The 537,302-nt window shown below is 45.1% G+C and overlaps 11 protein-coding genes, 1 non-coding gene and 1 pseudogene across 16 annotated transcripts; 7 read left to right on the top strand and 6 right to left on the bottom strand.

Annotated features, from left to right (window-relative positions):
• The first annotated feature begins 5,708 nt into the window (after positions 1–5,708).
• LOC145349321 (neuronal acetylcholine receptor subunit alpha-10-like) lies at positions 5,709–26,567 on the top strand. The gene is made up of 6 exons (XM_080197820.1): positions 5,709–5,861; positions 6,734–6,771; positions 16,657–16,843; positions 20,463–20,617; positions 21,627–22,159; positions 26,011–26,567. The coding sequence occupies exons 1-6, from the start codon at positions 5,709–5,711 to the stop codon at positions 26,565–26,567; spliced, it is 1,623 nt and encodes a 540-aa protein (XP_080053946.1).
• Positions 26,568–52,802: 26,235 nt separating this feature from the next.
• On the bottom strand, positions 52,803–55,371 carry LOC145349257 (rho-related GTP-binding protein RhoG-like; annotated as a pseudogene).
• Positions 55,372–86,888: 31,517 nt separating this feature from the next.
• Positions 86,889–86,960, bottom strand: trnaq-cug (transfer RNA glutamine (anticodon CUG)). The gene has a single exon. It is a non-coding gene; the product is annotated as a tRNA-Gln (tRNA).
• Positions 86,961–87,590: 630 nt separating this feature from the next.
• wdr73 (WD repeat domain 73) lies at positions 87,591–109,587 on the top strand. The gene is made up of 8 exons (XM_080197743.1): positions 87,591–87,686; positions 89,488–89,555; positions 90,510–90,598; positions 92,088–92,176; positions 92,900–92,967; positions 98,638–98,799; positions 105,426–105,782; positions 107,778–109,587. The coding sequence occupies exons 1-8, from the start codon at positions 87,634–87,636 to the stop codon at positions 108,002–108,004; spliced, it is 1,113 nt and encodes a 370-aa protein (XP_080053869.1). The 5' UTR covers positions 87,591–87,633; the 3' UTR covers positions 108,005–109,587.
• Positions 109,588–128,203: 18,616 nt separating this feature from the next.
• Positions 128,204–144,002, bottom strand: LOC145349252 (sialidase-3-like). The gene is made up of 3 exons (XM_080197742.1): positions 143,922–144,002; positions 139,415–139,626; positions 128,204–130,371 (listed from the first exon to the last, which is right to left on the bottom strand). Exons 2-3 carry the CDS (start codon positions 139,613–139,615, stop codon positions 129,331–129,333), a joined length of 1,242 nt encoding a protein of 413 aa, XP_080053868.1. The 5' UTR covers positions 139,616–139,626; positions 143,922–144,002; the 3' UTR covers positions 128,204–129,330.
• Positions 144,003–156,951: 12,949 nt separating this feature from the next.
• Positions 156,952–288,382, bottom strand: pgm2l1 (phosphoglucomutase 2-like 1). Its single transcript, XM_080197739.1, has 14 exons — positions 288,128–288,382; positions 277,738–277,905; positions 254,525–254,631; positions 249,375–249,459; positions 247,286–247,369; positions 244,679–244,872; positions 220,228–220,417; positions 202,475–202,572; positions 184,067–184,247; positions 178,474–178,567; positions 171,613–171,742; positions 168,952–169,141; positions 162,058–162,191; positions 156,952–158,125 (listed from the first exon to the last, which is right to left on the bottom strand). The coding sequence occupies exons 1-14, from the start codon at positions 288,236–288,238 to the stop codon at positions 158,026–158,028; spliced, it is 1,866 nt and encodes a 621-aa protein (XP_080053865.1). The 5' UTR covers positions 288,239–288,382; the 3' UTR covers positions 156,952–158,025.
• A 10,492-nt stretch (positions 288,383–298,874) lies between these two features.
• On the bottom strand, positions 298,875–312,465 carry lipt2 (lipoyl(octanoyl) transferase 2). Of its 2 annotated transcripts, XM_080197749.1 has the most exons (4): positions 312,343–312,465; positions 304,614–304,932; positions 303,299–303,777; positions 298,875–300,575 (listed from the first exon to the last, which is right to left on the bottom strand). In XM_080197749.1, the coding sequence occupies exons 2-4, from the start codon at positions 304,664–304,666 to the stop codon at positions 300,361–300,363; spliced, it is 747 nt and encodes a 248-aa protein (XP_080053875.1). In that variant the 5' UTR covers positions 304,667–304,932; positions 312,343–312,465; the 3' UTR covers positions 298,875–300,360. The 2 variants fall into 2 exon arrangements, with proteins under 2 accessions (XP_080053875.1, XP_080053876.1); XM_080197750.1 differs by lacking the exon at positions 304,614–304,932 and having other exon boundaries at positions 312,343–312,456.
• A 189-nt stretch (positions 312,466–312,654) lies between these two features.
• Positions 312,655–334,709, top strand: pold3 (polymerase (DNA-directed), delta 3, accessory subunit). Its single transcript, XM_080197741.1, has 12 exons — positions 312,655–312,743; positions 313,990–314,045; positions 316,387–316,489; positions 317,515–317,554; positions 319,915–320,047; positions 321,850–322,120; positions 323,298–323,367; positions 324,207–324,465; positions 326,183–326,292; positions 327,969–328,114; positions 332,145–332,223; positions 332,807–334,709. Exons 1-12 carry the CDS (start codon positions 312,681–312,683, stop codon positions 333,025–333,027), a joined length of 1,551 nt encoding a protein of 516 aa, XP_080053867.1. The 5' UTR covers positions 312,655–312,680; the 3' UTR covers positions 333,028–334,709.
• Positions 334,710–340,578: 5,869 nt separating this feature from the next.
• rnf169 (ring finger protein 169) lies at positions 340,579–366,452 on the top strand. The gene is made up of 6 exons (XM_080197740.1): positions 340,579–340,906; positions 348,928–349,004; positions 358,342–358,515; positions 359,764–359,882; positions 361,230–361,329; positions 362,196–366,452. The coding sequence occupies exons 1-6, from the start codon at positions 340,600–340,602 to the stop codon at positions 363,240–363,242; spliced, it is 1,824 nt and encodes a 607-aa protein (XP_080053866.1). The 5' UTR covers positions 340,579–340,599; the 3' UTR covers positions 363,243–366,452.
• An 11,209-nt stretch (positions 366,453–377,661) lies between these two features.
• xrra1 (X-ray radiation resistance associated 1) lies at positions 377,662–437,150 on the bottom strand. 4 transcript variants are annotated; one of them, XM_080197734.1, is made up of 18 exons: positions 436,980–437,150; positions 426,300–426,395; positions 423,861–424,036; positions 422,306–422,377; positions 421,020–421,092; positions 416,172–416,269; positions 413,223–413,368; positions 412,971–413,075; positions 409,965–410,446; positions 408,225–408,289; positions 404,834–404,959; positions 404,225–404,315; positions 397,138–397,256; positions 391,311–391,583; positions 389,141–389,294; positions 386,881–386,996; positions 384,796–384,901; positions 377,662–378,205 (listed from the first exon to the last, which is right to left on the bottom strand). In XM_080197734.1, exons 2-18 carry the CDS (start codon positions 426,391–426,393, stop codon positions 377,994–377,996), a joined length of 2,508 nt encoding a protein of 835 aa, XP_080053860.1. In that variant the 5' UTR covers positions 426,394–426,395; positions 436,980–437,150; the 3' UTR covers positions 377,662–377,993. The 4 variants fall into 4 exon arrangements, with proteins under 4 accessions (XP_080053860.1, XP_080053862.1, XP_080053864.1 ...); XM_080197736.1 differs by lacking the exon at positions 422,306–422,377; XM_080197737.1 differs by lacking the exon at positions 384,796–384,901 and having other exon boundaries at positions 378,033–378,205.
• A 257-nt stretch (positions 437,151–437,407) lies between these two features.
• Positions 437,408–447,701, top strand: spcs2 (signal peptidase complex subunit 2). Its single transcript, XM_080197753.1, has 5 exons — positions 437,408–437,513; positions 444,921–445,004; positions 445,615–445,775; positions 446,497–446,631; positions 447,441–447,701. Exons 1-5 carry the CDS (start codon positions 437,475–437,477, stop codon positions 447,625–447,627), a joined length of 606 nt encoding a protein of 201 aa, XP_080053879.1. The 5' UTR covers positions 437,408–437,474; the 3' UTR covers positions 447,628–447,701.
• Positions 447,702–460,036: 12,335 nt separating this feature from the next.
• On the top strand, positions 460,037–507,961 carry LOC145349254 (E3 ubiquitin ligase RNF121). The gene is made up of 9 exons (XM_080197745.1): positions 460,037–460,153; positions 471,183–471,220; positions 476,621–476,762; positions 480,493–480,647; positions 482,430–482,537; positions 487,715–487,835; positions 490,230–490,363; positions 493,871–493,972; positions 507,815–507,961. Exons 1-9 carry the CDS (start codon positions 460,079–460,081, stop codon positions 507,933–507,935), a joined length of 996 nt encoding a protein of 331 aa, XP_080053871.1. The 5' UTR covers positions 460,037–460,078; the 3' UTR covers positions 507,936–507,961.
• Positions 507,962–523,396: 15,435 nt separating this feature from the next.
• On the top strand, positions 523,397–532,998 carry LOC145349258 (interleukin-1 receptor type 2-like). The gene is made up of 6 exons (XM_080197752.1): positions 523,397–523,786; positions 525,921–526,016; positions 528,238–528,303; positions 528,745–528,880; positions 531,828–531,964; positions 532,683–532,998. Exons 1-6 carry the CDS (start codon positions 523,753–523,755, stop codon positions 532,721–532,723), a joined length of 510 nt encoding a protein of 169 aa, XP_080053878.1. The 5' UTR covers positions 523,397–523,752; the 3' UTR covers positions 532,724–532,998.
• Positions 532,999–537,302: the final 4,304 nt, after the last annotated feature.

The raw sequence follows: 537,302 nt of genomic DNA, 5'->3' as shown, positions 1-537,302 counted from the left end.
TCTTGCAGGTAGTGGTATTCCCATGTGTCTCCTGTCCCTTGTCCTTCTAGTTGGTGATTGTGGGTTTGGAAGGTGCTGTCTAAGGAAACATGGTTAGTAGCTACAGTGCGTCTTGTAGATGGCACACACAGCTGGCACCAAGTGTCAGTGGTGGAGAGATTAGTTGTTGAAAATGGGGAATTAGGTGCCAGTCAAGTGGGCTGCTTTGTCCTAGATAGTGTTGAACTTCTTGTGTTGGAACTGCTTCCCTACATGAGCACAAGTCTTCAGTAATATTGCTGGAATACTGTCAGGCCCCATTGCTTTTTGCAGTATCCAGTGCTTTCATCCATTTCTTAATATCAAGTGGAGCGAATCAAATCGGTTGAAAGCTAGTCTCTGTGATACTGGAGTCCTCAGGAGAAGGCTGAGATGTTGGAGCTCATTGTACTCATCCAGCCGAGTGAACAGCATTCCATCACACTTTGTAAATGATGAATGGGCTTTAGGGAATGAAGGGATGAGTTTTTTACCCCAGAATTCCTAGCATCTGACCTTTTGCAGCCACAGTATTTATATGGCTTGTCTGGTTCAGTGTCTGGTTGATGGTAACCCTGATATGGAGATGCTGACATTGGACGGGGGTAAACAGTTAAGAAGTCTCACAACACCAGGTTAAAGTCCAACAGGTTTATTTGGTAGTAAACGCCACTAGCTTTCAGAACGCTGTTCCTTCATCAGGTGAGTGGGCAGTTCTGATCACAAACAGGGCATATAAAGGCACTCACCTGACGAAGGAACAGTGTTCCGAAAGCTATTGGCGTTTACTACCAAATAAACCTGTTGGACTTTAACCTGGTGCTGAGAGACTTCTTACGATGGTTAAACCCTCCCACCCCAGCCACCCTCCAGGATGTTGACCAGGAATTGAACTGGACTTTTTATATAAAAGTTGTAGCTACAAGAGTAGGTCAGAGTTAGAAATCCTGTGACTCTCAGCCTGACCCCCAAAGCTTGTCCATAAGTCAGGAGTATGAGGGAATACTCTCTACTTGTCTGGATGAGGGCAATCCCAACAATAGTTGAAGTTTGACACCACCCAGAACAAAAAAAGCCTACTTGATTGGCACCCCTTCCACAAACATTCACTCCCTCCACCACAGATGCACAGCGGCAGCCGTGGGCACCATCTACAAGATGCATTGTAGGAAATCTCCAAGACTCCTTCAGCACCTTACAAACCCCACAACTGCTACCACATAGAAGAACAAGGGCAGCAGATATATGTGACCACCACCAACTGGAGGTTACCCCAAACTCACCCAACATCCTGACTTGAAACTGTTTCTTCACTGTCACTGGGTCAAAATCCTGAAACGCTGTCCATGTAGAGTGATGTCCACAGTGTGGGTTCAGTCTCTGTACTGATGGAGGTTATTCATGTAGGCCCCCACCTTCTCAAGCTTATCCCTTAGGTTACATCAGTCAGTTCTCTCTAAGGGGAGAGCAACCTAATGGTCCTCTGGGACTGTGGCAAAGCAAGAGTGGGTGTACCTACACCCTACACCTCAGGCACTGCAGAGCTTCAAGAAGGCAGCTCATGCTACCTGGAGGGCAATGAGAACATAAGAAATAGGAGCAGGAGTAGGCCATCTAGCCCTTCGAGCCTGCCCCGCCATTCAATAAGATCATGGCTGATCTGTCGTGGCTCAGTTCCACTTTCCCGCCCTCTCCCCATAACCCTTAATCCCCTCTCTTATCAAAAACCCATCAACCCGCATCTTAAAAATATTTAGCGAGGCAGCCTCCACCACTTCAACAGGCAGAGAATTCCAGAGATTCACCACCCTTTGAGTGAAGAAGTTCCTCCTCAACTCCGTTCTAAACCGCCCCCCCCTTTATCTTGAGGCTGTGCCCCCTAGTCCTACTGTCTTTTTTGAGCGGGAAGAGTCTCTCCACCTCTATCCTATCCATCCCATTCATCATCTTATACGTCTCAATGAGATCCCCCCTCATTCTTCTAAACTCTAACGAGTACAAGCCTAGTTTATTCAGCCTCTCCTCATAGCTCAACCCCCTGAACTCCGGTATCAGCCTAGTAAACCTCCTCTGCACTCCCTCCAAGGCCAAAATATCTTTGCGCAGGTGCGGCGCCCAAAACTACACACAGTACTCCAGCTGCGGCCTCACCAATGCCCTATACAGCTGCAGCAAGACCTCCCTACTTTTATATTCAATCCCCCTCGCTATGAAGGCCAGCATCCCATTCGCCTTCCTGACCACCTGCTGCAGCTGCAAGCTGGGTTTTTGCGACTCATGCACAAGGACCCCGAGGTCCCTCTGCACCGTCGCCTGCTGCAGTTTTTCGCCCCATAAGTAATAGTTCTTCCTACCAAAGTGGACCACCTCACACTTGCCAACATTAAATTCCATTTGCCATTTCCTGGCCCATTCGCCCAGCCTATCTAGGACAATAAATGCTGACCTCGTCAGCAATGTCACATCTGGCAAGATGGGTTTTTTGTGTATCCTTCAAGAACACTATTTAATGATCCAGTCGACACTGGGCAAGTTGGATCCCAGAAAGAATTTGGCTTGATAGATCCCAACATTTTATTGTTCTTTAGAAACCATGGCGGGCAGTTAGTGAATTCATTTACAGGAATCTGCAAGTGTACTTTTAACATTAACAGTTTATTACACAAGAAACAGGAACTAGATTAATCTAGATGAAAAGATTAAGATTTCAACGCAAACACTCATAAATGAGCCAAATCACACTATTCCTTTACCCCAACTATTACATGTGTGGTTACAGATTGCTTTAAGATCTCACAATTTGATGGTGATGTCATTAGAGTGTTGTACAGGCTGCTGTTTTATGCTCCGTACAGGCCAGTATGCTTGGAATAAAACATGTATGCTATTTTGAATGTGTGCAAACCACATCTTGTTAAAACCCACATGCTAACACACTGAGGACATTACACCAACTATTCCATTACAAATGTATACAATTCATAAAGATACAAAATTTAGTGTTTATCTTGTACTCTAATATTCAGGGTAAGTATATGGCACACATGAGCTAATAGAAGAACTGATCAGACACTGTGCAACCTAAAATACGTGACCGAGTCCACCAATGTAAATCCTATGGATTTCTCAATAACACACATTAATTTCCACTCAAAACCCACCCTGAAACATTGCTTCCTCTTGGCTCGCTTCAACCAGGCTACACCTCGTAAGTTTCAGTCTCTCCTTCTGACATTCCTTTTTCCTGGATCTCTGCGTACATTCAAGATTAAGCTTCCAAGCACGCTGCCAGATACTCAGCTGTGTCCAGCAGAATACCACTGCTCCGTAGTAAGCAGTCACCAATCTTCAGTTACTTCCTTCGATCACACTTCGCTCAGGCCTCCTTTGCTCCAAGTCTGTTCCCTTTGCTTTTCTCTCTCTAATTCTGAGTTCTTGTCTCTGCTCTTTTTTAACTTGGTAAACTCAAGCTTTCAAGGTTTCCCTCTACGTCAGGTGAAACCTGTTGTTGTGAGACTTCTTACTGTGTTTACCCCAGTCCAACGCCGGCATCTCCACATCATGACTTTTTTTAACTTAACAGGACTTGTTCAGATTCACATCCTTGTCCCTTGTCCCTTTTCTCAGGTGGTTGCAGCTGTTACTAGTTGGCATAACTATAAGGTTCATGGTGGGGAGGGATGTCCGAGGTAGATTCTTCACTGAGTGGTTGGGGTGTGGAATGCACTGCCTGCTGTGATAGTGGAGTCAGACGCTTTAGAACTTTCAAGCGGTTATTGGATATGCACATGGAGCGCACCAGAATGATAGGGAGTGGGATAGCTTGATCTTGGGTTCAGACATAGCTCGGCACAACACTGAAGGCCGAAGGGTCTGTACTGTGCTGTACTGTAAATATGTTCTGGAGTTTAACCCTGATAAGTGCGAGGTGATTCACTTTGGTAGGACAAACTTGAATGTGGATTACAGGGTCAACAGCAGGGTTCTGAGGAATCTGGAGGAACAGAGATCTTGGGGTTCATATCCACAGATCTGTGAAGGTTGCCATTCATGTGGATAGAATCAGGAAGAAGGCTTATAATGGTTAGCGTTTATTAACAAGGGGTTTGAGTTTTAAGAGTTGTAGGGTTGTGCTGCAACTATACCAGACCTTGGTGAGACCACATTTTAAATATTGTGTGCAGTTCTGGTCACTTCACTATAAGGAGGATGTGGAAGCATTGGAGAGAGTGCAGAGGAGATTTACCAGGATGCTGCCTGGTTTGGCAGGTAGATCTTATGAGGAAAGGTTGAGGGAGCTGGGGCTTTTCTCTTTAGAGATTTATAAGATGAGGAGGGGGATAGATAGAGTGGACGTTCAGAGACTATTTCTTTGGGTGGATGTAGCTGTCGCTAGGGGGCATAACTTTAAGGTTCATAGTGGGAGATATAGGATGGATGTCTGAGGTAGGTTCTTTACTCAGTGGTTGGGGTGTGGAATGCACCGCTTGCTGTGATAGTAGAGTCGGACACTTCAGGAACTTTCAAGCAGTTATTGGATAGGCATGTGGAGCACACCAGAATGATAGGGAGTGGGATAGCTTGATCTTGGGTTCAGACATAGCTTAGCACAACATTGAGGGCCTAAGGGCCTGTACTGTTCTATGTTTAACTTGAGCTATCTACTCGGGGCTGTTTCTATACCATTCTCAAGATTGGGACTATTGATGTTACGTGGAACATTTCACTGTTCCCCCTCCTGTGTCCTGCCCCTTGGGACACCATCTATTTAATGCACTTCTCTTTTGCACTGTTTTTTGTCCTTTTCCTTCTGCACAGGCAGTCAAGCCATTTCCTGCCTGAAGATGTGAAAATCAATAGCCTGCAAGTGTGACCATTCTCTGACTGGCATGTGTGCATAAACTGAGCCCCCCCACCCCTGGGGACTGGGGTTTTCAGCCCCAAAACCAATTGAAGGGCAGATTCCAGAATTGAAAGTTTGCCTCTGTATTGGTGACCGTGAAACTATCTCTCTTATAGAAACCCATCTGGAATTCTGGAAAATTTCAGCTGGTCTGACAGCTTCTGTGGAGAGAGAATAGAGCCAACGTTTTTAGTCAGGATTAGCTCTGTTCTCTCTCCGCAGGTGCTATCAGACCTGCTGAGATGTTCTAGCAATTTCTGTTTGTTTGAAAATGGTGGTGGAATTACATTACTGGTTAATGAGGAAATAAATAGAATGAAGAAGGCACGGTAGCCTGGGACCCAGGTTCAGCTCCTGGCCTCGGGTCACTATCTGTGTGGAGTTTGTACGTTTTCCCTGCGTCTGCATGGGTTTCCTCTGGGTACTCTGATTTTTTCCACAGCCCAAAGATGTGCAGGTTAGGTTGATAGGTCATGCTAAATTGTCCTGCAGTGTCATGGGGACTAATAGGGTAAAGAGTTGCAGGGATAGGACCTAGGTGAGATTGTGGCTGATGCAGACTTGGCGGGCTGAATGGCCTCCTGCACTTTAGGGATTCTATGGAATTATGGGTGAGTTTAATTGCATACAGACTGGGGCAGATCAAGTTAGTAACAGAGGAGGAATTCCTGGAATGAGTATGGGATAGTTTTCTGGACCAATACATTAAGGAACCAACTGGCCATCCTAGACATTACGTAATGAGAAAGGAATAATTGTCCATCTAGCTGTGTGAGACCCCTTGGGGATGAATGACCATAATATTGAATTCTTCATCAAGATGGAGAGTAACGTGGTTGATTCTGAGTCGTGGGTCCTGAATGTAAATACACGAAACTACAATGGTGAGAGGCACGAGTTGGCTTTGATGGATTGGGGAATATTCATTAAAGAGATGGTGGTAGATAGACAATGTTCAAGGAGCACATGGGTGAAGTGCAACAAATGATATAGATAAAGCTCTTGGGACAAAGGAGATCGGAGGTTGAGGGGGGTGGAGAAAGGTGGGAACAGGTTATTGAATTGGATGATCCGCCATGATCACGATGAATGGCAGAGCAGGCTCAAAGGGCCAAATAGCCTCCTTATGCTGCTCCTTTTATTTTTCTGGCACCCACATTAGAAAGGATCTAATGTTATTTGACTGGAAGCCAGTGAGTCAGCGGACATGCAGGTCGGGGGGAAATTATTCATCATTGCTGAAGTGACTAGAACATAGCAGCTCTTATACGCACACAGAGATCACACAAACAGCAATAAGATAAATGACCAGGTAATTTGCTTTGAAGAGTTGTTTAAGTGATAAATATTGGCCTGGGCATGGAGAGAATTTAGTTCCTCGTACAAATGCTGTCAAAGGATCTATACCACCAGACAGACTCTGCATTACTTCAACAGCCAAAGGATCATTCAGCCCCTTGAGCCTGTTCTGATATTGGGGTACTCATTTACCCACTTCTCGTTCTTGTCCGTTACCCAACAATCTATCAATCTCAGTCTTCAAAGCTCCAATTGTCTCCCCAACAGTGTGAAGTTTCCAAATTCTCACTCGCTTTTGTGTGAGGAAATACTTCCTGACGTCACCTCCACATTCCTACTCCCCCCCACCCCCAAACAGGCCTGGCTCCAATTTTGACATTCCCCCTTGTTCTGGACTCCCCCCAACAAGAGGAAATAGTATGTCTCTGTTGACCCTATTGAATCCTTTAATCCTGTCAAATATTTCACTTTGATTATCTCCTCAAATTGTAATCCTTTCCGCCCCTATGCCAGTTAGGAAAAGCAATCTCGGATTTCCAGTTTGATTTGTGGTAGGTTCTGATGTAATCCAGTGTCTGTAATGAAAGCTCATTGATCTGAAATGCTGACCCTGTTTCTCTATCTGAGAACACTGCAGGACCTGTTGAATATTTCCAGCATTTTCTAGTTTTATTTCCAATTTTTAACATGTATTTTGTTTTTTGCACTGTTAGAGTCACAAGAGTAATACAGCACAACCAAGCCCAGCTGATCCATGCCGACCATGGTGGCTTCTCAGCTAGTCCCAATTGCTTACCTTTGGCCCATATCCTTTCCCACCCATGTACTTATCCAAATGCTTTTTAAATGTTGCTATTGAACCTGCCTCAACTACTTTCTCTGGTAGCTCATTCCACATACACACCATTCTCTGCGTGAAGAAGTTGCCTCTCAGGTCCCTTTTCAATATTTCCCCTCTCACCTTAAACCTACGCCCTCTAATTTCCAATTCCCCTTCATTGAGATAAAGACGATGTGTGTTCATCCTATTGATGTCCTTCATGATTCTTTGCACCTCAATAAGATCACCCCTCATTCTCCTACCTTCCACGGAATAAAGCCTTAACCGGGCCAACCACTCCCTCTAACTCAGGCCCCACTCTCTCCAGTTTATCAATGCCTTTCCTATAACAGGTTGACCAAAACTGCACACAATAATCCCAAGTGCAGCCTCACCAATGACTTGTCCAACTGTAACACAATGTCCCAACTCCTATACTCATTGCCCTAACTGTTGAAGGCCAGTGTGCTAAACGCCTTCTCCACCACCCTGCCTACCTGTGACAGATTGCACAGAGTCATTGAGCCATATAGTGCAAGAGATGATTATCATGTGTGTAGAAACACACACGTTCTCTTACACACTGATGTGATTTCTCATGCTTGTGCGTACACATGCACACACTCACACACTTGCAGAGATACTTTCCCAAGCTTCTCCATTGCAGTATTAGTTTACTGGGTCACTAGCTATAAATCCAAGTGTCAGTGCTGAAGGAGTGCTGCACTGTTAGGGGTGCAGTCTTTAGAATGATAGATTAAACCAAGGTCCTATCTGCCCCTAAGCTGGATGAGGAAGTTCAGGGGGATCTGTCTGATGTCCTAGCCAATATTCGTTCCTCAGCCAGTAGCTTGGAAACACGTTCTCAGAGTACTGTTTGTGGGATCTTGCTGTGTGTGAGTCCATTGCTCTGTTTTGATCGGCTGTAGAGCGTTTAGGAACTTGAGGCTGTGATGGTGTTTTATATATAACTCTGAGATCTGATAAAGACATGAAAACACTGTACACACAAACATGCAGACACACCTTGATACTGCGTCAATATGGAGCTGCTTCACATTACCACTGAAGTCATGGGAATGTTTTTATTATTTACGGAACACAGGATTGCTCAGGTTATGTTTATTAAGGATGGAACTGGCCACATTCTCAACCGCTGACTTGTCCATTTAGTCAATTTAGTTCCCCAGTGTGTTCTTACAGAATAGAGGCTGCAGGCGTGATTCCAAATCAATTGGTGAATTGTTTGGAATGAGGTGCAGAGCAGCTTCAGAATTGGAGAGTTTGGAGAGGGTGAGATTGGGCAGGGGGGGGCGGGGGTGGTTGAGGAAGGCTGGAGTGGGGGGCGGGGGTGGTTGGAGTGGGGGTGTGTTGATCTCTGAGATTGGATGGGTTTGGGGAGAGTTGCCAGCTTTGATTAAGTGCATTCCTGGGGGTTTATCACATGACTCGTTCCCTCACTCCAGCCATTCCTTGGCAACACACCCATCCTTGTGACACATTGCTTTCCTGCACCAATCGGAAAGCACAAAGACTCATTAGCCAATTGGATATATTGACTGGGCCTCACTTAATGCTAGGGGTGTGAATGGGGCGGAGTTTGTAAGGAACATCCAGGAGGGCTTCTTGAAACAGTATGTAAATAGTCCAACTAGGGAAGGGGCCATACTGGACCTGGTACTGGGGAATGAGCCCAGCCAGGTGGTCGGTGTTTCAGGAGGGGAGCAGTTTGGGAACAGTGACCACAATTCAGTAAGCTTTAAGGTACTGATGGATAAAGATAAGTACAGTCCTCAAGTTAAGGTGTTAAACTGGGGGAAGGGTAATTATAGCAATATTAGGCAGGAACTGAAGAATGTAGATTGAGGGCAGATGTTTGAGGGCAAATCAACATCTGGCATGTGGGAGGTTTTCGAGTACAAGTTGATACGAATTCAGAACTGGCACATTCCTATAAGGATGAAGGATAAGTATGGCAAGTTTTGGATAATAGGAGATATTGTGAGCCTAGTCAAAGAGAAGAAAGAAATATTTGTCAAAGCTAGGAGGCTGGGAATACACAAAGCAAGTGTGGAATACAAGGAAAATAGAAAGAAATTTAAACAGGGAGTAAGGAGGGCTAAAAGGGGTCATGAAAAGTTAATGGCCAGCAGACTTTTTATAGATATATAAAGAGCAAGAGGATAGCCTGGGAGAGGGTTGGCCCACTCAAGGATAGGGGAAGGAATCTATGTGTGCAGCCAGAGGAAATGAGTGAGTTAGTAAATGAGTACCTTATATCAGTATTCATCAAAGAGAAGGATTTGATGGGTGATGAGTCTGAGAAAAGGTGTGCAAATAGTTTGACTCATGTTGAGATTAAAAAGGAGTATTGGGGTTCTTGAGAAACACTAAGGTAGACAAGTCCCCAGGGCCTGATGGGATATACCCCAAAACACTGAAAGAGGCAAGGGAGGAAATTGCTGGGACCTTGAGAGAAATGTTTGTATCCTCACTGGCTCCAGTGGAGGGCCCCGAGGATTGGAGAATAGTCATTATTATTCCTTTGTTTAAGAAGGGTAGCAAGAATAATCCAGGTAATTACAGGCCAGTGAGCCCTACGTCAGTGGTACGTTACTGGAAAGAATTCTTTGAGACAAGGTTTACTCCCACTTGGAAATAAGTGGACGTATTAGTGAGAGGCAACATGGTTTTGTGAAGGGGAGGTCGAGTCTCACTAACTCGATTGAGTTTTATGAGGAAATTACAAGATGATTGATGAGGGCAGGGCAGTGGATGTTGTCTACACGGACTTCAGTAAAGCCTTTGACAAAAGTAAAGCAAAAAGTAAAGTTTATTTATTCGCTACAAGTAAGGCTTACATTAACACTGCAAAGAAGTTACTGTTTAATTCCCCTAGTCACCACAGTCCGGCACCTGTTTGAGTGAGTGCAGCTAACCAGCATATGGGAGGAAACCGGAGCACCCAGAGGAAACCCATGTAGACACAGGGAGAATGTGCAAATTCCATACAGACAGTGACCTGAGCCAGGAGTCAAACCCAGGTCACCGGTGCTGTGAAGTACCAATGCTAACCACTGTTCCACCTTCGAGGTCCCTCATGGCAGACTGGTACAGAAGGGATCAGAGGTGAACTGGCAAGATGGATACAGAACTGGCTCGGTTATAGAAGACAGAGGGTAGCAGTTTCTGAATTGAGAGCTGTGACTAGTGGTGTTCCTAAGACATGATGTGGATATGCCGGCATTGGACTGGGGTAAACACAGTAAAAAGTCTGACAACAAAAGTCTGCTCAGCGACTCTGCGCTGTCATGTGTCCAAGGCCGCCTTGGAGAATGCTTACCCAAAGGTCAGAGGCTGAATGCCCGTGAAGTGTTCGCCAACAGGAAGCGAACAGTCTTGCCTGGTAATTGTCGAGCTAGCGCTTAATATAAAAAAGGATAGCAAGAGTTTTTATAAATATATAAAAAGGAAGAGGCTGGCTAGGGTGAACGTTGGTCCTTTAGAGGATGAGAAGGGGGACTTAGTGGTAGGGGATGGGGATATGGCTAAGGTATTGAATAACTTTTTTGTTTCTGTCTTCACGGAGGAGGACGTGAATAATTTGCCGGGTGTTAGTGATGGAAAGGTGGTAGGACTGGAGGGTCTTAATGACATTACTGTTACTAGAGAGGCGGTGCTCGACAGGCTGGAGGGGCTGATTGTGGACAAGTCCCCAGGACCGGATGGAATGCATCCGAGGGTTCTGAAAGAAATGGCGGAGGTTATAGTGGATGCCTTGGTGGTTATTTTCCAGACGTCGCTGGATTCCGGGGAAGTGCCGAAAGATTGGAAAACGGCTAATGTTACGCCATTGTTTAAGAAGGGTGCCAGGCAAAAGGCGGGGAATTATAGGCCGGTTAGTTTAACGTCTGTGGTAGGTAAAATGTAAGAGTCCGTCATTAAGGAGGAAATTGCGAGGCATCTTGAAGGGAATTGCTTGATAGAGCAGACGCAGCACGGTTTCATTAAAGGGAAGTCGTGTCTGACAAATTTACTGGAGTTCTATGAGGATGTGTCTAGGGCGGTGGATAGAGGAGAGCCGGTGGATGTGGTCTTTCTAGATTTTCAGAAGGCGTTTGACAAAGTACCTCATAAGAGGTTATTGCAGAAGGTCGGGGGACATGGAGTTGGGGGTAGGGTGTTAGCGTGGATAGAGGATTGGTTGTCAAATAGGAGGCAGAGAGTGGGGGTCAACGGGTGCTATTCGGATTGGCGGATGGTGACTAGTGGAGTCCCCCAGGGGTCGGTGCTGGAGCCTCAGCTTTTTACCATTTATATAGATGATCTGGAGGAGGGAACCGAGTGTAGGGTGTCGAAATTTGCTGATGACACCAAGATTGGGGGAACGGCAAATTGTGCGGAGGGTGTGGAGAGTCTGCAGAAGGATCTAGATAGGCTGGGCGAATGGGCCAGGAAATGGCAAATGGAATTTAATGTTGGCAAGTGTGAGGTGGTCCACTTTGGTAGGAAGAATGGTAGGAAGGACTATTACTTACGTGGCGAAAAACTGCAGCAGGCGACGGTGCAGAGGGACCTCGGGGTCCTTGTGCATGAGTCGCAAAAACCCAGCTTGCAGGTGCAGCAGGTGGTCAGGAAGGCGAATGGGATGCTGGCCTTCATAGCGAGGGGGGATTGAATATAAAAGTAGGGAGGTCTTGCTGCAGCTGTATAGGGCATTGGTGAGGCCGCAGCTGGAGTACTGTGTGCAGTTTTGGGCGCCGCACCTGCGCAAAGATATTTTGGCCTTGGAGGGAGTGCAGAGGAGGTTTACTAGGCTGATACCGGAGTTGAGGGGGTTGAGCTATGAGGAGAGGCTGAATAAACTAGGCTTGTACTCGTTAGAGTTTAGAAGAATGAGGGGGGATCTCATTGAGACGTATAAGATGATGAATGGGATGGATAGGATAGAGGTGGAGAGACTCTTCCCGCTCAAAAAAGACAGTAGGACTAGGGGGCACAGCCTCAAGATAAAGGGGGGGCGGTTTAGAACGGAGTTGAGGAGGAACTTCTTCACTCAAAGGGTGGTGAATCTCTGGAATTCTCTGCCCGTTGAAGTGGTGGAGGCTGCCTCGCTAAATATTTTTAAGACGCGGGTTGATGGGTTTTTGATAAGAGAGGGGATTAAGGGTTATGGGGAGAGGGCGGGAAAGTGGAACTGAGCCACGACAGATCAGCCATGATCTTACTGAATGGCGGGGCAGGCTCGAAGGGCTAGATGGCCTACTCCTGCTCCTGTTTCTTATGTTCATCCATTGTCGTAGCGTCTGCATGGTCTCCCCAATGAATTTACTATCAAATAAATTGGACTTAAACCTGGTGTTGTCAGACTTTTTACTGTGTTCCTAAGACAATCATAGAACCCTGCAGAAAGAGGCCCTTTGGCTCATCAAGTCTGCACTGACCACAATCCCACCCAGGCCCTACCCCTATATCCCTACATATTTAACCCATTAATCCCTCTAACCTATGCATCTCAAGACACTAAGGGGCAATTTTTTTGGCATAGCCAATCAACCTAACCCACACATCTTTGGACTGTGGGAGGAAACCGGAGAACCCGGAGTAAACCCACGCAGAGGGGAATGTGCAAACTCCACACAGACAGTGACCCGAGTCGGGAATCAAACCCAGGTCCCTCGAGCTGTAAAGCAGCAGTGCTGACCACTGTGCGACTGTGCCGCCTCCCAGGGATTGGTGCTGGGACCTTTGCTGTTTGTAATATATGTAAATGATTTGGAGGAAAATATAACTGGATTGATAAGTAAGTTTGCGAACAACACAAAGGTTGGTGGATTTGCAGATAGCGATGAGGGCTATCAGAGGATACAGCAGGATATAGATCAGTTGGAGACTTGAGCGGAGAGATGGCAGATGGAGTTTAATCCGGACAAATGTGAGGTAATGCATTTTGGAAGGTCTAATACAGATAGGAAATATACAGTAAATGGCAGAACCCTTAAGAGTATTGATAGGCAAAGGGATCTGGGTGTACAGGTACACAGGTCACTGAAAGTGGCAACGCAGGTGGAGAAGGTAGTCAAGAAGGCATACAGCATGCTTGCCTTCATCAGCTGGAGCACTGAGTTTAAAATTGGCAAGTCATGTTGCAGCTTTATAGAACCTTAGTTAGGCTGCACTTGGAGTGTAGTGTTCAATTCTGGTCGCCACACTACCAGAAGGATGTGGAGGCTTCAGAGAGGGTACAGAAAAGATTTACCAGGATGTTGCCTGGTATGGAGGGCATTAGCTATGAGGAGAGGTTGGAGAAACTTCCAACAATGGCAGTTGAAGGGTGACCTGATAGAAGTCTACGAGATGATGAGGGGCATGGACAGAGTGGATAGTCAGAAGCTTTTTCCCAGGGTGGAAGAGTCAATTACTAAGGGGCACAGGTTTAAGGTGCGAGAGGCAAAGTTTAAAGGAGATGTACAAGGTAAGTTTTTTACACAGAGGGTGATGGGTCCCTGGAATTCACTGTTGGGGGAAATAGTAGAAGCAGATACGCTAGTGGGTTTTAAGGGGCATCTGGACAAAAACCTGAATAGGATGGGAATAGAGGGATATGGTCCCCGGAAGGGTAGGGAGGTTTAGTTCAGTCGGGCAGCATGGTCGGTGTAGGCTTGGAGGGCCGAAGGGCATGTTCCTGTGCTGTAATTTTCTTTGTTCTTTGGGAGACAGTCAAGCATCAACCAATCAGCCAAATTATCCAGTAACAAGAAACATTCAAACAAAATGACAAAAACACCAATTTTTTTAATCTTTTATCCAGTCAGACACAGCCTCTCCCCAAGGTTAATCTTCAATTCCAGGAGACTTTGGAGAGTTGGTAATATCAGGAAAGAGGGTTTCTGGCAGTGAGGGGGTTTGGGAGGGTTCTCAGGCATCGGGGGGGTGGGGGTGCCCAGACAGATTCTCTCTCCTTCAGTCACTGGCTCAGCGACCACCCCCCCCCCCCAAAACACATAAACACCAAAGTCTATTACGGAGCGAGTTGTAATCTGGGACTGGGTGGGAGCCGGGGGGCGGGGGTGGGTGTGATTCTTCTAACTCTCTCTGTTTCTCTCACTCTCTCTCTCCATCTGTCTGTCTCTCTGTCTCTACCTCTCTGTGTCTATCTCTCTGTGTAGCTCTCTGTCTCCCTGTCTCTTTCTCAGTCTCTGTCTCTCTCTCTCTTTCTCAGTCTCTGTGTCTCTCTGTCTCTCTCTCTGTCTCTCTCTCTGAGTCTCTCTGTATTACTCTCCCTGATTCTTTCTTTGTCTCTGTCGCTTTCTCTCACACTCTATCTCTCTCTTTCTCTGTCTGTCTGTCTCTCTCTCTCTCTCCCTCTATATCTCAGTCCCCCTCTCTCAGTCTCTTAGTCTCTGTATATATCTCTCCCTCCACTCCTCTCTTTCTCAGTCTCTCTGCGCTAGCTGCGATGGAACTTCTGCTCCCTCTGCTCTGCCTCTCTCTTTGTACAGGTATTTACACATTCTCTACTTTCCCTGAACTTGAAGCAGGTTTGTACGTTGGTGATGGTTTTAAATAGAGGTTGGCTCTGTTACAGATTTGCATTTTGCTGCATTTTAAACTTTCCCGAGGGATCGCAGTGAATGGGAATCTCCCGGACTCTCTCTGGAGTTCAGGCTGATTCGCAGTCGGAGCAGAATCTTTGCTCAGTTTCCCCCATCCCTGGGGTCGTTGAAACAAGAACCCAGCCCAGCCTCAGTCTCTGCTCCCCAGGGACCAGAATCAACAGGAGAAAGGGTTTTATTCAGAACTGCACCTGTTCCATCTCCCTGTCCCCACCTTCCTCTCTGTCTCTCCCTCTCTCTCTGTGTCTTTGTCTCTGTCTTTGTGTCTGTATCTTTCTCTCTCTGTCTCTGTGACTCTCTCTGTGTCTCTCTGTTCCTTTGTCTCTCTCTCTCTGCCTCTCTCTCTGTCTGTCTCTCTCCCTCTCTGTCCCTGTCTCTTCCTATCTGTCTTCCTCTCGGTGTCTCCCTCCCTGCGTCTCTGTCTCCCCATCTCTCCATTTCCCCCCCTCCGTCTTTCCCCCTCTCTGTCTCCCCCCCTCTCCAACCCCCTCTCCATCTCCGCCCCCCTCCGTCTCCCCCCCTCTGTCTTCCCACTCGGTCTCCCCTCAGTCCGTCTCCCCCCTCTCCGTTTCCCCTCCTCCCCCCATCTCTGTTTCCCCCTCCCCCTCCGACTAGCCCCCCCCCGTCTCCCCCCCTCTCCGTCTCCCCCTCTCTCTGTCCCCCCCCTCTCCGTCCCCCCCCCGTCCCCCCCCTCTCTCCGTCTCCCCCCCCTTCCGTCCCCCCCCCCCGTCCCCCCCCTCTCTCTGTCTCCCCTCGTCTCTGTCTGCCCCTTCTCCATCTACCCCCGCGCCCCCATCTCCCCCCAACTCTGTCCCTGTCTCTTCCTATCTTCTCTTTGTCTCATTTCTGTTCCGTCCTCTTTATTCTCTCTCCGTCTGTTCTTCTCTCTCTGTGCCCCCACCCCTCTCTCCCCGCCACCACCCCCACTGATATAATTCTGCACTCAGGCCCTGAAACTCTCTATTTTAATTTTCTCTTTCCACTTGAAGTTTTTAGACTTTGTTTATTCGTGTCACAAGTAGACTTACATTAACACTGCAATGAAGTTAGTGAAAATCCCCTAGTTGCCACATTCCAGCACCTGTTCAGGTACACTGAGGGAGAATTTAGCACGGCCAATGCGCCCTAACCAGCATGTCTTTCGGACTGTGGTGGAAACCAGAGCACCCGGAGGAAACTCTTGCGGACACGGGGAGAACATGCAAACTCCACACAGACAGTGACCCAAACCGGGAATCGAACCTGGGCTTCTTTCCACTATCTCTGAATATCTACCTCCTCTTTCCTCTCGGTCTGTTCTCTGTACTTACTCCTCAGTTCTCTCCTGGTGTCTCTCCCTGTCAATCTCTGCTTTTATCACATCTCCAGTATCTGTTTATTCCCTCTCCCCCACCCCCAACCCGTCAATGGTTTGTTTAAAATTGTTCTTTTAAGAAAAGATTAATCATGTTCTGAGATGAACAGATAATCTTTGTGCCAGAATTTGGCCGATGATCACTGCACTGACTGGCCCCCCCATGCTCCCCCCCAGCTGAAAAGCAAATGTGGTTTTGTGAATGATGAGAAATTAATTAGATGAAATTTGTAATTATTTAGTGTGACCACTCATAGAATCATAGATTCCCTACAGTGCAGAAGGAGGCCATTTGGCCCATCGAATCTGTACTGACCGCAATCCCACCCAGACTCTTTCCCATAACTCTACACATTTAACCTGACGCTAGGGTCAATTTAGCAATCAACCTAATTCTCATATCTTTGGGCTGTGGGAGGAAACCCACGCAGACATGGGGAGAATGTGCCAGCTCCACACAGACAGTTACCCAAGGCTGGGATTGAACCTGGAACCCTGGCGCTATGAGACAGCAGTGCTAACCACTATGCCACCACGCTGCCCCACTCTCTTCTATGTGATGATAAAGGTTTCAGCAAGGTTGTTTACTCCACATTTCTGTTCCAGGACCTCAGTGTGAAGAGGGTTAATCCTTTAAACTTTACAGGCGGGACTCACTTGTCGCACTCTGCTTCCAATCAATACCAGGTACGCTCTGTGCCAAGGGGAAACTTGCCAACCAGCTTCTCCGTGATTTATTTATGAATGATTCTCGCAATTTAAGACCAGTGCTGAACACAGACCAAACGCTCAACGTAACTCTGCAAATCACACTCTTCCAGATTATAGACATGGTAAGCAACCCTCAGCGTCCCCTCTCTGCTCCCCAGTCTGCCCCTCCCCACCCCCTATCATTCCCCCGGTCTTGTTATATGTTTAAGTGGTTGCATGATTGCTTTAAGAGGTGATCACATGATTTAATGTTGACATCGTTAGGGTGTTTCACTGGCTGCTGTTTAGTTTCAGTTTCTCTCCGTACCGGCTTCAGCTCCTCAATAAACCTTACTGTTGCTTTTTTAAATTTACGTGTGTAAATCGCGTCTTTTTTCTTTTTGTGTAAAATCCACAGCCCCTAACATAGTTAGGACATTACAGAAAGAAAATTGATGCTGAGTCAGGATTTTGTTTTGTCGAGGAAAATTGAGAAAAGATCCTAAGTTAAAAAAGAATTGTGGGCCCTTTCACTTCAAATATTAGAAAACTGAGAAGCAAGAACAGGATTAAAGATTCATGTCAGTGCAGGAAGGCAAGTAAGAAAAAAAGTTTTCTGTGTGGTTTTAAAAGAAGGGGATTTTCCACTCAGCAAAGGGTGCGATTCCAGGCAGAATCTGGTGTATTTGGAAAGGATTGCCTTGCTGTGCAGCTGGGGCCATTTGAAAAAGAAGTACAGAAAGTCTCCAGGGGTAAAAGGGGAAAACTGGGAAGACAAAATATACTGAGCAGTCTCGATTTGCTGGACCCTGCGAGGGAAATGAGGAGTCAATTAAGATCCTTGGGCTCTCTCAATGAAGAAAATGAATCATGGAGTTCCTACCCTTATAGAACCTTAATTAGGCCACACTTTGAATATAGTTTTCAGTTCTGGTCGCCACACTACCAGAAGGATGTGGAGGCTTTGGAGAGGTTACAGAAAATATTTACCAGGATGTTGCCTGGTATGGAGAGCATTAGCAATGAGGAGAGGTTGGAGAAACTTGTTTTGTTCTCAGTGGAATGGCAGATGTTGAGGGGTGACCTGATAGAAGTCTACAAGATTATGAGAGGCATGGACAGAGTGGATAGTCAGAAGCTTTTTCCCAGGGTAGAAGAGTCAATTACTAGGGGGCACAGGTTTAAGGTGCAAGGGGCAAGGTTTAAAGGAGATGTATGAGGCAGATGTTTTACACAGACAGTAGTGAGTGCCTGGAATTCGCTGCCAGGGGAGGTAGTGGAAGCTGATACAGTGGTGACTTTTAAGGGGCATCTTGACAAATACATGAATAGGATGAGAATAGACAGATTTGGTCCCCGGAAGGGTAGGGGGTTTTAGTTCAGTCAGGTAGCATGGTCGGTGCAGGCTTGGAGGGCTGAAGGGCCTGTTCCTGTGCTGTAATTTTCCTTGTTCTTTCTTCTATGCCAAGCAGTTTCAGCATTTTGTACAAGTGAATAAAATTGTAAATGAGTTGCTTGTACCAGCTTTTCGCAGTACAATAAATAGGAAGTAAAATATTCAATTTGCTCCAGAACTTGGTTCATCCAGAAAAGCCAGGAGGTAAAACTTACAATGACTTGACAAAATCCTTGAGGAGAATTACTGTCTCACAGTCATTGATCATTGTGGAATGGTTCAGATTCCAGCGAAGGAATTAAGTGGAAGGTGAAAGTATTGCTCCATTTGCGACAACCTCAATAGGCTGGCATAGCATTGTGAGTTTGAGTCGTTAGAAGATACTCTTCGAGGTCGTTTAGTTTGTGGTCTCCAAAATGAGGCTATCCAAAGAAGATTGCTTACTGAACATGTTTTGACTTTAAAGACAGCAGCAGCAGTCGCAGTGTCAATGGAACTGGCTGCAGCTAAAGAGAGTTCTGTGGGAAGACCCGCAAATTGGGAATTGTCCATAAGTCAAAACAACAGCAAACATGTCCCAGGTGTACCAAAATGGGTCATTCAGTGAGTGAATGCTGGAGCAAGGATGGTCAATGGAAGGATTGTGGCGAAATGGGTGACATTGCTGGGCAAGACCAGCTTCCCCTGAGAGGAATATTTAGAGAAGAATCTGGATATCTTCAAGAAGAAGAACAAGTTGCATTCAACAAGGAATTTACAACATGGAAGAAAAGAATTACGACTGTGAAGAAGAAAATGTCCAGAAAATGAAGAGCTCCAACTTATCAATACAGAGTGAATCAGATAGATTCTGGGTGATTCTGAAGTTAAGTGGACAGTCTGTTAGGATGAAGATTAATGCTGGTGCTGCTGTAGCTTAAATTCCTGAAACTACACACCAACAAAAGCTGAAGCATCTCCCTTCAAAACCAGATGATGGGATTTTAAGGACATGGAAGAGATTGTGTTGTTAAAAGGTGACATCACGGTCAATGTAGAGTTGAGAGGACAGAACAGCAGAGTTGCCTCTCTGTCTGGTCCATGATAATTTTCCAGCTCTATTTGGGAGATGGTGATTGGAGAAGATACAGCTTAACTGGAGTGCTGTCCACAGACTGGTTGATTCTAAAACAGACCTACAGCACCTTCTGGATAATTAGGAGTTTATTCAAAGAAACACTGGGCTCAATGAAGGGAGTGAAAGCCTCATAATCAACCAAAAAGTTTTGAAGCAGGAGCGGTGCCATATACAATTTGCCCTAGGATTGAAGAAGAGTTGATCTTTCAGGTTGATAGGGTTGTTAAGAAGGCAAACGGTGTGTTAGCTTTTATTGGTAGAGGGATTGAATTTCGGAGCCGTGAGGTCACGTTGCAGCTGTACAAAACTCTGGTGCGGCCGCACTTGGAGTATTGCATCGCCGCATTATAGGAAAGATGTGGAAGCATTGGAAAGGGTGCAGAGATTTACCAGGATGTTGCCTGGTATGGTGGGAAGGTCTCATGAGGAAAGGCTGAGGGACTTGAGGCTGTTTTCGTTAGAGAGAAGAAGGTTAAGAGGTGACAATAGAGGCATACAAGATGATCAGACGATTATATGGGGTGGACAGTGAAAGCCATTTTCCTCGGATGGTGATGGCTAACACGAGGGGACATAGCTTTAAGTTAAGGGGTGGTAATTATAGGACAGATATCAGAGGTAGGTTCTTTACTCAGAGGGTAGTAAGGACATGGAATGCCCTGCCTGCAACAGTAGTGGACTCACCAACATTGAGGGCATTTAAATGGTCAGTGGATAAGCATATGGATGATATTGGAATAGTATAGATTAGATGTCCTTTAGATTGGATTCACAGGTCGGCGCAACATCGGGGACCAAAAGGCCTGTACTGCACTGTAATGTTCTAGGTTCTATATTCTCTACACTCTAGCTATGACTGTAACACTATATTCTGCACTCTCTCATTTCCATCTTCCCTATGTACTTTATGAACGGTATGTTTTGTCTATATAGCATGCAAGAAACAATACTTTTCACTGTATCTGTATCTTTGCAATTTCCTCCAAAACCCACAATTCTCCCTATCTCTGTAACCTCTACTGGCTCCATTAGGCTCTCCATCTCTATCTCATTATCCTCCTCTAAGACATTCTGAAATGTACCTCATCAACTGGGCTAGCATTCATCCGAGCTAATCCCATTGGGCAGTGTCACATTCTGTTTGATAATTGCTCCAAGAAGCAACTCTGGTAGTTAAAGGCACTACGTAAATGCAAGTTGTTGTTGTATTTGTGCCATTCTGTTCACTAAGAGGCGTGATGTGTTACAGGATGAAAGGAATCAGATATTGACAACATACCTGTGGATCAGACAAATCTGGAATGATGCATTTCGACACTGGGATAAAGATGAATACGGAGGCATTGATGTTCTTCACATACCCAGTAGTTACCTGTGGAAACCGGATGTGATGCTCTATAACAAGTAGGTCAGCCCAGTATTAAACTCAATCTGATCCAAGACTGAGTTCAGTCAGCCCTAAGCAGGACAGAGGGCAAACAGCAACGAGATAAATGATGTGATATTTGCTGAATGTTGATCTAGTTTCTAGAACAATCTTTTTTTTAATTCAGTCATGGGACATGGGCATTGCTGACTGGCCAGCATTCATTGCCCATCCCTAGTTGCCCTTGAGAAGGTAGGGGTGAGCTGCCTTCTTGAACCACCAGCAGTCCATGTGCTGTGTGTTAGGGGGGGAATTCCAGGATTTTGGCCCTGCAACTGCGAAGGAATAGCGACGTATTTCCAGGTCAGGACGGTGAGTAGCTTGGATGGGAACCTCCAGGTGGTGGTGTTCCCATTTATCTGGTGGAAGTGGTTGTGGTGTTGTCTAAGGATCTTTGGTGAATTGCTGCAGTGCATCTTGTAGCGTGTACACACTGAGCGTCGGTGGTGGAAGAAGGGAATGTTTGTAGATGTGATGCCAATCAAGCGGGGCTGCTTTGTCCTGGATGGTGTTGAGCTTCTTGAGTGTTCTTGAGCACCCATCCAGGCAAGTGGGCAGTATTCCATCACACTCCTGACTTATGCCTTGTAGATGATGGACAGGCTTTGGGGAGTCAGGATTCAATTCAATCCTATTTCTCAGATAAATTTGATAGAGCTCAAGTTGATGGAATTTAATTACATTCTTTTCTTTGTTTCTCCTCCCAAACCCCCGTCACTCTCCCCCTCTCCTTCATTCCCCTCATCAATTTCTCTCCCCTCCCTTCCTCCTGCTTCCTTCTCTCCCCCACCTACCCTCACCCCCTCTCCTCTCTACCCTCTTTCCCCCTCTCCTCCTGTCCCTCCCCCTCTCCCCTCTTCCCTACCCGCCTTCTCCTCCCTTCGCCCTTTCCCTCTCCCTTGGTCTCCCTCCCTCTCCCCCACACCCTCTTCCTTTCCCCTTCACCCTCCTCCTCCTCCCTCTCCTCTCCCCTCCTTCCCCCTCCAGTGCTGAGGATCACTTTGCCAGCTCCACGGAAACGAACGTTGTTGTCAGGCACGACGGTCAGGTGACCTGGGACTCCCCTGTGATTGCTCGGACCTCCTGCAAGCTCGACATCTCCGCCTTCCCGTTTGATGGCCAGCAGTGCCGTTTGACCTTTGGCTCCTGGTCCTACAGTGGAAGTGACATTGACCTGGTCCACGGATTAGAGAGGGTGGGACTCAGCGACTTTAAGGAGAATATGGAATGGGAGGTTCTGGGCATGCTGACGGAGAGGAATGTTGTTCTGTACGGATGCTGCTCGGAGCCCTACCCCGACATCACCATCACCCTTACCCTGCGGAGGCGGCCATCTTTCTACATCTACAACCTGCTCCTTCCCTGCGTTATGATCTCCTCCCTGGTTCCTCTCAGCTTCTACCTGCCAGCTGATTCGGATGAGAAGGTTTCGCTTGGCATCACTCTCCTTTTAGCCTTCACTGTCTTCCAGCAGATGGTGGCAGAGATTGTGCCCCCAGCGGAGACCTTGCCCCTCATTGGTGAGTCACTGTATTGCTGCTGTTTATCTCGGTCTGCTGTCTCTGCCCTGGGGTGGGGGTGGGGGGGGTAAACACTGTAAACAGAAACCCTCCACTGCCCCTAACCTCAGGGTGAGTGTACCCAAAGTGGTTTACAGTGAGTACTCACTGCTGTAATGTGGCAAACACACATTTCTGCTCAGCGAGATCCCACAGATGGTAATGTGGTCATGAGGGTCTGTCGTGTGATATTGGAAGGGGGATTTCAGACTGAACTCCCTGTTCTTTTATATCCTTCCAGGGATTGGGTTCAACATTTTGTGAAAGACGACACCTCCTGCAGTGCTGGGCTCCCTCAGTACATCCTGTGTGAGAGTGACAGAGAGAAACTTTTCCTTCTCATCCTACTTCAGCTGACCCGGTGACCCCCCCATCCTCCTTTGTCTCGGTGACCCCCCCCCCCCATCCTCCTCTGACCCGGTGACCGCCCCCCCATCCTCCTCTGACGTGGTGACCACCCCCCCATCCTCCTCTGACCCGGTGACCGCCCCCCCATCCTCCTCTGACGTGGTGACCACCCCCCCATCCTCCTCTGACCCGGTGACCCCCCCCCATCCTCCTCTGACCCGGTGACCCCCCCCCCCAATCCTCCTCTGACGTGGTGACCCCCCCCAATCCTCCTCTGATGTGGTGACCCCCCCCATCCACCTCTGACGTGGTGAACCCCCCCATCCTCCTCTGACCCGGTGACCCCACCATCCTCCTCTGACCCGGTGACCCCACCGTTCTCCTCTGACCCGGTGACCCCCCCATCCTCCTTTGACCCGGTGACTCCCCCATCCTCCTTTGATCACCCCACCCAGAGCCGCCACACCCCTCCCCTCCCCTCTCGCCCCCCAGCTGGGTGGCTCTGCCCTCCCCCGCTTCCATTCTTGTCTATCCAATCAGAGACAGACAATCACCACCAATGACTTCTGTTCCTGACCCCATCCCGTTCCCTGTGGTGACCACCCCCCAACCCCCAACAAGGATCCATCCTTGGACCCTCCCATTCCTCACCCACTCACTGCCTCCTCAATGACAACACCCGGAAGCAGAGTGTTAGTTTTCACCCGGACGCTAAAGACCACCCCCCCCAGCTCCACCCCCCAGCTGCACCGCACCCCCCCCCCCCCGCCCAATCTCTCCACCGCAGCTCAATGATCCGACTGTTTATCCCACATCCAGCGCTGGATGGACTGAAATTTCTTTGCCTCAGTATTCACGGTGGAAGCTGATCTGGGAGATTTTGCTACGGATTTGCAGCAGATGGAAAAGATTGAGTTTGTGGATATTAAGATGGAGGATGTGTTAGAACTTTTGAATTCTATCAAGATAGATAAGTCGCCGGGACCAGATGGGATGTACCCCAGGATACTGTGGGAGGCGAGGGAAGTGATTGCAGAGCCCCTGGCGATGATCTTTGCGTCGTCAATGGAGACGGGAGAGGTTCCGGAAGATTGGAGGATTGCGGCTGTAGTCCCTATTTTCAAGAAAGGGAACAGAGATAGCCCGGGAAATTACCGACCGGTGAGTCTGACCTCAGTGGTTGGTAAGCTGATGGAGAGGCTTCTGAGGGACAAGATTTACGAGCATTTGGAGAGGTTTGACATGATCAGGAATAGTCAGCATGGATTTGTCAAGGGCAGGTCGTGCCTTACAAGCCTAGTTGAGTTCTTCGATAATGTGACTGAACACATTGACGAAGGAAGTGCCGTGGACGTGGTGTACATGGACTTCAGCAAGGCGTTTGATAAGGTCCCCCATGCAAGACTTCTTGAGAAGGTGAGAGGGCATGGGATCCAAGGGCCTTTGGCCTTGTGGATCCAGAACTGGCTTGCCTGCAGAAGGCAGAAAGTGGTTGTGGATGGGTCTTTTTCTGAATGGAGGTCAGTCACCAGTGGAGTGCCCCAGGGATCTGTTCTAGGACCCTTGCTGTTTGTCATTTTCATAAATGACCTGGATGAGGAAGTGGAGGGATGGGTAAGTAAGTTCGCTGATGACACTAAGGTCGGTGGTGTTGTGGATGGTCTGGAAGGATGTGAAAAGTTGCAGCAGGACATAAATAGGATGCAGGACTGGGCGGAGAAGTGGCAGATGGACTTCAACACGGATAAATGCGTAATCGTCCATTTTGGCAGAACCAACGGGATGAACGAGTACACTATCAAGGGCAGGAGTCTTAGTAGTGTTGAAGAGCAGAAGGATCTTGGGGTCCGGGTCCACAGGACTCTTAAATCGGCCTCGCAGGTGGAAGAGGTGGTCAAGAAGGCGTATGGTGTACTGGCCTTCATTAATCGAGGGATTGAGTTTAGGAGTTGGGAGGTAATGCTGCAACTTTATAAGACCCTTGTCAGGCCTCATTTGGAGTACTGTGCGCAGTTCTGGTCGCCTCACTATAGGAAGACGTAGAAGCTATTGAAAGGGTACAGAGGAGATTTACAAGGATGTTGCCTGGACTGGGAGGCATGCCTTATGAAGTTAGGGTGAGGGAGCTGGGTCTCTTTTCCCTGGAGAGACGAAGGTTGAGAGGCGACCTGATAGAAGTTTATAAAATGTTGAGAGGAATAGATAGGGTGGATTCTCAGAGGCTATTTCCCCAGGTTGAAACGGTCGCTACGAGAGGACACGGGTTTAAGGTGCAGGGAAGCAAGTACAGAGGTGATGTTAGGGGTAAGTTTTTCACTCAGAGGGTGGTGAGTGAGTGGAATTGGCTGCCGTCAGTGGTGGTGGAGGCGAACTCGCTGGGGTCTTTTAAAAGACTTCTGGATGAGTATATGGGGTTTTATGGGATTGGGGGTTATAGATAGGTGTTGATGTGATCGGCGCAACTCGTGGGCCGAAGGGCCTGTTTGTGCTGTAGTGTTCTATGTTCCACCAGTTCAATATTGGGAAGATCAAAGCCATTGCTTTCAGTCCCTGCTCCATACTCTGTTCCCTAGCAACCCACCCCATCCGTCTCCCTGGTAACAGTCTGATGCAGAACCAAATTGTTCATAAACTTCGTGTCACATTTGACCCTGAGATTATTTCCTGACAAAAACTCGCTCCCTCAGTAAGATCCCTAATTCCACCTCAGTAACAGCCCTCGACCTCTCCCCCTCCCCCCCGACCCTGCTCAAGTGCTGCTGAAACACTCCCCCTTCACCACCGCCAGACTCGACTATCCCCCCCCACTCCCTGTGCTCACTGACCCACACTGCCCCCCCTGCTCCCCCCCACCCCCTGTGCTCACTGACCCACACTGCCCCCCTGTCCCCCCCCGTGCTCACTGACCCACACTGCCCCCCTGTCCCCCCACCGTGCTCACTGACCCACACTGCACCCCCCCGTTCCACCCCCCCCGTGCTCACTGACCCACAGTGCCCCCCTGTGGCCCCCCCCCCCCCCCACCCCGTGCTCACTGACCCACAGTGCCCCCCTGTCCCCCCGCTGTGCTCACTGACCCACACTGCCTCCTGGTCAGGCAACATTTTGAATTTCAAATTCCCACGCTTCCTATCTTTGTCCCTCACTATCTCTGGAACCTCCTCCAGTCACACAACCCTCCGAGATTGCTGCATTCTCTAATTCTGGCCTCTGATTCCTGATCTGATTCACTCCACCATTGGTGGCCGGGACCCCGAGCTCTGGAATTCCCAAACACCTCAGTGGCTTCTACCTGTTTCCTCTTTGATAACACCAACATCTTCCACTACCTTTAGACCATCTGACCTCATATCTCCACATCTGGCCCCAGGTCATACAGTGAATAATAACACTCTCATGAAGCACCTCGGTTTTTTTTTGATTGTGTTAAGGGTGCTATATAAATGCAGTTGTTGTTGTTATAGGCAAATACTACATTGCTACAATGCTGATGATGACAGCCTCCACAGCCATCAGTATGCTGATCTTAAACATCCATCACTGTGGTTCTGAGGTCAGGCCTGTTCCCCATTGGGCCAAGGTGATCTTCCTGCAACACATGGCCAGTATCCTCCTGGCCAACGAGGCGGACAGGAAGGGTGCGGGCGGCACAGAGGCAGCAGACGAGGTCCCCAAACCAACCAATGGGCATGGACTGAGGGAGGCGGAGATCGAGGAGGAAGAACTGGAGCAATTCCTCAGCAACACATCCAGCAACTGCTCCAATGTCTGGAAGGAGTTCCGGCTGCCTCTCAGGGTGGCCAAGGTCAATCGGGGTCAGTGGAACTGCAGCCTTCGTCACTGGGAGAGGCTGGTCAGAAACCTCGAGTTCATCAGTGACTTCTTGAGTCACAAGAGAGAGACTCGGAGACGGGTTTCAGAGTGGCAGAGAGTGGCCAGAGTGATTGACCGTCTCTACATGTGCCTCTACATCTTAATGGTCTGCAGCATGAGTATTTTCATCATGGTCAAAGCACTGTGAAGCCGGTCTGTATAATCGGACTGCGCAATTTCACCATCTCCATTTGAAAACAGATCAATCATCCACTTGACTTACTTGTTAATAATAACCTGCTCCACTAACCAGGGAATAATCTAGAAATTACGGAATTCTCACTGTGCGGAGAAGCTACAGAGCAGCCATCGTGTCAGCACCAACTGTCCAAATGAGCAACTCCTGTAGTGTCTTTCTCTCACCTTCTCCCCATAACCCTGCTTGTTCTTCCTTTACAGGTAACAGTCCAATTCCCCTTCGATTGAACGTGCTGCCACCACACTCAGGCAGTGCAGTCCACACTCCAACCACTCTCTGCACCAAAAAGTGTTTCTTCACATCAGCTTTGCTTCTTTTACTTTGAATCTGTGCCCTCTCATTCTTGATCCTTTTATGAGCGGGAACAGTTTCTCCCTCACTACCCTGTCCAGCCCCCTCATGATCTTGAACATCTCTATCAGATCTCCTCTTAGGCTCGCGCCCATAGAGAGTGGGAAGAATGTGGGACTTGTTCCCACGGGGAGTGGGGAGAATGTGGGACTTGTTCCCACAGGGAGTGGGGAGAATGTGGGACTCGCTCCCACGGGGAGTGGGTTGAATGTGGGACTCGTTCCCACAGGGAGTGGGGAGAATGTGGGACTCGCTCCCATGGGGAGTGGGGAGAATGTGGGACTCGCTCCCATGGGGAGTGGGGAGAATGTGGGACTCGCTCCCATGGGGAGTGGGGAGAATGTGGGACTCGCTCCCACAGGGTGTGGAAAATGTGGGACTTGCGCCCACAGGGAGTGGGGAGAATGTGGGACTCGCTCCCACGGGGAGTGGGGAGAATGTGGGACTCGCTCCCACGGGGAGTGGGGAGAATGTGGGACTCGCTCCCACGGGGAGTGGGGAGAATGTGGGATTCGCTCCCACAAGGAGTGGGGAGAATGTGGGATTCACTCCCACAAGGAGTGGGGAGAATGTGGGACTCACTTCCCTCTTTAAAACTGATCTCCATGACCCAGACTTTGACCATCTGACTTCATATGTCCCTCTGTGTCACAGCGTTTCATTACAAAACCGTCAACTCTTTATAAAATTATGTTGCTGTGATTTCTTACTTACTCCCTCCCTCGGTCTCTGCCTTTCTGCTTCTCCCTCTTCGTATCCCAACAAGTATCTTAAAATAAGCCAGACAAAACAGGCGGCACGGTGGTTAGTACTGCTGCCTCACAGCGCCAGAGACCCAGGGTCAATTCCAGCCTTGTGTGGAGTTAGCACATTCTCCCCATGTCTGCATGGGTTTCCACCAGCTGCTCTGGGTTCCTCCCACAGTCCAAAGATTAGGTGTATTGGCCATGCTAAGTTGCCCCTAGTGTAAGGGGGATTAGCAGAATAAATGTCTGGGGTTACGGGAATAGAGCTGGGTGCGATATGGTCGGTGCAGACCCAATGGACCAAATGATCTCCTTCTGCACTGTAGGGATTCTATGATTTTATGAAAGCCTTAAATAAAATCAAAATACTGCTGATGCTGGAAGTCTGAAATAAAAATAGAAAATGCTGGAAAATCTCAGCAAGCCTGGTAACTTGGTGAAACTATAACGCAGGGTTATTGTATTCGAGATAGCGTAAACAGCAACTGATAGAGCTAAGCGATCCCATAACCAACATATCAGATCCAAACTCTGCAGTCCTTCCACATCCTGTTGTGAATGGTGGTGGACAATTAAACATCTCACTGGAGGAGGCTCCACAAATATCCCCATCCTCAATGATGGAGGAGCCCAGCACATCAGTGTGAAAGATAAAGCTGAATATTCGCAGCAATCTTCAGCCAGAAGTGCCGAGCGAATGATCCATCTCGGCCGCCTCCAGTGGTCCCCAGCATCTCAGACTCCCGTCTCCAGCCAATTCAATCCACTCCTCGTGATATCAAGAAACAGTTGGAGGCACTGGATACTGCAAAGGCAATGGGGCCTGATAACATTCCAGCAATAGTGCTGAAGACTTGTGCTCCAGAACTTACCACTCCCCTGGCCAAGCTCTTCCAGAACAGTTACCAGGCTGGAATCCAACCAACATTGTGAAAAATTGTCCAGATACATCCTGTACACAAAAAACAGGACAAATCCAACCCGGCCAATTACTGCCCAATCATTCTACTCTCAATCATCAGTAAAGTGATGGAAGGGGTCATTGACAGTGCTATCAAGCAGCACCTGCTCAGCTCAGCAATAACCTGCTCAGTGACGCCCAGTTTGGGTTTCACCAGAGTCACTCAGCTCCTGACCTCATTACAGTTTAAACATGGACAAAAGAGCTGAATTTCAAAGGTGAGGTGAGACTGACAGCCCTTCACATCAAGGCCCCATTCAACCAAGTGTGGCATCAAGGAGCTCGATCAAAACTGGAATCAATAGGTATCTGGGACAAACTCTCCACTGGTTATACCTGGTACATAGGAAGATGGTTGTGGTTGTGAAGGGTCAGGCTCTCAGCTCCAGGACATCTCTGCAGGAGTCCCTCAGGATAGTGTCCTGGGCCCAACAATCTTCAGCTGCTTCATCAATAACCTTCCCTCCGTCATAAGGAAGTGGGGATGTTTGCTGATGATTGCACAATGTTCAGCACCATTTGCAATTCTTCAGATACTGAAGCAGTCCATGTTCAAATGCAGCAAGACCTGGACAATATCCAGGCTTGGGCTGACAAGTGGCAAACACATTCGCACCACACAAGTGCCAGGCAATGACCATCACCAATAAGAGGGAATCTAACCATTGCCTCTTGATATTCAAAGGCATTACCATCACTGAATCCCCACTATTAACTTCCTCAGGGGGTCACCACTGACCAGAAACTGAACTGGACTCACTACATAAGCACAGTGGCTACAATAGCATTTCAGAGGGTGGAATCCTGCGATGAATAACTCACCTCCTACCTCCACCTTCTACAAAGGGAGAGTCAAGAATGTAATGGAATACTCTCCACTTGCCTGGATGGTACAGCTCCAACAACACTCATAAAAACATAAGAAATAGGAGCAGGAGTAGGCCATCTAGCCCTTCGAGCCTGCCCTGCCATTCAATAAGATCATGGCTGATCTGAAGTGGATCAGTTCCACTTTCCCGCTTTCTCCCCATAACCCTTAATTCCCCTGTCTATCAGAAACCTATCTACCCGTGACTTAAATATATTCAGCGAGGTAGCCTCCACCACTTCAATGGGTAGAGAATTCCAGAGATTCACCACCTTTTGAGTGAAGAAGTTCCTCCTCAACTCCATTCTAAATTGCCCCCCCCTTATTTTGAGGCTGTGCCCTCTAGTTCTATTTTCCTTTCTAAGCGGGAAAAATCTCTCTACCTCTACCCTATCTAGCCCCTTCATTATCTTACAAGTCTCTATATGATCCCCCCTCAGCCTTCTAAACTCTAACGAGTACAGGCCCAGTCTACTTAATCTCTCCTCATAAGCTAACCCTCTAATCTCCAGTATCAGCCTGGTGAACCTTCTCTGTACTCCCTCCAAGGCCAATATATCCTTTCGCAAATAAGGGGACCAAAACTGCACACAGTACTCCAGCTGCGACCTCACCAGTGCCCTGTACAGTTGCAGCAAGACCTCCCTACTTTTATATTCTATCCCCCTCGCTATAAAGGCCAGCATACCATTCGCCTTCTTGATCACCTGCTGCACCTGCAGACTGGGTTTTTGCGACTCGTGCACACGGACCCCCAGGTCCCTCTGCACCGTAGCATGCTGCAGCTTTTCATCCTTTAAATAATAATCCCTCCTACTATTATTTCTACCAAAGTGAATAACCTCACACCTCACTCAAGAAGCTTGACACCATCCAGGACAAAGCTGCCCTGCTTGATAGGCACCGCATCTACAAACATTCAATTCCTCCAATACAGACACTCAGTAGCAGCAGTGTGTACTATCTACAAGATGCATTGCAGCAATTCACCAAGGTTCTCGTTATTGAGGGAATCCAGCGAAGGTTCACCAGACTGATTCTTGGAATGGCAGGTCTGACATATGAGGAGAGACTGGATTGACCGGGCTTGTATTCACTGGAATTTAGAAGAATGAGAGGGAAGTCATAGAAACACATAAAATCCTGATGGGACTGGGCAGGCTGGATGTGGGAAGAATGTTCCCGATGTTGGGGAAGTCCAGAACTAGAAGGCACAGTCTCAGAATAAGGGGTAAGCCATTCAGGACTGAGATGAGGAAGATCTTCTTCACTCAGAGGATTGTGAACCTGTGGAATTCTGTACCACAGAAAGCTGTTGGGGCCAGTTTGTTAGATATGTCCCAGAGGGAGCCGATGTGGGCCTTGTGGCTAAAGGGGTTTGGAGAGAAAGTGGGAGTGGGATACTGAAAGTTCACACTCAGCTATGATTATATTGAATGTTGGTGCAGGCTCAAAGGGCCGAATGGCCTACTCCTGCACCTGTTTTCTATGTTCCTTCAGCTGCACCTTCCAAACCCATGACCTCTAACATCTAGAGGGACAAGAGCAGCAAATACATGGGGATGCCACCACCTGGAGGTTCCCCTCCAAATCACTCACCATCCTGACTTGGAAATATATCGCCATTCCTTCACTGTCCCTGGGTCAAAATCCTGGAACTCCCTCCCTCAGTGCAGTGTGGGTATAGCTACACTACAAGAAGGCACTTCATCACCACCTTCTCTGGGGCAATTGGGGATGGGCAATAAATTTGGTCTAGCCAGTGACACCCACCTCCCATGAATGAATTTTGAAAAGAGAGAAACGGCGTTAATATTTTGTCCAAAATATTAGTTGTTTAAACAGAGCCTTAACAGCAACAGCACCCTTCACTTTAAGATGCTGTCTATGATTTACAATTCCCCCTCCTCCCCAATCTAATGTACAGGAATGAATGATTTAGTGTTTAACTGACATCACACAATGCAGATTAATTTCACCAATTTCCTAATTGGGAGAATCACAAGTTAAAGAGTGAATTAATTAACTCTTTGTCGTCACATCATCAATGAAATCAGATTAATCTCGGCAAGCAGTTGTTACAAAGCCAACGTCATCATCACCTTAATTTAAACATCGAGTTGTCAGACAGTTAACAGATTGGGACTAAAACGTTGGCCATGCTCGGCTGGTCAGACTGTGTTGGCAAAGAGAGGGAAACGGAGTTACAGATTTGCGGCTTTTTGTCAGAACTGAGATGTGATGATCACAAGATGAGGGCGGAAATTAGAAAACTAAAAAAGATGATGAGTTAAAGTAACAAATCCCCGTGGAGCGAGGAGCAGACCTGCTTCCAGATAGCAATTCTGGAAGAGAGATAGATACTTGTAGTTGGGATTAACCATCAACTGATTGACAAATTATTAATGGGCAGAGTTACTGAATAGCAGGTAAACAAAGATCACTGTGTCTCTAATTTGCAATTAACGGGATTGCTGATCACCTAACTATTGTCTGAGATTACAGTATTGGTGAGACTGATTTCAGAATATCATTGACAAGTTAACACCACTGGACAACCCATCGACTGAGCAGATTAATAAATCATACAGGATCCTGGGCTTTGTGAAGAATGGCCTTCATAACATATCATTTCAGCCTCAGATTTAGATAAATGCGAGGTGATACATTTTGGTAGATTGAACCAGGGCAGGACTTAAGAACATAAGAACATAAGAAATAGGAGCAGGAGTAGGCCATCTAGCCCTTCGAGCCTGCCCCGCCATTCAATAAGATCATGGCTGATCTGAAGTGGCTCAGTTCCACTTTCCCGCTTTCTCCCCATAACCCTTAATTCCCTTGTCTGTCAAAAACCTATCTACCCGTGACTTAAATATATTTAGCGAGGTAGCCTCAATTCAATTCAAATGTTATTGTTCATTCAGTAATTCACTGTGGACAAGTCTTGCTTGTTCATTAACAATCACAGCAATCAAAAAAATAAAAAATACATCACAATAAATGATTAACAATAAATGTTAAAAATTATTTCAATAAAACCACAAAAATCACATTATTTAAATCAACGTTCCCTGAAATGTATGAAGTTCCTTTGAATTGAAACTTGTTAGAAACTGATTTACCTTTCTCTGGATGTGCCGGTATTCCAGGTGGAGGCCATATACCACAATCTGCAGCACGCCTTGAGTTTCGGCCCTTGTGCCAGGTGTGGCTGTGTGTCTGTGTGGCTGCAATAATCTGTTCCAGTTTCTGCCCTCGTGGTTTGGCCATCCCGACAGCAGTGTGACTGTATGGGATAAAAAAAGCCAGGATGAAACTGTTCCAGTGCAGACTTGGGTATCCAGGGGAATGTAGTTTCAGGAGAAGAGATTGAACAATCTGGAAGTGAGCAGTTGTAGATGCAGCCTGTGTCCAAGCAACATTTGGAGGGAATTCAGAGGTTAGATCTTCAAAGGTGAAGACTGAAAGCCCCTCATGAGGGAGGCAGGGTTTTAACAAGATTGTGCAACTAAAATGTTTGGGTGGGTTGCTGAGAAACTCGTGGGATCTATCTTGGTCACATCTGCTATTATTATGCAGTGTAATGTTTTATATCAATGTTTGTCTGTTAATTCCCCTTCAGCTCAGATTTTAATTCTGAATGTTGGAGTGTACGATAGATGTTGTAAATTGTTTTACTTTTCTGACTCTATACAGTAAAGTTTATTTCAGTTTGTTTAAAAACTGTGGAATCTTTATTATTTTTGCGAATACCTGGAAACTCAAACTTTGTCTACTCTAAACAAGATGCTATTGGCCTCCAAACATGATTGTGCCAAAATCTGGGGTCTGGCCCCTGATCATAACAAGCCCTTTCCATAAACCATTACATCACTCACCTCAACTCCCTCACCAGAATACATAAAGAACATCATTTCAAAGAAAAACAATGAACTTGTTCCATAAGAATATCTGCCATGGGAGAAACAGAAAGAGACGGATAGAAAAGTTTGCACGTTCTCTCCTTGACTGTGTAGGTTTCCTCCAGATGCTCCGGTTTCCTCCCACAGTCCAAAATTGGGTGGGTTAGGTGGATTGGCCATGCTAAATTGCCCTTTATTGTCAGGGACTAGCAGGGTAATTATGAAGAGTTGAGGGAATAGGGCTTGGGTGGGATAGTGATCGGCGTAGACTCATTGGGCTGAATGGCTTCCTTCTGTATTGTCTGGATTCTATGAAAGGAAGATCAGTGCATGAGGCTGACATTTTTCCAATAGTGCGTCCTCATATCATCCTACATAATCTGTGTTTAGCAATCTTGTTCTTCCATGGAAGGATTCCTCGTTAAACTATTGAAACTATTTTGGCATCAGTCACTTCTAACAGTAACTTAAACATTCTGGAAAATTTCAGAGTTAGACATAAATATTTGACTGGAGCAGAGCTGGATCTGATTGGTTCAGGGCTGCAGGATGTGAAAGAGGTTAATCACCCTCCTGTCTTACACTAACTTCTTGTCTACTCTTTGCATTGACACCAATCCAATCCCAGCTGACCTACATCACAACTGCATTTACCTTCTGTTCCACATCTTAACCCCCTCATAGAGTCATAGAGATTTACAACATGGAAACAGGCCCTTTGGCCCAACTTGTCCATGCAGCCCTTTTTTTTTAACCATTAAGCTACTTCCAGTTGCCCGTGTCCATATCCCTCGATACCCACCTTACCCATGTAACTGTCTAAATCTTTTCTGCGTTCTTTCTAGTTTAATATCACTTCTGTAATAGGGTAATCAGAACTGTACTTACTCAACAAATATCTCTAAATCTCAGCCTTATACTCCATTTGATTGCTTAGCTTCCCTGGGGTTTTGGGAGGGAGAGGGTCCAGATTCCCAATCCCCTCTGTGTGAGGAATTGCTCCCTGACTTTCCCCCTCAACAGCCTGGCTCCAATTTGAAGTTTCTGCCCCTTGTTCTGGACTCCCCTCCCCCCCACCAGAGGAATTACATTCTGTCTATCGACCCTATTGAAACCTTTTATCATCTTGTTTGGATCATTTAATCTTCTAAACTCAAGGGAATACAAAATCCCCATCCTCATTATTTAAACTTTTTAGCCCAAGGATCGTCCAGGTGAATCTGAATTGCTAATTTGTCTTTATTCTTATGTCTTTTTAAAAAATATATATTTATTAGTCAAAAGCTGGCTTACATTCACACTGCAATGAAGTTACTGTGAAAATCCCCTAGCCGCCACACTACGACGCCTGTTTGGGTACACTGAGGGAGAATTTATCATGACCAATTCACCTAGCCCACACATCTTTGGACTGTGGGGGGAAAACCTGAGCACCTGGAGGAAACCCATGCAGACACTTTATAGTTTTAGTTTAAACAATTGCAAGGTAATGCATTTTGGTTGACTGAACCAGGGCAGGACTTACTCTGTTAATGGTAGGGCATTGGGAAGAGTTTAGAACAAAGAGATCTAGGGGTACACATTCGCAGCTCCTTGAAAGTGGAGTCACAGGTAGACAGAGTGGGGAAGAAGACATTCGGCATGCTTGGTTTCATCGGTCAGAACATTGAATACAGGACATCTTGTTAAAGTTGTACAAGACATTGGTAAGGCCACACTTGGAATACTGTGTACAGTTCTGGTCACCCTATTATAGAAAGGATATTATTAATTAGAAAGAGTGCAGAAAAGATTTACTAGGATGCTACTGGGACTTGATGGATTAAGTTATAAGAAGAGGCTGGATAGACTGGGACTTTTTTCTGTGGAGCACAGGAGGATGAGGGGTGATCTTATAGAGGTCTATAAAATAATGAGGGGCACAGATCAGCTAGATAGTCAATATCTTTTCCCAAAGGTAGGGGAGTCTAAAACTAGAGGGCATAAGTTTAAGGTGAGAGGGGACAAATACAAAAATGTTCAGAAAGGCAATTTTTTTCACACAGAGGGTGGTGAGTGTCTGGAACAAGCTGCCTGGGGTAGTGGTAGAGGCAGGTATAATTTTATCTTTTAGAAAGTATTTAGATAGTTACATGGCTATGATGGGTATAGAGGGATATGGGTCAAATGCGGGCAATTGGGATTAGTTTAGGGGTGGACAAGTTGGGCTAAAGGGCCTATTTCCATGCTGTAAAGCTCTATGACTTTACACAGGGAGAATGTGCAAACTCTACACAGACAGTGATCCAAGCGAGGAATCGAACCTGGGTCCCTGGTGCAGTGAGGCAGCAGCGCTAACTGCTGTGCCACCATGCCACCCAACATTTCATTCGGAACAGGGGTGTTGCTGGCTGGGCTTGCTTGCATTTGTTGCCCATCCCTAATTAACCTTGAACTGAGAGGCTCTCTCAGCCATTCCAGAGGCAGTTAAGAGTCATTGCTGTGGGTCTGGAGTCAAATGCAGGCCAGACCAGGGAGGAATGGCAGATTTCCTTCTGTAAGGGAGTTTTTATGACAACTGTTGCAAGTTTCATGATCATCATTACTGAGATTAGTTTTTATTTCCACATTTATTCGTTGAGTTTAAATTCCACCAGTTGCCATGATGGGATTTGAACTCGTGTCCATTAGGCTGGGATTCTGGATTGCTAACCCAGTGACCACTGCACCACTGACCCCCCCCAGTGGTCAGGAAGGTACCACGTTCCACTGCCAGACAAGGTTAAATCATAGAGTCATAGAGGTTTACAACATGGAAATAAACCCCCTAGCCCAATTTGTCAATGCCGCCTTTTTTTTAACCATTAAGCTAGTCCCAATTGCCTGCATTTGGCCCATATCCCTCTATACTCATCTTACCCATGCAACTATCTAAATGCTTTATAAAAGACAAAATTATATCCGCCTCTACTACTACCTCTGGCAGCTTGCTCCAGACACTCACCACCCTCTGTGTGAAAACATTGCCCCTCTGGACCCTTTCAAATCTCTCCCCTCTCACCTTAAACCTATACCCTCTAGTTTTAGACTCCCCTACCTTTGGTAAAAGATATTGACTATCTAACTGATCTGTGCCCCTCATTATTTTAAGGACCTCTATAAGGTCACCCGTCAGTCTTCTATGTTCCAGAGAAAAGAGTCCCAGGCTATCCAGCCTCTCTTATAACACAAACCACCACATCCCGGTAGCATCCTAGTAAATCTTTTCTGCACTCTTTCTGGTTTAATAATATCAAAGAACAAATCACAATACAGCATAGGAACAGGCCCTTTGGCCCTCCAAGCCTGCACTGATCATGTGTTCTGAACTAGACCATCCATTTGTATCCCTCTATTCCCAGTCTGTTCATGTGGCTACCTAGATAAGTCTTAAATGATCCTACTGTTTCTGTCTCAACCATTTGCTTGGCAGTGCATTCCAGGGCCCCACTACCCTTTGTGTAAAATACACCCCCGCATGTCTGTATTGAAGCTTGCCCCCCTTATCTTGAACTTGTGACTCCTTGTGTTTGTCATTTCTGACCTGGGAAAAAGCTTCCAACTGTTCAGTGGGAAGTGTAGACAGAGTCAATGGATGGGAGGCTGGTTTGTGTGATGGATTGGGCTACATTCACAACCCTTTGTAGTTCCTTGAGGTCTTGGGCAGAGCCGGAGCCCATACCAAGCTGTGATATAACCAGAAAGTGCTTTCTATGGTGCATCTGTAAAAGTTAGTGACAGTCATAGCTGACATGCCATCAGCACAGAGATACACTTACAAAAACACTCATGAAGTTCAAAACAACCACACACCATAGAACCATCAAAAGGTTACAGTGCAGGAAGTGGCCATTCAGCCCATCCTGTCTGACCTGGTCAAATAAAAACAAATAAACATAAGAACATAAGAACATAAGAAATAGGAGCAGGAGTAGGCCATCTAGCCCTTCGAGCCTGCCCCGCCATTCAATAAGATCGTGGCTGATCTGTCGTGGCTCAGTTCCACATTCCCGCCCTCTCCCCATTACCCTTAATCCCCTCTCTTATCAAAAACCCATCAACCCGCGTCTTAAAAATATTTAGCGAGGCAGCCTCCACCACTTCAACGGGCAGAGAATTCCAGAGATTCACCACCCTTTGAGTGAAGAAGTTCCTCCTCAAAGACCCTATCCGCTCATTTTAATTCCATTTTCCAGTATCTGGTCTGTAGCATTGCCTGTTACAACACTTCAGATGCTGATCCAGGTACCTTCTAAATGAGTTTCAGCCTCAATTACCAACTTAGACAGTGAATTCCAGACACCCACCACCCTCTGAGTGAAAAAGATTTTTCTCATGTCCCCTGTAATCCTTCTACCAATCAACTTCAATCTCTGGCCCTAGTAATTGGTCCACAGCTCGGGGAAACTAATCCTCCCTGTCCCAGCCCCTCATCACTCTGCACACCTTGATTACATCACCCCCTTAACCTCCTCTGTTCTCAGGAAAACAACCCCAGCCTATCCAATCCCTCCTCATTGCTGCAATTTTCAAACCCTGGCAACATTTTCGTAAATCTCACCTTCACAGGGAACAGGGAGTTGGGATAAATGGATCATTACAAGTTGGCAAATCATGGAGTACTGTGATGACCAGTGCTGGACTTGACTAGTTATGAACTATATTAGTCACTGCCATCTGAAAGGAGAAAACCACTCAGTTCTGCGGCAATTAGGGATGGTAACAAATACTAGCCCAGTCAGCGACACCCACATCCCAGCTCTTGGGGCTAAAGGGATCAAGGGATATGGTGGGGGGAAGGGGGAAATCAGAATATTAAATTTGATGATCAGCCATGATCAAAATGAATGGCAGAGCAGGTTCAGAGGGCTGAATGGCCTCCTCCTGCTTCTAGTTTCTATGAAAGAATAAAATGATTGTGGCTCAGAAGCAGATTAAGGAAATATAGCAACAGAGGAAAAACAATGTTATCTGCCTTTTAATCGTGAGGATTCTGCCTTTAATTAATGATTTGAAGAGTGATTGACAACCTGCCACCCTGACTCTCCATAATTAACAAGGTGAGTGTATCTTACTCACAGCAAACACACAGTAATGTTAATCAAGAGCAGCTTCTGTAAGATGCTTTAAAACATTAATGGCTCAAAAGGATTCACCTCACAACTACATAATTAAAGTCCAAATATCTCTTTTCAAACTGTGTCCTGTGTCCCCACCCTACACTGCTCCCAGGAGCAAATAATACCCCGAACCAATATATCAGGGAGACCAGCCAATCCCTCAGCATTGATTCAGGGAGCCAGGAACATGACAGAGAGATGGAGAGGGGAGGAGAGAGAGAGGGAGAGTGGAGGAGAGAGAAAGAGAGAGAGAGTGGAAGAAGTGAGAGTGAGGGAGAGGAGACAAAGAGTGAAGACTAATAGTGTGGTGGAGCAAGAGAGGAAATGGAAGAGAGAGAGATGAGAGAGAATAAGTAAGGAGGGAGAGAGTTGGGGAAAGAGGTGGGGGAAGAGTCATGCTTACTGTTCTATCGCTTGCCCACACTTTGGCAAATCAGACCACAAGGCTGTGCTCCTACTCCCAGCTTATAAGCAAAAACTGAAGCGGGAGAATCCTTCAAAGAGAGTTGTGCAATGTTGGTCTGAGGAATTGGATGATCTCCTACGGGGCTTGGAGTCAGTGGACTGGTCAGTATTTAAAAACTCTGCAACCAGCCTGAACGAGTACACCACTACAGTAACTGACTTCATTAGTAAGTGTGTAGAAGACTGTGTGCCAAAGAAGCAAATCTGTGTGTTCCCCAGCCGGAAACCATGGATGAACCGGGAGACATATCCACTACTTTCTGAAGTCTAGGTCTGAGGCGTTCAAGTCAGGCAACCTACTCAAGAAACGATTTGGAAATGCCGGCGTTGGACTGGGGTAAACACAGTAAGAAGTCTCATAACACCAGGTTAAAGTCCATCAGGTTTGTTTGGCAGCACAACCACTAGCTTTCGGAGCACTGCTCCATCATCAGATGAGTTGGAGCTGTGTTCACAAACAGGGCATATAAAGACACAAACTCAACTTACAAAATAATGGTTGGAATGCAAGTCTTTACAGGATGGCTGGAGACAATACACATCTCTTTAATCTGTGCTTAACCCTTTCTCAACTCACATTGTCTGTACCTTTAAGGATTACCTTTAAAGACTTGCATTCCAACCATTATTTTGTAAATTGAGTTTGTGTCTTCATATGCCCTGTTTGTGAACAGAACTCCCACTCACCTGATGAAGGAGCAGCGCTCCAAAAGCTTGTGGCTTGTGATACCAAATAAAACCTGTTGTACTTTGACCTGGTGTTGTGAGACTTCATACTCTGCCTACTCAAGAAAGCCAGATACATTCTAAGGAGATCCATCAAAGATGCCAAAAGACAGTACTGGACCAAGCTAGAGTCTCAGGGTAGCCACACAGACTCCCACCGACTATGGTAAGGTTTGCAAGATATAAAAGGCTACAAGATGAAGACATGTAAAATCGCCGTCTCCAATACACCTTTCCCTGATGAGCTCAATGCATTCTATGCCCATTTTGAGCAAAAGGTCAGCAAGAGCCTGCCCTCCATTCTGGATGAACCTGTATCTGGGTTCACCACTGCAGATGTCAAAGCAGCTTTCTCGAAAGTCAACCCATGGAAAGCAACTGGCCCCGATGGGGTACCCAGACGTGCATTCAGATCCTGCGCGTATCAGCTGACAGGGGTATTCACAGACATCTTCAACCTCACTTTACACCAATCTGAGGTCCCTATCTGCTTCAAGAAGATGACCAACATCCCGGTACCTAAGAAAAACCAAGCAGCGTGCCTTCATGACTATCGTCCAGTGGCTCTGACAAGCATCATTATGAAGTGCTTCGAAAGGCTAGTCATGGCATGAATCAATTCCAGCCTCCCGGACTACCTGGATCCACTACAGTTTGCCTATCAATGCAACAGGTCCACAGCAGACACCATCTCCCTGGCTCTGCACTCAACACTGGAACAAATAACATGGACACCTATGTCAGATTATTATTTATTGACTACAGCTCAGCCTTTAACACTTATTCCCACGAAACGCATCTCCAAACTCCAAGTTCTGGGTCTCGGCTATTCCCTCTGTGACTGGATCTTGAACTTCCTCACCCATAGAGCACAATCAGTATGTATAGGCAACAACACCGCCTTCACGATCATTCTCAACACCGGTGCCTCACAAGGCTGTGTTCTCAGCCCCTTATTACTCTTCTTATACACCCATGACCGTGTGGTCTATTTCCCCTCCAACTCAATTTTTAAGTTTGCTGACGACACCAATGTAGTGGGTCGGATCTCAAACAATGATGAGACATAGTTTAGGGATGAGATAGAGAATTGGTGAACTGGTGTGGCAACAATCGTCTTTTCCTCAATGTCAACGAAACAAAGAAGATTGTCATTAACTTCAGGAAATGTAGTGGAGAACATGCCCCTGTTCACATCAATGGGGACGAAGTAGAAAGGGTCGAGAGCTTCAAGTTTTAGGTGTCCAAATCACCAATAACCTGTTCTGTCCCCCCATGCCAACACTATAGTTAAGAAAGCCCATCAATGCCTATACTTTCTCAGAAGACGAAGGGAATTTGGCATGTCAGCTAAGGCTCTCACCAACTTTTATAGATGCACCATAGAAAGCATTCTTTCTGGTTGTATCACAGCTTGGTATGGGCTCCTGCTCTGCCCAAGACCACAAGGAACTACAAAATGTTGTGAATGTAACCCAATCCATCACGCAAACCAGCCTCCCATCCATTGACACTGTCTACACTTCCCGCTGCCTTGGCAAAATAGCCAGCATAATTAAGACCCCACACACCTTGGACATTCTCTCTTCCACCTTATTCCATCAGGAAAAAGATACAAAAGTCTGAGGTCACATACCAACTGACTCAAGAACAGCTTCTTCCCTGCTGCTATCAGACTTTTGAATGGATCTATCTTGCATTTTGATCTTTTTCTACACCCCAGCTATAACTGTAACACCATTTTCTGCACTCTCCATTTCCTTCTCCATGAATGGTACGCTTTGTCTGTATAGCGTGCAAGAAACAATACTTTTCACTGTATGCTAATACATGTAACAATAATTCATCAAATCATCAAATCAAATCAAAAGAAAGGGACAGAGAGGGAGAGACAAAGGATGAGAGGTGGTGGGGAGTTGGGGGGGGGGAGGTGGTGCAAAAAGAAGCAATCAAGGGAACAGTCCTGAGGGAAGGGGAAGAGGGATCAGAAGATGATATTTGATGCAGGAAACTGTTTGCAGGAGGTTGGAAGATTGACCACAGAATGTCTGTGTTGAAGAAAGTGACATTGTGAGAATGATCCAGGAACTCAACTAATGCTCTGGGGAGCTGCGTTCAAATCTACACAAGTCAGGAGTGTGATGGAATACTCCCCACTTGCCTGGGTGGGTGCAGCTCCAACAACACTCAAGAAGCTTGACACCATCTAGGACAAAGCAGGCCACTTGATTGGAACCACATCCACAAACCTCCATTCCCTCAACCACCGACGCGCAGTGGCAGCCTTGTGTACCATTTATAAGGCGCATTGTGGGAATTTGCAAGGTTCCTTAGACAGTACTTTCCAAACCCACAACTCTACCATCTAGAAAGAGAAGAGCAGCAGATACCTGGGAACACTATCACCTGGAGGTTCCCCACCAAGCTACTCACCATCCTGATTTGAAACTAGAACATCATTCCTGGGTCAAAGTCAGTGACCAGTCCTCCCTAACAGCACTGTGGATGTACCTACACCTCAGGGATTGTAGCAGATTCAAGAAGGTAGCCCACCACCACCTTCTCAAGGGCAACTTGGTATGGAAAATAAATGCTGGTCGAGCAGCGATGCTTACATCCCACAAATTAGAGAATCATAGAATCCCGACAGTGCAGAAGGAGGCCATTGAGCCCGTTGAGCCTGCCCTGACAACAATCCCACCTAGTGCGGCGCTCCCTCAGTTTAAATGGTGCCAGCTATGACTCTGCGAGTAACATTCCTCTCTCTGAGTCAAAAAACGGGTTTCAGACCCTCACTCTAGAAACTTAAACCTCATATTTGTGATGGTGCTTCAATGCTGATCTGAGGGAATGCCGCACTGTCAGAGGGTCAGTACTGAGGGAGTGCCGCACTGTCAGAGGGTCAGTGCCGAGGGAGCGCCGCACTGTCAGAGAATCAGTATTGAGGGAGTGCCGCACTGTCAGAGGGTCAGTACTGAGCGAGTGCCGCACTGTCAGAGGGTCAGTGCCGAGGGAGCGCCGCACTGTCAGAGAATCAGTATTGAGGGAGTGCTGCACTGTCAGAGGGTCAGTACTGAGGGAGTGCCGCACTGTCAGAGGGTCAGTACTGAGCGAGTGCCGCACTGTCAGAGGGTCAGTGCTGAGGGAGTGCCGCACTGTCAGAGGGTCAGTGCTGAGGGAGCGCCGCACTGTCAGAGGGTCAGTACTGAGGGAGTGCCGCACTGTCAGAGGGTCAGTACTGAGGGAGTGCCGCACTGTCAGAGGGTCAGTGCTGAGGGAGTGCCGCACTGTCAGAGGGTCAGTACTGAGCGAGTGCCGCACTGTCAGAAGGTCAGTGCTGAGGGAGTGCCGCACTGTCAGAGGGTCAGTGCTGAGGGAGTGCCGCACTGTCAGAAGGTCAGTGCTGAGGGAGTGCCGTACTGTCAGAGGGTCAGTACTGAGGGAGTGCTGCACTGACAGATATTTTGCTTGGTATTTTGTTCCCTCACAGATGCCGTTACACGTTGCTGAGATGAGCAGATACATTCTGAGTGGTTTGATAGTGTTTAGAAGGTGTTGATGTGAGAGACAGGAACACAGACACTAAACTGGAGCAGATCACACTTGGAGAAGTGGAAAAGCATTTCACCCTTGTTGCGATTTCACACGCTGAGGATTCCTCTGTACAAACAGTGAGTGTTGCTAATACGCATTGACAAGAACAGTCCTTAATATCAGACATTTATTATTAAACCTGGTGAAACAGGCACGTGGGAGCTAAATACAAAATGTCTCAGAAAGCAATGCAGAAATCACTTGCATCAGAGTACGTCTCCTGGCAACCAGCCCATAATTACTGTGGCCATAAATGTGAATCCATAGAGATGATCAGTCCATCAGTCTCCAGTAACCCCAAGTTCACACACACGGGCATCTCATCCCCATATTAAAGTATCAGGAATCCAATATAGAACCTCCACTCAAATCAAAGCTACCCTTCCTCAGGGTATGGGGGGGGTGTGTGGGAGGGGTGTGTCGGGGGGTTGGTGCTGCGGAGAATGGACATATGGGCGATGCTCTTTTAAAGTGTAGCAGAGTTCTCCCTAGTGTCATGGAGCCAATATCACAAGAACTTCAGTGGTCACTATCTCACTGCTGTTTGTGGGTTCTTACTATGCACAAATTGCCACATTCCTACATGGCAACAGTGATCGTATTTCAAAAGTACTTCATAGAAACATAGAAAATAGAAACAGGAGGAGGCCGCTTGCCCCTTCAATCCTGCTCTGTCATTCATCATGATCATGGCTGAGCGACCAACTCAATAGCCTGATCCCACTTCCCCCCTATCCTTTGATCCCCTTCACCTACCGCCCCCCAGGTACAAAATTGGCTTCTTGACAAAAGCCAGAGAGTGGTTGTAGAGAGTTGTTTTCAAATTGGAGGCCTGTAACCAGCGGTGTGCCTCAGGGATCAGTGCAGGGCCCGCTGTTACTTGTCATTTATATTAATGATTTGGATGAGAATATAGGGGGCATGGTTAGTAAGTTTGCAGATGACACCAAGATTGGTGGCATAGTGGACAGTGAAGAAAGTTATCTCCAATTGCAGCGGGATCTTGATCAATATTTATAAGACCCTGGTCAGACCCCACTTGGAGTACTGTGTTTAGTTCTGGTCGCATCATTACAGGAGGGATGTGGAAGCTATTGAAAGGGTGCAGAGGAGATTTACAAGGATGTTGCCTGGGTTGGGTGGCATGCCTTACGAGGATAGGTTGAGGGAGCTCCGTCTTTTCTCCTTGGAGAGACGAAGGATGAGAGTTATAGATTGGGTGGACTCTCAGAGGCTATTTCCCAGGGTTGAAATGGTCGCTACGAGAGGACACAGGTTTAAGGTACAAAAGAGATGTCAGGGGTAAGTTTTTCACATAGAGGGTGGTGGGTGAGTGGAATCAGCTGCCGTCAATGGTGGTGGAGGCAAATTCGATACGGTCTTTTAAGAGACTTCTGGATGAGTACATGGGTTTTAATGGGATTGAGGGTTATAGGTAAGCCTAGTAGATAGGGATATGATCAGCACAATTTGTGGGCCGAAGGGCCTGTTTGTGCTGTAGTTGTTCTATGTTCTATATATCTAACTGCTTCTTGAAAACATGTCTGGCGAGTCATTATTTGCCATTTTGGCCGTGCTCCCTTGCAGCGAAGTTGGAGAATTTGGCAGCCAGCCAAATCTCTGCTCACTGCAGTGGGATGGGAAAATCCTGCCGGCATGAACAGTGATAAGATTCTGGCCTTCATGTTTTGGGCTCCATTACTTTCTGTGGTAGTGAATTTCACAGGCTCACCATTCTCTGGGTGAAGAGATTTCTCCTTATCCCAGTCCCAAATGGTCTACCTTGTACCCTCAGACTGTGACCACTGGTTTTGGACTCCCCCACCATCAAGAACATCTTTCCTGCATCCATCCTGTCTAGTCCTCTTGGAATTTGATAGGTTTCTATGAGAACCCCCTCATTCTTTTGAACTCCAGCAAATATAATTCTAACAGACACAATCTTTCCTCAAATGTCAGTGTCATCCCCATCCCAGGGATCAGTCTGGCAAACATTCGCTGAACTCCCTCTATAGCAAGGGCATCCTTCCTCCAAGAAGGAGACCAAAACTGCACACAATACACTGGGTGCAGCCTCACCAAGGCCCTGTACAATTGCAGCAACACATCCTTGCTTCTGTACTCGAATCCTCTTGCTATGAAGGCTGACATGCCAATTGCCTTCTTTACCGTCTCCTGCACCTGCATGCTTACCTTCAGTGACTGGTGCACAAAGGCACCCAGGCCCCACTGCACACTCCCCTCTCAATCTATGGCCATTCAGATAATAATCTGTTTTCTTGTTTTTACATGTGGATAACCTCACATTTATCCATATTATACTGCATCTACCATGTGTTTTCCCACACACTCAGCCTGTCCAAATCACACTGAAGCATCTCTGCATCCTCCTCACAGCTCACCCTCCCACCCAACTTTGAGTCATCTGCAAATTCGGAGATTTCCCTCATCTAAATCATTAATACACATTGTGAATAGCTGGGGCCTAGCAATGATCTCTGTGGTATTCCACTAATCACTGCCTGCCACTTCAAAAAAGGCCCATTAATTCCTACTTTTTGTTTCCTATCTGCCAACCAGTTTTCTATGCATTTCAATACACTCCCTGGAGGAACAGAGAGATCTTGGGGTTCATATCCACAGATTTCTGAAGGTTGCCACTCACGTGGATAGAGCCGTGAAGAAGGGTAATAGTGTGTTAGCGTTTATTAACAGGGGGTTTGAGTTTAAGAGCCGTGGGGTTATGCTACAAATATACAGGGCCTTGGTGAGACCACATTTGGAATATTGTGTGCAGTTCTGGTCACCTCACTATAAGAAGGATGCGGAAGCACTGGAGAGAGTGCAGAGATTTACTGGGATGCTGCCTGGTTTGGAGGGTAGGTCTTATGAGGAAAGGTTGAGGGAGCTGGGCTTTTCTCTTTAGAGCGGAGGAGGATGACAGGCGACCTAATAGAGGTTTATAAAATGATGAGGGGTATAGATAGAGTGGACATTCAGAGACTATTCCTTGGGTGAATGTAGCCGTTAACTTTAAGGTTCATGGTGGGAGATATAGGAGGGATGTCTGAGGTAGATCCTTTACTCAGAGAGTGGTTGGGGTGTGGAATGCACTGCCTGCTGTGATAGAGGAATAGGACACTTTAGGGACTTTCAAGCGGTTATTGGATAGGCACATGAAACACACCAGGATGAGAGGGAGTGGGATAGTTTGATCTTGGGTTTCGGCGTAGCTCGGCACAACATCAAAGGCCGAAGGGTCTGTACTGTGCTGTACTGTTCTACGTTATGTTCAACCACCACAACCATCTTCCTATGTGCCAGGTATGACTCCAACCAGCAGAGAGTTTGTCCCCTGATACCCACTGATTCCAGTTTTGCTAGGGCTCCTTGATGCTACACTTGGTCAAATGTGGCCTTGATGTCAAGGGCTGTCACTCTCACCTCACCTCTGAAATTCTCAGTGCTTTTGTCCATGTTTGAACCAACGCTGTAATGAGGTCAGGAGCTGAGTGACCCTGGCATAATCCAAACTTAGCATCCGTGAACAGGTTATTGCTGGATAAGTGCCACTTAATAGCCCTGTCGATGACCCCTTCCATCACTTTACTGATGATCGAGAGTAGACTGATGGGGCAGTAATTGGCCGGGTTGGATTTATCCTATTTCTTGTAGACAGGACATACCTGGGTAATTTTCCACATTGTCAGGTAGATGCTGGTTAGGTCTGTGAACATAATTTAAAATTGGTGCGAGGGATAGGTCAGAAAATTACAGGACAGGCAGTTTGACTTTGGTGGTGGGCAAATTATTGGAAACAGTTCTGAGAGCCAGGATAAACTGTCACTTAGCACAGGTTGATCAGGGATAGTCAGCATGGTTTTGTTAGGGGAAGGTCGCGTCTTACTAACTTAATAGATTTTTTTGAGTAAGGAACAAGGATGATTGATGCGGGTTGTGCAGTGGATGCTGTCTACATGGATTTCAATAAGGTATTTGACAAGGTCCCACATGGCAGACTGGTCAGAAAAGTGAGATCTTATAGAATACAGGGAAAAGTGGACAGGTTAGATCCAAAATTGGCTCAGAAATAGGAAACAAAGGGTAATGATCAATGGATGTTCTTGTGAATGGAAAGCGGTTTCCAGTGGTGTTCACTGGACTCAGTGTTGGGGCCCTTGCTGTTTGATGGATTTATTAATGATTTAGATTCAAATGTGGGGGACATGAAGGGGAAATTTGCAGATGACACAGAAATTGTCCGTTAGTTGACAGTGAAGAGGATAGCTGTGAACTCCGGAATTATATCAATGGTTTGGGTGAGTGGGCGGAGAAGTGGCAAATAGAACATAGAACATAGAACATTACAGCGCAGAACAGGCCCTTCGGCCCACGATGTTGCGCTGACCAGTTAAAAAAACAATGACCCTCTAACCTAAACCAAACCTTTCCATCCATAAACTATCCACGGATCTCTCAATGGAATTCAATCTGGAAAATTGTGAGGAAATGCATTTGTGGAGGGCAAACAAAGCGAGGGAAATACTGAATAAACAGGAAAATATTGAGAGGGATCGAGGTAGTGCGAGAGCTTTGAGTGAATGTCCACAGGTCCCTGAAGGTGGCAGGACAGGTGGGTAAGATGTTAAAGAGAGCACATGGAATGTTTTCCTTTAGTGAGCAAGGCATTGAATATAAAAGCAGAGATGGAATGACTTGATAGTGATGTCATTAGTGTGTTGCAGAGGCTAGCTGCTTAATTTTAGTTTGTAATCTGCAGGTAAAAACCTATTGCCTGTTACTTTGAATGAACATGTGCAAACCACATCTTTCTTCTTTTTATTTAAAATCTACTGCCCCCTAACATAGTAAGACATTACACTGTGGTTCTTTGCCATTCTTGTAACTGTACTGGAACAATTTTGTTAGAGGAGTGGTAAGTTCTGGAACACAAGTCTTCAGTATTATTGTTGGAATATTATCAGGGCCTTTGCCATTTCTTGAGCCTCCAGGGGCATAGATTTAAGGTACGAGGGGCAAGTTTTAAAAGAGATATACAAGGCAGATTTTTTACACAGAGAGTGGTGGGTGCCTGGAACTCGTTGCCAGGGGAGGTAGTGGAAGCAGATACGGTAGTGAATTTTAAGGGACGTCTTGGCAAGTACATGAATAGAATGGGAATAGAGGGATATGGTCCCCGGAAGCATAGGGGTTTTAGTTCAGTCGGGCAGCCTGGTCGGTGCAGGCTTGGAGGGCCGAAGGGCCTGTTCCTTTGCTGTAATTTTCTTTGTTCTTTGTTTGTTCTTTGAATTGTTTAATTGTCCATCACCACTCACTTCTGGATGTTGCAGGATTGCAGACCATTGGTTGCAAACTAAAATTTAACAGCAGCCTGTGCAACACCCAAATGACATCACCATCAAATCATTACATCCTGGTGCAGCACTTTTCAAACTCATGACCTCTACCATCTAGAAGGACAACAGCAGGAGATACTTGGGAAGACCACCACCTGGATGTTTCCCTCCAAGTCACTCACCATCCTGACTTGGAAATATATCGCCATTCCTTCACTGTTGCTGGGTCAAAATCCTGGAGCTCCCTCCCTAACAACACTGTGGATGTAACAACACTGTGGATGTACCTACACCACACAGACTGCAGCAGATAAGAAGGCAGCTCAGCACCACCTTCAAAAAGGGCAATAAACAATGGCCAGCCAATGACACCCACATCCCAAGAATAAATGAATGGGTGCCACGGTAGCACAGTGGGTTAGCACTGCTGCTTCACAGCTCCAGGGTCCTGGGTTTGTCTCCTGGCTCGGGTCACTGTCTAGTGTGGAGTTTACACGTTCTCCTCATGTCTGCATGGGTTTCCTCCGGGTACTCCAGTTTCCTCCCACAGTCCAAAGATGTGCGGTTAGGTTGATTGGCCGTGCTAAGAAATTGCCCTTAGTGTCTAGGGATGCATAGGTTAGAGGGATTAGTGGGTATAATATGTAGGGATATGGGGGTAGGGCCTGGGTGGGATTGTGTTCGGTGCAGACTCGATGGGCCAAAGGGCCTCTTTCTGCACTGTAGGGCTCCATGATTCTATAAATATCTTTTAAAAATTTGAGACTTAAAAATCCCTATTAATTCTCCCACTTAGCCTTCTCTGCTCTAAGGAGAACAATCTCAACTTTTCTATCTTAGGATTCCTTCTCCCGTCCTCTGTAAACCTGGCTTATCCAAAACTGTCGTAATGTGTCTTAACCACGTCCTAACTCACATCCAGCCCCATTCTTCTATCACGCCCTGTGCTCAATAATCCACATGATCTCCCGTTTCTCCCCTGCACTCACTGACCCACACTGACTCCTGTTTCCCCCCCATCCCCGCTGCCCATGCCACCCGCTGTGCTCACTGACCCACACTGGCTCCTGTTCCCCGCACCCCCGCCCCCCCACCCCCCTCCACTCCCCGCCATCTGCTGTGCTCACTGACCCACACTGGTTCCTGTTCCAGGAGGGCCTTTAAAGTTCTCCTTCTTGTTGTTTTCGAACTCTTTCATAGCTTCAATCTCCCAATCTCTGTGATCTCCTCCAGCCCCTCCCAGATCTCTGCACTCCTTCCACGTCCTTGAGCAACCTCGATTTCAATCTCTCCACCATTGGTGGCCGTGCCTCCAGCTGCCTGGACCCCGAGCTCTGGAATTCCCTCCGTAAACCTACCCCGGTCTACCTAAATTGATCTCTTTGACCGAGCTTTTGGTCACCGGTTCCTGAGGACTTTCATGGGATTTGGTGACAATGCCTTCAGGTGTTTTATTTCAGGTAAGGTGATTATCATGAGACTATTAATCTAGAAACTCGGCTCAGCTCATGTTCTGGGGACCTGGGTTCGAATCCCGCCATGGCAGATGGCAGAATTTGAATTTGAAAAGAGAGAAAATAAAGAAAATTGAGTGATGACCATGAAACCATTGTCAATTGTTGGAAAAACCCATCTGGTTCATGGGTGTCCTTTAAGGAAGGAAATCTGCCATCCTTACCTGGTTTGGCCTACATGTCCCACAGTCCAAAAATGTGGGTTAAGTGCTACTGAATAAACCTGTTGGACTTTAACCTGGTGTTGTGAAATTTCTTACTGTGCTTAAGTGGATTGGCCAGGCTAAATTACCCCTTAGTGTTAGGGGGACTAACTCAGGTAAATGTATAGAGTTGTGGGGATTGTTGTTGGTGCAGACTCGATGGGCTGAATGGCCTCCTTCTGCACGGTAGGATTCTATGTGACTCCAGAGCCACAGCAATGTGGTTGACTCTCAACTGCCCTCCAAGGGCAACTAGGAATGGGCAATAAATACTGGCCAACCAGTGATGCCCATGTCTTACAAATGAATAAAGATTATGTGAAAGGTGCTAGATAAATGAAATATCACTATCCAGTGTAAACAGTAATCTCTCACCCCCAGAAACATTCTGCTCAGTAATCCTGTCATAGCTGTTCCTTTCCTTTCTCAGGGGAATTCTGGTTTGAACAGCTTTTGCTCCATTTGGTTCTTCCTCAGCAGCAGACTGAACAAAACCTCCCAGAGTAACCCTGTGCAAGTGAAGAGGCCACTCATTGTGGTGCAGGTACAAATCATCTTTAATACAAAGAAAAATCATTCTTTCATAAGCTTGTTTGAATTTCCTTTGTTACTGTGTTAAAGGCATTTTATTTGGTTTTTAAATGGCTATATAAATATCAGTTGTTGTTGTAGCAGTGACAGATGCTGTTTTCCGCCCCCCCCGGGGGGCAGGAATGGTTTCTCCCGGGTCGGATTCTGGAAAGTTCTTGGGTCCAGCCAATCAACACTCGCCATTGTCTGGGCACCGTGATTATAGTCAGCCAATCATAACGTTTCATTGCCTGTTGCCGGCAGGTTATGGTGGGGAATTCTGTGATTGGTCAATCACTGTGTGTGTGTTCGGGGCGGAGGAGGCGAGGGCTGCGGGAAGGAGAGGGGGCGGGGCTGGAGTAGGGAGGGCGGTTTGCTGGGGTGGGGGAACGAGGGTTGTTTGGGGAGCGGGGGGAGGGAGAGGTGGGGGTTTGCTGGGGGAGGGGGGGTTTGCTGGGGGAGGGGGAGGGGGAGGGGGGGTTTGCTGGGGGAGGGGGGAGGGGGGTTTGCTGGGGGAGGGGGAGGGGGGTTTGCTGGGGGAGGGGGGTTTGCTGGGGGAGGGGAGGGGGGGTTTGCTGGGGGAGGGGAGGGGAGGGGGGGTTTGCTGGGGGAGGGGAGGGGAGGGGGGTTTGCTGGGGAGGGGAGGGGGGGTTTGCTGGGGGAGGGGAGGGGGGGTTTGCTGGGGGAGGGGAGGGGGGGTTTGCTGGGGGAGGGGAGGGGGGGGTTTGCTGGGGGAGGGGAGGGTTTGCTGGGGGAGGGGAGGGGGGGTTTGCTGGGGGAGGGGAGGGGAGGGGGGTTTGCTGGGGGAGGGGAGGGGAGGGGGGGTTTGCTGGGGGAGGGGAGGGGAGGGGGGTTTGCTGGGGGAGGGGGAGGGGGGGTTTGCTGGGGGTGGGGGAGGGGGGTTTGCTGGGGAGGGGGAGGGGGAGGGGGGGGTTTGCTGGGGGAGGGGGAGGGGGGGGTTTGCTGGGGGAGGGGGGAGGGGGGGGGTTTGCTGGGGGAGGGGGAGGGGGAGGGGGGGTTTGCTGGGGGAGGGGGAGGGGGGGGGTTTGCTGGGGGAGGGGGAGGGGGGGTTTGCTGGGGGAGGGGGAGGGGGGGTTTGCTGGGGAGGGGGAGGGGGGGGTTTGCTGGGGGAGGGGGAGGGGGGGGTTTGGCTGGGGGAGGGGGGGGGGGTTGCTGGGGGAGGGGGGGGGTTTGCTGGGGGAGGGGGGGGTTTGCTGGGGGAGGGGGGGTTTGCTGGGGGAGGGGGGGGTTTGCTGGGGGAGGGGGGGGTTTGCTGGGGGAGGGGGGGGTTTGCTGGGGGAGGGGGGGTTTGCTGGGGAGGGGGGGGGTTTTGCTGGGGGAGGGGGGGTTTTGCTGGGGGAGGGGGGTTTGCAGGGGGAGGGGGGGTTTGCTGGGGGAGGGGGAGGGGGGGTTTGCTGGGGGAGGGGGAGGGGGGTTTGCTGGGGGAGGGGGAGGGGGGGGTTTGCTGGGGGAGGGGGAGGGGGGGGTTTGCTGGGGGAGGGGGGGTTTGCAGGGGGAGGGGGGGTTTTTGGCTGGGAGAGGGGGAGGGGGGGGTTTTGCTTGGGGGAGGGGGGGTTTTGCTGGGGGAGGAGGGTTTGGCTGGGGGAGGGAGGGTTTGGCTGGGGGGAGGGGGGGTTTGCTGGGGGAGGGAGGGTTTGCTGGGGTGCGGGTGGGGGAGGGGCGGGTTTGCAAAAGGAAGATTGGAGGGGGGGGGGGTTGTTTGCAGTGTTAGGGAGGGAGAGTTCTGGACAATCCCCCAACGTGACTGACTGCCGACCATTGTTTTAACTCTAATATTTCTTCGACAGTGTAAACTGGTGCCTGCAGTGTTAGAGTTCCTCTCCAAATAGACATCCAGCAGGTGCCAGTTCCCCAAAGGATGTCCAGGAATCCCACAAATTGAAGATTAAACTCCTGACATAGCAGTGGGGAGACTATTCAACCCATCGTGTCTGGATACTGTTCTGAACAACAAAGGAGAAACATCACAGGGGGTGTGGGTTCATTCAAAATAATTTTTAGCTTCATTCAACAATTCAATTAATTGGTTCATCAAATTGCTGTAGAATCCCTACAGTGCAGAAGGCACTGACAACAATCTCAGGCTCTATCTCCGTAAACCGTATGTATTTCCCGTGCTGATCAGTTTAGCTTATTATTAGTCACAAGTAGGCTTATATTAACACTGTAATGAAGTTACTGTGAAAATCCCCTAGTCACCACACTCTGGCACTGTTTGGGTACACTGAGGGAGAATTTAGCAAGGCCGATACCCTTTCTAGCATGTCTTTGGATTGTCAGAGGAAACCCACAAGTGTTTTCCATTTGGCTGGGAAGGCAAGGCACCATGATCATGGGCTTAGCAAATGACCAATGAGGGGAGTGTGGGAGCAAGAGGCAATGGACCAATGGGAACAGAGCTGGGAGTGGGAGTAATGGGACAGTTATTCCAAAGGGCCGGAAAGGGCATGATGGGCCGATTGGCCTCCTTCTGTAAGCAAACCCACAGTCAACAGAAAACTACTTGTTGGGGTGAAGATGTTGTCTTGCATGGAGAGAAGGAGTAGTTTGGACTTAGAGTTTAGTAGAACAAGAGATGGTCTTGTTGAAACTTAGAATATTCTGAGGGGGTTTGACAGGCAGACACTGAGAAATTGCTTCAGCTGGGTGGGGAATCTAAAACATGAAGCGCAGTCTCAGGATGAGGGGCCAATCATTTAGGACCAAGATGAGGAGAAATTTCTTCACTCAGAGGATGGGAATCTTTAGAATTCTGTCCTTCAGATGTTGTGGGTGTTAATTCACTGACTATGTTCAAGACAGAGACTGATAGATTCTTGGGCACTCAGGAAATTAGGTGATGTGCAGGGAGGTGGGATGAGGTAGAAGGTCAACCAAGGTCTTATTGAATAATGGGGCAGGCTTGATGGGCTGAATGGTTATCTCCTGCTCCTATTCATGTGTTTTCAATGTTAAAACAAACAGAATCTCATCAGTCGCTTAGCTAATTCTTGACTTCCCAGCCACATTCATGTCCAATATTTTTATAATAAACATATTTTTAATATCTGAATTAATTTTCTCCCTTGTTCTGTCTCTCAGCAGTTTCCTGAAGATTAATTAGTTCTTTAATTTTGGGATCTCCAGGGTAATTTTAGAAGGTTTGTAATCCCCGATATCTTGGGCTTCATGTCCCTCATTGCTGAGAACTCAGTGACTCCTTGTATCCTTTGACCGATGGCCAGTTCCATTAGCTGGGCAGCGTCAAAGACTGGAGCTGTCCATTTTCAATTGGAAAACTGGTTGAATCAAATTGGCAATAGGCTGGAACTGGTATCAAACATTACTGCAGTGTCACTGGCCTGCTCAGGTAATGGTCAATGGCAGGAAATGTTCTGCTGGTCAAGGGTCTTCCTGTTGGAGTTTGGTGGTTCCTGTTGGAGTTTGGGGTTCCTGTTGGACTTCAATGGTTCCTGTTGGTGTTTGATGTTTCCTGCTGGAGTTTGGTGGTTCCTGCTGGAGATTGGTGGGGTGCCACACCAGCAGACAAATGACAGATATTTCTGCTTTGGGAAATTTCAGTCTGGAACTCAGATGAAGCATGGGTGTCCACAGTTTAGAAGATTCCAGATCATTGTCAAAGTCTTCTCTAAGGTTTTGCTGTCTGTTAAGGAGTTAGTGCAATGAAATGAAGAAGGCATTGGGTCTGTGGCACGCTGGGTGGTGCTGTTATGTCAGCACGCAGCTCCTGGTGCGCTTTCTGTGGTTTTTATGCAGGACGGCGCGAATCGCCTCCTCAAACACCTCAACCACGCCCTCACAAAGCAGCGCTGAGCATTCCACGTACTTCACCGCCTTGATCTTCCTGGCGAGACTGGCACCCTGCTGGAAACTGACCGGTGCCAGCTCCCGCTTGAGCAGGCTCAGGACAGTGGCTGGGTCGTGTCGGAGGTCCTTCTTTGTGCCGACCAGTAACACTGGCACGTTGGGGACGATGGCGCTTCACCTCAGGATACCAGTCATCCAGACATTGTCGAAGGACCTGGGGTCACAGATGGAGAAGCAGATAATGAGATGTCCGTCTGGGGGGTAGTAGAATTGACGGATGGAGAGTCGGTGTTCCTCCTGCGGCGCTGTGTCCCACAGTTCAGGATGACCATCCGATCCTCCACCGTTATCTGGGTACTGACTGTATCGAAGACGGTTGGCACGCTGTCCCTGGGGAAGGTTCCGGTGGTTAAGCAGACAATCAGCGAAGTCTTTCCCACCAGTTCATTGCCCAGTAACATCACCTTGATGGTCACCATCCTTCGGACAGCTCCCTCCAATCTCCTGCAATCAATTCAAGCAGAAATTAACACCCAAATGTACATTTCACAACTTCAGCACATGTTAAAGTGCTTCACAGCCAGTGAATACATTCGGAAATATAATCACTGTTACAATACAGGGAATGTTACAGTCAGACTGTGCACAGCAAGATCCCTCATACAACGCAAGGAGAATAACCTGATCACCTGATACTAATTGACAGATACAAATGAAACCAGGACACCAAGGAGAATTCTTCTCGTAACTGGTGGTTTTGGGATATTTTATGAACACATGCCATTTAACATCACATCTGAAAGATAGTGACAGTGCGGCACTCCCTCAGCACTGACCCCCTGACAGTGCGGCACTCCCTCAGCACTGACCCCCTGACAGTGCGGCACTCCCTCAGCACCGACCCTCTGACAGTGCGGCACTCCCTCAGCACTGACCCTCTGACAGTGCGGCACTCCCTCAGCACTGACCCTCTGACAGTGCGGCACTCCCTCAGCACTGACCCTCTGACAGTGCAGCACTCCCTCAGCACTGACCCTTTGACAGTGCGGCACTCCCTCAGCACTGACCCTCTGACAGTGCGGCACTCCCTCAGCACCGACCCTCTGACGGTGCGGCACTCCCTCAGTACTGACCCTCTGACAGTGCGGCACTCCCTTAGTACTGACCCTCTGACGGTGCGGCACTCCCTCAGTACTGACCCTCTGACAGTGCGGCACTCCCTCAGCACTGACCCTCTGACAGTGTGGCACTCCCTCAGCACTGACCCTCTGACAGTGCGGCACTCCCTCAGCACTGACCCTCTGACAGTGCGGCACTCCCTCAGTACTGACCCTCTGACAGTGCGGCACTCCCTCAGCACTGACCCTCTGACAGTGCGGCACTCCCTCAGCACTGACCCTCTGACAGTGCGGCACTCCCTTAGTACTGACCCCTTGACAGTGCGGCGCTCCCTCAGCACTGACCCTCTGACAGTGCGGGACTCCCTCAGCACTGATCCTCTGACAGTGTGGCGCTCCCTCAGCACTGACCCTCTGACAGTGCGGCACTCCCTCAGTACTGACCCTCTGACAGTGCGGCACTCCCTCAGCACTGACCCTCTGACAGTGCGGCACTCCCTCAGCACTGACCCTCTGACAGTGCGGCACTCCCTCAGCACTGACCCTCTAACAGTGCGGCACTCCCTTAGTACTGACCCCCTGACAGTGCGGCGCTCCCTCAGCACTGACCCTCTGACAGTGCGGGACTCCCTCAGCACTGATCCTCTGACAGTGTGGCGCTCCCTCAGCACTGACCCTCTGACAGTGCGGCGCTCCCTCAGCACCGACCCTTTGTCAGTGCGGCACTCCCTCAGCACCGACCCTCTGACAGTGCGGCACTCCCTCAGTATTGTTTAGAGCCCAGCTGGAAAATGATGTCCAATCCCAGGCCCCAGACTGCGAGAAGGATGTCAGATTTATGGTGAGGGTGCGAGGGGACTTACTGCATTGGGAGCAGGAATGAGAGATTCCAGTTAATGCAGAGCCTGGAGAAGCTGGAATCCTTCTCCTTACAGCAGAAAAGGTTCAGGGGAGATTTAATCGAGGGGTTCAAAATGATGAGGAGTAAATGAGGAGAAAGTGTTTCCAGTGGCAGGAGGGTGGGTAACTAGAGGGACACAGATTGGAGAGAATCAGGAAAAGAACCAGAGGGGGAAATGAGGAGAATGTTTTTTTACACAGTGAGCTGCCTGATAGGGCGGTGGAAGCAGATTCAATAATAACTTTCCAAAGGCCATTGGAGGAATAATTGAAAAGAACAAAAACCAAAATTACAGCACAGGAACAGGCCCTTCGGCCCTCCAAACCTGCACCAACCATGCTGCCTGACTTAACTAAAACCCTCTACCCTTCTGGGGATCGTATCCCTCTATTCCCATCCTATTCATATATTTGTCAAGACACCCCTTAAAAGTCAGTATCATGTCTGCTTCCACTACCAGCAACGAGTTCCAAGCACCCACCACTCTCTGTGTAAAAGACTTGCCTCATACATCTCCTTTAAAAGGATCAGAGGGCATAGTCTTTGAATAAACAGGGGCCAATATAGACTGAGATAAGGAGAGATTTCTTCTCTCAGAGGGTTGTGATTCTTTGGAACTGCTTGACACAGAGAGCTGTGGGCAGCTCTGAAGATGAGAGGAGATTTTGATCAGTAAGAGACTCAGGATTACAGGAAAAGGGCAGGAAAGCGGATGTGAGAAATATCAGATGAGCAAGAATCCTATTGACTGATAGAGCAGGCTCGAGGGGCCTGATGCTATTCTTATAGGTTTTGGTCTCTGAAGTCGGCTCCCTCTAATTTCTGGAATGTCCATGAATAAATAAGGAATTGAAATCCAGGGATCTACATCATGCTGTTCCTGTCCTCTCCAGAGAGGGCAGCCAATTGTTTCAACAATAAAAACAACTTGCATTTAGATAGCACCTTTGGTGTCATGAAACATCCCAAGGTGCTTCACATAAACAATTATCAAACAGCATTTAAGCCTGAGCCTCATAAGAAGATATTCAGACAGGTGGCCAACAGATTTGTCAGAAACACGGAGTTAAGGAGCATCTTAAAGCAGAAGAGAGATAGAGAGAGGGATAGAGTTATGAAGACAGGGAGACAGAGAGTGGGAGAGGCCACAAGAGAGGGAGGGAGAGGGACAGAGATATAGAACATAGAACACTACAGCACAAACAGGCCCTTCGGCCCACTAGTTGCACCGATCACTTCTATACCTACTAAGCCATAGACCTATCTATAACCCCCAATCCCATTAGATCCCATATACTCATCCAGAAGTCTTTTAAAAGACCCCAGCAAGTTCGCCTCCACCACCACTGACGGCAGCCGATTCCACTCACCCACCACCCTCTGAGTGAAAAACTTACCCCTAACATCTCCTCTGCACTTGCTTCCCTGCACCTTAAATCTGTGTCCTCTCGTAGCGACCATTTCAGCCCTGGGAAATAGCCTCTGAGAATCCACCTTACCTATTCCTCTCAACATCTTATAAACCTCTATCAGGTTGCCTTTCAACCTTCGTCTCCCCAGGGAGAAGAGTCCCAGCTCCTTCAACCTATCTTCATAAGGCATGCCTCCCAATCCAGGCTCCAGGCAACATCCTTGTAAATCTCCTCCGCACCTTTTCAATAGCTTCCACATCCTTCCTATAGTGAGGTGACCAGAACTGCGCAGAGTACTCCAAGTGGGGTCTGACAAGGGTCTTATAAAGTTGCAGCATTACCTCCCGACTCCTAAACTCAATTCCTCGATTAATGAAGGCCAGTACACCATACGCCTTCTTGACCACATCCTCCACCTGCGAGGCCGATTTAAGAGTCCTATGGACCCGGACCCCAAGATCCCTCTGCTCTTCAACACAGCTAAGACTCTTACCCTTGATATTGTATTCCTTCATCCCATTGGTCCTGCCAAAATGGACCACTACACATTTATCTGCATTGAAGTCCATCTGCCACTTCTCCGCCCAGTCTTGCATCCTATCTATGTCTCGCTGCAACTTCTGACATCCCTCCAGACCATCCACAACACCACCAACCTTCGTATCGTCTGCGAACTTACTAACCCATCCCTCCACTTCCTCATCCAGGTCATTTATGAAAATGACAAACAGCAAGGATCCTAGAACAGATCCCTGGGGCACTCCACTGGTGACCGACCTCCATGCAGAAAAAGACCCATCCACAACCACTTTCTGCCTTCTGCAGGCAAGCCAGTTCTGGATCCACAAGGCCAAAGCCCCCTGGATCCCATGCCCTCTCACCTTCTCAAGAAGTCTTGCATGGGGGACCTTATCAAACGCCCTGCTGAAGTCCATGTAAACCACATCCACTGCTCTTCCTTCGTCAATGTGTTCAGTCACATTCTCAAAGAACTCAACTAGGCTCATAAGGCACGACCTGCCCTTGACAAAACCGTGTTGACTATTTCTGATCATTCTAAACTTCTCCAAATGCTCGTAAATCTTGTCCCTCAGAAGCCTCTCCATCAACTTACCAACCACTGAGGTCAGACTCACCGGTCGGTAATTTCCCGGGCTATCCCTGTTCCCTTTCTTGAAAATAGGAACCACATCTGCAATCCTCCAATCCTCCAATGTAGAGAGGTAGGAGAGACGGGGATAGAGGTGGGGAGACAGAGGTAGAGAAGGAGATAAAGTAAAGTATATTTATTAGTCGCAAGTAGGCTTACATTCACACTGCGATGAAGGTACTGTGAAAATCCCCTAGTCGACACACTCCAGTGCCTGTTCATGTACAATGAGGGAGAATTTAGCACAGCCAATTCACCTAACCCGCACATCTTTGGACTGCGGGAGGAAACCGGAGCACCAGAGGAAACCCAGGCAGACACGGGAGAACATGCAAACTCCACACAGACAGTGACCCAAACCAGATAACAAACCTGGGTCCCTGGTGCTGTGAGGCAGCAGTACTAACCATTGTGTCACTGTGCCGCCCCAATAGAGAGAGGTTGAGAGAGTCAGAGGGAGAAGTGGAGAGAGGGAGAGATAGGTGCAGATGGAAAGAGGTGGAGAGAGAGAGGTAGATAGTGAGAAAGAGGGAGGGAGAGAGAGCACAAAAAGGAGAGAGGGATGGAGAGAAGTGCAGAGGAAAAGAGGTGGCGAGAGGTAGGGAGAGGGAGAAAGAGATGGGAACAAAGTAGGGACAGGTAGAAAGAGGTGGAGAATTTTAGGAAGGGAATTCCAGAACTTGGTGTCTGGGCAGCTGAAGGTTCGGCCACTAATGGTGGAGTGATGGGATGCTCAGGAACCCAGACAGGGGTAGCAGTGATCTCAGAGGGATGTTTTGCTGCAGTTATACAGGGTGTTGGTGAGGCCACATCTGGAGTATTGTGTGCAATTTTACATCCTTATCTGAGAAACGATGTTCTTGCTATAGAAGGTGTACATCGAAGGTTTACCAGGCTGATTCCTGGGATGGCAGGTCTATCATTTAAGGAGAGAATAAGTGGGTTAGGATTATATTCAATGGAGTTTAGAAGAGTGAGAGGGGATCTCATAGAAACTTATAAAATTCAAACAGGGTTAGACAGGGTAGATTCAGAAAGAATGTTCCTGACAGTGGGAGAGTCTAGAACAAGGGGTCATAGTGAGAGGATAAGGGGTAAACCTTTTAGAACTGAGGTGAGGAGAAATGTCATCACCCAGAGGGTGGTGAATGTGTGGAATTCACTCCCACAGAAAGTAGCTGAGGCCAAAACATTGTCTAATTTCAAGAAGAAATTAGATATAGCTCTTGGGGCTAAAGGGATCAAGGGATATGGGAGGGATGGGGTGAGGGGCAGAGGGGGTGTCAGGATATCGATTTGATGATCAGCCATGATCAAAATGAATTGAAGGGCCAAATAGCCTATTCCTGCTTCTAGTTTCTATGTTTTGCTGGGGCCGTTTACAGATACACACTGTGAGATCTGTCTCTGGGAGATTACTGATAAAGACTCTGGGATGATTCCTCTCCCTGCCCTGGCATGAGCAGAATCATTGAGTGGCACAGATCACCAGCTTGCAGCCATGTGAGCGAGTGAAGAAACCAGCCAGGGAACTCAGAAAAAGCTGGATAAACTCAACAAGTCTGGCAGTATCTGTGGAGAGAAACAGTTAATGTTTTGGATCTAAATGATCCTTTAACGACTTGAAGTAGCAAGAAGCACCTCTGTCAGTTTCACTGCTACCAATGATGTCTTCTCTATGTTGGGGAGACTAAAAGCAGATTGGGTGACCGCTTTAAGAACATAAGAACATAAGAAATAGGAGCAGGAGTAGGCCATCTAGCCCTTCGAGCCTGCCCCGCCATTCAATAAGATCATGGCTGATCTGAAGTGGATCAGTTCCACTTTCCCACTTTCTCCCCATAACCCTTAATTCCCCTGTCTGTCAAAAACCTATCAACCCGCGTCTTAAATATATTTAGCGAGGTAGCCTCAACCACTTCAACAGGCAGAGAATTCCAGAGATTCACCACCCTTTGAGTGAAGAAGTTCCTCCTCAACTCTGTCCTAAACTGCCCCCCCTCCTTATCTTGAGGCTGTGCCCTCTAGTCCTGCTGTCCTTTCTGAGCGGGAAGAACCTCTCCACCTCTACCCTATCCATCCCTTTCATCATCTTGTACATCTCAATGAGATCTCCCCTCATCTTTCTAAACTCTAATGAGTACAAGCCCAATCTATTCAGCCTCTCCTCATAGCTCAACCCCCTCAATTCCGGTATCAGCCTAGTGAACCTCCTCTGCACTCCCTCCAAGGCCAAAATATCCTTGCGTAAGTGCGGCAACCAAAACTGCACACAGTACTCCAGCTGCGGCCTCACCAGTGCCCTGTACAGTTGCAGCAAGACCTCCCTGCTTTTATATTCAATCCCCCTCGCTATGAAGGCCAGCATCCCATTCGCCTTCCTGACCACCTGCTGCAGCTGCAGACTGGGTTTTTGCAACTCATGCACAAGGACCCCCAGGTCCTGAACAAATGTGGAACACATTTGTTCATTCCACTAGCGTGGCACCAACCTTCCTGTTGTGTGCTATTTTAACATGGCATCTTGCTCTCATGTTCACATATCCGTGACCGCTGTAGTGATCTCCAACAGGAAGAGAACACTCTTGCCTGGTGATTGTCGAGCAGAGTTCACCTCTGATCTTTGGGTAAGTGTTCTCCAAGGCGGCCTTCACCACACACGACAACGCAGAGTTGCTGAGCAGAAACTGATTGCCAAGTTCCACACACACGGGGACGGTGATCTTGGGTTCATGTCACATGGTCTGTAACCCCCATGACTTGCCTGGGCTTGCAAAATCTCACTAACTGTCCTGTCTGGAGACCATACACACCTCTTTAACTTGTTCTTAACCCTCTCTCCACTCACATTGTCTGTACCTTTAAGACTTGATTACCTGTAAAGACTCGCATTCCAACCATTATTTTGTAAATTGAGTTTGTGTCTTTATATACCATGATTGTGAACTGAAATCCCACTCACCTGATGAAGGAGCAGCGAGCGCTCCGAAAGCTAGTGGCTTTTGCTACCAAATAAACCTGTTGGACTTTAACCTGGCCCATCTCAGAGACTTTTGTTTTAATTGTTAAAATGTAAAAGAATGCCCATTTCCCTGCATCATTACAACCTCAGATTGGCCTTTACGATCAGCAGAGTAACTTTACAGCGTACGGATATCGGAAACACTGCAGCCAGTTTATGCACAGCAAGATCCCACATGTAGCAATGTCATAATCCCAGAAAACCGGTTTCAGTGATCTTGGTCGAGGAATACCTGGATAGCAGGGAGGGAGGACGTCACTACTTTACTTTGAAAGATTGGTTGGGTGATTAATAGTGAAGAAGAAGGTTGTAGATTACAGACGATATGGATTGGTTGGTCAGATGGACAGAGCAGTGGCAGGTGGCATTTAATCTTGATAAAAGTGAGGGGGTGCATTTTGGACAAAGTAACAAGACAAGGGAGTATTTATTGGATGGCAGGACACTGGGAAGCTCAGAGGAATGGGTGGATTTTGGGGTAATTATTCACAGATCCCGGAAAGTGACAGAGCAGGTGAATAGGGTAGTTCCGAGGCATATAGAATCACAGAATCCACAGTGTGGACACAGACCCTTTGGCCCAAACTGGTCCATGCTGACCAAAATATCCATCTAAACACCCATTTGCCTGTATTTGGCCCATATCCCTCTAAACCTTTCCTAACCATATAGCTGTCCAAATGCCTTTTGAACATTGTCAATGGCCCTGTTTCAGCCACTTCCTCCGGCAGCTCATTCCATATTTCCCCCCACCTCTGTGTAAAGGTGTTCCTCAGGTTCCCATTAATTCATGGGACACTTCCCTCAATCTTCCCCCAATAGGCGTAGACAAAGGTCACAGGTAGAGGAGGGCACTCACAATGTTATAACAGCAGCATGGGCTCGTTGGGCTGAAGGGCCTGTTTCCCGTGCTGTGTTGTTCTTTGTATTTCCTTTTACCAGTTGAGGCACATTGAATAAGATTAAGGAGGTAATGTTGTTTAGGCTACAGCTGGAGTGCACGGTACAGGTCACCTCACTATAGGAAGGATGTGATGGCACTCGAGGGGGCACAGCAGAGATTCACCAGGATGTTGCCTCGGATGGAGCGTTTGAGCTACAAGGAGAGACTGGATAGGCTGGGGTTTTATCTTCAGAGCAGAGAGGGCTGAGGGGGGAACATGATTGAGGTGTATAAGATCGTGAGGGGCACGGACAGGGTGAATAGGGAGCAGCAGTTCGCCTTGGTTGAGGGGTCAGTCAGAGGGGGCAGAGTTTTGGCTAAGGGGTAGGAGATTCAGAGGGGATTTGAAGAACTTTTTTTTCACTCAGAGGGTGGAATGCACTGCCTGGGAAGGTAGGAGAGGCCGGAAACCTGATAACCTTCAAAAATATTTGAAAGAATACTTGGAAATCGTAATGTTCAGGAATATGGGACGTGCTGGAAAATGGGATTAGTGCGACTTTAGTGGTACTTATTAATGGTGGGGACTCGATGGGCCGAGTATCTCGCTACACTGTACAATTCCATGAACTCTGTGACTTAGTAGAGAGCCAATAACCAGTGAGCGTAGATTTAATGTAAGAAGCAGGAGATTGAGCAAGGATTGACACCCTGATGTATCAAAGAGTATAAAAAGGGGAGATAGAGCATTCACTCCCTCAGCACTGACCCTCTGACAGTGCAGCACTCCCTCAGTACTGACCCTCTGACAGTGCGGCACTCCCTCAGCACTGACCCTCTGACAGTGCGGCACTCCCTCAGCACTGACCCTCTGACAGTGCGGCACTCCCTCAGCACTGACCCTCTGACAGTGCGGCACTCCCTCAGCACTGACCCTCTGACAGTGCGGCACTCCCTCAGCACTGACCCTCTGACAGTGCGGCACTCCCTCAGCACTGACCCTCTGACAGTGCGGCGCTCCCTCAGCACTGACCCTCTGACAGTGCGGCGCTCCCTCAGCACTGACCCTCTGACAGTGCGGCGCTCCCTCAGCACTGACCCTCTGACAGTGCGGCGCTCCCTCAGCACTGACCCTCTGACAGTGCGGCGCTCCCTCAGCACTGACCCTCTGACAGTGCGGCGCTCCCTCAGCACTGACCCTCTGACAGTGCGGCGCTCCCTCAGCACTGACCCTCTGACAGTGCGGCGCTCCCTCAGCACTGACCCTCTGACAGTGCGGCGCTCCCTCAGCACTGACCCTCTGACAGTGCGGCGCTCCCTCAGCACTGACCCTCTGACAGTGCGGCACTCCCTCAGCACTGACGCTCTGACAGTGCGGCACTCCCTCAGTACTGACCCTCTGACAGTGCGGCACTCCCTCAGCACTGACCCTCTGACAGTGCGGCACTCCCTCAGCACTGACCCTCTGACAGTGCGGCACTCCCTCAGCACTGACCCTCTGACAGTGCGGCACTCCCTCAGCACTGACCCTCTGACAGTGCGGCACTCCCTCAGCACTGACCCTCTGACAGTGCGGCACTCCCTCAGCACTGACCCTCTGACAGTGCGGCACTCCCTCAGCGCTGACCCTCTGACAGTGCGGCGCTCCCTCAGCGCTGACCCTCTGACAGTGCGGCACTCCCTCAGTACTGACCCTCTGACAGTGCGGCACTCCCTCAGTACTGAATCAGTTTGGAGCAGCGTTGGAAAAGATGAGGTCGTCTGACAAACATTAAAAGGTCCCGGTGACAGATTGACATCCAAAAATAGGTGAGAAATCCTGCGGGAACCCAACCAGGATTGTAGAGTTGCTGTCAATTTAAACTCCTGTCTCTCAGGGGGCCGAGTCAGAGAGAGAGGGACTCAGGATTCATCACACTGACAGTGACTGCTCGTTACAGCCAGCACGCAGCAAACTGGGAGGAAGCACTGTCAGCTTGCAGGGATTACAATCCAGCTCTCAAACTCACTGGAATGAAGAAATGCGAGTTTGATCGGGGAAATCTGATACTGGGAACAGTTTCTGCTGAAACTCTGTCATTTTGAGACTCTTACACTAATCCATACTCAGAACCCTGATGAATGAAGAGCTCAGTGCAGGAATGACATTCTGAGAATTCGCCTCCCAATCCTCTCCCTCTGACTATTTTTAAACAGTTTCATTATTAGTATCAGGTGTAATGCAGATTTCGTCACATGTCTCATTGGAGAGCTCAAATAACCCAGCATCTAAAAATGGAGAGTAATTAAGGAGCACTTCACTGTCAGAGGGTCAGTGCTGAGGGAGTGCCGCACTGTCAGAGGGTCAGTGCTGAGGGAGTGCCGCACTGTCAGAGGGTCAGTGCTGAGGGAGTGCCGCGCTGTCAGAGGGTCAGTGCTGAGGGAGTGCCGCGCTGTCAGAGGGTCAGTGCTGAGGGAGTGCCGCGCTGTCAGAGGGTCAGTGCTGAGGGAGTTCCGCACTGTCAGAGGGTCAGTGCTGAGGGAGTGCCGCACTGTCAGAGGGTCAGTGCTGAGGGAGTGCCGCGCTGTCAGAGGGTCAGTGCTGAGGGAGTGCCGCGCTGTCAGAGGGTCAGTGCTGAGGGAGCGCCGCACTGTCAGAGGGTCAGTGCTGAGGGAGTGCCGCACTGTCAGAGGGTCAGTGCTGAGGGAGTGCCGCACTGTCAGAGGGTCAGTACTGAGGGAGTGCCGCACTGTCAGAGGGTCAGTGCTGAGGGAGTGCCGCACTGTCAGAGGGTCTGTGCTGAGGGAGTGCCGCACTGTCAGAGGGTCAGTGCCGAGGGAGTGCTGCACTGTCAGAGGGTCAGTGCTGAGGGAGTGCCGCACTGTCAGAGGGTCAGTGCTGAGGGAGTGCCGCACTGTCAGAGGGTCAGTGCTGAGGGAGTGCCACGCTGTCAGAGGGTCAGTGCTGAGGGAGCGCCGCACTGTCAGAGGGTCAGTGCTGAGGGAGCGCTGCAGTGTTGAAGATTCCACATAAACGTGTGACATTCAGCTGAGAATCCGTTTTTCTTCTCAGGTGGAATTTTGAGATCCCATTGTCACTTTTGGAAGATGAACTGGAGGTCTGCTCTTCTCAGTGTCCTAAGGTCAACAGTTAATCCTAAACCAGCATCCCAGAAAATGATTATCTGGCTGTTATTACTTTGCTGTTTGTGGGATCTTGCTTTGTCAAATTTCCTACATTAGAACACTGACTACACTCCAAGAGTGCTTGTATTGGCTCCAAAACAATTACTATTGTCTTCAGGTCAATAAGATGCTGTAGAAATGCACTCTTTCTTTACAGACTACACAGTGCAGACACAGGCCATTAAGCCCATCATATTGATGTTCCAATCCACACAATCTAATTCCCTCCCTCTCTATTACATTCCATCATTCTTTCCTTCTATTCCTTTCTCCCCCATTATTATCCAGCTTCCCCCCCACCCCTTAAATACATCCCAACCACTTCTTGCGGGAGCGTGTCCCGCATTCTCCACCCCACCGTTCCCCGTGGGAGCGAGTCCCACATTCTCCCCACTCCCCGTGGGAGCGAGTCCCACATTCTCCCCACTCCCCGTGGGAGCGAGTCCCGCATTCTCCCCACTCCCCGTGGGAGCGAGTCCCGCATTCTCCCCACTCCCCGTGGGAGCGAGTCCCACATTCTCCCCACTCCCCGTGGGAGCGAGTCCCACACTCTCCCCACTCCCCGTGAGACTGAGTCCCACACTCTCCCCACTCCCCGTGAGACTGAGTCCCACACTCTCCCCACTCCCCGTGAGACTGAGTCCCACACTCTCCCCACTCCCCGTGAGACTGAGTCCCACACTGTCCCCTCTCCCTGGGTAAAGATGTTTCTCCTTAATTCCCCACTGGGTTGATTAGCGACTGTCTCATATCGATGGCTCCTAGATTCTGATTCCTCGCATTCGAGTGGAAGTAGTGCTCTGCCTCTATTCTGTAAAGTATTGGCTGGTATCTCAGGCAGCAAAGGGTTAATTTCAATCTCACCCAGAGGTGTAGGATCCTTTTCCCGAGGCTCGGAGCTTGTCACAGGAGATCTTGATCCAGCTCGGGAAGATCACCAGCAGCTGTGTGGGGTCTCAGCTTGTAGCTTGAACCTTCCTGACATCCTGAGACAGAGACTGAGTGAAGCCCGTGGAACACATCACTCCAACACTCACAGACACCAACTGGGTGCTGTTTGCATAATGAGAGGATATTATAGACGGATGGGAGGGAGTTATGAAAATAAGCAGCTCTCCCCTCCCCCAGCCTCCCTCACTCTCTCCTGAATCTAGCACCTTTTCCTCACTTTAAATACTTTTTCGCAACAAGTAACACCAAATCAGAGTGTCTGGACAGGAACATACTGATTTTATCTGGCTGTGTGTATGATTTTTTAATGTATATTTTTGGCACCTTCTCAAATTGTTTGATAGAATCTTACAGCAGGCCACTCACTCCATCCTGTCTATTGCGGCTCTTTGAAGATCATAGAATCCCCACCTTGCAGAAGGAAGCCATTCGGCCCATCGAGCCCACACCTACCACAATCCCACCCAGACCCCAGAGCCACAGCCCCACCCATTTACCCTGCCAGTCCCCTGACACTAAGGGGCAATTTAGCATGGCCAATCAACTTAACCCGCACATCTTTGGACTGTGGGAGGAAACCGGAGCACCCACAGGAAACCCACGCAGACACGGGGAGAGTGTGCAAACTCCATACAGACAGTGACCCGAGGCTGGAATTGAACTCAGGTCCCTGGCGCGGTGAGGCAGCAGCGCTAACCACTGTGCCACCGTGCGATCAACAAAATTAGTCCCAGCCCCCTCTGCTCCTCCCCCACATAATTGTCCATTTTATTTTCAAATATTTACCCAATTACCTTTGGAAAGTTATCATTGAATCTGCTTCCACCGCCTCTCAGGCAGCACCTTCCAGATCACAACAACTCACGGTGTAAAAAAAACACTTTTCATCATTCCCCCCTCTGGTTCCTTTCTAAACTCTCTTCAATCCATTCCCCACCTCCCCCGCTTCCCCCACTGCCTCTGGGTACTCGCTCTCCCTGCCTTTTGAAACTGATTGCTGGGGGAAAGGGGGGTGGTATTATGAGGAATGGTTGAGCAGGTTGGGCCTGGACCCACTGGAGTTTAGAAAAACGAGGGGATCTTATAGAACATTGCCTTATGAAGTTAGGTTGAGGGAGCTGGGACTCTTTTCCCTGGAGAGACGAAGGTTGAGAGGCGACCTGATAGAAGTTTACAAAACGTTGAGAGGAATAGATAGTGTGGACTCTCAGAGGCTATTTCCCCGGGTTGAAATGGTCGCTACGAGAGGACACAGATTGAAGGTGCAGGGAGGGAAGTTCAGAAGTGATGTTAGGGGTAAGTTTTTCACTCAGAGGGTGGTGAGTGAATGGAATCGGCTGCCGTCAGTGGTGGTGGAGGCGAACTCGCTGGGGTCTTTTAAAAGACTTCTGGATGAGTATATGGGGTTTAATGAGATTGAGGGTTATAGATAGGTCTGTAGGTTGGTAGGTGTTGATGTGATCGGCGCAACTCGTGGGCCGAAGGGCCTGTTTGTGCTGTAGTGTTCTATGTTCTATGTTCTGTGTTAACATAGAACAGTCCAGCACAGTACAGGCCCTTCAGCCCTCGATGTTGTGCCGAGCTATGTCCGAACCCAACATCAAGCTATCCCACTCCCTATCATTCTGGTGTGCTCCATGTGTCTATCCCATTAACCGCTTGAAAGTTCCTAAAGTGTCCGACTCCACTATCACAGCAGGCAGTGCATACCACACCCCAACCACTCTCTGAGTAAAGAATCCACCTCGGACATCCCTCCTATATCTCCCACCATGAACCTTATAGTTATGCCCCCTAGTAACAGCTGCATCCACCTGAGGAAATAGTCTCTGCACATCCACTCTATCCCCCTCATCATCTTATAAACCTCTATTAAGTCGCCTCTCATCCTCCTCCGCTCTAAAGAGAAAAGCCCCAGCTCCCTCAACCTTTCCTCATAAGACCTACCCTCCAAACCAGGCAGCATCCTGGTAAATCCCCTCTGCACTCTCTCCAATGCTTCCACATCCTTCTTATAGTGAGGTGACCAGAACTGAACACAATATTCCAAATGTGGTCTCACCAAGGTCCTGTATAGTTGCAGCATAACCCCACGGCTCTTAAACTCAAACCCCCTGTTAATAAACGCTAACACACTATAAGCCTTCTTCACGGCTCTATCCACTTGAGTGGCAACCTTCAGAGATCTGTGGATATGAATCCCAAGATTTCTCTGTTCTTCCAGATTCCTCAGAACCCTGCCATTGACCCTGTAATCGGCATTCAAGTTTGTCCTACCAAAATGAATCACCTCACACTTATTGAAACATTAGATTCTGAAGGGGTTTCACAGGGTGGATACTGAGAGGGGGAACCTAGAACTAAGGGCACAGTTTCAAAATAAAGGTTTGATTTGATTTGATTTATTATTGTCACGTGTATTAGAATACAATGAAAAGTATTGTTTCTGTACACTATACGGACAAACCATACCGTTCATAGAGAAGGAAAGGAGAGGGTGCAGAATGTAGTGTTACAATCATAGCTAGTGTGTAGAGAAAGATCAACTTAATTCAAGGTAGGTCCATTCAAAAGTCTGACAGCAGCAGGGAAGAAGTTGATTGGTACGTGACCTTTGATTTTTGAATCTTATCGAGGGTGGGCTGAGTGCAGAATTGGGCACAAACAGATCAGACATAATCATACTGAATGGTGGAGCAGGCCAGAGGGTCCCAGTCCCTACTCCTGCTCCTAATTCCAAGAATCTCAAACCCAAACCCTACCTCCCTCAAGAACCTGCTCTGCAGAAGAGTCATACGGACCCAAAACATTAACCCTATTTCTCTCTCCGTAGATGTGCCAGCCCTGCTGGGTTTATCCAGAAGTTTCTATTTTTATTTCAATGCTGGATTTAACAGAAGTGGGAATCCGAGATGTGTCCCAATCCCAGCCGGTGATTTAATCCCAGCTGATGTTGCTACTGGATAAGGTGTGAAGGTACCGGCGTTGGACTGGGGTAAACACAGCAAGAAGTCTCACAACACCAGGTTAAAGTCCAACAGGTTTATTTGGTAGCAAACGCCACGAGCTTTCGGGGCTTTGCACCTCCATCAGGTGAGTCACCTGGCGAAGTGGCAGCGCTCCCAAAGTTAGTGGTGTTTGCTACCAAATAAACCTGTTGGACTTTACCCTGTCGTTGTGAGACTTCTTGCTACTGGAGAAGTCGGACCCCACGGTGGAACCTGGTTTGATAGATCCTCACTTTTATTTTTTGTTTGAAAATGTAGAGAGAGAAGCTACAGAGCAGAGTCACAGGACCCAGCAGCTGGACTTTCAACAAAGAAAAGATGAACTATATTACACGACCCCTTTATCCTAATTATATCTTTACAGATTTTTTTCATTCGTTCCTGGGACATGGACGTCGCTGGCTGGTCAGCATTTATTACCCATCCCTAGTTGCCCTCGAGAAGATGGTAGTGAACTGCTTTCTTGATTCGCTGCAGTCCATGTGCTGTGGGTTGACCCACAGTGCCAAGACTTTGTAGTGATTGATACAACTGAACGCTTGATTGCACTCTGACAGTGCGGCACTCCCTCAGCACTGACCCTCTGACAGTGCGGCTCTCCCTCAGCACTGACCCTCTGACAGTGCGGCACTCCCTCAGTACTGACCCTCTGACAGTGCGGCACTCCCTCAGCCCTGACCCTCTGACAGTGCGGCACTCCCTCAGCACTGACCCTCTGACAGTGCGGCACTCCCTCAGCACTGACCCTCTGACAGTGCGTCACTCCCTCAGCACTGACCCTCTGACAGTGCGGCACTCCCTCAGCACTGACCCTCTGACAGTGCGGCACTCCCTCAGTACTGACCCTCTGACAGTGCGTCACTCCCTCAGCACTGACCCTCTGACAGTGCGGCGCTCCCTCAGCACTGATCCTCTGACAGTGCGGCACTCCCTCAGCACTGACCCTCTGACAGTGCGGCACTCCCTCAGCACTGACCCTCTGACAGTGCGGCACTCCCTCAGCACTGACCCTCTGACAGTGCGGCACTCCCTCAGCACTGACCCTCTGACAGTGCGGCACTCCCTCAGCACTGACCCTCTGACAGTGCGGCACTCCCTCAGCACTGACCCTCTGACAGTGCGGCACTCCCTCAGCACTGACCCTCTGACAGTGCGGCACTCCCTCAGCACTGACCCTCTGACAGTGCGGCACTCCCTCAGCGCTGACCCTCTGACAGTGCGGCACTCCCTCAGCACTGACCCTCTGACAGTGCGGCACTCCCTCAGTGAGTTGGTCTTTTTAGTAAATTGGAACCTGCAAAGATGTGGAAGTTGTAAGACAGGTTCTGAATTGTCACTGCCTCGGGAGATTGCAGCTGATGTGGAACAGAGAAACCTTTGTCTCGCTCTGAGGCTGTTTAGCTCCACTCTACCTGTGACCGACAGGCTCACACAGGGTGAGGAACAGTCACTGCCCGGCTTTCTGGCTCAAAGCTGGTGCATGATTTGTGGAGATGGACAAGGTGAGGTGGTTGGGGGCCAATGGGATGTAGGACAGCTGACGGAGGTGGTGAAGGTTTGGGTGGTCTGGTGGACAATGTTAGGGGTTTATTGTGGGGGAAACAACAGGACTGAGACACCAGGCCACAACACAAGCAGAATGAAGCCATTTGAGGCATCAAGTCTGCTCCACTGTTCGAAGTGTGTGACTGGAAGATGTGGTTCGGGGTTTGTGTGCGGGGAGTGGAGGATGGGAGAGTGTGAGGGTGGATCTTCCATCCATTCCCTGTCCTCAGTGAAGGACTTTGTTCGGGACAATGTTCAGACTGACCATTCACTCACGGTGATGGTATTTCTGAAGAAAAAAGCAAATTACTGCGGGCGCTGGAATCTGAAACCAAGAGGGAAAATGCTGGAAAATCTCAGCGGGTCTGGCAGCATCTGTAAGGAGAGAAAAGAGCTGATGTTTCGAGTCCACACAACCCTTTGTCAAAGCTAAAGGAAGTATTTATATTGTTGGGTGAGGGAATGAAAGATGAGTCATCGCCCTTCCTTCCCCCGATTTTATCCTTCCTTTCCTTTTCTCCCATTTTGCCCCTTTTTCTCAATTATATCTCTGTCCCCCCCACAACCGCTCCCCCTCCCTCCCTCCCTCCCTCCCCCCAGTTTACCCTCTGATTTTAGCTTCTCTGCCGTTTGGCCATTCACATCCTTTACTCTCTCTACGGACAGCCATTAGCAGCCGTTCCCCTGGTTTCTGTGGCTATGACTCATCTTTCATTTCTCACAATGCCTACGCTCTAAAGTTTATTTATGTATTAGTCACAAGTAAGGCTTACATTAATACTGCAACGAAGTTACTGTGAAATTCCTGGAGTTGCCACACTCTCTAACCAGTACGTCTTTCACCCACGAGGAAACCCACGCAGACACGGGGAGAATGTGCAGCCTCCACGCAGACAGTGACCCGAGCTGGGAATTGAACCCGGATCCCTGACGCTAAGGGGCAGCAGTGCTAACCCACTGTGCCATCGTGGGTTTTGAAGGATTCGGGTGATTATAGAGTTGTGTCTTTGGGGAAACGTGATAACCGCACCTGCTTGGCTGATGATGGTATTCACTATCTGTAGGCGCAGCCGAGGAGAGTTACATTGCCCCACACGTCTTCATCAGGGCTGCCACTGAGCAGACAACAGGCCTCCTAAGGATGAGGCTCCGATGCTCGGACCGCTTCGGTCGGCCTCTCCGTTACTCAGCACAGAAAGTGCCTGGATCATCATTATAAGAACATAAGAAATAGGAGCAGGAGTAAGCCATCCAGCCCTTCGAGCCTGCCCCGCCATTCAATAAGATCCCCTGAGCACCCTCACACTGTAACGAGGGGATGTGTTGACTCAGAGGGACACGGAGGACAAGGGTGTTTCCTGTGATGATGAGGACAGTGAGGAGAGCTGGGATGTCACTGAGCCACATGCAGAGGCCATTGCGAGGGTACCATGCAGCAGACAGGCCCGTGACAATCTGATAACCAACAGAGGGCGGGTGCCTGGAACTCGCTGCCGGAGCAAGTAGTGGAAGTGGATACAATAGTGAGTTTTAAGGGGCATCTTGACAAGTACATGAATAGGATGGGAATAGAGGGATAGGTCCCTGGAAGGGTAGGGGAGGGCGTTTAGTTCAGTCGGGTAGCACGGTTGGTGCAGGCTTGGAGGGCCAAAGGGCCTGTTCCTGTGCTGGAATTCTCTTTGTTCTTTGTTCTAGAATCCCAGCTACTGGGACCCTCCTTCACTCCCTGAATTTCTATTTGCTGGCTGGAAGGTCCCGGTCCATTGCGATTTTAGATGTTGTACCCGTCTCCAATGTACCTGCATTTATGTTAGCTGGATTTAAATTTCACAGCTTAACATCTGCCCTGCTGCTGGTTTGTTCCTGTGCAGGCGTTAAACTGCACCGTTATACAGAACCCTGGCATTAAATGCGTAGATCTGAATCTGCGCACCTCTCCATCCATCCGTGACCTCGGGCACTCTGTCTACACTTCCCGCTGCCTCGGCAAAGCAGCCAGCATAATCAAAGACCCTACACACCCCGGACATTCTCTCTTCCACCTTCTTCCATCGGGAAAAAGGTACAAAAGTCTGAGGTCCCGTACCGACCGACTCAAGAACAGCTTCTTCCCTGCTGCTGTCAGACTTTTGAATGGACCTACCTCACATTAAGTTGATCTTTCTCTACACCCTCGCTGTGACTGTAACACTACATTCTGCACTTGGTGAGCAAACTGCACACGGTACAGTGATGCAGCAGGACATAGGCAAAGAGAAGGGGAAAAGGAACGTAGTAGTGATTGGGGATAGTGGGGTGAAGGGTATTGACACTGTCCTTTGTCACAATGACAAAGTGCACAGAAGGGTGTGTTGTCTGCCTGGTGCTCGGGTACAGGATGTTGCAGCTGGGCTGCAGAGGAATCTGGAGTGGGAGGGTGAGAACCCGGTTGTGGTGGTACATGTGGGTGCCGGCGACGTAGGCAAAGTGCGGACTGAGGATCTGGGGAGGGAGTATGAGAAGCTGGGAATGGAATTAAAAAGTAGAACCGACAAGGTGGTCATCTCTGGGCTACTGCCTGAACCAAGTGCAGACGGGCGTAGGGTTGACAGGATTAAGGAAGTGAATGGGTGGCTCAGGGATTGGTGTGGGAGGAATGGGATCGAATTTATGGGGCATTGGCACCAGTATTGGGGTAGGTGGGACTTGTTCGGGCGGGATGGGGTTGGTCTGAATCGTGCTGGGACCAGAGTGCTGGCGAATCGAGTAAAGAGGACTGTAGACAGGGCTTTAAACTAATTAGGGGGGGGAGGGTGCGAGGGTAGGTGATGTTAGGAGGTCTACAGTTAAGGATAGGGTACAGGTAAGGGAAGAGGCTGAGGATGTCCCAAGTGGTGGCGTTACGGCAAATAGGGTCCAGAAGAAGGCTGGGATGAAAGCGCTTTATCTGAATGCACGAAGCATTCGGAATAAAGTGGATGAGCTGGTGGCGCAGATCGACACAAATGGATACGATCTGGTGGCCATTACAGAGACGTGGCTGCAAGGTGACAGGGACTGGGAGATGAATGTACAGGGCTATCAAGTGTTTAGGAAGGATAGGCAGGAGGAAAGAGGGGGTGGCGTAGCTCTGCTGATTAAGGACAGCATCAAAGTGGTAGCAAGGGATGATATCGGAGCCAAAGAGCAGAAAGTGGAATCGTTGTGGGTGGAGATTAGGAACAGCAAAGGGAGGAAGACGCTGGTGGGTGTCGTCTATAGGCCCCCGAATAATGATCTGGAGGTGGGGCGGGCTGTTAACGCGCAAATAAGTGCGGCGTGCAGGAATGGGACGGCAGTAGTTATGGGGGATTTCAATCTGCATATTGATTGGTCGACCCATGTTGGACGAGGTGGGCTCGAGGAGGAGTTCTTGGAATGCTGCCGGGATAGTTTCCTGGAACAGTGTGTGTTGGAGCCGACGAGGGAGCGAGCTATCTTGGATCTGGTGCTATGTAATGAGGCGGGTAGAATTAGGGACCTTGCGGTGAAGGATCCTCTTGGAGAGAGTGATCATTGTATGGTGGAGTTTCTGTTGCAGATGGAGGAGGAGAAAGTGGGTTCCCGGACACGCGTCCTTTGTTTGAATAGAGGGGAGTACGGTAGGATGAGAGAAGAATTGGCGAATGTGGACTGGGGGAGCGCGTTGGAAGGTAGGTCTGCTGAGGAGCAGTGGAGGATCTTTAAGGAGATCTTTCTTGGTGCTCAGCAGAAATTTATTCCGATGGTTAAAAAGGACAGTAGGAAGAGAGGTAATAAGCCGTGGATAACGAAGGAGGTGAAGGAAAGTGTTAAATTAAAAGCGGAGGAATTTAGAGTAGCTAAGAGCAGTGGGCGAGAAGAGGATTGGGAAAGGTTTAAATGTCAACAAAGATTGACAAAAAAGTTGATAAAGGAGGGTAGAAGAAGCTATGAAGCTGGGCTAGCGCTTAATATAAAAAAGGATAGCAAGAGTTTTTATAAATATATAAAAAGGAAGAGGCTGGCTAGGGTGAACGTTGGTCCCTTAGAGGATGAGAAAGGGGACCTAGTGGTAGGGGATGGGGATATGGCTAAGGTCTTGAATAACTTTTTTGTTTCTGTCTTCACGGAGGAGGACGTGAATAATTTGCCGGGTGTTAGCGATGGAAAGGTGGTAGGACTGGAGGGTCTTAATGACATTACTGTTACTAGAGAGGTGGTGCGCGACAGACTGGAGGGGCTGATTGTGGACAAGTCCCCAGGACCGGATGGAATGCATCCGAGGGTTCTGAAAGAAATGGCGGAGGTTATAGTGGATGCCTTGGTGGTTATTTTCCAGACGTCGCTGGATTCCGGGGAAGTGCCGGAAGATTGGAAAACGGCTAATGTTACGCCGTTGTTTAAGAAGGGTGCCAGGCAAAAGGCGGGGAATTATAGGCCGGTTAGTTTAACGTCTGTGGTAGGTAAAATGTTAGAATCCGTCATTAAGGAGGAAATTGCGAGGCATCTTGAAGGGAATTGCTTGATAGAGCAGACGCAGCACGGTTTCATTAAAGGGAAGTCGTGTCTGACAAATTTACTGGAGTTCTATGAGGATGTGTCTAGGGCGGTGGATAGAGGAGAGCCGGTGGATGTGGTCTTTCTGGATTTTCAGAAGGCGTTTGATAAGGTACCTCACAAGAGGTTACTGCAGAAGGTCAGAGGACATGGAGTTGGGGGTAGGGTGTTAGCGTGGATAGAGGATTGGTTGTCAAATAGGAGGCAGAGAGTGGGGGTCAATGGGTGCTATTCGGATTGGCGGTTGGTGACTAGTGGGGTGCCCCAGGGGTCGGTGCTGGGGCCTCAGCTATTTACCATTTATATAGATGATCTGGAGGAGGGAACCGAGTGTAGGGTGTCGAAATTTGCTGATGACACCAAGATTGGGGGAAAGGCAAATTGTGCGGAGGGTGTGGAGAGTCTGCAGAAGGATCTAGATAGGCTGGGCGAATGGGCCAGGAAATGGCAAATGGAATTTAATGTTGGCAAGTGTGAGGTGGTCCACTTTGGTAGGAAGAATGGTAGGAAGGACTATTACTTACGTGGCGAAAAACTGCAGCAGGCGACGGTGCAGAGGGACCTCGGGGTCCTTGTGCATGAGTCGCAAAAACCCAGCCTGCAGGTGCAGCAGGTGGTCAGGAAGGCGAATGGGATGCTGGCCTTCATAGCGAGGGGGATTGAATATAAAAGTAGGGAGGTCTTGCTGCAGCTGTATAGGGCATTGGTGAGGCCGCAGCTGGAGTACTGTGTGCAGTTTTGGGCGCCGCACCTGCGCAAGGATATTTTGGCCTTGGAGGGAGTGCAGAGGAGGTTTACTAGGCTGATACCGGAGTTGAGGGGGTTGAGCTATGAGGAGAGGCTGAATAAACTAGGCTTGTACTCGTTAGAGTTTAGAAGAATGAGGGGAGATCTCATTGAGACGTATAAGATGATGAATGGGATGGATAGGATAGAGGTGGAGAGACTCTTCCCGCTCAAAAAAGACAGTAGGACTAGGGGGCACAGCCTCAAGATAAAGGGGGGGCGGTTTAGAACGGAGTTGAGGAGGAACTTCTTCACTCAAAGGGTGGTGAATCTCTGGAATTCTCTGCCTGTTGAAGTGGTGGAGGCTGCCTCGCTAAATATTTTTAAGAAGCGGGTTGATGGGTTTTTGATAAGAGAGGGGATTAAGGGTTATGGGGAGAGGGCGGGAATGTGGAACTGAGCCACGACAGATCAGCCATGATCTTATTGAATGGCGGGGCAGGCTCGAGGGGCCAGATGGCCTACTCCTGCTCCTATTTCTTATGTTCTTATGTTCTTATGTTCTCCTTTCCTTCTCTATGAACGGTCTGCTTTGTCTGTATAGCGTGCAGGAAACAATACTTTTCATTGTCTGCTAATACATGTGACAACAATAAATCAAATCAAATCAAAATCATGTGTCTATCTCAATAATTGAATCCACAGTGTGTCTACACAACCCCTGATGAGTGATTGATGCCTTTATATCATTACAATGTTGTTCAGCGGTGTCAAACAGCCTGACAGTATGGTTATGTACAGCTGTGATTTGGTGGACAGATCGTGCTAATTGAATGGGACAATCCTTACTGTTTTTGTCAGACCACAGTGAGTTTGCAGCATTGGGGAATGTTGAAATTGGAGTAGGAAACCTTTGAAGACACATAGTCGAGATAAAGATGGTCAGCAGACTGCTCAGTAGCAGCAGTGTGTACCATCTACAAGACCGACTGTCAAAAACTCACCAAAGATCCTTAGGCAGCATCTTCAAAACCCACAGACGCTTCCATCTAGAAGGACAAAGGGGCAGCAGATACATGCGAACACCACCAGCTGAAAGTTCCCCTCCAACCCACTCACCGCTCTGACTTGGAAATATATTCTTTCACAGCCACTGGATCAAAATCCTGGAATCCCTAACGGCATTGTGAGTGAACCCACAGAACATGAACTGCAATGATTCAAGAAGGCAGCTCACCACCACCTTCTCAAGGGCAACTAGGGATGGGCAATAAATGTTGGCCCAGCCAGTGACGCCCATGTCCCATGAACGAATAAAAAAAGGCAGATCTCTAGTGGTGCGTGAGATAGTGCGTTATGAGAACCAAAACCAGATCAGTTCTTGTTGGGTAAGGTAAGTGACCAGGATGTGAGAAAGTGAGGGAGCCAAGTACAAAACATCATCGATTCCAAATGAAATTCCGAGCTATTCTTGGTCCATAGTCACATCTGACCCCCTTCATATTCAGGACACTGACTTCACCACCATTATCATTGTCTTTAACAAGCACACCCTTATTTGCTCTTTGTACAATACATCAAGCACAATCAGGCACACTCTAAGTTCTATTCATGTTTATTTTCTGTGCCTAGAGAGATCATTACAGATAATGGTCTGCAATTTATGTTGCTGCGTGAGATGTGGAACATTAATCACACTACTTCTTCTCCTCGTTACCCTGGATCTAATGGCCTTGCTGAATGAATGACTCATTCACGTAATGAAATCCCCAATTCGAAATGTAGACAGACCAAGCAAGATCCACTCATTGCATTGTTACACCTGAGACTGACACCTTCAGGTCCAACTATGTCATCACAGGCACATCTCGTGTTTAGCAGGCCAGGGTGCACCAACTTACCATCTCAGAAATTAGAAAGCAATTTTAAAATCTGCAAAATTGCTAATGTGCATACTAAAAATGCAGGTTTAGAAGTGCCAAGTTTACAGTTGGGACAACAAGTTCACATCCAGGATTCTCCAGAAGATACATGGCAACCTGTCAATGTGATGGGGATTTGTTCAGAACCAAGATCCGATGAAGTCATGACATACAAAGGCACAATGGAGAGACGTAATCGAGGACAAATCAAATCCATTCCAGCTCCTCAGTTACAGTGAAATCCGACTGGATCAAGGACTAGATCACAAATGGAACCTGGAACAACATCCAAGAATGACAAGCCGATAGATCACTGAGTCATTAAAGAAACCTCCTGATAGGGTTCCCGTTATAAGTCTGGGTGCACCAGCAGATTATCTCAGTGTTTTAGAGACTCAGAGATTCGTCAGTTCTATACATTTATGTAATGGCAACTAAACGTGAGTACAGAGGGTAGAATCTTACCAGAAATGACAAATTGTCCTGATCTGGTTGAAAACCAGTGTGTTCCTCTGCAGAGACACGGACTGGTTTTCTCACCAGATCTTAAGACACTTTATCAAAACGAACAGGAAGGTGTATTTCAGGCTGCCATGTTGAGGGGCGGGGGCCTAAACACACCAGCAAAGCCCGGCTGTGCTGAGATCGGGAAACATCTTGAGCCCCTTTGCTGTTCCCACAGAAGGAGGAGAGGGGGGGGAGGTTCAGGATCAATCCCATGGTGTAAATAGTTATATTTATTTGGAAGCAAAGAGCTGAATTTCAGAGGTGAGGTGAGAGTGACAGCCCTTGGCAGTGTGTCGTCAAGGAGCCCGAGCAAAACTGGAATCAATGAGTATCAGGGGGCAAACACTCCACTGGTTGGAGTCATACCTGCTACATAAGGTCAGAAGTGGGGATGTTCGCTGATGATTGCACAATGTTCAGCACCATTCGCAACTCCTCAGATACTGAAGCAGTCCATGTTCAAATGCAGCAAGACCTGGACAATATCCAGGCTTGGGCTGACAAGTGGCAAACACATTCACGCCACACAAGTGCCAGGCAATGACCATCACCAATCAGAGAGAAGATAACCATCTCCCCTTGACATTCAATGGCATTAGCATCACTGCATCCCCCACTGTCAACATCCTGATGGTTCGAGTCCTGGGCCCACACCCCAAGGTATATTGTGAAGCCGGACTAAACCCCAACAATTTTTCTATTTTGGAACAGAGATGAAGAAAGGATGCTTTGCCTCAGGAGTGATTCCACTGACAAATTAGGAATCTTCTATCAAAACAAACTTTATTCATAACACAGTTTAAATAGACCTCTAACAAATGAAGCAGCTTAACCATTAACAGTTAAACAACATTTTAAAAGTGAAAGGAAACATTTGTCACTGTTTCAGATCACAGTAACTTCATTGCAGTGTTAATATAAGCCTACTTGTGACACTAATAAATAAACTTTAAAAAGCAACATTGTCTTATAGGTTTAAAATTCCACTTTAAATACAGTCAGCAACCATAAATACATTTGCTTTAAGGAGTGCATTCATTCTTGAAGCTTCTAGAGAGATTTTATGGAGAGAGCAGCTTGTAGACCTCTGTCTGTTAACCCCAGCCAGAACTGAAAACTGTTTCTCGCTGTATATACCTAGCTCCTCCCATTAACCCACATTACCACATGACTCTGTTAATCAAACATCATCAAAAGCCCCAGGGGAAATTTCCATCTATAAACAAAAGTCCATTAGCTCTCTGCTAAGTAAACACTACACTAATGAATAATTATCCTGCTATTCCCAGCATCTAGGCTGTATTCCCTCCATACACACCGACTGCCTGTAGAAAAAAACTGAACTGTAAAACATTCCCATTAAACATAAAATATATCAATAGCATACTGTCATCACACCAATGACCAGAAACTGAGTTGGGCTAGCCATGTAAATACAATGGCTACAAGAGCAGGTCAGAGTGTAGGAATCCTGTGGTGAGTAACTCACCTCCTGACTCCCCAAAGCCTATTCATCATCTACAAGGCACAAGTCTGGAGTGTGATGGAATACTCGCCTGGATGGGTGCAGCTCCAACAACACTCAAGAAGCCCGACACCACCCAGGACAAAACAGCCCAGTCAATTGACACCAGATCCACAAACATCTACTCCCTCCACCATCGATGCACAGTGGCAGCCATGTCTACTGTAGTTATTATGGGGTCAGCAGAAGATGGTCACCTAGCTTAAAGGACCAATGGGAACTGAGAGTGAGTGATGACTCCAGAGGGTGGAGTCCTCTCTTGGGCAGCTATGCAGTAAGTTTGTATGGGCTGGAGCAGCCTGAGGGGTTACTGCAGGACATTCTGGGGCTGCAAACTCCTGGACGTAGTTTCTCTTTATCAATAACTGCCTTTTGATCCCAATTAAGCCTGGAGTGCCACGCTATTACCATACCAGGAGCTGTACCAAGCTGTGATCCAACCAGAAAGAATGCTTTCTATGATGTACCTGTAAACGTTGGTGAGAGTTGTAGCGGACATGCCAAATTTCTGTAGTCTTCTGAAAAAGTAGAGGCATTGGCAGGTTTTCTCAACTATAATGGGCGACACAGTAGCACAGTGGTTAACACTGCTGCTTCACAGCTCCAGTTCGATTCTTGGCTCGGGTCACTGTTTGTGTGGAGTTTGCACATTCTCCTCGTATCTGCATGGGTTTCCTCCGGGTACTCCAGTTTCCTCCCACAGTCCAAAGATGTGCAGGTTAGGTTGATTGGCCATGCTAAGAAATTGCCCCTTAGTGTCCAGGGATGCGTAGGTTAGAGGGAATAGTGGGTATAATGTGGAGGTAGGGCCTGGGTGGGATTGTGTTCGGTGCAGACTTGATGGGCCGAAGGGCCTCTTTCTGCATTGTAGGGTTCTATGATTCTATAATGTTGGCATGGGGGTCCACTGGAATTCGTGGCAGAGCCCAGGATGATGGGAGTTAGCTGGTGGGATGGGTGAGCACATCTTGGCGTAAGGTGAGAATCTACACAATCCAGTTCAAATCTTCATCATCCAAGTGAGCATGTGACCAGGAGCCAGCTGGTCAACAACAACAATAACTTCTATTTATATAGCACCTTTGAGATAATGAAACAACGTGAGGGGTTTCACAAGAACATCAGAAAACAAAGTACAACACCGAGCCACATAAGGAGAAATGAGGTCAGGTTATCTTGGGTCACACAGTGGTTAGCATTGTCGCTTCACAGTGCCAGAGACGCAGGTTCGATTCCCGGCTTGGGTCACTGTCTGCACAGAGTTTGCACATTCTCCCCATGTCTGCTTGGGTTTCTTCCGGGTGCTCCGGTTTCCTCCCACATTATGAAAGACGTGCTGGTTAGGTGCATTGGCCGTGCTAAATTCTCCCTCAGTGTACCTGAACAGGCGCCAGAGTGTGGCAACTGGGGGATTTTCACAGTGGTTTAACGTAAGGCTACTTACATGAATTATGTACATGGATTAATAAATAAATAAATCTTAAAGTAGGAAAGAGAGATAGAGAGATGTAGAGAATTAGGGAAGAGATTCCAGATCTCATAACCCAGGCAACTGAAGGCATGGCCACCAATGGTGGACCAATCAAAATCAGGGATGATCAAGAGGCTGGAATTAGAGGAATCCGAGATCTGGGAGGGTTGTGGGATTGGAGGGGATTACACAGATAGGGAGGGAGCGAGGCCATGGGTGGATTTGAGAATAAGGATGAGAATTTTAACATCACAGTGTCACTTCACCAGCAGCCAGTAAACAGGGGAACAGTGTAAGTTGGGACAGAGTTTTAGATGAACTCACGTTTACAGAGGGTAGGATGTCAGACCAGCCAGGAATGCACTGGAACAGTCATGTTCAGAGGGGATGGTGGCCTGGATGAGGGCTTCAGCAGCAGATCAACTGATTCGGGGTGAAGTTGGGAGATGAATGGAGGTGAAAATAGGTGATGGCAGAGAAATGAGGTCAGATAAACTGATTGTGGGATGTCTGGGTTGGTCCCTGCCACTGTTCACTCACCATATATAGATTCAAATGCCTGTGCATCACACCTCATTGCTAAAAATCAGTTGCTATTGAGTGGAGGGCAGTGCCAGCTGTGGTCAGTCCATGTGATATTCTTCAGCCATCGGGTGGTCCACATGCCCTGACTTCCTTTCTCATTAACTAACTGTATGAATATGTCCATTACAGGCGACATGTCCTCCCTAACAGCACAGTGGACGTACCTACAAAACACAAACTGCACCGGTGCAAGCAAACAGCTCACCACCACCTTTACAATGGCAACTGGGGATGGGCAATAAATGCTGGCCAGCCAGCGACGTCCAAGTCAATGAAAGAATCTCTAAAAAAAGGAAGTTACCTGAGAAGCCAAGAACCAGGGAGAATAAGAGAATGTGGAGGATTAGAGAGGAGTTGAGGAGCATTTCATTTCCCCTGGGAGTGGTGGGAGTTGAAACGGGACTAGCTTAGGGGTTTAAAAAAAAGGGGCGGCATGGACAAGTTGGGCCGAAGGGCCTGTTTCCATGCTGTAAACCTCTATGACTCTATGAGTCTATGACTGAAAGAGTGATGGAGATTGTGTGAAGAGCTGCAGCTTCCCAGCCACAGACAGGGTCTCCAGCTCTACCTGAACACACTCCAGGAGACATTCGCAGGAGTAATATCACAGAAAGCCAGCAGTGTGTTCTTGACATTTCTGCAGGAGAAACTGTTTAATGGTAAATTTAAAATCTAATAGAAACAATGATTTCCTTCTTTAGGGGGAGACAGTGGCAATGTTACTGGAGCAGGCACAGGGGACACAGGTTCAAATCCTACCACAGCAATCAGTGGAGCTTAAATTCAGTTAATTAATCTGGAACATGAAGCTAGTCAGAGAATATCAGAGCAGGAGTAGGCCATTCGGCCCCTTGTACCTGCTGTTACATGATTGTGGTTGATCTTCTATGTCAACACCATATCTCCCACAGTCTCCCCGTTCCACTCGGCACTTTTAGAGTCTAGAAATCTATTTCCTTCTTAAGTATATTCAGTCACTTCCCTCCACGGCTTTCTATAGTAGAGAATTCCATGGGTTCACCACCCTCTGAGTGAAGACATTTCTCCTCACCACAATCCGAAATGGCTCGCTCTGTATCCTGAGACTGTGACCCCTTGTCCTAGTCCCACCTCCCCCCCAGCCAGAGGAAACAATATCCCAGCATTCAATCTGCCTAGCCCTGTCATAGTTTTATAGTTTCAATCTCTCATTATTCTAAATTTCAGTGAATAGAGGCCCAGTTAACCCAATCTCTCCTCATCTGACAATCCTATCATCCCAGGAATAAGTCTGGTGACCCTTCCCTGCACTCCCTCTATGGCAAGTATACCCTTCCTTAGATAAGGAGACCAAAACTGCACCCAAGTCCAGCTGTGGTCTCACCAAGGCCCTGTACAGCTGCAGTAAGACATCCTTGTTCCTGTACTCAAATCTTCTTGCAATGAAGACCAACATACCATTTGCTTTCTAAGAAAATGGGTGGCATGGTAGCACAGTCATTAGCACTGCTGCTTCACAGCTCCAGGATCCTGGGTTTGATTCCCGGCTCAGGTCACTGTCTGTGTGGAGTCTGCACATTCTCCTCATGTCTGTGTGGGTTTCCTCCCACAATCCAAAGATGTGCGGGTTAGGCTAATTGGCCGTGCCAAAATTGCCCCTTAGTGTCCTGAGATACTTAGGTTGGAGGGATTAGTGGGTAAATATGTAGGGATATGGGAGTAGGGCCTGGGTGGGATTGCGGTTGGTGCAGGCCCAATGGGCTGAAGGGCCTCTTTCTGCACTGTTCTATGGTACTGTTATTTGTCATTTATATTAATGATTTGGATGAGAATATAGGAGGCATGGTTAGTAAGCTTGCAGATCACACCAAGATTGGTGGCATAGTGGACAGTGAAGAAAGTTATCTCGGATTGCAACGGGATCTTGATCAATTGGGTCAGTGGGCTGACGAATGGCAGATGGAGTTTAATTTAGATAAATGCAAGGTGATATATTTTGATAGGCTGAACCAGGTCAGGACTTACTCAGTAGGGTGTTGGGGAGAGTTATAGAACAAAGAGATCTAGAGGTACATGTTCATAGCTCCTTGAAACTGGAGTCACAGGTGGACAGAGTGTTGAAGAAGGCATTCAGCATGCTTGGTTTCATCAGTCAGAACATTGAATACAGGAATTGGGACGTCCCAACTCTCAGGTTGTATCACAAGTTGGTATGGCTCCTGCTCTACCCAAGACAGCAAGGTCGTGAATGTAGCCCAATCCATTACACTAACCAGCCTCCCACCCGTTGACACTGTCCACACTTTCAGCTGCCTTGGGAAAGCAGCCAGCATAATTAAGGACCGCATGCACTCCGCACATTCATGCTTCCACCTTCTTCCATTGGGAAAAAGATACAAAAGTCTGAGGTCACGTACCAACCGACTCAAGAACAGCTTCTTCCCTGCTGCTGTCAGAGTTTTGTATGGACTTACCTTGCATTAAGTTGATCTTTGTCTACACCCTAGCTGTGACTGTAACACTACATTCTGCACTCTCTCCTTTCCTTCTCTATGAACGGTATGTTTTTTCTGTATAGCACACAAGAAACAATACTTTTCACTGTATGTTAATACATGTGACAAAAAAAACAAATCAACTCAAAATCAAAGCAAATCAGTTGGGACTAGCTTAGGGGTTTAAAAAAGGGATGGTATGGACAAGTTGGGCCAACGGACCTGTTTCAATGCTCTAAACCTCTATGACTGATAGAAGTTTACAAAATGTTGAGAGGAATAGATAGGGTGGACTCTCAGAGGCTATTTCCCCGGTTTGAAATGGTCGCTACGAGAGGACACAGATTTAAGGTGCGGGGAGGGAGGTTCAGAAGTGATGTTAGGGGTAAGTTTTTCACTCAGAGGGTGGTGAGTGAATGGAATCGGCTGCCGTCAGTGGTGGTGGAGGCGAACTCGCTGGGGTCTTTTAAAAGACTTCTGGATGAGTATATGGGGTTTAATGAGATTGAGGGTTATAGATAGGTCTGTAGGTTGGTAGGTGATGATGTGATCGGCGCAACTTGTGGGCCGAAGGGCCTGTTTGTGCTGTAGTGTTCTATGTTCTATGACTCTATGATTGTAACATTACATTTTGCACTCCTTTCCTTCTCTATGAATAGTATGTTTTGTCTGTGTAGCGCGCAAGAAACAATACTTTCCACTGTATGTTAATACATGTGACAACAATGAATCAAATCAAATCAATAAAACATTGAAAATATTTTGCTGTGTATTTCCAGCATTTTTTTAATTTTATATTTAGTTTTAAAAATACAGGTGCTATCTTTAAATCTGATAACCTTTCGTTTAGCAAAGGTATGAAGGTATATGGGCCAAAAGAAAGTAAATGGAATAAGGCCACAAATCAGCCATGATCTCATTAAACAGCAGAACAGACTCAATGGGCTGAATGGCCAACTCCTGCTCCTACACATCTCTTTCAGCTGAATGGCCACCTTTTGCACCGCAAAAAAGGAAGCACATTTAACTGCAAAGTTGTTTTAAATTCATCCTGAGGTGGTGTCAGGTGCCACATCAATGCATGTCTGTCTATTCTAGACAAGGTGAGACACATCCACTGCACTTGGAGAGCAATTCAAAAAGAGCAGGTTCCGCCGAGATTTGAACTCGGATCGCTGGATTCAGAGTCCAGAGTGCTAACCATTACACCACGGAACCCAGGCTGCTCAGCCAGCCGCTGGGAGGCGTATTTCAGGGAGGAGACCCGCCTCCATCGCCGTTCCCCACCTCCCTCCAACAACAGCAACGCTATTGGGCAGAGCATCACCACGTGAGCCGCAGATAGGCGGATAATACTTTAAAATATAAACCCCTGGAAGCGATCCGTTTCTGTTCGATTCCAAATTAATCTCAGGCTGGGAGTAAATAAAAATATTGTAGTTAAATGGAAAATAGCCTAACAGTACAGCTTCAGCAAGTGACGTAGCCGCAGAGGGTGAACTTTGACCTTACCGTGGAGTTTAATTTTTACTCGAATGTGAGGGTGATTTTTCTTCGCTTTCGGACACGGGCTGAAGGGGGAAAATTATTTTTCTTAAAATTATTTTTAAAAAGCTGACATTTCTGCAGCCTCTGTGACATCACAACACTTTTGGTGACGTCGCAAAAGATCCCTCACAATAAATAATAATCGATTGAATTACTGTTTATTCTGCTCCTTATTATTAAATATCACGAACGGTCGCGTGTTTCTGTTGGAAACAAAATTTATTTTTAAAAATTTTAAAAAGGCAGTTGCTTAAACGCTGTTTTGTCGCCAGGCGCGAAGCGGAAGTGACGGCAGAAGGGGCACCGGAAGTTGAGGCGCCGCTGTTGTTGTGGAGACGCCAAGATGGCGGAGGAAGAGAGCGAGTGGGACATGTGGATGCTGGAGTCTTTGAAGCTGTAGGGTCCAGTGTGCCTGAGGCATGGGGGCGGGGATGCTGGAGTTTCAGAGCTCCAGGGCCTATTGTGTCCGAGGCGCGGGGTGAGGGGGTCTCTCCCTGGTAGGGAGAGGCGGTTCCCAACTGTGATGGGGCAGATTCCGGGAGGAGTCATCCCTTTCCTCCAATTCTGTCTTAAGTTGTTGAGATAAATTATTTTTAAAAATCTCCAATTTAATATCCCACGTCATTATTTTACATCCCTCAATTCTTGGAGTTTTAGTAACCATAAAATCATAGCAACAAAAACAGAAAATGCTGAAAAATCTCAGCAGGTCTGACAGCATCTTTAGAGAGGGAGTAGAACCAATGTTTTGAGTTTGAATGACCCTTTGTAAGAGCTCAGAATTATGGAATCTCTATGCTCCATAGCAGCAGTGCACACTATCCACAAGATGCATTGCAGCATCCTTACACACTGCAAGATCCTTAGACAGCACCTTCCAAATCCATGATCACTTCTATCTAGAAGGACAAGGGCAGCAGATACAAAGGAGCACTGCCAATTGCCCTCCAAGCTGATCACCATCCTGACATGAAAATATATTGCCGTTCCTTCAACATCCTGGAATTCCCTCCCTACTGTTATTGTGGGTCAACCCACAGCATGTGGACTGCAGTGATTCAAGAAGGCAGCTCATCACCATCTTATCAAGGCAACTAGGGATGAGCAATAACTTCTGGCCAGCCAGTGATGCCAATGTCCCATGAATGAATTTTTAAAAAATGTAGAAGGAGGGCATTAAGTCCTTTGTGCCTACACCAGTAACAGTCCCACCCAGGTCCTGTCCCTGTAACCCCACGTATTTACCCTGCTAATCCCCCTGACGCTAAGGGGCATTTTAGAATGGCAGTCATCTAACCTGCACATCTTTAGTGTGTGGGAAGAAACCAGAGCACCCAGAAGAAACCTGTGCAGACTCCACACAGACAGTTACCCAAGGCCAGAATTGAACCTCAGTCCCTGGTGCTGTGAAGCAGCAATGCTAACCACTATGCTTCCCATGGAAAGGGTGAGTGGGATGAATGATCCAGAAAGAAAGGCATGGAACGTGTAGTGGATGGAGGGAAGGAAGGTTGCAGAAATAGGAGTGTTGACTCCCTCTCTGATACCTGACAGTGATGAAGGAGCACTGAACTCACCTGGTATCTCATACTGCTTCTTAATGTGTGATTCTTATTGAGGCTCAGCGTGAGGGTGGCAGATTACACAGATGATTTATCCCTGAGGCATTGCCTCATTTTAAACTAGGGTGGCGGCACAGTGGTTAGCACTATTCCTCAGTGCTAGGGAGCTGGGTTCGAATCCCAGTTTGGGTCACAGTGCGGAGCCTGCACATTCTCCCCCTGTCTGCATGGGATTCCTCTGGGTGCTCCGGTTTTCCCTCTCAGTCCAAATGAAGTGCAGGTTGTGTGTATTGGCCGTTCAAAATTCTCTCTGTGTGCCCGAACAGGCACTGGAGTGTAGTAACTGGGGCATTTCCACAGTAACTTCATTGCAGTGTTAATGTGAGTTGACTTGTGACAGTAATAAATCTAATTAGATTTGTGATGAGATTGTGAACACGCTGAAGAAATGATTCTTTAAGATTCCCTGTGTCTTTGACCAAGCTTTTGGTCACCTGTCCTTCTGCAGCTTGGTGTTAAATTTTAAGTTTACAATGTTTTACTTTCATTTGTTGAATGTAAATTGTGGCTGAGGTGGATCTTTGGGGTGTTCTTGTATGATGGCTGTAGATCACTATTCTGCATGTCTGTTTCAGCTACAAAGACCTTCATGTGTTCGAGCTTCAGGAATCAACACGTGTTATAGAATGGATTCAGGACAGAAGTACGTCTCAGTCCCTTTTCCAAAATATGTGATCATTGGAGGGGGGAAGAGTGCCAATTCAGCAGAATGATACCAGAGATACAGGGTTAAATTGAAGACAGTTTGTACAGATTAGACTTGTATTCCCTTGAGTTCAGACAGTTTGGGGATGATCTAATTAAGATGATTGAAAGGAGAAACTGTTTCCTCTGCTGGGTGGAGTACAGAACAAGAGAACATTAAAACTTAGCTGTTCTGAATGTTAACAGACACACACGCACAAAAAGTGTTGTAGATGCTGAGGGTCAGTTGAAACTTCCAATTGAGATTGATTGAATTTTTGTTGGGATATTAAGTGTTATAGAATCAGAATGGTGCTCAAGTAAACATATCTATTCATAGTGGCACAGTGGTTAGCACTGCTACCTCACAGGCCCAGGGACCTGGGTTCAATCTGGTCCTCGGGTCACTCTGTGCAGAGTTTGCACATTCTCCCTGTGTCTGCATGGGCTTCTTCTGGATGCTCCGGTTTCCTCCCACACGCCAAATATGTGTGCGTTAGGCAGACTGGGCATGCTAAATTGCCCTTTAGTATCCAAGAATGTGCAGGCTGGGGGATTAGCAGGGTAAATATGTGGGGTTACAAGAATAGGGCTTGGATGGGATGCTGTTTCAGAGAATCAGTACAGACTTGATGGGCTGAATGGCCTCCTCCTTTGCACTGTAGGAGTTCTATGATTCTATTTAACTACAGGGACAGGCTCATAGAGCTGAATGGCCTTGTGTCCCTTTGTTTTATGACCCAACTGTTTGGTCACCATCCAGATCACTGTCCGGTTCAGTGTTCACGTACTCCCAGTCTGGTTAATTAGTGAGGGGCTCTGAGATGTTAATATTCCTGTGTAAGTATGCACATCCTGGCTGGCTGGCATAATGCTGTTCTATATCCTGACTCTACCCTTCCCTGTCTGGTAGGTATCTGTGTCGCTGGTTGCAGCATGGGGAAGAAGAATGAAATTCTAGAGCTCTCCCTCCCTCAGAAACTCTGTGCTAAAGGAAACCAGGTGAGAGTCTGACAGTCAATCCTCATTCATCCACCTGAAGAGATCTGACGCCTCCACTCTCAGGTTATGACCGTCTGAATTGGGAGTAGAAGTAAGCCATTTGGCCCCTCAAGCCTGCTCTATCATTTAATAAGATGCCAGTTTTTCAAATTCCACATTCCCATTCATAAGAACATAAGAACATAAGAAATAGGAGCAGGAGTAGGCCATCTAGCCCTTCGAGCCTGCCCCGCCATTCAGTAAGATCATGGCTGATCTGTTGTGGCTCAGTTCCACTTTCCCGCCCTCTCCCCATAACCCTTAATCCCCTCTCTTATCAAGAACCCATCAACCCGCTTCTTAAAAATATTTAGCGAGGCAGCCTCCACCACTTCAACGGGCAGAGAATTCCAGAGATTCACCACCCTTTGAGTGAAGAAGTTCCTCCTCAACTCCGTTCTAAACCGCCTCCCCTTTATCTTGAGGCTGTGCCCCCTAGTCCTACTGTCTTTTTTGAGCGGGAAGAGTCTCTCCACCTCTATCCTATCCATCCCATTCATCATCTTATACGTCTCAATGAGATCTCCCCTCATTCTTCTAAACTCTAACGAGTACAAGCCCAGTTTATTCAGCCTCTCCTCATAGCTCAATCCCCTCAACTCCGGTATCAGCCTAGTAAACCTCCTCTGCACTCCCTCCAGGGCCAAAATATCCTTGCGCAGGTGCGGCGCCCAAAACTGCACACAGTACTCCAGCTGCGGCCTCACCAATGTCCTATACAGCTGCAGCAAGACCTCCCTACTTTTATCCATTCATACATTCATCCATGATAACCTTTGATTCACTTGCTTAACAAGAATTTACTGATATTAAAGACCAAATACTGTGGATGCAGGAATCTGAAACACAAATGCTGCAAAATCTCAGCAGGCCTGACAGCATCTGTGGAGGGAAAATAGAGCCAATGTTTTGAGTCTGGATGACCCTTCATCAGAATCTATCTATCTCCGGCTTATAAATATTCAATGATCTCACAGAATCCGTACGCTGCTGAAGAAGGCCATTCAGCTTATCGAATCTGCGCAGATTCTCAGATGGAGCTTCTTATCCAGGCCCAACCCTCCACCCCATCCCTGTAACCCTGTGCATTTATCATGACTAATCCACCTTGTCTACATATCTTTGGAGTGTGGGAGGAAACCAGACCGCCCAGAAGAAACTCCACAGACACAGGGAGAACATGCAGACCCTGCACAGTCAGTCAACCAAGGCTGGAATTGAACCCGGGTCCCTGGCACTGTGAGACGGTAGTGCTAATCACTGTGTCCCCTAACCTGAAGCAGAATTCCAAAATCGCACAGACCTCAGAGAGGAAACAGTGATCCTCATTGCTGTCCAAAAAGGGCAAATCCTAACTTTAAACCAGTGCCTCTGTTCCATCTGGGGTGAAATATCAGGAATGAGGGGCAGGATTTCCAAACATCTTTAATCTCTATATTTTCTCCTGCAGGGACTTTGCCCTGAGAGGGATTTCACAGTGAAACATGGCAGCTTCTCAGAGAGGCCCATTTATGAATTGAAACACGTCGCTGGAACCAGGTAGAGTACAAGCCTGTGTGCTGGGTACGTTGTCTGTGGGGACCTGTTAGTCATCTTGTGTCACAATGAGAAAGATGGAGGCTAAGGGGATACCTGATGGAGGTCTACATAATTATGAGAAGCATGGACATTCAGAAGCTTTTTCCAGGGTAGAAGAGTCTGGAGGCCAGGTCATTGAGTGTCTTTAAGACAGAGATAGATAGATTCTTGATTAATAAGGCAATCAGGGGTTATGTGAAAAAGGCAGAAAAACGGGGATGAGAAAAGAATCAGCCATGACTGAATGGTGAAGCAGATCTGATGGGCCGAGTGGCCTAATTCTGCTCCTATGTCTTATCGCCTTAGAAGGCTGAGGTGTGAACTGATAGAGGTCTTTAAAATTAATGGGGTAGATGAATTGAGCAGAATCCACTTATGGGGCAGATCAGAACTAGGGACCGCAAATATAAAAGTCACTGAGAAATCCACCAGACAATTCAGGAGAATCTTCTTTACCCAGAGTGTGGAGAACATGCTCCTATAGGGAGTGATTGTGGTGAATAGTGTAGATACATTTAAGGGAGAAGCTGGATGCACGCATGAGATTTGAGTAGAAGGGAACAGTGATAGGCTGAGGTGGGGCTGGAGGCTCACAAGGAACAGAAACACTAGCTGGGCTGAGTGTCCTGTTTCTGTGCTGGAATTCTGATGTTATGTTCATTAACTCTGGTTCTTTCTCTACAGCCTATTAGTGAGTAGTGGACCCCCAGATACTTCGCTACAAGTCTGGCGTTTGGAAGCAGATGAGAGCGGTAAGTGAATTCATTGCATTGTAACCTTGGTCCAATGATAAACAGAGAGGCAATCAGGAATGGGGAGCTGTCACTGGCAGGAGTTGAGCACAACTTGGAGCCCTTTCCTCCAGCACTGCACCAGCAGGAAGAGAATTCAGATCTCAGCATTGAACCCTTAGCCGGTCAGTGACAGACTGTTCAGAGCCTTGAGTCTGTTCAACTAAATCCCTTCTGGCTTGTATCTAAACTCCATTTACTCACCTCAGATCCCCACCCTGATATTTTTACCCAAATAACATCTATTGAACTCTGTCTTAAATTGTTCACAGGATGTGGGTGTTGCTGGCTAGGCCAGCATTTATTGCCCATCCCTAATTGCCCTTAAGGTCGTGGTGAGCTGCTTTCTTGAACTGCTACAGTCCAAAAATAGGTGGGATAGTAAGTTGCAATGAGGAAATAAGAACCTTACAAATGAATATAAATAGGTTAGGAGAGTGAGCCAACATGTGGCAGATGAAGCTTGAGGTTATCCATTTTGGCCGGAAAAATGGGAAAGTGACTTATTATTTAAATGGGAAGAGACTTCGGGGTGCTCCGGTGCAAAGGGATCTGGGTGTCCTCATTCATGAGTCACAGAAAACTAGCATGCAGATACAGCAGATAATAAAGAAAGCAAATGGAATGTTGGCATTTATAGCTAAAGGAATAGAATATAAAGGGAAGGAAGTGTTGTTGCATCTATACAATATAGGGGAATTTCACAGTAACTTCATTGCAGTGCAGATGTAAGCCTTACTTGTGACTAATAAATAAAGTTTATAACTATAAAGAAGGCATTGGTGAGGCCGCACCTGGAGTATTGTGCATGGTTTTGATCCCCTTATTGGCATTGGAGGCAGTTCAGAGGAGGTTCACTGGACTGATTCCAGGGATCAGGGGTTTATTGTATGAAGAGAGATTGAACAGTTTAGGCCGATACTCTCTGGAATTTAGAAGAATGAAGGGAGATCAAATTGAGGTGTACAAAATGATAAAAAGTATGGATAAAGTAGATGTGGAGAGAATGCTTTCTCTTATGGGGCATTCTAGGATGAAAGGCCGTAGTCTTAAGATAAGGGGTGGCAAATTTAAAACAGAGTTGAGGAGAAACTACTTTTCCCAAAGGGTTGTGAATCTGTGGAATTTGCTACCCAAAGTGCAGTGGATCCTGGGACAGTGAGTAAATTTAAGGAGGGGTTAGACAGATTTTTAATTGGTTGAAGGATTATGGGGTGAAGGGAGAAAAATGGGGATGAGGAACATATCAGCATGATCGAATGGTGGAGTGGACTCGATGGGTTGAATGGCCGAATTCTGCTTCTGTATGTTATGAGCTTATGTGGTATAGGTACACACACAGTGCTGTTAGTAAGGGAGTTACAGAATTTTGACCCAGCGACAGTGAGGGAATGGCGATATATTTCCAAGTCAGAATGGTGACTTTGAGGAGAATCTCCAATGGAGGTGTTCCCAGATATCTGTTGCCCTCGTTCTTTGAAATGGGAATGGTTGTGTGTTTGGAAGGTGCTGTTTAAAATGCTGCTGAGAGAGATTGGAGAGTGGGGATCAGCTCACCCACTCAGATGTTAAACCCAATACCTGGTCTGAACTTGGTTCAGAAAAATCATAGAATGTTGCAGTACAGAAGAGGCCATTCAGCCCATCATGCCTATGCTAGTTTTTTGAACATGTTGTCGAATTAGTCCTGTTCTATCCCTGTTACTATTTTTCTTTAACAAATGTTTACACAATTTCATTTTGAAAGCTACTATTGAACCTCCTTCCACTGCCCAAGTGAACAGATTTTTGAAACATGTCTTTTCCCATGTCTAGTTTGTTGCTCTGTGGGACATAGTGGTGGAGCCTATTATAAAGTCTCGAGTGCAGAAGAAGGCCATTTGACCCATCGAGCCTGCAACGATGACAAGTCCCCCATGTATTTGCCCCACTAATCCCCCAAACCTATACATCCTGGGACACTAAGGGACAATTTAGCACGGCCAATCCACCTAACCTGCACTGTGGGAGGAAACTGGAGCACCCAGAGGAAACTTATGCAGACATGGGAGAATGTGCAATCTCCACACAGTTACCCTGAATTACACTGAGTTGGATAACCTGCTGTTAATTCTGTCACCGTAAGAAGTCTCAACACCAGGTTAAAGTCCAACAAGTTTATTTGGTAGCAAAAGCCACTAGCTTTCGGGAGCACTGCTCCTTCATCAGGTGAGTGGGCGCTCTGTTCACAAACAGGACATATAAAGACACAAACTCAATTTACAAAATAATGTTTGGAATGCGAGTCTTTACAGGTAGTCAAGTCTTAAAGATACAGACAATGTGAGTGGAGAGAGCATTAAGCACAGGTTAAAGAGATGCGTATTCTCTCCAGACAGGACAATTAGTGAGATTTTGCAAGCCCAGGCAAGTCATGGGGGTTACAGACAGTGTGACATGATCCCAAGATCCTGGTTGAGGCGGTCCTCCTGTGTGCAGAACTTGGCTATCAGCCTCTAATCAGCGATTCTGCGTTGTTGTGTGTCACGGAGGCCGCCTTGGAGAATGCTTACCCAAAGATCAGAGGCCGAATGCCCGTGACCGCTGAAGTGTTCCCCAACAGGAAGAGAACAGTCTTGCCTGGTGATTGTCGAGCATTGTTCATTCATCCTTTGTCGTAGTGTTTGCATTGTCTTCCCAATGTGCCATGCCTCAGGACATCCTTTCCTGCAGCGTATCAAGTAGATAATATTGGCCAAGCTGCAAGAGTATGTACCACGTACCTGGTGGATGATGTTCTCATGTGAGATGATGGCATCTGTGTCGATGATCTGCCATGTCTTGCAGAGGTTGCCATGGCAGGGTTGTGTGGCATTGTGGTCACTGTTCTCCTGAAGGCTGGGTAGTTTGCTGCAGACAATTGTCTGTTTGAGGTTGTGAGGTTGTGCGGTTGTTTGAAGACAAGATGTGAGGTTGGCTTTGGTAAGATGTTTATCTTCGTCAATGACATGTTGAACGCTCTGGAGAAAATGTCGTACCTTCTACGCTCGGGGGAGTACTCAACGACGAAGGGTACTCTGTCCACCGCATCCTGTGTTTGTCTTCTGAGGAGGTCGGTGCGGTTTATCGCTGTGGCGTGTCGGAACTGTTGATCGATGAGTTGAGCGCCATATCCTGTTCTTATGAGGGCATCTTTCAGCATCTGGAGGTGTCTGTCACGATCCTGTTCATCTGAGCAGATCCTGTGTGTATGGAGGGCTTGTCCGAAGGGGATGGCTTCTTTAACGTGTTTGGGGTGGAAGCTGGAGAAGTGGAGCATCGTGAGGTTGTCGGTGGGCTTGCGGTACAGTGAGCTGTTGAGGTGACCGTCCTTGATGGAGATGCGGCTGTCCAAGAAAGCAACCGATTTCGGAGAGTAGTCCGTGGTAAGTCTGATGGTGGAATGGAACTTGTTGATGTCATCATATAGTTGTTTCAGTGATTGTTCACCATGAGTCCAAAGGAAGAAAATGTCATCGACGTATCTAACGTATAGCATTGGTTGAATGTCCTGTGCAGTGAAGAGATCTTGTTCAAACCTGTGCATGAAGATGTTGGCATATTGAGGTGCGAATTTGGTCCCCATGGCTGTTCCGTGTGTCTGGATGAAGAACTGGTTGTTGAAGTTGAAGACGTTGTGCTCCAGGATGAAGCGCATGAGTTGTAAAATTGCATCTGGAGACTGACAGTTGTCAGCATTGAGTACTGAGGCAGTTGCAGCAATGCCATCATCATGGGGAATGCTGATGTAGAGTGCAGAGACATCCATTGTGACGAGGAGTGCTCCTGGTTCACTTGCTCCATGTGTGCAGAGTTTCTGTAGGAAGTCCGTAGTGTCACGATAAAGGCTGGGGGTTCTTTCTACAATGGGTTTCAGGATGCCCTCGACATAATCGGAGAGGTTCTCGCACAGGGTCCCATTGCCCACTACGATGGAACAGTTGGGTGTGTTTGCCTCGTGTATCTTCAGGAGACGGTAGAGATCTCCAATGCGGGAGGAGTATGTGGGATGAGGGCATGGAGGGTGCTCTGAAAGTCTGGATCAAAGGTCTTGATCAGCCTGTTGAGTTGACAGGTGCGTTCTTTGTTCGGATCTGTGGGTAACTATCTGTGGTGTTCCTCATTGTTCAGTTGTCGGTACACTTCTTTGCAGTAATCTGTTCTGTTCAGTATGACAATGGCCCCTCCTTTGTCTGCTGGTTTGATGACAATGTTGCGGTTGGTCTTGCGAGCGTGTATGGCGTTGTGTTGTGCTTGGGTGATGTTAAGGGCTGTCTTGTGACTGTGGCTGATGAATTCTGTCACCACCAGAGGGAGTCTGTGTCTGAGGATATGTTGCCAGTGAAATTTTCTAAAATACTGCACAGAAAGAGGCCATTCAGTCATCATGCCTATGTAAGCTCTTTGAAAGATCTATCCAATTTCTCTCAATGCCCTGCTCATTTCCTATAGTCATGATGTGGAGATGCCAGCGTTGGACTGGGGTAAACACAGTAAGAAGTCTCACATCACCAAGTTGGACTTTAACCTGGTGTTGTGAGACTTCTTACTGCATTTCCTATAGCCCGTAATGTTTTACATTAGACCTGATTACCCCATTCCCTTTTGAAGCTTGTTCTTGAATCTGCCTCCACTGCCCTTCAGATAGTGAATAGTGATCACAACTTGCTGGACCAGAGGAAGGATGAGAATTTTTTTTACGCAATCACTATAAAATCAGATTTTCTTTGGTTACCAGTTACAATTTCTCCTTATTTATTCGATCAAGACCTGTCATGATTTTGAACCCCTCGATTAAATCTCCCTGAACCTTCTCTGCTGTTAGAAAGATCCCAGCTTCTCCAGTCTCTCTGCATTAACTGGAGTCTCTCATTCCTGCTCCCAATGCAGTAAATCCCCTCACACCCTCACCAAGACCCTGACAGCCTTCCCAGAATGTGGGGACTGGGATTTGACACCATTCTCCAGGTGGGCACTAATCGGTGATTTATAAAGGATTAACAAACTTTCTATTGTATTCTTTCTTTCCGTTTATAAAGTCAAGAATTCCATATGCCTTCTTTACTTGTCCTGCCACCCTCAAAAATGTGTATGTACTGCCACAAGTCTCTCTGTTCCTGCCCCCCTTTTAAAATTGTTCCCCTTAGTTGACATCATCTCTTCGCTCTTCTATATAAAATGTACCTCTTTGCAGTTCTGTGTTTAATTCTGCCTTCTAACCTGTTCAGGTCTGAGTATTCACTCGTTGGTTTATTTAATCTTAATTAAATTGCGTTGGTTGGGTTTGATTTCTAGACTGATTTGATCTGAGTAATTATCCCAGCTGGAATAATGAGTAATCCTGTAGAGGGATTTGAGTTACATGGAGAGACTGGGAAAAGCTGGGATTGTTCTCCCTCCAATTACCAAAAGGATTGAAGAGGATGTGAGAAGAGGTTTATTTTTAATGGTGCCTGAAACATCAGTGAAAGCAGGATTGCTCTTTCAAAGGGGAATTGGATCAATGCTCAGTGAGGAAAAAGTTGCAGAGATATTGGATGCTGCAGGTGCAATTGAAGCAGTGACCTGGATAATGGTGATTTCATTCTGAATTCTCTCTGCTTCCTGTGACAGATGCTATCACTTTGATAAACACGATTCAGCATCACACTGCTGATGGCCGGTGGTCAAAAATCTCCGTCAACTGCTCTACGACCCCTCGGGTGCTTCACGGTTCAAAGATCAGAGACCTCACAATCCAGGAAATTGCGTCGCAGAAAGTGCTATTCACCACAGGTAGGTTTCTCCCACATGCTCACATTCCAAAGAACATCTGATGAAGGGTCACACCTGGAGCACAACTCCTTGATGGGAGATGTATGGAACTCCCTGACATCCGGGGTTATGAGTGGGATCACCTCCTCGCCCCAGGGAGAACTGTTGGGCCTCCACTCGAGCTGAATGAGGTTGGAGCAGTGATGATGCCTCAGGATCTCTAATCCTGGGGTCCCTATTTGTGGAACCTGGTTTAGGATTTGGATTAAATACTGGGGGAAGCTCTCTCCCACATGCCCTCAGACTCAGTGGCACTGAATATAGGAGATGTTCTGGAAAGGCAAAACAGGACTGAGTATTGTTGGGTTTAAAAAGTAGTTTGCTGACAAATGAATGAGAATGTGTGTTTGGGATATTGGGAATCTATACTGTGGAAATAAATAGCAAAGGTGTTTTAGTCCATTGGGGATTGTGTACAATGGGAATGAGTGGAATGGGTTAGGGAGATAGTGGCATGATGGTGTTTTCACTGAACTAGCAAACCAGAGACCAGGGTAATCTTCTAGAGGTCTGGTTTTGAATCCCACCACTGTCCTTGCCACCCTCAGTGATGTTCAGCATGGAGGAGTACTGATTCATCAGCTGAGGAGGTGCAGTACATGGTAATCGGTAGGAGGTTTCCTTGTCTGTGTTTGACTTGGTGCCATTAGACTTCATGGAGTCTGGAGTCAATGTTGAGGATTCCCAGGGCAACTGAGAATTTAAAATCTCAATAAAACATCTGGAATCAGAAGTCGAATGGTGATCACGAAACCATTGTCGATTATCATAAAAAATGCATCTGGTTCATTAATGTTCTTTAGAGACAGAATTACCTGGTCAGGCTTACATGTGGCTCCAGACCCACAGCAATATGGATCACTTTTAAATGCCCTCAAAAATGGACAAACGAGACAGCTGGCTGTATTCAACCACTACAGAGAAAACAAAAAGGACTGGAAACAGGATGGACCACTTGGCATTGACCTAGGCACCAGAAACGACAACACCATATCAGCCTTGTCAGCCCTGTCAACCCTGCTTAGTAAGGAGGAGTCCTTGTACCAAAACTGGGAGAACTGTCTCACAGCTAGTCAAACAACAGCCTGACATAGTTATTCGGAATCATACCTTGCAGATAATGTCCCAGACACGACCATCACTATTATTGAGTACGTCCTGTTTCACTGGCAGGATAGACCCAGCAGAGGCGGCGGCACAGTGGTATACTCTTGAGAGGAAGTTGGTCTGAGAGTCCTCAACATCAACTCCAGATTCCATTAAGTCTCATGATGTGGAGATGCTGGTGTTGATTGGGCTGGGCACAGTATTGTGAGCATCAGGTCAAATTTGGGCAAGGAAACTTCCTGTTGATTACCATGTAATGTCCCCTGAGCTGATGCATCAGTTCTCCTCCATGTTGAACACATGAGGGCAGTAAGGCTGCAGAATACACTCTGGGTGGAGGGATCCAATATCTATCACCAAGAATGGCTCAGTAACAGCACCGCAGACTGAGCTGGCCGGATTCTAAAGGAATCAGCTAGATAGGGACTGTGATAGGTGGCGAGGAAACCAAAAAGAGGGCAAATGTACTTGACTTGGTCCTCAACAACACATGCACCTGTCCATGACAGTATTTGTAAGAATGATCACTGCACAGTACTTGTGAAGACAAAGCCTCGTTTTCACATTGAGGATACTTTCCAATGTGTTGCGTGGCACCATCACTGTGTTAAATGGGATAGACTTCTAACAGATCTAGTAGTTCAAATCTGAGCATCAATGAGGCTCTGTGGGCCATCAGCAGCAGCAGAATTGTACTTCATCACATTCTGTAACCTCATGGCGAAGCATATCCCCCATTCTATCATTACCATCAAGCCAGGGGATTAACCCTGTGGAGATGCTGGCGTTGATTGGGCTGGGCACAGTATTGTGAGACTTCATTAAGTCACATGGCATCAGGTCAAATTTGGGCAAGGAAACTTCCTGTTGATTACCATGTAATGTCCCCTGAGCCGATGCATCAGTTCTCCTCCATGTTGAACACATGAGGGCAGTAAGGCTGCAGAATATACTCTGGGTGGAAGGCATGCCAGGAGCAGCACCAGGCATATCTAAAAATGAGGTATTAACCTGGTGAAGCTATAACACACGACTACTTGCATGCTAAACAGTGGAAGCATTTTGTAATAGAGCAAAGCAATTCCACCACCAACAGATCAGATCTAAGCTCTGCAGTCCTGCCACATCCAGCCGTGAATGGTGATGGACAGTTAAACAACTAAAGAGAGGAGGAGGCTCCACAAATATCCCCATCCTCAGTGATGGAGGAGCCCAGCACATCAGTGCAAAAGATGAGGCTGAGGCTGAAGCATTCGCAGCAATCTTCAATCAGAAGTTAGTTTGTTTTTATTTGTTCATGGAGTGTGGGTATTGCTGGCTGGGCCAGCATTTATTGCCCATCCCTGAGGGCATTTGAGAGTCAACCACATTGCTGTGGGACTGGAGTCACATGTAGGACAGCAGATTTCCTTCCCTAAAGGACCAGTAGGGTTGAACCAGATGGGGTTTTACAGCAACAACAATGGTTTCATGAAAGATGATCCATCTCGACCTCCGGATGTCCCCAGTATCACAAATGTCTGTCTTCAACCAATTCAGTCCATATGATATCAAGAAATAGCTGAATCCACTGGATATTGCAAAGGCTACAGGCCCTGAAAATATTCCAGCAATAGCACTGAAGATTTGTCCCTAGCCAAGCCTTTCTCATACAGCTACAACCTGGCATCCACCAACAATGTGAAAAATTGCCCGGATATGTTCTGTATGTATAAAGCAGAACAAATCCAATCTGTCCTGTTATTGCTCCATCAGTCATCTCTCAATCATCAGTAAAGTGATGGAAGGGGTCATCGACAGCACTATCAAGCAGCACCTGCTCAGTGATGCCCAGTTTGGGTTTCACCAGGGTCAGTCAGCTCCTGACCTCATTACAGCCTTGGATCAAACATGGACAAAAGAGAGAACTTCAGAAGTGAGAGTAACCGCACTTGGCAGCATTTGAATGTGGCATCAAGGGGCCTAGTAAAACTGGAATCAATGGGATTCGGGGAAAACTCTCTACTGGTTGGAGTCATACCTGGCACAAAGGAAGACAGTTCTGGGGCTTGGAGGTCAATCATTTTAGCTCCAGGACATCTTTGCAAGAGTCTCTCAGGGTAGTGTCCTAGGCCCAACCATCTTCAGCTGCTTCATCAATAACCTTCCCTCCATCATAAAGTCAGAAATGGGGATGCTTATAGAACATAGAACACTACAGCACAAACAGGCCCTTAGGCCCACAAAGGGCCGATCACATCTATACTTACCAAGCCATAGAACTATCTGTAACTCCCAATGCCATTAGATCCCATATACTCATCCAGAAGTCTTTTAAAAGACCTCAGCGAGTTTGCCTCTACCACCACCGACGGCAGCCGATCCCACTCACTCACCACCCTCTGAGTGAAAAACTTACCCCTAACATTTCCTCTGTACCTGCTTCCCAGCACCTTAAACCTGTGTCCTCTCATAGCGACCATTTCAGCCCTGGGAAATAAGCTCCGAGAATCCACCCTATCTAGAGACCTAGCTCCCTCAACCTATCTTCATAAGGCATGCCTCCCAATCCAGGCAACATCCTTGTAAATCTCCTCTGCACCCTCTCAATAGCTTCCACATCCTTCCTGTAGCGAGGCGACCAGAACTGTGCACAGTACTCCAAGTGGGGTCTGACAAGGGTCCTATAAAGTTGCAGCATTACCTCCCGACTCCTAAACTCAGTCCCTCGATTAATGAAGGCCAGTACACCATACGCCTTCTTGACCACATCCTCCACCTGAGAGGCCGATTTAAGAGTCCTATGGACCTGGACCCCAAGTTCCTTCCGCTCTTCAACCCAGCTAAGGCTCCTACCCTTGATATTGTACTCCTGCATCCCGTTAATCCTGCCAAAATGGACCACTACATATTTATCCGCATTGAAGTCCATCTGTCACTTCTCCACCCAGTCTTGCATCCTATCTATGTCACGCTGCGACTTCTGACATCCCTCCAGACTATCCACAACACCACCAACCTTCGTATCGTCAGCAAACTTACTAACCCATCCCTCTACTTCCTCATCCAGGTCATTTATGAAAATGACAAACAGCAAGGGTCCTAGAACAGATCCCTGGGGCACTCCACTGGTGACTGACCTCCATGCAGAAAAAGACCCATCCACAACCACTCTCTGCCTTCTGCAGGCAAGCCAGTTCTGGATCCACAAGGCCAAAGCCCCTTGGATCCCATGCCCTCTCACCTTCTCAAGAAGTCTTGCATGGGGGACCTTATCAAACACCTTGCTGAAGTCCGTGTAAACCACGTCCACTGCTCTTCCTTCATCAATGTGTTCAGTCACGTTTTCAAAGAACTCAACTAGGCTTGTAAGGCACAACCTGCCCTTGACAAAGCCGTGCTGACTATTCCTGATCATTCTAAACTTTTCTAAATGCTCATAAATCTTGTCCCTCAGAATCCTTTCCATCAACTTACCAACCACTGAGGTCAGACTCACCAGCTGGTAATTTCCTGGGCTATCCCTGTTCCCTTTCTTGAAAATAGGGACCACATCCGCAATCCTCCAATCCTCCGGAACCTCTCCTGTCTCCATCAACGATGCAAAGATCATCGCCAGGGGCACTGCAATCACTTCCCTCACCTCCCACAGTAACCTGGGGTACATCCCATGCGGTCCTGGTGACTTAATCTATCTTGATAGAATTTAAAAGTTCCAACACATCTTCTTTCTTAATATCCACATACTCAACCTTTTCAGTCTGCCGCAAACCTGTAGTACAACCTCCCAGATCACTTTCCACCGTGAATACCGAGGCAAAGTACTCATTAAGCGTGGTTCCACACAGACTTTTTCCCCTTCACCTTTTATAGGTCCTATCCCTTCTTTTCTCATCCTTTTACTCTTCACATATTTGTAGAACGTCTTGGGATTCTCCTTAATTTTACCCGCCAAGGCCTTCTCATGTCCCCTTCTGGCTCTCCTAATTTCCTTTTTAAGCTCCTTTCTACAAGCCTTATACTCCTCTAGATCCTTAACATTTCTTAGCTCTCTGAACCTTTTGTACACCTTTCTTTTCTTCCTGACCAGGTTCACCACAACCTTTGTGCACCACGGCTCCCGCGACCTACCAAAACCTCCTTGTCTCATCGGAACGTTGTCGTGCAGAGCTCCAGTCAAACATTCCTTGAAAATCCTCCACCTTCCTTTGCCGATGATTGGACAATGTTTAGTATCATTCACGACTCCTCAGATACTGAAGCAGTTCATGTCCAAATGCAGCAAGACCTGAACAATATCCAGACTTGTGGCAATTAACATTTGTGCCAGTAAGTGCCAGACAATGACCATTTCCAGCAAGAGAGAATCTAATCACCCCCTTCTCCCGCAATGACATTTAATGGCATTATCACCACTGAATGCCCTACCACCAACATCCTGGGGATTAATGATGTCTGGGGATGACCAGACATTGAACTGGACCAGCCATATAAATACTATGTCTACCAGAGCAGGTCACAGGCAAAGAATCGTGTGGTGAGCAACTCACCTACTGACTCCCCAAAGCCTATCCACCATATAGAAAGCACACGTCAGAAATTAATGGAATACTCTCTACTTGCCTGGATGGGTGCAGCTCCAACAACACACAAGAAACTCAACATCATCCAACACAGAACAGCCCTTTCTATGCTACCAGTTTCATAAACATTCAATGCCTCCACTGACTCACAGTGGCAGCTGTGTGTACTATCTACAAGATGCAATGCAGAAATCCACCAAAAGGCTCCTTAGACAGCATCTTCCAAACCCACAGCCAGTACCATCTAGAAGAACAAGAGCAGCAGATACCTGGGAACACCTGGAAGTCCCTCTCCAAACCACTCACCATTCTGACTTGGAAATATATTGCTGTTCCTTCACTGTTGCTGGGTCAAAATCCTGAAACTCCCTTCCTAATACTACTACGGAGATTGCAGCAGACCAAGAAGACAGCTCACCTCCACCTTCTCAAAGGGCAACTAGAGTTGGGCAATAAATGCTGGGCTAGTCAGTGATGCTCACCTCCTGCAAAACAATTTTAAAAAATGAGATCCATTGGGATTGTATACAATAGGAGCAAATGAGAAGGGGTTTGGGTCCATTGGGATTTTGTACAGTGGCAGTGAATGGGAAGGGGTTTGATCCATTGAGACTGTGTACAATGGGAGTGAATGAGAAGAGATTTGGGTCCATTGAGATTGTATACAATGAGAATGAATGGAAAGGGGTTTGGGTCCATTGGAATTGTGTACAGTGGCAGTGAATGGGAAGGGGTTTAATCTGTTGGAATTGTGTACAGGTGGCAGTGAATGGGAAGGGGTTTGGATCCATGGGGAAGCTGTACAGTGGGCATGAGGAAGTTGAAGAGTGCCATACTGCTTGTTGGTTAGATTAGTTCTGAATGAATATTAATATTGGATCCCAGCTAACAGAGGGGTTGTGGTAATTGTCTCCTCAGGGGCAGATGACTGTGAACCAATCAGTGAGCTGGAGTTTCTTGATCATTCAACCATTTCAGTCTGCTCTCTGAAAGGCCACCTGTGGTTGGCTGATACCCGGCAGCACCCAAGCCTGATTGGATGTTCTGATGTGCCCGTGAGCAGGGGTGGAGTCTGCCATTGGACAATGGGGTGGGCCCCTGGGCACTCGAAGGTGGCCAGGCTGTGCACAGATGGGCGAGTGTTGCTGAGTGATTATCGAGACCTGAGCAAGACCCTGAGCATGGCAGAGCTTCTCATTCCCATTGCCATATCAAACAGTGAATATCTGAGCCTGAGCTGGGCACCATGTCTACAGGATCACCTCGCAGTGTCAGGTACGTTGGTTCTGGATGTTGGGAGGATAAATGTTCTGAATGTCCCCCACCAGAGGAAATAGTTTCTCTCAATCGACCCTAACGAATCCTTTAATCATCCTAAACACCTTGATTAGATCATCCCTTAAAAATATTGAGAGCAATCCGGGTAGGCTTTCCCCACCCATTCATATAATTTCATACCTTTAGCTTCTGTATCATTCTGGTGAATCTGCTTTGCACCCCCTCACTAGAACACAAGCAGTTGGAGCAAGAGTAAACCACTCGGCCCATCGAATCTGCTCTGCCATTCAATATGATCATGGCAGATCAATGCTTAACTCCGTTTTCTTGCCTGCGCCCAGTACCCCATAATTCCTTGACAGCCTGTCCCATACATTGAGCAATGGAGCATCCATCGCTGTTGGGGGGGGAGAGAATTCCAAAGATTCACAATCATGTGAGTGAAGAAATTTCTCCTCTTAGTCCAAAATGTTCAGCTCCTTATTCCGAGATACTGTTTTAGATTCCCCAACTAAAGAAACCATCTCAGCATCCACCCTATCAAACCCCCTCAGAACCCTGTATGTTTCAGCGTGATCACCTCTCATTCTTTCAAACTCCAGAGAATATAATCCCAATTTACTCAGACTCTCATCATTGGACAACCCCCTCATAAGAACATAAGAACATAAGAAATAGGAGCAGGAGTAGGCCATCTAGCCCTTCGAGCCTGCCCCGCCATTCAATAAGATCATGGCTGATCTGTTGTGGCTCAGTTCCACTTTCCCGCCCTCTCCCCATAACCCTTAATCCCCTCTCTTATCAAGAACCCATCAACCCGCTTCTTAAAAATATTTAGCGAGGCAGCCTCCACCACTTCAACGGGCAGAGAATTCCAGAGATTCACCACCCTTTGAGTGAAGAAGTTCCTCCTCAACTCCGTTCTAAACCGCCTCCCCTTTATCTTGAGGCTGTGCCCCCTAGTCCTACTGTCTTTTTTGAGTGGGAAGAGTCTCTCCACCTCTATCCTATCCATCCCATTCATCATCTTATACGTCTCAATGAGATCTCCCCTCATTCTTCTAAACTCTAACGAGTACAAGCCTAGTTTATTCAGCCTCTCCTCATAGCTCAATCCCCTCAACTCCGGTATCAGCCTAGTAAACCTCCTCTGCACTCCCTCCAGGGCCAAAATATCCTTGCGCAGGTGCGGCGCCCAAAACTGCACACAGTACTCCAGCTGCGGCCTCACCAATGCCCTATACAGCTGCAGCAAGACCTCCCTACTTTTATCCCAGGGACCAATCCAGTGAATCTTCACTGTGCCACCTCCAATGCGAGTCTCTTCTTAAATGTGGAGACTGAAACAGCACACAGGATTCCAGATGTGGTCTCACCGAAACCCCGAACAATTCTGGCAGAACTTAAGTATTCTTGTGCTCCAGTCCCCTTGCAATAACGGCCAATATGCCATTTGTCTTCCAAATTGCTTGCTGTACCTGCATGCTAACTGTTCTCTGTTCCTTGTACAAGTACACTCAAATCTCTCTGAACACGAAAATTTAAAAATTTCTCACCTTTCAAAAAAAAATTCAGCTTCTCTATTCTGTGACCAAAGTGAAGAAATTTACACTTTATCTAATGCTCCACATTCCTAACGAAAACCTGAGGATCACCACACCTCAGGTGAGGGGCTAAGTTGAGATTGCACTCTGTGCAATCAGCCAGGGCCTTCATGGATAACCTTAGACAGTATGGGAATTGAACCCATACTGTTGGCATTGCTCTGCATCACTAACAAGCTATTCAGCCAACTGAGCTAAACTAACCACTCCCCACCAACTGCACAATCCATCTGTGAAGATTGATGACTGTCTATCCCATTGGATGGTTAGCAGTGGGGGATTTGCACCCTAATAAAGCCAGGCGGGGGTGTGGTTGGAGATTCCTTCAATAACAGGAGCGTTTGATGTCTCTGGCAGCCATTGTGATTGTTGTTTTTCTGCGTTGAAGGTTATAACGGGACAGTTCATGTTTACAACACCAGCTCGTGGGTGGCAGGACCCAGCAGGGTGGAGCCAACCTTTGTCCATCGAGGTCACAGTGTGACCACCCCTGAGCGAGCGATCCCATTGGTCACCAGGCACGCATGGCATCCTTGGAAACAGCGAACCCTGCTCTCGTCCGCAGACGACTGCTCCCTCCACGTCTGGGACTGGTCAGATCATAACACCACCTGATAATCATGCTACAGCTTCCAGCTTCAGTTCGCCATTGGTCTCATCATGATGTGGCTCCCCTCAACTGTGAGACTCTGCTACTGGTGTACAATCAGCCAGGGCCTACTCTGATAACCAGGCAAGGTTTCTGTGTGTTCCTTCCCCTCACAACACATCTCAACATGAATGAAGCCTTGTCACTGACTGACCCCTCGATAGTGCAGCCCTGTCACTGACTGACTGATCCCTTGTTAGTGTGGCCCTGAAGACTCGTACCAACCGACTCAAGAACAGTTTCTTCCCTGCTGCTGTCAGATTTTTGAATGGGCTTACCTCGCGCTAAGTTGATTTTTCTCTACACCCTAGCTATGACTGTAACACTATATGCTTTCTTGTTTCCTTCTCTATGAACGGTAGCGCACAAGAAACAATACTTTTCACTGTATGTTAATACATGTGACAATAATAAATCAAATCAAAATCAAGGTAATGAAAAAATGTTGCAGAGAAACTAGAATTATCTGTTCTGAATTTCTAACATTGTTTCATTCTCCAGGAGATTGTATAAAGGGAGCTCAGAGCGAACAAATTTTATTCAAAGTACCCACTGTGTGTAGCACTTACTCCAGGCTGACTATTGAGAGATAGTCTCATGCTGTTTACAGATGAAACATTGAACTCAGGATTTATACGCCCCTAGGATGGATATAAAATTGGAACTATTCAAATAATGTTCACCACTGTTTTGGCTCATGTTTAAATGCCAGAAGAACACTTTTAGAAAAACCTTTTTATATTGTTATTTGTGGGAGATTGCTATGTGCAAATTACCTGCTGTATTTCCTACAATATTACAGTGAATGTACACTAAAGATATTTGAACTATAAAGTACTTTGGGTGTCCTGAGGTAATGAAAGGTCTGCCATGCAATGGACTTATTAAGTATGTGACAATACTGTGCCTTTAAGAAATGTATATATAAAAAGAACTGTCATGTTCCTCGGCCTTTTTGGCTAAGATCAAGCGTAGTGTTGACATGCTGTGCTTAGTTGAAGTCATTAGGTTACATTTTAGCTTAATTTGAAGCAATTTTTAAAAGTGGCATCTCGGCCTTTTGGCTAAGATGCAAATGAGATCAAGCTTTGAAGGAGGAGCTATGCCTACTCCAATCAGCTGGGATCATGTAGATCAAGCCCAAGATAGGAGGTGAGAGCCCCATCTTGTCAGCTTGGATTGGGAATGTCTCAACTTGTTGAGTCTCTGAATTGGTCTTGATTTGTTAGAATTGAATTTTAGAAAAAGTGTTATGTTTCTTGAGCAGGATTCTTTTCTCGGAATCAGTTCTATGTATTGGTGCCGCTTTGTCTATAACCAGCAGCCTACATGTTGATGCTGCAGAAGCATAATTGATCCTAATTGATGGAATGTTTATTTTAATCAGGGCTCATGCAGTGTTGTTATTTTTGTGTTTTCCCCTGGGGTTTTTCAGAGTGGAGCATGTTTGATTACAGAAAAAGTCATGTGACTGGGCAGGACTAGGCTTACAAAGAGAAACCAGGACAGATGCTGCCAGGAATTATTAGACAGAAGTAACTCTGTGTCTCTTTAGATTTGACTACTGGGATCTGCCAGAAAATAAGCCACTTTCCCTTAAGTTCTGCTGTTTGAAGATAGATTTTTGAGATCAAGTCTGGATGACTGTTACATAAGAACATAAGAACATAAGAAATAGGAGCAGGAGTAGGCCATCTAGCCCTTCGAGCCTGCCCCGCCATTCAATAAGATCATGGCTGATCTGTCGTGGCTCAGTTCCACTTTCCCGCCCTCTCCCCATAACCCTTAATCCCTTCTCTTATCAAAAACCCATCAACCCGCTTCTTAAAAATATTTAGCGAGGCAGCCTCCACCACTTCAACGGGCAGAGAATTCCAGAGATTCACCACCCTTTGAGTGAAGAAGTTCCTCCTCAACTCCGTTCTAAACCGCCTCCCCTTTATCTTGAGGCTGTGCCCCCTAGTCCTACTGTCTTTTTTGAGCGGGAAGAGTCTCTCCACCTCTATCCTATCCATCCCATTCATCATCTTATACGTCTCAATGAGATCTCCCCTCATTCTTCTAAACTCTAACGAGTACAAGCCTAGTTTATTCAGCCTCTCCTCATAGCTCAATCCCCTCAACTCCGGTATCAGCCTAGTAAACCTCCTCTGCACTCCCTCCAGGGCCAAAATATCCTTGCGCAGGTGCGGCGCCCAAAACTGCACACAGTACTCCAGCTGCGGCCTCACCAATGCCCTATACAGCTGCAGCAAGACCTCCCTACTTTTATATTCAATCCCCCTCACTATGAAGGCCAGCATCCCATTCGCCTTCCTGACCACCTGCTGCACCTGCAAGCTGGGTTTTTGCGATTCATGCACAAGGACCCCGAGGTCCCTCTGCACCGTCGCCTGCTGCAGTTTTTCGCCACGTAAGTAATAGTCCTTCCTACCATTCTTCCTACCAAAGTGGACCACCTCACACTTGCCAACATTAAATTCCATTTGCCATTTCCTGGCCCATTCGTCCAGCCTATCTAGATCCTTCTGCAGACTCTCCACACCCTCCGCACAATTTGCCGTTCCCCCAATCTTGGTGTCATCAGCAAATTTCGACACCCTGCACTCGGTTCCCTCCTCCAGATCATCTATATAAATGGTAAATAGCTGAGGCCCCAGCACCGACCCCTGGGGCACCCCACTAGTCACCATCCGCCAATCCGAATAGCACCCATTGACCCCCACTCTCTGCCTCCTATTTGACAACCAATCCTCTATCCACGCTAACACCCTACCCCCAACTCCATGTCCCCTGACCTTCTGCAATAACCTCTTGTGAGGTACCTTGTCAAACGCCTTCTGAAAATCCAGAAAGACCACATCCACCGGCTCTCCTCTATCCACTGCCCTAGACACATCCTCATAGAACTCCAGTAAATTTGTCAGACACGACTTCCCTTTAATGAAACCGTGTTGCGTCCGCCCTATCAAGCAATTCCCTTCAAGATGCCTCGCAATTTCCTGCTTAATGATGGATTCTAACATTTTACCTACCACAGACGTTAAACTAACCGGCCTATAATTCCCCGCCTTTTGCCTGGCACCCTTCTTAAACAACGGCGTAACATTAGCCGTTTTCCAATCTTCCGGCACTTCCCCGGAATCCAGCGACGTCTGGAAAATAACCACCAAGGCATCCACTATCACCTCCGCCATTTCTTTCAGAACCCTCGGATGCATTCCATCCGGTCCTGGGGACTTGTCCACAATCAGCCCCTCCAGTCTGTCGAGCACCACCTCTCTAGTAACAGTAATGTTATTAAGACCCTCCATTCCTACCACCTTTCCATCGCTAACACCCGGCAAATTATTCACGTCCTCCTCCGTGAAGACAGAAACAAAAAAGTTATTCAAGACCTTCGCCATATCCCCATCCCCTACCACTAGCTCCCCTTTCTCATCCTCTAAAGGACCAACGTTCACCCTAGCCAGCCTCTTCCTTTTTATATATTTATAAAAACTCTTGCTATCCTTTTTTATATTAAGTGCTAGCCCAGCCTCATAGCTTCTCCTACCCTCCTTTATCAACTTCTTTGTCAATCTTTGTTGACATTTAAACCTTTCCCAATCCTCTTCTCGCCCACTGCTCTTAGCTACTCTAAATTCCTCCGCTTTTAATTTAACACTTTCCTTCACCTCCTTTGTTATCCACGGCTTATTACCTCTCTTCCTACTGTCCTTTTTAACCATCGGAATAAATTTCTGCTGAGCACCAAGAAAGATCTCCTTAAAGATCCTCCACTGCTCCTCAGCAGACCTACCTTCCAACACATTCCCCCAGTCCACATTCGCCAATTCTTCTCTCATCCTACCATACTCCCCTCTATTCAAACAAAGGACGCGTGTCCGGGAACCCACTTTCTCCTCCTCCATCTGCACCAGAAACTCCACCATACAATGATCACTCTCTCCAAGAGGATCCTTCACCGCAAGGTCCCTAATTCTACCCGCCTCATTACATAGCACCAGATCCAAGATAGCTCGCTCCCTCGTCGGCTCCAACACACACTGTTCAAGGAAATTATCCCGGCAGCATTCCAAGAACTCCTCCTCGAGCCCACCTCGTCCAACATGGGTCGACCAATCAATATGCAGATTGAAATCTCCCATAACTACTGCCATCCCATTCCTGCACGCCGCACTTATTTGCGTGTTAACAGCCCGCCCCACCTCCAGATCATTATTCGGGGGCCTATAGACGACACCCACCAGCGTCTTCCTCCCTTTGCTGTTCCTAATCTCCACCCACAACGATTCCACGTTCTGCTCTTTGGCTCCGATATCATCCCTTGCTACCACCTTGACACTATCCTTAATCAGCAGAGCTACGCCACCCCCTCTTTCCTCCTGCCTATCCTTCCTAAACACTTGATAGCCCTGTACATTCATCTCCCAGTCCCTGTCACCTTGCAGCCACGTCTCTGTAATGGCCACCAGATCGTATCCATTTGTGTCGATCTGCGCCACCAGCTCATCCACTTTATTCCGAATGCTTCGTGCATTCAGATAAAGCGCTTTCATCCCAGCCTTCACCTGGACCCTATTTGCCGTAACGCCACCAATTGGGACATCCTCGGCCTCTTCCCTTACCTGTACCCTATCCTTAACTTTAGACCTCGTAGCGTCACCTACCCTCGCACCCTCCCCCCCCCTAATTAGTTTAAAGCCCTGTCTACAGTCCTCTTTACTCGATTCGCCAACACTCTGGTCCCAGCACGATTCAGACCAACCCCATCCCGCCCGAACAAGTCCCACCTACCCCAATACTGGTGCCAATGCCCCATAAATTCGAACCCATTCCTCCCACACCAATCCCTGAGCCACCCATTCACTTCCTTTATCCTGTCAACCCTACGCCCGTCTGCACTCAGTTCAGGCAGTAGCCCAGAGACGACCACCTTGTCGGTTCTACTTTTTAATTCCATTCCCAGCTTCTCATACTCCCTCCGCAGATCCTCAGTCCGCACTTTGCCTACGTCGCCGGCACCCACATGTACTACAACGACCGGGTTCTCACCCTCCCACTCCAGGTTCCTCTGCAGCCCAGCTGTGACATCCTGTACCCGAGCACCAGGCAGACAACACACCCTTCTGTCACTTTGTCATTGTGACAAAGGACAGTGTCAATACTCTTCACCCCACTATCTCCAATCACTACTACGTTCCTTTTCCCCTTCTCTTTGCCTATGTCCTGCTGCATCACTGTACCGTGTGCAGTTTGCTCACCAACCTCACCTGCCTCGTCCTCTTCCAGACTGGAAGCAAGAACCTCAAACCTGTTATGCAGATTAAGAGGCTGAGGCCTCCGCTCCTCACCCCCCTTCCTCCTCCTCCCAGCAGCCCCCTTTTGTCCCTGACCCTTAGATTTAGCCAGTCTAGGGGCACCCTCTCTCCCCCTGATGAGCCTCAGTGTCTGTAGCTCAGAGGCCAGCTCATCCACCTTGAGCTGGAGCTCCTCCAGCAACCTGCACTTACTGCAGACATGGTCACTGGGAAGGACCCTGGGGTCTGCCAGTTCCCACATCATACACAAACCACACATCACATGCCCCTCCATTATTCACTGTAATTTTTTATGGGAAAAAATTTTTTTTCCTTGTTTCTTGCTGTAGTAGTTTTGAAAAAATTTTTTTTTTCCTTGTTTTTTTTTCAAACAAACTCACCTGGCCTTTTTTCCCTCCAGCCCTTTTTGATATTAAGCCCTATTAACTCACTCTGCTTCCCCCTCACTCCGCTGCCCGCTCAGACGCTGCCCGCTGTCTACACCAGGCCTCCTTTTAAACCTGGCGCTGATTTAAAGCAGGCTGGTCCACAAATGCCTTTTCACCACACCCTCAGAATTCTTAAAGCAGTAAATACAATAAATAAATGCTTTAAACAGTTCTACAAAGAGTAAAGTGCTTTAAACTTATTTTAAACAGGTTTTTAACAGGTAAAATCTTAGCTCTGTCTCTCTCTCTCTCAGTTCCAGCAAACAATGGAAGGCTTCACCGTGTGGCCCCTTGATAATTAAGCAGGCTGGTCCACAAATGCCTTTTCACCACACCCTCAGAATTCTTAAAGCAGTAAATACAATAAATAAATGCTTTAAACAGTTCTACAAAGAGTAAAGTGCTTTAAACTTATTTTAAACAGGTTTTTAACAGGTAAAATCTTAGCTCTGTCTCTCTCTCTCTCAGTTCCAGCAAACAATGGAAGGCTTCACCGTGTGGCCCCTTGATAATTAAGCAGGCTGGTCCACAAATGCCTTTTCACCACACCCTCAGAATTCTTAAAGCAGTAAATACAATAAATAAATGCTTTAAACAGTTCTACAAAGAGTAAAGTGCTTTAAACTTATTTTAAACAGGTTTTTAACAGCATCAGAACATTTCTGACAAAACGTCATCCAAACTCTCAACATTAGCTCCATTTCTCTCTCCACGTATGTTGTCAGACGTGCTGAGATTTTCTAGCATTTTCTGTTTTTGTTTCAGATTCCAGCAGTATTTTGCCTTTGGATTTCTGTATCTTTGTCCAGAGGGATAAATGGCTGGAAACACACAGCACCCCGCTGAGCCTCTTTTTTTTTAAACTGATTTTGAAGAGGGATTTATGTCTGTGGAGATATTGCTTAAATTGGAACCATAGAAATAGGTAGCTGTTAAGAATTACATCATGTTTAAGTATTTCAATTGGTTAAAAATTATGTTAATTCTTTTTGTTATATTTTAACTGTTGTTAAATAAAGTTTGTTTTAATAAAAGCTTCCTAGTGGGTTAATAGAATCTGAAGCAAAAATCCTTCTGTTCGCCCTAACACCAAAATAAAGTTGGGGTCTAGGCTAACTTCATAATATACCTTGGAGTTTCTGATCTAATCCCTAACTAGTATAAATCTGAAATTATCACTTTAAAACAGAATGGACTGGTAGCAGAACAGTGGGACATAATCAAGAAGGAGATAGGGAGAATACAACAAATGCAGTGAACCCTGGACATCGAGTGATATACAGCATTGGATAAGGAGAAAAATGGAGGCTTATGGCAGATATCGTGGGCTGAAAACAGCAGAAACTCTAGAAGATTATACAATGTGCAAGAGGGAACTTAAAAAGGAAATTAGGAGAGCAAAAAGGGGATGTGAAAGGACACTGGCATACAAGGTGCTGGAAAATGGGATTAGGATAGTTACGTGGTTTGTCTTTGATCAGTGCAAACATATGGGTTGAAGAGCCTCTTCCTGTGCTGTTTATCTCGATGACCTTTTCTTTCTTGCTTACACACATGGTGCTGCATGACCCTGAACTAATCTTCATGTCTGGACATATCTTAAAGTGATTTACATGGACTTTTGAAGGTATTTGATGCAGTGCCACACAACAGACTTCAGGGAAACAAGTTATAGCTTATGGAATAAGGAGAATTTCAGAGTAACTTCATTGCAGTGTTAACGTAAGCTTTACTTGTGACTAATAAATGAATTTTAGTAGCAACATGGATGCAAAATTGGCTGAAAAATAGGAAGCAGAGAGTAATAGTCAATGGAGATCTTTCGGGTTGGCAGGTTGTTTGTCGTGGTGTTCCCAGGGATTGATATTGGGATCGTTGCTTTTCCTAATGCATATTAATCATCTAGATCTTGGTGTGCAGGGGACAATTTCAAAGTTTGTGGATGACACAAAACTTGGAAGCATTGTAAACTGTGACGAGGACAGTATAGAACTTTAAAAGGGCGTAGACAAGTTGGTGGAGTGGGCAGATAGGCAGATGAAGTTCAATTTGGAGAAGTCGGAGGTGATGCACTTTGGTAGGGAGAACATAGAAGATACAAAATAAGGGGTAATGTTCTTAAAAGGGTGCAGGAGCAGAGGGTTCTGGGTATATATGCACAGAGATCACTGAAGTTGCCAGGTTAGGTGGACACAGCAATTAAAAAGCACAGTGAGGCAGTACAGTGGTACAGCAGTTAGCACTGCTGCCTCACAGCGCCAGAGACTAGGGTTTGATTCCTGACTTGGGTCACTGTCTGTGTGGAGTTTGCATGTTCTCCCCATGTCTGCATGGGTTTACTCAGGGTGCACTGGTTATCTTCCACAGTTTAAAAGACATACTGGTTGGGTGCATTGATCCAAACAGGTGCCGGAATGTGGTGACGAGGGGAATTTCACAGTAACTTCATTGTAGTGTTAATGTAAGCCTTACTTGTGACTAATAAATAAACTTTTTACTTTTAGTATTCTGCACTGCTGTGTTTATTGATGTCTTTTTTTTACATCCACAGGTGAATCGGTCAGCCTTGTTGGCCAACAAGGGGCATACACGCGGTGGGTCGTGCGAGGGCTGCTCTTGGATGTTGCTTCGAGAGTTGCCTAGTGCTTCACGTCGTTAGTGTACGCTTAAACTGGACCAACTGACGGGCAACATGACAGCTTAGTGACTGTCACTACTGTGCAGATACATGGACTTGGGTCGGTGTCTGTGGGAGTTTGCACATTCTCCCCGTGCTTGCGTGGGTTTTCTCTGGGTGCTCCAGTTTCCTCCCACAGCCTAAAAGCAAACGTGCTTTTAGGCTGATTGGTGTTAACAAATTGTCCCTAAATTAGACCTCCCTCAATCTGGCACACACAAAATTCTCTAAATTTGCACCCCTTTATTGTGGAGTCCAAGAAGTGTAGGCAAAAGTCATAGGTAGAAGAAGGATGGGAATGAGGCGCTCACTGAATGTTAAAATGGCGGCGTGGGCTTATTGGGCCGAAGGGCCTGTTTCCGTGCTGTGTTGTTCTTTGTTCTTTGTTGTTCTATATTAGGAGCATAGAGTATCAGAGCAAGGAGGTTATGCTGAACTGTTTCAAGACATTAGTTGCACCTCAGCTGTAATACTGTTTACAGTTTGGGTGCCACACTATAGGGAGGATGTGAATGCATTGGAGAGAGCGCAGAAGAGATTTACAAGAATGGTTCCAGGAGTGAAAACCTTCAATTATGAGGATAGATTGGAACTATTCTTCTTGGACAGAAGGCAAAGAGGAGATTTGATTGAGATGTTCAAAATGAAGAGGGGGCTGGACAGAGCAGATACGGAGACATTGTTCTCGCTTGCAATCGGATCAAGAATGAGATGGCACAGAATAAAATGATGTGAGAAAAAATCTTTTCAGACCATGAGTGATTCAGGTCTGGAATGCACCGCTTGGAATTGCAGTGAAGGCAGGTTCAATCAAGACGCTCAAGGGAGCATTAGATGATTACCTGAATAGAAACAATGTGCAAGGGTAATGGGCGGACAGCACATGTTCATTTGGAGAGCCGATGCAGACTCAAGGGGCCAAATGGCCTCTTTCAGCACCAGAACAATTCCAGGTCATGTCTGAATCTGTGATCTTTGGGGCTCCATTGTTTGACAATGGCCTGGCCATCAGAAGGACAATAAGATGATGCTCTGGTCTCATGAAAGAAACTAGGTGATTAGACTTAACAGGGAACATTTTTGAAGCAGAGACAAAAACACAGACCAATGAAGGATCCCAAAAATCAGCAGTAAGAGGTCCAGGCTGGCTTTGACCTCAGACCAGGTTTTTGATTTTGGACTTTGCTGTCACACCCAGAGTGGAACAAGAGAAATGTGCCCCTGAAAAGTAAACAAAGTAAATCCAACTTCCTAAAACTTCCAACTTCCTTCTGCAGTGGATCAAAAAAGGATTGCTGACCTGTGTAGTTTAGATTGGAAATACTGGGGTGGGGGAGGAGTTGCTGGCAGGGGGTGTTACTGTGACAAAGAACTAACTGCATGCTCCCTCTTGTCTTGGGAGAAAGCTTCCAATTGTTCATCTATGCCCCCTTACAATTTTATAAACTTCTTTTAGGTCGCCCCCTCAGCCTCCATTTTTCCAGGGAGAACAATCCCAGTTTATTCATTCTCTAATGCCCTCATACCAGGCAACACCCTGGTAAACATTTTCTGTACTCTCTCCAAAGCCTCCACATCCTTCTGGTAGCATGCTGACCAGAATTGGACACAGTATTCCAAATGTGGCCTAACCAACATTTTATATAACTAACATAATTTGCCAACTTAAGTTTATTTATTAGTGTCACAAGTAGGCTTACATTAACATTGCAGTGAAGTTACTGTTGTTGCCTCTTACCTGCCGCACAGTGTTTTAACCCTTATACAATGGACAAAGAACTGCGAGTAGACGTCTTGTTTGTATAATCAATATTTATTAAAACCCACACAAACAATAATCACCCATCCAACCAACGGTAAGTTATCTTACAGAAAAATACTGAAGTTCAAGTCCAATATGAGACCTTGAATTAACTTTGCGTAACTGGCAAATACCCAAGCTAGATTTTGGCCTTTACCTGTGTGCTGGTCTTGATGGTTCTCTGCTTAGTCCTTTATTCTGGTCTGACAGTCTGGCTCTGGTCTTCCTTCGTGCCTTCTCAGGTGTGGTGGCTCTCGTTGTGCTGGTTGTTGCTGGTGGTGTTCACTGTTGTTGTAGCTTGTTCATGGGGTCAGAGAGAGATGGAGATTCTTGGTTGCGTAGCACCCTTTATACCCCGTTGGATTTCATGCCCCTTTTGGCCATTGCCAATCAATCGATCAGGGCTTGATCACCCTGATGATAAAATGTCCAATCAGGTGCTGCCACACCGATCTCTGGGTGTGTATCCAATGGCCATGCCTGTAGGTGTTGGAAGGATATAGAGTTCACACCTTCCTCCCAAACAGGGGTCACGGTGCCCTTATGTTTGTGAAACAACCCAGTATGACCAGAAAGTCTCTTTGATCCTGGAGATGACCCATTCATATGTCCGGTTGCAGCCTGTTTGTCTGTCTTTAAAGTGCAGTCTGTTTTAGTTCTTGTCCAATTGTCCCAGAGAGCTTTACAAATCACTATTTTAGATGGCCTGTTTGGCCACACTGTGAAAACCCCCTTTTATAAAACTTTTATCCTCGATGCCCCATTCGATGAAGGCAAACATGCCATACGCTTTCTTCACCACCTTTTCCACGTGTGCTGCCACTTTTAAGGATCTGTGGACCTGGACTCCCAGATCTCTCTGCCTATGCTCTGGATTGTTCTGCCATTTATTTTATAGTTCCACCTGAATTGGATCTACCAGAATGCATCACCTTGCATTTGTCCAGATTAAATTCCATCTGCTATTTCTCCGCCCAATTTCCCACCTATCTGTATCCTGCTGTTTTCTCTAATCTATATGTCTTCATCACTATCCACAACTCCAGCAATCTTAATATCATCCGCAAACTTGCTAATCAGACCAGCTACGTTTTTTTTCCCAAGTCATCTATATGTATGACAAAGAGCAGAGGTCCCAACACTGATCCCTCTGGAACACCACTAGTTATAAACCTCCATTCAGAAAAACACTCTTCCACCACTACCCCATCTTCTATACTACTGCTATTACTTCTAATTACAGTATCATTCTGTGATTCGTATTGCAGAGAAGGGTCCTAGTTGATATTTGATATTAAAAGGATTAATTTAAAGGGGTAGGACATGGCAAGAGTGTTTCTGCTCTTCTTGCTCCATGTGGGAGACTACAAATGTTTCCAGTTCCCAGGATCAGCTTGTGTGCAATAAGTGTCTCCAGCTGCAGCTCCTGGGAGCCTGAAGCTTCTATTTTCTATATGCATTTCTATGTAATGGAATAAAGAAACAGTGGAAATTAGGGTGAGTGATAGGAAACACTAGTGGTGGACCAGTATTTGTCAGACTGGAAGAAATATGTAGTGGAGTTTCCCAGATGAGGTATCAGGACCACTGCTTTTCTTGATCTAGATTAATAACCTAGACTTGAGTGTACTGGCACAATTTCAAAATGTGCAGGTGACAAAACTTGTTAACTTTGTGGAGGGTAGTGGTAGATTCCAAGAGGACTTAGGTTGGTGTAATGGGTGGACACGTGGTGGATGCAAGTTAGTAAGAAGCCTCATAACACCAGGTTTAAATTCAACCAATTTATTTGGTAGTAATCCCACAAGCTTTCGGAAACAATGTTCCTTCGTCAGGTGTGTGGAAGGTTCTGATCAATGAAGGGCGTATAAAGTCACATACAGTTTACAGAATACTGATTAGAATGCAAGTCTTTACAGCTAACCTGCTATTCAAGTCTTAAAGGTGCAAACAATGTGAGTGGAGATAGCATTAGCATAGATTAAAGAGATGTGTATTGTCTCCAGACAGGACAGTGAGATTTTACAAGCCCAGGCAAGTCATGGGGGTTACAGTGCGACATGAACCCCAGATCCTGATTGAGGCCGTCCTCATGTGCGCAGAACTTGGCTATCAGTCTCTGCTCAGCGACTCTGCTGTCGTGTGTCGTGAAGGCCGCCTTGGAGAACGCTTACCTGAAGATCAGAGACCGAATGTCCGTGACCACTGAAGTGTTCGCCAACAAGAAGGGAACAGTCTTGCCTGGTGATTGTCAAGCGATGTTCATTCATCCGTTGTCATAGCGTCTGCATGGTCTCCCCAATGTACCATGCTTTGGGACATCCTTTCCTGCAGTGTATCAGGTAGACAACGTTGCCCAAGCTGCAAAAGTATGTACTGTGTACCTGGTGGATGGTGTTCTCAGGTGAGATGATGGCATCCATGTTGATGATCCGGCATGTCTTGCAGAGGTTGCTGTGGCAGGATTGTGTGGCGTTGTGGTCACTGTTCTCCTGAAGGCTGGGTAGTTTGCTGTGAACAGTGGTCTGTTTGAGGTTGTGTGGTTGTTTGAAGGCAAGAAGTGGGGGCGTGGGGATGGCCCTGGCAAGATGTTCATCTTCATAAATGATGCGTTGAAGACTCTGGAGAAGATGTCGTAGCTTCTCCACTCCAGGGAAGTACTGGATGACGAAGGGTACTCTGTCCACCATGTCCTGTGTTTGTCTTCTGAGGAGGTCAGTGCGGTGTTTCGCTGTGGCGCGTTGGAACTGTTGATCGATGAGTCGAGCGCCATATCCTGTTCTTATGAGAGCATCTTTCAGCGTCTGGAGGTGTCGACAACGATCCTTCTCATCTGAGCAAATCCTGTGTATTTGGAGGGCTTGTCCGTAGGGGATGGCTTCTTTAACTTGTTTAGGGTGGAAGCTGGAGAAGTGGAGCATGGTGAGGTTATCTGTGGGCTTGCAATACAGTGAGGTGCTGAGGTGACTGTCCTTGATGGAGGTGTGTGTGTCCAAGAATGCCACCGATTCAGGAGAATAGTCCATGGTGAGTCTGATCATGGGATGGAACTTGTTGATGTCAACATATAGTTGTTTCAGTGATTGTTCACCATGAGTCCAAAGGAAGAAAACGTCATTGATGTGTCTAGTGTATAGCATCGGTTGAAGGTCCTGTGGGGTGAAGAAATCTTGTTCGAGCCTGTGCATGAAGATGTTGGCATATTGAGGTGTGAATTTGGTCCCCATGGCTGTTCCATGTGTCTGGATGAAAAACTGGTTGTTGAAGGTGAAGACATTGTGGTCCAGGATAAAGCGGATGAGTTGTAAAATTGCATCTGGAAACTGGCAGTTGTCGGCATTGAGTACTGAGGCAGTTGCAGCAATGCCATCGTCATGGGGGATGTTTGTGTAGAGTGCCGAGATATCCATTGTGACGAGGAGTGTTTCTGGTTCAACTGCTCCATGTGTGCTGAGTTTCTGGAGGAAATCCGTAGTGTCGTGACAAAAGCTGTGGGTTCTTTGTACAATGGGTTTCAGGATGTTCTCGACGTAGCCGGAGAGGTTCTTGCACAGGGTCCCATTGCCCAATACGATGGGACAGCCGGGTATGTTTGCCTTGTGTATCTTTGGGAGGCAGTAGAGATCTCCAATGCGGGGAGTGCATGGGATGAGAACATGGAGTGTGCCCTCAAGGTCCGGATCAAAGGTCTTGATCAGAATGTTGAGTTGACGGGTGTGTTCTTTGGTCGGATCTTTGGGTAACTGTCTGTAGTGTTCCTCATTGTTAAGTTGTCGGTACACTTCTTTGCAGTAATCTGTTTTGTTCAGGATGACGATGGCCCCTCCTTTATCTGCTGGTTTGATGACAATGTTACGGTTGGTCTTGACAGTGTGGATGGCATTGCGTTGTGCTTGGGTGATGTTGGGGGCTGTCTTGTGAGTGTGGTTGATGAATCTGGTGTTGACGCACCTCCTGATGGCTTGGGCATACGTCGAGTCAAGGGCAGCGGTCTTCCGGAGGAGTCTAACTGGACTCTTTCCTTTTCGGTTGTTGCACTGCGGATCTTTCTGTCGGCTGTTCCAGTTCATTGGCTGTCTCACTGTATTCGCTGTTGGCCTCTTGGGGTTTGTGGAAGAACTCCCGCAGCCTCATTTGCCTGATGAATTCCTCTGTGTCCATTGCGAGACTGCTGGGGTCCATTTTGGTGGTAGGGCAGAAATTGAGCCCTCAGCTGAGAACTTCGTTATCATCTGGTTTAAGTATGTAGTCCGACAAGTTGATAATAGACTTCCCTGTGGTGGTATTGTTTCCTACTGTGGTGCTGGGGGAGGCTTGGTTGTTGCTGGTGGTCACGCCGAGTTTCTCAAGTTTCCTGTATGTAGTGTAGTTTCTTTGTCTCATCTGCTTGGCAGACTTTCGCAGCTGGCCTGCATCCTGAGCGCAAGTTGAGAATATGTATTCTGTCTTGGTTTCCAGGATGCGGCGTTTGCTGTAGAGCTGGTGTATGAGGTGGTTGAGGAATGTGAGAGAGGTGCATGGCAAAGTCTTTCAGCGTAGTTGTGTTATAGGTTGACCTGAGTGAGTTCGTGATCTGTAGTTCTTCTCAGTATCTTGTCTGCTTTCTTGCATCTTTGTAAAAACTTGATGCCTACAACACGGATGAAAGTTAATGCAGAGAAGTGCAATGTGATACATTTTGTTGAAAGAATGGGAAGAAGCAATATACGGGGTACAATTGTAAAGAGGGTGCAGGGATAGAGGGACTTAGGTTCATGTATGAACAAATCAGAGAAGGTGGCAGGTCAGGTTGAGAAAGCGGTTGAAATACAAAGGGAATCTGGGCTTTTTCAATAGGGAGAGTACAAAAGCAAGGGTATTATGATATACTTCTTGTATAAAGCACTGGTTTGGCCTCAGCTGAAGTATTGTGTTCAAATCTGGGCATCAATCTTTAGGAAGGTCATGAAGGCATTAGAGAAGGTGCGGAATAGATTTATAAGAATGGTCCAAGAGATGAGAAACTTCAATGATGTCGATAGATTGGAGAAGCTGGGATATTTCTTCCCTGAGAAGGCGAGATTTGATAGTATTCCAAATCAGGATCGGTCTAGGAAGAGTTTTTAAAAGCAATATGATAGAATGGAACTGATGCTGGCTAAGCGAGCATCTGTTGCCTGTCCCTAATTGCCTTTGAGAAGGTGGTGCTGAGCTGCCATTTTGAGCCTCTACAGTCCATGTGGTATAGAGACACTCACAGTGCTGTTAGGGATGTTGACCCATCGACTACGAAGGAACAGTGATATATTTCCAAGTCAGGATGTTGAGTGGTTTGGAAGGGAACCTCCAGATGATGGTGGCATTCCACGTGTCTGCTGCCTTTGCCCTTCTAGATGGAGGTGGTCATGGATTTGGAAGGTTCCATCAAAGGAGCGTTGGTGAGTAATATATATGGAGAAATGGTTGAGAAACAGACAACACTGATATTAGGTGAGTGGCTCCGTTGGAGCAGAGTTGAGAGGCAGCGATTTTTGCGAGTAAGGAGGCAGTAAAAAGGTGCGTTTTTTTTTCTGTTTATTTTGCTTAACTGTTTAATTCTAGTTTCAGTTGCGAGTTTTTTCGGCGGTTTTTTTTAAAATTAGTTAGAAACCGGAAGTCGTCACTAGGGCGTCGACCGGTAGTTGTAGTTTTTTCGGGTTTAAAAGCACTCACCACTGCGAATCGGCCTCATTGTTCCGTTGGAGCAGAGTCGAGAGGCAGCGATTTTTGCGAGTAAGGAGGCAGTAAAAAGGTGCGTTTTTTTTTCTGTTTATTTTGCTTAACTGTTTAATTGTAGTTTCAGTTGCGAGTTTTTTCGGCGGTTTTTTTTAAAATTAGTTAGAAACCGGAAGTCGTCACTAGGGCGTCGACCGGTAGTTGTAGTTTTTTTTCAGGCCTCTAACCCTATAAATTAGTCCAGAGAGGATACCTGATTCTCTACACTAGTAGAGAATCCCACCCTCCCACCTCCTCTAACCTAATTATAAGTGTGGGGAAGTTTTTTTTTTATATTTTTTACTTTTTTTTTGCTGTTACCTGTTTCAGGGATGGCAGTTCGGGCAGTGTGCTGCATCTCCTGTGGGATGTATGTGGTGAGGGACTCCAGTAGTGTTTCAGGGGATTTTACTTGTAGGAAGTGTCTTAGATTGAAGCTTCTGGAGGAGCGTGTTAAGGAGCTGGAGGTGGTATTAGATGAGCTCCGCATAATTCGTGAGGCAGAGAGAGACATTGATAGGAGTTTTAAGGAAATAGTCACTCCTAGTAATCAGTCTTGGGTCAATGTCAAGAGGAGGGGAAAGAAGCATGTGGGAGGAGAATCCCCTGGGGCTGTTCCCCTCCAAAATAGGTTTTCGGTCCTGGAGGCTACAGTTGAGGAAGCATCAACTGGGGATAGCCAAAGGGAGCAGGACTCTGGGGGTGAGCCTATTGTAAAAGCTCAGGTGTCTAGGGGATGCAAGAGATTGGGCCTCGTGATTGGGGACTCTACAGTTAAAGGGACGGATAGGAGAGTTGGTAGTAAGGGTAGGGATTCAGGGCTGGTGTGTTGCCTACCAGGGGCTGGGGTCCGGGATGTGTCAGGGAGGATATTCAAGACTCTTAGGGGAGAGGGTGATCAACCCCAAGTTATAATTCATGTGGGGACACATGACATAGGGAGGCTAAGGGAAGGGGATATTGAGCAGAGTTTCATGGAGTTGGGATGGAAACTTAAGGCCAAGTCAAACAGAGTGGTTATCTCTGGACTCTTGCCTGTGCCACGGGATAGTTTAGAGAGGAATAGGGAGAGGGAAAGTTTGAACTTGTGGCTGAGGGGATGGTGCAGGAGGGAGGGGTTTAATTACTTGAGCAATTGGGGCTCATTCTGGGGAAGATGGGATCTCTATAAGAGTGATGGTATACATCTGAACCAGAGGGGAACAAATATCCTGGGGGGTAAATTTGTGAAGGCTATGCGGAGTGGTTTAAACTGATTCAGAGGGGGGGTGGGATCCTGGGTAGAGGGGGTGAAAGTGAGGGGGGCATAGAAGGGGACGGCATTGCACGGCATTGTGGGGGTGGGGCGGAGCGAGGTTTGAAATGTATATACTTTAACGCGAGGAGTATTCGCAATAAAGTGGATGAACTTGCAGCGTGGACCAGTACCTGGGACTTTGATGTTGTGGCCATTTCAGAGACGTGGTTAGAGCAGGGTCAGGAATGGATGTTGCAGGTGCCGGGGTACAAGTGCTTTAGTCGGAGTAGAGAAGGAGGTAGAAGGGGGGGTGGAGTAGCATTATTGGTCAAGGACTATATCACAGTGTCAGAGAGGAAGTTTAATGAGGACTTGTCTGTTGAGGTAGTATGGGCAGAAATTAGAAATAGGAGAGGAGAGGTCACCCTGTTGGGAGTCTTTGATAGACCTCCAAAAAGTTCTAGAGAGGTTGAGGAAAGGATTGCAGAGACGATCCTGGTTAGGAGTGAAAGTAATAGGGTAATTGTTATGGGGGATTTTAACTTTACTAACATTGATTGGAATTGCTATAGCTCTAGCTCGTTAGAGGGGTCAGTTTTTGTTCAAAGTGTGCAGGAAGGTTTTTTAACTCAATATGTAGATAGGCCAACTAGAGGTGAGGCTATATTGGACTTGGTGCTGGGAAATGAGCCAGACCAGGTGCTAGACTTGGAAGTTGGTGTGCTTTTTGGTGATAGTGACCACAATTCGGTTACGTTCACCTTAGTGATGGAAAGGGATAGGCATGAACCTCGGGTCAGTAGTTTTAGCTGGGGGAAGGGTAATTATGAGGCCATTAGGAGAGAATTAGGAAGCATTGGTTGGACTAGGAGATTACAGGGACTAGGAACGTCTGAAATGTGGAGTTTTTTCAAGGAGCAGCTACTGCGGGTCTGTGATAGGTATGTCCCTGTCAGGCAAGGAGGAATTGGTAGAGCTAGGGAACCGTGGTGCACAAAAAAAGTTGATTTGTTGGTTAGGAAGAAGAAGGAGGCTTATGTTCGGATGAGGCTTGAGGGCTCGGGTAGTGCAGTAGAAAGCTTTAGATTGGCTAGGAGGGAGTTGAAGAGGGAGTTAAGAAGGGCTAGAAGAGGGCATGAGATGACTTTGGCTGATAGGATTAAGGAGAATCCTAAGGCGTTCTATAGGTATGTCAAGAACAGAAGGTTGGTTAGGGCAAGATTAGGGCCAGTTACAGACAGTAGGGGGAAGTTGTGTGTGGAACCGGAAGAGATTGGAGAGGCATTGAACCATTATTTCTCTTCGGTGTTCACGCAGGACGATATGAATGTAGCTGAGGAGGTCACTGGGGTGAAGGGGTGTAAAATAGAAAGTATTGTAGTTGATACAGAGGATGTGTTGGATATTCTAGATGGGTTGAAAATAGATAAGTCCCCTGGTCCAGACGGGATTTACCCTAGGATTCTATGGGAGGCAAGAGAGGTGATTGCAGAGCCACTGGCTCTGATCTTCAGGTCGTCGTTGGTCTCTGGTATAGTACCGGAAGATTGGAGGACAGCGAATGTTGTCCCATTGTTTAAGAAGGGGAGCAGAGACTTCCCTGGGAATTATAGACCAGTGAGTCTTACTTCTGTAGTGGGCAAGGTTTTAGAAAGAATTATTAGGGATAGGATTTATAGTTATTTGGAGAGTAATGAATTGATTAGAGATAGTCAGCATGGTTTTGTAGCGGGAAGGTCGTGCCTTACTAACCTTATTGAGTTCTTTGAGAAGGTGACCAAAGAGGTGGATAGGGGTAAGGCAGTAGATGTGGTATATATGGATTTTAGTAAGGCGTTTGATAAGGTTCACCATGGTATGCTTCTGCAGAAAATGCAGATGTATGGGATTGGTGGTAATTTAGGTACTTGGATCAGGAATTGGTTAGCAGATAGGAGACAGAGGGTGGTGGTTGATGGTAATTATTCATCATGGAGTTCGGTTACGAGTGGTGTGCCTCAGGGATCTGTTTTGGGGCCACTGCTGTTTGTAATCTTTATTAATGATCTGGATGAGGGTATAGTTGGGTGGATCAGTAAGTTTGCTGATGACACCAAAGTCGGAGGTGTGGTAGATTGTGAGGAAGGGTGTCGAAGTTTGCAGGGTGACTTGGACAGGTTGCAGAGCTGGGCCGCGAGGTGGCGGATGGAGTTTAATGCGGAGAAGTGTGAGGTAATCCATTTCGGTAGGAATAACAGATGTGTTGAGTATAGGGCTAACGGGAGGACTTTGAATAGAGTGGAGGAGCAGAGGGATCTAGGTGTATGTGTACATAGATCCCTGAAAGTTGGGAATCAAGTAGACAAGGTTGTTAAGAAGGCGTACGGTGTCTTGGCGTTTATTGGTAGGGGGATTGAATTTAGGAGTCGCAGCGTCATGTTGCAACTGTACACAACTCTGGTGCGGCCGCACTTGGAGTACTGTGTGCAGTTCTGGTCCCCACATTACAGGAAGGATGTGGAGGCTTTGGAGAGGGTGCAGAGGAGGTTTACCAGGATGTTGCCTGGTATGCAGGGGAGGTCCTATGAGGAGAGACTGAGGGATTTGGGGTTGTTTTCACTGGAAAGAAGGCGGCTAAGAGGGGATCTTATAGAAACATATAAGATGATTAGAGGTTTAGATAGGGTGGATGGTGATAGCCTGTTTCCTCGGATGGAGAAATCTAGCACGAGGGGGCATGGCTTTAAATTGAGGGGGGGTAGTTATAGGACGGATGTCAGGGGCAGGTTCTTTACCCAGAGGGTGGTGAGGGACTGGAATGCCCTGCCTGCTGCAGTTGTAAATGCGCCTAGTTTGGGGGCGTTTAAGAGATTGGTGGATAGGTTTATGGACGAAAAGGGATTGGTTTAGATTAGTGGGTCAATGTTTTTTTTTAAAAAATAAGACTGGTCGGCGCAACATTGTGGGCCGAAGGGCCTGTTCCGCGCTGTAATGTTCTATGTTCTATGTTCAAACTAAATGGCACATGAGGAAAAACCTGTTTATGCAGGGAGTGGTCAGGATCTGAGTGTTTGATGGAGACAGATTCAATCAAGGTTTTCAAAAATAAATTGGATAATTATCTGAAGAAAAAGATCTGTAGGTCAATCGGGAAAAGACTGTGAGTAAACCTAGCTGAGTGCTAACAGGGTTGTGATGGGCTGAATGGCCTCCTGTGCTATAATGATCTATGTACTTATCTAGTTTCCCCCTTCAATGTTGTTCGCCCATTGTATCAAATGCCACATTCCCCTTGCTCTCTACAGTTATTGCCCCTCCAAGTGTAATGAGCTGGAAAATATTGTTGGGGTTTCTCACCCAGATCACTATCATGCTGCACGAGTCAGGGTGTATGCTCAGAACTTCACTGAAGTGTGATGCTATTAAGGGCAAACATAGTGCACCAAGCAGGTTCATGCACAAAAAAAGCTGTTTCTGAAAGAGAAATGGGCATCTTCAGAAGCAGAAAGAAAATGAAAACAAAATAAACGTGTTGGCACATATTCACACACTTATTCAGTCACCCAAACACGCACTCATACTTCTCAATCTCATAGACACACATACTAAATCACGTACACACATGCATAGTCACGTAGTCACACACTCACACATACACAGCCACATATACGTAATCATGCTCTCACATTGTGCACAAAGGCTCACACATGTGCATTCCCACAGTCACATTCTTTCACACATATATACACAAGACACATAAATTGGCTCACTTTCACACACAAATGCGCTCAAATTCACATATGCATGCTGCTGCAATCACACTTGTGCGTACACACACACAGACTTATATGTGCATATTCTTAACACAAGCTGAAGTATCTACACGCAATCAAACTCACACAGCATACATGCAAACTCATGAACATACAGGCAGATACACTATTTGCTTGCAAATATTTACATGAACCAGCACACTCACATTCATGTGCACTCAAACATTATCACATACTCTCAGTGCATTCTCACTTGTGCATATATTCCTTACACACACAATCATGCAGACACTCTCTGTCACACTAACTCACACCTCTCTCTCAGACACTTAAAACTGTCTTAAGATCTGGAAAGATTATTCTGGTGCCCAGAAGGATAATCGTGGTTGTGCTTTGAGAAGATGTTCTCTATTACATCCTTAATGGTGAAGAGACAGAAAATGATTTGTTCCCAGAAATCTGTAACACCACACTCATAAAGACAAGCAAAGGTTTCTGTCTCATCAAGGCAGGCGAGGTCAGAATAACCACTAGGCCCATTTTCGATGATCCAAGGTCCATGCCAGTGTTTAGGCTTCAGGGGCATCTGATTGATGTAAATACCTAGGTTGGTCCGATTGTGTTTACGAAAGAAGCAGCAAGATTCACCAGTTGGATGTGTATACATGAGCCAGGACGTCTTGACTAATGGGTTAGGGCTACCGGACTTCATGCTGATTGGCTCTGGGGGTTGGAAGCTCACTACGCTCCCCTGACACCCACCCTTCGTCTCTGACAGTCCTGTGGCTAAGCGGGTAGTTTTGAAGTGGCTGGGGTTCAGGCTCAAAGCCTCCACCCTGCAACAATATTTTGTCCGGGCATTGCAGTACAGCAGCTGGTAGCTGTCTGTGCTGGTGATCTCAGCTATTTCACACTCCACTGTCTGGTACTCAGTTATTGGGTCTGCCACTTTCCAGCTCTCTCCACCATCATCACTGTATAAGTAAAGTGAATGGGGCTGTGTAAAAAACCAAGTTGGGATCAGACGGTACTTCTGCTTGATGATGTATGCGTATGCGGGGACTATCAGCTTCCCTCGCTGTGTCTGCACACCGTGACCAGGCCCCACCCCAAATGTGGCCCACTTGTTAATTTGGCTGCTGAGGACACTGTGTGTCAGATCTGTCAGTTTATCCCAGCTGACGCCAGCATCTCGGCTCAGCACATAGCACAACCTGGTGCAATTCTTCCCCTTACAAATCTGCTGTGACTCTGAGACTCCGTTCTTGATGAAAAGAAAGAACAGGTATATCACTCCACGTTTCCGCTCGTACACAGGACATGGGTTCATTGTCCGATAGCCTGGCAGCTTAATCATTTCCAATGGTACTGGCTCCTCCCACTAGGAACAAGGAACAGAACTCGATCAGGAAACAAGTTACCCTCCACAACACATGCAGAAAGTCTCTGATCTCTCTCTCTCTCCTCCAGTCTCCATCTCTCTCTCCCCACTCCATTTCCCATCTCGCTTCTATTTCTTATCTGACTGGGAGAGATCAGCGATTGAAGGACAATGTTCCTCAATCTTTATTCTTTCTTCATTCATGAGACATGGACATCGCTGGCCAGCATTTACTGCCCATCCCTAGTTGCCCGAGGGCAGTTGAGAGTCAACCACGTTGCTGTGGTTCTGGAGTCACATGTAGGCCAGACCAGGTAAGGGCAGCAGATTTCCTTCCCTAAAGGACGTTAGTGAACCAGATGGGTTTTTCCAACAATCGACAATGGGTCATACGTATATTCTTAATTCCAGATTTTTAAAATTGAATTCAAATTCCACCATCTGCCGCTATTGTATTCGAACCCGGATCCCCAGAACATTAGCTGAGTTTCTGGATTAATAGTCTAGCGATAATACCACAAAGTCACTGCCGCTTCTTAATCTCGTCGGACCAGCAACATTTACCAAGAAGTGGGAAGCAGAAGATCTGGTGTCAAGGAGCGGTAAACCTGAAACACTACATTTGTGTTTCCCTCCTCTAACCAAAAAAAAGAGGCCACTGTGAGAAGGTAAAAGTGAAAGTAAGAGTTTTATTATTTTTTTCAAATAATTTCAATATCAGTCAGTGAGGTTAAGCGTTGCACTTGTGAGATGTGGGAGATCTGTGATGCTTCCAACATCTTGGATGACCATGTCTGCAGGAAGTGCACCCAATTGCAGCTGCTTACAGACCGTATGGATAGTTTGGAGCAGCAGCCAGACGCACTTAGGGGCATGAAGGAGCCAGCAAGTTTAGATTCGTGGTCACACAGAAGATGCAGGCTGATAAATGGGTGACCATCAGAATGGGCATGCAGTCAGTGCAGGAATCCCCTGCAGTCATCCCTCTCTCTAACAAGTATACCATTTTGGATACTGTTGGGACAGATGATCTATCAGGGGATAACAGCAGCAGCAGCCAAAGCGGTGATACCACGGCTGACTCTATTGTTAAGCTGGGAGGGACAAAGAGGATGACAGCAACAGTTATAGGGAACTCTCTAGTTAGGGGTGCAGATAGGCACGTCTGTGGATGTGAAAGAGTCTCCAGGTTGGTATGTTGCCTCCCTGGTGCCAGGGTCCAGAATATCTCTGAATGGACAGAAAACATTCTGAAGGGAGAGGGTGAACAGTTAGAGGTTGTGATACATATTGGTACTAATGACATAGGCAGGAAGAGTGATGAACTACAACAGCAGTTTAGGGAGTTAGATAAAAAGCAGGACCTCTAGGGTTGTAATCTCAGGATTACTCCCTGTGCCACATGCTAGTGAGGCTAGGAACAGGCAGATAATGCAGCTCAACACGTGGCTAAACAGCTGTTGTAGGAGGGAGGGTTTCAGAATCTGGACCATTGGGGTCTCTTCTGAGGCAGATAGGCCCTGTACAAGAAGGATGGGTTGCATCTAAACTGGAACGGCACAAATATACTGGCCAGGAGGTTTATTAGTGGCACACAGGAGGATTTAAACTAATTTGGTTGGGGGGGGGGGGGGGGGGGGGGGTGGTGGGAACCAGGAACCAAAGTAACAATGAATTAGCTGAAGGGGAACCAGAGAATAGGGCCAGTAAGATTCAGAGAAACAGCAGGCAGGGTGGGGATTGCAAATCAGAGAAGGTCAGGTGGACTGAAGTGCATTTGTTTCAATGCGAGAAGTGTTAACAGGTAAGGCAGATGAACTTGAGAGCTTGGATTAGTACTAGAAACTATGATGTAGTTGCCATTACAGAGGCTTGGTTAAGGGAAGGACAAGATTGGCAGCTTAACGTTCCAGGATACAGATGTTCCAGGCGGATAGAGAGGGATGTAAAAGGGGTGGGGGTGTTGCACTACCGGTTAAGGAGAATATCACAGCTGTACTCTGGGAGGACACCTCGCAGGGTTCATACAGTGAGGCAATATGGCTAGAGCTCAGGAATAGGAAAGATGTAGTCACAATGTTGGGGGTTTACTATAGGCCACCCAACAGCCAGTGGGAGATTGAGGAACAGAGGTGTAGGCAGATTTTGGCAAAGTGTAAAAGTAACAGGATTGTTGTGGTGGGAAATTTTAATTTTCCCTATATTGACTGGGACTCACTTAGTGCTAGGGGCATGGATGGGGCAGAGTTTGTAAGGACCATCCAGGTGTGTGGAAGGTTCTGATCAGAGAAGGGCATGTAAAGTCACACACAGTCTACATTTTCTGAAAGCTTGTGAGATTACTATCAAATAAACTGGTTGGACTCTAACCTGGTGTTGTGAGACTTCTTACAGGGGAGGTCCCTGAGGATGAGAAGGGGGACTTAGTGGTAGGGGATGGGGAAATGGCTGAAGTCTTGAATAACTTTTTTGTTTCGGTCTTCACGGAGGAGGACGTGAATAATTTGCCGGGTGTTAGAGATGGAAAGGTGGTAGGACTGGACGGTCTCAATGACATTACTGTTACTAGAGAGGCGGTGCTCGACAGACTGGAGGGACTGATTGTAGACAAGTCCCCAGGACCGGATGGAATGCATCCGAGGGTTCTGAAAGAAATGGCGGAGGTGATAGTGGATGCCTTGGTGGTTATTTTCCAGATGTCACTGGATTCCGGGGAAGTGCCGGAAGATTGGAAAGCGGCTAATGTTATGCCGTTGTTTAAGAAGGGTGCCAGGCAAAAGGTGGGGAATTATAGGCCGGTTAGTTTAACGTCTGTTGTAGGTAAAATGTTAGAATCCGTTATCAAGGAGGAAATAGCAAGGCATCTTGAGGGGAATTGCTTGATAGAGCAGACGCAGCATGGTTTCGTTAAGGGGAAGTCGTGTCTGACAAATTTACTGGAGTTCTATGAGGATGTGTCTAGGGCGGTGGATAGAGGAGAGCCGGTGGATGTGGTCTTTCTTGATTTTCAGAAGGCATTTGACAAGGTACCTCACAAGAGGTTATTGCAGAAGGTCAGGGGACATGGAGTTGGGGGTAGGGTGTTAGCATGGATAGAGGACTGGTTGTCAAATAGGAGGCAGAGAGTGGGGGTCAATGGGTGCTATTCGGATTGGCGGTTGGTGACTAGTGGAGTGCCTCAGGGGTCGGTGCTGGGGCCTCAGCTATTTACCATTTATATAGATGATCTGGAGGAGGGAACCGAGTGTATGGTGTTGAAATTTGCTGATGACACCAAGATTGGGGGAACGGCAAATTGCGCGGAGGGTGTGGAGAGTCTGCAGAAGGATCTAGATAGGCTGGGCGAATGGGCCAGGAACTGGCAAATGAAATTTAATGTTGGCAAGTGCGAGGTGGTCCACTTTGGTAGGAATAATGGTAGGAAGGATTATTACTTACGTGGAGAAAAACTGCAGCAGGCGACAGCGCAGAGGGACCTCGGGGTCCTTGTGCATGAGTCGCAAAAACCCAGCTTGCAGGTACAGCAGGTGGTCAGGAAGGCAAATGGGATGCTGGCCTTCATAGCGAGGGGGATTGAATATAAAAGTAGGGAGGTCTTGCTGCGGCTGTATAGGGCATTGGTGAGGCCGCAGCTGGAGTACTGTGTGCAGTTTTGGGCACCGTACTTACGCAAGGATATTTTGGCCTTGGAGGGAGTGCAGAGGAGGTTTACTAGGCTGATGCCGGAGTTGAAGGGGTTGAGCTATGAGGAGAGGCTGAATAAACTGGGCTTGTACTCGTTAGAGTTTAGAAGAATGAGGGGAGATCTCATTGAGACGTACAAGATGATGAATGGGATGGATAGGATAGAGGTGGAGAGGCTCTTCCCGCTCAGAAAGGACAGTAGGACTAGGGGGCACAGCCTCAAGATAAAGGGGGGGGCGGTTTAGAACGGAGTTGAGGAGGAACTTCTTCACTCAAAGGGTGGTGAATCTCTGGAATTCTCTGCCCGTTGAGGTGGTGGAGGCTACCTCGCTAAATATTTTTAAGATGTGGGTTGATGGGTTTTTGATAAGAGAGGGGATTAAGGGTTATGGGGAGAGGGCGGGAATGTGGAACTGAGCCACGACAGATCAGCCATGATCTTATTGAATGGCGGGGCAGGCTCGAAGGGCTAGATGGCCTACTCCTGCTCCTATTTCTTATGTTCTTATGTAGGTCCCAGAGGATTGGAGAATAGCCAATGTTGTTCCTTTGTTTAAGAAGGGTAGCAAGAATAATCCATGTAATCACAGGCCAGTGAGCCTTATGTCAGTGGTAGGGAAATTATTGGAGAGAATTCTTCGGGACAGGATTTATTCCCGCTTGGAAATAAGTGGACGTATTAGTGAGAGGCAACATGGTTTTGTGAAGAGGAGGTCGTGAATTATGAACTTGATCTAGTTTTTCGAGGAAGTGATTTAGATGACTGATGAGGGTAGGGCAGTGGATGTTATCTACATGGACTTCAGTAAGGCCTTTGACAAGGTCCCTCAAGGCAGTCTGGTGCAGAAGGTGAAGTCACATGGGATCAGAGTGAGCTGGCAAAGTGGATACAAAACTGAAGGTAGTCAAGAAAGCATATGGCATGCTTGCTTTCATTGGCTGGGGTACTGAGTTTAAAAACTGGCAAGTCATGTTGATGCTTTATAGAACCTTAGTGAGGCTGCATTTGGAATATAGTGTTCAATTTTGGTTGCCACATTACCAGAAGGATGTGGAGGCTTTGGAGAGAGTAGAGAAAAGATTTACCAGAATGTTGCCTGGTATGGAGGGCATTAGCTATGAGGAGAGGTTGGAGAAACTTGGTTTGTTCTCACTGGAGCGACGGAGGTTGAGAGGAGACCTGATAGAAGTCTACAAGATTATGAGAGGCATGGACAGAGTGGATAGTCAGAAGCTTTTTTCCCAGGGTGGAAGAGTCAATTACATTGCTGCGGGTCTGGAGTCACACGTAGGCAAGACCAGATAAAGACAGCAGATTTTCTTCCCTCAAGGACATTAGTGAACCAGATGGGTTTTACGACAGTCAATGAGGGCTTCAAGGTCATCATTACTAACATTGGCTTTTAATTCAAGACTTTTGAATTTAATTTAAATTCCATCAGTTGCTGTGGTAGGATTTGGATCCATACATCCAGGGCTTTAGCCTGGGTGTCTGGATTATTAATCCAGCGACATTCCCACAATATCACCATCTCCCATGATGTATATATATATGTGTATGTGTGTGTTCTTGCATGTGTGCAGGGTTGTGGAGGGGTGGGGGACGCGGAGGTGGTGCCACATGGAGTGTGGGTGGGAGTTGTGTTGCAGGATTTGGGGGGGGTGCAGGGAGGGAGCATTGTGTGAGGGCTGCATGTGCACTGTGCTGCTTATGAAGCAAACAAAGATTAATACACAGTTTCACAAAAGACAGGTTGATTTATTATTTATGGGCACTAACTATCCTCCCATGCTAGGGGGAAGGCAGTGGTAATGTCAGTGAATTATTAGTCCAAAGGCCCAAGTTCATGATCGTGGGACATGGGTTCAAATCCCACCATGGCAGCTGGTGGAATTTAAATTACTAAATTTAGACTTGAGAAGTCATAAATACCATCTGGTAAACATGCTTCAGGAAAGGAGATTCACTGCCTTCCCTGGTCTGGTCTGCAAGTGACTCCAGACGCAAGTGACTGATTCTTAAATGTGCTCTGATATCCCCTAGCAAACCTCTCAGTTGTATTAATGCCACTACAAGTCTAGAGAAAGGAATGAAATTGGATGGACCAACTGACATCGACCTAGAGACAGGAAATGACATTGGAAAATCCAGCTCTGTTCACCCTGCAAAGTCAGTCAGAGGTTTACAGCACAGAAACAGGCCCTTCGGCCCAACTTGCCCATGTTGCCTTTTTTTTTAAACCCCTAAGCCAATTGCAATTGCCTGCATTTGGCCCATATCACTCCATACCCATCATACCCACGTAACTATCTAAATGCTTTTTAAAAGACAAAATTGTACCCGCCTCGACTACTCCCTCTGGCAGCTTGTTCCAAACACTCACCATCCTCTGAAATATTTGCCCCTCTGGACATTTTTGTATCTCTCTCCTCCCACCTTAAACCTATGCCCTCTAGTTTTAGACTCCCCTAACTTTGGGAAAAGATATTGACTAGCTGATCTGCACCCCTCATTATTTTATAGATTTCTATAAGATCACCCTTCAGCCTCCTACGCTCCAGAGAAAAAAGGCTCCAGTCTATCCAGCCTCTCCTTCCAACTCGATCCATCAAGTCCCAGTAGCATCCTAATAAATCTTTTCTGCACTCTTCCTAGTTTAATAATATCCTTTCTATAATAGGGTGACCAGAATTGCTCACAGTATTCTAAGTGTGGCCTTACCAATGTCTTGTACAACTTCAACAAGACATCCCAACTCCTGTATTCAATGTTCTGACTGATGAAATCAAGCATGTCGAATGCTTCTTCACCGCTCTGTCTACCTGTGACTCCACTTTCAAGGAGCTATAAACGAGATCTCTTTGTTCTGTAACTCTCCCCAGGGCCCTACCATTAACTGAGTAAGTCCTGCCCTGGTTCAATCTACCAAAATGCATCACCTTGTATTTGTCTAAATTAAACTCCATCTGCCATTCATCAGCCCACTGGTCCAACTGATCAAGTCCTTGGGAGTTTTGCCAAAGTTGGGGAAGGTGGCCTTCACAGGCCAGTCAAGCAACAGTTTCACATTGCTTATAAAGTGTTTTGTGAGTGTGACATCAGATACCATCACCATTCCTGTTCCTGTCCCACTGACAGAAGAGACACACCAGAGGTGGAGGCACAGTGGCATACAGTCAGGAGGGAGTTTTCAACATTTACTCTGGAACCCATAAAGACACATGGTATCGAGACAGACATGTGCAAGGAAACCTGCTGAGTACACAGAAACCATCCATCTACTGGCTGATCATCCAACTCAATAACCTGACTCCACCTTCCCCCGCTTTGCCCCAAGTGTTATATCTAACTGCTTCTTGAAAGCATACAATGTTTTGGTCTCAACTGCTTTTCGTGGTAGTGAATTTCAAAGGCTGACCACTCACTCAGTGAAGAAATTTCTCATCTCTATCCTAAAACGTATACCCTGTATCCTCAGACTGTGACCCCTGGTTCTGGATTCCCCCATCATTGGGAACATCCTTTCTACATCTACCCTGTCTAGTCCTGTTGGAATTTTATAGGTTTCTACGAGTTCCCAGCTCATTCTTCTAAACTCCAGCAATTACAATCCTAATCAATTCAATATCTCCTCACACTTCGGTTTTCCAGGTTTTTTGCTTTAAAATGTTTCCCACTACTGAAATCAGGTTTACTAGTCTGTAATTCCTTGTTTTCGTTCCACCTATCTTGTTAAATAGTGGCATTACATTAGCTCACCTCCAATCTGTAGAAACTGTTCCAGAGTCTATAGAACCTTGAAAGATGACCACCAATGCATCTGCCATCTCTTCCTTAAGTCAGCTGGGGTGTAGATTATCAGGCCCTGGAGATTTAATGGCCTTCAATCTCAGCAATTTCTCCAACACCATTTCTCTACTAATACTGATTTTTCTTCCATTCCTTCCTTTCGCTAACTCTGTGTCCCCCAACCTTTCTGGTATGTTATTTATGTCCTCTTTTGTGAAGACAGAGCTAAAGTATGTAGTCATTGGGTCACCATTTCATTGTTCTCTATTATAAATTCCCTTCTTTCTGACTGTAAGGGACTTACATTTGTCTTTACCAATCTTTCTCTCCTCATATAGCTTCAGAAACTTCTACAGTCGGTTTTTATGTTCCCTACAAGCTTACTCTCACATTCTATTTTCCCCTTCTCACTCAGTCCCTTGGTCTTTTTCAATGAGAGTTCCAGAGCCTCTCAAGAAAAAAAATTGTCTCATCATTTTAAATGGAGAACCTTTTACTTTTAAACAGTGACCCAGAGTTTTAGGTTCTCCCCTAGATGGAAACATCCTCTCCACATCCATCCTGTTAAGACCCCTCAATCATGTCACCTGCTAAACTCCAGCGGATACAAGTCTAGCCTGTCCAACCTTTCCTCACAATTTACCCATTCCAGGTACTAGTTAAGTAAACCTTCTGTGGATTGCTTCCAACACATTTAAATAAGGTGACCAATACTGTAGACAGTACTCTGGGTGTGGTCTCACTATATATGACTGTGTAACTGAATCATAACATCCCTACCTTTGTGTTTAATTCCCTTTGCAATAAATTATAGCATTTTATTTGTTTTCCTAATTATTTGCTGCACCTGCATATCAGCCTTTTGTGATTCAAACACTAGGTCACCCATATCCCTCTGCATCACAGAGCTCTGCAATCTCTCACTATTTAGATCATGTAGAACCACAGAACATTACAGCACAGAAACAAGCCTTCTGGCCCTTCTTGGCTGTGCCGAACCATTTTTCTGCCTAATCCCACTGACCTGCACCTGGGCCATAGCCCTCCACACCCCCCTCATCCATGTACCTGTCCAAGTTTTTAACATAAGAACATAAGAAATAGGAGCAGGAGTAGGCCAACTAGCCCTTCGAGCCTGCCCCGCCATTCAATAAGATCATGGCTGATCCGTCTTGGCTCAGTTCCACATTCCCGCCCTCTCCCCATAACCCTTAATCCCCTCTCTTATCAAAAACCCATCAACCCGCGTCTTAAAAATTTTCTTAAATGTTAAAAGTGAGCCCGTTGTTAAAATGTTAAAAGATGTGTTTCTCTTTTATTTTCCTTGCCAAAATGAACACTTGTTGGCTTTTTGCAACAATGCAACAGCTTTATGGTCAGTTTTGCTGAGATGGGTTTTCTATTTTCAAAAACTGAATTTAATATTCAAGCTTCCCACAGTTAGATTTGCACTCAAGATTACTCAACTCTATAAATCTATACCACCCTGCCCTTTCTGTCTTATTTCAAGAAATACTTGTGTCATTTTGAATTTAACAGCATGTGCTCTCAATTATGGATGATACATACGTTCACTGATCCCTCGGTAAGCTTCCCTCTCCTCATTACCAGAATCCTTGCATCCACATCTCGGGCAGAGGCTCGTTTCTCTGCAAAGGCTAAAAAGGTTTTATGTTCTTTGAGGTAGAGAAGTGAGGGAATGCGATACACATCTCCATTCTTTTTACTCTTGAACAGAGTGTATTTACTCGGAAGATGGCCAGCCAACATAATTACAGTGCCTGCAACAAAAAAAAGGAAAGGAAAAAACATTTCCTATGTCTTCCCAGTATATCAATAAATAAATAAAATGATGGCAGGTGTTACTGTGGATGACCAATTCTCTCCTGCAGAGGAAAGCAGAGCCATTATTAAATAACAACATAAGAACTTGAAGTAGAACCCTGGAGACTGCTCTGCCATTCAGTATGATCACAGATGATCTTTAGCTTCATCCCCACTTCCCTGACTGGCCCTCATGGCCCTCAATTCCTTGAGCATGGAATTCCTCTCACTGGCCACAAAGGTGTCAGAAACATGCAAACTCGGCCAGCACTATAGTCCAAGATGGCTGGTGTAGGTCACTTCTGGTCCCAGGCCAGTTTAACACTACAAAAACAAAGGTTAATTTAACCTCAATTTTAACCACAAAACAATATTTTTCTTTCAATTTATTGGAAGAAGTTAAATGTTTTGTGCCAGAACTTCCAACTCAGTTCGGCTACCTTGGTTGATTGATAATGGTCATAATAGAATCATACAGCATAGCAGAGGCCCTTCAAGCACGTTAGAGGGGTCAGTTTTTGTCCAATGTGTGCAGGAAGGTTTCATGACACAGTATGTAGTTAGGCCAACAAGAGGTGAGGCAACATTGGATTTGGTACTGGGTAATGAACCAGACCAGGTGTTAGACTTGGAGGTAGGTTGGTGAGCACTTTGGTGATAGTGCCCACAATTTGGTTACATTTACCTTAGTGATGGAAAGGGATAGGCATATACTGAAGGACAGAAGTTATAGCTGGGGGAAAGGTAATTCTGAGGCTATTAGGCGAGATTTAGGACACATAGGTTGGAGTAGGAAACTGCAGGGGCTGGGAACAACTGAAATGTGGACCTTATTCAAGGAGCAGCTACTGCGAGTCCTTGATAAATATGTACCTGTCAGGCAGGGAGGAAGTGGTCGAGCGAGAGAACTGTGGTGTAATAAGGAAGTTGAATCTCTGGTGAAGAGGAAGAAGGAGGCTTATTTAAAGATGAGACGTGAAGGCTCAGTTAGGGCACTGGAGAGATATAAATTAGCCAGGAAGGAGCTAAAGAGAGAGTTAAGAGCTAGAAGAGGACATGAGAAGACTTTGGCGGATAGGATCAAGGAGAACCTAAAGCTTTCTACAGGTATGTCAAGAATAAAAGATTGGTTAGGGCAAGATTACGGCCAGTCAGAGACAGTAGTGGGAAGTTGTACGTGGAGCCTGAAGAGATAGGAGAGGCACTGAATGGGTATTTTTCGTCAGTATTCACGCAGGAAAAAGTCAGTGTAGTCAAGGAGAATACTGCGATACAGGGTTGTAGACTAGACGGGATTGAGGTGCATAAGGAGGAGGTGTTAGCAATTCTTGAGAGTATGAAAATAGATAAGTCCCCTGGGCTGGATGGGATTTACCCTAGGATTCTCTGGCAGGCTAGGGAAGAACCCTAGCCTGCCAGAACCTTTGGCTTTGATCTTCATGATGTCTTTGGCTACAGGTACAGTGCTGGAAGACTGGAGGATAGCAAATGTTGTCCCCTTGTTCAAGAAGGGGAGTACAGACCATCCTGGGAATTATAGACAGGTGAGCCTTACTTCTGTTGTGGGCAAAGTTTTGGAAAGAATTATAAGGGATAGGATTTATAATCATCTAGAGAGAAATAAATTGATTAGGGACAGTCAACACGGTTTTGTGAAGGGTAGGTCGTGCCTCACAAACCTTATCGAGTTTTTTGAAAAGGTGACCAAAGAGGTGGATAAGGGTAAGGCAGTTGACGTGGTGTATATGGATTTTAGTAAAGCGTTTGATAAGGTTCCCCATGGTGGGCTACTGCAGAAAATGCAGATGCATGGGATTGAGGGCGATTCAGCAGTTTGGATCAGGAATTGGCTACTGATAGAAGACAGAGGGTGGTGGTTGATGGGAAATATTCAACCTGGAGTTCAGTTACAAGTGGTGTGCCTCAAGGATCTGTTTTGGGGCCACTGCTGTTTGTCATTTTTATAAATGACCTAGATGAGGGTGTAGAAGGATGGGTTAGTAAATTTGCTGACAACACCAAAGGCAGTGAGGATGGATGTTACAGTTTGCAGAGGGACATAGATAAGCTGCAGAGCTGGGCCGAAAGGTGGCAAATGGAGTTTAATACGGAAAAGTGTGAGGTGATTCACTTTGGTAAGAGTAACAGGAATACAGAATATAGGGCTAATGGAAGGACTCTTAGTAGTGTCGACGAGCAGAGAGATCTTGGTGTACATGTGCATAGCTCCCTGAAAGTTGGCACCCAGGTTGATAAGGTTAAGAAGGCGTACAGTGGTAGCTTTTATTGGTAGCGCGATTGAATTTCAGAGCCGTGAGGTCATGTTGCAATTGTACAAAACTCTGGTGCGGCCGCACTTGGAGTACTGCATTCAGTTCTGGTCGCCACATTATAAGAAAGATGTGGAGGCATTGGAAAGGGTGCAGAGGAGGTTTAGCAGGATGTTGCCTGGTATGGTGGGAAGGTCTTATGAGGAAAGGCTGAGGGACTTGAGGTTATTTTCATTAGAGAGAAGAAGGTTACGAGGTGACCTAATTGAGGCATACAAGATGATCAGAGGGTTAGACAGGGTGGACAGTGAGAGCCTTTTTCCTCGGATGGTGATAGCTAACACGAGGGGACATAGCTTTAAATTAAGGGGTGGTAGTTATAGGACGGATGTCAGAGGTAGGTTCTTTACTCAGAGGGTAGTAAGGGCATGGAATGCCATGCCTGCAGCAGTTGTGGACTCGCCAACTTTAAGGGCATTCAAATGGTCAGTGGATAGGCATATGGGTAACATTGGAATAGTTAAGGTTAAAAGGTCATTAGATTGGTTCCACTGGTCGGCGCAACATCGAGGGCCGAAGGGCCTGTACCGCACTGTAATGTTCTATGTTCAGTACATCGAGTCAACACTGACACATTAGAAACACCTGAACTCCCACCGAATCCCATGGGCCAGCACTTGGCTCAAGGCTCTGAATGTTATGATGTGCTAAATGCGCATCCAAATACTTTTCAAAGGATGTGAGGCAACCCGCCTCTACCACCCTCCCTGGCAGTACATTCTAGGCCGTCACCACCCTTTTGGTAAAGAAGATTTTTTGATTCAATTTGATTTATTGTTACATGTACTTGGATACAGTGAAAAGTATTGTTCCTTGCACACTATACAAAGCATACCATTCACAGAGTACTTGGGGGGAAGGAAAACACAGAAGCAATGATTTATACACTTTTCTGTACTTTTAGAGCTTGCATTGTGTGAATTGAGGGCACACGGGGTCAGGAGGGCAATTATGTAATTTGGGAAGGGGACTGACATCACCAGCTTGTGGTGGAAGGGGGGGAACAAAGATACAATTACAAGATAATTATAGATTGAAATGTGAAAAATGGTTGGAATACGAGACTTTACAAGTAATCAAGCTAGCTTCATCTGTTGTTCAAATTTTTGAAACAACTTGCCCTTCCAGAGTAATCTCAGGTGAAAAGCACATTTTGTGGGACCGAAAGTGACAACCTTACGCCCGTTCATGAGTTTGCACACTATACAGCGTTACCTGATGGATCAGTGTAGCCATTATCCTGCAGGATTTCTTGGCAATTAAATATTAATCTCCAATAATCGGTGCATTCTCCAGCACCGCCAGAGGGTCGGTGCCGAGGGAGTGCCGCACCGTCAGAGGGTCAGTGCTGAGGGAGCGCCGCACTGTCAGAGGGTCAGTACCGAGGGAGCGCCGCACCATCAGAGGGTCAGTGCCGAGGGAGTGCCGCACCGTCAGAGGGTCAGTGCCGAGGGAGTGCCGCACCGTCAGAGGGTCAGTGCTGAGGGAGTGCCGCACTGTCAGAGGGTCAGTGCTGAGGGAGTGCCGCACTGTCAGAGGGTCAGTGCTGAGGGAGCACCGCACTGTCAGAGGGTCAGTGCTGAGGGAGTGCCGCACTGTCAGAGGGTCAGTACTGAGGGAGTGCCGCACTGTCAGAGGGTCAGTGCTGAGGGAGTGCCGCACTGTCAGAGGGTCAGTACTGAGGGAGTGCCGCACTGTCAGAGGGTCAGTACTGAGGGAGTGCCGCACTGTCAGAGGGTCAGTGCTGAGGGAGTGCCGCACTGTCAGAGGGTCAGTACTGAGGGAGCGCCGCACTGTTTGAGGTGCTGTCTTTCACATGAGACTTTAAACTGAGGCCTATCTCTCGTGCCTCGGACGGGCCGGGGGCGGATCCGCTCTCAAACGGCCCACAAAAACCACCAGCCGCCAGTGATCAATCTCACCGATTTTGCAGCCACCGCGGATCCCGATCCCGATCCCGATCCCGCTCCGCCGCCTTTACTTCAGTTGAAGGGATATTTTCCCTCTGGTGCCGTCGTCATGGAACCCGCTCCAACTGAGCATGCGCCGGGCGCACAGCACTGTGGGAATTGTAGTTTATCCTCCTTACTCCCCTCCCTCCCTCATCCCCCCATTCCCATATTTCCTCTAGCCTTCCTCCACGCCATCCACCTACCCTCCAGCACCAGCCCCAGCTTCCCCCACCCACTACCCACATCCCTCCTCCAGCCCACCCTTTCCCATTCTCCCACACCCCTCCACCCTGCCCCCCCCACCTCAACCTCAGCCCTCCCCCAGCCTGCTCCCCCACCCTCAACCCTACCCCAGCCTGCCTTCACACTCTACACCCCACCCCACCCTTCCACTTCCCCCTCTCTCGAAATCTCTCATCTCAGTACCAATCTATGCCATCACTCTGCCATTCACAACCTTCTTAAGGAGCAATACAGTGGTTAGCATTGCTGCCTCACAGTGCTAGGGACCCAGCTTGGGTCACTGCCTGTGTGGAGTCTGCACGTTCTCCCAATGTCTGCATGGGTTTCCTGTGCTCCTGTTTTCTCCCACAGTCTAAAAATGTGTATGTTAGTTGGATTGGCTGTCCTAAATTGCCCCCCTTAGTGTCAGGTAAATACATGGGGGCCTGGGTGGGATTGCTGTCAGTGCAGGCTTGATGGGCCAAATGGCCTCCCTCACTGTAGCAATTCTAAAAGCTGGGCCCAAAATTAGACCCACTTGAGGTCGAGCCATTGTTTAAACATGGTCCCTTGCTTTTGCACTGTATGTCATTGTTTACAATGCCTAGGGTGATGTATGCTTTATTAGCCATTTTCTCAAACTGTTCAGGTGGGACTTTCTCTATGATATCTCCAGGAGACAATTAATAACAGTTGATTGTCAATCACGGAAGCAGGTAGGCCTTCCAATTATTCAATTCCCATTCCTATGGTGCAATTTGGGTTTAATCTCAGTTGGGGTATATATTGTACCTGAAAAAAAACCCTGAAAAAGTGACATCTCAGGAAAGCTGTGAGCTGATTGGCCATTAGGAACTCTGTGCTAAATTCCAAAAAAAAACTGCAAAACTAATTAATGAATTAACTAAACAGAGATGACTGGGTAGGTGATATGCTATACCTGTATGATGTGGGAGCTGGCTAATCCCATTGCAAGCTACAGCAACCACATAAGCAGCAAGTGTTAGTTGTTCAAAGATCTTCAGCTGAGAATTGATGGTCTGAAGTCTAAGCTTCAGACACTGCGGCACATCTGAGGAGAGCTATCTGGACGCTTTGTTTCAAAAGGAGGGAGGGTCACATCCTGTAAATTGGGTACCGCTAATTCAGCTGGTGGTCAGGTTCAACAGGATGTGAAGCAAGTGAGGCAGGTAGAGGGATCCTGAATTCAGGAAGAGGAGCCTCAGTTCTTGACCTTGTCTGACAAGTATGAGGTACTTGCTCCCTGTGTGGATGAGGAAAAGGGCTCGAGGGACGATATCTCTGAAAGGATGTTGGAGTAGGAAGGGGAGGAAAAAGGACCTGTTTGGGAATTATCAGGCACTAGAAGCAAAATTAAAGAACAGGTCCTCAAGAGTTACAATTTCTGGATTACTACCGGAGCCACGTGTGAATTGGCATAGGGTTAAGAAAATTAGGGAAGTAAAAATTTAGCTAAAAATGTAGCTAAGGGCGTGGTGCAGGAAACAGGATTCCATTTCATAGAGATCATAGAAACCCTACAGTACAGAAAGAGGCCATCTGGCCCATCGAGTCTGCACCGACCACAATCCCACCCAGGCCCTACCCCCATATCCCTACTCATTTACCAATCCCTCTAACCTACACATCTCAGGACACTAAGGGGCAATTTTACCATGGCCGATCAACCTAACCCGCACATTTTTGGGCTATGAGAGAAAAATGGAGCACCCGGAGGAAACCCACACAGACACGAGGAGAATGTGCAAACTCCACACAGACAGTGACCCAAGCTGGGAATTGAACCTAGGTCCCTGGAGCTGTGAAGCAGCAGTGCTAACCACAGTGCTACCGTGCCGCCCATTGGAGCAATGGTACTATTATTGGGACAGGAGGGATCTGGGATCTGTACTGTTGGGATGGCCTTCACCTGAACCAATCTGGGACCATTGTTCTAGTGGAAAGGATAAATAGGGTGGTTACAAGGTCTTTAAGCTAGCAAGTGGGGGGAGGGGGAGAAGGGAAAGAGTAAAATTACAGGAAGTAAAATGTTTAATAGGAAGCAAAGCAACAGGTTAGCATGTGGGGAGGAGAGTTCATCAACTGCATGGAAAATAATGAAAGAAGTTAAAGGGAAAACTCGGGATGTTATTAATGGTGATGTTAGGATTCAAAAAGGTATAAAAACTAGTTTAAAGACACTTTACCTAAATGCTCGTAGTATTCATGGCTAACACAAAGGGACATAGCTTTAAATTAAGGGGTGGTAATTATAGGACGGATGTCAGAGGTAGGTTCTTTACTCAGAGGGTAGTAAGGTCGTGGAATGCCCTGCCTGCAGCAGTTGTGGACTCGCCAACTTTCAGGGCATTCAAATGGTCTGTGAATAGGCATATGGATAACATTGGAATAGTTTGGGTTAGAAGGTCATTAGATTGGTTCCAATGGTCGGCACAACATCAAGGGCCGAAGGGCCTGTACTGCACTGTAATGTTCTATTCAAAGCAAGGTAGATGAGCTGACAGCACAAATCATCACAATTGAGTATGATTTGGTGGCCTTTACAGAAACATGATGCAGGGTGATCACGACTGGGAGTTAAATATCCAGGGATATCTGACTTTTCAGAAGGACAGATAGGAAGTAAGAGAGGTGTTTAGGAAGGACAGACAGGAGGAAAAAGGGGGTGGGGTAGCTCTGCTGATTAAGGATAATATCAGGGCGGTAGTAAGGGAAGATATAGGCTCCAAAGAGCAAAACATGGAATCGTTGTGGGTGGAGATAAGGAACAGTAAGGGAAGATGCTGGTGGGTGTGGTCTATAGGCCCCCAAATAATAACTTTAGGTGGGGTGGGCTATAAACAAGCAAATAAATGATGCATGCAGAAATGGAGCAGCAATAATTATGGGGGATTTCAATCTGCATATTGATTATTGACCCAAGTTGGATGCGGTGGGCTTGAGGAAGAGTTCTTGGAATGCTGTCCTTGAACAGTGTGTGACGAAACCAACGAGGGAGTGACCTATCTTAGATCTGGTGTTGTGTAACGAGGCAGGAAGAATTAGGGATCTTGTGAGGGATCTTCTTGGGACGAGCGATCATTGTATGGTTGAGCTTTTGATGCAGATGGAGGATGAGAAAGTAGGGTCCCAAACCTGTGTCCTCTGTTTGAACAGAGGGGAGTCCGATAGGATGAGAGAGGAATTGGCAAATGTAGATTGGGAGTGCAGATTGGTTGGTAGGACTGCTGAGGAACAGTGGAGGATCTTTAAGGAGATCTTTTTCGATGCTCAGCAGAAATATATTCCAATGGTAAAGAAGGAATGTAGGAGAAGGGATAATCAGCCGTGGTTATCGAAGGAAATAAAGGGGAGTATTAAAAGCTGATGCGTTCAGAGTGGCTAAAAGTAGTGGGCAATTAGAAGATTGGGAAAGGTTTAAAAATCAACAAAGAATGACTAAGAAGTTGATAAAGAAAGGAAGGATAGACTATGAAGCTAAACTAGCACTAAATATAAAAAAGGACAGTAAGAGTTTTTACAAATATATAAAGAGGAGCCTGGCTACAGTGAATGTTGGACCCTTAGAGGATGAGAGGGGGGATTTAATGGTGGAGATAAGGAAATGGCTGAGGCCTTAATTAAGTTTTTTGCCTCGGTCTTCACGGAGGAGGACGCGAATAGTTTGCCGGATATTAAAGATAGAAGGATGGTAGGAGTTGAGGGCCTGAATGCGATTACTGTCACTAGAGTGGTAGTGCTTAATAGACTAACGGGACTGATGGTGGACAAGTCCCCAGGACCGGATGGAATGCACCCCAGGGTTCTGAAGGAAATGGCAGAGGTGATAGTAGATGCCTTAGTGATTATTTACCAAAATTCGCTGGATTCTGGGGCAATGCCGGAACATTGGAAAACGGCTAATGTTACGCCGCTGTTTAAAAAAGGTAGCAGGCAAAAGGCAGGGAATTATAGGCCAGTTCGTTTAACATCTGTAGTTGGAAAAATGCTTGAATCTGTCATCAAAGAAGAAATAGCGAGGCACCTGGAAAGGAATGGTTTGATAGAGCAGACGCAGCACGGATTCGTTAAGGGGAGGTCATGTTTGATGAATTTATTGGATTTCTATGAGGATGTGACTAGTGCAGTAGAGGGGGACCGGTGGATGTGGTGTTTCTAGATTTTCAAAAGGCGTTTGATAAGGTGCTTCACAAAAGGTTGCTTCAGAAGGTTAGGGTGCATGGAGTTGGGGTAAGATGTTAGCGTGGATAGAGGATTGGTTGTCTAATAGGAGGCAGAGAGTTGGTATCAATGGGTGCTATTCTGATTGGCGGTTGGTGACTATTGGAGTGCCGCAGGGATCGGTGCTGGGGCCTCAGCTATTTACCATTTATATAGATGATCTGGAGGAGGGGGCTGAGTGTAGGGTGACAAAATTTGCTGATGACACAAAGATGAGTGGAAAAGCAAATTGCGCAGAGGGTGTGGAAAGTCTGCAGAGGGATCTGGATAGGCTGAGCGAGTGGGCGAGGACCTGGCAGATGGAGTACAATGTTAGCGCGTGTGGGGTTATCCACTTTGGCAGAAATAATAGTAGGAGGGATTATTATTTAAAGGGCGAAAAGCTGCAGCATGCTACGGTGCAGAGGGACCTGGGGGTCCTTGTGCATGAGTCGCAAAAACCCAGTCTGCAGGTGCAGCAGGTGATCAAGAGGGCGAATGGAATGCTGGCCTTTATAGTGAGGGGGATAGAATATAAAAGCAGGGAGGTCTTGCTGCAACTGTACAGGGCACTGGTGAGGCCGCAGCTGGAGTACTGTGTGCAGTTTTGGTTGCCGCACTTGCGCAAGGATATTTTGGCCTTGGAGGGAGTGCAGAGGAGGTTCACTAGGCTGTTACCAGAGATGAGGGGGTTGGACTATGAAGAGAGACTAAATAGACTAGGTCAGTACTCGTTAGAGTTTAGAAGGATGAGGGGGGGAATCTTATGGAGACGTATAAGATAATGAAAGGGATGGATAGGGTAGAGGTAGAGAGATTCTTCCCACTTAGAAAGGATAGCAGGACTAGAGGGCACAGCCTCAAGATAAGTGGGGGCGCACTTTAGATCGGAGTTGAGGAGGAACTTCTTCACTCAAAGGATGGTGAATCTCTGGAATTCTCTGCCCGTTGAAGTGGTGGAGGCTACTTCGCTAAATATATTTAAGTCACAGGTAGATAGGTTTTTGACAGACAAGGGAATTAAGGGTTATGGGGCGAAAGCAGGAAAGTGGAACTGATCTCTTATTGAGTGGCGGGGCAGGCTCGAGGGGCTGGATGGCCTACCCCTGCTCCTGCTCCTATTTCTTATGTTCTTAGGTGGTTTGGCTCTGATATTTAAGGATAACATCAGGGCGGTAGTAAGAGAGAAAAAGGTTGAAAAGGTTTGGGTGGAAATCAGAAATAGTAAGGAGAAAGTCAGTGATAGGCCACCAAATAATAAAAGCGGAATCACATTAGCTGTCCTCTAGCATAACTCATTTGCTTCATCCCGGACCTCAATGTCTTCACCTTCAACAACCAGTTCTTGGGTCGTGCGTGGGCTGCTCTTGGAAGTTCCGGGAGTGGCCTAGTACTTCGTGTCGGTGTGTGTGCTTGATCCTGGACTGGTAGATGGGCGCCGCAACAGCTCGGTGACTAGCACTGCTAGCTGTGCAGATACATGGATTTGGGCCTGTGTCTGTGGGAGTTTGCGCATTCTCCCTGTCGTTGCGTGGGTTTCCTCCGGGCGCTCCGGTTTCCTCCCACACCCCAAAGATGTGCTCTTAGGCTGATTGGTTTTACCAAATTGACACTATTCTCCCCTGAATCTGGCTAAGTTAGGGGTTCCATTCATAGACATGCAGGGTAGAATAGGTGTAGGGTGATGCAGCGGCACGGGCTCGTTGGGCCGAAGGGCCTGTTTCCCGTGCTGGGTTGTTCTTTGTTCTTTGTTCATCCAGACACACAGAACAGCCATGGGAATCAAATTCACACCTCAATGTGCCAACATCTTCATGCATAAGTTCGAACAAGATCTCTTTACTGCACAGGACCTTCAACTGATGCTATACACTAGAAACATCAATGACATTTTCTTCCTTTGGATTCATGGCAAACAATCACTGAAACAACTATATGATGATACCAACAAGTTACATCCCATCATCAGATGCACCATGGACTACTCTCTGGAATCAGCTGCATTCTTGGAAACATGCATCTCCATCAAGGATGGTCACCTCAGCACTTCACCATACCAAAGCCCACAGATAACCTCATGATGCTCCACTTCTCCAGCTTCCACCCTAAAGAAGCCATCCCCCACGGACAAGCCCTCTATATACAAAGGATCTGCTCAGATGAGGAGGATCGCAACAGACACCTATAGACACTGAAAGACACCCTCATAAGAACAGGATATGGTGCTTGACTCATCAATCAACAGTTCCAATGCACTATTGCGAAAAGCCGCACCCAACTCCTCAGAGACAAACATGGGACACAGCAGATAGAGTACCCTTCATCGTCCAGTACTTTGCCGGAGCAGAGAAGCTACGACATTTTCTCCAGTGCCTTCAACGTCATTGATGAAGACGAACATCTCAACATGGCCATCCCCACATCTTGCCTTCAACAACTGCATAAGCTCAGACCATTGTCTGCAGCAAACTACTCAGCCTTCAAGAGAACAGTGACCATGACACCACACAACCCTGCCACAGCATCCTGTGCAAGATGTGCTGGATCAACAACATGGATGCCATCATTTCACTTGAGAACACCATCCTCCAGGTAAACAGTACATACTCTTGTGACTTGGCCAACGTTGCCTACCTGGTACGCTGCAGGAAAGGATGTTCCGAGGCATGGTACGTTGGGGAGACCATGCAGACGCTATGACAACTATGAATAAACACCGCTCGACAATCACCAGACAGGAGCGTTCTCTTTCTATCGGGGAATACTTCAGCAGTCACAGGCATTCAGCCTCTGATCTTTGGGTAAGTGTTTTCCAAGGCAGTCTTCAAGACACACGACAGCGCAGAGTCGCTGAGCAGAAACTGATAGCCAAGCTCCATACACTAGGACAGCCTCAACTGGGAACTTGGGTTCATGTCACACTATCTGTAACCCCCACAACTTGCCTGGGCTTGCAAAATCTCACTAACTGTCCTGGCTAGACAATACACACTTCTTTAACCGTCTCTCCACTCACATTGTCTGTACCTTTAAGACTTGATTACCTGTAAAGACTTGTATTCCAACCATTATCTTGTAAATTGAGTTTGTTTCTTTATATGCCCTGTTTGTGAACACAACTCCTCACTCAGCTGAAGAAGTGACACTCTGAAAGCTTGTGCTGCCAAATAAACCTGTTGGACTTTAACCTGGTGCTGTATTTCCCCCATGGCCAGAAAGAAATTATAAATTAGTGCCAGAGCCCCTGCAGTTAATTTCCTGCCTCGCCTCCTAAAGCAGCCTCAGATACAATTCATCTGGGCCTGGGATTTGCCCATTTTTAAGCCATCAAACCTTCTGATACCTCCCCACTTCCTATGTCAAACTGCTCAAGGTCCTCAGTCCCTGTTCCAGAACTCTGTACTCATGTTCTCCTTTTCCTTTGATTTACTATCGTCACGTGTATTAGTATAGTGAAAAGTATTGTTTCTTATGCACTATACAAAGTATATTGTTCATAGAGAAGGAGTGCAGAATGTAGCATTACAATCATAGCTAGGGTGTAGAGAAAGATCAACTTAATGCGAGGTAGGCCCTTTCAAGTCTGACAGTAGCAGGGAAGAAGCTGTTCTTGAGTCGGTTGGTGTGTGACCTCAGACTTTTGTATCTTTTTCCTGATGGAAGATGATGGAAGAGAGTATGTCTGAGGTGCTTGGGCCCTTAATTATGCTGGCTGCTTTTCTGAGGCAGTGAGAAGTATAGACAGAGTCAGTGGATGGGAGGCTGGTAAAACCTGAGTGAAGACTAGTATTAAATATTCATTTAGCACCCTTCCAGTGGCTTGTAGCTTCACACAGATTGCCCCCTTGGTCTCTAATGGGCTCTATTCTTTTCCTTAATTTATTAATTGAATACAGGGCATAGAAAGACACAAACTCAGTTTACAAGATAATGGTTGGAATGCAAGTCTTTACAGGTAATCAAGTCTTAAAGGTTCAGACAATGTGAGTGGAGAGAGGCTTAAGCACAGTTGAAGAGCTATGTATTGTCTCCAGCCAGGACAGTTCGTGAGATTTTGCAAGCCCAGGCAAGTCGTGGGGGTTGCAGATAGTGTGACATGAACCCGAGATCCCAGGTGAGGCCGTCCTCATATGTTCTCCCTAATCTTGTTCGCAAGTCCTTTTTCATGCCTCCTTTCTGCTCTTCTAATTGCTTTGCACTTCCTATATTTCTCTAGAGCTGCAAGTGAACTCCCTTTGAACTTGCTATAAGTTTTTCTCTTCTGTCTCATCTAGTCCTGAACTGTCCTAGACATCCAGGGTTCTCTGAATTTATTGCTCTATATTTCCCCCTGTAGGGGCATATTAGACCCGTACTCTCCCCATTTCCTTTTTGAATGTCTCCTACTGCTCTGCTGTAGATTTTCCTAAAAGGAGCTGTTCCCAGTCAGCTTTGGACAGATCCTGCCTTATTTTAATAAAATCTGCCTTGCCCCAATCCAAAAGTTGTCTTTTGCAGACAATCTTTCTCCTTGACTATAACAAACTTGAATCGTACTGTGTTGTGATTGCTACTATTAAAATGCTCCCCCACCGCCACATTGAACATTTGTCAAGTTTCGTTTCCCAGAACCGGTTCCAGCACTGCTCCATCCCTTATTGGGCCTTTTACATATTGATACAAAATGACTTCCCTGAATATATTTCAAAAAATCCGACCTCTAATTTATGTTAGAAGGAAAATAGAAGTAATTTATATTGGGGATTACCTGATTATTATAACATTCAGCAGGTGGAGAAAAAGAGTTAATGTTACAGACTTTCATCTTGCCCATTAACAGTAATTCTGTTGCTTTCTTCATTAGTACAGATTGCTAATATTATTTTGCTATTATATTAGCGAGTGGTAATATTTGGACATTTGTCCCACCATGATAGTTGGATTTCTTTCCAAAGCGATACTTAACTCAGATTCAAGAAACATAATATCAAGATATGCAGCTGGCCTCCTGGAAATGTGTAGACTGTTGAGTGAGTTGAGGACGGCAGACCAGTTAATAAATTGAGCAGACAGATGACACTTGGGGCAGATAAAAAAGGTCAGGCTTCCTTTTGAGTTTTGTTCTTTAAAGATTTTAATCCATAAACAATATCCATAAATAAATATACAACTATTATTGAACATAAGTGCAATTTCTTATTAAATAACTGCTCCAGTCCATGGGGTTAGAATGACCATTTCAGAAGATGCACAATTTATTGGGACTCGTTTTGAAAATCCACATTCAAAGCTCCGTTTCAAATCCAATATCCAGGTGAAAAATCTGAATAACCAACCCAAGGATGGAAAAAACTCAGTAAATCAAATACTTCACAAAAAATATAAATTGCAGAAGGACTGAGGGAGGGAAAGTATTTCGGGAACCTAGGTCAGAATGAGTTAAGAGGAATAAGGCATTGAGATAAGATTGGTTTCAATAGAAGCCAATTTGAAGGGAGGACGCTTGTGGAGGAGCTCAGAGTGGCAACATCAATAAACATCTCTTGTCCGTACACACTGCACACTTACTGAAGCTGTGTAGGTACCATTCAAAATCAATCATATTGGGAACACTCTCTTAATTTCAGGTTGTGCTGAACATGTAATGTGAGTAATTGTTAACAAATCTGAAGACATAAATGGTTCTACTGAAATTTACCATTAACCCCAAGTACTGAAGCAGCCTTTCTTAAAATATTCATACTTTTGAAAGCAGGGGCTATATCATACAATCCAACTGTTTGTTTTCCAATCAAAACACATAAGGTTGTGTGCAGATTTCCCCAGGCAGTACACAATAGCACTACTACAGTCCATCACAAACACAAAAGGAACACAATGAGGCAAAACTCCAGCTTTTTCAAATGGAATTGTGTATGTATAGTTCAAGCATTTTAGAATCACATGTGAGCACAAAAATCACACACAGCAACAATGAGATAGAATTGTACCCTTGGGTTGCATCCAAATTTTGATAAATATAGCCAGAGTTTTTTTTAAGTGGACTTTTTGTTCATTAAAGTAATAAACAAGGAGGATCTGGACAATGCAGCATTAAGGACTCCCTTGGCAGGTTGTGTAGGTTTGGAACAGTATAGGACTACTTCATCTCTGTTCTTCATGTGCAAGTCTGAACCTGAGCGAGTGATTAATATCAGGATGTTTCATTGTTGCCTAGCTGCTTTGACGAGAGCAGCACAAAGCTGGATTTCTTCTCCAGCAAACAGCAAATCTAGCACCAGCTCAGAATGCCCATAGAATCTGCATCAAAGCCAAGCCATAAAGATTTCAAAATGCAAGGTGTTTGCAGTGCCTTCAGAATTATAGAGTAAAAGCACCCCAGTATTTCCATTTCCTGAATAAGCATACTCCAATCCTTGGTGATCTGAAAGAGGCTGGCTAATTAATGTCAAACTGAGGTCCTACCGCAAACTTGCATTTTTTGGGCAGACTCTAATATAGGGATCAGGAAAATGTTCACTCTAAATACTGGCACAAAAAAATTTCAACCACAAGGGTATAAGGTAAACAGGGACCGGACGTTTCACAAAATGATTGGAAGCATTTGTTTTTCCTAACATTTGTATATAAAAGCCAATAACCAGATGTTTCCCCACACAATTCCAGTTCAAAAGAAGTAATGTCCAGAAGATGTGATCAGTAAAGAGAACAAAAATGTGGAACATTAGAGAATGGAAAAGTTAAACATTTCACAAAGTGCAAGACGTTCCCTATACTCCAATTGTATTGATATATTGAAATCAAATCTGCTTTCCTCTCTCATAAAAATCCTGAAATAAAATACTGTTAAAGCTTTTTGTTTTAAAAAAGTCATATACAAAACACTATATGGTATTGTGGCATCTAACTCCTTTATCCTGTCGCATAGTTTCACTTCAGCATTTTGGAAGCAGTCACTTACTCTTTATCTTCTCTGAGCAACCTTATGCGGGAGAGATTGTAGGTCTGAGAATAAGTCAAATTTCCCATATACATATTTTTTAGGGAATGAATTTATAGCTGGAATTTTAAAAAACAAAATATTAAATGGACTGAAGGGGGAGAAATTTCTTCACCCAGAGAGTGTTGAATCTGCAGAATTCACTACCACAGAAAGTAATTGAGGCCAAAATGTTGTGAATTTCAAGAAAAAATTAGATATAGATAGCTATTGGAGCTTAAGGGATCAAAGATTATGGGGGTGGAAGGCAGGATCTGGATACTGAATTTGATGATCAGCCATGATCATAATGAATGATGAAGCAGGCTCAAAGGGCTAAATGGCCTACTCCTGCTTCTATTTTCTATGTTTCTATGTAATTTTACAGCTGATTGCAAGTGTCCGCTTCCAGATTGCGCACGATTTGAATTCACAAACCTGAAAAGACTCTGGTTGAAGTACATGTTGAGTTTCTTCCTCCCTATCCCTTTTCACAGTGCAGAAGGAGGCCATTCAGCCTACTGTGCCAGCTCTTGCAAGAGCTATCCAATTTAGGTCACTTGCTCTCTTTCCCCAATTTTCCCCCTCAACTAAAATGCTGGCTCTGTGAACAGATTCATTGGCATAATGCATCTGCTGAAATCATACCATCTGCCATTCTGTGTATGCAAGATAACCAATGTCAACTATGTGATGGCCATGGGTGCATCACAGCTGAGTCTGATCCTGTACTCACCTGATGTCTGTGCTCATATTCCATGAGCAGTCAATGGATAGCCAACAGAAGCAGGATAATCTGGAGATCAATTTTACATCTCTTCCACTATCCTATTTGGGATTAGCACAGAACAGGAGCCAAACTTGGAACTTCTGAGCTCTATGTTTTAGTCAGGTACAGTTTTTGACCACAGTGGGGCAATGCAATTCGCTTTTCCATTAAAGGTGACTACAGTTTACAAAATTAACCTTTTGAAGAATGAAATCTCCATTTTGCAGAATGTAAAATAAAAATATTTCAAATGCAAAATAAGACTTAGTTCATCCAAATGCAAAAAATTAAATAAAATAAATATTTTAAGTGCGTTTTTTTAAGCCTTTGGTTAAGACTTCTGCCTAAAATGTGCGAGTGGACATAGGTATGAACATAATATAGGACTAGAATCTCACCCACACTCAACTAAAACATCCTCACAACAGCTATCCACACTTGCAAATACAACTAGCTTCACTGTATAGACACACATTCACCCACTGACAAGGACACAAGCACTCATGGATACATGCACTTATTCATACACAGACATTCACTTGCGTGCAATTTCACAGCAGGAAACAGATACAAAAAAGCAGCTTTTTAGAAACAATAGTTCACTGAGTCAACACTGCTGTTTACAGTGCCACATTCTTGCACAAAGCAACTAACCAGCCAGTGTCAAGCTGACCTCCCAGCAATAGGATAGATACATTTTTGAACAGTAAAGGAATTAAGGGGAATGGTGAGCAGGCGGATAAGTGGAGCTGATTCCACAAAAAGATCAGCCATGATCTTATTGAATGGCGGAGCAAGCTTGGTGGGGGGGGGGGGGGGGGGGGGGGGGGTGGGACAGATGGTCTACTCCTGGTCCTAGTTCTTACATGGCATCTAAAGACTAGATAAAGTCTGTTACACAATCCTGGGGTATACAAAAGGCTATGTCCACAGTGAGATAGTTATATACATGTAACATAATCAGTTTAAGTCATGAGCAAATGGAAGATGGGCACAGTCTTGTGTTTAAACAAAGTCAGAATCTGTTTTTGGACTGGGCAAAGGGCTGACTGTTCTCACTAATGGGCAGCCAAGTTGCTGTGAAATTTGTTTTAAGTAATGGAAAGTTAAGGCAGACGATGTGAAGAGGCAACAATGTTCTGCTGCTGGGACATAGTTGTTGGGAGTAACTAAATACAGGCCACACAGTTCTTGACAAGACAGGCAGAAAGGGTCACTTTTGCTGTGTCTGGCATGGAGGCAATAAAAAATGTCTTACTAAGAATCGTGTACAGAAGAACAGTACATATTTCTAATTCAAACACTGCTACAGTTTACAGAGTAAAATGTTGTTGCAAATTCACAAAAGGATCAAAGAAATAGTAAGCAAGAAACAAGGGTTCCAAACTGATCTTTTTCTCTGCATGTGGACCGAGCATCACATCATGGAACAACTTTCATTACTTAATTGCTTATAATGGTACCAGATTAATCTGCACTTTTAGCTTAATCTCCGCAGCGAGACAATAATAGGGTTGTGTTTGGCATTTGCGATGCAAAAACTGATTACATTAACCTGCTCTCAGGCTATTTAGTGGGACTGGATTGCTTGAAGTTTCTAGAAAACAATAGCAGCTACATCCAATGAATGAACACACACCCAGTAACAGAAAATGACAAGAACTTCCTAACCACCAAGACAGACAGCTTCTCCAGATTAAAGCTGGCTGTTCTCCAAGAACGTCACAGGGTTTTAAGTTGCTGTTCTTTGTCACACACAAAGCACATCAGTTCTGTATAACCCTTAATACCTTCCCTTCCAGCTTTTTAGTGTAAACAGGTCTAGTGGCATTTGCTCCACACTTTGTTCCGAACCAGACAGAGACACACACACATACACACCAGTTTACTACTGCAGACTCAATTTAAACACGAGCAATCAGACAATTCTTCTCTGGCTCGAGGAAGTCATTGACCATTGCATCAATCAGTTTGTTGAGCTCTTCAACCAGGTAGGCTGTCTCACTGGAAACAAAAAGCAAACTGGAATTACTTTTAAATCTAGATGCAAGCAGTAAACCTGACCATGTCCTGAGCAAGCTCGTGAATAGCAAAACAATATAGAGAGGAGAAAAACACAAAGAATTGGGAATATATGCTCAAAATATGAAGTTGTCCTCCAGGGCTCAAACATACAATTCTCAAGCATGAAACCAGTTAGACAAAACCATAAAGAGGTGAACAGCACTTTTAATAAACAGCAGCAAAGGCTACAAGAATAAAGGATAAAGGCAAAATATTACAGATGCTGGAATATTCAATGGTTAAGCTACACTTACAACACTGCCAGCGATGGTGGTGGAGGCAGGTTCGATAGAGGCTTCCGAATGAGTACATGGGACTTAGTAGGATTGAGGGTTATAGGTAAGCCTAGTAGGTAGAGATATGATTGGCACAACTTGTGGGCTGAAAGGCCTGTTTGTGCTGTAGTTTTTCTATGTTCTAGGAGCAGCTTTGAGCACTGCATTATTAAAAAGAACAGTAAAGGCAGATTGTGTACAGTTTAGTTTCTTTTCAACCAAGGAAGAAGATTATTATTATGAGCAGAGATAATATCCACTGGAGGAAAAAAAGAGATTTAAAATTGGTATTTTGATACAATAAATAGAGAGACTATTTCTCCTAGTGGGCAGAGGGATGGGTGATCCACTTAAAATGGTCACTAAAGAATAAGAACTAGGAGCAGGACTAGGCAATTCAGCCCCTCAAGCCTACTCCACCATTTAATAGAAACTTCCACTAATGACATGGAAATCATGATTTAAATATTGAAATCAGCTCTGCACTGATTTTAGGCATGGAGCTGATGATGCTCAAAATCTTCAGCTGGGGGACTCGGGGAGGCTGCAGTGTCCAGCGGGAGCTACAGCAGCACAGCAGCTGGGAGAATCACCCCCATAATGCGAACAGTTACGGTCCCAGCACAGGTCATTGCAGTACCCCATTAGCCACTGCCTACCAATCAGAAAAAGACCCATTTATATTACCTCATTGCTTCCTATCTGCTAACCAGCTTTCTATCCATCTCAAGACATTACCTGCAATCAGGTGCTTTAATTTTACGTAGCAATCTGTCACCCTGTCAAAAGCCTTCTTAAAGTCTATATAAACCACATTCACTGGTTCTCCTCAGTCAACTCTGCTAGTTACATCCTCAAAGAATTCCAATAGATTTGTCAAGCATGATTTCCCCTTTGTAAATCCATGCTGACGTTGACATAATACAGTCATGGCTGTCAATCATAATACAATCACAGCCTCAGCTCCACTTATTTGCCTGTGCACCAAAGCCCTTCAAGCCCTTACTCGATGTCCTAGCATCCACCGCACTCTGGGGTAGTGAATTCCACAGACTCACGACCCTTTGAGGGAAATAATTTCTCATCTGTTTAAAATCTGCTGCCCCTCATCCTAAAACTATGGCCTCTTGCTCTAGATTGTCCCACAAGAGGAAACATCATCTCCACGTCTACTTTGTCAATTCCCCTCATCATTTTGTACACCTCAATTAGACTTTTGTTCATTCTTCTAAACTCCAGGGAGTATAGCCCTAATCTCTCTTCGCAAGTCAAAAACCTCATTTCTGGAATCATTCCAGTGAACCTCCTCTGAACTGCCTCTATTGCAACTACATCCCTCCTCAAGTAACGGAACCAAAACTGTACACAATATTCTAAGTGGGATCTCATGAAATGCTTTGTACAGAAGCAGCGATGGTGACATGGTGACACAATGGTTAGCACTCCTGCCTCACAGCACCAGGGACCGGGTTCAATTCCCAGCTTGGGTCACTGTCTGTGTGGAGTTTGCACGTTCTCATCGTATCTGTGTGGGTTTCCTCCGGGTGCTGTGTTTTTTTTCCATAATCTGAGAGATGTACGGGTTAGGTGCATTGACCATGCAAAATTCTTCCTCAATGTACCCAAACAGGTGCTGAGTGTGGCAATTAGGGGATTTTCATAGTAACTTCGTTGCAGTGTTAATCTGAGCCTACCTGTGACACTAATAAATAAACTTAAAACAACACTTCACTACTTTTATATTCTGGTGTGTCATGGAGGAGATAGGAGAAATTTATTCACACTGGATTAATGGAGCATATGATTTATTTTTAAAAACAGGTGTGATTGAGACAGAGAGTATTGCATCATCTCAGAGAAAAGTATATTAACATTTGAAGCACAGGACACATAGCATTAAGGAGAGTGCACAGAGGAAGTGAGATTAGTTTTGGATTGCTTTAGCAGAGAACTGGCATAGATGGAATGGGGAAAACTGGATTTTATGCTGCACAAGTAACTTTTCTGATCATGCAAAGCCCATGAAATCTAACTAAAAGCTGTCTAGCCAAAGGGAAAGGGAGCAGAATCTCTAACTCCAGGTTACATGTTGCTTCCTTTTCATTGCTTATTTTCACAGTAATGGGACCAACATCCATTGGGATAAGAATGATGGAGTGGTGAAGACAATGCCAAAATAGTTTATGGATTTACGTTGTGGGATCAAAGTTTGCATCTCACGGTATTTATAACACAGAAACAGACCACTAAGCCAAATAGGTCCTTGCTGGTCTTCATGCTCCACCATGGCTTCCATGCTCTTCATCAACATATCCTCCTTTCTCCCTCATGCTTATCTAGCTTCCCTTCAAATGTACGTATCCACTTCAGTTAAACTTTGTTTCACACTCTCCTGGACTCCCTAGTGAACTTATTAATGGCTGCTTATATTTATGGCTTCTAGTTCTGGTCAACGATGCAAGTGGAAACAGCAGTTCTATGTCTACCCTATGAAAAACTTTCATAATTTTAAAGACTCATCAGTTTAACAGGAATGAGAGCTTGGGGACAAAGAAGCTAAGATCAGGGAATAGCTTTGAAACAGTTTGATCGGTTGCAGCTACTGGAGCTCAATTGAAATTTTGAAGATTGAGATCAATAGATTTTTATTAGGCAACCATTTCAACTGATCTAGATCAATGGTGATGTTAAAGTTGAGCAAAAGACTAACCATGATCTAGATGAATGGCAGAATTGGCTAAGGGTTGAATGGACCCTTTCAGTTTCATTCTTATAATGAACCCCTTAGGATATCAGATTAATTTTATGTAAACACTCATCACTCCATTCCTGGAAATCATCATAGAGTCCCTACAGTGCAGGAGGCCATTTAGACTATCGAGACTGTACCGACAACAATCCCACCTTGGCTCTATCCCCGTAACCCCACATATTTACCCTACTAATTCCTCTAAGCTACTCATTCCAGGACATCAAGGGTAATTTAGCATGGCCAATGCACCTAACCACCCATCTTTGGATTGTGGAAGGAAACCAGAGCGCCTAGAAGAAACCCACGCAGACATGGGAGAATCCCTGGGTGGAATTAACACAGTAACCTGAAGCCAGAAGTGAGTCTCGGTCCCTGGCATTGTGAGGAAGCAGTGCTAACCACTCTGCTGGCACCATGGCACAGTGGTTAGCACTGCTGCTTCACAGCTTCAGAGACCTGGGTTTGTTTCCCGGCTTGGGTCACCATTTGCATGTTCTCCCAGTGTCTGAGTTGGTTTCCTCCGGGTGCTCTGGTTTCCTCCCACAGTGCAAAGATGGGGGGGGGTTAGGTGCATGGCTATGCGAAATTGCCCCTTAGTATCCTGGGATGTGTAGGCTAGAGGGATTAGCCAGGTAAATATGTGGGATTACAGGGCTAGGACCTGGGTAGGATTGTTGTCGGTGCAAAGTCGATGGGCCAAATGGCCTCCTTCTGCACTGCAGGGATTCTATGGAAATTCCAATAGGTTTTATACAGCATTTTAACCTATGTTGGGAGTCATGAGAAAATAAAAATGAGGGCAATCGTTCTGATCAAGTCAAGACCACAAACACAGTGTCACTAACCTCTGACCTGGTGGTGCACAGAACTCAGCGTAGTATTTGATCTTTGGCTCCGTGCCACTGACCCGAAGAGTGGCCACGCACCCATTCAGGAAGGTGAAGGTGATCATTTGACTGTTTCTACTTATAGGCAGCACCTGTCATAGGGAAAAGAATACCTTTTAGTTTGGCAGAACCAGGGATCTATAAACTTTATAGAATAAGATATGGCACAGAAACAGGCCACATGCTCCACTTGAAGCTCCTCCCATCCTTTCTTTCCTCTCTTTAACAGCCTAATTCTGATCCCCCTTCCTCTATCCCTCCCCTTAAATGAATCCAGATTATAAGAACATAAGAACATAAGAAATAGGAGCAGGAGTAGGCCATCCAGCCCTTCGAGCCTGCCCCACCATTCAATAAGATCATGGCTGATCTGTCGCTGCTCAGTTCCACTTTCCCGCCCTCTCCCCATAACCCTTAATCCCCTCTCTTATCAAAAACCCATCAACCCGCGTCTTAAAAATATTTAGCGAGGCAGCCTCCACCACTTCAACGGGCAGAGAATTCCAGAGATTCACCACCCTTTGAGTGAAGAAGTTCCTCCTCAACTCCGTTCTAAACCGCCCCCCTTTTATCTTGAGGCTGTGCCCCTTAGTCCTACTGTCTTTTTTGAGCGGGAAGAGTCTTTCCACCTCTATCCTATCCATCCCATTCATCATCTTATACGTCTCAATGAGATCTCCCCTCATTCTTCTAAACTCTAATGAGTACAAGCCCAGTTTATTCAGCCTCTCCTCATAGCTCAACCCCCTCAACTCCGGTATCAGCCTAGTAAACCTCCTCTGCACTCCCTCCAAGGCCAAAATATCTTTGCGCAGGTGCGGCGCCCAAAACTGCACACAGTACTCCAGCTGCGGCCTCACCAATGCCCTATATAGCCGCAGCAAGACCTCCCTACTTTTATATTTAATCCCTTTCGCTATGAAGGCCAGCATCCCATTTGCCTTCCTGACCACCTGCTGCACCTGCAAGCTGGGTTTTTGTGACTCATGCACAAGGACCCCGAGGTCCCTCTGCACTGTCGCCTGCTGCAGTTTTTCGCCCCGTAAGTAATAGTCCTTCCTACCATTCTTCCTACCAAAGTGGACCACCTCACACTTGCCAACATTAAATTCCATTTGCCATTTCCTGGCCCATTTGCCCAGCCTATATAGATCCTTCTGCAGACTCTCCACACCCTCCGCACAATTTGCCATTCCCCCAATCTTGGTGTCATCAGCAAATTTCGACACTCTACACTCGGTTCCCTCCTCCAGATCATCTATATAAATGGTAAAAAGCTGAGGCCCCAGCACCGACCCCTGGGGCACTCCACTAGTCACCATCCGCCAATCCGAATAGCACCCGTTGACCCCCACTCTCTGCCTCCTATTTGACAACCAATCATCTATCCACGCTAACACCCTACCCCCAACTCCATGTCCCTCGACCTTCTGCAATAACCTCTTGTGAGGCACTTTGTCAAATGCCTTCTGAAAATCTAGAAAGACCACATCCACCAGCTCTCCTCTATCCACCACCCTAGACACATCCTCATAGAACTCCAGTAAATTTGTCAGACACGACTTCCCTTTAATGAAACCGTGCTGCGTCTGCTCTATCAAGCAATTCCCTTCAAGATGCCTCGCAATTTCCTCCTTAATGACAGATTCTAACATTTTACCTACCACAGACGTTAAACTAACCGGCCTATAATTCCCCGCCTTTTGCCTGGCACCCTTCTTAAACAACGGCGTAACATTAGCCGTTTTCCAATCATCCGGCACTTCCCCGGAATCCAGCGACGTCTGGAAAATAACCACCAAGGCATCCACTATCACCTCTGCCATTTCTTTCAGAACCCGCGGATGCATTCTATCCGGTCCTGGCGACTTGTCCACAATCAGCCCCTCCAGCCTGTCGAGCACCGCCTCTCTAGTAACAGTAATGTCATTAAGACCCTCCAGTCCTACCACCTTTCCATCGCTAACACCCGGCAAATTATTCACGTCCTCCTCCGTGAAGACAGAAACAAAAAAGTTATTCAATACCTTAGCCATATCCCCATCCCCTACCACTAGGTCCCCTTTCTTATCCTCTAAAGGACCAACATTCACCCTAGCCAGCCTCTTCCTTTTTATATATTTATTATCTATTTATATATATATTATATTTATTATATATTATATATATAATATATATATTATATATATTATATATTTATATATTATATTATCTGCCACATTCTAACTACTCTTTACCAAAAGAGCTTTGTTCTACATTCTCCATTGGATTTTTAAAAGTATTTGTTCACAGGATGTGGGTATTGCCCATTCCTATTTGCTCTTGAGAGGAGATGGCGAGGTAAACTTATTGAACTGCTACAGTTCACATAGTGTAGGAACTCTGACAGTGCTGTTAGGGGCATTCCCACATATCTGCTGTCCTTGTTCTTCTAGATAGTAGCAGCCATGGGCTGAAGGTGCTGCCTAAGGAGACTTGTGGAGTTCTTACAATGCATCTTCTAGATGGTACACACTGCTACCACCGTGCATCGGTGGTGGAGGGAGTGAATGTGGTGCCAATCCAGTGGTCTGCTTTGTCTTGGATTGAGTCAAGGTTCTTGAATATTGTTGGAGCTGCACTCATACTCGCTGCAGGACTCCTAGTTTGTGACCTGCTCTGATAACCACAGTACTTACAGGGCTAGTCCATTTAAGTTTCTGGTCAGTGGAACCCCAGGATGTTGATACTGGGATATTCAGCAATGATAATGCCATTGAATGTCAAGGGGTATTGGTTAGATTCTCTCATCTTGGAGATGGTCATTGCTTGGCACATATGTGGTATGAATGTTATTTGTTGCTTGTCAGCCCAAGCATGGATATTTCAGAGGCTTTTTTATATTTGGGCATGGGCTGCTTCAGTATCTGACAAGTCATGAATGGTGCTAACATATTTGCTGATGAATGCACAATCCCTATCTCTGATCTTATGATGGAAGGAAGGTGAAGATGGTCCTAAGGAACTTCTGCAGAGAGTCCTGGAACTGACATGATTGACCTGTAACAATGACAACCATCTTCCTTTCTGCTTGGTATGACACCAACAAATGGAGTTTTCCCTCTGATTCCCATAGATTCCAATTTTGCCAGAGCAATTTTGTTCTATACTTAGTCAAATGCTGCCTTGATGTCAAGGGCAGTCACTCACACTTTACCTCTTGACTTTAGCTCTTCTGTCCATGTGTGAATCATGGTTATAATGAGGTCAGGAACTGAGTGACCTTGGCAGAATCCAAACTGAGCATCAGTTATTGCTGAGTAAGTGCTGCATGATAGCACTGTTGATGACCCCTTCCATCATCTTACTGACAATCGAGAGTGAACTGATAGGGCGGTGATTGGCCAGTTTGGATTTGTCCTGTTTCTTGTGTGCAAGGACATACCTTGGACAATTTTTCACATTGCTGGGAAGATGCTGATGTTGTAGCTGTACTGGAACAGCTTGTCTAGGGACGCAGCAAGTCTTCAGTACTATTGCCAGAATATTGCCAGGGTCCATAGATTTTGCAGGATCTATTATCTCCAGCCATTTCTTGATTTCACATGGTGTGAACCATATTGGCTGAACACTGGCATCAGAAGGAGACCAAGATTTCTTGGTGATTATCTTATATTGATGGCCTATTGCAGTTTCTCACATTAGAAACACACTTATAAGAACATAAGAAATAGGAGCAGGAGTAGGCCATCTAGCCCTTCGAGCCTGCCCCGCCATTCAGTAAGATCATGGCTGATCTGAAGTGGATTAGTTCCACTTTCCCGCTTTCTCCCCATAACCCTTAATTCCCCTGTCTGTCAAAAACCTATCTACCCGTGACTTAAATATATTTAGCGAGGTAGCCTCCACCACTTCAACGGGCAGAGAATTCCAGAGATTCACCACCCTTTGAGTGAAGAAGTTCCTCCTCAACTCCGATCTAAACTGCACCCCCACTTATCTTGAGGCTGTGCCCTCTAGTCCTGCTATCCTTTCTAAGCGGGAAGAATCTCTCTACCTCTACTCTATCCATCCCCTTCATTATCTTATACGTCTCTATAAGATCCCCCCCTCATCCTTCTAAACTCCAACGAGTACAGAACCAGTCTGTTTAGTCTCTCTTCATAGTCCAACCCCCTCATCTCTGGTATCAGCCTAGCGAACATCCTCTGCACTCCCTCCAAGGCCAAAATATCCTTGCGCAAGCGCGGCGACCAAAACTGCACACAGTACTCCAGCTGTGGCCTCACCAGTGCCCTGTACAGTTGCAGCAAGACCTCCCTGCTTTTATATTCTATCCCCCTCGCTATAAAGGCCAGCATTCCATTCGCCTTCTTGATCACCTGCTGCACCTGCAGACTGGGTTTTTGCGACTCATGCACAAGGACCCCCAGGTCCCTCTGCACCGTAGCATGCTGCAGCTTTTCACCCTTTAAATAGTAATCCCTCCAACTATCATTTCTGCCAAAGTGGATAACCTCACACTTGCTAACATTGTACTCCATCTGCCAGGTCCTCACCCATTCGCTCAGCCTATCCAGATCCCTCTGCAGACTTTCCACACCCTCCACGCAATTTGCTTTGCCACTCATCTTCGTGTCATCAGCAAATTTCGTCACCCTACACTCAGCCCCCTCCTCCAGATCATTTATATAAATGGTAAATAGTTGAGGCCCCAGCACCGATCCCTGCGGCACTCCACTAGTCACCAACTGCCAATCAGAATAGCACCCATTGATACCAACTCTCTGCCTCCTATTAGACAACTAATCCTCTATCCATGCTAACACCTTACCCCCAACTCCATGCACCCTAACCATCTGTAGCAGCCTTTTGTGAGGCACCTTATCAAAGGCCTTTTGAAAATCTAAAAACACCACATCCACCGGTTCCCCTCTGTCTACCGCACTAATCACATCCTCATAGATATCCAATAAATTCGTCAAACACAACCTCCCCTTAACGAATCTGTGCTGCATCTGTTCTATCAAACCTTTCCTTTCCAGGTGCCTCGCTATTTCTTCTTTGATGACAGATTCAAGCATTTTTCCAACTACAGACGTTAAACTAACCGGCATATAATTACCTGCCTTTTGTCTGCTACCTTTTTTAAACAGCGGCATAACATTAGCCGTTTTCCAATCTTCCGGCACGTCCCCGGAATCCAGCGAATTTTGGTAAATAATCACTAAGGCATCCACTATCACCTCTGCCATTTCCTTCAGAACCCTGGGATGCATTCCATCCGGTCCTGGGGACTTGTCCACCATCAGTCCCGTTAGTCTATCAAGCACTACCTCTCTAGTGACAGTAATCGCATTCAGGCCCTCAACTCCTACTATCCTTCTATTTTTAATATCCGGCAAACTATTCGCGTCCTTCTCCGTGAAGACCGAGGCAAAAAATTTATTTAAAGCCTCAGCCATTTCCTCATCTCCCACCACTAAATCCCCCCTTCATCCTCTAAGGGTCCAACATTCACCCTAGCCAGCCTCCTCCTCTTTATATATTTGTAAAAACTCTTACTGTCCTTTTTTATATTTAGTGCTAGTTTAGCTTCATAGTCTATCCTTCCTTTCTTTATCAACTTCTTAGTCATTCTTTGTTGATTTTTAAACCTTTCCATTCTATCAAAAACTGTCATAACTTTTAAAACCGCTATTAGGTCACCCTCACAGCTTTCACTTTAAAAAGGGAAAATAGCAGACTTAATCTGTTCCAATCTTTCCTGACCTTGTAGTTCTGGTTTTATCCTCAAAAATCTTTTCTCAATCCTTCCCAGTCCTTCTGTATTCTTTCTATGGCAAGAAGAACAGTACATTTGTGTGGTCCAATCAAGGCTACTTTTCCGTACCATCCTGAAAGCAGTGTTAGTTTGCTTTTAAAACATCCTTATTAACGTGCTTCATCACTTCTAATGATTTGTCCATTTGCACTCCCAAATCCCTTTGCTCCTTTAAGATACTTATTTTTCACAGAATATGTGACCTCTTTGTTATTTTGACCAAAACATAATCCCCTCACAATTATTCTGCAAGTTTAGTAATGAGTATTTTTAATCGAAGCCCTCGTTGGTGTTGCCTATCAACTGCTGGACCCATCATGTGATGTAAATTACACATTATGTTTTTGTTTCCAAAGTCAAAGGAGCGGCATGGTGGCATAGTGGTTAGCACTGCTGCCTAACAGCACCAGGGACCTGGGTTTGATATTCAGCTTGGGTCACTGTCTCTCTGGAGTTTGTACGTTCTACCCATGGGTTCCCTATGGGTGCTCCATATTCCTCCCACAGCCCAAAGATGTGCTGGTTAGGTGCATCGATCATGCTAAATTCTCCCTCAGTGTACCCAAACGTGTGCTAGAGTGTGGCGACTAGAGGATTTTCAGAGTAACTTCATTGTTAATGTAAAGCTACTTGTGACACTAATAAGTAAACTTTAAACCATTAACAAATAAGCTTAATAATGAGCTTGGTCCCAGCAGTGAAACTTGTAGAACACCACTGCCCTCCTTCTGCCATTTCCCCCATTTTTTGTTTCGTAGCTAGCTAGCAATCCATTCTGTTATTGCCATGATTTAGTAAAATTAATGAAGTATACCAGGCTAAAAACAAAGTAAAACATTCACATCATTCTAGAGATCTCTCGTCTCGCTGATTTAAATTCATACAAATGTAAGGTACCATCGAGCTGCCAGTACCAATGGAACTGTAGCTCAATGTCATCCTGGGCCTTTGGGATTATGTGCCATCCTATCTTGAACAATTTAATGCTAATTTAAATTCCTGCTTTTAAACAGTTCATAGGTGAAGGAAAAATCAATGTTTAAACTTACCGACTTCCTGTTTGGCTGGCTGCTGTCGTATCCAGTAGTTACATCTCTTATGTGCAAAATTTCAAATGATCCACAGTGATCCGGATACTGACTTTCTTTTTCATAGTTTCGAAGTCGATCAAATATTTTCTTAATTGTAGCAGGGTCGTAGCATTTAAAGTAGGAAGTCTTTGAGATGTGATAACCATACCTAAATACAGGGCAGCGAATTCCAACATTCAGTTAGCAACTTAAATGCCTTCAGAGTGCAAGTAACAAACCTGTAATAACAGCTTTTATGTACCCACTTTCTTGATTTCATTTTGGTATTGGGTTTGGAACACTCTCTACGACAGGCATCCAGAATCCACAATATGTACCCTCAAAAAAAAAAGCCCTGCTCCTTCTCCACTTTACATACGAATCTGTTTTATCCCCATCAGAGCACTTCCTACTTTACCAGTGTTGTATATTCTATCTCCCTCGCTGTTATATATTTCACCTCCCTCGATCTGGTGCTTTCTCCAAACCAGCATACTTCAGCACAAATCATTGTTGAACCCAAGGAAGATTTAACAGTGCAGCTGCGTTGCACTGGAAATTGAACCCCACTTATTTCAGGTGGGATCCTTCTAGCCAGCAGACAGAAGAACATTCATCCTATCAGTCTGGGTTGGTGCTGGAATGAAAGGCCAGAGTTTCCAAAAGCAATGTAGTGTGAAGGCAACAGACAAACCAGTCCTTGGCCCAAACATCTTTGGCTGCTTCATCAGATCTTCCTTCCATTGTATGGACAGAAGTGGGGATGTTCGCTGATGACTACACAATGTCCATCACTACCCAGATATTGAAGCTGTCCGTGCCCCAAATACAGTAAGACCAGGACAACATCTGGGCCTGGGCTGACAAGTGGCAAGTAACATTCACACCACACAAGTGCAGGTAATGACTATCTTCATTAAAAGGGTACCTAACCATCACGCCTTGAAATTCCGTAGCATTACCATTACTGAATCCCCCACTATTTATATCATGCAGGTTACCATTGATCTGAAACAGAACTGGACGGCACTGTGTTAGCACTGCTGCCTCAGAGCGTCAGGGATCTGGGTTCAATTCCAACTTTAGGTGACTGAAGAGTTTGCACATTCTCCCCATGTCTGCACAGGTTTCCTTTGGGTGCTCTGGTTTCCTCTCACAATCAAAAGATGCGCAGGTTAGGTTGATTGGCCATGCTAAATTGCTCCTTAGGTGTTCCAAGATGTGTAGGTTAGGGGGATTAGCAGGATAAATACATGAAGTTATGGTGATAGAGCCTGGATAAGATGTTCTATCAGAGATTGGTGCAGATTTAATGGGCCAAATGGCCTTCTTTTGCACTGCAGGATTCTATAATGCTATATAAATACTCTGATTACCCAAGCAGGTCAGATACCCAGTGCGGAGAGGGGAGGGTAAGGAAGCCGATCTCCTCGTGAACCTGCTCCCGGGCCTGGCGAGACGCGCCATCAACAGGTCCAGGCAGCAGGCGATCGGGGGGGGGCCATCTGTCCCGACTGTCTGCCCCTCTACCGCGGCTACGTTCGCAGCCGGGTGTCCCTGGAGAGGGAGCATGCGGTGTCTGTGGGCACAGTCGGCGCCTTCCGTGCCCGTTGGGCACCGCAGGGGCTGAGGTGTGTTATAGACCCTGACAATCACATTTTGATTTGACGTGTCTTAAGTTTCCTTTGTACTTTTTGTTTCTGTTCGGGCCGTTTCCCCCTCCTTTTGGGGAGCCGCCCCCTTTTTCTTGTCCTAATGTAATCTGAGTTTGTTTACTTGGTTTGACCCGAAAAGACCCCCCCCCCCCATGCAGGTCAAAGGCTAGGACTCCTTTAGTGAGTAACTCACCTCATGACTCCCCAAACCCTATCCACAATCTACAAGGCACAAGTCAGGACTATGATAGAATACTCTTCACTTGCCTGGATGAGTGCAGCTCCAGCAACACTCAACTCACCATCATCCAGGGCAAAACAGCCTTCTTGACTGGTAGCCCTTCCACAAACATTAACTCCTTCCACAAACATTAACTCCTTCCACCAGTGATAAACAAAAGCAGCCGTGTGTACCATCTACATGATGCACTGCAGGAATTTAGGCAGCACCTGCCAAATCCATGACTATTATCATCTATTCTAGCAGGACAAGAGCAGCAGATACCTGGGAACACCATCACTGGAAGCTCCCCTCTAAGTCATTCACCATTCTAACTTGAAATCATAATTGCTGTTCCTTTTTTGTTGCTGGGACAAGATCCTGGAACGTCTTCCCTCACAGCACAGTCAGTACCTATACCTCAGGAATTGCAGTGGTTCAAGAAGGCAGTTCACCACTAACTTCTCAAAGGCAATTTGGAATGGGCAATAAATGCTGGTCTAGCCAGCAACACCACACCCTGTAAATGGTAAGAGACAGGTGTGTTAAGAACTGATGAAAGGGTTAATAACCACACAAGTTTGCAAAACACGTAAGCTGCAAACAGCTAAACTCAATTACACAGGGATGACCACAATAAAACCACAGATCTTGATTTAGCAGACCCCCCACAGATAAGAGTCAAGGACCATAAAACTCCCAGTTACAAAAAAGGCCTCGGTCATAGAGCACACATTCCTTCAATACCAATTAAGTACTACTCACGTTCTGTAAATGTTGTTCAGTTGATCTGTTATGGTGAGGCCTCTGGTTTCCAGATATGCTGCTATTTCTGCCACTATTACTGCAGCACTCACCCCATCCTTATCAAACAACAGTGTACCACACAGAAATCCTGAGGGATTGAGAGCAAAAAAAACTTATCAAAAGTATGAATGATGCAAATCTGAAACACAGGCTGAGAAAGCAGAAAAAAAGCACGTCCAGTAACAATCAGAGAAAGTGACAGGCCAATGCTACCCATGAAATTTAATGCAGAAAAGAATAAAATTATTCATTTTTCAGAAAAATGCAGACAGACAATATGAAACAAGGAACTAATTCTACAGACGGTGGAAGAAGCACAGGGACCTGGGTATATTTGTGCAAAAATCATTGAAGATGACAGTGCGATTAATAAAGTAAGTGGTATTATCAATAAAGGCATAGAGTATAAAAGTAGAGAAGTTATATAAAACACTACTTCAGCCTCAGCTGGAGTACTGTGTCCAGTTCTGGGTGCCATGCTTTAGGAAGGACATGAAGGCATTAGCAGCCAGAAATGATTCACAAGAATGGCTCCAAGTTGAGGAATTACAATTATGAAGATAGTTTGGAGAAGCTGGGGCTGTTCTCCTTGAAGGACAGAAGGTTGAGAGGAGCTTTGATAGAGATATTCAAATCATATGTGGCGTGGACAGAGTATATAGAAAGAAAATGTTCCCACTGGTGGTCCAACAGCCTCTTTCCGTGCTGTAAGCATTTATGATTCTAGGTGGAATCATAGCAAACACATGAAGATTCTAAACTTGACAACCTGTACATAAATCCAAATTAAATGATAAGCAACAAGATTAAATACATAATACATAAAAAAGCAGAAGAGTAACTAGGGAGAGAGTGGGGCCTCTTAAGAATCAACAAGGTCATCTATGTGCAGATTCACAAGAGATGGGCGAGATCCTAAATGAATATTTCTCCTCAGTATTTACTGTTGAGAAATGCATAGATGTTAGGGAACTTGGGGAAATAAATTGTGATGTCTTGAGGTGTCTCCAAATTAGAGGTGGTGGTGTTGGGAAGTCTTGAAGTGCATCAAGGTAGATAAATCCCCGGGACCTGAAGAAGTATATCCCAGGACGTTGTGGGAGGCTAGGAAGGAATTTGTGAGTCCCCAAGCAGAGATATTTGAATCATTAATAACCACAGGTGAGGTGCCTGAAGATTGGAGGGTGGCAAATGTTGTGCTTTTGTTTAAGAAGGGCTGCAGGGAAAAGACCAGGAACTACAGGTTAGTGAGTGGTGGGTAAGTTGTTATAAGTTATTCTGAGACAGGATCTACAGGCATTTAGAGAAGTAAGATCTGATTAGAAACAGTCAGCATGGCTTTGTGAGTGGAAAATCATATCTCAGAAATTTGATTGAATTTCTTGAAGGGTTACCCCTTCAAGGAGGTAGATGAGGGCAGTGCAGTCAGCTTTGTCCATATGGACTTTAGCAAGGTCTTTGACAAGGTACTGCCTAGTAGGTTGTTGCACAAGGTTAAATCTCATGGGATCCTGGGTGAGGTAGCCAATTGGAAGCAAAATTAGCTTGATGACAGAAGACAGAGGATGGTTGTAGAGGGTTGTTTTTCAGCTGGAGGCCTATGACCAGCGATGTGCCTCAAAGATCGGAGCTGGGTCCACTGTTACTTGTCTTTTATATTCATGATTTGGATGAGAATTTAGGAGGCATGGTTAGTAAGTTTGCAGATGACACCAAGATTGGTGGCATGATGGACAGTGAAGAAGGTTATCTAGAATTGCAAATGGATCTTGATCGATTGGGCCAATGGACTGATGAATGGCAGATGGAGTTTAATTTAGATAAATGCGAGGTGATGCATTTTCGTAGATCGAATCAGGGCAGGACTAACTCAATTAATGATCAGGCATTGAGGAAATTTATAGAACAAAGAGATCTAGGGGTACAGGTTCATAGCTCGAAGAACAAAGAAAATTACAGCACAGGAACAGGTCCTTCGGCCCTCCAAACCTGCACCAAAGATGTTGCCCGCCTTAACTAAAACTCCCTACCCTTCCCGAGACCATATCCCTCTATTCCCATCCCATTCATGTATTTGTCAAGATTCCCTTTAAAAGTCACTATCATATCTGCTTCCACTAACTCCCCTGGCAAAGAGTTCCAAGCACCCACCACCCTCTGTGTAAAAAATCTGCCTCGTGTATCTCCTTTAAACCTTGCCCCTCGTACCTTAAACCTACGCCCCCTAGTAATTGACTTTTCCACCCTGGGAGAAAGTTTTTGACTATCCACTCTGGCCTTGCCTCTCAATCTTGTAGACTTCTATCAGGTCACCCTTCAACCTCTGTCGTTCCAGTGAGAACAAACCAAGTTTCTCCAACCTCTCCTCATAGCTGATGCCCTCCAAACCAGGCAACTTCCTGGTAAATCTTTTCTGTTCCCTCTCCAGAATTGAACACCATATTCCAGCTGCAGCCTAACTAAGGTTCTATAAAGCTGCAACATTGCTTGCCAATTTTTAAACTCAATGCCCCAGCTGAAGAAGGCAAACATGTCATATGCCTTCTTGACTACCTTCTCCACCTGCATTGCCACTTTCAGTGATCTGTGTACCTATACACCCAGATCCCTTTGCCTATCAATACTCTTAAGGGTTCTGCCATTTACTGAATATTTCCTATCTGTATTGGACCTTCCGATGCATTACCTCACATTTGTCTAGATTAAACTCCATCTGCCACCTCTCTGCCCAAGTCTCCAACTGATCTATATCCTGCTGTATCCTCTGATGGTCCTCATCGCTATTTGCAAATCCACCAACCTTTGTGTTATCCACAAACTTAATAGTTACATTTTCCTCTAAATCATTTACATATATATTGCAAAGGCCCCAGCACTGATCCCTGAGGAACGCCACTTGTCACAGCTCTCCATTCAGAAATGTACCGTTCCACTGCTATCCTCTGTCTTCTTTGACCAAGTCAGTTTAGTATCCACCTTGTCAGCTCACCTCTGATCCCATGCGACTTCACCTTCTGTACCAGTCCACCATGACAGACCTTGTCAAACGCCTTACTGAAGTCCATGTAGACATGATCTACTGCCCTGTCCTCAATCATCTTCGTCACTTCCTCAAAAAACTTGATCAAGTTAGTGAGACATGACCATCACTTCCCAAAACTATGTTGCCTCTCACTAATACGTCCTGTTATTTCCAAACGGGAATAAATCCTGTCTCAAAGAATCCTCTCCAGTAATTTCCCTACTACTGATGTAAGGCTTACTGGCCTGTAATTACTTGAATTATTCTTGCTACCCTCCTTAAACAAAGGAACAACATTGGCAACATTCACCTTGTTCATCTGTGACTCCTTGAAATTGGAGTCATAGGTGGACAAGATGGTGAAGAAAGCATTTGGCATGCTTGGTTTCATTGTTCAGAACGTTGAATACAGGAGTTGGGACACCTTGTTGAAGTTGTACAAGACATTGGTAAGGCCACACTTGGAATATTTGTACAGTTCTGGTCGCCTTATTATAGAAAGGATATTATTAAATTAGAAAGAGTGCAAAAAAGATTTATTAGAATGCTACCGGGACTTGATGGTTTAAGTTATATGGAGAGAGGCTGGATAGACTGGGATTTTTTTCCCTGGAGCATAGGAAACTTAGGGGTGATCTTAAAGAGGTCTATAAAATAATGAGAGATATAGATAAAGTAGACAGTCTGCATCTTTTCCCAAAGGTAGGGGAGTCTGAAACTATACAGCATAGGTTTAAGGTGAGATGGGAGAGATACAAAAGAGTCCAGAGAGGCAATTTTTTCACACAGAGGGTGGTGTGTGTCTGGAGTGAGCTGCCAGAGATAGTAGCCGAGGCGAGCACTATTTTGTCTTTCAAAAAGCATTTAGACATTTACATGGATGGGTAGATTGGTATAGAGTAATATAGGCCAAATGTGGCAATTAGAACTAGTTTAATGGTAAGAACTGAGCAGTATGGACAAGTTGAGCCAAAGGGCCTGTTTCTATGCTGTAAACTTGCTATGAATAGGAATGAAGAATTGCTCATCTGAGCTAGGCTTACTGTCAAGATCAAGGCCAGAATTTGGCATTGGTGAGCATAAGGTGTTTCACTACAGGTATGATTTAGGTGACCCACCAGGAAGCCTCTATCAAACAAAGTTTATTTAAGATCATAGTTAAAATATAAAAACACTGAGCATAACTTCTACCAATTTCAAAAATCAAATCCCACAAACATACACCCCATTCTAGACTTGGCACAAAAAGCAAGTGCGCTCACGTTACGCTAGATTTTGCAGCTTTTTAAACACCTGCTGCGAATTGGTCCTTTGAACACTGGATTAAAACCCTGAGGCTTCCCAGTTCTGGGACCTTTCAAAAACACTTGAAGGGAGACAGAGACACTGTCTGCCTCCACCAGTTTCTAACAGCAACTCACAGACAGCAGAATTTTCCAACTCTGGAGAGAGGAGAAATAAGAGACAGTGCTTTCTGTATCATGTCCAAACACACCTGAGAAAAATGTAACTAAAACCTTGGACTTTGAAGGAAAAACTGTCCCCAGGCATCCCCTGACCTGTCAACTATGCTCCATCAAGCAATTCCAAAAGAATCATAAAATCCAGGTCACTGCATTAGGCCAGATTAAAAATACACATTATGTCTATTTTGTTGCTTCAGTGACCTTCACAGGACAGCGGTTACAGACAAAACAATGCCAAAATAAAATGCTGAGAGCTGCTTGAAAAAAACCTGCAAGGAAATATGATTAAAATACATTTCTTAAAAGCACAGTATCATCACATTACATTCTACGTCCAACATCAATGACATTAAAAGCTCTGAAAGGGACGTTATTATTTCATAATTGTTTATCTATATCTGACATTTAATGGTACAGTAGTGTGACGCTTATGTTAATGGACTAATAATCCACAGACAATCAAGTTCAATTCCCACCATGTTTGATCATTGAATTTAAATTTAGTTTTTAAAAATTAGAAATAAAAAGCTGGAATCAGTAAAAGTGGCCACAAAGCTATTTGATTTTTGTAAAACCCTAAGTAATCACTGCATCTCAGAATTGTTAGACCTTTCTGCCCATTGTGTTGGCTCCAGATCTCAATGAGCAATTTACCTAGTGCCGTTTCCTGCATTTCTGCAACCCTGCACACTCCTCCTTTTCAGATACTGTTAGTAGTCTCACAACACCAAGTTAAAGTCCAACAGGTTTATTTGGTAGCACGAGCTACCTGATGAAGGAGCAGTGCACCGAACGCTCGTGCTACCAAATAAACCTGTTGGACTTTAACCTGGTGTTGTGAGACTACTTACTGTGCCCACCCCAGTCCAACTCCACATCATGGCCTTTTCAGATACTGTAATAATCTAATTGTCTCTTGAAAGCCTTAGTTGAATCCATCTCCACTAAAATCTTAGGGAGGGCATTCTATTTCTTAACTATTCACTGAGTGTAAAATCTTTCCTCAAGTCTCCATTGCTTCTTTTGCCAATTACCTTAAATCTATGGCCTCTAGTTCTAGATCCTTCCATCAGTGGGAACAGTTTCTCCCATCTACAGTGTCCAGATCCCTCATTATTTTGGACACCTCTATCAATTTGCCTTTTAACCTTCTACCCGCCAAGGAAAACAGTTCCAAACTGGAAGCAGTACTCCAGCTGAGGACAACCCAATTTTTAAACAAATTTAAAATAATCTCCTTGCTCTTGCACTCTATGCCTCTATTAATAAAGCCTAGGAAATTGTACGACTTATTAACTGTTCTCTCAACCTGTCCTGCCACTTTCAATAATTTATGCAGATATATACTGAGGTCCATCTCCTCCTGCGCCCTCTCATGAATTGTACTCGAGTGAACCTGAATGTAAAGTAATAACAGCAAAATACTGTGGATGTTGGAATCTGAAACAAGAACAGAAAATGCTGAAAAATCTCAGCAGGTCTGACAGCATCAGTGGAGAGAGAATAGAGCCAATGTTGAGTCTAGATGACCCTTCGCCAGAGACCTGCACCTTAAAAAAAAGTCTGATGAAGGGTCACCCTGACTCGAAACATTGGCTCTCTTCTTTCTACAGATGTTGTCAGACCTGCTGAGATTTTCCAGCATCTTCAGTTTTTGTAAAGGAATAATGTCCTTTAGGGAAGGGAACCCCTCATCCTTACTGATGTGGAGGCAAGGGGCACATGCATAGGGGCAAGGGATGAGTTTAAATGCAAAAATTTTCAGTCAGACCACATACATTTATAATGGTCAGCAGCACTTTCACGGCAGTGACATAATCCTGAAGCTTAGCTGCTGTTTATAATATCTCTTCTTTTGCACATGATTGCTTCTGCAGAACTGAATGTGGGGTGGCACGGTGGCACAGTGGTTAGCACTGCTGCTTCACAGCGTCAGGGACCCAGGTTCGATTCTGGCTTGGGTCACTATCTGTGCGGAGTCTGCACATTCACCCCGTATCTCTGTGGGTTTCCTCCGGGTTCTCCTCATACTCTAAAGATGTGCGGATTAGGTGGATTGGCCATGCTAAATTGCCCCTTAGTGTAAGGGGGACTAGCTAGGGTAAATGCATGGGGTTATGGGGATAGGGCCTGGGGGGAATAGGGCCTGGGTGGGATAGTGATCAGTACAGACTCGATGGGCTGAATGACTCTTTCTGTACTGTAGGGATTCTATGCATCCTAGCCTTCTAACTCACTTGTATTTAATTGCAGCAAGTCTGGAAACAATGAGTCTTCCCTCTAACATAAGGCCAAACCAGAAGAGAGAGAAAAGTACAGAGCATTGCATACCAATGGATTCTTCAAATGAAAAGAGCACTTCTTTCCCACTTTGCAGGAGCTCATCAATTCGATTTCCAATCCATTTAAACCCTGGCAAAGTTTCCTGAAACAGAACATGTATGTATTACAGTTAGCAGCTAAATGTATTAAAAAAGCTGCGGTGGATTGAGAGTATAACAGACATGAATAGCAAGGGCTGGTGTCTTTCCTTTTTACTTGGTCAATGCTGGATGTCCTGTGCAACCTTTAATATCACGCTTTAGTAAAAACTTTGAAAAGTGATCATATTCCTGTTTCTTTAACATGGGTTATTAAGACTTGCAATCAGAGAATGATACAGTATAGAAAGTCAGTCAGTCTATCATATCTGTACCAGTTCTTTCATTCTCTCTCCTCTTGTCCAGTCCCTTCCCACCAATATCCGCGGATTCCTCGATGCCCTATGCCATATCAACAATTTCCGCTTCCCTGACCCAAATGCTTCCTCCTCACCATGGGTGCCCAATCCCTTTACACCTCCATTTCCCAAAGCTCTTTGCTTCTTCCTCAAACAGTGGTCCGAATAATCCCCATCCACCACCACTCTCCTCTTTAAACACGCATCATTTCCTCCAAACAAAAGGTGCAGCTATAGACACCTGCATGAGTCCCAGTTATGTGCGTGTCTTTATAGGTTATATGAAGCATTCCTTGTCCCAGTCCTACTACGACCCCTGCCCATAACTCCTTTATCTTATTTGGACCTGGAAAAATTTATCAATATGGCTTCCAATTTCCTTGGCATCAAGGCCATCCCCACTCCTTGCCTTCAAACAACTGCACAACCTCAAACAGACCATCGTCTGCAGCAAACTACCCAGCTTTCAGGAGAACAGTGACCATGACACCACACAACCCTGCCACAGCAACCTCTGCAAGGCATGCTGGATCATCGACATGGATGCATCATCTCACGTGAGAACACCATCCACCGGGTACACGGTACATACTCTTGCGACTCGGCCAACATTGTCTACCTGATATGCTGTAGGAAAGGATGTCCCGAGGCATGGTACATTGGGGAGACCATGCAGATGCTACGACAATCATGAGGCAGGAGTATTCTCTTCCTGTTGGGGAACACTTCAGCAGTCACAGGCATTCAGTCTCTGATCTTCGGGTAAGCGTTCTCCAAGGTGGCCTTCACGACACGCAATGCAGAAATTGCTGAGCAGAAACTGATAGCCAAGTTTCACATACATGAGGATGGCCTCAACTGGGATCTTGGGTTCATGTCACACTATCTGTAACTGCCACGATTTGCCTGGGCTTGCAAAATCTCATTGGCTGAAGACAATACACATCTCTTTAATGTGTGCTTAAACCTCTCTCCACTCACATTGTCCATACCTTTAAGACTTGATTACCTGTAAAGACTCATATTCCAACCATTATCTTGTAAATTGAGTTTGTGTTTATATATGCCCTGTTTGTGAACACAACTCCCACTCACCTGATGAAGGGGCAGTACTCCAAAAGCTTGTGCTAACAAATAAACCTGTTGGACTTTAACCTGGTATTGTGAGACTTCTTATTGTAATAAACTGTCCACCGGTATCCATTACAAGACCACTGACTCCCACAACTACCTTGACTACAGCTCTTCACATCCCACATCCTATAAAGGACTCCATCCCATTCTCTCAGTTTCTTTACCTCCGCTGCATCTGTTCTGATGATGCTACTTTCTAAAATAGTGTTGCCGTTATGTCTTCCTTCTTCCTCAATGTGGTTTTTCATCCACTGTGGTTGACAGAACTCTCAACCCCATCCAACCCATCCCATGTTAGAGGGAAGGTCATTGATTAAACAATTGGTGATGGTTGGGCCTAGGAAAAATAATAAGGCTGAAACAGAGGGCTATTATAGTTACTCTATTGCCAGTGTCTCATTTTCCCTCATTCTGTAAACAGGGGAAAGGAAAACAAATGCTGTGATGATTGGCATAGTCCATATACCCAACACCATGTTTCTGAACTCAGAATTCACCATCTAATATGCTTGTTGCTTGTCATATGTAGGAGAGATGATATACCAGCTAATTTTGGTCTTCACCAAAATACAAGCACTTTGTCACCACTTATTTCCACTGACTGCTTCAGAGTCTTGGGTATTCTGAGATTGAATATTTTAAGAATTTACAAGTTTGATTTTTAGTGAACTGTTTAATCAATTTACAAAATCTAATTCCAAGAGCTGTCATTTTGTGCACTTGCAGTGTCAACCAGACACCTCATATTTATTTTTAAATCAGTACTTTCCTCCTCGAGACTCCATAATGGCATGGAACTCAAGAACATTAGAAATAGGAGCAGGAGTAGGCCATCTAGCCCCTCAAGCCTGCCCAGCCATTTAATAAGATCATGGCTGATCTGACGTGGATCAGTTCCACTTACCCGCCTGCTCCCCATAACTCTTAATTCCCTTATCGATCAGAAATCTATCTATCCATGACTTAAACATATTCAACGAGGTAGCCTCCCATCACTTCAATGGGCAGAGAATTCCAGAGGTTCACTACCCTCTGCGAGAAGAAGTTCCTCCTCAACTCTGTTCTAAACTGACCCCCCGCAACTTATTTTGAGGCTCTGCCCTCTAGTTCTGGATTCCTTTCTAAGTGGAAAGAATCTCTCTACCTCTATCTTATCTAGCCTCTTCACTATATGTCTCCATAAGATCACCCCTCAGCCTTCTAAACTCCAACGAGTACAGGCCCAATCTACACAATCTCGCCTCATAAGCTAACCCCCTCATCTCCAGTGTCAACCTGGTGAACCTTCTCTGTACTCCCTCCAAGGCCAATATATCCTTTCACAAATAAGGGGACCAAAATTGCACACAGTACTCTAGTTGCTGCCTGACCAGTGCCTTGTACAGTTGCAGCAAGACCTTCCAGAAGCCCTCCATCTGCCAGATCCTCACCCACTCACTTAGCCTATTCAAATCTCTCTGCAGATTTTCTGCATCCTCCACGCAATTCGCTTTTCCACTCATCTTTGCATCATCAGCAAACTTTGTTACCCTACACTCAGTCCCCTTCTCCAGATCGTCTATACAAATGGTAAACAGTTGAGGCCCCAGCACCGATCCCTGTGGCACTCCACTAGTCTCCAACTGCCGACCAGAAAAGCACCCATTTATTCCAACTCTCTGCTTTCAGTTAGATAGCCAATCCTCAACCCACACTAACACTTTACCCCCAACTCCGTGTACCCTAACCTTCTGCAGCAACTTTTTGTGAGGGACCTTATCGAACGCCTTCTGAAAATTTAAAAACACCACATCGACTGGTTCTCCTCTGTCAACTGCACTAGTCACATCTTCATAAAAATCCAGTAAGTTCGTCAAACACGACTTCCCCTTCACGACTCCATGCTGCGTCTGCTTGATCGAACCATTCCTTTCCAGGTGTCCTGCTATTTCTTCTTTAATGATGGATTCCAACATTTTCCCTACTATGGACATTAAGCTAACTGGCCTGTAGTTACCCGCCTTTTGTCTACTTTTTTAAACAGCGGTGTAACAGTAGCTGTTTTCCAATCAGCCGGCACTTCCCCAGAGTCCAGCGAATTTTGATAAATAACCACCAACGCATCTGCTATTACTTCTGCCATTTCCTTCAGTACCCTGGGGTGTATTCCATCCGGGCCCGTGGACTTGTCTACCAAGCACTACCTCTTTAGTAACAGTAATTGTATTAAGGACCTCACCTCCTACCAACCCTCGATCGTTAATATTCGGTAAGCTGTTTGTGTCCTCCACCGTGAAGACCGACACAAAAAACCATATCCTCTTTTTCCACTATTAAATCCCCCCTCTCATCCTCCAAGGGTCCAACATTCACTCTAGCCACTCTCTTCCTTATGTATTTGTAAAAACTTTTACGATCATTTTTTATATTTTGAGCTAGTTTAGTTTCATAATCTATCTTTCCTTTCTTTATTGCTTTCTTAGTCGTCCTTTGTTTTTTTTTATAGCTTTCCCAATCTTCTAATTCCCCACTATTTTTGGCCATTCTGTATGCATCGGTTTTTAATTTAATACTCTCCTTTATTTCCTTCGTTATCCACGGCTGGTTATCCCTTTTCTTACAGTCCTTCTTTGTCACTGGAATATATTTTTGCTGAGTACTGAAAAAAGTCTCCTTAAAAATCCCCCACTGTCCCTCAGCTGTCCTACCAACCAGTCTGCGCTCCCAGACTTCATTAGAAAGACAAGAAAGACTTCCCCCACTCCCTCCAGACCTAAACTTGGTATCTATTCATTATGGACATGACATTTTGTAGATCCTGAGGGCTGCTTTCAGCTGCTGCGTCAGAAGTGGCTTAATCCCTGTTGGTTTTTCCAGGTACAAGGAGCACATTACAAGGAAGTGCTTGCAGATTACAAATTGTCAGGTTGAACATAATTCGCTTGGTACTTTGACGTGGAAAATGAGATAATGCTACTGGTAAAAATCAATACAGTATCCCTGGGGGGTGAAGGAACCACCAGACTACACAGAATAGAAACTAAGATTATAGTTGCGAACACTTTTGTCATAAAGGCTGCAGGGAGCCTGCACAAGGCTGGTACTTCTCAAAAGCACTGTTGACTTGGATTGTCGAATTAACTTGCTAGCCACAGGTGGTTACACTGCAACACTATTTTAGCCACATGCATTAATTTTAAAAAGCATCTTAATCCAACACACAAATTTATTTAAGAAAATCTCCCACCAATAAGCAATCAAGTAAAACATTCACAGTAATCCTCTGAACTGCCTCCGTTGCGACTACATCCCTCCTGAAGTAACGGAACCAAAACTGTACACAATATTTTAAGTGCAGTTTCACTAATGCTTTGTGCAGAAGCAGCAATGGTAGCACAATGGTTAGCAGTACTGCCTCACAGTGCCATGGACCCAGGTTCAATTCCCAGCTTGGGACAATGTGTGGAGTTTGCACGTTTCCCCGTGTCTGTGTGGGTTTTCTCTGGGTGGTTGGTTTCCTCCCACAATCCAAAAGATGTGCTGATTAGGTGGATTGGCCATGCTAAATTTTCCCTCAGTGTAATCGAACAGGCACCGGAGTGTGGCGACTAGGAGATTTGCACAGCAACTTCATTGCAGTGTTAATGTAAGCCTTACTTGTGACTAATAAATAAACTTAAAAAAAAAACACTCTCAAACTCTGCTTTTCATTTTACTGTTTCCCAACAGATGCACAAAAAACATGTATCACTGTCATAGGGCTGCATCTTATATGTTTACTAATCAGAAATGCAATGAATCACATCCAGATTCCCAATTAGCACCACATGGCTTGTTGTTGATGTACAACATTGCCCTAAAATTACTGACATTTACTGGAATGATTTTATTGATATTAAGCACCTAAGCATCATGTGAGATGAGAAAGAAGTAAGGACAGGATTAACAATTTCACAACCACATCCCTACTGCTAACTCCGCACTTTCCTACAGAAAGTTACTGACTAGCAGTGAATGGAGAACTTTTTATTTTCATTATTATTTTTATTGAAAATATCAAAATTTATGAATTGTTGTAAGCCTGTTTCTCACCTCAAAGTGAAAGCCTTCATTAATTGCAAGTGCTTGGAGGATTTTGGAGGACACTGTAGTTGCCAGCATATACACATTCTTCACATCATTTGGGTCTGGATGTTTGTCCTTCCAACACTTAAACATCCACCACCCCAGGACAGCTCCTAGCTCATTGCCAGAGAACACCTTCCAACTGCCACTACAATAAGACACAAAAAACAGGTAATATTACATTGTCATATATCTTTTGGTAACATTTCTGAGTCAATCTTTGTGCATTTTGAGATGAGGGGTGCTGAAAGAATGAAATAAACGTCAGCATGGTCTTCATGAAGATGCACCATGGCTGTTTAGAGGTATGGGACATTGCGAGACAGACACTTGTTTCCCATACTCCTTGGAGCTGTACCATATATGTACTTTAAGATTAGCTTCCTTTTTTCCCCCTACACTGAAGTGCTGACTCTTGCTGGGGTAAAGCTTTATGGGTCCTCCAATATTCATTCAAGTGGCCCCTCTTAAAATACATAGGCTATCTTACTGTAAAGTTAAACCAGTCTACAATTTCAACAGAGAGGAACGCCAGCCATTTATTGACATCTTTTTTGAAAATGCCTCCAGCTCAAAAACATCAAGCCCGATGGCAATAAACGCTGGCCCAGCCAGCGGCACCATATCCCATGAACAAATTTAAAAAAAACTCCAGCCTTCATAAGCCAACTTAGTACATAACTGGATGATGTGGCTTAGTGTTAGGGTGATAATATTCAAAACCTCAAGAGATGAAGTGAGAGTACCTGTCCTTGACATTAAGGCAGCATTTGACCAAGTCTGGTATCAAAAAACTCTAGCAAAACTGAAGTCAATGGGAATCAGTGGAGAAACTTGCCACTAGTTGGGGTCATACCTTTAGACAAAGGAAGATGGTCGTGATTGTTGGAAGTTAATCATTTCTGAATTAGGACATCACAGCACAAGATCCTCAGGATAGTATCCTAAGCCCAACTATTCATCAATATCCTTCCCTCCATCAAAAAGTCAGAAGTGGAGATGATTTTACAATGTTCAGCACCATTTACGGCTCCTTAGATACTGAATCAATCCATTTTTATATGCAGCAAAACCTGGTCAATATTCAGGCCTGGGATGAAAGTGGCAAGTAATATTTGTGCCACACAAGTGCCAGGCAATGACCACCTCCAACAAAGGAAATCTAAACAACTTCCCATGAAATTCAATGACATTATCATCACGGAATCACCCGCTATCAACATCCTGCGGGTTACAATTGAGCAGAAACTTAAATGGACTAGCCACATAAATACTGTGGCTCCTAGAGCAGATCAGAAACTAGCAATCCTGCAGCGAGTATCTTGCTTCCTGACAGCAGCCAAAGCCTGTCCACCACCTACAAGACACAAATCAGGAGTGTGTTGAAATATCTTCCACTTGCCTGAATGAGTGCAGCTCCAACAACAATCTATATATCCAGAACAAGGACATCTATTTGATTGGTACCCCACCTATAAACATTTGCTCCCTCACCACCAAAGCACCATGGCAGCAGTGTGTACCATTTACAAAATGCACTGTAGCAAGGCTCCTTCAATAGCACCTTCTAAACACAAACCCTCTAACCCTCCAGTTTCCCTCCAAGTCACACACACTCTTCACTTGGAACTATATCATATTCCTCCACTGTCATCAGGAAAATTCTAGAACTCCCCCCTAACAGCACTGTGGATGTCTCTACACCACATGGACTGCAGTGGTTTAAGGAAGCAGCACACCACCTTCTCAAGGGCAGTAAATACTGGTCTAGTCAGCAATCCCTACATCCTGTGTGCAAACGTAACTCTTTCAGTCATTAAGCCACTGGGTGAGCTAAATGTTCTGAGTGATCAATTACCATGACCTGTGGGATGAGGTGAAACGTGGCTGCAAGGTGACAGGGACTGGGAGCTGAATGTACAGGGGTATCAAGTGTTTAGGAAGGATAGGCGGGAGGAAAAAGGGGGGGGTGTAGCTCTGCTGATTAAGGATAGCATCAGGGTGGTAGCAAGGGATGATATTGGAGCCAAAGAGCAGAAAGTGGAATCGTTGTGGGTGGAGATTAGGAACAGCAAAGGGAGGAAGACGCTGGTGGGTGTCGTCTATAGGCCCCCGAATAATGATCTGGAGGTGGGGTGGGCTGTTAACGCGCAAATAAGTGCAGCGTGCAGAAATGGGACGGCCGTAGTTATGGGGGATTTCAATCTGCATATTGATTGGTCAACCCATGTTGGACATGGTGGGCTCATGGAGGAGTTCTTGGAATGCTGCCGGGATAGTTTCCTTGAACAGTGTGTGCTGGAGCCAATGAGGGAGCGAGCTATCTTGGATCTGGTGTTATGTAATGAGGCGGGTAGAATTAGGGACCTTGCGGTGAAGGATCCTCTTGGGGAGAGTGATCATTGTATGGTGGAGTTTCTGGTGCAGACGGGGGAGGAGAAAGTGGGTTCCCGGACACACGTCCTTTGTTTGAACAGAAGGGAGTACGGTAGGATGAGAGAAGAATTGGCGAATGTGGACTGGGAGAGCGCGTTGGAAGGTGGGTCTGCTGAGGAGCAGTGGAGGATCTTTAAGGAGATCTTTCTTGGTGCTCAGCAGAAATTTATTCCGATGGTCAAAAAGGACCGTAGGAGGAGAGGTAATAAGCCGTGGATAACAAAGGAGGTGAAGGAAAGTGTTAAATTAAAAGCGGAGGCATTTAGAGTAGCTAAGAGTAGTGGGCGAGAAGAGGATTGGGAGAGGTTTAAATGTCAACAAAGATTGACAAAGAAGTTGATAAAGAAGGGTAGGAGAAACTATGAAGCTGGGCTAGCGCTTAATATAAAAAAGGATAGCAAGAGTTTTTATAAATATATAAAAAGGAAGAGGCTGGCTAGGGTGAACGTTGGACCCTTAGAGGATGAGAAGGGGGACTTAGTGGTAGGGGATGGGGAAATGGCTCAGGTCTTGAATAACTTTTTTGTTTTGGTCTTCACGGAGGAGGATGTGAATACTTTGCCGGGTGTTAGAGATGGAAAGGTGGTAGGACTGGAGGGTCTCAATGACATTATTGTTACTAGAGAGGCGGTGCTCGACAGACTGGAGGGACTGATTGTGGACAAGTCCCCAGGACCGGATGGAATGCATCCGAGGGTTCTGAAAGAAATGGCGGAGGTGATAGTGGATGCCTTGGTGGTTATTTTCCAAACGTCGCTGGATTCCGGGGAAGTGCCGGAAGATTGGAAAACGGCTAATGTTACGCCGTTGTTTAAGAAGGGTGACAGGCAAAAGGCAAGGAATTATAGGCCGGTTAGTTTAACGTCTGTTGTAGGTAAAATGTTAGAATCCGTCATCAAGGAGGAAATAGCGAGGCATCTTAAGGGGAATTGCTTCATAGAGCAGACGCAGCACAGTTTCGTTAAGGGGAAGTCGTGTCTGACAAATTTACTGGAGTTCTATGAGGACGTGTCTAGGGCGGTGGATAGAGAGCAGCTGGATGTGGTCTTTCTTGATTTTCAGAAGGCGTTTGACAAGGTACCTCACAAGAGGTTATTGCAGAAGGTCAGGGGACATGGAGTTGGGGGTAGGGTGTTAGCATGGATAGAGGATTGGCTGTCAAATAGGAGGCAGAGAGTGGGGGTCAATGGGTGCTATTCGGATTGGCGGTTGGTGACTAGTGGAGTAGCCCAGGGGTCGGTGCTGGGGCCTCAGCTATTTACATAACATAAGAACATAAGAAATAGGAGCAGGAGTAGGCCATCTAGCCCTTCGAGCCTGCCCCGCCATTCAATAAGATCATGGCTGATCTGTCGCTGCTCAGTTCCACTTTCCCGCTTTCTCCCCATAACCCTTAATCCCCTCTCTTATCAAAAACCCATCAACCTGCGTCTTAAAAATATTTAGCGAGGCAGCCTCCACCACTTCAACGGGCAGAGAATTCCAGAGATTCACCACCCTTTGAGTGAAGAAGTTGCTCCTCGACTCCGTTCTAAACCGTCCCCCTTTTATCTTGAGGCTGTGCCCCCTAGTCCTACTGTCTTTTTTGAGCGGGAAGAGTCTCTCCACCTCTATCCTATCCATCCCATTCATCATCTTATACGTCTCAATGAGATCTCCCCTCATTCTTCTAAACTCTAACGAGTACAAGCCTAGTTTATTCAGCCTCTCCTCATAGCTCAACCCCCTCAACTCCGGTATCAGCCTAGTAAACCTCCTCTGCACTCCCTCCAAGGCCAAAATATCTTTGCGCAGGTGCGGCGCCCAAAACTGCACACAGTACTCCAGCTGCGGCCTCACCAATGCCCTATACAGCTGCAGCAAGACCTCCCTACTTTTATATTCAATCCCCCTCGCTATGAAGGCCAGCATCCCATTCGCCTTCCTGACCACCTGCTGCACCTGCAAGCTGGGTTTTTGCGACTCATGCACAAGGACCCCGAGGTCCCTCTGCACCGTCACCTGCTGCAGTTTTTCGCCCCGTAAGTAATAGTCCTTCCTACCATTCTTCCTACCAAAGTGGACCACCTCACACTTGCCAACATTAAATTGCATTTGCCATTTCCTGGCCCATTTGCCCAGCCTATCTAGATCCTTCTGCAGACTCTCCACACCCTCCGCACAATTTGCTGTTTATTTACCATTTATATAGATGATCTGGAGGAGGGAACCGAGTGTATGGTGTCGAAATTTGCTGATGACACCAAGATTGGTGGAACGGCAAATTGCGCGGAGGGTGTGGAGAGTCTACAGAAGGATCTAGATAGGCTGGGCGAATGGGCCAGGAACTGGCAAATGGAGCTTAATGTTGGCAAGTGCGAGGTGGTCCACTTTGGTAGGAATAATGGTAGGAAGGATTATTACTTACGTGGAGAAAAACTGCAGCAGGCGACGGTGCAAATGGACCTTGGGGTCCTTGTGCATGAGTTGCAAAAACCCAGCTTGCAGGTGCAGCAGGTGGTCAGGAAGGCTAATGGGATGCTGGCCTTCATAGCGAGGGGGATTGAATATAAAAGTAGGGAGGTCTTGCTGCGGCTGTATAGGGCATTGGTGAGGCCGCAGCTGGAGTACTGTGTGCAGTTTTGGGCGCCGTACTTATGCAAGGATATTTTGGCCTTGGAGGGAGTGCAGCGGAGTTTTACTAGGCTGATGCTGGAGTTGAGGGGGTTGAGCTATGAGGAGAGGCTGAATAAACTAGGCTTGTACTCGTTAGAGTTTAGAAGAATGAGGGGAGATCTCATTGAGACATATAAGATGATGAATGGGATGGATAGGATAGAGGTGAAGAGACTCTTCCCGCTCAAAAAAGACAGTAGGACTAGGGGGCACAGCCTCAAGATAAAGGGGGGGCGGTTTAGAACGGAGTTGAGGAAGAACTTCTTCACTCAAAGGGTGGTGAATCTCTGGAATTCTCTGCCAGTTGAAGTGGTGGAGGCTACCTCGCTAAATATTTTTAAGACGCGGGTTGATGGGTGTTTGATAAGACAGGGGATTAAGAGTTATGGGGAGAGGGTGGGAATGTGGATCTGAGCCACGACAGATCAGCCATGATCTTATTGAATGGCGGGGCAGGCTCGAAGGGCTAGATGGCCTACTCCTGCTCCTATTTCTTATGTTCTTATGATTCAACTTTTAAAACCGAAACAGAAATAGGATGAAACATTTCACCCTATTTTGTCCCTCCTTCATTTTTTTTTGTTTTTATTCCAATTCAATCAAATCAAGTCCAATTCAGAGACACAACAAGTTGAGACATACCCAATCCAAGCTGACAAGACGTGATTCTCGCCTCCTGCCGTGGGCTTGATCTACATGATCCAAGCTGATTGGAGTTAGCATTTGCATCTTAGCCAAAAGGCCGAGATGCCGCTATTAAAAAATGCAGCAAATGAAGCTGAAATGTAACCTAATGACTTCAACCAAGCACAGCATGTCGATACTACACTTGATCTTAGCCAAAAGGTCGATTTTTTAATATTCCAAAAATATATATTCATAAAAAAACTCTCAAATAAGCTATTGCAAAACAATAGATCCAAAAATTACAAACAGTGCAAAAAAAATCATTTTTCCAGTACAATACTAGGCTTATTTACACGACATTACATTCATTTCATTTCATTGCTTAAAACTATACACGTGCCTTAGATTTTATTATGTGATGTTATTTTTCAGATTGGCACACAGTTACACAGGCCCTCGGTCTGCCTCAGTTGAAAAGCTTTACGTTGTGGTCTTTCCCCATTGTGGTTTTGCGGCGGCTGCCCCAAGCTTCAGCACGTCCCTCAGCATGTAGTCCTGGACCTTGGAAAGTACCAGTCTGCAACACTCGATCGAGGACAATTCTTTCAACTGGAAGATCAGCAAGTTTCGGGTGGACCAAAGTGCATCTTTCACCAAGTTGATGACCCCCAGCAGCAGTTGATATTTGTCTATGGAAATAGCCCATAGAGCAGAGTCCCATGCTGCTCGGGACAAACCTCGACGAATACCACCGCATCTCACTCCAGACCTTCTTTGTAAAGACACATTCCACAAGGAGGTGTGCGATCATCTCATCATCCCCCGCAGCCACTTCAAGGGCAGCGTGCGGTGATCTTGAGACCTCAAGCATGCGTAAAGGATCTGATGGGGAGTGCTCTTCTCACCACCAGCCAAGCCAGGTCTTGGTGCTTGTTTGAGAGTTCTGGTGATGAGGCATTCACTCAGGGCCTCGAGGACATTACGCGCTGACCACTGCTTCATCGCCATGTGGTCGAAGGTGTGTTTGCGGAAAAATTTCTCCCCGTAGGACAGGTGCTGCAGTACGGTCCAACTACTTGGGAGCATTTTGCGGCAGTGTGGCCAGACCCATCCTCCACAACACTTGGGACAGGTAGAACCTCAAAAAGTAGTGGCACTTGCTGTTAGTGTATCGAGGATCTACACACAGCTTGATGCGGCCACACACAAAGGTGGCCATCAGGATGAGTGTGACGTTGGGAACGTTTTTCCCTCTGTTCTCTGGAGATTTGTGCATTACTTCCCTCTGGATGCAATCCATCTTTGATCTCCAGTTAAATTTGAAGATGGCCTGGGTCATTGCTGCTGCACAGGATTTGGGAATAGGCCAGACCTGTGCCACGCACAACACAGACAGCACCTTGCATCGGATCATCAGGTTTTTCCTGGTGATGGAGAGGGAGTGTTGCTCCCACAAGCTCAATTTTTGTCTGGCTTTGGCGATGTGCTCGTCCCACATTTTGGCGCATGCCCAGGCCGCTCCAAACCATATCCCCAACACCTTTAAGTAATCTGCCCTGACGGTGAAGGGGACAAAGGATCTGTCAGCCCAGTTCCCAAAGAACATGGCCTCACTCTTGCCCTGGTTGACTTTGGCTCCCGAGGCCAGCTCAAACTGCTCACAGACTTGGAGGAGCCTGCGAACAGACGAGGGGTCCGAGCAGAAGACAGCCATGTCATCCATGTACAGGGAGGCTTTGACCTGCGTGTCTCTGCTGCCTGGGATTGTAACCCCTTTGATGCCTGAGTCGCTTCTGAGGACCTCGGCAAAGGGTTCAATGCAACACACGAAAAGGACGGAGGAGAGAGGGCAGCCCTGCCTGACTCCAGACCTGACCTGAAACCTCTCTGATTCCCACCTGTTGATTGAAACTGCGCTACTGATGTCTGTGTAGGGCAATTCGGATCCAATTGTGGATTCCCTCCCCAAAGCCCATTTTGGAGAGCACATCCATCATGTATCTGTGCGGTATTCCGTCAAACACTTTCTCCTGGTTTAGGCTGATGAGGCACATATATCCATCTGCCTGTCCTGCACGTAGGCGATCATATCCTTGAGTAGCACGAGGCTATCAGAGATCTTCCTGCCGGGTACAGCACAGGTTTGATCAGGATGGACCACTGACCCAGTTGGCAATGACCTTGGCCAGAATTTTATAGTCCACGTTCAATAGTAAATGGGTCACCAATTTCTAATTTCTTCCCTTTTCCCCTTCTGCTTGTTGATGAGGGTAATGATGCCTTTCCTCATGGATTCTGAGATGCTGCCTTCCAGAAGCATACTCTTGTATACTTCCAAGAACAAAGCCTGTCAAGAACAAAGAACAATACAGCACAGGAAACAGGCCCTTCAGGCCTCCAAGTGGTAAACAGAGGGGAACCGGTGGATGTGGTGTTTCTAGATTTTCAAAAGGCATTTGATAAGGTGCCTCACAAAAGGTTGCTTCAGAAGGTTAGGGTGCACAGAGTTGGGGGTAAGGTGTTAGCGTGGATAGAGGATTGGTTGTCTAATAGGAGGCAGAGAGTTGGTATCAATGGGTGCTATTCTGATTGGCGGTTGGTGACTAGTGGAGTGCCGCAGGGATCGGTGCTGGGGCCTCAGCTACTTACCATTTATATAGATGATCTGGAGGAGGGGACTGTGTGTAGGGTGACGAAATTTGCTGATGACACGAAGAGGAGTGGAAAAGCAAATTGCGCGGAGGGTGCGGAAAGTCTGCAGAGGGATCTAGATAGGCTGAGTGAGTGGGCAAGGACCTGGCAGATGGAGTATAATGTTAGCAAGTGTGAGGTTATCCACTTTGGCAGAAATAATAGTAGGAGGGATTACTATTTAAAGGATGAAAAGCTGCAGCATGCTACGGTGCAGAGGGACCTGGGGGTCCTTGTGCATGAGTCGCAAAAACCCAGTCTGCAGGTGCAGCAGGTGATCAAGAAGGCGAATGGGATGCTGGCCTTTATAGCGAGGGGGATAGAATATAAAAGCAGGGAGGTCTTACTGCAACTGTACAGGGCACTGGTGAGACCACAGCTGGAGTACTGTGTGCAGTTTTGGTCGCCACACTTGCGCAAGGATATTTTGGCCTTGGAGGGAGTGCAGAGGAGGTTCATTAGGCTGATAGCGGAGATGAGGGGGTTGGACTATGAAGAGAGACTAAATAGACTGGGTCTGTACTCGTTGGAGTTTAGAAGGATGAAGGGGGATCTCATAGAGACGTATAAGATAATGAAAGGGGTGGATAGGGTAGAGGTAGAGAGATTCTTCCTGCTTAGAAAGGATAGCAGGACTAGAGGGCACAGCCTCAAGATAAGGGGGGGGTGCAGTTTAGATTGGAGTTGAGGAGGAACTTCTTCACTCAAAGGGTGGTGAATCTCTGGAATTCTCTGCCTGTTGAAGTGGTGGAGGCTACCTCGCTAAATATATTTAAGTCACGGGTAGATAGATTTTTGACAGACAAGGGAATTAAGGGTTATGGGGAGTCAGCGGGAAAGTGGAACTGATCCACTTCAGATCAGTCATGATCTTATTGAATGGCGGGGCAGGCTCGAAGGGCTAGATGGCCTACTCCTGCTTCTATTTCTTATGTGCCGCTCATGCTTCCAACTAGACTATTCGTTTCTATCCCACCATTCCGAGTCTGTTCATGTGGCTATCCAGAAAGGTCTTAAACGATTCCAGCGTGTCCGCCTTTACCACCTTGCTTGGCAGTGCATTCCAGGGCCCCACCACCCTCTGTGTAAAATACGTCCCTCTGACATCTGTGTTAAACCTTGCCCCTCTCATCTTGAACCTGTGGCCCCTTGTGTTCGTCACCTCTGACCTGGGAAAAAGTTTCTCACTGTTCACCCTATCTATGCCCTTCATAATTTTATACACTTCTATTAGGTCGCCCCTCATCCTTCGTCTTTCCAGGGAGAACAACCCCAGTGTATCCAATCTTTCCTCATAGCTAAGACCCTCCATATCAGGCAACATCCTGGTAAACCTTTTCTGTACTCTCTCCAAAGCCTCCACATCCTTCTGGTAGTGTGGCGATCAGAACTGGACGCAGAATTACAAATGTGGCCTAACCAACATTCTATATAGCTGCAACATCATACGCCAACTTTTTTACTCTATGCCCTGTCCTATAAAGGCAAGCATGCCATATGCCTTCTTCACCACCTTCTCCACCTGTGCTGCCACCTTTAAGGATTTGTGGACCTTCACACCCAGGTCCCTCTGTGTGTCTATACTCTTGATGGTTCTGCCAATTATTGTATAGCTCCCCCCTACATTAGTTCTACCAAAATGCATCACTTTGCATTTATCTGGATTAAATTTCATCTGCCATTTCTCTGCCCAATTTTCCAGCCTATATCCTGCTGTATTCTCTGACAATGGTCATCGCTATCCGCAAGTCTAGCCATCTTTGTGTCGTCCGCAAACTTACTGATCACAGCAGTTACACCTTCTTCCAAATCATTTATATACATCACGAACAGCAGAGGTCCCAGTAAAGAGCCCTGCGGGACGACACTAGTCACAGACCTCCGGCCAGAAAAAGACCCTTCCACTGCTACCCTCTTCTATGGCCAGGTCAGTTCTCCACCCATCTAGCTAGCTCTCCTTTTATCCCGTGAGATTTAACCTTTTGCACCAATCTGCCATGAGGCAGATCCATATAGACGACATCCACGGCCCTTCCCTCATCAATCGTTTTTGTCACCTCCTCAAAAAACTCAACCAAATTTGTGGGGCATGACCCCCTTCTTACAAAACCATGCTGTCTATCGCTAATGAGATTATTCCGTTCTAAATGTGCATACATCCTATCTCTAAGGATCCTCTCCAAGAATTTCCCTACCACAGATGTCAAGCTCACCGGCCTATAATTACCCAAGTTATCCTTGCTACCCTTCTTAAATAACGGGGCCACATTTGCTATCCTCCAATCTTCTGGGACCTCACCTGTGTCCACTGAAGAGACAAAGATTTCTGTTAGAGGCCCAGCAATTTCATCTCTTGTCTCCCTGAGCAGACTAGGATAGATACCATCAGGCCATGGGGATTTGTCTGTCTTAATGTTCCCTAGAAAACCTAACACTTCCTCCTTTGTAATTGAGATTTTCTCTAATGGGACAACACATCCCTCTGAGAGACTCCCAGTCAACACGTCTCTCTCCTTTGTGAGTACTGATGAAAAGTATTCATTTAGGATCTCACCTACTTCCTTGGGCTCCCTTCCTTTGTCCCTGACAGGTCCGATTTTTTCCCTGACAACTCTCTTGTTCCTAACGTATGAATAAAATGCCTTAGGATTCTCCTTAATCCTGTCTGCCAAGGACATTTCATGACCCCTTTTTGCCCTTCTAACTCCCTGTTTGAGTTCTTTCCTACTTTCTCTGTATTCCTCCAGCGCTCCATCTGTTTTTAGCTATCGTATGCCTCTCTTTTCTTTTTGAACAGACCCTCAATTTCCCTGGTTATCCACGGCTCTCGAATCCTACCTTTCCTATCCTTCCTTTTTACAGGCACATGCCTGTCTTACAGCCCTATCAACTGCTCCTTAAAAGACTCCCACATGTCAGATGTGGATTTACCCTCAAACAGCCTCTCCCAATCAACAGCCACCAATTCCTGCCTAATCTGGCTATAGTTAGCCTTTCCCCAATTCAGCAACACTCATCTTTTTCCATTATTATCCTAAAGTTTACAATAAACTGTCAAGTCCCACAAGCCGAGTAAAACTCAGCTGGTAAGCCGTCACTTCTGGGAGTTTTACCCTTCTGAAAGGGCTCGATGGCCTTTGTCAGCTCATCCAGAGATACCAGTCTGTCCAGGCTCTCCCACTGGTCGTCGTCTAAGACCTGCGTGATAGACGACAGGGAAGACTGGGAGGCAGTGCTGTCTGTTGGCTTCAAGTCATACAGTCCGGCATAGAAGGATTTGCAGATCCTGAGAATGTCAGACTGCGAGGACCTTACACAGCCATCTTCTTCCTTCAGGCTGCTGATCACAGAGGTTTCTTTGTACACGTGGAAGAAGGAACATGAGCACTTTTTGTCCTGCTCCACGGAGCGGACCCTGGAATGGAAGATAGCCTTGGAGGCCTCCGAGGCAAAGAGCGAGGCTTGCTGGCTCTTCACCTCCCAGAGATGCTCCTTGACATCAACCTCCTTCAACTGCAGTTGGAGTAGCTCCTGCATGCTTTTCTGGAGTTGGGACATTTCCCCCTGTCTCTCCCTGGCCTTTTGAACCTCTTTGCGGATGAAGAACCTCTTGATGTGGCCCTTGATTGAGTCTCCATCGCTCTGGTGGGAAACTAAGAAGGATTTCACGGTCGTCCAACCGTGGTAAACCCTTACTGTTGACCCCAGAGAGCCAAAAGGCCGATAATATAGTCAAACGGTAATTATATTGTGAAGTATTCAATCTTGGGGTGTGGACATTAATGGCCCATTCCTGGTTACCCTCGAGAAGGGGATGTGGGTTGCCTTCTTGGCCCCATGCAGCCTCGGATACTGAAAGTACTAAATGAGCCTTCAGGGAACCAACAAGTTAGAGCTCATGATATAAAGGTGTGATCAGAATAATTCATACAAAATCTATTTCAGTCTTTTAAATTATTAAGATTATTCTGAACGTGTATATTTTGGTGGGATTGCAAAAACAAGACAGAATGTTCTCTTTAGTTTTGATGAAAGGTTACAGCCCTGAAGCGTTATGTTTCTCTCCCCACAGATGCTGCCAGACCTGCTGATTATTTCCAGCTTTCTTTTAAGAACAGAAGTGGGTCTCCTCTCCCAGTTGTACGGCTAATGAGCCACCACCGTATTAACAAGTTTGAACAGTGGTCATTAGTAGAATATTCAACTGTGGAGGTATCAGTACAGAGCCTGAATCTATCTTTACCCAAAACCCCCACACTCATGCTCTCCAGTATGACAGAAGAGTTCAGAAGCAAGCAGACCCACCGATTCCTATTTTTCCACTTCTCTTGCCAAGCCCAGCTCACAACTAATTATGTTTTATCTCTGAGATGATCTTACATGGAGCTGGGATTAAACCTGAGAATTTTCCGCTCATTGTCATAAGAGGCCAGGAAGTCATTTCTTGAAAGTTTTAAATAAATCTACCAAATCCAAACAAAAAGAAACCTGAAAAAAATAAGTCCATTATTACAAATCTTCTTGTGGTTGCAGTTTTTGAGCTAATATTTATGCTTGGGAATTCCTGTAGCAACATTATCTTTTCCATCTTACCACATCACGAGGCGGCCTTGAAGAATGGCCTCCATTCTTCATTCTTGAAGAATGTGTATGCTCCCATTTGTCACGTCACCTCATTTACAGAGAAAAAGAATCAACTTGAAGGCAGACAATGCTGCATACAATTTACTCATGTAATTTTAATTTTAAACAAGTCTGGATGACTGTTCATCAGAACATTTCTGACAGAAGGTCATCCAGACTCTCAACATTTGCTCTCCACAGATGCTGTCAGATGTACTGAGATTTTCCAGCATTTTTTGTTTTTGTTTCAGATTCCTGCATCCGCAGTATTTTGCCTTTAGATTTTTGTATCTTTGTCCAGAGGGGTAAATGGCTGAAAACATAGCACCCGCCTGAGTTTCTATGATTTTTTAATGTTAACTGATTCTGAAGAGGAGTTTATGTCTATAGAGATATTGCTTAAAATGGAACCATAGAAATAGGTAGCTGTTAACATAAGAACATAAGAAATAGGAGCAGGAGTAGGCCATCTAGCCCTTCGAGCCTGCCCCACCATTCAATAAGATCATGGCTGATCTGTCGTGGCTCAGTTCCACTTTCCCGCCCTCTCCCCATAACCCTTAATCCCCTCTCTTATCAAAAACCCATCAACCCGCGTCTTAAAAATATTTAGCGAGGCAGCCTCCACCACTTCAACGGGCAGAGAATTCCAGAGATTCACCACCCTTTGAGTGAAGAAGTTCGTCCTCAACTCCGTTCTAAACCGCCCCCCCTTTATCTTGAGGCTGTGCCCCCTAGTCCTACTGTCCTTTCTGAGCGGGAAGAGTCTCTCCACCTCTATCCTATCCATCCCATTCATCATCTTATACGTCTCAATGAGATCTCCCCTCATTCTTCTAAACTCTAACGAGTACAAGCCTAGTTTATTCAGCCTCTCCTCATAGCTCAACCCCCTCAACTCCAGTATCAGCCTAGTAAACCTCCTCTGCACTCCCTCCAAGGCCAAAATATCTTTGCGCAGGTGCGGCGCCCAAAACTGCACACAGTACTCCAGCTGCGGCCTCACCAATGCCCTATACAGCTGCAGCAAGACCTCCCTACTTTTATATTCAATCCCCCTCGCTATGAAGGCCAGCAACCCATTCGCCTTCCTGACCACCTGCTGCACCTGCAAGCTGGGTTTTTGCGACTCATGCACAAGGACCCCTAGGTCCCTCTGCACCGTCGCCTGCTGCAGTTTTTCTCCACGTAAGTAATAATCCTTCCTACCATTCTTCCTACCAAAGTGGACCACCTCACACTTGCCAACATAAAATTCCATTTGCCATTTCCTGGCCCATTCGCCCAGCCTATCTAGATCCTTCTGCAGACTCTCCACACCCTCCGCACAATTTGCCGTTCCCCCAATCTTGGTGTCATCAGCAAATTTCAACACCCTACACTCGGTTCCCTCCTCCAGATCATCTATATAAATGGTAAAAAGCTGAGGCCCCAGCACCGACCCCTGAGGCACTCCACTAGTCACCATCCGCCAATCCGAATAGCACCCGTTGACCCCCACTCTCTGCCTCCTATTTGACAACCAATCCTCTATCCACGCTAACACCCTACCCCCAACTCCATGTCCCTCGACCTTCTGCAATAACCTCTTGTGAGGTACTTTGTCAAACGCCTTCTGAAAATCTAGAAAGACCACATCCACCGGCTCTCCTCTATCCACCGCCCTAGACACATCCTCATAGAACTCCAGTAAATTTGTCAGACACGACTTCCCTTTAATGAAACCGTGCTGCGTCTGCTCTATGAAGCAATTCCCTTCAAGATGCCTCGCAATTTCCTCCTTAATGACAGATTCTAACATTTTACCTACCACAGACGTTAAACTAACCGGCCTATAATTCCCCGCCTTTTGCCTGGCACCCTTCTTAAACAACGGCGTAACATTAGCCGTTTTCCAATCATCCGGCACTTCCCCGGAATCCAGCGACGTCTGGAAAATAACCACCAAGGCATCCACTATCACCTCCGCCATTTCTTTCAGAACCCTCGGATGCATTCTATCCGGTCCTGGGGACTTGTCCACAATCAGTCCCTCCAGTCTGTCGAGCACCGCCTCTCTCGTAACAGTAATGTCATTAAGACCCTCCAGTCCTACCACCTTTCCATCGCTAACACCCGGCAAATTATTCACGTCCTCCTCCGTGAAGACAGAAACAAAAAAGTTATTCAATACCTTAGCCATTTCCCCATCCCCTACCACTAGGTCCCCTTTCTCATCCTCTAAAGGACCAACGTTCACCCTAGCCAGCCTCTTCCTTTTTATATATTATAAAAACTCTTGCTATCCTTTTTTATATTAAGCGCTAGCCCAGCTTCATAGTTTCTCCTACCCTTCTTTATCAACTTCTTTGTCAATCTTTGTTGACATTTAAACCTCTCCCAATCCTCTTCTCGCCCACTACTCTTAGCTACTCTAAATTCCTCCGCTTTTAATTTAACACTTTCCTTCACCTCCTTCGTTAGCCACGGCTTATTACCTCTCCTCCTACGGTCCTTTTTGACCATCGGAATAAATTTCCGCTGAGCACCAAGAAAGATCTCCTTAAAGATCCTCCACTGCTCCTCAGCAGACCCTCCCTCCAATGCGCTCCCCCAGTCCACGTTCGCCAATTCTTCTCTCATCCTACCGTACTCCCCTCTATTCAAACAAAGGACGCGTGTCCGGGAACCCACTTTCTCCTCCTCCATCTGCACCAGAAACTCCACCATACAATGATCACTCTCCCCAAGAGGATCCTTCACCGCAAGGTCCCTATTTCTACCCGCCTCATTACATAACACCAGATCCAAGATAGCTCGCTCCCTCGTCGGCTCCAACACACACTGTTCCAGGAAACCATCCCGGCAGCATTCCAAGAACTCCTCCTCGAGCCCTCCGCGTCCAACAAGGGTCGACCAATCAATATGCAGATTGAAATCCCCCATAACTACGGCTGTCCCATTCCGGCACGCCGCACTTATTTGCGCGTTAACAGCCCGCCCCACCTCCAGATCATTATTCGGGGGCCTATAGACGACACCCACCAGCGTCTTCCTCCCTTTGCTGTTCCTAATCTCTACCCACAACGATTCCACGATCTGCTCCTTGGCTCCAATATCATCCCTTGCTACCACCGTGATGCTATCCTTAATCAGCAGAGCTACGCCCCCCGCTTTTCCCTCCTGCCTATCCTTCCTAAACACTTGATAGCCCTGTACATTCAGCTCCCAGTCCCTGTCACCCTGCAGCCACGTCTCTGTAATGGCCACCAGATCATATCCATTTGTGTCGATCTGCGCCACCAGCTCATCCACTTTATTCCGAATGCTTCGTGCATTCAGATAAAGCGCTTTCATCCCAGCCTTCACCTGGACCTTATCTGCCGTAACGCCACCAACCATACTCACGCCCCCTACTCCCTCTATTATTGGGACATCCTCGGCCTCTTCCCTTACCTGTATCCTCTCCTTAACTTTAGACCTCGTAACATCACCTACCCTCGCACCCTCCCCCCCTCAATTAGTTTAAAGCCCTGTCTACAGTCCTCTTTACTCGATTCGCCAGCACTCTGGTCCCAGCACGGTTCAGACCAACCCCATCCCGCCCAAAGAATTATAACTTGTCATGTTTAAGTATTTCAATTGGTAAATCTTTCTGTTATATGTTAATTCTTTTTGTTATATTTTAACTGTGTTGTTAAATAAAGATTATTTTAATAAAATCTTCCTAGTAGGTCAATAGAATCTGAAGCAAAAATCCTTCTGTTTGCTCTAATGCCGAAATAAAATAAAGTTGGGGGTCTAGGCTAACTTCACAATATACCTTGGAGTTTCTGATCTAACCCCTAACAAGTATAAATCTGAAATTATCACTTTAAAACAGAATGGACTGGTAGCAGAACAGTGGGACACAATCAAGAAGGAGATAGGGAGAATACAACAAATGCAGTGAACCCTGGACATCGAGGAATATACAGCGTTGGATAAGGAGAAAAGTGGAGGCTTTTGGCAGATATCGTGGGCTGAAAACAGCAGAAACTCTAGAAGATTATACAATGTGCAAGAGGGAACTTAAAAAGGAAATTAGGAGAGCAAAAAGGGGATGTGAAAGGACACTGGCATACAAGGTGCTGGCAAATGGGATTAGGATAGTTACAAGGTTTGTCTTTGATCGATGCAAACATGATAGGTTGAAGAGCCTCTTCCTGTGCTGTTTACCTCAATGACCTTTTTTTTCTTGCCTACACACATGGTGCTGCATGACCCTGAATAATCTTCATGTCTTAAAGTGATTTACATGGACTTTTGAAGGTATTAGATGCAGTGCCATACAACAAACTTGGGGGAAACAAGTTATAGCCCATGGAATGAGGGACAATAAAAGGGAATTTCAGAGTAACTTCATTGCAGTGTTAACGTAAGCTTTACTTGTGACTAATAAATGAACTTTGGTAGCAACATGGATGCAAAATTGGCTGAAAAATAGAAAGCAGAGAGTAATAGTCAATGGAGATCTTTCGGGTTAGAGGGATGTTTGCCGTGGTGTTCCCAGGGATTGATATTGGGATTGTTGCTTTTCCTGATGTATATTAATTATCTAGACCTTTGTGCAGAGGACAATTTCAAAGTCTGTGGATGACACAAAACTTGGAAGCATTGTAAACTGTGACGAGGACAGTATAGAACTTTAAAAGACATAGACAAGTTGGTGGAGTGGGCAGATAGGTGACAGATGAAGTTCAATATGGAGAAGTCTGAGGTGATGCACTTTGATAGGGAGAACATAGAGAGAAAATATAAAATAAGCGGTAATGTTCTTAAAAGGGTGCAGGAGCAGATGGTTCTGGTATCTATGCACAGAGATCACTGAAGTTGCCAGGATAGGTGGACAAAGCAGTTAAAAAGCATACTGAGGCAGCACGGTGGTGCAGTGGTTAGCACTGCTGCCTTACAATGCCAGGGACCCAGGTTTGATTCCCGGCTTGGGTCACAGTCTGCAGAGTTTGCACGTTCACCCCATTTCTGCGTGGGTTTCCTCTGGGTGCTCTGGTTTCATCTCACGGTCCAAAGATGGGTGGGTTAGGTTGATTGGACATACTAAAATTGCTCCTTAGTGTCAGGGGGACTAACAGGGTAAATGTGAGGTGTTGCAAGTGTAGGCCTGGGTAGGATTGTGGTCAGTGCAGACTTGATGGGCCGAATGACCTCCTTCTGTGCTGTGGGGGTTTTATGATCTATGGTTCTATGAATAATACCTCACGGGGGGAATTAAAGCACATACCCTGCTGTGAACAGTAGCTGTTTCATTTAGAATTTCTCAAGTATATCACAGCTGTCTTATAAAATGCATTTAGTCATACTTACTCCTCTTGTTGTTCTGCAACAGCCAGTCTGTCTGCATCAGGGTCTGTAGCCAATACAACTCGAGCACCTTCTTTCTCAGCCAAGTTGATTGCAAGAATCTAGTAAGAGATAGCAGGGAAAGGTCAGACCAGTCAGTGTCCTATTTACAGTGAGGATTCAATACATAGTTAAGCAATCATCTTTGGCATGCAGACAGCATATGTGTGTGTGAGAGAGAGAGAGAGAGAGAGAGAGAGAGATCCAGCTTTAAATCCTACATACACAGGAGACTTGTATTTTTACAGTGTGAAATAAATAAATGGGCCCAAAAATCTGTAAACTCAATTGCAATCTCTGTAGAGGTACCAATACCATCACACATCATTGGCTATTAGTGGTGAACAGTCTTATCTATAAGGCCAACTGAGAAATCCTGTAATTTTTTAGTCAATTTCAGAATTACAACAGGAGTCTGGCAAACCCCCCGCAAAGATATTTAGTGCCACTGTAATGCAGATTACACTGTATGCCATAATGTGGCTTGGTCAAGCAATTATAGTACACGTTAAAGTTCTAAACCGAAAGGAAACTGTCTCAAATTACATTTACACCGTAACTGCTGCATTGTTTTCCACAGGTGCTATTTGGGAAATTAAGGTTCTGGCATCGTGAACTCCCCAGATTTTAATCGCTCTACCAACTCCCACCACTGTTTGAGTTGTTATCCTGCAACTGCATAGTTTTTCTCTGGGTGCACCAGGTTCCCCCCACAGTCCAAAGATGTGCCAGTTAGGTGGATTGGCCATGCTAAATTGCCCTTTAGTGTCCTGGGATGTGTGGGTAAGGGGGATTATCTGGGTAAATATGTGGGGCTACAGGGATAGGGCTAGGTAGGATGCTCTGTCAGAGAGCTGGCACTGACTCAATGGGTTGAATGGCCTCCTTCTGCACTGTACGGATTCTTTGAAGCTTTGAAACACTTTCTCATCTCTCCCTGACAATATCTCCATGTGGCTCAATGCCAAGTTTTGTTTTACAATTTTCCTTGTGAATTGTCCTAGCAGGTTTTATTATGTTAAAAATACCAGCTGTTGAGACTGAATTAGGCCAATTCTGCACTTCATTCGTGCTAAACACAAGAATTGTTTTGCACTGACTACAGGTCAACCTTCATCCCAGAAGCTGATGACAAGAAGCTCTTCAGAGTGTGAAACATAACCATGTAATCATCTAGGGCAGTGGTTTTCAACCAGTGTGCCAATTGAAAACCACTGCCCTAGACGCGTCCTTCCAAATTTATTAGCAGGACCTGCAAGAGTGAAATGGCCCAGGCCACTGACTGCAATTGCTCATCAGGAAAGCCGGAACTGGCCAAACACAGCCTCCCTGAGTTCCATATATACTATTCCACTTTTAAGTACAATGAGAAACAACAATGGGTTTCTGATTAGTCACACTGTTTCCTGCCCATTGGTGTCTTACAACTTTTAAGATATAATCAGGAATTCCTTGTAGGGATGTTCAGCGAATGATATGTAGCTAAACCAGAGCCACTGGGAGCAAAGTAGATGCGGTTTGATATTTGGGTTGGTGATTTCCCTCTCTATGCACTGCCAAAGGGCTACTCAGCATACTCCAGGCTTACTCACCTTTATCTGTAACATTTCTGGACAATTGGAGCATTCTCCATTTGGCAAGTTTTCCCAATGACCATTCAAATTTGCTAGTTTCTATTAATTGTTCAGGCCCTATATCCTATTTCTCCCTGGTTCGATAATTTGTTTAGTACTTTGTCCAGTTCTGATGAAAGATGAGCACACTGAAGCATTTACTCCACTGTTTCATCATCCAATGATGATGCTCGTCCTGTTTAGTATCTGCAGCATTGAGTTACATTGGATTACATACATGCTTTCCTCAAATTATTTGGCAACAATATTAACAGGTTTGTTTACTTAGAAAGGGTTGGAGTTTCATAGAATCCTTACAGTGCAGAACAGATCATTTGGCCCATTGAGCCTGCACCGACAACAACCCTACCCAGGCCCCATCCCTGTAACCCCACATATTTACCTTGCTAATCTCCCTGACCCTAAGGGGCAACTGAGCGTGACCAATCCACCTAAGCCGCATGTCTTGGTGCATGGGAGGAAAACATACACAAACATGGGGACAACAAGCAAACTCCACACAGTTACCCGATGGCAGAATTGTCCCTGATGCTATGAGGCAGTGATGTTAGCCACTGTGTCACTCTGCCGCCCTACGAGACAAGAACCTTTTGTATCTATGCATGAAGAACAGCTGTAATTTCTCAGGGTTGATCATCTATCCTTGAATATTTTTCCATCAGATGGTTAGCCCACTTAACAGCACAGGCTTTGGGTGGGAAGGATTCTGGAACAGGCCACAGGGCTAAGGTGCTCCAAAACATGTCCAAGTTATGTGAGGGCCCTGTCTAATTAAGAGAGCTTCTGATCCCTGATCAGCTCATTCCAAATTGTGGTTGTTGCCAAACAACCAGAAGGCTTCTTCTCGTCCTTGGTGAGATGGCCCACTGTTCGATACCCAACCTCAAAAATGTGCACACAAATAAATTCTAATCTCGCTCAGGTGAAGTGACACTGTGCAAATCTAGATTGCAAGATCTTCCCTCAACTAAGGGACTTTGTTCACACAGGCAGACCCAGGAATCACATTACCATTATTGGTAAGATGCTGCTCACAGTATTTCCTTCATTTATGAACTTTCACACTGAGAAAAGCAGACTTACTTGAAAACAACTGAAAAATATTCAAGTTGGAGTGTGATGGAATACTTTCCACTTGCCTGGCCAAGTGCAGTTCCAACAATACTGAAGTAGCTTGACACCATCCAGAACAAAACAGTTCACTTGATTGGTAACTCATCCACAAATATTCATGAATCCCAACACTGATTTCTGGGGAATACCACTTTCAACTCATCTCCAGCCCATCTACACCTACCCTCTGTTTCCTATCTGTTAAACCAATTTCTAATCCATGCTGTCAAGGGCCCATCAATCCCAAATATTTCTCATTTGCTAACCAAACTGCCACGTTGCACCATATCAAATGCTTTCAGAAAGTCCAAGTTTACAACATCCACAGCACTGCCCTCATCAAATGCATGTGTCACCTCATCAAAGAACTCAATTAAATTTGTCAGAATGACCTGCCCTTGACAAATCTATGTTTTGGCTGTTTAGTATTAATTTATTTTTCTCTTAAATATATACTTATCCTGTATTATGACCTCCATCAGTTTTCCCACTATTGATGTCAAGCTGACAGATATGTAGTTTCCTTGGTTATCCTTTGCCCCTTTCTTAAACAATGGCATTACATTTGCAATCCATTAGTTCCCCAGAACTAATCCTGTGTTCAGAGAGAGCTGGAAAGTTCCTGTCGCTTTTGCCACCATTCTGTAAATAGTAGTGAACAACTGATGGGTGGAGCAGGAGGGGACTCCGTGCATATCCCCATACTCAATGGTAGCAGGTCCAAGCATCTGCTGCAGAAAACATTACTGAAACTTCTGCAAATATTTTCAACCAGAAATGCCAACTGAATAATCCATCTTGGCTTCTTCCTGAGGTCAGCACTATCACAGATATCAATCGTCAGTAAATATAATTCACTCTACTTGATATCACGAGCCTACTGAATATGGCTTTGCATCTGTCTGCAGTAATGAAAATTTCTGCTCCAGAACAAGTTGAGTCCCTAGTCAAGTTGTTGTGATAATGTAGAAGTGGCTTAGATATGCCCTGTCCTCAAGCAGCAGTCCATAAGTCAAATCTAGCCAGTTATCAAAAGAGAAAATGCTGGTAGCATTTGTAAGGAGACAAAAAAGCTTACGTTTCAAGTCCAGATGACCCTTTGTCATCTGGACTTGTAAGCTCTGGGCTTTTACAAAAGGTCCTCTGAACTCGAAATGTCAGCTCATTTCTCTCCTCACAGATGCTGCCAGACTTTCCAGCATTTTCTCTTTTCGTTTCAGATTCCAGCATCCGCAGTAATTTGCTTTTATCGAGCAAATTATCATCCTATCAATGTAATTTTAACCATTAGCAAAGTAATGGAAGGTGTCTGACAATGCTATTTAATGGTATTTAGCAAAGATAATGATTCATATTACCGGCCTTATTACAGTCTTGATTCAAACATAGGCAAAGGAGTTAAAATTCAGAAGTGAGGGCAGAGTGACTGCTCTTCTACTGGATATAACATAACATAAGAAATAGGAGCAGGAGTAGGCCATCTAGCCCTTCGAGCCTGCCCTGCAGACGGGCGTAGGGTTGATAGGATTAAGGGAGTGAATGGGTGGCTCAGGGATTGGTGTGGAAGGAATGGGTTTGAATTTATGGGGCATTGGCATCAGTATTGGGGTAGGTGGGACCTGTTCGGGCGGGATGGGGTTGGTCTGAACCGTGCTGGGACCAGAGTGCTGGCGAATCGTGTAAAGAGGACTGTAGACAGGGCTTTAAACTAATTAGTGGGGGGGAGGGTGCGAGGGTAGGTGACATTACGAGGCCTAAAGTTAAGGAGATGGTACAGGTAAGGGAAGAGGCCGAGGATGTCCCAATAATAAAGGGAGTAGGGGGCATGAGTATGGTTGGTGGCGTACCGGCAAATAGGGTCCAGGTGAAGGCTGGGATGAAGGCACTTTATCTGAATGCACGAAGCATTCGGAATAAAGTGGATGAGCTGGTGGCGCAGATCAGCACAAATGGATATGATCTGGTGGCCATTACAGAGACGTGGCTGCAAGGTGACAGGGACTGGGAGCTGAATGTACAGGGGTATCAAGTGTTTAGGAAGGATAGGTGGGAGGAAAAAGGGGGGTGCGTAGCTCTGCTGATTAAGGATAGCATCAGGGTGGTAGCAAGGGATCATATTGGAGCCAAAGATCAGAAAGTGGAATCGTTGTGGGTGGAGATTAGGAACAGCAAAGGGAGGAAGACGCTGGTGGGTGTCGTCTATAGGCCCCCGAATAATGATCTAGAGGTGGGGCGGGCTGTTAACGCGCAAATAAGTGCGGCGTGCAGAAATGGGACGGCTGTAATTATGGGGGATTTCAATCTGCATATTGATTGGTCAACCCATGTTGGACGCGGTGGGCTCGAGGAGGAGTTCTTGGAATGCTGCCGGGATAATTTCCTTGAACAGTGTGTGTTGGAGCCGACGAGGGAGCGAGCAATCTTGGATCTGGTGTTATGTAATGAGGCGGGTAGAATTAGGGACCTTGCGGTGAAGGATCCTCTTGGGGAGAGTGATCATTGTATGGTGGAGTTTCTGGTGCAGATGGAGGAGGAGAAAGTGGGTTCCTGGACACACATCCTTTGTTTGAACAGAGGGGAGTACAGTAGGATGAGAGAAGAATTGGTGAATGTAGACTGGGGGAGCGTGTTGGAAGGTAGGTCTGCTGAGGAGCAGTGGAGGATCTTTAAGGAGATCTTTCTTGGTGCTCAGCAGAAATTTATTCCGATGGCCAAAAAGGACCGTAGGAGGAGAGGTAATAAGCCGTGGATAACAAAGGAGGTGAAGGAAAGTGTTAAATTAAAAGCGGAGGAATTTAGAGTAGCTAAGAGTAGTGGGCGAGAAGAGGATTGGGAGAGGTTTAAATGTCAACAAAGATTGACAAAGAAGTTGATAAAGAAGGGTAGGAGAAACTATGAAGCTGGGCTAGCGCTTAATATAAAAAAGGATAGCAAGAGTTTTTATAATATATAAAAAGGAAGAGGCTGGCTAGGGTGAACGTTGGACCCTTAGAGGATGAGAAGGGGGACTTAGTGGTAGGGGATGGGGAAATGGCTGAGGTCTTGAATAACTTTTTTGTTTCGGTCTTCACGGAGGAGGATGTGAATACTTTGCCGGGTGTTAGAGATGGAAAGGTGGTAGGACTGGCAGGTCTCAATGACATTATTGTTACTAGAGAGGCGGTGCTCGACAGACTGGAGAGGCTGATTGTGGACAAGTCCCCAGGACCAGATGGAATGCATCCGAGGGTTCTGAAAGAAATGGCGGAGGTGATAGTGGATGCCTTGGTGGTTATTTTCCAAACGTCGCTGGATTCCGGGGAAGTGCCGGAAGATTGGAAAACGGCTAATGTTATACTGTTGTTTAAGAAGGGTGCCAGGCAAAAGGCAAGGAATTATAGGCCGGTTAGTTTAACGTCTGTTGTAGGTAAAATGTTAGAATCCGTCATCAAGGGGGAAATAGCGAGGCATCTTGAGCGGAATTGCTTGATAGAGCAGACGCAGCACGGTTTCGTTAAGGGGAAGTCATATCTGAGAAATTTACTGGAGTGCTATGAGGATGTGTCTAGGGCGGTGGATAGAGGAGAGCCGGTGGATGTGGTCTTTCTAGATTTTCAGAAGGTGTTCGACAAGGTACCTCACAAGAGGTTATTGCAGAAGGTCAGGGAAGTAGGGTGTTAGCATGGATAGAGGATTGGTTGTCAAATAGGAGGCAGAGAGTGGGGGTCAATGGGTGCTATTCGGATTGGCGGATGATGACTAGTGGAGTGCCCCAGGGGTTGGTGCTGGGGCCTCAGCTTTTTACCATTTATATAGATGATCTGGAGGAGGGAACCGAGTGTATCGTGTCGAAATTTGCTGATGACACCAAGATTGGTGGAATGGCAAATTGCGCGGAGGGTGTGGAGAGTCTACAGAAGGATCTAGATAAGCTGGGCAAATGGGCCAGGAACTGGCAAATGGAATTTAATGTTGGCAAGTGCGAGGTGGTCCACTTTGGTAGGAAGAATGGTAGGAAGGATTATTACTTATGTGGCGAAAAACTGCAGCAGGCGACGGTGCAGAGGGACCTAGGGGTCCTTGTGCATGAGTCGCAAAAACCCAGCCTGCAGGTGCAGCAGGTGGTCAGGAAGGTGAATGGGATGCTGGCCTTCATAGCGAGGGGGATTGAATATAAGAGTAGGGAGGTCTTGCTGCGGCTGTATAGGGCATTGGGGAGGCCGCAGCTGGAGTACTGTGTGCAGTTTTGGGCGCCGTACTTATGCAAGGATATTTTGGCCTTGGAGGGAGTGCAGAGGAGGTTTACTAGGCTGATGCCAGAGTTGAAGGGGTTGAGCTATGAGGAGAGGCTGAATAAACTAGGTTTGTACTCATTAGAGTTTAGAAGAATGAGGGGAGATCTCATTGAGACGTATATGATGATGAATGGGATGGATAGGATAGAGGTGGAGAGACTCTTCCCGCTCAGAAAGGACAGTAGGACTAGGGGGCACAGCCTCAAGATAAAGGGGAGGCGGTTTAGAACGGAGTTGAGGAAGAACTTCTTCACTCAAAGGGTGGTGAATCTCTGGAATTCTCTGCCCGTTGAAGTGGTGGAGGCTGCCTCGCTAAATATTTTTAAGACGCGGGTTGATGGGTTTTTGATAAGAGGGGGGATTAAGGGTTATGGGGAGAGGGCGGGAATGTGGAACTGAGCCACGACAGATCAGCCATGATCTTATTGAATGGCGGGGCAGGCTCGAAGGGCTAGATGGCCTACTCCTGCTCCTATTTCTTATGTTCTTATGTTCTGCCATTCAATAAGATCATGGCTGATCTGTCGTGGCTCAGATCCACATTCCCGCCCTCTCCCCATAGCCCTTAATCCCCTCGCTTATCAAAAACCCATCAACCCGCATCTTAAAAATATTTAGCGAGGTAGCCTCCACCACCTCAACGGGCAGAGAATTCCAGAGATTCACCACCCTTTGAGTGAAGAAGTTCATAGAACATAGAACATAGAACATTACAGCGCAGAACAGGCCCTTCGGCCCACGATGTTGCGCCGACCAGTTACAAAAACAATGACCCACTAGCCTATACCAATCCCTTTTCGTCCATAAACCTATCCAGAGATCTCTTAAACGCCCCCAAACTAGACGCATTTACAACTGCAGCAGGCAGGGCATTCCAATCCCTCACCACCCGCTGGGTAAAGAACCTACCCCTGACATCCGTCCTGTAGCTACCCCCCCTTAATTTAAAGCCATGCCCCCTCGTGCTAGCTTTCTCCATCCGAGGAAAAAGGCTATCACTATCCACCCTATCTAAACCTCTAATCATCTTATATGTTTCAATAAGATCCCCTCTTAGCCGCCTTCTTTCCAACGAAAACAACCCTAGATCCCTCAGTCTCTCCTCATAGGACCTCCCCACCATACCAGGCAACATCCTAGTAAACCTCCTCTGCACCCTCTCCAACGCCTCCACATCCTTCTTGTAATGCGGGGACCAGAACTGCACACAGTACTCCAAGTGCGGCCGCACTAGAGTAGTGTACAGTTGCAACATTACACTGCGACTCCTAAATTCAATCCCCCTACCAATAAACGCCAAGACACCGTACGCCTTCTTGACAACCTTATCTACTTGATTCCCAACTTTCAGGGATCTATGTACACACACACCTAGATCCCTCTGTTCATCCACACTATTCAAAGTCCTCCCGTTAGCCCTATACTCGACACATCTGTTGCTCCTACCAAAGTGAATTACCTCACACTTCTCCGCATTAAATTCCATCCGCCACCTCTCGGCCCAGCTCTGCAACCTATCTAAGTCTCCCTGCAGACTATGACACCCTTCCTCACAATCTACCACACCTCCAACTTTGGTGTCATCAGCAAATTTACTAATCCACCCAACTATACCCTCATCCAGATCATTAATAAAAATTACAAACAACAGTGGCCCCAAAACAGATCCCTGAGGCACACCACTCGTAACTGCACTCCATGATGAATATTTACCATCCACCACCACCCTCTGTCTCCTATCTGATAGCCAATTCCTGATCCAACTTCCTAGATTACCCACAATCCCATACATCTGCATTTTCTGCAGAAGCCTACCATGGTGAACCTTATCGAACGCCTTACTAAAATCCATGTATACCACGTCAACTGCCTCCTCAACTCCGTTCTAAACCGCCCCCCCTTTATTTGTGACTGTGCCCCCTAGTCCTACTGTCCTTTCTGAGCGGGAAGAGTCTCTCCACCTCTATCCTATCCATCCCATTCATCATCATATACGTCTCAATGAGATCTCCCCTCATTCTTCTAAACTCTAATGAGTACAAGCCTAGTTTATTCAGCCTCTCCTCATAGCTCAACCCCTTCAACTCTGGCATCAGCCTAGTAAACCTCCTCTGCACTCCCTCCAAGGCCAAAATATCCTTGCGTAAGTACGGCAACCAAAACTGCACACAGTACTCCAGCTGCGGCCTCCCCAATGCCCTATACAGCCGCAGCAAGACCTCCCTACTCTTATATTCAATCCCCCTCGCTATGAAGGCCAGCATCCCATTAGCCTTCCTGACCAACTGCTGCACCTGCAGGCTGGGTTTTTGCGACTCATGCACAAGGACCCCGAGGTCCCTCTGCACCGTCGCATGCTGTTTTTCGCCATGTAAGTAATAGTCCTTCCTACCATTATTCCTACCAAAGTGGACCATAGATACCAGCTTTTGATCAATTATGGTGTCAGAGGAAATAGGAGCAGAAGGCAGCCATTTATCTTGTCAAATTTGCTCTGCCATTCAAACAGATCATGGCTGATCATATACCTCTTGCGCCATTTTTCCCACTATCTCCACATTGCTTGATGTCATTAGTATCCAGAATTAGTTCAATTCCTTTCCTGAACATGCCTGAAAATTCAGCTTTCCTAACATTCTGGGGCAGAAAACTTCAAAGATTCACCACGTTCTGGTTGGAAAAAAAATCTCCTTGTCTCCGTCTTAAATAGCCTAACCCTTATTCTGAGATTAGGTCCACTGGTTCCATACTCACCAGCCAGGGGGTATCTCTGATATATAACTAACTTGTTTTGTAACTTTCAAGCAGATCATCTTTCTAATTTCTTCAGTCCCTCCTCAGAAAACCAGCTTAGGAGTTAAAAAAAGAGGCAGCATGGACAAGTTGGGCCAAGGGGCCTGTTTCCATGCTGTAAACCTCTCTGACTCTAAAACAATTCCATCATCCCAGAGATTAGTCTGGTGAACCTCCATTGTACGTCTTCCATTGCAAGTATATCCTTTCTTAGAGGACATCAAAACTGGACACAAAACTGTTATGACTGAGAAGGCAGAGTGTGCAGTTTAACAACAATTCCACAGGCCACATCATTAGTTTAGAAGCTTAATTCATTCACCAAATTGAGCAATTAATTACCCTCGCAACTGTTAGACCCAGAATAAAAGCAAATTTTACCAAGCTTATTTTAATAAATTAATGATGGTTTTGGTCGCTTGAGCATCCTCATGTGACTTTTTTTTAAGTCCCAGTCGAGGCCTGGAGGTTCTCACCAATGGAGCTTCAGCATGGAGGAAAATAAAACTGGATTAGTCTTTTTTGAGTCAATTTCTCAGATTTCCAAATACAGACAAATTCCGCTGAACTCCCTGAAGCCTGTCCACCATCTACAAGGCATAAGTCAGGAGTGTGATGGAATACTCTCCATTTGCCTGGCTGAGTGCAGTTCCTACAACACTAAGCTCAACATCACCCAGGACGAAGCAGAGCACTTGATTAGCACACCATCAGCTACTTAAACATTCACTCTCTCCACCACTGTGCACCCATATACAAGATGCATTGCAGTAACTCACCAAGATTCCTTTGGCATTATCTTGCAAACCCACTGCTTCTACCACTTAAAAGGGCAAAGGCAGGAGATGCATGGGAACACCACCATCTGCAAATCTTCTCTTCCCAAATCTCTCTCAATCCAGATTTGGAACTATATCACTGTTCCTTCACTGTCACTGGATCAAAATCCTGGAACTGCCCCCTAAAATGCACGGTGGAAATAAAGTACTTTCATCTCATCGTGCAGTGGTTCAAGAAGAAGTTCACCACTATCTTCTCAAGGGCAATTAGGGATGGTCAAAAAGTGCTGGCCATCCCAGCAGCATTCATATGCCATGAATGTGTGTGTTAATCCAGAAACGGGAGAAACTGAATAAACACATAAAAGCATCATGGAATTTTTTTTTCTTGAGATGTAGGCATCACTGGAAAGTCAGCCAACAATATTCTATTGCCAGAGTCTGATACAGGGATCGGTGCTGGGGCCTCAACTGTTTACCATTTATATAGACGATCTGGAGGAGGGGCTGAGTGTAGGGTAATGAAATTTGCTGATGACACGAAGATGAGTGGAAAAGCAAATTGCGTGGATGGCGTGGAAAGTCTGCCGAGAGATCTGGATAGGCTGTGAGTGGGTGAGGACCTGGCAGATGGAGTATAATGATAGAAATAATAGTAGGAGGGATTATTATTTAAAGGGCGAAAAGCTGCAATATGCTACGGTGCAGAGGGACCGGGGGGTCCTTGCGCACAAATCGCAAAAACCCAGTCTGCAGGTGCAGCAGGTGATCAAGAAGGCAAATGGAATGCTGGCCTTTATAGCGAGGGGGATAGAATATAAAAGCAGGGAGGTCTTGCTGCAACTGTACAGGGCACTGGTGAGGCCACAACTGGAGTAGTGTGTGCAGTTTTGGTCGCCACATTTGCGAAATGATATATTGGCCTTGGAGGGAGTGCAGAGGAGGTTCACTAGACTGATACCGGAGATGAGGGAGTTGGACTATGAGAAGGGATTGAATAGACTGGGTCTGTACTCGTTGGAGTTTAGAAGGCTGAGGGGGGATCTTATAGAGACATATAAGATAATGAAGGGGCTAGATAGGGTAGAGGTAGAGAGATTCTTCCTGCTTAGAAAGGATAGCAGAACTAGAGGGCACAGCCTCAAAGTAAGGCAGGGGGGCCAGTTTAGATCAGAGTTGAGGAGGAACTTCTTCACTCAAAGGGTGGTGAGTCTCTGGAATTCTCTGCCCATTGAAGTGGTGGAGGCTACCTCACTGAATATATTTAAGTCACGGGTAGACAAGTTTTTGACAGACAAGGGAATTAAGGGTTATGGGGAGAAAGCGGGAAAGTGGAACTGATCCACTTCAGATCAGCCATGATCTTGTTGAATGGCGGGGCAGGCTCGAAGGGCTAAATGGCCTACTCCTGCTCCTACTTCTTGTGTTCTTATGATACAAGGAAGGTCAGTTCAGAGCACAGTTAAAAGCCAATTATGTCAATGAGGGACTGGAGTTACATATAGTTTCAGGTCAGGCAAGGATGGTAGCATTCTTCTTTAAATTACATTACTTAACTAATAAAAACAACAGGTAACATTCCAGTAATTTCATGGTCACTTTCACTGAAATCAATGGCATAATTCTAGGTTTCTGTCTTTTAAATCGACTTCAAATTCTTAAACTGTTATGGTGGGATTTCAGCTCTCATTGATAGAATTTTTAGTGCAGTAATTTAGCCATTTATATAAAAGGTAATACATTGGATATAGTAAACATGAACTTTCAAAAGGTCATGAATTTCTTATGTGCTACGTGCCAGGACATGTGTTATTAGTGACCAGGTGTTAGAAGGGATCAAAAGATCACTACAAAATTAGAAAAAATGGACAATGAAAAGATTAAAATGGCATATGAAGTTAGGTTGCAGTTTGAGCCATGAAAGTGCACAGGTTTTCTGGAATCCAGATGAAGGTTCAGCCCCTGATCTCCACTACTGTCTGCTTCCTCAGGCAGGGCAACAAGCCAAAGCAACTGCTCCCTAGTCTGCCAGACCTGTGACATTTAAAAAAGGTCTTAGCTGGCACTGGAAAGGGATTGAATTTCGGAAAACTCCATTTGTCAGTCACCATAATTCAGAAATTAATCATTTAATGTATAAATATGATTTAGATGGATACAACTGAAATACAGCATCACATACACACAAGTGTGCTATTCAAGATCATACAAGAGAAAGAAAAACAGCAGTGTAGAGGAGATGAAGCAGCAAGCGGGCTGTAGTCTATAGTCCCTCACATGAAATATGATCGTAATGAATGGTGGAGCAGGCTCGAAGGATCTAATAGCCCTCTCCTGTTCCTATCTTCTATGTTTAAGTATGTGTTAAATACACTTATTTCAAAGTGAAATAGCTGCACATCCTTGATTATAAAACAAAAGATTGAGAACATAAGAAAAAAGATCAGTTGAACATTCTTCAATTTCTGCATACAACCAGGTTAAACATTACCAGACCACAGAATGGGCCATTTGATTGATAAATACTTGCATTTGAGGCTCACCAGATTGATCTCTGGGATAAGGAGATTATCTTATGTGAGAGCTGAGCAGAATGGGTCTTTTTCACTGGTGTTTAGAAGAATGAGAGACGATCTCATTGAATTGTACAAAATTCTGAAGGGGCTCATTTGGATGGACACAGAGATTGTTTTTGCTGGTCAGGGAATCAAAGACACAGGGACACAGTTGCAGGGTAACTGGCTGATCATTTAAGACTGAGAGTTGTGAACCTTTGGAATTCTTTGCCCCAAGGATTGTGGATACTCCATGGTTGAATACAATCAAGGCTGGGATAGACAGGTTTTTGTCTCAGGGAATCAAGGGATATATGGAATGGGCAGGAAAGTACAGTTGAAGGCCAAGATCGTACTGAATGGCGGGGCAGGCTCAACAGGCCAGATGATCTACTGCTGCTCCAAATTTTTATTCCAAATCGGGGTGGCACAGTAGCACACTAGTTAGCACTGCTACTTCACAGCGCCAGGGACCAGGTTCGATTCCTGGCTTGGGTTAGTATGTGGAGTCTGCATGTTCTCCACGTGTCTGCGTGGGTTTTCTCTGGGTGCTCCGATTTCCTCCCGTAATCTGAAAGATGTGCTGATTAGGTGCATTGACCCAAACAGGTGCCAGAATGTGGTGACTAGGGGAATTTCACAGTAACTTCATTGCAGTATTAATGTAAACCTTACTTGTGACTAATAAATAAACTATACTATACTTTTAGAACATAGAACACTACAGCACAAACAGGCCCTTCAGACCACAAGTTGCGCCGATCACATCTATACCTACTAAGCCATAGACCTATCTATAACCCCCAATCCCATCAGATCCCATATACTCATCCAGAAATCTTTTAAAAGACCCCAGCGAGTTCACCTCTACCACCACCGATGGCAGCTGATTCCATTCACTCACCACCCTCAGTGTGAAAAACTTACCCCTAACATCTCCTCTGTACTTGCTTCCCTGCACCTTAAATCTGTGTCCTCTCGTAGCGACCATTTCAGCCCGGGGAATTAGCCTCTGAGAATCCACCCTATCTATTCCTCTCAACATCTTATAAACCTCTATCAGGTCGCCTCTCAACCTTCATCTCTCCAGGGAGAAGAGTCCCAGTTCCCTCAACCTATCTTCATAAGGCATGCCTCCCAATCCAGGCAACATCCTTGTAAATCTCCTCTGCACCCTTTCAACAGTTTCCACATCCTTCCTATAGTGAGGTGACCAGAACTGCGCACAGTACTCCAAGTGGGGTCTGACAAGGGTCTTATAAAGTTTATGTTCTTGTATAACACTGTCCTTAAATAATTCATGTCACGATTTAATGACCACCTCTAATTGCTCTTGAAAAGGTGATGGCAAGCCACCTTCTTCAATTGCTGCAGACTTACAGTGTAGATAAACCCAGAGTGCTGTTAGCAAGGGAGCTCCAGGGTTTTGGCCCTGTTACAATAAAGGAACAGCAAGATGTTTCCAAGACAGGATGATATGCAATATTGAAATAAACCTTTAGTCCCTGTTTTTGGCAAGGCTGTAATGGCTGGAAAAGGTAAAGGCATTGGTGAATCAGATGGGTTTTTAACAATAATCAATGATGGCCATCATTACTGAGAATAGCTTTTAATTCCAGATTTATTAATAGAACTTAAAACTACCAGCTGCTGTGGTGGGATTTAAACCCATGTTCTCAGATCAATAGCCTGAGTTTCTGGATTACTAGTTGAGTGACCTTGACTTGATTTATTATTGTCACATGTATACAGTGAAAAGTATTGTTTCTTGCATGCTGTACAGGCAAAGCATACGTTCACAGAGAAGAAAGCGAGAGTGCAGAATGTAGTGTTACAGTCATAGCTAGGGCGTAGAGAAAGATCATCTTAATGCAAGGTAGATCCATTCAAAAGTCTAATGGCAGCAGGGAAGAAACTGTTCTCGAGTCGGTTGGTGCGTGACCTCAGACTTTTGCATTATTTTCCTGACGGAAGGTGGCGGAAAAGAGAACGTCCAGGTTGCATGGGGTCCTTAATTACGCTGGCTGCTTTGCTGAGGCAGCCGGAAGTGTAGACAGAGTCAATGAATGGGAGGCTGGTTTGAGTAATGGATTGAGCTACATTCATGACCCTTTGTTGTTTCTTGCAGTCTTGGGCAGAGCAGGAGCCATACGAAACTATAATACAACCAGAAAGAATGCTTTCTACGGTGCATCTGTAAAAGTGGGTGAGAGTCGTAGCTGATATGCCAAATTTCCTTAGTCTTCTGAGAAAGTAGAGGCATTGGTGGACTTTCTTAACTATAATGTCAGCATGGGGAGACCAGGACAGCTTGTTGGTGATTGAGACACCTAAAAACATGAAGCTTTCGACTATTATTACTTTGTCCCCCGTTGGTGTAGACAGAGGCATGTTCTCCACTACGCTTCCTGAAGATGATGATAATCTCCTTAATTTTGTTAACACTGAGGGAGAGATTACTGTTGCCACTCCAGTTCACCAGATTCTCTCTGTCTCATTTCTGTAATCTGTCTCGTTATTGTTTGAGATCCGGCCCACTACGGTGGCGCCATCAGCAAACTTAAAAATTGAGTTGGAGGGAAAATTGGCCACACAGTCGTAAGGAGTATAGTAGGGGGCTGAAAACATAGCCTTGTGGGGCACTGGTGTTAAGGATGATTGTGGAGGAGGTATTGCTGCCTATCTTTACTGATTGTGGTCTGTGGGTTAAGAAGTTCAGGATCCAGTCACAGAGGGAGGAGCCAAGGCCCAGGCCAGGAGTTCGGAGAGGAATTTCGTAAGAATAATGGTGTTGAAGGCTGAGGTGTAGTCAACAAATAGGAGTCTGACATAGGTGTCTTTGTTATCTAGGTGTTCTAGGGTTGAGTGCTGTGGATCTGTTGCAGCAGTAGGCGAACTGTAGTACATCCAGGCAGGCCACTACACTATTAACTGTCCCCTGAGGCGGCCTAACAAATCGAGTCATTCAGAAGATCCAGCACCGGTTTCTCAGGGAAACTAGGGATAAGCTAAACTAGTGTTTAGCGATGCTGCGTCACAATACCAGGGACCTGGGTTTAATTCCCAGTTTGGATCACTGTCTGTGTGGAGTCTGCATGTTCTCCCCGTGTCTGCATGTGTTTCATCTGGGTGCTCTGGTTTCATCCCACAGTCTGAAAGACATGCTGGTTAGTTGAATTGGACATGCTAAATTCTCCCTTAGTGTACCTGAACAGGCGCCGGAGTGTGGCGAGTAGGGGATTTTCACAGTAACTTCAATATTGTAAGTCTATTTGTGACACTAATAAATAAACTTTAAGAAAAAGCAATGCACACATCCCAAAAATGAGAAGTAACAATGAAACTGAATGCAACTTTTGAAACTGATATGATGCAGCAGTTTTGTGGGGATAGAATGGCATTGAAAACAAACAAATTCTCATAATCCAGTTTATATATCATGTTCAGTGGTTGCCCCTCATTTCTTTCTCGGCAGACCAGTGCTCATACTCCTCATTCTCCAATTGTAAGAAATATGTAGGGAATGAAGGAGAATGACATATCTGATAATATTTACAATACCAACTATGGAAATATTATTCTATAATTTTTCTCCATTTTAAAATCAATATTGGGGGTTTGAAGATGCAGCAGAAATCTTGACCCCTAAACTTCACTATCAATATTCTCTCAACAGACAGTGACTTCTTTTCAGTTGTGCCCACATTGACATACTTAAATCAAACTACCATAGCTCAACTGGCAGCCCAATTTAAATTTTAAAATCGCCATGCCTATTTCCAAGCACTGAAAAATCCTGTCAGGGAGATGGAAATGGGGTTTTATCTACTTAAAGTAGGGGCTTTATTTTATAATATTCCTCATGAATTAGAAGGACTGTTGCTTCTGCTCACCGTAACCTTCTTAAGGGCAACTAAGGATGCGTAAGAAATGCTGGTCCATCCAGTGGTGCTCACATCCCATGAAAGAATGAATAAAAAATGCATGTTTTCTAAGAGAAGCTGAGAGGAAATTTGATTGATGCATTCAAAATCACAAAGTAGAAACTGATCCCATGGCTGGAAGGTTAAGATCAAGTGACAATAATTTAAGGTGAATGGAGGATGAACCAACAGACATGACATGCCAAAAGGTCTTTATCTGTGACCTAACCATTCTGTGATTCCATCAGCAGAATTTTCCCATTCCCCTGCCATGGGAATCACAGAAGGCGGAACAGGATCATGCAAAGGTCTGTTGACCTCAGGTGGGAATTTCCGCCCTTGGAGAGAGTTGCTGGAAAATCGTGCCCAACATAGCATTATTGGTGAAGTTTGCTGTCTTTTGATGAATACAAAAGGAGAGAGATGTTATAATCTCTCTTGCTAATGAGAGACAGCAAGTTGGCATTTTGCTTTAAATCTTTCCTTGTTTATATTAATTGACGTTAATCAGGAACAGGGGAAATGGAAAGCTGTTGATTCACAACCATTTGTTTGCCACTATTGCTCAAAGTCAAAATCTACACTAATATATACAAAAGTTCAAGGAAATGGTAGCTTGTTTGAAATAGCATGAAAAATTTATTACCAGTACGCATTCGCCCTCCTCTGGATTAGGACATTTGACAGTTGAAAACTCTGGATCTGGATCCTTCTGTTCTGGAACTGGAATGGGTGGAGCAAAGTCAAATGCCTTGAAAGCTGACTGCACATACTCGTGCCCAACACCATGAAAGGAAGTGTGCACGAACTTGAGCGATGTCTTTCTGTTAAGTTCTCTAAATGGTAGGAAACAAGCACCTCAGTGTCCAACATTGTGGAGGTAGCGAGTTAACACAGCACTCATGTTAGGGATGGGAACAGGCTAGAATTATTAGTTAGACAAATGCTGTTTATTGACTGAATTGCATAAGTTAAAGAAACAGATTAGAACTCAAGCTTCAAAACAAGAATGATGTACAGGGCATCAGCAGCTAACCATTGGCATTGTAATAAATAAAAAGGATTTTCATTAATTGACATTTTTTTGAAGGAAGGTGGTGGTGGGAGAAGAGGAACTGGGAGAGAACGGATAAAAATGAAGGAGTGATCTAGGAACAAACCAAACACATGCCAATTATTCAACGAACAAGGAAAATCCAACAATTATTGATTCCTCTAGAACAACTTAGAACGCCAAATGTTGCAGCTATAATATGAACATGATTGTAATCAACACAATTGTAAAAAGTAGAAGTACTTTTTGTTTAAAAACTTAGATATGAATCAAAACTTAATTAGTTTTAAAAAAGTGTGAAGTAGAAAATAGCAGCAAAAGGATCAAAATAAATGGGTTAGCTCTAGTAGTTAAGTGACCAATGGGTTAAAACATCAAGGTAGCATACAGACCAGGATTAATCCTCGCTTGGGCATTATATAATTTTCGAGCAAGTACAATTGATTGCAGCCTTCTAAGCTAGTGAGAGGGAGACATGTGCAGTAAAAAAGGATGAAGAGAGTGTGGAAACAACCAGAATTTCGACTTCTGACTGCTAGGAAGTGGCATCTGCTGTGGACCTGTTGAGGCAATAGGCGAACTGTACTGGGTCCAGGCAATCTGGGAGACTGGAGTTGGCGTGCACCATGACTAACCTTTCGAAGCATTTGGATGTCAGAGTCACTGGGCAGTAGTCATTAAGGCACACTGTCTGACTTTTCTTTGGTATAGGAACGATGTTCATCTTCTTGAAGCAGATAAGAACCTCAAATCGGAGTAAGGAGAGGTTAAAGATGTCTGTGAATACCCCGCCAGCTGGTCTGCACAGGATCTGAGTGTTCATCCACGAACTACATCCGGGTTAGTCACTTTCCTTGGATAGACTTTCAAGGCAGCCAGTCTGACGTCTGCAATGGTGACCTCGGATACCAGTTCAACCAAAGATGTCAGGGCTGGTGAGTCCTTTCGCTCACCACTTGCTCAAAACAGAATGCATTGAGCTCGGCAGAGAGGGATACATTGTTGCCAGTGAGTCTACTTGTCTTCACCTTGTAACCTTGTCATGAAGACCTTGGCACAATCAATGGGTGTTCGGCTAGCCTGAGACTCTACTGTTGGACTGGTATTGTCTCTTGGCATCTCTCATGGGGCGGCAAGGTGGTTAGCACTGCTGTCTCACAGCACCAGGGATCTCGGTTCAAATCCCGCTTGGGTCACCATCTGTGCAGACTCCTAGTGTCTGCGTGGGTTTCCTCCAGGTGCTCCGGTTTCCACTCACTCCAAAAGGCATGCTGGTTAGGTGCATCAGCCACGCTAAATTCTCCCTCAGTGTATCTAAACAGACGCTGGAGTGTGGCAACTAGGGGATTTTCACAGTAACTTAATTGCAGCATTAATTAATATAAGCATACTACTGACACCAGTAAATAAACTTTAAAATAAATAAATGGTTCTCCGTGAGTTGTAACTGGATTTCTTCTATAGGTCCAGGTCAACTGACTTGAACGTTTCCGATCTGGACTTCAGTAGGAGTGGATGCCCCTGTTCATCCATGGATTCTGGTTGGGAAACACTCAGATTGGCTTCTTTGGCATACATTCTTCTACACACTTACTGTAGTGGTGTATTCATTTAGGTTCGTTGCTGAGTTCTTGAAAATTGACTTGTCCACCAACTCGAAGCAGTCCCAAAGGAGATCATCTGATTCCTCAGAAAAACACTGTATGACTTTCTTCATTGGATTCTTGTGTTTCAGCTTTTGATTGTAAGCTGGGAGCAGGAGCACGTAATGGGTGGAAAATAAAGCATAGGCATGTTTGATTTTTGTGTAGCAGTGGTCGAGGACGTTTGTGCCTTTGGTGGGACAGGAGACATGTTGATGGTATTTTGGTACGCCACTCTTGAGCTTAGCCTGGTTGAAGTCACTGACAATGATGAACAAGGCCTTAGGATGTTTTGTCTCTAGGCTTTTAGTAGTGATATATATTTCATCAAATGCAGTTTTCACATCGCATTGGGGTGGATATAAACTTCTGTCAGGATAGCAGAGGTGAATTCCCACGGTAAGAAGTAGGGGTGGCATTTCAGCGTCAGGTACTCTAATCCCAGGGAGCAGACTATCAGGACTATAAGTCAATCAGTGCTGAATCAAAAATGGACAAAATGACTCATGATATTTTACAGGACATTTTGTAACATTAACATAAAGGAATCCAGCATGGAAATAACAAAAGCAACACGTCAAAAAGTGAAAATTCACAGAATTCTTTTAAGTGGAACTAAATTAGTGCATAAATAGTATGTAGGCAACAACGTTTTTTAAAAAAGCTGCTCAAATCAAGTTTCTTTAGAATTGAGAAACCAATTCAAGAGCAACAGTACAAAATGGTGCTGAAAGTAAGAGGGATAAAGAACCAAGTTGGGAAATATAGATAAAATGCTAATGATCTTATGCAGAAGGCTGGGCAAAAAAACTGAGGAGTCCAATAGTTGGTAAGAAAAGGCTTCTCATAGTGCCATATTTCTGAAAGGAAGCAGACTTGAGGAACTTAGAAAAAGTAGCTGACTGGATTAGGTTGCCAGGCAATACCTATAGAGATTGGACAAACTGGAGACGGAATTGGACAAATTGAAGATGGAAGTATCATGCGAGTTGCCTCAGAGTACTTAAGTGTCCATTAAGAGATGAAAATTAGAGGATAGATGGAAGTAAGTGCTGGTCTCCCATTAAGAGTACATCATAAAGCAGTCAATAAGGGAAGTCAAAGGCTATAATTCAACTTGAAGGCATCTACCTACAATCCAAAGTTTGCTGTTTTGAATGCCTGCAACATATTGGTAAAACTCCATGTGGAGTGCTGTGTCAGTTTTCCCCTCATTTTGAAAATGATTAAAATTCTGACAATAATAATTCTTAATGCCAAGTCAGGCTAGGCTTCAACTATCCATTGTAAAATACAAATATTACATTATAATGTGTGACTTAACATACTGTTTATATTGTACTTCAGTCAAATGTGGTTGAGAAAAAGCCTAAATATTACCATGCCTTATAAAGGAGTTGACATGTTCTGCCGCAACACATCTTAAATCCTACATCATTTAACTACAGTACACCACAGCTTTTGTGCTCCATGTATTTGAAAAGTTTATTAAAACAAGTTTCAAAATGAAACCAGTGGTTGTATTACAAATGACAAGAGTTAACTGGTAATTTAATCAAGGCAATATTGCAAAGTTTGGAGTTCAGAGATTGTTAAATGACACTGGAGCTTTTTGGTTCAGAGTACTGTCAGGAATACTGCTTTGTATTTCTGTCAGCCATCTCTAATCTGCACTGTACAGTATATTAGGGTTTAGGATTAAAGAAACACAACATTTTAATGGTTTTTCAGAATTTTCTGCAGACTACGCTTTATATTTTAAGTATGTATTTAAAACAAAGAGACTGGTTAAGTGTTTCCCCCTTCCTACCATTTAACAGACTAAAATTAATGATAAAAACTACTGGAAATACTCGGGTTAGGTAGCAATTAGTTACATTCAATGCAAGTGTGAGGATGTTGATATTATGGATGTTATACTTTATGAAAGTAGCCATAAACTAATGTAATAAAACATGTGACTACAGACATTTAAACATGGCCAGTATTTGATTCTGTGGCCAATATTTGGTTAAACACAGATCTGTAGAAAGGAACTCTGCAGCCACTTGTTAGGCTTCAATATCTCACTGGCTACAGGGGAGGTCCCAGAAGATTCGAGAATAGCCAATGTTATTCCTTTGTTTCAGGAGGGTAGCAAGAATAACCCAGGTAATTACAGGCCGGTGAACCTTTCGTCAGTGGTAGGGAAATTATTGGAGAGGATTCTTCGAGACAGGATTTATTCCCACTTGGAAATAAGTGGACGTATTAGCAAGAGGCGACATGATTTTGTGAAGAGGAGGTCGTGTCTCATTAACCTGATCGAGTTTTTTGAGGAAGTGATGAAGATGATTGACGAAGGTAAGCAGTGGATGATGTCTACATGGACTGTGACAAGGCCCCTCATAGCAGATTAGTAAAGAAGCTGAAGTCGCACAGGATCAGGGGTGAGTTGGCAAGATGGATACAAAACTGGCTCGGTCATAGAAGATAGAGGGTAGCAATGGAAGGGTGCATTTCTGAATGGAGGGTTGTGACAAGTGGCGATCCTCAGGGATCAGTGCTGGGACCTTTGCTGTTTATCATATATATAAATTATTTGGAGGAAAATGTAACTGGTTTTGATTCGTAAATTAGCAGCCAACACAAACCTTGGTGGAACTGCAGATAGTGATGGAGACCGTCAGAGGATAGAGATCAATTGGAGACTTGAGTAGGGAGATGGCAAATGGAGTTTAATACGGACAAATGTGAGGTAATGCATTTTGTAAGGTCTACTAAACATGGGAAATACACAGTAAATGGCAGAGCCCTTAAGAGTATTGATAGGCAGAGGGATCTGGGTGTACAGGTACACAGATCACTGACAGTGGCAATGCAGGTGGAGATGGGTAGTCGAGGCAGCATACGGCATGCTTGCCTTCATTGGCCGGGGCACTGAGTTTAAAAAGTGGCAAATCATGTTGCAGCTTTCTTGAACCTTAGTTAGGCCACACTTGGAATATGGTGTTCAATTCTGATCGCCACACTACCAGAAGGACGTGGAGGCTTTGGAGAGGGTATAGAGAAGATTTACCAGGATGCTGCCTGGTAATGGAGGGCATTACGAGGAGAGTTTGAAGAAACTTGGTTTGTTCTCATTGGAACAAAGGACGTTGATGGGTGAACATAAGAACATAAGAACATAAGAAATAGGAGCAGGAGTAGGCCATCCAGCCCTTCGAGCCTGCCCCGCCATTCAATAAGATCATGGCTGATCTGTCGCTGCTCAGTTCCACTTTCCCGCTTTCTCCCCATAACCCTTAATCCCCTCTCTTATCAAAAACCCATCAACCCGCGTCTTAAAAATATTTAGCGAGGCAGCCTCCACCACTTCAACGGGCAAAGAATTCCAGAGATTCACCACCCTTTGAGTGAAGAAGTTCCTCCTCAACTCTGTTCTAAACCGCCCCCCTTTTATCTTGAGGCTGTGCCCCCTAGTCCTATTGTCTTTTTTGAGCGGGAAGAGTCTCTCCACCTCTATCCTATCCATCCCATTCATCATCTTATAAGTCTCAATGAGATCGCCCCTCATTCTTCTAAACTCTAACAAGTACAAGCCCAGTTTATTCAGCCTCTCCTCATAGCTCAACCCCCTTAACTCCGGTATCAGCCTAGTAAACCTCCTCTGCACTCCCTCCAAGGCCAAAATATCTTTGCGCAGGTGCGGTGCCCAAAACTGCACACAGTACTCCAGCTGCGGCCTCACCAATGCCCTATACAGCTGCAGCAAGACCTCCCTACTTTTATATTCAATCCCCCTCGCTATGAAGGCCAGCATCCCATTCGCCTTCCTGACAACCTGCTGCACCTGCAAGCTGGGTTTTTGCAACTCATGCACAAGGACCCCGAGGTCCCTCTGCACCGTCGCCTGCTGCAGTTTTTCGCCACGTAAGTAATAGTCCTTCCTACCATTCTTCCTACCAAAGTGGACCACCTCACACTTGCCAACATTAAATTCCATTTGCCATTTCCTGGCCCATTCGCCCAGCCTATCTAGATCCTTCTGCAGACTCTCCACACCCTCCGCACAATTTGCCGTTCCCCCTATCTTGGTGTCATCAGCAAATTTCGACACCATACACTCGGTTCCCTCCTCCAGATCATCTATATAAATGGTAAAAAGCTGAGGCGACCCGATAGAAGTCTACAAGATCATGAGGGGTATGGACTGTGTAGATAGTCAGAAGCTTTTTCCTAGGGTGGAAGAGTCAATTACTAGGAGGCATAGATTTAAGATGCGAGGGGCAAGGTTTAAAGGAGATATACGAAGCAAGTTTTTTTTTAAAACAGGAGATGGTGGGTGCCTGGGGGAAGTAGTAGAAGCAGACACGATAGTGACTTTTAAGGGCGTCTGGATAAATACATGGATAGGATGGAAGAGAGGGATATGGTCCCCGGAAGAGTGGGGGGTTTTTGTTCAGTCGGACAACATTGTTGGTTCAGGCTTGGACGGCCGAAGGATTTGTTCTTGTTTTTCTTCATTGTTTAAGAATGAACCATGTTTCAGTAATATGAAATCACCAGATCTTGGTTTCTCAAGTGCGATATTGAACAAAGGAGACTATTTGAGCTCAATTTGGGGGAGTCATAGTCATAGATCTCTATAGCACAGTAAAAATGCCCTTCAGCCCATCTGCACCAGTCAAAAGACAAACCACCTAACTATTCTAATTCCATTTTGCAGCATTTGGTCCATAGTCTTATATGCCTTGACATCATAAGTGCATAATTTCTTAAATGTTATGAGGATGATCTGGAGGAGGGAACCGAGTGTAGGGTGTCGAAATTTGCTGATGACACCAAGATTGGTGGAAAGGCAAATTGTGCGGAGGGTGTGGAGAGTCTGCAGAAGGATCTAGATAGGCTGGGCAAATGGGCCAGGAAATGGCAAATGGAATTTAAATGTTGGCAAGTGTGAGGTGGTCCACTTTGGTAGGAATAATGGTAGGAAGGACTATTACTTGCGTGGAGAAAAACTGCAGCAGGCGACGGTGCAGAGGGACCTCGGGGTCCTTGTGCATGAGTCGCAAAAACCCAGCTTGCAGGTGCAGCAGGTGGTCAGGAAGGCGAATGGGATGCTGGCCTTCATAGCGAGGGGGATTGAATATAAAAGTAGGGAGGTCTTGCTGCGGCTGTATAGGGCATTGGTGAGGCCGCAGCTGGAGTACTGTGTGCAGTTTTGGGCGCCGTACTTACGCAAGGATATTTTGGCCTTGGAGGGAGTGCAGAGGAGGTTTACTAGGATGATGCCAGAGTTGAGGGGGTTGAGCTATGAGGAGAGGCTGAATAAATTAGGCTTGTACTCGTTAGAGTTTAGAAGAATGAGGGGAGATCTCATTGAGACGTATAAGATGATGAATGGGATGGATAGGATAGAGGTGGAGAGACTCTTCCCGCTCAGAAAGGATAGTAGGACTAGGGGGCACAGCCTCAAGATAAAGGGGGGGCGGTTTAGAACGGAGTTGAGGACGAACTTCTTCACTCAAAGGGTGGTGAATCTCTGGAATTCTCTGCCCGTTGAAGTGGTGGAGGCTACCTCGCTAAATATTTTTAAGACGCGGGTTGATGGGTTTTTGATAAGAGAGAGGATTAAGGGTTATGGGGAGAGGGCAGGAATGTGGAACTGAGCCACAACAGATCAGCCATGATCTTATTGAATGGCAGGGCAGGCTCGAAGGGCTAGTTGGCCTACTCCTGCTCCTATTTCTTATGTTCTTATCTCCACAGTGAGTTCCAGACTCCCATCACCCTATGGGTGAAAAAATAATTCCTCACAGCCCCTCTCAACCTCCTGCCCCTTAGTCATTGTTTCCTTCCACCAAAGGAAAAAGTTTCTCTCTGTCTCCTCTGTCTATGTGCCTCATAGTCTTATACATCTCAAAACATTTCATGTCCCCACTCAGTTTCCTCTGCTCCAAGGAAAACAATCCCAATCTATCCAATCTCACTTCACAACTAAACCTCTCCAGGCCAGGCAACACTTTGGTAAATCTCCTCTGCCCTTGCCTCATCTGTGGTTTATCCAAAGCCTTAAACCACTATGTGACTCTTTTATAAACAGTGGATACGGGTAAAAAGTTTTCAGCTTCTTTAAAACAGCTTAGTTACCTTTCCTTGTAAAATATTAACTGAACAATCATTGTCAGTTGCTATTGCTCGGGCACCAAATGTGTTAACTCTGCAGACATGTGACAGAGATTAACGGTCAGGAACTACAATATAATACTCTAATTATGTTAAGAGTTGTGGGTTTTAACAAAAGAAATGGTTTACACATATGGATTCAAAGTAACAACAGATTTATTGAAGAGCTGCACTGTACTCTGCACAGAGTACAAATCAAAAGCAAAACAGCAGCCTGTAGTAACATCCTAATAACATCACTATCAAATCATATGATCAGTTCTTATAGCAACCTGCAACCCTTCTAAATATACAACTAATACACAGATTGCTTTATTCCAGAAATATGTTCGAAATATCTAAAGCAGCAGCTGAAAAAATCATAACTGAAGGCCATCTACAATCCTTTCCCCCCTTACTTCACAATCATGATAACAAATTACTACAACGTTATACATAGAATCAATAATCTGCTTGACAGTACAACTCATCTTTATCATTGACTTTCTTTTTGACTTATACAATCAGTTGGACATCTATTCCTCTTTGATTGTATTGGATATTGTAGAATCTGGCTCTTCTTGACCCTAAAAATATAGAAACATAGAAAATAGGTGCAGGAGTAGGCTATTTGGCCCTTAGAGCATGCATGGCTAATCATGCACTTTCAGTATCCCACTCTCTCACCATACCTCTTGATTCCTTTAGCCACAGGGGCCACATCGGCTCTCTCTTGAATATATCTAATGAACTGGCCCCAATAGCTTTCTGTGGTACAGCATTCCAAAGATTCACAACTCTGAGTAAAGAAGTTCTTCTTTATCTCAGTCCTGAATGGCTTACCCCTTATTTTGAGACCGTGACCCTTAATTCAGCACTTCCCCAACATTGGGAAAATTCTTCCCACGTCTAGTCAGTCCAGTGTCATCAGGATTTTATATGTTTCTACGAGACTCTCTCACATTCTTCTAAATTCCAGTGAGTACAAGCCCAGTCGATTCAGTCTCTCTTCAAATGTCAGTCCTATCTTTCCAGGAATCAGATTGGTGAATCTTCACTGGACTCCCTCAATAGCAAGAATATCCTTCCTCAGACTAGGAGACCAAAACTGCACACAATACTCAAGGTGTGGCATCATGAGCGATATGGACAGTGTGAGTGAGGAGCAAAATTTTTAAAAGCTATAAGGTTTCCAGCCTCCAATACCTTCCCAGGCAGTACATTCCACAGGTTCCCACTACCGCTGGGTGAAAATTTTCTTCTCAAACCCCTGAATCTCCTGCCTCTTACCCTAAAACTATGCCACTCATTATAGAACCTTCAACCAAGGAGAGCAGCTGCTCCTCACTCACCCTGTCCATATCCCTCATGATCTGATACATCTCAGTCATATTCCCCCTTAGCCTTCTCTGCTCTAAAGAAAACAATCCAAGCCTATCTAGTCTTTCCTTAAAACTCAAGTGCTCCATCCCAGGCACACCCTGGTGAACCTCCTCGGTACCCCCTCTAGTGCTATCACATCCTATATGACTTCTTAACCACCATATCTAGCTGACTTCAGTGATCTTTGGACATGCACCCAAAAGGCATCTCTGGTCCTCTCTATTTCCTAGCATTCTACTATCCATTATGTATTCCTCTATCTTGTTAGTCCTCCCAAAATGCCTATAGGAGTATAGAAAGTACCGAAATGAAGTAAAAGAGGAAATTGGTAAAGCAAAGACAGGATACAAAAAAAACACTGGCAGGCACAATTCTAAGATGATTTACCAACACATTAAGAGCAAGAAAATAACTCAGGGAAAAGTAGGGCTGATCAGAGATGTACATGCAAAACGTGTACATGCAAAAAGGGGGGTGGGGAGGAGACAGATAGCTCAGTAGGCACTGGGATTGGGAGCGAGTTGGGTGACAGGGTAAGTCTAGATGAGAGGAAAATCTTCCAGGAGAAGGAGGATCCGAGTGGGTCTGTAGGCCTTCAGTGCATCTGTTTTAATGCGAGGAGTGTGACAGGTAAAATGGATGAATCTAAGGCCTTAATGTTTGCGAGGAATTTAGATGTGGTGGCAGTGACAGAGACGTGGTTAAAGGAAGGGCAGGACTGGCAGCTAAACATTCCTGGGTATAAGTGTTTTAGGCATGACAGGGGAAGGTCGAAAAGAGGAGGGGGAGTGGTGCTGTTAGTTAGGGAGCACATCACAGCGATGCAGAGGGAGGATAATATAGAGGGGTTAGGAATTGAGTCTCTGAGGGTGGAGTTGAGGAATAGGAAGGGAGCGATTACTATGCTAGGGGTGTACTACAGACCGCCCGACAGCCCACGGGCAATGGAAGAGGGTATATGTAGAGACATTTTGGATAAGTGTAGGAAGAACAGGGTTGTTGTAGTGGGAGATTTTAATCTCCCTGGGATGGACTGGAAGGTGCCTAGAGCTGGGGGGATGGGGAGGAATTCGTAAGATGTGTATTGGAAGGGTCCTTGGAGCAGTATGTAGATAGCCCGACTAGGCAGGGGGCTATACTGGATTTAGTTCTGGGCAATGAGCCGGGTCAGGTGGTTGAGGTTGCAGTAGCTAATAGTGACCACAACTCTGTCTACTTTAGGATACTAATGGAAAAAGATGAGTGCTGTCCTAAGGGGAGGGTGCTAAATTGGGGGAAGGCTAGATACAGGCGGATTAGGCAGGAGCTTAGGGATACAGACTGGGATAGGCTGTTGGAGGGTAAGTCCACATTAGGCATGTGGGAGTCTTTCAAGGGAAAACTGAAATGGGTGCAGGAAAGGCATGTGCCTGTTAAGAGGAAGGATGGGAAAGGTAGGATTAGAGAGCCGTGGATTACTAGAGATATTGAGGACTTGGTCAGGAAGAAACAAGAGGTGTATGTTAGGTCTAAGCAATGGGGAACAGAGAGAGCGGTGGAGGAATACAAAGAGAGTAGGAGGGATCTCAAAAGGGGAATTAGGAGGGCAAAAAGGGGGCATAAAATGGCTTTGGCAGGTAGGATTAAGGAAAATCCAAAGGCATTTTACTCCTATGTTAGGAACAAAATGGCTACAGGAAAAAATCGGTCCCCTTAGGGACAGAGAAGAGGAATTGTGCTTAGAGTCCAAGGGAATGGGGGACTTCCTGAATGAATGCTTTGCGTCGGTATTCACGAAGGAGACGGGCTTGATGTCTGGTACTGTCTTCGAGGGAGCTTTAGACCAATTGAAGGAACTATCCATTACGAGGGAAGAAGTGTTAGGGCTTTTAGGTAACATTAAAACTGATAAATCTCCGGGGCCCGATGGCATTTATCCCAGACTGCTTAGGGAGGCGAGAGATGAAATTGCTGGGCCTCTGACGCAAATCTTTGTCTCTTCTTTGGACACAGGTGAGGTCCCAGAGGACTAGAGGATAGCGAACGTGATACCGTTGTTTAAAAAGGGTAGGAGGGATAACCCTGGTAACTATAGGCCGGTGAGTTTGACGTCAGTGGTAGGCAAGTTGATGGAGAGGATTCTTAGGGATAGGATGTATGAGCACTTAGAGCGTTGCGATCTGATTAAGGATACGCAGCATGGCTTTGTAAAGGGGAAGCCTTGCCTTACGAATCTGGTAGAATTTTTTGAGGAGGTGACAAAAACGGTCGACGAAGGATGAGCCGTTGATGTCGTCTATATGGATTTCAGTAAGGCGTTTGACAAAGTCCCTCATGGTAGGTTGGCAGAAAAGATTAAGGCTTATGGGATACAGGGCCAGGTATCTAGATGGGTTGAGAACTGGCTTGCTAAGAGGAGACAGAGAGTAGTAGTGGAAGGGTCCTTTTCTAGCTGGAGGTCTGTCACTAGTGGTGTGCGGCAGGGCTCAGTACTGGGACCTCTTCTCTTTGTAGTGTATATAAATGACTTGGAAGAGGGAGTAAGTGGTGTGATCAGCAAATTTTCAGATGACACTAAGATGGCTGGATTGGCGGGCAGTGAGGAGCAATGTCTGGCAATACAATGGGATATAGATAGGCTGGTATATCAGGCAGACATATGGCAAATGGAGTTTAATCTAGATAAACGTGAGGTGATGCATTTTGGCCAGAATAATGTAGGGGGGAGTTATATGATAAAGGATAAACCTATACAGAGTATAGAAACGCAGCGGGACCTGGGGGTGCAAGTGCACAAGTCTTTGAAGGTGGCAGTACAAGTGGAGAAGGTTGTGAAGAAAGCTTATGGTATGTTAGCCTTTATAGGAAGGGGTATAGAGTATAAGAGCTGGAGTCTAATGTTGCAGTTGTATAGAACGTTGGTTAGGCCGCATTTGGAGTACTGCGTCCAGTTCTGGTCGCCTTACTACCGGAAGGACATGGAGACTCTGGAGAGACTGCAGAGGAGGTTTACCAGGATGTTGCCTGGTATGGAAGGACTGGGTTATGAGGAAAGATTGAGCAAACTGGGGCTGTTTTCCCTTGAAAGACGGCGACTAAGGGGGGATCTAATAGAGGTATATAAGATTATGAAGGGTATAGATAGAGTAAACAGAGGTAAGCTATTTCCTATGTTAGAGACGCACAGTACGAGGGGCCACGGGCTTAGGGTGAGGGGGGAGAGGTATAACACTGATATTAGAGGGAGGTTTTTCACACAGAGGGTAGTGGGGGTATGGAATGCTCTGCCAAGCAAGTTGGTGGAGGTGGGCACTCTGGAGTTGTTTAAGAGTTACTTAGGCACATGAGTGGGCTGGAGATGGGAGGATATAGGAGATTGTTTTAAATAAGGTTCATTAGCATTGGGACGTCCCTAGTAATGTAGAAGGATGTGGAATGATACTAATGTTTTTCTCTTTTAATTCACAGGTTTTAAGTCGGTCCGCCTTGTTGCCCAACGAGGGGCATACACACGATGGGTCGTACTAGGGCTGCTCTTGGATGTTCGAGAATAGCCTAGCGCTTCATGTCGTTAGTGTGTGCTTAAACTGGACCTGATGCTGGGCAAGACGACAGCTCAGTGACTATCACCGTTTGCTGTGCAGACACATGGATTTGGGCCAGTGTCTGTGGGAGTTTGCGCATTCTCCCCGTGCTTGCGTGGTTTTCTCCGGGTACTCTGGTTTCCTCCCACACCCCAAAGATGTGCTATTAGGCTGATTGGAGGTAATAAATTGTCCCTAAATTAGTTTCCCTCAATGTGGAATGCCAAAGCATAGATAAGGGTCATGGGTGGAGGGGGGACTGGTAATGTCAAAATGGCGGCGCAGGCTCATTGGACCAAACAGCCAGTTTCCTGGACTTTTTTTGTTCTGTGTGTTGATTCAGAAGATGTGGGCAGGATTCTCAATGAATACTTTATCAAACCCTAAAGAGAGGGATCATTCAGACATTTCTGATAAAGAGAGAAAGTGTGAAATACTAGATACAATGAGCATAGTGAGAGAGGAAGTACTGAAGGGACTGGCATTCACAAAGATGGATAAATCACCAGGACCAGGTAGATTGTATTCCAGGGTGTTGAAGGATGCCAATGAGGAAATAGCGGATGCTCTAAGGATCACTTCCTGATTCTCACTGGATACAGGTGAGGTATCAGAGGACTGGAGGTCTGCGAATGATGTACAATTACATACAAAGGGAGTGGGTGATAGTTTTCTTGCCTATACACCAGTCAGTCAGACCTCAGTGGTAGGCAAATTACTGGAAGCAATTCTGAGACCCAGGATGAACTGTCATTTCGAAAGGCATGGATTGATCAGGGACAGTCAGCATAGTTTTGTTAGGGTAAGATCATGTCTACTAACTTCATAGAATTCTTTTGAGGAAGTAACAAGGAGGATTGACGCGGGTAATGCAGTGGATGTTGTCTACATGGATTTCAGTGAGGCATTTGACAAAGTCCAACATGACAGATCGGTCAGAAAAGTGAGATCTCATGGAATACAGGGGAAAAAGTAGGCAGGTTAGATGCAAACTTGGCTTAGTGACAGGAAAGAAAGGGTAATGGTTGATTTTATATACGCAAAACATTTTTTTCCTGATGCAAATCTCTGAACCCACCACCCTCCTATCTGTCACTTGTTTTTTTAATTTTGCTTTCACAGAGCATTGACCTTTGTTTTCCCATTAACATGTTCTGATATCTTACCTTTATGTATCTACTAGTACCTTCTCCACTAATGCTTCCTCAGTCTTGTCACCTACAGATCTCTGTTGTGATCTCGAGTTCCCACCAATCACTGATCTTTGACAATGTTTCAGTTGCTATACCACCTCTTACACAGTATATAATCCACCACCTCTCTTTGACTCTGAAGGAGTCACACAGATTCAAAACATTAACCTATTTTCTCTTCCAGTGTTTCTGTTTTTGTCATTTGACAAAGGTACCTGGATTTGTGTCTGAAGTGTTGTAACTTGCAAGGCTACAGATCAGGTGCTGGAAAATGGGATTAAAATATATCTCCCAGAGAATCATAGGATAAATCCCATCCGGCCCAGGGGACTTATCTATTTTCATACTCTCAAGAATTGCTAACACCTCCTCCTTGTGCACCTCAATCCCGTCTAGTCTAAAAGCCTGTATCTCAGTATTCTCCTCAACTACACTGACTTTTCCCTGCATGAATACTGACGAAAAGTATTCATTTAGTGCCTCTCCTATCTCTTCAGGCTCCACGCACAACTTCCCACTACTGTCCCTGCCTGGCCCTAATCTTGCCCTAATCATTCTTTTATTCCTGACATACCTATAGAAAGCTTTAGGGTTCTCCTTGATCCTACCTGCCAAAGTCTTCTCACGTCCTCTTCTGGCTCTTCTTAACTCTCCCTTTAGTTCCTTCCTGGCTAATTTGTAACTCTCCAGTGCCCTAACTGAGCCTTCACGTCTCATCTTTACATAAGTCTCCTTCTTCCTTTTCACCAGAGATTCAACTTCCTTAGTAAACCACAGTTCCCTCGCTCGACCACTTCCTCCCTGCTTGACAGGTACATATTTCTCAAGGACTCGCAGTAGCTGTTCCTTGAACAAGCTCCACATTTCAATTGTTCCCATCCCCTGCAGTTTCCTTCTCCAACCTATGTATCCTAAATCTGGCCTAATCGCCTTATAATTTCCTTTCCCCCAGCTATAACTTCTGCCCTTCAGTATATACCTATCCCTTTCCATCACTAAGGTAAACGTAACCGAAGTGTGGTTACTATCACCAAAGTGCTCACCAACTCCAAGTCTAACACCTGGTCTGGTTCATTACCCAGTACCAAATCCAAAGTGGCTTTGCATCTTGTTGGCCTATTTACATACTGTGTCAGGAAACCTTCCTGCACACATTGGACAAAAACTGACCCCTCTAACGTACTCAAATTATAGCTTTTCCAATCAATATTTGTAAAGTTAAAGTCCCCTATAACAACTACCCTGTTACTTTCGCTCCTATCCAGAATCATCTTTGCAATCCTTTCCTCTACATCTCTGGAACTTTTTAGAGGCCTATAAAAAACTCCCAGCAGGGTGACCTCTCCTTTCCTGTTTCTAATCTCAGCCCATACTACCTCAGTAGACGAGCCCGCATCAAACGTCCTTTCTGCCACCGCAATACTGTCCTTGACTAACAATGCTACGCCTCCCCCTCTTTTACCACCTTCCCTGCTCTGACTGAAACATCTAAACCCCGGAACCTGCAACAACCATTCCTGTCCTTGCTCTATCCATGTCACCGAAATGGCCACAACATTGAAGTCCCAGGTATCAATCCAGGCTGCAAGTTCACCCACCTTATTCCATATGCTCATAGGGAGCCCTAAGGTACTGAGGCATACTTTTTTTTTAAAAAGTATTCTTTCAATGGATGTGGCATCACTGAATACGCTTGCATTTACAACCATGACCTCGAAGTGATGGCGAGCTGCCTGCTTGAACTGCAGCAGTGCCTGCACTTTAACTACACCCAGAGTGCCGTTAGGAAAGGAGTTGAAGGATTTTAACCAGCAACAATGAAGAAAGAGTGATATTGTTCCATGTTGGGATGGCACGTCCCTCAGAGGGGAACTTGCAAGTGATGGTGTTCCCATGTGTCTGCTACCATTTTCCTTCTCAGTGGTCAAAACCATGGGTTTGGAAGGTGCCATCAAAACAGCATTGGCATGTTGCAGCAGTGCACCTTGTAGATGGTACACACTGCTCCCACTGTGCATCAGTGGCGGAGGGCGTGAATGTTGAAGCTGGTGATGGGGGTGCCAATCAAGTGGAGCTGCTTTGTCCTGGATGATGTCAAGCTTCTTGAGTGTTGTTGGAAGTGGAGACAGAGTATTCTATTACACTCCTGACTTTTATGTCATACATAGTGGACAAAGTTTTGGGGCTTGGGCGGTGAGTTATATGCCACAGAACTCAGTTTCTGCCCTGCTCTTGTAGTCACAGTACTGATTTTGGTGATGTGAATGGCCTACTCCTATGTTTTTTCATTCCACCGTCTTTGAAGCTTGGACTATTTTCCACCATAAATCAGGCCTTCAATTGATAAAGTAATCCTGAAAAGTCTTCATCCTTTCTCTTTGGAAGAGACAGACAAAGGATTTATCTGCATTTTTATGAAGTTTGTCCAGTAACAAAGGAACTGCAGAGTTGAATCAACAGGATATTATTGACTTGTTCACAAAAATTTAAAATACAGATTATCTTGTTGCTTTAGATAATTAGATAAAAAAGAGATTTTAGGCAAGGAAGGGGTGGGAGGTAGTTTCAAGTTATTTGTGCGCTGCCTGAGTGTGTGAAGACAGGGTCAATTGAAGCTTTCGAAAGGGAATTGGATTATCAGAAAAGGAAACATTTGCAGGGGTATGGGGAAAAAGGCAGGAGTGCAGCACTAAATAAACTGCACCTTCAGAAGACAGCACAGATATAACAGGCTAAATGGCTTCCTTCTGCGCGGCAACCATTCTTTGTAATACAACTTGAACATTTACATTTAGTAGTTCTTTCAATTCCTCCTTAGTTGCATAGACATAATAATGCGAAATGCATTATATGAACATAGGTTTTGTTATAATCCAGGTCAGAAACTCCAAAGTGTTCTATGAAGTCTGCCTGGATCGTAAGTTTTGTAGTTTGAATTTGGCTAGGGTGAGAACGAGGTGTTTCACTTCAGGTATGACTCAAATGACCCAATAGGAGGTTTTGATCAAAGTTTTTTTTTAAGAATAGAACCATAGAAACTTCAGCTCAGAAATAGGCCTTTTGGCCCTACTTGTCTGTGCCAAGCCATATTTTACCTAGTCCCACTGACCTGCACTTGGACCATACCTCTCCACACCCCTCTCATCCATGAACCCGTCCAAGTTTTTCTTAAAAGTGACCCCGCATTTACCACTTTATCCAGCAGCTCATTCCACACTCCCACCACTCTCTGCGTGAAGAATCCCCTCCAAATATTCCCTTTAAACTTTTCTCTTTTCACCCTTAACCCATGCCTTCTGGTTTTTTTCTCCCCTAGCCTCAGTGGAAAAAGCCTGCTTGCATTCACTCTATCTATACCCATCAAAACCTTATACACCTCTATCAAAACTCCCCTCATTCTTCTACGCTCCAGCGAATAAAGCCCTAATCTATTCAATCTCTCTCTGTAACTCGGCTTCTCAAGTCCCAGCAACATCCTTGTGAACCTTCTTTGCACTCTTTCAACCTTGCTATCCTTTTTTATATTAAGCGCTAGCCCAGCTTCATAGTTTCTCCTACCCTTCTTTATCAACTTCTTTGTCAATCTTTGTTGACATTTAAACCTCTCCCAATCCTCTTCTCGCCCACTATTCTTAGCTACTGTAAATTCCTCCGCTTTTAATTTAACACTTACCTTCACCTCCTTCGTTATCCACGGCTTATTACCTCTCTTCCTAAGGTCCTTTTTGACCATCGGAATAAATTTCCGCTGAGCACCAACAAAGATCTCCTTAAAGATCCTCCACTGCTCCTCAACAGACCCTCCCTAGGGTAACTAGGGAGACCAAAAGACCGTACACAATACTCTAAATTCGGACTCACCAATGCCTTATACAACCTTACCATAACACTCCAACTTTTATACTCGATGCTCCGATTTATAAAGGCCAATTATGTCAACTTTTACCAATTACAACAAGGAAAAAAACAACCACAAACCAAAGCAGCTAAATATCGTTGCAACCAAACGAATTCCATAAATATAGCCTTTGCTATAAGTTTAGCACAAAAACTCAAGTGACGCTGGAAATTAGTCCCTTGGTTGAAGAATTGAAACTCTGACTTCCCAACTTCGTAACTTCCAACAGCCTCTTGATACACACACAGACAAGCCTGAAGTCAGAACAGCTTCCCAAAACACCAGGGAGAGAGAGTGTGGCTCTAGGTACTAACTAGCAAACCACTAACAGCAGAACTTTCACTCCAGGAAGGCCAGGAGACCTGCTTCCAACTAGCCAGCAGAATTCACAATGCCAAGCATAGACAGAAGCACTGCTTTTCAGTCTGGTGTCCCAATACCTAAACTAAAACAGCAGCTCAAAACTGAAAATGAAAAAGTTCCTGTCACCTGACCTGTCAATTATTCTTCCCCCTAACAATGCAGGGCCATAAAAAAATCCCAGAAAATTCCTGCAGCCCAGAGTAAAAATAAACCAAGATTTCATTTAAACCACTGAAGCAGCAATAAAAGGACTTTTAACAAACAGCTCAGCAACAATTAAAAAAAACGTCAAAGTTGTTTAACTGCAGAGAACATAATTTACTGGAGTTCTATGAGGATGTGTCTAGGGCGGTGGATAGAGGAGAGCCGGTGGATGTGGTCTTTCTTGATTTTCAGAAGGCGTTTGACAAGGTACCTCCCAAGAGGTTATTGCAGAAGGTCAGAGGGCATGGAGTTGGGGGTAGGGTGTTAGCATGGATAGAGGACTGGTTGTCAAATAGGAGGCAGAGAGTGGGGGTCAATGGGTGCTATTCGGATTGGCGGTTGGTGACTAGTGGAGCGCCTCTCTGGTGCTATGTAATGAGACAGGTAGAATTAGGGACCTTGTGGTGAAGGATCCTCTTGGGGAGAGTGATCATTGTATGGTGGAGTTTCTGGTGCAGATGGAGGAGGAGAAAGTGGGTTCCCGGACACGCGTCCTCTGTTTGAATAGAGGAGAGTACGGTAGGATGAGAGAAGAATTGGCGAATGTGGACTGGGGGAGCGCGTTGGAGGGAGGGTCTGTTGAGGAGCAGTGGAGGATCTTTAAGGAGATCTTTCTTGGTGCTCAGCGGAAATTTATTCCGATGGTCAAAAAGGACCTTAGGAAGAGAGGTAATAAGCCGTGGATAACGGAGGTGGTGAAGGAAAGTGTTAAATTAAAAGCGGAGGAATTTAGAGTAGCTAAGAGTAGTGGGCGAGAAGAGGATTGGGAGAGGTTTAAATGTCAACAAAGATTGACAAAGAAGTTGATAAAGAAGGGTAGGAGAAACTATGAAGCTGGGCTAGCGCTTAATATAAAAAAGGATAGCAAGAGTTTTTATAAATATATAAAAAGGAAGAGGCTGGCTAGGGTGAATGTTGGTCCTTTAGAGGATGAGAAAGGGGACCTAGTGGTAGGGGATGGGGAAATGGCTAAGGTATTGAATAACTTTTTTGTTTTGGTCTTCACGGAGGAGGACGTGAATAATTTGCCGGGTGTTAGCGACGGAAAGGTGGTAGGACTGGAGGGTCTTAATGACATTACTGTTACTAGAGAGGCGGTGCTCGACAGACTGGAGGGGCTGATTGTGGACAAGTCCCCAGGACCGGATGGAATGCATCCGAGGGTTCTGAAAGAAATGGCGGAGGTTATAGTGGATGCCTTGGTGGTTATTTTCCAGACGTCGCTGGATTCCAGGGAAGTGCCGGATGATTGGAAAACAGCTAATGTTATGCCGTTGTTTAAGAAGGGTGCCAGGCAAAAGGCGGGGAATTATAGGCCGGTTAGTTTAACGTCTGTGGTAGGTAAAATGTTAGAATCTGTCATTAAGGAGGAAATTGCGAGACATCTTGAAGGGAATTGCTTGATAGAGCAGACGCAGCACGGTTTCATTAAAGGGAAGTCGTGTCTGACAAATTTACTGGAGTTCTATGAGGATGTGTCTAGGGCGGTGGATAGAGGAGAGCCGGTGGATGTGGTCTTTCTAGATTTTCAGAAGGCGTTTGACAAAGTACCTCACAAGAGGTTATTGCAGAAGGTCGAGGGACATGGAGTTGGGGGTAGGGTGTTAGCGTGGATAGAGGATTGGTTGTCAAATAGGAGGCAGAGAGTGGGGGTCAACGGGTGCTATTCGGATTGGCGGATGGTGACTAGTGGAGTGCCCCAGGGGTCAGTGCTGGGGCCTCAGCTTTTTACCATTTATATAGATGATCTGGAGGAGGGAACCGAGTGTAGGGTGTCGAAATTTGCTGATGACACCAAGATTGGGGGAACGGCAAATTACGCGGAGGGTGTGGAGAGTCTGCAGAAGGATCTAGATAGGCTGGGCGAATGGGCCAGGAAATGGCAAATGCAATTTAATGTTGGCAAGTGTGAGGTGGTCCACTTTGGTAGGAAGAATGGTAGGAAGGACTATTACTTATGGGGCGAAAAACTGCAGCAGGCGACGGTGCAGAGGGACATCGGGGTCCTTGTGCATGAGTCGCAAAAACCCAGCTTGCAGGTGCAGCAGGTGGTCAGGAAGGCAAATGGGATGCTGGCCTTCATGGCGAGGAGGATTGAATATAAAAGTAGGGAGGTCTTGCTGCAGCTGTATAGGGCATTGGTGAGGCCGCAGCTGGAGTACTGTGTGCAGTTTTGGGCGCCGCACCTGCGCAAAGATATTTTGGCCTTGGAGGGAGTGCAGAGGAGGTTTACTAGGCTAATACCGGAGTTGAGGGGGTTGAGCTATGAGGAGAGGCTGAATAAACTAGGCTTGTACTCGTTAGAGTTTAGAAGAATGAGGGGAGATCTCATTGAGACGTATAAGATGATGAATGGGATGGATAGGATAGAGGCGGAGAGACTCTTCCCGCTCAAAAAAGACAGCAGGACTAGGGGGCACAGCCTCAAGATAAAAGGGGGGCAGTTTAGAACGGAGTTGAGGAGGAACTTCTTCACTCAAAGGGTGGTGAATCTCTGGAATTCTCTGCCCATTGAAGTGGTGGAGGCTGCCTCGCTAAATATTTTTAAGACGCGGGTTGATGGGTTTTTGATAAGAGAGGGGATTAAGGGTTATGGGGAGAAAGCGGGAAAGTGGAACTGAGCAGCGACAGATCAGCCATGATCTTATTGAATGGCGGGGCAGGCTCGAAGGGCTGGATGGCCTACTCCTGCTCCTATTTCTTATGTTCTTATGTTATGTTCTTATGCCTCAGGGGTCGGTGCTGGGGCCTCAGCAATTTACCATTTATATAGATGATCTGGAGGAGGAAACCGAGTGTATGGTGTCGAAATTTGCTGATGACACCAAGATTGGTGGAACGGCAAATTGCGCGGAGGGTGTGGAGAGTCTGCGGAAGGATCTAGATAGGCTGGGTGAATGGGCCAGGAAATGGCAAATGGAATTTAATGTTGGCAAGTGCGAGGTGGACCACTTTGGTAGGAATAATGGTAGGAAGGATTATTACTTACGTGGAGAAAAACTGCAGCAGGCGACGGTGCAGAGGGACCTTGGGGTCCTTGTGCATGAGTCGCAAAAACCTAGCTTGCAGGTGCAGCAGGTGGTCAGGAAGGCAAATGGGATGCTGGCCTTCATAGCGAGGGGGATTGAATATAAAAGTAGGGAGGTCTTGCTGCGGCTGTATAGGGCATTGGTGAGGCCGCAGCTGGAGTACTGTGTGCAGTTTTGGTCACCGTACTTACGCAAGGACATTTTGGCCTTGGAGGGAGTGCAGAGGAGGTTTACTAGGCTGATGCCGGAGTTGAGGGGGTTGAGCTATGAGGAGAGGCTGAATAAACTAGGCTTATACTCGCTAGAGTTTAGAAGAATGAGGGGAGATCTCATTGAGACATATAAGATGATGAATGGGATGGATAGGGTAGAGGTGGAGAGACTCTTCAAGCTCAGAAAGGACAGTAGGACTAGGGGGCACAGCCTCAAGATAAAGGGGGGGGGGGGGGCGGTTTAGAACGGAGTTGAGGAAGAACTTCTTCACTCAAAGGGTGGTGAATCTCTGGAATTCTCTGCCCGTTGAAGTGGTGGAGGCTACCTCACTAAATATTTTTAAGACGCGGGTTGATAGGTTTTTGATAAGAGAGGGGATTAAGGCTTATGGGGAGAGGGCGGGAATGTGGAACTGAGCCACGACAGATCAGCCATGATCTTATTGAATGGCGGGGCAGGCTCGAAGGGCCAGATGGCCTACTCCTGCTCCTATTTCTTATGTTCTTATGTTAAAAAACATACATTTCTTAAAGGCACACTAGTGTCACAGTTGCCAGTCTTGAAAATTAATAGGGTGTTGGCCTACTCATAACAATCTTATCATCAATGCTGCCATCCTCGTGCAATACTGAGGGTGCACAGCACTGTCTGTAGTAGTATCAATTGGGGGAGATCAGAGAATCACTAGAGTGCAGAAGGAGGCCATTTGGCCCATCAAGTCTGCACCAACTCTCCAACAAACCATCTTTCTCAGGCCCAGCACCTGCCCTGTCCTCATAACACCATGCATTTGCCCTGCTAATTCTCCCAACCTACTCATCTTTGGACACTAAGAGGAAATTTAGCGTGGCCAATCCACCTAACCTGCACATCTTTGGACTGTGGGAGGAAACTGGAGCAGACATGGAAGGAAACTCACGCAGACATGGGGAGAACGTGCAGATTTCTGCACAATCACACAAGTTTGGAATCAAACCCAGGTCCATGGTGCTATGAGGCAGCAGTGCTATCCACTGTGCCACCATACTGCACCAAACGTTCAACAGAGAAATGTTAGTCAGAGATGTCTCCTCAGTGTTCCAGTCAACACAGCCAACAACCAACATCACAAAAAACAGATTAAGTAATTTATCTCACTGCTACTTGTGAGATTAATTTACAATTTGGCTGCTGCATTTTCAACACCACAACAATGGCAACACTTCAAAAAAAATCATTGACTGTGAAGTGCTTTGGGACATCCAAAAGTTCTTCCCTTTTGCATTTCCAAATAAATATGGCTTTCTTGATCATTCTAAATCTATTATATAGCACTTAGCTTAATATAGAGATGCAGTAAATAAATAAAAATAGACCATTTACACAAAATGTTCTCAATCCCAGGCTGTGGGAGGTAACCAGAGGGGAAAATAAAAATCAAGCAGAAAGAATAGCATCAGTAGAACACTTGCACATTGGTTCATGACATCTTGGCCAGGAATAGAGGACAAACATTTCAGGAATAAATTCAGGAAGTTGCAATATTTAGATCAAAAATGAAATTATTGCACCTGCCATCCAGAATCAAGCGGTAGAGGGGGGAACCCTCACAACATTTAAAGGAGCAGTTAGGTGAGTATATGAAATGTTACAGACGAAGTGCTGGAAAATGGGATTATAATAGATAGGTGCTTCATGGCTGGCACAGATACACTGGACAAAAGGGCCTCCTTATGCGCTCTAAAACTCTATGGGGCCGATCTTACCTTCACGTCCTGTCAGTCAATGGGCGGGGCGAGCTGGTAAGATCATGAAATAGGTGAAAAATTGGACTAAGCAAACCATTCATTTTATTCCAGAAGGTGACCACCATATTCTCTAATTAAAGATGGACAATAAATTCTAGCTTTGCCAACAATGTCACACCCTGTGAATGAACAGGAAAATGAATTAGTTGGTGTGTTACATTTCCTCTGTGCTTTGAAGAGGAAGAAAACATATCTGACTATATTTCCTGTTTCTGATCACTATCCTATGAACACTACAGAAAAACATGTCCACAAGATATAGGTGAAAAGGAACTGGGCTCTAATGTGATGCCCCTCCAAGAATGATAAGTGGCCTACTGACACATAGCCACTGGCAAGAGTGTGTCATGACTAAAGTACTGAAAGGCCATCAAACCAGTAGAATTGAACATTGTAACAGTCAGCTACTTCTGAGGGAAGGAGAAAGAAGTGAATGAAAGAGGAAAACAGGAGCAAAATTTCAATTAAGAAAGATTTTTAATCAGGTTCAATTACAATTCAAATGTTAGACAAATAAAAAGATAAGGATTACTGTATTATTATGCATTAATAAATTTGTTTCTTTTTGCCTGGTTTAGCAAATGTGCCCTATACAAAGCTGAAAGTATGAAAGCTCTAACCTGTGGAAGCACAATGTTTTCAGATCCTCCATGTAGAGCATACAGACTTCATTCAGAGGGTCCTGCCGCAAAGGACTAATATCGGCCAAGTTCACATTCCATGAGTCTTGCCAGGGTTCCAAGCTTTCTTCAATACACTCCAAGATTTTCTTATCATGAGGAGAGCCAATCTGAGCTCCATTTTCCCAGTAAACCTGATAGAATTAACCGGAAGTAACATTACATTGTTAAATTTAAATTCAGAGTTCACAGAGTAAAAGGCACAAAATTAATCTTGATTTAACATACAGTTTTAATTTCTTTTCTGCCCCATCAACTTTCTTAGCACACTTTTGATAAAGGCTGAACAAGACACGAGTGATGTGAGTTCAGACCATAGATCAAACCCAAAAGTTTGGTTTCCTGCTGATGAATAATTATTAAAAACTTCAACAACTAATTATAAAAGCTTTTATTCAGAAAAAGATTGATGTTTAAGTGCCTTTTCATACCAGCTTAATTATCATTTTAGAGATTTCAGACAGTTTAATAATAATTTAGTCAGTCCATTACAAAATCAAACATGATCTAGACAAATTCCTACTTTTACAAGAATGACAATTAAGAAAAACTTTTTTTTGTTTATATCCAATTCAAAGTCTCAACAATTGAGACATTCACGGTCCAAGCTGACAAGACAGGCTGGCTGCTTCCTGTCTTGGGCTGAGCTACATGATCCAAGCTGATTGGAGCAGGCATTGCACCTCCTCCAAGGCTTGGTCTCATTTGCATCTTAGCCAAAAGGACTAGATGCTGCTTTAAAAAATTGCTTCAAATGAAGCCGCTGTGTAACCTCATGACTTCAACCAAGTGCAGCACAGCAAAACTACACTTGATCTTAGCCAAAAGGTCAAGAAGCAATTAAGAAAAATTTTTTTTCCCAAAAATATACTTCATTCATAAAGATCTCAGACAAACCATTGCAAATCTACATGTTTTTGAATTGCAAAACAGTGCAGAATTAAAACTTTTTACAGTTCTATACAAATTACAGTCATAACATTTCAAACCTTAAAACTATATACATGCCTCAGTGAATCACAAGTGGACTGCAACCCAAAATCTGAATAACCATTGTTGCAAAAACCCTGGTCTAGGTTGTGGTATAACCACATTTTATTTATGCTCACTTTTGGCAAAAAATGAGAGAGAAAAACTATTTGCCATGATTGAATTTCAAAGAAGATCAAGTGTCATGTTCAGCTTAGCAGGATAGCAGGCAGGGAAAAGTTAAGACAGACAGAACTCACCCTCATCTTTTTATTTCTCTAACAGTTGAGTCGTAATTGAACCGATTAAAATCTTTCTTAATTGAAATTTTGTTCCTGTTTTCTCTTTCATTCACTCCTTTCTCCTCCCCTCAGAAGTAACTGACTGTTACAACGTTCTAATACAATCTGTCCCAATTTCAATATGGAATGTATTTTGTGAAATTGGAAAGATACAATTACACCTCAACAAGGAGCCAGTGTAAATAGCACATATAACTTGAAAACATGTCATAGCGTCAAACATTCACATTATCTGGGAAAGCAAGTCCATCACTGAAATTAAATTTAATGTTGTAGCATACCCATTTCTAGAATTGTCAAACCACTGCCCACTTCCACAGGAAGATGTACAAGTGCATACTGCAGACATGCAGTCATTCAAAATGCCAAAAACAATCCACTGTTCCATTTGCATGCACAAGAGTTAAAACAGGATTTAAAAAAGATTCAGATAAAATTGATGGAATCAAGCAGTACACATTAAATACAAACAAAAATGGCCAAAGAATAGAAGATTACGTACAGTGAAAAATAAAGGTGGGCAGGTTGGAAGGAAAGAGAAACAAAAAGAATAAAAATGTAAGAAGACGACCAATGTCTGCGTGGGTTTCCTCCAAGTGCTCCAATCGCAACAAAGCTCAAAGAGCATCAGCCCACTGGCGGCAAAGCCATGAGACCAGCCAGTTCAGCAGGGTGGAAAGAGAAGAGAGTGAGTTGATTTCAAAAAGAGGAACAGCACACGCTGCAAAACATCAAAGGCAGAATTCTAAACCTCGCCTGCAACTGGGATTCTCGGGTCCCACTGCAATGAATGGAGATTTAGCTGAGTGCCAAATTCTCCGTTCTCACTGCAGTGGTGATGGAGCACATAACACAGGAGAAGCCCAGCAAAATTTTGAATCCAAGACATCTTTCTGCATGAGAGCAGAAAAATACTGAAAGTTATGGAAATATTGTCAAGTACACTAAAACATTACTCTGTACCTACAACCTGAATTTTCTCTCCCGCCTTGGATGGGTTTAGAATGGGGGTAATACAGAAAGTTAATCTCAGGCAGGGAGACAGCAAAACTAACTGCATGCGGAATGCTCGACTCGACATCTTTCAGATGCACTTCGTCAACAAGACTAAAATTATATTATCTAATTCTTTCCCGGATTACATCAACCACTTGAAGCAAGATCTGAATTCTGACCTTTTACTTCTGTATTTTGAAGGTGCTCAAAATACTATATATGCAACCACTCCCATATCATGCACAGAGCAGTTTGCGAACTGATCAGCACTGGACCATACCTTATAACCATTGTCTTGTTTCGGATTATGCGATGCAGTAATCATCACACCAGCAGCAACATCAAGCTGTTTAACAGCATATGGCTGGAAGAAAAAAGAATTCAGGTCACTGTTCATAAATAGTTCACTGACTTTACCAACTGTTTTCCCATCTTCCATTCTTCCTGCCTTTATCAAAAGAAATTAGATATTTGTAAAAAGCAGTATTACAGAACTAATTATCAAAGTTGAACTCCAAATAAAAATCATTGCCCCAAAACATCAGGGCTGGGATTCTCCCAAAAAAAAATCTAAGTGCTGAATTTGCATAAACACAGTAACTCCCGCTGGTTTTTTTTAAAAGTGGAATTTTCAAAATGGTCTCCCATACTCTGTGCTGCAAAGTGCCTCAGGGAGATTCACACTGAAAATCTAGGGCTGGGGCCTATTTGTACAGGAGTGACCAGCAGCATAGCGCTGGGTGGGCCACTGTGCATGCACCAACCTGTCAGAGCGGAGATCAGTGCACGCGCAGTAGCCCAGCATTGCCAGTCCCTGATTGCCGGTCAGCACAGCAACCTTCCACCACTGCCCCTCCAATCCCCCCAAGATTGCTGACCTCCCAGGCATCTCTGGGCCAGCTACCTTCACACCCCTTGACCACCCTGATTTCCCCAACCCAGAGCAGTGCAACAGGCTGGGAGAATCTCCCTCCAAGTCTGTTTCCTTCTCCACAAATGCTGCCTAACCTGCTGAGTATTTCCAGAATTGTCCATTTTAAGTTTCAGATTTCCAGTATTCATAGTATTTTAAACTTGAGCTTTGAAAGTATTCTGGTTGTGACTATGTGCCCATGCTGGCATCTGCTGTAGTGATTTGGATTAGTGTAGAGAATGCCTGGCAGTAGTGTGAGTTTAGATAGGAAGAGCTCCTGTTTTCAATACCAGTCTGAACTCTCCAAAGATTCTGCAAGTCCCAGGTGAAAAAATTCCATTTGATTTATCAAGATTGCCCAAAGTCAAGTCAGTACATGGTTATTCTATCATGGACTATTCATGTCTCCCACCATCTATTAATCCCTTGCTTTAAAGAACAGCGAGTTCCTTCATTTCCTCCAAAAAAAGAAAAAATATTGAACAGTACAATTAAGAAAGTCGTGATAATATGGAATTCACTTCCACAGGAATAGTTGTGAATGGCATAAAAGGAACTTAAAGGAAAACTAGTTAAGTACGGAGAAAGGTAAAATAGGGAGAAAGGAATAAAGATTAGCATAGAATCAACGATATGGAGATAGGCCCTTTGGCCCAAACTCGTCCATGCTGGCCAAAATGCCCATCTAAGCTAACCCCATTTGCTGACATTTGGCGCATATCCCTCTAAACCTTCCCCATCCATGTATCTGTCCAAAAGCCTTTGAAATATTGTCAATATCCCTGCCTCAACCTTTTCCTCCAGCAGCTCATTCCACACACATACCACCCTCTGAAAAAAGTTGCTCCTTGTTGATTGGGTGAGATGAAGAGGGGTGAAAGGTGTTCATGAAGCATAAACACTGACATAAACTAGTTGGTTGAATGGTCTGTTAGTGTGCAGTGCATTCTGTGTGCAGAAACCATTAAAAAGTGTTTTTAGAAAGATGGCAGAGCTGTATGTAGCCCCGAATAAAAGCTCAAACACACCAAAGCATTCCAAGATCAGTTTAATTAATCAGATGCAGAATAAAGATCCCCATACACTACTCCAGCATGGCTTGGCTGCAGAACATAGTCTGTACAACAATTTTCCACTTTCAAAATCAGTCACCTCGAATGAGATTGCTAGCTGAATGTTAGTCACTAACAATTTAGGGGGCAGCTTCATGCTGTGGCTTCACCTCCCCTAAAAACTGGATCAAACTGTTCAAGGTAATATCAGGTGAGTCAGAGGAGACAATCTTCTTCATAACATGGGTTAGTTATGATCCAATATCCCAGCAATAAAAAGTCAAACTCCTACAAATTCCAAACTTGAAACCTTTTCCCCAGAATTTTATATTAGATTTATGAGAAGTCCTTTCTGCTCATGCATGCATGAGGATTTCATATTCAGAATCACAGCCAATTCTTACCACAAATGGTGTTGGCACATATGTAGAAAACAGGTACACAGGTATATCCTTTCCAAGGAAGACAGCAGCAGTCAACTGAGCAAGCCTGCATCAAACAGTAAGAAAATAGTTTCTATCTTTTTAATCATCAGATTACACTATATTAATATTAGAAAACCTAAAGCTCAACAAGATTCAGCTAGTCATGATACTTTCCATGCCAGAAAGGTTCAGGTTGGATTGAGTTAAGTTATCTTAAAAGCAGATACTTGGCCAGTATTGATTAAATTCATTCACAGTAACTGGGCTTTGCTGCCTCGACCAGCATTTATTGCCCATTCCTAACTGCCCTCGAGGTGGTGGTGGTGGGTCACCTTCTTGAACCACTGTAATCCATATGGCGTAAATATTGTGCTGTAGGGATGGGCTTCCAGAATTTTGACCTGGTGACAGTAAAGGAAAGGCAATATATTTCCAAATCAGGGTAGCAAGTGACTTACAAGAGGATCTTTCAGGTGACATTCCCATGTATCTGCTGCCCTTGTCCTTCTAGGTAGAAGTGGTCATGAGTTTGGAAGGTGCTGTCTGAGGACCCTTGGTGAGTTCCTGCAGATGACATACACTGCTGCCACTATTCATCAGTGGTGGAGGGAGTGTCAATCAAGTGGGCTGCTTTGTCCTAGATGGGTCGAGCTTCTTGAGTGTTGTTGGGGCTTCACTTATTCAAGAAAGGGGAGAGGATTCCATCATACTCCTGGCTTGTAGATGGTGGACAGGATTTTAGGAATCAGGAGGTGAGTTACTCCCTGCAGGATTCCTAGCCACTGATCTTCATCCAGTTCAGTTTCTTAGAATCAAAGAATCCCTACAGTGCAGAAGGAGGCCATTCAGCCTATCAAGTTGCACAAACCATAATCCCTCCCTGGCCCTATTCCCTTAACCCCACATATTTACCCTGCTATTCCCCTGACACTAGAGTCAATTTAGCATGGCCAGTCAACCTAACCAGACATCTTTGAACTTTGGGAGGAAACCAGAGCACCCGGAGGAAACCCATGCTGACACGGGGATAGTGTGCAAACTCCACACTGGTCAATGGTAACCCCCAGGATGTTGATAATGGGGATTCAGCAGTGATAATGTCACAAAGGGATATTTACATTCTCTCTTGTAAGGGATGGTTATTGTGTGGCACGAATGTTTCTTGCCACTTGTCGGCCCAAGCCTGGATATTGTCCAGGTATTGCTGCATTTGGACATAAATTGCTTCAATATGAATGAAATGAAATACTACATCTGATCTTATGATGGGAGGGAGGTAATTGACAAAGCAGCTGGAAATGGCTGGGTCTGGGACAGTATCCTGAGGAACTCCTGCAGTGATGATTGGAGCCAATATGACTGACCTCGAACAACCATAACACAAAGGAATTTAGGTATAACTCCAACCAGTTGAGATTTCCCCTGTTTGATTCCCATTGATTCCAATTTTGCCAGGGTTCCTTGATACCACACTCGGCCAAATAGATGTCAAGGGCAGTCAGTTATTGACCATGTTTAAACCAAGGCTGCAATGAGGCCAGAAGCTGTGTGGCCCTGCCGAATGTCAGGTAGCAGGTTATTGCTAAAGCAAGTGCCATTTGCCAACGCTGCTAATGATTCCTTCCATCACTTTACTGATGATGGTGAGTACACTGATGGGGCAGTAATTGGCTGGGATGACTTGTCCTGCTTTTTGTGACCAAAACATACCTAGACAATTTTCCACATTGTTGGGTAAGTGCCAGTGTTGTAGTTGTACTGGAACAGCTTGGCAAGGAGCACATCTTCTGTACTATTGTCAAGGCCCATGCCTATGCAATATCCAGTGCCTTCAGCCTTTCTTGATATCACACAAAGTAAACTGAATTGACTGAAAACACTATCTATGATACTGGGAACCTCAGGAGAAGGCCAGATGGATCATTCCAGTCACTGAATATGGGAATAATTGTGGAGCCTCTTCCACCAGTAAATTGTTTAATTGTCCACCACCATTCATAACTGGTCTTGGGTATTATCCACTAGATTGTTTAGCTTTATCCCTTGCTGCTTGGCATGCAGTAAAAAGTCTGACAACACCAGGTTTAAGTCCAACCGATTTATTTGATAGTACACTCACTAGCTATCAAATAAATCGGTTGGACTTAAACCTGGTGTTGTCAGACATTTTACTGTGTTTACCCCAGTCCAATGCCGGCGCATCCACAGCTTGGCATGCAAACAGTGCTGATTTACATAAGAACATAAGAAATAGGAGCAGGAGTAGGCCATCTAGCCCTTCGAGCCTGCCCCGCCATTCAATAAGATCATGGCTGATCTGTCGCTGCTCAGTTCCACTTTCCCGCTTTCTCCCCATAGCCCTTAATCCCCTCTCTTATCAAAAACCCATCAACCCGCGTCTTAAAAATATTTAGCGAGGCAGCCTCCACCACTTCAACGGGCAGAGAATTCCAGAGATTCACCACCCTTTGAGTGAAGAAGTTCTTCCTCAACTCCGTTCTAAACCGTCCCCCTTTTATCTTGAGGCTGTGCCCCCTAGTCCTACTGTCTTTTTTGAGTGGGAAGAGTCTCTCCACCTCTATCCTATCCATCCCATTCATCATCTTATACGTCTCAATGAGATCTCCCCTCATTCTTCTAAACTCTAACGAGTACAAGCCCAGTTTATTCAGCCTCTCCTCATAGCTCAACCCCCTCAACTCCGGTATCAGCCTAGTAAACCTCCTCTGCACTCCCTCCAAGGCCAAAATATCTTTGCGCAGGTGCGGCGCCCAAAACTGCACACAGTACTCCAGCTGCGGCCTCACCAATGCCCTATACAGCTGCAGCAAGACCTCCCTACTTTTATATTCAATCCCCCTCGCTATGAAGGCCAGCATCCCATTCGCCTTCCTGACCACCTGCTGCACCTGCAAGCTAGGTTTTTGCGACTCATGCACAAGGACCCCGAGGTCCCTCCGCACCGTCGCCTGCTGCAGTTTTTCGCCACGTAAGTAATAGTCCTTCCTACCATTATTCCTACCAAAGTGGACCACCTCACACTTGCCAACATTAAATTGCATTTGCCATTTCCTGGCCCATTTGCCCAGCCTATCTAGATCCTTCTGCAGACTCTCCACACCCTCCGCACAATTTGCCGTTCCCCCAATCTTGGTGTCATCAGCAAATTTCAACACCCTACACTCGGTTCCCTCCTCCAGATCATCTATATAAATGGTAAAAAGCTGAGGCCCCAGCACCGACCCCTGAGGCACTCCACTAGTCACCATCCGCCAATCCGAATAGCACCCGTTGACCCCCACTCTCTGCCTCCTATTTGACAACCAATCCTCTATCCACGCTAACACCCTACCCCCAACTCCATGTCCCTCGACCTTCTGCAATAACCTCTTGTGAGGTACTTTGTCAAACGCCTTCTGAAAATCTAGAAAGACCACATCCACCGGCTCTCCTCTATCCACCGCCCTAGACACATCCTCATAGAACTCCAGTAAATTTGTCAGACACGACTTCCCTTTAATGAAACCGTGCTGCGTCTGCTCTATCAAGCAATTCCCTTCAAGATGTCTCGCAATTTCCTCCTTAATGACAGATTCTAACATTTTACCCACCACAGACGTTAAACTAACCGGCTATAATTCCCCGTCTTTTGCCTGGCACCCTTCTTAAACAACGGCGTAACATTAGCTGTTTTCCAATCATCCGGCACTTCCCCGGAATCCAGCGACGTCTGGAAAATAACCACCAAGGCATCCACTATAACCTCCGCCATTTCTTTCAGAACCCTCGGATGCATTCCATCTGGTCCTGGGGACTTGTCCACAATCAGCCCCTCCAGTCTGTCGAGCACCGCCTCTCTAGTAACAGTAATGTCATTAAGACCCTCCAGTCCTACCACCTTTCCGTCGCTAACACCCGGCAAATTATTCACGTCCTCCTCCGTGAAGACAGAAACAAAAAAGTTATTCAATACCTTAGCCATATCCTCATCCCCTACCACTAGGTCCCCTTTCTCATCCTCTAAAGGACCAACATTCACCCTAGCCAGCCTCTTCCTTTTTATATATTTATAAAAACTCTTGCTATCCTTTTGAAGATTTGAAGATTCACCAGGTTGACACCTTATCTTAGGTATACCCTGGTGCTACCCCAGGTCCTGCCCTCTTCATTGAACCAGGGTTGATCTCTTGGCTGCCAGTAATGATAGAACGGGATATATACCAGGCCAATTCTGCTGCAGCCGATGGCCCAGAGCACCTCATGGTTGCCCAGTCTTGAGTTGCTAGATCTGTTCAGAATCTATCCCATTTAGCACTATGATAGTGCCACACAACATGACAGAGGGCATACTCAATGTGATGACAGGACATAATTTCCACAAGGACTATGTGGTGGTCACTCCTACCGATACTGACATGGGCAGATGCATCTGCAGCAGGCAGATTGGTGAGGATGAGGACAAATATGTTTTTCCTTCTTGCTGGTTCCCTCACCATCTGCTATTAGTCCAGTCCAGCAGCCATGTCCTTTGGGGTTCTATTAGCTTGGTCAGAAGTGGTGCTACTGAGTCACTTTTGGTGATGGACATTGAAGTCCCCCACCCAGAGTACATTTTCTGCACTTGCCACCCCAAGTGCTTCCTCCATGGTATTCAACGTGAAGAAATACTGATTCAGAATTGACATTGAGGACAAGGCAACTTCCTCCTAACTGTATACCACTGTATTGGCCACCTCAGAGTCTGTTCTGCCAGTGGGACAGGACATATGCAGGGAAGGTGGTGGCAGTATTAAAGAATTATGGGATGGTAGCACTAAGGTATTAAGGAAATTACGTCAATGGCAAGTAGCCATCATCTCATTAAATAGGCTGAACAGGATCCAGGGGTCAAAAGACCCATTTCTTTCCTAGGTAGACAGACGGGTCACAACCATTGGAAGTTCATGTAATGAATATGAATGGAATTAAATTTGCCTTAATAGTAGCTGTCTCTCCCACAGTAAAAAAGACATGGCCTCTTGGAAAGCAATTAAGCAGGTTATAGTAATTTTTGTATTTTGATCACTTTTGCATCAGCTTGAAAGGAAAGCAAGACATTGCAAGTTTCCCCAGCTTTGAACAGAACTCACCTCTTGCTACTACAGCTGCTAGTCTCTTGACCTCGAGTATCATATCCAATCACAACACCCCTTTGCTTTAGGTTTGTGAAGCACTTCTCAAGATACTTGAATAAACCCTGCAAAAGAACAACAAAATACTTTGAAACAAACTTCTTCCAAGTAGCAGAATGTAAAATTTAATTCAATAAAATCTTATAATTTATGAATTACCCAATAGTCCTGAAACCCAACTGATTCACTTCTTTCAGGAAGGGAATGGAACTTCCTCCCCACTATTTGGCCTGTTCATACAAGGCAATACAAATACTTGTGTTTATATGGCACTTTTCACAAGCATTGGACTGGTCAAAGCACTTTACAACAAGTATTTTGAAGTATAGTCACTGTTATAACACAGGAAAAGTGGCAGCTAATTTGCAAGCAGCAAACTCCCACGAATGGCAACATGATAGAACCAATGTGCTTTGTTGATTGAGAGATAAATATAGGCCAGGACACCAAGGATAAAGCGCCTGTTCTTCAAAATAAGTGCTATGGATCTTCTGAGTCAATCATAGATGGACAATGGAACTTTATTTTAACATTCCATCCATCTGAGGAAAGATGTCCATGCTTAAGAGGGATGACCGCATGGGTTTACAAGGCTAATTCCTGGGATGGCACGTCTGTCATATGAGGAGAGACTAAAGTCAGTTCGGATTATATTCAGTGAAGTTTAGAAATGTTAGAGGGGACCTCATAAAAACGTATAAAATTCTAACAGAGTTAGACTGGGTAGATTCAGAAAGAATGTTCCCAGTGGTGGGAAAGTTCAGAACTAGGGGTCATATTTAAGGATAGAGGGTAACTCTTTTAGAACTGAGGTGAAGAGAAATTTCTTCCCCCAGAGGGTGGTGAATACAAAGAATTAATTACCATGGAATGTAGGGCCAAAACATTGCCTGATTTTAGGAAGAAATTAGATATAGCTCTTGGCATAAAAGGGATGGGGGGGGGGGGAGGGGGGGAAATCAGGATATTGAATTTGATGATCAACCATGATCAAAATGAATTGCGGGGCAGACTTGAAGGGCCGAATGGTCTATTCCTGCTTCTAGTTTCTATGCAAAACACAGCAATTTCAACAGTGTGGCACTCCCCCACTACTGCATTGGAATGTCACTTTGATTTTTATGCTTAAGGCCTGAAGTGGATCATGAACCCAGAACCTTCTGGCTCGAGAGTGCTTCCATTAAAGACATAGTTGACACACAATGTAAAGATTATTTAATTATGACAGCACATATCCAAAGATATAAATATATATAAGATATATTTCCTTAATGAGCCAATCACTTATTTTCAAACTTCATTAGACATTGATTTGATTTATTGTCACATGTATTAACATACAGTGAAAAGTATTGTTTCTTGCACGCTGTACTGACAAAACATACCGTTTATAGAGAAGGAAATGGGAGAGTGCAGAATGTATTACAGTCATAGCTAGGGTGTAGAGAAAGATCAACTTAATGCAAGGTAAGTCCATTCAGAAGTCTGACACAGCAGGGAAGAAGTTGTTCTTGAGTCAGTTGGTATGTGACCTCAGACTTTTGTATCTTTTTCCTGAAGGAAGAAGGTGAAAGAGAGAATGTCTGGGGTGTATGGCGTCCTTGATTATGCTGGCTGCTTTGCTGAGGCAGCAGGAAGTGTAGACAGAATCAATGAATGGGAGGCTGGTTTGCATGATGGATTGGACTACATTCACAACCTTTTGTAGTTTCTTGCGATTTTGGGCAGAGCAGGAGCCATAGCAAGCTGTGTTACACCAGAAAGAATGTTTTCTATGGTGCACTGTAAAAGTTGGTCAAGCAGGGTCATTCCATCTGATTGCATGTTGATTGCTGTTAACTGGTTTATTGACTTTTAGATGATCTTTGTGTGAACTGCAGATGATCAATTCCATTATCTTATATGGATGAAGGTCAACCTAACGATCTGTATTTATTAGTGCTAGCTTTGTCCTTTTTGAACAGACACTAAATCAACAGGAAGTCTTTTGGCACAAAGAGTAGCATGTTGACTCTCAGCCAGATGTTCCAGTTTTGATTCAGCTCCAATACTTGATGGCCTTGAAAGATGCACACATAATGCAGCTACACAAGTTGAGATTAACACATACCAGTGGTAGCAGTAAAAGCAGATTCCTGATCAGCTATATGAAGGAAACCTCTACCATCACCATCCATAATTTCAAACTACAACATAAATTAAAGTCCATGTTGTCACAACAACCATGATTCCCTGAGTGAACAATGCAACATTTACTTTTTCCCAATCAAATTGTACCTCTCAAGTTCAAAAGCAAATTGAGGATGCTGGAAATGTTGGAAACATGCAGTTGAGGAAACATCTATGGACAGAAACAGAGTTAACGTTTCAGTTAAAGTGGAAAGCAGGCTTCAGAGGTAAATTAAAAGTTTGAAGCCATCTTAATTGAGTAGGGGTATTGAGCGTTAAAGCATAGAAACATAGAAGATAGCAGCAGAAGGAGGGAGGCCATTTGCCCTTCAAGCCTGCGTCATCATTCATCATGATCATGGCTGATCATCAAAGCTATTACGAACAGTTTGTTTATTTTTTATTCATTCGTGTGACATGGGCATCGCTGATTGGCTAGCATTTATTGCCCATCTCTAGTTACCCTTGAGAAGGTGGTGGTGAGCTGCCTTCTTGAATCACTGCAGTTCATGTTCTGTGGGTTCACTCACAATGCTTTTAGGGAGGGAATTCCAGGATTTTGACCCAGCAGCTGCAAAAGAATGGTGTTAAATTTCCAAGTCAGGATGGTGAGTGGCTTGGAGGGGAACTTGCAGGTGGTGGTGTTCACATTTATCTGCTGCCCTTGTCTTTCTAATCGTGGGTTTGGAAATTGCTATTTCAGGATTTTTGGTGAAATGCTGCAGTGCATCTTGTAGATAGTATCCACTGCTGCTTTTGAACACCAGTGGTGGAGGGATTGAATGTTTGTAGATGTGGTGCCAATAAAGTGGGCTGCTTTGTCCTGGATGGGGTCAAGCTTCTTGAGTGTTGTTGGAGCTGCACCCATCTAGGCAAGTGGCGAGTATTCCATCACACTCCAGACTTGTGCCTTGTAGATGATGGATAGGCTTTAAGGAGTCAGGATGCAAGTTACTTGCTGCATATTCCTAGCCTCTGACCTGCTCTTGTAGCCACTGTGTTTATGGTGGTGAGTCCAGTTGAGTTTCTGGTCAATGGTGACCCCAAGGATGTTGACCGTGAAGGATTCAGTGACGGTTACACCATTGAATGTCAAGGGGCAGTGATTTGAGTGTCTCTTATTGGTGGTGGTCATTGCCTGGCATTTGTGTGGCACAAATGTTACTTGCCATTTATCAGCCCAAGCCTGGATATTGTCCAGATCTTGTTGCATTTGAACATGGACTGCTTCAGTACCTGAGGAGTCGCGAATGGTGGGTGGAGATAAGGAACAGTAAAGGGAGGAAGATGCTGGTGGGTGTGGTCTATAGGCTCCCAAATAACAACTTGGAGGTGGGGCAGGCTATAAACAAGCAAATAAATGATGCGTGCAGAAATGGAGCGGCGATAATTATGGGGGATTTCAATCTGCACATTGATTGGTTGACCCAAGTCAGACGCGGTGGGCTTGAGAAAGAGTTCTTGGAATGTTGTAGGGATAGTTTCCTTGAACAGTGTGTGACGGAACCAACGAGGGAGTGAGCTATCTTAGATCTGGTGTTGTGTAACAAGGCAGGAAGAATTAGGGATCTTGTTGTGAGGGATCCTCTTGGGACGAGCGATCATTGTACAGTTGAGTTTTTGATGCAGATGGAGGATGAGAAAGTAGGGTCCCGAACCTGTGTCCTCTGTTTGAACAGAGGGGAGTACGATAGGATGAGAGAGGAATTGGCTAATGTAGATTGGGGGCGCAGATTGGTCGGTAGGACGACTGAGGAACACTGGAGGATCTTTAAGGAGATCTTCTTCGGTGCTCAGCAGAAATATATTCCGATGGCAAAGAAGGAATGTAGGAGAAGGGATAATCAGCCGTGGTTAACGAAGGAAATAAAGGAGAGTGTTAAATTAAAAGCTGATGCTTTTAGAGTGGCTAAAAGTAGTGGGCGAGTAGAAGATTGGGAGAGGTTCAAAAATCAACAAAGAATGACTAAGAAGTTGATAAAGGAAGGATAGACTATGAAGCTAAACCAGCACTAAATATAAAAAAGGACAGTAAAAGTTTTTACAAATATATAAAGAGGAGGAGGCTGGCTAGGGTGAATGTTGGACCCTTAGAGGATGAGAGGGGGGGATTTAGTGGTAGGAGATGAGAAAATGGCTGAGGCCTTAAATAAGTTTTTTGCCTCGGTCTTCACGGAGGAGGACGCGAATAGTTTCCTGGATATTAAAGATAAAAGGATGGTAGGAGTTGAGGGCCTGAATGCGATTACTGTCACTAGAGAGGTAGTGCTTGATAGACTAGCGGGACTGATGGTGGACAAGTTCCCAGGACTGGATGGAATGCATCCCAAGGTTCTGAAGGAAATGGCAGAGGTGATAGTAGATGCCTTACTGATTATTTACCAAACTTTGCTGGATTCCGGGAAAGTGCCAGAAGATTGGAAAACAGCTAATGTTATGCCGCTGTTTAAAAAAGGTAGCAGGCAAAAGGCAGGGAATTATAGGCTGGTTAGTTTAACGTCTGTAGTTGGAAAAATGCTTGAATCCGTCAAAGAAGAAATAGCGAGGCACCTGGAAAGGAATGGTTTGATAGAGCAGATGCAGCACGGATTCGTTAAGGGGACGCTGTGTTTGACAAATTTATTGGATTTCTACGAGGATGTGACTAGTGTGGTAGACAGAAGGGAACCAGTGGATGTGGTGTTTCTAGATTTTCAAAAGGCGTTTGATAAGGTGCCGCACAAAAGGTTGCTTCAGAAGGTTAGGGGGCATGGAGTTAAGAACATAAGAAATAGGAGCAGGAGTAGGCCATCTAGCCCTTCGAGCCTGCCCCGCCATTCAATAAGATCATGGCTGATCTGTTGTGGCTCAGTTCCACTTTCCCGCCCTCTCCCCATAACCCTTAATCCCCTCTCTTATCAAGAACCCATCAACCCGCTTCTTAAAAATATTTAGCGAGGCAGCCTCCACCACTTCAACGGGCAGAGAATTCCAGAGATTCACCACCCTTTGAGTGAAGAAGTTCCTCCTCAACTCCGTTCTAAACCGCCTCCCCTTTATCTTGAGGCTGTGCCCCCTAGTCCTACTGGGGGTAAGTAGCGTGGATAGAGGATTGGTTGTCTAATAGGAGGCAGAGAGTTGGTATCAATGGGTGCTATTCTGATTGGTGGTTGGTGACTAGTGGAGTGCTGCAGGGATCAGTGCTAGGGCCTCAGCTATTTACCATTTATATAGATGATCTGGAGGAGGGGGCTGAGTGTAGGGTGATGAAATTTGCTGATGACACGAAGATGAGTGGAAAAGCAAATTGCGTGGAGGGTGCGGAAAGTCTGCAGAGGGATCTGGATAGGCTGAGCGAGTGGGTGAGGACCTGACAGATGGAGTACAATGTTAGCAAGTGTGAGGTTATCCACTTTGGCAGAAATAGTAGTAGGAGGGATTACTATTTAAAGGGCGAATAGGTGCAGCATGCTACGGTGCAGTGGGACCTGGGGGTTCTTGTGCATGAGTCACAATAACCCAGTCTGCAGGTGCAGCAGGTGATCAAGAAGGCGAATGGAATGCTGGCCTTTATAGCGAGGGGGATAGAATATAAAAGCAGGGAGGTCTTGCTGCAACTGTACAGGGCACTGGTGAGGCTGCAGCTGGAGTAGTGTGTGCAGTTTTGGTTGCCGCACTTGCACATGGATATTTTGGCCTTGGAGTGAGTGCAGAGGAGGTTCACTAGGCTGATACCGCAGATGAGGGGGTTAGACTATGAAGAGAGACTAAATAGACTGGGTCTGCACTCGGAGTTTAGAAGGATGAGGGGGGATCTTATGGAGACGTATAAGATAATGAAAGGGATGGATAGGGTAGAGGTAGAAAGATTCTTCCTGCTCAGAAAAGACAGCAGGACTAGAGGGCACAACCTCAAGGTAAAAAAAGGGGGGGGGGGGGGCACAGTTTAGAACAGAGTTGAGGAGGAACTTCTTCACTCAAAGGACAGTGAATCTCTGGAATTCTCTGCCCATTGAAGTGGTGGAGGCTACCTCGCTAAATACATTTAAGACACGGGTAGATAGGTTTTTGACAGACAAGGGAATTAAGGGTTATGGGGAAAAAACGGGAAAGTGGAACTGAGCCACTTCAGATCAGCCATGATCTTGTTGAATGGCGGGGCAGGCTCGAGGGGCTGGATGGCCTACTCCTGTTCCTATTTCTTATGTGCTTATATGGTGCAATCATCCACAAACATCCCCACTTCTGACCTTCTGACCACTTCTGATGAAGGGGAGGTCATTGAAGAAGCAGCTGGAGATTGTTGGGCATAGGACACTACCCTGAGGGACTCCTGCAGAGATGTCCTGGAATGGAGATGACTGACCCTCCACAACAGTCTTCCTATGTACCAGGTACAACTCCAACCAGCAGAGTTTGACCCCTAATACATTGATTCCAGTTTTGCTCGGGCTCCTTGATGCCACATTCAGTTGAATGCAGCCTGATGTCAAAGACTGTCACTCTCACCTCACCTTGCCAAGACAAAAGAAATCCTGAATGGGAAGTGGCAAAACCCAAATGCTGGATTCTTTGTTACAAGTGAAACAGAAGCTTTGCTTAAAAGAGTCAATTGGACTACATTTCATAATGCAACCCACTGATGGAAAGCAATGTTGCAAAGGAGAGTTTTAAAGCGTGTTTTCTGGGAGTGGAGTTTGGAAACTCTCATATGACAATCATTTGGGGGGTGGGGGGGCGGTTTTGGGGATGGATTTGGAAGAGAACTCCAGACACTAACTTGGGTTCTGAGTGGAGCCAATTTATGTGTTTAAAGGGACTTTGTAATATTGAGGCCACTGTAGCTTAAGATACGCTTTGCAATCTGTGTTAATCTTAAAACTTTTGTATATTTGCAAAACTAAGGGAGGGAGGAAAGGTATTATAATCAAATTTTTAATATTTAAATGATGTTTTTCCTTGTTGTTAAAACTAATTAGTCCTGAGACTCAGTTCCTCTACATTTTCTAAAAAAAATGTAGAAGTTCCATTCTTTTGAGCCAGCGTTCCACTCTGAAATCTTCCCGTCCAGTTGTAGTATCAACTGGGATCACAAAAGGTTTTGAGTGGGTTATGGGGAAAAAGGCAAAAAGTGGCACAAGCTCATTCAGAAGCTGATACAGACATAATATGTTGAATGGCCACCTCCTGCACCATCACAATTCTGTGAAATCATGTTCAACTAATTTTTTAGATTTCTTTGAGAAAGTAACAAGCAACGTGGTTAAAGAGGAAGCTGTGAATGAGGTGTACTTGGATTCCCAAAAGGCATTTGATAATGTGCCATTATCTTTCATGATTTCTCTTTAGATTCCCTCAGTATTTCTGAATATGTTCAACTTGACCAGATTCTATTCATGCCACTTGTTTAAAATTGAATAGAATGCCTCTTGTTCAAATGCACTTCTCGTCATAGAGATTATAGTCAGGAGAATTGCTGTCTCTCCCCCATGCTCAGTATCATAACTGGAGGCAAGTGCCTGTGCAAACTGGAGTGTAAAAGGAAACATTAAAATGCTAAATTCAGTTAGCTATTCATTCATAATTCATCACTAATTTACTGAGAATATATCTGTGTGTATTGTTAACAGGAAGAGGAAACAGGTTGTGTTCTGTAGCAAAGTGAACCACAATCCCAAAGCATGTAAATTTCATCAGCAACATGCAAAAACAACTGTGACCATTCCAGTGTAGCTGGATATACTGTAACACCAGAAGGTCGAACAGTCCCATCTCCCCTGCCAAATTAGTCTAGCTTGCTTCAGCATTTCAAAAAAACCTTTCACAAGAAAACAGGAAAGCGAAAATGTCACAAGGGGGGAAACTTGGAAGTCTGCTTGCTATGGAAGTGACATTACTGCAAAAAAAAATGCCAGACAATAAAAGATCAGTGGAAAAGTCATGCTGTCCACCAACAGTTCAGAAGTTCATTCCCACCAATATTCAGTTTCACACAATCAACCTAGTACGCTGACTGCGTAGGATTCTAAAGGCTACTGTAACAAGCTTATATTTTGCTAGGCTATGTAACAGAAGCCACCAGGTCTACACATTAACATAAACAAAGGACAGAAAAAGGATCAGATTCCATTGCCAATGATTACATCACCAAAAGGATGAGTCAACACTGGTTTTTAAAATTATGAAAATGATTGATATGGTAGATGAAGTAGAAATTGTTTAAACTTGTAAGGAGTCCAAACTAGAGGCCATGATTACAAGATAGTCAGTAATAGAAAATCCAGAGAAACATCTTTAGCCAGGGAATGGTGATGGTATGAAACTTGCTAGCAAAATCCAAGGATAGTTTCTGGAGCTAGTCCTCCAATCAGAGGATTGGCAGCTTTTAAACATCAGCATTGACAACCTGGAGAGGTGGGCACAACTGAGTCACTCTGAAATCTTCAGGGTGCCATCAGAGTAAATTACTAAATCAGAGGGCAGAGAGTAAGGGATAATTCCTCCAGCAGGGTAGTGTGGGGGAGATGCAGGGGTTGCCTACCCTGCCTATTACTGTTTTCTTTGGGCCATGGAGCTTCTCTAGTCACAGGGAGGCCATCTTACTCTTTAACAGCCCCTAATTGGAGTCGTTTATTATGCAAATTGGCAACCATGGGTTGGAGCAGTCAACCCACACTCTACCCACCTTTGTATCTAAGCCAATGGGACAGCATCAGGAAACCATTCCAAACCAGCTCTCCACCATTCCATTTCACTGGATCCTTATCCCAGAGACCTTGTGCCTCTGCCTACAGAGCTCAGAAATCCAGATGCCGTTGTTTTCCTCAACCTGTCATGCCACCATCAACAATTTGTGCACCCAGGTCCCTCCCTTTCAACTAAAGAGTCGAGGGCTCAGGAGAGGTTACTAACGTTTCCAGACCACGTAATAGGACAGAGAGTATAGAAGGTGGCAGGAATCTAACCTCAGGAAGAGTAAAAAAGGTGACAAGCATGAGAAGGGAGGTGGTCAACGCAGTGCAGGGAGATGGTCTGAGGAAAGATAACCAGTCTGCGACAGGAAGGGACACAGCGTACAAACAAAAGAATGCACTAACAAATCAGGTCCAGATAAGAAAGGCTAACATAATGACACTTTACCTGAATGCATGTCATGGCACAAATCAGTACAAATGGGTATGATCTAGTGGCCGTTGCAGAAACGTGGTTGCGGGGTGACCAGGACTGGGAACTGAATATCCAGGGGTATCATACATTTCGGAAGGATAGACAGGAAGAAAAAGGAGGCGGCGTAGCTCTGTTAATTAAGGACAACATCAGGGTGGTAGTGAGAGACGATACAGGCTCTAAGAAGCAAAACGTGGAGTCAACGTGGGTGGAGACAAGGAATAGTAAGGGGAAAAAAGTCACTGGTGGGCGTGGTCTATAGGCTCTCAAATAATAACTTCGAGGTGGGGCGGGCTATAAACAAGCAAATAACAGATGCGTTTAAAAACAGAACAGTAATAATCATGGGGGATTTTAACCTACATATTGATTGGTCAACTCAAGTCAGATGCGGTGGACTTGAGGAAGAGTTCTTAGAATACTGTTGAGATTGTTTCCTCGAACAGCATGTCACAGAACCTATGAGGGAGCAAGCTATCTTGGTCCTGTGTAATGAGACAGGTAGAATTAGGGATCTTCTTGTGAGGGATCCTCTTGGAATGAGTGATCACAATAAGAACATAAGAAATAGGAGCAGGAGTAGGCCATCTAGCCCTTCGAGCCTGCCCCGCCATTCAATAAGATCATGGCTGATCTGTCGTGGCTCAGTTCCACTTTCCCGCCCTCTCCCCATAACCCTTAATCCCCTCTGTTATCAAGAACCCATCAACCCGCTTCTTAAAAATATTTAGTGAGGCAGCCTCCACCACTTCAACGGGCAGAGAATTCCAGAGATTCACCACCCTTTGAGTGAAGAAGTTCCTCCTCAACTCCGTTCTAAACCGCCTCCCCTTTATCTTGAGGCTGTGCCCCCTAGTCCTACTGTCTTTTTTGAGCGGGAAGAGTCTCTCCACCTCTACCCTATCCATCCCATTCATCATCTTATACGTCTCAATGAGATCTCCCCTCATTCTTCTAAACTCTAACGAGTACAAGCCTAGTTTATTCAGCCTCTCCTCATAGCACAATCCCCTCAACTCCGGTATCAGCCTAGTAAACCTCCTCTGCACTCCCTCCAGGGCCAAAATATCCTTGCGCAGGTGCGGCGCCCAAAACTGCACACAGTACTCCAGCTGCGGCCTCACCAATGCCCTATACAGCTGCAGCAAGACCTCCCTACTTTTATATTCAATCCCCCTCGCTATGAAGGCCAGCATTCCATTCGCCTTCCTGACCACCTGCTGCACCTGCAAGCTGGGTTTTTGCGACTCATGCACAAGGACCCCGAGGTCCCTCTGCACCGTCGCCTGCTGCAGTTTTTCGCCACGTAAGGAATAGTCCTTCCTACCATTCTTCCTACCAAAGTGGACCACCTCGCACTTGCCAACATTAAATTCCATTTGCCATTTCCTGGCCCATTCGCCCAGCCTATCTAGATCCTTCTGCAGACTCTCCACACCCTCCGCACAATTTGCCTTTCCCCCAATCTTGGTGTCATCAGCAAATTTCGACACCCTGCACTCGGTTCCCTCCTCCAGATCATCTATATAAATGGTAAATAGCTGAGGCCCCAGCACCGACCCCTGGGGCACCCCACTAGTCACCAACCGCCAATCCGAATAGCACCCATTGACCCCCACTCTCTGCCTCCTATTTGACAACCAATCCTCTATCCACGCTAACACCCTACCCCCAACTCCATGTCCCCTGACCTTCTGCAATAACCTCTTGTGAGGTACTTTGTCAAACGCCTTCTGAAAATCCAGAAAGACCACATCCACCAGCTCTCCTCTATCCACCGCCCTAGACACATCCTCATAGAACTCCAGTAAATTTGTCAGACACGACTTCCCTTTAATGAAACCGTGTTGCGTCTGCCCTATCAAGCAATTCCCTTCAAGATGCCTCGCAATTTCCTCCTTAATGACGGATTCTAACATTTTACCTACCACAGACGTTAAACTAACCGGCCTATAATTCCCCGCCTTTTGCCTGGCACCCTTCTTAAACAACGGCGTAACATTAGCCGTTTTCCAATCTTCCGGCACTTCCCCGGAATCCAGCGACGTCTGGAAAATAACCACCAAGGCATCCACTATAACCTCCGCCATTTCTTTCAGAACCCTCGGATGCATTCCATCCGGTCCTGGCGACTTGTCCACAATCAGCCCCTCCAGTCTGTCGAGCACCACCTCTCTAGTAACAGTAATGTCATTAAGACCCTCCAGTCCTACCACCTTTCCATCGCTAACACCCGGCAAATTATTCACGTCCTCCTCCGTGAAGACAGAAACAAAAAAGTTATTCAAGACCTTAGCCATTTCCCCATCCCCTACCACTAGGTCCCCTTTCTCATCCTCTAAAGGACCAACGTTCACCCTAGCCAGCCTCTTCCTTTTTATATATACAGTTGAATTTCTAATACAGATGGAGGGTGAGAAAGTAGGGTCCCAAACCAGTGTCCTCTGCTTGAACAAAGGGGAGTACGATAGGATGAGGGCGGAGTTCGCTAATGTAGACTGAGAGCACAGACTAGTTGGTAGGACAGCTGAGGAACAGTAGAGGATGTTTAAGGAGATTTTTCTCAGTACTCAGCAAAAATATATTCCAGTGAAAAAGGAGGAATGTAAGAAAAGGGATAACCAGCTGTGGATCACGACAGATCAGCCATGATCTTATTGAATGGCGGGGCATGCTCGAGGGGCTGGATGGCCTACTCCTGCTCCTATTTCTTATGTTCTTATGATAACTAAGGAAACAAAAGGACAGTATCAAATTAAAAACCAATGCATACAGAGTGGCCAAAATTAGTGGGGAACTAGAAGATTGGGAAAGCTTTAAAAAATAAAGAACTACTAAGAAAGCAATAAAGAAAGGAAAGATCGATTATGAAAGTAATCTAGCACAAAATATAAAAACTGATCGTAAAAGTTTTTACAAATATATAAAACGGAAAAGAGTGGCTAGAGTAAAAGTTGGACCCTTAGAAGATGAGAAGGGGATTTAATAATGGGAAGAGGAAATGGCCAAGGCCTTAAACAAGTTTTTTGTGTCGGTCTTCACAGCAGAGGACACAAATAGCATACCGATAATTGACAGTCATGGGACTGTAGGGGGTGAGGACCTTAAAACGATCACTATTACTAAAGAGGTAGTGCTGAGTAGGCTAATGGGACTAAAGGTAGACAAGTCCCCAGGTTTGGATGGAATGCATCCCAGGGTACTAAAAAAAACGGAAGTAACAGCAGATGCATTAGTTGTAATTTATCAAAATTCGCTGGACTCTGGAGGTGCCAGCTGATTGGAAAACAGCTAATGTAACGCCACTACTTAAAAAAGGAGGTAGACGAAAGGCGGGAAACTAAGACCAGTTAGCTCAGCATCTGTAGTTGGGGAAATGCTGGAATCTATCGTTAAAGAAGAAATAGCAGGACACCTGGAAAAGAATGGTTCAATCTTGCAGACGCAGCATGGATTCATGAAGAGAAAGTCACGTTTGATGAATTTACTGGCTTTTTATGAAGATGTAATGAGTGCGGTTGACAGAGGGGAACCGGTGAATATGGTGTTTTTAGATTTCCAGAAGATATTCGAAAAGGTGCCTCACAATAGGTTGCTGCATAAGGTTAAGGTACACGGAGTTGGGGCTAAAGTATTAGCATGGATTGAGGATTGGCTATCTAACAGAAAGCAGAGAGTTGGAATAAATGGGTGCTTTTCCGATTGGCAGTTGGTGACTACTGGTGTGCCGCAGGGGTCAGTGCTGGGGCCTCAACTGTTTACCGTATACATAGGGTAACAAAGTTTGTGGATGACACAAAGATGAGTGGGAAAGCAAATTGCATGGAGGACATAGAAAGTCTGCAGAGAAATTTGGACAGGCTAAGTGAGTGGGCAAGGATCTGGCAGATGGAGAATAATGTTGGCAAGTGTGAGGTTATCCACTTTGGAAGTAATAATAGCAAAATGGACTATTATTTAAATGGTGAAAAATTACAACATGCTACTGTGCAGAGGGACCTGGGGGTCCTTGTGCATGAATCACAAAAACTCAGTTTGCAGGCGCAACTGGTGATCAAGAAGGCAAATGGAATGTTGGCCTTTATTGCGAGAGGGATGGAGTATAAAAGCAGGGAGGTCTTGCTGCAATTGTATAAGGTACTGGTGAGGCCGCATCTAGAGTTCCGTTCCACTTACCCACCTGTTCCCCATAACCCTTAATTCCCTTATTAGTCAAAAATCGATCTACCTGTGACTTAAGCACATTTAACAAGGTAGCCTCCACTGCTTCAATGTGCAGAGAATTCCAAAGATTCACTACCCTCTGGGAGAAGAAGTTCCTCCTCAACTCTGTTCAAAATCAACTCCCCCTTATTTTGAGGCTGTGCCCTCTAGTTCTTGTTTCCATTCTAAGTGGAAATAATCTCTGCTTCTACCTTGTCTAGCCCCTTCATTATCTTATAAAGATATTTTGGCCTTGGAGGGAGCGCAGAGGAGGTTTACTAGGCTGATACCGGAGTTGAGGGGGTTGAGCTATGAGGAGAGGCTGAATAAACTAGGCTTGTACTCGTTAGAGTTTAGAAGAATGAAGGGAGATCTCATTGAGACGTATATGATGATGAATGGGATGGATAGGATAGAGGTGGAGAGACTCTTCCCGCTCAAAAAAAAAGACAGTAGGACTAGGGGGCACAGCCTCAAGATAAAGGGGGGGCAGTTTAAAACGGAGTTGAGGAGGAAATTCTTCACTCAAAGGGTGGTGAATCTCTGGAATTCTCTGCCCGTTGAAGTGGTGGAGGCTGCCTTGCTAAATATTTTTAAGACGCGGGTTGATGGGTTTTTGATAAGAGAGGGGATTAAGGGTTGTGGGGAGAGGGCGGGAAGGTGGAACTGAACCGCGACAGATCAGCCATGATCTTATTGAATGGCGGGGCAGGTTCGAAGGGCTGGATGGCCTACTCCTGCTCCTATTTCTTATGAGATCTTATGTTCTTATGAGATCTCCCCTCTTAGAGTACTGCATGTAATTTTGGTCCCCTTATTTGCAAAAGGATATATTGGCTTTAGAGGGAGTGCAGAGAAGGTTCACCAGGTTGATTCCGGAGATGAGGGGGTTAGCTTATGAGGAGAGATTGAGTAGACTGGGCCTGTACTCATTGGAGTTTAGAAGGCTGAGGGGAGATCTTATAGAGACATATAAGATAATGAAGGGGCTGGTTAGGGTAGAAGCAGAAAGATTATTTCCACTTAGAATGGAAACAAGAACTAGAGGGCACAGCCTCAAAATAAGGGTGAGTCAATTTAGAACAGAGTTGAGAAGGAACTTCTTCTCCCAGAGGGTAGTGAATCTTTGGGATTCTCTGCACATTGAAGCAGCGGAGGCTACCTCGTTAAGTGTGTTTAAGTCACAGGTAGATCAATTTTTGACCAATAAGGGAATTAAGGGTTATGGGGAGCAGGCGGGTAAGTGGAACTGAACCACTATCAAGTCAGCCATGATCTTATTGATTGGCTGGGCAGGCTTGATGGGCAAGATGGCATTCTCATGTTCTCTACCCCTGCAAGCCCTCTAGGACTGCATCATTTATATTGTCTTGCCCCATTCTGATTATCAAATTTCAAGCGCTGCTCATCTGCCCATTCACCAATCTGTCTATGCGTTCTTGAAAGTCTCTCACTATGTTCTACATAGTTCACAATACTTCTAAGTTTCATCAATAAATATGGTGCCCTGTACACCCAATTCTAGATCATTAACATAGATCAAGAAAAGCAGTGGTCCTAATAGTTGGAGGAAAAAAAAGCTGGTGTTTGTTTTAAGGCTGTAGGGCTGCCCTGCTGACTTTCTGGAAAACACCTGACCCGAGCCCTGCTTTCTGTTTGAACATGTTTTTTGAACTGTGTGTGTATTGGGGAATAAACTGAAAAGGAAGCTTCCAAGCAATTCTTCTCCCTGCCTTACCTGAAAAGTGTGTGTGGAGTTATAAACGTCTAGCCAGAAAACTCATATCTCAGTAGAACACTTCCCTTTTTGGAAACCTGGGACGTTGGGACAAGAGAGAGCTCCCAAGGAGTGATTGTACTCCGTTTTCCACACCAAAGCTCTCTGCATGCCAAAACAACGGATCGACAGCAGCAAAAGCGTTCGAACATTAACCTTTTCCATCCCGTGTCCTTACTGGCCAACCACTGCAGGGGTGTGTGCGTGTGCACCTCTGTCTGTGTGCACGTGTCTGTCTGTGGTCCTTTGCAGCTTGTTTCTGTTTTAAAGTTTTGTTTCATAATAAACCAACTGTTCTGAATTCATTGAAAGATGCCTGACTGAAATATATTTAATCCTGGGCTAACTAATCAGCGCAGAGTAGCCATTATCCTGCAGGTGTCTTATGTGAAAATAATTTACACTTTTCAGTTGGCCTCACAATGAGGCACATTTGCATGTACTGGAAGTACATATTTTAATGCAGAGAGCCCTGTTTGTTTCCACACATATTGTGCCGGTTTCAGCTAAACTAAATAAATAATAGTCATTCATTGGTCAAGGCCTTAGCGATCCAGGCTAAGCTGCCAGGTTTAAATTTTCAAATAATGCTTGGCAGTTAACTTTCAGTCATAGGAATAGGAACATAAGAACAGGAGCATGCCACTCAGCCTGTTTCAGTATTTAACAAGATCATAGCTGATCTATGGTCTAACTCCATATACCTTTTTATTTGGAGTCACTTGCCAACGAATCAGCATTCTTTCTCTTTTCATATAGTATAAAATTATTTCCCCTGAAATTGATACACTTATGACTGTCCTGATGAGTGCATGATAAAAAGCTTTGACAAAATGTCTTCTTTCAGCAACAGTTAAATGGTGAAAGTACACAATTGGCCACTTTGGAGAGTGATTTAAACATTTACACTTATGGTGAATCCTAGTAGGGCTAGATAAATTGCACACTCCACTCATCCTGGTCATAACAATCCCTGTACCTTTCTTTGAATTGGGGGCAATACTATCAATTTTCCACTTCTCTGGCAGCTCACCATCTCTGTATTTAAGGAGAATTGGTAGATAATAGTCAGGACCTCTGCACTGCTAGATGAATTGTTAGTCTTAAAATCAGACTGATAAGATTTTCTTTTTAAGCCAGCATTATTAGGGAACGTGGCCATATGATGTTAGGTCACAAATCAGCCATTTTCTCCTGGAATCAGGGAACAGGCTTAAGAAACAAAATGACCTCCTCCTCTTATGTTTCACTGCCCTCTTGGGAGTGTGTTTTGAGAGACTTCTAACCGTTATGGATAGAAGACCTCTTTCCTATTGTCCACTCCTGCACCAAAGCTTCTAATACTGCACTGGAAAACTCTGGAGTCACCTCCCTCCTTGTTATGACATTCCTGGATCCTTCTCAGGTCAAAACTGACTTCTAGCACCTGCTCTAGTTAAAATGCCACTCCACTTGCAGGCTGGTATTAAGGAACACAGATTAGCTTAAACCCATGCTTTTAATGTCACAATTTTGCACCAAGTGGCTGCAAATCTCAGCATTCAACAGAATGCTTAATGCTGGCTACAATCATTGAAGTGTGCAGATGGCATGCTCCAGAAACAAATGGGCACAAGTTAATCATATAGTGATCTCTATCCTCTTTTCAAGCACCGCTGAATTTTCCCCTTAAGTCCTCATAATTAAAATTCTGGCGATATCTTTTCATTGCTCTATTCAAGGAAACCTCAAACATTCCCTCCGCACCCACCCCCCGCCCCTTTGGAACTGGCAAGATGACTCCCCAGTGCTGTCCATTTTGTTGACAATGTTCTACATTACATTTCATTTTGATATTAATTTGAGCATTTCTGGATACAGCATAAACACATGCAATTTTCTTTTGTGAATTCATTGAACTTTGCTTCTCATAGCGTCTGTCACAGCAGCACTGCTGTCTGCCAATAGATTGACATTGCCCAAATCGTTTGCAGGCAAACAAACATTGATTGGTTAGACGGCATATCAACTGCTGATCACACTCCAGTCACACACAAAGCACGAGCAAGTCTTTTTTTCAAACAGGAAACTGCACAAAAGGAAGTTCATATTACCAGAGATTAACATGACCACATGCAGAATTTCAATGTTTGTAGTTAATATTTTCAAACAAAGTTGGAGTCAATGTACTTCCCCAATGCAGCCACATTAAAGTGACTTTTCTCTCAATTTACTTCCTCTTTCATTAAACTCACTAAAGCGCTCATATTAGATTGATACCCTACAGTGCAGAGACAGGCCATTTGGCCCATCAAGTCTGCACCAACCACAATCCCACCCAGGCCCTACCCCCATAACCCTACATATTTACCACTAATCCCTCTAACCTACACATCTCAGGACATTAAGGGGCAATTTTAGCATGGCCAATCAACCTAACATCTTTGGACTAAGGGAGGAAACTGCAGCACCTGGAGGAAATCCACGCAGACATGAGGAGAATGTGCAAAACTCCACATAGACATTGACCCAAGCTGGGTTTCGGACCCGAGTCCCCGGAGCTGTGAAGCAGCTTTGCTAACCACTATGCTACCGTGCCCCCTGCAAAAGATAAGGGCTCACAAGATGACACAACCTACAAGCAAGCTGTTCCAATACTTCCTCTGCTACAGCGCTACAAATCCCCATTAAATCTAGTCAGATTGATGTCGTTATGATTGAAACCACCACAGACAACTCTGGACATTTTCATGAAAAAGTCTGAATGCAGTAAATTGTCTGGAGTTTGATTCCTCCAAATTGACCAAGAACCCAATGAAGTTATCTGCTACCAACTGCCCATCAACTAAAAACAAACATCATGGGATCATCTGCCTTGTTTTGTAGTCGCATAACCACAAGTTACTTAGAGGCTAAGATCCTACCTATTACTTGATATCAACGTAAAGACTCACAGCAAAAGCAATATATTGTAAGCAAATGTGATTATACCAGGGAAGTGAAGGAGAAAAAGCAAAGTAACCTAATCAATAGGGCTCACTTCTTAAGGTGACAGTGAAATTCAGGTGATTTACATTTAAAAAATCTGCAATACAAATAAAGACTTTTTTTAAATTCCCCACTCCTCATGTAGTTCTGTGGTGCAGTTCCATGGTGTTTTGCAGAATCTCACCTATTCTTTATGCACAAGCCTGGACAATAGCAATCCGAATTTTAGACATAACACAACCAAGTTTTGTCTTGTCTGCATTTGCTAGCTGAAAGTGTGTAGTTCAGCAGCAGGAAAAGTGCAGGATATTTTCGTACCTTCATCTAAAATTTGAGGTCAATTATCATTCGTACTGCCAGTCCAGTTAATTCAACATAAATCAGAACTGAACCTGGGGCTGCCTGGTTTGAATGAATTAGCAATGCACAGCCCCCAACAGCATTTAAAAAAGGTGGAGTCACTCAGTATATTAGGTAGAGGCGGCAGCAGCAACAATTCAAACGACAGCAAGTGACATTGTTAAATCTTAGATGTCCCAATGTGTTATCAAAACGAAAAACTGACACCTGTGCACGTAAAATACAGACTTGCACTTATGTTGTGCCTATCACAATCCCTGTATGTCTTGGCTATTGAATTTGATTTGATTTATTGTCACATATGTTTATCGTGAAAAGTATTGTTTCTTGTGTGCCACACAGATAAAACATACTGTACATAGAGAAGGAAAGGAGCGAGTGCAGAATGCAGTGTTACAGTCATAGCTAAGATCTAAAGGAAGATCAATTTAATACGAGGTAGGTCCATTCAAAAATCTGATGGCAGCAAAGCAGCTGTTCTTGAGTCGATTGGTATGTGTCCTCAGAATTTTATATCTTTTTCCTGACAGAAGAAGGTGGAAGAGAGAATGTCCGGGATGCATGGGTTCCTTGATTATACTGGCTGCTTTCCCGAGTCAATGGGAAGCGGAGACAGAGTTAATAGATGCGATGGACTGGGCTACATTCACAACGCTTTGTAGTTTTTTTGCAGTCTTCGACAGAACAGGAGCCATAGCAAGCTGTGATACAACCAGAGAGAATGCTTTCTAAAGTGCATCTGTGAAAGCTGGTGAGAGTCATAATGGACATGTCAAATTTCCTTAGCCCTCTGAGAAAGTAGAGGCGTTGGTGGGCTTCAATTATAGCATTAACATGGAGGAACTAGGACAAGTTGGTGATCTAGCCATGTAGAAACTTGAAGCTCTTGGCCATTTCCACTTTGTCCCCATTGATGTAGACAGGGGCATGATCTTCTGAAGGCAGTGACTATCTGCTTTGTTTTGTTGACATTAAAAGGAAAAATTATCAACATTGCACTAGTTCACCAGATTCTTCATCTCATTCCTGTACTCCGTTTCGTCATTGTTTGAAATCTGACCCACCAAGATGGTGTTATCAGCAAACTTGAAAATCGAGTTGGAGATGAATTTGGCCACAAAGTCATAGTGCATCAAGAGCATGGTAAGGGGCTCAGAACACAGCCTTGTGGGGCACCAGTGTTGAGGATGATTGTGGAGGTGGTGTTGTTGCCTATCCCTCCTGATTGCAGTCTGTGGGTTAGGAAGTCTAGATCCAATTGCAGAGGGAGGAGCTCAGCCCCAGGCAACGGAGTTTGGAAATGAGTTTTGTAGGAATAATGGTGTTGAAGGCTGAGCTGTAGTCAATAAATAGGAGTGTGATATAGGTGTCTTTGTTGTCTAGATGTTCCAGGGTTGAGTGTAGGGCCTGAGAGATGGCATCTGTTGTGGTGATAGATAAACTGTCATGGACCAAGGCAATCTGGGGAGCCAGAATCAATTTGTGCCATGACTAACTTTACAAAGCACTTCATAATGATGGATATCAGAGCATCTGGATGACAGTCATTAAGGCACGCTACTTGGCTTTTCTTTGGTACCAGGACGATGAGCACCTTCTTGAAGCAGATAGAGGCCTCAGATTGTTGGAAAGAGAGATTAAAGATGTCTGTGAATACCCCTACCAGCTGGTCAGCGCAGGATCCAAATGCCCATCCAGGTGCCCCATCCTGGCCAGTTGCTTTCAATGGGGTGACTTTCAAGAAGACTGCTCTGACCTCTGCAATGGTGACCTTGGATACAGGTTCAGTCAAGGCTTCTGGGAGCATGCTCTTGCTGACAACAGACATACAATGCATTGAGCTCCTCAGGGAGGGGGTGCTTTGGTGCCAGCCATTCTACCTGCCTTCATTTTGTACCCCGTTATGTCTTGCAGACCTTGCCATATTTGGTGGGAGTCTGTGTGGCTAGCCTGGGGCTCTAGCTTGGCCCAGTATTGTCTTTTTGCATTTTTGATAGATCTCCATGAATCATATCTGGATTTCCTATATAGGTGAGGGCCACATGACTTGAATGCCTCAGATCTGAACTTCAGCAAGCAGTGGATATCCTTTGTTCACCTATGGTTTCTGGTTGGGAAACAAACAGATGTGCTTCCTTAGCACACAGAATTCTGCATGCTCACTAAGGAAGTCAGTTCTTTTTTGTGTAGTTACAGTTGTAACATAGGAAACATAGCAACCAAATTGCACATAATAAGCTCCTATGAATCTGTTTTGATGTTGATGAAGGGGTAAATATTGGTCAGGACATTTATTGATCTTCTTTTAAAAATGAATTGGATCTTTTGCATCCACTCTAGGAGGAGAAAAGTACAGCATTTCATGTGAAAAGTAGTGCTTCCTCAGTACTACATCAGCACGTAAGCCTTGATATTTGTGCTCAAGTCCTGCAATGGGACCTGAACCTACGAACCTCTGACGCAGGAGTGAATGCCAACTATTGAGAGAATGACCTGTGAGATACAATGAAATATTAGTACAGTAAACCAAAAGCTTAGTCAAAGAGGTAGATAGTAAGAAATGTTTTAAAGGAGAGCAAGAGGGAGTGAATGAGCAAGGTGACAACCAAAAGAGAAAAAGCTGGAAAATCTCAGCAGATCTGGCAGCATCTGTAAGGAGAGAAAAGAGTTGATGTTTCAAGTCCAGGTGACGCTTTGCCAAAGCTGCATCCACAGTCATTTGCTTTTATTTGAGCAAGATAACAAAACTGAGAGGGAGAGGTTTGTGAGGAAAGTCCAGTATTTGGGGCCCTGGCAGCTGAAGGCATACACACCAATTGTGGGGAATTAAAATCAAGAATGCCCAAGTGAGCAGAATAGGAAGAGTGCAGAGATCACAAGAAGACTGTTGAGCTGGAGAAGATTACAGAATTAAGGCAAAACTACGTAGGGATTTGAACAGAAGAATAAAACACTAAAAATTGAGACAGTGCTGCACTGGGAGTCAGTGTAGATCAACAAGCACAGGGGTGATGAGAAATGGGACTTGGTGTAAGTTAGGATCCTGACATCAGAGCTCAAGTTTACAGAAACTGAGAAAAACACCAGAATGGCATTCAGTTCGGGAAGACTTGTATGCAACAAAAGAAGAGTGATGCCAGATTAACAACCAAGACACACCAGTTCTAAAACCCATAAAATAATGAATTTCTATTCAGGTGGAGTCAAGGGTTTCCTACGTTCGTTATTTGCAATGAAGTTGAATCAAGAATTTAGTAAAATATGGAAAACAATTTTACTATAAATATCTTAAATGAAGCATGAAACAGGCCTTCTCCAAAGCCTTATTAACCACAAAAGGCCACAGCTTGATTCATGATCTATCCTGAATTAGTTTGCACAAGCAGACCATTTTGATACATCAATTAGTGCCAAGAAACAAAGTTCTATGCCCAAAGACAAATGTTAACATTACTTAAAAGCCACTAACTTGGTGAAAGCTGCCTGAAACTTGTTAGTGTTGAGTTTATTCTTTTTTTATTCGTTCTTGTGGGACATGGGCCTTGCTGGCTAGGCCAGCATTTATTGCCCATCTCTAGTTGGCTTTTACAATGTGGTAGCGAGCTGCCTTCTTGAACCACTGCCGTTCCTGAGGTGTAGGTAAACCCCACAGAGACGTTAGGGAGAGAGTCCCAGGATTTTGACCCAGTGACAGTGAAGGAACAGCCAATATATTTCCAAGTCAGAATGATGAGTGACTTGGAAGTGAACCTCCAAGTGGTGGTGTTCCCAGGCACCTGCTATTCTTGGCCTTCTAAATAGTGACGGTCATGGATTTGGAAGGTGCTGCGTAAGGAGCCTTGGTGAGTTCCTGCAGTGCTTCTCGTAGGTGGTACACACGGCTGCCACTGCTTGGTGGTGGAGGGATTGATTGTTTGTGGAAGCAATAAAGCAGGCTGAATTGTCCTGAATGGTGTTGAGCTTCTTGAATGTTGTTGGAGCCACACCCATCCAAGCAAGTGGAGAGTATTCCATGACATTCCCGCAAGACAATGTCCATGATCAAGTATTGCAGACTGACACAAAGGTCCCGAACTACAGCGCAGAGATCTACTGAAGTTTGGTGCAGTTAATGCCAAGGTTCAATGTGACTGGCCCTCCTACCCTTGTATACCAAGGAATTGCAACAATTCCTGAGTGTATTATCAAAAAATGTTTAGATACAAAGGTAAATGCAGGTGCATTATTTATCTTAAGTGGAATGAGGCACTCTCAAATATCATGTACTACGTTTAACCTAAATTAATGCGTTTAGTAGCACTATGTGAAAAGCCACATCTAAATTGTACCGCAATGTACTTTTAGAAATTTTACAAATGAAGTTTTTTTTTAGGGAAAGGGGTGAAATGATAGTTTCTGCTCCTTACAATTAACTATTCAGAGTCTCTTGCTGCAAAACATAATCATGCACAATTATGACATCTCTTTTCCCCATCCAGTCAATTAGTACCACTCCCCTGCTCTTTCTTATATGGAATCACCAAAGCCAGTCAAGTATTCACAGCCTCACCTGACTGGACTGTATGATTGTCAGGTCATTAATGCAGGAGAAACCTGCACCCATGGCAGAACGCAGCCCTGCGGTACCAAACTTCATTCTGCAGCACAGACGATCACGCAGTTCCTTCTTCTTCCCATCACTCAGCAACTTCTCAATCTCAGCTTTAGTCTTAGGATTCTGGGGACAAGAAAATATATTTTCAAATCAACTCACTGATATGTGCAAAATAGCAAAAAGGCCTGTTGGTGGTTTATCACTTGCCCAAGAATAGTTAATAAACTAGTTTCTTTGCCTCATTACTACAGTTGCACAAGTGTACCCAATTATAGCTCACTGATAGTTCATGGGATAACAAAAACACATGTTGGTTGATCTTTTAAAAACAAAATGGCTCAAATTGGTCAAAGTATCCCAGCATGTTTTGTTTAGCATCTTTGGCACTCTGGCAAATGTAATTGCCAAAACATCTCTATTCATAGACAGTAATTGATAAAAACTCAGATCAAGAACAAGCCCATCCCAATAAGAGTGTAGCTTATCGAAAAAAGTTGGAGACTGGAAATACTGGAAGTAGAGTAAAGTCCTCAAAACACAGTCACAGCAAACATGCACTTAGGTCCAATGGGATGAAGGAGTATAACATTAAAGGTAAGACTCTTGGCAGTGTAGAGGATCAGAAGGACCTTGGGGTCCGGGTCCACAGGACTCTTAAATCAGCCTCGCAGGTAGAGGATGTGGTTAAGAAAGCGTATGGTGTACTGGCCTTCATCAATCGAGGGATTGAGTTTAGGAGTCGGGAGATAACGTTGCAGCTTTATAAGACCCTAGTCAGACCCCACTTGGAGTACTGTGCTCAGTTCTGGTCACCTCATTACAGGGAGGACATGGAAGCTATTGAAAGGGTGCAGAGGAGATTTACAAGGATGTTGCCTGAATTGAGTGGCATGCCTTATGAGGATAGGTTGAAGGAGCTCGGTCTTTTCTCCTTAAAGAGACAAAGGATGAGAGGTGACCTGATAGAAGTGTATAAGATGTTGAGAGGTATAGACTGGATGGATTCTCAGAGGCTTTTTCCAAGGGCTGGAATGGTTGCTATGAGAGGACACTGGTTTAAGGCACTGGGGAGTAGGTACAGAGGAGATATGAGGGGTAAGTTTTTCACTCAGAGGGTGGTGGGTGAGTGGAATCCGCTGCCGTTGGTGGGGGTGGAGGCAAATTCGATAGGGTCTTTCAAGAGACTTCTGGATGAGTACATGGAACTTAACAGAATTGAGGGTTATAGGTAAGCCTAGTAGGTATGGATATCATTGGTGCAACTTGTGGGCCGAAGGGCCTGTTCGTGCTGTAGTTTCTCTATGTTTTGTTTTTTTAATCAACAAGCCTGGGAAGCTCTATGAGACTTTAACACGATAAAGATATTTTTAAATACAAAGCATTGCTGGTTCCAGGGGGAGGAACTTCAGGATTGCTCAGCACTAAAATAACATTGACAGACTTTGCAAGAAGAATACAAGACTTCAAGAATTCTTTTCAACTATCTACTTCAAAAGATTCTGCAACATGCCGCCCATAGATATTCTGCGATGTTACCCATTATCGGGGCAAATGTTGGTGGCGTTGCAGAGCGCATAGGAATGACAATTGCAATCTTTATATCTGACATATGCCTAAAGAGTTTCATAGAATCCCTACAGTGCAGAAGGAGGCCATTCAGCCCATCAAGTCTGCACCAATAACAGTTCCACCCACACCCTATCCCTGTAACCCCACATATTTACCTTCTTAGTACCCCTGACACTAAGGGCAATTTAGCATGACCTATCAACCTAACCCATACATCTTTGGACTGTGGAAGGAACCGGAGCACCCGGAGTAAACCTATGCAGACACGGGGAAAATGTGCGAACTCCATACAGACAATGACCCGGGGCCGGAATTAAACCCAGGTCTCTGGTGCCATGAGACAGCAATGCTAATCACTGTGCCGCTCCGGTCTGTAACTTTTTCAGCTAACATAGCCTCACTGTATCCGAGCAGAGGCAAGTGGAGTAAAATCTCTGATAGTACAAAATAATGACATGAGCAAGGACTATGTTGGCAAATGCTTGTGTGGAGAGATATGAAGAAATCAGGATGTGATGGCTAGATGAGTGAATATGTTGCAAGGTCTCATTGTTCAGGTTTGGTAATTTGCTAAGATATCAGAGGAATACGAAGACAATTAACATGCAGCAGTTGGAAATAACATTGGTAAATTTCCATGAAGCTATATCCTAGCAAGAACAGGAGCAAAAGAAACTATAGAGAAAATGGCACTGAATATCCTGCTAGCTATTTACTGTATCAGATCAACAGAAGACTGAACTTGTTCTGCATTTTCAGGCAATAAATGATCTGTGTTTTAAAAGACACACACACTATATCATGCACAAGTTTACTAGCTACACAGCAATTGCTGTAGAATTTTTGTTAAATGAACAGGAAAGTATGTAAAATTGGCATGTATAATTGATAAGGATTAATTAATTGTCTTTAAAAAGTATGAGCAAATACATAATGCAACATTATCCACATAATAGAAATAATCGCTCTGTGTTGCAGAAGTGAATGTTTTCAAGGTAATTCTAAAGGTAATCCTTTTTTCTGCTAAGCATCCAGCAGAACTTTAAGGTAGGTAAGCAGGACTGAATAGATGCCATCTGTGCTATCACTAATTTCTCTTGCAAGGTTTGAAGAAATTTTACCATCACGTTTGTACTGTACAATCGTACATATTATCCGAATGAATTTAAGGCACTAACCCAACTTGTTAATTCTCTGATGTGCAAACCACATGAAAACAAACTTTTCTCTCCCGTCACTAAATCCTGAAAAGAACAGCATGTCCCGGTTTTGATACTTGATTTAATTAGCTTCTCAACAACGATCATGGAGTAGATTCAACTGCCCTAAGTACGAAGGGAACAGGAAAGATAAACCAGTTGTGCCAGGCAATGGTGAGATTCTGGCCCATCAAGCTGCCGGCCAATCTTCACTATCTGAGACATTGCACCGCAGAAGTGGAGAATTACTTGAATCAGGATAAGTAACTATCTTCATAGCAGGAGAGAGAAATAAAAATGACTGATCTTTGCAGATAGAAGGGAAAAATATACACTAGCATACAGATTACTTTACAGAATTCATAGTCCAGGAGACTTAGTCGAATGATCTGGAATCATGTGTCTAAACCCCACCACAAGAGCTGGAGAATTTGTATTCAATTAATTAAATAAATTTGGAATGAAAAGCCAGTCTCAGTAATGGTGACAGTGAAACTGCTTGATTGTCATTATTACCAAATCACTGGGTTCTGAGGGAGGGAAATTGAACACCCTGGGGGGGGCCTGGAGTTATGCTGAATACAAAAGGAAGATGGCTGTGGTTGTTGGAAGCAATCAACCAAGTCCTTGGACATCACTGCAGGAATACCTCAGGGCAATGTACTATCTTCAGCTGCTTCACTAACACAAGGGGTGTTCACTGATGATTGCAGTTTCAGTTCCATTTGCAGTCCTCAGATAATGAAGCATGCAGCATGACCTGGACAATATTCAGGCTTGGGTTGATAAGTTGTAAATAACATTCATGTCACAAAAGCGCCAGTAAATTACCATCTTTAAAAAGGGAAAACCTTCTTGATATTCAATGGAATTATCATAATCAAAACTCACTTCCACATCCAGGGAGTCACTATTGACATGGGGTCACAAGTTCAAGATAAGGGACGGGGGCAAGGTTCAATACAGATATGCGGGGAACGTATTTTATCCAAAGGGTGGTGAGGGCCTGGAATGCACTACCAAGCAAAGTGGTTGAGGCAGACACTAGGATCATTTAAGACTTATCCAGATAGCCACATGAACAGACAGAATAGAGAGATACAAACGGATGATCTAGTTAGGAACACATGATCGGTGTAGGCTTGGAGGGCCAAAGGGCCTGTTCCTGTGCTCTATTGTTCTTTGACCAGAAACTTATACAAAGCGGTGACACAGCGGTTAGTAGTGCTGCCTCATAGTGCCAAGGGCCAAGGTTTGATTCCAACCTCAGGTGACTGTGTGGGTTTCCTTTGGGTGCTCTCATTTCCTCCCACAGTCCAAAGATGTGCAGTTTAGGTGGATTGGCCATGCTAAATTGCCCGTTGGTGTCCCAGTATGTTTAGGCTAGATGGTTAGCCATGGTGAATGTGCGGGGTTACAGCGATAGAGTCCGAGTAAGACATTCCATCAGAGTCACTGCAGACTTGATGGGCTGAATGGTCTCCTTCTGTACTGTAGGGATTCTACGAACAATGTGGATACAAAAGCAGCTCAGATGCTGGCAATTCTGCAGCAAATGATTCATCTCCTGACTTCCAAAATATCTTTCAGCCATTTACAAACATACATGTCAGGAGTGTGATACAATACCCACCACTTACCTGAATACAGATACAGAAACTAGAAACAGGAGGTAGCCATTAGGCCCTTTGAGCCTGCTCTACCATTCGGTTTCATCATGGCTGATCATCAGATTCAATATCCTGATCCCCCCTTCCTCCCATATCCCTTGATCCCTTTAGCCCCTAGGGCTATATTTAATTTCTTCTTGAAATCAGACAATGTTTTGGCCTCAACTACTTTCTGTGGGGGTGAATTCCACACATTCTTCACCCTCTGGGTGAAGAAATTTCTCCTCATCTCAGTTTTAACAGAATTACCCCCTATCCTCAAACCATGACCCCTAGTTCTGGATACGTGCCACTAACAACACACAAGAAAAGCAATCTGCGTGACTGGCACCGCATCTACCACCTTAAATAAACACTCCCTTTATCAGCAGTTCACTGTGACCGCAATGTGTACAATCTACAAGGTGCATTGCAATAATTCGCCACAGCCTCTTTAACAGCATCTTCCAAATCTATGGCCTCTGTCACTAGAGAGATGAAGGATTCAAGAGGGGAGGCAATGGCATGGTGGAATTACCATCGTACCAGCATTCTACAGACCCAGATAATGATCTGGGTACCCAGATTCAAACCCCACCACGACAGATGGTGAATTCAAAAATCTGGAATTAAAAAACCTAATGTTGGCTGTTGCAAAAAAAAACCCCATCCGGTTCACTAATTTTCTTTAGAGAAGGAAATCTGCCATCCTGTCTGGCATACCTGTGACTCAAATGCTCTTGGAAATGGAGAGCAGTTAGGAATGGACAATAAATGCTGGTCCAGCCACATCTCAAAAATGAATTTAAAAAACACCTCATGGGCTCCTTTACAAGTCACACACCATCATTGACTTGGTATTCCTTCATCGAGTTAAATTCTGAACTATCAACCTCGGTGTGAATTCCAATATTACTCAGGTGACAGCAGTTTAGGAAGACAGTTCATTGCACTGCAAATTAGCAATAAAAATTGGCCTCGCCAGTGATTCCACATCCCACAAACAAGTAAAAGATATTTATTTAAAATTGCTAAATTACACTTCAAATGCCCATCTCATCCCCAACCTCAAACATTTGATTCAAAGATCTTTGTTTCGTCAATTGTTGGCAGTGCAACTCAAGTCATTACTATTCATTCAAAGTTTGGCTGGTCATTACAGGTCCCATAATAATAAAGCTCTAATTGCCTGTCAGAACATTTAAGTATTTACACACAAGCATAGCTCCACATTTCAGTTTGAACAAGCATGCCTTGAAAAGGAACCACAGAACTCTTTTTAAAAATCAGTACATTAAAAAGCAATTTATGTGACAAGGTCCTTGAACCAAAAGGTTATAAATGGGTGATGGATCCTAGCCAATGTACAGTGTCTGAAAAGGCAATGATCTTGGAAAATAAACATTGCCTTGCAAAGCCAAAGACTCAGCTGCAGCACAAAGATTCTTGTTACTGAAGATGAGCTGTTGAGCTTATCACAACCAAAGCCTAATGCTGTGATGAAAATTTACATCAAAACATCTTTAACAGGACAGGGAAAAAAAAAATCAAACCCCAGTGCGAGTTGGTGCCTTATTAGAAATATGATGACATCCTTTAGAGACCTGCTTTTATTTTGAGGGTTTACTGCTTTCCCCTCCCCTTCTCCCACCACTACATACACTCCACCCCAATTTGATTTTTATTCTTCCTTCACTTCCCTTCTCAGGTCTTCACCACATATGGGCTTAGATAGGGTCACCATCCCAGTCATGAGTCTGGCCAAAAGCAGCGAACGCAGCACAGATTGAATATTAACCTCAGACCCTGTCTGATCTGACTGTACAATACAACAAATCAGTGTAATAGAACCCTTATTGGAGAACATGTGGATTACTAAAGGGCACAAGCTGGAAAGAGTTGACTGTTGTTTCAATTCTGTCCAGATCAGCCTCTAATCTTCCACGTTTCTCAAACCTGGTACCCTGCTGGGTGTTCCAACTCTGTTGTTATCACCACTGTGCTCACTGACCTTCAATCATTACCAGTTAACCAACACCCCACTTTTAAAATTCTCAAGCTTGTTCTCAAATCCCTCCATGCCCTCAGCCCCCTCCTTATCTCTGTAATCTCCTCCAACCTACAATCCTCATACCTGGATTCTTCTATTTCAGGCCTCTTGAACATGTCTGAGTATTAATCACTCCACCACAGCCAGCTGTGCCTTCCGCTGCCTAGACCCCAACCTCAGTGATTTCTATTCTAGCCTCTCTCCCTCCTTTAAGTTGTCCCTTCAAATCTACTTCCCTGGTCAAACTTCTTGTCATCTGTGCTAATATTTCCTTAAGCAGCTCAGCGTCAAACTTTGTTTGAAAACAGTTCCCCGAGAGCTCCTTAATGTTTATTATGTTAAAGCTTCTGCGGAAACAAAAGCTGTTGTCATACATCCCCTCAGCTGGCATTTAGGTAGCACCTTAAATATCAGAAACCATTCTGGCATAGAATCAGAAAAAAAAACACTCCAAATTAGACAGTGTGCGTTCAGAAAGAAGGTTCCGGATGGTGGGGGAAGTCCAGAACTAGGGGTCACAGTTTGAGGATAAAGGGTAAACCTTTTAGAGCTGAGGCAAGGAGAAATTTCATCACCCAGAGAGAGGCAAATGTGCGTAATTCACTACCACAGAATATAATTAAGGCCAAAATGTTGTCCAATTATAAGAAAGAATTAAGATATGGCTCTTGGGACTAAATGGGGAAGGGGCAGGGGAATCAGGATATTGAATTCAATGATCAGCAATAATGAAAATGAATGGCAGAATCAGCCCAAAGGGCTGAATGGCCTACTCTGCTTCCATTTTCTATATTTCAATATAGTAAGTAATTAATAATTGTTTGGAGAAATCCCTATCAATATATGCCCAATGTATCCTGAAATGGGCTTTACACTGCCCTGTAATTTCCTCCCTTCCCAAAAGATAATGAACCATACCATTGAAAGATTTCACTGATACTATGAACCCAAAAACACCCCAGGTCAATAAGAAGTCTGTTTTCAAGATGACCCACATCTTCCTTCATGGCAGACATTACCAGAGTGCAACAACATCCATGTTTAATATTTACAAAAGTGGGCCAATTGCATTTCTCTTTTATCCTCCAAGTCATTATGATGCCATGGCAGAGGTCAGGTAATAAACAGAAGTACAGAAACAGGCTATTTGGTCCAGTCTATCTCTATCTTACAGATGAACAATTGCCCTATTCCCATGTAGTCATTGTGCTGCCATTTCTCTTCATTTCCTTGTTCATGAACCACTTACGTAACTCAGTTTGGTCTCTGCTTTAAATCACCAATTCAAGCACTGCATTTCATAGCCTCAGAAGCTGCTTAGTTAAAATGTTTGTCCTGAAACAACGGTGGCTCAGATAGGGCCCGTGTCATATACTGTTCGGACACAGGGCAACCAGCTCTGGGGAGAACACACAGATCAGTTAGTGGCTGCTCCACATCAAAGCAGGGAAGTCCCTGACACAGGATTGTTCTAAGATGAACCAACTCAGTCTTGTGTTCCTGAAACTAAGGGAGTTCTGACTAGAGAGGAAACATCGGCAGAAGCTCCTGATGACAGTAGCTAGATTAGAGAGGAAGATTGAGAGCTTCGAGAAATGCAGGAAAGAATACCCAAGAGCAGCAAAATGGAAACAAGATGGTCGTACAGGAACCACTGTCCTCCAGATAGACTGTTTATGTCTTTGCAGGCCTCATAATGGACGTTGCCTTTCACAGTTGATGTTCATGTTTAGTATATAGTTAAATTGTGTATCTATACAAGTGTGTTAAAAATATTATATTGGGGGGCTTTAAGTAAGAGGGGATGAGTGTGTGTGTGTAGGGACATGCCTCTTTAAGAGAACACTCACGATTCTCAACTTGGATGGAGCTTGCCTGTGCTAGGAGATAGATGTGTAATAAACTGTCCCGTTAGTTTATCATTGAGTGATCTTTATTAGTCTTCAATATCAGACCTCAAACATAATAATAATCACTATACAAATGCAGTGTTGAAGTTAAATGGAGGAAGTGCATGCTGTATTCTTGCTAGAGTAATTTTTATCCACCCAACTCTTCAAGCCTGCTCTACCATTTGATACAATCATGGCTGATCTGATTGTAACCTCAACCCCATATTCCTGCCTACCCCTCCCTCAAGTTTAGGGTCTGACCAGAAAGTCAATTTTGTTTCCATCTAGAGTTAATCAGAGGAAATGCTTTCTGTGGATACAAGAAAACTAGTGTATTTTAAATTTGCTTTAAGACTGCAAATGATCTTTCCCTATCCGAATGTAACAGGGTTGTCCACACACATGGCATTGCAGCAGCCTCACTGACCCCTATCAATTCAATCGTGATCAAAAACAGAAAATTGTTGGTTCTACTCACTCTCCACAGATGCTGTCAGACCTGCTGAGATTTTCCAGCATTTTACTGTTTTTGTTTCAGATTCCAGAATCCGCAGTGTGACGCCAATTTTATTTTAAAATTGATCTTCACATTAGAAGAGATGTCAGAAGTAGAAGCTTATAATTTTAAATTATAAGTATATGTAATGAAATAAAATCAAAAGGGTAGGAACTAATTATTATCCTCAAACTAACCAACCCAACCACTATCTCTTTGCCCCATGATTTCTGGAGCATGAAACAGCATCACTATCCATCATGGAGCCTACATCGATGATTTGGCCCCATTAAATAGGAAAAGAAGCATGTTGTTCAGCCCCTAAAGCCATTCAATTAGATTAGTCAATCTGCATCCACTTCCTGCTGACTTTGTTCAATATTCTTTGCTACATTAACTTAAAAAATGTCTGTTAATATCACTGTTGAAAATCCAAGTGTCAAAACAACCACAACATTAGGGAGAAATCCCAGCTTTCCATTAGCCCATGAAAATGTATCTCATTTTGCTTTAAATGGTCTTGCTCTCATTTTTAAATTTATACATAGGTAAGGTTGACAGTCAGAATATTTTTCCCTAGCATTATAAAGTCTAATACTAAAGGGCATGCACTTAAGGCGAGAAGGAGAAAGTACAAAGGAGATACAAGGGGCAAGTTTTTTTTTAAATACAGAGTGTGGAACGTGTCTGGAATGTGCTTCCAGGGCTGGTGGTGCAGGCAGATACAACAGGGGTGTTTAAGGGTCTTTTGGATAAGCACATGGATATGCAAGGATTAGGGGAATATGGGCCAAGGGCAGACAGAATGGATTAGTTTAATTTGCCATCATGTTCAGCACAACATTGTGGGCTGAAGGGTCTGTTCCTGTGCTGTTCTATGTACCTCCATTTGCCCTGTATATTAACTCTCCTACAGCTCTTCAACCAGAACATCTCCAATTAACCATTACATCAACCCCCTCTACCCCTTCCCCCCAGAAGGGGTATCTCCAATTGCCCATTGTGTCAAACCCCTTCCACACTAGGGGTATCTCCAATTGCCCATTGTATCAAACCCCTCTACCCTTTCCCAATAGGGGTACCATCAACTGCCCATTGCATCAACCCCCTCCTAGGTAAGGCTACCTGCAATTGCCCATTGCATCAACCCCCTTTACCCTTTCCTAGTAGGGGTACCACCAATTGTCCATTACATCAACCCCATCCCCAATAGGGGTTATTACCAATTGCCCATTGCATTTACTCCCTCAAGTCAGTCGGTACCCACCAGGGTGTTGCCAATAGCAACGCGTTCAAATACCAACCACCCGGCCGCGTGCAGCAGCCAAACAAGCAGCACTGTGCCGAGGGAGGGGTTATCACTCAACGTAGACATTGAACTAAAATAGTTTGCAGAACGAATTTTGGAAGAAAAATGGAGACTGGATCCTGACCTAAAAAAAAACTACGTGCGCCTGTGTGTGGGGACAGAGAGGAAAGATCAGCCTGACCTGGTCCCACAGCAGCCACTGGTACAGAGCCCGCTCCAGCTCCTGGTCTCCATCACGATGGATATCCCCTTTCAACGGGTTCGCGTTCATATCCTGAACACCGTCTCCCATCGCCACACAAGACAGATACCGCTAACACAATGCTAAATAAGGGCTCCACGCCTCCCCCCGCGTGTCACACGGTTCTTCAATTACAACAACACCGGCTCTTCATCGCTATCCGGCTGCTGCTGCCGCCGGCGTTGTATTTTTTTGTTGCCGCCCCCTAATATTTCAATCTGCGCCTGCTCGGCGCTCTGGTCGCCACCTTTGTAGTTTTTCCGCCTGGGCAACAGCCGGGGTGACAGGCAGGGGGAACTACAACTACCAGCAGGCATCGCGCGGTAAGCGCCAGGCCATCACCTAGGGAACGACGTGAGGCGTGCCGGGGGGAGGAGAATGTTGCCGCGATGCCTTTCGGGAGTTGTAGTTTTATATCGCCAATCCAGCTGAAAAGAAGACCGCTTCGGGACTACAACACCCAGGATGCATTGCGCAACACGTCCGCGAACTACCCGCCCCTTTCGCTAATATGTCTGCGTGCTCAATTTCGTGGCTGCCTGCAGGACGTGGGAGTTGAAGTTCCTATGAAGCTGCGTTATGATGTGGATATGCCGGCGTTGGACTGGGGTAAATCTTTTCTGCACTCTTTTTAGTTCAATAATATCCTTCCTGTAATAGGATGACCAGAATTACACACGGTATTCCAAGTGTGGCTTACCAATGTCTTGTACGTTTTCAACAAGACGTCCCAACTCCTGTATTCAATGTTCTGACCAACGAAACCAAGCATGCCGAACACCACCTTCAACACTCTGTCCACCTGTGACTCTACTTTCAAGGAGCTATAAACATGTGCCCCTAGATCTCTTTGTTCTGTAACCCTCCCCAACGCTCTATCATTAACTCAGTTCTGTCCTGGTTCAATTTACCAAAATGCATTACTTCACATTTGTCTAAATTAAACTCCATCAGCCATTCGTCAGCCCGTTGGCCCAATTGACCAAGATCCCATTGCAATTGGAGATAAGTTTCTTCACAGTCCACTATGCTACCAATCTTGGTGTCATCTGCACACTTAGAACATAAGAACATAAGAACATAAGAAATAGGAGCAGGAGTAGGCCATCTAGCCCTTCGAGCCTGCCCCGCCATTCAATAAGATCATGGCTGATCTGTTGTGGCTCAGTTCCACATTCCCGCCCTCTCCCCATAACCCTTAATCCCCTCTCTTATCAAGAACCCATCAACCACAGCAACACAGGAGTGTCTGACAGTGTAGGGGGAGCTCTCCTCTGTATCTAACCCTGTGCTGTACCTGTCCTGGGAGCGTTTGATGGGGGACAGTGTAGAGGGAGCTGTACTCTGTATCTAACCCTAGGGGCTGAGAGACTCAAAAGGGAGTCTGTTGTCAACACCTGCTGTGAATATCAAGGCTGATCAGTCCCCTCTGACAATTCTTGGCACTGTTTCCATAACAGAAACACATCTCCAGGAGGTTCAGTTCATTCCTGCTGTTGATCAGTGCTGGAAAATTCTGCTGGCAGACAGATTTGAGACAAATATGGCCCACCTCAACGGAGGGGGGTGTGGGAGGGGGAACGTCTCCAAGTATCACCATGGGAAATGTAATTAAACTGGATCAAACGCAGAGTTAAATTTCTCGGAGAAGGCTCACAAAAGCGAGGTAGCCATCTCCCTCCCCCCATGCGGCCTGTCGCTATTGTGTCACGGATGGACAGACACCCATGTTCAGAGTGTCCTGACACACCCCAGTATCCAGGAACCATAAACAGCTAGGGGTACAAAGTGCAGCAGAGTGGAACACTCTCTCACTCGAGCAATCATTCCCCAGGAACAGAATCGAGCGCTGGAAAATAAATAGGGTGTGACTTTTTCAAAGGAGTGTGTGTGTGTGTGTGTTCGTGCTTCTAAGACTCAGATAGTTCCTCCTGAGGCAGGGGAGGGAGAATCTACAGATAGAATCCCTACAAAGGCGGCCATTTGGCCCATCAAGTCTGTACCCACTGTCCTCTCACCCAGGCCCTTTACCTATAACCTCACACATTTCTTCTAGCTAATCCCCCTGACAGCTGGGTCAATTTTGCACGGCCAATGCACCCTAACCTGCATGTCTTTCGGACTGTGGGAGGAAGCCGGACCACCCGGAGGAAATCCACACAGACATGAGGGGGAGAACGTGCAGACTCCACGCAGACAGTGACCCAAACTGGGAATCGAACCCAGATCCCTGAGGCAGCAGTGCTAACCCACTGTGCCAAGCGGGGAATAATCTGTCAGTTGGAGTACAACGCGGGGGAAACGCGTCCACTCTGGCAGGAAGAACAGCAAGGCAGTGGCTGACGGGAATGGAGATTGCGGAACTCTTGAGGTACAGAGGGATCTGGGCGCCCCGGGACATGGATCAGGAAAAGTTAGTCCGCAGCTACAGTGGGAGTTTGGGGAAGACAAGTGGAATCGAGAGCAGGAAATGCTGGAAAATCTCACAGGTTTGGCAGCAATCCGTGGGGAAAACACAGATTTAAATGGGGGACTCCGTGGGTGCAAACTTACCACCCTTATTTTTAAATCAGTGACAACTCCCCCCTCCCACAAGAGGAAACATTCTCTACACATCCACCTTGTCAAACCCCTCAAGATCATTGAATCCCTACAGCGTAGATGAGGCCATTTGGGCCATTGAGTCTGCACTGACTCCTGACAGACTATCTTACCCAGGCCCTATCACTGCAACCCCAAACATTTCCTACGGCCAATCCACCTAACCTGCACATCTTTGGACACTAAGGGGCAACTTAGCATGGCCAATTACCTAGCTGCATATTTTTGGACACTCATCAACAATTTAGCATGGCCAATCCACTTAATCTAAGTGTCGTTGGACTGTGGGAATAAACCAGAGCAACTGGAGGAAACCCACGCAGACACGACAAGGAAGTGCAGATGTCACACAGTCACCCGAGGCTGGAATTGAACCCGGGTCTCAGGCGCCGCGAGGCAGCAGTGCTAACCAAAATGCTACCCATTGTACGTTTCAATCAAGTCGCCTCTTACTCAAAGTTCAGCGGACAGAGTGGATAGTCAGAAGCTTTTTCCCCAGGGTGGAAAAGTCAATATCTAGGGGCACAGGTTTAAGGTGCGAGGGGCAAGGTTTAAAGGAGATGTACGAGGCAGATTTTTTTATACAGAGGGTGGTGGGTGCCTGGAACTCGCTGCCGGGGGAGGGAGTGGAAGCGGATACGGAGTGAGTTTTAAGGGGCGTCTGGACAAATCCATGAATAGGATGGGAATAGAGGGATACGGTCCCCGGAAGGGTAGGGGGTTTTAGTTCAGTCGGGGCAGCATGGTCGGTGCGGGAGGGGCCGAAGGGCCTGTTCCTGTGCTGGAATTTTCTTTGATACAAGTCCTGCCTGTCCCAACCTTTCCTCACAAGACAACCCGACTTTCCCAGATATTAGTCCGGCAAACCTTCTCCCGACTGCTTCCAATGCATTGGCATCCTTCCACGTCACCTCCTTAACCGTGCAACTTCCAGGGAAAACCAAGCCTAGCTGGCGTAACCTCTCGTACTTTAAAAACGCACGGAGCATCCCGGCAGACCTACAGGATCGCTCCCTTACAGAGTAATCATGCCTCCTATATTCTCATCCAAATCATTAATATAAATGACAAATAACAGTGGGCCCGGCACTGATCCCTGAGGCACACCGCTGGTCACAGGCCTCTAGCTTGAAGAGCAGCTCTCCACAACCACCCTCTGGCTTCTGTTAAGAAGCCAATTTTGTATTCATGTGGTGATGAAGGCATTTGACATGCTTAGTTTCATCAGTCAGAACATTGAATACAGGAGTTGGGATGTCTTGTTGACGTTGTACAAGACATTGGTAAAGCCACACTTGGAATACTGTGTACAATTCTGGTCACCCTATTTTAGAAAGGATATTATTAAACTAGAAAGAGTGCAGAAAAGATTTACTAGGATGCTACCCGGACTTGATGGATTGAGTTATAAGGAGAGGCTGGATAGACCAGGACTTTTTGCTCTAGAACGTAGAAGGCTGATAGAGGTCTATAAAATAATGAGGGGCACAGATCAGCTTGATAGTCAATATCTTTTCCCAAAGGTAGGGGAGTCTAAAACTAGAGGGCATAGGTTTAATGTGAGAGGGGAGAGATATAAAAGTGTCCAGAGGGGCAATTTTTTCACACAGAGGGTGGTGAGTGTCTGGAATATGCTGCCAGAGGTAGTGGTAGAGGCAGGTATAATTTTGTCTTTCAAAAAGCTTTTAGACAGTTACATGGGTGAGATAGGTATAGAGGGATATAGACCAAATGTGGGCAATTGGGATTAGCTTAGGGGTTTTAAAAAAAAGGCAGCATAGACATGTTGGGCCAAAGGGCCTGTTTCCATGCTGTAACCCCTATGATTCTATGATAAACTTGCATTTGGATGCATTACAGAGAGGTTTCATCAACACAGTCTTTGAATTTCAGCCTATGTTGCTTTGCAGTTTGTCAGGAGTGCAATGATAAATATGATTAAGTCTGCATCATGGAATCCATATTCAGATGGATGCCCCACAGCATTCTAACATACCTTTTTGACCAAGCTTTTAGCCATCTGTTCTAATATATTTTCCTCTGGTTTAAATGCTTCTGTGAAATATCTTGAGATACCACTGTTCTCACAGAGCCAGCTCACAGGAGCAGAGGATTAGGGACAATTTTTGGATATAAGGTTAGAGATCCAAACACTTCTACTACCCTTGTGTGAAAACGTGTTTCGTAATTTCAATCCTGAAACGTTTGGCTCTAATTTTACTCTATGCCCACTAGTCCTAGACTCTCAAAGCAGTGGAAATAGGGTAGATCGAGAACTTCCCTTAATATCTTGAAACCTTAATCAAGTCACCTCTTCTAAATTCCAGAGAATATAATTCCATTTTGTGTGATCCTTTTATAACCTTTAGAATTCAGATATCATTATGCTAAATTTACACTGAGATCCTGCCAAAGCCAATATATCCTTCTAAAGGTGTGGTGCCCAGAGACACTCAATTCGCCAGGTGTGGTCTAAGCAGAGTTTGGTATAGTTAATATAATAAGGAGCAAAGTACAGAACAATGATAACAGAGGACTCAATTATCCTAATAAAGACAGGATGTGCAAGATAAAGCGTTGGTTGTTTTTTTAGATATCCTATGCATTGAAAAGGCTAAGTATCAGAGCATGCTTTCTGGAAGCCCAGGAAACCCTTGATGAAAAAAGCAAAACACTGACAATATTGGAAGTCTGAAAATTCTGGAATAACTCAGCCCCCTTTCCAACCTCCCCTCACCCATCCAAGCTCCCCTCCCAGTCTCAGTTTTATATGTCAGTGATCCCATTACCATCTCCCTTTTCCTAATACCATCTCCTCTTTTGCCATTTAAACTTACCTGCCTATCACCTAATCAGATATGTCCTTTTGTACTTTTTCTCCCTCTTTTAAATCTGTTCCTCTCTCCACAAATGCTGCCTGGTCTGCTAGGCATTTCCAGCATTTTTTTGTTTATGTTTCAGCTTTCCAGCAACCACATTTTACTAAAATGCTCTTTAGTATGAGAATGTGCAGATGCCGGCATTGGACTGGGGTAGACACGATAAGAAATCTCATAAACCTGTTGGACTTTACCTAGTGTTATTTGGAATCATGAACTTTCAGAGTGCTGCTCCTTCACCAGGTGAGTGATGAAGGAGCAGCACTCCAAAGGCCCATGATTATAAATAAACCTGTTGGACTTTAACCTGGTGTTGTGATACTTCTTAGTACAAGGGGCATCAGTTATCCAGAGAGACTGGAGAAGATAGGAATTTTCTTAGAGCAGAGAAGGTTAAGGGGAGAGTGAATTGAGATGTTTAAAATCTAAGGGGTTTTACTAGAGTAAATAACATATTGTTTGTGGTGCAGAAGGATTGGTAACACACGTTTAAGTGACTGGCAAAAGAATCATGAGGAATGAGGGAATAACTTGAGAAAGCAAATTGCTTTTATCTGGAATGGCAGCCATGAAGCAGACTAATTAAAAACCTTTCCAAAGAGAACTGGATAAATCCTTAAGGGGTAAAAAGTATAGGGTCACAGACATCAAGCGGTGGAGTGGGATCTGGCACAGATACAATGGGCCAAATAGCCTCCTCCTGTGCACTACATTCTGTACTTGCAAAAGTGCACAATTCAATGTGGTCAGATACTGCCACCTTCTGGCATCTAAATGGTGCTCATGATGTAGAGATGCCAGTGTTGGACTGAGGCAAACATAGTAAGAAGTCTCTTAAACCTGGTGTTGTGAGACTTCTTACCTTTATGGTGCTCCAGTAATCATTCCTTGTATCAACTATACAAGCGTCCAAGGTTTTTGCTTCCAAAAGCTACTTTGAAAAGCTCTGTGGGTTCTGTATAAAAAGTTTAAATATACAGTCCCATCAACTTGTAGATACCGAAAGATCTGTTTTTCTGATTTTAATAATTATCCAAAGAGACAAAAATGCTGCCAAATCTCCAGGCTCTCGAAACACTAATAGCAATGAACTGCATTTATATTTTTTAAATTCATTCAAGGAAATGCCAGACTGACAACCAATTTAGGTCAACAAACACAAGGGAAACAGGCAAAGTAGAGTTTTTGAAGTTCACAGAGGTTGGTATTTGTGAAGTCAGATGAAGAAAGCATTGGAATAAAGACTGCAATCGGAGCACAGGTACCGCCTCCCACTCTATCCCAACCACTGTTCAACCAGAGACCGACTGGTGTGTGCAGTGATGGACAGGCTCAAAGAGAAAGGGTGAGCGATAGAGAGGAGACAAATAGTGTGTGCAAGAGGGAGAAGGGGAAATAGGAAAAGGGAGAACCTCGCACCTTAAATCTGTTCCTCTCTCCACAAATGCTGCCTGGTCTGCTGGGCATTTCCAGCCTAACGTCTGTGATGAGTAAGTTGTTAGAAGATATTCTGAGAAACAGGATCTACAGGCAGTTAGAGAGGTAGGGTCAATATCATGGCTTTGTAACTGGAAAATCATATCTCACAAATTTGATTGAGTTTTTTGAAAGGGTAACCAACAAGGTAAAGTAGGGCAATGCAGTCAACGTTGTCTACATGGACTTTAGCAAGGCCTTCAACAAGGAGCGCATGATAAGTTGTTGCATAAGGTTAAATCTCACAGGATACAGGGTGAGGTAGTCTGGCTTGATGACAGAAGACAGAGGGTGGTTATAGAGGGTTGTTTTTTAAACTGGAGGCCTGTGACCAGCAGTGTGTCTCAGGGATCTGAGACACTGTTATTTGTCATTTATTAATGATTTGGACAAGAATTTAGGAAGCATGGTTAGTAAGTTTGCAGATGATACTAAGATTGATGGCATAGTGGACAGTGAAGAAATTTATCAAGGATTGCAATGGAATTTTGATCAATAGGGCCAATAGGCTGATGAATGGCAGATGTATTTTTAAAAAGTTTATTTCTTTGTCACAAATAAGGCTTACATTAACACTGCAATAAAGCTACTGTGAAATTCCCCTAGTTGCCACAGTCCGGCACCTGTTCAGTTCAACACACCTAACCAATTTAACTTAAATTTAGATAAATGTGAAGTGATGCATTTTGGTAGATTGAACCAGGGCAGGACTTACTCAGTTAATGGTAGGGCACTGGGGAGAGTTATAGAACTAACAGGGGGACATAAATGTAGCTGTGGAGAACACTGGGTTACAGGGTTGTAAACTGGACAGTATTGCAGTTGATAAGGAGGATGTGCTAGATATTCTTGAGGGTTTGAAAAAAGATAAGTCCCCTGGGCCGGACGGGATTTACCCTAGGATTCTCTGGGAGGCAAGAGAGGCGATTGCAGAGCCTCTGGCTCTGATCTTCAGGTCGTCGTTGGTCACAGGTATAGTGCCAGAAGATTGGAGGATAGCGAATGTTGTCCCATTGTTTAAGAAGGGGAGCAGAGACTTCCCCGTGAATTATAGACCAGTGAGTCTTACTTCTGTTGTGGGCAAGGTTTTAGAAAAAATTATTAGGGATAGGATTTATAGTTATTTAGAGAGTAATGAATTGATTGGAGATAGTCAGCATGGTTTTGTGGAGGGTAGGTCGTGCCTTACTAACCTTATTGAGTTTTTTGAGAAAGTGACCAAAGAGGTGGATGGGGGTAAGGCAGTTGACGTGGTATATATGGACTTTAGTAAGGCGTTTGATAAGGTTCACCATGGAAGGCTTCTGCAGAAAATGCAGATGGGATTGAGGGTGATTTAGGTAATTGGATCAGGAATTGGCTGGCAGATAGGAGACAGAGGGTGGTGGTTGATGGTAAGTGTTCGTCATGGAGTTCAGTTACAAGTGGTGTGCCTCAGGGATCTGTTTTGGGGCCACTGCTGTTTGTAATTTTTATAAATGATCTGGATGAGGGTATAGTTGGGTGGATTAGTAAATTTGCTGATGACACCAAAGTCAGAGGTGTGGTAGATAGTGAGGAAGGGTGTCATAGTTTACAGAGAGACTTGGACAAGTTGCAGAGCTGGGCCGAGAGGTGGCGGATGGAGTTTAATGCGGAAAAGTGTGAGGTAATTCACTTTGGCAGGAATAACAGATGTGTAGAGTATAGGGCTAACGGTAGGACTCTGAATAGTGTTGATGAACAGAGGGATCTAGGTGTATGTGTACATAGATCCCTGAAAGTTGGGAATCAAGTAGATAAGGTTGTTAGGAAGGCATACGGTGTCTTGGCGTTTATTGGTAGGGGGATTGAATTTAGGAGCCGCAGCGTCATGTTGCAACTGTACAAAACTCTGGTGCGGCCGCACTTGGAGTATTGTGTGCAGTTCTGGTCCCCACATTATAGGAAGGATGTGGAGGCTTTGGAGAGGGTGCAGAGGAGGTTTACCAGGATGTTGCCTGGTATGGAGGGAAGGTCCTATGAGGAGAGACTGAGGGATTTGAGGTTGTTTTCGTTAGAAAGAAGGCGGCTAAGAGGGGACCTTATTGAAACATATAAGATGATTAGAGGTTTAGATAGGGTGGACAGTGATAGCCTTTTTCCTCGGATGGAGAAAGCTAGCACGAGGGGGCATAGCTTTAAATTAAGGGGTGGTAGTTATAGGACGGATGTCAGAGGTAGGTTCTTCACCCAGAGGATGGTGAGGGATTGGAATGCCCTGCCTGCTGCAATTGTAAATGCGCCTAGTTTGGGGGCGTTTAAGAGATCCGTGGATAGGTTTATGGATGGAAAGGGATTGGTTTAGGTTAGAGGGTCATTGCTTTTTAATTGGTTGGCGCAACATCGTGGGCCGAAGGGCCTGTTCTGCGCTGTAATGTTCTATGTTCTAAGAGATTGAGGGGTACAGGTTCATAGCTCCTTGAAAGTGGAGTCTCAGGTGGACAGGGTGGAGAAGAAGGCATTCGACATTCTTGGTTTCATCGGTCAGACCATTGAATACAGGAATTGGAACGTCTTATTGAAGTTGTACAAGACATTGGTAAGGCCACATTTGGAATACTGTGTAAAATTCTGGTCACCCTATTATGGAAGGGATATTATTAAACGAGAAAGAGCGCAGAAAAGATTTACTAGGATGCTACCAGGACTTGATGTTTTGAATTATAAGGAGAGGCTGCATAGACTAGGACTTTTTCCCCTGGAGCATAGAAGGCTTTGGGATGATCCTACAGAGGTCTCCAAAATAATGAGATGCATAGATCAACTGGATAGTTAATATCTTTTCTCAAAGGTAGGGGAGTCTAAAACTAGTGGGCATAGGTTTACGGTGAGAGTGGAGAGATACAAAAGTGTCCAGAGGGGCATTTGTTTCACACAGAGAGTAGTGACTGTCTAGAACGAGCTGCCAGAGCTAGTAGTAGAGGCAGGTACAATTTTGTCTTTTAAAAAGCATTTACAGTTACATCAATAAGACTGATATAGAGAGATATGGGCCATACATGGGCAATTGAAACTTGCTTTATGGTAAAACTGGGCAGCATGGATAATTTGGGCCAAAGGGCCTGTTTCCATGTTGTAAACCCCTAAGACTAAGAATGTGAACAAAAGCGAAGTTATAGAATTGCTACAGTGCAGGAGGAGGCCATTCAGCCCATCAAGTCTGCATTAACTCTCCAATAGAACATCTCACCCAAGCGCACTCCAGCAATTTAGCATGGCCAATCCACCTAACCTGCACATCTTTGAATGTGAGAGAACATAAAACAAAAGTGAGACAGAGGGAAAAGTAAATGAAACTGACAGGCAGACGAAGCTGGAGTCTTGGACTAATGTGACACAAGAGTGGCTTGGGATTTGGAGCTGTGGAATGTATGCTATGGGCAAATACAATGGTGGGGGAGGGGAGGGGTGTGTGTGTGCACATGCATGTAAACTTGGAGGTTCAGGAATGCCAACTATTCAGGTATTAAACTGCTTATAAAATTGCAAGGTTATTTTTCAGAACTAAATGTTAGCTTATCACATTATAACCTCAACAAAAGATCCAAGGTCATCCCCAGCAGAAAACACAATGATTCCTTTCTCCACAAAGAAAATCACAAAATCAACCAGCTTTGATTTCCAGCTGGTATGGTGAGACATGTGCAACTGTGAGGTAATTTTTCATGAACATAAATACAAAAAATACACTCTGGAAATCTTACTTTAATGGAAGACATGATTTAATTCTTTTCAGAACTATAAGAATTTCTCATCTTTTCCCCTGCAGCTGGCTTATGCAGAACACAAGTTGACATTCTTCATCTGCGAATGAATCTCATCAAATAGACTTAAGCACAGTGTGCAGCACTGTCCTCTTTCCCCACCACCACCCCCCACACTATGAGCTCCAGGCAGCCAGGCTCACTGGGAATTCTGCAGTGAGCAACTCAACTCCTGACATCCCAAAGTCTGTTCACAGGTCAGGAGTCTGATAGAATTCTCTCTGCCTATCAGGATGGGTGCAGCTCCAACACCACCCAAAAATCTCAACACCATCAAGGTCAAAGAACCCCACTTGATCAGCACCACATCAACCACCTTCAACAATCACTCCCTCCACCACTGACACACAGGAACTGCAGTGCATCATATTCTAGATACACTGCAGTAATTCAACAAGGTTATTTTAGGTTATTCTCAAACTACGATCACTAATACCTAGAAGGGCAAGGGTAGCAAAGACATGGGAAAGCCACTCCAAGCTTCTCACTATCTTCACTTGAAAATATATTGCCATCCCTTCACTGCCACCAAATCAAAATTCTGCAACTCTCTTGCACTATGGGTGTACCTGCAACATATGGACAGCAGCAGCTCAGTAGCTCCCCACCACCTTCTCGAGAGCAATTAGGGATGGGCAACAAATGCTGATACAAATGCAGAAGTCCCAATTAATACTCATCACTCACCAATTTTACAGAATTTCTTGCTCAGATCAGCACAGCTCAGGGCTTGAACCTGGGACATCTCCTCCTATAATAGAAGCAAAATACTGCAGATGCTGAAATCTGAAACAAAAACAGGCAATGCTGGAAAATCTCAGCAGGTCTGACAGCTTCTGTGGGGAGGAATGGAGGCAGCATTTTGATTCTGGATGACCCTTCATCAGAGCTCTGGGTCATCTGGGCTCAAAACGTTGGCTCCATTTTCTCCCCACAGACGCTGTCAGACCTGCTGAGATTTTCTAGCATTTTCTGTTTTTGTTTCACATTTCCTCCTATGGTGTCAGTGGAATTCCCCCAACTGATTGTAAAGACACTGAGACTAGGATGTGTTGGTGGAGACTGTTTATTGCTTGCCACTGAGCTTACACCTCCACTTCAACACCAGTCACCCAATGCTGGCCAACTCTTCCTTTATTCGGGTATAATTAAATAATGAATACAAACATTTGTTCACTTTATTACCTCAAACTACTGGGTATTTAACATCCATCAAACAGAACCTATCAGTTACTAATATCTGTCTAGTTCAGCATCTCAGAGGGCAGCATTATTCCCATGTTTAGCTTCCTTCAATGGATATAATAAAGTATTAAAATCAACCCCCCTCCTCACAATGCCCTGTAAATCTCTGCCATCTCTATGCACCAGGACAGTTACATTGGCTGGGCAGTGATCTGTGTGGAATACCAGTTAGGGAATCGTTAAGTTACTAACATCTCAGCATGCAGTTAAACTGCTCAGCAAATGTCTCAAGGAAAGGCTCCATAGCCTCTGGAACAGTCACCTCCCTCTTCAATGTCCGGCTCAGGGATGTGACCCCTTTCCCCTCAATGCCGCAGGGGGTAATGTGAGAAAACCAGTGAAGATCATTGTTGCAGTTCAGTGCTAGCCCATGAGAGGTGATGTATCTGCCACAGTGAATCCCTGAAAAGTGAACAAGATGCAGGGATTAAAGATCACAATTCTGGAAATTCCTCTGGAAAAAATGATTCATCTTCACTATCCCGCAATCCCCCTTCTTCAGCTGCCCAATCCCACTGATATTAAACACTCTCCATTGTTACTGGTGCACAGAATGCACATACCATGGCCTGCTACGTCCAGCACCGAACCCAATTGTCCATTCTTCATGGGCAACTCGGGGCACTATCGCATATTTGACCATGGAATGCATTGCAACGCTGTCCTCACTAGCTCATTAGACAACTCAGAGCTTATTGGTTAATGATTGAGAGATGCATCTCAGTCTGATCCCTTCCTGGTGTAACTGGTCACTGGGGCTAATTTAGCATCTTTAATACGACTGAAGCAAAGCCCAGCCAACTTAGCTCAGGTTAAAAGTGGCACCTTCATTCCCATGTTCTAAAGCACAGAGAGAGGAAGAGAGAAGGTGAGTATAAACTCCCAGGACAGATACGGCATGGGGTTAGATACAGAATGAAGCTCCCTCTACACTGTCCCCATCAAACATTTCCAAGACAGGCACAGCACGGGGTTAGATACAGAGTAAAGCTCCCTGTACACTGTCCCCATTAAACACTCCCAGGACAGGTACAGCACAGGGTTAGATAGAGTAAAGCTCCCTCTACACTGTCCCCATCAAACACTCCCAGTACAGCTACAGCACGGGGTTAGATACGGAGTAAAGCTCCCTCTGTCCACTTAAACTGAATCTATGAATCTGAAAATGCAGCTTTTTTGTAATCATGTTCTCTACTTATAATATTCAGGGAATGCTATTTTTGAACATCTTGATCTTACTCATTCCCAGTCACCAGTTTCTTTTCATGCTGTTTACTCCCAGTTCTATTCATTCCTCCCAAATTGTATCCACATTAAATGGGCTCTGCAATCTTATCTGTGTCCCTAAAAATCTTTGATATTTTACTCAATATAGGACAAACATCCACCCTCTGTGTCATCTGTCAATGTTAAGATTGTTTTTCCTACACCAAGCGCTCCACATTGACTCCAGAGCTCTCACACCAGGACAAACATGGGCAAGGAAGCCTCCTGCCGTTCCCTCCTCAGCTGATGAATTCGTACTCTTGCATATTGAGCACCATTTGCAGGAAGCACTGAGGGTGGCAAAGACACAGAATGTACTCTTGGTGGTAGAATTCTATCAGGTCACCCCTCAACTTCCAGAACACCTGATAAAGGTCTACAAGATTATGTTGAGTATGGACAGAGTTGATACTCAGAAGCTTTTTCGCAGGGTGGAAGAGTCAATTACTAGGAGGCATAGGTTTAAGGTGTGAGGGGCAAGGTTTAAAGGAGATGTACGAGGCAAGATTTTTTCACACAGAGTGGTGGGTGCCTGGAACTCGTTGCTGGGAGAGGTAATGGAAGCAGATATGATGGTGACTTTTAAGGGGCAACTTGACAAATACATGAATTGGACGGGAATAGAGGGAAACAGTCCCCGGAACGGTAGGGGATTTTAGTTCAGTCAGGCAGAATGGTTGGCGCAGGTTTGGAGGGTCGAAGGGCCTGTTCTTGAGCTGTAATTTTCTTGGTTCTTTGGAGGCTTCAATGTCCATCGCCAAGGGTGGCTCAGTGGAACCACTACGGACTGAGTTGGTTGAATCTTAAGGGACACAGCTGCAAGACTGGGTCTGCAGCAGGTAGTGAGGGAAGCAAAAGGGGAAAATACACTTGACAATTCTAACAGGACTAGATAGGGTAGATGCAGGGAGGATATTCCTGATGGCAGGAAGTCCAGATTTAGGGGTCACAGTCTGAGGATTCGGGGTAGACCATTTAGGACGGAGGTGAGGAGATATTTCTTCCCCAAAGAGTGGTGAGCCTGTGGAATTCATTACCAAAGGAAGTAGTTGATGCCAAAACATTGAATGTATTCAAGAGGCAGCTGGATATAGCACTTGGGGCGAATGGGATCAAAGGTTATGGGGAGAAAGCAGGATTAAACTACTGAGTTGGACAATCAGCCAGGATCTTATTGAATGGCGGAGCAGGATCGAAGGGCCAAATAGCCTCCTCCTGCTCTAATCTTCTATATCTATGTCTCACCAATCTGCCTACTGCAGATGCACCTGTCCATAATAGCATCGGTAAGAGTGACCACCGCACAGTTCTTGTGGAGACAAAGTCCACCTTTACATTGAGGGGATGTCCTCCAGCATGTTGTATGGCACTGCCATGGTTGAGATTTTGAATAGTTCTAGCAACCCCAGATTGGTCATCCATGAGGCACCATGGGTAATCAACAGCAGCAGAATTGTACTCTATCACTATTTCTAACCTCAGCAAATCCCCCAGCATTTACCATCAAACCAGCGGATTAAGCCTGATTCAATGATGAGTGCAGGAGAGCATGCCAGGAGCAACAGGCATATTTGAAAATGAGGTGTTAACCTGGTGAAGCTGCATCACAGAACTAGTTACGTGCCAAACATCACAAGCAGCAAGTGATAGAGCTAAGCAATCTCACAACCAACAGGTCAGATCCAAGATCTGCAGTCCAGCCATATCCAACTTTGGAAAGTGGTGGACAATTAAACAGCTCACTGGAGGAGAATCCACAAATATCCCCATTATGGAGGAGCCACGTGCTGCAGCCTTCCCTTGCTACCAAGGCCTGATTGGAGATTTTGCCCACCTCCAGAGATTGTGACATCACTTACCAATAGCACAGACCTTCTCATCTCTAACCCACACTCCTGTGTCAGGTGATGTCTCGGCAGTGATCCCAAACCTGTGGCACAGCTGGATGACTGTCCTCTCTAACTCACCCACGTACCATCGCACACTCTTCCTGAAGTGAGCCAGGTTGAGGATGGGGTAACAGACCAGCTGCCCAGGACCGTGGAAGGTGATCAGCCCCCCTCGGTCAGCCCGGTAGAATTCTGCCCCCAACCGCTTCAGTCGCTCTTCCTCCGCAATGGGATACTGTGCTGTCCTGATCCCGATCGTGTAGACAGGTTGATGCTCACAGAGCAGCAGGGCATTAACTGGGGATTCGGTGGTGGCGGGCTGAGACAGGGCATTGAGGTGACGCCGGATGAACCTTTGCTGTGCTTGCAGACCTTCTCCATATGAAATCCTGCCCAGGTTCACCACTTCAATCACAGGCTTCAGTAAGGGCATGGTAACAAAACCCACACTGCGGGGAGTACAGAATAAGAAACACTTGCATTTATATAGCACCTTTCACAGACTCAGGACTACTCAAAGCATTTTACATTCAATGAGGGACTTTCAGAGTGCAGTCACTGTTATCACGTTGGAACCACAGCAGCCCTATCGCACACAGCAAGATCCCACCAACAGCACTGATCACATTGAGGGATAAATATTCGCCAGTTCCATAACTTCTAATCCTCAAACCAAAAAAAACAAATCTGGCCAACCCTTAAACAATCTGTCCAATTTGTCAGGAGTTGAGTAAGATTTTGTCCCTTTGGGAAACGGCAGGATTTGGGATTTGGAAAAAGCAGATTGTGGCCTTTCTGACTTTCAGATCACACCAGTAGAAGCTGCTCAATCCATCAGAAAGATTTGTATTTCTGAGGGACCAAACTGTACAATGTTATCCAATGTTCCCACAGTTTACATTTCCTTTACATTATTTTGCTGCAAACAGAGGACAGAATGCATAACATTCCATCACATCCATCTCAAAGTGCCCGGTGCAAAATTTGAAGCTTAGGCATTGTTAGCGATTTAAACAAACAATTATTCTGTTTAAGTCAGGATCCCACAAAAAGCAACATGACAAGTGAACAGTTAGAATAGTTTTAAGTGATATTGGCCGAGGAAGAAAGATGAGCTGCCGACAGAGGCAATTGAGGCCTTTTCTACTTAAAGACAATCAATGGGGCAGCGTTCACTCAGGAGTCGCACTCTGGACCACATGCTAAGATTCTCAACCAAGTTGAAAGGATTAACACTTCACATGCACATTTGTCCTTGAAGTGGTAGGCCCCTGTCAATCCTTACTTAACAACCTCCCCATGATATTGTTTTGCCTTTCCTTTTTGTTCTGGACACATCAGGATTTTAGTTCAACATGGCTGTTGCAATGTTACGCGTCTCCTGAGAAGTCTAAGTTATTCATCGAGATGCTCCGTGTGTACACCCGCCTTCGGCACTGGCTGTGAAAGCTTCTCGTTGGCCGAGCATCATAGAAATTTTCAGAGAAGGTTGGGGATTGAGAGTGCACAGTGTCGACCCAGTGGTAGAGAACAGCAAGTAGAAAGACCAGCACACCCAGACAGTTTACAAAGTAAAGGAGCTCATCTTCGGTCATCCCACTGATCTGGGAAAAATGACAAAAGGATCAAATTTCAGACCTGCTTCTGGAAAACTAGCCACAATCTATGAATAATCACTGGCTCAGATTTTCAAATAGCAACCTAAGAAATCATCAGACCAAGTCCCACCCAAACCCATTGCAAAACCAAGTTCAATTAATCTAGTGATTTGTGAACAAATGCCAGATAAATGGTGGCACAGCGATTAGCATTGTTGCCTCAAAGCGCCAGGGACCTAGGTTCAATTCCAGCCTTAGGTGTCTGCGTGGAGTTGCACATTCATCCTATGTCTGCGTGGGTTTAATCCAGGTGCTCCTATTTCCTCCCACAGTCCAAAGATGTGTTAGTTAGGTGAATTGACCATGATAGATGCACATGGTAGTGGGGACTGGGCCTGAGTAAGGTGTTTGTTCAGAGACTTAGTGCAGACTCGATGAGCCTAATGACCTCCTTCTGCACTGTAAGGATTCTGTGGTTCTATGATTATATGCCTACTAAAGCTGTTCAAACATTGCAAAACTCCTGGTTTTCTAATGATCTTCATGGAAAGAAACCTGCCAACTCTACACAGCCTGTTTTATAGTCCCAGTTCCCTCAGCGTACCCTCTAGGTCAGATGGTTATAGGTTTAAGTTTCGCTCCATGATCCAGGCTGATGTCTTCAGTGTAATATTGAAGTACGTGCACCATTCAGAGGAGCTGTTACAATATTGGTAAACTGAGGGCCTTCTCACAGGATGTAAAAGATCCCATGGCCACTATTCCAAGGAAGAACAGGGGAGTATCCTGACCAATATTTAATATTTAACCAATATCACAAGAAACAAATGATCTAATTATTATCACATGGCTGTTCATGGGACCACATATGCTATGCATCTAAGAACATAAGAAATAGGAGCAGGAGTAGGCCATCTAGCCCTTCGCGCCTGCCCCGCCATTCAATAAGATCATGGCTGATCTGAAGTGGATCAGTTCCACTTTCCCACTTTTTCCCCATAACCCTTAATTCCCCTGTCTATCAGAAATCTATCTACCCGTGACTTAAATATATTCAACGGGGTAGCCTCCACCACTTCAATGGGCAGAGAATTCCAGAGATTCACCACCCTTTGAGTGAAGAAGTTCCTCCTCAACTCCGTTCTAAACTGTTCCCCCCCCCTTATTTTGAGGCTGTGCCCTCTAGTTCTGTTTTCCTTTCTAAGCGGAAAGAATCTCTCTATCTCTACCCTATCTAGCCCCTTCATTATCTTGTAAGTTTCTATAAGATCCCCCCTCAGCCTTCTAAACTCTGAATAGACTGAGCCTGTACTCGTTAATCTCTCTTCAATAAGCTAACCCCCTCATCTCCAGTTTCAGCCTGGTGAACCTTCTCTGTACTCCCTCCAAGGCCAATATATCCTTTCGCAAATAAGGGGATCTATTTCCTACATTTTATCAATGAGATATTCTTCATTATTTTCCTCTCTCCTTTTTAAAGAATTCTTACATGGAATGTGCTAGAAATGCCAACATTTGTTGCCCATCTCTAATTGCACTTTGATGCCAGTTAAGAGTCACCTACATTGCTGTAGGTCTGGAATCACATGTAGGTCAGACTGGGTAAGGAAGGCAGATTTCCTTCTATGAAGAACATTAGTGAACCAGATGAGTTTTTTTGACAATTGCCAAGTAATGGTCACCATTACTGAGATTATCTTTTAATACCAGTTTTTTTTTGAGTAACTAGTTGAATGTATTAATTCAATTTTAAATTCTATCACTGCCATGCTAGGGATTGAACCCCAGGTCATTAGCATGGAGGGTCTCTGGATTACTGATCCAATAACATCACCACAACAACAGCGTCCTGTAAGCCTATGGTCTGCAGCCACTAATTTTAGCAATTTTGTATTTTGCATTTTATTTCTGCTCTGCTTTGATTTTTAATATTTAAAATCATTTTGTATTTTCTCACTTACACTGATGGTAACCCAGCTATGATTGTGCTTTGTTTAATTATCAATAATAATCAGTAGCGACCTGTTTTTCTACTCCTAGTTTGCTCTCATAACTGGCTAGCTCAGCTGTTGTTTACATGAAGTTTTTGTTTTTCACTTTAAGCTAGAATACCAAAATAAGATCAAGGTACTATTCTACAGCAGTCTGTAACCTTGGACTACAGACCAAAACGCTGAGTAATTTTATCTAGTGTGGGCACCTGCAGCATCAAAAGATGAAGCTTAATTGATGAACATACACCTGGCAGATGAGGAGACACCATCAAGTACACAATATGGATATTACTTATCCTTGAGGCTCCTGTGAGAAGAAGCGATAACAGCTGAAATTTGTTTTGGGAAAGACTGTGTACCAGGCTTCCAGAGACCAGAATGAAGCTTAAAGGGAAATGTTTTGGAGATTTGGAGCTGCAGTCAAGTGGAATAGTCAGCCAGGAGGAAGAAACAGGAATGGAGTGCCTCACTGTAATGCTCACCATTAGGGTTACTCAGTGGGATGGCACTGTGATTAGCACTGCTGCCCCACAGCATCAGGGCCCAGGTTCAATTCCAGTCTCAGGTCATTGCCTATGTAGAATTCGCACATTGTCCCCATATCTGCAAGGGTTTCCTCCTGGTGCTCCAGTTTCCTCCCACACTCCAAAGATGTGCACGTTATGTTGATTGTGGTTGATGCAGATTTGATGGGCCGAATGGTCTCCTTCTGCATTGTAGGATTCTACGGTTCTATATCCTAAACTTGTTAATGTCGGTACCAAGGGGACGGTAATATGTATATCAATTTGGGGAGATGTCATGAACAGATCAAATTGGGGATTATTGTTTGTGTTTAAATAAACACCGGTCCATCTTTTCTACAGATACATACAAAATGTTTTCTCTTTTCAATAAAGTTATCTTTCTTCCTTTTTATCTAAATTACCGAATCCCTACAGTGCAGAAGGAGGCCATTCGATCCATCAAGTCTGCACTGACCACAATCCCACCCAGACCTTATCCCCATAACCTCTCATATTTACCCTATTAATCACCCTGGCACAAGAGTTAATTTAGCATGGCCAATCAACCTAACCACACATCTTTGGACTGTGGGAGGAAACCGGAGCACCTGGAGGAAATCCACACAGACACAAGGAGAATGTTCAAACCCCACACAGACAGTGACCCAGAATTGATCAATTCTAATTATTATTCAATAAAATTGCTGCTTTAACACGTTACTTGTTATAGTGACTCATTCCTGTTATGTCCAGAGTACAGCTTTATACCTAAAAGGAATTCTCAATTCCTTACATCCCCTGGAACCTCATTATTAGTAATTCAATCTCTATCTCAATTAATCATGATATCTCTCCCTATCTCTGTAATCTCCTGCTCTACAAACCTCATAGATCTCTGCACTCCTCTACTACTGGCCTCTTGAGCATTAACTAACTTTAAATATCTCTGCCTCTCTTGCCTCCTTTAATACACTTAAATTTTAAGGTATTCCTAGGGAAACTGTGAAGACCAATTTGGATACTGAAAAATTTTGATCAGGCAACACAACAAGGTGACGTTCTGAGAGCAGGAGTGGGTGGTTTGGGCAAAGTTTTCTTCTACAATCTTTTTGCAATCCTGGGATTCTGAGTGCATTTTCTTAAGAAACACATTGCGAACCACAGCAAGAAGAAAACATGTATATGTAAACCATGAGATCTCAAGAGTCAAGTCTGTCCCACCAGAGTCTCTGCTTCATAGCTACCATTATTATCTCAGATGAGAGTAAACTCGCAACTCCAATCATAATGTGAGAAAAAAACAGAAAAAGGACCACAAGAAAGACAAATGTAAAAAGACTAGGCTGATTCCGGAGTTGAGGGGGTTGAACTATGAGGAGAGGCTGAATAAACTAGGCTTGTACTCGTTAGAGTTTAGAAGAATGAGGGGAGATCTCATTGAGATGTATAAGATGATGAATGGGATGGATAGGATAGAGGTGGAGAGGCTCTTCCTGCTCAGAAAGGACAGTAGGACTAGAGGGCACAGCCTCAAGATAAAGGGGGGGGGGGCGGTTTAGAACGGAGTTGAGGAGAAACTTCTTCACTCAAAGGGTGGTGAATCTCTGGAATTCTCTGCCCATTGAAGTGGTGGAGGCTGCCTCGCTCAATATTTTTAAGACACGGGTTGATAGGTTTTTGATAGGCAAGGGGATCAAGGGTTATGGGGAGAGGGCGGGAATGTGGAACTGAGCCACGACAGATCAGCCATGATCTTATTGAATGGCGGGGCAGGCTCCAAGGGCTAGATGGCCTACTCCTGCTCCTATTTCTTATGTTATGTTCTTATGTAGTGAATACACCCGCCACTTTGTCCAGGATTTTCCTCACTTAACCTAATATTATACTTATGTGATTCAGTCAAATTTTGTTTCATAAATGTTTGTGAAGTGCCTTAGGATGCTTTGGAGTTACAGAACAGTTACAGTACAGAAGGCTGCCATTCACTGTCAGGTCTGTGCCAGTCTCTGAAAGACAGCTTCACTTTTTTTTAAGTTAGACCATCATGGTCAGCACAGACTTGGAGGGCTGGTCAATCCTCATTCCTATGCTGTACTTTTCTCTGTTAACCTAATCTCTCTCCTGTTTTTTTCCCGTAGCCCTGACTTTATTAAAAGGAAGAGGCTGGCTAGGGTGAACGTTGGACCTGTAGAGGATGAGAGGGGGGACTTGATGGTAGTGGATGGGGAAATGGCTGAGGTCTTGAATAACTTTTTTGTTTCAGTCTTCACGGAGGAGGACGTGAATAATTTGCCGGGTGTTAGAGATGGAAAGGTGGTAGGACTGGAGGGTCTCAATGACATTATTGTTACTAGAGAGGCGGTGCTCGACAGACTGGAGGGACTGATTGTGGACAAGTCCCCAGGACCGGATGGAATGCATCCGAGGGTTCTGAAAGAAATGGCGGAGGTGATAGTGGATGCCTTGGTGGTTATTTTCCAAACGTCGCTGGATTCCGGGGAAGTGCCGGAAGATTGGAAAACGGCTAATGTTACGCCGTTGTTTAAGAAGGGTGGCAGGCAAAAGGCAGGGAATTATAGGCCGGTTAGTTTAACGTCTGTTGTAGGTAAAATGTTAGAATCCGTCATCAAGGAGGAAATAGCGAGGCATCTTGAGGGGAATTGCTTGATTGAGCAGACGCAGCACGGTTTCGTTAAGGGGAAGTCGCGTCTGACAAATTTATTGGAGTTCTATGAGGATGTGTCTAGGGCAGTGGATAGAGGAGAGCTGGTGGATGTGGTCTTTCTTGATTTTCAGAAGGCGTTTGACAAGGTACCTCACAAGAGGTTATTGCAGAAGGTAAGGGGGCATGGAGTTGGGGGTAGGGTGTTAGCGTGGATAGAGGATTGGTTGTCAAATAGGAGGCAGAGAGTGGGGGTTAATGGGTGCTATTCGGATTGGCGGTTGGTGACTAGTGGAGTGCCCCAGGGGTCGGTGCTGGGGCCTCAGCTATTTACCATTTATATAGATGATCTGGAGGAGGGAACTGAGTGTATGGTGTCGAAATTTGCTGATGACACCAAGATTGGTGGAATGGCAAATTGCGCGGAGGGTGTGGAGAGTCTGCAGAAGGATCTAGATAGGCTGGGCGAATGGGCCAGGAAATGGCAAATGGAATTTAATGTTGGCAAGTGCGAGGTGGTCCACTTTGGTAGGAATAATGGTAGGAAGGACTATTACTTACGTGGCGAAAAACTGCAGCAGGCGACGGTGCAGAGGGACCTCGGGGTCCTTGTGCACGAGTCGCAAAAACCCAGCCTGCAGGTTCAGCAGGTGGTCAGGAAGGCTAATGGGATGCTGGCCTTCATAGCGAGGGGGATTGAATATAAAAGTAGGGAGGTCTTGCTGCAGCTGTATAGGGCATTGGTGAGGCCGCAGCTGGAGTACTGTGTGCAGTTTTGGGCGCCGCACCTGCGCAAGGATATTTTGGCCCTGGAGGGAGTGCAGAGGAGGTTTACTAGGCTGATACCGGAGTTGAGGGGATTGAGCTATGAGGAGAGGTTGAATAAACTAGGCTTGTACTCGTTAGAGTTTAGAAGAATGAGGGGAGATCTCATTGAGACGTATAAGATGATGAATGGGATGGATAGGGTAGAGGTGGAGAGACTCTTCCCGCTCAAAAAAGACAGTCGGACTAGGGGGCACAGCCTCAAGATAAAGGGGAGGCGGTTTAGAACGGAGTTGAGGAGGAACTTCTTCACTCAAAGGGTGGTGAATCTCTGGAATTCTCTGCCCGTTGAAGTGGTGGAGGCTGCCTCGCTAAATATTTTTAAGAAGCGGGTTGATGGGTTCTTGATAAGAGAGGGGATTAAGGGTTATGGGGAGAGGGCGGGAAAGTGGAACTGAGCCACGACAGATCAGCCATGATCTTATTGAATGGCGGGGCAGGCTCGAAGGGCTAGATGGCCTACTCCTGCTCCTATTTCTTATGTTCTTATATCGGAGTTGAGGGGGTTGAGCTATGAGGAGAGGCTGAATAAACTAGGCTTGTACTCGTTAGAGTTTAGAAGAACGAGGGGAGATCTCAGAGACGTATAAGATGATGAATGGGATGGATAGGATAGAGGTGGAGAGACTCTTCCCGCTCAGGAAGGACAGTAGGACTAGAGGGCACAGCCTCAAGATAACGAGGGGGCGGTTTGGAACAGAGTTGAGGAGAAACTTCTTCACTCAAAGGGTGGTGAATCTCTGGAATTCTCTGCCCATTGAAGTGGTGGAGGCTGCCTCGCTCAATATTTTTAAGACGCGGGTTGATGGGTTTTTGATAAGCGAGGGGATTAAGGGTTATGGGGAGAGGGCGGGAATGTGGAAATGAGCCACGACAGATCAGCCATGATCTTATTGAATGGCGGGGCAGGCTCAAAGGGCTAGATGGCCTACTCCTGCTCCTATTTCTTATGTTCTTATTCCTTTTTGGATAATAACTTAATTCCCTTGAGAATCCCAGTTGACCCAGCCTCCAATATACTCTCAGACATTGCATTCCAGATCCTAACCATTCACTGCGTAAAAGTTTCTCAAGTGTCCATTACTACTTTTGCCAGTGACCTTAAAGGTGTGCCCTCTCATTCTCCATCCTTCCACCAGTGGGAACAGTGTCACCCTGTCTACTCTGTCAAGCCTCCCATAATTTCAAACGCTTCTATCAAATCTGCTCCAAATTTTCTCTTCTTCAAGGAAAATAATCCCTACTTCTCCAACCTCTTTACGTAACTGCAAATTTACATCATTAAATGAGTTATATAAATAGTTGTTGTTATATGAGGGATAGGAGATAGTGAGATTTAGTGCAGTTTGGGTGGAACTTTATACCGTATTATGTTTCTGGTGTACCGGATATATTGTAGATTTATGGTGGATATTAAGCTGCCACTTACCTGCTGTGAAGTGTTAAACCTCAAACCGTGGGCGCCACCATCTTTATAACCTTTGACCCTTCCCAATTCTTAAACGTTTAAACCTTTTCATTCCATGCATGTCGAGTTTTTTATCACAATAAATCTCCCGGAGCCAACAAAGAATAATTTTGTTGTCCGGTGTTTTTTTTGCGGGAGGAGGCGAGCCGGGGCTCTGAGGCCTGGCTGGACGCTGGGCCTGGTTACCAGGGTAACGGCTAGGCCCCGCCCCTCTCCGCGGGATGAACTCTCACCCCCGGGGGCCGCGCGCCCCTCCTCCCTGTGACCCCTGACCTCGTGTTCGCGCCACCGCCGCCACCATGGAGGAGCTGGAGCTGCTGGTGGAGAACATCGAGGAGCTGGTGGCGGATGAGAACCGGATTGTGAGCGGGGATCCACTCGGGGAGGGAATGGGGATCCACTCGGGGGAGAGGGGGCGGAACGGGGATTGACCAGGGGGAGAGGAGGTGGAACGGGGATTGACCAGGGGAGGGGGGTGGAACGGGGATTGACCAGGGGAGGGGGGTGGAACGGGGATTGACCAGAGGGAGGGGGGTGGAACGGGGATTGACCAGGGGAGGGGGGTGGAACGGGGATTGACCAGGGGGAGAGGGGGTGGAACGGGGATTGACCAGGGGAGGGGGGTGGAACGGGGATTGACCAGAGGGAGGGGGGTGGAACGGGGATTGACCAGGGGAGGGGGGTGGAACGGGGATTGACCAGGGGAGGGGGGTGGAACGGGGATTGACCAGGGGAGGGGGGTGGAACGGGGATTGACCAGGGGAAAGGGGGTGGAACGGGCATTGACCAGAGGGAGAGGAGGTGGAACGGGGATTGACCAGGGGGAAAGGGGGTGGAACGGGGATTGACCAGGGGGAGAGGGGGTGGAACGTGGATTGACCAGGGGGAGAGGGGATGGAACGGGGATTGACCAGGGGGAGAGGGGGTGGAACGGGGATTGACCAGGGGGAGAGGGGGTGGAACGGGGATTGACCAGAGGGAGGGGGGTGGAACGGGGATTGACCAGGGGAGGGGGGTGGAACGGGCATTGACCAGGGGAAAGGGGGTGGAACGGGCATTGACCAGAGGGAGAGGGGGTGGAACGGGCATTGACCAGAGGGAGAGGGGGTGGAACAGGGATTGACCAGAGGGAGAGGGGGTGGAACGGGCATTGACCAGAGGGAGAGGGGGTGGAACGGGCATTGACCAGAGGGAGAGGGGGTCGAACGGGGATTGACCAGAGGGAGGGGGGTGGAACGGGGATTGACCAGGGGGAGAGGGGGTGGAACGGGGATTGACCAGAGGGAGAGGGGGTGGAACGGGCATTGACCAGGGGGAGAGGGGGTGGAACGGGGATTGACCAGGGGGAGAGGAGGTGGAACGGGGATTGACCAGGGGGAGAGGGGGTGGAATGGGGATTGACCAGGGGAAAGGGGACCACCTGGGGGTGGAATGGGAAATATTGTGGAGGTCATAAACCTGAAGGATGGAGGGTTGAATCTTCCTCCTTCCACTTTGCCTCGTTGTTACCATCCACCTCCACAAGTGGCCAGTTCTTGTGATGTAGTGGTTTTTTTAAAAATCTGTTTTAGTGTTAATCTGTGATTATATCTAACTCGTTTTCTCCAGGTCACCTACAAGATGCTGAGCCAGTTCCTGGGCATCCATGTCAACCAGGCGAAACAGTGAGTTTGGTGACTTCAAGCCTGCCATCAATCAGTATGGGTTTAAGGATTACATACTGGGGGTTTTGGGGAAGGGAATATCTGGGAGCGGGCATCTGACATGAAGCACTATTTGCAGGAAAGGGGGAAATGAGGACGGTGAGGGCTGTGTTGTACTGTTGTGTGTGGGAATCAACAATAAATTGCATTTATATAGTGTCCTTAATGAAGCTGGTCTTAGCAGCCTGTGATGGGAGCAAATGGAAAATAGATCAGCCTTGGGTACTTGCCCTGGATTTGCAGGCAGTGGGAAGGGTCTGTATGTTGTATACATTAGCCAGGGGTACTGTTAGTTTTTGGGTGATGCCTGTCCTGGTCAAATAGTCTTATGCTAGTGGGTGGAGAATATTCACTCGAAAAAAAAAACAATGCATTCAAATAGTGTCTTTCACAGCTTTGACAAAGGGTCATATGGACTCAAAACGTCAGCTCTTTTCTCTCCTTACAGAGGCTGCCAGACCTGTTGAGATTTTCCAGCATTTTCTGTTTTGGTATCTTTCACAACATTGGATGGTTGTGAAAAGGGATTTATAATCAATGAAGTACTTATGAAGTCTGGTCAATCATTGTGGAGGCTGCCTCGCTAAATATTTTTAAGACGCGGGTTGATGGGTTTTTGATAGGAGAGGGGATTAAGGGTTATGGGGAGAGGGCGGGAAAGTGGAACTGAGCAGCGACAGATCAGCCATGATCTTATTGAATGGCGGGGCAGGCTCGAAGGGCTGGATGGCCTACTCCTGCTCCTATTTCTTATGTTCTTATTAAGAATTATGGCAACTTATTTGCACAACAAGGTACCAAACCATCTGTAAGGTTGGTTGGTTAACAGGAAATAAGAGGGTAGTCATAAATGGGTCTTTTTCTGGTTGACAGGACATGACAAATAGTGTGCCACAGGGATCAGTGCTGGGGTCTCAATTTTTTTACAATTTATATAAATTACTTGGATGAACGGACTGAACTTATGATTGCTAAATTTGCCAATGGTACAGAGAAAGGTAGGAAAATGAGTTGTGAAGGGGGCACGAGACCACAAAAAGATGGAGCTAAGTGAGTGGACAAAGATCTGACCAATGGATTATAATGTGGGAAAATGTGAAATTGTCCATTTTGGCAGGAAGCACAAAAAGGAAGCATGGCGAGAGATTGTTGAGCTCAGGTGCAGAGGAAATTGGGTATCTTAGTGCATGAATCACAAAAGGCTAATATGTAAGTGTAACAGGTAATTAGGAAAGCTCAAAGAGTGTTATCATTTATTGCAAGGGGAATTGAAAATAAAAGGATTTAACAGTTGTATAAGGCACTGGTGAAACCACACCACATCCAGAGTACTGTGTACAGTATTGATCTTATTTCAGGAAGGGTGTAAATGGATTGGAAGCAATTCAGAAGGTTTACTGGACTAATGCCTGGAATTAGATTGTTTTATGAGACAAGATTAGACAGGCTAAGCTCACATCCGCTGGAGTTTAGTAAAGAGGTGACTTGATTGAAACTTGTATCGAAAAATCTTGACAGAATGGATGTCGAGAAGATGCTTTCTCTTGTGGTAGAATCTATAATTAGGGCTCACTAATTTTAATTTGATTTATTTTTGTCATATGCATTGGGATACAATGTGAATTATTGTTTCCTGCGTGCTGTATAGCCCAAACCTACTACTCACAGTGGTATTAAAAATAAGGAGTTTGCTCATTTAGCCAGATGTGAATTTTTTTTTCTCTGAGGGTTGTGAGTCTCTGGAACTCTTCTTCAAAAGGCGGTGGAAATAACCTTCGAATATTGTTAAGGCAGAGCTGGCTAGATTCTTGATTAACATAAGGGTGAAGGATTATTGGGAGTAGATGGATGTTACCATTACATCAGCCACAATCTTATTGAATGGTAGAGCAGGTTGAAAGGGCCAAATGGTCCAATCCTGCTCCTAACTCATATGTACATGGCTCTGTCAAATTTTGTTTGATGAAACTCAAATGATATGAACTTCCTTGGAATGTTTTGCTGTGTTAAGCATGGACTTTAGATGTATGTTGTTGAGTCTTGTGGGTGGGGGTAGAGGGGTCTGGATTTTTCTTTTGAGTTTGATGCCAGTTCAGTCAGTGCAATAAGCTGGCTGCCCCACAGCTTTCTGGCTGTTCCCAGGTCTCTTGAGATTTCTATCCGGTCCCTCAAGTCAGGAAGCTGCTCTAGAAATTGTACAGGTTCTCCATCTCCAAGTTGAGAGGTTTGTTTAAAGGTTGGGTTGTCACAAGGAGTTTGTACCTCGGTAACTGTATTGTTCTTTCTTTTGTATGTTTGCAAGGATGCTTTATTACTACGTAGAACGAAAGCGGAAGGAAAATTCAGGAGCCCAGCTCCATGTGACCTATCTCGTGTCTGGAAAAGCAGTTGAAAATGGAACTTCGGTACGTCCATGATCTGTTCAGGGTCCAGAACCATCCCTGTGGGAGAGAATCCAAAACTAGCAACCCTCTGAGAGAAGAAATTCCTTCTCATCTCCATTTTAAATGGGGGGTGTCCTTATTTTGGAACTGTGTCCTTGAGTTTTAGATTCTTAAGGGCACATCTGCTCAGCATCCAACCATCAGAATCTCATGTTTCAATAAGATCACCCCTCATTGTTCCAATTCCAGTGAGTATAGACCTAACCTGCTGCACATTTTCTATAGGTTATAGGAAGAAAGCAGGATTAGGCTATTGAGTTGGATGATTAGCCATGATCATAATGAATGGCAGAGCAGACTTGAAGGGTCGAATGGCTTCCTCCTGCTTCTATCTTCTATGTTCCATAACACAACAGCCCCAGAATCAGCCCCTAATATTTAAACAATTATTCAATTCCTATTGCAATAATGGGAATGTCATAACATTCAAGGCTATTGGCTAAGTGTTAGTAAATGGGGTTAGGTGGGAGATCAGGTTTCTTGGTGCAGACTCGATGGGCCAAAGGGCCTCTTCTACACTAGGATTCTTGAATGAATTGATAGATTTTACTTCAATAGTGTATTTAATCCACTTCTCTTTCTTTAAAATACGTACCCAAGCAGACTCACCTTTCCCTGATATGGTGCTGTGTTGCACGGAGCAGGAAGGTTCAGGTTCCTAGCTTGCTCTGCACTGAACTGGCTGAACTCAGCCAGGACAGATTTGAATGCTATAGGTTCAGTACCACTGGGTTCGGGGAGAGACCTGGTTTCTAATCACTCTCCGTCAATACCCACTGGGAAAATAGGCACATATAGTTGATAAGAGTTTGAAACTGGCATCACATCATCAAAGAGGCTTTCTTAAACAGAGTTGGTGGTCCGGGGCAAGGTGCCAACAGATGGTCAGGTAACTGGCATTCTCCTCAGTTAGAAAGCGGTGGGGATGTGGTGCAGGGTGTGCTGCCTTGCTGGCCTCTAGTTAACTGCCGTTTTCTTCGTTCCAGTGTCACAAGATAGCAGTGGTGAGGGAGGATCAGTTGGAAGGTAAGAGCAGGCATCTGCAGTTGACACAAATTATCCCTGTCTGTATACTGTCAAATCTTTGGTTAGTTGTATGTTGTGGTGGGCGACGATTGCCTTTTTGTAACACCTGGCACTGCCTGTTGAGTTTGGACGCTTGGATAGATGACATTATATGAAAAGAACAGAGAAACTAGATTGTTCTCTTTATAGCAGAGAAAGTTAAAGGAAGATTTCACCCTCAGCTTTGTGCCCGCGAGCCTACATTGGTTCCCAGTGAAGCAGCCCTCCATTTTTAGAACTCCCGTCTTTGTTTTCAAAGTTCTCCCTTTTTCTCTAATCTTCTTCAGCCCTGCAACCCCCTGTATCTCTGCACTCGTCCAATTCTGGCCTTTTGTATATCCCTGAATTGAATTACTCCAGCATTGGTAGCTATGTCTTCAGCTGGCAAGGTCATTATCTGTGGAATTCCTTGTTCTCTACCTCTATTTTCATTTAAGATGCACCTTAAGATCTCTACCTCTGACTGAGCTTTTGGTCATTTGTCTTAATACTTACTTATATGGCTGTGTGTTAATATTCTTTTGAGGTCAATGACTTGATATTGGAATAAAAATTTGCCTATGGTACAAATCTGGAGGTGTGGCAGGGACAGTAAGGATGATGTCAATTGACTGCTGTAGCACATAAGCTGCTAGAATGGATAGCAAGTGGCAGATGGAATTTAATACTAAGAAGCGTGAGGGGTACATTTTTGGATAAAGGGATAGGGAGAGGCAATATAGATGACAATTTCAGGGAGTTTGATTTATTGTCACTTGTATTAGCAGGATACATAGGTATCTGGTGGTTGTGATGTGCATAAGCTTCAAAGGTAGCAGGACATATTGAAGGAGTGGTTAGCAAAGCATATAGGATCTTGAGATTTATAAATTACCTTGTGTACCCAGCAGTGTCAACAGAAAATCACTACTTCACAGACTGCATTAAGATGTTAACAATCCTTTCCATCTCAGATGTCTGGCTCCTTGCTGGCCGCCTTCGCTAGGTTAGCATTCATGTCGAGAGGGCCAGAATACAAGAGCACTGATTTACTCCTGAGGCTGTATAAGGCTCTGGTCAGACCCCATTTAGAGTGTTGTGACCAGTTTTGGGCCCCATTTGTAAGGAAGGCTGTGCTGGTCTTGGAAAGGGTCCAGAGGAGGTTCACAAAAATCCCTGGAATAAAGAGCTTGTTGTATGAGGAACAGTTGAGGATTCTGGGTCTGTACTTCTTGGCGTTTAGAAGGATGAGGGGGGGATCTTATTGAAACTTACAGGCTTGGATAGAGTGGACTTGGAAAGGATGTTCCAACTAGTAGGATAAACTAAAACCAGCGGCCACAACCTTAGATGAAAGGGACAGTCCTTTAAAACTGAGATGAGAAGGAATTTCTTCAGCCAGAGAGTGGTGAATCTGGTGAACTCTTTGCTGCAGAAGGATGTGGAAGCCAGGTTATTGAGTGTCTTTAAGACAGAGATAGATAGGTTCTTGATTAATAAGGGGATCAGGGGTTATGGGGAAAAGTCAGGAGAATGGGGATGAGAAAAATATCAGCCATGATTGAACAGCAGAGCAGACCCAATGGGCTGAGTGGCCTAATTCTGCTCCTATGTCTCATGGTCTTATGGCAGCTTTAACTGGAAGCCTCTCTCTGTCCCTCTAACTTCAGTGTACATTACTTTGTTCAGAATCTGGTTCTTTGTCCCTTTGACTTCAGTCGTCTTGGGACTCTTTCTCATTCCCTAGTTTTTCAAACTTTCTTTTCTTTAGCTTCTGGGACTAGCTTTCTGCTCCTCACTTCATTGTCCAGTCTGTACTGGTAGTTTCTGGGGAAAGCTTCCTGCTTCTCAGTTACCTGGTTGCAACTGAACTCAAATGCTTCTGCTTTTAGTGTGAGCTTCTGGTTGTTAAGCAACAGCTTAGTTTTTTTTAACCCTGTAATTGCTTTTCTGTCATAAATCCTTAATTATAAAGCAGGCAAAGTTTAAAATGAAACTAAAAGCCATAGACTTGCTGATACCTATATTTAACATGAAGCTAATCTAAACTTTTAACTCTTTCTTTATACAGTAATACAGAAACACAGATTAAACTTCCTCTTTATTCCTAATACACACAAGTATAAATTATTTAAGCACCACCAACCTTGCCCTCTGCCCCCAAGCCGTGACCCCTGGCCTGAGGTTCATCAAGCATGTTACAGACTGAGATGTGGAATGTTTGGAGTGATGAGGTCACGTGGGACTGTGGCTTCAGAGGAAAGAGAGATATCAATATAAATAAATCCTTACAAACCAGTTGTTCATGGTGTTACATTCTCTGAATGTTCATGTATTCACAGCACTGAAGCTGAAGATGCTAGTGACCGCGAGTGTCCACGTTTACAGCATTCAAAAAGCAATGCTGAAAGATAGCAGCCCCCTCTTCAACACTGATTACGAAGCAGTCAAGGAAAACCTGCAGAACAGTAACAAGTAAGTAACATGACTGCTTAACAAGTAACAAGACTCATGTTCCAACCATCATCTTGTAATTGAGTCTCTGTCTATATATGCCCTGTTTGCGAACCCAACTCTACACTCATCTGATGAAGGAGCAGCGCTCCAAAAGCTCGTGCTACAAAATAAACCTGTTGGACTTTAACCTGGTGTTGTGAGACTTCTTACTGTGACTGCTTACAGAAATGGTTTTCACAGCTCCCAACAGTAGAAAAGCTGCTGGAACAAGTTATCAGAGCACAAGTGTCAGTTATAATAGAGAAACAGGCCACTTGGTCCATGGTGGTGTTTATGCTCCAGACCAGCCTCCTCCCACTCTTCTTCATCTCACCCTATCAACTTTCTTGCCTCAGCCACACATTGTTTCACATTCTCACCACTCTGGATAAAGTATCTTTTTAATTATTTGTTTTTAAAATTATAATATAAAAATTATTATATCTATTTACTCCTCTTTGTCGTTAGGCCGTTGTTTATTGCCCATCCATAAATGCCCTGAGAATGAGATGGTGAACTATCTTCTTGAACCATTGTGCTGTATGCTGTTGGTAGGGAGGCAGTTCCAGGATTTTAACCAAATGACAGTGAAGAAATGGCAATATGGTTTCAAGTCAGATGTGTAGATTGGGGAGGATTTGCATGTTGTAGTCTTCTTATGCATCTACTGCCCTTATCTTTCCAGGTGGAAGAGTTCACAGGTTTGGGAGCTGCTGTTGAAGGAGGCTTGTTGAGTTGCTGCAGTGTACATTGTAGATGGTGCACACTGCTGTTACCTTATAGATTGTGCACTGCTGTTACTGCACACTGGGAGAGAGAGTGAATATTGAAGATGGTGGATGGGGTGCAAATCAAGCAGGTTGAATTGTCCTGGATGGTGCCAAACTTCTTGAATTAGAACTTCATTTGACCAGGCATGTGGAGAGTATTCCATCACACTCCTAACTTGTGCCTTGTAGATGGTAGGCAGGATAGACAGGGAGTCAAGAAGTGAATTGCTGTCTGTAGAAGTCCCAACCACTGCCCTGCTCTGGTAGCCACTGTATTTATCTGGCTTGTCTCGTTCAGTTTCTAGTCAATGGTAACCCCCAAGATGTTGATAGTGGGGGATTCAGTGATGGTAATGTCAGAAGGTGATGGTTGGATCCTCCTTATTGGAGATAATCCGTTTCGGTAGTGTTGGTTCAGGGATGAATATTAGCCACATCACCAGTGAGAACTCGCTGCTCCTGAATGTAGTGCCAGGGCGTCATTTACATCTACCCCAAGAGGACAAACAGGGTCTCAGTTTAATGTTTCATTCATGAGTTAGCACTTGGTGCATCGCCCTCTCAGCTCTGTGCTGTACTGTGAGGACAAGTATTTTCACCCAGAGGATGATTGGAGCCTGAAACAAACTTCCTGAGAAAGTGGCAGAGACAGGTTTGACCGAGGTATTCAAAAGGGAATTGGATTGCTATCTGAAAATAAAAATGTGCAAGGTCATGGGATAAGGCAGGGGAGTCAGACCAGGTAGAATGCCCTTTCAGAAAGCTAGCGCAGACTCAATGGGCCAAATGGCCTCCGTCCTCCTTATAATAATTCTGTATTAGGAGCCTTATGTTTGAGGTTCTGGAGAAGGACTCAAACCCATGACTTCTGACCCACCAAGCGACGGCTGACATTTTAGACTTGTTTGAGATGTGTTGACTCTCTGAATCCCTGGATTAGATCGTACCTTGTTACTCTTTTTCTCATCACTTTTCCAAGATTACTGAGAAGCTTTCTCTTTCCGACTGCAGGTACAGCGCTATTCGATGTGCAGATGCTGTTCCCCGGTCAGCAGAGGAGTTAGCGCGGCTGCAGAAGTCAGTGCAGCAGCCCTCTCAGAGCTCAAGTGAAGCAACGAGCACCAGCAAGCCTGTCGTGAACGGCAATGTGCCCGCTGCCCCCAAACATGTGTCACCCCAGCCCAAGGGAATCATGGGGATGTTCTCCAACAAACCCTCTGCCAAGTCGCAGGACAAAGAAGTGAAAGGAGAGCCGGTCCTGGCGAAAGACGGGGAGAGTGCTGTAAGTGTCTGAAAGGACAATGAGCTCAACCTGTGATCAAATTTGACTAAGGCTTTAAGTGCTCCCCAGTTCGTCCTCGGGGTTGGATGTAGAAATGCTGATTCAAAGGGCTTGTGGCAGACGGGGAGGAGGTGAGGACACACATAAGTTCGCTGAAAGAATGGCCATCAGATGTGAAGTGAAGCGACAGGGAAACAATTGCAGGCTAATGTGAGAGGAGTCGAGTTGTCTTGTTGAAATTGTACAAGACATTGATAAGGCCACACTTGGAATACTGTGTTCAGTTCTGGTCACTCTATTATAGAAAGGATATTATTTAGCTAGGCAGAGCGCAGAAAAGATTTACTAGGATGCTACCAGGACTTGATGCATTGCATTATAAGGAGAGGCTGGATAGACTGGGACTTTTTTCTGGTGCGTAGAAGGCTGAGGGGTGATCTTATAGATGTCTATAAAATAATGTGGGGGCACAGATCAGCTAGATAGTCAATATCTTTTCCCAAAGGTAGGGGAGTCTAAAACTAGAGGGCATAGGTTTATGGTGAGGGAGGAGAGATACAAAAAGTTTCAAAGAGGCAAATGTTTCTCATAGAGGGTGGTGAGTGTCTGCAATGAGCTGCCAGGGATAGTAATAGAGGGAGGTACAATTTTGTCTTTTAAAAAGCGTTTAGACAGTTACATGGATAAAATGGGTATAGAAGGATATGGACCAAATGTGGGCAATTGGGAATTAGCTTAGTGTTTTTTTTGAAAAAAGGGCAGCATGGACAAGTTGGGCCAAAGGGCCTGTTTCCATGCTGTAGACCTCTATGACTCTGAGTATCTGGCATATGTTTTGCATTCACTAGACAGGGTAAAAACAGGTCTCATTTCAACGCCTCCGATATTTCCGCTCTCCCTCAATGCTGCACTGGATTGGAGCCTGGATTTTGATTCCACTCTCTGAGGTGGGGCATAAAATTTGAGGGGATAGTGAGGATAGGATGAGAACATTTATTTCGCTACTGCGCGTTCACATTCTCCTCCTCCTATTCCCCTACCCTGAGATTGCTTTGTGGTATATGATGTTGTCTGAAGTGAAGAACTTCCTGACATCAGTCCTGAACGAGGACAAAGTTTTTTTTTTGAAGAGTTGTTTCACAACGATATAGTGAATTTCCACCCTCTTCCCTTCCAGGCTCCTTCAGGCAGTAAAACAACCAGCAAAGGAAACAGCTTCAGCAACTTCTTCCTGAAAGCCAGTGCGAGTAAGTAAAATCCGTTAGTGGCTGTACCTGTGCTCTTAGGCTGCAATTTCCCCCCTAAACCTGCCTGACTCGCCTTTTTAAATGTTTAAAATCTATCTTACTGAGTCATAGAGGTTTACAGTATGGAAACAAGTCCTCCAGTCCAACCTGACCACGCCGCCTTTTTTTTTAAACCCCTCAGCTAATCCCAGTTGCCCACATTTACTTAGAGATTTACTAGGATGCTACTGGTATTTGATGGTTAGAGTTATAAGGAGCGGCTGGATACACTGGGATTCTTTCCCCTGCAGCGTCAAGCTTTTGAGCACTATGTCTCCATATGTGGATTGACGTCAAATTTTGTTCTGATAATCGCCCTTGTGAAGCACTTTGTGAATGCTTCTTATAATATAAATGTATGTTTTTATTGTGGTAAATTCCATCACTGTCCCTGTGTGATCCAGTAATCATTTCTTTACTCGTTCCGTCTGATGGACCTCCTAACGCATGGCCAGCATTGGTCCAAGAAGGTGGCTCACCATCTCCAGGGAAATTAGGAGTTGGCAATAAATGTGGGTCATATCAGCAATGCCCACATTCTGCGAGAGAATAAAACAAATCTCCACATCATTCCTTAGCCCCATTCAGGCAATTTGCTGTATTTGCATATTTGGAATTCTCTTTTCCTTTAGATAATTTTTTGATCCTGAATGTAAAGCTTTGCATGAATGCAGCAGCTTAACATGGCTATTACACAGCTCAGTTCTGTGTGTTAAAGAAGAGCGGTTGTTATGTAAGGAAATATAAACCTAATTGTGCCGGTTGTCAGCACCCAGAACTAACTGTTTCAAAACCCTCAGAGAAAGGTTCGCCTCCCTCCAGTCAAGCAACCAAGGAAGAGGACCCTCCGACCAAATCCATGGCAGAGTCCCCAGAGAAAGGGGAACCCCCTGAGAGGGGAGGCTGCAATGTCAAAGCTGCTTCAGAGAAAGAGGGAGATGAAGAGACAGTTCCTGCAAACATGGTTACGGGGCAGAAGCCGCAGGCTGAGGCGCTGAAGGAGAAACCCCAAGAAAAGAAAGAAGCAGTTGGCAAAAAACAGCAAAAAGACGGACAGAGGTCAGTGCAGAGTGTGGATGAGGGTGTCTTATGTGGAGGGTGTGGGGGGAGGGCAGGCAGATGGATTGCCTGACTGGGTGTTAGCTGTGGCTCATTAAGTTATCACCCTTCTCTCCTGCATCAGAGGTTCAAGCTCAACTCCAGAGACCTGAGCACGAGATATCCTGATGCTGTGTAAGAAGCTATCTAAACGCTGACTTTCTTTTAGTCTGTTAACTAACTGCTGCCTTTCTAGTTTCAGGAGAATAATATTGAGAATGCTAACATACAATTGTAGCAAGCAGTTAGGAAGGCCTTTTATTGTTGACTTTTATTGCAAGAGGATTGGCGTACAGGAATAAAGAAGTCTTGCTACAGTTAGAGTTATGGAGGTTTGCAGCATGGAAACAGGCCCTTCAACCCAACTTGTCCATGCTGCCCTTTTTTTAAACCCCTAATCAAATCCCAATTGCCCGCATTTGGCCCATATCCTGCTATACCAATCTTACCCATGTAACTGACTGCTTTTTAAAAGACAAAATTGTACCTGCCTCTACCTCTACCTCTGGCAGCTTGTTCCAAAAGCTCACCACCCTCTGTGTGAAAAAATTGCCCCTCTGGACACTTTTGTATCTCTCCCTCTCACGTTAAACCTATGCCCTCTGGTTTTAGACTCCCCTACCTTTGGGAAAAGATATTGACTATCAAGTTGATCTGTGCCCCTCATTATTTTATAGACCTCTATAAGATCACCCCTCAGCCTTCTATGCTCCAGAGAAAAAACTCCCAGTCTATCCAGTCTCTCCTTATAACTCAAACCATCAAGTCCTAGTAAATCTTTTCTGCCCTCTTTCTAGTTTAATAATATCCTTTCTATAAAAGGGTGACCAGAATTGTACACAACATTCCAAGTGTGGCCTTACCAATGTCTTGTACAACTTCAAGATGTCCCGACTCCTGTACTCAATGTTCTGACCAATGAAACTAAGCATGCCGAATGCCTTCTTCACCACTCTGTCCACGTACAGGGTTTGGTGAGACCACAACTGGAATCCTGTCTGCAGTTTTAGTCTCCGCATTTAAGGAAGGATGACAAGAACAGAGGAAACTGGAAAAGCTCAGCTGGTCTGCCTCAATGCAAACCACGCTCTCCCCCTCTCGGACCAGACTGTTTGTAACTTTTGTTACAGTTTCTTTTGCTCCAACATTCTCCCTCCTCTCTGTTCTAACAAAGGGTCTGTGAGTAAATTGAGTTCATGTTCTCTTGAGTTTAGAAGAATGAAAGGTGACCTCAGTGGAACGTACAGGATTGGGAAGCTAAAACACAGACACCAATCTCAGGATAAGAGGTTTAGGATTGAGATGACCATAAATTTCTTATTTTGGAATTTCTTCATAAATTTCGTACTTTGGTGAATCTTTGGAATTCTCTCCCCCAGAGGTTTGTGGATGCTCCATCATTGAATATAATTAATGCTGGGATAGACAGTTATTTGGCCTCCCAGGAAACTAAGGGAGCGGGCCAAGATCAGCCATGATTGTCAAAAGAGCTGGCTCAAGGAGCTAGATAGACTACTCCTGCTCTCATGTGTCCTCGTGATAACAACTTACATTTATATAGCACCTTTTAATGTGATGGGCTCACAGCAGATTAGCTGCACACTTTTTGTTTGTCTGATAGTCTGTCATGGATACAGCGGTGACTAAAATTTCCTTTTATCCGCTTTTGCCTGGACAGCGGCAAGAAAACCAAGCGTAACACAGCACTGGCCAGTGAAGCAGAGGAGCCCTGTAACAAGCGACGCCGGAGAATCAGACAGCCTCAGTCAGACAGCAGCGATGACGAGTGTGAGATATATGCTTGTTATTTAGTTTTAATCCTTTTTGTACCAGAGGATAAGTTTAAAAAGAACACGTGAATGAATTTTCACTAGGTTTTAATTTTTGACACGGGTACAAATCCAGAAAGTTATCGCTGTGGCATCTGTTTGGATAATTACTCAACAGCCCATGCAACCTAACCCACTCGACAAACTGGAATTTTATATATAGTACTTCAGTTATTGTTATTTTTAAAGCTCTGCCTTATTGAATAACTCTGAACTCACTCAAGCCAGCCTTGGTAATTGCTGGTCTACCTTGGGGTTCTTACATTTCTCTTCTTTGTGCATTCCCCTCTTATGCAGGACAGCCAGGCTGCCCCACCCACTCCCTACTGTGCCCCCATGTTCTGAGTCTGTCCAACTTGCTTCTGGTCACTGGTTATTTGCCTTCTCTTGACTCTGTGGCACCCTGGGTGGTCGCTTACATGTAAAGCAAGGCCCGCTGTGGACCCCTAGAAAGTCTCTGCAGACTCCAGTTTGAGAACTCCTGACCTATGGAATGCACAGCAGTTCTGAATGCTTGTTTCATTCATTCACCCCCTCCCATAACCTTCGCTGGCAAGAAGGAAATTCTTAAATATAACTTTGCGTTTTTTAATAGCTTATTTCACAAGAACACCATCTCGCAAGCCGCAAACCATTCTGACTTGGTCGGCATGGTGGCATAGGAGTTAGCACAGCGCCTGGGACCTGGCCAATTCCTGCCTTGGGTCACTTGGAGTTTACACGTTCTTCCCACGTCTGCGTAGGTTTCCTCGGGATGCTCCAGTTTCCTCCCACAGTCCAAAGATGTGTGTGTTAGGTGGATTGGCCATGCTAAATTGCCCCTTGATGTATAGGTCAGGAGGATTAGCAGAGTAAATGTATGGGGTTATACAGGGATAGCACCTGGGTAAGACACTCTGTTGGAGAGTCAGTGCTGACTTGATGGGCCAAATGGCCTCCTGCAAGGTAGGGATTCTGTGTTATGTTGCTGTCCCTTCTTCGTTGCTGGGTCAAAGCCCTGGGCACTATTGTGAGAGCACCATCACCACAGGGTCTGCACTGATTGAAAAATGTGGCCCATCACCCATCTACTCCAGTGATACAAGGAATGGATAATTGGTGTGCCAGCAGTACCCACATCCAGAGATTTGATTGATGAAGCTGACCAGTTATTGGCACCTGGGCATCTACTGCAGAAACCTACAGGATATTTATAAACCAAAAAACTGTCATGATGCATAATGATTCCCTGTCTTTTCACAATCTAACTCTGGCTTGTCAATTCAGTGATATAACCACCATATCCATTTTAAGAGCAGTTTGTTAACATCAACAGAATTAAAGAGTTGGCGCAAAGGGCCTTGTTGAATTTGAGACTACAGAGTTTTGATGACGGACAGAGGCAGCATTGGAAGGAGTTGGTTTCAGTGAGAAATGTTAACAAGGGCAAGGGAGGTGATCTTGGCAATAGATATAGGATGCAGAATTAAAAACTAAGCTGTGCATTAAGAACAGTGCCCAAGGTTTCATATAGCTCAGAGTGTGGTGTTGATGGCAAGTGCAGAGTATTTTCAGAGGAGGTTTGTGGGGGAGTCAGGGAAGGTTTTGGTTGCTCTCCAGTCTAAACAATTCTGACCATGATTTACCCTCTTCTAGTAATCCCCGACTCTCCTGAAGCTTGTGATATAAAGACTCCATCACCACCCCGTGACGAGCCAATCAAGGAAGAGGATACTTCACCTCAGTGCCTTTCAGATGTTGAGGTTAAGCCACCATGCTGGGGAAGTCCAGATGAAGTTGAGGTAATGAGCAGTTCCTCCAGCATGAAGTCTTCACCAGTAAGGATTGTTCAACTGGTTTATGCAGAGGACATTTTGCAGCAAATGGTACAAAGGATCATTGAAACCCTGCAGGAGGTCATTCAACCTATGGAGTCTGCACCGACCACAATCCCACACAGGCCCTGTCCCCATAACGCCACATATTTACCCCGCTAATCCCCTGACACTAAGGGTCAATTTAGCATGGCCAATCAACCTAACCCACACACCTTTGGACTGTGGAAGGAAACTGGAGCATCCGGAGGAAACCCATGCAGATATAGGGAGAATGTGAAAACTCCACACAGACTGTGATCCGGGTGGCACGGTGCTGTTGGCACTCACCTGATGAAGGAGCAGTGCTCCAAAAGCTCATGCTACCAAATAAACCTATTGGACTTTAACCTGGTGTTGTGAGACTACTTATTGTGCCTCATAGTGCCAGGGATCTGGGTTCGATTCTCTGCTTGGGTCACTGTGTGGAGTCTGCGTGTTCTCCCCATGTCTGTGTGGATTTCCTCCAGGTGCTCCAGTTTCCTCACACAGTCCAAAGATGTGCAGATTAGGTGGATTGGACATGCTAAATTGTCCCTTAGTGTCAGGGGGACTAGCTAAGGTAAATGCATGGGGATTGGGCCTGGGTGGGATTGTGGTCAGTGCAGACTCGATGGGCTGAATGGCCTTCTGCACTGTAGGATTCTGATTTTATGAATGTTCTAGCAAGGAATTGGGCAATTTTCTAGATGTGAAAAAAACAAAATGAGCTACTGTGGTCAAATCAGTCTTTAAGCTTGCATGTGGTCCTGTTGATCTGAGTGACTCATTCTGGCTTCATACCATTAAGTATGGTTCATTATTGGCAAATGAAACCATAATGTACAACAACAAACTGCATTTTTCTAGCACCATAAACTCAGGAACCCATTTTGTAGCATTTCATAAGAAAGTGATCAAGCAAAATGTGATCAGTATGGGTAGCACCATATCTTTCATTGTGAAGAATAGCCAACTCTCTGAAGGGGAGGGAGATACAGAGATGAAAGCAAGAGGACAAGTTGACAGTTTAGTGAATTGATTTACTGCAGATTTGATTGGTCAAGCAGACTCTGGCTCCCTGTACAGTAGTGCTCACAGTTAAAATTTTCATTCTGTTTTTCAAATCCTTCCATGACCTCACCACACCATCCTCCCCCCTCCCCGCCATCTTCCAGCCCGACAACCCTCCAAGATCACCCAGGATTTTTATTGCTACAAGTGGCTGTGCTTTCAGCTACCTAAGTATAGATCAAACAAACAGATTAGTAATCCAGATGCTTGAATTAATAATCCAGAGACATGAGTTCAAACCACACTGTGTAAACTGAGCAATTTAAATTTGGTTAATTAAATCAAATCGGGAATATAAAGCTCGTCTCAGTAATGGTGACCACGAAGATAACAGATTGTTTCAAACCCATCTTGTTTCCTTTAGGGAAGGAAATTTGCCTTTCTTACATGGTCTGACCTACATAGAACTCCAGATCCACAGAAATTGACTAAAATACCCTTTGATAATGGCATAGCAAACAACTCAAGTTATATTGAGGAATGTTGCTCACCGCCAACTTCTCAAAGATAATTAGGGATGGGCAACAAATCCAAGCCTAGCCAGCGACACCCATACTGAACAAATGAATGAAAATAAGAGCTCTGAATTCCCTCCGTAGTTTTCTCTGTTAAGACACTCCTTGAAACTTTAATCATTGCCATGTGGCTTGGTATCACATTTTGCTTGATTACCTATGAAATGCTACAAAATGGGTTTCTGAGTTTATGGTGCTAGAAAAATGCAGTTTGTTGTTGTACATTATGATTTCATTTGCCAATAATGAACCATATTTAATGGTACGAAGCCAGAATGAGTCACTCAGATCAACAGGACCAGATGCAAGCTTAAAGACTGATTTGACTACAGTAGCTCATTTTGTTCCTTTCACATCTCGAAAATTGCCCAATTCCTTGCTATAACATTCAAAAAATCACCATGGAGAAAGGTCATTGAGCCCTTGTGTATTTGACTTGCCCTTTGATTCACACCCATTCGCCAACCCTTCCAACTGCCTCCCATTCCAACTTCGTGGGAAGGGCAAAAAAAACAGAAATTTATCTAATAAATTCCTAAAGGACAAGGAACGTGTCCACTACGTTTAGCCAATTACATGGGTAGGATGGGTATAGAGGGACACGGGCCAAATGTGGGCAATTAGGACTAGCTTAGGAGTTTAAAAAAGGGGACGGCATGGACAAGTTGGGCCAAAGGGCCTGTTTCCATGCTGTAAACCTCTGTGACTCTATCCAAGCCAGATTCCCTCCAAGTGAGAACAGACCCAAGGCCATTCTTAATCATTTCACTTCAAAGATGTGATTAGGTTGATTGAACACAAGAACACAAGAAATAGGAGCAGGAGTAGGCCATCCAGCCCTTCGAGCCTGCCCCGCCATTCAATAAGATCATGGCTGATCTGGCGTGGCTCAGTTCCACTTTCCCGCCCTCTCCCCATAACCCTTAATCCCCTCTCTTATCAAAAACCCATCAACCCGCGTCTTAAAAATATTCAGTGAGGCAGCCTCCACCACTTCAACGGGCGGAGAATTCCAGAGATTCACCACCCTTTGAGTGAAGAAGTTCCTCCTCAACTCCGTTCTAAACCGCCCCCCCTTTTATCTTGAGGCTGTGCCCCCTAGTCCTACTGTCTTTTTTGAGCGGGAAGAGTCTCTCCACCTCTATCCTATCCATCCCATTCAACATCTTATATGTCTCAATGAGATCTCCCCTCATTCTTCTAAACTCTAACAAGTACAAGCCTAGTTTATTCAGCCTCTCCTCATAGCTCAACCCCCTCAACTCCGGTATCAGCCTAGTAAACCTCCTCTGCACTCCCTCCAAGGCCAAAATATCTTTGCGCAGGTGCGGCGCCTAAAACTGCACACAGTACTCCAGCTGCGGCCTCACCAATGCCCTATACAGCTGCAGCAAGATTGGCCATGGTAAATTGCTCCTTAGTGTAAGAAGGATTAGTGGGGTAAATACATGGGGATAGGGCCTGGGTGGGATTGTGGTCGGTGCAGCCTCAATGGGCCAAATGGCCGCCTCCTGCACTGTAGGGATTCTATGATTTAATGCTGTCAGACTGGACTGCACCCCATGACTGCAGCCAGTTGGAAAGTTCAGCTATTTTTTTAAAAATATTACTCAACTCCTTGCTGCATCACTCCCCACCAAGTCAGGATATATAATTTTCTCTCAGTTCTTGTGTCCCTTATCTAGTTTGTGTTTTAGGAACCAGTAGAGCCAACAGAGATGGCAGTGGCTGGCGATTGACTCAAGTTGGATAAATTGCAGTAATGTCAACATGCTTCTTCCAAATGGTGGAGAATTAATCATCTAGTGTGGAGGAATTTTTACAAATTCTTTCATGGGATCTGAGTGTCACTGGCAAGACCAATATTTGTTGCCCATTCCTGATTTATTAGGCATTTCAGAGGGCATTTGCGAGTCAACCATACTGTTGTGGGTCTGGAGTCACATGTAGGCCAGACCGGGTGAGGACAGCAGATTTCCTTCCCTAAAGGACATTAGTAAACTACCTGGATTTTTATAACAGTTGCTAGTTTCACGATCAGCATTACCAAGACTAACTTTCAATTCCAGAAGGTTGCTTTAAATTTCATCCATTACCATGGTGGGATTTGAACCTAGGTCCCTAGAGCATTTAGTCAGGGCCTTTGGTTACTGGTCCAGTAATATTACCACCACACCGCCATCCACTGGTTACTGCCACTGGAAACAGTTTCTCTGTGAGATGTGTTGAGGCTCCAGGTGTAACACAAGGTGAAATGTGCTAACATGAGAAACAAAAGCAGGAAATATGGGTGGTCAGGCACCAACTGGAATGGGAGAGATGGTTCAGTGTTATAACCTCACCTCATCTTGTTCTATTCCCCCCTCCCCTCCCTCCTCCACCATCCTTAGAAGACAGTGGGAGTGAAACGAAGGAAGCGAAGGCGAGTTCTCAAGTCCAAGACCTTTCTGGATGAAGAGGGTTCTATGGGTAAGATTTACCAATTGCTGCATCCTTCTTCACCTTTATACCGTTTTCTCAGTAATTGGGAATCCACACATTGTTATTGGGTGCTCCTGGGAGAGGGCATGGAGATGGGACTTCCTCCTCGGAAAGGGCTTGGGAAAAGGGGATGGTGGAGAGGTCCACATGATGGAGAGTTTATCAACATTGGTATCCTCCTGGGTGAAGAGGCTATGGAGGATTAGGGGGTCCTCTTGGAGAAGGTGGGTTGGGTCATTCTCCTTATGGATAGTTTGGGAATTCAAAGTGAAGAGAGTCTGAGACCTGGAACTCACTGAGGGTTAAGGAAGTCTTTGTTCAGCCTGTAACTGGCCTGAGAAAGGAGTGGAGTCAGTGGGTGGAACATGGAGTTGTGGGAGTTGGCAGTGTGAACACAGCAATGGCTTAGGTCATCCTAATAAGCTTATCCATGGCTGAATGTTGGACACACACAGTGGATGGATTGAGGGAGGGGATGAAGTTTAAAGTATGTTCCCCAATGTGTGAATAGGACATTGTAACCATCTGGATTGTCTCATTCTGTTCCCCTCCTGCCCACATCCTACACTAGTGACAGAGAAGGTTTACCAGAGTGAGTCATGCACTGACAGCGAGAGCGAATTAACAGCCAAACAAGAGTCAAAAAATCTCACTGGACCCAAACTGACCGGCATGAAGAGCACTGCAGGAGGGAAAGAGCAGCCAAAGGAGCAGAAGGAGAAGAAAGCAGTAGCCACCAGCAGGGCAGGCAAGCAAGCATCCATCATGGGATTCTTCAAAAAGGCCACCTAGTTCCAGCATCCTACTCCTGTCATGTTGACTCGGGGTCTCTCACTCCGTGTCAAAAGTGCCTCATCGATCATCGTGGTCGGACATTGAGATCTGAACTGGAGTCCAAAAAAACTAAGACTCAAAAGTACTTCAAATATAAATTGATGGTGAATGATGTAAAGTAAACTTGGTGCTGATGTTTGGGAAAGGTCACCTTAGACCGAGAGCTGCAGTTCATATACCTCGAGTGCTGTTTGAATCGGAGTGAAGTTATCTTTAGGGATTGTTTCACATTGCACATTAGAAGTTTATGTATCATTAGGTGTCTTTATGTGTCCAGGAATAATCAATCTTCAAATTTTATTCTGAACACTTCTTGCCCTCTCATGGGGGTAATCTGTACTAACTAGACTCTCTCCAATTCACTGAGGTGATTGTCCATAAATAGCATTTCAGATGCAATCCTGGTACACGTGATAGTTACAGGATCGTGACACTGAGCTTCAACCATCTCACTGGCTGAGGCTGTTAAAAACTGACAAGGATAATGTTTGTTTTCTTCTCTCCTGGTTTTTAATCAGAATCAAAGTGTCGGGTTTTTTTTTGATAAAGTAACTCCAGTTTGTGAAATGTTTCAGTAAGGTCGAAATCTCATCATTCGGAAGTATAAGCTTCTTTACTCTGCTTGCCGTATGGGGCTCTGTGCTGTTACAATATGTATTACTGTGTAGTCTGCTGTCTTGCATGCTTTTGTGTCATTGTGGAACATCCTCATTAGCCCTGGAAAATCCGAGGAGCAGGTCATCAGACAAAATACTGCACCTGCTTTTAACAATTATTTCAGGAATATTCCTACCACCAGATTCAACACTGGGTACAGCTGCGGTCACTCAATGACCCACGGCTATCTTCCCCCTCTGTGAGCAGAGGTAGTGATTGTCTACAGACTATATAAGGCATCTCAGTGTTGTGCAATTTGCACACGTCATTGGACAGTGAGTGCGAGTCTAGGCACGGTTGATGTGATTTCATTCCCCTTCATTAGGCACTACACTCACCCCACTCACTGCCCCAAATAATAAGCTAACCACCACTATTCCCACCCTTACGCCAGCATGCTGAGATTGTACCACTCCCATGTCTGCACCAGATGGTTGCATTGATGTATTGAGCTATAAGGAATGTTTTTAAATGCATTTTGACTGTATTCAGACAACTGCAGACATCTTTTATTCATGAGAAGTTAGGTTTGAGTCCTCAACTTGGCGTAGTGAACTGTCCAAATGAAAGGAATTCATCCTGACTTGATTAGGTCTGTGCTGGGCTGGAAAACAGTGGACTGAAACTGATCGTCAACTCACCTGAAGTCTCAGTAACCAAGAAGTGACGATGGAAATTCTAGAAACTGGACGTGGCCCAGACAAGGAGGGTGCAATGAGTAATTCTCGGGGATATTTCCTGTTTATTTTTCATGTTCCTCCAGGACCAGGTGTAGACAGTGTGATATTAAATTTGTGCAAATAACCAGCCTTACTTACAACCTTGCACAGTTCTGCAACACCTGTCCCTCTCCAGACCGTCAACAGACAGAAATATCCAGTGCTGAATGTTTGATATTTTTACAAGCTCTGCCTAATGTCCCCAGTACTTGTCTCTCTGAGGAGGCAGTTTCTGTGGAGGATTTGTCAGCCTAAGAAAGAGTTCAGAAATCCATAGGGACTCTTAAGTGCAATGGGTAAACAACTAAGAATTCATTTCATTTACATTTCAGGCCTCGTAAACAGAACTGGGCTAGTTCAGGGTAAGGGGTGAGTGTTGATGGTGGGCTGGGTTTGGGAGGAAGTTCTAGATTTGAGTAACCCAATGAACCATTTTCTGTTTAAAGTTTATATGTGAATAAACGTTTTTCTAAAAAAAAGCTAAAATTGCTCATTGTAAATCTGTGTGAGTTTTCACTCCAAAGCACTTGTGTTTTGACATAGATATGCATTTCAGTGTGAACGTAACACATTGTGTTACATTCTGTTACGTACTGGAGTGGATCTTGAACACAGCATATTGCCCTTGTCTGAGTGACTGTCATCCTTCCTTATCTGCTGCTGCTAAAACTCTTGTCATCTCCAAGCTCAATTTTAACAATGATTTCCTCACATAATCCTTCCAAAACTCTGGCACCTGCATCCTAAACTCATCTTGAGTCCCTCTCTGGTAATGCTCAAGTGCCCCAACAACAGTATCCAGTTGCCAAAGCCTTCTCATTCTTCACTGCCTCTCTTTTCACTTCAAAACCTCCTCTAAACTCATCCCTTTAATCTCACCTGCAGTTGGCTCCTGAACCTCTCCATCTCTGCTCTATTGGACCTGCCACTCTGTGAAGGGACGTTTTTTTGTTTGCAAAAGTATGCTTCATTCATAAAATATCATGCAAATATTTCAAAGTGGCCATCACACCGTGCAATCATATTCAGGTTCTCTATGTACATTATGTTGTAGTTGGATGCTTCAGTGCAGTCAAAAAAAATTCAAAATGGTCATTGCAAAAGGTACAAAGGTATTTAAGTTGTTTACATCATTAAGTTGCACTCTCAGGTGCTTCTATGATTGTGATGCATGTAATATTCACTGTATCCATTCACTGAGTCATTCAGCTTAAGGGGGTTCTATACAGTTTATCTCCCCTCATTTCACTATAGTTGAAGGTTTTAGATAGTGACATTTGCCCCACGTTTCAGTGCCCCCCTCAGCTGTAGTCCTGGGCTTTGGAATGTACCAGCCTGCAACACCCAGTTGAGGATAGCTCTCTACCCCAGAAGAGCAACAGGTTTCAAGCAGACCAAAGAGCATCTTTCACCAAGTTGATGAGCCTCCAGCAACAACTGATGTTTGTCTTGGGGTGTGTGTCCTGAGAAGCAGAGTCCTGCATCGAGGAATGTACCTTGACAAAAACCATCTCATTTCTCTCCAGACCTTTACGGCACTGTGACACAGTGGTTAGTTAGCACTGCTGCCTCACAGCTCAAGGGACTTGGATTCAATTCCCAGCTTGGGTCACTGTGTGGTGTTTGCATGTTCTCCCCGTGTCTGCGTGGGTTTCCTCTGGGTGTTCCAGTTTCCTCCCACTGTCTGAAAGACGTGCTGGTTAGGTGCATTGGCCGTGCTAAATTCTCCCTCAGTATACCTGAACAGGCAACTAGGGTATTTTCATAGTAACTTCATTGCAGTGTTAATGTAAGCCTACTTGTGACACTAAATTTTGAAAGTTCTGATGATGAAGCATTCTGCCAAATGATTTTCGTAGTCTGCTCGGGGAACTATCTGGCAGGATCCACCATCTCCTTTTCCTCCAGAGCCTCCTCTTATGCCTGAATCCTTGCTGATGGACTTGGCAAAATGTTCGATTCAACACACAAACAGGATGAGAGAGTGAGTGGAGCCCTGCCTGATGCCAGATTTAATTGAAAAGCTTTCTGATTCCTACCCATTGATTTGAAATTGCACTAATGGGGTATAATTTCTTACCCTTAACTGACTGTTTCCTAGTGTCTGGAACTTCTCCACTTCACCACAATCTCCAGCTTCCATGATATCCAGCCTAATCTTGGCATTAATTTAAAACATAATTGAAAGGATGTGGATGTCACTGGCTAGGCCTGCACTTATTGCCCATTCCCAAATGCCCCTCAGAAGGTGAGCCATCATCTGAGCAATTTTCTTAGCTATTTGGGAGGCAGTTAAGAGTCAACTATTTCTACAGGTCTGGAATCACGTATGCCATACTGAGTGAGGGTAGCAGGCTTTTATTGCTAAAGGGCATTAGTGAACTAAAGAGGTTTTAAGAACATAAGAAATAGGAGCAGGAGTAGGCCATCTAGCCCTTCGAGACTGCCCTGCCATTCAATAAGATCATGGCTGATCTGAAGTGGATCAGTTCCACTTTCCTGCTTTCTCCCCATAACCCTTAATTCCCTTGTCTGTCAAAAACCTATCTACCCATGATTTAAATATATTTAGCGAGGTAGCCTCCACCACTTCAACAGGCAGAGAATTCCAGAGATTCACCACCCTTTGAGTGAAGAAGTTCCTCCTCAACTCCGATCTAAACTGCACCCTCCTTGAGGCTGTGCCCTCTAGTCCTGCTATCCTTTCTAAGCGGGAAGAATCTCTCTACCTCTGCCCTATCCATCCTATCCATCCTATCCATCCCTTTCATTATCTTATACATCTCTATAAGATCCCCCATCATCCTTCTAAACTCCAACGAGTACAGACATAGTCTATTTAGTCTCTCTTCATAGTCCAACCCCCTAATCTCCACTATCAGCCTAGTGAACCTCCTCTGCACTGCCTCCAAGGCCAAAATATCCTTGCGCAAGTGCAGCAACCAAAACTGCACACAGTACTCCAGCTGCGGCCTCACCAATGCCCTGTACAGTCGCAGCAAGACCTCCCTACTTTTATATTCTATCCCCCTCGCTATAAAGGCCAGCATACCATTTGCCTTCTTGATCACCTGCTGCACCTGCAGACTGGGTTTTTGCGACTCATGCACAAGGACCCCCAGGTCCCTCTGCACCGTAGCATGCTGCAGCTTTTCGCCCTTTAAATAGTAATCCCTCCTACTATTATTTCTGCCAAAGTGGATAACCTCACACTTGTTAATATGCAGACTTTCCACGCCCTCCGCGCAATTTGCTTTTCCACTCATCTTCGTGTCATCAGCAAATTTCATCACCCTACACTCAGCCCCCTCCTCCAGATCATCTATATAAATGGTAAAAAGCTGAGGCCCCAGCACCGACCCCTGGGGCACTCCACTAGTCACCATCCGCCAATCCGAATAGCACCCATTGACCCCCACTCTCTGCCTCCTATTTGACAACCAATCCTCTATCCACGCTAACACCTTACCCCCAACTCCATGCACCCTAACCTTCTGAAGCAACCTTTTGTGAGGCACCTTATCAGACGCCTTTTGAAAATCTAGAAACACCACATCCACCGGTTCCCCTCTGTCTACCGCACTAGTCACATCCTCATAGGAATCCAATAAATTCGTCAAACCTGAGTTCCCCTTAACGAATCCATGCTGCGTCTGCTCTATCGAACCATTCCTTTCTAGGTGCCTTGCTATTCTTTGATGACGGATTCAAGCATTTTTCCAACTACAGACGTTAAACTAACCAGCCTATAATTCCCTGCCTTTTGTCTGCTACCTTTTTTAAACAGCAGCGTAACATTAGCTGTTTTCCAATCTTCTGGCACTTCCCTGGAATCCAGCGAATTTTGGTAAATTTTTACAACAATCTAGTTGTATCATGGTCACCATTACCAGTACCAACTTTTTCCTTCAAGGAATAAGTAATAAACTGAATTTAAATTTCTCTCCAGCGTCATGGTGAGACTTGAAACCATGTCTCTAGATCATTAATCCAGGCGTCAGCATTACGAATCCACTAACATAACTGCCATGCTATCACTCTAGGTTGATCTGTTATACCTTCTCTTCAATGGTTTCCAGTGATGCACTGCAGGCTCTTAGTTATGTCTCACAATTTAATAAAACTCCCCCTTCATTCTGACTGTACAATGTTCCACCCCAGTGACATCATGAATAGGTGCGTGGGGGGGCGGGGGAGGGGGTGGGGGGTGTAGGGGCTGGAGGGCTGGTTTGGGATGGAGGGGAGATGCCACTGTGTGACTCAGAGTAAAATGTAAGTGAAAAGCTGTTCCAGGGCATCTGCCCCTCGGCTGCATTTATCCAACATTTCCAGGTGGAAACACAGAGTTGGAAAATACTGCGCTTGTATGGACTGGGTATTCGCAGAAGATTCAGCAACAGATACTCAGCAACTTGCCTTTGCTTGGTGAGTGTACTGTACAGAAATGTCCTGTAGATGCAGCCAGGAGAGGGGCTGGTGCTGGTGTAAAAAGGAAAATGGATGCCCAGTCAAATATTTGATTTGACTCAGGAATTAGAAACAGAAGTACGCATTTCAGCCTTTCAAACCAGTTCCACCATTCAATCAGATCATGGCTGATCTCTCCCTGGTCTCAAATCCACCTCCCCACCTGTTCCCCATACCCCTTTAACTGCTTTTTAAACATAAATATATCTATCTCCTTCTTGAAACCATTCAGTGATTCAGATTCCACCACGTAATGGGACAGCGAGTTCCATCAATTCACCACCCTCTGCGGGAAGTAGTTCCTCCTCAACTCAGTTTTAACTCAAACGCCTCTCAACCAAACCTGTGACCTCTTGTTTTAGATTGCCATACAAGGGAAAACATTTGCTGTATGCTTACTTTATCAATCCCTTTCAGTGTTTTATATATCTCAAACAGGTCCCCTCTCATCCTTCTAAACGTGAATACAAAACCAAATTCCCCGCATACGCCAACCCTTTCATCCCCAGAATCAATCTGGTGAACCTCCTCTGAACTGCCTCCAATGCTACCACATCCTCCCTCAAATAAGGAGACCAAAACTGGGCACAATACTCCAGATGTGGCCTCACCGACACCCTACACGACTGCAACAACACTTCCCCACTTTTATACTCCAGTCCTTTTGCAATAAATGCTAACATCCCATTGGCCTTTTTATTGTGTGCTGCATCTGCTTATCGAGTTTCTGCGATTCATGAACACAGACACCCAGATCCCTCTGCCAGGATGCATTTTGAATCTGCTTTCCATTTAGGTAATAATTTGCCTTTCTATTTTTCTTTTGGCCGGAATTAGAAAAGGGAGTAAATTAAGGGTTAATTTTAGAACAAGGACCAGCCAGTTAGAGTAGCATAGGGACAAAACCAGAAAGTGCTGGAAAATCTCAGCAGGTCTGACAGCATCCGTGGAGAGAGAGGAGAGCTCCAGTCTGGATGACCCTTCCTCAGAGCTGGGAGCTCCATTCTCTCCCCACAGAGGCTGTCAGACCTGCTGAGGTTTTCCAGCACTTTCTGCTTCTGTTTCAGATTCCAGCATTCGCAGTATGTTGCTTTTATATTAAAGTAGAATAGATTAATCAGTTAGTTAGAGTTAAATTAAAGATCAGTTAGCTAGAGTAGATTAGGAGCTGGTTAAAGTTAAAAAAGAGTTGCTATATTAGGCGTGAGTTAGAGATAGGTTAGAGAAGAGTAGATAAGGGACTAGTTAGAGAGAACAGCTAGTTTGATTGGCATAGAAGTTAGTTAGGTTAATCAGTTGGTTAGAATGAGGTTAGTGAAGAGATCAGTTAGTTAGAGTAGATTAGGGGCTAGTTAAAGTTAAGAGAGATGGTATATTAGTGGTTAGTTAGAGAATGGTTCTCGTTAGTTAGAGTAGATTAGGGGCTAGTTAAAATTAAAAAGAGAAGGTATATTAGGGGTTAGTTAGAGAATAGTTATAGTTAGAGTGGACCGGGGTTAGTTAGGGGGAACATTGCTGGATTAGTTAGGGGTTAGATTTGGGTTAGAGCCGGTTAGTTTGATTAGGAGTTAGTTTAGAGGCTGGATCAGGGCGCGCTCCCGCTTTCCGCGCCCCGCCGCGCGCTCCCACCGCGCGCCCCCGCGCGCCCCCCGCGCGCTCCCGGGGGGCGGGGCTGCTCCGTCACAAGATGGCGGGCCGGAGCCGGAGCGGGAGCGGCAGCGGGGAGCGGGCCCGGAGAGGGCGGCAGGGAGCCCGGCTCCAGACTCCGGGCCAGGCCGGGGACAGCGGCCTCTGCCGGGGCTGCCTGAGCCGCGCGGGGCCCGAGGCCGGGATAGGCCTCAGCCTGGGCCTCGCCTGCCCGCTCTGCCGCCGCACCGACACCGACAGCAGCCGGGCCACCGGGGCGCCGCTCTGGCAGCAGCGAGGCCGCAGGAGGAAGCAGCAGAGCCGCTGGAGGCAGCGAGAGGAGGCGGCGGAGCAGCGGCTGGAACCCGGTGAGAGCGGCAGGGCCTCTGCCAGACTGGGCCTGGGGAGGGGGCAGCGATCCAGTGGATCCCCGTATATCCGAGTGAATCACTAAGTGGACCGACCGTGGATCCCTGATAGACACAGTGGATCCCTGACAGACTCACCCCCCAGTGGATCTCCGACAGATCCCACTAGAGGATCCCTGACAGATTCTCCCCAGTGGATCCTTGCTAAATCCACTGTGGTGGATCCCTGACAGCCCACCCCCCACCATGGATTCCTGACAGACCCCCAGTGGACCCCTGACAGATCCCCCCAGTGGATCTCTGACAGACCATAGTGTGCAGAAAGAGGCCCTTCGGCCCATCAAGTCTGCACGGAACACAATCCTAGCGAGGCCCTACCCCTTATCCCTACATATTTTACCCCCTAATCCCTCTATTCTACACATCCCAGATCACTAAGGAGCATTTTATTTAGCCCAGCCAATCAACCCAACCTGCACATCTTTGGACCCCCCAGTGGATCCCTGACATACCCTGCTCCAGTGGATGCATGACAAGCTCACCCCTCCCCTCACTGGATCCCTGACCCCATAGTGGATCCCTGACAGACCCCCCACCTCCAGTGGATCCCCACCCGGCCTCCCCCTGTAGATCCCTGATAGGCCCCCAATGGATCCCTGATAGCATCCCATCCCACGTGTACCCCCCAACATACCTCCCCAGAGGATCCCTGAAGTCGCACAGTGGATCCACAACTGACCCCTTCACCAGGTGGATTCCTGCTTGACCCCCTCCCAGTGGATCCCGGGTAGGCTTCCAAGTGGATCCCCGATAGCTCCCAAGTGGATCCATGGTAGATCCAAAGTGGATCCCTGGCATACTCCCCAGTGGATCCCTGACAGGCCATCTTCAAATGTGTCCCTGACAATCCTCCCTCCAGTGGGTCCCTGATATCCCCTTCCCACAATGGGTCCTTAGGGCCCCCAGTGGATCTGTGATAGCACCCCCAGTGGATCCCTGATTTACTCCCTCCCCCACCGGGTCCCCGACGGACCTCCCCCAGTGGATCTACAATATAGTGACTCTGCGGTAAACCCTTTGACTCCTCACCAGTAGACCCCAATGGGTCTCTAACAGACCCAATGTATCTATAATAGACCCATTGGATCCATACTCCAATATGTGGACCCGCAATAAATGCTCTGGATCCCCAGTTGACTCCAGTGGGTCTCTAAAGACCCAATGGACCCATAATCCAACGAGTAGATCAGTAATAAATACTGTGGTTCCCCAATAGACCCCAGTGAGTCTCTAACAGACCCAGTGGATCCGTAATGGATCCTGCGGATCCCTGATAAACCAAATGTATGCCTGGTGAATCCTCAGTAAAGCCAAATTTGATTCCTGATAGACCCCAGGGGTCCCCAATAAACCCAAAGTGGATCCCACATTTAATCTTGATAAATTCTACTGAATTTCCAATAAACCTCAGTGGACCCCCAAGTTGATCCCAGCAAGTCCATGATAGATCCCAGTTGATCCCTGATAGAGTCCAGAGAGAAGTGAAGAGAAGAATATCAGCATGCGGAAAGTGGCAGTGGCTCTGAAATCTAAAAATGTGGGAAGAAAGTGGCTCTGATGAAGGGTCATCTATACTCAAAACATTGGCTCTGTTCTCGCCTCACAGATGCTGTCAGCCTGTTGAGATTTTCCAGCATTTTCTGTTTTTCTTTGGGAAGAAAGGGGCTGGGGAAGGTGGTGTTTACCAAGAAATTGGGGTATTAGGCTGACATCAGGAAGGATATTCTGATTTTGAACTTGATTGTTTTCACTGGAAAAACCGAGGCTGAGGGGAGACCTGATAGAGGTCTAAAGAATTATGAGAGGCAAAAACAGGATGGATAGTCAGAGGCTTTTTCCCAGGGTGCAAGTGTCAATTACAAGGAGGCATAGGTTCAAGGTGAGAGGGGGAAAGTTTAAGGGAGATGTGCGGGGGGAAGTTTTTCACACAGAGTGGTGGGTGCCTGGAACACGCTGCCAGAGGAGGTGGTGGAAGCAGGCACATTAGCAACATTTAAGCATCTGAATGGGTACATGAATAGGGAGGGAATAGAAGAATATGGACCAAAGGGCATCATGATCGACACAGGCTTGGAGGGCCGAAGGGCCTGTCCCTGTGCTTTACTTTTCTTTGTTCAATGAGCAGCACGGTGGCATAGTGGTTAGCATTGCTGCCTCACAGTGCCAAGGACCTAGGTTCAATTCCAGCCTAGGAGTTTGCACATTCTCCCTGTGTCTGTGTGGGTCTCCTCCCACAGTCCAAAGATGTGCAGGTTAGCCTAAACCCTAGTGTCAGGGGGATTAGCAGGGTCAATTTGTGGGGTTAAGGGAAAAGGGCCTGGATAGGATTATGGCCGGTGCAGACTTGATGGGCCGAATGGTGTCTTTCTATACTGTAGAGATTCTGTGATTCTAAAAAGGCTTAGGTGCAGAGTGAGGAGAGAAGAGGTTATGTTGGGGTAACATTAGGGATTGCTGCTTGGAATGGGGTCATGGAAAGGGAGGGAGACCAAGTGAATAGGTAGAATGGTTAGGTGAGAAGCGATGGAATGAAGGAGAATGAGAGAAAAGGGCAATCTTGCATCATTTAAAGGAATGAGAGGGATGGGGTCAGAGGGAAAGGATGACCCTGGAGGAGTTTTGTGGGGAACACAGAAAGGGGATGTGAGCTGAGAATTTGATAGAGTAGATTTTCTGAATGACCTAAACTGTTTACTTTAAATGTGACTCAAAATCACTTGACAATTGGCTTGCAGAGCTGAATCATAGACTAGTTCTGTTTGTATGTGAGTTCCCTCACACAGGACTTGACTAAGCATGTAACTATCTTTACTCTGGTTGGGTTAAAGTTGATGTATGCAATGCTGCAGCACAGGAAGAGACCATTTGGTCCATCACATTTCTGCTGGCCTTATGAAAAAGCGACACCTCCGCCCCTGATACCACATCCTCTTAATTTTCCCACACAGTAAATCTTTTCACTTACTTTGAAGAGTCAGTTTAGATTCTGTTTCTACCACTGATTCTCACAAGACATTGCCCATCCTGACAGCATGTTTCTTTAAAAATTATTTCTGCTATTACTTTTGTACTTTTTAGTGATGATTTTTAAAAATGCCCTGATGTTACAGACTTGCCAACCTGGAAAAATGTTTTTTTTTGTTTTGTGTTACCAAAATCTCTCAAAATTTGAGTCTCTATTAGAATGAAAAGGGCACCTGTTTCCCCAAGTCTCCTCGTATCATCTTAGTCAATCTCCCTTTTTCCCCATGGTTTGACAACTTTTCTGAAGTAAAGCACTGAAATCTCTATGCTGTATTGTAACTGATGATTTGTATAGGTTCAGCATTACGTTTGTGCTCAATCCTATGATATTATAAAAGGTTTTGGTAAGAGTAAATCAAAACTGTTTGCAATGGGAGAAGGGTCACTAACCAGAGTGGCACAGATTGAAGACAATTTGCAAAAGAATTGGTGGTAAGAATTTTTTCACACTGACTTGTTGTGATCTGGAAGGCGCTGCCTGCAAGGGCATTAGAAGCAGATTCAGTAATAGCTTTCAAAAGAGAAATGGATAAATACTCAAAAAAATGCAGGGCAATGGTGAAAGAGTGGCGAGAGTAGGAATAATTTTGGAGACCTGTTACTGGCACATGGTGCTAAATGGCCACCCCTTCTGCTGTAAGGTGATGTGGTACTCAAACAAGACTTTGCAAACTTTGTTTGACTGCCTCATACACCCTTGGGTAACCCAGTAAAGACTGAAAGCTTAAATAAGAACAGGAAATGCTGAAACTCATCAGGTAGGCCGCATCTATGGAGAGAGAGAGAGACAGTTAATGTTTTCCTCATTCTTTCTCAGAACTTGTTTGGAAGACTGAAAGTTTGGATGTTTCTGCTAATAAGTGCCTTGAAACAGTGCTGAATATTATACAGGATTGTTTTTAAATGAGGGAATTGTCCCTGCAACCCAGCGTGCCATGTCTCTAGAATCATAGAATCCTTACAGTGCAGTTCAGAAACAGAGTGTGACAGGCTCTGCCTGTGAAGTCTGTTGTGTAGTCTCCATGGGAAGCACAAACCTGAGACCCTAGTGAGTGTGATAATTATCTAGAGCACAGTCCCAGACCACTACTAGCTGTCTCAAATTTGCTGGCTGGTGTTCGGCTGGTAGCACCCTCTCCTCAGAGTCAGGCGATCGCAGATTTAAGCCCCACTCCAGAGCCCTGAGTACTTTAGCTACACTAATTCGTCCAGATCTGATGCTGAGGGAGTGCTGCACGGTTGGAGATGCTGTGTTCTGGATGAGATGCTCTCGCTGGTGAATGTCACCGTTGGAAAAAGGGCTTTCATTTATGAACAACTCATTTTACAATCTCAAAACACTTGAGTCCAAAATGCTTTGCCAGTAGTGAAGTAACATCTGAAATGTAATCACTGCTCTAATATAGGAAATGTGCTAGTCAATTTGCACACAGCAAGATCCCACATCAGCATTACGATAACGAGATAATCCATTTAAGTTATGTTATTGTTATGTTATGTATTGTTAAGTTAAGTTATGATGTGTCTAGGGCGGTGGATAGAGGAGAGCCGGTGGATGTGGTGTTTCTTGATTTTCAGAAGGCGTTTGACAAGGTCCCTCACAAGAGGTTATTACAGAAGGTCAGGGGGCATGGAGTTGGGGGTAGGGTGTTAGCGTGGATAGGGGATTGGCTGTCAAATAGGAGGCAGAGAGTGGGGGTCAATGGGTGCTATTCGGATTGGCGGTTGGTGACTAGTGGAGTGCCCCAAGGGTCGGTGCTGGGGCCTCAGCTATTTACCATTTATATAGATGATCTGGAGGAGGGAACTGAGTGTATGGTGTTGAAATTTGCTGATGACACCAAGATTGGTGGAACGGCAAATTGTGCGGAGGGTGTGGAGAGTCTGCAGAAGGATCTAGATAGGCTGGGCGAATGGGCCAGGAACTGGCAAATGGAATTTAATGTTGGCAAATGCGAGGTGGTCCACTTTGGTAGGAATAATGGTAGGAAGGACTATTACTTACGTGGCGAAAAACTGCAGCAGGCGACGGTGCAGAGGGACCTCGGGGTCCTTGTGCATGAGTCGCAAAAACCCAGCCTGCAGGTGCAGCAGGTGGTCAGGAAGGCGAATGGGATGCTGGCCTTCATAGCGAGGGGGATTGAGTATAAAAGTAGGGAGGTCTTGCTGCAGCTGTATAGGGCATTGGTGAGGCCGCAGCTGGAGTACTGTGTGCAGTTTTGTTTGCCGCACTTGCGCAAGGATATTTTGGCCTTGGAGGGAGTGCAGAGGAGGTTTACTAGGCTGATTCCGGAGTTGAGGGGGTTGAACTATGAGGAGAGGCTGAATAAACTAGGCTTGTACTCGTTAGAGTTTAGAAGAATGAGGGGAGATCTCATTGAGATGTATAAGATGATGAATGGGATGGATAGGATAGAGGTGGAGAGGCTCTTCCTGCTCAGAAAGGACAGTAGGACTAGAGGGCACAGCCTCAAGATAAAGGGGGGGGGGGGGCGGTTTAGAACGGAGTTGAGGAGGAACTTCTTCACTCAAAGGGTGGTGAATCTCTGGAATTCTCTGCCGGTTGAAGTGGTGGAGGCTGCCTCGCTAAATATTTTTAAGACGCGGGTTGATAGGTTTTTGATCGACAAGAGGATTAAGGGTTATGGGGAGAGGGCGGGAATGTGGAACTGAGCCACGACAGATCAGCCATGATCTTATTGAATGGTGGGGTAGGCTCGAGGGGCTAGATGGCCTACTCCTGCTCCTATTTCTTATGTTCCTATGTTCTTATTTGAGAGGGTTAATATTGGCTGGGGCACGGAAGAATTTCACTGCTCCTCTTTGGAGTCTTTTACATTCACTTAAGAGAGTTGCTTTAAGGTCTCATCCAAAAATGGCATTTCTGACAGTGCAGCACTCCTACAGTACTGCACCAACAGTGCGGTGCCCCCTCAGCGCTGCACTGACAGTGCCAGCCTTGATTTTTATGTTGTCCCGGAACAGGAGAGTTCTTCCCCAATATCCCAACCATTATTTATCAGCCAATCAACCCCACGTAAACAGATTACTTGGCCATTACTCATTGTTTGATCTTGCTGTGTTTGGCTGCTGTATTTCTTAACTATTGACAGTGACTGTGCTTCAAAAACATAGCTATTGTGTAGCACTTTAGAACCTGTGTGTGTGTGTAAATTGAACACGGAAAGCAGTACTAGAAGCTGTTAATTAATGATTTTGTACAAAGTGTCAACCCCATAAGAAGTGTTGGGAAAGCTGTTGAACTCACATGTCCTTCAAGTGTATTAGTTTTCTAATTGGTTAGTTAGGGCCTCTTGTTCAGGTGTGTTTATCGAGGAAATATTTATGTAATCTGTTGTCTTTGTGAAGAACGTGGCAGTAGGAAGTGGCTATTCAGCCCCTTAACTCTGTTCTGCCATTCAGTTGAATCATAGTTGATCTTTATCTTAACTACATTGACTTGCCTGGCTTTCATAACACTTAATACTTTTACTGAACACAAATCTGTCAGTCTCAGTTTTAAACTTCCATCAGTCCCCAGCATATTATTTGAGAGGGGATGATGATGTGGTAATGTCACTGGCCTAGTGATTCAGGTGCCCAGGGTAGTGCTCTGGGAACATTAATCCACATCCAATCATGGCAGTTGTTGGAATTTAAATTCAATAAAATGTGGAATTAAAAGCTTGTCATAGAATGTTGTTGTAAAAGCCCATCCAGATCACAAATGTCCTACAAGGAAGGAAATCTGCTGTCCTTACCTGAACTAATCTACCTGTTGACTCCAGATCTGCGCTAATGTGGATGACCCTTAACCACCCTCTGAAATGGCTGAGCAAAACACTCAGTTCGAGGGCAATTAGGGATGGGCAATAAATGCTAGGCCTTTCCAGTGTCTTCCACATTGTATGAAATATTGAATTAGAAGCATGATTTACACTCTCCTTTGTGTGGGGAAGTGCTTCTTGACATTCCTCCTGAATGGTCTGAAAAGTTCTGGACTCTCCCAGTTTGGCAGTGCCTGGAATTCACAATTCTGAACCTTGTTTTCAAATTTCTCCATGGCTTTGCCCCCTCCCTAACTCTGCAATCCTCTCCAGCTCCCTGACACCTCATGGAATCAGCCCTCCTCTACTTCTTCAACATCTCTCCAATTTTCATCATCCTCCTGTTGGTAGCTGTGCCTTCAGCTGCAGAAACCCTAAGCTCTGGAATTGCCTTCCAAAACCCCTCTATCTCTCCTTCATCTGTCAAGACACTCCTTAGAACCACTACTTTGTTAAAACTTTTGGTAGCTGTCCTAATATCCCCCTCTGTGGCTCAGTATCAAATGTTGTCCGCTACCACTCCAGGGGAATCACATGGGACGTCCTATTACAGTAGATGCTGCTCCCGATTCCTCCCTGTGCCACATTCCCAGGAGTGACTCTTTGATCTCTGCACTATCAGGACAGAGATTGTTTCCTCTTTTCCTCAGAGTGCCCACAATCTGCTGTGAAGGGCAGGCTTTGGTTTATTTATAGAACCTTATCTGTGTTCAAAATGACGAGGGATTTTTACAGGAAGGTTGGGAGTAACAGTGTTCCCACTGGCAGAAGTGTCAGTAACCAGAGCACACAGGTTAAAGATAACTGGTAAAAGAAGCAGAGGACGGGAAATAAGATATGGAAACAGCTTTGGTGATGACTTTTAAAAAGGAATTGGATAAATGCCTGAATGGGGGGGTTTTCAGGGCAGTGGGGTAAGGGCATTAGAGTGGGGTCAATTAACCCACTCTGATGAAGAGTCACATACAATGGATTATATGACCCCTCACTATGCTGTGATGCCATGATTATTGTGCTTAAATGGGGAAAGGATAATGGTCACTTCAGGTGCCTCATAACAAGGGAGTTGGGTTTGTCCTGAGTTGAGTTTGCCTTTTTTTGTGCTTGCAGAACCTGTGTTCCGTGCTCCCCTGGTGCTGAGTAAAGCAGGCGATGTCCGGGAGGGGTTTGAGAACCAACTCCGACAGGTACTGTCCTCTGCCACTTCAATTATTCCAGTCGACTGTTTACAGAACGAGGAGGAAAGCAGGAGGGGAATGGGACAGGGATTGGTGAGGTGGAGAAAGGCTTTCACACGCTCTCCCTGTCAACCTTGAATAAGTTGAACTGTTGCCATTTGTTACTGATGATTTCTGGGTTCATTTAGGTTTGGGTCGATAAGTGGCAAGTAACATTCATGTCACAGGAGTGCCAGGCAGCAAGTGTCCCTGTGCGGCACACGAGCATCTCCAGCAGTGGAACCACCGCCTCTGGGCAGCACAGCGCCCATCAGCTCTCTCATTAGATGATGGTTTGCACCCTGTTTAATTCTGTTAAGCATCACGTGACTGCATGGCAATTTCTGCTGTATTTACTAAAGAGGAAGACTGCATTGAGAAGATGTATGATTCACTAGCCTCTGTTTTCTCTGAGCTCTGTTGACAAGTTGAGCTTTGAGTTTTTGCTCCCCTCTTCCAATTCCCCTCCTAACAGTCCACTTCCTGAAGTCACAGCCTTCAGCATTACCATCACTGAATCCCCCACTGTTAACATCCTGGGGGCTGCCATTGATCAGAAACTGAACTGAACCAGCTATATACATACTGTTGTTTCAAGGGCAGATCAGAGGCTGAGAATTCAGTCTCCTGTCCGCCATCTACAAGTTACAAGTCAGAGAACGTAATGGAATACTCCCCACTTTCCTGGATGAGTGCAGCTGCAACAACACTCCAGAAGCTTGACACCATCTTGGACAAAGCAGCTCACTTAATTTGCATCCTTTCCTCCACTTAAAACATTCACTTCCTTCACCACAAAATCACAGTGACAACTGATATGCAAGATGCAATACGTTGACACTCCAACCAGGGAGGGGCCATACTAGATTTGGTATTGGAGAATGAGCAGGCCAGGGGATTGATGTTTCAAAGGGGAAGCATTTTGGGCTTAGTGACCATAATTCCATAAGATTTTGGGTCTTCATGGATACAGACAAGAGTGGACCTCGGGTGAGGGTGCTTAATTGGGCGAGGGCCAATAACATCCAAATTAGGCAGCACTGAGGAATGTGGATTGGGAGCAGCTACTTGAGGGCAAATCCACATCTGGCATGTGGGAGGCTTCTAAAGGCCGGTTGATTGAAGTGCAGGACTGGTATGTTCCCATAAAAATGAAGGATAGGAATGGCAGGATTCGGGAACCATGGATAACAAGGGAAATTGTAAGCCTAGCCAAAAGGGAAAAGGAAGCATTTGCTCGGTCCAGGCACCTAAAAACTGACAAAGCTCTTGAGGAGCACAGTGAAAGTAGGGAGGAACTTAAACGTGAAATCAGGAGGGCTAAAAGGCGCCATGAAATGTCTTTAACAAACAGGGTCAAGGAGAATCTCGAGGCTTTTCATGTATATATTAGGAGCAAGAGGGTAGTAACAGTAAGAGTACGCCCACTCAAGGACAATGGAGGGAAGTTATGTGTGGAGCCACAGGAAGTGGGTGAAATCCTTAATGACTGCTTTGTATCGGTATTCACCAAGGAGAAGGACATGATGTTGAGGTCAGGGATAGGTATATGAACATTCAACAGAATATATTGAAGAATGAAGTGTTGAGTATCCCAAATTGCATCAAGGCAGACAAGTCCCCAGGGCCGGATGGGATCTATCCCAGATTACTGCGGGAGGCAAGGGGAGAAATAGCTGGGGCTTTAACAGATATCTTCACATCCCCTTTGACTACAGGCAAGATCCTAGAGAACTGGAGATGAGCCAATGTTGTTCCCTTGTTTAAGAAAGGAAGCAGGGATAATCCAGGAAATTATAGGCCGGTGAGGCTGATATCAGTGATGGGAAAGCTTATGGAGAAGATACTGAGGGACAGGATAAATTTATGCCTGAGTTATGCTGTAATGGCAGAACTCTTAGGAACATTAACATATGGAGGGATCTGGGTGTGCAGGTCCACGTTTCCCTAGAAGTGGCAACACAGGTTGCCAAGATGATTAAGAAGGCACATGGCATACTTGCCTTCATTAATCAGGGCATTGAGTACAGGAGTTGGGGAATCATGTTGCAGCTATAGAAAACCTTGGTTTGGCCACATTTAGAGTATTGTGTGCAGTTCTGGTCACCATATTATCAGACGTGGAGGTGCAACGAAGGTTCACCAGGATGTTGCCCAGTCACGAGGGTGTTGACTATGAGGAGAGGTTGAATAAACTAGGACTGTTTTCACTGGAAAGACGGAGGCTGAGGAGAGACCTGACAGAGGTCTACAAAATTATGAGAGACATAGACGTAGTGGATAGTCAGCGGCTTTTTCTCAGGATGGAAGTATCAATTAATAGGGGACACAAGTTCAAGGTGAGAGGGGAAAAGTTTAAGGGAGATGTGCAGGGGAAGTTTCTCGTGCAGGGGAAGTTTCTCATGCAGAGCGGTGACTGGAACACGCTGCTAGAGGAGGTGGTGGAAGTAGGCACACTAGAAACATTTAAGAGGTATCTGGGTATCTAGAAACATTTAAGAGGTATCGACCGAGTAAGGGCAGAAGGTTTTTTTTAATTTGGGCATCGTGATTGGTATGGGCTTGGACCAGTGGACCTGTTCCTGTGCTGTGCTTTTCTTTGTTCTTTATGCATTCACCAAGGCTCCTCCAAAGGCACTTTCCAAATCCATGACCACTACTTTCTAGAAGCAGCAGACAAATGGTTCCCTTCCGAGTCACTCACCACCCTGACTTGAAAATCAATTGCTGTTCCTTCACTGGACAAAATCCTGGAATTCCCTCCCTAACAACACTCTGTGTACCCACACCTCATGGAGTGCAGAGGTTCAATAAGGCAACTTACCACCACCTCTATTTAGGGCAATTAGGGAAGGCGATGGCCTAATGGTATTCTCAAGAGACTATTAATCCAGAAACTCGGTTAATGTTCTGGGGACCCTGTTTTGAATCCTGCCACGGCAAATGTGGAATTTGAATTCAATGAAAAAAAAAATCTGGATTTAAGAATCTATTGATAACCATGAAACCATTGTCGATTGTTGGAAAAACCCATCTGGTTCACTAATGTCATTCAGGGAAGGAAATCTGCCATCCTTTCCTGGTCTGGCCTACATGTGACTCCAGAGCCACAGCAATATGGTTGGCTCTCAACTGTCCTCAGGCAACTAGGGAAGGGCAATAAATGCTGGCCAGCCAGTGATGGCCATGTCCCATGACTTAATTTAAAAAAAGCACCCTGTGAACTAATATATTTAAAAAATCCTCTTAACCAGTTGCCATCTCTTCATGTGTGACTCAGGATAAGCTGTTGAGTGAGGAACATTATGGCCAGTCCAGTTTGCATACGCTCTACCCAGCCCTTTGCCAGGGAGAGTCATTGGTTAGGGATCCTGAATAATCCTGTTGCTGCCCAACTAAGATCAAGATCACTAGAAATTAGTCAGATTCAAAAATACTAATATAATGAAGGCCGTTGATGGGCCTGGAATAAAGAGAAGAAAGTATTGATCATTTGAATAAAGCACCCAGAGTGACTGTGTTGAGTTTTGTTCAACCTCAGGAAGTGTATCGGTGCAGCACAAGTTCATCTGGTCTTTGCAGGATTAATTTACAAGGTCAGCTTGCATAATCTCTGCTTGAATTCCCTTGAGTTCAGGAGGTTGGATCTAGCTGAGGTGTTTAAGATGATTAAAGAATTTGATTGGGGTGGGGAGAGTCCACAATAAGGGGGGACTTTAAAATTCTTGCCAGGTTGTTCAGGGGAGATATCAGAACAGACTTCGTAGCACAAAGTTTCTACCCCTTCCCCCCCCCCCAAAACTGTTGAGGGTTAATTGAAATTTGCTGCCTGAGCTTGCTAGATGTTTTGGTGATGAATACTATGGGATGTGGAGCTACAGGTAAATGGAGTTGAATTACAGATCTCTGTTATCTAATTAAAAACGGTTTGAGGGGCTGAATGGCCTCCTCCATTGGCACCGATCTGGAAACTTTGAGGATCATGGTATCTTCATGAACTGTCCCGATGCTATTACTGGATTTTTAACTGGACGGAGAGTCCAGCTGTTATCTTATGGAAACAAGTCTGTGCATGTTCCTGACACCCTGGGAGTCAGGCCAAAGCTTTTGAGCTGTATAGGGAGGAGAGCTGGGAAGGGAGCCAGGAACTGGGCTCTATTCAGAATAAACCCAGACGTCTGCACAACAGAACTTTCTCTGTGTCAAATCATTTAGCATTTTGAAGCTTCCATTCTGCTTATTATGCCAAAGAGCTGAATCTTCGTCACAGGTTTGTATATGAGTTTAGACTGCTTCTTGCTGTGTTGTTTGAAGAAACCTCCCTCTTTCCCCAGCACCCCTAATATTTGTGCAGTTTTTGTCTTTTGTCAAGTCCAAATGCAGGCAGTGGATAGGAATGTGCAATTTTTTAAATTAATTCATCGGATGTAGGCCTCGCTGGCTAGGCCATCTTTATGCCTGTCCCTAATTACTCTTGAGAAGGTGGTAGTGAGCTGCCTTCTTGAACTGCTGCAGTTCCTGAGGTATAGGTACACCCAGAGGAAGGGAGCTCCAGGATTTTGGCCCAGCGACAGTGAAGGAACAGTGATATATTTCCAAGTCAGGATGGTGAGTGACTTGGAGGGGAACTTGCAGGTGGTAGTGTTCCCGGATATCTGTTGTTCTTGTCCCAGTCTAGATGGTCATGGGTTTGGAAGGTGCTGTCTAGAGAACTTTGGTGAGTAGCTGTAATGAACCTTGTAGATGGTACACACACCTACCACTGTTTATCGATGGTGGAGGGAATGAATGTTTGTCAATGGGCTGCCAATCAAGTGGGCTGCTTTGTCCTGGATGGTGTTGAGCTTCTTGAGTGTTGTTGGAGCTGCACCCATCCAGGCAAGTGTCATAGTCATAGAGGTTTACAGCATGGAAACAGAGCCTTCGACCCAACTTGTCCATGCCACCTTTCTTTTTAAACCACTAAGCTAGTTCCAATTGCCTACGTTTGGCCCATGTCGCTCTATATCCATCTTACTTCTGAAACTGTCTAAATGCTTTTTAAAAGACAAATTTGTACCCGCCTCTACTACTATCTCTGGCAGCTTGTTCAGACACTCACCACCCTCTGTGTGAAAAAATTGCCCTTTTGTATCTCTCTCCTCTTATCTTAAACAATGCTCTCTAGTTTTAAACTCTCCTACCTTTGGGGAAAGATGTTGACTATCTACCTCATCTATGCCCCTCAATATTTTACAGATCTCCATATAAAATCACTCCTATGCCTTCTACACTCCAGGGGAAAAGTCCCACTCTATCTAGCCTCTCCTTATAAATCAAACCATCAAGTCCCGGTAGCATCCTCATGGGGTGTATTCCACCACACTTCTAACTTGTGCCTTGTAGATTGTGGACAGGCTTTGGGGAGTCAAGAGGTGAGTTACTCACCACAGGATTCCCAACATCTGGCCTGCCCTTGTAGCCATAGTATTTATATTGCTGGTCCAGTTTTTGGTCAGTGGTAGCCTCCAGATGTTTGTGGGGGTTCAGCAATGGTAATGCCATTGGATGTCAAAGTGCAATGCTTATACTCTGTCTTGTTGGAGATGGTCACTGTTGTGCACTTCTGTGGCACAAATGTTACTTGCTAGTTCTCAGCCCAAGCCTGAATATTGTCCAGGTCTTGCTTGCACTTGGACATGAATTGCTTCAGTATTTGAGGAGTCATCAGCGAACATCCCCACTTTTGAATTTATGATGGAAGGAAGGTTATTGATGAAGCAGCTGAAGATGGTTGGGCCTAAGACACTACCCTGAGGGACTCCTGCAGAGATGTTCTGGAGCTGAGATGATTGACCTCCAACCACCACAACCATCTTCCTTTATGCCAGGTATGACTCCAACCAGCACAGAGTTTTTCAACTGATTCTCATTGATTCCAGTTTTACTCGGTCAAATGCTGCCTTTGTGTCAAAAGCTGTCACTCTCACCTCCCCTCTGGAATTCAGCTCTTTCGTCCATGTTTGAACCAAGGCTGTAATGAGGTCAGGAGCTAAGTGACCCTGGCAGAATCCAAACTGGGCGTCACTGAGCAGGTTATTGTTGAGCAGTCGCTGCTTGATAGCACTGTTGATGACCACTTTACTGATGATCGAGAGTAGACTGGGCGGTAATTGGCCGGGTTGGATTTGTCCTGCTTTTTGTACAGGATATACCTGGGCAATTGTTGGGTAGATGCACTAAAAGAGCTTGGCTAGGTGGGCAGCAAGTTCTGGAGCATAAATCTTCAGTGCTATTGCTGGAATATTGTCAGGGCCCACTGCCTTTGCAGCATCCAGTAGCTTCAGCTGTTTCTTGATATCATGTGAAGTGAATTGAATTGGCCGAAGATTGAATTCTGTAACGCTGGAGGTGTCTGAGATGGATAATCTACTCAGCATTTCTGGCTGAAGATTGTTGCAAACGCTTCGGCCTTATCTTTTGCACTGATATGCTGCAGTGGTGCTACCAAGCCACACATGGTGATGGACACTAATGTCCCCCACCAAGAGTACATTCTATACCCTTGTCACACATGGTGCATTCAGCCCAGAGGAAAGGGGTGCGATTTGTGGTAATCAGCGAGTCCTCTTGCCCATGTTAGACCTGATGCCATGGGACTTCATGGGTCTGGAGTTGAAGTTGAGGACTCCTAAGGCAATTCCCTCTCAACTGTACACCAGTGTACTGCCATTTTTGCTGGGCCTGTCCTGCTGGCGTGACAGACATAATGTGGAGATGCCAGCGTTGGACTGGGGTAAACACTGGGGTTTGATGAAGGGGCAAACCCCAAAAGCTTGTGAGTTTACTATCAAATAAATTGGTTGGACTTAAACCTGGTGTTGTCAGACTTCTTACTATGACAAGACATACCCAGGGATAGTGATGGTGGTGTCTGGGGCATTGTCTGTAAGGTATAGTTATATGAAGATGACTTTGTCAGGCTGTTGTTTGACTAGTCTATGAGACAGCTCTCCCAATTCTGGCACAAGCCCCCAGTGTTAGTTAGAAAGACTTTGCAAGGTTGACTGGATTGGATTTTCTGCTGTTGGTTCTGGTGCCTCGGTCAATGGTGGGTGGATGGTCCACCCGATTTCATTCCTTTGAGACTTTTTAGAGGCTTGATATAACTGAGTGTCTCGCTCGGCCACTTCAGAGGGGCGGTTAAGAATCAACCACATTGCTGTGGGACTGGAGTCACATGTAGGCCAGACTGGGTAAGGACCACAGATTTCCTTCCCTAAAGGACATTAGGTGAACTATGTGGTTTTCATGGTCATCGATAGATGTTTAATTCATATTCCACCACCTGTCGTGGTGGGATTTGACCCTGGGTGCCTGGATTACTAGTATAGCGACAACACCATTATGCCACTACCTTTTTGAGCTGCTGCAGTCCATGTGGTGTCAGTACAACCTACACTGCTGTTCGGAAGAGCGTTTCAGGATTGTGACACACTGAAGGAACTGTGATATAATTACAGGATGGTGTGTGACTTGGGGAGGAACTTGCTGAAGTGCATCTTGTAGGTGGTGGACTGTTATTCAGTAAAATGCTGCAGCCATTCTCCAGACAGCAAGATCCCACCAACAACAATGAGGTGATCAGTTGAATGATTTTGTGTGTGGGCATAGATAAGGGAAGTGCACGGCCCAGGTAATACTGTCTGCTGTATCTATCCTGCATGTTTTGAGATCTTTTATATCCATCCAAACTCTCAGGCAAAGCTCTTAGGTTAACACCTCATTCAAACTCCAGCACTGTATCCTCTCTGTACTGGAGTGCCTGCCAAGATGATGCACTCCTAGATTCTGCTATTAATGTTTCAGGTTTGTCTTTCTACAATAGTAAAGTCAGCGAGAGGAACAAAGTGAGAAAACAGAAAAGGATGGAGCAAACGCCCAGTGACTGAGGCTGCAGAGAGCCAATAGATTTCATATTGCTATGTTTTGTGGGGTTAAATCCATGGCCTCACTCCCTTCTATCTCCAGTTTTCAATCCCACAACTAATATTACCTCTAAACAAACACAGCCCCAGCACATCCTCAGAGTTCCCTCACAGGCCAGCCCCAGGTTAATTCCTTCGGATTGACACCGCCGTGGTAAATCACCTGCCAACTCAGAAACAATTCAAAAGTACATTGCACACGACTCTCTGAGAGCTCACTCCTCCTCCAGTTCTGGCTCTTGAGAATTCAGTAAGAAGTCTCACAACACCTGGTTAAAGTCCAAAAAATCTATTTGGTAGAATAAGCCACTAGCTTTAGGAGCGTTGCTCCTTCGTCAGGTGAGTGGGAATTCTGTTCACAAACAGGGCATATAAAGACACAAACTCAATTTACAAAATAATGGTTAGAATGTGAGTCTTTACAGGTAATCAAGGCTTAAAGGTAGAGACAATGTGACTGGAGAGAGCGTTAAGCACAGATTAAAGAGATATGTATTGTCTCCAGCCAGGATAGTTAGTGAGATTTTGCAAGCCCAGGCAAGTTGTTGGGGGGGGTTACAGATAGTGTGACATGAACCCAAGATCCTGGTTGAGGTCATCGTCATGTGTGCGGAACTTGGCTATCAGTCTCTGCTCAGCGACTCTGCGCTGTCGTGTGTCATGGAGGCCACCTTAGAGAACGCTTACCCGAAGATCAGAGGCCGAATGTCCGTGACCGCTGAAGTGTTCCCCAACAGGAAGAGAACACTCTTGCCTGGTGATTGTTGAGCGGTTTTCATTCATCCATTGACGTAGCGTCTGCATGGTCTCCCCAGTGTACCATGCCTCTGGACGTCCTTTCCTGCAGCGTATCCCACTTAACTGACGAAGGAACAGTGCTCCGAAAGCTTGTGGCTTTTGCTACCAAATAAACCTGTTGGACTTTAGCCTGGTGTTGTGAGACTTCTTACTGTGTTTACCCCAGTCCAACGCCGGCATCTCCACCTCTTGAGAATTCCAGGTTTTAATTGTTCCGTTATTGGTGGGTGTGCCTTCAGCTGCTGGGGTCCTAAACTCTAGAATTCCCTCCCTAAACCTCTCTGCCTTTATTGATTTAAGCTTTTGGTCACTGGTCTGAATATCTCCTCATCTGACTCATTGTCAAATGGTCACACTCATGCTGTTGAAATGATAGATTCATGTTGAAGCAGATTTGTTAATAGTAGCAGTACATACTCACCTCTCCGAATCACACACATTTCTTCCCCATCCATCCCTTTCCAAGTTCCCTGCAGGATGGGGTTGGGTGGGACAGGGTTGAGTGCAGAGTGGCTACAGATTATAACCTTTTCTCCTTCCAGTACGAGGCAGAGAAGGAGAGCTTGAAGGAAGATGATGACTCGGTCACAGCGGAAATAATTCAGATTATTCTGGCTGAGGGGGAACAAGAGAAACAACAAGTGGAGAAAAAGAAAACAATAATGGAGCAGGTGAAAAGGGATGAGGAGCTGGCGAGGAAATGGAACCGCGAGTTTGTGAGTTTTTAAGTTCCTCTCATATCTTTCCCTTTCCCTTGTTCTCCCTTGCCCTCTCCCTGAATGTTAGACCTGCAAATGATGATGGAATGACTATACCAATGTGAATACCGTTTCAAGACAGAGGGAGTTGGGGATGAGGGATAGTTAGAATGTCTGAAAACACATCCCAGGCGCAAGGAGCCATGTCACTACATCAGAACAGGAGAGGACAAATCATAGCAGCACAACTAGGAGGAAATGAGGAACCAGTTCATCTGGTTTGATGCTGCTCGAGGGGGAATGTAGGTTAAAAGGCCAAGCTTGTCTCCTTTTGTACTGGGAAACTGAAACGCTGTGACAGGCACGTCCGACTTTAGTGATATTGGCCCAGGACATTGAGGCAAATTCGCTGATTCCTAATGTAGGTTGTGGTCTGTACACCCAGAGAAAGCAGAACTGACAGTGCGGCGCTCCCTCAGCACTGACCCCCTGACAGTGCGGCGCTCCCTCAGCACTGACCCCCTGACAGTGCGGCGCTCCCTCAGCACTGACCCCCTGACAGTGCGGCGCTCCCTCAGCACTGACCCCCTGACAGTGCGGCGCTCCCTCAGCACTGACCCCCTGACAGTGCGGCGCTCCCTCAGCACTGACCCCCTGACAGTGCGGCGCTCCCTCAGCACTGACCCCCTGACAGTGCGGCGCTCCCTCAGCACTGACCCCCTGACAGTGCGGCGCTCCCTCAGCACTGACCCCCTGACAGTGCGGCGCTCCCTCAGCACTGACCCCCTGAGTGACGCCTGGCTTATTGCTGAACTTGTGGTGATGTGAGGATAAAGTAGTACCAACCAAACTAATTTACCAGTGAAACCATCTTCTGGTCGCACAGGCTTAAGGTGCAAGGGGTGAGGTTTAAAGGAGATGTACGAGGCAGATTTTTTACATAGAGAGTAGTGGATGCCTGGAACCTGTTGCCAGGGGAGGTGGTGGAAGCGAATGCAGTAGTGACTTTTAAGGGGCGTCTTGACAAATACATGAATGGCATGGGAATAGAGGGATATGGTCCCTGGAACGGTAGGAGATTTTTGTTCAGTTGGGCAGCATGGTCGGTGCAGGCTTGGAGGGCCAAAGGGCCTGTCCCTGTGCTGTAATTTTGTTTGTTCTTTGGTGCATGTGCTACTCAGTAAGTGTCATCAGGTTATTTTAATGGAGGAAGTTTCAGTTTGTTTACTCAGATATGAGATGATATATTAGATTTTTTTCCCACAGGCTATAGATAATATGTCGGATTCAGAGAACGAGGAACCAGTCAAACGCATGTCTACCCGACAGTGGGGATCAGGAGCCAACAACAGGCTGAATGCCAACAATTCTGGTCGGTTTGCAAGGTAACCCGAGTCCTGACCTCTTGGTGTATCGTGCGGCTGTAATGAAACAACAATCCTCTGAACGGAAACTCTGCTGGCTGTGCCCCAACTCACACCAAGCTGTGTTGACCCATTGCCCCTTCTGCTGGCTGATCTACATTGGCTGCTGCTCCAGCAACACCACAGTCTGACAATTCTCATCTGCGTGTTCAAATCCCTCCAGGGCCCTCCTCCCTCTCCCAATCTCTGTAAAATCCTAAAGCCCTGTGACCTTCTGACATCACTGCTAACTTCCAGTTTTGGATTCCAAGGGAATCTTAATCTTCATAAATTGTCAGGGTGTCAGATTGGAAATCACAAGTATAATGTATATCAAAATTACACTCCAACAAATCTTCTATTCCAGCATTGGTGTGAGGAAAGGATGCTTCACCTTGGGAGTAATTCCACTGATGAATTAGGAATTATTTTATCAAAACAAGCTTCATCCATAACACAGTTTAAATAGACCTCTAACAAAATGAATCAGTTTAACTCTTAAAACATTGAACAAGAAACAAACTCTTAACTTCTTCTTACTATTCCGTTCCAGTTGAGCAATATTTCTCTTCTAGACTTTAACCCCTGTTTGAAAATAATCGGCAAATTCAGGCAGACTTGCTTTGACTTGTGTTAACAGCCTTGGAGCTCCCAGAGTGAATTTGGAGAGAGCGCGATGTTTGTAGGCTGCTATTTTTAAGCAATCCTCTCCGGCAACTAAACTCAGAAAACTTTTTCTCAGCTGCAAACCTAGCTCATTCCATTTCGAGTATCACATGACTAAATGATCCTATATACCTAACTCTCCATTACATTAGCCAAGAAAACACCCCAAGGGTCCTCTTCCTTTGTAAACAAACTCATTAAGCCTTCTGCTAAATAAACACTTAGATGGCCAAAATCAGTAATTATCCTGCTTTCCAGCGTCTGCTGTACGCCTGCCAGACAAACCAACTGCTTGTAACAAAACACTGAATCTTAAAGTAGTCCCTCCTTAACATAACGTATATAAATAGTACAGCTTCATTGTACAGTCCACCATCGGCAACTGCGCCTTCAGCCGCCTGGGCTGGAATTCACTTCCGAAATCTCCCCGCGTCTCTTTCTGTCTTTTAATACGCTGAATAAAACTCACGTATTTGAGCAAGTTTCTGACCATGTGTCCCTAATATCGTCTCCTATGGCTTAGTGTCAATTTCTATCAGTAATGATTTCTGTGAAACACCTTGTGTGACTTTGCGACGTTCAGGGCTGTATATAAATACAGGTTGTTGCTGAAATGGCCAGGAATGAAGCTGCCTCTCCCTCACTCTTGGCTCCTTATTGCAGTACGCTGAGTGTCAACTCGGAGGAGAACCGGAGCTGGAGCACGCCAGTGGAAAATAACCAGAGCCGAAGACCAACCCCTCGCAACGACAGCAGAACCAAGGTACCCATGACTACAGCAGGAATGGCATTGCCATAGTGAGGTTTGCTGCACCTTGCTAGGTGGTAATGTAATTTGCCTATTGTTTGGAAATATGGGTGATGCTGTTCCAATAGTGGGCACAAGAGCCTTCCTTTGTCTGCTTTCTCCAATTTCCTTTATTCTTTCAGGGGATGTGGGTGTCACTGGTTGGGCCAGCATTTGTTACCCCATCCCTAATTGCCCTTGAACTGAGTGCCTCACTCGGCCATTTCAGAGGGCAGGTAAGACTTGACCACATTGCTGTGGCTCTGGTGTCACATGTAGGCCAGACCAGGTAAGGATTTCCTTCTCTAAAGGACATTAGTGAACCAGTTGGATAATCGATGATAGTTTCATGGTCACCAGTACTGAGTGAAGTTTTCAGTTCTGCCAGTACTTTACAGTTGTGGTCTCCTTATTTAAGACATTTGCAGAAGAGGCAGTTCAGCGAAGATTCACTAGGTTGATTCCTGGGATGAAGGGGTTTATCTTGCGTGGGAAGGTTAAGCCTACACTCACTGGAGTTCAGAAGAATGAGAGTTGATCTTACTGAAACATGAGATTCTGAGGAGAATTAATACAGGTGATGCTGAGATGATTGTTCAGCCCATCAGGTCCCTGCTGCTTTTTATGCTCCGCACAACTGTCTCCCCACTCCTTTTCCCTTTACCCTAGTGTCTATCCTTCTTTTGCTGTTTTGCTCAGCTAGCTTCCTCTTCTGTGACAGATAATGATTCTCATATTCATGTGATGGTGAGTTTCACAAGTGTCCAACGGTTTCCAGCTGTTCAAGACCATGATTTTATCTATGATGGTTCCTCTCCAATCTTTCTCCCTTTTGTTTTTAGACAGTTTCGGTTTCCGCCCATTCACTCGGCACCAACAATGCAGTCAATATCCTGGCCTCCTCTGAAAACAGCCGTTCCAACTCTGCCCCCAACCTGAGCTCAGAGAAGCGGTCCCCTAGTGACCCAACAGTATCGGGACCGTGCAAGAGGGAGCGGTCAGCCAGCCCTGACAGCAACGACAGCATCTCTGGGGAGTTTAACCACTTCAAGCCTATCATCTGCTCACCCTGTACCCCTCCCAAGAAACTGCCAGATGGAAGAGTGATGAAACCCCAAATTGTCAAATCGACCCCCCGGAACCTGGGCTGTGGCTTCCACAAACCAACAACCACCACCTCGTATGACCTGAACCCCAATCTCCTGGAGAAATGGGGCCAGATCCTGCAGGACCGCCATGAGGCGAAGATGGCTTCAAAAAGTACTCTGACCTTGGAGGAGGAGGAGGACGACGACGAAGGTGCTGTTCCCAAGCTGGAGACAGTGGACGAGCTCACTGGGATGGAACTGACTTCAGCCTCCTGCTCCCCCAGGGGGCTTGGATGTTTAGACTCGCAGAGCACCCTTCGGCTCATGGACTACTCGGAATCTGGTGAGCTTCCTGAGCCCAGCCTTGAGCATTCCCAGGTGTGGAACAGCAGTGCGGAGCTGAGTCCTGTCTGGCGAGAGGCTGCGAAGCAGGCGAATGGGCCTCACCACGGTTCCAGCGGCTCGATTCCTGCACGCACTGGCTCAAAGCAAAGCAAAGGACTGGTCGGCAGTGGAAGTGGATTGAATGAGTCCTCCCAGCCACAACGCGGCAGGAAAAGACACCATAAGACCAAGCACACAGCAGCATCCAAAATCAAACGGGAAAAGCGGAACCCGGAGGGGAACAGCAGCATTAACGCCCAGGTATCTTTCACTAGCGTGCGACAAGAGGAAGAGGACCGGAAGATGGCAGTCAGGCTGCAGAGACGCTACAATTTGGAGCGGACTGCTGTTAACCGTCAGAAAGGCAGCCAGGATGGTTATCCACTACGGACAAAAACCAACTTCAGAGCGAAGTAGCTGGACTGGGATGGTGTATCCCCTCTGCTCTGCCTCGCGCTCTCTGCCTTCCAGTCTGTGTGATCTGCAGCCCGTACAGGAATAATACAGTCTTTCACTTCACACAGTTTTTTTTGGTCCTTCTTGTTGTTGCTGCAGAATTACTGACTGTAATTTCACTGTTTGACTTTCTTCCCCCATCTCCCTCAACCCTAGAGCAATCTAAACAATGGATCACCCAAGGTTTTGAGCTTCCAGCTCCAGCCCTGTGTGGTTGGGTGGAACCCAAATGCCCTGTGTAATCAGAGAAGTGATGGATGTGATTGTTGAAGATTCATACTCCTGATTCCTTTTTCCACAGGCCAATCTGCTGCTGGTATTAAAATATCTAATTGGACACAATGGAGCAGAAGCCACCCAGGCTGAGGATGTCACTCCCCATCCCTACCCTGGGGGGGGTAGTACTGGGGTTGTGTTGTTGGAGTAAGGTTTGGGGAGAGGGGACATTGTGGACTGTAGAATATTGCACATCACAGGCTCTGTGCCTGCAAATGACCTTGTCATAATTGAGAGTGATTTTTTTTTAAAAAGGGGATCAATTCTCTGGGGTTGCAAAAGGAGGATTTGTGTTTCTGATCCCTCCTCCTGGTTTCCGTTTCCTTCACTAATCCTATTTCCATATCATGTTGGGAGGGGTATTTAATGCTGTCAGCACGTACCCCTGCCTGAAGCAATGCATCAGAGTTGGTCAGGGTTTGAGCATCTGTCTCTCTCCTGGTCTAACTGGCAGGAAATGATCAGCAGTTCCATAAGGCCCCCCCTCTTCCCTGACCCAGCAATATCGCTGGGCCAGAGGGTCATGATTTAAACATTCCCCCTCCCCCACCACTTCATAATCTGAGGGAGAGCCAGTGTGCAAGATAGTGGAAAGTGTGGCATCATTTCCCAAGCTCCTATTAAGTGGCCCAGGAATTCCATCTATGAATGACGACTGAATGTTTTGTTGCCCTTGTTGATTCCGATTGAATAGGAAACTGCCCCTAGCGCACAGTACACCTGTAACCCTTTATGTGTGTTCCAAGAACTCTCCCGCAGGTGGATGTATCTGATCGATGTGCCACTTTGCCTGTGGAAGGTGGGTGAGGCTGCAGCAGAGCTGCTGTGAAGCCAACGGAATAACTGATGGTAAACGAGAAACACCCCTTTGGTATGGTGACAGCAGCTTACCCCGCCGGCACCCAGAAATCCCCCTGAACACTTTCATTCTACTGAAGGTTGTTAAATCACCATCTTGAGAGAAGAGTTTATTTTCTTTACATTGTTTAAAAATTTGTACTTTTCAGAAATTCCTCCAAACCTGCAGGTAAACATAGCCCAGTTCACCTTCTCCGTGCTATTCAATGCTTTAGGTCTAGCAGTGTAATCGGTACTTGCTACGCTTATAGAAAGTCACCAGTATTCTTTTGAATATTTCTTTTAAAACATTGTGCCTCTGTGAAACCTGCAGGTAAAATAACCTGGTGTACGTATTGAGCAGCCTGCACACATTAACCACACTGTAATCTCTGGGTTCTGGACACATCAGTGTGGACCTCGACTTCCTCTGATTCTCTGAACTTGTGAGCCACTGTCCTTGCCGTGTGCCACCCTCTCCAATTCCTGCAAGCTCCTCTCATGAAGAGGGCAAGTCGGAGTTAGCTGCAAGCTGATTCCATTGCAGGGTGAGGAACAAGGGGATTCCTTAGCGAGAAGTCCTTGCTCTCTCTGCTTGACGTGGTGTCACAGTGCTGAATGTGAGTGCACTCTAAAGCGAGAAATCAGTGAGGAGCAACTTGAGGATCTGACCATTCAAAAAAAAAATCGATGGACCCTTGTCAATCTTTGCTCTGGTAGCTAATGCAGTGACTCCTGAGATCCTCGTACTCACTGCTTTGCTCTACACGCTGTCCAGAGCGAAATGTGTTAATGGGTGAGCTTGGAATGCAGGTCGTCAGAAAGAGATCACAGTGGAACCCGCTGGAAGCCAGGTTAACCAGGTGCCAGAATGCGTTGCATATTCTCATGAGTTAATTTCGCATGTACAGCACAGACCATTTGGTGCCACAGGTTAATACCAGTGTTCACACCCCACACATAAGTCTTTCCCCCCCCCCCGACTCCATTCCTTCCCGTCTGCCTGTCAGATGTGTGTTTTGTTCACACTAGTGTTTGTTGTACTATGGCAATTCATTCTTTAAACCCTGTCGATTAAATTACTTCCTGTATTGGCTCCTAAACTGGAATGGGAAATTAAAACAAGGGCTAACTATTTTTGTAATGATGTGGAAAGTATGAAGACATTTTGTGTATGAAACCAATATTGGACTAATGGAACAAGTGGATATTTTGTTAATATACTTTATACAAAATCCAGTAAAGCACTTAGTCTCCTCTTAATCCGTTTAAATTCTTTAGAGGAGAAATATTTGCCAAAGAGAGATATAAAAAAAATGTTAAGGAGAAGAGTTTGTGAAAGAATTTTCAGGAAAGGAGAACGCAGTTACATAAGCGATGTTTGCACAGAGTGAAATTTTATGCTGAAACTTGACAAATTAGTGCCAAAAGGAGTTGGTCTGAGGGATCTCTGTGTGTGCGTATATAAAGAAAAAGACTGTCCAGTCTATCTTGTTTGCTTTTTCTGGTGTCTGTCTCCATTGTTCTGTGGCAAAAAAAGTGAAACTTCATTAACTTCCCCCCACACCTCCCAGATATCACAAGTTGGGAGTTGATCACTTGTTACCTGTGACAGGTTCTGTGTCCTAGCAGGTAGTTGGAGTGGGAGGTTCCATTGTAACTGAATTTATTTCCACTGCGTGAAGTTATTAATCTGCTTTCGTCTGTATTAATAATACAAAGATGGTAAATCTTGATTTTGGAGAAGGCTGGACAGTGAAACCTCACCCTGAGAATCCCAGCCCTAGTGTTTCTGAGCTTCAGAAGCACTGGCAAAGTTAAAATACTTGAGGTTTTAATCTCTTATTTTAACACCAGTGGCATCCCAAATGGATAATTATTGCTATTAAAGTACTGGGGATAGGAATATTGAGGTTAACATTGTTACCAGTCTGGAATTTGGCATTTTAAAGGTGTCAAAATTGGAAAATAGAAGCAGGAGAGTCTGCTGCACCATTCATCTTGATCATGCAGAGAGTGGGGAATTGGTGGGACTCTTTGCCACAGAAGGATGTGGAGGCCGGGTCATTGAGTGTCTTTAAAACAGAGATAGATAGGTTCTTGATTAATAAGGGGATCAGGGGTTAGGGGAAGGGGCTGGAGAATGGAGATGAGAAAAATATCAGCCATGATTGAATGGTGGAGCAGACTCAATGGGCCAAGTGGCCTAATTTTGTTTCTATGTCTTATGAAATTGAAGAAACAGGTTTAATGTTCCTCCAAAAGATGACACTTGCTAACTATCAAATTCAATATCCTGATTTCTGCCCCCCTTCCTCGATCCCTTTAGCCCCAAGAGCTAAATCTAATTTCTTCTTGAAATCAGACACAACATTTTGGCCCCAACTACTTTCTGTGGGAGTGAATTCCACACATTCCCCACCCTCTGGGTGAAGACATTTCCCCTCACCTCAGTTCTAAAAGGTTTACCCCCTTATCCTCAAACTACCCCCTAGTTCTGGACTCCCCCACCCGTCAGGAACATTCTTTCTGAATCGACCCTGTCTAACCCTGTTAGAATTTTATAAGTTTCTGTGAGATTCCCTCTCACTCTTTCAATGACTATAACCTAAACAATTTAGCCTCTCTTCAAATGACAGACCTGCCAATGGATCTGCAAAATGGACAACAAATAAAAAGAAACAATGACTGCCAGCCCAAACCTCAGAGGCTGTGGGTTCAGGTCCCACTCCAGAGACTTGGGCATTTAGTTAAGGCTGACACACCCAGTTTAATTATCTGGGGAGTTTTGTTTGCCATTGATGAAGGAACCAGAATCAGTTTTTAATCACTGATTTAACCAACCCTGTCAGTAAGTGTCTGTTTATGCTCACATCATGTGCCGTTCAGTGCAGTTCACCTGCCTGTACTTCAATTGATAGTTAGCAAGTGTCATCTTTTGGAGGAACATTAAACCTGTTTCTTCAATTTCATAAGACATAGAAACAAAATTAGGCCACTTGGCCCATTGAGTCTGCTCCACCATTCAATCATGGTTGATATTTTTCTCATCTCCATTCTCCAGCCCTTTCCCATAACCCTTGATCCCCTTATTAATCAAGAACCTATCTATCTCTGTCTTAAAGACACTCAATGACCTGGCCTCCACAGCCTTCTGTGGCAAAGAGTTCCATAGATTCACCACTCTGGCTGAAGAAATTCCTCCTCATCTCTGTTTTAAAGAATTGTCCCTCTAGCCTGAGGTTGTGCCCTCTGGTTCTAGTTTTTCCTACTAGTGGAAACATCCTCTCCACTCTACCCAGGCCTTGCAGTATCCTGTAAGTTTCAATAAGAACCACCCCCCCACATCCTTCTAAACAACAACGAGTACAGACCCAGAGTCCTCAACCGTTCTTCATACGACAAGTTCTTTACTCCAGGGATCGTGCTTGTGAACCTCCTCTGGATCCTTTCCAAGGCTAGTACATCCTTAGATATGGGCTCAAAACTGCTCGCAATACTCCAAATGGGGTCTGACCAGGGCCTTGTACAGCCCCAGAAATACATCCCTGCTCTTCTGTTCTGGCCCTCTCAATATAAATGCTAACATTGCATTTGCCTTCCTAACTGCCAACTGAACCTGCATATTAACCTTAAATCTTTGAACAGGACATTCTGATAGGGTACCAGTGTACCCCTGTCGATCAGCACCACCAGTAAGCAGCTTAAACCATCACCCACCTCCGTTGAATTTTGCAGTGTCCGTACATAAATTGTGTCAAATTTAATTTGGAAGTTTTCTGTTGATAAACACTAGGATATGACATGGTGCTTTACAAATGCACGTTTTCTGTGCTGGAGGCTGCCAGTTTGTGTAAATATGTACAATACTTTGATGAGGCATAACTCAGATTTGTCACAGTTAGATATCAATCCTGTGATAGCTCTGATAATTCAGTCCTTGTCTAAAGATACTCAATGATGATGCTCTACAGATTGTCACATTTTTCCCATTTGTTCTTGGGTGTGAGTATGCTGATTTGGTCAGAGAATAATGTAAGAAAATTTGCTAATGATACCAAGGTGGTGGGAAGGTCAGAGTGAGACTGCAAAGAGTTCTGGACAGGTTAAATGAGTGGGCAACACAATAGCAAGTAGAGTACAACATAGGGAAGTGTGAAACTATTCACTTTGGTCTTAAGAATAAAATATATTTTTTAGAAAAAACTTGTAAGTGTTTATGTTCAACAAGACTTGAATGTGCTTGTACATGCAGGTAACAGCAAGCAATTGGGTAGACAAACAGCATGTTGGCCTTTATTGTGAAGGGACTGGAGCACAAGAATAAAGAAGTTTTGCTGCAATTGTACAGGGTTTTGGTGAAACCACATCTGCAAACCTGTGTGAAGTTTAGACCTCCACATTTCAGAAAGGATAAACTTGAAACTAGCATTTGGGGGGTTACAGTGAAGGTTCATTAAATCGGCCCCTGGGGGGGGGGGGGGGGGGGGCGGTGTCCAATGATGAGAGGCTGAGTAAATTGGGTTTATATTCTCTGCAGTTTAGAAGAATGGGAGGTGATTACATTGAAATCTATAAAATTCTGCAGGGGTTTGATAGTGCACAATATGATAAAGGGTTTGACAAAGTGGACGTGGGGAGGATGTTTCCTCTTGTGGGGCAATCTAGAACAAGAGGTCATAGTTTTAGGATAATGGATGGCAGATTTAAAACATTTTTCCCAAAGAGTGGCAAATCTGGAATTCACTGTCCCAGAACGGGGTGGATGGCGGGACATTGAGTAAATTTAAGGAGGAGATAGACAGATTTTTAATTAGTAATGGGGTTGAAGGATTATGGAGAATGGGCAGGAAAGTGAAGCTGAGGCCAAGATGAGATCAGCCATGATCATATTGAATGGCAGAGCAGGCTCGATGGGCTGAATGGCCTACTGCTGCTTATGATAGGGTATATGCTAAAAGGGTGACATGGTGGCACAGTGGTTAGCACTGCTACCTCAGCTCCAGAGATCCAGGTTCAATTCTGGCCTTGAGTAACTGTATGGAGTCTGCATGTTCTCCCAATGTCTGCGTGGGTTTTCCCCAGGTGCTCTGGTTTCCTCCCACTGTCTAAAGATGTGCAAATCAGGTGGATTGGCTGTGGTAAATTGCTGCCTACTGTCCCAAGTTGTGTGGGTTAGGGGGATTAACAGGGTAAATAAGAGGTTACAGGGATAGGGCCTGGGTAGGATGCTCTGTTGGAGGGTCGGTGCAGACACGATTGGCCAAATCTGCACTTAAGGAAAAAAAGATTGTTTCTGCTGGGTGGCGTATGTAAAACATGGGGGAACAGTCTTAGGATAAGAACAGAAGTGAGAAAATTCTTCATTCAAAGGATTGCGGATCTTTGGAATTCTCTACCCTGTATGCTTTTGGATGCTCCATCATTGAATATGTTTAAGTCTGTGGGGTAGACAAGAGTTTTGATCTCTCAGCAATTAAGAGATATGGGGACCAGGTGGAAAAATGGAGTTGAACCCAAGATTGGCCAAGATCATATTGAATGACAGAGCAGACTTGAAGGGTGACATGCCCTACTACTTATTGTATTGTCATCCTTAATCGCTCTTGAGCTATACAATTACATGGCTCACTCAGCCATTTCAGAGGGCAGTTAAGAGTCAACTACATTACTATGGGTCTGGAGCCATGTAATGTTAAGAACCCAGTTGATGTTAAATGCCAGTAAGGAATCATAAAATCCCTACAGTACAGAAGAGGCCATTCAATCCATTGAGTCCACACCAACTCTCTCAGTATCTTAACCAGGTCCTCTTCCCCCACCCTATTCCTGTAACCCCTCATGTACCATAACTAATCCACCTAACCTATGCATCCTTGAACACTCAGGGGCAATTTAACATGACCAATCCACCTAACCTGTACATCTTTGGACTGTGGGAGGAAACCAGAGCATCCGGAGGAAACCCACACGGACATGAGGAAACTCTTCTCACAGTCTCCTAAGGCTGGAATTGAACCCAGGTCTCTGGTGCTGTGAGGCATCAGTGCTAACTGCTGTGTCAATGTGCAGTGTATTCTAAATTCCAGAAGGGAAACCTGGGATTTTGGTTCTTTACTGTATTTTTGCAATTTGGTATAATGTAAGAAATGATGTAAAACCAGTGAAGAATGTTCCAGTCTTCTAATAATTCTAAACAAAAATAAATGTTTATTAAATAGTTTAAAAAAGACTTTAAGAAAACACTTTGCCTTATTGAATATACCCAATACCGTTAAGTTGACCCAATCCCAAATCCCTCTATTTTCCTAATCCCAGAGCTAAACCTTCCCAAACAACATCCCATAAGTTTCAAAATTAAAAGCAAAGCAAAATCCAGCAATAGTTAACCACACCTGGCACCTATATCTCCCGAGAGACTGCTTCTGGTTTACAATAGAGACAAAATAACTGCTCAAATAAGATTTCTCCAGGCACCTGCTTATTTGCAGAGAACACAGCTTTCTGCTGTATGTGGCTGCGATCTTGGAACAGTTCTTTGTATAGAATGGACTGTGTCAGCGATATATGGATTTTTTTTAATCTTATCTGCACTACTCCTAAAGGCTCCTCTTAATTACATTTCTTAAGTTCTCAAAGGATGACTTCATGTAAGTGAAATTCACCCTCACCTCTTTTGAACTTGTAAGATCTTTGCTTTAATTCCTGAAGTTCTATGCCCTATTGTTAACCATTTGTCTTTGGTAAGCATCTGTTTACAGTGGTGCTAGGCTAATCCACATATTAAAGACTTCAATTCCTTGATCTCAGTCAACCTGTCTTCCACCCAATTTATATTTTAAAATAACTTGTTCTCTTAATCATATACCCACCAGAGCAAATTCTCGATGGTTAAATTCCTTAATTTTTATTTTATTGCAAGTTCTGAACACGAGGCCGCACCAGGTTAAGAGTTGCTGATTTTCTCCCATGAAGGACATTAGTGAACCATATGGGTTTTATGATCATTATTGAGGCTAGCATTTTGGATTTATTAATTGAATTTAAATTCCACTGGCTGCAGTTGTAGGATTTGAACTTGTGTCCCTGCAGCGTCAGTGAAGGTCTGAGTTGCTATTCCAATAGCATTACCATTATGCCACAGAATCCCTTAAAGATAATTATATGCTGTAGCAGGGGGGACAAGCAGGCTCACATCATGTTCTTCAAACAATTGATTTTTTCCTGTCAGGAAACTTTGGCTCTACCAGTGAGTTTCTTGTAAAAAGAAATGCAGCACACGTTTAGATGTTAGAAGGATGAGGGGGGATCTTATAGAGACGTATAAGATAATGAAAGGGATAGATAGGATAGAGGTAGAGAGATTCTTCCCGCTTAGAAAGGATAGCAGGACTAGAGGGCACAGCCTCAAGATAAGGGGGGGGGTGCAGTTTAGATCAGTTGAGGAGGAACTTCTTCACTCAAAGGGTGGTGAATCTCTGGAATTCTCTGCCCGTTGAAGTGGTGGAGGCTACCTCGCTAAATATATTTAAGTCACAGGTAGATAGGTTTTTGATAGACAAGGGAATTAAGGGTTATGGGGAGAAAGCAGGAAAGTGGAACTGATCCACTTCAGATCAGCCATGATCTTATTGAATGTCAGGGCAGACTCGAAGGGCTAGATGGCCTACTCCTGCTCCTATTTCTTATGTTCTTATATTGCTTTGAAATGTCCCATAGCACCTGCAGCCAATTAAGTATTTCTGAATTGTTAAATTTTGAACTGTTGTAGGACAACTAATTTACACTTAGTAAGGTCCTACAAACAGCAAAATCTGTTTTGATGACTTTGAGGCATAAATACTGGACCAGCGATTGTGGGATATTTTACATCTGTCTTAGAAAGAGGCAGACACAGCTTTAAGTTAGTGTCTCATCCAGAAGACAGCATCTCTAACAGTACAGCAGACCCTCAGTATTGCACTTAATGTCAGCTTGGATTATGGACTGAAGCAGCTGAAATGGGGTTTGAACCCAAGAGAGTGTTGCTACATATTGTCTGGTTTACCATCTGATAATCACCATCATGACCTGCTAAGGAAGCTATTAAATGCTCCTTCCCACTTCCTTGACAACTCCCACTCCAGGAGCATGGAGAGAAATCTCAAATAAGGCTTGTATTTGTAGTGGATAATCTTGCATTTATCAGAGAAAGACACTTGACTGATCCCTGGGATGAAGGGGTTGTCTTATGTGGAAAAATGGGGCCTGTGTCCATTGGAATTTAGAAGAATGAGTGGTGATCTTATTCAAACAGTAGATCCTGACAGGACTTGGCAGGATGGATACTGAGAGGATGGTTCCCCTAATGAAAGGGACGAGGGCTAGTACAATACTATCACGGAATATAATCAGATCAAAGTGAAGTTTAAAATTTATTTACTAGTCACAAGTAAGGCTTACATTAACACTGCAATGAAGTCTCTGTGAATTTCCCTAGTCATCACACTTTGGTGCTTATTTGGGTCAGTGTACCTAACCAGCATGTCTTTCAGACTGAAAGAGGAAACCGGAGGAAATCCACGCAGACACGGGGAGAAAATGCAGGCTCCGTACAGACAGTGACCCAAGCTAGGAATCAAACCCAGGTCCCTGGTGCTGTGAGGCAGCAGTGTTAACCACTGTGCCATGGTGTCGCCCAAGATCAATCTTGACTCTTGGTCAAAGGAGATATTAGAACAGGTGACCGAGATTTTGTCAGAGATAGGTGTTAAGGAATACCTTGGAAGAGGAATGAGACAGAAGTTTAGGCAGAGAACTTAAAGCTTTGAGCTTAGGGAAGTTGAAACACAGCCACAAATGGTAGAGCTAAGGAAATTTGAGATGCACAAGAGGCCAAAATTGGAGGAACGCAGTGTTAGGCGGGTTGGAGGTCTTTACAAAGATAAGGTCATGAGATCTGTTCACCTCTGCATTGTCTCTGAAGTGTAGATGGTTCTTGTTTCATGGTGATCCATTTGTTCTGAATGCTATGAGGGCTGTGGATGTTGTCTACATGGACTTTAGTGATGCATTTGACAAGGTCCCCCATGGCAGGCTGGTGCAAAAGATTAAATCTTATGGGATCAGGAGTGAACTAGCTAGAACTGGATTCAGAACTGGTTTGACCATAGAAGACAGGGGGGTAGCGGTGGATGTTTTTCTGAATACAGGTCTGCAACTAGTGGTGTTCATGATGTGGAGATGCTGGTGTTGGACTTAAACCTGATGTTGTCAGACTTCTTACTAGTGGTGTTCCACAGGGATCAGTGCTGGGACATCTGCTGTTTGTAATATATATATATATATAAATGGCTTGGAAGAAAACACAGCTGGTCTGATTAGCAAGTTTGAGGATGATACTAAGATTGGTGGAGTTACAGATGATGATGAAGATTGTCAGAGAATACAGCAGGATATAGACAGACTGGAAAATTGGGCAAAGTTTTAGACTCCCCAAAGGTAGGGGAGTCTAAAACTAGAGGGCATAGGTTTAAGGTGAAAGGGGAGCGATACAAAGGAGGCAATTTTTTCACACAGAGGGTGGTGAATGTCTGGAACAAGCTGCCAGAGGTAGGAACAGAGGTGGATACCATTTTAAGAACATAAGAACATAAGAAATAGGAGCAGGAGTAGGCCATCTAGCCCTTCGAGCCTGCCCCGCCATTCAATAAGATCATGGCTGATCTGTCGTGGCTCAGTTCCACTTTCCCGCCCTCTCCCCATAACCCTTAATCCCCTCTCTTATCAAGAACCCATCAACCCGCTTCTTAAAAATATTTAGCGAGGCAGCCTCCACCACTTCAACGGGCAGAGAATTCCAGAGATTCACCACCCTTTGAGTGAAGAAGTTCCTCCTCAACTCCGTTCTAAACCGCCTCCCCCTTATCTTGAGGCTGTGCCCCCTAGTCCTACTGTTTTTTTGAGCGGGAAGAGTCTCTCCACCTCTATCCTATCCATCCCATTCATCATCTTATACGTCTCAATGAGATCTCCCCTCATTCTTCTAAACTCTAACGAGTACAAGCCTAGTTTATTCAGCCTCTCCTCATAGCTCAATCCCCTCAACTCCGGTATCAGCCTAGTAAACCTCCTCTGCACTCCCTCCAGGGCCAAAATATCCTTGTGCAGGTGCGGCGCCCAAAACTGCACACAGTACTCCAGCTGCGGCCTCACCAATGCCCTATACAGCTGCAGTAAGACCTCCCTACTTTTATATTCAATCCCCCTCGCTATGAAGGCCAGCATCCCATTCGCCTTCCTGACCACCTGCTGCACTGTCTTTTAAAGAACATTTAGACAATTACATGGATAAAACATAGAACATAGAACACTACAGCACAAACAGGCCCTTCGGCCCACTAGTTGCGCCGATCACTTGTATACCTACTAAGCCATAGACCTATCTATAACCCCCAATCCCATTAAATTCCATATACTCATCCAGAAGTCTTTTAAAAGACCCCAGCGAGTTTGCCTCCACCACCACCGACGGCAGCCGATTCCATTCATTCACCACGCTCTGAGTGAAAAACTTACCCCTAACATCTTCTCTGTACTTGCTTCCCTGCACCTTAAACCTGTGTCCTCTCGTAGTGACCATTTCAGCCCTGGGAAATAGCCTCCGAGAATCCACCCTATCTATTCCTCTCAACATCTTATAAACCTCTATCGGGTCACCTCTCAACCTTCGTCTCTCCAGGGAGAAGAGTCCCAGCTCCCTCAACCTATCTTCATAAGGCATGCCTCCCAATCCAGGCAACATCCTTGTAAATCTCCTCTGTACCCTTTCAATAGCTTCCACGTCCTTCCTATAGTGAGGTGACCAGAACTGCGCACAGTACTCCAAGTGGGGTCTGACAAGGGTTTATAAAGTTGCAGCATTACCTCCTGACTCCTAAACTCAATCCCTTGATTAATGAAGGCCAGTACACCATATGCCTTCTTGACCACATCCTCCACCTGCGAGGCCGATTTAAGAGTTCTATGGACCCGGACCCCAAGATCCCTCTGCTCTTCAACGCAGCTAAGACGCCTACCCTTGATATTGTATTCCTTCATCCCATTGATCCCATTCTCTATAAGAATGGTATAGAGGAATATGGGCCAAATGTGGGCAATTAGGATTAGCTTAGGGGTTTAAAAAAAAGGACAGCATGAAGGACCTGTTTCCATGCTGTAAACCTCTATGACTCTAATTTGCAAATGGAATTTAATCTAGACAAATGTGAATTGATGCATTTTGGTAAATCCAATTCAGGTGGGAATTATGAAATAAATAGTAGAACAATCAGCATAGACACACGGAGTGACCTGGAAGTACAGGCCCACATCCTTAAAAGTGGCAGCACAGGTGGAAAAGGTGGTGAAGAAAGCATATGGGCACGCTTGCCTTCATTGGACAGGGCATCGAGTATAAAAGTTGGCAAATTATGTTACACTTGTATAAAATGTTGGTTAGACAAAATTTGGAATTCTGGTCACCACACTACCAGGATGACATGGAGGCTTTGGAGGGAGTACAGAAAAGGTTTACCAGGATGTTGTTTGGTACAAAGGGTATTAGCTGTAAGGAGAGATTGAATAAACTGGGATTCTTCTCCCTGGAAAGATGGAGGCTGAGGGGGCGACCTGATAGAAGTTTATAAAATTTTGAGGGGTATAGATAGGGTGAACAATTGGAAGCTTTTTCCCAGAGCAGAAACGACAATTACAAGGCGGCACAAGTTCAAGATAAGGGGGGGAAAGTTCAGTGGAGATGTGCAGGAGAAGGTTTTTTACACAGAGGGTGGTGGGGGCCTGGAATGCACTGCCAACTGAGGCAGATACACAGATCTGACAGTATTTCCCTGGCTGTCAAGCCCCTCATAATTTTAAACGCTTCTATCAAATCTAATCCAAATCTTCTCTTCTTCAAACCAGCCCCCCCATCCATTGACTCTGTCTACACTTTCCGCTGCCTCAGCAAAGCAGCCAGCATAGTTAAGGACCCCACGCACCCCGGACATTCTCTCTTCCACCGGGAAAAAGACACAAAAGTCTGAGGTCACGTACCAACTGATTCAAGAACAGCTTCTTCCCTGCTGCTGTCAGACTTTCGAATGGACTTGCCTTGCAAGTTGATCTTTCTCTACACTCTAGCTATAACTAACACTGCATTCTGCATGCTTTCCTTTCCTTCTCTATGAACGGTATGTTTTGTCTGTATAGCACACAAGAAATGATACTTTTCACTATGTTAATACAGGTGACAATAATAAATCAAAAACATTAGCCACATTTAAGATTTACCTTGATTGGCATATGAACAAACGGGGAATAGAGGGATACAGACAGTTGGTTTAGAAAGGACAATGTGATTGGCGTAGGCTTGGAGGGCTGAAGGGCTTATGCCTGTGCTATACTGTCCTCTTTCTTTGTTCTATGGTTTCAATACGATATGTGGGAAATTAAACTCATTTGAGCTCCAAGAAAACTGTCCCGCTCTATCTCTGAATCACTGGTGGTGCATCCTGGCATGGAGATGCCAGCATTGGGCTGGGGTAAACACAGTGAGGAGTCTCACAACACCAGGTTAAAGTCCAACAGGTTTATTTGGTAGCTTTCGGAGCACTGCTCCTTTGTCAGATAAGTGGGAGTTCTGACAGTGCAGCCTGGTTACAAGAAACAGCTTCCTAACTTAGCTGAATAAGAACATAAGAACATAAGAAATAGGAGCAGGAGTAGGCCATCTAGCCCTTCGAGCCTGCCCCGCCATTCAATAAGATCATGGCTGATCTGTCGTGGCTCAGTTCCACTTTCCCGCCCTCTCCCCATAACCCTTAATCCCCTCTCTTATCAAAAACCCATCAACCCGCTTCTTAAAAATATTTAGCGAGGCAGCCTCCACCACTTCAACGGGCAGAGAATTCCAGAGATTCACCACCCTTTGAGTGAAGAAGTTCCTCCTCAACTCCGTTCTAAACCGCCTCCCCTTTATCTTGAGGCTGTGCCCCCTAGTCCTACTGTCTTTTTTGCGCGGGAAGAGTCTCTCCACCTCTATCCTATCCATCCCATTCATCATCTTATACGTCTCAATGAGATCTCCCCTCATTCTTCTAAACTCTAACGAGTACAAGCCTAGTTTATTCAGCCTCTCCTCATAGCTCAATCCCCTCAACTCCGGTATCAGCCTAGTAAACCTCCTCTGCACTCCCTCCAGGGCCAAAATATCCTTGCGCAGGTGCGGCGCCCAAAACTGCACAGAAGGCAATTCCCACCCCCCAAAACAATGGAGAAACATGAAAGAATTCAGAAATAGGAGCAAATAAAGTGAGATATTATTATTCACTCCAGTCTTTTATTTAATTTGACCATTTTGTTCACTCTTGTCACAGTTGCTAATCTCCAGGATTAATTTCCTTAAACACAACTGAAAGAAACAATCATACTGGCAATCAAAATAATTGTACTATTTATTTCATTTTCTTTATAACTTAAAATAATTTTTTCACATATTGTTTCAATGTTCTGTGGCTGGGTTGAGCAGTGGCAGATGGAAGGTAAATCTTCAGGAATCTGCCTGACCGAAGCTGCCAACCACTACTTGCTCTGATCTGGCTCAGCAGCTGGATTCTCAGAACTAACGTACTGTTCTGTCTCATTGTCAGCCTTCCCACAGTTATCTTGCAGCTTTTTAAAGTTAACAGCCAGCTGCTCGCGGGCCTCCTTGTATTTCAGCTGCAGCTCCTTCAGTAGATACACAGCTTCCTGGTACTCATGCCTGCTGATATCCTTACCCCGCAAAACATAAGCTGTGCGCAATCAGAAAAGGGAAGATTTGTCAGTCAGTAACAGCAAAATTCACCATCAATAGTTTTATTTTTCAGAGGCAGCGGTGAAGTGGTATTATCACCGGATTGCTATTCCAGTAACTCAGCTAAGGCTCTGGAGACCTGCGTTCGAATCCCACCATGCAAATAATGAAATTTGAACTCTAAAAAATCTGGAATTAAAAGGCTAATGAAACAATTGTCAATTTTTGTAAAGACTCATCTGGTTCACTAATGTCCCTTAGGGAAGGAAATCTGCTGTCCAATGCCAAAACATTGAATGTATTCAAGAGGCAGCAGGCGGCAGGTTGTAGTGGGCTGCTCTTGGATGTTGCTTCGGGAGTTGCCTATTGCTTCATGTCGTTAGTGTGCTTAAACTGGACCATCTCGAGGGCAACATGACAGCTCAGAGACTATCTCTGTTGCTGTGCGGACACATGGATTTGGGCCTGTGTCTGTGGGAGTTTGCACGTTCTCCCCGTGGTTGCGTGGGTTTCCTCCGGGTGCTCCGGTTTCCTCCCACATCCCCCAAAGATGTGCTTTTAGGCTGATTGATTGGGTACTAAAATTGTCCCTAAATTGGACCTCCCTGATCCTCGCACGTTAGGCGTAGACTAAAATCATGAATAGGTCACTGAGATAGTAGGACGGCGGCGCGGGCTCGTTGGGCCGAAGGGCCTGTTTCCCGTGCTGTGTTGTTCTTTGTTCTTTGTTCTTTGATACAGCACTTGGAGCAAATGGGATCAAAGGTTATGGGGAAAAAACAGGATTAGGCTATTGAGTTGGATGATCAACCATTACCTTAATGAATGGTGGAGCAGGCTCGAAGGGCCTCCTGCTCCTATCTTCTATGTTTCTATGTTCTTACCCAGTCTGGTCTACATGTGACTCCAGTCCCACAGCAATATAATTAACCCATAAATGCCCCTTTTGTTTTATTCCTTTGTGAGACTTGGGTGCCGCTGGCTGGCCAGCATTTATTGTCCAGATAGATGGAATACAATGTTGGCAAGTGTGAGGTTGTCCACTTTGGTAGGAATAATGGTAGGAAGGACTACTACTTACATGGCGAAAAGCTGCAGCATGCTACGGTGCAGAGGGACCTGGGGGTCCTTGTGCATGAGTCACGAAAACCCAGCCTACAGGTGCAGCAGGAGGCAAATGGGATGCTAGCCTTCATAGCGAGGGGGATAGAATATAAAAGTAGGGAGGTCTTGCTGCAACTGTACAGGGCACTGGTGAGGCCGCAGCTGGAGTACTGTGTGCAGTTTTGGTCGCCGCACTTGCGCAAGGATATTTTGGCCTTGGAGGGAGTGCAGAGGAGGTTCACTAGGCTGATACCAGAGTTGAGGGGGTTGAGCTATGAGGAGAGGCTGAATAGACTGGGCTTGTACTCGTTAGAGTTTAGAAGGATGAGGGGAGATCTCATTGAGACATGAAGGGGATGGATAGGGTAGAGGTGAAGAGGTTCTTCCTGCTCAGAAAGGACAGTAGGACTAGAGGGCACAGCCTCAAGATAAAGGGGGGGCAGTTTAGAACAGAGTTGAGGAGGAACTTCTTCACTCAAAGGGTGGTGAATCTCTGGAATTCTCTGCCCGTTGAAGTGGTGGAGGCTACCTCGCTAAATATATTTAAGACGCGGGTAGATAGGTTTTTGGTAGGCAAGGGGATTAAGGGTTATGGGGAGAGGGCGGGAATGTGGAACTGAGCCATGATCAGCCATGATCTTGTTGAATGGCGGGGCAGGCTCGAAGGGCTAGATGGCCTACTCCTGCTCCTATTTCTTATGTTCTAGTTGCCCTTGGGAGCAGTTGAGATTCAACCACATTGCTGTGGCTCTGGAGTAAACATCAGCAATAGGAGGTGTTTAAGAAAATAGTTTATGACTCACAATTAAGGTATCCAAATGAGGAAGAAAGATTCTAGGAAGGGGATAAATAAACATGGTTAACGAAGAAAGTTAAAGATAGTATTAAACTGAAAGAAAAAACATGCAGGGTGGCAAAGATTAGCAACAAACCAGAGGATTGGGAAAGTTTTAAAAATCAACAAAAGATGACCAAAAAATAACAATAAATAGGGAAATGATGAACTGTGAGGGTAAACTAACAAGTCATCTAAAAGTGGACAGCAAGAGCATCTTTAAATATATAAAAATGAAGTGAGAGGCCAAAGGAAACATAGGCCCTTTAGAAAATGGACTGAAGAAATAATGGGGAACGAGGAAATGACAAAAGGAGTTAAATACTATGCAACAGTATTCACAGTAGAAGACACGAATAACATTCCAAAATTATTAAATAAACAAGGAACAAAAAGGGAAGCAGAAATAAAAACTATAATGATCGCGAGAGAAATTCCTCAGAATGTGGTGGGAAACTTGAACCATCATAACATTCAAGGATATGGGACAAGTGCAGGAAAATGGGATTAGCATGCCTTTGTCGGTACAGACTCGATGGGCTGAAGGGCCTTTGCTTTGCTGCATGACTCTGACTATGACAAGAGCCCATGGTGTTGGAGGTAGTATATTAGTATGGATAGAGGATTGGTTAACTGATCGAAGACAGGGAGTTGGGATAAGAGGGGCATTTTCAGAATGGCAATCTCTAATGAGTGAAATATCACAGGGATCAGTGCTGGGGCAATTAGTTACAATAAATGTTAATGACTTGGATGAGGAAAGTGAATATACTTTTGCCAAGTTTATGAATGATGTCTTGTGATATACCTCAGCACTGATTGATCAGTAGGGCTGTTTTAGGAGGTACTGATTGGTGGATGACAGTTAACAAAGTCAACCTGGGTGTAAAGATAATGAGGGATGATAGAAGTCTAAGGAAATGTGGGAGACTATTATTCAGAGGATATGAAGATGAATGTGGGGGCAGATTATAGACACAAAACAGAAAGGGTTCGCCCTGATGTATTTCAAATTAACATGCCAAGAAGGGGAGGTGATGGCCTAGTGGTATTGTCACCAGAGTATTAATCCAGAAAGTCAGTTAATATTCCAGAGACCCGGGTTCGAATCCTGTCACGGCAGATGGTGGAATTTGAATTCAATAAAAAATATCAGGAATTAAGAATCTACTGATGACTGTGAAACCATTGTTGATTGTTGGAAAAACCCGTTTGGTTCACTAATGTCCTTCAGAGAAGGAAATAAATGCGAAGTGATGCATTTTGGTAGATCTAATGTAGGGGGGAGCTATACAATAACTGGCAGAACCCTCAGGAGTATAGACACACAGAAGGACCTGAGTGTGCAGGTCCACAAATCCTTAAAGGTGGCAGCACAGGTGGAGAGGGTGGTGAAGAAGGCATATGGCATGTTTTTGTTTCTGTCTTCATGGAGGAGGACGTGAATAATTTGCCGGGTGTTAGCGATAGAAAGGTGGTAGGACTGGAGGGTCTTAATCACATTACTGTTACTAGAAAGGCGGTGCTTCACAGACTGGAGGGGCTGATTGTGGACAAGTCCCCAGGACCGGATGGAATGCATCCGAGGGTTCTGAAAGAAATGGCGGAGGTGATAGTGGATGCCTTGGTGGTTATTTTCCAAACGTCGCTGGATTCCGGGGAAGTGCCGGATGATTGGAAAACGGCTAATGTTACGCCGTTGTTTAAGAAGGGTGCCAGGCAAAAGGCGGGGAATTATAGGCCGGTTAGTTTAACGTCTGTGGTAGGTAAAATGTTAGAATCTGTCATTAAGGAGGAAATTGCGAGGCATCTTGAAGGGAATTGCTTGATAGAGCAGACGCAGCACGGTTTCATTAAAGGGAAGTCGTGTCTGACAAATTTACTGGAGTTCTATGAGGATGTGTCTAGGGCGGTGGATAGAGGAGAGCCGGTGGATGTGGTCTTTCTAGATTTTCAGAAAGCGTTTGACAAAGTGCCTCACAAGAGGTTATTGCAGAAGGTCGAGGGACATGGAGTTGGGGGTAGGGTGTTAGCGTGGATAGAGGATTGGTTGTCAAATAGGAGGCAGAGAGTGGGGGTCAACGGGTGCTATTCGGATTGGTGGATGGTGACTAGTGGAGTGCCCCAGGGGTCGGTGCTGGGGCCTCAGCTTTTTACCATTTATATAGATGATCTGGAGGAGGGAACCGAGTGTAGAGTGTCGAAATTTGCTGATGACACCAAGATTGGGGGAATGGCAAATTGTGCGGAGGGTGTGGAGAGTCTGCAGAAGGATCTAGATAGGCTGGGCGAATGGGCCAGGAAATGGCAAATGCAATTTAATGTTGGCAAGTGTGAGGTGGTCCACTTTGGTAGGAAAAATGGTAGGAAGGACTATTACTTACGAGGCGAAAAACTGCAGCAGGCGACGGTGCAGAGGGACCTCGGGGTCCTTGTGCATGAGTCGCAAAAACCCAGCTTGCAGGTGCAGCAGGTGGTCAGGAAGGCGAATGGGATGCTGGCCTTCATAGCGAGGGGGATTGAATATAAAAGTAGGGAGGTCTTGCTGCAGCTGTATAGGGCATTGGTGAGGCCGCAACTGGAGTACTGTGTGCATTTTTGGGCGCCGCACCTGCGCAAAGATATTTTGGCCTTGGAGGGAGTGCAGAGGAGGTTTACTAGGCTGATACCGGAGTTGAGGGGGTTGAGCTATGAGGAGAGGCTGAATAAACTGGGCTTGTACTCGTTAGAGTTTAGAAGAATGAGAGGAGATCTCATTGAGACGTATAAGATGATGAATGGGATGGATAGGATAGAGGTGGAAAGACTCTTCCCGCTCAAAAAAGACAATAGGACTAGGGGGCACAGCCTCAAGATAAAAGGGGGGCGGTTTAGAACGGAGTTGAGGAGGAACTTCTTCACTCAAAGGGTGGTGAATCTCTGGAATTCTCTGCCCGTTGAAGTGGTGGAGGCTGCCTCGCTAAATATTTTTAAGACGTGGGTTGATGGGTTTTTGATAGGAGAGGGGATTAAGGGTTATGGGGAGAAAGCGGGAAAGTGGAACTGAGCCACGACAGATCAGCCATGATCTTATTGAATGGCGGGGCAGGCTCGAAGGGCTGGATGGCCTACTCCTGCTCCTATTTCTTATGTTCTTATGCTTGCCTTTATTGGACGGGGCATAGAGTATAAAAGTTGGCGTATGATGTTGCAGTTATATAGAGTGTTGGTTAGGCCACATTTGGAATACTGCGTCCAGTTCTGGTCGCCAAACTACCAGAAAGACGTGGAGGCTTTGGAGAGAGTACAGAAAAGGTTTACCAGGATGTTGCCTGGTATGGAGGGTCTTAGTATGAAGACAGATTGGGTAAACTGGGGTTGTTCTCCCTGAAAAGACGGAGGATGAGGGGCGACCTAATAGAGGTGTATAAAATTATGAAGGGCTATAGATAGGGTGAACAGTGGGAAGCTTTTTCCCAGGTTGGAGGTGACGAACACAAGGGGTCACAAGTTCAAGGTGAGGGGGGCAAAGTTTAACACAGATGTCAGAGGGATGTATTTAACACAGAGGGTGGTGGGGGCCTGGAATGCGCTGCCAAGCAAGGTGGTAGAGGCGGACACGCTGGGTTCATTTAAGACTTATCTGGATAGTCATATGAGCAGACTGGGAATGGAGGGATAGAAACGAATAGTTCAGTTGGGTGCATGAGCGGCGCAGGCTTGGAGGGCTGAAGGGCCTCTTCCTGTGCTGTATTGTTCTTTGTTCTAATAACTAGACTCCTTTAAGAATCAGTTTGACATTCCCCCGGGGCAGGGGGATGGGAACAGAGGGCTTGAAGGAGCTGAATGGGGCCCCATTTGTACTGAATCTTGTGACTTTTTTGCTTTTTTTCACGGGATGTGGGCATGGCTGACTACGCTAGCATTTTTTGCCCATCCCTAATTGCCCTTGAAAAGATGGTGCGAGCCGCTTTCTTGAACCATTGCATTCCAGGTGTAGGTACACCCACAGTGCTGTTAGGGAAGGCGCTCCAGGATTTTGACCAAGTGACACTGATACAATGGAGATATATTTCTAAGTCAGGATGGTGAGGGGCTTGGAGGGGATCTTCCCAGGTGATGGTGTTCCCAGGTATCTGCCGCCCTTGTCCTTCCAGATGGAAGTGGTCATGGGTTTGGAAGGTGTTGCTGAAGGAGGTTTTGTGAAATGCTGCAATGCATCCTGTAAATGGTACACACTCCTATCACTGTGGGCTGGCCGTAGAGTGAGTGATTGTTTGAGATGGCGGATGGGGTGCTTGTGGAGTAGCTTTGTGCCGGATAGTGTTGAGCTTTTTGAGTGTTGTTGGAGCTGCACTCATCCAGGCAAGTGGAGTGTATTTAATCACACTCCTGATTTGTGCCTTGCAGATGGTCAAAGAATCACAGAAATCATAGAGAACCTACGGTGCAGAAGGAGACCATTTGGTCCATTGAATCCCTAACCTGCACATCTTTGGACTGTGGAAGGAAACTGGAGCACCCGGAGGAAACCCACGCAGACAACATGCAAACTCTGCACAGACAATGACCCAAGCCGGGAATCGAACCCAGGACCCTGGAGCTGTGAAGCAGCAGTGCTAACCGCTGTGCCGCCCATGGTGGATTGAAATTGGATGCTGATCAAATACCTAATGGAATAATGGTCTTAGATTGCTGCTCCTTCATATTCTTCAGAATCTCTTCCATTTTATCAGCTTTGCTTTTGCGAGGCATGAACTCTGCCAGGGTCCGAGGCTGCACAACAGAAACTGAATGAGTAAATTGCACAAGTCAGCACATAATAACCTTTCTCTCCTAAAAACTTTCTTTTGACCCTCAGTAAGATTGGGATCCAAACGTGGGAACTTCTAAAGAGAAATTCAGCCCAGGAACAGGCCCTTTGGGAATGGGGGGCCATTCTCCCAGTCTGTGACACGACTCCAGCAGTGCACCAGGCCCAGAGACATCAGCAGAGACCATTCAGCGAGCTCCCCGCTGGACCTCTGCGTGGCTCCGACTGCTGGATTTCCAGCATCGACAGCTCTACGCTGGAAATTGGCGCATTGCTGATTTACATACTAAAATCCAAATTTGCATCCTGTTCGTGGGTCCGGGGCTGAAGTCTCCATGGAGGCTGGGGATAAGGTGGGTGCTGCCATGGGGTCAGCGGTGGTGGGGGAGGGGAATCGAGAGTCAGTGATCGGCCTGCTCAGCACTATGCTGCTGGCCTCTCCAGCAGGAATATCCCCGGCCCTCGGATTTTCAGTGTGAGTCTCTGCAGAGCGTGGGAGATACATTTTGAAAAAACCAGCTGAAAAAAACAGCGGGGGTTACTTCATTTTTACTTCAATCAGCACTTAGAATTTTTTTGGGAGAATCCCGGTCCTGATTTTTACCATCTCACCAACTGACCAATTGGGTGAGTTAAAGGGTTACTTGGTATTCACTTCCAATGCCTTATTGAGGGAGTGCTGCCTGGTCAGAGAGCTTGTTTGCCTGCTCCGATATATGGTAAAGAATCCCAGGCACCAGTTAAACAATATGACTGTGCTAACACTCTCCTCTCAGTCAACATCACCAATAATCAAAATATTCACTCAAATAAGTGATGTACTGGGATTGTGCTGTGTGAAAAATGACTCTACTCCTGTCTGTACAGCAATCATGATGTGGATATGCCGGCGTTGGACTGGGGTAAACGCAGTAAAAAGTCTGACAACACCAGGTTTTAGTCCAACTGATTTATTTGATAGTAAACTCACAAGCTTTCGAGGGGATTCCCTCTTCTTCAGGTGAATGGAGAGTTCTGGCCTCAGACAGAGCGTATAAAGCACAGACAGTTTACAGATTACTGATTAGAATTACTGATTAGAATGTGCATTCTAATCAGTAATCTATAAACTGTCTGTGCTTTATATGCTCTGTCTGAGGCCAGAACTCTCCATTCACCTGAAGAAGAGGGAATCCCCTCAAATGCTAGTGAGTTTACCATCAAATAAATCGGTTGGACTAAAACCTGGTGTTGTCAGACTTTTTACTGTGTACAGCAATCACCATACTGTACAATGGTCCCTGTCTCTGAATCATAAGGTTGTTGGTTCAAGTCCTTCCTCAAAAGCTTGAGTCCCATAATCTCAGTTGCCACTTCAGTGTCGTACCGAGGGAGTGCTGCTTTGTCAAAAGTGACTGAGGTGTTAATGGATGTAAAAGATCCCATGGCATCCTTCAGAGATGAGCTGGGGGATTTCTCCCTGGTGTCCTGGGAGGGAGGAATATTTATCCTTCAATCAGTATCACATAAACAGATTACTGGGCCGTTATCTCTGCTGTTTACTGGAGCTTACTCTGCAAAGATTGGTTCATTACAACAAGTGGTTACAATTCAGAAGTTGCTTCATTGGCTGCAGCGCAGGATAAGCTGAGGTGGAGAAAGGTGTGACAGAAATGGGAGTCTTTATTTCCAAAGATAATTTATTGGCTGTTAAACTTTAGAATAAAGAACAAAGAACAACACAGCACGGGAAACAGGCCCTTCGGCCCAACCAGCCCGCGCCACCATTTCAACATTGTGAGTTCCCTCTTCCACCCATGACCCTTGTCTATGCTTATGGCACTCCACATTGGAAACCAGATTGAGGGGAGACTAATTTAGGGACAATTTGTTACACCAATCAGCCTAAGAGCACATCTAATGTGATGTGTGATGTGACCGGAAGGTTCCAGAGGAAAATTACCTTTCTTTCCTTGGAAACATAGGGTTCCTGTTGGAGGTTGACTCTGGCAAAGGGGTCTGGGTACAGCTGTAGTTTCCGAAGTGAGCGTTCCAACCGTTGAACATTCTGCTGAATTCCTGGAGGAAAAAAAACAAACAAAAATCGGGAGACTCCGAGTGACCGAAAGGCGTGCTGCTTCTTGCCAGCTGCAGATATTGAAACCAAACTGGTAAATCCAGAAAACTGCAGAAAGCCACCTGGTTAAATCTGTTTTGAACAATCTCACAGCTCCCAATCCCACACCCTCCCCATCACTACATCTATCTGCTCCTTCACTGAATCCAGGGTTTTAAATGTCCAGGATTTGATTCCGTGTGTGGTTATGCTTTGTGTGAGGAATATCCTGGTATCAGCCTGGCTGTCAGGTTGAAGCTGAGTTGGTTTATCGTGACAGTTTGGTTTGGTAAAAAAACAGAAGAACAAAAGAAATAAGAACAAGAGCAGGCCATTCAGCCCATCGAGCCTACTCTGCCATTCAATAAGGTCATAGCTGATGTGATTTAACCGCACCTCCTTGCCTGGTTTTCTCCTCACCCCACCATTCCCCCCCCATTAGCCATTGATTCCCTTGTCAACCAACAACCTGACTGACTTGGCCTTGAACAGAATCAGTAAACCAGTCTCCACATTTCACTGGGGAAGAGATTTCCAAACACAAACAACATGGACATGAGAATTTCTCCTTATCTCGGTCTAAAATGAGAGAATTATTTTGAAACCATGCCCCCTCATTCTAGACACCCCCACAAGAGAACCTCCTCCAAGCATGTACCCTCAGAATGAGATGTAAAGCACAGCAAGCAAGTTTTTTTTATTGTTAATTGTAGCTCTTTGGTTATTGAAAGGGGTGAAATGTTTGTTAAGTAAATGTAAAACAACCACAGCATCTCAAGACTCTCCATTTAATGGAAGTTCCTCATTAGTGGTATTGGTAAATCTCCTCTCCCCTCTCTACGGCCTTGACATTATTTCTAAAGAATTCTGTCCAGAAGTGAACACAATACCCCAAATAACCTAAGCAGTGATTTGTATATGTTCAGCAGAAATTCTTTGGTTTTGTACTCTTGTCTCTATTGATAAAACCCTTCCAAACCCATGACCTCTACCATCTAGAAGGACAAAAGCAGCAGATACATGGGAAACACCACCACCCTGAAGCTACCCTCCAAGCCTGACTTGGAAATATATTGGCCGTTCATTAGTTGCTGTGTCAAAATCCTGCAATTCTACTCCCCCCAACAGCACTGTGGATGTATCTACACCACATGGATTGGCATGGTTCAAGAGATGGCTCACCACCACCTTCTCAAGGGCAATTAGGGATGGGCAATAAATACTGGCCAGTCAGCGATGCCACAATCTATGAAATAATTAAAAATGGTTCCCATATGTCTTTGTTTAACATTGTTCTCAATGTGTAAGCCATCTCCAAAGATGTGCATCTGTACACCCTCAGACAGCTCTGTCTCCACATTCCTCCCTCTATTACAATCACACCATTTAGTTTATACTGCCTGCCATAATTTTTCTTTCCAGCGTGTAACTTTTTACTTTTATCTGTGAACATTATTAATTTGAGATACAATAAGACAATTAGAACAGAATTTGGGGCAGCACAGTGGTTGGCACTGCTGCCTCACAGCGCTAGGGACCCGGGTTCAATTCCGGCACTGGGTCACTGGAGTTTGTACATTCTCCCTGTGTCTGTGTGGGTTTCCTCCGGGTGTTCCGGTTTCCTCCCACAGTCCAAAAATGTGCGATGGATTGGCCATGCTAAATTGACCCTAGTGTTAGGGGGACTAGCTAGGGTAAATACATGGGTTTATGGGGATAGGTCCTGGGTGAGATTGTGGTCGGTGCAGACTCGATGGGCTGAATGCAGGATTCTATGAGAACATGGGTACCATAAATTTCTAACAGGTCTCAGAAACACTGACATTGCTGAAAGGATGTTCACAATAATGAGTTTGGGCCATAAGGAGAATTTACTGGATGCTTGACTGGGTGAGTCAGAGGAGGTAGAGTGAACAGGCTTGATGGGCTGAGTGGCTTTTTATTCTCGATTTTTGTTTTGTCCATTTTGATTCGGCAGTGTTATTGGCACTGTTCATTGTACAAAAACTGCTCTTTACGGTACAATTATATAGACCTCTCAGAGAAGAGCTGGCTGCCTGTGTGGGGATGGGGAGTGGGATGCTGCGGATGGGGTAGAATCTCTTACCAATTGGCTCCACAAAGTCAGGGTCAGGTTTTGCATCCAGAAGTTCCTCGTACCCTCTATATTTCTCAGGAAGAATTGTTGTTGCCACGGATGTTTCTGTGTGCCTTTCCTCCATGCTTTCCACATCTTCTCTGCTCAATGCTGTTTCATCAACCTTCAGTAAAAATTGGAAGCAATAAGTATCAGAACATACAAGATGATCACATGCTCAGTGTCTCTCCAGACTGCAGTGTAGAGACTGCGGAGTGACAGTGGGCTGGGTACAGACCTCAGTCAAGGTAAATGAAGACATTCACACGAACACTATCGAGTTCAGAGAATGCACAGCGCTGAGATCCTCGAGGAACTTGGTAGTTTTATCACAATGCCTTTTCTGTCAGTGTGTTAATTGTGTAAGCTGCCCAATGACTGGGTCACATTTCACAAAATGCTGGGTGAGTATTGTTCCGTCAAAGGGGGAAAACAGTTTGCTATTTCCAACACAGCATTGCAAATAAACACAAAGCTATTAATGCAGCATATTCAAAACACTTCAAAGCCTTCAACATCCAGTCCATTACATTTTGAGCACAGGGAGTAGTTGATAACAGAATATATGGTATCAGCATCGTCCTGGGAAAATGAGCAATATTGCTGATGATGCTTAAGGGAGGATTGTTGGACAACTCACTGTTCGTAAGAGTTCAGCAACAGAGCCATGTTACTGGAGAAGCAAGAGGAGACCACTCAACCCCTTGAGTCTGTTCCACTATCCAATTAAATCAAGGACCTGTACCTGCTTTTTCAAAAGAAGTTTGAACATACTTATCAAATAAACATCTACTGATTTCCTTTTTGAAATTTTCAATTGACCCACCCAAGTTTCAGAGTCCCAGATTCCCACTGCCCTCTGTGAAGGAGAGGCTTCCTGACATTACACCTGGACAGTCTGGCTCCAATTTCATTTATTCTTTCACAGGATGTGGATGACACTAGCTCGGCCAGCATTTATTGCCTATCCTTTATTACCCTTGAGAAGGTGGTTGGCGGCTGGATTTCAGAGCTAGAACGACAGCTGGAGTCACTGTGGTGCATCTGTGAGGCTAAAATCTACATGCACAGTGTGTCACACAACAGGCTAGGAGTGTGGGGGCAGAAAGGGAACAGGAATGGGGTATAGATTACAAAAACAGAGAGGTCATGAAAGGAGGTGGGTCATGTGTGTGTGTGTGTGTGTGTGTGTGTGTGTGTGTATTGGAGAGACTAAAAGCAGAATGGGTGACTGCTTTGTGGAACACTTTCACTCAGTCTGCAAGCATGGCACCACCCTTGCTTGCGTGCCATTTTAACATGGCGCCTTGCTCTCATGGTCCACGTTCCTTGGCCTGTTGCACTGCTCCAGTGAAGCCTGGTGTAAGCTGGAAGAGCAGCATCTCATCTTCCTCTTGGGTACTTTGCAGGCCTTGGGACTCAATGCTGAGTTCGGAGGCTTTAGATTGTGGCCTTTTTCCTTCATCTTCACCTTCTCCCCTTCTCCCTCCCACCTTTAGTTTTTTAAAAATATTCCATACATGTATTGTCTCACTGCAAACCCCCCCCACAACCCTCTCACATCAGGCCATCTTCTATTTATTCTTCAAGTTGCTGCCTTATGTTGCACGGTGGCACAGTGGTTAGCACTGCTGCCTCACAGTGCCAGGGACCTGGGTTCAATTACAGGCTTGGGTCACTGTCTGTGTGGAGTTTGCATATTCTCCCCACATCTGCATGGGTATTCTCAGGTGCTCCGGTTTCCTCCCACAATCTGAAAGACGTATTGGTTAGGTGCATTGGCCGTGCTAAATTCTGTCTCAGTGTATCCGAACAGGAACTGGAGTGTGGCAACTAGGAGATTTTCACAGGACTTCATTGCAGTGTTAATGCAAGCCTTCTTGTGATACTAATAAAATAAATAATAAAGTGTTTCTTTTACTCTAACATTCCCCCTCCTTTTGGTTCCAAGAAAGGATCCTTGGCTCGAAATGTTACCTGTGTTTCTCTCCTGGTAGATGCTGACAGACGTGCTGCTTATTTCCTCTGTCCTTGTTGAATAAATGGGAACATTTTGTACATTCCTTCACCCACTGTGCCATTACTTCCCCTTTCTAACAGAAAGTTGTATACTCATCTGTGTAACTTTGAAGGAACTGACCTGAGTCATAAAGAACCCATCTGTTTCCTTTAGTTCATCATCCAGGACATGCGATTTCCCTTCATGGGAGCGATCGGGTAATGTGCAGGGTTTTGGAGGATATGATGTGGTTGACATGAGCTCCGTGCAGATATCTCGTGGCAGTGCTGGTGTTTCACTCTCTGGCTCCTCATACTGCCTCTTGGGTTCTTCAACCTGGTCCATCCCCAGGAGCTGCTCTGCAGTTTCCAACATCAGGACTTGTTTAGGGATCCTCGGAATGTGACTGCTGACCTGGAATAACAAACAGGAAATGCAAATCTCTTATTATTGGGAAAATCTGGACCTGGCAGTAAGTGAGGCACAGCCTGGAATCCTGACTGTGCAAAACTCCCAACACTGGAACTCCTGCAGCAAGAAGTCAGAAACCAGGTGACTGGCTTCCAATTTACAATTTCAAACAAAATGAGGCATTCCATGGATTCCATAAACACTGATTCAAAATCCTGGAATTTCAAGGAATGGCAAATGGAATCTGAAACATTTAATCACCTTAAAGCAGCTATTCCAGCAACGAATAAGGGAGAGAAGTGGCAAATCCAAAAATAGAAAAGCGTACCTTTCTCGTGCTTTATGACACCAGAAACCACCTGTAATCAAACTGTCATAGCAAATAAAAGCAGAAGGAGGCCATTCGCTCCTTTGAGCCTGCTCCATTATTCATCACGATCATGGCTGATTATCGACTCCAGCCTGAGTCCACCTTCCCACCTTTCCCCGCTAAGTGCTGTATCTAATTCCTTCTTGAAAACATACAATTTTTTTGCCTCAATTTCTTCCTGTGATAGCAAATTCCACAGACTGATCACTCTTTGAGTGAAGAAATCTCTCTCATCTCAGTCCTAAGAGGCTTATCCTGAATCCTTAGATTGTGACCCCTGGTTCTGGATTCCCCCACCATCGGGAACATCCTTCCAGCACCTACCCTGTCTAGTCCTGTTAGAATTTTATAGGTTTCTATGAGATCCTCCCCTCTCATTCTTCAAAGCTCCAGTGAATATAATCCTAAACCATTCAACCTCTCCTCATTCCAGGAATCAGCCTGGTAAACCTTCGCTGCACTCCCTCGAGAGCAAGAACATCCTTCGCCAGATAAGGACACCAAAACTGCACACAATATTCCAGGCGTGGCCTCACCAATGCCCTATACAGTTGCAGAAAGACATCCCTGCTCCTGTACTCAAATCTTCCCACTATGAAGACAGCATACCATTTGCCTTCTTTACCGTCTGCTGCACCCGCACTCTTACTTTCAGTGACTGGTGACCCCCAGAGCTTCTTCCACTCTCCCCTCTAACTTATAACCATTTGGATAAAAACTGGTCTTCCTGTTTTCGCAAATGGATAACCTCACATTTATCCACATTATACTGCATCTGCCACATACTCAGTTTGTTAAACTGAAGGATCTCTGCATCCTCCTCACAGCTCACTCTCCCACCCAACTTTGAGTCATCTGCAAATTTGGAGATCTCCCTCATCTAAATCATTAATATAAATTGTGTATAGCTGGGTCCTAGTACAGATTCCTGCGCTACATGTTCACTGCTACATTTTGTTTCGTGTCTACCAACCAGTTTTCTATCCATCTCAATACATTCCCCAATCCTCAGCACTTTAATTTTACATGCTAATGCACAGAGATACCCAGGGAGGTGGGGAAAATTTATTTTGTTGTCAGTTGGAACATGATGCAGATTCAAGACTAATTTTCAAAATGGAATTGGATAAATAATCTGGACTTCTGGATGAGTATGTGGGATCTAATGGCATTAATAGAGGGATTGAGTTTAGGAGTCGGGAGGTAATGCTGCAACTTTATAAGACCCTTGTCAGACCCCACTTGGAGTACTGTGTGCAGTTCTGGTTGCCTCACTACAGGAAGGATGTGGAAGCTATTGAGAGGGTACAGAGGAGATTTACAAGGATGTTGCTTGGATTGGGAGGCATGCCTTATGAAGATAAGTTGAGTGAGCTAGTTCTCTTCTCCCTGGAGAGACGAAGGTTGAGAGGCAACCTGATAGAGGTTTATAAAATGTTGAGAGGTATAGATAGGGTGGATTCTCAGAGGCTATTTCCCAGGGCTGAAATGGTCGCTACGAGAGGACACAGGTTTAAGGTGCTGGGAAGCAAGTACAGAGGAGATGTTAGGGGTAAGTTTTTCACTCAGAGGGTGGTGAGTGAGTGGAATCGGCTGCTGTCGGTGGTGGTAGAGGCAAACTCGCTGGGGTCTTTTAAAAGACTTCTGGATGAGTATATGGGACCTAAAGGCATTGGGAGTTACAGATAGTTCTATGGCCTGGTAGGTATAGATGTGATCGGCGCAACTTGTGGGCTGAAGGGCCTGTTTGTGCTGTAGTGTTCTATGTTCTATGTAAATATCTCAATTTTCAGGGCAACGAGGGAATGGGATTAATTGGATGGTTTTACAAAGAGCCAGCACAGACACAATGGGCTGAACGCCCTCCTCTATAACGTGATTTGATGACTTGTAAGTTCAAAGGCAGAGTTTCTATCTTTCTTATTGGCAACTCTTTTGTAACGTAAACATGCACAACTCAAGGAGCTTCCATTGGGAAACCCTCAGTGCTACAATCTCCTCTCCCTTCCCTGGGGCCAGGGTGCTGTTACAAATGGCACTGATATTGGAGGGAGCTGATTGGGCTCAGCTCTGAGGCAGTGGTCCCACCTGGACAGGTTAATCACAGCTGGCCTGAATACTGCAGGACAGCACGCTTACTGCCCAATCTGAGGAGCCGGTAGCTGGGAGCTGGGTGGCAAAGACACCAATCAGATTTTTACCTGCCTGTCCACCTCTTCTTTGCCAGGTAGATGTGGCTAACTTCAGTTGCAGTGAAAGTGGATAGGGTATTTTATCTAGTTCTCTAACCTCCTCCAGCTCTCTCTCCAAGGTCCGCACTGCTCCAATTCTGGTCTTCTGTACATCACAATTAGCAGCCAACTATTCTGTCACCTGGTCCCTATGATCTTGAATTCCTTCCCTAACCCTCTCCACTCCTTAAATCTAACACTTCGTCCAAGCTTTGGTCACTTGTCCATAAACTGTCCCGTCAGAGACAGCAGTGGGAAGTTGTGCATGGAGCCTGAAGAGATAGGAGAGGCACTGAATGGGTATTTTTCATGAGTATTCACGCAGGAAAAAGTCAGTGTAGTCAAGGAGAATACTGCGACACAGGGTTGTAGACTAGACGGGATTGGGGTACATAAGGAGGAGGTGTTAGCAATTCTTGAGAGTATGAAAATAGATAAGTCCCCTGGGCTGGATGGAATTTACCCTAGGATTCTCTGGGAGGCTAGGGAGGAGATTGCAGAGCCTTTGGCTTTGATCTTCATGTCGTCATTGGCTACAGGTATAGTGCTGGAAGACTGGAGGATAGCAAATGTTGTCCCCTTGTTCAAGAAGGGGAGTAGAGACCATCCTGGGAATTATAGACCAGTGAGCCTTACTTCTGTTGTGGGCAAAGTTTTGGAAAGAATTATAAGGGATAGGATTTATAATCATCTAGAGAGAAATAAATTGATTAGGGAAAGTCAACACAGTTTTGTGAAGAGTAGGTTGTGCCTCACAAACCTTATCGAGTTTTTTGAAAAGGTGACCAAAGAGGTGGATAAGGGTAAGGCAGTTGACGTGGTGTATATGGATTTTAGTAAAGCGTTTGATAAGGTTCCCCATGGTAGGCTATTGCAGAAAATGCAGATGCATGGGATTGAGGGCGATTTAGCAGTTTGGATCAGGAATTGGCTAGCTGATAGAAGACAGAGGGTGGTAGTTGATGGGAAATATTCAACCTGGAGTTCAGTTACAAGTGGTGTACCTCAGGGATCTGTTTTGGGGCCACTGCTGTTTGTCATTTTTATAAATGACCTAGATGAGGGTGTAGAAGGATGGATTAGTAAATTTGCTGACAACACCAAAGTTGGAGGAGTTGTAGACAGTGAGGATGGATGTTACAGTTTGCAGAGGGACACAGATAAGCTGCAGAGCTGGGCAGAGAGGTGGCAGATGGAGTTTAATACAGAAAAGTGTGAGGTGATTCACTTTGGTAAGAATAACAGGAGTACAGAATATAGGGCTAATGGAAGGACTCTTAGTAGTGTCGACGATCAGAGAGATCTCGGTGTACATGTGCATAGCTCCCTGAAAGTTGGCACCCAGGTTGATAGGTTGTTAAGAAGGCGTATGGTGTGTTAGCTTTTATTGGTAGAGGGATTGAATTTCGGAGCCGTGAGGTCATGTTGCAACTGTACAAAACTCTGGTGCAGCCGCACTTGGAGTATTGCGTACAGTTCTGGTCACCGCATTATAAGAAAGATGTGGAGGCATTGGAAAGGGTGCAGAGGAGGTTTAACAGGATGTTGCCTGGTATGGTGGGAAGGTCTTATGAGGAAAGGCTGAGGGATTTGAGGTTATTTTCATTAGAGAGAAGAAGGTTACGAGGTGACCTAATTGAGGCATACAAGATGATCAGAGGATTGGATAGGATGGACAGTGAGAGCCTTTTTTCTCGGATGGTGATGGCTAACACAAGGGGATATAGCTTTAAATTAAGGGGTGGTAATTATAGGACGGATGTCAGAGGTAGGTTCTTTACTCAGAGGGTAGTAAGGTCGTGGAATGCCCTGCCTGCAGCAGTTGTGGACTCGCCAACTTTAAAGGCGTTCAAATGGTCAGTGGATAGGCATATGGGTAACATTGGAATAGTTTAGGTTAGAGGGTCATTAGATTGGTTCCACTGGTCGGCGCAACATCGAGGGCCAAAGGGCCTGTACTGCGCTGGAATGTTCTATGTTCTATGTCTGTTTATGAGGCTCAGCATCATATTTTGTTTGATAATGTTCCTGCAAAGTTAAAGGCACTATGTAAATGCAATTGCTGCTTACAAAAGCTTTTCTTGCCATCTATATTAAACTTGCCCAAATAACCCAGCTCTACCCAGTATTTTTTGTTCACTTTTTCTATCTTTTAAAAATCTTTTAAGCTTCTAAAATGTCTCAGATCCTACAGTTTTTTATTTATTTAGGGGATGTGGACATCCCTGGCTGGGCTAGCATCTGTTGCCCATCTCTAGTTGCCCCTTAAACTGATTATCTCACTCAGCCATTTCAGAGGGCGCCTCAGAATCAACGACATTGTTGTGGATCTGGAGTCACATGTAGGCCAGACTGGGTAAGGATGGCAGATTTCCTTCCCTAAAGGACATTAGGTTACAACAGCTGACAATAGTTTCATGGTTACCATTAGACTTTATTGAATTCAATATTTTTTCAACATGGGTGGCATGGTAGCACAGTGGTTAGCACTGCTGCGTCATAGCTCCAGGGACCTGGGTTCGATTCCCGGCTCAGGTCACTGCCTGTGTGGAGTTTGCACATTCTCCTCATGTCTGCATGGGTTTCCTCCAGGTGCTCCGGTTTCCTCCCACAGTCCAAAGATGTGCGGGTTAGGTTGATTGGCCGTGCTAAAATTGCCCCTTAGTGTCCTGAGATGTGTAGGTTAGAGGGATTAGTGGGTAAGTGTGTAGGGATATGGGGGAAGGGCCTGGGTGGGACTGTGGTCGGTTCAGACTCAATGGGCCGAAGGGCCTCTTTCTGCACTGTAGGGTTCTGCAGTCTCCTGAGGTGGGATTTGAACACAGTTCCCAGAGGATTACCCTAGTATTCTGGATTACCACTGAGCCACTGCCTCCCTCTGTGTGTGTCTGGGGGGTCAAGAGAGCTGGAGTCTCACAGACAACAAGTTAGTAATGGCTGATCTGTGTATAGTTACCTTGCGTTTGTGATTGAAGACACTGCTAACTTGTGGTTTCTCAGGAGGCCGAGGTTTCTTTCTGACCACCTCGATCCCAAGTCTGTCCTCCAGCATGGTGAGCACCGGCAGGTGCTTCCCTGTGTGACAAACCCAAGGGGGCAGGGTAAGAATAGTCATTGAGAAGTGATTCTGCAAAGCCAAGTCATCCAGAGATACACATCCACCCCGTGACAATCAGTGCAAACATCCCTTTATTCACACACAATATCAGATAGTGTAATTCCCCTCAGCCCCTAACCCCTCTGTCCATCAAAATGACCAAGGAGAGTTAAACTGCAGGCTGCTCATAAGAACATAAGAAATAGGAACAGGAGTAGGCCATCTAGCGCTTCGAGCCTGCCCCGCCATTCAATAAGATCATGGCTGATCTGAAGTTGCTCAGTTCCACTTTTCCGCTTTCTCCCCATAACCCTTAATTCCCTTGCCTACCAAAAACCTATCTACCCGCATCTTAAATATATTTAGCGAGGTAGCCTCCACCACTTCAACGGGCAGAGAATTCCAGAGGTTCACCACCCTTTGAGTGAAGAAGTTCCTCCTCAACTCTGTTCTAAACCGCCCTCCCCTTATCTTGAGGCTGTGCCCTGTAGTCCTGCTGTCCTTTCTGAGCGGGAAGAACCCCTTCACCTCTATCCTATCCATCCCATTCATCATCTTATACGTCTCAATAAGATCTCCCCTCATCCTTCTAAACTCTAACGAGTACAAGCCCAGTCTATTCAGCCTCTCTTCATAGCTCAACCCCCTCAACTCCGGTATCAGCCTAGTGAACCTCCTCTGCACTCCCTCCAAGGCCAAAATATCCTTGCGCAAGTGCGGCGACCAAAACTGCACACAGTACTCCAGCTGCGGCCTCACCAGTGCCCTGTACAGTTGCAGCAAGACCTCTCTACTTTTATATTCAATCCCCCTCGCTATGAAGGCCAGCATCCCATTTGCCTTCCTGACCACCTGCTGCACCTGTAGGCTGGGTTTTTGCGACTCATGCACAAGGACCCCCAGGTCCCTCTGCACCGTAGCATGCTGCAGCTTTTCGCCCTGTAAGTAGTAGTCCTTCCTACTATTATTCCTACCAAAGTGGATAACCTCACACTTGCCAACATTGTATTCCATCTGCCAGGTCCTCGCCCACTCGCTCAGCCTATCTAGATCCCTCTGCAGACTTTCCACACCCTCCGCACAATTTGCTGTTCCACTTATCTTTGTGTCATCAGCAAATTTTGACACCTTACACTCGGTTCCCTCCTCCAAATCACCTATATACATGGTAAGGGCTAGTTGGCCTACTCCTGCTCCTATTTCTTATGTTCTTATGTTCTTATGTAAATAGCTGAGGCCTCAGCACCGATCCCTGGGGCACTCCACTAGTCACCAACCGCCAATCCGAATAGCACCCATTGACACCCACTCTCTGCCTCCTATTTGACAGCCAATCCCCGATCCACGCTAACACCTTACCCCCAACTCCATGCCCCCTAACCTTCTGTAACAACCTTTTGTGCGGCACCTTATCAAACGCCTTCTGGAAATCGAGAAACACCATATCCGCCTGTTCCCCTCTATCCACCACACTAGATACATCCTCATAGAATTCCAATACATTCGTCAGACACGACTTCCTCTTAACGAATCCGTGCTGCGTCTGCTCTATTAAACAATTCTTCTCAAGATGCCTCGCTATTTCTTCTTTGATGACGGATTCAAGCATTTTTCCTACAACAGACGTTAAATCAACCGGCCTATAATTCCCTGCCTTTTGCCTGCTACCCTTTTTAAACAGCGGTGTAACATTAGCCATTTTCCAATCTTCCAGCACTTCCCCAGAATCCAGCGAGGTTTGGAAAATAAACACCAAGGCATCCACTATCACCTCCGCCATTTCCTTCAGAACCCTGGGATGCATTCCATCCGGTCCTGGGGACTTCCCCACCATCAGTCCCTCTAGTCTGTCGAGCACTGCCTCTCTAGTAACAATGATCTCATTCAGGCCCTCCACTCCTACTGTGATGCCCCCTCATGCGGGGGCATCACAGCTGAGGCCAGTCCTGTGCTCAGCTGACACCCAATTACATGTACCGGAATCTGAGCTAATTTCTCTCCTTCTCTAGTCCCTTTCCTAGGGATAAGGTGAAGCCACAGCAAACAAACGCTAACTAATACGGACCTGTGCTCTGACATAGAGTCATAGAGGTTTACAGCATGGAAACAGGCCCTTTGGCCCAATTTGTCTATGCCACCCTTTTTTTTAACCCTTAAGCTAGTTCCTAATTGCCAGTATTTGGCCCATGATCATTTTACCACTATCCCATTTTACCCATGTAACTGTCTAAATGTTTTTTAAAAGATAAAATTGTACCCACCTCTACTACTACCTCTGGCAGTTTGTTCCAGACACAGACCTCTGAGTGAAAAAAATTGCCCCTTTGGACACTTCTGTATACCTCCTCTCTCACCGTAAATCTATGCCCTCTAGTTTTAGACTCCCATACCTTTAGGAAAAGATATTGACTATCCAGCTGATCTATGCCCCTCATTATTTTATAGACCTCTATAAGATCACCCCTCAGCCTTCTAAACTCCAGAAGTCTAGTCTATCCAATCTCTCCTTATAACTCAAACCATTAAGTCCCGAAATCATCCTAATAAATTTTTTCTGCACTTCTTTTACTTTAATAATATCCTTTCTATAATAGGGTGACTACGACACAGTATTCCAAGTGTAGCCTTACCAATGTCTTGTACAACTTCAACAAGACGTTCCATCTGTATTCAATGTTCTGACCAATGAAACAAAGCATGCCGAATGCCTTCTTCACCACTCTGTTAACCTGTGACTCCACGTTCAATGAGCTAAAAATCTGTGCCCCGAAATCTCTTTGTTCTCTAACCTTCCCCGGTGACCTACATGGGACCTTGTGGGTAAGAGTGGCTTAGGAATGTCACAGCCTTCCGCCTGCTTTAGAATTCCTTGTCAACCAAAGTACTGTCCAGTTCGCAGCACACAGTACACAGCTCTGGACATAGGAGTAGACCACACAGCCCCTTGAGCGGCTCTGCCATTCAACATGATCACGGCTCCTCTTTGATTTCAACTCCTCATCCCTGCTGATGATGCTTTTAGAACAAAGAACAGAACAACACAGGAACAGGCCCTTCGGCCCACCAAATCTGTACTGACACAGATGCCTCTCTAATCTAATATTTTCTTGCCTCTATCCAGATGCCTCCTGAATGTTGTTAATGAATCTGCTTCCACTTCCTGCTCCGACAGCATGTTCCAGGCATTCGCCACACTCTTTTTGGTCCATACATCTCTTCTAAATTTTCCCCCTTTCATTTTCAATCTATGCCCCCGAGTAATTGACCCTTTGATCCTGAGAAAAAGACTCTATCCAAGCCGGTCATAATCTTGTAAACCTCTATCAGGTCCCCCCTCATACTCCAACACTCCAGTGAAAACAATCCAAGTTTGTTCATCCTTTTTTCATAGTCCATATCCTCCAAACCAGGCAACATCCTGGTAAACCTCTTCTGCACCCTTTCCAATGCATGCACATCCTTCCAATAGTGTGGTGACCAGAACTATAAACAATACTCCAAATGCGGCCAAACCAAAGTCTTACAGCTTTTTGCCCAATTCCCTAAGAACAAGGGTGGGATTTTACGGCCTTGCTCATCCTGAAACCATAAAATCCCACCTAAAGTCACCAAACTTTACCATGGTCTGCCCCTCACCTGCTCTGAATCCTGTGGTGGGCTGGGTGGTAAAATTCCACCCCAAAAATCTGTCTCTGCCAGCCTTGAAAATAGTCAGTGTTGGAGCATCCACAAGCCTCACAGGAAGAGCATTTCAAAGATTCACAAAGAAATTCCTCCTCACCTCAGTTTGAAATAATTGTCTCCTCTTCTTGAGATTGTGCCCCTGTTTTTTAGATTCTCCAGCCACGGGGAGCAACCTGTCAATGTTTACTGTCAAGCCTTTTCAGAATGCTATATGTTCCAATGAGATCACCTCTCATTCTTCTAAACTCCAGTTACAGGCCCAGTTTTCTCAGCCTCTCATCCCAGGAACTAATTTAGTGAACCTTTGCAAAGCCACATCAAATGCAGCACATCCTTCTGTAAGTATGAAGACCAAAACTGCATGCAGTATTCTAGGTATGGTCTCACCAAAGCCCTGGATAATTGGAACAAGACTTCCCAATTTTTGTACTCAAATCTCCCTTGCAATAAAGGAAGTTTATCATGTGCTGTTAAACACTAATACTGCAACAAAATACAAATCAGCACTTTATTATCTTACTGCTTAGAAACACCCAGCTTACTTTGGGCAGTTTTTTTGCTCATTTACTTTCATTTTCCAGCCTTTCCCCATCCAATGCGCCAGATGTTTGCCAGTTGAGGGTGGTTAGCCTCTGTCCTCACCCAGTGCCAGGTAACATGTGAGGACCTGTACCCTTTCACTGTTCTCCTACTCTATGAAGAAGTGTGAAATTAAGAAACTTGCAACACTGGATTTTATGGCAGAGAGGGGGAAGGAAGCATTAAAACTGAGAATTTATTTAAAAACAAGGTAGCACAGTGGTTAGCACTGCTGCCTCACAGCGCCAGGACCCAGGTTCACTGTCTGTGTGGAGTATGCACATTCTCCCTGTGTCTGTGTGGGTTTCCATCAGGTGCCTTGGTTTCCTCCCACAGTCCAAAGATGTGCAGGTTAGATTGATTGGCCATGCTAAATTCTCCCTCAGCGCCAGAGGGATTAGGAGAGTAAATGTGTGGGGTTTACGGAAATAGGGCCTGGGCAGGATTGTGGCCGGTGCAGACTTGATGGGCTGAATGGCCTCATTATGTAGTGTAGATTCTATGATTCTTATAGCTACTTGGAAGTGTACTTCCTGGACTTGTTAAAGTACTCAGTACTGACCCTCTGACAGTGCAACACTCCTTTAGTACTGACCCTCTGACAATGCAGCACTCCCTCAGTACAGACCCTCAAACAGTGCAGCACTCCCTCAGTACAGACCCTCTGACAGTGCAGCACTCCCTCAGCACTGACCCTCTGACAGTGCGGCGCTCCCTCAGCACTGACCCTCTGACAGTGCGACACTCCCTCAGCACTGACCCTCTGACAGTGCGGCACTCCCTCAGCACTGACCCTCTGACAGTGCGGCACTCCCTCAGGACTGACCCTGTGACAGTGCGGCGCTCCCTCAGCACCCACCCTCTAACAATGCATCACTCTCTCAGGACTGACCCTCTGACAGTGCGGCACTCCCTCAGCACTGACCCTCTAACAATGCATCACACCCTCAGTACTGACCCTCTGACCGTGCATCACTCTCTCAGGACTGACCCTCTGACCGTGCATCACTCTCTCAGGACTGACCCTCTGACAGTGCGGCACTCCCTCAGCACTGACCCTCTGACAGTGCCGCACTCCCTCAGCACTGACCCTCTGACAGTGCGGCACTCCCTCAGCACTGACCCTCTGACAGTGCGGCACTCCCTCAGCACTGACCCTCTGACAATGCGTCACACCCTCAGTACTGACCCTCTGACCGTGCATCACTCTCTCAGGACTGACCCTCTGACAGTGCGGCACTCCCTCAGCACTGACCCTCTGACAGTGCCGCACTCCCTCAGCACTGACCCTCTGACAGTGCGGCACTCCCTCAGGACTGACCCTCTGACAGTGCGGCACTCCCTCAGGACTGACCCTCTGACAGTGCGGCACTCCCTCAGCACTGACCCTCTGACAGTGCGGCACTCCCTCAGCACTGACCCTCTGACAGTGCGGCACTCCCTCAGGACTGATCCTCTGACAGTGCATCACTCTCTCAGGACTGACCCTCTGACAGTGCAGCACTCCCTCAGGACTGACCCTCTGACAGTGCGGCACTCCCTCAGCACTGACCCTCTGACAGTGCGGCACTCCCTCAGCACTGACCCTCTGACAGTGCGGCACTCCCTCAGGACTCTCTGCACTGGGGCATCACTCAGTATGTTCTAAAATGCTTCACAGCCAATCAATTTCTTTTGAAAGTATTCTCAATTATTTAATAGAGCAGATGAATCCAAAACCAGGGCCATTAATGTAACGTAGTCACAATTAATCCAATAGAAAATTCAGCATGGATCTCTTTTCTTCAGAATAAGAATTCTAATGGCACAATTAGATGTATGGTTGACAGCACGTTGAGAATGTGGAATCACAGGCAGCGGTTGAGGTTTAGGAAAGATACATTCACTGCGCCTCTGGATAACCATGTGAAGGGGAAAGGAAGGGTAGGGTGAGTGGTTGAGATGAAGAGCGGTGGGAGAATACTGATATGGAGCATAAATATCCAGCATGGACGAGAAAATAAAAATACGTGGGATTCAAGGGCAAGGGATCCAAAATTGGCTCAGAAATGGGAAGCAAAAGGTAATGGTGGATGGGTGATTTTGTGACTGTAAGACTGCTTTCAGTGGGATTCCACAGGTTCAATACCAGTTCCCTCGCTTTTCATGGTGTATTTATATCAATAACCTCAATTTAAATATAGAGGGCATGATTAAAAACTTTTCTAATGATGTGAAAATTATTTAAGTTTTAAGTTTATTTATTAATGTCACAAGTAGGCTTACATTAACACTGCAATGAAGTTACTGTCGTCACCACACTCAGGCACCTGTTCAGGTAGACTGAAAATTTAGCATGGCCAACGCACCTAACCAGCATGTCTTTCGGACTGTGGGGGGAAATTGGGGCACCTGGAGGAAACCCATGCAGACACGGGAAGAACATGCAGACTCCACACAGACAATGATCTAAGATTAGAATTGAATCTGGGTCCTTGGCGCTTTGAGGCAGCAGTGCTGACCACTGTGCCACCCTGCTGTTGTCGTTGTGTGGTTGACAGCGCTGTAATTTCTATGAAATATATCGATTCTCTATAGACGGTAGGGTAAGGATTGAAATTTCTGTCATGGTACTTGCTGTGCATCTGTGTGGAGATCCCATTCATTCAGGAGGGTAAATAGCTGAAGTAACAAGATGCAGTACCAGAATAGGAGGCGACAGGATTTTTGTAGATGGTCAGTTTGACAAGTGCTGGGAAGAGACAAATGGCTAACAATTCCTCATCATCCGATATCTGCAACAGAAAATATATCAACAAAGAAACCAACATTTGTAAAAAGTGGCTTTTTTTTGCCTGATTCTATTTGAATCATGCTAGTTTGTGATGCAGAGCGACACCAACAGTGCAGTGTCAATTCCCGTACCAGCTGAGGTTATCCATGAAGGCCCTCCTTCTCAACTTGGTCCCTTGCCAGAGGTGTGGTAATCCTCAGGCTAAATCACCACCAGTCAGCTCTCCCACTCTTCAACAGGGAGAGCAGTCTCTGGTCATGTGGAACGATGGCTTTACTTTCTGCTCTGAAGTCAGACGTGCTCTACTGTGACACAAGGTGATGATCTTTCCATTATCTGGGGTATGTGAGATCATTGGAAAGAAGAAGCAAGTGGGGCATATCTTGGTTTGGTGCCCAGCACTATTTGGTCAGTAACATGGACCTGATTCCATTCCACAGATATACAATCTGATAAGTGTGGGAAAGCAAAAGGATGAAGGGAGATGGAGAAGAAGGTGATGGAGGTGGAACTAGTTACCTTATTTTTTGCAAGGCTGAGGTGTTTCAATTCTGAAAACGGAGGCAGAAACTCATTCTTCTGTTTCAGAAAACACATTGGTTTTGGTTTGGAGAGCTCCAGCAATTCTTCCAAAGTTCCTTCTTTCTGAAACAGAGCAATAGTTAAGAGTCATTTTTCATTTAGTTCAAACATTTCCTTAAAATCAGCATAACAATTACTAGTTAAACTCAATTCTGCCCTCCTAATAGGAGCTCTGAAAGGATCAAGGCTGCAAAGAGGTTGTCAAATCTGTTCTCCATGATCAGTGCTGGAGTGATCAGATGAATAAAATAATAAAAAATAATCTCTTACACACAATATAAATGATATAGGTGCAAACTCAGACACCAGTGACTCCTTCATGAATTCATAAAGCTACTGTCTTTATTGCTTACAGAATCTCATCCTTGTTTTTCAATGCCTCCATGCCCTGGCCCTTCCCTACTTCCTCCATTCCTACAATCCTCCAAGACCTGTATGCTCTTCCAATACTGAATCCCTGATTTTCATCACTCCACCATTAGCAAGCCCTAAGCTCTGGCATCTCCTTTCCAAACTTCTTCACCCACCCCTCCCCCTTTCAGACATTAATTAAAATTTAGCAATTTGGGTGAGGTTTTCATCCACCAATACACAGATTGCAAAAGGCTCAGTGTCAAATTTTGTTTGATGACATTTCTGTCAAGCACTTTGGGACATTTTAATGTGTTAAAGGTACTATTTAAATGCAAATTTTGTAGTAGAAACACTCAGACAGCATTTATGATACAATAATCCAGGACATTTTGGAATGTTACAATCCCAGTTGGTGTTACTACCGGGTCAGTAGATTCCAGAATGGAACCTTAGCTCAAAAAAAAAACTTTTTTAACAAAACGTGGAGGGTCAGAGTCACAGGACTGCTAATTAGTTTCAACAACAAGAAGAAACACTTATTAAATACGATAAACTGCATAATCATACAATACTCTTTTACTCCTCTCTTACCTTTGCAAATGTACACAGTTTTCAAAGATAACACCACACTCTGAAAATAAATGGCCAATGCCTCTCAACTGATCTTCCATGGATTTCTTGCACATTCCACCCAGATTACTGTCACATAAAGGTTTCCAAATGCTAATCCCAAAAAGACATGCTTTAAAATCTTCTTTCAAATAATGTTTTCCAACGACTTCTTGCATTTTTAACAATCCAGGATCTTCAACAAGCGCGTCAAATAAAGCTTCCACTTTATAACTGACTTCATAACAATGATCCAGCACCAGATCTTCCACCTCTCCCTTCAGGTTTCCTTTGTCTTAAATGTTTTAATACAAACTCTGGTACTTAGTCCCCAACAGAATGCTATTGCTTCAAATACTGGAAATATGGACACAAAACTTCATGATTGCTTCAGATATGGGGCATGTCTGTAGCAAACCCCAACATCTCTTCTCTTCCCAGCTATGACTTTGACTTTCATAAGCAGTAGTCTACTTCCAAGCAGTTCTTCTTTGTTCTTTTAACTTTTGACTTGGAAAATTCTCTTAATTTCTCTAGTTTCCTTAATTAGCCACTCTTTAACTTTCTTGCACTTTTTTTTAGTCAGTCATGGGACATGGGCATTTATTGCCAATCCATTTCTCTGTGGTATGGCTATTCTTCCAACAAAGCCAAGAGAAAGATTTTACCCTCTAGCTTTCTGAAGCCAGTTGCAATAAATTAAGAGAATTCTCTTAATTTCTCTAGTTTCCTTAATTAGCCACTCTTTAACTTTCTTGCACTTTTTTTTAGTCAGTCATGGGACATGGGCATTTATTGCCAATCCATTTCTCTGTGGTATGGCTATTCTTCCAACAAAGCCAAGAGAAAGATTTTACCCTCTAGCTTTCTGAAGCCAGTTGCAATAAATGCAGATAAAACTAAACTCAAACAGCCTTCCTACCCTAAGGTACCCCTGGTTTCTAAGCAGCGACTTTATACTCCTCACAACTTGTTACTTTTCATGCAATAACCCTCTCAAAGCAGAGTAGGAGCATAGTTTGACCTCAAGCCAATCCCCCCACACAGACATCTTTGCATAGCATAAATTTAACTATAGGTTTACTCTTCCATGCACAGAAATGCTAAATTAAATCCATTTAAAGCTATATCTTATTTCTAATATTTAACAGTACAAATATAGATCACTTCATAGAATCTTAACATCAATTCATAGAGGAGCCCATGAATCACTTAAGGTTGTCTCAGTTAAAGCTGTGATTTTTGGAAATGTAAGCACAGAACTTACTGTACTGTACACTTTCCTTAATTGGTTAAGAACAGGGAGGACATGCTAGAACTGCATAAAACACTAGGCCACAGCTAGAATACTGCTTACCTTTCTGGGGGGTAATTGGATTATAGAAAGGATGTGATTGCACAAGACAGATTTACGAAGATAGAGTCATAGAGCCACACATCACAGAAAGATGCCCTTTGGCTCACCCTGTCTGTGCTGGCCATCAAGCACCTATCTATTCAAATCCTATTTTCCAGCACTTGCTCCATATTGTTTCAATGGGATTCAAGTATTCATCTAAATGCTTCTTCAATGCTGTGAGGGTTCCTGCCTCTCCCACTGTTTCAGGCAGTGAGTCCCAAATTCTCACCGCCCTCTGGGTGAAAAAGCTTTTCCTCAAATCCTCTCTAAACCTCCTGCCCCTTACCATAAATCTTTGCTCCCTGGTTATTGAGCCTCTACTAAGAGGAAGCATTTCTTCCTATCTACCGTACATCTATGTATTTTATAATTTTGTAAACCTCAGTCAGGGTCCACCCTCAGCCTCCTCTGCTCTAAGATAAACAACCCCAGTCTAACCAGCCTCTCTCCATAGCTGAAACACTCCAGCCCAGGAAACATCCTGGTGGATCACCTCTGCACCCTTTCCAGTGTAATCACAACCTTCCCATAGTGTGCTGACCAGAACTGCACACAGTACTCTGGCTGTGGCCTAACCAGTGTTTTATACAGCTCCATCATAACCGCCCCGCTCTTATATTCAATGCCATGGCTAATAAAGGCAAGTATTCCACAGGACTTCTTAACCACCTGTCTTCAGGGATCTGTGGACATGTCCCCCCAGGTCCCTCTGATCCTCTATACTTCCTAGCTTCCTACCACACATTGCATATTCCTTTGTCTTGTTAGTCCTCCCAAAATGCATCACCTCACACTTTTCACGGTTAAATTCCATTTGCCGCTGTTCCACCCATCTGACCAGCCTGTCTATATCGTCCTGTCATCTAAGGCTTTCCTCCTCACTATTTCGGGTCATCTGCAAATGGCAAATTATGGACAGACCACAATCATTTCAAAGTCATGAGGACACAGTACAGAATATCCTACCTCCAAACTGGTGTCCACAGATAAATTAACCGTGCTTGTCAATGAACTCATCAGAGAGTATGTACCTAATGGAAATGCAGAGAACAGAAAGTACTTTTTGAATGCACAGTTACACTTTAACCATTAAAAAAAGACTCACAGTTCACAACCACAGGTTGTCCAAAAGCATTTTAGAGCCAATTAAGCATCTTTTTTGAAGTATTTTGAAGCACCCATGGTGTAATGAGGTTATTATGATGGTTCTTTAGTACAGAGAGGGGGTTAGGGTTAGGGTTAGGGTTAGGGCCATGGAGATCAGATCATTGAGCGTCTTTAAGACAGAGATAGGTAGGTTCTTGATCAATAAAGGGATCAAGGGTTACGGGGAGAAGGCAGGAGAATGGGGATGAGAATCATATCAGCCATGATCAAATTGCCTAATTCTGCTCCTGCATCTTATGGTCTTAGGCAGCACCTTCCAAACCCACGATCTCTATCATCTAGAAGGGCAAGGGCAGCAGATACATGGGAATGCCACCACCTGCAAGTTCCCCTCGAAGCCACTCACCATCCTGACTTGGAAATATATGGCCATTCCTTCAGCCGCTGGGTCAAAATCCTGGAATTCCCTCCCAAATGGCACTGTGGGCCAACCCACAGCACTTGGACTGCAGCAATTCAAGAAGGCAGCTCACCACCACCTTCTCAAGGACAACAAATGCTAGTTGGCCAGCGATGCCCAAATGAGTAACAAAATGCCTGGAAACTTTTTCTTCTGTGTTAGGAGGAACTTAACACAGGTAGATGGAAGGTGGAGATCAGAGACTGATGTGCAGGGCTAGTAGATATTAGAGAGGTAGTGTTTAAATGAGACAAAGATTTTGAACACCATATGTAGAATTTTGTGGAACTGACACATAGCTCTTTTCAGGAAGGCCTGCCACATCTTATTCCACTGACGAATTTGACAGGCCAGTACAGACCTTTGCCTGGAATCAGGGAACCCAGAGGCAGAGGACCCACCTGCTGTCAGTCAGTCAGAGGCTTGCTGCTCTATAGAGTCACCACGCAGATGTGACTGATGCCAGAGCAGCATACAACCATATCCTGGCATTACCACTGGATCCTTGGCCACAGGAGGGGATAGGGCAGAGGATGGAGGTGGTGTGGGAAGGAGGCCAGCAAAAAAGGCAGGTGTGTGGCTCTGAGTAGGCATTCAACTTTCTGATGCTAGGCCCCTCAGAGTACCTTAGAATGAGGGTCCCCTCCCAGAAGATTGCCAACAAACCCTCACAGACTTGTTTGTCATTCTCCCAGCATGTCAAAGAGAGGTCAAATAGATTTCTAGATACCAATGACATCAAGGGATGCGGGGATAGTGCAGGAAGATGGTATTGTGTAGAAGTTTAGCCATGATTTAGTTAAATGTTGGAGGAAGCTCAGTGGGCTGAGTGGCCTACTCTTCTTAATTAAGTTGGTGCTGGGGCACGGTGATGGTGGTGAAGAAAGGCCACCTATGGGCCTTCCCACCACAGACTTAATCTGGATTAAGATGGGAAGATAGTAAGGTCACACACGTCACCCTCTGTCTGGTTAACTACTGACCCCACCCCCCCCCCCCCCCATCCCCCCAATCCTCTGACTACAGACTATGGGCCAGGGCACGTAAACTTGCCCCTCAAAGTTGAATACCACACTAGCAAGTCAGCCACCGTAAATGTAAAGAAGGGGATGGAAAACAAATTGTAAAATTAAACTCACCTTCAAGAAAGTCATCTATTTTCATCTCCTCTGTTTCCTCCTCCTCTTTCGTGCTCGTCCCTATCGTTTCTTCCGTCCCCTCCGTCATTTCTTCCACCTTCTCCTCTACCTTCTCATCCATCTTCTCATCCACCATCTCTTCCACCTTCTCCTCTGCCTTCTCATCCATCTTCTCATCCACCATCTCTTCCACCTTCTCCTCTACCTTCTCATCCATCTTCTCATCCACCATCTCTTCCACCTTCTCCCCTACCTTCTCCTCCTCAGTTATTTCTCCCATTGTGTTTGTAACATTGAAGTCAAACTGAAACCCATCAGTCCCCATTTCCTCCCCTTTTGCACATTGAATGGGCTGTTTGAATTGGCTGAGGATCGAATGGCTCAGCCGATCACACTCAGGCTTCTCTTTAAGAGAGGACTCCATCTGCTGCAGGTAAGGGATGCCAATGAAGCTGTTTTGGTCGAGATTTAAGTACGATAACCTGTTTACAATGAAAAAGAAGGCAATGGTAAGGTACATTATTACAGGTGTATTAGAGGGTGAGGTTGGGGTTGTGGAGGGGTCAGATGAGGATTCTACTGAGAAGCTAAAAGTGAGGAGTTCAAGTCAATACCAGCCAGAGAAGGGAACATAATTCAATGCTTAGTTGTTGCAAAAATAGTAATTTGGTTTTCCTTGAAATAAAAGGACTGAAGGAGCGCGGCTCTGCTTTAAAGCCAATGATGCCACAGCATCTTTTACCAGAGGGTGGGGCCTCAGCTGAAAGAATGGACATTGAGCAATGCAGCACTCTCAATACTAATGTGGGCATTTGGCCCGAAGGGTACATTTTGGTCCAGCCACGTGTCCACAGCAGGTGTGGAAAACCTGGCAAGAGCCAGAAACCTGTTGGCGTCAAATTAAATTGCAATTGTCCAATGGCATGTTAATCTTCCTGCTGGCAGATGGCAATGAAATATATTTGCATTTTATAAATGCTCATTAAAACAGCTGCTTGCTGGAATCCTGTCAGGCCTTCAATCTCACTTCACCCCAGCAAGAAATCACGTCGCTGTCAAACATCCACAAGGCGGTCCTCAGCTCACCAGAAACTTTGAGGTGAATGCAACAAAGTCTTTCTGTAATAGTGCAGCGCTGCGCCTGATGCACTCTGCCAGGGCAGATTGCTTCCTGCCCTCCATCTCCATGCTGAGCTAGTCTCATAGACAACACCATGTTGTTGGACCCATGGACCCTCCTGTGTCACTGTCCCAGTTCAGTACTGCGCCAGTGGTTGGGAAGTCCAGGGGTCTCCTTCTCCTGATGCCACACATCAATATATATCTGGACAGTACTGAGTGGTGGGAATCATGCTGCCACCTAACAGAGGTCCGAAGTTCAACTGGGGTTGAAGAGAGTCTGGTGTGGGATCCCACTATTCTGGTCGGTGGGAACTATCCACCACCGCAATTAGCGCAGAGTTTTCCAATTTTTTTGGCAGGCTGGTGCAGGGGACAATAAAACCGTGTGGAGACTGCTGGTCTGCATCATTCAGCTGATAGTCAAAAAAATCCAGGTCCCACTATCTAACACTGGTGGGCAGGCTCTGATTGAGGCCACTACACCAGCAACTTGGCCTTTAAAAAAATCAGGGTGCCTTTTTACAGGCCACCCCCATACAAAAAATTATAAACAGAATATTATCCCCTGCTCCCAAACAGTGCCCCCTTCATGTAACACTCCTCGCTCCCATGAAACACCACTCCAGTACTGCCCCCTGGCACAATGTGGGTACTGACCCCTACAATGACCCCCTGGCATGACCCTCAACCCCTTGAGAGATACACTCACCTGAACGCCACTGACAGGTTCTGGACAATTATGCAACTGTGGGAGGATTATAAGACCATAAGACTGAGGAGCAGAATTAAACCACTCAGCCCATCGATTCTGCTCCGCCATTCAATCATGGCTGATTTTTTTCTCATCTCCTTTCTTCTGCCTTTTCCCCATAACCCCGATTCCTTATCAATCAATAACTTACCTATCTCCGCTTTAAAGACACTCAATGACCCGGTCTCCATAGTCTTCTGCGGCAAAGGGTTCCACAGATTCACCACTCTCTGGCTGAAGAAATTCCCCCTCATCTCTTTTTTAAAGGATCATCCTTTAGCCTGAGGTTGTGCCCTCTGGTTCAAGCTTTTCCTACTAGTGAAAACATCCTCTCCATGTTCACTCTATCCAGGCCTCGCAGTTTCCTGTAAATTTCAATAAGATCCCATCTCATCCTTCTAAATTCCAACGAGTAAGACCCAGTGTCCTCAACCATTCCTCACATGACAAGTGCTTCACTCCAGGGATCATTCTTGTCAACCTCCTCTGGACCCTTTCCAAGTCCAGCACTTCCTTCCTATCTAAAGAGAAAATATTGGAAAATCTCAGCAAGTCTGGCAGCATCTGTAAAGAGAGAAAAGAGCTGACGTTTCGAGTCTAGATGATCCTTTGCCAAAGCTCCTCCAGGGAAGCTTTGAGTTTTGACAAAGGGTCATCTGGACTCGGAACGTCAGCTGTTTTCTCCCTTTACAGATGCTGCCTGACCTGCTGAGATTTTCCAGCATTTTCTCTTTTGGTTTCAGATTCCAGCATCCACAGTAATTTGCTTTTATTCCTTTCTATCTAGTCTATCTATGTTCCTCATAATTTAGTTCACCCCTCAGCCTTCTCAGGGAAATAACCCCATCCTCACCAGCCTCTCTTTTCACCCCAGGATTAATCAGTGGAGACAGGATATTCACCCTTTAGCCTCCCACCCAATCACAGAAATCCCTTACCTTTGGACCTGCCTCTAGGGGTTAGGTTAAACTTGCCCAGGAAAACCAAAAAGCTACTCTGTTGTGTGGCATTGGTCAATTGTCCACGCTGTGACTAATACCAGTCCCCCTATCAAGGGACTCGTGCTTCAGGAAGTATGTCTTTGTGAAACATAGAAGGAAAAAGTTGACTGCCAACAGTCAATGCAACCTTACCTCTGTAGGTTGGCCAAGCTTGAAAACACACAGGGGTCTGACAGCTTATTATCATCCAGCATCAGAACCTCAAGTGCAGAAAACCTCGGCAAAGGGTTTTCGAACCTATGCATAGACATGGTGAGAAGAAATTGTCAATGAACCATGCATATATCAGACCATATAAGTTTCTCCTTGTTTACTCTCTCAAAACCCATCATAATCTGAACATCTCAATTAGTTCATCCTCTTAACTTTTGCCTGGAAACATACCGATCCGAGGAGTCATAAGGTATTGTTAGATCTGGGGGAAGTGTGTTCAGATTGTTGCCAGTTAGGTGGAGGATTCTGAGTTGAGGAAGCATCCCCAGGATCAGAATATCCGTGCCAGACAGTTTATTGTAGGACAGATTCAGCACCTGAAACACACAAGCAATATTTTCAAGTTAGCAAACGAGCCAGAGAACGTTGCACAAAGAAGGATGGATTTTTTCAATAGTGAGATTTATAGCATTATGTTTTAGGGCTGCAAGGTCTGCACCTGTAAAGACTTGATTATCTGTTCAGATTTGCATTCCAGTCATTATCTTGTAATTGAGTTTGTGTTTATATATGCCCTGTTTGTGAACCAATTCCTGCACCTACCTAATGAAGTGGCAGTGCTCCGAAAGCTCGTGCTACCCCAAATAAACGTGTTGGACTTTAACCTGGTGTTGTGAGACTACTTACTGTGCCTGTTGGTGCTGTAACTGGATGGCAAGATCCCAGAATGGAACCCTGGTTCAAACACTGAGGCTTCTATGCCTTTTAATCAAACATGGGGGAAACAGAATCACAGGACTCCACTAATTAATTCTTAGCAACAAAAGAAAATATTTATTGAACATCAGAGGAATGGATTGTAATACAATTCCACTTTCCTCTCCCCTTAGCTTAACAATTGCAACAGGGTTTTGAGATTAACATGGATGACAAAGTACATTTGAAACTACAATGATCAAATTAGCACACAAGTTTGTGGTTTATAAGAACATAAGAAATAGGAGCAGGAGTAGGCCATCTAGCCCTTCGAGCCTGCCCCGCCATTCAATAAGATCATGGCTGATCTGTTGTGGCTCAGTTCCACTTTCCCGCCCTCTCCCCATAACCCTTAATCCCCTCTCTTATCAAGAACCCATCAACCCGCTTCTTAAAAATATTTAGCGAGGCAGCCTCCACCACTTCAACGGGCAGAGAATTCCAGAGATTCACCACCCTTTGAGTGAAGAAGTTCCTCCTCAACTCCGTTCTAAACCGCCTCCCCTTTATCTTGAGGCTGTGCCCCCTAGTCCTACTGTCTTTTTTGAGCGGGAAGAGTCTCTCCACCTCTATCCTATCCATCCCATTCATCATCTTATACGTCTCAATGAGATCTCCCCTCATTCTTCTAAACTCTAACGAGTACAAGCCTAGTTTATTCAGCCTCTCCTCATAGCTCAATCCCCTCAACTCCGGTATCAGCCTAGTAAACCTCCTCTGCACTCCCTCCAGGGCCAAAATATCCTTGCGCAGGTGCGGCGCCCAAAACTGCACACAGTACTCCAGCTGCGGCCTCACCAATGCCCTATACAGCTGCAGCAAGACCTCCCTACTTTTATATTCAATCCCCCTCGCTATGAAGGCCATTCTTCTTCAGAATTTCCCCAGATAATTTTCATAGGTAAATGTTTATTTCACTTTTAACAGTAATTGCTGTTTAACAGTAACTGCCTCAACTAGCCTACTGTTTCTTCTCATTGTCAATTGCTTTAGTTTTCAAGTCATAGCTTTTTAATAGAACTACTTCAAAACTTTCAGTTGTCACTGAAAGCCTTCTCCCAACCCTACATTTAATTAATGGCTTCTTTAACTCAAAGCTCTTATTTCTCTCTTCCTTGGTTTCTTCTAAAGCTTACCTTATTCTCTATCACTTAACTTCAGTTAAGGAGTCATAAGGTATTGTCAGATCTGGGGGAAGTGTGTTCAGATTGTTGCCAGTCAGGTGGAGGATTTTGAGTTGAGGAAGCATCCCCAGGATCAGAATATCCATGCCAAACAGTTTGTTTTAGGACAGGCAAAACACTTCTGAAGCCTATTTTCTATCACTGTTCTCTGGGTCTGTGTAGCTGGCTTATTTAGCTTACTTCATTGTCACAGTCTTTCCCAATTTTGAGCAGAACTGAGAGACAGACCCTATCCCCCAGCTCCCTCACAGCCTCAAAACACACCTGCCACATGTTCATCACCACTTCAGAACAGAGTGCTCTGGCCCCACCCTTTCTCACTGCTTTACAAACCTGTTGTTGGGGAAGATCACTTTGGAATTCAACAAGGACTGAAGTTAACCCCAAATAGCCAAACATTTTTTCAACATGTAATCTATCCACAGCTTGCCCCTAGGCTGAGAAATATTAAATAAAACCTATCTAAAACTATACCTTCTAAAGTTTTATCCATCCAAATATAAATCCCTTAAATCTATCTTTGTATTTCTGTTCCAGCTAAACAAAATAAGCGATTGCCATTCTCTGATTCATTCCTCAGGGCAATGCCTTGACTAATTGGAGTCAAACTGCCTGGTTCAAGTTTTCAAACAGTACTTGGCAGTTAACTGTCAGTCATCACTAGCTTGTGCATTATCCATGACAATGCCTCTACCATTCAGAGTCCACTTGCCAACCAATCAGTGTCCACCTCTCACGTAACTTCCCTGATACTGGTATACTTAAGATTGTCCTGACAAGAGGAAATGCTTTGACAACACATCTTCAACATTACTCAAGTTCTGTACTACCAAATGACTATTCAACTCTTTAATTGTAGGTTCTATGTGCATTCATGAGGCTACCTATGAGCGGCATGGTGGCACAATGGTTAGCGCTGCTGCCTCACAGCGCTAAGGACTCTGGTTTGATTCCGAGCTTGGGTCACTGTCTGTGTGGAGTTTGTACATTGTCCCGTGTCTGCATGGGTTTTCATTGGGTGCTCTGGTTTTCTCTCACAGTCCAAAGATGTGCGGGTTAGGTGGATTGGCCATGCTAAATTGGCCCTTAGTGTGGGGGGCTAGTTCAGGTAAATGTATGGGGTTATGGGGTTATGGAGATAGGGCGTTGTTTGGATTGTGGTCAGTGCAGACTCGAATGGCCTTATTCTGCACAGTAGAATTCTATGACACCTGGGACCAATCTAAACTAAATGGTTTACCTCCATGTGGGGAAAATCATCTAGGCTCAGCTTCAGACTCTCCAGTCCATTCACACTAAGATCCAATTCACGGATAGCTGGAAACATTGTAAATGGTTCTAAGAGAAAAACAGAAGAAAGTGATGAAACACATACAGTTTACACAGGGTTTTTTTAATCATCCTGTACACTGGGCAAACCAAATGTGCAGTTATAGTGTGGAGGATAAGTTCAGGGAATAGGTGCAAGCCTGCCAGTTTACTTCTCTAAGAAAAAAATAATTTGGACATGTGCAGATTAATTAAGGAAAGCTAGAATGGACTTGTTAAAAGTAATTTGTATTTAATCAGCTTGATTGAGTATTGCTGAAAAAAAGAGGCTGCTGTTGAAGCTTTTCCTCTTGCACTTATCAGGATAGATGTAAGAATGCTAAATTTCAAAGGGAAGACGTATAGATGTGTAGATGAGAGTTGTAGAGTTCACATAGTCTACATAGATTTCAGTAAGACTTTTGACAAGATCCTGCAAGGGAGACTGATCAAGAAGATAAGAGCCCTTGGGATCCAGGGCAATTTAATCAGTTGGATCCAAAATTGGTCAGGAGACAGAGGGTGTTAGTCGAAGATTGTTTTTGTGACTGGAAGCCTGTGTCCAGTGGTGTACCGCAGGGGTCAGTGCTGGATTTGTTGCTGTTTGCTGTGTACATTAATAAGCTAGATATGAGAGTAGGAAGTATGATCAGTAAGTTCACAGATGGCACAAAAATTGATAGTATGATAAATAGCGAGGAGGAAAGCCTTACAGGACAATATAGATGGGCTAGTCAGATGGACAGAACAGCATCAAATGAAATTTAACCCTGAGAAGTGTGAGCTATTCCACCTCAGAAGACATCAGACCAGACCAAAAGATGTCCTCATGCAACACCTACTTTCCTGCAGGGGCCACTGGCTAATAGTTAGGAATGAGCAACCTTATTGAGTTCTCTTTAATTCAGAGCCACTGAAGTCAACTCACACACCCACTGCTGTCATCTCTACTGAGAGGAGTTAATTCAGTAGAGTAATACTATAATCCACACATTCTTGTTCTCCATGTGTTAGCTTACGCAGTATTTTAGCTAATCAGCTTATTTGACCTTAAAATGCTTTACTCTTGTTGTCCAAGAGGTAACATCACCAGCAAGATTGAATTCTACGCAGTTTAAATCTACACTTAAATATGAGAGATAGGTATAAATCCTCCAAGACTATTGCTCCATGTGTCTCAGCTGATTTATTAATTGTCAGATCGCCCATTCCCTTTGCATCTTGTTTTGGGCTGCATTACATTAGAAAAACTGCTTAATCATCAATATTTAGACCTTGCTCAATGATAGATCTCGCATTCAAGTCAGAAGGCTGCGGTTTCAAATTCCATTCCAGACTTTTGGGAACTTAATGCAGACTGATATATATCAGTGCAGTGGTGTCAAAAGCAGTGCCCATCAGACATTAAATTCAGGCTTGTCTGGTCTCTTGGGTAGACAGAAAAGACCCCATGGTAATCTCGAAGAACGAGGAGGAAGGTCCTCCCCATTATCCTGGCCAATATTTACCCCTCAGTCAACACTGAATGGACTTACCTTGCATTAAATTCATCTTTCTCAACACCCTAGCTATGATTGTAACACTACATTCTGCACTCTCTCCTTTCCTTCTCTACGCAATAAACAATACTTTTCACTGTATACCAACACATGTGACAATGATAAATCAAATCAAATCAAAGGTGAGGCAATTTGGGAGGACTAACAAAGCAAAGGAATAGAAAGTGAATGGTAGGACACTAGGAAGTACAAAGGGCCAGAGACACCTTGGGATGCATATCTATAGATCCCAGAAGGCAGCAGGACAGGTAGATGAGGTTGTGAAGAAGAGTATGGGATTTTTGTCTTTATTAGCCAAAGCGTAGAATATAAGAGCAGGGAGGTTATTATGGACCTGTATAAAACACTTGTTAGGCAACAGTTAGAGTACTGTTAGAGTGTGCAGTTCTGTTCACCAGACTATAAGAAGGATGTGAGTGCACTAAACAGAGCTCAGGGAGGATTCACCAAGATGTTACCTGGGCTGGAGCATTTCAGCTATGAACAGAGGTTTGTTAAGCTGGGGTTGTTTTCCTTTGAGCAGAGAAGGCTGAGAGGGGACATGATGAAGGACATAGATAGAGTAGATAGGAAGGAATGTTTCTCCTTAGAAGGGGTCAATAACCATCTCCCCTCACGTCCCCAGCTGCTGACCAGGAGAGAAATACCAACCTTTCAGCAAAGAGAGGCATTCTCCCCCACTACTGAAATAATGGGTGACCCCCCCCCCCAATCCCCATGCAGGCATTTGGGTGACCCAACCCCTACCCTCAGGATCACCGCTTAGGCCCCCTCTTCCCTCAGACCCCCACAACCCCCTAGCATCACGGCCTGGTGCCTTGGGTCTCAAGGGAGGGCTCAAGGAAGTAAGTCCAGTGGCCATTTGACCCTCTGGTGCTGCCAGGTTGCAGAGGAAGGGTCCCCCAAGGTCTGTGGATTTTGGTGAGCTTGGGCTGAAAGCAAGGGGTTGATCTTAACACTCTGCCCCTGAATGGGGGTCTCATGGCTAGATTGCCCCTTCTGAAATAACTTCTCAGAGGCCAAAGTCCCTTCACCCAAACTTGGATTTATTTTGGTGAATAAATCAAAATAATTGATTATTTTGACAGATACTTCCTCATACAGAGTTTACCAGAGTAACCCTGACACTCCACATTATATACACGGGCAAGGCTCCTTGATAGGCCAACCCATTACTGCCTTAAACAGGGAGCTCATATTCTAAGAGGTCCACCTTGTGGGCCTCGCTAAAGTCATGATGCTTTCTAGACCTGGAAATAACCCCTAGCGTGGCGATTTTAAAGTTTTTTTTTAAATTTATTTATTAGTCACAAGTAAAGCTTACATCAACACTGCAATGAAGTTACTGTGAAATTCCCTTTGTTGCCACAATCCGGCGCCTGTTCAGGTCAATGCACCTAACCAGCACATCTTTCAGATTTTAGGCCGCTCTGTGACTTACATCTTAATTCCAGTCCATCAGCTGTAAAATTATGAAGTAGCCAGGTAATTTTAACCTCTCCCTGGTCACCTGGCAGTGTTTAATATCACTGCAGCAGGGAGTGCTGCAATGATATTACACACTGTCTTTTTCTCTGTCAGAAGTTACAGCTGCTTTCATTCACGCCTTAATGGATTTCTAATCAGCGTCCAGTCAGCTGTATTTATTCACTTTTCCCTTCATGCTTGAAGCATCTCAAGTACCCCCATTGTTCCTAACCGCAATACAAAGACTCTAAGCCTGATTGATAGCTGTGGTGTCTTCAAAGGGAATGAATGGTTTCACCTTTTCATTTGCAGACCCTCATACCTGCCTGGTGTTTGTGTGTGTGTGTGTGTGTGTGTGTGTGTGTGTGTGTGTGTGTGTGTGTTGGATAGGTGGTACGGGGGGAGGGTGGGGCATTATTTGAGTGGTGCGGGGCAGGATGCCCCTCTTTGTTGAGGATTAGTGATGCTTCCTGGAGTCTCAAGTTCCAACTAATCATTACCTGCCGGCTCCGTGCACTTCCCACAGGAGAAGTGGAAGTGGGTGAATGGTGGGGAACCAATGACTGGGCCATCAAACCCTGTAATTGTACTACAATTAGCGTCTTTGCGTAATAATTGGGTTGACATCTGCAATGGACAGGAACCTGATCAGAGCCAGCAGAGACAGGGTCAGGAGAATCCTAATAGCTTCATGCCTGGCAGGAATCTTGAATTTTGGCCAATACCCCATTCAGCAGGGCATTGGGATTCCCAGTAAAAAGTCTGACAACACCAGGTTTTAGTCCAACCTATTTATTTGATAATATACTCATATATTGATAATATATTATCAAATAAATAGGTTGGACTAAAACCTGGTGTTGTCAGACTTTTTACTGTGTTTACGCCAGTCCAACGCCGGCATACCCACATTGGGATTCCCGCCAGCCATCTGAATAGGTAGGTGAATCCCCCCTGTTGTAATTGTGGATATTTTTATTCATTAGATGTGGGCATCACTGGCTGAGCCAGCATTTTTTGTCATCTCTGATTGTCTGAACTGTGAATATTTAAGAGTCAACTCCATTACTGTGGATCTGGAGTCACATGTCGGCCATTCCAGGTAAGGACAGCAGATTTCACCATTTGCCAGGTCCCTGGGCATCTGGGTTACTAGTCCAGTTACAATATCACTACATCACTGCCTCCCTTGCCAATAGCAGGACATAGCTGCCAGTGCCATTCTAAACCAAGCAACTGGGCTGAGGATGAGAACATCCCAAAGTAAATGGCTTTAATTCTGATTGTCTCTCATTCTTTCTCACCCCCATAGGGAATACCCAAGTCTCTCAGCTGCAACTGAGATTAGGACATTTCTGTGGCTTGGGAGAACATGTATCACATAGGATAACATAGTATGTACAGCACAGAAACTGGCCGTTCAACCTCCTCCTATCCTCATCATCTCATCCCATCAACATGTCATTCTACTCATTTCTCACTGATGTTCTTATCTACCTTTCCTGGAATCAGTGCTATTTGCCTCAACCTTTAGGTCCCAGCCATGGTTTTGATGCAGTAGCCAACCTCACTGGGGTGCTGACTGGCTGTTACCCTGTCAGCAGATCACTGCCATGTCTGACTCTGTTCTCACCGGTACGCACACTTTGAAACAAGTTAAACTGAAAATAGGAGCATTGACTTCAGGTGGATTTTTCCTTCCTTTCCAGGGTTGCTGAGGTGACATATATTCCCTTAAATTAATTGATTCTTACCAAGGGGTAAATGGTTTGCTGCTGCATTTACATAAGCCACAGAATCAAACAACATAAAATCTTCTTCTTTAACCTGAAGAAAAAAAATTATAAGAAGATAGATAAACCTTGAATCAAATGGTTTTCATTTGTAAGAGATGTTTATTGTACATCAAGGTCATCTGCTTGCAAGTGTGTTGTGGGCGAGATTGTGTGTGTGTGTGTGTGTGTGTGTGTGTGTGTGTGTGTGTGTGTGTGTGTGTGTGTGTGTGTGTGTGTGTGTGTGTGTGTGTGTGTGTGTGTGAGGGAGAGAGTGAGAGTGCAAGTGTGGGTGAGTGAAAGTGACTAAGTGAGTGTGTTGGAGTGCGTGCGAGAGGCTGATTGATTGGAAGTATGGGGTAGGTGCGAGACACTGAATGAGTGTGTAGGAATGTGTGCGAGAGACTAAGTGCGTGTGAGTTTGCCTTTCGCTCAGTGTCAGTTTTCTCATCCTCTCAGCAGCACACACCACTCCATACACATACATACATTCACACTCACCCACACACATACACGGACTCTCTCATATGCTGGTAATTTTATTACAAATTATATTTTTAACTTAGCAGTTATTGTCCTTGCATTGCCTTACTTCTTCTTAGAAATCGATTATTTACTTAAAACCCCCAACTTTATTGAAATTCAGTTTATTGTTCTGCCAACTTTATCTTTCTGAAATGTTTACATCTGTCTCTTGAGTGAGGATAATATACAGATGTAGCCTCCAAATTAAAAGGTTGGACAAGTGGACAAGCCTGTACTGGAACGACACTTGCACTCCAAGGTTTAAATTAAAGAGGAGGCGGAGGAGTTACACAAACAGGGCTGTATTTCCTGGAATTTAGAATATTAAGAGATGTTTGTTCGGAGTTTTAAAGTAAGGGGGACTGACTGAGTAGATAAAGAGAAATTATTTAAGCCAGTTGGGGAATCTACGATAAGAGGTCATAGCCTAAAAATTAGAACCAGGCCTACCGGAAGTGACATTAGGACGTTTGGTCGAAGTTTGGAATTTTTGTCTGGGAATGGCAATGATTGCTGGGTCAACTGTGAATTTTAAATCTGAGGTTGATAGATTTCTGTTAACCAATGGTATTAAAGGAGAATGGGACAAAGTCAAGTATACTGAGTTAGGTCACACTTTAGCCATGATTTTACTGACTAGTGAAACAGGTTCCAGGAGTTAAATGGCTGCCTCCTGTTCCTATGTTCCCATCATTTTATGATCCTACTCCCTTTGCACAAGAACACAGGTTAGTCATACGTACAGAATGTAGGTCCTGATCGCTAATATTCACAACACACAGGTCGGAGTAACTATCCACACAATGCAGATGCATCTGTGAAAAAAGACAACAGAGAAGATTAGAGAAGCCAGAAGCTACCCCGGTGGGTTCTGTAGCTGACAGCCTGGTCATTGCTTAATGACGAACTGGTCCACTTAGGCTTTTTCAAACATTCTTCTTCCATGTTTAAGGCATTTTCCCATGGCAAGATTGTGTACCCCATCAATCCTTGCACACATGGTTAACACTCTGTTGAATTGACAATAATCCTGGTTTCCGAATTGTATGCTGGAAAGAGATACAGGAAGCTGTACTCTCCTGTACTCTTCAGAAGTGAACATGCACCTTAACTTTTCTTTCTATTCATTAAAAATACTACCTGTCATTTACATCTACACTTTCAAACTTCCAATTGTCTACCAATATCCCTTTTGTTTGTGGTAAGACTTTTATAGCAGTCTGTCACTCCGTCACCTCCATATCTCTGGCCTTTGTCCCCAGTAAAACTCTTGACTCTCTTCCATCCCAGTCATTGACATTTGTACAGCCTGCAGGTAGGAAATTGCTAGGGGATAGGAAGCAGAAAATAGGGATAATAGATACTGCTCCAATTTGTAGGATGTGAATAATGTTCCTTCTAGGTTTTACAGCCATGTAGCAACTGCCCCATCAAACGCTCCCAGGACAAGGACAACACAGGGTTAGATACAGGGTAAAACTCCCTCTACACTGTCCCCATCAAACACTCCCAGGACAAGGACAACATGGGGTTAGATACAGAGTAAAGCCCCCTCTACACTGTCTCCATCAAACATTCCCAGGACAAGTACAGCACAAAGTTAGATCTAGAGGAAAGCTCTCTCTACACTGTCCCCATCAAACACTCCCAGGACAGGTACAGCACAAGGTTAGATACAGTGTAAAGCTCTCTCTACACTGTTCCTATCAAATACAGTAAAAAGTCTGACAACACCAGGTTTTAGTCCAACCTATTTATTTGATAATATACTCGCAAGCTTTCGGGACAGGTACAGCATGGGATTTGATACAGAGGAAAGCTATCGCTATACTGTCCTCATCTAACACTCCCAGGACAGGTACAGTACAAGGTTAGATACAGAAGAAAGCCTCCTTTACATTGTCCCCATCAAACACTCCTAGGACAGACACAGATGGGGTTAGATACAGAGTAAAGCTTCCTCTGTCCCCATCAAACACTCACACGACAGGTACAGCATGGGATTAGATACAGAGTAAAGCTCCTTCTACACTGTCCCCCCATCAAACACTTCCAGCTCAGGTACTGCAAAGATTTAGATACAGAGTAAAGCTCCTTCTACACTGTCCCCATCAAATACTCCCAAGACAGGTACTGCACAGTGTTAGGTATATGATGGGCATGGGAAGGCAGTATGATATGAGGATGAACTTATCAGGCAAGCAACTGAAGCGTGGTGGCAGTGTGCTTGGTGGTACAAGGTCTTGTGATGAAACATGCAGCAATATGTCCAATGCCTTAGAGGACAGACATACTCACCAAGTAACTTCCATCCAACACTTTCTCCTTAATGGGTTTCGGAGATCTGTCAGGTGGTGGGGCTCCTTCCACTGGTGTTGATTTTGGGTACCAGTTTTGAACAGGCTTCGGGCCAATTACAACTTGGAAAACCTGATCCTTGGTGCTTTTCTGAGCCTTCACCCAGTGCCCAGCACCTTAAAAAAACACAAAAAGAATAAAGGCTGTGTAATGTGACACTGATTTTCCCAGCCTGTATGGAGATCGTTTTTTCACAAAGTACTTGCTCATGGGACATGGGCTAGGCTTGCATTTATTGTCCATTCCTAATTGCCCCCTGAGAAAGGTGGTGAACTGCCTTTTTGGACTATGCAGTCCATGTTGTGTTAGCACACCCACTATGCTGTTTGCAGAGGGAGTTCCAGGATTTTGACCAGGTAAAAGTGAAGGAACGGCAATATATTTTGAAGCCAGGATGGTGAGTGGCTTGGAGAGAAACTTGCAGGTGGTGATATTCCCATGTGTCTGTTGCCCTTGTCCTTCTGGATGGCAGAGGTCACACGTTTGGAAGATGCTGTCGAAGGAGCCTTGGTGAGTTGCTGCAGTGTATTTTATAGATTGGACACAGCTGCCACTGTCAATCTGCCAGTGGCGGAAACAATAAACAATGGAGGTGATCAATGGAGTGTCAACCAATCTTTGTCCTGGGTGTTTTAGAGCTTCTTTAGTGTCTTTGGGACCTGCACTTGCCCAGGCAAGTGGATGGTATTCTATCACACCCATGGCTTGTGCCTTGTAGATGATGTAAAGTCTTTGGCGAGTCAGGAGGTGAGTTAGTCTCTGCAGAATTCCCAGCCTCCAACCTGCTCTCATAGGCGCAGTAATTATTTGGCTGGTCTGGTTCAGTTTCTGGTCAATATTAACCCCAGGATGTTGATAGTGGAAATTACTTTTACACTGACATCCAATTTAAGATTGTCGGTCGGGCTCAAGTGTGGCTCACTTATGTGTGCTGGAAGCTACATATGTTCACACTTAGGGCTTGTTCTTAGCAGACAGAAGGAGCATGTCTACGTGTTGTGCATTTTTCAATTAAACAAAAGCTTGGGAGACAGCCATTCCCTGGTTCATTCCCCATTGGCAGTGCCTTGACCAATCAGAGTCAACCTGCTTGGTTTGAATTTAAACAAAAGTTTGGCAGTTAATTGTTCCCTGGCGAATTCATCATGGCAACACATCTACCAATCAGAATCCACTTGTCAACCAATCAGCAGGCCCTTATGAGGATGTCAAGGCCTTAGACAGGATGCAGAGGAGATTTACCAGAGTGGTACCAAGGATGAGGGACTACAGTTTTTGAAGACTGGAAAAGTAGGGATTGTTTTAAGAGAGGTGTTGAAAATCATGATATGTTTTGATGAAATAAATAAGGTTAACTATTTCCAATGGCAGGAGGGTCAGTAACCAGAGGGCACTATTTTAAGATAATTGGCAAAAGAATCAGAGGGGGAGAACATAGAACATAGAACACTACAGCACAAACAGGCCCTTTGGCCCACAAGTTGCGCCAATCACATCCATACCTACCAAGCCATAGAAGTATCTGTAACTCCCAATCCCATATACTCATCCAGAAGTCTTTTAAAATACCCCAGTAAGTTTGCCTCTACCACCACCGACAGCAGCTGATTCTACTCACTCACCACCCTCTCAGTGAAAACCTTACCCCTAACATCTCCTCTGTACTTGCTTCCCAGCACCTTAAACCTGTGTCCTCTCGTAGCAACCATTTCAGCCCTGGGAAATAGCCTCCGAGAATCCACCCTATCTATTCCTCTCGACATTTTATAAACCTCTATCAGGTCGCCTCTCAACCTTCATCTCTCCAGGAAAAAGAGACCCAGCTCCCTCAACCTATCTTCATAAGACATGCCTCCCAATCCAGGCAACATCCTTGTAAATCTCCTCTGCACCCTCTCAATAGCTTCCACATCCCTCCTATAGTTGTTCTGACCAGAAAGGGTAGTAGAAATAGATTCAATAGCAACTTTAGAAAGATAATTGGATAAATACTTGAAAAGGAAAGATTCAAAGCGCAATGGGGAATGAGACGAATTGGAGACCTCTTTCAAAGATCTGACACATCCATATTGGGCTAAATGGTCTCCTTCTGTGCTGTGAGATTCAACTAAAAGCATTGTACAAATTCAGTTTTCTATTGTAGTTTATTATTATTATTGTTAGTTTAGATTTTTAAGGAGAGTTCTGCCACATTTTATGTGAGGTTGGGAATGGGGAGGCATGGGGGTGGTGGCAGAGTGTGAGATGGCACCACGACTGGGGCTAAAATACCAGGGAAACACTTGCAAATGTCACAATGCCCTGGATGGATTTTATGAATTACTCTTCCCTGGGATCACCACGATTAATATATTCCAGCCATAAAAAGGAAATGCTTACTTTGATAACCTCCCTTGAAAATCTTCCTCATTGGAAAACAGTCCTTTGAGGCATTTTCACGATCATCTATCTTATATTGGTTTTGCAACATCATTCCTGAAAAACGCAAACAAATTAAATGAGCATCAGATGTTTAAAAGCATAGAATAGAATCCCTACAGTGCAGAAGGAGGCCATTTGACCCATCGAGTCTGCACCAACAACAATCCCACCCAGGCCCTATCACCATAACCCCACATAGTTACCTTGCTAATCCTGCTAACCTATACATCCCGGGACCCTAAAGGGCATTTTAGCATAGCCAATCCACCAAACGTGCACATCTTTGGACTGTGGGAGGAAACTGGAGCACCCGGGAGAATGTGCAGACTCCACACAGACAATGACCCAAGCCGGAAATCGAACCTGGGTCCCTGGAGCTGTGAGGCAGCAGTGCTAACCACTGTCCCACTGTGCCACCCAAGCATGTAGCTGGTGTTCATTGGAAGGTATCATTCTGCTCGAGTCTGAGTTATGTGGCCAAGTATATGTAATCTATATCTTCATTGGCCCAATTTTCTATCATCACCTGAAAAGGGTCATTCTTACTGGGTTATGGGAACCATGGACCGATAACCCTCAGGTGCAAGCAGCCTTTATTCATGTATAAGCCTAGACAATGAGCACTGACAGGTTACTAACTGTAGCTTCATCTAAGGAAGCTTCATCGTTGAACTAAAACTTTCTACATCCAATGACCACGTACGTGCAATTTCCGTTAGGAAGCAAGAACATCTCGATATTGGTCAGGAATAAGAACGCTGGCTGATTTGTCTCAAAAACAGAGACATTGAGGCCACATGAAATGCTGAGTTCAGTTAACAGGTATCAAGAATTAAAGTGGGGATCTCCTGCTCCGTATATAATTGGGCATTGCCTTTACCAAACTAGCTATGCTGCCTGAGACAGAAGATCCTGGGTTCACGTCACTGCAGTGGCTCAAGAACACAACTCAGCACCACCTTCTCATGGGCAATTAGGGATGGGCAATAAATGCTGGCCTAGCCAGGGATGCCCAGATCCCACAAGTGAACCCTAAAAAAACTCATTGAAATATACAGTATTCTGAAAGGATTTGATAGGGTGGATGCTGGGAGTTGTTTACTCTCGTCATGGAACCTAAAACACAGAGGTACATTCTCGGGATAAGGGTCAATCATTTAAGACTGAGATCAGGAGGATTCTCTGCAGCAGAACAGTTGTAGGGTGGTATGGTGTCACAGTAGTTAGCACACTGATCACAGCACCAGGGACCTGGGTTCAATTCCTGGCATGGGTCATTGTCTATGTGGAGTCTACACGTTCTCCCTGTGACTGCATGGGTTTCCTCCAGGTGTTTGGTTTTCCTCCCACAGTCTGAAAGATATGCTGGTTAGGTGCATTGGCCATGCTAAATTCTCCCTCAGTGTAGTCAAACAGGCGGCGGAGTGTGGCAACTAGGAGATTTTCATAGTAACTTCATTGCAATGTAGAATGTGCAAAGTAGAAATGATTGAACGCTTCATATTTTTAGGTGTCCAGATCACCAACAACCTTTCCTGGACCCCCCATGCTGAGACTAGAGTTAAGAGAGCCTCACCTATACCTCTACTTTCTCAGAAGACTAAGGATATTTGGCATGTCAGTTAGACTCTCACCAACTTTTACAGATACACCATAGAAAGCATTCACTGGTTGTATTACAGCTTGGTATGGCTCCTCCTCTGCCCTAGACCGCAAGGAACTACAAAAGGTCACGAATGTAGCCCAATCCATCAAGCACACCAGCCTCCCATCCGTTGACTCTGTCTACACTTCCCACTGCCTTGGCAAAGCAGCCAGCATAATTAAGGACCTCTCGCAACCTGGATATTCTCTCTTTCACCTTCTTCCGTCAGGAAAAAGATACAAAAGTCTGAGATCATGTACCAATCAACTCAAGAGCAGCTCCTTCTTTGCTGCCATCAGACTTTTACATGGACTTACCTTGCATTAATTTGATCTTTCTCTACACCCTAGCTATGGCCTTTGTTTAAAAAGGGCTGCAGGGAAAAGCCTGGGAACTACAGGCCAGTAAGCCTCACATCTGTGGTGGGTAAATTTTTGGAAAGTATTTTGAGAGACAGGATCTACAAGCATGTAGAGATGCAAGGACTGATTAGGGACAGTCAGCATAGCTTTGTGAATGGAAAATCGTATCTCACAAATTTAACTGAGTTTTTTGAAGGGGTAATCAAGAAGATAGATGAAAGCAGTGCAGCTGATGTTGTCTACACGGACTTTAGCAAGGCCTTTGACAAGGTACCACATGGTAGGTTGTTGCATAAAGTTAAATCTCACAGGATCCAGGATGAGTATCTAAAAGGATACAAAAATGGCTTCTTGACAGATGCCAGAGGGTGGTTCTAGAGAGTTGTTCTTCAAACTGAAGGTCTGTGACCAACGATGTGCCTCAGGGATCGGTGCTGAGTCCACTGTTATTTGTCATTTATATTAATGATTTGCATGAGGATATAGGGGACATTTTTAGTAAGTTTGCAGATGACACCAAGATTGGTGGCATGCTGGACAGTGAGGAAGGTTATCTCCAATTGCAGCGGGATCTTGATCAATTGGGCCAACAGGCTGATGAATGGAAGATGGAGTTTAATTTAGATAAATGCGAGGTGCTGCATTTTGGTAGATTGAACCAGGGCAGGACTTACTCAGTTAATGGTAGGGCGTTGGGGAGAGTTACAGAACAAAGAGATCTCGGGGTACATGTTCATAGTTCCTTGAAAGTGGAGTCATAGGTGGACAGAGTGGTGAAGAAAGCATTTGGCATGCTTGGTTTCATCGGTCAGAACATTGAATACAGGAGTTGGGACCTCTTGTTAAACTTGTACAAGACATTGGTATGGCCACACTTGGAATACTGTGTGCAATTCTGGTTGCCCTATTATAGAAAGGATATTATTAAACTAGAAAGAGCGCAGATAAGGTGTTCGAGGATGCTACCAGGACTTGATGAATTGAGTTATAAGGAGAGGCTGAATAGATTGGGACTTTTCTCTCTGAAGCGTAGGAAGCTGAGGGGTGACCTTATAGAGGTCTATAAAATAATGAGGGGCATAGACAAGACAGATAGTCAATATCTTTTCCCAAAGTGGGGGAGTCTAAAACTAGGGGGCATAGGTTTAAGGTGAGAGGGGAGAGATACAAAAGTGTCCAGAGGGGCAATGTTTTCACACAGAGGGTGGGGAGTGTCTGGAACAAATTGCCAGAGGTAGTAGTAGAGGCGGGTACAATGTTATCTTTTAAAAAACATTTAGTTACTTGGGTATGATGAGTATAGAGGGATATGGGCCAAATGTGGACAATTGGGATTAGTTTAGGGGTTTTAAAAAAAAGAGCGGCATGGACAAGTTGGGCCGAAGAGGTTGCTGTAAACCTCCATGACACTGTGACTGTAACACTACATTCTGCACTTTCTCGTTTCCTTCTCTATGAACGGAATGCTTTGTCTGTATTGTGCGCAGGAAACAATACTTTTCACTGTGTACTAATATATATACAATAATAAATTAAATCAAAAAAATCAATGTTCATGTAAGCCTGCTTGAGACACTAACAGTGGCACAGTGGTTAGCACTGCTGTCTCACAGTGCCAGGGACCTGGGTTCTATTCCCAGCTTAAGAGTTGTCTATGTGGAGTTTGCACATTCTCCCTGTATCTGCGTGGGTTTCCTCCTGGTGCTCCAGTTTCCTTTCACATTCTGAAAGACGTACTGGTTGGGTGCATTGACCCAAACAGATGCTGGACTGTGGCGACTAGGACAATTTCACTGTAACTTCACTGCAGTGTTAATGTAAGACTTAATTGTGACTAATACATAAATAAACTTTAAACTTGTAGATGCTCCATTGTTGAATATATTTAAGGCTGGGATAGACAAGAGTAGACAGATTTTTGGGCCTTTGGGAATTAAGGGATGTGGGAATGGGCAGGAAAGTGGAGTCAAAACCCAGGATCAACAATGATTCTATTGAATGATGGACTGTATAGTCTACACCTGCTCCTATTTGTGCTCATGTGTTAGTGACTTGATCACAAGAGGTCACTCTGTAACTCTTCCAATGAAGCATCCAATATACAGTAAGCAAGATGTGCATGCATCTCAATTGCATCATTGGGTCTACTGTTCCAACTTCCCTTGGGTGGCTATTAGAAGATATGTTAATATCTGTCACAAAGTGCAGGCATCTTTTGTGCAGTATGGCTTGTCTGTCATCTGTCACCTCAAACACTTCAAGTAAGGAGAACTTGCATCAGGAAACACTCACTGCTGGCAGTACAGAAGTCCAAAAAAAGCAGAATTAACACAAAGTTTCAGTAGGAGTTGGGCTTGGGGGAGGAGGGAACAAGGTAGAAAAGGTTAAGAGATAGCTGGAATACACTGAGTGTGTGCCTTTATATGCACTGTTTGTGATCAGAACTTCCACTCACCTGACAAAGGGGCAGCGCTCCGAAAGCTAGTGGTGTTTGTTGCCAAATAAACCTGTTGTTGTGTAACTTCTTACTGTGTTTACCCCAGTCCAACGCCGGCATCTCCACATCGACACAGCGGCACAGCGGTCAGCACTGCTGTCTCACAGCACCAGGAACCCAGATTCAATTCCATCCTTGGGTGACTGTATGGAGTTTGCACATTCTTCCCATGTCTGCATGAGTTTTCGCCAGTAAATAAATAAGTATGGACACTCGGAATGTTGCTGCATGTGGAAACAAAATGTTTACAACACAGAAAGCCATTCAGCTTGCCATGTCTATGTTGGCTTTCCGAAGGAACAATTCAGCTAGTGCCATCCCCCAGACCTGCACAGTTTTCTTTTTCAGATAATAAGGGTTAGATCCAATTCCCTCTGAATGCCTTGAATGACCTTGATTCCATCACACTGTCAGACCGTATTCCAGATCCAGACCATTCACAGTGTAAAAGATTTTCATCATGTCTCCACCACTTCTTTCACCATTCATTTTAAATCTGTATCTTCTGGTATCAATTCTTCCACCAATGGGAAGTGTGTCTCCATCTACTCTGTCCAGACCCTCCATCATTTTGCACACCTTTATTAATTCACCTTTTTGCCTTCTTCTTTCCAAGGAAAACTGTCCCAGCTTTGCCAGCCTATCTATGTAACTGAAATTCCTCATCTCTAGGACCCTTCTCATGACTTTTTTCTGCATTTTCTCTAACGCCTTCGCATTCTTCCTAAAGTGTAGAGCTCAGAACTGAATGCAATACTCCAACTGAGGCCAAACGACAGTTCTACACAAATTTAACATATTTTCCTTACACTTATACTCGATACCTCTATTGATAAAACCCAGAATGCCTTATGCTTTGTTATCCACTCTCTCAAACTGTCTTCTCAGCTTCAATGATATATGTAGGTATACACCCAGGTCCTTCTGTTCGTACACCCACTTTAGAATTCTATATTGCCTCTCTACATCATTTCCACAAAAATGAATCATTTCACAACTTCCTGCATTAAATTTTATCTGCAGCTTGTCTGCCCATTCTCCCAACCTGACTATGTCCTTTTGAAGTTCTACACCATCCTCCTCACGGTTCACAACACTTTCAAATTTAGTATAATCTGCAAAGTTCAAAATGGTGCCATGCACACCAAGGTCTAGGTCCTAACACCAATCCTTAAGATACTCCACAACAAACCTTCTTCCTGTTCCAAAAGCATCCATTAACTGCTACTCTGTTTCCGTCAATTGGCCAATCCATATTGCTACTATTATTTTTATTCCATGAACTCTAATTTTACTCACAAATCTGTGGTGCGGTATTTCATCAAACGCCTTTAGGAAGTCCTTGTACACCACATCAATAGTATCACATTCATCAACCCTCTTTGTAACCTCATCAAAAACTCTATCTAGCTGACTAAACATAATTTGCCCTTAAAAATCTATGCTGGCTTGTAGATGCTAGGCTTATCTTTACCCCCTTTTTTAAACAAGGGTGTAACATTTATAATTCTCCAGTCCTCTGGCACTGTCCATGAGTCTAAGAAAGACTGAATTATGGCCAGTGCATCTGCAATTTCCAGTTATGATTCCTTCAGTATCCTTGGATGCATCTCACCCAGTCCTGGGACCTTATTAAGTACAGATAGTTTTTCCAATACCTCCCTCTTCTTCATTTTTAAAACTTCACAGTTTTAAAAGGCGACAAAGAAATCAACTAATTTATCCTAATTTAAAATGTAACCACCATAAGGTAGCCTTTACACTTGCTCTGTCATAGCATGTTATTGTGACGTCTGTGTTACTGAGATATATCTGTCCAGCTTACTAAGCTCACTTGAAGCATCATGACATATTTTTGCTCGAGAAACACAGTTGGCACTACAATTTCAAAAATACAAGAATCGAGAAGTCTGGAGCTCCAGGGAGTGTGAGAGTCCCTCAAGACTCCACTTCCATGTCTGCCTCTTGGACTCCCTTCTCTCCTCAATCCCATGTCAAATTCAGCAGAGAAACAGTAAAAGAAGATGAAGTATCAAAGCAACAAGAAGTTCAGCCATCAGTTCAAGTCCGAATGGGCAATCAAATACCAATTTGTTCAGGCTGTTCCAGAGTGTAGCCAGGACTTTTACTGCAAGGTGTGTGAAGTCTATTTGAGCTGTGCCAGGCATGGGGAGAAAGATATCACAAGACACTTGCGCACCCAGAATCACTGCAAGAGAGCTGAGAGACTAAACCCAGTCTATAGGAAGAAGGATCCCATTCAACTGGTGTTGAGTGGACTAAGCAAAAAATTAAATCTTCTTCTCCAAAAGGTAAAGTGCATTTATTCAAATCAGAACAGAAAGTTCTTAAGGTAATCTCCCCCTTGCTCATCCAAAATGGATTCACAGATCCTTTCATCACTTAAAACAACGGTCATCACATAGCCACACAGGGGTTTCTTGCTGCATGTTAAATAGCTGCTGCATTTGTTTTCACAGTAACAAGCATTGCATTTCAAATTAATTCATTGTATGTGAAGTTATTGAGATGTTGCAGAGATATGATCATATTTTGAAGCACTTTTACCATGACATCCACTCTCCTTAATCTTCACAACTTTGTTATTTCGAGAATCTTTACCAGATCATCTAATGTTTATTAAAATTGGATGCAAATAATTGGACCAGCCAGATTGCCACACTTCTCACCTTGCGATTAGATAATTGAAAATCAGCATTATCATTCCTAATCAGAACGATTATCTCTGGTTTGAGGTACACCATGTATCATGTACTTATGATACTTAAACTATCACACTTTGAAATTTCAATAAACATTTTAGTGATCAAAAAATCCTCTCCATACATTCCCCCTTCTTTCTTTCTCTTCCTCTCCTTTCCAAGTCTTCCTTTTCCTCTCTCCACACTCTCACCTTCTCAATCATCCTGTCTTTTATCTCTTCCCATTTACCCCATTCTCCCACACTCTCTAATTTCCATCCCTCAGCTCTTTTTCCTTCTCCATTGTGTTCATTTATTCTTTGACTCTGAGATGAGCTTCTGATCTGAAATATTCTCTGTCCTATCCTACCTACCAGATCCTGACACAACCCAGAGTTAAATTTTATTTGATGACACTCCTGTGAAATGTCTTTGGAGTTACTGTGTTAAAGGTGCTAGATCAATGCAACATGTTATTGTTGTAGCCCACCTTCATTGTTTAATGTCACTAAATTACTCTTCCCATGTTTAATTCTCTTGCTATCACTCTCAGACTGTTCCTTACTAGGGTATTTGAAAATATAATCTAGGGTGACTCTCCAATACAGTGCTTTACAAGTACTCTCCAGTACAGTACTACAGTCTTATAGTTGAGCAGGTTCTGGGTTACCATCCCTCACCCCTCAATATTACCATTGAATTATGTGGGATAAATGCACAAATCCTGCTGTTATTGCCTATAATTACATAAGAACATAAGAAATAGGAGCAGGAGTAGGCCATCTAGCCCTTTGAGCCTGCCCCGCCATTCAATAAGATCATGGCTGATCTGTCGTGGCTCAGTTCCACATTCCCGCCCTCTCCCCATAACCCTTAATCCCCTCGCTTATCAAAAACCCATCAACCCGCGTCTTAAAAATATTTAGCGAGGCAGCCTCCACCACTTCAATGGGCAGAGAATTCCAGAGATTCACCACCCTTTGAGTGAAGAAGTTCCTCCTCAACTCCGTTCTAAACCGCCCCCCCCCCCTTTATCTTGAGGCTGTGCCCCCTAGTCCTACTGTCCTTTCTGAGCGGGAAGAGTCTCTCCACCTCTATCCTATCCATCCCATTCATCATCTTATACATCTCAATGAGATCTCCCCTCATTCTTCTAAACTCTAATGAGTACAAGCCTAGTTTATTCAGCCTCTCCTCAGAGCTCAACCCCCTCAACTCCGGCATCAGCCTAGTAAACCTCCTCTGCACTGCCTCCAAGGCCAAAATATCCTTGCATAAGTGCGGTGACCAAAACAGTGATTACAACAGTGATTCAACTTCCAAAGGATGTAAATATATTTGGATTGGTTTTTGAGGAACATAAAGTATTTGAGAATTACCAGTCCCTCATTTTGCAATTTATGAGCTCCATCTCTACGTGAATGGTTTAACTGAGTAAACATGGGGAAACTGTTTCTCGTGGTAAAAAGGGTCAATCACCAGAAGAGATAGATTTGAATAATTGGCAAATTGCCACAGGGGAGATGAGCATAAGAAAATAGGAATTAGAAACAAGAGTGGGCAATTCAACCTTCGAGCCTGCTCCACCATTCTACACGATCTCATGGCCAAACTCCACTTTCTTGCCTTTTCCCCTTAACCTTTTATCCTGCTTTTGATCAAATATTTATCTGTCTCTAAGAGGGGGTTTTCTTTTATGCAGCAAGTTCATAAAGGTGAAACAGGCGTATAGTGTGAATGATTTCCCGTTGTACTGTATGATTCGTATTATCTGATTCTCTACACATATACAATTCTCCCCATCAAAGGAATACACAGAATTCTACTAGCCCACCCCTATTTTCTCCCATGTCTCTCAAAGGGTTGTTAATCTTGGAATTTTCTTCTCCAGAAAGCAGTGGATGCTGTGTCATTGAATATGCTTAAGTCTGTTTTAAACAGAATTTGATTGATCAGAGGGTTAAGGGTTATGGAGGACAGACAGGAATGTGAAATTAAATCCAGTCAGAAAAGCAACGATCTTCCTGAATGGTGGAGCAGACTCAGGGGACTGAATGGCCTACTCCTGCTCCTATTTCTTATGAACTTAAAAAGTGCAGTTGTAGAGGAATTGGTAGAGAGCTTCTTCCAGGGGCAGAAAGAAACTTCATATAGCACTTTCAATTTACAAGGAGCTGGCTGTTGAAGATACTAAAGGCCATTAAATGGTGTTACTATGATTTATTCAATTGGACAAGCAGGCTGCAGCAGCTGAATGGCCTGACCTACTCATCTTTACCCTGTAAGCAAATAAGCCAGGGAAAGCCAATGTTGCAGAGAGCGAGAAAAACCTTGCCCATTGATTGTGTGGCAGAGTGGATTTGAACCTCATCCTCCAATTAGGCATGTTACAGCCTTCTGGACTCCACATTGAGTATAACAACTTTAGGCTGTGAACTTTCTCTCCATCTTGACCCTTTTTTGTTTTTTATTGGTTCCCTTGGCTTGCCCCAGTACAATCCTACCTCTCCCCTACAGGATCACCAGTTTTGCTCCACTGAGCACTGACCTTTGTTCTCCTATTAACACATTCTGCTATATTATCTTTATTCCAAAATTAGCTTTCTTTAGTCCCTAATGATGCCATTAACACTCCCTTTGTCTTATGTTCATGACACCTTTGTCAATCTCTCCTTAGCACCAACATATCCCTGAAGTTATGTTCTACCCCACCCCTTCTGCAACTATATAATTAATTGCATTGCTATTCCTTTTCAGTTCTATAGAATGATCATATGGACATGAAACAGTGCGCGGGGTTTTACGGCCTCACTCGTCCCAAAACCGTAAAATCAAACCCGAGGTCAATGGACCTTTCCACAATCTGCCCCCTTGCTCTCTCTGATTTCCATGGCAGGCGTGTCGGTAAAATTCCAGCCATTAACATTGTTTCTCTCATCATAGATGCCACTAGACCTGCTGAGTTTATCTATCAGCTTCTGTTTTTATTTCGGATTTCCAGCATTCGCAGTATTTTGCTTTTATTTGAATGTGGAGGGTGGTTGACGTGAGCATTCTCTATCGACAGCAAAAGCCTACTCCTGCATCTGCAGTCCCCCATCCATGCATTAATCAAGCCCGAGTCTAGTTGGCTTCCAAGATCAAGCATTTCAGACTGCTGTGGCATACAGGCTTGCATGACCTGGGTTTCATACCACTCCAAGAGAGTCTATCTCTTTCTTCACTCCCACACAACAACAGCAGTAACTTGATAAAAGCAAATTACTGGAATGCTGGAATCTGAAACAAAAACAGAAAGTGCTGGAAAACAGCAACAACTTGCAGGTGGAGGTAGTGGTCTATGCTACATAACGAGAGCCCACTACTCACTCAGCCCAGGTACACCTGCCTCAACCCCCCACCCCGCTTTACCTGTAGTAACCGAAAGGATACCTATAATTAAAGTTACAGTCCAGCCCTTGCTGATAGCTTTTGTTCTCTCCAGTACGGATTAACCCTCCTCGCTTTGTGTGATCGATTGAAGCTTAACCCGAGTGGTATGTTTTTAATGCCATTCCTCCTCGCTGCTGGTGCTGGGTAACCATGGCAACCGGAACGCCAGCAGTCTGCCAGGGCGAGAGCCATCCTCAAATGACAACCTTCACACTCCCGCTCCCGGCACATGACTACAGCTCCCACAATGCCTCGGGCGGCGGCCGGGCCGCGCTGCATGGCTACGGCGCGCAAAGGCTCCTGAGATTGTAGTTTTTCTCGGCCTTTCCCCGCCGGGCTGGCGGCCGATTCGCCAGGCGCAGGTGCCAACCGCCGGCACGCTGCGTGACGTTAGTACGCACGCCCCGCTCCCTGCCTGTGACGTTAGCGTGGCAGCGCGGCCTGTGATTGGCTAGTTTCGCAGCGCGCTCGAGCAGAGCAGCTGGAGGAGACAAGATGGCGACGAAGAGTGGAAAGAACGGTTTTCTAGCCAAAGTGAGTCGAGTTGATGGGTCTCTTTCTTTACTGTATGTAGCATCCTAATGAGAGATTGCTATTTGATTCTTTCCTTTTGGGATCTGTTGTAAAAGTCGAGTTTGGTGACGGTGACGGTGGGGGAGCCTGTCTTTCCGCCCTGAGGGTAACTGTGCAGCCTCGGTAACCGCCTTTGCCTCTGCCCGACGGGCGGGATGAGGGGGGAAACTTCAAGCGCCGCCACCCCCCCACCCCCAGCCCCCAGCCCCCAGGTGCGGTGTTGCAGGCTGACGCTTTTCCAGGACAGTTAATGGCCGACGTGTCCTTACCCTGTCAGTGACGCAGCTTGGAGGCTGATCATTGACTGGAACCACAGAATGTTTATAGCACAGAAAGTGACCAGTCGGCCCATCGTGTCCGTGTCTTCCTGTCTTCTAATCATAACATCCCTACAATACAGAAGAAGGCATTCGGCCCATCGAGCCTGCATCAACAGTCCCACCCAAACCCTATCCCTGTAGATTCATAGACTCAGGGAACACTATAGTACAGAGAAGCCCTTCGGACCACCGAGTCTGCACCGAACACAATCCCACCCAGGCCCTACCACCATATCCCTACATATTTTACCCACTAATCCCTGTAACCTACGCATCTCAGACAACTAAGGCAATTTTTTAGCATGGCTAATCAACTTAAACCGCACATCTTTGGACCCTGTGTATTTACCCTATTAATCCCCCTGATATTATAGGGCAATTTAGCATGGTGTATCAACCTAAAGTGCACATCTTGGGATTGTGGGAGGAAACCAGAGCACCTGGAGGAAACGCATGCAGATATGGGGAGAATGTGCAAGCTCCACACAGATAGTCACCCAAGGCTGGAATTGAACCTGGGTCCCTATTGCGGTGAGGCAGCAGTGCCGACCACTGTGTTAAAAAGGGAAATAGCCCTACAACTTCTAATTCCTGTAGAAAATCTCAATGGAATTGACCTACAGGCTCAGGTAGTGCGTTCCAAATCAAATCGGCTCACAGTGTAAAAAGATTCTCCTTGTGTAATTTGCAATTCACCATATTTTGAAGTCCTGAATCTTCCAGTGGGAAATGTTTTTCTCTCTCTTCTGCTTAGAGTCCTCAAGATTTTGCATGCCTCTGTCAAATCTCAAACTTCTCCAAGAACAGCCTCAACTTCTCTAGTCTATCTGTGTAACTGAAGTTCCTCAACCTTGGAACCATAAGACATAGAAGCAGAATTAGGCCACGTGGCCTATTGAATCTGCTCCGCCATTCAATCATGGCTGATATTTTTCTCATCCCACATTCTCCTGCCTTTTCCCCATAACCTTTGATCCCCTTATTAATCAAGAACCCATCTATCTCTGTCTTAAAGACACTCAATGACCTGGCTGGCTTCCACAGCTTTCTGTGGTAAAGAGTTCCACAGATTCACTATTCTTTGGCTGAAGAAATTCCTCCTCATCTGTGTTCTAAAGAATCGTCCCTTTACCCTGAAGTTGTGCCCTCTGGTTCTAGTTTTTCCTACTAGTGGAAACATCCCCTCCACGTCCGTTCTAGCCAGGCCTTGAAAGCCAGCAGATTTGGACCCAAAACTGCTCTCAGTTCTCCAAATGGGGTCTGACCAGAGCCTTATACAGCCTCAGAAGTACATCCATGTTCTTGTATTCGAGCCCTCTCGACATGAATGCTAACATTGCATTTGCCTTTCTAACTGCTGACTGAACCTGCATGTTAACCCTAAGAGAATCTTGAACAGTGACTCTCCAAGTCCTTTGGTGTTTCTGATTTTCTAAGCATTTCCTCATTTAGAGAATAGTCTATGCCTCCATTCCTCCTTCCAAAGTGCATAACCTCACACTTTTCCACATTGTACTCCATCTGCCACTTCTTTACCCACTCTCCTAACCTGTGCAAGTCCTTCTGAAGCTCCTCTGCTTCCTCAATACTACCCATCTCTCTGCATATCTTTGTATCATCTGCAAACTTAGCAACAATGTCTTCAGTTCCTTCCTCCAAATCGTTAATGTATATTGTGAAAAGTTGTGGTACCAGCACTGACTCTTGAGGCCTGTCACTGGCTGTCATCCTGAAAAAGAATCCTTTGCCCCCACTCTACCTTCTGCCAGTCGGACAATCCTCTATCTGTGCCAGGATCTTGCCCTCAACAACATGAGCTCAACATGCCTCCACAATTTCCTCAGCTATCTCTTAGAGCCCTGGGGTGTAGTCCATCCAGTCCAGGTGATTTGACCACCTTCAGACCTTTCAGTTTCCCCAGAACCTTCTCTTAGTGATAGCCGCTACATCCATCTGTGTCCCCTGCTTCTCCTGGAGCTCTGGCATTCCGCTGATGTCTTCCACCGTGAAGATTGATGCAAACTATTCAGTTCATCTGCCAGATCTTTGTTTCCTATTATCACTTCTCCAGCCTCATTTTCCAATGGTCCAGTGGCTATTTTTGCCTCTCTTACCTTATATGTATATATATATATATATATGTAGAAAAAGCTTTTATACTACTAGCTAGCTTACACTCATGTTTAATCTTCTCCTCCGTTGTTTTTTTAGTTATCCGCTGCTCACTTTTAAAGGCTCCCCAATCCCTAGCTTCCCACTAATCCTCGCCACTTTGTATGTTTTTTCTTTTGCTTTTATGCTATCCTTGACTTCCCTCGTCAGTCATGATGCCTGTCCTCCCCGTAGCATGTTTCCTCCTCTTTGGGATGAATTTTTGTTGTGCCTCTTGAATAACTCAAAAATACCTGCCACTGCTGTTCCACTGTCTTCCCTACTAGGCTCCCTTTCCAGTAACTCTGGCTCCTCCCTCATGTCTTTGTAGTTATATTTATTTAATTACAATACTGTTACATCTGATTCCAGCTTCTCCTGCTCAAACTGCAGGGTAAATTCTATCATATTGTGGTCACTATTCCCTAAGGATTCTTTCACCTTAAGTTTCCTAATCAAGTCTGTTTCATTACACATCACCAAATCTAGAATTGCCCGTTCCTTAGTAGGCTCGGTTACAAGCTGCTCCAAAAAACCATCTCTAAGACATTCCACAAATTCCCTTTCTTGGGCTCTACTACCTACCTGATTTTCCAAGTCCACTTGCATATTGAAGTGCCCCATGATTATTGGGAGAACCATTCTGATTACTCTTCTGAAAATCCCTTATTACCTAAAGTGTTTCCAGATTTAGACACACTTCATTGGGATAAGATTTGCCACTTAAAAAGGTTAATGTGTACTGAGGTTTGATGCCTTCAGGACTCATGATTGATTCCAACTCCAGCTGATGAGAGACATATCGACGCATCTTAAGCAATAGTATCTTTCTTCCCACTCAGGCAGTGGTTTATTTCAGCCTCATGCTTCTCAGCCAGGAGGTTCTGATCCAATGCCAGAGACTTGAGCACATGAATCCAGACTGACTGGCACCAGAAGTAAGGGAGTGCTGCACTATTGGAGAGGCTGTGTTATGGATGAGATGTTATGCTTGTACCCTGTCTGTTCTCTGAGGTGAATGTAACTGATCCTGCCGTTTGAAAAAAGGCAGAGTAGATCTTCCTAGCAGGAATTGAAATAAAGGATGGCAGCAGGTGAAATCACTGTTGAAATGTCACAAGTAGCCCCTTGGAAAATCACAGACAGAGGGTGAAAAACTTAAAAACTGTCACCAATGCACAATATTACCTATCATTATGGATCTTCTGTGGTACAAACAGGGCTGAACAATTGCAAGCTTGCCTTCAGGTGATCTGGATGTTTTGTTAGGGCTTCTGAAACTGTGCACTAAATCTTAAAGGCTCTGCTGGTTCAAGATTTACTTTAAGTATTTGTGTTTTTGAGGATAGACAAAAACCTGGCAATTTGTGTGGTAAGATGACCCATAGTTTGTAAAAGCATCATTATTTGAAATGGAAGCTTTTTATTGCATATACTGCAGGCTGGTCTCCCACTCTCTAACCTCCATAAAGGTTGAGGTCGTCCAAACTGCTTGTGCCTTAATTTATACCTGTTCACCAGTCATTCACCCTGTGCTTGCTGCCCTACGCTGGCTCCAGTCAAGCAGATTTTTCATTTTAAAATTTACATTGTTATTTTTAAACACCTCAATGACCTCCTCCTATGTAAACACCAGCCTTAGAATCTTTCAAGATCTTTGTGTTCCTCTAATTCTGGCATCTTGAGCATCCCCAGTTTTAGTCACCCCATCATTGGTAGCTGTGTCTTCAGTGGCCTAGATCCCAAGCTCTGGCATTCCCTCCCTGCACATCTCTCCCCCTCCCCTTCTAAAACTTATCCCTTTGACCAACATTTTGATCCTCTGCTAAATCTTCTTATGTGGATTAGTGGTGTGTTTTGTTTTATAATGTTGTTGTGAAGCACCTTGGATATTTCATCACATTAAACATATATATAAATGATTTAGAATTACTTAGAATCCCTACAGTACAGAAAGAGGCCATTCGGCCCATCGAGTCTGCACTGACCACAATCCCATCCAGGCTCTATCCCCACACATTTACCCACCAATCCCCCTAACCTATGCATCTCAGGATACTGCGGGCAAGTTTAGCATGGCCAATCAACCTAACCCACACATCTTTGGACTGTGGGAGGAAACCAGAGCACCTGGAGGAAACCCATGCAGACACGAGTTTGCACAAACTCCACACAGTGATCCAAGCCGGGAATCAAACCCAGGTCCCTGGAGCTGTGAAGCAGCAGTGCTAACTACTGTGCCACCCATATGTATAAATCTAATTAGTTAACCCTCTGTGGCTTCCATCTGGCATAAATTTTCAGTAATGCAGGATAAAAATGGGAGATTAAAAATGTTGGAAAAGACAAGCCAGCTTCTGAAAAGGGAAAGATAAGTTTCAGTTTAACATCGTCTGATTTGGGTTCTCTGAAACATTCACCTGTCACCTCTTTTCAGATGCTGATTTAAACCTCTGTGTATTTCCATCATTTTCCAATTTCGATGGTGTGATCCTTAACAGCCTAAATGCAGAGTTGTAAACTTGAGTCACTAATTCTATCTGCTCATTACTGATATATAGGTTGGCATACACTCATTATCACTCATACGCAGAATTCTGCTCAGTCTTTTGTGGCTGTTGACGTAAACATTAAAACAGTGAAGATCTACAGACAATTCACTAAGCAGAAGAAAATAGTAAACACATTCAATTCTGAATTTGAATTCTGAATACAGGTATATTAAGAGCAAAAGGATAGTAAGGGATAAAATCGGTCCTCTTGAAGATCAGAGTGGTCGGCTTTGTATGGAACCAAAAGAAATGGGGGAGATGTTAAATGAGTTTTTTGCACCTGTATTAACTAAGGAAACTGGCATGGAGTCTACGGAAATAAGGCAAACAAATAGAGAAATCATGGAACCTCTACAGATTAAAGGGGAGGAGGTGCTTGCTGTCTTGAGGCAAATTCGAGTAGATAAATCCCAGGACCGGGCAGGGTATTCCCTCAGACGTTGAAGGAGACTAATGTTGAAATTGCAGGGGCCCTAGCAGATATATTTAAAATGCCGGTATCCGGGGTGAGGTGCCGGATGATTGGAGGATAGCTCACGTTATTTCCGTTGTTTAAAAAAGGCTCAGTAACTAATCTGGGAAATTTTAGGCCAGTAAGTTTGTTGTTGGTGGTAGATAAATTATTGGAGGGAGTACTAAGAGATAGGATCTACAAATACTTGGATGGACAGGGACTTATTAGGGAGAGTCAATATGGCTTTGTGCATGGTAGGTCATACTTAACCAATCTATTAGAGTTTTTCGAGAAGGTTACCAGGAAAGTGGATGAAGGGAAGGCAGTGGATGTTGTCTACATGGACTTCAGTAAGGCCTTTGACAAGGTCCCGCATGGGAGGTTAGTTAGGAAGGTCCAGTCGCTAGGTATACATGGAGAGGTAGTAAATTGGATTAGACATTGGCTCAATGGAAGAAGCCAGCGAGTGGTAGTGGAGAATTGCTTCTCTGAGTGGAGGCCTGTGACTACTGGTGTGCCACAGGGATCAGTGCTGGGCCCGTTGTTGTTTGTCATCTATATCAGTGATCTGGATGATAATGTGGTAAATTGGATCAGCAAATTTGCTGATGATACAAAGATTGGAGGTGTAGTGGACAGTGAGGAAGTGAGGACAAAGTCAAGTACATTTTTTCCTCACCACCTGCCAAAGACCCAATCCAGCAGCTGTGTTGTTTAGAGCTCATCATTTTTGGTGCTATCGAACCATTTTTGTTGGACATTGAATTCCCCCATTCAGAGTACATTCTGTGCCCAACTCAGTATTTCCTCCAAGTGGTGTTTAGCATATCCTGATTCACCAGCTGAGAAGGGTGGTACGTGTTAATCAGCAGGAGATTTCCATGCCCGTGTTTGACCTGATGCCATGAAACTTCATTAGAGTCCAAAGTTATGTTGATGATTCCCAAGGCAACTCCCTCCTGACTGTGTACCACTTTGCTGCCACCACTCGTCAGTACGACAGGGCATCTCCCAATTTTGGCACAAACTCAAGAAAGAGTTTGCAGGCTCAACAGGCGTGGGTTAATTGTTATCATTTCCAGTGCTTGCTCTATCCAGTTTCATTTCTCAGGACTTCATAGCAGTTCACACAATGGAGTTTCTAGGGCATTTAGGAGTCAACCACTGCATCTGGAGTCACATAAGCCAGACCAGCTAAGGATGGCAGATTTCCTTCCCTAAACTTGATGGGTTTTTTCATATCTGTCATTAGGCTAGCTTTTAATGCCATATTTATTAGTTGAATTTAATTCCACCAGCTAGCTTTTAATGCCATATTTATTAGTTGAATTTAATTCCACCAGCTGCTGTGAATGGATTTGAAAGTGTCCCTGGATTGTTAGCCTGGACCTCAGGATTATTAATCCAGTGACATTACCACTACCCCACTGCCTCCCCACCATGGCAAACTAAACAACCTCAGAGACATTTTTTAAGGAGGATCTTAAAAGTCGGAATATGAGATGGAGAGGTTTGGGGAGGGAATTTCAGAGCTTAGGGCCACGGTAGCTGAAGGCATTGAGGATTCCATGGAGACGATTCAGAAGAGAAGGTCACAGTGTTGGATGAGACATTAGAGAAACCACATTTCAGAGAGGGTTAAAAGGAGATCGGATAGATTTTTAAACTGTGAAAAAGCAAAAACGTTTCCCACTGAGTTGGTAACTGGATTTTTGTTTGTAGAGTGAAGATATGAATTCCATCAGGGATAGTGGGACAGGGCTGAATGTATAATCTTTAGAAGGGAAGAGTATATGAGAAAGGAGGTCAGGTGAATGGGACTAAATGGAGAGCTTTTTTACAGAGCCTGCACTGATCTGATAGGCTAAATGGTTTTCTACATTTTTCCTAGTGGAAGATCGATGACAAGCCAGTTAAGATCGACAAGTGGGATGGTGCAGCTGTAAAAAATGCCTTGGATGATGCTGCCAAAAAGGTAAGTTTAAGTTTAGTAGTATTGCAAGTTGGCTTACACTGATACTGCAGTGGGGTTGCTGTGAAAATCCCCTAGTTGCCACACTCCGGCAGCTGTTCAAGTACACTATTCGGGAGAATTCAGCATGGCTAACACACCTAATCAGCACGTCTTTTGGACTGTGAGTGGAAACCCATGCAGACACGGGGAGAACGTGCAAATTCTACACACAGTGACCAGGCTGGGAATTGAACCCGGGTTACAGGTGCTGTGAGACAGCAGTGCTAACCACTGTTGTTGTGTCACCCCAAGGGACTGGCCATGTGGCTTCTTTGTTGTCTACAACTGGTCCTTGTGACATTCTGCTAATCAGTATGGCTGGCTTGAAAACAGTAAGGCGACCTGTTTTGCATGTGCTGCTCAACAGACCTATTGGATGGGCTTCTTTGATGAGCCACTTTGATACCTTTCTGAAGGAAATTCATTGTCTTGAAACTTTAACTCCCTTCTTCTCTCTGCAGATGTTGCCAGATTTGCAGAATGCTTTTCCAACATTTTCTGTTTATATTTCTTTAATATAATTTATGTATCATCTTTGCTCACCTTACTGTTTATTCTTCTTTCTCATTAGGTTCTTCTGGAGAAATATGGGTATGAGGAGAATTATGGACTGATTGATGGACGGCTCCTTATCTGCACCATCTCCTGTGTCTTTGCAATAGTTGCCCTAATCTGGGACTATATGCACCCTTTCCCTGAGTCAAAGAGTGTTCTTGCAGGCTGCGTCCTTTCATATCCTTTTGTGTAGCAATAATCTGTTGCCTCATTATGAAGCAGTGTGTTGTTAACCTGTCCCTTTGGATGGATGTTAAAGATCCTTCAACTACTATTTGAAGAATTTAAATATAGAGAAGTGTGAGATCATTCATTTTGGTGGAGGGGATGCGGACAGGCAATGTAGGGAATAGTACAGCTCTAAATGTGGAGGGACAGAGGGGGCTGGAGTTTTATAAGGGGCTTGTTCTCTGAAGACAAAAGGAATATGTTCAAGCCTCGAGTCTTTTTGAATTACCAGAAGCTCGGGGAATCTGTAATTCTTCATTGCTTTCTCCATGGCATTCTCCTTTTCTTCTGTGGTATAAATAGTTGTGAATGTTTGAAATCTGGCATTCCTGTTTGTTCTGATGAGTACAAGACAAAAAGCTTCAACAACACATCACTATTTTCAGCAGTATTCATGTTGGGTATTACTAAGTGACTGTGGAACAATGCAGGAGACTGAAAAGTGAGTGACATCTGCCATTAAACCTACTGATTGGCAATTCAGTGTTAACCAAGCAGCCCAGCTTTACACAGACAACTTGGCTGTCTGTGTTTTTGGGGAGTGGGGTAGTTGATAGATCTTCCTGAACTTATTATTTCCTCAGTGTGATTTCTTAGCAGAGGGTGGGGAAAGTTAAAGTAAGAGAAGAAGCATGTGTGCACTCTGTAGTTTTCTTTAACACACCTGCACCTATTTTGTTATGATGGGGATTCTCACATTTTATACCTCTTACAAAGAGAGAAGCATATTTTTAATTGCTATACAGAAAGACCCAGCTGGATTGGATCCCGGAGACATCTGGCAACTTTCATCATCTCTACGGAGGTACTGAATGATTTTGTTTAATTGTAACTTCTTTCCAAAACTATATACTGTTTAATTAGCTCAACTAATAACTTGAGAACCACAAGTCCCGGCTTTAGAGATTGGGTACTACTGAAATAAATGCCATGCCTCCAATACCATCAAAATTGAAACCTTTGCACTATTTGAGCAGGACTGGATGGGGCTGACTTAATCTACTAGTCCTGATATTTGTCCCAACTCATTTCTTTGAGGGTATAGAACATAGAACATTACAGCGCAGAACAGGCCCTTCGGCCCACGATGTTGCGCCGACCAGCTTTTTAAAAAAAAACAACACTAACCCACTAATCTAAACCAATCCCATTTCGTCCATAAACCTATCCACAGATCTCTTAAACGCCCCCAAACTAGGCGCATTTACAACTGCAGCTGGCAGGGCATTCCAGTCCCTCACCACCCTCTGGGTAAAGAACCTACCCCTGACATCAGTCCTATAACTACCCCCCCTTAATTTAAAGTCGTGCCCCCTCGTGCTAGCTTTCTCCATCCTAGGAAAAAGGCTATCACTATCTACCCTGTCTAAACCTCTAATCATCTTATATCTTGTATGGAATTTAGTGAGGTAAGAAAACAAATCTGAACCTTTCAGGTGGCTAGGCTGCTGTGATTGGTCAGGCTACCAACATTTTAACTGGTCACTAACTTATTTGTGCAGACTGAGGAGTGTATAAGCTTGTTTTGCCTGGACAGCCATTGAAAGATTAATTGTGTGTTTCTGTCCCAGTAACCCTCAAAGCACTGACTGCCCTAATAATTCTGTGCTTCAGGTTCGATGACCAGTACACCTTGAAAATGACTTTCATTGATGGACGAACCAATCAGGAGCGGGAGAGAGAGTTCACTAAGTCCCTTGAGTATTTCTTCGATGAGTCCGGTGTCCTGGTTATGGATCTGTTTGAGCCAGAAGTGTCCAAGCTGCATGATTCCTTGGGGAAGAAGAAAAAGATGAAATAAGAGTTTGTGCTTGCTTCTTTACATTATGTTGTACTGCTGGGATCATGCTTGCAAAGAAAAAGGAAAAAAAAACACTTTTTGGTAATATTCTTGTTTTGATTGCACCCCCTTCAGCACTGGGTTCTCCAGGGAGGTTGCTTTGCATTCCCCAAATTAATTCAAGAGCAGAAACCTGCATCTGTATAGTTTATATATCTATATATCTTTAGCTTTGCAGAAGAGTCAGGTAGGCCTGAGATTGCAACCCAGGAGAGGCAAAGCAGTGAGGATTGAGGACATTGATCCTGGCCTATCTGGTTCAGTTAGGGAAAATTACTTTTTATTCTGACCTGAGTATTGAAAGAAAAGTCAATTTTGAGGAGATGGTGGTGGTGAAATAGTTTGACAGCAGTGTTCAGTGGACTCTGATACGTTTTCAGATATCAGCAAAGGGCAGTATTTAGATGGGGGGGTGTTGGGAGGGAAGAAGGATGTGTCCCTGGGGAATAGAGTTATTCATCACGTGCTACTCATGTAGAAATACAGTGCAGGCTTCCCACCACTGACACATGCTGGTTATGTCACATGCCTGAAGCTTTGTAAACAACCACTTATTTATCTTAATTCCATTGCAGGGGTGGGATTGGGTTATGTATACCAGAATGGGGGGCTGGTGGCGGTGCTACAGCAGGAGAAAATTGAGCAAGCTTGACCTTTCTGATCGCTACACAGTGATTGCACAGCAGAATGGATGTTAGCTGAGGGGTAGAGTCAACCTCACCTGTGATATCCTGGCTACAGGCTGACAATGTCTACTTGTGTCAGATACCATGAAATAGTCAACTCTTTGGAGCTGTACCCACCTTCAGTGGGGAGAGAGACAACATGATTATATTGCACTGGACTACTTGGGCATTCTCAGTCAGACTGGAATGGATCTAGGTTCACTTCCCAGGTAAGGTGCGAGTCTAATCATCCCACAATCTGCATTAGCCCCAGATTGTAATGAGCTGGGGATTGGTCTCAGCAGTGTCTCTTCGGGACAGCTCCTTGATTGAAACTGGCCCATGCATTTGGACTAATTTGGTGAGCTATAGAGTGGGTGAAGTGTATAGTGGCTCCTGAAATACATGACTGTTGGGTGAAGGTGAAAGTGGGCTTCACTGTGGCAGAATCAAACAGATCACCCAAAACTATTGATAGGTGAGGGACAAATATCGATCCTGGCAGAAATTCCTTTGCTGTTTAAAATAATGCTTTTCTAATTGTGGTCCTGGAATCTTTTTACATTTACTGAGGACAAGCATGGCCTTGGTTTAACATCCCATTTTTAAGATTTCATCTGTCAGGAGAGTTCCATTAATTATGTCCTTCAGATGGGGCAGCTGCAACTAGTGCAGGTTCACACCTGAAGATTGTGCCCAGCGAAACCCCAGAAACAGTCAATGTTTTCACAAAAGAAAATTGATCCTAAAAAATCAACTTCCTGTCTACCCAACCAACCCTGCATGCAAATCCTAAATTAGGCTAGCTACTACTTTTGGTGGGGGGGGAGGGATAGAAACTGTAGAGCTGTATTTTTGCAACTTTAAGTTCCTCCTTCATCCAGAGTGCTTAATCTATTCGTCCTTGGGTTTCACTCAGCCAAATGGGAGAGCAAGAACGTGTTTTTTTGATATCCACTGCCCTGCACACACAAGTACCAATAAGATGAACTTAGAACAAGGCAGTGGATGAATAGGTGACTACTTTCATGTTGGGGAAACACCAGGATACTTTGTGAACTTGGAAATGTCCTATTGCAGACAAGGATAGTTGAAGTCCTTGGCTTAAGCTGCAGTTGTGTATGAAAGCTCTTCAAATGTGCACATGTCTGTAATGGGGCAAAATCTTGGCCTTCAATTGATGAAAGATAGTGAGTGGAATTATGAGTATTTGAAGAGCTTTGATGTCTCTTCATGTATTTGAATAAATGTGACAGAAAACATGTATACAACACCTTCCATGACGATCCATCTCAAAGTGCCTTACGGCTAGATACATATTTGAAGGGAAATATGGCAACCAATTTGGACACAGCAAGATGCCAGAAGCAGCAAAGCCAAATATTTTATACCATTGCTTAAGGGATAAGTATTGGCTCAGCATCAAGGAGAATTCCCCAACCCATGTCATAGGAGCATAGAAAGCTTGTGGCACGGGAAGAGGCCACTCAGCCCATTGTGTCTGTGTCAGCCAGCCTGATAAAACTTACTAGCATTTGGACTGTTGTCCTGCAGAATGAGGTGTGACTCCACATACCTTTTAAATGTATGGAGGGTTTCTGCCTTTAACTTTTCAGGCAGTGAGTTCCAGATCCCTACAATCAATCATCACCCTGCCAATCCTTCTACCAATTGCTTTAAATCTATGCCATCGTTACATTCCTTTATGGCTCCTTTACATTCATCTGAAGGCAGACAGAATCTCCAATTAATGTCCTATCTGAAAAGTGCAGCGCTACCTCAGTAAAACTGTGGCAAAAGTATAGTCATGTGGTGAAGTCTGGAATGGGATTTGAATCCACTTGCTGTCCCATCCCATTGCCTTTCTAAGATTAAGTATGCACGAAAAACCTTGCAAATGTTACGGGAATTAGCGTTCTCACAAATTTAACTTTGTGAAGAGGCTTTGTCTCAAAATTTTAAATATGGTGAGTATTTTCTGTTAAAGCACAAATTTAAATTTACGACTTAAAGTGATGTGAAGACTGATGCAAGTATCTTAATGTTGCTGAAAAAGATGCTGTCAAAACTTCAGCTTGCATTTGTCAGGACAGCTGCTAGAATGCCAAATTTTAAAGGGTGCAGTAGTTGATATTGTATGTGAAAAGGGTGCTGGTGGTAAGTCAGCTCTGGTTGAGACATTACATGTGATTCTGCAATTGGACAACATAGCAATGTTGGGTATTTATGATCTGAATTTTGCAAGCTGGGTTTGGTTGAGTACAGTCTTTTGGTAACAGCTGAAGGGATGTGTTTGATATGCATTGCCATTTGTTGGTATATGTAACCTATGTTCCTGGCAGTGTACCAGCACTAAATTCATATAACACATTATTCAGAATACCTTTTTGGTTTGATGGCAGTGTCTTATTAGTGGAAAGTACGCTAATGTTGCAATTGCTCAATTTTTAAATAGATACTTTAGCCTTCCAGAGTAACTTAAGGTAAACAGGATACGTTTTACACTTAAAAGTAATGGTCTTTGTGAGAACGTACATTCCACAGTGAGAATGATCTGACCAGAGTAATCAATATTCTGCAGGATAGCTTTGATGTTCATTTTAGCATTAAGCTTGCAGGGTGAGCAAATGGCTCAAGGCCTATTTACAAGATTATGGAAAGCCAATGGAGCAAGGAGGGAAGGACCACATTCAACCACCCGTTCTTGCAATACTTAACACTGCCTAATAATCCATGATTAGACAGCACTTGCTGACCAATCCTAAGTATCCTGATAAATTATACTAACTGACTTAGAACTGAGTTGAGGAAAAATTTCTTCACCCAGCAGGTGCTGAATGTGTGGAATTCACTATCACAAAGTAATTGCCAAAACATTGTGTGATTTCAAGAAGAAATTAGATATAGCTATTGGGACTAAAGGGATATTTGAGGCGGGGGGGGGGGGGGGGGGGGGGGAGCGCAGAGGGATCAAGATATTGAATGTGATGATCAGCCATGACCAAAAGGAATGGAATAGGCTCGAAGGGCTGAATGCCTGTTCCTGCTTCTAGTTTGTGTTGCTATGTAATTTAAGGTTTATCTTTCGGGATTGCAGTCTGATGCACTTGTGTGTGCTAGAAGCTGTGTGTATTAATTTACAAGGCTCTGTTCTTTGCAGACGGAGTGTGAACACACATTGTGCTCATCCCCTAGGAATGCCTTGACCAATAAGAATCAACCTGTTTGGTCTGAACTTAAACAAATCTTGGCAGTTAAGAACATAAGAAATAGGAGTAGGAGTAGGCCATCTAGCCCTTCGAGCCTGCCCTGCCATTCAATAAGATCATGGCTGATCTGTCGCTGCTCAGTTCCACTTTCCCGCTTTCTCCCCATAACCCTTAATCCCCTCTCTTACCAAAAACCCATCAACCCGCATCTTAAAAATATTTAGCGAGGCAGCCTCCACCACTTCAACGGGCAGAGAATTCCAGAGATTCACCACCCTTTGAGTGAAGAAGTTCCTCCTCAACTCCGTTCTAAACCGCCCCCCTTTTATCTTGAGGCTGTGCCCCCTAGTCCTACTGTCTTTTTTGAGCGGGAAGAGTCTCTCCACCTCTATCCTGTCCATCCCATTCATCATCTTATACGTCTCAATGAGATCTCCCCTCATTCTTCTAAACTCTAATGAGTACAAGCCCAGTTTATTCAGCCTCTCCTCATAGCTCAACCCCCTCAACTCCGGTATCAGCCTAGTAAACCTCCTCTGCACTCCCTCCAAGGCCAAAATATCTTTGCGCAGGTGCGGCGCCCAAAACTGCACACAGTACTCCAGCTGCGGCCTCACCAATGCCCTATACAGCTGCAGCAAGACCTCCCTACTTTTATATTCAATCCCCCTCGCTATGAAGGCCAGCATCCCATTCGCCTTCCTGACCACCTGCTGCACCTGCAAGCTGGGTTTTTGCGACTCATGCACAAGGACCCCGAGGTCCCTCTGCACCGTCGCCTGCTGCAGTTTTTCGCCCCGTAAGTAATAGTCCTTCCTACCATTCTTCCTACCAAAGTGGACCACCTCACACTTGCCAACATTAAATTGCATTTGCCATTTCCTGGCCCATTCGCCCAGCCTATCTAGATCCTTCTTCAGACTCTCCACACCCTCCGCACAATTTGCCGTTCCCCCAATCTTGGTGTCATCAGCAAATTTCGACACCCTACACTCGGTTCCCTCCTCCAGATCATCTATGTAAATGGTAAAAAGCTGAGGCCCCAGCACCGACCCCTGGGGCACTCCACTAGTCACCATCCGCCAATCCGAATAGCACCCGTTGACCCCCACTCTCTGCCTCCTATTTGACAGCCAAGCCTCTATCCACGCTAACACCCTACCCCCAACTCCATGTCCCTCGACCTTCTGCAATAACCTCTTAACTGTCAGTTAACTGTTGCATTCCCCACGGCAATCCCTCCACCAATCAGAGTTTGCCTTGCCAACAAGCAGCATCCTCTTATATCACCATAAATTGGTCCCTTTAAATTTGCAAATTATGGTATCAAGTGCAAGATGAAAAGCTTTTCAGCAATATTTTCTTATTAATAGATTCCAGCGTTTTCCCAAAAACTGATGCTGGGCTCAACAGCACATAGTTCCCTGTTTTCTCTCCCTCCTTTCTCAAAAGTGATCTAACGTTTGGCAACTTCCAATCTAGTGGGATGATTCTTTACAGCCACATTGGTCACATCTCTAATATGAAGAAGACGTTTTCTGCTTCACTTCCCTTGTCAAAAGGTTGCAGATGGTTGGGTTTGCTTCAACACAGTTACTATTCAATCTCAAAAAGGTAAGTAAAAGTGACAGTGGTCATCACTGGCCATTGGAATGTCTGCACCCTCTTGGACACACTATTGCCGACCGACCCAAGAGAACTGATCTTATTGATAGCTGAATGCGTATGACATCCTGATCACAGCCCACAGTGAACCTTGTCTACCTGAGAGAGCCAGCTCCAGGAACTCAATCTTGGGTTACCATGGATTTAAAAAAAAAATGGTGTGAAGCTGTCATGAATATATAACAAGTAACATTTGTGCCACACAAGTACTGGGCAATGGCTGTCTCCAACAACAGAGAATCAAACCATCTCACGTTGACAAAGCCTGTCCACTAAGGCACAAATCAGGAGTGTGATGGAATACTCTCCATTGGATGAGTACAGGTCCAACTGCACTCAAGAAATTTGTCACCATTCAGAAGAAAGGAGCCCACTTGATTGGTAGCCCTTCCATCCCTTTCAATATTCATTCCCTCCACCACCAATACATAGTGGCAACTATATGTCACATTTATAAGATGAACTGCAACAATTGACCAAGGCTTCTTGACCAGCATGTTGTAGATGCACAACTTCTACCACCTAGATTAGAAGAACAAGGCCGGCAGGTGCATGGAAACACTTGTCACCTCCAAGACACATGCCATCCTGACTTGAAATATATTGCCAGAATATGGTCAGGGCCCATAGTGTTTGCAGTCTCTGGTGCCTTCAACCACTTATTAATATCACTTGGAATGAATTTGAATTTTTTGAAGACTGGCATCTGTGATACTGGTCTTCAAGGAGGCTGTGATGGATCATCTGGACATTTGTGGCTAATGATGTTGCAAATGCCTCAGCCTTATTTGATGCACTGGGCCTCCCGATCATTGAGGACAGGGTCAGTGAGAGAAATCATGGGCCCTGCTGCTTGTTTGTGCACGCTGCATTCTCCAAACATTTACCCCACAACCCTCCAATTAGAATCATAGAATTATATAGTGTAGAAGGAGACCATTTGGCATATCAATTCTACATCAACCACAATCCCATCCAGCCTCCATCCCCATAACTCCATGCACCGACATTAGCTAATCCCCTGACACCAAGGGTTAATTGAGTATATTCAATCCAACTAACCCGCGAATCTTTGAACAGTGGGAGGAAACCGGAGCACCTGGAGGAAACTCACGCAGACACGGGAGAACCTGCATACTCCACACAGATAGTGACCCAAACCTGGAATTGAAGCTGGGTCCCTGGTGCTGTGAGGTAGCAGTGCTTGTCACTGTGCTGCCCCCCCTTAATTAGCCTTCCGCATGATACTTTCCTGCTTTCAAGATTGACCAAGCAATTCACCAATCACAAAGATATTATTTGTAACATGAAAGCACCTTTGTTTGCATTTGCTTACAAATATTGTTCATTTTATCTGCAGCAATGGTCGTTAAGGGTAGCAATGTTTTGTGTATGTCCTATTAGTAATACCACTATAACAAACCAGAGAGTAAAAGTTTTACTTTATCAGCATCATGCAATATTGTTAAGCTGCCAGGAAATCTTCCTGTTAATTATGTATAACACAGTGCAGACAAATTTTTTTTTGCTGATTGCTTCTTTAATCTTTTTTGTACATTGTCACTGTGTTCATATTGTACAGTGAATTCCTATTTGGGAAATGATTCAATACCTCCTGCCCAGGTTAATTGCATCAGGATTTTTTCCATTCTGTAGAAGAATTAGAAGACTCACTCCTGCCTGCGTACATTATTTTATTCAATATAATTATTTCATAAAAGGGATGTAAGTGTTTTGTCAGTAAGGGTGGCACCGTGGTTAGCACTGCTGCGTTTTAGCACCAGGGACCTGGCTTTGATTCCTGGCTTGGGTCACTGTGTGGAGTTTGCATGTTCTCCCCACGTCTGCATGAGTTCCCTCCGAGTACCCTGGTTTTCTCCCACAGTCCGAAAGAGGTGCTGGTTAAGTGTATCGGCCGTGCTAAATTCTCCCTCAGTGTATCCAAACAGGTGCCAGAGTGGCGGCTAGGGGATTATCACAGTAACTTCATTGCAGTGTTAATGGAAGCCTACTTGTGACATTAATAAAAATAAAATAAACTTTATCTCAGGATAGAAAGCTCAGATTACTTCTGAACTACAAAGTGAAATGACTGAACAACATAGGTCTTCACTGACAGTGAGAAGTATTGGAGTCCTCATGTATCTGTATGGGACACAATATTTAAGAGGCCAGATGACAAAGACTAAGGGGTTCATAGTTAAATAAAACCCCCACTCCCACCCCTCCAAAAGCCCTCTACTTACCCCCCACCCCTCCAAACCCCCTGCCTACTCCACCAACCATTTTAACTCTCCCCTCCAAATCTCCATCCTGCCCTATCCCTCCAAACCCCTCCCCATCTTACCCCAGGGATTTTCCAGTCGCACCCAAGTGGACCACCTGCCTTCATAGCGAGGGGGATTGAATATAAAAGTAGGGAGGTCTTGCTGCAGCTGTATAGGGCATTGGTGAGGCCGCAGCTGGAGTACTGTGTGCAGTTTTGGGCGCCGCACCTGCGCAAGGATATTTTGGCCCTGGAGGGAGTGCAGAGGAGGTTTACTAGGCTGTTACCGGAGTTGAGGGGATTGAGCTATGAGGAGAGGCTGAATAAACTAGGCTTGTACTCGTTAGAGTTTAGAAGAATGAGGGGAGATCTCATTGAGACGTATAAGATGATGAATGGGATGGATAGGATAGAGGTGGAGAGACTCTTCCCGCTCAAAAAAGACAGTAGGACTAGGGGGCACAGTCTCAAGATAAAGGGGAGGCGGTTTAGAACGGAGTTGAGGAGGAACTTCTTCACTCAAAGGGTGGTGAATCTCTGGAATTCTCTGCCCGTTGAAGTGGTGGAGGCTGCCTCGCTAAATATTTTTAAGAAGCGGGTTGATGGGTTCTTGATAAGAGAGGGGATTAAGGGTTATGGGGAGAGGGCGGGAAAGTGGAACTGAGCCACAACAGATCAGCCATGATCTTATTGAATGGCGGGGCAGGCTCGAAGGGCTAGATGGCCTACTCCTGCTCCTATTTCTTATGTTCTTATGTTCTTATGATGGGTTCTCTGGTACTGGAGAGAGGTGAGCCATGCAAAAACCTGTAGACAGACTAGAAGATCCCACCAGTGGCCAATGGTGAGCCCCCTTCTCTGAGGGGAAATCCTTGCCTTGGTTTCAAGCCCCTCTGTGGCCTCACCCCTCGGTATTTCTGCAATCTCCTCTTGACCCACACCCCTCCAAGATAGCTGTAATTCTGCTGTAATCATGTTACACAATGCAGAAAGAGGCCATTCTACCCATTAAGTCTGCACAAACTGTTTGACAGTATGTTACCCAGGCTCACCGCATTCCCAAATTTACCAAGGCCAATCCTAACCTATGCATCTTTGGAATGGGGAGGAAACTGTACACCCAGAGGAAATCACACAGACACGGAGAACGTGCAAACTCCATACACGGTCATCCAAGGCCAGAATTGAACCCAGGCCTCTTGCGCTGTTAGGCAGCAGTGCCAATCACTGTGCCACATCCCTGGTTTGAATTGCTCCAGCACTGTCATGTCGTTAGTTGACTGAGCCCTAAATTCTAAAATTTTCTTCCTTGACCCTCCATGTCATCCCCTCTTTCCTCCTTTAACATAAAAGACAACTTATTTCATCTCCAAATATATCCTTGACTCGATGTCAGATTTCCTGTGAAGCGCTTTGGGCCATTTTATTATGATAGAGATAACAGTCGATGCAGACTTGATGGGCCGAATGGCCTCCATATGAACTGTAGAGATTCTATGAAAGATCATCATAGAAACCCTATAGTGCAGAAAGAGGCCATTCGGCCCTTTGAGTCTGTACCAACTACAATCCCTTGAAGCCCTACTCCTTTATCCTTACATATTTTACTCACTCATCCCTCTAACCTATACATCTCAGGACAGTAAGGAGCAATTTAGCATAACCAATCAACCTAACCCACACATCTGGACTGTGGGAGGAAACTGGAGCACCCGGAGGAAACCCAAGATGATATTAATACAATTAGCTGGCCTTATTTCCAAGTAGTTCTCTGAGGTGATCAATTGTTAACTCATTTTCCAGTAGAGGGCAGCTATTCTACATAGAGCTCTGGCTTGGTTGCAACCAAACTACAATGCTGAGGTTGGTACAGCCTTACAATCCAATGAGAGCTCTGGCTATCCCAGACTTTAGTGCTCCCCTTATCACCCCAATGGAACTCATCCCTTCAACAGGGGAGATGGTGGTGTCGCAGTAATGTCACTGGACTTGTATGCCATCATCCTGGTATCAGAGAAAAGCCAGGCCGCGTGCCTTAATGACTATCATCCAGTGGCTCTGACATGCATCATTCTGAAGTGCTTCAAAAGGTCAGTAATGGGACAAATCAATTCCGGCCTCTCAGATTGTCTGGATCCACTACAGTTTGCTTATTGCTGCAACATATCTACAGCAGATGCCATCTCCCTGGCCCTACATTCAATCCTGGAACACCTATATAAAAAAGACGCCTATGTCAGATTACTATTTATAGAACATAAAACGCTGCAGCACAAACAGGCCCTCTGGCCCACAAATTGCACCAATCATATCCCTACCTACCAGGCCATAGAATTATCTATAGCCCTATCTATATTATAGATTACAGTTCAGCCTTCAATGCCATCATTCCTACAGAACTCATCTCCAAACTTAATGGCTCAGGACTTGGCTCCTCCTTCTGTGACTGGATCCTGAACTTCTTAACCCACAGACCACAATCAGTAAGGATAGGCAACAACACCACCTCCATGATCATCTTGAACACCAGTGCCCCACAAGGCTGTGCACTCAGCCTTTTACTATATTCCTTATACACCTATGAATGTGTGGCCAAATTTCCCTCCAACTCGATTTTCAAGTTTGCTGATGACACCACTGTAGTGGGTCAGATCTCAAATAATGACGTGACAGAGTACGGGAATGAGCTAGAGAATCTGGTGACCTGGTGCAGCAATAATTACCTCTCTACCAATGTCAAGAATTGAAGGAGATTGTCATTGATTTCAGGAAGTGTAGTGGAAAACATGCCCCTGTTCACATCAATGGGGATGAAGTAGAAATGGTCGAGAGCTTCAAGTTTTTCGGTGTCCAGATCACCAACAACTTGCTCTGGTCCCTCCATGCTGATGCTCACCAACACTTCTACTTTCTCAGGAGACTAAGGAAATTTGGCATGTCACTGTGATTCTCACCAACTTTTACAAATGCACCATAGAAAATATTCAGTCATAGCTAGGGTGTAGAGAAAGATGGACTTAATGTAAGGTAGGTCCATTCAAAAGTCTGATTGCAGCAGGAAAGTAGCTGTTCTTGAGTCGGTACGTGATTTCAGACTTTTGTATCTTTTTTCTGATGCAAGAATGTGGAAGAGAGAATGTCTGGGGTTGTGTGGAGTACGACCAGAAAGAATGCTTTCTATGCTTGATATGGGTCCTGCTCTGCCCAAGATTGCAAGAAACTACAAAGGGTCTTGGACAAATCCCAGTCCATCACTCAAACCAGCCTTCAACGCATTGACACTGTCTATGCTGCCTCGGAAAAGAAACCAGCATAATTAAGGACCCGGTGTACCAGATATATGCTCTTCCACATTCTTCCATTGGGGAAAAAAAAACCAAAGTCTGAGGTTACATATCATCCGATTCAAAACAGCTTCTTTCCTGCTGCCATCAGACTTTTGAATGGATTTACAACACATTAAATTGATCTTTCTCTACACCCTTGCTACGACTGCAGCACTACTTTCTGCAGTCTCTCCTTTCCTTCTCTCTGAACGGTGTGCTTTGTCTGTATAGTGCGCAAGAAACAATACTTTTCACTATATGCCAATATATGTGATAATAATAAATGAAATCAAATCAATATCAGAAGCCCGGGCTAAGTCTTTGGGGATTCCATCACAGCAGCTAAATATAACCAATAATCTGAAGTTGAAAAGCCGGGCTCAGTAATGGTGACTGTAAAGCCATTGTCAATGCATCTGTTGTTCATTCCTGGTTCTGACCCCTGATTGACTCTCAACAGGATTGACTGCCTTATCTCCATAACCCTGGATTCCCTTCCTGATTAAAGATCTATCTATCTCAGCCCTGTAAGAAGTCTCACAACACCAGGTTAGAGTCCAACGCCGGCATCTCCATACGTCATATTTCAGCCTTGAACATACTTAATGATCCAGCCTCTACAGATCTTTGCGGTAAATAATTCCACAGATTTACTACCCTCTGAGAGAAGAAAAATAGAATGGTGAAGAAAGAGCACTGTGCAAACTATTTTTTCTTCTAGGTGTTCAAGGTTACAGGGAGAAGGTGGGAGAGTGGAACTAATTGCTCATTCAGAGAGCTGGCACAGACATCATGGGTTGAATGGCCTCCTTCTGAACTGCAGCAATTATGTGAAGTAGGTTTGCCAACTGTACTTTGAAGTATTCAGATAAGTTTCAATCCACGACCTACTTGTTTCCACGCCTCGACAAAACAGTGTTTATTCAATATTTTTGTGACTAATAAATTAATGTGTTCATCAGTTGGATACAGCAGTTAAGTGCATGAAATTGAAAAGTTATATTTCATTTCCCTCTGAGCTTTGCTGCCAGCACAGCAATATCCAAAAAGATAGAGGCTTCAATTCCGGGAGCACTCAGGGAGGGTTGGCAACCGAGGACTGTCACTAAGTGGGTGGGGCCAACATTAGGTGGGCGTGGCAGACATCGAGTGGGCGGGGTGCTGGGCGAAGTGAACACGTACTCACCCCGCCCTGTGCCCGGACTCGCGAGTATCACGGGCGCTGATTTGGTAGGTCCGCGGAACCAATGGGAGGTGGCGTTCTTGGTTACCAGGCTCAAGATGGCGGCGGTGCTGGAGCTGCACAGGCCTGGGCCGCACGGAGACCGGCACCGGCTGGAGGACGAGGATGAGCCGGTAAGGAAAGGCTGAGACCAGCCCGCTTCCCCCCGAACCCCAAACCCCCAGCTCCGCATCAGGGACATTTCACTGCCCCCTCCCACTGCGAGAGGCAGTGTCCCCTCCCATTGACAGCAATTCACAGTCACCGGGCCGGGGAATGTCACTGAACCAGGCACACAGAGCCTCAGGCCCTGGCGCCGCTTCTTCAGATCCCACCACGGCAGCTCTTACAATTCAAATTCAATCAATAAAACCTGGAGTTGAAAGCTAGTCCCGGGTGGACCTGGGAAGGTATGTCCCCCAACCCCCCCCCCCCCCCCCCGGTGAGCCCAGTACTAGGTGGAGAGGAGAGGGGGGCACTGTTTAAACCTTAGGGGTCGCCCTTTTTGGGACTCAGATGAGGAGAAACTCAGAAATCGCCTATCTGCCTCAAGCAGACCCTCAGCTTGGGTCTAGTATGTCTCACTTGTGGGAACCATGCATTGGATTTAGTCTGATTTCTGAATTAGTTTTTGGGGCAAGCAAGGAATTAGAATGAGTTCCTCCCTGTCCACTGTGTGCATTGGCTCGCCAACTCTGCGGAAATCGTTTTTTTTCTTAAAATGAGAAGTTCTTTTATGAGTTGTGTGACTCTGCTTAAAGGTGGGGTTGTTGAGTATTTGTAAGGGGGTCAGTACATTGATTCTTGAGCAAGGGAATGAAGGGTTATTGGGGATAGTAGGGACCGTGGAACTCATCACAAACAGATCAGCTATGATATTAATGATAGAGAAGGCTTGAGGGGTAGAATGGCCCATTTCACCTATTTTGTATGTTCATAACTGTGATTGTGAAGCTATTAGATTGCTGTGAGAGCAACTTGATTCTCTATTGACCTTCAGAGAAGAAAATCCTTACCTAGTCTGCTCTACATGTGACACTGAATTACTGTTAACTATTTCCTGACATGTTCATTTCAGTGGCATTTTTGGGATTCTTACTTTGCCAGTGATGTACACCACATGAATGAATAAAGGGGAAAAAAACTGTGGGACATTATTACCTGCAGTTTTTGCAAGGCTATGGGTAAAAGACAGAGTGGAACTGGGTGAGTTGCTTTGATGACCACACAAATTTGGTGTTCCAAATGACATCTGGTTGCACTGTAAGCTCTAATGATTCTAAAATAGTCAAAGTTCTAAAACTTTTCCTCCTTTTCCTCACTGGAGAGAGGTGGCATAGTGGTTAGCCTCACTGTGCCAGAGACCTGGGTTCGATTCCTGGCTTGGATCACTTTGTGTGTGGAGTTTGCGCGTTCTGCCTGGGTTTCTTCCAGGTGCTCAGGTTTCCTCCTACAGTCTGAAAGATGTGTTGGTTAGGTGTATTGGCTATGCTAAATTCTCCCTCAGCGTAGCTGAACAGATGCCCGAGGATGGTGACTAGGGAATCGCCACAGTATTCCTAGCCTCTGATCTGCTCTTATAACCACTGTTTATGTGTTGAGCCCTGTTGAGTTTCTATAAAATGGTAACCCCTAGGATGTTGATGGTTTTAAAAAATACAAGGATGTTGACAGTGGGGATTCGGTGATGGTAACACCAATGAACGAGAAGGGGCGATGGTTAGATTCTCTTATTGGTGATGGTTGTTGCCCGGTATTTGTGTGGCATGAATGTTACTTGCCACTTGTCAGCCCAAGCCTGGTTTTGTCCAGATCTTGTTGTATTTGAACATGGACTGCTTCAGTATCTGAGGAGTTGCAAATAGAACATAGAACACTACAGCACAAACAGGCCCTTCGGCCCACGAGTTGTGCCGATCACATCAACACCTATCTATAACCCCCAATCCCATAAGACCCCATATACTCATCCAGAAGTCTTTTAAAAGACCCCAGCGAGTTCGCCTCCACCACCACTGACGGCAGCCGATTCCATTCACTCACCACCCTCTGAGTGAAAAACTTACCCCTAACATCACTTCTGTACTTTCCTCCCCGCACCTTAAACCTGTGTCCTCTCGTAGCGACCATTTCAACCCGGGGAAATAGCCTCTGAGAATCCACCCTATCTATTCCTCTCAACATTTTATAAACCTCTATCAGGTCACCTCTCAACCTACGTCTCTCCAGGGAAAAGAGACCCAGTTCCCTCAACCTAACTTCATAAGGCATGCCTCCCAGTCCAGGCAACATCCTTGTAAATCTCCTCTGTACCCTTTCAATAGCTTCTACGTCTTTCCTATAGTGAGGTGACCAGAACTGCGCACAGTACTCCAAATGAGGCCTGACAAGGGTCTTATAAAGTTGCAGCATTACCTCCCGACTCCTAAACTCAATCCCTCGATTTATGAAGGCCAGTACACCATACGCCTTCTTGACCACCTCTTCCACCTGCGAGGCCGATTTAAGAGTCCTGTGGACCCGGACCCCAAGATCCTTCTGCTCCTCAACACTACCAAGACTCCTGCCCTTGATAGTGTACTCGTTCATCCCGTTGGTTCTGCCAAAATGGACGACTACACATTTATCCGCGTTGAAGTCCATCTGCCACTTCTCCGCCCAGTCCTGCATCCTATTTATGTCCTGCTGCAACTTTTGCCATCCTTCCAGACCATCCACAACACCACCGACCTTCGTGTCATCAGCGAACTTACTTACCCATCCTTCCACTTCCTCATCCGGGTCATTTATGAAAATGACAAACAGCAAGGGTCCTAGAACAGATCCCTGGGGCACTCCACTGGTGACTGACCTCTATTCAGAAAAAGACCCATCTACAACCACTCTCTAGTGTTGAACATTGTGCAATAATCAGCAAACATCCCCACTTCTGACCTCGATAGAGGGAAGGTAAAAATGGTTGGGCCTCAGATACTATCCTGAGGAACTCCTGCAGTGATGTCCTGGAGTTGAGATGACTGAACCCCTAAAACCGCTACCATCTTTATGTGCCAACCAGTGGCTATGCTTGCTACTCAGTCAAATGCAGCCTTAAAATCAAAGGCTGTCATCTGGCCTCTGGAATTCAGCTCTTTTGTCCATGTTTACACCAAGGTTATGATGAGGTCAGGAGCTGAGTGACCGTGGTGGAACCCAAACGGGTCATCAGAGGGTGGTAACAGTCAGGAATGCACTGCCTGGGAGGGTGGTAGACGCAGGTTACCTCTTGTATTTTAGGAAGTATCTGGATGAGCACTTGGCATGCCATAACATTCAGGATTATGGGCCAAGTGCTGGCAGATGGGATTGGGTGGGAGTTCAGGTGTTTCTAATGTGTCAGTGCAGACTCAAAGGGCTGAAAGGCATCTTCTGCACAAGTTCTATGATGCTTAACTGTCTTCTGAAGTGGCTGAACAAGTTACTCAGCTGGCAAGAAGGTGACTCACCAACTTGTTCAAGGACATTTGAGGATGGATAATAGATGCTGGTTTTGCCAATGATGCCCACACACGAATGAATAACAAAAAGCAAAGTGATATGTGATACTGTGACTAGCTGAGTTGAGGAAATGCTCATCACTGCCATTTGGTGATGTATGTGGCAAGGTCAAGTTTGTGGCTGGTCATTTATCACTGATGTTTGAAGTGATGAAGCATATTGTTGCACTGCTGGAAGTTTTTTAACCATATGGATTCTGTTGTGCTGATTACACTTGTTTGCAACACTGACATCATGTGACACCACCCCAGCTTCAGGCAAGTTGCTAATCTAATTAAATGTTTGCCAAGTACTTAATTGTCAAGCACAGTTTTCCAAGCCACTGTGAATCAGAATGTTTTCAGTTCCAGCTGCTATCCAGACTTAAGCTCATTGTCAAACTGAGGGAACACTGCATTCTCTCAGGTGCTGTCCTTCCAATTATCCTCATCCAACACCACTGAAACAAAACTGGTAATTTATCTCATTGCAGTTTGTGGGATCTTACTGTGTGTTTGAGTTATCTACCTAATCAGCCATGATCTGATTGGCAGAGCAGGCTCGTAGGGCTGAATTTGCCTACTTCTCCTCCTAATTTCTAAGTTCCTATGTAACATTAACCAATTCATTGACTTGACAACGTGCCCTGAGAATGTGACTGGCTGTATGCAAATACAAAATCTCCCCTTCTGTTAAATGGAGTGGGTGTAGCAACGTGAATTAATGTTTGTCACCTAGGAGTAACCCTTAACTGCCTAATCTAGTGTGAGTAGGATTTTGGAATGGCCATTCCTGTGTGCTTCCTGGAGAATTGGATCTCACTAGGCAGTTTGTGGTTATTGAGGGGGATGTGGGGAAATTATTTTGCTACTGGCAGCCCAGCACCCACTGAGCTCTTTCTCATAGTCCAACAGGACAAAGCACAATGGAGCCCCACTGTAGTGAGCACTCAGGTGGAGAGGACTGAGGCCTGGTCACCTTCCAGGGGCTGGGGAATTAAATAAGTTCCAGCTACATCTTGCACAGTCTGTGTCAATGTCAGGAAAATATTTCTATCCATTTGCTGTTGCCATAGCAATTGATTACAAAAAGTAATATAAGCTATTGGGCATGATAGCTAATTCAATATTTAATGATTATAGTAACAAACTTCCTGATTTATAATGCATCAAAGACACTCTTATGTTTTTAAAATTACATTGATAAATGGATGCCATTTGTTCACAAATCACCAGTATCAAGAAGGCAGGGGCTGCTTTTGGTTAATAGTGAGTGAGGTATCTAACAGGCAGAAACCTGAGCTTCATAGCATGCCACTGGTTAGTCCAGTTAATTCTGAAGAAATCAACCTGTGCCAGTATGACAAAGGCCGCATGCAAGTTAAAGGGAAAAATAAACAAACTTGCATTTCTATAGCAACTTTGACCTCGGGTCATCCCAAACAAAGAGGAGTGACATCTCATCTGAAAGACAGCTCCTCCAAACCTCTGATTTGAATCTGCGGTCTTGTGATTCAGAAACCTGTGCTGTTACTGAGCCTCAGCTGAAACTTGCTGGACTGTTTTATAGGTTCAATGTTTAAATAATTCCACCTGAGTACAAAAGCCAACTGCTTCCATTCTGAATCCTCTGTCAGGTGTTTGGGGTGAATATTTAATTTGTACAACTAATGATGGTTTTCCTGTCACAGTTGGTGAATCATGTTGATACCAACCAGCAGTGCAAGCTGGGGTGGGAGGTGGAGTGGGGTTGTATGTGTGCATGCATCTGTCTGTGTGTGTGTGTGGAAGTGCATAACACGTTGTCAGCTCTTTCCAATAATCCCAAAGGGCTTCCTGTATAACTAATGAATTTGTAGTGTCATGGAATCAATTCCCGCCACCCCGAGTGCTCTGAGAACTAGCACCTTTGGCGATCTGTGCGAGGATGTTCCAATATCGGAGGCATTTGATTCTGTCTAGCAACAAAAGTGGGACTCTCAGTGTTTTGAAAATTCTTTTTCTTTCGTGGAATGTGAATGTTGCTTGCTAGGCTAGTACTTATTGCCCACCCTGGGGGCAATTAGAGATGGACAATAAATGCTGGCCTAGCCAATGATGCCCACGTGAATAAAAAAAGTCACTTGGGGTGGCACACTGGTTAGCACTGCTGTCTGTGTCAAGCACAGGAGTTCAATTCGGCCTCAGATGACTGTGTGGCGTTTGCACATTTTCCTTGTGTGTGCCTGGGTTTCCTCCAGGTGCTGTGGGTTTCCTGCCACACTACCTTAACCTTTCAGCCCACCCATTGCTTTTAACAAATAGGAGTCTAATTCTCTTTTGAATGGTTCAGTTGAACCTGCCTACACCACATCCAGCAAGCAGATTCCATTAAAAATGTTTCTCGGCGTATCACCTTTGCAACTTGTACTAATTGCATTAAATCTGTGCGTTCTCATTCTTGGCTGGGAACAGTTTTTCTCTACTTACAATGTCCAGGCCATTCATGATTTTGAATACCTCTGTGTTAAATCTCCTCCCAGGCTTCTCTTCTCTAAGAAAGGCATTCTTCTCCAGTCTATGTATCTGAAGCTCCTCATATCTAGAACTAGTCTTGTGAATCTTCCCTGCACTCAAATGTCTTCATGTCCTTCACTAGTGTGTCACCCAGAGCTGGACAAATACTTTGAAGCCAAACTAGTGACTTATACACGTTTAACATAACTACTTGCTCTTGTACTTGATTGATAAAGCTCAGGATGTTGTATACTGCTAAAGAACTGGAGTTTCTGAAATTGGTGCTGGAGTACAGACACAAGAATCCAGGGGAGCATAGTGTTGGAAGACAAAATTGAAATCCTGGCGGGCGAGCAGTAGTTGAGGCAGTCTGAGTGGAGGTAATTCAGAGGCTAAATCTTCAAAGGTGAGGAATGGAAATCCCTCCTATGAGAGACAGAGTTCTAATGAGATTGTGTATCCAAGGGTGGCACGGTAGCACAGTGGTTAGCACTACTGGGATCTGGATTCAATTCCAGGCTTGGGTCACTGTCTATGTGGAGTTTGCACATTCTCCTCATGTCTGCGGGTGTTTCCTCCGGGTGCTCCGGTTTCCTGTCACAGACCAAGATGTGCAGGTTAGGTTGATTAACAGCAATTGTAGCATGGCCAATATCATGAGATGCGTAGGTTAGAGGGATTAGTGGGTAAGTATGTAGGATTAGTGGTGGGGGTAGGGCCTGAGTGGGATTGTGGTCGGTGCAGACTCGATGGGCCGAATGGCCTCTTCTGTACTGTAAGGTTTCTATGCTTTCTGTGTACAGGTTAGATGGATTAGCCATGGTAAATGCATGGGTGGAGGTGCTGGATAAGATGCTCTTTTAGAGAGTTGGTACAGACTTGATGGGCCAAATGGCTGCCTCCCTTACCGCAGAGATTCTATGGGTATTGATGGCTGGTTGGATTGTTGAGAAATCCACGGGACCTGTCTTAACTACATCTGCCATTTCTTGTGCAGTGTCTTGTGTTTGACCACGGTTTGCCTCTTGGGTCATATATACCTCTTGTTAATTCTGAACGTTAGAGTATAAGGAAGATATTATAAATTGTTTTACTTTTCTGACTTATTGTGGTGATTGTTTAAAAACCTTTTGGCTTTATTCTCTTAGTAAGTACCTGGGATCAAACTTGTCTACTTGAAACAAAAAAAGTTACTGATCCCTGACAAGATAGTGCCAGAAATTTGTGTTCCAGTTTAGGATCGTAACAGTGTAATCCTGTTGCCATGGAATCAAACGGCAACCGTGTTGATCACAGTAAGATCCTACAAAGGAAAAAAGATAATGATTGTTTCACCCATTTGTAGTGTGGTTTGAGGCAGAATGTTGGTCAGGATTCTTGCAGCGCCCTGCTATTCAAATAATGTTGTGGCATCTGCCTGGACCCCTGTCATCTGCAAAACAGTTTTCCCTGTGATAGTACATTGTGTCTTTCACAGTGTAGTGTAATGCCAGCTGAGATGATCTGCTCAGAGTAAGGCTAGAGTATACAGTGGGGCTACAGAGAAAAGGTGCCAGAGACAAACTGAGACCCAATGCAAGTGAGGCAAAAAATAGATGATTTGCAACTCTTTCCAGGCAGCTTAAGTTTGCAAATAACACTGACTTGTACACAGCTAGGGCAGTTTGTTTGTTTTTCCTGATTAGTCAGCACTGAATCTGATATCCCTTCTATCATTGGCCTTGGTTTCAAGTTTTAATTGAAGGTGTTATGGCTGTCAATGTGAGATTTCCACGTCAGCCTTGATTTTGCTGATAGCATTCTCAACTCTGAAGTCAGGGGGTTATGTGTTCAAGTCCTTCTTCAGACACAGGAGCACAAAAATCTTGGTTGCCACTCTGATGCAGTATTGAGGCAGTGCTGCACTGAGGTGCCATCTTGTGAACGAGGCATTCAGTCAAGGACCTGGCTGCCATGTCAGGTGAATGCTAAAGATCCTATGAAATTGTTTGAAGAGGAGGGGAGTTCTCCCCAGTGTCCTGGTTCAATATTTATCCCTTAAGCAACAGCACTAGAAACATTATCACATTACCATTTGGACCTGGGATGGCAATTGCCTGCTCCTTTTCCTACATTTTAACAATGACTACACTTCAAAAATATTTGGCTGTAGAGAGCTGTGGGACCTGTTAAAATTATGAAAAGTGCTATTGAATTACAAGTCTACACAAATGATATAACCATGTCCCTTTGAAATGCTGCAGTGATGGATTGAAAGTATTTTAAGATGTGAACTCCAGATTCAAGGAACTGTAGTAGTGTCATGTCACTCAGGATGTCTAATTTAATCACTTTATTGTCACTTGGCCAAAATCCATGAACTCCCTAATTAACAGCAGTGTAAAAGAATATAGTGTTTTTCACCATCTCAGCCAGAGAAGTGAAGCCACTGTTTTAACATAAGAAATTTTGTGGTTGTGCCTTCACCACGTGGACTGTAGTGATTCGCGAAGGTAGTCAGATGACGAAATGTTATCACTGGTGAGAAAGTCTCAAACAAGAGGACATAACTAAGATAAAGGGCCGGTCACTTAAAACTGAAGTGCATAGAAATTTCTTCTCAGTGGTGAATTTTTGTAATTCTCTTCTCCAAAGGGTTGGAGGCTGTATCATTAGAAGTATTCAAAGTGGAGGTGAATAAATACTTGATCAAGGATTAGAGGGCTATGGGGAAATGGCACAGAAAGGGAGTTGAGGCCAGCATAGATCATCCATGATTGCATTGAATGGTGGGTCAGGCTTGAAGGGTCTGGTGGCCTACTTCTGCTTCTATTTCTTGTGCTTTTGTTGGCCCTTTATTCCTTAGGGCAGTAGTGGCTGTGTTTGTCTGGGTCTGGTGGAGGGATTGTTCAGGGGAGTAAGTTGTTCTTCCCAAGATGTCCCTTCTGGGGGTTTTTGGACTGCTCTCCTTCTTGTGACTTGGTTCCCCTGGGATGTAGTGTTGTGCTGACTGTGGAGCCTGAGTGCAAGTCTGCGTGCTTCTGTGGAACATTGTTTGAAGTCTCGCTTCAGTTAGTGATGAGGCCGGTTGGAGGAGAAAGTTGTTTCCTCCAAATGGTCTTGTATGGAAACTTCTATGTTTAGGCTCCTCTGGCGGTGTGGGTGGGGACAGAATCCTGTTTCTCGTGATGTTATGCTGTTCTGTCCCTGGTATCCTTTCCTCAAAAGTATATGCTGAAAGACTACATCTGGCATTTATTGGATAATCCTGATGCTCCTCTCTCTTTGGGGTTCCTTTATTTGGGTAGGTGGGGTGTTTGTATAGGCCCTGAACTGATTTGTTACTGTTGATCGTAGAGGGTTTCCCTCAATTTGTCGGGAGGTGGAGAGTTGTATCTCTGAGATACCCTATGGCTGGTGTCTTGCTCCAAGTGTTTCCTTGGCGGAAAATGGTTTAAATTTTTCGGTGATGGGGACCCTGATCGGTGCCTCTGTTATAGCTGGAGAAGCGGGGGGAGGTCTGTTGTGTTGAGAGTCTAGGAGAGCTTTATGAAACCTTGGCTTACTGGTTTCTGTACATGTGTACATTGCCATGCTACATCTTGTACCAATGACAGTATCCCAACATTACCCCTTTTCCTGTGTTGCTCTTTTGTTATATGAAAGTCCTGGGATGCTGAGTTAGGCCTCGGTTGTTTGTATATTACCCCTCAAGTGATATTGTGTAGCTCTGTCTCTGTTATCCTGTAGAGAGGGTGTGCACCAAGGGGCCATGAGCTTGTGGTTTTATCCTGGGATCTCCCACTCTTTTTCTGCTATCCTTCCTCTATCTGTACAAGAGGAGATGCTGATTCGGATTGTAATTGATAATTTGAGTCACTTGTCTGAGTATTTGGTCATTTCTGTATGTTTGTGGAATAATTTCTTTGTATTTGCTAGATTTTGGGAATTTGGGTCTTGTGGTGAAATGAGAAATCTTTGATAAAAGCATCCTTTTAAAAAGATGGTAACCCGCCATCTCCATCTCAAGAGAGGACAATAATTCCAGACCTTGTTAGTGATGACTACGTCCCCAGAGTGAACAAAGAACTCTAATTTAGCAGCCATTTTGTATACAGGAAGATGCTACAGTTGAATAAATAATGGTTTGGAGCATTGCTTGAGAGGCTGAACATTGACTGGGCCACTTAACCAACGGTTACACAAAATCTCCCTACTCTGATTAGAGATGGCCTTGGTCTAACCTGTCACCCGTTGAACAGCATCACTGACAGTGCTGCAATCCCTCAGTCCGGCCCTTGAGATGCTTAGGTCTTCAGAGCAAAGGGTTGAACCCACAAGCTCCTGTTTCTAACTGAGACAAAGTTGTGTGTCCTTTTTCCCTTCAGGAACTGATTAAGAATGAGAAAATAGTAAGCTAGCAGGGAAGATAAACATTGACTGTAAAAGTTTCTATAGGTATATAAAGAAAAAAAGTTTGACAAAAATAAACATAGGTTCCTTACAGTCAGTCTGTCACATGAGGAGAGATTAAACTGATTAGGATTATATTCACTGAAGTTTAAAATTGAGAGGGATCTCATAGAAACTTATAAAATTCTAACAGGGTTAGACAGGGTAGATTCAGAAAGAATGTTCCCAGTGGTGGGGGAGTCCAGAACAGGGGGTCATAATTTGAGGATAAGGGGAAAATCTTTTTGAACTGAGGTGAAGAGAAGAGGGTGGTGAATGTGTGGAATTCACTACCACAGAATGTAGTTGAGGTTAAAACATCTGATTTCAGGATGAAATTAGACAAAGCTCTTGGGGCTATGAAGGGAAAGGGAGGGGGTGGAATTCAGGATATTGAATTTGATGATGGGCCATGATAATGAATGGCAGAATAGGCTTGAAGGGCCAAATGGCTTATTCCTGCTTCTAGATGATGTGCTTCAATCTTCACTAGAAGAATAGACACTGATACCTTGTGAGGGTGTTTAATTATTAGTGGTGGGGGTAATTAGCAGCAGTGAATTGCAAATGCTGCCCAGCCTGTGGGTTCATTCTCACAGCATCTGGTATCACTGTGCTTATTGCAGCCAGCGTCATATCCAAAACTGAAGCCAGTTCTAGGGGTAAACCCAATTTAACCAACCAAGCCTTTGTCACTAATACCCTTCCCCATCTCTTTCAGATTGACCTGACAGACCTATCACCAGAGGAAAGATGGAGGTGAGTTACACATTGTAAAACAAAGTTCAAAGAAGATCCACAAGAATGATACCAGAATTGAGAGGTTATGACTGTCATGACAGACTGTACGTAGTCCAGAAAAGAGAAGACCAAGGGTTGATCTGAAGAAGTATTTGAAATTATGAAAGGCTTTGATTGGGTATAGAGAGATAAAATGTTTCCACTTTAGAGTCTAAGACTATGATAGACACAAATAAATTTAAGAGTTTCATTATCTATAGTAAATCTGATATTGGTACATCTTTGAGGGTAGCTTTTAAAAACTAATTGTGAGGCACCTAAAGGGGACCTCCTTCATTCATGGCCTTTGAAAGTGTATGACCATAGTGGGGCATTGTGTACCAGCACAATGCTGTGCTTTGCTCAAGATTCTCACAAAATGGATGATAAACACTGGGCAGGAGCAGGACCCCACTCTCACCCAGGCGAGTCCAAGCGCACTGTCTCAATGTATTCTTCCAGCTAACAGCAGCAAAACTCAGTGCCACCACAAGGGATCCTGTGGCCTATAGGGCTGTGTGGAGCTGTGGTCCTGGGTTGTTTAACCCACTCAACCGTAACACTTATTGCTAAATGTGTTATGAAGTCTACCTTATTGTTTAAAGGGGACTCATCTGAACCCTTAGTTATGACAATTGCTTGCCAATGAAATACTCTTACCATAGTAAACATGATAGTTCCTGTAGAAAGTGAGAATTGCCATGGCAACCATACATAGATTTTAGAAATTGTGTACTGAGATTAGGGAAAACAAGGTTTCTTGAAGCAAATTAAATTGATATTTTAAATAATCTTCTTGCAATTTTAAATTTTTTTAATTTAATGAACATTGATTTTCCTTTATCAGGTGAAGTATTCATTGCTAAATCAGGGATGTAATGATGGAACTGTATAAAATATCACAGCTGGAGTTTGTGTACAGTTCTGGCCACAACATTAAAGGAAGGACACTCTGGAGAGAGTGCAGAGGAGATTTACAAGAATGTTGCCGGGATTTGCACATTGCAGCTTATGAGGCGGGATTAGACAGACTGGGGTTGTTTTCCTGAGAACTGAGGAGGTTAAGGGAGTGACGTAATTGAGGGGCCAGGACAGGAAAAATTAGTTTCCTCTAGCTGTGGACCAATTACCAGGGGCCAGAGACTGAAGGATTAGAGGGGACATGAAAACCTTTTTCACCCGGAGGATGGTGGGTGTCTGGAATTCACTGTCTAAGTTGGTGATTGAGGCTGAAACTCATTTAGAAGGTGCCTGGATCTGAAATGCTGGAAACTGCAAGGCTGCAGGCTGGGTGTTGGAAAATGGGATTAAAATGAGTGGATAGTTTACTTTTCTCCAAGATCGGTGCAGGTGTGATGGGCTGAATGGCCTCTTTCTGCACCGTAACTTTTCTGTAGTTCCTGGAAGGAACTACTTTACCCAGTGGTAAGATTATGGAGCTTGCTACCATAGGAAGTGGTTGAAGCAAATAATATACATCTATATTTAAACTAGACCTACGTAATGGGAAAGGAACAGTGGAATATGCTGGTATAAATAGTGTTTGATTGTACAGAACTTGAGTATTGCTGCTTGGACTTGGGGCAATTCACAAGAATCTCAATGCAAGGGAAAGCCCCCAGGGTTCTGAAGGAAATGGCAGAGGTAATAGTGGATGCCTTAGTGATTATTTACCAAAATTCGCTGGATTCCGGGGAAGTGCCGGAAGATTGGAAAACGGCTAATGTTACACCGCTGTTTAAAAAAGGTAGCAGACAAAAGGCAGGGAATTATAGGCCGGTTAGTTTAACGTCTGTAGTTGGAAAAATGCTTGAATCCGTCATCAAAGAAGAAATAGCGAGGCACCTGGAAAGGAATGGTTTGATAGAGCAGACGCAGCATGGATACATAAGAACATAAGAAATAGGAGCAGGAGTAGGCCATCTAGCCCTTCGAGCCTGCCCCGCCATTCAATAAGATCATGGCTGATCTGTCGTGGCTCAGTTCCACTTTCCCGCCCTCTCCCCATAACCCTTAATCCCCTCTCTTATCAAGAACCCATCAACCCGCTTCTTAAAAATATTTAGCGAGGCAGCCTCCACCACTTCAACGGGCAGAGAATTCCAGAGATTCACCACCCTTTGAGTGAAGAAGTTCCTCCTCAACTCCATTCTAAACCGCCTCCCCTTTATCTTGAGGCTGTGCCCCCTAGTCCTACTGTCTTTTTTGAGCGGGAAGAGTCTCTCCACCTCTATCCTATCTATCCCATTCATCATCTTATATGTCTCAATGAGATCTCCCCTCATTCTTCTAAACTCTAACAAGTACAAGCCTAGTTTATTCAGCCTCTCCTCATAGCTCAACCCCCTCAACTCCGGTATCAGCCTAGTAAACCTCCTCTGCACTCCCTCCAAGGCCAAAATATCCTTGCGCAGGTGCGGCGCCCAAAACTGCACACAGTACTCCAGCTGCGGCCTCACCAATGCCCTATACAGCTGCAGCAAGACCTCCCTACTTTTATATTCAATCCCCCTCACTATGAAGGCCAGCATCCCATTAAGGGGATTCATTAAGGGGAAGTCGTGTTTGACGAATTTATTGAATTTCTGTGAGGATGTGACTAGTGTGGTAGACAGAGGGGAACCGGTGGATGTGGTGTTTCCTGATTTTCAAAAGGTGTTTGATAAGGTGCCTCACAAAAGGTTGCTTCAGAAGGTTAGGGTGCGTGGAGTTGGGGGTAAGGTGTTAGCATGGATAGAGGATTGGTTGTCTAATAGGCAGAGATTTGGTATCAATGGGTGTTATTCTGATTGGCGGTTGGTGACTATCGGAGTGCCGCAGGGATCAGTACTGGGGCCTCAGCTATTTACCATTTATATAGATGATCTGGAGGAGAGGGCTGAGTGTAGGGTAACGAAATTTGCTGATGACACAAAGATGAGTGGAAAAGCAAATTGTGCGGAGGGCGTGGAAAGTCTGCAGAGGGATCTGGATAGACTGAACGAATGGGCGAGGACCTGGCAGATGGAGTACAATGTTAGCAAGTGTGAGGTTATCCACTTTGGTAGAAATAATAGATCCACTTCAGATCAGCCATGATCTTATTGAATGGCGGGGCAGGCTCGAAGGGCTAGATGGCCTACTCCTATTTCTTATGTTCTTATATACTGGGATTTTTTTTCCCCTGGAGCTTAGGAGGTGTTTTTATATAGAGATCTATAAAATAGTGAGAAATAATTTCCCCAAAATTATATAGCTTTAAGGTGAAAGGGAGAGACACAAACAGGTCCAGAGGAGCAATTATTTTACGCAGGGTGGTGAGTGAGTGGAACAAGCTGCTAGAGGTAGTAGTAGAGGTGGGCACAATTTTGTGTTTTTTAAAAAGCATTTAGACAGTTACGTAGGCAAGATGGGCATAGAGGGATATGGGCCAAACCCGGGCAATTGGGACTAGCTTAATGATAAAAACTGGGTGGCATGGATAAGTTGGGCAGAAAGGTCTGTTTCCATGCTTGTAAACCTCCTATGGCTCTATGACCATGACACACAGGATCCTGAGGAGTATTGACAGGGTGGATGTGGAGAGGATGTTTTCTCTTGTGGGAGTTCTTATGCTCTTAGAATCTAGAGCTAAGAGTCACTATTTTAAAAACAAGCAGTCTCACTTATTTAAGGCAGAGATGAGGAAATAATTTCTCCATTGGAGGATTAAGAGATTTTAGAATTCTCTTCCTCAAAAGGTGGCTAAGGCTGAATATCTTTAAGTTAAAAGTACTTAGACCCATGGTCAGCAAGTGGGTGAAAGATTATTGTGGTAGGTAGGAATGTGAAGTTTAAAATTAGATCAGCTGTGATCTTATTGAATGTTGGAGCAGGCTTGGGAAGCCAAGAGGTCTGCTCTTAATTTGTGTGATCACAATCTGTGCTTACAAAACAGTGTCCAACATTAGATGTAATTCTGTGATTGGACAACATTTACTACATAATTCTCATTGTGCTAAGAATTATGCTGACAACCAGTTTAAGATTGAATCAGGCTTGCAGTGTGGCATATTTGTGTGTACTGGAACCTACATATATTAATACACTGGGCCCTGTTCTTTACAGACAGAAAGAACACATACACACATTGTGTCTGTTTCAAGGCTGAACAAAAGTGAAAGCCATATGCTGGTTTATTCCTCACGGCAATTCCTTGCCTGATCAGAGTCGAGCTGCGTGGTTTAAATTTCAAAGTGCTTGGCAGTTAACAGTCAGTCATCATCAACTGTGCATTATTCATGGAAATGTCTCTATGAAGGCAACCAATCTGTACTGTTTTCTTTCATGCAGTAGAAATTTGTTATTCCCCTTCTTAGGAATTATCCCGATAAGTTGATAACACACCTGATGAAGGGATAGTGCTCACAAAGCTCTTGCTACCAAATAAACTTGTTGGACTTTAACCTGGTGTTGTGAGACTTCTTACTGTATCCACCCCAGCATCTCCACACCAGAATTATCCCAATGAAAGATGAAATGCTTTGCCAAGTGTCTCTTTTTTTCAGCAATGTACCGCTATAGTTGGCTGAGGGGTTTGGGGAGTGACTTCAGTGAAGCATAAATTCAGCACAGACGATTTGGGCTAAATGGCCTGTTATTTGGATTTTATGTAATTACAACAGTGATGATGCTTCAGAAAAGTACCTGCTTGACTGTGGAGTGCTTTGAGATGACCTGCGGTCATGAAAAGAAAACTTGCATCTAGAATCATAGAAAAACTACAGCACAAACAGGTCCTTCAGCCCACAAGTTGCGCTGATCTTATCCCTACCTACTAGGCTTACCTTTAACCTTCAATCCTATTAAGTCCCACATACTCATCCAGAAGTCTGTTAAAAGACCCTAACGACTTTGCCGCCTCCACCACCACCGGCAGCAGCTGATTCCACTCGCCCACCACCCTCAGTGAAAAACTTACCCCCGACATCTCCTCTGTACCTACTCCCCAGCACCTTAAACCTATGTCCTCTTGTGGCAGCCATTTCAGCCCTGGGGAAAAGCCTCTGAGAATCCACCTGATCAACACCCCTCATCTTATACACCTCTATCAGGTCCCCTCTCATCCTCCTTCTCTATAAGGAGAAAAGATTGAGCTCTCTCAACCTATCCTCAAGGCATGCCACCCAATCCAGGTAACATCCTTGTAAATCTCCTCTGCACCCTTTGTAATGGCTTCCACATTCTTCCTGTAATGAGGCTACCAGAACTGAGCACAGTACTCCAAGTGGGGTTTGACCAGGGTCTTATACAGCTGCAGCATTATCTCCCGACTCCTAAACTTAAATTTATATATCACCTTTCAGATCTTGGCACACACCAATAGTTTTGTCCTATTTACAACACTGTGCTTTATTTCAGGGTGGAACATGCGCGGATGCATGCCAAACATCGTGGGCATGAGGCAATGCATGCAGAGATGGTCCTCATCCTTATTGTTACCTTGGTGGTTGCACAGATTCTTCTAGTGCAGTGGAAGCAGCGACATGCCAAGTCCTACAATGTAAGGGTGTATTTATTTTGTGCCTGGCAAGTGTTGTTACTGAAGGAGTAATCCAGAGAATGAGCGTTCAGTTTGCACTATAGATAGTTTGAGAATTTGAGTTTTTTTTTACAGTATGGTAAAGTTACACTTAGCACATCAGATGTACAAGTTTCAAGTGCTCAAGTTTTTTTATCCTGAGGTGTTCCAGTATGCAAAGGGGTTGAGGCCAGGCTTTAGTTGCATAAAGGTCTGGTTAGACTTCCATCTAGAGTAACTGGGGCAGCACAGTGGTTAGCACTGCTGCCTTACAGCGCAAGGGACCCAGGTTCGATTCCCAGCTTGGGTCACTCTCTATAAAGTTTGCATCTTCTCCCTGTGTCTGTGTGGGTTTCCTCTGGGTGCTCCAGTTTCTTCCCACAGTCCAAAGATGTGTGGTTTAGATTAGAGATAATTTATCATGGCCAAATAGTGTCAAGCGGATTAGCAGGATGAATATGATGGTTATGGGTGTAGGGCTTGAGTGGTATTGAGGTCAGTGCAGACTTAATGGGTGGAATGACCTTCTGCACTGTAGGGATTCTATGAACTATATTCAGTTCTGAGCACTGCACCTCAAGAAGGATACATTGCTCATAGAGGAGATGGAATACAAATTCACCAGAACAATACCACAATAACAGTTAAATTATAAGGACAGTTTGCCCAATCTAGGTTTGCATTTCCTTGAGTTTAAAAGATTTGTGAGATGATCTAATTGAGATATTTAAGTTGATTAAAGAATTTGATAGGTTAGATAGAGATAAACTACATCCTCTGGGCAAGTGTATTAATGGATGTGGAAGTAAGTTGGGTAGAGGACCTTTTTCTACTGAAAATGTTTATTGACTTCAGTGTCAAAGCTCCTCATCTCCCTCAGTGTGCCAGCTATCCCCATTTGTTCAAATGCCCATCACCTGTTTCCCTTAATGTAATAAAAACACAATGTGATTGATAACACAGTGACACATTTCATCTGTGATCTAGTTGAATAGTGGAAGAGACTTGAGGGGTTGAATGTTCTCCAGTAAAATTGCCCATGCAGCTGATGGATTGATGCACAAACCCTATTGGTTCAAGATTAACCCTTTCAGGAAGGAAACCTACTGTCCTCAAGGGCTGGACTAGTATTTCCAGCCCCAGACTAATGTCACTGACTTATTTACCATCTGAAGTGCTCTAGCAAATTCCTAAGTGATGGGCGATAAATGACAGCCTTGGCCAGTGATACTCACATCCCAGTACTAAATTTTGGAAGTCTAGTGTAGGGGTGGATGGTTTATTTAAGCTATGCATTGTACAATGTGACTGGAAAGATCTGCATAACAAATGTACAATCAATCCAGGATCTTTACAAATGTGTTCAACATGGCTGAATTGGTTCCTCATCTAGAGTTGTGAGAATAACACGTATGCTGCAGTGTTAATAGGAGGTCCCAATAGGGTTGATTCCATCAAGGTATAAAATGGGCTGCCAGCACCTGGGGGAAAGTAGCAGGGAGGAGCAAAGAGGGACCCAGGTGTTCAGTCTTCACCCTTGAGTCTAATGATACAATTCTCCAGTCCTGTGCTGTTCCTCTGGATTTTTCCCTTGGAATTTAATCGCTTTTTTGCCACAACAGCAACTTGTATTTTAATAGCACCTTTAATATAATGAAAGTTGGCACTTTAGAGCAGTGTTATAAAACAAAGAATGACACCAAGCCTCCACACGGTGGAGCTGGGGTCAATCAATATTTTTAAGGCAGAGGAAGATAGATTCTTGACTAACAAGGGAGGCCAAAGTTATCAAGGGTAAGTGGAATGAAGGATGGGCATTGCTCTTAATGGCAAAGCAAATGGCATACTCCTTCATATGTTTGAGATGTTAGGACAGATGACCAAAGGCCTGGTTAAAGAGAGATTTTAAGGAGCCTCTTAAAGGAGGAAACTGAGGTAGGGAGGCAGAGAGGCGCAATGCGGGAATTCCAGAGTTTGGAGCCGAGGCAGCTGAAGGCATAGGCATTAATGAAAAAGTACAAGTGGCTAGAGTTAGAGCACATATCTTAAAGGGTTTTAATTCATTCATGGGACATGGCCGTCGCTGGCTGGTCAGCATTTATTGCCCATCCCTAGTTGCCCGAGGGCAGTTGAGAGTCAACCACATTGTTGTGGCTCTGGAGTTAAACGTAGGCCAGACCAAGTAAGGATGGCAGATTTCCTTCCCGAAAGGACATTAGTGAACCAGATGAGTTTTTCCGACAATTGACAATGGTTTGATAGACATCAGTAGAATTTTAATTCCAGATTTTTTTTAAATTTAATTTCAAATTCCACCACCTGCTGTGACAAGATTTGAACTGGGTCCCCAGAATGTTAGCTGAGTTTCTGGGTTAATAGTCTAGTGATAATACTGCTTGGCTATCACCTCCCCTGTGGGGTTATAGAGATATAGAAGGGCAAGTCTGTGGTGGGATTGGAAAATAAAGATGACAATGCCTTGCATTTTTTTTTGCTTTAGCATTTTTCTTCTAAGTTTTGTCACGCAATTAATGTTAATCTCCAATCTGAGGTGGAACAATTGCACTTCCGTATTGCTGAATAAAGACATACTGTTGAACGTTTTGTCTTGCTCTCATTAGGACAGATTTGCATCAATACCTGTTGTTATGGGAACAAAAATTTATACTGTTCTCTGATGCATTCAGAGCCTATTTGCCAACCAATCAGCGCACTTCATGAAGTATAAATTTTTCTTTTTACAGTTGACATACTTGATAATCTTTCCTGATGAGTGCATGATGAAAAGCTTTGACAATATGTCTCTCTTTTTTCAGCAATACTCAAGTTCTGTATTACTGAATGATTGTTGCACTTTTGTGGAAACACCTATTCATCTTTGCTATATTGTGTAGTCTCCCTTTACGCTTCCCGACCAGGGTACAGATTTAAGATAGTTGACAAAAGAACCAGCAAATGCATGAGGTGAATTCATCTTTCTACAATGAGTTATGTGATCAGGAATACACTGCCTGAAAGGGCAATACAAGTACATTCAATAGTAATTTTCAAAAGGGAATCAGATCGATATTTGAAGGGAGCAAAATTCCAGGGCTATGGGGAAAGAGCAGGAGAGAAAAACTAATGGGGTAGCTCTTTCAGGAAGCTGGCACAGGCACAATGGGATTCCTTATCTGCTGTAAGATTCCAAGTGAAATACACCTTAATACTGTGATCCTCTTGTGCAATATCCCTTTATATTGTTCTGGGGTTTACCTGGACCTGCCATATCAGCCTAATGTTAACCAGATTCGAAACAGACTTGCTGCCTGTAATTGTTAATCACATTTCAAGTGGGCATAATTATGAAAACGTCAAGGTCCCAGAATGTCTGTAATTATCTTGTGAATATAACCAGTAAATACCAGATTCAGATTAGATAGAAAATAGAACACTTTCAAAGTGGGGGGGTTGTTAATCAGTGGCATGGAGTAATCTGTTGGATACTGCAGAGATATAGAATGAGCTGAGTGCCAGGCTGAGAGGAGCTTCAGTGCTTTTCCAGTAGTTCACTGGGACACTGCCAGTGGGATCTGGCCTAGATTGATGAGGTGAAAGACTCAACACGGTGTATCTCCAGAAACAAAGGTTTCCTCTGGCTCCTGTGCATACATGTGTCAAGTGTGAGAATGTGGAATGTGATGTTAAACTTGTGTTTTGTGATTTCATGCAGCTCGTGACACTATTCCAGATGTGGGTTGTGCCTCTGTATTTCACAGCTAAACTGCACTGGTGGAGGTTCCTAGTAATCTGGGTGCTGTTCTCTGTAATCACAGCCTTTATTACTTTCCGAGCAACACGGAAACCACTAGAAGGAACAACGCCCAGGTAATGTGCTCCATGACCAAAAGGGAAAATGCTGGAAAGTCTCAGCAGGTCTGGCATCATCTAAGGGAGAAAAGAGCTGACATTTCGAGTCCAGATGATCCTTTGTCAGAGCTGTGTCCTGGCTAAAACTCTTAGTGCTGAGGGGACAGCCGCCCGATCGAGGGACTGTGCTGTGGGGTGCTGTCCAGAAAAGGTTTTAAGTGGTAGTCCTGTTGTCTTCATGGGTCACTCTTGTGTGATGGTTACTTTGGTGTGCTGAGACCCTGAAATATTTTCTAAATGCAAGTTCTTTCTGCTTGGGTGTCTAATCTAAGTTAACAATTCAGTGCAGTGTGGAGAGAATACTTTCTGACATCCATTCTATACTTGCTATTTGGATGGATACAAAACTGGTTTGGGCATAGAGAGTAGAGAGTAACAGTGGAAGGGTAATTTTCTAACTGGAGGTCTGTGACAATCGGTGTTCCACAAGGATGAGTGTTGGGATCTGATGTTTGTAATATATATTAATGATCTGGAGGAAAATGTAGGGGGTCTGATTAGTAAAATTGCTGATGATGCAAAAATTGAGGGAGTGGCACTTAGTGAGGAGGATTGTCAGAGGATACTACAGGATATAAATCGGCTGGAGACCTGGGCTGAAAGATGGCTGATGGAATTTAACTCGGACAAATATGAGGTAATGTGATTTGGAAGGTCCACTGCAGAAGGAATATGTATAAATAGTAAATGGTAGAGCCCTTAGAAATATTAGCATACAGAGCGATCTAGGTATGCAGATCCACAGTTCCCTGAAGATGGCAACTCAGGTGGACAAGGTGGTTAAGAAGGCGTACGGCTTGCTGGCCTTCATTGGTCAAGAGAAGCATAGAATGAGAATAAAAGATAGAAATAGAAGATATGCTGGGCACAGCTTGCAAGAAGCCGCCTTGCTCCAATGCCATTTTGAGGTTTCTTTTCTGTTAATTAAAATAAATACTTCTGCAGAATTCGTGCCTGTGAGAACCTGCTCTCCAAGTGCCGGGGAAATACCTTGTAAGCTGTTCCTGTTATATATTTAAGTGGTTGCATGATTGCATTAAGAGCCACTCACATAATTATGTCATTAAGGTGCTTTACAGCCTCCTGCCTTTGTTTAATTTTCTACTCTGTACTGGCATCAGCTCCTGCAATAAACCTGTTGTAGTTGTGGGTTTTCCAATTCTCCCTCCTGACCAAGTGCTGGTTGTATAGATTTACATTGAATTTACAGCATAGAAACAGGAGAATGGGAGGAAGCTCGTGGAGCAGAGACACCAGCATGGACCAGTTAGGCTGAATGCACTTTATCCAGTGAATGGCACAGTGGTTAACACGGTTTCCTCACTGTCAAACCCAGGTTTGATTTCTGGCTTGGGTCACTGTCTGTGTGGAGTCTGCACGTTCTCCCCATGTCTGTGTGGGTTTCCTCCCGCAGTCTGAAAGATGTGCTGGTTAGGTGCACTGGTCATGCTAAATTCTCCCTTAGTGTAATCGAACAGGCACTGGAGTGTGGTGACTAGGGGATTTTCATAGTAACTTCATTGTAGTGTTAATGTAAGCCTACTTGTGACAATAATAAATAAACTTTGCACAAATGCTATTAACATAATCAATTAATAAACAGTTTTGTTTTGTGCCCACTGGAAAACTGAGATGGCTCATTTCATTCACATGAGTTTTAGCATTCTTTGCAGATTTCCATCGCTGATTTTCTTTTTTGCACATGTTCTTACACACGTTGTCTTTTTTCTGTTGTTGCAGGCTGGTTTATAAATGGTTTCTCTTACTCTATAAATTAAGCTATGCCAGTGGGATCGTGGGCTATGCTGGAGTAATGTTCACCCTCTTTGGTATAAACTTATTATTTAGGTAAGAGTTGATATTTAACTTCTTAAAAAGCTTTGAAAAAGGTTGAATGAAGGGACTGAACTTATACAATGAACATGTGAGGCAGAATTGTGCTTTTACCAAAAATATTAATTTTGAGGGAATAGAACTTTGTTGTGGTGATTCAGAGTTTAGATTGAGCGCAGCAGGAAGGTTTGCAACTCTGTACAGTAATGACTATAAGATGTTGGAGCAGAAGTCGGCCATTTGGCCCATCGAGTTTGCCCTGCCATTCATTTAGACCATGACTGATCTGCTATGATCCTCGCTCCACTTTCCCACCTTATCCCTATAACCCTCGATTCCCTTACTGATTAAAAAATCTGTCTATCCCAGCCTTGAACATAATTAATGACTTAATCTTTCTCTGCATAAAGAATTCACAGCTCTCTGAGAGAAGAAATTCTTCCTCGTCTGTTAAATGAGTGACCCCTTGACTCAGATTATGCCGTCTGGTCCTACACTCTCCCACAAGGGGAAATGGTCTCTCAGCACTTACCCTGTCAAATTCCCTGAGAATCTGATATTTCAATGAAGTTGCCTCTCATTCTTCTAAACTCCAATGAGCACAGCTCCATCCTGCTCAACCTTCCATAAGAAAATCTCTTCCCTGGGACCAACCTAGTGAACCTTCTCTGGACTGCCTCCAATGCCAGTCTAATACCTTGAGGTGATGGCCTACTGCTAATATTGTTAGACTGCTAATCCCACAATTCAGCTACTGTTCTGGGAGCCCAGGTTCAGATCTTGCCATGGTAGAATTTGAATTCAGTTTTAAAAATCCAGAATTAAGAACCTACTGATGACCATGAAACCATTGTTGATTATTGGAAAACCTCATCTGGTTCACTAATGTCCTTTTGAGGGAAAGATATCTGCCATCCTTACCTGGTCTGGCCTACATGTGACTTCAGAGCCATAGCAATGTGACTGAGTCCCAACTGCACTCCCCTGCTCCCCCCTCCAGGGGGTAGTAGATGCTGGCCAGCCAACATTGCCCATGTTCCACAAATGAATGAACCAAAATCCTTCACTTGTTTATTGTTTCAATTTTATTTATTTTACTTGGTTTCTTACGGTAAAAGTTGTAAAATAAGGTGAAAAATTTAAAGATGAGATGAGAATTTAAAATGAGAGGATCTAAAAAGTGTGGATTGGGACAGGCTGTTCTTTGGCAAGGATGTGATTGGTAAGTGGGAGGCCTTCAAAGGAGAAATTTTGAGAATGTGGAGTTTGTATGTTCCTGTCAGGAATCTTATCGAACGCCTTCTGGAAATCTAAAAACACCATATCCACTGGTTCCCCTCTGTCAACCGCACTCGTTACATCTTCATAAAAATCCAGTAAATTCGTCAAATGTGACTTCCCCTTCATGAATCCATTCTGCGTCTGCTTGATTGAACCATTCTTTCCCAGGTGTCCTATTCCTCCTTTAGTGATGGATTCCAGCATTTTCCCAACTATGGACGTTAAGCTAACTGGCCTGTAGTTACCCACCTTTTGTCTACCTCCTTTTTTAAACAGTGGCGTTACATTAACTGTTTTCCAATCAGCTGGCACCTCCCCAGGGTCCAGCAAATTTTGATAAATTACAACTAACGCATCTGCTATTACTTCAGTTTCTTTTAGTACCCTGGGATGCATTCCATCCGAACTGGGGGACTTGTCTACCTTTAGTCCCATTAGCCTACCCAGCTTTAGCAATAGTGATCGTTTTAAGGTCCTTGCCCCCTACAGTCCCATGATCGTCAGTTATTGATATGCTATTTGTGTCCTCTGCTGTGAAGACCGACACAAAAATACTTGTTTAAGGCCTTGGCCATTTCCTCGTTTCCGTGGGAACTTTGAATACATGCAACGGTTATAGCACAGGAGGCTGTTTGGCCTGTCATGTCCATCCAAACTCTGTAGGAGTAAAAATTATAAATTGCTGCTACTAGACTTGCGGGTAGAGCATTCCAAATCTTAACCACTCGCTGCCGAAAAAGGTTTTCCCCATGTCCCTTTGGTTCTTTCGCTTTTCACCTTAAACTGATGCCCTCTGGCTCACAACCCTTCTAAAGTGGGAATAGTTTCTCCCTATATGCTCTATTCAGCCTCCTACTGATTTTTGAACACCTCTTTCAAATCTCCTCCCAGTTTCTCCAATCATTCCATGTAACTGAAGCCCCTCATCTCTGGAACTATCCTCGTGAATCTTTTCTGCACCCTCACTAAAGCTTTCATATCCTTCCTAAAGTGCGGTGCCCAGAATTGAATACAATACTTCGATGTAGTGTGAGCCAGTGTTTTGAAAGGTTCACTACAACTTTGTTACTTTTGTGCTGTATTTATAAAGTTCAGGATCCCATTTGCCTTAAACTTTATCAGCTTTCTCAACCTGTCTTGTGTCCTTCAGTGATTTCTACACTTGTACCCCAAGGTAGCTCTGTTCCTGCATGCCATCTAGATATGATCCTTTTATTTTATATTGTTTCTCCAAATTTTTCCTATCAAAATGAATCACTTCACACCTCTTCATACTAAATTTCATCTGCCACTTGTCCGTCCATTCCAACATCGGACTGTATGCCTTCAAGCATTTATCCAATTTACGATTGAAGTTATTATTGAATCTGTTTCCATCACCCTTTCAGGTAGTATCTTCCAGATTGTAGTAATTCACTGCATCCCTCACAGGTTTTTCTGTTTACCTTCAATCTCAGAACCTCCTGCCACTGGGTGCTGTTTCTTACTTTTCCCTCAAGCCAATCCTGAATTTGAGCACCACCTATAGCAGATGTAAGCACAAGACATTGACAAATCCAAGAAGGAATTCAGGGGTATGTGGAACCTGCTACCATGGAGTGTTGAAGGGAGAAGCATAGATATACTTTCAGGAAGTCGAGATATGCATGTCAGGGGGAAGGGATACACTGATGGAGTGCAATGATGGGGGAACTTGTGTATTCTTCACGGGATGTGGGTGTCACTGGCTAGATCAGCATTATTGCCTAACTGTAATTACCCTTGAGAAGGCGGTGGTGAGCTGTTGTCCATGTCCCAAAGGGAGTTCCAGGATTTTGACCTAGCGACAGTGAAGGAACGGCAATATATATCCAAGTCAGGATGGTGAGTGGCTTGGAGGGGAACTTGCAGGTGATGGTGTTCCCAGGCATCTGCTTCCCTTTCTCTTTCTGGTGTTAGAGGCACTGGGTCTGGAAGTATGGAGCATAAACGCCAGCATGGAGCTGTTGTGCCAAATGTCCTGTTTCTGTTTAGTAAATATTGTGTAATTTGGAGCGGATCCTTTTCCAACTGTAATGAAGCCACATACCGAGTGGATGGAGCTGTTTCTCCCTATCAAGCCCAGCTCACCTGATGTAACTTACTTTGATACATGGCAGATTGCTACAGAAGAAACGAAACACCCACAAAGGAGACATCTGAGACCCCACTAGTTACTGGGAGGGTTGAGAGAAATCTTTGTACTGCTATTTCTAAATCATTCCACCCATCTCCATCACCTCACTAATTGGTTCCACCAGAGCAGTTCAAAGTTGTGAAAGATGCTCTGAGGAGGTGAAAGCCCTGAGTGACAAGTGGACTTGAAACACAAGGAAACGGAGAAATTGCAATGCACTCACCATTTGTCCTTTTGGGGATTTCTCAAAATTGGACTGAAAAGTCAAAAGGGCAGATACAAACTAATGCAGAATAACCTCTGATTTTCAGAGTAATCAACGCTTGGAATATTCTTCCATCCTCTCACCAGCCAAACCTAGCTGTGTTTGCTGGGACTCAGGTGGTAGGTAGTATTCTCACCACTGAGTCAGAGGGTTGTGGTTTCAAATCTTACTCCAGAGAATTGAGCACAGAATTTAGCAGATAGTGTGGTGCTGAGGGAATGCTGTTTGACTGCCCTGTCCTGTCAGATGAATACAAGAGATACAGTGAAGAACAGGAGAGTTCTCTTAGTGTCTTTGTCCAATATTTAACACTCAACCAATGTTACTGCAAAACAGATGATCGGGTCATTTCACATCGCTTTGTGGAAACTTGCAGTATACAAATTGGCTGCAATGTCTTTCAGTACATCTCAAAAGCTCTAGAAATGTCTTTCAAGTCCACCCAGGTCCAACTTGGGAAGCGCAGAAATCAGTTTGCACAAGTCGAATGGAAGGATGTAAATCCAATTCTAATCCACAGATCCGATATTTAAATGCGCGAAGGTCTAATCGGTGAAACAGGCCCTTGAGAAAGGTGATGGAAGTTAGTGTTGATTCGTTCAAATACAAATTACATGAGATTTTTAAGAGAAAATAAAAATATTGCATTATGATATGTGAGCGATTTGAGGCATGAATTCTCAATTTTGCTCTTTCGGAGAATTGATGCAAACTCGATGGGCTGAATGGTCTCCTTCTGCACTGTTGGGATTCTATGGCTCTATGAATTGGATAAACACTAAAGAAAATTTTTCAGGCTATTTAGGAAAGGGCGAGGGCAATAATGAGACTAATTGTATAGCTGTTTCAAGGAGCTGGCACAGGGATGATGGGCTGAATGACCTGTACCATTCTCGGATTTTGTATGTCATACATCTAGGAGGAACAGGTGACTTTGGACTTGTGGCTCCCAAAGCTTTCCACACGGGGATTTCAACACGCCTGAGTCATTGACTAGTCAGAGCAATCATTGTGATCAATTCCATCATGTGACTCTCATGAAGGTAGAAGGGAAACTAGATAGGTTATGACCTTTGTTTAGGAATTCCAATGTTGCTCTGGATGTTTGACCATCCTGGTCATGGTGATTGCTTACCATAAGGCATAAATATGACAAAGTATGCTGTTGGTGAGAGGGATTCCTGGAAACATCTAACATTTTTGAGAATCTCCCAACAAACTATAGAGGAGCCCACAGAGACAGAGTTTCTATTTGACAGATATGGAATCCACATCCTCGCTGTAGGGACAAAGTTCACGCACTATAAAACTAACATGTACATGCTAACTTACATTACTGAAATACAAACTTATTTAATTGTCTGAAAAGTGCTTTGGTGTCCAGTTGATGCTTTAAACGTGCCAGCTGTCTTTGGAGCTTCACTCAGACGAGCTATCCGGTTTACAGGAATTGCACTTGACAGAATTTCTATTTCTTCTTTTTCCCCTCAGAATAAAGCCAGAAGATGGAATGGACTTTGGAGTATCACTTTTGTTTTATGGGTTGTATTACGGAGTGTTGAGTCGTGACTTTGCAGAAATGTGCGCCGACTACATGGCATCAACAATAGGGGTAAAGTGAGCCCAGTGGCAGCAGCCTTTTATCAGCTAATTCCCAATTGTATAACTATCAATTGCTTTGAAATGGCCTCCCTCTGTACGATTAGATGATGCCAGGGCATGCTTTGTATTCCTCATGGGGAGCAGGAAAAGCCCATTCAGCTCTTCAAATCGGTTCAAAGTTTAAGCTAATTTGTAGCTCTTGTATCTGTAGCCTTTTCTCTGTGTCCCTTGACACCATTATCCAACAAAACTTTCAATATTGAAGTTTAAAGTTTTATTTATTAGTCACAAGTAAGGCTTACATTAACGCTGCATTGAAGTTACTGTGAAACTCTCCTAGTCCCCATATTCTAGCACCTGTTTGGGTCAGTGCACCTAACCACGTCTTTCAGACTGCGGGAGGAGACCGGAGCACCCGGAGGAAACCCACGCAGACATGGGGAGAACGTGCAGTCTCCACATGGATAGTGACCCAAGCCGGGAATTGAACCTGGGTCCTTGGTGCTGAGAGGCAGCAGTGCTAACTACTGTGCCAACATCCTGCCCCTTGGCCTTTAAAACTCTAATTGACACCCAGCTGCAATATTGTTTTGGGGAGGAGTTCCAGATTCCCACTCCACTCTGTGAGGAAGTGCTTCTTGACATCCCAACACCTCACACACCTCGGTTCTGGGGAGGATAAAACTTCTCTCTCCCTGCTCTATTGAATTTATTAATGATTTCAGACAATTTTGATTGGATCACCACCTTCACCTCCTAAAGTCAAGGCAATACAAACCAACTTAAAGCACCCTCTCCTCCGTATTCCAAATCTTTAAATCCTGTTGTTATTCTGGTATCCCTGTGCCGTGCACATTCCCCTCCTCATCTCCACCGCCCCCCTCCCCGCCAACCCCATCACAAGATATTTAAACTTTCTGCTTCCCTAATTGCACAAATTGCATTGTCCTCCGTAAACTTTTTGGTTTTGCCTATTTAGCCAGATCATCCTGGCTTTGGGAGTGAATTGCTATCCTGGTTTGCTGGCCCAACTCTTGAGAGCAAACCCAAAGTAAATTTGCGCAGATGACTGCTTGGAATTTCAGAACTTGCAAGATATATTAGAACCTTTTTTTTGTCCTCGCCCATTGTTTTGCTACATTTTGACACGAAAATTGTAGAGGAATTGCTCCAAAATGCAATTAAAATGAAGGATCTGCGTTGTGGGGAGTAGAGCTGTAACGTTGTGCTGTTAAACACTTCGTTGTACATCGTCCTTAGTCAACAAGTCCTTTAGTTTGTTTCTAACCACATCAAGTGGCCTCAAGTTGCTACAGTTCCCACCTTTGATCTCTCTGCCTTCACTATGGTCCCAGCATCTACACTACTGAACTCTGCACTGCTGGCAAGGGCAGCACTTCCTTCCACTGAGGATTAGTCAGTTTGTGAGCAGTACACGACCACCTCTCCCCTGTTTAATTTAGCCCCAAGAGATCTTGAGAGTAAGGAACTCTGTGTAGAATCATAGAATCCATACAGTGCAGAAGGGGACCATTCAGCCCATTGAACCTGCACTGACAACAATCCCACCCAGGCCTTATACTCATAATCCCACATAATTACCCTGCTAATCCCTTTGACATTAGGGGGCAATTTAGCATGGCAAATCCACCTAACCCGCACACCTTTGGACTATGGGAGGAAACCCACACAGACACGAGAACATGCAGACTCCATACAGATAGTGACCCAAGCCGGGAATTGAACCTGTGTCCCTGGCGCTATGAAGAGCAGTGCTAACCACTGTGCCGGTATCCCATGCCAACATTGCCAAAAACGGGATAATTAGTCATTTGCCCCATTACTCATTGCAGGCAATTTTGGAAATATAAGTGAAAAAGTAAATGAGAAAGGGAAAAAATAAGAATTGCATTTATATAGCACCTTCCACGACCTCAGGTTGTCTCCAAGTGCCTGACACTCAGTGAAATTCTTTTACATGTAATTATTAGAACATAGAACCCCACAGTGCAGATACAGGCCCTTTGGCCCATCGAGTCTGCACCAACCACAATCCCACCCAGGCCATATCCCTACACATTTACCCACTAATCCCTCTAACCTACGCATCCCTGGGCACTAATGAGCAATTTTTAGCATAGCCGATCAACCTAACCCCCACATCTTTGGACTGTGGGAGGAAACCGGAGCACCCGGAGGAAACCCATGCAGACGCAAGGAGAATATGCAAACTCCACACAGACAGTGACCCGAGCCAGGAATCGAACCCAGGTCCCTGGAGCTGTGAAGCAGCAGTGCTAACCAGTGTGCTACCCTGCCCGCCCATTATTGCTAAAACGTAGGACTTTTTTTAAAAAAGTAGTTAGTTCGCTTGTCGGTTTTTGAAGAGTTTTTGTTGTTTCAGTTCTACAGTGCATCTGGGATGCCAACAAAACACCTCTCCAATGAGATCTGTGCTGTCTGTGGACAAAAAATCTTTGTGGACGTCAATGAGGAAGGCATCATAGAAAATACGTACATGCTGACCTGTAACCACGTGTATCCTTCGCAGAGTGAGAAATATCTCAGAGCAAAAACTGCCGTATGTCCAAACGATACATTTTCTTTTCTGTGGGTGCTTCATGATTCAGAAATACAAAACGGGCTGAAGTTGGTGCACCAACAGGTGAGACCAAGTTACTGCATTTGGTCTCTGGGCTACTGATTCCTGCACAGGCATCCCCCGATGCCGCCTCCTGGGACAAAGAAAAAGTAATTCGTTCCCCTTGCCCTGCTCACTATCCTTCCTCTGTGCCCATGTCACATGCTCTGGCTTTTTTTATTGGTTTGTGGGATATGGGTGTTGCTGGCTGGCCAGCATTTATTGCCCACCTCTAGTTGCCCTTATGAAGGTGGGGGTGAGCTGCCTTCTTGAATCGCTGCAGTCCACATGCTGTGGGTTGACCCACAATGCTGTTAAGGAAGGAATTCTAGGATATTGACCCAGTGACAGTGAAGGAATGGTGATATATTTCCAAGTCAGGATAGTGAGTGGTTTGGAGGGAATCTTGCAGGTTGTGGTGTTCCCATGCATCTGCTGCCCTCTTCTTTCTTGATGGAAGTGGTTATGGGTTTAGAAGGTGCTGTCTCAGGATTTTTGGTGAATTGCTGCAGTGCATCTTGCAGATGGTGTACTCTGCTGCTACTGAACATTGGAGTAGTGGGAGTGAATGTTTATATATGTGGTGCCAATTGAGCAGAGCTGCTTTGTCTTGGAGAGTCATTGAGGTTTATGGCATGGAAAAAGGCCCTTTGCCCAACATATTCATGCCACCCTTTTTTAACCACTAAGCTAGCCCTAATTGTCTGCATTTAGCAAGTTTCTTGAGTGTTGTTGGAGCTGCACCCATCCAAATAATCAGGGAGTATTCCATCACATTCCTGACTTGTGTTTTGTCGATGGTGGACAGGCTTTGGGGAGTCAGGAGCTGAGTTACCGCAGTATTCCTAGCCTCTGACCTGCTCTTGAGACGGTGGTGGTGAGCTACCGCCTTGAACTGCTGCGGTCTCTATGATGTAGATACAGCTACAGTGCTGTTTGGGAAGGAATGAATGTGTTAGGAATGGTATTTGGTGTTACAGAACCCAGGAGGGTAAATGGAGTAAAGGCATGATCTAACTTGCAGACTAGGGGATTTTAACAACTTCATTGCAGTGTTAATGTAAGCCGACTTGTGACACGACACACACAAAACTAAATTGGATGATAGAACAAGTTCAAATGGCTAAATGGCCTCCAACCACTCCCATGTCCACAACATGCCCTTGTTCTGACAGATGTCAACTGGATTCCTGTCAGGACTGGGAATCCTGGTGGATTTCTCCTGCTTCCCACTTTCCAGGGATTGAGACATATTGCAATTCCTCTTTGGCAGGATGTGGTGAGTAATTGGGGCTGATTTAAAACTCTGTGCTTCGCTGTGCTGGTCAGGACTGTGGCCTGCGGCTCATCTGCTAATTTTGTATCGAGGCCAAGATTTAACATCAATGCATAATTTCCTCATCAGAAGGAACATCATGCAGCTGAATTTTGTTACCTTACAAGGAAACTTCCATAAACATTCCGTCTTCCCTCTATCTGCGCTTCTGCTTTTAGTCCCTAAAAAAAAAATGACGTTTGTTTTACATATATAATGTCATGCTGTAGTTTATTTTTCTAGATGAGTGTGTTTGGGAAGATGTGACAGAAACCCCCATCAAGTCCCTGAAGTTGTTGCCCAGAAGAGTTGTATTTTGTTCACTTTGCTGGTAATTGTGTGTATCCAGCCACATTGCATGCTTCATCCATATGAGACTTAGGTTTGAAACGTGGCAGGAAAATTTCCTTATCTGCCTCATTGGCACATCCCCTTGCCCATTCTTATCTCACACACTTTTTCTATCCATCCTGTTCTTCAAGACTCTTGGGGAAACTCCTGTTATTTTCTCCTGACTTGCATCCATTATTCTTATTACGTCTCCCCTTAGTGATTATCTAAGCTACCCACACCTCCCTCCAATCTCCACATGCATACTCTGTGTTGAAATGGTCTAGCAAAACACTTGTCAGGAAGGCAGCTTAGCAACTAATTCTTCAGCAATTGGCTATGGGTAACAAATGCTGGCCTTGCCAATGACACTCATATCCCAAGAACAAATATTAAACCAGACTCCAAGATAATCCTGAGTTCATGTGTATTCACTGCAGTAAAGCTCCCTCTACACTGTCCCCATTAAACACTGATGTGGAGATGACTGCGTTGGACCCATTAAACACTCCCAGGACAAGTGCAGCACGGGGTTAGATACAGAGTAAAGCTCTCTCTACACTGTCCCCATCAAACACTCCCAGGACAGGTGCAGCATGGGGTTAGATACAAAGAACAAAAACAGCCCGGGAAACAGGCCCTTTGGCCCAACGAGCCCACGCCGCCATCTTAACACCGCCAGGTCCCCCCCCTCCACCCATGACCCTTACCCAATGTTTTATGGCCATCCATATTGAGGGAAACTAATTTAGGGACAATTTATTACTGCCAGTCAGCCTAATAGCACATCTTTGGGGTGTGGGAGGAAACCGGAGCACCTGGAGAAAACCCACGCAAGCACAGGGAGAATGCGCAAACTCCCACAGACACCAGCCCAAATCCACGTGTCTGCACAGCAATCAGCGATAGTCACTGAGCTGTCATCTTGCCCAGTATCTGGTCCAGTTTAAGCACACAGTAACGACATGAAGCACTAGGCCAATCTCAAACAACCAAGAAGAAAGCCTATGGTAGATAGAGTAAAGCTCCCTCCACATTGTCCCCATCAAACACTCCCTGTCACATAGCAAAAACATATGGGTTGTTTCGCAGGACTATTATCGAACAAAAGTTAAGAGGGGGCATGGCTTTAAATTAAGGGGGGGTAGTTATAGGACGGATGTCAGGGGTAGGTTCTTTACCCAGAGGGTGGTGAGGGATTGGAATGCCCTGCCTGCTGCAGTTGTAAATGCGCCTAGTTTGGGGGCGTTTAAGAGATCTGTGGATAGGTTTATGGACGAAAAGGGATTGGTTTAGGTTAGTGGGTCATTGTTTTTTAACTGGTCGGCGCAACATCATGGGCCGAAGGGCCTGTTCTGCGCTGTAATGTTCTATGTTCTAAACCATAAAGGAGAGAGTGGGATATGTGACCAAAGGCTTTACCAGAATGGTAGGTTTCAGGGCAATATTAGAGGAGGGGAGAGGAATGGAGAAGTTTAGGCCATAGCTGAAAGCGTGGCCAGGCAATTAAAATCGGGGATGCTGAAGAAGCCAAGCCTGCTGTGTACAGAGCTCTCGGAGGATACTGCTAGGGATGATAGAGAGAAGGCTGGGTACTGCCATGGGGGATACAGCTATCAGAGATTTGAAAACAAGAATAAAAATGTTGAAATGGGCTGTTTAATAGAGGGTGGACCTGAGTGAGATTCTGGTTTAATCCTTTACATTGTTACAGATTCATTCACCAGTCTGTGCTGCATTTTCCTTAACTGCTCTTCAGGTTCCATGAATTTTGCATCCGAGGTTGGTGCATCGTTGGAAAGAAACAGACCTGTCCGTACTGTAAAGAGAAGGTGGATCTAAAGAGGATGTTCAGCAACCCGTATCCTTTCACTTGCTGCAAGGACAATGTTCAGTTTGTTTTTGTTTCTCAGACAAATTACTTTTTTTGGTTTTCCTGCAATTCCCCAGGAAATAAATCTTAAGGTTTGAATGCAATGTAAATCTCCCTCTACACCGTTCCCCCATCAAAAACTCCCAGGACAGGTACAGCACAGGGTTAGATACAGAGTAAAGCTCCCTCTACACTGTACCCATCAAAAACTCCCAGGACAGGTACAGCACGGGGTTAGATACAGAGTAAAGCTGCCTCTACATTGCATGAGCAGCATGGGATTAGATGTATGAATTGTTTCTCTGCCATTTCTAAGGTGGTTGGGTATGAATGCTGCTGATAATTTGAGTGAAAAGGATCGATGGACATGAGAAGGCTTAAATTGATCTTATCCCACCTGTCTGTACCTCTCTCTGTCCCTTGTCTCTCTTAACATTAGGGTAGTTTGTTTCAATGACCTTCCATAATAACTCAGACTATTCACCCTGAGATTTGAGTGGGAGAAGAATCAGCCTCATTGTCGTGGCTTGCTCATTTTTAATTGCTATGTCAGGCAACACAGTTTAGCTAAATCAGTCTGGTCAGTCCCAGGATTTCTTGGTATAGTTCAGTGCAATGTTTTCCAATGTAATGTTACCGTTAAAAGCATTAGAACAGGCAGCCCTTCCCCTAAGAAATTAGCCTAGAGTGTTTAAAAAGAGTCCCCAGACTGGTGTAGGGGGAGAATGCAAAACTGTCAACTGAGTGTGTGGTCAGGGTTATTTTTGTTCCAAAGCTGACAGGAAACCAGTGCTTTCTGTCATCTTGCCAAAATTGGGCGAAAGTGTTAAGTGCAGAGAGCCAAGAAACTTGGAATAAAATAAAAACAGTAAATGTAGAAAAGTGCATTGAGCCCCATGCATTAGTAAAGAATTTGAATTTATAGAGGATCTTCCATGTCCTCTGTGTCCCAAGTGCTTTCCAACAAATGTCCTTTTTGAAGAGTCTTAGCTCTTGTAATATCGAAAATGCAGGAGCACCTTTACACATTGGGAGCTCTCTCAAGCAGCAGTGTTGGGGAGGATTGGTGATGTTACTGGGCTGGTAATCCAGAGGCCCCAGGCTAATGCTCTGGAGCACATGGGTTCAAATCCCACCATGGCAGCTGGTGGAATTTAAAAAGTCTGGAATTGAATGCTAGCCTCAGTAATGGTGATTGTCATAAAAATCCCATCTGGTTCACTAATGTCCTTTAGGGAAGGAAATCTGCCATCCTTACCCAGTTTGGCCTATATGTGACTCCAGAGCCATAGCAATGTGGTTGACTCTTAACTGCCCTCTGAAATGGGCAAGCAAGACATTTAGTTCAATGAGGCAACAAACACTGACCTTGTGTGTGGTGCCCACATCCCATGAAAAATAAAGAAACAATTGTGATCATGGCTGGTTAATTTTAGTAGAGATTGATACTGGGAAGAACTGCCCTGCTCAAAATAACCCAGTAATTGACATTTTTCTGGCCAGGACCAGTTTCTTGAAAGAGCATCAGTTTTGGTTCTCATCTGAAAACTAACTCTTGCACCAGTGCAGTACTCCCTCAGGACTGCACTGGAATGTGTCCACCTAGATTATGTATTTGAGTAAATCCATAGCTGATTGAGACAAAGCTCTACTCACTGAGGCATCACGTTCAGTAATGACTGGAACAGACGCTTCAGGTGCCTCAAACACGTTGACAAAGGCATCAATTTGATGAAGCTATCATGGACAACTCTGCCACGTTCCTGTTTAGAGAAATGGACTCATCGAATTCTACCCTTACACACAGGAAGCATCTCAGGTAAAATTGTGGAATCTGCCAATGCAGTTCCCTAGCCATTGCTTGTCAGAGAGGATCGGGGGAGTTATCCTTTTTTCTTAAAGCAGATTAGCAGAATCAGAGAGTTGTTACCCAACAGAAAGAGGCTGTTCAGCACTTTGTCTCACCAGCTTTCCAAATGAGCAATTTACCTAGTGGCATTCCAGCAGTTTTTCCCCGATGACCTCAATCTAAAACTAACTTCACCAAAAACAGATGACCTGATCATTTATCACTCTGCTGTTTGTAAGAATGTGTCTGCGAACTGGCTGTCACAGCTTCTGCTTTACAAGAATGACTGGAAAGTAGCTAATGTAACACTGCTGTTTAAGAAGGGAGGGAGGCAGCAGACAGGAAATTATAGGCGGTTATCCTGACTTCAGTCATTGACAAGATTTTAGAGTCCATTTATTAAAGATGAGATTGCAGAGCGTTTGGAATGATAAAGTAGGACTGAGTTGGCATGGCTTTGACAAGGGGGTGTCATGTCTGACAAATCTGTTAGAGTTCTTTGAGGAGGTAACAAAGAATTTAGGTAAAGGAGAACCCAGTGGATGTGATTGATTTAGATTTCCAGAAGCCCTTTGACAAGATGCTGCGTACGGGACTGTTAAATTAGTTGAGCCCAGGTGTTAAGGGTAAGATCCTGGCATGGATAGAGAATTGGCTGACTGGCAGAAGGCAGAATGTGCGGATAAAGAGGTCTTTTTCTGGATGGCAGCCAGTGACTAGTGGTATGCTTCAGGGGTCAGTGCTGGGACCACAACTTTTCTCAATATACATTAACAATTTGGAGGAAGGAACTGAAGGCATTGTTGTTAAGTTTGCACATAATACAAAGACATGTAGAGGGACAGGTAGTATTGAGGAAATAGGAATCAGAGAGTTGTTACCCAACAGAAAGAGGCTGTTCAGCACTTTGTCTCACCAGCTTTCCAAATAAGCAATTTACCTAGTGGCATTCCAGCAGTTTTTCCCCGATGACCTCAATCTAAAACTAACTTCACCAAAAACAGATGACCTGATCATTTATCACTCTGCTGTTTGTAAGAATGTGTCTGCGAACTGGCTGACACAGCTTCTGCTTTACAAGAATGACTGGAAAGTAGCTAACGTAACACTGCTGTTTAAGAAGGGAGGGAGGCAGCAGATGGGAAATTATAGGCGGTTAGAAGGACAGGTTAAGCGAGTAGGCAAAAAAGTGGCAGATGGAATATAATGTGGAAAAGTGTGAAGTTAGGCCCTTTGGAAAGAGGAATGGAGGCATAGACTATTTTCTAAATGGAGAACTGCTTAGGCAATCAAACACAAAGGTACTTGGGAGTCATTGTTCAAGATCCTCAAGATTAGCATGCAGGTTCAGTCGGTAGTTAGGAAGGCAAATGCAATGTTAGCATTCATGTCAAGAGGGTAGAATACAAGAGCAGGGATGTACTTCTGAGGCTGTATGAGGCTCTGATCGGACCTTATTTGGAGAATTGTGAGCAGTTTTGGGCTCCGTATTAAGGAAGGATGTGCTGGCCTTGTATAGGGTCCAGAGGAAGTTCACAAGAATGATCCCTGGAATGAAGAGCTTGTTGTATGAGGTAAGGTTGAGGACTCTGGGCCTACACTCATTGGAATTTAGAAGGATGAGGGGGCTGGATCTTACTAAAATTTGCAGGATACTGAGGCCTGGATAGAGTGAACATGGAGAGGATGTTTCCACTAGTAAGAAAAACTAGAACCAGAGGGCACAACCTCAGGCTAAAGGGACGATCCTTTAAAACAGATGAGGAATTTCTTCAGAGAGTGGTGAATCTGTGGAACTCTTTGCTGCAGAAGGCTGTGGAGGCCAGGTCATTGAGTGTCTTTAAGATGGAGATAGGCTCTTGATTAATGAGGGGAAAAGCAGGAGAATGGGGATGAAAAAAATATCAGCCATGATTGAATGGCGGAGCAGATTCGATGGGCCGAGTGGCCTAATTCTGCTCCTATGTCTTATGGTCTTATTTCATTCTCTGATTATTAAATTTTTACTGGCTAAGCCGTACAATGATCAGGAGAAATTTCTTCACTTAAAAGGGGTGTCAAAATCACTGTGGATGCTTACTCGTTGGGTGCGATCAAGGCAGAGTTTAAATGGAGCTGGGGGTGGTATCTCCTAGGAACTGGGGAGCTGAGTGCCTCCATCCCCACCACAGGTCAGTGGTTATGACACACAGAATCTTTGTACATGATATGAAGGCTGATTTGATTTATTATTGTCACGTATGAGTATACAGTGAAAATTATTGCTTCTAGTGCACTATATAGACAAAGCATACCAGACATAAAGGAGGAGAGGAGAAGGTGCAGAATGTACTGTTACAATGATAATTAAGGTATAGAGAAGCAAGTCCATTCAAAAGTCTGGCAGCAGGGAAGAAGCTGTTCTTGAGTTGATTGATATGTGATCTTGGGCTTTTGTATATTTTTCCTGATGGAAGAAGGTGGAAGAGTGTGTCTGTGTGTGGGATCCTTAATTATGCTGGTTGCTTTTCCAAGGCAGCAGGAAGCATAGACACAGCCAATGGATGGGAGGCTGGTTTGCGTGATGGACCAGGCTTCGTTCATGACCCTTTGTAGGTTTTTGCAGTCTTGGACAGAGCAGGAGCCATACCAAGCTGTGATACAACCAGAAAGAATGCTTTCTATATCACATCTGAAAATATTGGTGAGAGTTGTAGCAGACCTGCTGAATTTCCTTAGTCTCCTGAGAAAGTAGAGGTGTTGGTGGGCTTTCTTAACTTTAGTGTCAGCATGAGAGGGACTAGGACAAGTTGTTAGTGATCTGGGCACCTAGAAACTTAAAGCTCTCGAGCATTTCCACTTTGTCGCCTGTTGTTGTCGATGGAGGAATGTTGTCCTCTACGCTTCCTGAAGTTGATGACTATCTCCTTTTGTTTTATTTTCATTGAGGAAGAGATTATCATTGTACCAGTTCATCAGATTTGTCCCAGTTGATAATGTTTACATCCCACCTTCCCCAATATGCAGGGCTATGCTAAGGAGGGCATGTTCCTTCTCATTGCCTTTTACGCAGTCAGTTATCTGGAATGTGCTTCCCTGAAAAAGCAGTGGAATAAAATATCAGAGGCATGGGATATATATTTAAAAAGAGACCCTGGTGTAGTGGTAATGCCACTGGATTAGTAATCCAGAAACACAGGCTAGGCCAACAAAAATGAACCTCGAACCAGTTCTGGGAACTTTGGTGAAAAATTCCTTTGCAACTTGAAAACATTGTTGGGGAAGCCCCAAATGCGGCATTAGGGTTATTACAGTGTGGGGATCAAGCTGTGAGGTGGATTGGTGCCAGTGAGCAGGGACAAGTAGTGGGAAGGAACTGGTGTGGGGAGGGGACCAGACATGAGATTCCTTGTCACACCCCAGTGTATGAAGAGGGGCACTTGGCTTCCTAGGATATGGAAATTGGTTAACACTAAATGGTGATGCTGTGAATGCCTTTCCACCTATCATTGAGCAGATGAGGATTGAGCTGTCTGTGACAGCTGTTAGAATGTGTTGCCTGGAGACCGCTTACCCAGGCTTGGTTCCCACAACTCAGACAAAATCATCCAGACTCGAAACGGCTGTATTTTCTCTCCACAGATGCTGCCAGACCTGCTGAGATTTTCCAGCATTTTGTTTGTGTTGGTTCCCACAGGGACTGGTCCACCTGTGTCTGTACTTCCAAGTCACAAGATTTTCTGCCCATGAATCCTGGGTTCTACCCAAGTTGCTTCCCTGCTGCCATCAGACCTAACTTGCATTGAGTTGATCTTTCTCTACATCCTAGCTATGACTGTAACACTACATTTTGCGCACTCTCCTTCTCCATGAATGGTACGCTCTGTATAGCGCGCAGGGAAATATGCTTTTCACTATGTATTAATATATGTGACAAATCAAATCATCAAGCTTGGACAGAGAGAGGTGAAATGCCAGTCAGCAGAGGTGTTGTGCAGTTATTTTGTATTCAGCCATGGTGTATCAATGTTGCTGGCAAGGTCAGCATTTATTGCCCATCTCTAAATTGCCTTTGAGAAGGTGGTGAGCCATCTTCCTGAATACAGCTTTCCAGAGTCACCCACATTGCTGTGGCTGTGGGGTCACATGTAGATCAGATTGCAGAAGGACATGTCCGTAAAAGACATTAGTGAACCAGATGGGTTTTATGACAATCAAATAGCTAATTACTATCATCACTGAGACCACCTTTTCCAGATTTATTTAATTAAAATAATAATAAAGTAGACATATAAGATAATGAAGGCGATGGTTAGGGTAGAAGTAGAGAGATTCTTCCCACAAGACTAGAGGGCATGGCCTCAAAATAAGTGGCGGGGGGGGGGGGTGCAGTTTAGATCGGAGTTGAATCTCTGGAATTCTCTGCCCGTTGAAGTGGTGGAGGCTACCTCGCTGAATATATTTGTCACGGGTAGATAGGTTTCTGGTAGACAAGGGAATTAAGGGTTATAGGGAGAAAGCAGGAAAGTGGAACTGATCCACTTCAGATCAGCCATGATCTTATTGAATGGCGGGGCAGGCTCGAAGGGCTAGATGGCCTACTCCTCCTATTTATGTTAAAATAATTTAATGAATTCTCCCAGCTGCCATGGTGAGATTTGAACTTGCCCAGTGCTCTGGATGACTATCTGTTTTATAACCATCATGCTACTCTTTGTGATTAGGTGAGAGTTGCCAGCAATAGATCAGAGAAATATGACCAGTATCAGTTTATTTCACTGTCACTTGTCTCGCATCTCGCTGCTTTGCTGCTTTCCATTGCATCCTGCAAGCTGCACGTGCGATACTTCACCAGGGGGTAGGTAAAAATAAGCATGTCAGCCTGAGTGGGATTATCCAGCCATGCTTGCCCCAAAACTAGAAAATCCCACCTGAGGTCAACGGATCTTTGCACAGTCACACACCACCCCCACCATCCCTGTCAGTTATGATTTCCGTGGTGGATGGGACAGAAAAATTTTCCCCCAAGAGTTCATGAAATTTGCATAATGTCCAGCGTTACGAAATCCTCCCTGCCTTCTGTGCGGTTGCCCAGTTTATCCTCTTCTGTGGCCCAGTCCATGTTGACAATGGACTCTTCTCCCCCACACGTTAAAGATGGACACTTCCTCTGATCATTCTGTTCATCTAATAGTACAGAGTAGGAAAAGGCCATTCTTAGGACGTGCAGTGTGTTTCCTCGACCAACTGTCCACTTAGTATCACTCCCTTTCCCGTGTCAATGTGTTTTTTCCAATTTTCAAAGCTGCTATTGGATGCAGGAATGGCCACTTCTTCGGCATGGTGTCCCACCCCACAATCTTGCTTCAGGACAAATTCTGGGTCCCACATCCACCAAGATACTAGAGTTTTGCTGTCATGGGGTTCCCAGTCCTGCCCTTGGGGCTTTCCGGGGCAGTTGGAGGTCGCAAGGGGAAATGTTGGTGTTAAGAGCCCCATGCTTTTTATCCAGCTGCTGTACTGGAATAAGAACTCAAATAAGACAGATCGCTGTCTGTGTGGAGTTTGCACATTCTCCTCATGTCTGCGTGGGTTCCCTTCAGGTGCTCCAGTTTCCTCCCACAGTCCAAAGACGTGCAGGTTAGGTTGATTGGCTGTGCTAAAAAATTGCCCCTTAGTGTCTTGAGACGCGTAGGTTAGAGGGATTAAGAACAAAAACAGCCTGGGAAACAGGCCCTTCGGCCCAACGAGCCCACGCCACCATTTTAACATTAAGAACATAACATGAGAACATAAGAAATAGGAGCAGGAGTAGGCCATCTAGCCCTTCGAGCCTGCCCCGCCATTCAATAAGATCATGGCTGATCTGTCGTGGCTCAGTTCCACATTCCCGCCCTCTCCCCATAACCCTTAATCCCCTTGCCTATCAAAAACCCATCAACCCGCGTCTTAAAAATATTTAGCAAGGCAGCCTCCACCACTTCAACGGGCAGAGAATTCCAGAGATTCACCACCCTTTGAGTGAAGAAGTTCCTCCTCAACTCCGTTCTAAACTGCTCCCCCTTTATCTTGAGGCTGTGCCCCCTAGTCCTACTGTCCTTTGAGCGGGAAGAGTCTCTCCACCTCTATCCTATCCATCCCATTCATCATCATATACGTCTCAATGAGATCTCCCCTCATTCTTCTAAACTCTAACGAGTACAAGCCTAGTTTGTTCAGCCTCTCATAGCTCAATGGACGCTGACACTTCTGCCAGACAGTGATCGAGTGAAGTCAGTTGTGTTTCAATTACAGTGAAGCCTTTCTTGTAAACCATTGATCACTTCAGTGTGCATTTTGGAAGAAATAATGTAGGGGGGAGTTACACGATAAAGGGTAGGCCTATTAAGAGTATAGAAACGCAGAGGGACCTGGGGGTGCAAGTACACAAGTCCTTGAAGGTGGCAGTACAGGTGGAGAAGGTGGCGAAGAAGGCCTATGGTATGCTTGCCTTTATAGGAAGGGGTATAGAGTATAAGAGCTGGCATCTAATGTTGCAGTTGTATAGGACGTTGGTTCGCCCGCGTTTAGAGTACTGCGTCCAGTTCTGGTCATCTTACTACCAGAAGGACGCAGGGACCCTGGAGAGAGTGCAGAGGAGGTTTACCAGGATGCTGCCTCGTATGTAAGGACTGAGCTATGAGGAGAGATTGGGCAAATTGGGGCTGATCTCCTTAGAAAAGCGGAGAATGAGGGGAGATCTAATAGAGGTGTATAAGATCATGAAGGGTATAGATAGTGAACAGTGGTAAGCTTTTTCCTAGGCTGGATACAAAAATTATGAGGGGCCACGGACTTAGGGCGAGGGGAGCAAGGTATAATTCGGATGTTAGAAGGAGGTTTTTCACACAGCGGGTTGTGGGGGCCTGGAATGCACTGCCAAGTATGGTGGTGGAGGTAGGCATGCTGGAGTTGTTTAAGGTTTACTTAGGCACATGAGCAGACTAGACATGGAGGGATGCAGGAGACTGTTCTAAATAAAGATCAAGCACACTGGGACATCCCTGGGAATCAATTGATTCCTGTGGACCTTCCAGCATATTTTATGGCTCACTTGTCTTCTGAGCTTCTGTAAATGTTTGTACAAGTTGTGCATGTTTATTGATGTGGATTTAAAGAAAAGACAAGTGATTTGGTCTGCCTTGTCCAACAAGGGGCATACACGCAGTGGATCGTGCGAGGGCTGCTCTTGGATGTTGTTTTGAGAGTTGCCTAGTACTTCACGTCATTAGTGTACACTTAATCTGGACCAGCTGACGGGCACCATGACAGCTCAGTGACTATCACTGTTTGCTGTGCAGATACACAGATTTGGGCCAGTGTCTGTGGGAGTTTGCACGTTCTCCCCGTGCTTGCGTCGGTTTTCTCCGGGTGCTCCAGTTTCCTCCCACACCCCAAAAACATGCTGTTAGCCTGGTGTTAACAAATTGTCCCTAAATTAGCCTTCCCTCAATCTTCCCCAATAGGTATAGACAAAGGACATAGATAGAAGAGGGCACTCAACGTTAAAATGGTGGCGCAGACTTGTTGGGCCGAAGGGCCTGTTTCCCATGCTGTGTTGTTCTTTGTTCAATGTTAGCTAGCCACAGAGAATCCTCAAACACTTGCTTTGAGAATCATTTTCACAAAGCAGTTTAATTCAGGGGTTATGAATAAGTTGGAAGAATCCGGGATCAGGGCTGAACAATTTAAACATTATTCCCCCTTCACAGCCTGGTTTCTGGACGTCACAAAGGTATCGCAATGGCTTGCGTGCAATAAGTGCAGCCTGACTAATGTGTGACCTGAGTTCTGAGGAGGTCAGCCCTCTCACACACGCACGTAATTCCTGATTACAGTGAAAGTGTCAGAGAAATAGGACTTCCTAGGGAAGGAAGATTGGTCAATGCAGCAGCCAAATTAGGTAAGATCTGAGAGTAGGTTTTGTCTATTTAATCATGGTGATGGTTTCAAATGGAAGAAAGCTGAAATCATTTATTTTCATAACATTGTATAGCCGGTATGTGAAGACTGGGGGAGAGACATTCCATAGTGACAACTACTCACCAAAACTACAACCACAAGCCACTGAACATTCAACTGTTTGTGCTCGTGTCAGCTCTTTCAACAGCATCCAATTCATTTTCCTGCTTTCCCCATAGACCTGCAAGTTTCTTTTTCATAGAACATTCCAGCGCAGTACAGGCCCTTCGGCCCTCTGTTGCGCCGACCAGTGGAACCAATCTAAGACCCTCTAACCTAAACTATTCCAATGTTATCCATATGCCTATCCACTGACCATTTGAATGCCCTTAAAGTTGGCGAGTCCACAACTGCTGCAGGCAGGACATTCCACGCCCTTACTACCCCCTGAGTAAAGAACCTACCTCTGACATCCGTCCCATAACCACCGCCCCTTAATTTAAAGCTATGTCCCCTCATGTTAGCCATCACCATCCGAGGGAAAAGGCTCTCACTGTCCACCCTATCCAATTCTTTGATCATCTTGTATGCCTCAATTAGGTATTTTCTCTAATGAAAATAACCTCAAGTCCCTCAGCCTTTCCTCATAAGACCTTCCCACCATACCAGGCAACATCCTGGTAAACCTCCTCTGCACCCTTTCCAATGCCTCCACATCTTTCTTATAATGCGGTGACCAGAACTGTATGCAGTACTCCGTGTGGCCGCACCAGAGTCTTGTACGGTTGTAACATGACCTCACGGCTCCGAAATTCAATCCCTCTACCAATAAAAGCTAACACACCGTACGCCGCCTTAACAACCTTATCAACCTGGGTGCCAAATTTCAGGGAGCTATGCACATGTACTCCGAGATCTCTCTGCTCGTCAACACTATTAAGAGTCCTTCCATTAGCCCTATATTCTGTACTCCTGTTATTCTTACCAAAGTGAATCACCTCACACATTTCTGTATTAAACTCCATTTGCCACCTCTCGGCCCAGCTCTGCAGCTTATCTATGTCCATCTGCAAACTGTAACATCCATCCTCACTGTCTACATCTCCTCCGACTTTGGTGTCGTCAGCAAATTTACTAATCCATCCTTCTACATCCTTTTCCTTCTCAAGTATTCATTCATGGGATGTGGGCATCAGTAGCTAGGCCTTGAGAAGGTGGAAGTGACTTCTTGAGCCGCTGCAGTCCACATGGTGTAGGTGCACTCAGTGTTAGGGAGGGAGTTCCAGGAACTTGACCCTGGACAGTAAAGGAACAGTGTATATGTTTCCAAATCAGGATGGTGTTTGATTTGGAGGGGAAGTTGTAGGTGGTTGTATTCCTGTGTGTCTGCGGCCTTTGTCCTTCTGGGCGTTTGTGACTAGGTTTGGAAGGTGCTGTTCAAGGAGCCTTGGTGAGTTGCTGCAGTGCATCTTTGTAGATGGAACACTCTGCTACTGTGCGTTGGTGGTGGAGAGATTGAATGTTTGTAGATGCGGTAATCAAGTGGACTGCTTTGTCCTGAATGGCGTCAAGCTGCTTGAGTGCTGTTGGAGCTGAACCTACCCAGATATGTCAGGAGTATTCCATCACACTCCTGATGGTGATAAACTTTAGGGAATCAGGAGGCGAGTTACTCACCTCAGGATTCTCAGCATCTGACCTGCTCTGGTAGCCACAGTATTTATATGGCTGGCTCCAGTTCAGTTTCTGGTCAATGATAACCCCCAGGATGTTTATAGTGGAGGATTCAGTGATGATAATCCTTGAATGACAAGGGTTAATCCTCTTGTTGGAGATGGTAATTGCCTGGCAGTTGTGTGGCACAAATGAAACTTGGCACTTATCAGCCCAAGCCTAGATATTGTCCTGGATACAGAATTGAGTGAGTCAGGCTTGATGGCTGAATAGTTTACTTCTCCTATTCCACCACCATTTTCAGCCAGTGCATTCCAGATCATAGAAGCTATCTGTAATAGAATCTACAGTGCAGAAGGAGGTCATTCGGCCCATCAAGACACTAAGGGACAATTTAGCGTGGTCAATCCACCTGACCCGCATGTCTTTGGAGTGCAGGAGGAACCTGGATCACTCAGAGGAAATCCATGCAGACATGGGGAGAATGTGCAAGCTAGGGATCGAACCCGGGTCCCAGACATTGTGAGGCAGCAGTGCTAACCACTGTGCCACCGTGCTGTCCAATTCTCTTCCTATTCCTTCTGATTTTGCCAATTAAATCTATATCCTCTGCGAAGAGGTACTTTCTCCTGATTTTGAACATTGAAACTGCTCACAACACTCCAAATGGGGTCTGACCAGAACCTAATACAGCCTCAGAAGTCCCTCCCTGCTCTTGTATTCTAGCCCTTTTGACATGAATGCTAACATTGCATTTGCCTTCCTAACTGCCGACTGAACCTGCACGTTAACCTTAAGAGAAGCTTGAACGAGGACTCCCAAGTCTTTCTTTCTGATTTGCTAAGCATTTTCCCATTTAGAAAATAATCTATGCCTCCATTCCTCCTTCCAGAGTGCATAACCTCACACTTTCCACATTGTACTTCATCTGCCACTTCTTTGCCTCCTGTTCTAACTGGTCCAAGTCCATCTGAAGCCCCCCATTTCCTCAATACTACCTGTCTTTCTACATATCATCTGCAAACTTAGCAACAGTGCCATCAGTTCCTCCTTCCCAATTGTTAATGTACATTGTGAAAACTTATGGTCCCAGCACTGACCTCTGAGGCACACTACTAGTTACTAGTTGCCACTCTGTGCCTTCTACCAGTCAGCCAATCCTCTATCCATGCCTTGACAATCTCCTCCTGTTCCCTTCTCCTGTGTGGACATGTGTATTAATTGAAAGGAAAGTGAATAAGATACAGTTAACCATTAGGGGCCCAGTGGACACAGGGTGCCCCCTTTTGGGATCAAGGCTATACCCAGACTATTATCACTGGCAGGTAAAGAGCAAAATTGGTTTGGTTTATGTCAGGTGAGGAGGTCATCAATTCTGTTCTCTCTTGTCACCATTTGCACTCCATCCTTAAATGGCACCATTAACACTCCCATTTGTCTTGTGTCCAGCACAAAATTGAGTAATTTTGACAAGGTAAAGAATGATATTCTGCTTCCACTAGTTGGTATGTCTGCGAGTAGGGCTCAGATGTCGAGATGGTCAGTAAGAGAGCTAGGAGTGAGACGAGGAGAAATGTCTTTACTCAGTTGTTAGGATTTGGCGTGAGCTACCTGGGAGAGTGGTGGAGGTGGCTTCCACAGGAGTTTCAAAGTGAGCTGGATACCATATTTGGAAGTAATGAATTTAGAGGACTATGGAGATGGGGCTGGAGGATGGGACTCGCTGGGTAGCTCTTTCAGAAGATGGTGCAGACCCATTGTGCTGAATGGCCTCCTGCTGTGCTGTAAAATTCTGATTCTAAGTTTGTCCATAGCTCTTTTGCTCTGACCTATCCCTGTTCTTCTGTTCTGCCCCATTCCTCCTCTCCCTTTCCCACTATATCATTCTCTACATTTCTACTTCAGGTCAGTCGAGGGTTCATTTAGATCCAGACATTAACTATATCTCTCTTTCTCCACAGATGCTGCCAGATCTGCAGAGTTTATCCAGCATTTTCTGTTTTTCCAGTGTTAGCAGTATTTTGGTTTTATTGGAGGAAATTATCGATATCCATTTATTTTCAGTTCTCACCGATTTTAACGTGCTCTGGACTGGGACCTGCATAAATGAGTAATTCAACACTGCTATCTTTACTCCTTTGACGTGATTAGAAGGTTCTTTTACCCAGTGTTTGAGTCACTTGGTGTTTTTATTTTGCTCTGGAAATAGCACTGACTGCTGGGTGTTGGAGCTTGGGACTTGTCACGAGGCATTGACTCTCTCAGCACTGAGCACAGCACTAATGGTGTCAGTGTATGTTTGGATTCAGGAAGTTGGTTGGTGTGTTCCCCTTTCTCTCGGTTTGCTTGTTTCAGAAATGTGCTTTCTTTAACGTTCCTTTTCCCAGCTGGGAGCGACCTCACGTCATGTATGGTCAGCTGCTGGATTGGCTACGGTACTTGGTTGCTTGGCAACCTGTGATCATCGGACTGGTTCAAGGCATCAACTACAGCCTGGGACTCGAATAACATTGCCCCTTTTTCCTCCCCCTCCCCCCCCCCCCATCCCCCCACTCCTCGGGATCCTCCTCCTTTCCCTGAACTCCAATTCTGTGGAATGCAGCAACCAGGATGTTAAAACTCAGTTGGATTCCCACATCCACCACAGGAGGAGGAGGAGAGAGAAAGAAGCCTTCAATTGGACCAGTGCAAAATCGAGCTTGTTGGCATATGGATTAATCATTTTCTTCAGTTTAATTTTCCACTCCATCCTCCCAAAGAGTGTGAATGTTCAAATTAGACACATTCTCTCACCTGTCCCCCTATGTTGACTGGAATTGATGAATCCTGTTCCTGTAAAACAGACTCAAGGGGCTGAATGGCCATCTTCTGTTCCCATCTAACTAGCTCAGGGAGATAAGTGGCCTGCTCTTGTTCCAAATGTAATTACTCTGCAAGTCTTGATCCACAGTTCTGGGGGTTGTATCGTTCCTTGTCTCTGAAGACCCAACCTGGCTAATTGTCCTGAAAATCTGCATTTTTCTGGTATAAATGATTCTGTGGTTGCTCAGTGTGTAAAACCACAGTTTTCAACAAGTGAGAGGGAACCAGGACTATTCCTTTGAGTGCAACGTAAGATTTGTAAATTAACATTAAATAGTGACTTTACCAGGGGGTTGGGGAGAGACGAGGCTTAGCACTGCAGATAAGTGAGTTGGAATATCAGGGTAGCCATTACAGAAACTGGAGCTGTAATTTGGGGGTAGCCATTACAAGCACTTCGACTGTAATATTGGGGTAACTATTACAGGGACTGGGTCTGTAATATGGGGGTAGCCATTACAATGACTTTGACTGCAATATGGAGGTAGCCATTACAGGAATTGGATCTGTAATAGGGTTTGGATTTGGAGTCAGTGAATAAAATTCTTGGTTTCACTGACCAGATTTGTTGGGGAACGGATACATTTAGTCCTGGAGGTCATGAATTTCACTGAATCCTGTGCACCATTCAGTGAATATTGGTTTATGTTGAGTTAAAATATTATCTTCAAAGGGGAAGCAAGGGAGAGAATATGTTAAGGATGGGAATAGGAACTGCAGTGGGGGAGGGATTGAGACCAGCAGGTCAGAGGTTCAAAGAGGAATTGGTTAAAACCCATCCTTTTTATATTAGATATATATTTAAAAAGCCCTATTTTTACACTCTGATCTTTTATATTGGATTGTATTGGGGGGGAGGGGGTTTAGTTAGCAATGCACTGGACTCATTGCAAGCTCAGTCCCTCCCCTAGCCCAGGATCACTGCACCAATGTAGAAATGGCCAGTTAATGCATTTGACCACATTTTGTGGTCTTGTGGGTGGAGACTTGAGAAATAGACAAGTGTATATCAGCTAGTCTACCCTCCTGGCCTTTCCAAAGTTGTTGGGTGAACCCAAGGTTTTGCCAATGTAAAGTTAATGCAGTCTGTGTTTTCTTGCAAGGAGTGAGGCAGGTATCCTCAATGGAATGTGCTCTGCAGTGTGGTGTCAACTCGTGGGTAAAGGAAGGGCCAGTCTCCCCTGAATTCAGTGACCTTGGTGGCAGTGAATGTTGGTTCACTTGGTTGTTGTGGGTGAAAGAAGCCAAGGTGCTGCCTCCTGATCAGTGACCCACAGCCTGATCCTCCTCACTGGAATGTGTGTGTATCTGGATCTTGAGATGGTGGGGGAGGGATGGAACTGGAGGAGGAAAAGAGGGGGAAAAGTCATTCCTAGTGAAATCACTTGGCCTGGCAAGCGATGGCTGTGTTCATTCATTGGCAGCAGTCACTGACCCTATCCACTGGTAATTAGAACTATTTCTTGTATGTCATCTGGTCATTTATTGGCCAGCGTTCAATTGGCACCTCCAACAAGGATTGGCTGGTGGAAAAATGGTCTTTCAGTCAACATTGCAATGTCTGCGCCTCTCCCACAACCCTGCAGCATCAAGAAACTGATCTGGTCAGTATTGTCACTGGTGAAACGTGCAGCCATTTCTCTGGTGTTCTGGATCTGTAAAAAGAAACTGGTGCAATTCATATCAATAAATGGTGTAGACATTGTGGTGCCTGGGCTATTGAATCAATACACCTCAATAAAGAGACAGTAAAGTTTCATAAAATGAAGAGTTTGGCACATGTTTGTCATCGTCTGGGAGAGAGAAGAGGAGTTCATGTTTCAGGTAGGGATATTTTATCAGATTGGTCAGTGAACAAAGGGTAAACAATAAGATAACAAAGCTTGGTAGATAGTGGTTATGCATTGGATGTCATGTATCTGGATTTTCAAAAGGTCTTTGGACTGATGAATAAGGTTGGAAAATGTTGAAGTTTTTTATTCATTCATGGACTGTGGGAGTCGCTGGCTGGGCCAGCATTTATTGCCTATTCCTGAGGGCAGTTAAGAATCAGCCATATTGTATGGGTTTGGGGTCACATGTGGGCCAGACCAGGTAAGGATAGCAGATTTCCTTCTCTAAAGGATATTAGTGAATCAGATGGATTTTTATGACAATTGACTGGTTTTATGGTCATCGGTGGACTTTTACTTCCAGATTTTTTTATTGAATTTAAATTTCACATCTGCCATGGTGGAATTGGAACCAGGGTCTCCAGAGCCTTACCCTAGGTCTTTGAATTACTAGCCCAGCGACAATACCACTATGCCACTGCCTCCCCCTGGGGAACAAGTGGCATCTTGAATTGCTCACTGGCTTCAGGACAGCCAAGAGTAGTTATTTAGAATGGCTGACAGTGGGAAGTGATGTTCAGGATGAGTATTGGAATCACTGCTGTCCACGATTTCCCTAATGGTTTGGATTTTGGAATCAAAAGCACTTTGAAAAATCTACGAATGACGCCAAATTGAGGAGAGGGCACAGTTAATACTTAAAAAGACCTGCAACAAGTTTCCTAAGGGCATAAATAAATTTAACAATGAGCAAAACATCGACAAATGAAAGTCAACACAGTCACATTTGAGGTGGTTCTCTTTGCTAGAAAGAACAGGGAGGTCACACATTACTTGAAAGGTACATATCTGGGTGAGGTCAGGGAGCAGAAAGATCGCAGAGTACAAGTGCACCAATCACTAAACGTTGTGCCACAGGTTAGTAAGGCCAAAAACAAACATGGCTTTATTTCCAGAGGGATTGAATGGAAATGAACAGTTATGCTCAACCTGTATTGAACCTTGGTTACACCGTACTTACAGCGAATGTAGTTTCTGGTCGTCATACAAAAGACATCACAGCCTGGAAAGAGTGCAGAGAAGGGAATTTTCAGTGACAATGCAGTATTAATGTAAGCCTGTAATGATATGTAAATCCACAAAATTGCATCCTTGCAAATCTCAAGTTATTGTATTATTACACTAATAAATTAACTTAATATTAAATTATTACACTAATAAATTAACTTAATATTTGCAAGGATGCAATTTTGTGAAGTTAATTTATTAGTGTAATAATTTAATATTAAGTTAATTTATTAGTGTAGTAATACACTAACTTGAGATTTGCAAGGATGCAATTTTGTGGATTTACATATCATGGAAAGATTGACAGGCTGAGTCTCTTTTGGGGGGGGGGGGGGGGGGCGGAAACGGTTGAGGGGTGAACTAATAAAGGTCTTTAAAACATTTTGAAGTGGATGCAGAGAGAATGTTTCCTCTTGCAGGGAAGACCGTAACTAGAGAACACCAAAAGAAGATAATTACCAAGAAAACCAATAGGAAATTGAGAAGAAATTTAGTTAACCCAAAGAGTGGTGAGAATGTGGAATGAACTCCCACAGAGCATGCTGAAGTGAACAATATATATTTATTTAAGGGGGAAACTAGACAAGTCATGGTTACAGTGGTAGATTTAGATGCTGAAGAATGGGAACTGGCTTGATTATGGCATAGACTGGTTGGGCCAAATGGCCTATGTCTGTGCCATATAAGTCATGATGTGGATGTGCTGGCGTTGGACTGGGGTAAACACAGTAAAAAGTCTGACAACACCTGGTTTTAGTCCAACCGATTTTATTTGATAGTTTACCAGGTGTTGTTAGACTTTTTACTGTGCCATATAACCCATGTAGAACCATCGAAAGGCTATGGGACAAAAGAGGCCAATCAGCCCATAGTGTCTACCCTGGTTTCTTTAAAAAAAACAGCTGCCTATTTTAATTCCAGGTTTACATTTTCAGGTGTAGATCCAGGCACCTTTTTAAATGAGTTGAAGGTTTTTTGCTTCAACCACCAATGTGGCAGCAAATCTCAGGCACCCAACACCCTCTGGGTGAGAACTTTCTTCCTATTATATCCCCTCTAATCCTTCTACCAATCACCTTAAATATATGCCCCAGATACCTGACACCGCCCCCTCCCCCTGCACCGGCCAGGCTAAGGGAAACAAGTCTTCCCTGTCTAATTGAACTTCTTGTAATTTCATACATTTGCATCAAGTCACCCCTCAGTCTGTTCTAAGGGGGGAAAAAACCCAAACCTGTCCAATCTCTTGTCATAGCTACAATTTTCAACCCCAGGCATCATCCTTGTAAATCTCCCCTGCATTTTCTTCAGAGCAATTGTGTCCTTCCTGTAATGTGACCAGAACTACCCATAAAATTCCAGCTGTGGCCTCACCAGTGTTTATACAGTTCCAGCATTATATCCCTATTTATGTATTCAATAGCTTGTTCAATAAAGAAAAGCATTCTAATTGACTTTCTTACCACCCTATTTACCTGTTGTGCGACCTTCAGGGATCTGAGGACATGTACTTCCATAGTGTCTCACTCCCTCTGCCCCTCACAATACTCTCCTGTTTAATGAGTATTTTCCTTGCTTTGTTTGCCCTCCCCAAGAGCTAATGTAACCCTGTTTTGTTGAACTGAAGAGAGGACAACAATCAACGGTAATGATGACCTCTGTTTGTCTAGGACCTTTAACATAGTAACTGTACCTGGACAATTAAGACAGTGTAGAAATGGAGGCAAGAGTGGCAGGAGGAGAAAGTGACTAAAGGTTAAAATTCAGAAATCACTTTGAGGAAGTGGGAAGAGTTAATCGACAGTGGAGACAAAAGGGAGTCAAAAAGTGAAAGTTGAACTTCCCCCAAAATACAGGAGCTGGCAGGCAAAAGACATGGCAACTGCTTCAATCTTCTCTCCCCATTGCCCTCAAGTTGGCATTTGGTAATTGGGGAAGGGGGGGGTGTTGAGTAAACCAGAGACCTGGGCTAATGATCAGAAAAGTAGTAAAACAAAACCTACCACTGCAAATGAGGGAATTTAAATTTTTAGCTGTTTAAATAAATAACAAAAAGTTAATCTTGGTGATGGTGACTATGAAACTACGAGATTGTTGTAAAAGAATGTTTCATTTCTCTGAGGCCTATCAGTGAATCATCAAATAGCTTGTCCAGTATCATAACCACATTGCTGTGACCATAGCATGTTCAATGTTTGTTTATTAATCACAAGTAGGCTGGCAATAACACTGTAATGAAGTTACTGTGAAAATCCCCTAGTCACCACACTTTTTGGCACCTGTTCAGGTACATCAAGGTCAAATAGTTTGGATGGGACACTTTTCGTACAGTGTGTGCAGGAGAGTTTCCTGACACAATATGTGGATAAGCTGACAGACCTGGTACTGGGTAATGAACTGGGCCAAGTGTTAGATTTGTTTTTGGGAGAACACTTTGGAGATCGTGACCACAATTCGGTGTCCTTCATTATTGCAATGGAGAGGGATAGGGTCACATGGCAGGGGTAATGATGATGCAATTTGGCAAGAATTAGGGAGCATAAGATGGGAACAGAAACTGTAAGGTAAGGGCACAAATGAAAAGTGGAGCTTGTTCAAGGAACAAATACTGCGTGTCCTTGATAGATATGTCCCTGGAAGGCAGGGAGGAAATGGCTGCGTGAGAGAACCATGGTTCACGAAGGAGGTTGAATGTCTGTTAAGAGGAAAAAGGAAGTGTATGTAAGGGTGAGAAAACAAAGTTCAGTTCGGTCACTTGAGGGTTACAAGGTAGCTAGGAATGAGTATAAAAAGGGTTAGGAGAGCTAGGAGGGGACTGAGACTTGGCAGGTTGGATAAAGGAAAACCCCAAGGCTTTTTACTTTTATGTGACAAATAAAAGAATGACCAGGGTGAGGTTAGGGTAAGTTAAGGATAGTAGTGGGAACTTGTGCATGGAGTCAGAAGAGATGGGTGAGGCATTGCATGAATACTTTTCTTCAGTGCTCACTAAGAAGAGGGGCCATGTTTCTGAGGATGCGAGTGTGATACAGGCTGATAGGATCGAGGAGGTAGATGTTCTGAGGGAAGATGTATTAGCAATTTTGAAAAATCTGAGGGTCAATAAGTTCCCTAGGCCAGATGGGATACATTTGGGAGGCAAAGAATGAGATTGCGGAGCCTTTAGCTTTGATCTTTGTGTCCTCACTGTCCACGGGGATTGTAAAAAGTCTGACAACACCAGGTTTTAGTCCAACCTATTTATTTGATAATATACTCACAAGCTTTCAGGGTTAGCCCCTTCGTCAGGTGAATGGAGAGTTCTGGCCTCAGACAGAGCATATAAAGCACAGACAGTTTAGAGATTACTGATTAGAATGCGAATCCTTACACCTAACCTGCTGTTCAAGACCTGAAGTGGCTGATAATGTGTGTGGAAGGAGCACTGATCACAGTTTAACGAGATGTGTATTGTCTCCAGACAGTACAGTAAGTGAGGTTTTGCAAACCCAGGCAAGTCACGGGGGTTACAGTTAGTGTGACATGAACCCAAGATCCCTGTTGAGACCGTCCTCATGTGTGCGGAACTTGGCTATCAGTCTCTGTTCAGCGACTCTGCGCTGTCGTGTGTCGTGAAGGCTGCCTTGGAGAATGCTTACCCGAAGGTCAGAGGCTGAATGCCCGTGACCACTGAAGTGTTCGCCAACAGGAAGGGAACAGTCTTGCCTGGTGACTGTTGAGCGATGTTCATTCATCTGTTGTCGTAGTGTCTGCATGGTCTCCCCAGTGTACCATGCTTCGGGACATCCTTTCTTGCAACGTATCAGGTAGACAATGTTGGCCGAGTTGCAAGAGTATTTACCATGTACCTGGTGGATGGTATTCTCACGTGTGATGATGGTATCCATGTCGATGATCCGGCATGTCTTGCAGAGGTTGCTGTGGCAGGGTTGTGTGGTATTGTGGTCACTGTTCTCCTGAAGGCTGGGTAGCACAATACCACACAACCCTGCCACAGCAACCTCTGCAAGACATGCCGGATCATGTGGTGCTCCCTCAGTACTGTACTGGGAATGTGAAACTGGATTTTTTGTGCTGAATGGAACTTGAACTCGTGTCCTTGTGACTCGGGGTGAGCGGGTTACGCGGTGAGATAACATCATCAAGTTTTGTCATGTGACAAGTGAGTATTGTGCTGGGGTGGGGTTGGATTGCATCTGAAATCATTGTGTTATCTAATGCAGAGTAACCACAATGACATAAAACCATGAAGAATGACAGTTGCTGCTGTGTCCCATTTTGTTCTGAGTGATTCTTCCATTCCTGCTCAGATCGGTCACTCCTTAATATCCTCACTGATCACAGTTTGGAAAATGGAATCAACATTGTGATGTGATTAATCTTTTTGAATAAAGGAGTTACATTTGCTACCTTTCAATCTGATGTGATCTTCCCTGAATCTAGGGAGTTTTGTAAAATTCTTCATAACTAACAATTACAGCACAGGGTTAGATACAGAGTAAAGTTCCCTCTACACTGTCCCCCACTATCAAACACTCCCAGGACAGATACAGCACGGGGTTAGATACAGAGTAAAGCTCCCTCTACACTGTCCCTATCAAACACTCCCAGGACAGGTACAGCACGGGGTTAGATACAGAGTAAAGCTCCCTCTACACTGTACCCCATCAAACACTCCCAGGACAGGGACAGCACAGGGTTAGATACAGTGTAGAGTAACACTGCACTGTCCCAACAAGACATACTTCTGTGGTAATTAACTGATAAAATGTTTAATTTAACACTGCACTGTCCCAACAAGATATACTTCCTTGGTAATTAACTGATAAAATGTTTAACACTTATCACGTTTATCCCTGAACATCTGACACAGGAGGAAAAATGTAATCCTGCTCAATCAGTTACTCAAACTCGTAACTCTTAATGCTTCCCAACTGCTGTTTAATCTAATGTGTGAGTCAAAAAACAGAGAATGCTCTCAACAAGAAAAACTTGCATATGTAGAACATCCCAGGGTCCTTTCACGGAATGATTGTGAAACAGAATTTGACTCTCAACCACAACAGGAGCTATTCAGACTATTGACCAAAAGCTAAGTTTAAGATACAGATTTTAAAGGAGGAGAGGGAGAAGTGGAGAGATTTACAGAGGGAATTCTACAGAATTCTGGGTCCAGGTGGCTGAAGGCACGACCACCAATGGTGGAGGGATTGAAATTTACAATGATGATGAGGAGGTTGGAGGCGGAGGAATGCAGAGATCTTGGGATTTGTGGAGCTGGATGAGATTCCAGAGATTGGGAAGGATGAGGCGTGGGAGGTATTTGAAAACCAGGATAAGAATTTTTCAAATAAAGAACAAAAATCAGCCTGGGAAACAGGCCCTTCAGCCCAACGAGCCCATGCTGCCATCTCAACACCACCAGTCCACCTCTCTACCCACATAAGAAATAGGAGCAGGAGTCGGCCATCTAGCCCTTCGAGCCTGCCCCGCCATTCAATAAGATCATGGCTGATCGGCCGTGTCTCAGTTCCACATTCCTGCCCTTATCCTCATAGACCTCCAATAAATTTGTCAGACACGAGTTCCCCTTAATGAAACCGTGCTGCGTCTGCTCTACCAAACAATTCTCCTCAAGATCCCTCGCTATTTTCTCCTTGATGACAGATTCTAACATTTTTCCTACAACAGACATTAAACTAAACGGCCTATAATTCCCCACCTTTTGCCTGCCACCCTTCTTAAACAACGGTGTAACATTAGCCGTTTTCCAATCTTCCGGCACTTCCCCAGAATCCAGCGACGTTTGGAAAATAATCACCAAGGCATCCACTATCACCTCCGCCATTTCTTTCAGAACCCTCGGATGCATTCCATCCGGTCCTGGGGACTTATCCACAATCAGTCTGTCGAGCACCGCCTCTCTAGTAACAATAATGTCATTCAGGCCCTCCACTCCTACCATCTTTCCATCGCTAACACCCGGAAAATTATTTACGTCCTCCTCTGTGAAGACCGAAACAAAAAAGTTATTCAGGGCCTCAGCCATTTCCCCATCCCCTACCACTAAGTCCCCCCTCTCATCCTCTAAGGGTCCAACGTTCACCCTAGCCAGCCTCTTCCTTTTTATGTATTTATAAAAACTCTTGCTATCCTTTTTTATATTAAGCGCTAGCCCAGCTTCATAGTTTATCCTACCCTTATCAACTTCTTTGTTGACATTTAAACCTCTCCCAATCCTCTTCTCGCCCACTACTCTTAGCTACTTTAAACGCCTCCGCTTTTAATTTAACACTTTCCTTTACCTCCTTCGTTATCCACGGCTTATTACCTCTCCTCCTACGATCCTTTTTAACCATCGGAATAAATTTCTGCTGAGCACCAAGAAAGATCTCCTTAAAGATCCTCCACTGTTCCTCAGCAGACCTACCTTCCAACGCACTCCCCCAATCAACATTCGCCAATTCCTCTCTCATCCTACCATACTCCCCTCTGTTCAAACAGAGGACACATGACCGGGAACCCACTTTCTCCTCCTCCATCTGCATCAGAAACTCCACCATACAATGATCACTCTTCCCAAGAGGATCCTTCACCACAAGATCCCTAATTCTACCCGCCTCATTACATAGCACCAGATCCAAGATAGCTCGCTCCCTCGTCGGCTCCAACACACACTGTTCAAGGAAACTATCCCGGCAGCATTCCAAGAACTCTTCCTCAAGCCCACCGCGTCCAATATGGGTTGACCAATCAATATGTAGATTGAAATCCCCCATAATTATCACCGTCCCATTCCTCCATGACCCCTGTCTAATGTTTTATGGCCATCCAGATTGAGGGAAACTGATCTGGGACAATTTATTCCTGCCAATCAGCCTAACAGCACATCTTTGGGGTGTGGGAGGAAACTGGCGAAAACCCACGCAAGCACGGGGAGAATGCGCAAACTCCCACAGACACCGACCCAAATCCATGTGTCTGCACAGCAATCAGCGATAGTCACTGAGCTGTCGTCTTGCCCAGTATCTTGTCCAGTTTAGGCACACACTAACGACATGAAGCACTAGGCCAATCTCGAACAACCAAGAGCAGCCCCGGTACGACCCATCATGTGTATGCCCCTCGTTAGACACGAGGTGGACCGACTTAAAACCTGTGAATGAAAAGAGAAAAAACATTATTATCATACTATACCCATTTTCATTACCAGGGACGCCCCAATGCTAATGACCCTTATTGAAAAGGATCTCCTATAGCCACCCATCTCCAACTCAGTCATGTGCCTGTCTAAGTTACTCTTAAATGACTCTAGCGTGTTTGCCTCCACCACCTTACTTGGCAGAGTATTCCATACCCCCACTACCCTCTGTGTGAAAAACCTCCCTCTAATATCTGTGTTGTACCTCTCCCCCCCTCACCTTAAGTCCATGGCCCCTTGTCCTACATGTCTCCATCATAGGAAATAGCTTACCTCTGTTTACTCTATCTATACCCTTCATAATCTTATATACCTCTATTAGATCCCCCCTCAGTCGGCGTCTTTCAAGGGAAAAGAGCCCCAATTTCTTCAATCTTTCCTCATACCCCAGTCCTTCCATACCAGGCAACATCCTGGTAAACCTCCTCTGCACTCTCTCCAGAGTCATCTCCATGTCCTTCTGGTAGTAAGGCGACCAGAACTGTACGCAGTACTCCAAATGCGGCCTAACCAACGTTCTGTACAACTGCAACATTAGACTCCAGCTCTTATATTCTATACCCCTTCCTATAAAGGCTAACATACCATAGGCTTTCTTCACCACACTCTCCACTTGCACTGCCACCTTCAAAGACTTGTGCACTTGCACCCCCAGGTCTCGCTACGATTCTATACTCCTTACGGGCTTACCCTTTACCATATAACTCCCCCCTATGTTATTCCGGCCAAAATGCATCACCTCACATTTATCCAGATTAAACTCCATTTGCCACGTATCTGCCCAATCAACCAACCTATCAATATCCTGCTGTATTGCCAGACACTGCTCCTCACTGCCCACCAAATAGAGTTGTTGCAAGAGCGGAAGGCAGTGTGGGTCAGTGAGCATGGGGTGATGGGTGAATGGGACCAACCAGTGACACAGTGGTTAGCATTGCTGCCTCACAGAATCAGGGACCCAATTCCTGGCATGAGTCACTGTGTGGAGTCTGCACATTCTCCCTGCGTCTGCGTGGGTTTCCTCCCACAGTCCAAAGATGTGTGAATATTAGGTTGGTAGAACCCTACAGTGCAGAAAGAGGCCCTCTGGCCCATCAAACTGGTTGGTAGAAAAGATTAAGGCTCATGGGATACAGGGCCAGGTATCGCGATGGGTGGAGAACTGGCTTGCTAAAAGGAGACAGAGTAGTGGTGGAAGCGTCCTTTTCTAGCTGGAGGTCTGTCACTAGTGGTGTGCCGCAGGGCTCAGTACTGGGACCTCTTCTCTTTGTAGTGTATATAAATGACTTGGAAGAGGGAGTAAGTGGTGTGATCAGCAAATTTGCAGATGACACTAAGATGGCTGGATTGGCGGGCAGTGAGGAGCAATGTCTGGCAATACAACGGGATATAGATAGGCTGGTATATCAGGCAGACATATGGCAAATGGAGTTTAATCCGGATAAATGTGAGGTGATGCATTTTGGCAGGAATAATGTAGGGGGGAGTTATATGATAAAGGGTAAATCTATACAGAGTATAGAAACGCAGCGAGACCTGGGGGTGCAAGTGCACAAGTCTTTGAAGGTGGCAGTACAAGTGGAGAAGGTTGTGAAGAAAGCCTATGGTATGTTAGCCTTTATAGGAAGGGGTATAGAGTATAAGAGCTGGAGTCTAATGTTGCAGTTGTACAGAATGTTGGTTAGGCCGCATTTGGAGTACTGCGTCCAGTTCTGGTCGCCTTACTACCGGAAGGACATGGAGACTTTGGAGAGAGTGCAGAGGAGGTAATGTATAAGGATGTGGAATGATACTAATGCTTCTCTTTTAATTCACAGGTTTTAAGTCGGTCCAATGAGGGGCATACACGTGGTAGGTCGTACTGGGGCTGCTCTTGGTTGTTCGAGATTGGCCTAGTGCTTCATGTCGTTAGTGTGTGCTTAAACTGGACCAGATGCTGGGCAAGACGACAGCTCAGTGACTATCACTGATTGCTGTGCAGACACATGGATTTGGGCCGGTGTCTGTGGGAGTTTGCGCATTCTCCCCGTGCGTGCGTGGGTTTTCTCAGGGTGCTCCGGTTTCCTCCCACACCCCAAAAATGTGCTATTAGGCTGATTGGAGGTAATAAATTGTCCCTAAATTAGTTTCCCTCAATGTGGATGGCCATAATCATAGATAAGGGTCATGGATGGAGGCGGGGACTAGTACGGAGTTGAGAAGGAACTTCTTCACTCAAAGGGTGGTGAATCTCTGGAATTCTCTGCCTGTTGAAGTGGTGGAGGCTGCCTCGCTAAATATTTTTAAGACGCGGGTTGATGGGTTTTTGATAAGAGAGGGGATTAAGGGTTATGGGGAGAGGGCGGGAATGTGGAACTGAGCCACGACAGATCAGCCATGATCTTATTGAATGGCGGGGCAGGCTCGAAGGGCTAGATGGCCTACTCCTGCTCCTATTTCTTATGTTCTCATGTTATGTTCTTAATGTTAAAATGGTGGCGTGGGCTCGTTGGGCCGAAGGGCCTGTTTCCCGGGCTGTTTTTGTTCTTAATCCCTCTAACCTACGCGTCTCAAGACACTAAGGGGCAATTTCTTAGCACGGCCAATCAACCTAACCTGCACGTCTTTGGACTGTGGGAGGAAACTGGAGCACCTGAAGGGAACCCACGCAGACATGAGGAGAATGTGCAAACTCCACACAGACAGCGATCTGAGCCGGGAATTGAACCCAGGTCCCTGGAGCTGTGAAGCAGCAGTGCTAACCCAAACAGTCTAGGGGATTTTCACAGTGACATCATTGCAGTGTTAATGTAAGCCTACTTGTGACGCTAATAAATAAACATTATTCAGAAAGCAGCAATGTCGGCCTTACCCAGATACACAGCCAATTCTCCATCAATTGTGAATCTATATTCAATCTGTGAGCTGAGCACTCACTCTGAGACACCCCCCACCCCCACCCCATCAACAGATAAAAAGAATCTCGTGGCCCCCTCAGTTCTCAGCCAGTTAACTTGTTCAAAATCTCATTTTTAATAATTTAATCTAATTTTAAGCAGTTGTCCACAGCGTGTAAAAATTCCCAAGAATTCCAAAATTCTCATCCTTGTTTTCAAATCTCTGCCACCCCTCGCACTCTTTCCAATCTCTGGAATCTCCTCCAGCCCCACAATTCTGAGTTCGCTGCACTCTAATTCTGCTCTCTGATACATCGCTGACTTTATTCACTCCACCCCTTGACGACTCTACTTCAGTTGCCTCGACCCTACACTCTGGAATTCCCTCCCTCAACCTCTCTTCCCCCCCCCTCCATCTTTCTTCCCCCTCACTTTGTCCCCTCATCTCCTCGCCAATTCCTCCCTCCTCCCCCTCTGCTTCTCCTCCCCTTTACGCTCTCTCTCTCCATTGTCCCCCGCCCCCACCCCCACCCCTAAACCCTTCTGCCTCTGTCTTATCTTTTAGTTATTTAAATTTCCCCTCCTGGAAGACAGTGTTTAAAGATGAAAGTGAGGAGAATGTTTTTCTCACAGAGTAGTGAGTGTGTGGAATCCTCTTCCACAGACAGTGGTGGGGACAGGCTCATTGAATATCCTTTCGGCCTGGCATAGATTGAATTTTGATTGATAAGGGAGTCCAGGATTATCGGGGTAGGCAGGAGGTTATAGTCAGATGAGCCAAGATCTTATTCAATGGCAGAATCGGCATGTGGCCTACTCCTTCCAAATTGTATATTTGGACATATGTACGTTGCTCCTTAAAACCCACCTTATTGACCAAGTTTGTGGTTACTTTGCCCAGTATGGCAGGAAGACCTTAGGCCCTGTCAATAGCTGATGATAACTGGGCAGGGGGAGGGCAGCTACAGTTGAGTTCAGTGGCCAGATACTGGGAGGGGTGAGTCCAGCTGGAAAACTAATCATTTTTTATTCACTCATGCGACATAAGAACATAAGAAATAGGAGCAGGAGTCGGCCATCTAGCCCTTTGAGCCTGCCCCGCCATTCAATAAGATCATGGCTGATCTGAAGTAGATCGGTTCCACTTTCCCGCTCTCTCCCCATAACCCTTAATTCCCTTGTCTGTCAGAAATCTATCTACCCGTGATTTAAATATATTTAGCGAGGCAGCCTCCACCACTTCAACGGGCAGAGAATTCCAGAGATTCACCACCCTTTGAGTGAAGAAGTTCCTCCTCAACTCTGATCTAAACTGTCCCCCCCCCCCCCCCCCCCGCCAACTTATTTTGAGGCTGTGCCCTCTAGTCCTGCTATCCTTTCTGAGCAGGAAGAATCTCTCTACCTCTACCCTATCTAGCCCCTTCATTATCTTATATGTCTCCAGAAGGCTGAGGGGGGATCTTATAAACTCTAATGAGTACAGACCCATTCTATTCAATCTCTCCTCATAGTCCAACCCCCTCATCTCCGGTATCAGCCTAGTGAACCTCCTCTGCACTCCCTCCAAGGCCAAAATATCCTTACGCAAATGCGGTGACCAAAACTGCACACGGTACTCCAGCTGCGGCCTCACCAGTGCCCTGTACAGTTGCAGCAAGACCTCCCTGCTTTTATACTCTATCCCCCTCACTATAAAGGCCAGCATCCCATTCGCCTTCTTGATCACCTGCTGCACCTGCAGACTGGGTTTTTGCGACTCATGCACAAGGACCCCCAGGTCCCTCTGCACCGTAGCATGCTGCAGCTTTTCGCCTTTTAAATAATAATCCCTCCTACTATTATTTCTACCAAAGTGGATAACCTCACATTTGCTAACGTTATACTCCATCTGCCAGGTCCTCGCCCACTCGCTCAGCCTATTCAGATCCCTCTGCAGACTTTCCACACCCTCTGCGCAATGTGCTTTTCCACTCATCTTCGTGTCATCAGCAAATTTCATCACCCTACACTCAGCCCCCTCCTCCAGATCATCTATATAAATGGTAAATAGCTGAGGCCCCAGCACCGATCCCTGCGGCACTCCACTAGTCACCAACCACCAATCAGAATAGCACCCATTGATACCAACTCTCTGCCTCCTATTAGACAACTAATCCTCTATCCACGCTAACACCTTACCCCCAACTCTGTGCACCCTAACCTTTTGCAGCAACCTTTTGTGAGGCACCTTATCAAACACGGGTGTCACTCGCTGCCCTGGACTGGGCACCATACAATTCCCCTGACGTCACTGACAGGAGCAGTAAGTGACAGCTCATCAACCAGCGCCAGGAAAATACAAACTGAAAATAAAGTAACGAAGGAAGTCATGTGGTTTATGACGAGGTAAGGAAGTGATTTTGTAAAGATATAAACACACAGCCTGACAGACATGATCGGAGATCTGACATCAACTGTGCAAAGCTCCACAATTCAGGCAATTGCCAATGACGGCCGAGAACTTCAGGAAGCGCTGGACTGGTGAGGATTCGCACTTTTCTCTCTATGATTAAAAATGGTAGAAAGCATAAAAATATTAAACTTGATAGATAAATATTGGACAGGTTCTGGTAAATACTCTCCTGCCACCGTTTATCATCTACTGAAATCACTTTTGTTAGGATGACAATCATAAACCATTACCCAGGACTGGAAGGTTAGGAACCTACCGATCCAGATTTGAGGTAATTGACTCAAAAACGAGAGGGGAGAACGTTCTGTTTTATGCAGCGAGTTGTCGTGATCTAGAAGACACTGCCTGAAAGGGCAGAGGAAGCAGAATCAATAGGAACTTTCCAAAGGAGAAACATTCAGAAAATGTTATTCTGTGGGGTCACAGGTGAGAGAGCAGGATTAGTTTTTGATTTGATATAATTTGAGTTGATTGATTATTGTCACACGTATTAGTATACAGCGAAAAGTATTGTTTCTTGCATGCTATACAGACAAAACATACTGTGCATAGAGAAGGAAACAAGAGGGTGCAGAATGTAGTGTTACAGTCATAGCTAGGGTATAGAAGAAAGATCAACTTAGTGCAAGTTGGCCCATTCAAAAATCTGACAGCATAGAACATAGAACACTACAGCACAAACAGGCCCTTCGGCCCACGAGTTGCGCCGATCACATCAACACCTATCTATAACCCCCAATCCCATAAAACCCCATATACTCATCCAGAAGTCTTTTAAAAGACCCCAGCGAGTTCGCCTCCACCACCACTGATGGCAGCCGATTCCACTCACTCACCACCCTCTGAGTGAAAAACTTACCCCTAACATCACTTCTGTACTTTCCTCCCCGCACCTTAAATCTGTGTCCTCTCGTAGCGACCATTTCAACCCGGGGAAATAGCCTCTGAGAATCCACTCTATCTATTCCTCTCAACATTTTATAAACTTCTATCAGGTCGCCTCTCAACCTTCGTCTCTCCAGGGAAAAGAGACCCAGCTCCCTCAGCCTAACTTCATAAGGCATGCCTCCCAGTCCAGGCAACATCCTTGTAAATCTCCTCTGTACCCTTTCAATAGCTTCTACGTCTTTCCTATAGTGAGGCGACCAGAACTGCGCACAGTACTCCAAATGAGGCCTGACAAGGGTCTTATAAAGCAGCAGGGAAGAAGCTGTTCTTGAGTCGGTTGGTACGTGACTTCAGACTTTTGTATCTTTTTCCTGAAGGAAGAAGGTGGAAGAGAGAATGTCCAGAGGACATGGGGTCCTTAATTATGCAGGCTGCTTTTCCGAGGCAGCAGGGAGTGTAGACAAAGTCAACAGATGGGAGGCTGGTTTGCGTGATGGATTGGATTATACTCACAACCTTTTGTAGTTCCTTGCGGTCTTGGGCAGAGCAGGAGCCCAGACCAAGCTGTGATACAAACAAGAAGAATGCTTTCTATGGCGCATCTGTAGAAGTTGGAAAGGTCTGTCATGTTGCTGGATCAGCACAATGGGCCAAATGGAATATTGTAGCACAGAAGGAGTTCATTCAGTTCATCTCGTCTTCTCGGGCTGTTTGGTAAAACAATCCATTTTCTCCCATTCCTGCCAAGTTGCTGAATCTGAATTCCAAATTTTGTTTGAAACAATTCTGATTATCAGTCTGAAACGTTAAATCTGTTTCTCTCTCCACAGACACTGCCAGAGCTGCTGAGTGTTTCCGGCGCTTTTTGTTTTTACATTAATTTGTTTCTCTGCTTTCTGCCCTTCACCTAGTGCAAGTTTTCTCCTTAATATTGAAAATGTAATGTTTCCAAACAGTAAGTTGAACATCTTAAAGAGTAGCTGTTCCTTGGAATTCCATAGCGCACGGATACTTTACACCCACCTGGGCAGGAAGATGGGACATTCCCTTAACGTCTGATCCAAAAAAATGGCATCTTTGACGGCGCGGAGGGAGCGCTGACCCCCCGACGGTGCAGCGCTCCCTCAGGACTGCATTGGAGTGTCATCCTTGATTTCTTTAGTGCCGACGTCCTGGATTGGGACTTGAACCCTTGTGTCTTGGAAACAAGGATGTGATTAACTGAGTCAATGAGTTAAAACTGAACAATAAGTGTTTTTTAAAAAAAATATTCTAGGCTATTTTCTTGAAATTCTGTTTGTTCTTTTATTTCAGGGCAGGGTACAGTGTGGTCTGTCGCAATGCCCTTGTTGATGTTGTGCAGCGGATCCGTGACTGCTCAATTTTCAGGAGATGAAAACAAAAATCCAAGTGAGTTTATTGAGCTGGAAACTCCCCAGTATGAAACCCATTGCTTGGCTGATGGTTAGCTTGAAAATCACTGCTCTATTCTGCTGTGGTGAGGTGAGCTGAGCTGTAGCAGGGAGCAGACAGGGTGGAGAATAGATTTATATCCAAATATAGGAGGAAAAGAGCTTTACTGCATCGAGCTAGCGCCGCATTCATAATGGATGGAGGATCCCGATTCCCTTCCCCCACTGCTCCACAACCATCTCATCTCCTGGGACAAGCAAAAACATCCAACGGAAATGAGGGAAAAAGGGAATCCCTGAAATTACCTGTCAGCTTCCAGCCCCACTCCCAACAGCCAACCAAAACAAGTCCCACAAGTCCCACTTTGTACAGGCTGTGGATCTGCTGGCAGCACCCAGGCTTCTGAATCACAAGTTCTGGGTTCAAATTCCACTCCAGGACCTGAACACAAAGATCAAGGCTGACTCTCCAGTACAGAGCAGAGGGAGGGTGCTGCTGGAGGTGCTGTGATTCCAATGAGACCTAAAGCTGTGATCCCGTCTCCCTGTGCAGGTGGATGTGGAAGAATTAGTTTGAAAGAGGGCAGGCGAATTCTGCCCAGTGCCGGTTTATATTTATCCTTCAGTCGACATCCCAAAAGCAGATTAGAGTCATAGAGGTTTACTGCATGAAAACGGGCCCTTCAGTCCAACTTGTCCAGGTCACCCAATTTTTAAACACTTAAGCTAGTCCCAATTGCCCACATTTGGCCCATATCCCTCTAGATAGTTACATGAGTAAGATGTGTATAAACACTTTTCAAAAGACAAAGTTGTACCCACCTCTACTACTACCTCTGGCAGCTTGTTCCAGACACTCACCACCCTCTGGGTGAAAAAATTGCCCCTCTGAACACTTCTGTATCTCTCCCCTCTCACCTTAAACCTACGCTGCCCCCTAGCTTTAGACTCCCCTGCCTTTGGGAAAAGATATTGACTATCCAGTGATCTATGCCCCTCATTATTTTATAGACCTCTATAAGACCTCAGCCTCACTTCAGGGAAAAAATCCCAGTTTATCCAGATTAATGGCTCATTAACATACTGCTCTTTATGGGATCTTGCTGCATTTCCTACATTGGAACAGTTTAAAGTTTTTATTTAGTAGTCACAAGTAGGCTTACGTTCACACTGCAATGAAGTTACTGTGAAAACCCCCTAGTTGCCACACTTCTGCGCCTGTTCGGGTACACTGAGGGAGAATTTAGCACGGCCAGTATATGTAACCTTTTGGATTGTGGGAGGAAACCGGAACACCCAGAGGGAAAAGCACACAGACGTGGGGAGAATGTGCAGACTCTGCACAGACAGTGACCTAAGCCTGGAATTGAACCCGGGACCCTGGCACAGTAAGGCAGCAGTGCTACCCCACCGTGCCACCCAGCTGATCCCAGCTTTTTATTCCAAAGCAAATTGTCAAACTTCCCCAGCAGGATTTGAACTCGTTTTCTGGGTGACCAGTCTGGTACTGGAAACACAACACTCTTCTAGCCTGCTCCAAGCTATTTATCTTTGCCCCTCATGTGGTGAATTGGGGAAATACCCCACAGTTTGATTGGCAGCAGCTCTCACCCTCAAACCAGTGAGAAGCTGAGGGTGGGTGTATTGTCCTGAGAGAGGGGCACTGGAGTAAAAGGGCTAAATTACAAAGAATCCTATTGTGTAAGAGAATCCAAAGGTTATCGGGTAGGTTGGGGGATGTGGAATTCGCAATATAATCTGATCACCCATGATCTTATTGAATGGTGGACTAGGCTTGAGGGGCCAAATGGCCTCCTCCTGCTCCTAATTCATATATTCGGATGTTACAAAGGGACAGAACTTTAAAATTAGGAGCCAGAACTGTAACCGGGAGAGGGGGGGGAGTCAGGAAGTATTTCCTCACACAAAAGGGAGTGAGAATCTGACCCCCCTCTGCCCACACCCACCCACTCCGCCCTGAGGCTGGGCCTCCAGTGGAGATTTCAAAATTAGATCCTTTAGTTAGGCAAAGATAGGAAGCAAGGTGATTGGACAGAGGTGAAATGCGGATCAGCAATGATCTAATTGAATGGCAGTACAGGTTCGATGGGCTGAATGGCCTCCTCTTGTTGTGCTGCTTTGCAATATGTAGACTGTGTGGTGTTCAGGCCCCTGTTATCTCTCGGTCATGTTGAAATGATTTGATTCTGTCTTCACAGGGTTTGCAGGAAGTGCTCCCCCAGCAATCATCGTACCAACTGACACACGGGTCAGAGCTGAGCTGGGTAAGTACATCCTTCATTTGTCCACAAGCCAATGGTGTGTAAACTGTTGATGCAATTGATAATGTCACTGTCGGACAGAGTGAGAGACACTGGCTGTGTGGCCAGATTGTGCTGAGCTACACTTGTAGTTTCAGATGTGACCCCAGACTGACGCACACAGTTCAGCACTGAGGGAGTTCCACACTGTCAGAGGGTCATTGCATTGTTCCCTCGGCACTGGTCCTCTGACAGTGCGGCGCTCCCTCAGTAATGCACTGGGATCGTCAGCCTTGTTTATAAGATTGAAGACTATGGAACTTGAATCTGAAACTTCCTGTCTCTAGGAAGAGAGTTGGACCCACTGGGGCACAGTGAAACACCTCGAACCTGAATCCTGATTATGATCAACGTTACCCCTGAACTGTTGCGGCATTTACAAACTCTATCTTTATCTTCACACAGGAAAGTCACTGCAACTGACCTGTAGGGCTCTCACTAGCAGCTCAGACAAATACTCCACAATCATTTACTGGCTGGCCAATCAGCAATTCATCGAGGACCTGTTCCAGGATGGCAGGGTGAAAGAAGGGAAGGAAGAGTAAGTTCACACTTTTGAAAACAATCCAGGGTTAAGATCCCCAGGTCACCCCCTCCTTTACCTACTGTCCAATCCACCCCCCCCCCCCTCCTTTACCTACTGTCCAATCCCCCCCCACAATCACACAGCGATGCGGATCAGATATTGAAGAATGAGCTGTAAACCTTCAGGACAAAGCGGAGGTGGCAGCAGACCGGGAGCAGGTTGGGGAGACGATCTGCGCCAGGATTGGGCCATGGCAGTGACAACAGACAGATCAGAGGCACATTAGGCAAAAATAGGTCAGGTGACCAGAAGGAGCATCTTAAAGTGAGGAGAGAGAGAGACAGAGGTTCCGGGGGGGAATTCCAGACCTAACATAGAAAAACAGAAACTAGAAGCAGGAGGTGGCCATTCAGCCCTTCGAGCCTGCCCTGCTATTCATTTTGATTGTGGCTGATCATTGAATTCAATATCCTGATTCCACCCCCCCCCCCCCCCCCAATATTCTTTGATCCCTTTAGCTCCAAGAGTATATCTAATTTCTTCTTGCAATCACACGACATTTTGGCCTCAACTACTTTCTGTGGGATTGAATTCCACACATTCACCACCCTCTGGGTGAAGAAATTTCTCCTCAACTCAGTTCTAAAAGGTTTACCCCTTCAAACTATGACCCCTAGTTCTGGACTCCCCCACCATCGGGAACGTTCTTTCTGAATCTCCCCTGTCTACCCCTGTTTAGAATTTTATAAGTTTCTATGAGATCCCCTCTCACTCTTCTAAACTCCAGTGAATATAATCTTAACCGACTTAGTCTCCCCTCACATGACAGATCTGCCATCCCAGGAATCAGCCTGGTAAACCTTTGCTGGATTCCCTCTGTAGCAAGGACATCCTTCCCCAGATAAAGACACCAAAATGCACACAATATTCCAGGTGTGGCCTCACCAACACCCTGTACAATTGCACAAAACATCCCTATCCCTATACCCAAATCCCCTCGCTATGAAGGCCAACATACCATTTGGCTTCTTTACTGCCTGCTGTACCTGCGCGCTTACTTTCAGCAATGGAGGCATGAGGGCTCCAGGTCTCGCTGAGTATCCACTTCTCTCAATTTACACCCATTCAAATAATAATCTGTCTTCCTATTATTGTTACCAAAGTGTAAACCTCACATTTATCCACATTATACTGCATCTGCCATGCAGATACCCACACACTCAGCCTGTCCAATTCACTCTGAAACATCTCTGCATCCTCCTCACAGCTCATCCTCACACCCAACTTTGTATCATCTGCAAATTTGGAGATAATACAGTCAGTTCCCTCGTCCAAATCATTAATATATTAATGTGAACAGTTGGGGTCCCAGCACAGATCCCGGCAGAATCCCACTAGTCACTGACTACCAATCAGAAAAAGACCCATTTATGCCAACTCTTTGCTTCCTATCTGCTAACCAACTTTCTATCTGTCTCGAGACATTATCTGCAATCCCATATGCTTTAACTTTACTGTATGTGAGACTTGCCAAAAGCCTTCTGAAAGTCTAAATAAACCACATCCACTGGTTCTCCTCGATCAAGTCTACTAGGTACATCCTCAAAGAATTCCAATAGAATTGTCAAGAATGATTTCCCTTTTATAAATCCATGCTGACTTTGTCTGATTATCCCACTGCCTTCCAAATGCCGAGTTATGAAATCCTTGATAATGGGCTCCAGCAGCCTCCCCAGTACCAACGTTAGGCTCACTGCTCTGTAGTTTCCTGATTTCTCTCCACCCCTCTTTTTTGAATATTGGGCTTACATTAGCTACTCTCTGGAGGAACTATTTCAGAGTCCAAAGAATTTTGGATAACCACCAATGGATCTACTATTTCTAGGGCCATTTCCTTAAGTACTCTGGGATGAAGATCATCAGGACCTGAAGATTTATCCACCTTCAATCCCATCAATTTCCCCAAAACCACTTTTCTGCCAATGCTGATTTCCTACAGCTCCTCACTAAAACTTGTTTCTCTCAGCACTTCTGGTACATTGCTTCAGTCTTCACAAAGGGAGACATGAATAAAGTATAAATTTAATTCTGCGGCCGTTTCTTTATTCCCCATTATGAATTCTCCTGTCTTTGACTGTAAGGGCCTACATTTGTTTTTGTCAATCTTTTTCTCTTTATATACCTATGGAAACTTTTACAGTCAGTTTTTATGTTCCCAGCTAGCTGACTTTCATATTCTATTTTTCCCTTCTTAATCAATCCCTGGGTCGTCCATTGAATTTTAAGCTGCTCCTGATCCTCAGGCCTATTGCTTTTTCTCGCCAATTTGTATGCTTCTTCCTTGAATCTGATACTATCTCTAATTTCCCTTGTAAGTCATGGTTTGATCACAATTCCCTTACCACTCTTGAGCCAAACAGAATAAACAACTTCTGGAATTCCCCACTGTCTTTTCTTCCAATAACTTTTCCCAGTCCATCCTGGCCAATTCATGCCTCCGTACCATCATAGTTCCCTCTGTTGAGATTCAGGACCCTGGTCTCAGAATCAACCTTAAGGCCTCGGCAGCTGACGATACAGCCCGCAGTAGCGGAATGGTTAAAATTGAGGGGCCAGTGTGGGAGGAGCTGAGAGAAATGAGGATTGTGGATATGGAAGATGTTAGAGGGAAAGAGGTGAGACCTTGAGAGATAGTTGTACATGAGGCTCATGACAATGATTATATATTTGTCATGAGAAGTGAGAATTGAGGTAAACATCCTCCTCAGGGATCAGTAAGGCATTCTCTGCAATTGATCTTGAAGACAGTAAGAAGTCTCACAACACCAGGTGACTTCTTACTGTGTTTACCCCAGTCCAACACTGGCATCTCCACATCATTGAGCTTGAAGGACAGGAACCAGTTGGTCAGCCAGTATTTCCAATGGAAATCACCATGTCCCATTTTATCCATCCCCAATAGGTTCCTGACTGATAAAGGGAAAACTGTAATTCAGAAGCATCTGAAGTTCACCAAGGTCACACCAGAAGATTTTAAGACTAACTTTGTGTGTGTTGTGATGAGTCTCACTGGGAGCTCAGAGATGAGCATCACTTTAGGTAAGTGAACAGCAGGTGGCGGCATTGCTGCACAATCAGGAGCAGCTTCACGGTGAGGGCTGAGTTACCAACCAAAAAACCTGCATCTCGACAGCATCTTCCAAGCACCTCAGTGTGTCCTGAACTGCTTTTAAACCAATGAACAATACTTACTGATCTAATTTAGGGAAATGTGGGATCATTAAAGTTAAATTTTATTTATTAGTGTCACAAGTAGCCTTACATTAACACTGCAATGAAGTTACTCTGAAAATCCCCTAGTTGCCACACTCCATCACCTGTTAGGGTACACTGAGGGAGAATTTAACAACAACAGTGTGGCGCTCCCTCAGCACCGACCCCCTGAGGGCGCGGCGCTCCCTCGGCACCGACCCCCTGAGGGCGCGGCGCTCCCTCTGCACCGACCCCCTGACGGCGCGGCGCTCCCTCGGCACCGACCCTCTGACGGCGCGGCTCTGAATGGGATGGACATGTTCAACTGAAGTATCAAAGCCAAATGCAACAATGAACATCTGGTTTGAACGTGCCAGAGCTGATGTCCACATTCCAAGTTGTTTAAGTTTTATTTTCCCCACCTCAGTTCCTGCCATCCTGACTGATGGGTCAATGTGAGGGAGGGAGAGGTGACAGTAACAGTGTTGTACTGCAACTGGTAATAACTGAATAAAAACCTCATGGTTTAAAGTTCTCTCTCTCTCTCCTTGTTATTAAATTACAGTGAGAAAGATCTCATTCTCGCAGATTGGGCGACGCAGATGAAACTGGTAAGAATTCTAGTTTTCATTGAACTCTGACTCGGATGTTGATTGTCAAATGTATTGACACAGTGAAAAGTATTGTTTCTTGTACACTATACAAAGCATACCATTCATAGAGTACAGAGGCAAGAAGGAAAGGAGAGAGTGCAGAATGTAATGTTACAGTTATAGCTAGGGTGTAGAGAAAGATCAAGTTAATGCAAGGTAAATCTATTCAAAAGTCTGACAGCAGCAGGGAGGAAGCTGTCCTTGAGTTGGTTGGTGCGTGACCTCAGACTTTTGTATCTTTTTCCCAATTAAAGAAAGTGGAAGAGAGAATGTCTGGGTGGGTGGGATCCTTAATTATGCTGGCTGCTTTGCAGAGGCAGCGGGAAGTGTAGACAGAGTCAATGAATGGGAGGCTGGTTTGCGTAATGGGCAGCCAGATATGCTGAGTATTTCCGACTCTTCCTGGTTTTATTTCAGGTTTCCAGTATCCACATTTTCATGGTCATTGTTTCTGGGACTAGATTTCAATTTCAGATTTTTAAAATTGAATTGAATGATGTGGTGGGATTTGAACCCATGCCCCAGACCATTCACCCAGGCCCCTGGATTACTAGACCAGTGACATTACCACTGTGCCACTGCCTCATACTGTGCTTGTCTTGAGATGAACTAAATCTCTCTGCACTGTGACTAAACATTTACTTTCCCACTGTGCTGCTGAATCCCAAATCTGTGCCCGTCTTTCCTGCTGCTCCACACTGGCATCCCTCCAACCAGGGTTCAGCCCGTCACAGCAGTGAAGCATAGAAACATAGAAAAACTACAGCATAATACAGGCCCTTCAGCCCACAAAGTGTCAAACGTATCCCTACCTTACAGATTACTAGGCTCACCTATAACCCTTCTCTATCTTACTAAGTTCCATGTACTTATTTAAAAGTCTCCTAAAAGACGCTATCGAATCTGCCTCCACCATCATTGCCTACAGCCCATTCCACGCACCCACCACTCTGTGAAAAACTTACCCAACATCTCCTCTGTATCTACTCCCCAGCGTCTTAAACCTGTCTCCTCTTGTGGCAGCCACTTCAGCCCTGGGGAAAAGCCTCTGACTATCCACTCAATCAATACCTCTCAACATCTTATACACCTCTATCAGGTCACCCCTCATCCTTCCTCTCTCCAAGAAGAAAAGGCTCCCTCAACCTATCCTCCTAAGACATGCTCCCCAATCCAGGCAACATCCTTGTAAGTCTCCTCTGCACCCTTTTCATAGCTTCCACATCCTTCCTGTAATGAGGCGACCAGAACTGAGCACAGTACTCCAAGTGGGGTCTGACCAGGGTCCTATAAAGCTGCAACATTATCTCTCGACTCCTAAACTCAATTCCTCGATTGAGGAAGGTCAGTACACCATACGCCTTCTTAACCACAGCTTCAACCTGCGCAGCTGCTTTGAGCGTCCTATGACCTCGGGCCCCAAGATCCTTCTGATCTTCCACACTGCCAAGAGTCCAAGCAGTTCAGATCAAAGTCAGACTTAACATCTGAGACAACAGTGAACCGTTTCTCATCAAGGACAGTGCAAACTGACTTAATCGTGAATTGGAAATGGGAAACAGAGAGCGGTGTGTCAGGCTCCAGAGTAAAAGTGGCAAGGGGGTGCAGGGCAGTGGCACAGTGCTGCCTCACAACTCCACGGACCTGGGTTTGATTCCCGGCTCAGGTCACTGTCTGTGTGGTTTGCATGTCCTCCTCGAATCTGTGTGGGTTTCCTCCCACAATCCAAAGATGTGCAGGTTAGGCGGATTGGCCACGCTAAATTGCCCCTTAATATCCAGGGATGAATAGGTTAGAAGGATTAGCAGAGTAAATATGTGAAGTTGTGGGGCTAGGGCCTGGGTAGGATTGTTGTCAGTACAGACTTGATGGGCCGAATGGCCTCCTTCTGAAGCGTAGGGAATTTTAGGATTCTAGGGGGAATGGAATTAATAGGATAATTCCCTCTAATAAGCAAGAAGGGTTGAGTATCCTCTGTGTTTTCAATGAGGTTTTGTTTTATATTTTGCAGCAGCAACACAAATAGAAGTGGGAGATGTATCTGCAAACAAAATTCGGTGCTGTGATGTAACAGGAGACAATCCGGCAAACATGCTAACCTCCTAAAGACTGCGTTCTGCACCAAAGCAAAGAACTACAACAGAAAGATATCCTAAGAACTGACAGCCCTGTAGTGTCAGCTACACAGCTATACTGTCCATGAAAATTAAACACAACTGGTTTGCAGTCTACCTGGACATCTTTTGTTCCATTTTGCTTTTCTCCTCATTTTGAGGCTGTTTGGTGACACATTCCTACCTCTGACCTAGGAGGTTGTGGATTTGAGTCCCACTTTGGAGGCCTGTACACCATAATATAGGCCCAAGCCCCCAGTGCAGTATTGAGGGCATGCTGCACTGTCATAGGCACCAGCTTTCAGCTCAGATCTCCCACAACCGCTATTGGAAAAGCAAAGGAGTTCTCCATCAGATGTCCTGGCTGATAGTTATCCCTTAACTAATGCCATAAATGCACCAAGATGTTGGTTTGTGGATCCTCGCTATGGGCACAGATTTCTGTGTTTCCCAAACAACAATTGTGGCTACATTGCAGATGTATTTCAATGGCTGTTAAATGCTTCAGGATGTCACATAGTTGTGAAAGGCGCTATAGAAATTGAAGTCTTTACACAAGGAAACCAGACTCGTGTGTTTTTATAATAACTTCATTGCTAAGTTAATGCAAACCTACTTGTTATACTAATAAATAAAATCAAGTTTTAACATTCCAACATTAAGATAGTCTATTACATTTGGAACTATTATGTTTGTATGCTCAAAAAAACTTCCAACAAAATAACTTTGGGATTAAAAACACCATCTAATTTTTAAAACAGAACATTACAGCGCAGTACAGGCCCTTCAGTGCTCGATGTTGCACAGACCAATTTTGACGTTTTTAAAAATCAATAAATCATACTATGAATTTGCTATTTCATAAGAATACACCTTGATGATACTATTAAAGTGTCATTTACTGTGCTGAGATTTTTACAGCTGCTATTTAATTATGGTGCAAAAATGTTGCACAGAATTTCGTTTTTGAGGATAACAGATTGATGGAAAGAGGTGAGGTTAATTACATCCCTCTCAGAGGGCCAGCATAGATATGATGGGCCAAATGGCCCCTTCAGAGATGATGTAGAGATGCTGGTGATGGACTGCACAGTAAGAAGTCTCACAACACCAGGTTAAAGTCCAACAGGTTTATTTGGTAACACGAGCTTTTGGAATGTCCCTTCAGGTGAGTGAGGAGTTGTGTTCACAGATATGGGCACAGACTCAATTTACAAGATAAGATTATCTTGAGTTTGTGTCTATTTCTCACCTGAAGGAGCAACACTCAAAGCTTGTGCTATCCAATAAACTTGTTGGACTTTAACCCGGTGTCCTGAAGTCTCTTCAGCGTAACACAGCATGGAAGGAGGATGTATCGGTGTTTTGGAATATTTGATGCCTACGTGGAGAGTGCAGGAAGGGTAAGAGGTGGAGAGGGTACGAGTGCAATAGCAGTGAAAAGTTTTAATATTTCAGTTTCTGATACTGGAGCACAATCCTCTGCACCGCAGGAACAAACTCATTCAGCTACTGGACACGAGTTGCCTCTGTTTGTCAGCCATGTCTCAGTGCAGAGGGGACAGCACTCTGGCAGAGGGTCATCGCCGGGGGAGCGCCGCACTGGCAGAGGGTCATCGCCGGGGGAGCGCCGCACTGGCAGAGGGTCATCGCCGGGGGAGCGCCGCACTGGCAGAGGGTCATCGCCGGGGGAGCGCCGCACTGGCAGAGGGTCATCGCCGGGGGAGCGCCGCACTGGCAGAGGGTCATCGCCGGGGGAGCGCCGCACTGGCAGAGGGTCATCGCCGGGGGAGCGCCGCACTGGCAGAGGGTCATCGCCGGGGGAGCGCCGCACTGGCAGAGGGTCATCGCCGGGGGAGCGCCGCACTGGCAGAGGGTCATCGCCGGGGGAGCGCCGCACTGGCAGAGGGTCATCGCCGGGGGAGCGCCGCACTGGCAGAGGGTCATCGCCAGGGGAGCGCCGCACTGGCAGAGGGTCATCGCCGGGGGAGCGCCGCACTGGCAGAGGGTCATCGCCGGGGGAGCGCCGCACTGGCAGAGGGTCATCGCCGGGGGAGCACCACACTGGCAGAGGGTGTCTTTCAGATGAAGCATTAAACAGAATTTTTACCTGCCGCCTCAGGTGGATTTGACACTATTCCAAAAACAGGCTCCTTCTCCCTGGTTGTTTTCTGGGGCAGTGATAACCATCTTGATGCCTGGTCCTCCACTTATCCTGAATTGGAAAATTTCATCAAGTTCCATTTTCTTCTTAAGTTTCATGTCGTCCATTCCAGACTCCTCACTTCCTCATCTCTCTGCTCTTCGTTTCTGAAGATAAGCCACCAACTCCCACAATTACCTCGGTTACATTTCCACACACTATTGGTTCATTCTTCCTCCAGAAGCCCTTTTCTGATTATTTTCTGCCACCCCCAA

Source organism: Carcharhinus amblyrhynchos, chromosome 10, assembly GCF_965287045.1.
Source record: "Carcharhinus amblyrhynchos chromosome 10, sCarAmb.v2.hapA, whole genome shotgun sequence".
NCBI lineage: Eukaryota > Metazoa > Chordata > Chondrichthyes > Carcharhiniformes > Carcharhinidae > Carcharhinus > Carcharhinus amblyrhynchos.
Note: the sequence above shows the minus strand (reverse complement) of the source record. Positions and strands in the feature narration are given on the sequence as shown.

Bases quoted from the DNA above. Each gene is read 5' to 3' on its own strand.
- LOC145349321 (XM_080197820.1), top strand. From the start codon at position 5,709: ATGAATGACCATAATATTGAATTCTTCATCAAGATGGAGAGTAACGTG. The intron at 6,772-16,656 runs GTAGGTTCTGAT...TAAACTTTACAG, and splicing joins GATTTCCAGTTTGATTTGTG to GCGGGACTCACTTGTCGCAC. The intron at 16,844-20,462 runs GTAAGCAACCCT...GATGTGTTACAG, and splicing joins TCTTCCAGATTATAGACATG to GATGAAAGGAATCAGATATT.
- wdr73 (XM_080197743.1), top strand. From the start codon at position 87,634: ATGGCGGAGGAAGAGAGCGAGTGGGACATGTGGATGCTGGAGTCTTTG. The intron at 90,599-92,087 runs GTGAGAGTCTGA...TTTCTCCTGCAG, and splicing joins TCTGTGCTAAAGGAAACCAG to GGACTTTGCCCTGAGAGGGA. The intron at 92,968-98,637 runs GTAAGTGAATTC...TTCCTGTGACAG, and splicing joins TTTGGAAGCAGATGAGAGCG to ATGCTATCACTTTGATAAAC.
- LOC145349252 (XM_080197742.1), bottom strand. From the start codon at position 139,615: ATGTTGGCTGGCCATCTTCCGAGTAAATACACTCTGTTCAAGAGTAAA. The intron at 130,372-139,414 runs GTATGTATCATC...CCTTGTTCCTAG, and splicing joins TTACCGAGGGATCAGTGAAC to TGGGAGGAGCCAGTACCATT.
- pgm2l1 (XM_080197739.1), bottom strand. From the start codon at position 288,238: ATGGGAGACGGTGTTCAGGATATGAACGCGAACCCGTTGAAAGGGGAT. The intron at 247,370-249,374 runs GTAAGAATTGGC...TTTTTCTTCCAG, and splicing joins ATGTGCCAACACCATTTGTG to CCATATGCTGTTAAACAGCT. The intron at 171,743-178,473 runs GTATGCAATGCT...TCAATCCCTCAG, and splicing joins TTCATTTGAAGAATCCATTG to GATTTCTGTGTGGTACACTG.
- lipt2 (XM_080197749.1), bottom strand. From the start codon at position 304,666: ATGTGTCCAGAACAAAAAGGAAAGGCAAAACAATATCATGGGGAGGTT. The intron at 303,778-304,613 runs GTAAGGATTGAC...TACTCCCCGCAG, and splicing joins TATCATGGGGAGGTTGTTAA to TGTGGGTTTTGTTACCATGC. The intron at 300,576-303,298 runs GTAAGTGATGTC...TTCACTTTTCAG, and splicing joins TGAGAAGGTCTGTGCTATTG to GGATTCACTGTGGCAGATAC.
- pold3 (XM_080197741.1), top strand. From the start codon at position 312,681: ATGGAGGAGCTGGAGCTGCTGGTGGAGAACATCGAGGAGCTGGTGGCG. The intron at 323,368-324,206 runs GTAAGTAAAATC...CAAAACCCTCAG, and splicing joins CTTCCTGAAAGCCAGTGCGA to AGAAAGGTTCGCCTCCCTCC. The intron at 328,115-332,144 runs GTAATGAGCAGT...CACCATCCTTAG, and splicing joins GAAGTCCAGATGAAGTTGAG to AAGACAGTGGGAGTGAAACG.
- rnf169 (XM_080197740.1), top strand. From the start codon at position 340,600: ATGGCGGGCCGGAGCCGGAGCGGGAGCGGCAGCGGGGAGCGGGCCCGG. The intron at 359,883-361,229 runs GTAACCCGAGTC...TCCTTATTGCAG, and splicing joins AATTCTGGTCGGTTTGCAAG to TACGCTGAGTGTCAACTCGG. The intron at 361,330-362,195 runs GTACCCATGACT...TTTTGTTTTTAG, and splicing joins GCAACGACAGCAGAACCAAG to ACAGTTTCGGTTTCCGCCCA.
- xrra1 (XM_080197734.1), bottom strand. From the start codon at position 426,393: ATGATGTTGCAAAACCAATATAAGATAGATGATCGTGAAAATGCCTCA. The intron at 424,037-426,299 runs GTAAGCATTTCC...TGTTTTTTTAAG, and splicing joins TTTCAAGGGAGGTTATCAAA to GTGCTGGGCACTGGGTGAAG. The intron at 416,270-421,019 runs GTAAGAATCAAT...TTTTTCTCTTAG, and splicing joins AGCAAACCATTTACCCCTTG to AACCATTTACAATGTTTCCA.
- spcs2 (XM_080197753.1), top strand. From the start codon at position 437,475: ATGGCGACGAAGAGTGGAAAGAACGGTTTTCTAGCCAAA. The intron at 437,514-444,920 runs GTGAGTCGAGTT...CATTTTTCCTAG, and splicing joins AGAACGGTTTTCTAGCCAAA to TGGAAGATCGATGACAAGCC. The intron at 445,776-446,496 runs ATATCCTTTTGT...ACACACCTGCAC, and splicing joins CTTGCAGGCTGCGTCCTTTC to CTATTTTGTTATGATGGGGA.
- LOC145349254 (XM_080197745.1), top strand. From the start codon at position 460,079: ATGGCGGCGGTGCTGGAGCTGCACAGGCCTGGGCCGCACGGAGACCGG. The intron at 460,154-471,182 runs GTAAGGAAAGGC...CATCTCTTTCAG, and splicing joins TGGAGGACGAGGATGAGCCG to ATTGACCTGACAGACCTATC. The intron at 493,973-507,814 runs GTATCCTTTCAC...TCCTTTTCCCAG, and splicing joins AAGAGGATGTTCAGCAACCC to CTGGGAGCGACCTCACGTCA.
- LOC145349258 (XM_080197752.1), top strand. From the start codon at position 523,753: ATGACGGCCGAGAACTTCAGGAAGCGCTGGACTG. The intron at 523,787-525,920 runs GTGAGGATTCGC...CTTTTATTTCAG, and splicing joins CTTCAGGAAGCGCTGGACTG to GGCAGGGTACAGTGTGGTCT. The intron at 526,017-528,237 runs GTGAGTTTATTG...CTGTCTTCACAG, and splicing joins AGATGAAAACAAAAATCCAA to GGTTTGCAGGAAGTGCTCCC.